The 576,716-nt window shown below is 39.7% G+C and overlaps 11 protein-coding genes and 1 long non-coding RNA gene across 34 annotated transcripts; 7 read left to right on the top strand and 5 right to left on the bottom strand.

Annotated features, from left to right (window-relative positions):
- Positions 1-90,304: 90,304 nt before the first annotated feature.
- Positions 90,305-206,466, top strand: LOC121517311 (protein kinase C and casein kinase substrate in neurons protein 1-like). 5 transcript variants are annotated; one of them, XM_041799001.1, is made up of 15 exons: positions 90,305-90,331; positions 100,156-100,380; positions 103,755-103,862; positions 107,569-107,720; positions 150,597-150,668; positions 182,067-182,196; positions 188,591-188,747; positions 188,832-189,067; positions 193,945-194,100; positions 196,008-196,183; positions 196,356-196,394; positions 199,379-199,499; positions 199,599-199,705; positions 201,075-201,271; positions 203,977-206,466. In XM_041799001.1, exons 6-15 carry the CDS (start codon positions 182,137-182,139, stop codon positions 204,084-204,086), a joined length of 1,359 nt encoding a protein of 452 aa, XP_041654935.1. In that variant the 5' UTR covers positions 90,305-90,331; positions 100,156-100,380; positions 103,755-103,862; positions 107,569-107,720; positions 150,597-150,668; positions 182,067-182,136; the 3' UTR covers positions 204,087-206,466. The 5 variants fall into 5 exon arrangements, with proteins under 5 accessions (XP_041654935.1, XP_041654934.1, XP_041654938.1 ...); XM_041799000.1 differs by lacking the exons at positions 90,305-90,331; positions 100,156-100,380; positions 103,755-103,862; positions 107,569-107,720 and adding an exon at positions 138,091-138,238; XM_041799002.1 differs by lacking the exons at positions 90,305-90,331; positions 100,156-100,380; positions 103,755-103,862; positions 107,569-107,720 and adding an exon at positions 138,299-138,410.
- On the top strand, positions 119,820-125,948 carry hmga1a (high mobility group AT-hook 1a). Of its 4 annotated transcripts, none has more exons than XM_041799009.1 (6): positions 119,820-119,960; positions 120,899-121,002; positions 121,981-122,058; positions 123,023-123,082; positions 123,810-125,467; positions 125,650-125,948. In XM_041799009.1, exons 2-5 carry the CDS (start codon positions 120,919-120,921, stop codon positions 123,876-123,878), a joined length of 291 nt encoding a protein of 96 aa, XP_041654943.1. In that variant the 5' UTR covers positions 119,820-119,960; positions 120,899-120,918; the 3' UTR covers positions 123,879-125,467; positions 125,650-125,948. The 4 variants fall into 4 exon arrangements, with proteins under 4 accessions (XP_041654943.1, XP_041654941.1, XP_041654944.1 ...); XM_041799007.1 differs by having other exon boundaries at positions 120,899-121,017; XM_041799010.1 differs by lacking the exon at positions 119,820-119,960 and adding an exon at positions 120,075-120,198.
- On the bottom strand, positions 127,354-132,375 carry smim29 (small integral membrane protein 29). Of its 2 annotated transcripts, none has more exons than XM_041799006.1 (5): positions 132,289-132,375; positions 131,544-131,832; positions 131,399-131,424; positions 131,175-131,280; positions 127,354-128,892 (listed from the first exon to the last, which is right to left on the bottom strand). In XM_041799006.1, exons 2-5 carry the CDS (start codon positions 131,652-131,654, stop codon positions 128,824-128,826), a joined length of 312 nt encoding a protein of 103 aa, XP_041654940.1. In that variant the 5' UTR covers positions 131,655-131,832; positions 132,289-132,375; the 3' UTR covers positions 127,354-128,823. The 2 variants fall into 2 exon arrangements, with proteins under 2 accessions (XP_041654940.1, XP_041654939.1); XM_041799005.1 differs by lacking the exon at positions 132,289-132,375 and adding an exon at positions 131,989-132,051.
- A 1,975-nt stretch (positions 206,467-208,441) lies between the features above and the next one.
- LOC121517868 (SAM pointed domain-containing Ets transcription factor-like) lies at positions 208,442-215,369 on the bottom strand. Of its 2 annotated transcripts, XM_041799949.1 has the most exons (5): positions 214,593-215,369; positions 211,565-211,762; positions 211,361-211,405; positions 211,125-211,259; positions 208,442-209,121 (listed from the first exon to the last, which is right to left on the bottom strand). In XM_041799949.1, the coding sequence occupies exons 1-5, from the start codon at positions 215,011-215,013 to the stop codon at positions 208,943-208,945; spliced, it is 978 nt and encodes a 325-aa protein (XP_041655883.1). In that variant the 5' UTR covers positions 215,014-215,369; the 3' UTR covers positions 208,442-208,942. The 2 variants fall into 2 exon arrangements, 1 of the variants encoding a protein (XP_041655883.1); XR_005992590.1 differs by lacking the exons at positions 211,125-211,259; positions 211,361-211,405; positions 211,565-211,762; positions 214,593-215,369 and adding an exon at positions 210,484-210,571 and having other exon boundaries at positions 209,034-209,121.
- Positions 209,918-214,741, top strand: LOC121517869. Its single transcript, XR_005992591.1, has 4 exons — positions 209,918-210,041; positions 211,145-211,286; positions 211,653-211,804; positions 214,612-214,741. It is a non-coding gene; the product is annotated as an uncharacterized LOC121517869 (long non-coding RNA).
- Positions 215,370-223,405: 8,036 nt separating the features above from the next.
- Positions 223,406-232,891, bottom strand: LOC121517250 (protein ILRUN-like). The gene is made up of 5 exons (XM_041798880.1): positions 232,641-232,891; positions 228,706-228,860; positions 228,418-228,615; positions 225,999-226,297; positions 223,406-224,790 (listed from the first exon to the last, which is right to left on the bottom strand). Exons 1-5 carry the CDS (start codon positions 232,796-232,798, stop codon positions 224,755-224,757), a joined length of 846 nt encoding a protein of 281 aa, XP_041654814.1. The 5' UTR covers positions 232,799-232,891; the 3' UTR covers positions 223,406-224,754.
- uhrf1bp1 (UHRF1 binding protein 1) lies at positions 232,153-260,576 on the top strand. 5 transcript variants are annotated; one of them, XM_041798879.1, is made up of 21 exons: positions 232,153-232,544; positions 237,854-238,016; positions 240,616-240,654; positions 241,298-241,389; positions 241,501-241,690; positions 242,053-242,193; positions 242,320-242,490; positions 244,242-244,425; positions 244,578-244,664; positions 245,349-245,525; positions 247,039-247,184; positions 248,368-248,509; positions 249,561-249,754; positions 251,387-252,597; positions 252,717-252,901; positions 252,986-253,113; positions 253,275-253,425; positions 255,322-255,587; positions 255,849-255,957; positions 256,172-256,239; positions 257,882-260,576. In XM_041798879.1, the coding sequence occupies exons 2-21, from the start codon at positions 237,954-237,956 to the stop codon at positions 257,996-257,998; spliced, it is 3,861 nt and encodes a 1,286-aa protein (XP_041654813.1). In that variant the 5' UTR covers positions 232,153-232,544; positions 237,854-237,953; the 3' UTR covers positions 257,999-260,576. The 5 variants fall into 5 exon arrangements, with proteins under 5 accessions (XP_041654813.1, XP_041654810.1, XP_041654809.1 ...); XM_041798876.1 differs by lacking the exon at positions 232,153-232,544 and adding an exon at positions 234,354-234,700 and having other exon boundaries at positions 256,175-256,239; XM_041798875.1 differs by lacking the exon at positions 232,153-232,544 and adding an exon at positions 234,354-234,700.
- A 245-nt stretch (positions 260,577-260,821) lies between these two features.
- On the bottom strand, positions 260,822-263,948 carry taf11 (TAF11 RNA polymerase II, TATA box binding protein (TBP)-associated factor). Of its 2 annotated transcripts, XM_041799589.1 has the most exons (7): positions 263,828-263,948; positions 263,697-263,751; positions 263,302-263,516; positions 261,630-261,760; positions 261,439-261,526; positions 261,265-261,361; positions 260,822-261,157 (listed from the first exon to the last, which is right to left on the bottom strand). In XM_041799589.1, exons 3-7 carry the CDS (start codon positions 263,476-263,478, stop codon positions 261,027-261,029), a joined length of 624 nt encoding a protein of 207 aa, XP_041655523.1. In that variant the 5' UTR covers positions 263,479-263,516; positions 263,697-263,751; positions 263,828-263,948; the 3' UTR covers positions 260,822-261,026. The 2 variants fall into 2 exon arrangements, with proteins under 2 accessions (XP_041655523.1, XP_041655522.1); XM_041799588.1 differs by having other exon boundaries at positions 263,697-263,948.
- A 2,490-nt stretch (positions 263,949-266,438) lies between these two features.
- On the top strand, positions 266,439-395,690 carry LOC121517207 (ankyrin repeat and SAM domain-containing protein 1A-like). 8 transcript variants are annotated; one of them, XM_041798791.1, is made up of 29 exons: positions 266,439-266,902; positions 293,260-293,340; positions 293,568-293,724; positions 294,550-294,612; positions 317,639-317,935; positions 320,958-321,033; positions 321,122-321,223; positions 321,314-321,400; positions 323,825-323,994; positions 324,282-324,332; positions 325,408-325,537; positions 328,143-328,186; positions 328,954-329,047; positions 336,038-336,513; positions 358,211-358,280; positions 360,685-360,797; positions 375,786-375,884; positions 378,258-378,404; positions 378,835-378,942; positions 379,076-379,246; positions 379,337-379,474; positions 380,874-380,945; positions 381,051-381,137; positions 381,281-381,418; positions 382,659-382,841; positions 386,957-387,076; positions 387,297-387,365; positions 391,019-391,113; positions 392,305-395,690. In XM_041798791.1, exons 1-29 carry the CDS (start codon positions 266,724-266,726, stop codon positions 392,306-392,308), a joined length of 3,621 nt encoding a protein of 1,206 aa, XP_041654725.1. In that variant the 5' UTR covers positions 266,439-266,723; the 3' UTR covers positions 392,309-395,690. The 8 variants fall into 8 exon arrangements, with proteins under 8 accessions (XP_041654725.1, XP_041654726.1, XP_041654724.1 ...); XM_041798792.1 differs by having other exon boundaries at positions 386,957-387,055; positions 391,019-395,690; XM_041798790.1 differs by having other exon boundaries at positions 391,019-395,690.
- A 3,244-nt stretch (positions 395,691-398,934) lies between these two features.
- Positions 398,935-408,324, top strand: LOC121517088 (specifically androgen-regulated gene protein). Its single transcript, XM_041798606.1, has 4 exons — positions 398,935-399,090; positions 403,908-404,102; positions 404,524-404,677; positions 406,480-408,324. Exons 2-4 carry the CDS (start codon positions 403,998-404,000, stop codon positions 408,006-408,008), a joined length of 1,788 nt encoding a protein of 595 aa, XP_041654540.1. The 5' UTR covers positions 398,935-399,090; positions 403,908-403,997; the 3' UTR covers positions 408,009-408,324.
- An 18,540-nt stretch (positions 408,325-426,864) lies between these two features.
- scube3 (signal peptide, CUB domain, EGF-like 3) lies at positions 426,865-567,348 on the top strand. Of its 2 annotated transcripts, XM_041799015.1 has the most exons (23): positions 426,865-427,196; positions 460,666-460,788; positions 467,531-467,656; positions 484,469-484,603; positions 508,278-508,424; positions 510,885-511,001; positions 520,953-521,000; positions 531,534-531,650; positions 534,355-534,477; positions 542,872-542,988; positions 554,164-554,286; positions 554,397-554,513; positions 554,598-554,693; positions 554,822-554,938; positions 556,678-556,839; positions 557,043-557,246; positions 557,550-557,711; positions 559,522-559,689; positions 559,790-559,951; positions 560,038-560,235; positions 560,324-560,476; positions 562,852-562,931; positions 563,562-567,348. In XM_041799015.1, the coding sequence occupies exons 1-23, from the start codon at positions 427,097-427,099 to the stop codon at positions 563,712-563,714; spliced, it is 3,048 nt and encodes a 1,015-aa protein (XP_041654949.1). In that variant the 5' UTR covers positions 426,865-427,096; the 3' UTR covers positions 563,715-567,348. The 2 variants fall into 2 exon arrangements, with proteins under 2 accessions (XP_041654949.1, XP_041654950.1); XM_041799016.1 differs by lacking the exon at positions 520,953-521,000.
- Positions 567,349-567,525: 177 nt separating this feature from the next.
- On the bottom strand, positions 567,526-576,427 carry si:ch73-217n20.1 (complement receptor type 1). The gene is made up of 11 exons (XM_041799017.1): positions 576,281-576,427; positions 575,991-576,188; positions 574,626-574,725; positions 574,473-574,546; positions 572,685-572,894; positions 572,357-572,548; positions 571,879-571,975; positions 571,692-571,765; positions 569,647-569,826; positions 567,854-568,039; positions 567,526-567,769 (listed from the first exon to the last, which is right to left on the bottom strand). Exons 1-11 carry the CDS (start codon positions 576,333-576,335, stop codon positions 567,744-567,746), a joined length of 1,392 nt encoding a protein of 463 aa, XP_041654951.1. The 5' UTR covers positions 576,336-576,427; the 3' UTR covers positions 567,526-567,743.
- Positions 576,428-576,716: the final 289 nt, after the last annotated feature.

Raw genomic sequence — 576,716 nt, 5'->3', positions numbered from 1 at the left:
TGATTCAGAGGTTCCAGCTAGAATAATCAGGCGTGAGGGCACTCACTAATGTTGCTCACTGAGGCAGGTGAGGCTATCAACTCAACTCACCTGCAGAGTCAGGTGTGTGGCTGATTAGCCTTGATTAATACCAGGTGTGGGAAGCTAATATATACTACTGGGCTCCAGGGCTCTTTGCTGACTCATTATCTCACCATCAGAGATAAGGAGAGCACCTCTTTGTGTTTTTTGTGGATGTCATGGATTAGTGTCTGCTTGGGCTTTCCCAGAACTCCTTTTGTGTGAACGTTTGAAAAATTACCAGGTGACCCTCTAAAATAATCGTTGACCAGTGCTGTGTGTTTTTTGACACAGCCAATTTTTTGTTTCTCTTATCAAACCTGGCCAGTGGCCTTGCATTTTATTTTAGGAGACTTCTCAATCTCTCATGTTTGGTTTGAATTCAGCTGCATGGCAGCAATGATTTTGTTTCTCAGTTACATTTAGAATGGGAGCTTTTGGGTTATTTAATACTGACTTTGTCTTCCGACTTCTTCCCTCTCCCTTGAAATCGTTCACAATTTTTTATCCTTCGAGGATAACTTTAACCCTCTAAGCCTTAAGCTATTTTTTAAGCATTTTGTTTCTCCTGGACTTATTGTCATAAAGCTTGTAAAAAATCAACTCTGTGGTGCAGAATCAAGCTATAAACATCTTTTTTTTCTAAACAACCAGGGCTTTCAGAATACATAGGCTTTAGTAATGTCACTTGAATTTTTAAAATTATGGGACTATAAAGACGAAAGAGAAAAATAAACAGAAATTAAAACCCCCATTTTTTGGTTAACATTCACATATTTACAATAAAGTCCTTGTGTGTCTTTCTTTTAGTTCTACTTCTAACGTTATTCAAAGAAGTTCCTGTCTGCAGTGACTCAGAGGGCCATGTCACGGGCTTTCTGTCTCTCTTTCTCTCCACTATGAACTATTCAGGCTGTCTCCTGCATTAGCTTCCCAGTCTAATGGGCACAGTTTGGCAAAGCATGACAAGACAATGGAGCAGCCTGCCATTGGTTGTCACAGCTCATGTCACACAAAACAATATGGTGGCTAATGCTAAGCTAGTGTCAGAAACATCTAAAAGTGGATTAGAATGGATTTAAAGACATTCAGCTTCAGAGTTACAGGTTTAACCTTTAAATACCCTGGTAAGTCGCCCAAGTTCCAGGCTGGCAAGAAAACCCTCTGTTAGGTCTATGAAGGCATGGATAGCCCCGGTACATGCCCCCATACAGAACTCCCAGTATTGTGAAACACTGGGAAAATCCTTAGTGTTCCTGAAATCTATATCAGCACCCATGAAATGCTTCTTCTTTGTCCAATTAGAATACTCGGTGGGATCTGTTATAATATGAATCGATTTTGTATTAACTGTATTGTTTTAATGGTCTTGTGAAGGTGATCATAAACTCTTTTACTTCACGTTGAACCACAACTCAAAAGGCATGCCTGAATATAGATCCACCAGTTCAAACTGCATTAGTGCAACAATAAAGCAGAGAAAGCACACAGGAATCTTTCTCACAGTTGCTCCACATGTGGTGTTTCATTTCCAGGGTTTCCTACCAAGTGTGAATGAATGCGGCAGATTGAACTGACTCAGTTGTATCCTGCAGATCAATGGATTGGTGTCGTGCATGTAGAGATGAAGGATTGGAGAGACAAGAATCACTTTTTGAGTCATTGGAGGGGAAAAAAGTCGATTCAGGTCTCAAAGAAAAGGGTTGTTTAAGACTCTTAAGAATAATTTCAAGCATACAACCATTTTGATATTGCACTTTTATCTTTTAATTACATCTCAGCCAGTGGAGTTACAACACAAAGCAGAGATCGCTTCCCGATGTCTGAAGAAACAACAAAGCTGGGGAAATTCTTTCAAGCTTGATCACAGGAATGAAGCGTTCCTTGTCTCTGCAGCACAGAAGTCACCTGGATGCAGACTGTGACAGCTGCCATGTAAAGCCCTCACCGAATCCAATAAATCTCTCCCCATGAGGAGCGCCCTAATAGTCAAGTAATAGCCAGCTAACAGAGCTGAGCACATTTCGGAGTGTGCTGGGGAGATAGTTCTGTCACAGAAAAGCGAGCGTTCTGTGTGCACCTCCCTTGGTGGTGACAATAGCAGGGCAAGGAAGACATATTTGCAAGGAATCACACATTTTGAATCACATATCAGGCTTCTAAGTATAGCCCGGGTTTATCTGTGCTTCTGGAGACAGAAGCCATGAATACTGCATCCCTTCGGTTTCTGCCACCCTGTCAAAGAGGGTTTCAATGTTGAGGCACGCTTGAATGGATAAAGTGGAATTTTTATCATGAGAACACCACCATTCACTTGGATTCAGTGTTCCTTTACATACAGCAGAGGAGGGCTGACTGTTCCTGACAGACTCAAAGGTAGCATTATATTTGAACACATGAAAGAAGAATGGAACAGCTATGAGAGTTCCCACGTCGTACCTGAGACTCTAAGCGGCACATGACGGCTTCTACATGACGAAGTCACTGTTTGAAGGAGGTGTGAATGCTCAGCGGGGAGAAACAAAGGGGTCTTTACAGTGCCTGTGGTTGTTTCACTTCCTAGGTTTAGCAAAAGCAGAATCCATTCAGCTCTCACTCCTGCCATGAAGCGAACACCTGGACCTTATTTTGCCTGGCGCCATCACTGGTGGAAATAATCATACATCACTTTCTCAGGAAACATAGTTGCAGCTCCAAACCATACTGGCACAATGCTGTGTTTGCGCCAAATGAATGCCGTTTCCACCCCATTTAAATTTGGCTCGCAAAAAAGGTGCATGGTGTTTGAAGAGGGGCAGACACAGTTCCTTTTGAAGCACACTTTGCAAGCAGAAAAATGCAGTTTAAACCACTCACGCCTGTGGCTCTTAAATCACCACTACATCATTTAAATTTATTTCCTACACTACGATTTTTATATGATATTAAATGCAGTGTATCCTCTGTAGGGTTCCAGCAGTTTAAACCACAAAATCTGCCCCTGTCTAATAATTTTGTCAATCAAAGGGATTCAATTTTATACCTGCCATTTTGTCCTCTAAGTGGCTTTCGCCAACCCTGTCACTGCACAGCATGTGGCGTGCTGGCAAGGCCAAATGGAGCGCCCCCTCAGTGATTTGAATGAGTGTCATGAGGTCACAGCAGCAGGGCCATAATAACATGTTTCTCTCCCAGAGCGCAGAGAGAAGCACCAACGCGCTTTTTTCATTGTCCTCTGAAAAGCTCAGCTGAACTCTTGACAATTTTTAAATCTCAGTTGAACTCGTTCTTTATTGCTCTATGAATCAGTTTTATTGTTTTCTTTTTCATCAGGATCATCTCTTCAAGTGGATTTATTGATTTTTGAAGCTTCTGTGTCTTTTATTTTACTGTTTGTAAAAGACCTTCTTGTCAGCCGAGTTGTGGGATTTAACCTTTGCTGCAAAACTAATCGCCCCTCCAGGGACAATAAAATTAGAGAGTGTGCGGATCAGTGAGTAACACAAAAATGTGTCTCTACTGAACAAGTGGGCTGGAGGAAGTAGTGCCAGAAAAGTGGGTTTAATGTTGGTGCCAGGAGGGTGTGCCTGGCTGTGAGTGTGCACATATCCGAGTGTGTGATTGGTGCTTTTTCATACAGCTCAATTCAGCTTTGGTTCCAGGTATTTGTTTATATATATACAGTGCATTCAGGTAGTATTCAGACTTATTGTGTTATGTTGCAGCCTGATGCTACATTTGAAAAAAATCATTATTATTCTCATTAATCTACACTCAATACACTATCAAAACACACAAACGGGAAAACAGAATTTTAGAAATTTTTGTAAATTTAAAGAAAAAAATTAAAAACTGAAATATAATTCATTAAAGTAGTCAGACCTTTTGCAACAACAGGGGCCCTCCCATTTCTCTTTATTGTTTCTGAGATGTTTTTACTCTTTGATCAGAGTAGGGTCTTAGGAAGAGAGCTGGCCAAGAACACAATAGTCCATCTGACTAAGCTGAAAAGAGGCATATATCATGCAAAAAGTGGCCAAAAAGCAGCAAAAAGAGGTAAAAACTATTGAAAAGAAGTGGCAAACATGGGCAAAAAGTGTGATAAAATGGGCAAAAAAAACACAAAGTGGCCATAGAGTGGCATTAGAAGGCAATCAATGCAAAAATGGGCTAAAAGTGGCAAAAAAAAGGTCTATAAACGGATTGATAGTGGCAAAACAGCAGCAAAAATTGGCATTAAGAGCCAAAATGGGTCAATAGTCTCAAAAAGGGGGGAAAAACAGCCAAAATTGGTAAGAAATGGTAAGAAGAAGTAGTACAAATGGGTGTAAAGTGGCAAAACAGTGGAAATAGTGGCAAAAATGGGCATAAAGTGGCAAAATGGGTTAAATGTGACAGGAAAATGGCTGGAAACCAGAAAAAAAGGGTGAGAAATGGCAAAATTGAATTTGGACAAGTGGTTGTAAATTGGAAAATCAGTGGAAATGGTGGCAAAATGGGTTAAAAGTGCCAAAAAGGGGGCGAAACAGTCAAAATTGTTAAGAAATGACAAAAAGAAGTAGTCCAAATGGTTGTTGTATGGCAAAACAGTAGAAATAGAGGCAAAAATGGGCATAAATTGTAAAACATGGGCCAAAAAGGATCCAAATCATACACATTGATATCATCAATAAATCAAAAATATGGGGGGGGGGGGGTTCTCAGGGGACCAGCCAATTCTTTGGGCAGCCCTGTTCCAGCCTGTGGAGTACTAAATTGCAATATGTCAATTAAGTGGCTGTTACAACAGGCTTGTGGACACGTCCATCCATGGAGTCATGTGGTAATGTTAGTGTATTGTGGTGTGTTAACACTGAGAATGTTTTTGGGGGCCTAAACCAAACCATAAGTAGGATGCCAGCCTCCCGGTATCCAATTGTTGGAGCTTTATTTTGCACCATGGATCCAGAATGTATCCCAGTGACTTCAGTTAGATCAAAGTGCTTCTCATAATCTGCATAATTTATGCAGAAATTGGATTGTCTTTGAAACAAAACATTTTGTGGTAAATGCAATCAAGGTCACATCAAATCAGTTTCATTGATGTACATCATGCACAAAATGATTGAACCTACTGATCATTTCCTTTAATCAGGCTTCTCTGGACAAGGTGATAGCTCATACCACATTGTTTTGTAGTCTGGTGTTTCACTGAAGCAGAGCTTGAGGAGTTTCCGGCCAAACACTCTCTGGCACTCCTGAGCTCCTATCAAAGGTCCCTGTCAACATCACAACCACCATCAGGCACTCGCCCTTCCTCCCGCCGTCACCCTTCTTTTTGTGCTATCATTTCTTTAAGAACTAGATAGCCAAGCCCAGCTTGCCTAATACTTTCTGCCAACACTGAAAACTCTGTACTACTTTGCCATTCATCTCGTCTTAGAGGGATCCATGCAGCTTCAAAGGAAGCCCAGCCAGCCTTTGGTCTGTTGACATGGATTTAATCCCCAGACTAAAGATTTTATGAAAGTGGTTTTTCTTCTTGTCATGTGTGCATGCTGGGCAGCTGGAGCGTGTTTGAAAGAACATGTGATGAGCATGCCAAGAGGAGGGGAAGTGAGAGTTAAATAGAGGAACAAAAAAAAGTGTATCACAGGGTATTAGGTTGTAAGCTTTGCGTCAACGTTAATTAGGTTGCCAGTGTGCTCTTATTAAAATCTGCCACTTTTCTGTTTTTTCTGCTTTTCCAAGCACCATTCTGTGAATGCTGGCAGGAATTATTAGAGAGGTACAGTAGTGCTGTAGGCAGAGGGTGAATGGAGAGTGTTACAGTCGAGTGACTGATAAACCCAGCTGTGAATACAGAACAGCAGAGAATGAAGCAGAATATTGGAAAACTCTACACTTATACTGGGCTGAGTTTTTTTTCACTGGTCTACCCCAGCAACAATTTGCATCCTGAAAAGAAGATTCTTGGAAATTTTCATTTAAAATTCTGATAGGTTTTGATAAAAGTGTCTGAAAGATCATTTTTAAACCAAAATTAAGAAGATTTTAAGATGATGAATCTCAAATCTTTGCCAACTTTTTCTTTTGAAACATTTGACAAAAATTTCCAAGTACTTTGAGGGCCTTTCTGGAAAATATCAGTGAAAGTTTCAAAAGAAAACTGAAGAGTGAAAAAATTCTATTTATAGTTTTACTTATTGTATTAACCTTCTATTTAAAAAGGATACACATTAATAAACATATGAAGAAAAGAAAAATTTAAACATGCAAAAGTTAGCAAAACTGCTAAATTATTTATTATTTGGCTTTTTTTTTTTTTTTACACAAAATCATTTCAAAAACTCTTTAATGACAAAATTATTACTACAAAGTTATATCATTTAAACAAAAATATATCATGTAAAATCAGTGCCTGCATAAATATTCACCCCCTTTGGGTTTAATAGATGCACCATTCGCTGCAATCACAGCACTGAGTCTGTGTGGATAGGTCTCAATCAGGCTTGCACATCTGGACATTGCAAATTTACTCCACTCCTCTTTGCAAAACTGCTTTTCATGCCTTCCAGGGCTGGCTGCTGAGAAGCATCCCCACAGCATGATGCTGCCACCACCTTGCTTCACAGTGGGGGTGGTGTGTTTGTGGTGATGTGCATTGTTTGATGTCTGCCAAATGTGAACTCTAGTCCAGATTTAATGAGTTCTCTTCAACTGTGGCTTTCTCTTTGCCACTCTTCAATGAAGCTTTGACTAGTGAAACCCAGGCATCAATTGTTGTATGTAGAGTCTCTCCCATCTCAGCTGCAGAAGCTTGTAAGTCTCTCATAGTCATAGGTGTCTTGGTGACCTCTCTCACTAGACTCCTGTCACAGTAATTCAAGTTGTGAGAAAGATCTGATCTAGGCAGATTTACACATGTGCCATATTTCTTGCGTTTCTTGATGATGGATTAAACTGAACTGTGGGGGATGTTCAGTGCCTTGAACTTTTTTTTTGCATCCATCTCCTGACTTTTACTTTTCCGTAAACTTCTCCCTTAGTTGCTTGGAGTGTTCTTTTGTCTTCATGGTGTAATGGTAGCCAGGAGTACTGATTAGCCAGATATTGGACCTTCCAGACACAGGTGTCTTTATACTACAATGGCTTTAGATGCATTCACTACAATCAGGTGATTCCCATTTCACTTCCCGTGAGACTACTAGCACCAGTTAGCCAGACCTCTGTTGAATTAGGTCAGTCACTTTAAAAAGGGTGAATATTTATGCAATCACTTGCCTTACATATTTTTGTTTGATTGACATTACTTATTAGAGAGATCTACATTAACTTTGACTTTTTTTTTTTTTTTTTTTGTCAAAAAATCATAATTGTTTTGACCACATCTGTCAAGTGTGGCAAAAAACTCAAAACAAGGACCCAATTGCAGATAACTAAAAAATGATTTAATGAAACAAACAAAAAAGACAAATCCAACAATGTCTAAAGTAAAACAAGGAAAAAACTAAACTAAGGAACCCAAGGGGAAAAATCAACTGAACAAAACTTACTTTAACGAAGTCCATAAAAAGGCAAAAACACAGCAGGCACGAGGAGAAGCACCAGGAGTAACATGAGGGAAGACATTTGTAGGAAGACAAAAGACAGGGAGAAACACAGAACCTAAATACACAGGGAGTGATTGCACAAGGAGAGACAGGTGTGACTGATGAGACTCAGGTGAAACTAGTGAGGGTAATCACAGTGGAGGGAAACTGAGGCAGGAAGAAAAATTGGACTCACACATAAGGAAAGGCAGCTACAAAATAAAACAGGAAACTTCACAAAACAAAAGAACATTGGACCAGGAAGAGATACAAAACGTAAAAGACACAAGGAGGGGAGCAAGGAAACAAATACAAACACAGGGAGTTAAACTAAACATGACACAACACAGGGGGAGAAAAACTAACTCACGAAATGACAACTAAAACTCGAAACATGAAATACACAGAAAAAACACAGGAAAACACTGAAAAACTTAGGAATATAATAAATCCAAACCTGGATCATGACAACATCCAAGGGGGTGAATATAGGCACTGCATATGTAGGCATGCGTTGCAAAAAAACATAGTGATATAGGTATGAAGTGCAGTGCAAAGACGTTGGTACAGCACAAATATATGTGTATTTGTACGCATACACTATGCATAAAGTTTTCTAGGTATATAAAATAAAAGAAAAGATACTGTTTTCAGAAAAAGAAACTAACAAAAAAATTTAAAAAGTCGAACAGAAAACGTTTTAAAATCTGGAATAAATCAGGGAAAGTCAGTCTGCCAAACAATAATTGTATTATTCCTGTGAAGATTCCCAATCAATTAATCAATAAATCAAACTTTATTTATATAGCACTTTTCATAATGTAGCATGAAGTGCTTTACAAACAGACAAATAAATAAAAGGAGATTAAAACCCACTCCACCCTGCAATCCATACTGGCAAAACATATCGTAAATAAAAGCCGTAATAAGAACAGGAAACTCATGTACCCAGTACGCACTGAGGAAATACCATCTTAAAGGTTTAAAATGAGGAAACACTGGAGGTGAGGTTAAAGTGTAGAATAAAGTATCATCAAATGAAATAAATTTAAATTTAAATTTTTTTAAAGTAAAATAAGAGGGTGCTGTAATAAGAATAAAACACTGAAAGGTTATTCAGGGCAATATGCCCAAATAAGAAAGTAAAACACCTAAGAAGAACTTGGTAAAATATGATAAAACAAGAGGATAGACTACTAAAAGATCATCTAAAAGAAAAAGATAAAACCTAAATTACTAAAACAGATTGAGATGAGTACATTAAATTCAGGTAAAAGCCAGACTAAAAAGGTAGGTCTTGAGTTTGCTTTTTAAAACATTGAAATAATGAGATATAAAGAGACAGCAAACCCAATTTCATTTTAAATAAGTCACTGTGGTGTGAATTATTTTTACTGGATCTGCCAGTCCATTTGTTTCCAGCTCCCTTATCTCAAAACTCCAATAATCCACAGAAATGATTTAATTCAATAGTGTTTACAAGGTTAAAATCTGAACCAAACTCTGGCACAGTCAACAACTTTCCCCCCCATACGCGGCTGATAATAATTACCTGCAGCCTTGGTTTTATTGGCATAAAAACAAGGCTTCACATAGTTTTCAAGGTCAGTAACACAATTATTGCCAAAATCACTGTTAGCTGTTTCATTCTAAAATAGGATAAAGGCAACAGGATACATGTGGTAGTCCTCCTTCAACAAGGTCAACATTACTTGAATGTACATGTATTTGGTGAAGTTTTTGTGCAAAGTAGGAATAAATCAGTCTTGCACTTCCTTATTTTCTAATGATTCCTCATCTCTCCTCATGGTGGGAGAAGGGTGTAGGCACCAAATGTAAAATTTCACCTGAAGTCAGTCGATCACAGAAGATAATTCTGTCTGAGCAGGTCCAGCACATGGCTTTGTGACAGCAGCCTCGAGCTTAGCCACGGGGCCTTTCTGCTGTGATCCAGCTGCCGTCAGAAACCTCTGACCTGTTTAAGGAGTGCGAGGTAGGAAACTTACCAAGAGGTAAGCCCAGAGAGTTTATCGAAGCTTCTCAGGGAGCTTTGAATCAGAGACAGCAGGTTGCAGTGATTGAAGGTGTTAAAGGCTGAATGAGACGTGGTGATCGCTGGTCCCGCTGTCCATCAAAAAGACTAAAGCTCAGCATTCAGAGCCAGGCACTTAACACTGCTGAATACTGGGTACTTCAAAATTAGATATGCTCCCCCAATCATGGCCTTGTTTTATAGCAGCTATAAATGACCTGGCGATACAATACGATACATAAGACTCCAGTGCTGCAGATATTTGGCTTTCCCCATTATAGAAAGACTAAATAAAAAGACAAGACCCATCATGTAAACAAAAAAGAAATGTAAATCACATACATCATGCACATATTGCACAAAATCTGCATTAAAAAACACACAAATAACAAACATAAGGGTACCATGATGTCATTACACAACCCATACAGCCTAAAATAGCATTATTCAAAAGTTTCATCAAGGTGAACACAAGTGTATAAAGCAGTTCTGTTTGCATTGGGGGACACTGTGTCATCTGCCAGATGGTAAAGGCTCAGGGGGGAGGAGAGTCAGGGAACACACTCACTACAGATGTAGACAACATACTGCAATAAATTCAGCCTTAATTATTTTCAGCGACCAACCATGATCTTAAAATGTTTGATCAAACTAGAAAGATTTATTTGCTGTGTGTCTCTGATTTGAGTCACATTTAATTTGTGGCTGCTTATACATAAAGAAGCTTCATTTAATCGCAACCATTTTATCCCACCTGGACTTACTGTCTTAAAAAGTTTGTCAAACATTAACCCTGTGGTGCACAATCAAGCTCTAAGCATCCTTTTCAATGTCCTCATATGAGGATGCTGGGACGTAGGACTAAAGAAACTGTCATTTACATCAAAAAATTTTTTTTTCTTCAAAACTGTTCTTTGAGCTTATGAATACTTACTTTTATGACCATAATAAAAATGTACTGACTACCAAGTTTTTATTTAAAAATGACAATGATCCTTTCTTATTTTAACTCAAACTAATCTTCATCAGAAATTGTACCATACCGTTTATTTAGCCTTCTGTGCTAGGCTACATTCACACCGCAGTTAAAAGTGACCTAAATCTGACTTTTTGCCCATCTGACTTTTTTTCTAACAGTATGAACAGCACAAGTCACATTAAATCTGATTTTTTCAAATCGGATTCAGGCCACTTTCATATGTGGTTCTAAATCAGATGCGTATCTGATGTATTGGAATTTGACTGCAGTGTGAACAGCCAAACAAAAAAAAATCAGATCTGAGAAAAAAAATCTGAATTGAGCATAAAGGCCTGCAGTGTGACTGTGGTCCATCATGCATGCAAACACTGATTTATATTTGTATCCCCTAAATTCCACCAAATATGGATTCAGTCTGTGTCCGCTCCTACCATAGCCAATAGGATTTCATTTTTAGTCAATGAGAGCGTTTCTGCTACGGTTCATCTCTTCTCCGTCACAGCCCCGGCAGTTCGGAGCCCTCCACAGCAAACACGCAAGACTTCTATTTTGCCAGAAGCTGCACCGCAGCACTTGAATTTAGCACAGGGAAGATCAAGCAAGACAGGAACTTTGACCAAACTAAATGAAAATATCCAGTTAAACTTCAGAATAAGAAGCTCTTTTTTAACACAAGGAAAATGCCAGATTATATTACACTTCACTACATCGACAAAATGTCTTATGGGGCATAGCCAAGCCTAAAGTCAACAGGTCAGAGGGATTTGGAGACCAATCATACACAGGTTACAAATCTTAGCAGCTCCACCAGTGCATGTATGAACTCCGCCATCCTTCTCACTCAATGTGGCCTCCAAGTCAATTTCAAAATTGTGAGAAATTATAACGAAAAATACTCTGACGCCACGTGCCAATACCACAAGATGTATGAAGACCAATTTGTAGAAACATAAAAAATATAATCATTTTATGAAAATCTTTGATTGCCTGTATTTCTTAAATTCTCTCATTTAGTCTAATTTTTTTAACATTAAAGAAATAGTGATTTACATTGTAGATGTTTAAATTTTCAATTTTGTGCTATAATTATTTTCATCTATTTTATTTTTTGTCTGCTTGCACAAACATTTCAATTTAATTGAAGTTTTTAAATTGAAGTAAATTTAAATTAAAGTTAGAGTGACCTGGATAGTTTTATTTGCCTGAATTGTGTACCTTTTAAAAGATTGATAGTTGCATTGTTTTATTCTTTCTTTAAAAGTTTCAGTATCAGTAAAATCCCGTAAAAAAGTATCAGTATTGTATCAAATTTAAAAAAAATTGTATCGCCCATCCCTAGTTTGTGTTTTCCTCCATGGCTCTTCCAAATATGGCGGTGTCATGTGACTACTCTTTCTTCTTTTGGGTTTCCAGCAGGCTACATGCCTTCCAATCAAATCAATCCAATCCAATCCACTTTATTTATATAGCAGATTTTAAAAACATTAAAGTTTTCCAAAGTGCTGCAGAGTAAAAACCCAGGAATAGAGCACAAACACGGCACATCAGGAAGAAAAAAATAAAAGCAGATAAAAACATAAATAAAAACCTATAGAATTAAATAAAAACATTAAATAAATAAAAGCCTTTAAAACACAGAGATTAGGAAATTTAAAGACAAAAAGGACAGAGATCACAAAACTCTCATGCTGAAATAAAATCCAAAGAATAAAAATTTGTTTTAAGACACAATTTAAAAGTCTGTAGGGTGGGGTAGGTTTTGATTTCAAGTAGCAATTAGTTTCACAATTTGGGAGCCACTTCAGAGAAGGCTCGATCACTGCGGGTTTTTAATCTGGTTTTTGGGACGACGAGGTAAAGCCTCATGTGCCTTGCCGACTCTAGAGTTAGTAGTGAGTTTTGAAGAGCATTAGTAGAGTGAGAATTATGAGGGGGAAAAACAAAATAATGAACACGGTATAGTTTTACTTCAGTTAGAGGCTCTAAATGTCCTCTTTTATTATCTCTCAATTAATCGCCACCTCTAGTAAACCCTCATTTTGTTTTGTTGTTCTGATTGGCCTCTAACTAATGTGACAGACAGAAAGTTTGTCCAGTCACATACAATTTTATGAAAATCCTGCCCTTTCCAAGCACTTTGTATGGGAGCTTTCTCAGATGAGTGTGAAATATATCCATGCATTGGATTAAACAAACAGTCTACCTGGTGCACCAGGGTTTGAATTGTACCCACTATCTTAAAAATAACTACTTCAAATGTCTCATGGACATTAATATCTTGCTTAGACATGAACTCAGCCTCAACTTTACATTAAAGTGAATTACATCATGCATCCAGGATGTCAGCAAACAAAATGCAAATATAACAAACAGGACATTCTGTGTGTGCCGGACGTTGACGGATTCATTAATAACTAAAACCAGCCCGTTTTAATAAAGAACTTTGAGGTTGAGATGAGTCATTGCTCTTTGCTGTCGACTGCAATAAAGAAGGAAGCCTGTCTTCCGTGCCAACACACACTCACAACAGACACTCCAAGCACGGCCTTGTGTCTCCTTTGTGGCTTTGAGCAGGAAACATATTTGATTCCAGGGTTCTTCCTGCGCTGCAAAGTCTCGCAGCTTTTAAATCCTTGTCTCTAAACTTCAAGGTCTTTGTCTCAAAAATATCATTTCCAGGGGGATAAAAAGAAGGCACCTTAAATTCAGGGTCCTTTAACATCCTCGGATTTTGAAATGCAGTTCTGTCTCTCTTTTCCCTTTCTCTGCAGTATCCATATTTACAGGCTTGCTGTGTGCATCTTGGGTTTTTACAATTGAATACAACCCATTAATTATTCACCCCTCCCTGCTCTATCACAGCCTCCTGAGCCCTATTTATCTCCCTCTCCCCAGTGCCTTTCGTTGAATTTTCAGCAGCAGATAGAGAAAAGAATGCAAACCCTCTCTTTGTAGCAAAGCTTAGCATTAAAACCGAGCTAACTCTGAGTAAGGCAGTCCTTAAAGAGAAACGTAGGACCTAGTAATTGTTCCTTTCATGTGTCTTGTTAATTCTTGGATCAAAGCAGATGAGGTGGACCATGAATGGGACATTGATTGCTGACACATACAGCTAAGCGTTGAGCTGGTTTAGCAGTCCAACAACACTGCCATCTGTGCTTGGAGATGAAGGCAAAACCTTTTTTTTTTGTGAGAACTGTCAATTCTCTGTGTCCTCATTTGACATTACAATAAAATTTAAACGTATTGTGTTGGAGGATGCTTAAAAAGCTGCTTCAGCAGAACTCAGTATAAGTTTGCCGGCCTTGTGTGTGCCTCTGCAGTCATCTTGCATAGCTGAATTAAAAAATTTTGTTCTAGTAATTGTGCTTAAAAATTAATGCAGGTTTTGGGAGCCGGTCTACTGCTAGCATTCATCATGTTCTGACAGCTTCCCCTGAAGATTAAGCATTCACCCTCAACACCAGAGGAAAACAGGGAGGAGCCAAGATGAGAAACAGGGTCATTAACTCGAGGCTCCTCAGCAGAGATGGGTGTCTGATTGAGCTACTGGGATTTCAGAGAAGAAAGCTTCTAACAGACTTTGATCCAAAACGGGATCCTGTAAAAGATTTGCTCAAATATCTTTGTAAAAAAAAAATGAGACAGATGAGCACCTGGTGAAGATTTGAACTGGTGCATAATTTGTCTCCTCCTGATACACTAACTGATCTTTTGGTTCAGAGTGTGAAAAACAAAAGCTGATCGCTCTAAGCCCATCAGGTGCTGTCTGTGTGGTAATCTTGTGTGGATTTGGAATAGACTCATTGCATAGCAGCTTATCAGTCGAGCTCTACACTGGAGTCAAGTTATTTAGCAGATTAGCTGCTAAAGAGTGAAAGTGATGACACTTGAAACAAGTACTTTCATTTTTTCCTCTTTGAATGAGATGATTATTCAAATTTATACAGATTCTCTGAATCCTCTCAAGCATTTGTTCTGTTCCCTTTTTTCACTTGTGTGACCCTGACTGAAACTTTTAGTCTAAGTACTTAGCCAAACAGCAATAACATTAAAGAAAAGAAAAATGATCTCAAGAAGACTTTTGCAATCCTACTTCAACAAGGTCAGAAAATTTTGTATTTACCATCATTACAGCAAGTACAGTGTTATTATAAGGCCAAACGAAGAAAATCAGATCATCTTTTTTAAAAGTTTCTCATTTTAAATTCAATGCAGCACACACAGGTTGGAAAGAAGGCTGTATGCAGATGATGATTTGGCCCTGTTTGCCAAAGGGTTTTATACACACAGTTCTTTACTGGCTTCCCATAAGAGAGAAAGGATCATTTATTTTTAATAAAGCCATTTTAAATGTACTGCTTTCAGAAATCTACTGGGGTCATCATTCTAAAACAGGCAGATACAATATGATACAATGCAACAGGATGCGAGCAACATACAACAAAGCAAGATACGATGTAAGTAAAATAAAGGTAAGATGCCATCAGGTATGATATGATATCATTCAAAACAGTGTGATATAGTCGAAGGTAATATGATACTTTGAAATAGGTTAGATGACATTATGTTATGATATTTACATGAACACTTTGTGTTACTTTTTATGTTGCATTTCGCTAAGTTGTGTTATGCTACATTATGTGATGCTACATTATGTGATGCTACATTATGTTACACTACATGATGTAAAGCTACATTTTGTTACTCTACATTATGTTACGCTACATTATGTAACGCTACATTATATTATGCTACATTATCTTATGCTACATTATATTACGCTACATTATGTTATGCTACATTATGTTATGCTACATTATGTTGCTCTACTTTATCTTGCGCTACTTTATGATCAGTACGTTATGTTACAATACTTTGTTATGTAACACTATATTATGTTACATTGTGCTATGTTTCGCCATGTTATGTAAAACTACACTACGTTAAGCTACACTGAGCTATGTAACACTACATTATGTTGCGCTGTTATGTCGTGCTACATTATGTTACGCAATGTTATGTCATGCTACATTGCGTCACGCTACGTTGTGTTACGCTTCGTTGTGTTACGCTTCGTTGTGTTACGCTTCGTTGTGCTACTGCACATTGTCTTATGCTATGTTGTTTTATGCTACATTATGTTATGATACATTATGTTTTGCTAAATTATGTTACACTACATTGTGTTACTCTGTGTTTTGCTATGCTACATTGTGCTATGCTACATTATGTTATGCTACATTATGATACGCCACATTTTGCCATGCTACATTTTGCTTCGCTACGTTGTGCTATGTAGCACTATGTTATATTATGCTACATTATGATATGTACCTCTACATTATGTTATGCTACCTTATGTTGTGCTATGTTATGTTATGCTACGTTATGTTATGCTACATTATGATACTTTACATTATGTAACACTTTGTTATGTTATGTTATGTTATGTGATGTAACATTTTATTTTTATATGATATATTGAAACCATCAGGTGCACATGCAACAGAGGAATGTGTATGAGAGAAGAAGGGCAGAGAAAAATCCACTGGTGGTGTGTCTCCTTAGCAATTTCCTACATTGAGGTGTGCTGTCACATAAAAATAAAAATCATTTAGTATATGGGACAAATATGTGTAAGGATGATAAAGACTCCTCCGACCTTGGGAGTACAATCCAGAGTTTAATGTGCCCAAGCCTGAAGACCCGCCTCCAGGAAGTGAAATCAGGGTTTTAATTAAAGTCTAATGCACCTTTTGTGGAATAAGGTTTCCCACAAAAGATGTAAGCACCAACTTTATGCCTTCCACAAATCTTAGAGATGTAAATATTGGCCTATATGAGGCTTCTCACCTTGAATCCTCAGTATTGAAATACACCTCTTTTAGTTCTGCCTTGCTGAATATTTGCAACTTTCAGAGTCACAGCTGGAGGCTTCAGAGTTCATTCAAAGTTTTATTTGTTCATCACTGGAGCAACCCCTCTAGACCTGTACCTGTGACCCACTGCTAACTTTACCTTTGGTGGTAAAACCTTAGAAAACAGCTTGATGCCGAAGTTTTGACAAGATTCTTATTCCAAGCTGTGAAATATTGTGTGATCTGTATTCCAGACATCCAAACGTCTATTTATATAATCACCTTCTTACTTAATATAAAGCAGCTATGGTTAGGGCAATTAATGTGATGGTCAAGTCTTTTCTTCTGTTTTTGTTTAAATTTAATCTTTATTTATTCAGGATTACTCCAGAAAATGATAGAAAAGTAAGGGGTACTGATGAAAAACAGCTGGAGGACTATTTTGCAGCTAATTGGGTTCATTGGCAACAGATCAGTAACATGAAAGGAGCATTTCAGAGAGGCAGTCGCTCAGAAGTAAAGGTGGGCAGAAGTTCACCAATCTGTGAAAATATGCATCTAAAAATGGTGGAACAGTTTAATCAAAAAATGTTTAAAATCTGGAGAAATCGGTGGGACAAGGACTAAGGTCAACATTGGATGCTCATGATCTTCTTGCCATGACTGCAACACCAACAGGCATGATTCTGTACAGGAAATCACTACATGGGCTCAGGAACACTCCCAGAAATCAATGTCTGTCAACAGCGTTTGCTGTGCCATCCACAAATGCAAGTAAAAGCTGCATGCAAAGAAGAAGCCATATGTGAACATGATCCAGACACAGGTGTCTTCTCTGGGAGAAAGGTCCTTTAAAATGGACTGAGGCAAAATGGAAACCTGTTCTGTGGTCAGATGAATCAAAATTTGAAATTCCTTTTGGAAACCAAGGATGTCATGTTCTGCGGACTAAACACTGTAAAACAGAATGTGACAGCACACTGAACATAATTAAGTGACAAGTTTCACAGTTTTCTGAATTTTGGGGCCCAACTTAATACTTCGCGTTCCCATTAAGTTGACTTAACATATCTATAGCTAAAAATGTCTTGGGAGTTTGTTTGTTTTTTGTGATAGAAACACATATACCAGCTGGCTCAATTAAAGTATTATTTAACATTTTCTGAGCCACAAGAAAATGTTGGCCTTTATACCTTTATATTCACTTGGTATGTGTCTGATGTAGTTTAAGAAAGTCAATATAATGTGTTGTGTCAACTAGTTATCAAAGTGCACTCATTATTTCAGAATTTCTTCACTTATTTTTGAGTCAGTTGAGAACATAAACAAGAAGTATTTCATGAGAAAAAGTAGACTAAACACCTCAGAGTTCCAAAACAGAAATCTTATTTGTTGTTTGTGGTGAGAGGCGTCTGGCTGCAGACTGTTCATCTGAGACATCATATATCTCAAAAAGGAAGTGCCATAATTTGCCGGTACGATGTATTTCCAGTTTTATTCATTCATTTATATTTCAAATTTATTCATTAGCATAGTCTGGCTGAACTACATTCATGAAATACCTAATTTGCAAACTTTAGAGACAAAGTAACATTTCATAAACAGAAAAAGATCAGAGATCTAATCCGGGATTAGATTCTGTATAGACCCATTTTAGAAGTAGTTACACTGCTCGCTTTGGCTTGGCTAGATTTAGCTAAAGCTAACATAGCTGTGCTAACTACGTAATTGACGTTACTACATAAGATAAGGTATAAGCAATAAGCAATAAGCTAAGTTAGTTCTGGAAACTTGAGCTTGAGCAAACAAAGCTAAAGCTACATAGCTATGCAGATATCTACGTAGCTAACATAGATATGTAGTTTACATATCTATCTAGCTTACATAACTGTTTTGTAGGCTTAGCTTTAGCTATGTAGCTATGTTATCTATGGTTGGTTAGCTTCAGCAGTGTAAGCTTCCACAAACATAGTTAACGCTAACATAGCTGCATAGATACTGTAAAAAAGTTTACGTAGCTGCTTTGTGAGCTTAGCTTTTGCCTTGTAACTATGTTAGCTATGTAGCTAATGAGCTTTTTCCAGTCGGCAGACAATTTAATCTGCTTTAATAATAATAATAATAATAATAATAATAATACATTTTATTTATAAAGCGCTTTTCATAAAATTTCATAAAGACACTGTACAATGCAGAAAAATGATACAGACACTTATTAATGAACATTAACAGTAACTAAAGTCAACTAAAGCAAACAGACAAACACAAATGACAGAACAACATCAGAATCACAAATTAAAAGCCTGCCTATAAAAGGTGAGTTTTCAGCACTGATTTAAATGTGGGTAAGTCCTTGCAGTTTTTGATATAGGTAGTCAGTTCCAGAGGGAGTTATGGCATCCTTAGTATACCCAGCCTTGCAAGAGTTTTCTAATGAAACAATTGCTTTTAGCACATATTTATGGCTTCATAATAAAAGGCATTTCAGTGCCTATGACAGCGAACCCTCCACGGGCTGTCTTTTGAAATATTGGTTGTTATAAACTGAATTCATGTATGTATTATTACAGAGGATTAAACCACACTTGAGTTCACATTTTGAATACATTTCCCAGAGATGTGGGCGCTGCAGACAGCTCAACCAGTGTATAAACGACTGCGGCTACACCCTCTCTTTGTTTCTCAGTATACTCTACTGTATATGCTTCACATGTCTTGTTGCTAATAAAGGTCCTGTCAAGCTGTGTCTATGTTTGCCAGGGGGCTGTTTCACTGTGCCAGTGCATAATTGTACAGGTCTCTGTTGTCAACTCTCCAAAGCTCCCTGGGCTCAGCACAAGGCATCACAGCAAGAGAACAAGGGTCACAACCACTAGACATATCATTAATCACAGAATCTGGGGGTTTCAGCCTGGGATTATCCGTCCCAAGGGGAGGCTGAGTCAGTTATGGAGTTCCCTGTAGGTGCTGCAGCTGAAGGGGAATGCGAGTCTGGTGGAGCCTGATAGACTCAGCCCCGGTTGAGGCAATCTGCAGAGAGGATGAAAAAGGACTGGAACATTGATTTCAGTTCAAGAAGCAGGTGGGAGGAAAAGGGAATAGGAGCGGGTGAGGAAAGCCTTAAAACTAGCGGTCTATCCCAAGCTGAGGGAAATGTGGTCCAATAAAGTGTGGCAATACCCATGTGGGAGCAGAAAAAAACTCCTGTAAGGATGATTCAGATCACTTTCTGGTCCCTTATGATTCCTTGTACCCCTTCTTCCATCCACTTTACATTTTAATCAGGGAAGTAAAACGCATAATAGCCCCAGAAAGCTCTCCCAAGTGGTGAACTATTTGAGATTGTAGTTTTAGCTACGTTTAATGCCATGCCACATTACAGCGGACATGTAACCTCACCCTGAGTTTGTGCACTTTTAGTCTCTTATGGGAGCAACAGAATCATTCTAAATGCAACAAAACAGGTGCAATGATAAGTATTAGAGCTAAATATATGCAGTGAGAATTATGGGCTAAATTTAGAGCTATTTCTTTTAATGCATCTTTAAAAGTGTTTGTTTTCACCCCATATTTTATCTTTTTCCTCATTCAACACTGCAAGTTCAAATGGAAAAAAGTGCCAGACAAAAAAAAGGAGAAAAAGAGAGAAAAAGGAGTGTTTCTGAATGCACATTTCTCACCCTGCTACCTGTCCGGGTTGTTTGAGGTTGATTCCGTATGTCTGGAACAAGAAAAACAGTTGCCCAGTTTTCTGACCGCTCCCCCCTAAAGAGAGGAGGGGTGAGCCGCCCCCAGGGCTGTTGTCTTAACCTGTGTGATTAATGGAGCATTAACAAGACGGCAGGTCTTTGAGCACATCACAGCGTTCGCATTGCCTCTGCATTATTAATGCTGGCACAAAGAGCCTGTTTAATGAGCCAGAACTCTCTCACTACATGTTGATTAAGCATGCAGCGAGTGTAAAGGTTCAACCTTCTGACTGTATCTACATTTCAGCAGATCAGATTTATATACCAATGCATTGACCTTTTGTGACTCATGAGTGTATATCTTTAGTCGTCTTTTATCTTTATTATTTAAAGTTTAACATGTAAGAAAACCATGAGAGATAAATGTGATAAAGGTCTAGGATCAGATTAGCCCAAAGGTCCCATAATGGAGCTCTGCTTTAGTTCAGATGGTCCTCTAGCTTTCTTAAACATTGAGTCCAAAAAGAGCTGTTGATGTCCCTTTAACTTGGGATTCTAAACAGAAACACTACTTGGTAAAGAACAAACATGTTTATGCTAGTACATAGAAAATGTTTCTTAGTATGTTGAATTGCATTCTTGTAATCCAGAGTTGGATTACAAGAAAGTGCCAATCTAATGCCTGTTAGCTATGAAGCTATAGCTAGAGGCTATGAAGCTTGGGAAAGAAGCTCATGCTGAGATGCCAAAAAGTGCAGATCCTGGAGCATCCACTTGAGGCTAACTGAAAACTGAACTGATGAGGTTTCATGATTAAATGCCTTTTTTACAGGATTGAAAAAGACTAAGGGTGAGTAAATTATGAAGTTAAAAGGTTCATTTTTGCTACTTCCTCATTTTGTCAAGTTGCTCTGATTGGCCTGTCACGAATGTGACAGTTCATCCAATCAACACCTAATAAGTTTGGTAGAAGTCTTGCCCTTCCTTAATTCTTTCTAAGGTAGGCTATCCCAATATATCCATGTAAGTAGAACATAAGTAACAACTGTGTAGTTTAAAATGTACAGCTCTATTTTCATACGTAAACGAACTTCAAGACTACATACAGGCGATACAGTCTGAGAATCTCGAAACATGTTAATTTGTGTGTTTGAGAGTTGCTGGAAGGCAAATTTATTGACACTTTATGTTGCATTTACAAGTAATGAAATAAATCATCAATTATTTTCACTGAGGTTTTTCTGTTAGAGCTTGATCTAGTTAGTAAATTCTCAGCAGTTGTATCTGACACCCATTGGACTCAGATTCTATTATAACATTATGTCATAAAAGAGAACAAGTGAGAGACAAATTACTTTTAAAAGCAATGATGTGACCTGTTCTTACCTCTTAGTGACTGAATATAAGAGAGTAAATTTGACTGAAAGAGAGCTGAGACTATCAGTGAGCATCAATTATCTTGAATGAATTTTCAATCAAAACAGCTTGTGTTCTTTCTGTAAATTGTCAATTTTGAAAGTTAAAATAAACAGAAAACTTAGCATTACATTTGTGTAGAAGTGCTCATGATCTCTTTTTTTAAAGACTGGTGGGTAGTTAAGATCCAGGTCCAGGGACTCATGCTCTAAATAAATATTCATGATATGATCCCGGCTTAATGAGAATGTCTGTGTGTTTGTATGAGCACTCTTCTGCGTTTATAGCTTTTACCCACACTGTGCAATTTCTGAATCTGGAGCAATCCATTTTCAACTCATTAAACAAGATAGATTTTTTCATCTGCTGTCACACAGTGTTTATATGATGATGTATCTGTACTCACACACATGGCCTACAGCAGAGGGCTTAGTTCATCATAATTTTTTGGACGGGGGGGGCAGAGCGATTGAAACAACTGGGTTATCTTTCCCTCTGTTAGGTTAGTAAAACATGACCGCAGCTCGGCCGCATTATGAGTGCCATCGAATTATCTCTGTGGCTCTGACAGGAGAGGCGTGGGAGGAAGAAGCACAGACGTGGTAATCACTGTCAATGACCGGCATATCAATTCTAAAGGGCAGGACTTGCATTTCACAAGGAAACTTAAAGGGAAAACACATCCTCTAATAGTCTTGCACATTTGTTTGGGTATCCGGAGTATCTACAAATGCACAAAATGTTAAATAGGTCAACCCAGTCCTTTGTGATCTGTCAATGTCTAAAAACACCAAATCTGACAGTCTGTTCAGAATCTGCTCTCCTTGTGACATCATGATGACAGTTACTTTAATAGTACTTGCACCTCACCTGGTGTCAACACCCATAGATCTCTAACCAGAGCCATGAAAGCACACGGCTTCACTTAAATGGACTCGGCCCACAGAAGAGAGAGGTGAGGTGAAAAGGAGCTCATTTGCATTTAAAGAGAGACACAATAACAGCAACCTGACATGCTAGATACTGTCTTGAATATCATGTTTGGGAAGGGCAGAACCTTTAAAGGACCTTTGAAAAAATCAAGGGTGATTGGATGGAATCAAAGCAGGCTGAGATCAGCCACAGATTTGGCCGTGAGTATTGGTTTGCTGTGTAAGGCACTGTGGGCGTCACTGGAAAGACTGTGTGTCTAAAGCTGACATGTTCAGGAGAGTAAAGATGGGTAGGGTCAACTGCCTACCCTGCCTGATCCAGCTCAACTCATACTTGGTGCCCAAGACCTGGTGGGCCTGATCAGATGACGGGGGCTGCCACATTCGCCAGGCACAATTGTTTCAGATTCAGGCTTTGCAAGACTGATCTGCCAGTAGCCTAGCTACTTTAAACAAGGTTAAAAACCTCCTTCATCCATATTATTTTTTGACCAAAATATTGCACAGAGATTTCATTTATTCCACAGAGGATTTTTTCAAAAGGTAGGGCAAAGGTATATGTTACCTTTAAAGTCTGTTTTTTATTCAAGTAAAAAATAACCTGTAACAGGTCTTAAACTCAAATTCCACAATCCAAAAAAAGTCCTAAATTCTCTTCAAATTACCTCCTTACAAAGTCTTAATTTCCTGCCTTGACATTTTTGCGTATTTATTGTTAGAGATGCATTTAATTCAAAGCATCTCTGAAGCACAGCAGCTGCCTAAAGAGCAAAACAATAACCAGTTTATTGAAGAAATGTTTCAGAACAATTCAACAAATGAATTCATAAAGCAACAATTACAATGACCTGCTGTTATTATCCCTTCAAACAGCAGCAATGTAGCGACAAAGGTAGCAATTAAAGAACGTTCTCCTTAAAGACTGGGCTACAGCTCTAATTACCACGGAGAATAAACCTGTTCTATCTGCTGAGCTCCCATTAAAGGTCCTGTCTGCTGTTACCGCTGTGAGGGCTGCTAAGGTTTCCACATTACAGTAATCACTTTAATTTCCTTATATAATCAGCATAATCAGAGTTCTTTCAGATTTCGTGCAACGAGGTTGAAGCAATCTTTTGTCATTGACATGGTAATAATACTCAGAACCATCGGGTAAAAATGCAGGATGAATACAGAATCAAAAGTGTGGAAAAATTAAAATTCATGGACACCAACCCACATTTTACTCAATTCTGGAAACACTTCCTTTCCTGCATTGTTCTGCAGCACTTTATTAATGGTCTGAGACGAGACGGGTACATTGACAAAAGAGAAAACGCTCCGAGCATCGTTGTTCATCTCTTTGAAGTGAGATTGCTTAGTAATTCTCTGCTCTTAATGGTTTCTCTTGTCCTTAAGCATATGGGCCGCAGTTATTTTTTCCTCTTTTGTTACTTCTCACTGGACACTTGAAGCTCGCCATCAGTCTCTGTGACAGCAGCAGATGGATCGACCATCCTGTGGCGGACACAAACACTGAATGCTTACCCAGTCAACCAGCAACCCTGATGGAAACTCGGCTTTAGAAAACTTACTGTCAGTGTGTATCAAGTGGCAACCTCCAGAGAAGAAAAATGAAGCCAGTGGAGAAGTGCAAAAAATTGAGCGTCCACTTGAGGTTGAATACAAGGCCATTAACAATGCAAATTAAAAGGCCCATTTCAATGCATAAGAAGTGATTTGGTATCTTGTTCATTTCATTATATGTAAAAACATTTGAAGGGGTTTTTGAACTCTGGCGGTGATATAACTGGTGGTGTCACTACACATTTTCTAAAGGTTACATATAGCCTCTTTCTTTACTGGCCTAGCATGGCCTTTATGGACTCTAGATTCAGTGCATCATGCTTTGCTTCATTCCTTAAGCAAAACCCCTTGCTCACCACCGCATACTTAATGATTTAGGTTGTGTATCATTAACAATTCGCGGACAACAGCACTGATACATTACATTACAAAGACATACTGGGAAAGCTGCCAGCCGACCTCAGTGGCCAACTTTCAGCTCTTTCAGCTCTTCTGGTCACCAGATATGACCCTGTAATCTGTTGCTTTTCATTGTACCCTGAGCTTTTACATATTTGGGGAAAATGCCTTTTGGAATCTGATAGCTCAGGCGCCATATATAAGGCCCTTAAATACACAAGTGTGTTCAGCAACATAGTGGAGTCAGTTGTAGGATACGAAATAGCTGTACATGGCATGTGGTGTTCTTGTTCAAAAGCAGAGAGGCAGGGAGAGAACAGGTGGAGTGGTGCTTTTCTCCATTAATGTCACAAGTAAATTTGCTTGTTGACTGTGTTAATTAATAGACCTTTAAAAAACAGCCACACAATTAACTAGCAACGATGTGAGGTGCTGCTGATAGCAGGAATACACTTATTTAAAAGCAGACCTGTGTTTTTGAGCATCTGCCTGGAGCAGCAGGCTGGTGTATCTGTGATGGCAGCAAAGCCTCAACAGCAGAGAGGCTGAAAGACAAAAGGTGGTGCTGTCCATTTCTCATGAATTTCACAAGTAAGTTTTTTGCTCATTTACTGTGTTACTTAATAGACTTTGAAAAATACAGTCGCAGTATTAATAGGCACCAAAATGTGGTGTCTGATAGCAAGAACACTCATTTAAAAGCAGACTTCTGCTTTTTACTGAGCATCTGCCTGGAGTATCATGCTGGTGTATCTGTGATAGCAGCAACGTCTCAACCGCAGAGAGAATGGGAGAGAACAGATGGAGTGGTCCATTTCTTCATTAACGTCAGTAGTAAAACAGTAAATTTGTTGCATATTTACTGTTTTACTACTATATGCATGAAATTAGTGACATGTAATATGAAAACATGGTATTTTGGTGAGTGTTATGCTGTAATTAAAGTAATGTTTAAACAAAACTTTAAAATGTAAGTCTGCACATGATTATTCCTGACTGTGCATTGCTGCATTCAGTTATACTTCAACTACCTGCAGGTTCAGTGGGGATCCCCAATCTTTCGCATCTTTATTTTTGGGGTTTGTGGGCTGAAACGGTTGAGAACCCCGGACTTCATCTCGCTGGCTTATAATGCTGTGGCTATGCCACTTATCGTTAAGTGCTGCTGACAGCAGGAAAACACTCATTCAGGAGCAGACTTGTGTAACTGAGCATCTGCCTCAAGCAACATGCCGGTGTATCTGTGATGACAGCAGTTTCACTTTTAGTCTGCACATAGGAAATGAGAAAACAAAGTTTTGGTTTCCATCAAACAACACAAAAATGGTATAATGGTATGCTTCAAGTCACATGACTAACATTTCATGTCCTGCAACGCAGCTATAGCATGTTTGCACATCATAGTTGGAGTGGAAAACGAATATATTCAGCCCTGGTTTATATTTCCCATCCATCTGAGGAACACCTCATCGATGGTGTTTTGGAAAATGAAATGTATGGAAATCTGTGTACCGGAGGGTGTGGATATGATCCAGTTTCTGAAGTAACTAGCTTCTGATGCAACAAGTTTATCAAACCAACCTGTTTTATTTCATCCACACTTGTAACAATTCAATAAAAACTGTATTTTTTACATCGCGGTAAAAGCTCCTTCATAACATCAGGACTAACCTATGTCTGAGTTACTACTGTAATCATAGAGAGGAAATATTGATAGAGCCACCCTATGCAAAATGTATCAAAGCTCCCCCACACAGAACTTCATCCTCCCTGTGCTTCTCAAAAAGGCCCTATTTCCATGCTTGGTTGAAGCCCGCGGGGTTCAGATATGTAATTGAAAACCACCGAACATACATCTGCTCCCCCTCCACAGAGACCACAACCCCTTTCTGAAACTTTAATGTTTCATCACATCTATCCATCTTAGCATGTTCTGAGAGAAAGCAAATGCTCTCATGTTTGCTGCAGAGCACAGATGCTCTCTTAGAGCGCTTCAGAGGCACTTTGCACGGCATGCTATGAGCGGTAGGAGAGCATTATTGACACGGATTTCTGGTCATTAGCATACTGACATTTGACAGCAGACGTGAGAAGAGCTAATGTGCTCACTGTGACATTTCCCCGTGGACCAGTCAGATGAACTCTTATAACCTCTTTAGCATTTTCTCATCTCCAGGAGTGTCGCTGGAGTGAGGGTCAGGTCACTTCTTCTTTATCTGACACAGAGACACAAGAGGACGGAAATTGGCAAACAAGAAAAGGAGTCTCTGGGTGTTTGCAGTAGATCTGCGGTGCCGCGTGTGGACGACTTCAAATAAATGTGTTAGAGACAGAGGGAACTCTGCTCTCCGTGCATGTAAACTGTCTCATCTGCTACAAAAAACATAAGACTTCAAGAACTGACTCTTCTTGGAATGACTGCAGCTTTAGCTTTACCAAGTTTCATTCATGCTCCAAGCTTTGACCTAGAAAATTAAAAAAAGCACCCCTAAGAAAGCTTTGTCTTTGGGGGACTTAGCGGTTCCAAAAGGGGGGATGTCAAATCCTGTGCTACTGAGGGCCAAGAGTGTTGGCACCGGTCTCCTTTAAGCCAAAACAACACCAGAGGTTGAATTTATAAAACTCTCAAGTGATATATTAGTTGTGTCAGTGCTGGAAAATAAGAAACATCTTCAAAAGGAGATTAAGTTGTCTGAGTTGATTGTTGGGAATTGTAAAGGTAGCGGTAATTGTCAACATTTTTGATACTATGATAATTTTCAAAACCATGTGTTTAAAAAGACACTATGATTTAAGGATCAGTCAGGACATTTATATGCAGCGTCCATCTACAGAATTGGCTGGAGACACCCAGAGAATGGGCCCTACCCAGCTGCGATTTATTGGTGATATCAGTACATGTGTGTTAAATACTGCCATCATGGCTAAAAGTTAGAGCTGAAAAGTGTGTCCAACTATTATTGGGTTCTGATGAAATCATTTATTTTGTGCTACTTTTGCATTAGTTTCAAAACTTTCCAACCAATTTTGCAATTTCTTGTTGCCGCTTTCACCTATTTTTGACACAACTTTTAACTTTTTACCCATTTTAGAGGCTTTTGCCCATTTTTGCCACTTTATGCCTATTTTAACAACTTTATTTCCTCTTTTTACCTCCTTTTTTTGCTTTTTGGCCATTTTTGTCAACTTATTTCCATTTTTGCCACTTATTTTCAACTTTTACCTACTTTTGTGGCTTTTTGCCACTTTTGACAGATTTTGCCACTTTTTGCCAAATTTTTGCCTCTTCTTACCCATTTTTGCTGCTTTTGACCCATTGTCATTACTGCTGCCCATTTTTGCCACTGTATTTTCACTTTTTACCTGGTTTTCGCAGCTTTTTGCCTTTTTTTGCTACTTTTTTTATTTCTGTTTTTTTTACCTATTTGAGTGGGTTTTAACCTATTATTGCCACTTCTTTTCACATATTTTACCCACTTTTGCAAATTTATTTCCACTTTTTAACTTTTTCTTTTTTTCTCTTTTTTTTTTTTTTTGCAGCTTCTTGCACATTTTTGCCACTTTTTTAACTTTTTTTTTTTTTTAAACAATTTATGTCACTTTAACCAATTTTTGCAGCTTTTCATCCATTTTGGCTGACTTTTGCCCATTTTTGCCACTCCTTTTTCCATTTTTAACCCCTTTTGTGGCTTTCCCAGTTACTGCCACTTCATGCCCATTTTTGCATGCCAATTTTTTTTTTTTTTTTTCTTTTTTAAGATTTATTTTTGGGCATTTTTGTGCCTTTATTAGATAGAGGAGGACAGTGGATAGAGTCAGAAACAGGGTCAAGAGTGAGGGAGAGACATGTGGTAAATGGCCTCAGGCCGGATTCAAACCTGTGCCACCCAGGTACATGGGGAGCGCCTTTAACCACTAGGCCACCTGCCCCCCTGCATGCCACTTTTAATCTATTTTTGCAGCTTTTTGCCCATCTTTGCCATTGTTTTCCTGTCATTTCCGTTTTATTTCCATGTTTTTACCCATTTTTGCAACCTTTTCCCCAATTTTTGCACTTCAGTCACATTTTTGCCACTTCTTTTTTTTCTACTTTTGATCCCTTTGGATGCTTGTCCCCCATTCCTGACACTTTTTGCCACTTCTTTTTTACACTTTTTACCCATTTTTGCAACCTTTTGCCCATTTCATCATTTTTGACCCATTATTTGCAGCATTGTGCCCATTTTTGCTACATCTCACCAATTTTTCCTACTTTTAATCCACTCGGGGCCATTTTTGCCACTTTAAATCAGTTTTTGACTCTTTTTCTCTCTGTATTAGTTATTTTTTGCTCCTTTTAACACATTTTTGCCACTTTTCTGCCACTTTTAGAACATTTCTGCAGCTTAACACCCATTTTTATGCCTCTTTTCTTTTCTTTTATTCATTATTTTCTGGCATCTTGATGTTTTTGCACATCATGGCTAAGCTCTGAAGTCTGAAGTCTTTCCTTATCATTTTAGTTCATTGCACCCACCCACATTGTTAACATTACAATAAAAAGAGAATTCTGTCTTAAGAAAAGGGGTTTATATTTATAAAATGCCTATACTGTACCACAGCATGAATAAATAAAATGTAGTGTTTGTTGCTTTGATAAGAGTGGTAAATGGTCATTTCTGGAAATATTACATGGTTATCACAGCTTAATTTTACAATGCACCATGATTTTTCTGACCTCCTTGGGTCTCCCACTTGGCCAGGCCCCAGAGTGCTCTCCCCTTTTTCCCCCTTTATGGGTGTCGTTGTTAATATACGTAGTATGTTAAGCTGTGGTTCGGCTCGTGCCTGATTAGGCAATTCCTTATCCCAGCATACATGCACAGCAAAGAATCAAACTCCACCTCTGCCTTTGTAATTACTCCACACTTAACAAGCACAAATGGAATGCAAGCCGCTCAGGGTGATATCCAAAAAAGACATCCAGGTAAAAGTCTGCAGGACACTGTAGAGCTGGTGCAGAATGTCAGGTCCAGTGTGGGCCAGATTGAAGTGTATTTAAGGCTAACTGCATTATCTAGTCATATTAGTATGACTTGAGACATTTGCACTGCACTGACTGATATGGAAAAAATCCACAGCTTACAAAAAGCGCAATTTAAAACGTAAGATGGTTGCAAATGCAAATAAAATTGTTTCCGTACATTAACATTGCAGATGTTTTGTCCAGTTTAGATATTGTGTGAGGATTTGTCCCCAGTTAAATACGGGGGATTTTTTTTTTTTTAATATGTAAGTGTAAAGTTTTGGTATAATGACAACCTTAGCTAAACCCTAAGGTCTACTTTGCATGTTTAAGCACAGCACAAGCATGATCGCTGTAAATCCTACAATGACAGCTTTTTTTTTTTTTTTAATTAAGATTATTTTGGGGTCTTTACTTGGACAGCTGGAGAACAATAGGGAATTTGGGGAGAGAGAGTATAAGAAGACATGCATTAAACAGTGCTAAGACTAGGAATTGATATTGCAACCAGTGTATTGTGGACTGTGACCTATGTGGGGCCTGCTCTACCAGTGCCTAAAAACATGCATCAGTAGTGCTATAATTGAGCTAAAAGGAAACATTGCCAGTGTGCAGTGGTGTCAAAACAGGAAGCGATATTTTCAGATTTCTACTAGAATAATATCGAAGTTTAAAACCCTGGTATGTCAACCCTAGGTGAGAGTAAAGTCATTAGGACGTGTATTTAGTGCACATGGACAGCAGTGAGAAAAAGGATTTTATTGATCTATAGATCTCCTGAAAGAGAGAGGAAAAATGCTCCAAAGCCTCAGAGAAACACAGATCTATAGCAGTCCTGGTTCGCTCATATAGGTTATATTTGTGGCTGATCTTCAGCTCATTAGGGACAAGTTTGTTTTCCTCACTCAATAAATCAATGCTATTACACCATTAACACCGTTCCACGGCTTCAGTTAATTTGGTTACCAAAGGATGTGTTCATCTTGTGAGCCAGTGAAGCTGCATTAATGGGCATGAAAGACGTGTAACACACTCTCAGGTGTTGTTGGAATCAGCGAAGGGACGAGCATCAGCTTCATTAGATGATCAACGACAGACTGACGGGTTTATGTTGTTTAGGCTTGGCGCTGAATGTGAGAATTGATCAATACTCTTAGAGTTGAGTCATTTTCATCCCCTCCTGATATGAAACTAATGGATGTGTAATGAAACATGATCATATGAAAACATGAATAAAGGCTGAAAGGTCATCAAGCAAAGAGGAGAGAGAGAAAAACACGAGGTGTTGTAAAAGCATCATTAGCTCCTGTGATTTCAAATGAATCAGATTAATCTCAGAGGCTTTTTAAAGCATTTTCATACACACTCTTATATTCATTTCTGTTAGCAGTGACATCAGTCTGAAAGCAGTCAGTCTGGGGTCTTTCTGACTACATACTTCTACTCACATCCACGCCCTGAAACTTTTATGTAACTGCCAAAAAACGCCCACAGGAGAGTTAGCAGTGCACTCGAGCCGTTAAAGCAGCATGCTAATGACCAGGCCCGCCCACACAATGGGCAGAGCCCCTGAAAAACCCAGAGGATAGGCCGTCCCCTATTCTGATTTATTGATGATATCAATGCGTGTGTGTTGGATTAGTATTAGTGCTATAATCGTGGCTAACAGGATCAGCTATCATTGCCTTCTGATGCTCAAATTATTTATTTATACCACTTTTAAACCTCTTTTTATCACTGTTTCTAAACATTTTTGCCACATTTCCACTTTAAACCCATTGTTCCACCATTTTACTGCCATTTTTTTCCTTTCCTTAACCAATATTTGCTGCTTAATCCCTTTTTGTTTCTTTTAACCAATTTTTAGTAACTTTTAAACAAATTTTACTACTTTTGAACCACTTCTCCCCATTATTACCACACACTTTTGCCATTTTTTCCCATTTTGAACCAGTTTTTGCCATTTTTAACTTGATTTTGCATCTCAAACCACTTTCACAACTTATCTCTGCCATTTTTACAAATTTTAACCCATTTGTTGCCACTTTTTATCTCTTCATCACTGTTTCTGACCATTTTTGCCTCGTTGGTTTATGCCTTTAACCCATAGTTTCCACTTTTAAACCGCTTTTCACCATTTTTGCCACCTATTTTTTCCATGCTTCTTACCTTTCTTAACCCATTTTGCTGCTTATCCCTTTTTGTCTTTTAACCAATTTTCGCAACTTTAAAACCACTTTTCACCATGTATTTCTGCCAATGTTCGCCTCTTAATCTATACTTGCCACTTTTAGCCACTTTTCCCCATTTCTTGCTGCTTTTTTTTTTTAACCTTTCTCTTCATCACTGTTTCTGACCATTTTTGCCACATTTGTCTCCACATTAAACTCAAAGTTTCCACTTTTTAACCGCTTTTCACAATTTTTGCTACCTAATTTTTTCTTCATGCTTTTACCTTTCTTCACCCAAATTTGCTGCTCATCCCTTTTTTGTCTCTTTCACCTATTTTTGCCACTTTTAGCCAATTTTTTTTAATTTTTGAATTACTTTTCACCACTTTTTACCACCCACTTTGGCTGCTTTTAGCCATTTTTTGTCACTTTGAGTTCATTTATGCCACTTTCAACTATTTTTGCCACACTAAACCCATTTATTTGCACTCTTTCACCAGTTTCCATGACTTGTTTTTGCCAATTCTTTGCCAATTTTAAACCATTTTTGCCAGGTTGCCAGTTTTTTTCTGTAATTATTTATTTTTTCACTTTAACTGGTATCATGTTTGTGCACATCATGGCTTTGCTTGGAAGTCCAACTTTACTTTCCAAATGGTTAAGTTCAGTGTGCCTATTCACATTGTTAACATTAGAAATAAAATGGTGATTATTCAGGTTAAATTTAAAATATGGTTATCACAAATTAACTTTGCAATGGACCATGATTTTCCTGACCTCCTCATGGGCCCCCCCACTTGGCTGAGCCCCAGAAAGCTCTCACCTTTATCCCCCTTATGGGCGGCCTTGCTATAACTATCCATGAACAGGCAGATCAGTCTTATTCTAAGGATGGACTGAAAGTGAAGCAAAAGCAGTACCATATTCACTGCTTCATTTTACCATGCTCCCTCGCCCACACACATCACACAGTGTTTAACTGATCAGAGGTCAGGTTAACGCCTCAACAGCTTGATGTTTGTCACTGTGGCTAAATGTGTGAAAATCTGCTTTTTCCTGAAGTTTTAATGAGACAGAGAGGAGCAGAAGCTAATTCAAGTGTAACTTTAGCTGTCATTGTCACAGGAGAGGAGACAGACCCTGTTAGTGGCTATTTCCACCGCACACTTGAAGAGGGAGTTAAAGCTGGATGGAGTAAACATAATGTTCAGACCATTTTTAAATCCAGCTAGTTTACCTCATAAAGGCAGTTTCAGCAAGTAGTCCTTTTTAAACTTGCTATAAACACTTTGATTAACTCTATAGTGCATTTATTTGAACTAAAAAGGCAACTGAGACTTCCTGAAATCAGAATTCTTTAAAATTGTCTTCAAATGCCTCTCACTGCTTCCATCAAACCGGTTTTAGATTAACTTATTCCCATAAGAAGTGAAGATGTTTCTTTGTCAGAAAGCACTTCCTAACGTTTGTTCTTAATGTGAGTCTGGTGACATGAATTTCCCATAAGATGGCAAAAAATGAAAAAAAATTGCAAGAACATGAAATTCTAATCATTCTCTTTTTCATGTGAGTTCAAAAACTGTAACTCAAGCGCCAGTTATGCTTGGCACTATGCTGCAAAAGCTAATTAGCATTTGGATTTCCCTGCAGCCCAGAATGCATAAGAAAAAGTTGATCCAATCTCCGTTCAAAAACAAGCATTTTAAAAGTTGTTTTCTTGTCCTAGTGCAGTAAAGGGTACAGTCATACTTTTTCTAAGTGTGAATCATGGTGTTGTTTTTTGATGAAGTTTTGATCTCTTAATTACCACTAAATCACAAGAAAATCTGTTTTCTCTGTTGGGTTCATACAGCGGTGCTGACCCAGATTGCAGTTTCTGGATGACTTACTAAGACTGAAACTGAGGCCCTTTAATCCCCAAGGCAGTGTTGAAGTTTCACCATTATTAGGCCTTTACTGCATCTGGTGTGTGATACAGCAGGAAGTTCACAGACTCATAGAGCTGTTCCACATCTTTACCTTCTCCCTCCATTACTCCACTGTTAATACCTCCAATCACAGATCAGAGATGGGATAAAATGGCACTACCTGTGTGCCTCAGTGCGTTACTGCCAGATTCTGCAAGATCTGTTTGCACTGTTCTCTTTGGGGCTGATCATGCCCTCTCTAGTTGACACGTGTCTCTGCACATGCTGCAGAGTGTCTCTGGCACATAACAGAAGCGCAACTTTGCTCAGTTTAGCTTAAGATGCATGCAGAGTATCTATTTCTGATGCAGCTATGGTAAAAGATCCAGTGGTTTAGTCTTAAACCATCACTGGACTGAGAAAAACAACAGCACAAACCAGATGCTGGGCATGCTGGTGCAGTGGGATTAAGGAGGAAGAGTAGGGGTGCATGATATTATCAGTATGATATCAGCATAGGCAGTTATTAGCTCAAGAAAAGTTCATTATTGGTGGATATGAGCATTTTTGCCAATATTCACAACTAATAGATCAGCTGTAAACATTGGCCATATGTATATGTGAGAGGACGCCACAGTAGAACTAGATCCCAAAAAAGAAAAGACCGTGCACCCGCTGCAGCCAACAGGAGGTGGGAGCACAGCTGCACCTTCTAACCATCTGTCCTTTACACAATAACATCAGAGACTAGTTCTTTCCACTATTCAACGCCAAACAAAACCAATTTAACAACATGAACATGACAAGAAACGTACATATCTGGGTGAAGTGCAACATTGTGCAAAGAAGAACTTCAATCACTCCACTAGCAGCCATTGTATACATTCACTCACAGTACAAGTAACCACCACTCGGTAATGGTCGCGTACTAATGCTGAAGCAGGTTGGCAGAAGAGCAAAACATCTTTCACATCATGTAAAGCTTGAAGTTTTGTTTTTATTCCTTATTTCATGCAGAAGCGTGGCCCAGTTGTAGTAAAACTGACGCTATGCTAAAGCTATATCCGAGATCATCACTGCACTGGAGGCAGCCATTGCAAACAGCTTTGAGTACTAACTAATCACCGCCCATAGCTACTACCTTTTTCTTCTCAAATGATTCTGATTGGTCAGTACAGTGTTCGTTGTGGATAGCAGCTTTTAAAGATGGATTTGCCTGATGACGGAGATGGAGTCTGGCAAACCCATCTGCTTAGCAAGGTTAGGAGACTTGTGGACTTGGTCTTTAAAACTTTAGGAGCTACGACGTGAGAATACATGACAACCATTATGTATGCATGTATGTTTAATTAACAGCAAGTGGATCTCCAGCCTTTAGAGTTAGACATTGCGGGCACAGCCTTAACAGTCAATAAATATCACACCTTCGATTGGAGGTTCATGAGGGAAATGAGACTCGGTGGGAAACAGGCACTCTTCAGTGTAGTCGCTCCCAAACATCAGTAGTGGGTGTCAGGCAGAGGATATCTCCTCAGAGAGAGCATCTTTACTTTGCCAACACATGAGGACGGGCAAACATTTACATCCTGTTTGCACGTTTCTCACCCTGCATTCACATTCTGACAAGGAGCACAATGCAAATATTTTCTTTGTGTTTGGTCTGAACATTCGTTTACTCGTGTACAACAGAAAGATAAGATGTAAGGTCGCGGAAATCGACATAAAATGACGGTTTGGTGAGATTTGTGTATCATATATGAAACCTTTTAATCTGTCTCTTGTCAAACACAGTAAGCTTTGCCTTTTTCCTGCACGCTTTTATCATTTTTTAATATGGAGTAGAATCTTCAGGTTATTTTTGTCTTTATTGCAGAGGTCTGTGTGTCAGTTTGATGAGATTTTAGTTTCTAAGCATCTTAACCCAGTTCTCACTTCCTGTCTTGAACATCATAAGTAAACTGAGGTGATAACATTGGGACTTTTCTGAGTTTTTGGAGTGCCATCATCCCATTTCAAAAGTTGGAGACAGTCTGAGTTAAAGTTCTTGTTTTCCCATTGCTCAGACTCACTTTGTGAACTTTCCTAAATCACCTCTAAGCTGAAAGAGCTCGCTCTAACTCCGAGTGAAGTCTCTGAATGTTCGCGAACACCACCCGAAATCATTTCCCTAATTACCTCCCCCTCATCTCCTCCTCTCATCCTCTCGGTGAAATCACCAGGTATAATCTGAAAGCTCCCTGCCCTTCATGGCGCACCATATGACACGCTGGGATTAGGCTCTTTTGTTATCCTGTTTCTAGTTGTTCATGCGCTGGAACACTAAACTGTTCAAAGTAGTGGAAAGAGGATCCCAAGGGAGCTGCAGTGGAAGAGTGTGTAACCTTACTGCTTTGCATTTTGAACATCACGCTATGCATTCTTACTGCATGGGGTGTGCACCGCTGAGAAACCGTGTAGCTTTAATATTTGATATTTCCTATGGGGTCCACTGTGAGACGATCAAAGATGGAGACAACCTTGAAATGCCTCCCTCAATTTACACACGCGGGGTATCAATGAGGGAAAGGAGGCTGAAAAGGAAGGAGGGCAAAAAGAGATGGAGATTAAGAAGAGAAGGCAGGAAATGAGGGAGATAGGAGAGTGAGCTGCATGGGAGCAGTGGGAGGAGGATTCACAACCTCAGACCCCATACTGACAACTAATTAAAGCTGTTAGGCCTTTATTTATCACTTCCCGCTTCTATTATAGGAGGCCAGGCTTCATGTTGTGTTTTTGCTTTGGACCTAATTTAAAAGGCTTGTCTGTCGTCCCTCCTTATTAAAAAACAGAAACACATTTCCCAGGCACACTTTACATCCTTGGGCCATTAACTCAAGAGTCCAATCTGGAGTTTCCTTCACCATTTAAATGAGGGTTAATTTGCACATATTGACAGAATTTAAATAATGGTGTTTCATCCCATTTTTCCATCTTGTAGAAATAGATGAAGGAGAACTTTGAAAGCTTTTGAAAGCTATGAAAACAGTTCAGTGGGCAGAAATTCAAGTAAACAAAACTGATTTTAAAAAGATGTTACATTTCAGAGTATGACTTAAAGTCTCAACCCAGGACCATCTTTTAATTTGTTTCAAAATATTGCCCACCTTTTGTACTGTAAGTGATATTATTAGAAAGTGGAAGCATTTAGGAACAGCAGCAACTCAGCTACAAACAGGAAGACCACAAAAAATCACAGACTACTAATGAACATGGTACGTAAAAGTCGCCAACACTGCTGATTCCATCACGGAAGAGTTCTGAACTTCACTGGCATTAATGTAAGCCCACAAACTGTGCAGTCAGTCTTGGTTTGGTGGATGCCTGCCTGACTGCACTGTGCCACCTGGGAAGTTTGGTAGATGAGGGATTATAGCATGTAGCTGTTTTTCAGGGTTTGGGCTAGGCCCCTTATCTCCAGTGAAGGCCAACCTTAATGCTTCAGCATTCCAAGGCATTTCGGACAATGCTATGTTTCCAACTTTGTGGCAAAAGTTTTTTATTCCAACAAAACTGTGCACCAGTGAAAAAAGAAAGGACAATAAAGACCGAATTTGATGAGTTTGGTGTGGCAGAACTTGACCGGTCCATACAGGGCTCTGACCTCAACCCCATCAAGCACCTTTGAGAGGAACTGGAGCAATGATTGAGTGCAAGGCCTTCTTGTCCAACATCAATGCCTGACCTCATGAATGCTCTACAGCAGGAGTCATCAACTCCATTTTCACAAGGGCCGGCTTTTTCTTGGATGAAGCTGTGGGGTCCGGATGTAAACATAAACTGAAATCAAATCAGTGTTAATTTCGTCAACAAAAGCTATGACTAAAAATATTCATCGGCAGCCTTTTTTCCATGATGAAAACTAGACTAAGACTAGCCAAAATAGATCTTTGATGACTAATACTGACAATACTTGGGCCTCCAGTTGATGATCACTGCTCTACAGAATGACTGGGCACAAATTCCCACAAAAACACTCCCAAGACGTGTGGAAAGCATTTCAAGAAGAATGGAGGCTGTTATGATTGCAAGAGGAAGTAACTGTATTTAAATACAATGTCCCTGCAGGTGTGTCAGACAGCCAAATACTTTTAGTCCATATAGTGTATATGTCAAGTTTGTTTCAGTGAAGCCCTGTCAACATGCATCCATTTGCACAAGGCTGACTGATTGTGCATTTCATCTCTATATCCCCATGACTTTCTATCAGGAAGCATTTGAAGAGAAAATCAACTTTGGACCTGCAAAGTGGCATGCTGTCTGCTGCTTTCCTAATTCCCTTGTGATCTTATGATCCAGTTGCTCTGGGCTGAGTGCTCCACTTCAAAAATGGACCCAGTGGGCAAAGGCTAACACCTTTGGTTGTTGTAAGACCATGGTGTAGATGGATTGCTGCTGACATGAACTCTATGGAAACTGCAGATAGCATCGTGTCCTAAGTGCACACAACACAAGCAAACATCAGCAACAAAATCAGCTTGATTACATCCATTTTTGCTGCAATGTTCTGACAGCATGCAAGCAGTGCAGCTTAATGTGATGTCTTTCTCCCCTGTTGCCCCATTACTATTCTCCTCTTGCTTGCACTGATTGAGAAGGCGAGGAACAATAAGAGAGGTAGATGAGAGGGTATCAGGAGAGTAGGGAAAGGATAATTTCTTGATTTTCCTTCATTTCCTCACTCAACAGCTTGTCATCATGCTTTACAAAGTGGAGATAGTCGTGTATTTATCAAATCCATATTTTTTGAAATGTTATGTACTCTCTTGTCTCAACATGGAGGTAAAACTATGCAACTAACAGCTTTCAAAGGCTTGTCAGTACAAAGCGCCACACTTCAGTTTGTCCTCATTCAAAATGAAAGCACTTGTTCATACTGTTTACAAGGGGGAGCCTGAAATTCACCAGAGAATTGAATATTTAACAGATGAAGTGTGGACAGGGAGTGTGCAATGCTGTGCAATGCTACATGATTTTTGATACTTGCATGGTTTAAGGACAAGGTGTAAGACTCCGAGCAACTATTACAACTGGACTCAGCACTTCTTTGGCTCTTGCAGAGTATTCCAGGTCTGCAGTAGATGTGAAAGTGGTCCAAGGAAGGAAAATCATTGAACTGCAGCCATGGATCACTGAGTAGCTAAGGCTGCCTCATCTAACTGAGGAGCTCCTTCATGTTACTGAAAAGTTTGTGCTGTTTCTGATAGAAAACTCATAGTATGTGTCTTTGGGGTGGTTTTGTAGCCGCAATTAGTCAGGGAGCCTATGCTGACCCCTGTCCAATGCTGGAAGTGCCTATAGAATCAGAATTGGACCCTAAAGTGAAGGAAAAAGTTGGCCTGGAGGAACATTACAAAAAGTTCAAGGCCTTCACTGAGCCTGATCTCAGTTCAGTCGAGAAACCAAGCCTGATCCATGGAGAATCTAATTCACAACTTGCATTTAAAGGATGTACAGCTCACAGTCTGAAGCCTAAAAACCACAACATGTCAGGGAAGTGATGTTTTGCGCTCACCTGACAAGAGAGGAACCCACATAATACTGAGCAGGTGATCATAATGGGATGGTTGATTGGTAAATGTAGTCTGTAATCGCTTTTTCCGTGTCAAAATTCTCTTTGAAAATGCTATCTGGATGTGTTGTGTCCTTGCATCTGGAATATAAACCAGTAGATCATTTTTCCCTTATTGCTTTGCTACTTTGTATTAAAGCAGAGACTGGCAGAATTACTTTCCAAACCTCACACATACACTCTTGTGTGGTATTCAGCTCATTTTTTTCTAATATGTGCAGATGTCCTTGAGGTTCTGATTTATTTACTGCAAAGATAAAGATATTTTCCCTCTAGTTATTTCGCCCTTCCCTTTGTATTACAGTTGAAGTGCAGTGCAATTAAAGTGTTTATCTCCAAAACACTTTTATGCAGTTTTGAAAGATTCTCATATTTGTAGGTACTCTTGTTATCCCTAAATACACTCTTATTGTGCGATATTGAAGCTGCTGAAAAGACAACTTGCAGACAATAAAATGTGATAAATATTCACAGAGGTTAAAGTGCCGGTCCGAGCAGAATTGACTTTTTGCTCACTGAGACTAACTAAATGTTTCAACGACAGCCATCCTTTCTTCAAACCGTCTTTTTTGCACTCTTGCTTCCCCCTAACAGGCAATAAATGGAGGAATCAGCCCAGCTAAAAGTGGAGCAAACACTTAACAGGAGATTAAAAGAGAGCGAGAAATAGGCTGGGGACAAATCGGCTTCTTCTGTCTCTCCACTTTCAACCATCCCGGCAAATAGCTGCGTCTCTGTGGCACTGCTGAAAAGCCAGACTCAATCCATTAAACTGGCAGTTAGTGAACTCTGTGCAGCCCTCTGAGCTTCAAAGCAAAAGATATATCCTGATGTTCCCTCAAGGCACTGATCCCACTCCTGAAGAGGAGAGCTGCTGATCCTTCCAGACCCTAAGTACATGGAAGATGCCTGAGATCTCATGGACATTCAAGACAGGGGAGTGATCAGATTAATATAATAAAAACAATGAAGTCATAAATTTGACAGAGAAATCATTTTACATGGCAACCCAGTAGTCAATCCTCAGGGCTCAGTTGTCTAAATGTAACCTGATTGGCTGATTGTAAAGGGTGTGGCTGCAGTAATTTACCAGTACAACGCATTTCCAGTTTTAGATTATTTTCAAAATTCAACTTTATTCATTAACAAAGGTGGCAGTTACATTTATGAAATAACCACATTGCAAACATTAAGGCTAAGCATTGTTTTATAAATAAAATAGAGGAAAAGGTTAAAGATCTAATCCAGGATTAAATTACAGAGACCCATTTTAGAAGTAGTTAGACAAATGGTGGCTTGCTTCAGCTTCTTTAACTTTAGCTTAAGCTAACATAGCTACGCTAACTACTTGATAAGTGTTACATATGACATTGTAGCCTAGTTAGCTTTCGCAATGAGAGCTTTAGCAATGTGAGCTTTAGAAAATGTAACTAAAGCTAATGCAGCCACATAGATATGTAGATACAGTACATAGCTTACGTAGCTGCTGTGTGAGCTTAGCTTTGTGCTATGTTGGCTACGCAGTTACGTTATCTATGTAGCTCCATTATCATGTAGCTATGTAGCTCTCTTATCTAAATAGCTTATGCAGCAGTAACTAAAGCTAATGTAGCCATATAGATAATGTAGATACAGTACATAGCTTACATAGCTGCTGTGTAATCTTAAGTTTTTGCTATGTTAGCTACATAGATAATGTAGATCTATGTAACTCCATTATATATGCAGCTATGTAGCTCTGTTATCTACATAGCTGATGCAGCAGTAACTAAAACTAAAGTAGCCACACAGATAACAAAGATACTGTACATAGCTTACATAGCTGCTGTGTGAGCTTAGCTTTTTGCTATGTTAGCTGCATAGCTCCACAGGTTTCACAGGTCAGGTGTTTTTACCTTTAACTTTTGGTATTTAACCATTATCCTAACCCTAAACAGAAGTTAAATCCAATTTCATTCAAGGGTTTTACAGTGTATTTCCATTCTGAGATCTATGGCAACTTAGATGAACGGTCTGTGAGAGCCGTCAGAGTCAAAACAGTCCACAGCCAGACTGTCTTGCTAGGATCCGGTCAGGTAATCAAACTTGATTACCTGACCGGATCAGATCAGGTAATCAAGTTTGGGTTTTTTTCTGGATAAAATCTTCAGTACAAGTTTTTCCTGTCTATTAGGATTGGGTCAACTTTGAATAAGAAAAAAACAAAGGTCATTTTAATCCCAATACTTCTTTTGATTTCCATTTATAGTTACAGTGGCGACTCAACCAGTAGTCCATTCATTACTATGGGAATATCTGTGATACCCATCATGCCCCTTTTTTAAAACAGTTCCAGTTAATCATCATCTTAGTTGCAAATGCTAATATAATAATATCAGTCTACCAAGATACATTATTACTGCTAATGCTTCACATATTGATGCAAACTCGCAATGTGGTGGAGAAAATAAGATTAAGTTTCAGATAGAATTATGTCCAGGACAGCCATAAATTCATCTTTTTTTGTTGTTGTTGTTGCTGTTTGTTTTTTTCCATCTCTCTCTTTCTCTCTCTGCTTCTCCCTCTACACCTTCACACCCCCAACACAGCTGCTCGAGGTAGTGTTTTTTTTTTTCTTTTCTTGCTAAATGTTGTTCAGTGCTGAGTTGGTGGTGGATTTATGTGGGGTCTTTGTAAATAATGTGAGAGAGAATGCAATCTAGAAATGCCCTCTTTGTACAGTGTCCTGGGATAGAAATTGTTGTGAATTGGAGCTATAAATATACATTTTAAATTGATATACACTTTGTAATATTTTGCATTTGAATTCTGTATTGTAGAATGTCATAGATAAAGTATGCTTTAAAACCATTAAAAATAAATGAATTGTTTCCCATTTAAAGCACCAATAGCTGAAAATATTATGTTTGAGAAGTCTGCATCTGAATCAGATAGATCCATGCAATAGTAAAACTGTACTAAGATTGCTTAGATATAACAATGAAACAAACAAAATAATTTCTAAACCCAGATTGTGCTGATCTAGCTTAAATATTGTGGACAGTTCTAATTTCGTGTGTCAATTTTGACGTTTTGATGCAACAAGCTTTAGAAAAGTGAATACCAAAGTTGATCCCCTAGCCCAGTGGTTCCCAAAGTGGGAGTCAGGACCCCCTGGAAGGCTGTGAACACCAAGAGGGGGCCACAAGATGCTTTCCAAGAAAAACAAAGAAATATTTAAAATGACTTCAAATTGTATATTCTGTATCCTGCCTTTCAAAAGCCCTAGTGAGTGTGCGTGGTGATTTGTAACATTATTAAAATCAAGATATTGGGGGTCCCCAGTCTCTCCATTTAGGGGCCCTAAGCAGAGAAGTTTGGGAACCCCTGCTCTTGCCGCCAGGTGAGCCTTGAACCAAAGTCCATGAAGACCAAAGTCATGAAGACACGATTATCAGTTGGTTCTAAAGATTCCTGTTGTTTCGGGGAGGATACTTAGAGCGGCTTAGCAGAATGGGCAGAATAGTTGCATGAATCAAACACAGCCTTGAAAACAGCAATAAATATAAAGCATGAAGTCAGATGGACACCAGAAATCGAGGAGAGACCTCAATCATTGCAAGAAGTGTCAATATAATGTGTAAAATATACCACAATCAAATCAACAGGGAGTGGAGCTGGAGTGAAATTATCAGTAGCAGGTAGCTAACAGCTAGCCACACGTAACTTGTTTAGAGTCATATTAGACTCTGTAAAGCCTTGATCTCGACAAAGTTCTCTTTTTTTCCTAAATTGTTTTTCTTATGTGTCTTTTGCTACCCTGGATTAAACTGTTGGCTACATTGCTTTAATGCTGCCCCCACACGGTTGGAGGTGGTGTTGCAATGTTTGGTCTGGATATGTAAGCCTAGAGACAACTGTGCTGGGATGCTATACATCTCAAGCTGATTTCACATTTGCACTTCTTAAGATTTTTAAAAAATTTCCGGCTGTCCTGAAACCTCTCTGAGTTGGATGCTTACGCAAATCCCAAACAGCAGGAGGCTATCCCTGTCAGGCAGTAGGTCTCTGAGGGTAGAACATCACTAACATAAAAAGAACTACATAGAAATGGCAGAAAAAAGCAACACAGACATATTGAGAGATAGTTTTGCCTTTACATCAGTGCTACAAGACAACAAAGCCGTTTACTTAAATGCATTAAGAGTATAAAAGTCTCAGGGTATTAAGTCATCACCTCCTCCCTGAGTAAATTTTCCTGAGTATATCCAGTTGCATTCATATAATTCAACATGATTTAATATGGATATTTTTCTTGGGAGCTTGCTGGGAAACATGCATGTTCAAACATGCAGCTCATGCTGAAACATTTCAGAAATTCAGTAGTTCCATGTGTTAAAACACCACATGAGCCACATGTGCTAAGTTTTTTGATCACAGGTTTGTATGTGTCCAAAAAAGTGTTTAAATGTCAAACTGGTCAGCTGCTTCTGGAGTTCAAAACAGAAGGAATGCATCACAAGTCTGGGGTTTTTCTTAGTGCAGCATCCAGACTCTGATTGGATCTGACCATGACATGATACCCTGCAGAGCGTTGTGGTTGAGGCTTTAACTGCTCTGCCATTTTTAATCACTGAAGGCACTCGGGTGGAGACAGGCGACAGACTATCAAGAACTCTCATCGCCTCATCACTGCTTCCAGCCCAGCAATCATGATGACAAGTGTCACTGTGCCATGCTGATATGTTTCCCCCCTAAAAACACCACAGCGCTATGCCCACAGGAGCGCACTGAACCTCTGTCATCTCCGCGGGCTCTTTAGTGTAAAGGTCAGTGGAGAAGCAGAGTAGAAAAGGACTTCGCGTTAACCCTGAAGTATCTGCTCGACCTGTGGTCTGGCTCACTGCGACTCCTCTATCAGTGTCTGTTGTATTCACCCCTGATCATTTATTCTCATAAAGCTTCAGGGATTTAGAGAGCCGGTGTTTACTCTCCCCGCCGCCTCCTTATAACCCCAGGTTCTCTTTGTTGGCACTTCCTCAGAGAGGAGAGCCGGGTCCCCTGTGTCAGCACAACCCCTGGTGACAAGTCTCATTACATAACCGCGGGCGCAAAGTGAAATATGCAGCACAGAAGCAGATACCGCTGCGATGAAAGATAGCTTTGATATAGCAGGCATGACTTATTATATTTAGAAATTATAGCATTCAGTAAGATGTGGCAAGAGCTGCAATATAGATGTATTATTTATGCTATGTCCTATATGTGCTTTTATTTCATTTCTTCTGTGTTTTGCCTTGCTTGGATTTATCATATTATGTGTAAACTATAACCAAAAGAAAACAGCTTTTAGTCAAATACAGTAAATTAACATCACATCGATTTTAACCCTGACATAGGCAAGGACACAGAATTAATGAAAGAAATGAAGTGAGCCATCAAACATGCATTTAAATAAGCCTAGAGCATGTGTTATGCCCCAAAATATGAATAATCTTCATGTTTTTTACATCAATAATCTGACCTTTTTGATTATTTACATTCATTTTACCCTCTACCTTCATAAGCCTTCTAGTGCCAGCTGCTGAGAAGCATCCCCACAGCATGATGCTGCCACCACTGTGCTTCACAGATGGGATGGTGTGTTTGTGCAGTGCTGTCAAACAGCGTCTTGTCTGATGGCTAAAAATCACCGTTTTGGTCTCATCATCGCAGAGAACTTTCTTCCATTTGACTATGGAGTCTCCTACATGCCTTTAGGTAAACTCTAGTCATGATTTAATGAGTTTTCTTCAACTTTGGCTTTCCTTTTCTCTTTGCCACTCTCCCATAATGCTTTGAATGGTGGAGAACCCGGGCAAGAGTTGCTGTATGCAGAGTCTCTCCCATCTCAGCAGCTTAAGCTTGTATCTCCATCAGAGTAGGTCATAGGTATCTTGTGGCCTCTATCCTAGTCTCCTTCTTAACATCAGCCACTGACTTATACTTTCCATAACCGTTTCTCTGAGTAGCTTGAGAACTTAAAATGATTTCTGCCTGGTAAAAAAAAAGAACGTATTTGGCTTGGAGTGTTCTTTTGTCTTCATGGTGTAATAGTAGCAAGAAATGCTGATTAACTGATTTTCCAGACACAGGTGTCTTTATACTAAAATCACCTGAGATGTTCACTGCACTCAGGTCATCTCCATTTCACTAATTGTGAGACTGCTGGCACCAATTGGCTGGAGCTCTGTTGAATTAGGTTACTATTTATGCAGTCATTTAATTTACCTCACATATTTTTGTTTAATTGACATTAATCTGTAGAAATCTGGTTCCACCTCCACAAAGACAGTTTTTTAAAACATTTTCTCAAACTCATGTTAAAATATTTTACTCGTTTTTTATTCATTTTTAAACTAATTTTAGTTAGTAGTGTTAGTTGATCAAAACAATTTGAGTCGAGTTTACTAGTAAGTCAATAAAAAGTCCTTACATTTAAGTCATTACTTTATATTTTTAAATTAACTTTGTCAAACTGTAAAATTAATATAAAACAGTAATATAAATGTACTTAAATTGATTCAAAATAAACTGATGAAAATACTGACATATCTTTAATAAAGGACTTTGACTAGTAGAGGAGAACCTTCACAGCAGAGAGGTGGGATCATATATTTTTATTGATCTGGATTCTATTATTGATATTCCTCAACAAGCCAAGTCTTTATCAACACCACAATCAATAATTTTCTATTAGGGATGTCCTGATTGATTGGCTGCAGATCTTTAGCAAAAATATGTGCTTGACAATATTAGAAGTAATGCTGAGAGTCAGAGATCTGATCACCTGGTTCAGCTGCTGCTCAGTCCTCCAATCGAAGCAGCTGTGTTGATGTTTTTTTCTTTTTTTTTGTCTTTGTTTATTTGAAAAAAGGACACTAGTGAACAATTTTCATGACATTGTTGGCTTTGTTGAATCGACACTTCATTATAGCACGTATTTCATCAGTCTCTCTCTGCATAGGTACAGATTTCAACAATTTTAAGACGTATACCTCTCCTCCTTTTAAATGTAGAGCTGTCTATGTTTTTATTTCCTTTGGTTTGTAAAATGGGAAACTGGAATGAATAAAGCTGCTCTGTCACAGTTTCCAGAGCCAAAGGCATCATCTTCAAATGTGTTGTTTTGTCTGGCCCCCCAGACCAAAACATTGAGGTTTTAATGAGAACTGAGAAAAACAGCAAATTCTCACATTTAAAGGCTGCAACATGATGATGTTTCCTGTTTTTGTTTGAAGCATTTCTTCAAAGAAAGAGAAATAATTTCAAGTGTGAAAACTCAAACTAAGGATGCAGACCTTTTAAGGCTATGATAGTGGTAAATATGGCAGAAATGCAGATATTTCAATTGAGCTTTGTCAAACTATTTAAGTGTAACAATCTAAGTCTTATTTAACGACAGAATCTCTTTGATGGGCTGAATTATCAAGGTCAGATGTATGGTTGGGTTGGATGGGTTGGACGGGTTGGATGAACAGGTAGGCAGACTGATCAATTGATTGGTGGTGGGATAGACTGATTGATAGATGGTTTGGTTGGCTGGGTCAGATGGGTTGGATGAGGCTTGGATGGAGAGATGATGGATGGATGGACGGATGGATGGACGAATGGATGGATGGATGGATGGATGGATGGATGGATGGATGGATGGATGGATGGATGGATGGATGGATGGATCAAGGCTAGGTTGGATGGATGGTTGGATATGTCTGGTTAAGGCTGGGTTGGATGGATGGACAGATGAATGGATTGGGGTTGGATATGTTTGATTGAGGCTGGCTTGGTTTGGATGGATGGATGGATGGATGGATGGATGGATGGATGGATGATCAAGGCTAGGTTGGATGGATGGATGGTTGGATGTGTGTGATTAAGCCTGGGTTGGATGGATGGATGGATGGATGGATGGATGGATGGATGGATGGATGGATTGATGGACGGATGGATGGAAAAGCTAGATGGAGGCTGGGTTGGATGATGGATGGATGGACCGATGAATGGATGGATGGATGGATGGATGGACGGACAGAAGGTTAAAGGCCAGCCTCAGCTCCACCTCTTCTCCTGTTGCTTGATAGGTTATAATTGAGTTAGAGAGAGGAAAGAATAGCAGTTCTAATTTAGCAACTGTTGTCATTGTGCTTCATAACACCTCTTTAGCATCAATCTTGTTACGTCAGTAAGACTCCGGTACATCTACCTTCATTGATGAAGACACGGCTCTGAACAATTATCACCCTTGCATCTGAGAGCATCCTGAAAACCTTATCTCCATGTTTGTTAATTAGCACATTCTCCTTAGAGAACCTGTGCTATTAAATCAAGTTAATTATCAGCTAGACTCCCATGAAAGAGAGGAGAGACAGAAGTAGAGGGAGGTGTGTCTGGTAACTTTGGCAACAGTTAAAGCTAGTGGAGTGTGGGTCAACAGGCGGATAAAGAGTTTTTTCTGGAATCACCATGAATTATTGACCCGTAGAGGATGTTTCTTTTCTCCAGCATAATGCGTGTTTGTCTGCTGTGAACTTCTCACTCTCTCTGCACAATGGAGAGCACTGTTCAAGCTCTCTACTTTATCTCGGGTGGTGAACTTTTACTTTTAAGGTCAAGCGAAAATATTGACCTTTTTAGTTGTTGAAAAATTTGTTCTCGACTGTGCTTTATGTAAAGTTTGTTATGGCTGAGGATCTTTTTGGAGTTAGGCGATGAGTAAGCAGAGGGGTGCTGTAATCAAAGCATCAGACTGTTGACTTGTGTATCCATCATGTGATGAGGAAAAGGAGAGAGATAAGAAGAAATAATAGAGGGACTTTTCAGTCAGTTGGATCATGACCTTTAAAATTCATCAAAGGATTATACATGAAAACCTCTTTTTGATTTTTGAACTCCCATCTCTCTTTTTAAGAGAAAGTCATTGCCTAACAGTTTTGGCGAGATGTGTTTATAGTCCTCCGGGGGCTCACTCTGCTGTTATCTTTCAAAGAACAGAAAGTGTTATCATCCTCACAGATGAGACAAAAAAATGATGACCCAAATCAGGGAAAGACCTTTAAAAAAACACACACGAAAATGAGGATGGAGAGCCATGCCATCATTTCCTTCCTGAAGACGTGTCAGTCTGTCAAAGATGGATATAATCTCCTACACTGAGACGCACAGGGCGATCATGCTGTCCTGTCACTGCTAGTCCTTGTCGTTGATTAAGGCTTTTCATCCTCTGTTGGACTTAGCCGTGTGCCGCCCGCACTTTTCCCTGTGACATGCGTAATTTCCTCCGCAGCCTCCCCATCTTGATCGAGAGCTGATAGAAACAGTGCAAATCTGCTCCTAATGAAGACAGATCCTCCGATGGCCATGCGGCCTCATTTCTATCACCGGTCTATCAAGTTGTTTTAAGTAGATTAAGCATGTTCTGTGTGACAGCTGAAGAGGGGAATTAGAGTGCATGAAAATAATTTGAAATAGAGTTTTATGGAGTATTCTCTCCATGTAAGTGGTATCATTGCACAGCTGAAGGTTTGCTGCAGACAATGAGATGAGAGGATTGTCAGAGGGGGTTTAGAGTGAGATCAGATTGTTGGAGATTTTCTCTGAGGCCTGTCTGGATGAGCAGAGGCTAGATAGATACTTTAATAGTAATGAAATTACTGTTTTCACTCTCCATGTGTCTGTCATTTATTAATCTGTATCAATAAATAAATGACGGGGTACAGGTGGCCTGGGGGTTTGGCTATGTGTGCTGGCGGCCCAGGTTCAAGAGCAACAAGAGCCCCAAAATAAATCTTTTAAATACATAAATGACAAAAACTTTAAATTATCAATGATAAAGACATGTGATAAGCTAATTTGTTTCATCTGGCCACTGTTTTGGATGTTTTACCCTTTTTTTAAATTTTATAAATCAGTGATGCTTGATATGATTTTGCTTTTTAACCAAAAAAAAAAAATTTTAATGTCAAAGTGAAAATGGATTTCTACAAAGTCATGTCAGCTGAACAAAAATATGTGCTGTAAAATGAGTGACTGCAAAATATTTCCTCCTTTTTAGTCAGTATTTAGTAGATGCACCATTGGCTGCAATCACAACACTGAGTCTGTGTAGATAGATCTGGGCACTGAAAATTTACTCCGTTCTTCTTTGCAAAACTGCTTAAGCTCCTTCAGGTTGCAACAGGAAGGGGCGTGAGCAGCCCTCTTCAAACCCAGCCACAGATTCTCTATTTGATTGAGGTCTGGGCTTTGACTCGGCCACTCAGCTCTTTTGAAACTATTTCTGTGTAGCTTTCTCTGTATGCTTCAGGTCATGGTCTTCCTGGAAAACAAATCTTCTCTCAAGCTGTAGTTCTCTGGCATACTGAATAAAGTTGTCTTCTATGATTTTCCTATATATTTCCAAATTAATTTTACCCTCTAGCTTTACAAGCCTTCCCAGGCCAGCTGCTAAGAAGCATCCCCACAGTATGATGCAGCCAGCCCAGGGAGGGTGGTGTGTTTGGTAGTAGCATATTGTCCTAAGCCCAAAAAGCTCTACTGACAGTTATTGATGTGATTTTTTCAGAATTCTGTTTTCAATTTAACATCAAAGATTTTCTTTATATATTTTTTGTCAAAAAGCCAAAATATCAACCATGATTGATTTATAAAACCAATAAAATGGTAAAGCATACAAAGGAGTGAATACTTTATAGGAACTGTTTAAGGAGTGAGTGTGCCTGTCTTATCCCTGTCTCTTACTGATCCTTTCCATGACATCCCAAAGCATGTTTGAAATTCCAGTGTAGATGCATCCCAGAGAAAACTCTGGGGTTCCATTATTCTTTAAATGGATAAAGTATTTGTAGGCACTGAACTAGATTTTTTAATGTTGGAAGTATTCTGGTTCTTGTTTTTGATTTGAGCGGTATTAATAAAATTACCTTTATTTATGTTCAATATTAGGCATGGCCCTTTTTATAAATATAAAGCATAGATGGAAATATTGATCTTTCATGATCTGAATGCAGACGTATATTGTTCAACTGTCTATGAGTCTGGCAAAGCAGACAGAATGTATGACTAAAGTGCAATCCTATGACCCATCAGCTGACATGGGCATAGCTTTTAGTAATTCCTTTGTCTGCAGAGTGAATGAAAATAACACAGGTCATAGTGTCATCTCTCAGCTTGTAATCCATTTTGCAATGAGGGTTTCTATATAGACTGGGAACAATACGATTCTGTGTCTACTGAACCTGTGTTTTTGCGCTGACTGTTCCATTTTTGATACAATCCAATAGAGTTCAGCACTTTCAGTACTCAGGACTCTAGGTCCAACGACGTCCCAGTATCGGCTGTTTCACTGCTGCATTTGGGTTGTCAATGCCACTGTCTCACTGCGAAACTATAATCAAGAAAGGGGCGGGACTTCTGATAATAGCTTTGTCAACAACAATGGTGGAAGAGAGGTAACGGGACTTGTCTTTTCAAGGATATAATTTCTAGGTCTAGGGCTGCTACCAATGCTAGGACAGGATTCCTTTACAATGTTTTCTTGGTGATTTTTCCAAAGGACTGGCCAGAGTCCATGTCTGTCATTAAGCACATCCATGTTGCTCAAATTGCTGCGGTTCAGTCGAAGACTGACCTAAACCAATCAGTGTTATTTGAGGACAAAGAGATAGTAGCAATGGGTGTTGTTTAGTTGTGCTGCAAGCCAGTAAACAATGACGACCAGTGAAGATATTCATGGTAGTTTTATCAGAACTGGACAACATTACTTTATTAGAAAAAAGGAGCGAAGAACTGCACTGTTTATGTTCTTCTTCCCACCAGCTTTGGAAAGATTTGGATTTACCGACTGTCTCCACTGATAACGAACCACGATAACAGCTGCCTGTTGAGCTTGCATTATGTAGATTATTCTCTGGGGCAGTGCATGCCTCCTATATCTTTACCTCCGCCAAGGAGGTTATGTGATCGGGTGAGTTTGTTCGTTTGTTTGTTCATTTGTTAGCAACATAACTCAAAAAGTCATGGACAGATTTTCATGAAATTTTCAGGAAATGTCAGACCTGGCATAAGGAAGAATCGATAACATTTTGGGACTGATCTGGATCGCCGTCTGGATCCAGGAATGTTTTTAAAGGATTCTGTACAATTGGGAGATAGGGCTAATGGCGGAGGTCTGCTCTGTTACCACTTTACAACAGGAGATGTCAGACATGAGTAACTTATTCAAAATTTTGGAGTTTATAGAGTTTGAAAGACACATGCCTGGTCGAGGAGACGAGTTGGAGCGTAACAGAGAGAAAGACAGCAAATTGTAGCGAGAATACTCACAATGCTGGGAGGAATAGAGGAATATTCCCCCCTTTTTAAAAGTATCAGTTCAGGCTCCGTTCAAGCATCAACACCTTTAAAAAAGTATTGATTTAGCTCCAGTTCTGGGAAAAAATACCCAACTCAACATCTTGTGTTTTGTAATGAATATGACACGCAGAACATTAGTCCAATCACGCAAGATTTTCTGAAAGGTTCTGCCCTTCCCAAACACCGTCCATGAGCTCCATGTTTAAAATATATCCTGCACTGGATAAGCCAAGCAGTCCACCTGGCATGTCAGGTTAATATTCTCTTATAGAAAGGAAAATCTGAAGCTCTCAGAGCTATTTAAAGCAGACTTAATGGTCTCCTCGAGGGAAGCAGAAGTTAACTTTTAAGGAAAAAAGAGAATAAGTCTGTTGGAATATTCTGATAGAGGTTCACAGAGACTATGGCATGTAGGTGGTTGATGTAACAACACACTGTCTAAAGCATAAAGAGATGTAGCTTCTAAGCTCACTGTGTGTTCCTTTGAGGTTGTGTGTTTTCATTACTTCAGCAGCTGACCTCACCAGGCTGACATTAGCCTCTAATGATCCACAGCTTCCCACTCAATGAGCTTCAGGGAGCACAAAGCGCCGTCTGCACAGCCTCTGCTTTATGGGCTTTGTTAACCAATATTATCATTAAAAATTCATCTCCACTCCCTAATAGGTAACTATAATCATTTCTTTGTTTTCCGCCTTAAGATTTAATTTATTTTTCTCACATCTGTGGCTCTTGGTGACGTAGGCATCCTGCTGATCAGCTGCTTGCTGTTATGTAACAAACTAGAACCCATGAATGAATATTGATAATTGTTCTTTGTTAGCTCAAGATTAAAGTCATCGTGGCTTCAGAACAGTCAACACCATGTTAGATGAATGAACAGTTTTACATAATTTATAATGATCTGAAGCTACAGTTAGCAGATCAACTATCCCATTATTTCCTCAATTCATCTTTTAATTGTTTAGTGTTTAATTCATCAAACAGCAGATTAAACAAATTCTCATCAGGCCGTTTTACCAAAACACCAATTCCCTGCCATTATCTGTGTAGAAAAGATGCAGATCTTCATATTTGGGTATGGAAACGAAGGATGTTGGCCTCTTTAGCTTGAAAATGAATGATTAGATTCATTCCAGGTCCAGTTTTCATAATTAGCCTAAACTGCAGATGAAACCTGAATACTTAATGAAACATAAGGACACTGTCTGCTCTGGTAAGTGCTTTAATTCTCTGTGGATGGCTGTCAGAGGGCTGAAGAGCGTGCAGGGCCAGGAGGATATTGAACCATGCATTCAAAAGGAAATGCCTCAAGCGCTTTGACATCAATGTTCAAAAATGTATGGTTAGGGAGTTGATGAAAAACATTAGACTCCAATAAACCATTTATACTAAAAGATTTATTTGTCGCACAGCAGCCTTGTAATCTTCACCAAGAGGCGTCAATGTAAACAAATGGTCTCATTCTGTCGTGACTGCAGTTAACTAAACAAATAAGTATGTTTAAACAAACGCCTGCACTGTCTTTGCTCATTTGATCTTTAATCCTCAGTTTAATCTCTGAAAAAAGAGACAGCTCATGCACCAAATAGTAAGATGAAAAATGAATTTCCACTAAGGCCTGGCTTGCAATGCTTTGATGGGGTTGAGGTCAGGCCTCTATGTGGGCAAATCAAGTTCTTCCACACCAAACTCTTCTAATTGTCTTTATAGTCCTTGCTTTGTGCATTCTTTGTTTTGTGCATTGGGGCACAGTCATGTTGAAATAGAAAAAGGGCCTTCCCAAAAACTGTTGCAACAAAGTTGGACGCATAGTATTGTCCAGAATGTCTTGGAATGCTGAAGCATTCAGAGTGGCTTTCACTGGAGCCGCAACCCTGAAAACCAGCCCCATACCATTGCCCCTCCTCCACCAAACTTCACAGTTGGCACAATGCAGTCAAGTCTTTTCGCCACTCCATCCAGTGCTTGGCATTGATCTTGTTTATGCAAGGCTTACATGTAGCTGCTCGGCCATGGAAACTCATTCCACAAAGCTCCCACAGCACAGATTTTGTGCTTACATAAGTGCCAGTGGCAGTTCAGAACTTTTCAGCTGTAGAATCTGCAGTCGGACCCACTCTGCCATTTCATGAAGTCTACTGCTTTTGGCTGAGCTGCTGTTGTTCCTAAATTCTTCCACCTTCATGTACGTTTGACTGTGGAATATCCAGCAGGGATGAAACTTCACAAACACCTAACTGGGCATGTGGCATCTATCACAGTACCACCCTTAAAGTCACTGTTTGATAGGAAACGTATGCTGTCCTATCCAAATCAAACAAAAGCCAAAAGATAATCTTTAGAAAAATCTTTGTGAAATTTCCCTTGTAAACTTAGCCCTAAATTTTTGGGGGTTTTCTGCAAGTATTTTCCTAGAAGTTTCGGGTAATATTCTATAGAGTTTTCCTTTAAATCTGAAGAAATTTCTCAAGGAACCAGAACTTTTTGGATTTTCAACAGTAATCTTTAGTCTTCTCCAGGAGGTTTCCATGAATGTTTTTACTGGAAACATGGAGAAATAAACCTTCCTGAAAACCTTTTTGGAATTTATCTGGAATGTGTCTAAGAAACTTTTGGTAATCTTTTATGATATTTTCCAAAAACTTGAGGGTGTTTTCTTATTTGTCATGTTCTGAATTATCTTAGGTCCAAACAATACTATAAATAAGCTTGGCTGGAAAAATATCAAAAATTTGGGTCGTTATTGCTCATTAAGGAGTTGCTAGTGGGTCCTGAGGCTAGATCACTTGAGAACCACTGATCTAAAATACATTTTTTCAAATGGAACTTTTTACCACTTTATTGGCGCCACTAATCTGAGGTTAGCTGATTGCAAGTTTGAGCTTCATCCTACCATATGAAAATTGTTATCACCAGTAATAATATTTTGTACTTGTGCTGAGAGAGAAAAAAAATCAATGTTTTTTTGATGTGAAATAACAACTATAAGACTTGAATTAATGGTGCACTTTAAGCATTAATAAAGCAAGACATCAGTAAATACTTCATTCATCACCTTTAAAGCATTGATTATTCATGTCATTTCTAAACAATACAATGCAATACAAGAACTTCATTATATTATTAGAATTAATTATTTAATTATTATTAGATTTATATTATTATTATTATTATTAAATCTTAAATATTATTGTTTTATATATATATATATATATATTATATTATTATTATTATTATTATTATATAAACTGAGTTATCAATGCTTTATTGATGCATTCATAAAGAATTTGGACACCTAACCCCAACTTTACCTTTGAACCGATGCTTTTCTAATACATAAATAAAGAATTTATCGTTGGGTTAACAGATGATATATCATTTGATTAATATGCTCAATAGACCTTTTGCACACATGTGACTATTATGACGCCACTCACCACGGTGGATGGCAGAAGTGCCGATGCTAACACTGGACTGTGCATTTTAGTCCACAATTACTATTATTAGGAGCAAAACAAATAAGAGAATGTAACAAAAGTAGATTTAGCCTCCTTAACATAAATGTCAGTGACCCTGTGCAGTGAGGAAAAGCTCTCCTCTAGGTGTATTTGCACTGGTAAAGAGAGAACTGACAAAGGTGTTTCTCTAGAGACAGTCAGAGGTATTCAAGCATACAAAAGCCTTGATGACTACGTAGCTATTCATGCTAATACCTCTTTGTTTAAAATTTCAAAAACCTTCCTTGTACAAAATGTGTACTACAGAGTTTATAGAAGGTAATTTGTACATAGAAATGAATATTTAGTACTAGTACCACAGAACTGCATGACCCTTTTGGCTAATACTGATGTTTTCTAGCATTAGCATTAGCCCATTCAGTGCTTTTGCTGCAAACGAGATGGAAAATGTTGTTTTAGTTCTTCATAAAATTATCTGAAGGTATACAGTACTAACATCTTAAGCTTTTGTAACTCTGCTTGTGCAAATTTTACACTCCAGGGATTATGGCAGGGAGGCTAATACTGATGTTTTCTAGCATTAGCATCAGCCCGTTGTGTCCTTCCTTTTTTGTTTTGTTTTGTTTTGTTAATGTAATAATTATCCTCACTCCCTTTAGTTTTATGTGTGTCTATCTTTACTTTTCTGTGTGACTCCCTGTCATGTACAGCACTTTGGCCAGCTGTTGCTGTTTTTAAATGTGCTTTATAAATACATTTGATTGATTAAATTGATTCTGTAGCAAAAGAGATGGAAGATACAGTTTAATGAGCCATTAAAGGATTTGCAGGCATGTAACACTGGCATTTCAAGCCTCCTTGACTTTCCTTTTACAGAATGTGCACTACACAGGTTATAGTAGGGAATCTGTGGACAGGGATAAATATTTAGCCCTAGTGTTCAGTGAATAAAATAGCCAAACAGCAGGAGATCAGAAGCGAAATGCGTTTTAATGATGAGTTAAGTATTTACTAATGCTTTTCTAATGCTTAATAATGTGTACTTGTTTTGAAGTGTTTCTCAACTTGGCAATGGCTTGATATGAATTTCACTGGTTTCATGTAAGCCCGTGACAGATGGCATTTAGTGTACATGACATGGCATTTCCCTCTGATATGAAGTGGAAATGCTCCTTGAAGTCATACTTCAATGTGTAATTCTACCTTTCCACCACTACATGTAGCAAATTGCACTAAATAATGTTGTTACCTTCTCTTTCTTCTACTGATATCCAGTCTCATTAAAACAACTTCATATTTATTCAATCCTATACTGGGGCTTGCAAACTCTATTTTTCCCAAGTTGTCACACTAGATGATCCAAGTAGCTGCAAAGTTGTAATTTATTTTGTACCTTGTGGGCAAATATAGTGGTCCAAATTCCAATAAACATCTCAGCTACGCCATTACATGCAGCCCCAGCACTCTGTTAAAGCAGATTATTCCTGAATTCAGCCCTGTGGTCATTCATGTGGAGTGCAACTTTAGAGGGCGTGTGTTGGATGCTGAACCCTGCAAACACATCAACATCAAAGAAAAAGAAGCATAGTTTAAACATTTGCCTCTGATATTCAATCAGCTGCCCTGATTTGTGCAGCGGGATGGCCGCCAAACAAGGTGGAAAATTACAAAAGGAAGTGGTCTCAAAATCCTTTGAAAAAAATCCATAAAGTGACTGTGATGTAGCTACAGGAAAGGATCCCCTTGACTTTATAATTAAAACAATGCTGCAGGATAGAGGAAGTCAAAGGCACATAATGCATAACAGAGCATGGATGTATGAGGTTTAATAGATCGTGAAAGTAGCAGTCTGATGGCAGAGATGGAGCATTTCATTAGAAAGCCTGAATAGAGTCTGTATGGGTGGCTGCTGTTGCACTCCGTCATGAAGAGCTGGCTGTTAAGAGTCCTCACAGTACACCTGGAAGGCTGGCCTTTTGTTCACACCGTACCCTTAATTAGAGGTCCTGTGAGTCGTTGCTATTTTGGATCTAAGTCATTAAAATACCCAGACTTTCTAAGCTCCTAGACTAAATACCCTCTAATGGAATCTTTTTTGTTCATAAGAATGGAGAGATGCACAAAATCATTAAAATAGCCTCACTTCAAAATAGCAAATTTTCCCAGTTTAGGTACAGGGTGGCTGGGATGAGACCCAAATGCAGATATAAGAAGGAGGATGTTCAATTAAAGGCACTTCTCAGGGATCGATTGCTGAAATAAGGGCTTATAGCTGGCAACAAAAAAGAGAAATCTCAGAGCAATGCTGGGAGGGGTGCTCACAAATTCAGCACATCTAAAACAAAAACAGCTATAAAAACAGACTCGTCCAGTTCTGGTGTCCCCATAAGCCCTGAGCGCTGAACTCTCCCAGACATTATAATCCTTTTTGAGGGTGTGATGGTCTCAAACTGAGGGAGGAGTGCAGTGAACATGTGAGGCTGAGAACTCTCACCAGTCAGAATTTGACAAACAGAGAGAAAAATGACAACCAATCCATCACATTGAGGAGATATCAGGTAACTGACCAACAACTAAACATGTCTAATTAGTGCACGTTCACACTAGACACTCTGTACTCAAGCATGCTTAAGCTCCATAGTTCCAGTTAGTTTGACTAGTGTTAGTCTGTACTGCACTCAGGCATGGTACGCTTCCCTGGCCTTGGCATCAGTGGAAGAAGTGGGCTTTGGCACTAGCACAGGTGCGCAACATGTGGCCAAGGCCTCCCATAAGGCGGGGATAAGGGGAGAGCTTTCTGGGGCCCAGTCAAATGAGGGGCCCATGGGAAGGTCCATAAAACCATGGCCCATTGTAAAGATAATCTGTGATAACCATAATCTATATTTAACTGGAATAGTCACACTTATCAAAGCAACAAAAAACAATTCTATGTATCAATGTGGTAGCCTTTAACAAAATGTTGACCCCTTTTCTTAAAAAAAAACTACCTTTTTTTTGGTAATGGTAACAATATGGATGGGTAAATTGACTAAATCACTTATTTCCAAAGCCTGAGTCAGGACCCACAGTTGGGTCACAGGAGATTTTTTTGGGGTTGTCAAAAGAGTTTTCAGAATTTTCCTTGCCACAGTATTTATCATGACATTTATGTGGGCAGTATGAATTATCATCAGATGGGGAGTTTCACCCTATCACACTTAACCATATTAAACCATGATAACATGTGACTGCAGAAGCTGCAGTTACATGCCAACAGGGGACGACCAACAGGCGACTGGGGAGAACGGACAGTCATGTTTCAGCATTGTAAAGTGCAGCTGGCCCTCGTGTGATTGCACCCTCAGTCATGTTGAGCCTTAAAACACTTTCCAGTGGGACAACCCTGAGCTTTCAGTGATAGAGGTGGGTGTATCCATACCAAAGTATTGATATATTAAAAGTACCCCTAAGGTATTGAGTACTTTTAAAAGTATTGATACTTGATAAGTATAGAGCTCAACAGTGCCAGCCTACTTTTTTCGGCGATTTTTGTTTCGGAAGTAAAATTCCCCATTCAAAACATTGCTTAAACAAAAACCCAATGCATGTCATTGATGGTGTGTTTCATTGAAGTCAGGGAATTTATGCTGATTACCAACACTGCTTCAAGCAAATTTGTTTCTGGACTGACTTTTCTGAACTCATGGGAATGATGCAGGTTGTGTTAATATTCATCCTTCCTGGAGGCTGATTCATAGTTGGACATTGGGGGATGGTTTTACAACACTAACTGGTGCCTTCATGTGGGTGACTGTGGCACAGTCTTGTTAAAATCTGAGGAGAGACAGGGAAGCTGTAGTCATGACATTAACAGAATCAAAATGTGAGAAGAAAAATAAACAAGAATGCTTAATAAAACACACTCATTCAAGACACAAAATGCAGAAGTGTGTAATAATTTATTTGTAATAAACATAGATTACCAACTGGAGTGTTGAATTCCCAGTGTGAAATATTTCAGAGTTGATTCAACCTCCACATTGTAATTTTAAATCATTGTGAGTTCAACGATCTTCAGCGTTGGAGTAGGCAGAGGTTTACCATCATGCCCTTGGGCAGAGTGTTTGTACACTCACCAGCCACTTTATTAGGTGAGCCAGCTGAACTAGAGACTCATAAGACTAGGCAATGATTTTCCAATCTTCTGTTGTTCAATTTTGATTCTTAGCTGACAGGAGTGGCCCCCGGAGTGGTCTTCTGCTGCTGTAGCCCATCTGCTTCAAGGTTCAGCATGTTATGTGTTTAGAGGTGGTATTCTGCATACCTTGGTTGTAATGAGTGGGTATTTGAGTTTCTGTTTTCTTTCTATCGACTCAAACCAGTCTGCCCATTCTCCTCTGACCTCAAGGCCACACAACTGCCCTCACTGGATAATTTCCCTTTCTCAGGCCATTCTCTATAAACCCAGAGATGGTTGTGTGTGACGATCCCGGTAGATCAGTAGTTTCACAAATGCTCAGACCAGCCGCTCTGGCACCAACCAAGCCACATTTAAGGTTACTAAAATCTCCTTTCTTTCCCAGTCTGATGTTTGGTTTCAACTTCAGCAAGCCGTCTTGACCATGTTTACATACCAAAATGCACTGAGTTGCTAACATATGATTGGCTGATTAGCTATTTGTGTTAACAAGCTATTGAACAGGTGTACCTAATAAAGTGGTCGGTAAGTATATGTAATTAGATGTTTTGAGGTGTTGCCTGTCAGTTAGTGCTCTTTGCTGGGATTCCTTTGGTCACGTTCCTGATGGATTGTGGTTGTTTTTTTTTTTGTGTTTTTTTTTTTGTTAGACACTCTTGCACCATGACTGAAGTTGCTCACTGAATTCCCACGTGTAGTTGGAAGGGTTCTGTATGTATGAGCAATTTCTGGCAATAATATTGAGTCTGTACCTCATTTATACAGAAACTAATGCCTGCCTTTGGTACCTCAAGTGAAAGGTAAACTTAAGGACATAGTTAAGGTGCATTTAAAGGCGTCAATTGGCAATACTGTAAATGCTTCAAATAAATACCTCCAGTGAGAAGGATATCATTGGTGTGTTGTGTAAAAGAGGCTAAAATTTCATTCATTCTTGAAGTCTGTTTAGGGATGTTACAGCTGGCTCAAACGCCAAATATAACAATGGAAACCATGCACACAAGGGATTAAATCACATGTAACATTTATTGAAGTTTTAAACAGGATGTCACTAAAAAAACCTACGTACACACAAATGAGGTGCTGCTGCTGCAAGGTGGGAAGAGAGAGTGAGCTGGTTAGCAGACCCTGACGAAATAGACTCTGGGCCATCAACCACAGGTGCAGACAACTAGATGAAATCAGCAGTTACCAAAGGAAGCACCAAAATAAAACAGGAAACACTTACGTAACAAGGGGGAAAAAAGCTAAAACTTTCATAACTTCAAACTTACTAAGATAAAAAGCCAAAGATTTATAGCCAATAAACTACCATACATCAACCCTTAAATCATGTTTGTTCTATATAAGTTGACTGCAGCTGTTCAAATATTCCCCTTTTACCCAACGTTTAATAAAACAGCTCTATATTCTAATCCTTACAGCCTACGGTATGTTGGTGGCACAAGCAGAGCTAAATCTAGTGGAACCTTCTGATATATGAAATGCACTCGCTGCCATGTACTAATATTTCCCTACATGGATAACACAGCCAGAGAAGAACACCCAGAGGCATTAGAGTCGTCCCGCTGTGTTTGCGCCTGCGTGTGTGTGCTCCATCCCACGAGTTATGAAGCAGCTGGGGTCTATAACACTGTTTGTATTGACTGAGTAAAGTCTACAGAGCTCCTATCACAGCCTGGCTGTAAACACAGGCAAAACACAGAGTGTAAAGCAGGGAGGGAGTCTGAGGTATCCAGAGTCATGAAACAGACGCCCAATTCTGTCCCCACAACTATTTATAAGGAAATGCCACCGGTCAATGTTCACTAAGGTAAACTATAGGCCAAAAACCACAGTTACACTATGAACATTAGAGTCTTATTAAAACCATGCATATTTTATTCTAAATTTGCATCATAATCAATAGCAAGAGACCCAGAAAGACCCAACATGTCTGCTGACAGTGTCAAACATAATCCATCTAAATTATAATGTCAGCTATTGCAAACCAAATATGATGCTTCTTCAAAAGCTTCTTGTTAATCATCATGAGTATCCTTATTTCATCATACTGTTATGATGAAGCTACAGGTAAACCCAGCTAACTGCCAGTATCACATAGTGTTTAATCTTTGGCTACTGTGTAGCAAACCACAAATCAATGAGGCTCATAACAAATCTCATGGCCCTAACTCTTCACTGTACTCTGTATGCTCAAGTGACTGACCTGCTACTGACCTGCATTGTCTACCCATGGACAGAATCATTGGCATATCCTTATTTGTAAGATGACTCTTAACTAGCTTTTCTCATACTTCTTTAATTTTATTTGTTTCAAAAATGCTGGAAGCCACAGGATTGATTCTGTGACCCAGTCATAAAACTTAGGCTGCATTCACACTCCTGATGTCTTTACAACTATATGACTTTAGAAAAGGCATTATTCTGGATTAACGATCCATTTCTTTAATTCTAAGTGACTGCACTTCAGTAAATGCATCCATATTATGCATTCACAATATGTCACTAGTGACAGCATATATTTTTAAAATCTAGTTGAGGAACATAGATCAAGCCAATGAAAATCCCATTTCTGACACCAAACATACACTTTATGGACAAAAATATTTGGCCACATCTGTTAATCACTGAATTCAGGTGTTTCAATCAGATCTGTTGCCACAGGTCAAACTTGGTGTGATGAGTTTGGAGTAGAAGAACTTGACTGGCTCACACAGAGGCCTGGTCTAGACCCCATCAAGCACCTTTGGGAAGAACATTAACAGAGATTTCAAGCCAGACCTTCTAGTCCAGCATCAGTATCTGACCCCATAAATGCTCTCTAGATTGAAGTAAATGAATTTGTAACACTCCAAGCAAGACTGGAGAGATGTAAATAAAGCCTTGTTGTGTTGACTAGAGGAATACTGCAGATCACATCAGCTGACAGGGCAGTCATTGATAGGGATGCACAATTAGGCATGATATAGGTATTGGCAATTATAAGCTTAAAAAATCAAACATCAGTATCACTAGATATGAAAATTTCCATGTATAAGCTGTAAAACCCATATATTGGCCTTAAATATTCACAAAATGTACAGTTGTACCATCAAGTGTAGGTGGTTGCCTGGGGCATTGGTTCTCAACCTGGGGCTCAGGACCCCTTAAGGGTGGCGCAAAAGATCTCAGGGGCTTTGTCTGCTCTTAGGTTGTATAATAACTAAACTCATGATATCAAAAAGCTCATACAATCAACATGTATAAACTTATTTTCTTGGGGTTCTATCAGCAGCATTGGTATCGGCTAAAACAAGCTGGGAAGACTGGCATATTGTCAAAAATCCAGTGAGGTGCATCCCTTGTCTTAAATGTGTGTTAGCACATGTTGCATCCATACTACCAATCCAGTCTGAACCACTATCGTATGCAGTCTGAGCTATCAGATATCAGATCACTTTCAGATCACACTAAACACCAAGCATTCAGGATTTCCACTCGTTATCCAAATCCTGGTTAGCACATTGTATAAAGAGTGTATAAGATTTCATTTTTAAATGATACAGCCCAAGTTAGATTGAATCTGGCATTTTCAGATCACATTTAGGCCACTTTGACATAAAGATCTAAATCATAGATATGATTTAGGTCAGATCTTACATTGTGACCTCAATCTGAACAACCAGGTCTCAGAGATAGTGAAAGGATAGATGAAGCTTCAAAGCATAAGTGAAAACTCAGTGGATGTTAGCTCATGTCTTATATCCTGTCTATGATGTATACAGAGAAGCAGAACAGCACAAGATGACAGGGGTTCCTTTCCTTCTGCAACCTGTCACAACATAAACACTGACCTAATTCAGACATCCTTACTACAGGTGATATTTTCATATTTACGTGTACCTTATTTACCCCTTCTTTCACGTACATGTGTCTGTTTTCCAGAGATAGTCCCTACTGCTCGGGCAGCCCACCAAATCTGCCTCTGTGCTTCTGCACATTTGCAGTATGAGTAACCGCCTTTAATTCCCTACTTACAGGTGTCAGACATGAAAGCTGGGAGTGGTAGACACAGGATCCCATACCGCCGCCTCTGCATTAGTAATCAGGGCTTGCTGTAAATACAGACATCCCATTACGGGAGAACTGAAGTGTGGTACTGAAGAAGGGCAAGGGCAATGACAAGGATTCTCTGAGTAATGGGCTCGAACAGATCAGCGCAGCATTAAGTGGACCTGCGGTGAACGGAGTAGCCCTACAGGCCCATTATCAAGCAAAACACAACCAAGTGAGACAACTTAAGCCTCTAATGGCGGTCTCCCTTTACAATTTAATGTTGTTACTCACAACTCGAGGGATGTTTTCAGGGGGAGCAGTATGATTTTTCGCTCACTATTGACAGACAGAGCAGAGGACAATATCCTACATGTTTAATTCTTGATTTCTTTAATTGATTTTTGCATCTAGATTTAATTTGTGTGAGCCAATCAGCAGTAACCTGAGGTAATAATGATCATTCACTCCAGCTATGTCAAAATGCTAATGCACTTTGCAGAGAAACAATGATATTGTGCTTCCTCATATTCATCCTAAGCTTCCTCGAATGCTTTGTTGGTGTTCGATAATGGATTTAGGCAAAACAAGCCGAGCATGGGATTGCAATTAATCATGTCCATTGTCTGGGATACCTATAATAGTCTTTCAACCATTGTAGGTTATAGGATAAAGGCTATTTGCATCCATCTTTCTGGGAGGCACTGGCAGGCTAATGATAAAATTGGATCTGAATGTGGGATCTATGAGCATTCATTGAGAGAAGAACAGGAGTAGAATAAGATTACAGCCCTGGTAGACAATCATTTGCTCTTACATCCTGTCCTCTCATAATCACACTCCAAATTCTATCTAGCACTCTTTTTTTTCCAGGGGTACAAGTGTCTAAATCTCTGCAGTCAACCATCCAGTCCAAGTGCACATATAATTGAATATTTCCATGTGGCCCCCTTTTCAGAGCCAGCTACCGTGGCACACAAATCATAATCAAGGCCAGGAGTGGTGCAGACGGAGCTGGGTGGCTGTTGACTGCATGGATTTAGGAACTCGGCTGTGCTTCCCCGCTGCTGCTGGCAGGAGATTTCTGCCAGGCTCTGGTGTGCAGAACAAGAACTAATCTGGAGTGGTCTGTCGCTGCTCAAAGGAACCCGTCCTGAAGTCATGCATCACGGGAGGAGAGGGGGTAATTTGCCCACTCATTTTTACACTCATTCCCTGGCTATTGCCTCAATCAGTCTGATTTTTACCTGCTAATATTTTAACTGTTGCACAGCTCCTATAATCACACCATCTAAGGATTCTTCCTTTATAATGCTATAGCAGTAATCGAAGTAGATTTAAAGCTTTAAATCTGACCTGCAGATTTAGTTGCAATGCACTGGTTGAAGATCGTGATCCAGATCTCTTTAGTCTGAAGATGTGCTCATTCATATTCATGAGTGGTGGGCCGACCTTAGCATTGACAAAGAATGTGGGAAAATGCCTTGACTCATGCGTTGTGAATATCAATGAAAAGTGAGACGCTTTGTGCTAAAATGAACTGTTGCAGTCTTTATGCGATCTATAAAAAGGCAAGAAATGTTTCAACAAAAATATTCCCATGTATATGACCTAACAGGACATTTGAACCGAAATTACAAACATGATAACTTGGTCTCACTTTTCTGATGAATGTCACAGTTGTATTTTGAAATACAGCTACTCACAAAGTAGTGCTATCACTAACCTCTATGAGCAGGTGTGTGGAAACACAACAGAGCGGTCTAGCACTGCCATCAACAGGTGGCCAAATGAAAAGCTGGTGAACTCTAAGTTTACAAAAGTGGCACTAAAGTGAAAAAGTCCACTCTGGGAGAAGGTCCTGTAACCTTGTAAAGCAGATGGATTGGCCAGCTTCCATGTCTGTCATCAGGCAAATCCATCTTACAAAACTCCACCTGGCCAATCGGCATCATTTGAGGAGAACTGGGCGGTAGCTACAGGAGGGGTGTATTTGTGCAAGAAGCAACAACGGCTGCCACCGGTGTTGTAACTACAGTGCCGGGAAAAAGTATTTGCTCCCTTTCTGATTTCTGGCTTTTTTGCATATTTATCACACGTTTCAGATCATCAAACCAATTTTTATATTTCACAAAGACAACCCAAGTAAATACAAAATGCAGTGTCGGAATGATTTTTTTTAATGTTATGTTTGTATGAAACCAGGCACTGCTCATCACCTCCCCAGTACCATCCCAACAGTGAAACATGGTGTTGGCAGCATCATGTTGTGGGGGTGTTTTTCAACAGCAGGGACTGGGAGCCTGGTCAGGGTTGAAAAAACGCTGAATGGAGCAAAGAACAGAGATATACTCAATGAAAATCAGTTCTGCAGCACTCAGGACCTTAGACTGGGAAACAGGAGTGGCTTAGGACGGTGGTTCTCAACATGAGACACTGAGAGGGGGTCTCCAGATGCCTTAAAAAACTATGTATACATCACACATTTGCTACCTTACACCAATTTTCCCAAATTTGAACTAATTTCATCACTTTTTCCCACCAATTTTGCCTTTTTCCTTGTTTCCACTTAAGACCCATTTTTTGTCGATTTTAAGCCCTTTCCACCATTTTTCTTCTGCCTGTTTCTGCCACTTCTAAATCAATTCTTGCCATTTTCCGCCTATTGTTGCCTCTGTTGACTTATTATTGCCACTATTAACCATTTTTTTCTGCTTTTTACAACAATTATTGCCTATTTTAACCACATTTCATTGTTTGGTATGTCAATTTTGCAAGTTTAACCAATTTCTGCCAATTTCCTTCTATTTTTCTGCCTGAGTTAATCCATTCTTACCTGTTTAAGCCAATTTTTCTTCCCATTTTACCAAATTTCCCACCAATATGCCACTTAAACCTATTCTGACCACTTTTGATCCCCTTTTACCACCTTTTATGCCAATTTTTGTCACTTTTCTGCTTTTTTTTGCCACTTTTATCTCATTTTTTTCCACATCTAACCCATTTCTGCTACTTTCAAAATCCCATTTCACCACCTTTCCACCAATTTTTGCCATTTTAACCCATTTTAATTCTGTTTTAAGAAAAGGGATTTACATTTTTAAGAAGGTTATTTACTGTGGCACAAAAAATTATTTGTTTATTTCATAAGAGTTGATATTTTTCAGGTTAGATATAAATTTTGGATATCACAGCTTAACACTACAGTTGACCATGATTTTACTGATTTCCCCAGTCCATCTGGGCCCCAGAAAGCTTTCATCTTTAGCACTAATGGGCCGCCTCATCTGCACATGACTACTCTTGATTGTGCATGGCTGTGTTCAACCCCCTTCAGTGGGGGGGTCCCCAGTCTCTGGCACCTTTATTTTAGGGGTTGCAAGCTGAAAAGGTTGAGAACCCCTGGCTTAGGGACAACTCTGTGAATGTCCTAGAGTGGCTCAGCCAGAGCCCTGACTTGAACCCCATCTCTGGAGAAACCTGAAATTTTGGTTGCAGGCCTGGAGTCGAGCCAGCTACCAGTGCATCTAGGACTTTGCCCACCAACTGAGCTAAACCGGCGACCTGTATTCCCCATTTCTGAAAGTGTTCCCTCGTCTGTAACTTAAACTATCCCTGACTGTTCAGAGTAAGACCATCGAAGCGAGGAAGTGAGGCAGGAAGTAAAGAGGAAGACGTTAATGCAAAGGGAAGTGTTGAACAGGTGATGTCATTTGCAATTAAGTCATGCAAAAGTAGCAACACAATTAACACTTATCGAGAGGGAAAAGCATGACTTTAAACTTTCTGCCTCTGCAGGTGATAAACTCCTAAAGTGGAAACAGAGTACAAAGAGGATCTAGCTGATGTTCCCAGCTTTGCTCCACTCTGCTCTCAGATAATTAGAATAAACGTCACCTGTCAACAGGGAGAAACTTTCTAAACTGTGAGCCAGAGACAGTTTTGCTGAGGACAGCATGCAGCGTTATAACCTTTATAGAAATGAAGATTAATCCCACACACTGTCACATGTGTCTCTGTTAGGATGACGAATATCTGCCTGGGATGGAAAGATTATCTGCTCCATTGTTTGCGTTGTAAATCTTGTAAATTAACCTGAGTGCTCGGGGATGTCACCTCTGATTAGTGTCAACAGGCGTCTAATGAAGACGTTCAACCTGTAGGCGGGTCGCTGAAGCACTCACCAACTCGGTGACAAAGCACGGCGAGTTTACGCAGCAGCATCTGGCCTCCTTGAAACTTTTTTTCCACTTAAAAACTTCTGTAGATCAGCCTGAAATAAAGCTATTTTAGCAAAAGACACATGTGGCAGAAATGACAAAGCCCTCTAAAAAGGAAAGCTTGTTAAAGGATCACAGAGAAGAAGAAGAATCAGCAGTTTGGAAAATAGGATTGTGTGGAGAGTGTGAGGAATGGATCTGCAGTGGTATTTTGGAGATCACCAGACTGTGGTCAGCACAGCGAGGCTGCACAGACACAGACAGGCCCCACCGATGAACAGATGGACGGCCAGGAGGAGGCGATCCAGAGTGTGGACAGTCTGCGATCAAGAGGTGGTGATAAGGAACAACAGAGGAATGGATATCTTAAAACTCCCCAAACACGGAGGGGGAACGATTATCCGCCTCTCTGTTGGTCTGTCTCTGCTCATGTGAATTTGAGCTCTGACGTATGCTCTTGTCTGAGAGGGAAAAAGAAGCCGACAGAGGAGAATAATTCATCTGGGGCTGCTCCTATAATGTCACACTAACTCACCGCAGCAGGGAAAATGAATTACCAAAGAGCAGGGAAATGACAGTAAACATATCCTGGATGATTTTCTGGGTACGAGTGGAACATTATCAGGTGTGGGACAGATTAAAGGACAAGGATACTCATTTGGATGTAAAGGTTACAAATAACAAGTTTCGTGCTGACACTCATTCTCTTTGTTGGAGCCTCTCCAAGCTTTGCATTTTAATGAGACATTTTTTGTTGTTTTGTTTCTGGGACAAAGTTTCTAATGAGAAAAGTACTGAGTAAAGTCTTGTTCCATCAGAAAGTTACATAATGCTGCCCAGGTATCTACTTTTAGGAGGTTTTTTTATGATTCAGGCCCTTTAAGGGAGTCTGTCAACCATAATTCTGCTGTAATTGTGTCTTTCCCTGAATGAGGCCTCTGGGGGGATTATTTCCCAGGGCCTCTGCAAAACCTCTGACTGGCAGAACCTTAAGTAACCTAAGGCCAAACCTGGACTTCAATAATAGAGGACAAACACAAATTTAATTGATTGATCATGTTGGGGGTGGGGCAGAGGAAATTTTGCACATTACAGCACATTAACCCTTCAGGAGGCCCGACTGGGTCCTTTTATACATATTGAATATCTCTCACAGGTGTGAGAAAGTTGGTACGCCCCCTCATCCCGATTTACAGTCTGGTGGGGGCCTTTCCGGATCTTGATCTTGTTCTCACACCTGGGATACAGTTCTGAAGAAGTCGGACTGCAGATGGAGCAGTAGGATGACAGCGCCAAGAAAACCTGTATAAATCAGCTGACCAGACACGTCACTGCAACATCACGTGACACTTCTGAAGAAGGCAGCAGAGCGCTGACTAAACTGTCAAGGTACGAAAACAATAGAGGTCTGTTCATATGAAACTTCAGCATAATCTAATCAGAAGACCTTCATGAACCTAATCGGATCACTAGGGTCAGAAACTGTCATAGTTAATGACAGGTCTCCATATACTAGTGTTGTAGTACTTGAGAACAGTCTTGGTCTTGAGACCAGTCTCAGGACCACATTTTGAATGTCTTGGTCCTGTCTCGGACTCAAGAGCATTTTTACTCGGTCTTGTCTCAGTCTCAGACTGGCCGGACTCTGGATTTTCCATCGAGACTGGTCAGACCAGCACTGATCTGCTACTCTTGGACTTCATTAATGTGATAATAAGGTGAAGCAATAAAACAACAAATAGCTACACCTGCAAAAACCCAGACATCGGTCCATCTTATTTCTGGTCAGAAATACCTCTGAACTCTTACTTTAGGCCTCATTCACCTGACAAATCTAGATAAACATCCCATTTTCAGATATTTAGAATAATTCCAGACTTGTCAGTGGCTTTTAAATACATTCAAGGTTTTTTTTACAAGAAGTTAGTTGAACAAATTTGTTAAGATTTGAGATTTTTGCATGTTGTTCTTTAAAAGAATTGCAGACACCTGGTTTTATCTGTCAAAAATATTTTAAAGAAAACTAAAAATTAAAGAGAGAATGTCTTTGACTGTTCAACCTTGTCATGTTTTCTTAAATTTGGTTTTATGGTCTTGGTCTTGACTCAGTCTCAACCCCCAAAAGTCTTGGTCTTGTTTTGGTCTCGATGCACTCTGGTCTCGGGCAAGTCTTGGTCTTGGATAGTGTGGTCTTGAGTACAACACTACAATATACGCTCAAATTCAACAATTGAATATATTGTTTACCTAATAGCATAATTGCCTAAGTCAGGCCTATTCAATGAGTGGCCCAGAACCAACCCCTGAGTGGCCCATTCTGTGGTCATGTCAGAGATGCAGAGGGCAACCTGTTTTGCAAGTTTTCAAAATTCCCCTAGTATTTCAGACCGTGAATGCAATATTTGCATAGCCTAGCAACAGTCTACAGTGCACCGCACTGTTTTGAACCGTGGCTAGCCATGCTGACAGACGTAGCCCAAAGGTAAGATGTGACCAAAATTATTGTTTATAGAATTTTTTTTTCGTTCTATTGATTTTATTTTTATTCAAGTGAAAGAAAAACATTTCTACTACCTCAGGTTATGTTCAAATACAGCTCTGTTGTTGTGTTTTTATGCACTTTTTGATGTGCTTTTGCCATGATGCTAAATTAAAGAGCGAGACTATGAATACAACGCGCTATTTTTCATCAAATTGATCTGTATTGGTTCTAATTTGACATTACCAGCTGCTCACTGGGCGCCGAACTTGTCTGGCCCGGCTACATTTCTTGATTTTAAAATTTGGCCCAGTTGAATTTGTAATTGAATAGCAACTGGCCTAAGTCACACTTTGAGGTTTTCAGAAAATGCGCCAAAATGAATCAGCAGCGTTAAGAGACTAGAGTTAGGCAGATATCACAATTTTGCCAAAAAATGACTTAGCCAATTATGCTATGAGGCTAACAATATATGATATTCTTGCCAAAGGAAGGCGTGACAACGTCTGCTATGCCACTGAGGTACACCTGGTCTATGAATGCTTTTCCAAAACAAAGCAATGTATTTTTGGTGCAAAGTAGGCCAAGATTGATAAATGCTTTTTCATTTTTGCTACATTTATGTTCCTCCAAATGTTGACCCAACAGAAAAAGCTTAGGGTCAAGTTGGATTTTCCTTCACTGCCAAATGCAATGATATAATGTTCCTCTACTTTCCACACATTTTATGCAAATATCTGGTATATTCTTGTTGTATGTATGTAGATCAGCTGATGTCACGGTTAAGTACAGTTCAGGCAAATACATTGCCCAATATAGGGTGCATGGGGCCTCTATTATGTCTGCCATGGTACTGGATCAGGTGTCATTTGATTTCACTAATATCAGGCATTCTATCTCTGTGGATGTCCTTACTGCATGTATTTGCACATTGAAGATAAAGACAAGTTTCTACCATTGCATGCAGAAGCAGATAGAGTATTTCTCTCTTCTACTGTCAGAAGAGAGTGATTGTAGGCTGGGAGTGAACGGACTTTACCCATCAACTGAGCTAGACCACACCGTATATTTAAATTCTGGACCCTTTCCTCATCTATAAACCAGCCCTGACTGTTTCCGAGTAAAACCCCCCCAGACTGAGGAAGTGAAGCAGGAAATAAAGAGGAGGACATTAACACCTGTAACTCATTGGGATTTTAGATTAGCAGGATAAAAATTGCTTTCCAGGACGTGTGAAAAACTTATGAATGAAACATTTTCATTATCTCTCATAAGATAACAAATGTGCAATCCACCTGCATGCATTAGGGTGCCTTTGTGGTATATTTCCCCTCCTCGAGTGCTCATGTAACATCTGTGACTGCTGATGGAGATCTACTCTGCAGACAGTGTGGTGTTGCTGAAAGGCTCCAGGAAATTAGTGCTGCAGAAATCCAATGATCCTGTTCTTTTAGAGTGAGAATGAAGGAGCAAAACAAGGAAAGTTATTACTCCAGTAGAGGCTTTAAATTGAGCTGTAGAGATTAATTTGTCTGATTTTTAATTTAAAAACTAAATGGTGCAAATTAGCTCTTAGTGGCACTTCTCAATTAAGTGACTCTCATATTTTTTCCCTTTTTCAGTGATTGTTTGGAGTCTGATGAAGAGTCTCTCCTTGTATGATTCATTTGTACTGATTGAAATCCAGTGATGAATTTAAGGTAGATCAGGATGGAGGAATTAGAAGAAATCCAGAGGGACGAAGGAGTAAATTGTGCAACAAAAACATACAGAGACTATAGGAGGAATAAGAGCAAACTTTGGAAGAGCAGAGAAATATCAAAATATGTTGGTTTTTATCACTCTAGGATTCTTTTCTTTACAAATCCATTAAAACTGCACTGTTCAATGTGGAAATATCCCCTTGCAAACAAGCACGTGAATGTTTGAACACATTCAAACAAGCATCATGTGCTCAACAGCCTGTGTGCTGCAGAAATATGAGCAGCAATTAACGCCTTTCCCTGACAGTGATGCATAACGAAGCGAGGCGTCACCAAAGCATCTGATCCATCGGGGCGTCTCTGGGAAAGGATTCAACGCAAACATGGACCCATACAAAGCAGCCGGCTGGAGCGCGCGCTTGTTTCAGCGCGTCTTAAAGATTCACACCTACATTTTTAATGTCTGTGCACATCTCAAAAATGTGCCTCTGATTTATCTCTGCATAGATTCAAAACACAGACTGCTCGCGTGTGTGAGGGGGGAACGGGGAGCCAAGTGGAGCGGAAAGCTGAAAGAGAGAGAGTGGGGAGGGGGGCTCACACAGCTGATGAAGGGGTTCATTGTATCGTCCAGCCCCCCCTTCTCCTACGAGAAACGTCAGCCTCCCAAATCCTGTCAGAGAAAGGTGATTCATCTGTTGAGTCTGCGGCCACAAATTGGGACAGCTGATACGCATACGCACGGGCATTCCCACAAAAGAGGGGTCGTAAAGTCACCAAGAAGCCATATAATCTAAACAAGCCATTAAAAGCACACCAACAAGCCTACTTTAACAGATTTGTGCAGCGCAATCTCAGAAACAGAAGCCACAACACAGCTGCGTAAATGTGATGCACGACGGTCCCTCCGTTCCCAAACCCCCTTGCTTCTAATGGAAAAGACACCAAACACTCTTACCTTTTAAATCCTCCACATGTAAGTGATCCTAAAGTGTTGAAAATGAACTTCTGATTCCGTTAAGTTCTTGTTATTTCTTCTTTTTTCTCTGCGTCTTTGTTTGGAGACGCCAGCTCCGGCCAGCCTCCTGTTTGTTTGCTTGCCAAAGCCGCCACACGGATGAATTCAAAGACCAAAAAAAAAAAGAAGAATATAGATGCAGGAAGTTTAAAAACCCCGATTAGGAACAGAGAGAGATGTTGCTGTTACTCCCAGTCTAGATTCGAGGTTTTTGAGCAAATCTCCTTGTTTCTTGATCAACTCCTCCACTGCTGCTGCTGCTGCTGCTGCTCAGACGCTGTCCAGAAGCGAGTGGTGCTGAATGAGACTCCTGTGGGCTGCACAGATTTCCTACTTTTCTTCCTCTTCTTCCTTTTTTTCCCCCCCTCTCGCGCTTCTCGGTTGCACGGATCTCCCCTCCTTCCGCGCAAGAGTGGAAATTATCTCCCCCTTCTTCCTTTTTCTTCCAACCTTTTTTTTTTTGTTTCTTCTACAAGCGTCAGAAATCAGATCCTCTCCAGAAAGGTGCTGTGGTAGCTCTGACACTGCTGGTAACACATTCCACACCAACAACACGATGGAATTGTGTATGATTGCGTTAAAAATGTTGATCAACGAGAAATTTAGCTGGATTTTCAAAACAGATCAATAAACTAACCCAGAGGTTGTGGTTTTTAGTGATTTTTCTCTCTGGAATTAGAGGCTATTGAAGAAAAATGACAGTCTGCACTTTATAGCCAGCCTTTGTTATGACTTCACAATGCTGGGGGGAAAGCAGATAATGGGCGTTTTAGAAGTCATTTTCAGGAAAAGGATGGAGCCATTTCATTTTTAAGCTCCAAATCACTTTTACGCACTGACGTAACTCCTCAATTTGGTGTTAAAAACCTCAGATCGCCTGCACCTGTCTGTTCTATGTGATCCTTTGTGGGTTAGGATGTCTTCAGTGTAAATTTTAAGACCCACTGAGTTAAACAAATCGTGCAGTGAGAGCTCCTCTCCTGGTTCAGGCTCCTCTCCTCATTTAATGCACAAGTATTGAATTTTATTCTGAAGGCGCCGACTAGCGCTTCTTCAGCTGCACTGCCACCCTCTCTCTCTCTCTCTCTCTCTCTCTCTCTCTGTCATCAAGTTCTGCAGGTACCTGTCACGCGCGCCCACTTCAGTCACGCACACACACGTCACCTCTCTGACGTTTATGTACTGCTCGCCGTTCGATGATCACCTCGGATCATCCCTCGGGTAATTTCGTCCTGTTCACTGGAATCGCTTTTTCTTTATATGTTGATCATTACGGCGCTGATTGCACTTATTGATCCATCAGTCTAATCAGCGGCAGCGCGCGCTCTGTCAGTAATGAACGTAGAGAGTAGATCCAGCTGCTTCATCTCAGCTGCTCTCTCACCTGATGGGCTCACAGAGCTGTGAAGCTGCACAGCTGGGGTGATGGAAGTGTTGAAACATTTCTGCATTTCAACATTATAAATATTTTGTAGCTGTAACCAGATGCTGTTTAATGGTCAGCAGAAGTTAATGATGATAAAGATCATTGTCAAACTTTCAGCTTACCAGGTTGTTTAAAACCCCCTCTTCTCTAAGATGCAAAACAAAGCAAGGAAAGTGATTTATTACAGAAAAAAGCAATTTCTTATGCCTTACACTAGACATATAAGGTGTCATAACAAGCAGGAAAAAGAAATATATTAAAAGAGTGTATTAAAACAACACAATAAAATTAGAGACAAGATGCACCAAAAATGAGGCTGAAACAAAGGTGGAACCAGGAGGTGGTTTAAAATGTTTCTCTGATGCCCCTTTTAGGAAGATGTACAAGGAAAATTCCCCCTTTTAGTGGCGACATTTTGACAGAGTGCCCTTTTAAGTGTCTTCTATGTACACACACTTTGACAGAGTGCCCTGTTGAGTGTCCTTTTTGTAGACAAAACTGGAAGAACTGCATCTGAAGTTTCCTCTGAGTGGACAAAATCTGATAGAGCACCTCTAAAGTCACGAGTGCACAAAATTGGACAACATGCCCTCTCAGGTGCCCTCTTTGTAGAAAAATGTGACAAATTACCCTGTCAAAGCCCCCTGATTGGACAACATTTGACACTGCCCTCTACAATATCAAATGGGTGGGAAAAATTTGACAAGGTGCCCTCTAAAATGTCTTCTGATTTGACAAAATATGACAAGGGCCCTCAAAAATGGCCTCTGAATGGAATAAAAATGATCAAAGTGCCCTACAAAACACCCACTAATTAGGCTAAATTTGATAATGTGCTCTATTAATGCCCTCTGAGTGGAAAAAAATGACAAAGTGCTCTCTAAAATGTCATGTGAGTAGACAAAATCTGACAGTGTGCCCTCCGAAATACCCTCTGGTCAGACAAAATTTGACAAAGTGCCCTCTGGGGTGCCTTTTAAGTGGAAAACAAATGATAAATTACCCTCCATGCTGCACTTCCAGTGGACTATAATTGATAAAATCTGCTCCAGGGTTTCCTTCTAGTAGGCAGTCCTTTGTTTATTTATAGGGCACATGTCAAAAAGGGGTGAAAAAGCAATAAAGTGCTGTAATTTCCTTGGTGTAATGTCCAACATCCTTCTAGTGTATCTTTGTAAAATCAGTGCTCACATTTTTCATAGTTCCTTGTCTGTTTTTACAGAGCTCTAGATGTTATCATAATAAATAATGTTGAATATTATCCAGGTCTTGTAACTTTTTCATGTTGGTGCCCCACCGCATACACCAGGTGTTCTTTCTACCATTTTGGCACCTGCCCCTAAAACATCCTGAGTCCACCACTGGGGCTTAAACCCAAAGTTTTTCTTAAAATTCCTGAAACTTTCAGGTTGGAATAAAGTATCTTACTGCTGAGTTTAATGATGGATAAATGTTAAAAAAAATAAAAAATTAAAAAAAGATGATAAATAGATAAATGTAACCCACTGATTACAAATGGAAACTTCATTCTTGTAGCAAAGCTTACAAACTTGAACCTTTTTTTTAATTTAAGGCTTTGTACACACACTGAACTGCAATCTTCTAAATAAGAATACTGAAACTGCTAACATCTCTTTCTACTTTTAAATGAAATCCCTGTGGTATGTAAGTTGAAAAAAGAAAGTTTGACTATTTCTGCCATTTTTGGAGGAGTAAGGGAGGTGATAATTGTTGATATTTAACAAGTATTGTGGTTTTAGAATCACAAATACACTTTGAGACAAGTTACATATAAGAAATGTTACTCTAAATGGAGCAATGCCTGCAAACCAGTTTACTCCTGACATGCATCATAATCTCATCACATGACACACATCCTCCTAATTCAGTGGTCTATTTAAGGTGCAAGATTTCCAGTCTCTTCCTCTGCTCTGCGCTTGCCAGCTCTGCCCTGAACCAGTGCTGCACTCTTGCTTTCAACCCACCTCCACCCCAGCACCCTCCTGTAGGCTCTGACAGGAGGTTGAGGATGTTATCTTATCACTCCTCAAGTCTGCATGTAAAATAAATGTGCAAGGAGTGATGAGGTCAGAGTCTGAAGCCAAACGTGCTGTCATAATAAATGCTTGAACAATTACAAATGTGAGTTGACTGAAATATTTTTTTCTTTAGGTGGAACTGAATCACTTTTTCCATAATGAGGTGTAGATTTGCAGTGGCAGCAATGGTTAAATATATACTTTCAAGTGAGAAAAACTTAACTTTCCACCACTTCTCTACATTTTAATGAGTCGTCCAGCGTGAAGTTGGATAGTTAGTTATTAATAAGGGTAATGGCTCTTATTTTCATATTTAATTCTGCAGGTGGAGGATTTTCAGGAAACTGGCAGCCATGACATTAAGTTTATTAATGGCTAATCACTGATCTTTAAAATTTAAGAACTGACTATTTATAAACACTTCTGAGTGTGTCCTATTCGGTGCCTCATTAAAAAGTGGTGTCAACACATCTGTGCTTCATTAACACATGTTTCGGTGCATTTTGCTCATTTTAGAAAGTATCCAAATTTTCTTCATGCTGAAGTTTGAATCAGTTTGACGAGGACATTTAGTAATAAGGAGCACTCAGAAGGCACAAGAGATCAGGCGGTGTCCTGGGTCGGACATTTGTTTGTTTATGGATACAGTAGGAGTCGCATCATAGTTGGTGGTACTCTGCAAAGGTGCATTTTTAACCTGTTAGTCATTGAATTCAGGTGTTTCAATCAGACCTGTTGCCACAGGTGTACAAAATCAAGCACCTAGCCATTCAGTCTCCATTTGCAAACATTTGTGATACAAAATGTGTCGTTTGGAGGAGCTCAGTGACTTCAACCATGGTACTGTGATGGATGCCACCTTTGCAATAAGACGGTTTGTGAAATTTAATCTCTGCTAGATATTCCACAGTCAACTAAGTGATATCATTAGATAGTTGAAGCGTTTAGGAATAACAGCAACTCAGCCACAACGCAGAAGGTTGTTTTTCAGGGTTTGGACTAGGCCCATTATATCCTGTGAAGGGCAAACAATGCTTCAGCATACCAAGAAGTTTTGGGCGATGCTATGCTTCCAACTTTGTGGCAACAGCTTGAGAAAGACTGTGTCCCAGTGCAAAAAGCAATGTATAAAGACATGGTTTGATGAGGTCAGTGTGGAAGAACTTGACTGGCCCGCACACAGCCATGACCTCAACCCCATCAAGCACCTGAACTGAACTGGAATAGAGATTGCACACCAGTCCTTCTCGTCCAACATACAGAATGGATGGGCACAAATTCCCACAGAAACAGCCCGAGAAGTGGAGTGGAAATCATCCAAGATGAGTGGAGGTTGTTATTACGGCAAAAGGGGGCCGACTCCATACTAAAGTCTATGTATTTGAATGATGTCATCACAGTCCCTTAGGTGTAATGGCCAGGTGGCCGAGTACTCTGTCCATATAGTACACATAAACAACTACACAGAATACGATTGGATTGTCGTCCTACTGGATCTGGTGGTTGAATCAATTGACTGGAGATAAAATCAATTCTGCTGTATATATGATGAATAAAATGTATCCTGGCATCAATTAATCCAACATTTATTGCGCCTCTGAAACAATCTTACAGTGTTTGGATAAGGTGAAAATAGTGCTGACAACAGCACTCGCACCACACATTTGGATTTTGGATCCCACGGACCAAGCTCGTCCTCCCACCTGATGGCTCGCAGCCACATTGTTGTCCTATTTGGCTCAGTGCTGGGGTTGGGTAAAATATAAAACTAAAGTACAACAGATACAGATTGTAAAGTCTGTTTGTTGTGCTGAAGGCCACGCAGCAGCTCTTTGGCATTTGGGTAAAGGGTTTGTTTTCCCTCTGTGTAAAGTAGATGTGATGTTAACCTGGGCTGGGCCTGAAACTCTAGGGAGAGAGAGTTGGAGATGATGTGAAATAGGGATCACCTGAGTGCAGTGAATGTGTCTGTAGTGATTTTAGTAAGACACCTATGTCTGGAAGTTCTAGTCACTGGTTAATCAGTATTCCTGGATACCATTACACCATGAAGATGAAAGAACACTTCAAGCAGCTCAGAGAAAGGGTTATTGACTCTAACCTGTGTTTTTCTACAGTTTCTGGCAACACAACAGTAACACACTGAACACACCCACATGCAAACATCTCATTATAGCGCCCCCTACTGCCAACAGGAAGTGGCACAAATGGTTTGTGTGTTTGTTCCTTTTACTGTCCTTTATATTTGTCCACAACACTGAAATGTTTCATAGATTGCCGCCTCACTGGCAATGGCGAGCTTTTTTGATGTCTCGCCATTTTCACAGGAAGTTGCCATAGCTCTGATATAAAACATCTGATTTGCTTGAAATTTCACATGTATGATCAGGGTCTATCCCTTTACATCAGGGGTCGTCAACCACAGTTGTACAAGGACCAGCTTTATCCTTGAGGGCCAATTTGTGGGGCAAACTTTCAAACAAACTAAAATCTTTTTTGTAGTGGTCCTATTAACATAATTTTTTTGAATTATATATAATTTTTTTTTAATGTCTGATTTTTTTTTTGCCTCTAACAGTGAGATCAGACCCAGCCACAAGAGGCCAATTGAGATATTTTACCTGAATATTACTGTGGCTGTCTTGTTGTCCATCACGGGGTTTGATGCTAATGCTGTGTAGTGACAAGTGAAAAACCCAATGCCTTAAAGGGAACATATTATGCAAAAATCACTTTTTCAGGCTTTTCTAACAAAAATATGTGCCCCTGGCCTGTCCACAGTCCCCTCAAGTACCAGAAAAATACCCCCCCCCCCCTTCAGAAATTGTGTGTTAAAACAAGACATTCTCAGATTTTCCCCTCATGATGTCATGTGGGGAGTTAGCACTGCCCCCTGGTTCGGTTGGCCCTCTCCACTTGGAAGAAAGTTCCGTCCTCCTCTCCTGATCCTCAGCTGAGAGGACAATCTGGAGAGCCACATCCACTAAGCCACATCCATTTCCTGAGAGGGGTGGAGTCAGAGCTCAGTAATGTTCGAGGTCATGCAAAACACTGGAGTATTTTTTCAGCAACAGACTTCACAGGCATGTTTTGGGGACCTCTGAGACCAATAAAAACTTGTCTTAAAAGGGTAAAATATGCCCCCTTTAAGCTAAAAGTTGACACAGAAATGACAGTTTTCATCAAGAATGGACAGAAAGATACGTGTTTAACATGCATTATGTTTGCCAGTAACGGCTGACATGAGGATTTCTGAAACACTGTTGTAACATGAAGTCATTCCAGATTAAAAAGAAAATCTCAATGGTTTTTGGAGTTGTTTAGATAGCTGTAGAGAGTTCCTAAAAAAACATTACCCAAAATACTACAGCAGTTTTTTCCCCCCACATTTTCTGAATTGAATCATGTTCTGAGGCCAGATGGGAGGATGTGGGGGGCCTGATGTGGCCCTGGGCCTCCATTTGATGATCAATGCTCTTCATGTTCTAAAGTAAATTTAATGGTTGTGTTGTAACACCCCCTAAAAGCAGCAGGAAGTGACACAATTGGGCTAATTCTTTATTTTTTTACTGAATTGAACACATCAATCTCATATTTTGATAGAAAGGCCTCGAAATTTGTCCACAACTCTGACAGGACTTTTAAAGGACTCCTCACTGCTGATGGCAAGAATTTCAATCTCTCACCATTTGTCACATGAAGTTGGCCTAATTCTGATATCAGACTTGTAATTTGCTTCAAATTCAAAATTGCTTGCAGCCCTAGTTATTAGCATGTTGTTTATGCAGACTGGTGATGACACTCTTTACATACAGTGGACTCATTCCCCTCAAACTGTCGTTCTTTTCAGACTATTCGTGTCTGATGTTGAAGGTGACTCATGTTTGCTTCTCATAAAGAATTTAGATGTGCTATTATTTTGATTCTTACCTCTTCTCTCTGCTGTGTTTGATAAATTATGCAAAGCACACCTTGTAGACTCTTAAAGAAGAGGTACTTAAAAAAGTAAAAGTAAAGGCAGTTTTCTCGTCGACATACGGAGTCCAATCCACCAAACCATTAGAGCTGAAACATCTCATCATCTGGAACATCCAGTGACAGCAGTGTGCATGGATATCCTTGTGCAAAAAAAAAAAAAAAGTACACACAACAACTTGGGCTAGCCTCATGTTTTTTTCCGAGCTTGTTAGTGCAAAATTCATGAGGAGCTGTCAAATACGAAAAGCTTGTCAGCGATTATTTTTGTAAATCACGGAAACAGCTTGTCCTGAGCTGCTCACAAGGTAACAGAGTTTTTCTCTGATGTTGCTTCCAGCACGTATTTGGATTTTTCAAGTAAAGAGATAATCACGACTCAATTAGAAGACGCTGAAAAACAAATGCCCACATTTCTAATGATATAAGCTGAGTATTTATTATTTTTCTCACCTCTAGAGTGGAACTAATAGAGACTAAAACACATTAGTTTTCCCCCTGAGTATTCTCACTTTAAAAAGTTCTAAAAACACCATGAAAAACTGAGACTCAAGGGCATGAAAGTGTTTATTAGAAAGTTTTATGAATTTTAAAGCATAAAATGGAAACTAACCTTAATGATCCACAGTCTTAATTAGTGAATTGATGAGTAGAGGCAGGATAAATAAATAATCGGGGTCTTCCTTCACCTTGGACAGAGACATAAGCTTGAGGCTCTATGAATTATTCTGCTCTCCTCTTCACCCTGATCCATCCAAATTGGGCGTGCAGCACGATTTGATTAGCCCTCCTCGAGTACTGCAGTGATGGACTTGGAGTGATTCAGTCTCAGTAAAATGCAGAGTCACACCCCGTGCAGCTTAAATAACAAATAAATCAACATGAACGCTGCTCCTGTATGTCTGTGGGCTGAAACAGGTAATTACAGGGCGGGGTGTGTGATGTTGCTGGAAACTCTCAGCCAGCAGATGAGATGCTGTTATTTGTAGGTGTTCAGTATTCCTGCTCATATTTATGTTTGCTGTCTGTCTCCTGTTCAGGTGTTGATGCAGTGCAGGCTGAAGGGGACCAGACTAACAGGGCTTCTAATGAAAGCACAGAGAGAGCTGCAACTCAGCACAGCACTGCAAATACTGTATGTCTCCTGCAGAGGATTTTAACAGCATGCAGCTGTGCTCAGGTATGTGAGGTCAAAAATGATCATCCATGCAAAGTTAGGCATGACGGTCTGGCTGCAGACCGTTCATTTCTGATGACCACTCTCTGAGACTGTTCTTCTGTAACGCAGAATATGTCAGAACAGAAATACACACTAAAACTTTCAAAATAAAATTAGATTTAATTTCTGTTAAGGGCAAGGATAAAGGAAACTGTTAGGATACCAGAAGTTAAAAAGTCAAAAGCCTGACCTGCAAAACCTGATCACAAAAACAATTAACAAAGCAAAATAAACACCCTGCTTACAAAATAAAAAAGCTCTTCCCACATAAAAAACATTACAAGGCCAGCCTATCTTACATAGCTTTGTAGCAGTGTGAACTACAAAGATAATGAAGCTACACAGATAACAGAGCTAATGCCAAACTTACAAAGCAGCTAAGTACGTTACATATCTACATTAACTGCATAGCCAGGTAAGCTTTAGCTGCATATGCTAAAGCTCACATTGCTACAGCAAGCTTAACCACACTGTGCATAATGGAGCGATGTGAAAACAGAGCTACTTGAGCTAATGTAGCTAAAGCAAAGCTCCCTACGCAGCTTTGAAGGCCTACCTTCATACCTAGGTATGTTATTTACTTAGCTGAATTAGCTTTACCTATGTTTGCTAAGGCTCAATATGGTAAAGCTAACTCAGCTAAAGGTAACAGAGCTATGTAGGTAATGTAATATATCTAGCTTATATAGCTAAAGCTAAACTCATAAAGCAGCTATGTAAGCTGCGTAGGTATGTTGTCTACTTGGTTACATTAGCTTTAGCTATATTTGCTAAAGCTCACATTGCTGAAGCTTACCTACCTATAGATAACAGAGCTATGTAGCTAACATAGTGAACTCTGAAAACTGCAATGACAGCTATGTAGGTACGTAATCTGCATACCCAGGTTAGCTTTAGCTACATTGACTTATGTGAACTTAAATACATTGTAGATAATGGAGCTGTATCTAACATAACTACTTGGATAACGTGGCTAAAGCTAAGCTCACAAACAAGCTATGTGAGCTACGTAACTATTTTATCTACTTGGCTTTGTTAGCTTCAGCTAAATTTGTTAATGCTCATGTTGCTAAAGCTAACTTAGCTATAGATAAGAGAGCTATGAAGCTAATGTAGCTACATAGCCAACATCACTAAAGCTGAGCTCACAAAGCAGCTTTGTATGCTATGTAGGGTTGTGTCTGCAAAGCCAGGTTAGCTTTTTCTACTTTTGCTAAAGTGAGCTTAATTATTGTAGATAATGGAGCTATGTAGCTAACATAACTACTTGGCCAACATAGCTAAATCTGAGTTCACAAAGCAGTTATATAAGTTACATAGGTATTTTATCTACTTATCTACATTAGCTTTAGCTACATTTGCCAAGGCTCGCATTGCTTAAGCTACCTTACTGTTGCAATAGATAACAGAGCTAAAGTAGCTACTTAGCTAATCTAGCTGAAGCTAAGCTCACAAAGCAGCTATGTAAGTTACATAAGAATGTTATATAGCTACATTTGCTTTAGCGACATTTGCTAAAGATTTTGTTGCTAAAGCTAACCTAGTTACATTGGCTTATGTAGCTAGGCCAGCTATTTTAGCTTTGGCTTACGCTCCCAAAGCTCAAGTGAGCCACTATTCACTTAACTACTTCTAAAACAAGTCCAAGCATAAATTTAACTTGTATTAGACTTCTGACCTTTTTTGTTTCAGTTCTGAAATATTGTTCATTGTTATGTTATCAGTGTGGTCATTTCATAAATGTAATTGCCAGACTTTGTCTATGAATAAAATTGAATTTAAAAAAACCTTGTGCCGGCTATTTATGTCACATCTGTCTGACAGGCAGCGTCTCCCAGTGGTGGGCTGTGAGAAGGAGTGTCTGAGAGCTGCGATCCGCAACCTCTTTAATTTTTTTCCTGTCAGAAGAGATGGCAGCAAGGAGGTCAGTGAAATGTTTGCAGGATATTCAACATGGTGGACGAATCAACAGAGTCTGATGCTTTGACGACATTTATACATTTATATCAGTGCTTCCTGTGATTGTACATTTCCACAGCTAAGAGTGAGGATAATCATTCTGGACATTATATGCACACAGATCACACCAATATCAACACCTTCTCCCACTGGCCCACAGTGAACTTCCCTGAATATTTCTTGCTGCTTTTACACCACTGTGGCTGCAGAGATGTTGCAGTGGCTTAACCAAAGTGTGCTGAAAGGGAAATGAAGCATGTGATTAAGACGATTAAAACATTTTCTTGACTGGAATGGAGATGGCAAGCCAGGCCTTTTCCGTCCAGCAAAACTTTTTTTTTTTCTTTTGTCTGTCTGCAGCTTGTGCCAAATTTGGTCAAATTACTCAGTGCATTCTAAAATTTTGTGCCCTCAGCAAGGACATCAGAGGTACCGATTTATCTGTAGGGGGCCCCGGAAATCAACTCAAGCCAGTTTCCTGCTGGCACTTTATTTGAGCCAAACTGCACCGTTGCAGACATTTTTAAATGCTCAGTTGATCTTATAGCAATTTACAAGAACCACTTTGTAGGATGGTAAACAAAGAACTGCTCAAACTTTAAAAAGAGCAGCAACTTTTCTTCACATGTTGCCAAAGATGAGAATCATTTTGCATCTTCTTTCACACATCCTACACTTGTTCACAGATGTTCTTGTCTTTTATGATGCTATCTTTAGATATGCGTTCACACATCACAGTCCTTGCATTGAAGGGTGAAAGTAACACATTTAAGTCAGAAAAAATCACCTTAAATCCAATAAACCACAGTGTAAACAAAGCTGACAGTCAGGCACTAAGAGATAACAGCAGATCAAAGTATCCATCTGTGATTTTACCGCAGTGTAACCACAGATGGATCAGAAATGTGCTGCGCGTTATATAACCCAAACAAGGAATAAATGAGGGTCTACTGCTATGAAATAGTTGATTTGTGGTTTTCAAAGTGAGCGTGGGTTGTCTTTACTTATGGATGCGGCTCCAGAGGTTACACCAAGAGCAGGTTGGGACAGTTTGAGCCTCGGGACCGGGCTGCACTATTCTGGGCGCCAGGCCATAGATCTGTCTGGCCCACTGTCCCGCCTGGCATCACTTCAGCTGTCCACAGATGTAAATGTAACTGCAGGTGGCCTTCATGGCATTAAACATCGCAGTAACCTCTGCAGGTCTCTTACATGTGGACTTTTATTGGTGTTGAAGTGAATGTTTATTGTTTCAGCGCCTACAATTGGCTTTTTCTTTTATTAGAACCCTCTATTTCTGCATCGACAAAATCCAGCAGGGCACAAGCTGCGAGCTGCAAAAGGCATTCAACCTTTAAAAATGATGCACAGTCTCACCGTCACAACTGATTTTATCAGACGTGACATTAGAGATGACGGTCCAAGCTTTGGAAGTGGCAGTAAATAACTCTAAAGGCCCTCTTATTATCTTATTTTGTGCTGTCACGGACAAAAGCTGACAATCAGGAGATTAACTAGTTGAAATAATTTACATTTATAGGCTGTAGAGGCATTTGTTGTGGAGAAAGACATTCACTGTTAATATTTCAAGTGCAGAAAAATAAAAACTCAAGTGTGGCACAGCAGCACTCATACCTGGGACGATGTAGACGGATAATTCTCCTTCTTCAAGTGAGAGCAATAAATGTGCACATCTCAAAAAGGCTTTAATGGTCAGAAAATATACAAAACAAATATTACATTTAAAGAATTAGCAATTATTTTCTCATAAACATAGACAGTTGTCATGTCAATCAAAATGCTGGTCCTGTATCTCACTCTGAGTTAACAGATGGCACCCCAGCCTAAAAAGACCCTCAGTGTCCTCTTTGTGATTGTTGCCTCAGGCTACATTTACAAACTACCCAGGCAGAATATGACATCAAATGACCCAAAATAACACGACAGGAAACTGCATTTGTACCCAAAACTTGCTTTGTTAAATAATGACTCGTGGTTCCAAACGTGTATGAGACAGATGCTGACACAGATTGAGATTAAGACTCCAGGGCCTGTGTGCCGGTTTTTTGTGCTGGCAGCGCTTCCTTTTCGATACATAACAGCGCATTTCAGCTTTTTCAGCGCTCAGTGTCCTGTGGTCAAAATGCCCCCTCGCTTCGGCTATTTTGAGGGTGCGTTCACCAGGGGTGGTCTCAGGATGTTGGAGGGGCAGGGGCAAAAACGAAGAAAAGGGCACCGGCTTTGTGCAGTGGGGCACCATTGTTCAAAAAGTTTCAGATTACAGTTTCATTTATAGTAAAATAGATAGAAATCCTGGTTGAGATTTAATGTTTTCTATTATGATTTTACCTACTCAACCTCTGTAAAAACAGACGAGAAATTATGAACCTTTTACCCATCAATTTAAGGAAAGACAAGGGAGAATGTCAATGAAAATTAACTTTAAAGCAAGCATCTTATAGCATTTTATTGCATTTTCTCCACTCTCAGATGTGGTTTCATGCACTGAGGAGACCTGGCCCACTGGAATGCATAACGCACTAGTAGTCTACTGGAAGGGCAGCATAGAGGATAATTTACTATGTTTTGTCTATTTTAACGGCTGCCTAGAAACAGTTTGTCATACAGTGTCTACAGGAGTACTCACCCTCTTGGATGTTTTACCTTGATTTTATAAGTCCATCATGGTCAGTATAATTGGACCTGTCTTTGAAAAAGTCATGACAACTGAATAGAAACTATGTAATGTAAAATAAGTGACTGCATCAATATTTACCCCCTCAAGTCAGTGTTTAGTCGATGCACCTTTGGCTGCAATCACAGCACTGACTCTGGATCTCAGTCAGGCTTGCATATTTCTGAACACTGCAATTTTACCCCATTCTTCTTTGCAAACCTGCTCAAACCCTGTCAGGTTGCACAGACATCAGGTGTGAAAAGCTCTTTACAAGTCCAGCCATAAATTCCCTATTGGGTTTGATTTGACTATATCTTTCCAGATTCATTTTACCCTCCACCTTTACAGTCTTCCAGTGCTGGCTGCACAGACGCACCCCCACAGCACGATGCTGTCCCCACTGTGCTTCACAGTGGATGGTGTATTATTGGTAATGCACAGTGTTTGGTGCCAAAAGCACCATCAAACCAAAGAACTTTCTTCCACTTGACCGTAGAGTCTCCCACATGCCTTTGGGTGAACTCTAGTCGAGATTTAATATAAGTTTTCTTCATCGGTGGCTTTCTCTTTCCACTCTCCCATAAAGCTTTGATTGGTACTCCTTCAGAGTAGTCATAGGTGTCTTGGTGGATTCTCTCACTTGTCTCCTTCTTGCACAGTCACTCAGTTTGTGAGGAAAACCTGGTTTAGGCAGATTTACACATTTGCCATATTCCTTCCATTTCTTGATGATGCATTTAACTGAACTGTGTGGGGTGTCCAGTGACTTTTATATATCCATCGCCTTACTTCTACTTTTCAATATCCTTTCTCTGAGTTACTTGGAGTGTTCTTTTGTCTGCATGGTGCAATCGTAGCCAGAAATACTCATTAAACAGTTATACTACAATCACTTGAAACCTATCCCCGGCAAAAGTGATCCCCGTTTCACCAGCACCAACTGGCTGGACCTCTACAGGTCAGGTTTTTGACTTTTAACTTTTGGTAGCCTAACCCTCACCTTAACCCTGACCCTGACTATTATCATGAAAGCTTTAGAGTTCCTTCTGACAGATGTCCGACCATAGTGGTTTGCAAAGGAGGTCATCCAGGATATATGGTCTGCAGTCAGACTGTCTTGGAAGGAAGAATCAAGGAAGAATCAGTACAAACAAATACACTTTTAATTGATATATAATATATTCCTTTATGGGCTGTAATATTGCTCAACATTTCCTGTGACCCTTCATCATTATTTCACTCAAATTTCAACTTGCTGTGACTTGACTCCTCTAAATATTTCACATTAGTTGCAGAACATTTGTCATAATTTGTACAAGCTCCAGTGTTTGCCAGTCAGCTCTGGCTTATAGACAGTTTGTTCGTAAGACATCTGTCATTTAGTTAGTAGTTCACTTCTCTGTTTCAGCGTGTAATAAAGAATGTTAAATTAACTTTCACTCTGTTGCCATTCATCATGAGAACAGTATGTCTAAAGGGCTTTACAGGAGCAAAGCCCAGCAATCAATCACACAATAGTAACAGTGTCAAACAGGAGCACAACAAAACAAAACAAAACAAAACATTACCAGTGTAAAGAAAAAAGAGAAGAAGTAAGAAGAACTCCAAAGATGGACCATGTCCAGTGTGTTCTAGCTGTTAAATGCACAGTGGAAGACAAATGTACAATGTTTACTTTTGTTAAATACACAGTGCTGTATGCTGGCAGCATTTTTGCCAGTGAAACATCATCCACTATGAACAAATAGCCATGCTTTTGCAAGTCATGGCAAAGTTTTTCATTTTATAAAGAAAATGCCAAACATTTTCTGGTTCCAACTTCCCTAAATGTGAACATAAATCACTTTCATATTTCTTTAATATTTATTTAACTTGGAAACCCTCTTTGACATTAAGAATGATTGTTACAAAAGTCAGAAAGAAGCACATTTTCACACAGTTACAGATATAAACAGAAAACAGTGATGACTAACAATTCTGGGTCATGGCAGAATGCTATTAGACAAAGCATCTACAACCTGAGGCATCCTCCTCTAACACCTTTGATCAATGTTTTTGAAAAAATTAAAGAGACAAGCTCGTCCTGACCCAAATTCCCACAGCCAGAAGCAGCGTACCTGAAACTCCTTGTCCCCCTTTTCAACTTTTTAAAATGAGTAAAACCACACAAGTAGTGAAGCAGTAAAGTTTTGTCTCCTAGATAAAGATATCCCAAAGATCTTGTGTATGAGAAAACAATGCAGGCCATCCAACTCAAGAATACAGAATACAATGATAAAATTGGTTATGGACAATGCTTTATGCAAATAAAATACAACTTTAACTGGTTTGGGGCGTAACAGAAGCAGCAACAAGTCATTCATTTGCAGTAAAAACAAGACTTATTTCTGAAAGAAAAACACATCTGAGTTGTCGACTTTTAACTTTAGTCACAAGTTGCTACATTTAAAGCTAAAAGTCGACAACTCATCAACTCAGAAGAGAAGTATTTATAAAAAGGTACAGACTAAGTCACATCACCTAAGACATGATAATATATAAAAGAAATTGTTCATCTTTGTAGAGTCAGTCAAACTGGAAGTTAGGGGTTTTGTAAAAAGTCACATGAGAATCCAGCCATCCCACCTTTCCTATTTGGACTATATGGACAAAAGTATTTGGCCACACCTGTTAGTTATTAAATCCAGGTGTTTCATTCAGACCTGTTGCCACAGGTGAATAAAATCAAGCACCTAACCATGCTGTCTCTATTTAGAAACATTTGTGATACAAAATGGAAGAGCTCTGAAGAGCTCCGTGTGGTACTGTGGTGGATGCCACCTTTGCAACAAGATTGTTTGTGAAATTTCATCCCTCCTGGATACTCCAGTCAACTGTAAGTGATATTGATAGAAAGTAGAAGCGTTTAGGAACAACAGCAACTCAGCCACAAAGTGGAAGACCATGTGAAATCATGGAGCAGGGTCAACGACACATGCACATGGTATGTATGCTGTCCTGAGCACCCATTGACAGCAGTATAGCAATAATCAAAATCCCCGCTAGCCAGGTGCTTGATACCATATCCAAAAGCCCACTTTGTGCTTGCCTCACCAGTAAAATAACCATAGGAGCAGTGGTACTGCTGCACCTGTGTAGAGGCCTCCCACTTATGCTACAAAAACAGAAGATGGTGCTAAATCTCTTTTTCTGTGCTCTTAAACAGAGCTGCTACTATAGCAACCAAGATGGAAAAAGAGCTGTCCTGATCTTTCAGGAAAACTCTTCACCAGCCACTGCTGGACACACTGGGAGTAGAAGAGTGGTGTAAAGTGCACGACACGGGATGTCTACACACCTCTGGCCGCTGCTGCTGTTGTGGGTTTGTGCACAGAAAATAATGGGGGTAATCATTTGGACACACATCGTACAGCGCCAGTGTGTTTTGGGATACGTCGCCAACACTCTGCTGATTTCATAGCTGAAGGGTTCTGAACTTCCACAAGCACAGGTTTTGAAACTGCATTTCATTTAAAGTTATTAGTTAAAAAGTCTCTAAAAAGGTTAACATTTATTGTTTGTATAAATTCACGTGTATTTTATAAAATAGGAGGTCAATGAATTAGCCCATGTCTGTCAAGCTTATGTGCTATTCCCAGTTCGCCCATGAGATGGTGCTCTACACACATACAGTGACAAGAAGTCAGTGGCTAAGGGTAAAAGAGCTAGGAAGTAGTGAAAACATCAGAACAAGCTACACAAGCAACCATCTTTATTCTAAGGTTAGTAAACTGTTAAAAACATATAAAAGCACACTTGAACCGTGCAAAATGCTAGCACATTAATCCATAAAGTATGAGAGAAATGTCTGAAGTGACTGAGTGATTGCAGAATATTGTTAAATGTGAGTTTTAGACTATATTTGCCACTTGTTTTTTCAAGCTAACTTGTTAGCTTTATGTTAGCATGCTATAGCCATATTCCAGTGTAAACTCAAGTGTATAGCTAGCTTGCTGCTAATGGGTGTAAGTAATGAGTAGAAGCTATAGTAAGATGTTGCTAAGGTGAATGAATGATAAGATGTAGTAGTAAATGTCACATAGGCACAATGATGTGATATTCAGAGATAAGTTCAGCAACAAATGTCATTAAAAGGTGATAAACGCTGTCTTAACCTACTTGACATGTGATCCATTGCTGATAGTAGTTTGAAGTAAATGCTTATTTTGCTAGTTAGCGAGGAAATGACTGTCTGAGAGCTTTTATTTTGTTTTGCTTTCTCCAAAGAAAATACTTACCTGACCTCATGAATGTTCTACAGAATGAATGGACACAAATTCCCACAAAAAGACAAATTTACCTTCCAAGAAGAATAGAGGCTGTTATAGCTGCGAAAGTGGAGCAACTCCATATTAAAGTATGTATCTGAATAAAATGTCATTTTGCTTTTATCTTTGCAGAATGAGACTATTTTGTCTGCAAATACTCATTATGAAATAGAGGACAAATGCATCACATTCAGAGCAAAAGTGTTAATATCATATTATGGATCTGAAAAATGCCTCCAAAATGGAGTCAGCATATAAAGACCTCAACTATAAAGTGAGTTATCTTATCAGTAAAAACATTCAGCCAGGTCTACATGAAATCAGAATCAGGAATACTTCATTAGGATACACAACAATTGGCATACACTTATGAGATCTGGCTTTGTACAATTGTTCGCTGGAGTATCAGTAAATCATTTTTATGTAAATAAAATTCACAAACTGAAAACAAAAACCAGAGAAGAAGACTAAGAGCAGAAGCTTCAGACAATGCTCCAACAGGGTCTTTGGGGAGTAGATAAAAGGTGCCTGTCAAAACATGCTGTGTTGCTACGAGCAACAGAACACCCACCTCAAACTGTCCGCCCTCAGCAGAATAATACATGCTGATTTAAATACCTCATGTAGGTGATGAGACGCGGGATCTAAGCAACAAAGATCAAACTATAGTTTATATCTCCATCTTTAAAAAGAAATCTAAGGCTGTAGTTCAAAAGGCAGAGCACATTTACAAGAGGAAGCTGTGCAAGTGAAATAGCACACATTTGGCATCTGTGCTTAAAATGTGCTTTGCTTTTTTCTCCCATATCCCCTCCTTCACTTACACAAAACAGCTCATATTAACAGTTTGATTTATTTAAGTCGATTTGGTTTGAAGAAATAAACCTAGACTGATATCATTAGCTCAGATCAGGCATGTACAGCCTCCTTATGTTATAACGATCTCTGTTAAAACTTTGATAAGCAGCAAATTAAGTGATCAAGAGAATTAGGATTAAAGTCATCGTTTGGTTTTATCCTCTTTTCTAAGCTTAGAGAGTCAAACAGTCGGTGAAACAGCTTTATTCACTTTTTGCCTTTACTTAGATGAGAGGATTGATACCTCTCTCATCTCTGTCTGTGTGGGGTTGAAACTTCTTCACTGAGCTTAGAAATGAGGCTGAAAATAGAGCTGGTCCTGTTAGTAGTCAGCAAAAAACCCTGCCTCTTGCATCTCTAAAACTAACCAAATAGCATTTCCCATGTTTAATCTTTACAAAAACATAACAAAGGTACACCTTATAGGATGAAGGACTTTGGCTGATTCCCCCTTCTGACACAGCCAAGCAAAGTCCCAAATTTGATTTTTTTAAAGATTGTCTTAGCATATTTTCCTGTGGTTTGACATGTGGTCATACTTTGCACAATTAATATGACTGGTAGAGACAGGAAAAGCTGTTAAAAGTGATCCAAAAATGCTTTGCAGCATTATTATTATGGAAGGCCACTTTTAACAGCTTTTCGCTTTCTTTTCGCCTTATGGATGAAGTTCACATAAAGAGTTTACTGTTTAGTAGACAGGTCTTATAGAGTGCTGTTCCTATTAAATAGCTTCATTCAAAATAATATATAAGGGACAGTTCTGATGTCTTAGCTGGGAAATATCTTGTCTGGCGACAACAGTACAGAAGTTGTGGGGTGAGAGAATGGAGTTCCTCGTTATGGAGGTTGCCTGGGTGACAGAAGCACTGACAATGGCTGAAAATAATTGTGGTCCATCACAAGTAAACAGCACCTAGCATGAGTGAGATGCAGCAACAGAAAGGGAGTTTCAAGTATCAGTTCCACCCCCCAGTCTGTGATGTAACATCCATGTTTCTGTGGCATAATAAACACACTGTGTCTGTAATGGAAGCCTTTTTATGACATGGATTGTTAACAACTATCAAAATTAAATAGTTTTCTTGCTTTTAAAACTGTTGGAAATATAATAAAACCAGTGAGAGATGTTTCTAAAGACCCCAGAACAACTGCCAAGAAACTTGTGAATGACTCAGCCAAGTCAGGAATTGTAGTGGCAAGGGCAATCACTAGAGCCTTCAGAGGAATGGACTGTGAGGTTGCAGGTCCGATTAGGTATGCTAGTTTGGCACTTTGCCATATGGTCCTGAACGGCTCTGGCCATCATCCAGGCCTGTGCTAGGCCCATTCCCCATCTTTACAGGTGTCCTCCAAGCTGACTCCATGGTGCATGCGGCCGCCCCCAATGACTGGACCAGTCCACCAGGTCTTGCGTACCCAGTATGCAGTAGGCGGCATCAGATCCGGGAAAGCACACCAGGTGCCTGTTAAAACTCTGCTGCTATTCCTGTTTCAGGCAGCTGACCCTCCCAATCCACACTCTTCTGAGCACATCAGTATTAGACACACGGTCTTGCCAATGATACCCAAAAATGCAACAAAGAGAAGTTGTCACAAAGTAGTCCATTAAGTCTCGCTCTGTGACTCGCCTCTGTGACATGACAATGACATCTCTCTGTAACCTTGGGATGCATTTACTGGCAGTAGCCATAGTACCGGATTTGTGATTGGTGAGGTAGATGACCAGGAAGAACACCTCTAAGCCAGCCTGAAGTATGCTAAGGACAACATGGAGAAAGATTATACATACTGAAAGCATGTCTTTTGGTCAGATGAGACCAAACTAGAGCTCTTTGGCCACAGAAATGTTACATCGTCCCCACAGTGAAACACAGCGGTGGGGGTGTTACACTGTGAGGAGGCTTCAGTGCATCTGGAACTGGGAATTTGCAAAGGAAGAAAGGACATGGGAAGATTTTGAAAGAAAACCTCAAGCAGAAATGAGCAAAGGTGCGTCTGGGTCGTTGCTTTGTCTTCCAACACAACAACCACCCATAGCATTCGTGGCTCCTGGTGAAGACCTACCTCCAGAAAACCAAATGGAACATTACTGGCTGGTCTACACAACAGCGTAACTTGAATCCCATTGGGAATTTGTAGGGGGAACTAAAGACCTCAGTAGACGTGTCTGAGACTTGTTGAAAACTACAACGACTGCAAAAGCAGCAGATCGGCCTGACTGCATACTCCTTTCCAGAGTATTGAACTTTCTTTTAACAAATGAGTTCAATACTCACTACACATAGCACTATTAAGAACAGTAAGTTTTCTGACTTCCCATTTTCTTTTTAAAAGAAGTCCCCTCTGCCCTCAGAGATGTGCTTTGTCCTCCCTCTCCTTTATCCATTGCCTCAGTTTATCTAGGATGAGAATGTTGCCTACCATATATTGTGCAAACGTAATCCAATTCAGAGAAATGTTTGCAGCTGCAGCCAGGAGTCATTGTTATACATTGAGACACCCTATCTGGGAAAAGCCACCGAACCGCCTGTACAATCACAGCGTGCAGGATAAGTCATGTTTGGTTTTAATCCTCAGAAGCAGCTGCAGTCAGAACACAGCCACAATGCATTTCTATAGCTGACAAACCTGTATCGTGTGGGAGAGAAGGCAGCCTAAGATGAACCCCAGAAAATATTTACACATGGAAATTATGTTTATTCAACAGGATTATCAATGGCCAGCTAGGGAAAAAAGGATCCTTTGAGGTTATATTAACAAAATACACAAAGATTTTGCTACTGTCAGAAGGCGGATATGTGTGCTCCAGCATTTCCATCCAGCACCAAGTAATCATACAAAGACGTACCCCCGTGGTCACAAAGAATTTTTTTAAATAGAGTTATGGCTCAGTCTGAACACGCTAAAAGTGCACTGAGTATTAGTGCTTATCTTAATTGCTTTTGCTCATGATATCCCTCACCAGTCCATCAAAGCTAAACTGCCTTTATGGTGTGGGATACATCTCAGTTTGTTCTTACCACAGCTGCTTCTGTGGGGATTAAAAGCGGCTCAAAAACCCAAAAAGTGTGTATGAGACAGAAACCTGCAAGATATTTACTCCTACTCATTTAGATTATAACCAACAGCAACAGATGGAAAAAGCAATGATCCATTGAATTGTCTGGATTTAAACGAAAGCTCTCATTGGCTGTTAAAAAGGCACCGTAAATAGGCACTGATGAATAATGATGGATAGTACTGTCTGCTAGGCACTTCATTGGGGTATGTGCAAAACTGTTTCAGCCACTGATTGCATATTAATATGGACAACACACCCCCATCTCTTTGTTGGTGCAAAAGTGAAGCTAAACTACCCATGTGGCAGAAGCTGACATGGAGCCAAGACATGCACAGATGGAGCTGGTGGGTGGAGCTGAAAGCCACGCCCTTGCCAGCTGCCAGATGGGAGAGACTCTGTATACAACAACTGCTGCCCAGGTTCTTCACCAGTCAAAGCTTTAGGGGAGAGTGGCAATGAGAAAGACACTAATTAACTAACTAAAATGAAATAGAATAAGGGACAAAATCTCCTTAGTTTTAGTCTCTGATGCTAGTATACCGACTGACTTGAACACCAAAGCCTGGAGAGAGTACAATTGCCTGATTTGATTGAAAACAACTTCACAAAATGGTAATTTTAGGTCTTGAGTTGTGCACAAATATCAAAATTGAATAATAACAGTGAAAAGTGAAGCCGTTTTGGGTCTCACCCCTGGCAGGTATCTCACATTGCCAAAAAAAATAAAACAAACACTAAAACTAATAAGAACGAAACTAAAATGAAGATTTTTTGCAAAATAAAAACTGGACTAAACTAAAAAAAAAGCAGTAAAAACGTATTAAAACTAAATTGAGATTTAAAACAATAGATAAAAACTAAACAAAAATTTACACTAATAAAAAATCCCAAGCTATTATTAACTTGGTTCACACCTGATCCCCATGCAACCTGTCAGAGCTTGAGCAGTTTTGCAAAGATGAATGGAGTAAATTTATGGTGTCCAGATGCACAAGGCTGACTGAGACCTATCCACACAGACTCAGTGCTAAATACTGACTTGAAGGAGCTGGGTATTTATGCAAACACTTATTTTACATTTACCTTTTTAATTGACATTACTTTCAAAAAATCTGTTTTCACTTGGACATCAAGGTGTCAAGGTCTTTTTTCTATTTTTATCTTTTCTGTCAAGAGAAGCCAAATTATATTGACAATGGTTTATAAAAAACATCCAAGGGTTCCAATTCTTTTCATAGGAACTGTAGACCAATTTTTTGTATAATATAAAGTAAATTATACTGGATTATTACAGTTCATTGTTTTGCAAAACAATTTCAAATTTCATTTATCAGTGAAACATTTTATTGTTTGGCTCTTTAAGTCATTTTCTGATATCATAACCATCTCCTGCTTTCTTCACACAAAGGGGTCGGGACAACTGGTGGAGTGACAATTTTTCATAAACTTCACAGGCAAATCTGATGCTCATTATTGTGTCACTTCAACATAATTTCTAATTTTGTTTAGAGTCATGTTCAGTCTGCGTGGTTAGTTTTAAGGTTTCTGTCTTAAGCTGCCTGACTCTCTAACCCACACTCATAAAAGCACACTATCAGAGGCCACAGCAGTAATGAGCTTGTGTGTGTAGCGTAGTGCTGCTAATAGAAAGAAAACAGCTGGTTATGATCTGCCTTGCAGATATAAACCATCTTTCTCAAGCTACATGCCAGTGCATCTGTGACAGACAGTTCTTTGTCTACTAATAGTGATATCAGCAGAATTTTCTTGCAGATTTGCAGCATGATTTGTGATAGTCATGTGATCATCATACATCCTACGATATGTCTGTTGTTCAGCCCTGAGATCATGTAGAAAATGATGCCACCATCCATCTGTACAAATATACGATATATATACAATATATATATATATACATATATATATATATATATATATATATATATATGCTAAAGCTATTCATAAGACTCTTGGATCACCATTCGCCTTCATATTTATTCACACTGATGGGTTTATGTTGTGTGTGTTTTTTTAGGCTAACGTGTGTTTTCAGACTCTAATTAGCCCAGCTGTTCTTTTGTCTGTTATAAATAGGAGCGCAGATAAATGTTTGTGTACACCAGCTTGTGTTCACCAGTATGCATAAATGGTTGTGGAAAAATAATGTGGCTTTAGTTCTAGCCCTTTCAAAAGATGGGCTGTAATACAGCACTAACCGTTATACCAGATTCTGTACATTCATGAACAGTTATCATTGCTGTATCAAATTTAAATCAAAGTGAGCACTGGGCAAGACTGCAGTAAGTTCAGTCATACACAGTAAGATTTAAAGAAGGAGTTGTCTTTGAGACAAGTTAGTTTTACCACTTTCCTCTGGATCTTAAAAAGCTGATATCATGTCAGTGTTTAGAAGATATAAACATTTTTAAAGGAAGATATTTTGTGTCGTTACCACAGGTCAGGGCCTGGTCTCCAGTTTCCTACTTACTGCCCTTATGTCAAAAGCTAAGTTAACAGGCTGCTAGCTGTGGCTTCAAGCATGGAAAGTATGTTTCCCAGTTACACTTTTAAATCTTTTACATTCTTAATTATTTCATTTTGTTGACATTGACATTGTATACAAGCTTACAGTCGTTGCATGAGATGTGTCTGGCTTTAGTTTTGTTGCATATTGTCATGTAAACATAGTGCAACATTATGATTAAATTAGAGTGTATTCTATGCCTTTATGGCAATGAAAATCCCATATTTATTCATCTTCTAACTAGGTTTGGGTCTCAACCATGTTGTAAGAGACATATCTGTCTAAACAAATATGTTAAAATCTACATTATGTTCACCAACTAGATTATTTTTTTCTTTCTCTTTATTGGCCTGAACACATAACAGGTGTGCGAGCCTGAATTATAATCATAGGTATTTTGTTTTTCTCCCACTCTTACCCATTTTTGAGGCTCTAGACATGCACTGATTTATGTGAAATTTGGCTAACACCTAAAACTCTGGGAAAAAGGAGAAAGTTGATATAGCTTTCAAAATTGGCCCTCAGGTATTGCCTCAATAGCTCCAAATTTCATGCTTTTACTGAACACTGCCAATAAATTGGAGAAATTGAGGTGTTTTGGGCCACTTCCAAGAGTCATTCTTGATCATCTTGTGCTTTTATACAGATCTTGAAGAGACCTTTATAAAGAAAACTAATTTGGGAAGTTTGCATTACTCGTAAGGTGTGGCCGTGACGAGCCCTCAGATATGACAAACAGGTAGTTCTCTATAACTCAGCTGTGCATTGTATATTCAGACTCAAGCGTCCCTTGTTTACATGGGGTCAATGCCTGCACACATTTAAATGGCCAGATTTATCACACATCATAGCGCCTCCTAGTGATAACAGGAAATGCCAAGGTTTACAGAGGCATTCCCTTCCAGTTGATATGAGGTTATTTTATCTTCTAAAAATTTACAATCCATCCAGGCAATAGTTGTGGCATTAGCCTCCAGTGATTTCAGTGAGCGTTGTCCCTTCAACAGGATGCGCTTAGAGAGGCTAGGGAGTCTTCTTTATTTCTGAATGTCTTCTTGTTCCTTAACTGTACTCTTGCCGTGACACTCCTGCACTATGCCTCTACATATAATGTCCCTGAGTGGGCAGGGCTGTCTCTTTTCCCTCAAGCCATAGCAGGCCTGACAGCTGGCACGATACAAACTCACAAAGGGGAATAAAAACATGTATGAAACATGTTTGAGCATTTGAGTGAACAAGCTAAAGAAGTGTTGCGCTGTTATTGTGAACACAGTGCTGAGAACAACAAACCCATAAAGGAGTATGGCTTCTTTCTTCTTTAAGAAGGCCAGTACTGAACAACGTATTTAGTTAGGACATATATGATGACTGCTATCTCAATGATTAAAATGTTCCATACTATAATTTTTATTATGAAGCCTTTATTGTTAAATGACAGTCATGTGTTAGCTCCAAGACATCAGTAAAGCCAGCTAATATTGAAGTCAGCACTGCTGATTAAATGTAATACAGAGAAATGTTTTAAAAGCTAATGGCTGTTAAATTACAGGTTGTTTGTTGTTACCTTTTTACTGCATGTTTATGTGTAATGAAAAACACGCTTTATGTATTTTAATTCTGTTTCAATAATGAATTCTTTCTTACTCTAAACCATTTCTGAGGTTCACTCAAAATCAGAGAAGTCTCAACTTTAAAAACAGGATGTAACCTTTAAACTGGAGTTGGCTGGAAATGTCACGTCCAAATTTACCTCCTCTCTGCCGCTCTAGTGAAACAAGCCTCACATGCTGGAAACAGAAAGGGGGTAAAGTTTGTTATCTTCTGCTCTGCAACATTTTAAATAGAGAATAGCAAAGAGTAAACAATTGCAGGACTGCATTTCCCCATTGACCAATCCCTCCTCCAATTACTTCCTTGTCTCTCCTTTCCTCTTTTCTCATTTGTTACATACTCTGTGACCTTTCTATTGGATGTGGCAGCAGTCAAACGTCAGCGTGTGAGCGTATCATTGATAGAGGGATAGAGGTCATTACCAGCAGTTGTCTTGGAGAGGGCTTTAATCCCCCAGAAAGCGAAGGCCAGGGCCTGGCTGCTGGAGCCAGCTTAATTACTGGCCCGGTCTAATTGGCTCCTTGTTCAGGCTGCGATGAAAGCGGGATGTGACACTCAAGGCCAGACTTCCTCTGCTGTCTGCCCTTTGTGTCGGTACCATTAACCTTTCCTTTCCACCTTCTTCTCTGCCTTTTTATGTTCAATTAAAGGCACTATTTAAATCAGATGGAGTATAGGACTAAGAGCTTTGTCCTGGGTTTAACGATTACACTCTAGATTACAATTACAGGCTCCACTTCTTGGGTGAAATCTTCTGTGCTGCTTGGTCATTTACTTGCTTTGTAATGATTTTTGCAACAAGTCTTTGTTTGAAAGTATTGCACATGATTTATAACCTTGCAAAGCAGATGGATACGCCTGTTTCCATGTTTCTCACTGGCGAATCCTTCTTGCAAAGCTCCCGTCTGAACCATTTCGGCCCGATCAGAAAGTGACAGGACCAATCAACGATGAGGGGCAGTACTTTCAGGTGCGATGGAGTCATGACGTAAGCAAGCAGCAACAAGGGGCCAGTGCCGTTACGGCGGAAGACATTAGCGTGGATGCTGCTAAAGCATAACCTTGCAAAGCAGATGGATATGCCCATTCCCTTGTTTTTCACTGGTGAATCCGTCTTCTTAAGCTCCCATCTGAACTGTTTGGTTCTGGTTAGAAAGTGACCGGACTAATCAGTGATGAGGGGCAGTACTTTCAGGCACGGCAGAGTCGTGACGTAAACAAGCATCAGCAAGAGGCCGGTGCATTTATGGCAGAAGAGCTTAGCATGGATGCTGCCAAAGCGTAAGTTTTATCAGAACTTGACAACAATTCTTCGTTAAAAGAAGAACAAAGAACAGCAGTGAGTTGTTTCTTTTCAAAAATTACAAAAGTTGAGTACTTACATGTCTATAGTCGCCATGTTTTGCGTTATTCCTCGTTGCTGCGCACGTGCCTGTAAAGTTGTGACAGAACGTTCATCCAGTCACCCTCCGACTTTTTTTTTTTCAAAGGCTCTGCCTTTTCCCAAATGCTGTCTATTGAAGGTTTTTTTAGATGGATGTGTAAAACAAATCAATCTGGTGTGTCAGGTTACATGATTTATGTGAGTAGGAAATATGTGCATGCATCTATTTGTGCATGAGATTTTTGCAGCCTCCAGCATGGACCATGCATTATAAAAACACTTAATTAGTTGCTTCATGTCTGCAGAATGCTAAAAACTTCCAATAATACATTCAAAGAGAACAATACTTCAAAAGGAAGCAGAAATCTGCAAAGTAAATCCATTCTTCGTGTTTGCCCTTTGGGATATTGTAAGCTTGGGTGTGTATTGTCACTACTGTGTAATTAATCATACAACCTAACTGCATTCACAGGGTCCCCTTTTGGTTAATTGGACTGCAACTGCAGAATGGACTAAGCGATGATTTATTCAGCAGGCAGGTGGAACGGCGCCCTGCAAACCCCCTCCCAGGTATCGAGGATGGATGGCTCATTCCTGCGCCCTGCTTCTCCCCGTGCTCCTTCATCCCTCAGGCCAATCGACTCTGAGGGCACACTTACAAGATGGGCTTCAGGGTGACAAAACGAGAGGAGGAAAGGTACAGTGCAATCAATTTTCCCTCTTTTCTCCGTATTCATGACTCACGCTGCTAGGAAGTGGGGAGGGGATGAAGATATTGACCATCAGGAGAAAGTTGTACAAGTGAACTTCCTCACAGTTGTTGTCGGTAAAAACACCAAAGGTGATGCCCTACAGACATTTGCTGCCCTCCACACTTCACAGTTGTTTGTTTCATTTACTGGCCGTGCTGTGAGGCAGACTGGTGGTAACTATATCATTTCAGGCTTGTTGGAAACTGAACAAGTCTGCCAAGCTTTGTTACACCGTTTTATTTGGGGTCAGAACTATTTCTCTCAGAGTGAAGTGTCTGAAGCTTTGACCAAAAACTAAAAAACTTGATATAACCAACTTTAGAGTCTCAATTATGTCATTTAGAAAACAGAAAGTCGTATAAAATTCCCATTAATGTAAAAAGCAATGAATTTAAACTGGTTAAAAATCCCTGCAAAAGAATGTCAGTCAAACTTTATGCCGCACCTTTTTCAATTACATTTTAGTTAAGAAATAAATTAATAGGGAGCTGAAAAAAAAGTGCAAAAGGTAGAATTTCAAAAAAGTTTTAGAGACAAAATGACTTCAATTATAACACAATTAAAGAAACATGGATGTAACAATGAGAGACATCAAATAAAGAGGAAACAAAAATGGATCAAAACACAAAATAAGGTGAAAAAAATAGAATTAAACATTGTAAAAAAGATTTAAAAAAAAACAATTAACAGGAAAATATTTAATCCACAACATTAGAACATAAAAGGGTTAATACAATGAGAGGATGCTTTACTGTAATGCCAGTAGAGGATCAAAAGATCCACTTATGGACAAAAGTATTCCAGTGTCTGGCCTTTTAAATACATTTACCTTAAAATGGGGTTGGTCCCCCTTTTGTTGCTACAACAGCCTCCACTCTTCTTGAAAGATTTTGGAGTGCTTTTGTGGGAATTGGTGCCCATTCATTCTTTAAAGCATTTATGAGGTCAGGCACTGATGTTGGATAAGAAGGCCTGGCTCGCAATCTCCATTCTAGTTCATCCCAAAGGTGCTTGATGTGGTTGAGGTCAGGGCTCTATGCAGGCCAGTCAAGTTCTTCCACACCAAACACATCAATCCACATCTTTCTAGTCCTTGCTTTGTGAACTGGGGCACAGTCATGTTGACACAGAAAAAGGCCTTCCCCAAACTGTTTCACTGTTTCTACAAAGTTGGAAGCAAAGCACATAGACACACAGGAGCAGAGATCTGACTGCAGCTCTGAGCAGAAAAGTTTAGCAATCTCTTGAGTTATGAGTGGACATTCAGCGGCTCTAGATTGATCTATGCACACTGTCATATTTTGAAGAATAAAGTGAGTTAACATGCTTACACACAACACCCGCTCCCATTGGTTGTGGATGACGGTTGCCTCACTGAGAAACACAATTTGCATACGAAGAGACTTAAGACTTACGACAATATCAAACGTGTTTGATATTGTTGTAATGCCCAGACTGAAGAAAGACTGCCTTAAAACTGTGAAAATCGAAAATCTTATGGTAGACTAGCTAATGATAATTCTAGCAAAATATAGTGAATGAGTATTCTAGCTTGCATGTGGTAATGTTATCTATTGTTAATGTTAGCTTGAAACTGGTTGAATGTTAATGTTTGCTGTTGTGACTTAGCTGTATTTGCTTCCATCCCTACCCACGATAAGTTATCAAATATCTTCTTGAAGTAGCCAAATGCCATATTAAAATAGCTCAAAGTATTTGCAAGGAACACAGGAGTCACAAGTAACAGCATTTAAGCTTCTCACTCCGAACATCTGTGTAAAATAGCTGCATACGACATACAGATTAACATTAACATTCAGATAGACTCATATCAAATGCAGCTTGAGTAAGGGTTTATATTTCTTTAGATAGACGTTAAATGTATGGTTATTTTTCATGTGATGTCAGAGGACTTTATTATGCACCGTGATGTGCTGAGCATACGTTATTGTACAGCCAAATTACAGTGGATTTTTGTGTTTTCCCTGTTTACCATATGTGACATTACACAGATAATCATTCAGACCTGACAATGGACCTGATAATTTACAGTAGCAGGGGCCATATATCAACATTAACATCGCCACTTCTCTTCTGTAGTTTGCCTCAGTGCTGCTGGCGTACCATTACCCTGAGATAACCACACTTTAATAGTTAATGCAGCTGTGGGGCTCCCTCTGCATTACAAATGGACCCATCCGTCTCACCTAGACCCCCGCGGGTGGCAGCACCACAGTCCATCTCCAGCAACTCTAATCATTCATCAATAGGCAGCTATCTGACACCCACTTGCACAGGATACCCAACACTGTGATGTGGTCAGGGCCAGAGACGGACATCCTGGTGTCAGGCAGGGGATCTGTCAACTGATATTACTGCAGACACCACAATGGGACTTCCCCGCTACAACAGCTGGATGGCAGTCTCAGAGTGCAATCTTCTTATCTAGAAATAGGCTCTTTTCTAACCTGTCTAGACACTAGAGAAAAAGAGGAACCGATGCATTTCGTACCCTGATTAATGCTTCATAAAGGAGAGCTCCGCTGATTTTACACATCAAAGCCTGTTTACAGGTCGCTGGGAGTACCAGTGAATATGAAAAAATGTAACACAAAGCTTAATGTGGCTCTGGAGAAAACTACAGGATCTCAGATTAATCACTTCAGTCAGTGTCAGTTGAGTTAGTTGCCAGTGGCAGAGTAAACCAGAGTCCTCCAAAAAACTGTCAGGAGCCAAGTCACTTTTGAATAATGTAGGCACCTAGAGAGAAGATAGAGTATAATATAAAAGACAGTATGTTGCATCATTTATAATTTTTTTCTCCGTGATACAAATGTTTGTTTTTGAAAGAACACATCACCTTGAAGAGGTCCAGATGGGGGGCAGGAAGTGATTTCTGCATAGAAGTGCTGTCAAAATGCCAGATTTTTGTCATGTTTAAACTGTGCCCACCAATGAAATCGGGAAAAAGAAGAGCTGCTTTCAAGTTCTGAAAGTGATGACACATAAATGAAATGAATTTAAAAAGCTCACGGGCTGACAGCAGCAAACCCACCTTAGTCTAAAGTCTGTAGGAGTATAGTCAGACAACACTCTTTTATGCAGTAACTAGTTCATGAAAGAGAATCATTAATCTACTTAATTCTGTATATCAAGCTAAAATCTAAATACAGGCCACAGTGGCAACATTATGTTTTGCAGCAAGATCAGTACAATATTAAAAGGACAGCGGTTCGCAAACATACTCACCCAAGAAAATAAAAATGGTAGTCACTCTACACTCTGTGCTGTCTTTGAGCTGAGGTTGTTGGTTTTCCAGGTCTTTCTGGAGGGGATTCCGAGGTGTGAGATTTGTGATGAGATATGTAATCCCTTCAACGAGTCCTGGGTCTCCTCCCAGTTGGACACAATTGGAAGACCTCCACAGGTAAGCAACCAGTGTGCCAGATGCCTTTTAAGGTGAGGCTCTACCTCCAGCTACTCACCCTATCTCTAAGGCTGAGCCCAGTCACCCTTTCTTGAACCTGCAATCTCACTCTTTCAGTCATTACCCAGAGCTCATGACAATAGGAGAGGTTTGGAACGAAGATGGACTAGTAAATTGAGAGGTTTGCCTTCTGTATCAGCTCCCTCTTCATCACAGTAGTCCAGTACAATGACTGCAGCACTGTAGATTCTGCACCAATCCACTTGTTTATCTCACGGTCCATTCTACCCTCAATTATGAACAAGACCCTGATATACTTGAGCTCCTTCACTTTGGGCAAAGACTCACTCCCCACCCAGAGGGAGCAATCCAGCATTTCCTAGCAGAGAGCCATGGCCTCGGACTTGGAGTTGCTGACCCTCATCTCAACCCAATGCATCCGAAAGTTTTCAGGAATGTTTTCTCCCGTGCCCAAAATGTGTCAAGTTATTAATTAAACTATAGCTTTGTGTCACCTACCGTCACTCTCCTGGGCTAAACACCAGGAAATCGGTGGAAATTATTAAAATAGGCAAACACTGTCATCTGTTTTCCTGTCCCAACTACTTTTGGCATTTCTGTCTTTGGCTTAAAGGTAGTAAATTGAAGTGTTGAATAGGGAAAAAAATGTCCAGGTGCATGCCTCTGGACCCTGTTGGTTTGGGCTTATCTCCAGATATATTGTTCCCTAACCTGGTGCAGGTCATTCTAGAGCTTTCCTCCATTCCCAGTTATTCCCAACCAGTGTTTTAACTTCCTGCACTTTCACAAGTTGTCAGGATTAGGTGACTACAAAAAGTGTGTTGTCTATCATGAGTACAACATTACAGCATGGGGACAGAATCAGTTTTCTTCTCAGCAGACCATACTATTCCAACAAATTTCATTCTGCTTTCTTAACTGCTTGAAATTCTTCTCAGCCTGTGTTACAACTTGTGTTATTACTTTAATGGTACTGAACTATTTTTTTTTTCATCCAAAATAAATAGATCAGACGATTAAGTGAGTAAAAGATGCTGTTAAGTTGCATCATGAGAAATAAAAGATGAAGTATTTTGGTAAATATTTTACCTTTAATTTCAATATGTCTATCTTTTGGCCTCAAACTTAATGCAAGTGAAATACTTCACAGCAAAACTTCCAGAATTGCCAAGTAAATTTGTCTCATTTGTAAGATGTTAGAAATAACATCTTATTCCTACAAAACCAACAGTAAAATTTTGATTCCTGCCTTGGCAGCTATTCCACCACTTTAAAGCATTTCAGGTCTCTTTTTATGCTTTTAATATCTTCAAAGATGTTAACCTGGACTTGTCAAGTGGATGTGGTTTACAGTGCCTAAAAAAGTGTTCATCCCTTAGGATGTTTTGCCCTTTTATTTAATTTATACATCAATCGTTGTTGATATAATTTTGCTTTTTTAACTGAAAAAATGCAAAGTAAAAACATTTCTAGAAAGTAATGTCATTTTAATAAAATTATGTAAGTGGATATAAGTGACTGCATAGATATCTTTCCCCTTTAAAGTCAGTATTTGGGAGATGCACCTGGAAGGTCCAGTCACTAGTTTATCTGTATTCCTGGCTACCATTACACCATGAAGACAAAAGAGCACTCCAAGAAAATCAGAGTAAAGGTTATTAAAAGTATTAGACAGGGGATGAAAACAGAAAAATTCAAAGGCACTGAACATTCCCCAAAAATCAGTTAAGTCCATCATCAAGATATGGAAGGAGTATGGCACATTTTTAAATCCGCCTAGAGCAGGTCGTCCTCACAAACTAAGTGACCATGCAAGACAAAGACTTCTGAGAGAGTCCACCAAGACATGTATGACAACCCTGAAGGAGTTACAAGCTTCAGCAGCTAAGATGGGAGAGACTCTGCATACAACAGCTGTTGTCTGGGTTCTTCACCAGTCAAAGCTTCATGGGAGAGTGGAAAAGAGAAAGCCACTGCTGAAAACCCCCAAAATAAATAGAGTTTGCTAAAAGGCATGTGGGAGATTCTATGGTCAATTTGAAAGTTCTTTGGCCTGATGATACAACAGTGGTCCTTTCTGGCCATCAGACAAGACAACTTGTTTGACACCAAACACTGCATATCACCACAAACACACCATCCCTACTGGGAAGCATAGTGGTGGCAGCGTCATGTTGTGGGTGTGCTTCTGGGCAGCTGGTCCTGGAAGGCTTGTAAAGGTAGAAGGTAAAATAAATGCAGCAAAATATAGGAAAGTCCTGAACTGAACTGAACTGAACTGAATTGTATTCAGTCTGAGAGAGAAATGTGGCTTGGGAGAAGATTTATTTTCCAGCACAACAATAACTTGAAGCATACAGCGAAAGCTATACAGAAATGGTTTAAATACAACAAGGTGAATATTCTGGAGTGGACAAGTCAAAGCCCAGACCCCAATCCAATAGAGAATTTGTGGCTGGACTTGAAAAGGGCTGTTCATGCCTGATCCCTGTGCAACATGACAGAGCTTGAGAAGTTTTTTTTTTTTAAAGATGAATGGAGTAAAACTGCAGTTTCCAGATGTGCAGGCCTGATTGAGACCTATCATACAGACTTGGCAGTGATTGATGTATTGGAACAATAAAAGGGTAAAACATCCAAATGTGTGAAAAAATTTTATAGGCACTGTATGTTAGGTTTAATGAGATGATTTTGACTACAATATAGTGAAATAAACTGCTAAGCCTTGAGACTTTGCATTCAGATAAAACTATAATGTCTAGATTGTGTAAAAGATGAGGTGAGAAGACTATATAAAGCACGTTAGAGGTGACGTTCTCAAAGTGGCACGGTCTGGCCACTTTTCCCCCATACAAATTCAATTTACTCTGGTCCAGGGGCAAGAGTGCCCTCTTTCCAATTTGCCTGACAGGGGCAGAGCCAGAAAGAATGCAATCAATAAAACAAATGCTGAAGTGACTCAACTCTGCAGCTGAGCCTGGCACTTGTTTTGTAGAGGAGTGTGTAAACCTTTTATCCCGAACTGTAAAGCCTGCCTCTTATTTGTTGTTGTGGTCATCACATCAGCAATCCACTGAGAGACGCTGCTCACTGTTCCCCATGGAAATAAAAAAGCAGTGATAAAACTGAGCCCAGATCAACTCCATAAGTAACCAGCACAGATGCAGCCCAGGCCGGACGCCTTCTCCTGGGACTGCAGCTGCCAGGCTGGGATGTGACAGGCCCCGAAATGGCCAGGCGGGCCCCTTCTCTTTTGATCAATCAGGTAAGATGAAGAAGGGTAGCATGAATTCTAAAACTCCAGATGCAACATCACCAAGGTGACTCATCTATTACCCCTCCCAACCGCTCTGAATTCAAACTCATCTGTCAGGGTGACAGTGTCCCTCTGCTGTCTCTACTTAAGCCTGCTTTAGATCCAATGAGGGTCAGTTGAATTAAGTAGTTACTCCATTTAGCTGCTTCTGATTGTCATTTCTAGAGGGCAGGCTCTAAATCACCTGCACTGGACTATATGTCATGAAAAAAGGAGAAAATTGGGTCTATCTCTAAAACCATGTTTCTTAATCAAAGCTGCATACTCACAGCTGATTCCCAGGCTTACTGAAATGTTTTTGATGGATTGTCTTGGAAATTCATTGCCACACTGATGCCCACATGACAGCTTATCGATTTATGTTTGCAGAGTTTCTCAGTGACAGCAAACCTGCAACACCTCAGACTGAGGAGAGAATCATGGCTGATTGGATTTCCTCAGGGTAACACCACCATCTGCTGGACATCATCTCTAATGTGCCAGGCTGTTCGAAGAAGACGTCCTTGACCACCAGAGCAGAGGTATGTTTTATCACTGAAACATGTGGAAAGGTAAATACATCAACACAACAACACTTCAGCAAAGATTCATGTCTCCACTGAAAACCTGATCCTGGGGAGACAAGGATAAGAGCTTCTACTTCTTCTTTTTCTTCTTCCAGTCTTTTTTTTTAATGTTTGACATGTAAGTAGGAACTGTTTTAATGGAAATAAGGTAGTTAATTCCTGAATAGATGTACTAACAGGCACTGTTTATGCTTAAGTACGGCCACAAGGTGGTGTCCATTCTCCAAGATGTCACATGTTGTTGGCCTCAGGATTATTTTGCAAAGATAATATGTGTCTGCCACCTACTGGACAGAAAGAAATCTGCCCTGAAATAACCCTAAAGGATGATATCTGATAACTTTATAAGTATATAGAATACAAATAACAGTACAGCTGAAATTTAAAAAATGTATCCACTTATTCATAATTTGAACACAACTGCAGACAGAAATCTATGATAATAAAGTAGAAAACTAGATTGTGGAAATAAGGTCAGTTATATGATATGAGAGACAACAGGAGATAAGAGGGTCCAGACTAAATTAGAGTAGACAAATCTGTGTTTAAATGTTTTATTAGTGGTTGGTTTCACACATGAACTTACACTGCCTATAAAAAAGTATTCATCCCCTTGGATGTTTTTACCCTTTGATTGATTTTAAACAGATTTCTACATACGTAATGTCAGTTGAAAAAATATTTGAAGTATGAAATAAGTGATTAAATGAATTCTATCCCCCTTTACATTGACTGTCCTAATTCAACAGAGGTCCAGTCATTAAGTGCTACCAGTCTCTCAATTAGTGATATGGGATCACCTGAGTGCAGTGAATGTGTCTCAAGTTATTGAAGTATGAAGACACCTGTGTCTGGAATATCCAGCCACTGGTTAATCAGTATTCCTTGCTACCATTACACCATGAAGACAAAAGAACACTCCAAGCAACTCAGAATAAAAGTGATTGAAAAGTGAAAGTCAGGGGATGGACACAAAAGAATTAAAGGCACTGAACATCCCCGGAGATTTGTGAAATACATGAAGAAATGAACGGAATATGGCACATGTGTAAATCTGCCTAGATCAGGCTGTTCTCACATGCTGAGCAAACATGCAAGAAGGACAGTAGTGAAAGGAGCCACCAAGACACCTATGACTATTCTGAAGGAGTTACAAGCTTCAGCAGCTGAGATGGGAGAGACTCTGCATACGACAACTGTTGCTTGGATCCTTCACCAGTTGAAGCTTTATGGAAGAGCGGCAAATCTGGACTACTTTGCCAAAAGGCATGTGGGAGACTCCATGGTGATGTACAAGAAAGTTCTTTTCCATGATGAGACCAAAATGGTGCTTTTTGGCCATCAGAGAAGACACTATGTCTTCTCTCAATCCCAGTGGTGGCAGCATTATGATGTAGGGATTCATCTCTGAAGTTAGAGGGTAAAATGAATGCGTAAAAACATTGAAAAAAAACTGAAGGCCAATCTTATTAGTCTGCTGGAGAGCTATGGCTTAGGAGAAGATTTATTTTCCAGCACAACAATGAAGTCAATCATACAGCGAAAGCTACATAGAAACGATTTAAAGACAACAAGGTGAATGTTCTAGAGTGATCGAATCAAAGCCCAGACCCCAATCAATAGAGAATTTGTGGCTTGACTTTCAAAGGGCTGTTTGAGCCTGATCCCTGTGTAACCTTACAGAGCTTGAGCAGTTTTGCAAAGAAGAATGGAGTAAAATTTCAGTGTCCAGATGTGCAAGCCTGATTGAGACCTAGCCACACAGACTCAGTGCTGTAATTGCAGCCTAAGGTGCATCTACTAAATACTTACTTGAAGGGGGTGAATATTTATGCTGTGACTTATTTTACCCAACTTTTTTTAAATTGTCATTAATTTTAGAAATCTGTTTCACTTTGGCATGAAATAATTTTTTCATTGTTTTCATCATAAAAGCCTGATTATATTGTCCATGATTAATTTATAAAATCAATAAAAGGGTAAAACATCCAAGGGGTTGAGTACTTTTTAGAGGCAGTGTATGAACAGCACTCTCAGACTTTAAGTCCTTGATAAGTAAAGTTTTATCTATTATAAGAATTACAGAGACTGTGAATTTAAGTTACAAAGCTTGACAATGAAAGATGCATACTGACTTTGGCAATCTTAGTTATTTTAATGACACACACACACAGGATGTATTGCAGGGGAACTGTGCAGAATTGAACCCTACAGTTAATGAAACACATTTAAAAGGGGTTGCAGCAGAGATCTGCCATCACATAATTGCTGTTAGCTGGAGGAGTTACTGCACTGCAGCTGACCCTGACCTCTGACCTTCCTGTAGAGGCAAAAAGCAGGAAGCCTTCAGTGCTGAATACATAATAGGAAGGTATTGTGCTGCTTCTCGTGTATATTGTGAGTGATGGTGCCAGAGCGTGTTGTAAAAATGCTGATTGATTTCAACTGATAGATCACATGGTTTTCAAGAAATGTATGCAAATTTATCACACTCTGACGCTATCACACAATGTCCACATTTATGTTAAATTTGAACAAAACACATGCTTTGTTTTTTCATCCATGTTACATCTGTAAATGTAATTACTGCCCATGAACATAATACAAATCTGCAGTTTTTAATGTAATAATTCCACAATCGTGATGAATTTCCCCAAAATATAATAGCATTTGCCTACTGCAAACACGATAAAAAAATTCTCCCAAACATAACAGCTATGCCATTTTCAGGGATTTATTACATAAGTGGGTGGATAAAAATCAACTGCTTTTAAAGATTGTAATAATTTCCCACAAATGTAACATGAACATGAAAACCAAATGTTTGTGGTTATTGTTTGTTGCAGCCTTTTTTACAACTACTAGTGGGTTCAAGTCAGCTTAAGCTCAAGTCACATCAAAAAACGTAATCAGGGCCATTTTTGTTCGCCATGAAACAGGAAGGGGTTTTATCAGAGTCTTAAAACACTCGTAGAGATATGAGTCTTAGCAGAGTGGATTCAAATGTGTCAAAACAGTACTCTGAGGACATTAAAGATAACATACAGAAGCATTGTGGGCTGAAGGCTTGATTCAAGATCTTGGATTTAGCAGAATTTTTAAAAATTTACATTGATCCTCTCCTTTATCATTCCAAACTTTTGTGCAAAAGTCCACTGCTCTTCTCATGTTTTAAGACTCTGGAGAAAACTTCCTGTCCCATGGCGAATAAAATATCCTCATGACTTTTTTTATATGACTCGAGCTTCACTTGACCTGAACCTACTGGCAGTTGTAAAAAGGCTGCAACAACCAATGACCACAGGTTTCATCTTTCCAAAACCTTATATCTCTATTTTTAATGATTTTTTGTTCATAAATGAGTGCTATTGGCCACCATTTACATCTGTCAGTGGTGTTTAACCAATTTCTAATCGATAAAATGTGTCAAAAAATGCTGACTATGACCATTCAGTGATAAATTAATTATAAAATACAGCGTTTTTTCATGCCCTGGAAACTAGTGATTTTGGAGATACAAAGTATTTGCTCTACACCAGTGGTTTGTGGAAAGTTTATACAATTATGAGAGACAGTGATTTTTATCTTCCCACAAATGTAATAAATGTAATAGTTATTATGTTTATGTAACAGTTATTATGTTTGCGGGAGGCAACTGCTAGTACATTTCTTACATTTGTGAGATTATTAAATTAAAAGTGGGAGATTTGTATTACGTTTGTGGGAAGTTTTACGTTTGCAGGTATTACAGTGCATCTCAAAGATAAACACCTCTTCAGATCAGTTAATGAGTGGACAGTCTGCCCACACCTCTTCTCCTGTCTGACTCTAGAGAGATACATCCACACACCCATAGGTGCACCGATTAATATGCAGTCCTTTTGTCCAATATAAATAATTTTTTTAAGCTTGTTAAAAGCAACAATGCTGTTTTTCAGTAGCCCATCCAAACATAACCAAACTTAACCTAACCTAATGTGACCCATTCCATCTAACCATAACCAAACTTTGACCAAACCATCCAAACCTAATCCAATATAACGCAACCCATCCAAACTTAAGCAAACTTGACCAAACCTAATGTTATCCGACCATCTAAACCTAGCCAAACCTTACCAAACAAAAATTAACCTTACCAAACCCAATTTAACCAAACAAAAATTAACCTAACCTAATGTAACCCCGCTCATCTAACCCTAACCAAACATTGACCAAACCATCCAAACCTAATCTAACGTAACACAACCCATCCAAACATAACATTACCTAACCCATCCAAACCTAACAAAACTTAACCTAACCTAATGTTACACCACCCATCTAAACCTAACCAAACCTTACATAACCTAGACTAACCTTACCCAACCAACCAAACCTGCAAGCTTTGCAATTAATCCTGACTATAAAAATAATGCACTTATTATGGACCAGCACTAATAAATAGTCCTGTAAGTGACAAACTGGATTTTTGATTGATATTTTTGCATGAGCTGTAAATACCCGTACAACAGAATGTGCATCTTTTTTGTCGGTTTTAAAACCAAAATTGGATTCCATGTGCAATGAATCAGTATTCTTATAATGAGATTCTTCATTAACAGCCAATGAAGAAAATCTGGTATATAAAATGAACATGCTTTCACATGTAAAAGCTGTTGTTGCCAAAGGAAGTTTCAAATATGGCTTTATTTTCACCCGTAGAAATTTCTCAGGCTTGAGTCACACTATGACTGATAAACCCGCTGGATCCTGGTCCAAAAAATCTCAGGATGTGGATCTAAAAGTATTTGAAAGGGAGAGTGGAGCGCTGACTCAGTGACCAACTGATGGGTGGATGGATGGACGGAGGTGAAATTAGGTAGTTGAGGAGCTCATATTATCCCAGTGCTTATAGGACTCTCACATAAATACAGCACTGTGTTCACTAAACAGGCTGCACGCGCTGCTTCCTGTGTTTGTGTGAGTCAGATACTACTCATGACTGAATCAGCCTGGCCATGCTCCCCCCGCCCACTAACCTCCATCCGCCCCCTCGCAGAAGTATAAAAGACACCCACACACATATTCCCATCTCCGCCCACCTTGCCTTTCAACTGCTCCCACACTTTTCCTCTTCCCCTCCCGGCGGATTCTCCCTCTCTCCTGCTCTTTTTTTTCTGCCTCTCCTCTTTTAGAGGATGTGACTGGCGTGTGTGTATATGTGTGTTAGTCATGTTCAGGCTCTTCCAGGGCCAACAGCAGCACAAGCACAAGGGGGAAACCCAAGCACAGGCAGGAATAGGATGTTTTGTCCACATCTGTTAGTTGGTTTGGCTGCAGCAGTCCTGCGGTTTACGCAGCACCTAAAAATGGATCGAGCTGGAGGAGAATGAGCTGCTGGAGGGGAAGACAGATGAGCATATAGGAGAAGGAGGGGAAAGAAAGGGCAGGAGGACATAGGTGGGGGGAGGGGTGAGCATGCCAAAGTGGGCCAAGACCCCCCCGATGGTTAATAGGATTCTGTCTGCCCTGAGCTGCTGCAGAGTTCACGAGCCAGGAGACGGCTCTGAGAAGGACGTCTGAGGTGGAAGTGTTTGTCTCTCCAACTATTTGATTAGCATGTAAATTCAAATTCACTCACTCTTTGTTTGACTGCTTTCTAGTGCCGCAGGTTAAGATCTGGCACAGAAACGGTCAGTCTGCGGTAAAGGACAGTGATCTGGCTTCATGTGACTGCTTCTCAGATTTCTAAGCCAAAATAAGGCTTACTTAAGATCCTGATGTAAGTGCTAGAATCCCTTTCATTTTCCAAAATCTAAGAGCTTTAATACACCTGATCAGTAAAGTTCTTCATTCATATCGCTCAATATAACTACATTCTTGTAATCACAGATATAAAACTGTGATGATTATTTTGCATTTTCACACCTCCACCTGCAAGTAAGATGTGTTTATGTTTCATTTAGAGTTTTAGCTTTATAATATTCATTTATTATGAGACTTTATTAGTAATGCTAGGCTAAATTTACATACATTTATCCATCTTCCTTAGGGTATATTAACCATGCATTTCTTCTTCTTTGACTTTATTTGCTAATAAGCATCATTCACACTTGCACAAAACTCCTGAAAATTTACTCATTTTAACTGGGTTAGCTGTATGTGTGAACACAATTCGCAGGGTGTTTCACCCTGATTTTACCATTAAATTTCCCAGCTAGTGCCTGAGCATTTCCCTCTCACCACCCCAGCATTGTCTGACAGGACAACTTCCTGCTTCAAGGGACAGTTAAAAACAAATTGGGAAATTTGTTTCCAATTTCCAATTCATATCACTTTAAGCCAATTTTTTGCCACTTTAAACCCTGTTTTTGCCACTTCAAGCCAATTTTTTTTGCTATATTTAGCCACTTTTCACCATTTTTGACACTTTCTCCTTTCTTTAAGCCATTTTTGCTGCTCATCCCTTTTTACCTCTTTTAATCTCTTTCGGCCACTTTGAACCAATTTTGCTTGTCTTTAACCACTTTGCACCACTTATTTTTCCCTTTTTTGCCACTTCTAACCCATTTTTGACACTTCTGAACTGCTTTTCACCATTTTTACAGCCTATATTTCCCACACCCTGCAAATTATTTGCTGCTTTTAACCTGTATTTGCTCATTTTCACCTTTATTCTGCAATTTTATGATTTTTCCTTAAAGTTATTACACTTTTGATTTGGTAAGGATCATCAGGATCAACAACACTTTAGTTGTGGATAGTCATGCATCCTTTTAACATTTTTAAATGTGAATTTTTCATGGTTAATTCTTAATCTTTAATTTTTATAAAATTCTGAATTGCTCTTTTAGTCAGTTTAATGTGTCAGTGGTGTGTTTGTAACTTCTGTGACCTGCTGTTTTCCTCCCCGCCTAAATGTAAAATGCAAACATTTGTTTTCCATCATGTCTGAGCGGTCACATTACCCAGTCCCCTGATCGGTCTCCAGGTGGTGCCAGTGGTTGAGCAGGACAACATTCCTCACATACACACAGAGTGGACCTATTTCCCAGTCTCCATCCACACACACTTTCTGAGGGGCTGGTATGGCAGAGATGTGTGAGGGTGTGGGGGATGGGGCTGAAGTAGTTGTGGAAGATAGAGAGGAAGGAAGTGAATAGAGTGAGAAATGGGGAGGGATGGGGGTGGCATGCAAGGCGAGCACATGCTGAGCGGAACATTGGACTCATTGAGAAAAGTGCTCTCTCCATTCATACTCCATCCAATCCCCTTTTACTAAACTCCCACTCCTCTACTACCACGTATATACAGTACACGAGATCCATCTGCAGTTGTAAGAGTTAAAAATAAATCAACACATTTGTTTAATCTCAAGATATTTGAGATGAATCCTGACACAGAAAAATGAAGTAGACAGCAAATGGCGGCTTTCAGACGCTCTCAGGTCACCACTCTACGTTCTCAGTATCTGTTTTCAATTGCATATTGGAGGACCCATCAGCTCCAGATGGGCAGTCATTTACATGTGAAACCTTTGTGTGAAAGTACTACTAGGTGGTTTGATAAGAGCACCGTCTCCTCTGTGCTCACCACACCTTTGCAAAAGATAATAAATGTTTGTTTTTAAATTCTGAATATTTAAACCAACACTGTCTGAAGGCAACGCAGAGGCTTTGACTAAATGTGTTTGTGAATAAGAGAGAGAGGTAGCAGACTGTGTCGTTTTATCTTATTTACAGACTCAGGGTCAGAACTAAAGAGGGGCAAAATGTTCTAATAGTCAATGAAAAGGATAAAAAATGAAAAGATTTTGTTCAGTATTGCACTGAAAAATCCCAAACTGTTTCTGAATACATTTTAAAATGCATTTAATTTTAAATCAGTCTTTAGTTTAACTTAGAAAGCCTCATTCAAGGCTGACTTTGCCAAGATAAGCAGGAACTAAAATGACAGAAATGCATTTTCAACATAATTTTTACATTTTTTGATGCAATGTGATTGCAGATTTCTTATTTGAAGCCACATACGAAGCTTGTCTATACATATATATGTATAGAGAGAGAGACAGAGAGAGAGAGTTGCAGCATGTTACTTTGTGAGACTGATCAATCTTGGAGGGGGTTTTAATCCTACTATAAAGGCTTTTAAAAAGGTTTTATGTACTTAGATTTATTTCATAGAACAATTTCAGTGTTGGATTGATCATCAACTTGGCTTCTTTTACGAGGTGGCACAAAAACTGAAACAAGAATAACCAGCTATAATTACCCAACACATCAGCACATAAAGAGATAGGGTATAGTGTCTGGAGGAATTTTTAAATTGACAGCGAAACTGAATTTGCACATGAGTTTGACAACTTAAGAATTAAATCAGGTACGGTGTCAGCATTAATGCATAAAATAATGCACGCATTAAATAATAAAGGCCCAAAATAAGTGCATGTTAATTTTTTCATTGCATTCATTTCTATCTGCTTTTGTTCCTTTTAGCAACCTTTGACTAAGCCAGCATACCATTTTTGTTATTTTCTTTTTTTCTTCCTTTTTTTGGGGGGGGGGGGGTGGGGGGTGTTGTTATCCATTCATTTATAGAGGAGGACAGTGGACAGTCAGAAACAGGGATGAGAGTGGGGAGAGACATGCAGGAAGAAGCCACAGGCTTCAGTTCAGTGGACAAGTTAAAGGTCATCTACACCTTTTGTTATCACACATTTACTGTCTAACTGTTCCCTTCCCTTTTTAATCCATGTCATGTTCTTTTTTTCCATAGTCAAAACGATGCCATAATCTTCACTCTACCCAGAGCTCTTTATTTCTGTTTAAGAATTAAAACACAGTTTCAAATGCAAAATAGTGGAATTTTCAAATGAAAAAACAGGGGCGATTAATTGTGATTAACCCCAGAAATCCTGAGATTAATTGGGGTTAAAATTTGTAAAGGTTTAATAGCCCTAATATCAGATTAACTGCACAGAAGCAGTGTGATATATGCAGGTATATGGTGTATACTTATCTACTTCAGAATCCCCTCTTCTGGAATGGCAAAGGCAACCAAAGGTATTTCAAGTATACTTGTGTGTTACTTGTAATACATTACCCTTACACTTATGAGGAACATGGAATAGTTCACTGAAAATGCATAGTCATGTAGTTGTCTGAGGGCCAGTGGTGATAATAAAAATTTGCTCTTTGGCTGTTCAGTTTGTTTTGATTTTGGCCCTTTGGGGTAGCAGAAGGTAAGTGTCAATGTGCAAATACCAAAGGTCTGTTTTTAGGTGAACTAAACATGCGAGGTAGTCTTCCATGTCTTTGTTTATGACACAGGGTGGTTATCTTTTGCTGGATGGGCCACTTGAAAAAATGGGGAATAAAGCAAGAGTATCCCAACTTCTCCATTCACCACTGTGCAGGAGAGGTTTAGAGTTTGAAATGGCTTCAGAAGAAGTCTCCCCAAGATAAGCAGCAACATTCAAAGAGCAGGTTAAAAAGGTTCAAAAAGACTGTGATTTCCATAAAGTTTTAAAACCTAGCAGTGACAAAATAATAATAGAAAATTATAGAAAATCCATGTAAACCAGCAAAGATACTTCACAATTAAATCAATAATTATTTTATGTCATTGTTAGTTCTACATCAAAATGGTGTAAATTTAAAGCTCAAGTGAGTAATTTTGTGTTTGTGATTTCAGCGCCCCCAAAGCAGTGTCTCTCCACATACAGACAATAATGGGTGTGCCACCCAGATATATTTGCTAGCCGTTTTTTCTTTTTTAAAACATTTGTATCACCATCTGTGCACACAACAGAGACATCTATTGGCACATCGCTCCTATAAATGCAACAATTGAGGTGTTACATGTCATGTTAAAATGAACCTTTGTTTTCAACTCTTTTCTGCAGCCTTTTCCATTTCATTCTCTATCCTTTTCAAAAGGCGAGTGTTGTTATTTTAATGTATTTCTACAACATTCTGTTGCAAAAACAAAAAAAAACTTAAATGTAAAAAACACACAGGATAGCCATTCCCATAGACATAATATACATAGACGCTGCATTGGCCAGTGGGTCTTACATCAACGCCGCCGCCATTTTGCCAAAGGCATTCCTGGGCAGTATGCCTCACTCCTGTGCTGTGTGGGGATGACAAGATCGCGTGGAATAACATTTCAAACATTAATAAAACCCTTCATCCCCTATATACTTGCATTTGTTTAGGGAACGGTCTTGCCTCTGGCAATATGGCGGACACGTTGACGTGCAGCAAACACAGTCAATGAGGCGTGTACGTATATAATGTCTATGGCCATTCCTATCACCCAAGTACAGTGACATTTGATTTGATTTATTTGATTCATACCCAGAACTGCATGTCCTGTAGTTCTGTAGCTTTTTTTTATCCAATGGGAACTTAAAAAATGTATAAAGGTAAAACCCTAGCAAAACACTCCAGTCTGGTTACACACGGCATCACTCTTTGTAAAACCACACCTTTAACAAAGTTTTTTTAGCTTCTAATGTGTTGGGATGAATCACTTATGTGCAATAAAAAAATCCACTTTCACTTCCAATTACATGACTCAGTACTGCTTGGGTATACTGCTGTGAGACATTTATATAGTGCCTTTAAAAAGCATTAACCCCTTGGATCTCTTGCCCTTTTAGTGATGATAAAAATCAATCATGGTCAATATTTATAAATATTTTTAAAGAACTGACAATAAAACCACTTTAATATCAAAGTGAAAAATGTCTACAAAGTAATGACTGTTAAATAAAAATATATAATGTGAAATAAGTGAGCGAATAAATATTTACCCCCTTCAACTAAGTATTTAGTCGATGCACCTTTGGCTGCAACCACAACACTGAGTCTGTGTGGATAGGTTTCAGTCAGGCTTTGCAAATCTGGACTCTGCAATTTTACTCCATTCTATTGCAAAACTGCCCAAGTGCTATCAGGTTGCACAGGGACCAAGCGTGAACAGCCCTTTTCAAGTCCAGCCACAAATTCTCTATTGGATTAAGGTCTGGGCTTTGACTCAGCCTCTCCAGAACATTCACCTTGTCTTTTACCCATTTCTGCATAGCTTTCACTGTATGCTTTGGGATCATTGCCTTGCTTGAAAATAAATCTTCTCCCAAGCTGTAGTTGTCTTGCAGATTGAATAAGATAGTCCTACAGGATTTACCGGTATTTCACTGTATTTATTTTACCCTCTACCCTTATCAGATTTCCAGGGCCAGCTGCCGAGAAGCATCCCCACAGCATGATGCTGCCACCACCATGCTTCACAGTGGTGATGGTGTGACATAAACAAGTTTATAGGTCTGATTAGGATTTCATCAATATAAACAATTGAAACTGATGATGATTTTTGATAAATATGTAGCTTTACGTGTGGGTCCATGGGGGCCTCAGCATTTCTTAGATACAAGTTACAGGTTCCAGGGAAGCTAGGAAGTCCTCACATAGATTTCAGCTCCTCTTAGACCAGCTGCAACAGCAAATATAATATACATATAACTCATAAGATTATTACGGCTATTTCACCGAACAATTTTCTGACTTTATTACACAAAGTCTTGATTTTATAAGTGTATCTTGCTTGTCACCATGTATTACCTTCCACTTAAAATGTGTAACTTTAAGCGATGGAGCAGTTTAACATGGAGGTATTGCAACTTTTCCCGGAGTAAATCACATGAATAGTTCTTTCACTCTTGTAGCATACCATGTTTTAGGAGGAAAATAACAAGACATGCCTCTCTGGGCTTAAAACCAGCTTGTTTACATTGGGGGAGGTCACAGTTCACTCACCATCACTGTGGAGACTGTGGTATGTAGGTAATGCTGTTAATGCACACCATTTTAAATCCAGTTTATTTTGAAAATCCACACTTTTGTTTTGTTGATACAAGTGTTTTCTGAAACTTTTTGCACATGCTTGTGGGTGTTTTGTGATTAAACCTGAGGAATATGAGGGATCCTGGAGGAGGAAGAGTAGGAGGAGGGGGTTGTTGAGCTCCTCCAGTGCTGTTGGTGGCCCATTTATCATATCTCCGCCCTCCAGTGTTTCAGCTCCCATGAGGGCGGCTCTTTAAATTGCCCCAAAACTGCTCCTGGCTGGCGCCTTTTTCCCTCCTTATCTGCGCGAGACAAGACGCACGTGCTCCCATTAAGACGTCGTTGGATCAGACTCCTCAATATTCCGGTAAGAAACAAAAATATTAATCCTTTACTATATATTTTTGTGTATTTTATTCTATTCATAAGTGTTTTTTTCGCGCTGCATGAGCTTGGATTTGGAAGGGGCGGGCTGTGTGTTGTCTGACGAATAAAAGCTGTAGCCTATAGATCGGTGCAAGGCTGTTAACCGGGTACAACCAGCCAGGCTTAAAGGAAACATTTCGTCGTAAATTTTGAGCAGAGGTAACAACTGAGCGATAGAGGTGAGTGCATGAAAACTGGGGCAATTCTGCACTACAGAGCTGTTCATATATTTCTACTGTCTCATAAGCGCCGGAGCTCGGACGAGAGGAGGCTTGCATGCCCGGACCTCGAAGCCGTCCATTGTTGCCGGAGCCCGGGCTTTCACCGCTGCGAGTGAACCCAATAACCCCACTCGCCTGCATTTTTCAGCGCTTAACAGAAAGTAGGCCCTTGCATGGTCTGGTTTAACCTGCAAATCCAATCGAGCACACACTAGTCATTGTGTGTAAATTCGTGTGTATTTCAGAGCTGCATGCACAGGCCCTATTAACCGGCCACAACAACTAGGGCCTCGAAACATGGTCGGTGCGGGGAAAGGGAGCGTCGAGTTCAGCCTTGTGGTGCAGATTTACACGGCTTGAAACCGCCCACGAAAGCTCGGTGATATCACCCGAGGTAGTTTGATGTCAAATCCAGTGTTTGTGAGACGACGTCGGGGGTGTAACGGAGCGCGGAGGAGACCGAAATAGAGCTGGAAATAAGTGCGGATTAATTGAGTTAAACGCGTTACCGGTTCGGTTTGTTGTGCGGTCAATGAGTTTAAATGCCCTCGTATTTTCTCTGCTGTGTTTGTGTGCGCGTGCATGCCTCTGTGTGTGTGTGTGTGAACTCAGCGCCTCGTCCTGCAATAAGCCTGAGGGTGTGATTTATCTGCTGTAGGTCTGAAAAGCGAAGCAAACATGAGCGACAAGGGGACAGTCTCACCGAAGGAGAAGGAGGGAACCGAGAAGAGGGGGCGTGGAAGACCCCGTAAGCAGCCACAGGTAAACACCTCTGACGTAAGTGATTTATATTTACTTCTGCAGAGAAAATTATCATTATATCAGCAGCGCATGGCACCAGGGTTGTGCAAGAGAGAAGGAGGGGTGTAAAAAAAAAAAAACATAACAAGCCCACATCTGTTCCGGTTCATTCTCAGGTAGATAAAAAGGTAAGGTGTCCTAATCATAAGCCCCCTTGATGTAGCACTGATGCATCACCCATCTTGATATGGCTGCAGAAAAATCCCTGTGACCATTTCCTCACCCCTTATCTGTGTAAATGTAGACGTGTGCCACAAACTTCCTGTGCGTCTCACTGGTTTGTAAGCAACCTGTAACCCAACACCTTTCAACTGGTTTTAACCCCCTCCTCCTCCTCCTCTCCTCGCAAACCCACCTCTGCTCTCTCCTCTCTGCTCGTCATGTAATGGATGACATAGCAGCGTGGAGGCTCAGAATGGCTCATATAGCTGTCACTCAGCACTGGGTGTTGTAGGATTGAATTGCTCGGTTGCTGTGAGCTGCAGTTGTAAACACTCAAGAAATGCAATAAGAGACGTGTCGGCCATGGTACGGCATACAACCACTAATTTGCACATGAAGAAGATGTCTGCTCTGGCACTGCGGTTACCTTGCATGTTGGGGTTGATGGTAATCCCCTAAAGTTCTAACCTGGATGTTGTCACTACGCCTCATTGTGGTTGCCTGATCATTGTCATTTGCATTTGTTATGAGCATGTAGCCAATGTTTTTGTTTACACTTGAGTAAGACACTAGCGTATTGACAAGTGGCAACCTGCAGCTCTGAACACCTGTCAGCCTCCCTGACCTTGAAAAGGGAACTGAATGACAGTTTTGCACGGAGAAATGCACCGTGTCCATGCACACTGTTGCAGTGAATTCATGTATACTATTCCTATGAATGCAAAGAAAATGCTGTTATGGTTTTTTCTTATGTTTTTGTCTTGTTTTGATTTTCAGGAACCAAGTGGGTCTCCCACTCCAAAGAGGCCCAGAGGACGTCCAAAGGGCAGCAGAAACAAGGGCCCCAGCAAGAAAGTGAGTCAATGCAGCGTGCTGTCAGAATTTTACGTGGCAGCATGATTTTACATGAGATGCATCTGAGCTGGGATAACCTCCATGCCAAATTGCGTTGTACTGTTGGCTATCTCTTGCAGCAATTTCCTCTTTTCTATCCCCTGATTTTAACGGCAGCTAACCTCATCCTTTTAAAAGGACGTCCTGCTGTTACTTGTGATATATCTGCTGGCCGCGATATAGCAGCTTCCTTTCATGGTGTCAGAAATAGCCCAGCTAGGGTTTCCCATTGTAAAGACCTTGGTTTACTGGCCGTTTGTTTTTTTTTTTTTTCTTTTTTTTTGAGTGATGCTCTCTGTGTACTTCCTGTCCTCCAGCTTCCTGCAGCTTGTCATGCTCAGTGCGGTGCAGGTGCAGAGGCCGTAAAGACTGTTTCCAAGCTGACACTAAGCACCCCTCCGCCCCCACCCAGCACACAGCCCTAGTTCTTCTCTGCCTGTCGTCTCCATAGCAACAACTGATTTTCTCCCTCGCCCCAGCCCTCCAGCTCCCCCGTGCGCTCTCTCTCCTCTCTATGTATAGGAAAACTAAGCAAGAGAAGGAGAGACTGGAGAGAAAAAGGCAAAAGGAGTGCGATATAGGTTTGAGCAACAAGGGCTGAGCTGGGACGGTTTGTGTCTCTGCACAGTTCTACCAGCTGTCTCTGAGCCTCAGACCAGGTGGCCAGCGAACTGGAGTGCCCTGTGTGCAGTTCCTGTTGGCCTTCCAGATAATAGCCAATGAACCCAATGCCCCCTTTCCATCCTGGTCAAATAAGAGGTTCTGCTGCCATCTCCAGGCTGCAACAAGAAGCACTATGAGATGTGCAGAGGTTTTTTTTTTTTTAAGAAAAATCCCAGCCAAAATTGAGCTTCTAATCGTGAAAATTGCAACAAAATGCAAATCTGTGCTCTTTCACTTAACTTGAACTGTTTTGTTTTCGCAGAAGGCAGCAGCAGCCCCCTCTGCAGGTGGAAAACGCAGAGGAAGACCTCCAAAGAAGGAGGTAAGAGTGCGTTCAAGAATAGTCAGTGTTTCAGCAATGCCTCCACAAATTCAATTAAGATTGGTATGACTGTCTTCAGGGCAGAATTTCATTTCCCTAATTCCCCCTGCCTCCTTCCTTAAAGCAGGCCATTTTTCACTCATCACAGCTATCTTTGTTCTTACTTAAGAGATCTATAGAATCAGTATTTCCTACCAGTGAAAGCAACAGCCTAGTTTTGCTTTTTTTTTTTGTCCCAGCAAAATGAGTCGCCAGTCGGTCAAAGATGCAAAGAAGTTGTGGTCTTGTAGTAACATTCTGTCATGTGCCTTAGTGGTTAGGGCGGACTCTGAAAGAAGTCTGGATTGGATTAGTCACAGAGAGGAATGACCCTGAGTTACCCTTGTAGCTAGCCTGCTCATTTTTATGAATGAATATCTCAAGCTGTAGCAAATGTGAGGAAAGGGAAAAAAAGGCAAAAGCAGGATGCCTCACTGTGAGTCACAGCTCTTATGAATCACTTTTCACTACAGATGGCTCATCCTTCCCTTGGGTGTTCTTCATGCCACAGTGGTTTATCAAAGAGATTTATAATAACATTGATTTTTTTCATGTTGGCATGGGGGGGGGGGGGTTAAGCAAAAACAGTCAAGTTTAGGCATGAATCACAGGCAGCTATTGTTGATGGCACATTTTCCTCATGGGTGTAGCCATACCCTGACTGTTTTTTTTCCCTTCGTTGTCACAGGAGAAGGAAGAAAAGGCATCCCAGCAATCATCCGCAGAGGAGGAGGAGGAGGAAGAAGAGGACCAGTAATTCACAACGCATGCTACCTCACTCAACATACTGACTTACTGTTAACCAGAACTGGGCTGTATCTCCAACACCAGTGCCACCACATGACCACTGTTCACGACAAAGCCTGTCTTTTTTCCGCCAAAAAGACTGGGTTAACACAGTACAAATATCATGCAGCAGCACTGGATAGAACGATGGACCTTGCTCAAGCATAGATCTAAGATGTATATGAAAGGTGTCAGCCCTTTTCTCTACATGTCATGTTCACAGAGTCTTTTATACTGGACAAGAAGTGTGCTCTCAGGAGCCTGGACGTTTTCTGTTTTACCATAAAGATGGATCTTAGGACATTTTCTCTGCTTAATGTTACTTATTTGTTGTATCCGCATCTGAGATGGTAGGGCGTAGAGATTTTTCTCCATGTTTTGTACTGGACAAAGGTGAATTTTACCGATAACTTGCTGTTTTTGTTCCTCGTGTGTTTGTGTGAAGTGGTTAACCTCTCCTTTTGCATTGTATTTTAGATGGAAGTTGAGCTTCAGCGTGTAGGATGAACTAGGTAACAGATGGTAGAAGTGTTTTTCCATTTCTAAACTGCATAACTGATTTTTCTCCCTCTCTTTTCTCACTTTTAGAGCAGAATCATGTTAACCACCTTCCTTGTGTAGATCAGTTTAGATTTAGCTCTTCGAACTTCCTGCGCAGGCCTTGGCGTGTAGAAGGGAGATGTAAAGTGTATCGTTAGTGATCAGAATAGACTTACTGTTTTTGTTCCTTCGGGTTACAAACCATTTTAAAAAACATGAGTGTGCTGCTTTTTCATGAAATAATAAACTCAAACTTTTTTGGGGTATATAACATGTTTTTAAGGATATGGTCGGCAGAGTTCTAGGCTGAGAGCATCAGTGTCGTTTCTTCAGGGAGCTTTTACAATTGCTGTTAAATTGGCGTCTGTCTTCACATGGGTCCTCCGTTTTCAAAGCGCTCACCCAATCACTCGCCAGGCAATCGGTCAAACAACAGGTTTGATTGTAATCTAGGATAGTTGGTGGCACTTCTATCCAACAGGGCTGTACGTTGTGTTTTTTTTTTTTTTTTTTTTGGTTTTTTTTTTTTCCATTCCATCTAGCTCTCATTGCTTCACTTAGCTTGGTCCTTCTGTCATCACTTAGAACAGTAATATACTTTTTAGTCTTGAACATGTGTGTTGTTTGTATGCTGTCCGCTACAGGAAAAAAGATGTTTGTGTATTTCTAAGTGTCAGGGAACCTGCGGTCACAGTCCACTTAACTGGGTTTTTTCACACACCTAAGCTGCTACAACCTCAGTTACAAAACCCGGAAAACTGCAAGCAGGCGATACAAGGCCTGGACTTTCATACCTCACTCGACAGCTTACTTTTACCATATAATGATTGCATTTAACTGGTTTTCTGTTGTTTTTAAATGTAACCTCGGCTTTGGAGTGGAAAGATGTCGTTATTACAACGTTTTTGTATTGTTTTTCTCTTTGACCTGACTGTAGGGAGTTGATCTCAAGAAATCGGCTCTGATTGCGTTGTAACGCAGCACATCTTCGGCTCGCTCATACCTGGAGCTCGCAGACAGGTGTTTTTTTTTTTTTTTTTTTTTTTTTTTTCTAAATGTGTGAAGAAAGTCAGGGAGACCTGTCAGCTTGACAACTGTGTTCGCTGACTGTGGTAGATTAGCAGGTGTGTTTTTAAATTCTTCTGGTGCACTGAAATGTTGGTTCAGATTTTCATGGACAAATGTTTGTGTGTTTGTGATAGACTGGGCGCTCTTTCCACTTAACTTGTTCTCTTGGCCGTCGTGTGTTTGGCAATACACACAGCCATCCTCGCCATACTCATCCCAACATCCTTTTCCAACATCCTCCCAGTACCCCTGAGAGTATCAGTGTCGGTTATCGTACCAACCATCTTGCATCCGTTCATTTATATACTGTAACAGGATGGGATCATTCTTTTTAATGTACACCGTATATAAATGTACAATGTCTATATTTCTATGGTGCCCTACAACAATTTGTATCAGAAATGGTCAATAAAGAGAATTTTCTTTGTCAAAAGTCTTTGTAGAGTCATTTTAAGGTGCATTAGGACCACGGCTAAGAACTGAAAATTTCATTTGGTTGGGTTTCCTTTAAGTTGAGTGGAAATTATGTCTCCATTTGTATAACTTGTGCTACATTTTCTCCTCTCCCTTTCTTTTTCTGTGTGAGTAGAGATCTGTCTCTATCTCTATCTCTGAGCAACATCCTGCTTCTTTTTATTGCATGTGATTGGGTTGGATAAAAGTCTTACAAAGTCGTGATACAGACACACTGAGTCAACCACAGGCCTTATGTTGATGAGGGAGTGTCTTTATGGTGTTGGATTTGGCAGAAGTGTAAGGAGAAAATATCCTCACTTTATTCGTACAAGCTGTCGGTGTGGCTTGCTGCTACAGCAACATCCAAGCTAACGCAGCAGCAGGCCCTGGATATACCAGACAAGCCCACGTAATGCTCGGAAAATCCATGCCGAAACAGACCGGGAGTAGAGTGAAAACATCTTTTCTATCACAGAAACCTGCTCATTAGACGGCGTAGGCTAAGTTGTCATTAGTACCCCCCCCCATTTTGATTTCTGCCACCTCCACATAAATGGGCAGCACCATTCTAATGACATAATCACACACACTTGTGCATTTGGCCTGTTCCAAATGTGTGTTCAAGAGTTGCCAGGGAGGTCTCTAGCCTCGCCTCCACAGGACCTGACTCAGAAGGATCCTTCCTGGATTTTGAGAAACAGCTATTGTGTCCAATCAGTTAAATAATGTTATCAAGTACATCTGTTGGCTGATTCAGATTTTTTAATAGGAAGAGGTTACCGGTTGGACACAGTCTGATATGTTTTCATGGTCAAGCATGGGCAAAAATGCTGTCTTACACCAAAAGAAGTCATGAAAATACATCCCTGTTGGCAGCAGGCAAGTTGTCACTGGCATTATTCTTGAACCTAAATCCTGCAATCTGTGCATCTCTATGTATTACCATGAAACTTTGGCTTGTGTTTACTCCAGTCTATAGCTACAGGTTTCATTTGGGACAGGCATCGATACAACATAGGCCTGGCAAAGACAGAGAAATACAAGAAATCCTAAATTTATACCAGAAAGAATATTGTGCTCTGTTAAAATACAAGGATGACAGTTAAATTGAAAATGAAGTGATTTTTCATATTATATTCATGAGACAAGCTTTCAATCCTAACATTGACACCAGGCAAGTGGATGGGCTCTTTTTGGAAGTTTTACAATCTAAAGTGGCTTTCATTATGGTTTTTTTTTTTATTATTTTGCAATTGTCATATCCGCAAGTCTTTCTAAGGAGGATATGATAGGGCACTATTTTCTTTTGGTGCATTAGCATTGTTGTCGCTGAGATGGAAATTACAGTCTCACAAAAAAAGTTACATCACTTTATTTACATGTACAGTGTCATTATCAGTCGTTTATTTCTCACAGCAAAAAGCTCTAACAGTCTAGAGGAAAAACAGTGCTGCCATACTTCATCAGTAGTTCCTTTATGTTTAAGTGCAATCTCAAATCAAAGCTTGCGATAAGCGTACCAGTGTTTAACCAGTGCAAATTCATGTCATGATTGCATTCTTGAACTGTTTTGATGACAACAAATGTCATTTACGATAAAAAAAAAGAACAGTGCATAGAACATGAAGAGTATGAGAAAACAACACAAAAGAAAGATGTTTCAAAGTCAAGAAATACAAGAGAAAACATCCATGAAGGAGCTCAGTTTGATGTACAGCATGTCATCAAAGTTTGGCATTAAACCAAGAAAATCACATTTTAACTCATACAATATAGGTTCTCTTCTAGAAGAGTTCTATTGTATTAAAGTACTGTACATTCACTGTTGCAAGGCAAACCAAGGTTTGGAAAGGTTACAATTCAAGAAGAAATAAAAAAGCAACATTTCCTGAGTGCTTGATACAGTCAGACCTATGGCATTCATCTCCGCCTGGAGGTAAATCTGCTGGTGCCATGCCTTGTAGACAGGACATTTTTAGGGCACTAGTCACGACTTATTCTGAGGATGAGAGGAGGTTGGTGTTATTTACTTCCATATCTGGCTTTTCATGCCATTGATGAGAGTCATAGGATTTGGCAAAGCCTCTAAGAGAAGTGGATTGTAGCGTAGCTGGTTAAATTCTCTGCAAATTAAAACCAAAAGTTCTAACTTTTGACTCAATATGAAACTGACACAAACTTCACGACCCCCCTAATTACACAGCTATTTCTATATTTATATTTCTATATGAACCTTTGCTTCAAGACTCATTTTAAAAGTCATAGTGCTATCTTTGTGTCAACAAAGTGGCAGCAGAACCACATTTAATCTAAGAAGTCAAATTTGATTTTGATACACTGCAAACATACGCAAAAAAGTCCAAGCATTATTCTGTCACAAAGTCACCAGGCAGAAGTGACATTTTTAAGAAGTGCAGAACATTCATACTGTACCCCAGTGTGAATACACCCCTTATTTCATGTCAGTACAAAGCTTCACTGCAACACAACTGCCATCAACATTGTGCATGTAATCCCACAAGAGCTGCATCTGTAGGTAGAGACAGACTACCTCTCTTTATTCTGAGGATTTCTATTGAATACCTCAGTAGAAAGTTTGAATAAATAATTTCAGAATAAATACATTGAAGGTACTGCATCTGTTAGGCACACAGATATGGCATCCCAATCACACAAACTGATAGTCCGTCTGTAAATGAACCAGACAAAAATGCAGTCTGTTGTTGATCTGCTTAAGGCAAATCACAGCACAGAAAAAAAAACATGGTCCTGCGCATGACTTCGAAAACAAATTATTTATATGGCCGAAGGTCATCTCCAGTGACAACGTTGAACAGTGTGTCCTGCTACCATCATGCATTGACATCTTTGGTCAGAAGAGGGCGTCGCTGTTGATAACTTCTGGCCCAGCCTTGCACAACCTGGGGACAGAAAATGTCATGTGCAAGTTAAATTAAGCGTGGTCATCTTTATACAGTATTTTTTACAACTAGAATAACCAAAATAATCAAACTGTAGTGTCTATGATTAGAGGTCTGTTCATCCCAATTACACATAAAAAGACCCACTGAAATATTAAGCTACACAGTAGTTTCAATTTTGTTCAAACTTATATATCTATAATCTTCTGCTGCACCCTAAAACATAAGTAAATACAGCTTTGTGTTCACAGAGTCCTGAATGTCCTCTCATAGAAAACACTATCTACATTCCTGAAGATAATTCCTAATAAGAATGGTATCATTTGAACATGGTTGGAAAGTAACTAGTTACATTTACTAAAACGACTGTAACTAAGTAACTTTTTGTGTAGTTTTTAAAATCAGTAATTTTTCTATTGCTTAAGTATATTTTGAGGAGAGTTTTGTACTTCACTACATTTCAAAAAGAATCCATTACTAAAAGTTTCTTTGAACAGCATGAAACAAGCCAGAAGTTTGGCTTTTATTGTACATGATGGTCAGTAGCACAAAGTGACAGAATGATTCTACATTACATCCAAAAACAGCTGTTGCATTTCACCTTATTATGGAGGTGTACTTTTACATAGAGGTTTTATGCTCTTGTGTTTTTACTGTACATTCTGAAAAAAACATTTTACTGTACAACCCCTGAAGGGTCCAGTGAGGTGCCGTCAATATGCTTTAAAATCAGCCAAAATATTACTCTGAATGTGCAGATCATTAGCTATCCCTGTGTATATTTTCAAAATGTCTCTTATGTTGTTTTCCTGAAATCATGTCAGCATTAGCGTCAGCAAATAAATAGGCTTACGCCATTTTAGCAGGTGTGCCAAAATATGTCATGTGATCTACATGGTGAAAAATATAGACATTTTTATTTTTTTAAGAGATCACTTGCAGGTTTTTTTTGTTAATTCTTTTCTACATAAATCCCTTGGCAGTCATAGGAATGTAGAAGGTCAGTTTTTTATATCTGTACATTTTGACTCAGGTGACCTGAGATTTTTCAGATTTTAAAACAGAAAAAAAGGTTGAGAAATGCTGCCCTGAGGTATCATAAGTATCTGAGTAATCTTAAAATATATTGCAAATTACTTTTACTGGAGTAGATAAATTTTAGGTCCATTTTAACTAACTGTACTTCTCCTTTCAGGTTCTGCCTTTGGAATAATAAAAAAAAAAAAGATCAAATGACTATATTTTAGTCTTTCTGTTATTTTACCCTAATAATGGTTGATTTTCAAGGATATACTCAAATAAAATTCTGTTTCTGTTAAATGTCTTTCTTTTAGAAAGGACTCAGAAATCTCAAGCAACTTTAAAGCAACTTAAACAAATTGGTAATCCAGTGCAAGTACACCTTACAACATGCATTATGATCAGGGGCCATTTGAGGGAACAGAAATGGCCTCTTGAACTAAGGTAGGAAATGATATAAAAGCCTTCATCCATTTTCATATTTGAAATAATGTGAAGTTACACTTAACAAATTTTGCCATTGAACAATGATGCCACCTAGTGCTCCTCAAGGCCCAGTGATATAGTTCTTCTTTTAAGTGAAATCATGCAATCCAGTAATTCAATTTGTTGTTGCCATGACTGTTTTTCTACATCCTGGCTATTTCTGGAATATTTCGCAGGAGCATCAAGTGGGCTTCAGAGGCAGCTAAGATTGTGGTGGTTTAACCACTATATTAAATGATATTAAATAACCACACAAACAGTAGAATAAAACTGTTCTTGGATTTAAAGTTTAACCACTGATATCAGGAAATGTTTGAAAGGCTACTCATCCCAGTTACCACACTTAAACAAGGCAGGGACTCTTGTGAAGATGAATTTGTGACTTGCATATAAAGGAAGTAGCACAACCTTTGTACTACAATACTGCTACTGTCACTATACTGTAATTCTTACTACTTTTCACGTGAAGGAGGAAGTGAATGACAAATTGCGGAACTACCCTGCTGCAAGAGTGAATGGCACAACCACACTTCAGCACAAAAAAAAAGCAATGAGAATGCAAGGAAATAGCTTAGTTGTCTTTCTTCTGGTCAACTTTAACATGGTTAATTCCAGTCTCTATGTTTAGAAAGAATTCAGATCCATCATCGGGTAATCGTATAATTGATTGCTTTTTGAACAAACTTAATGATCTTACTTATTCTTCCGAATTCAACAATGCCAACCTGTCCCAAAAACGAAACTTCTCAATCATACAGACTAGTGGAGCATCATACCCTTGTGTCCTCCTCTCTCCACAAAATCTCTTGTTCAGCCTCATTAAGTTCCTCTGATGGATCATATGTGTAAACTGGCAGCAGTTGATGCCGCAGTCTGTCAACTCTGAGAGACAAAATGAAAGGAAATCAAACACTGAGTCATTAAATCACAATGAGACAATGACAAGAGGTTTATCAAAGAGGAATTGTGTGATTAAATCAGTACACCTTAAGAGTCTCACCTTCTTTTCTTACGGATGTACATGACCTAAAACAGACAGAATAAAGAGTTAAGTATATGTGTGTGGTAAAAGAGTGGTTTCTTTTTGATTAATTCTTTGCTTAGTGAAGGTCGCCCTATGTCAACCAATACAACTAGCTACTCACCACAGCTGCAGCTATTCCAATGATGGTGATGAGGAAAAATGGCACCAACACATAGCCGACTGCCACATCCCCATTTATGATGGCAGGGGGCTGAGTGGTGCTGTTGCTCATTGCATATGTTCCGTAAAGGGGAACACAGGGGGCTGCATGTGCAGGGCCTTTACAAGCAGCAGACCCCCTCCCTATAGCGGACAGTGTGCAGCGGCTCCCCCTCCTTGTTTATGCCTCATCCTTGTCGTTCATGTGACTACCACATGGTATCACCGCCCTCCCTTAATCAGCGAGAAATCTGAGGAAACACGGTATGAAGAGATTTTAAGCTCTGCCAAATCTAAAGAAGCTGTGCAATTAAAAAAAAAAGTGACAGCCACACCAGTACATGTAAGCATTGTACTTTAAGTAAATGTACATTTTGTCGCAATGTCTGGTGGAGTTAAACGTTAACCTCGTTTTGCAGGTATCGTTTGACGAAAGCAGACTTCCCCTGTTAACTGCGGTGGCCATTCAAGCTGAAATATTACTGCGGCTGTTAATACCTTCAATATTTTAAAAACTCGAAGTAGACAGTTCACCCTGCGTGACTAGCTAGCTGTTTAAATAAAGCTGACATTACCGTTAGCCGCGCAGGTAGATGTCACCGTTACTGAGAAGTTTTTCAAGGCAAAAACAAACTACTGAGGTTAATTTCTTACAAGCCATACATGAACCCGATGTTTATAATGATTTCAAACAATTTATCACTTACTATATGATGTATAAACTCCGCTCTTTCGGTGAACGTTGTGTTGCGGTTCACTTCTCTTCCGTTAGCAGCACAGGGATACACTTCCTGTTTGGGTCCTTCAAAATAAAACCATCATGACTGCACAAATGTCAGGCAAAGTTTACAGTGAGAATTACCCCCTTTTAAAATCTGTTGATGTTTTCCTCTTCACACCTTCAAAGCAAGGCTAAGAAATACAATGAAACAGCGTGGTTCCACTCGTTTAGCGTTGGTTTCACATCTTTTTATTTTTAATTCTAGCCTCCTTGAAGAGCTAGCATCACAAGAGAGCCTGCTAGCAGCACAGCTCCACTGGTGAGTTTTTTTTTAATTGCATGTAATTACTGAGGACATGCATGAAATTGATTATAAAGACTTATCAGCTGTCTGATTTATTTGTTTTTGCTCTGAGGGGACTTGTTCCTGTTATGAATACAAAGTGCATTCACATTTTAACAGTGTTGTTTTTGGTTTTTAGAGTAGCCTATCAACATCTCCATAAAGATAAAAAATATATATATTTCATTTTTGGCAAAGAGATTCAAAGACACTAGAAAGAGTGATACTCAGTCACTTCAACTGTGATTTGGTCATAATCAAGGCTGCAGGCTGAGGGCCAAAGATAATCACAGCAATGCTGCTATTCATAATGTCCCCTTCTCTTAATTTATTCCACCATATCAAAGATGATAGGTCTGGTTATTTTTCGGTTTTATTGTGTGTGACTATAATTGCTAATATACAGTTATACTAGCTGAAATACTGAGCTTGTTAGATTACAGATCACAAGTGAGGAAGAATGAGTTTCAAATTAGAAAATTGAATCTAGAAGTGCAGAAAAGAAAACTGAATCAATTTTGTGAACTAAATGAACATTTATCAATGATTCTTTAGTGATGAGTGTTCACAGCATGAATAAACAACAAATACAACTCCATATCCAAAAATGTTGGGGTACTGTGTAAAATGTAAAAAAAAAAACAAAATGGAGTGATTTTAAAATCTCATAAACCCACATTTTATTCACAATAGAATATATGACAACGTATCAGATGTTGTAAATGAGAAATTTTATCATTTCATGAAAAATATTGGATCATTTTAAATTTGATGGCAGAACGTTTTTTTAAAGAAGGGACAGGGAAACAAAAGACTGAAAAAGTATGTTTTACAAATGAAAACTAGCTGGAGGAGCGTTTTGTAGTTAATTTGATTAGCAACAGGTTGGTATGACTGGGTATAAGAGGAGCATAAAAGGGGGCAGAGTCTCTCAAACAGGCATGATTCTTTACTGGAAATCTTTTCATGGGCTCAGGAACACATCCAGAATTCATTGTCTATCAATGCGGTTTGCCATATCATCCACAAATGCAAGTTAAAGCTCTATCATGCAAATAAGAAGCCATATGTGAACACAATCCAGAAATTCCTCTGTCTTGGCTGAGACAAAGATTATTTCAAATTGACTGAGGCTAAAAAGGAAAACTGTTCTGTGGTCAGATGAATCAAAATTTGAATTTTTTTTTTTTTTTTTTTTAATCGTGGAAGACATGCCCTGTGGACCAATGAAGCGATGGACTGTCCAGCTTGCTATCAGCACACAGTTCAAAGGCCTGTATCTCTGATGATATGGCGTTGCATTAATGCCGATGGTGTGGACATGCATCTAGAGAGGCACAATCAATGCAGAAAAGTATGGAGGTTTAAGAGGAACATATGTTCAAATCAAGATAATGTCTCTTTCAGGTAAGACCTTGCATATTTCACAACGGCATGGCTTTGCAGTAGAAGAGTCCAGTTGCTGAACCCGCCTGCAGTCAAGACCTTTCACCAATAGAAAACATTCCCCATATGATAAACAAAAGAAAAATCAAACAAAGATGACCCAGTACTGCTGAGCAGCTAGAATCCTACATTTGACAAGAATGGGACAACATTCATCTCCTAAAACTCCAGCAACTGGTGTCCTAACTAGCTGTCCTAACCTAGCTAATATTTTTTCATGAAATAGGAAAATGTCTCAGCTTCAACCTCTGATATTTTGTTTATTTTCTATGGTGAGTATAATATGAGTTTATGATATTTGCAAATTGTTGCTTTCTGTTTTTATTTAGTTAGTGCAATTAACACAATGCATCTAAAATGGATTTGACAAAGTGTTTTATTACTCAACCTCCACTGACTGAGTCACTCAGGGTGGATTTTAGGCTGACTCAAGCAGGAGATAAATCTTATCTTTAAATTAGAGAAGAATTTTTGGATTCTCCTCTTCCCTCTCTTCCACCTAGGGGCAGAAACCTCTGAAGATTGAAAGATCCGGTGTTTACATACATTTGAAAGTATTTTTCAGGCAAGTAAAAGGGATTATTTTAATATCAGGTGTGTGCAAGAAAATTGTTTTATGCATGCCTCCATTCCAACACTGCTGTCACTGTTCATGTCAAATGGCTTTGTTGCTGACAACAACCACAGATTTTTCCACTTTTAACCAATTTGTGGCCCTTTTTTTGCCACATTTGAATGATTGTTACCACTTTGAACTCTAAATGCCCCTTCTTTGCTGCTTTTTGCCACTTTTCACACATTTTTGTGTCTTTTCACAAGTATTCAGATATGATGTCACCAGATTAAATTGCACAGTTATTTCAGATTTTTGACCCTCTGCTCATCTTAACTTCTGAGAGATTCTGGCCTTCTAAAACACTCTTTTTGTACTCAGTCATGTTACCAACCTGGTGCCAGTTAACCTAATTACTTTAGAAATGCTCCTCCAGCTGTTTTTCATTAGTACCACTTACTTTTCCAGCCTTTTGTGGCCCTGTCCCTACTTTTCTGCAATGTGAGTTAAATTGTGCATCTGATTTGTTGTTTCTGTTATGATGTGAATAAAATGTGGGTTTATGCGATGTGCAAATCATTGCAATCTATTTTTATTGACGTTTTACACAGTGCCTCAACTTCTTTGGTTTTGGGGTTGTATGATTAAGATTTTAGAATAACAGAAGTATCTGATTGGATCTTCACCATGTTTTTGCACTGACACACTGCTGCCACCAGATGTCACTGATCACCTTGGGTTCATAAGAGGATGGCACTATCAAATGTTGAATGTATAATTTCAGACAAACATGTAAATGTTGGATATTCAGTCCAAACCAGCTTTAATGTGTAGCTGTTTTGCTTTAATGTAAACTTTTAAACCTATCTGGGAAAGCATGTGGACCAGTGAGCTTAGATTGAGCACAGTAAGTTCCAAAACTAATTTAGTTTTTTAATACCGGAAATTCAAAGAGAGTTTAGTAAGAAAAGAAAAATCTTTGTAAGTAAATCCCCTCAAGGAAGATTGGATTTCCCTGGATAGTATCAGTATAACAGAGCAGAGAGGAGGAAGCTTTAAGGCTGCAATGATTTATTAAAGACAAGTGAGAGGGGGGAAAAGAATAGGCCTCCTGTGCTTTTATTTTCACAGGCCTCCTCTAGTCTTTATAGCCACACTTTTAAAACAAATCATCATTTCTGATCATGTAATTTTTTATGTAGGTTGCTGTGTTGCAGAAACAGGCCTGGGGCAGAGGAGAAACCTGTCATGCTTGTTTGTGACTGTCCAGCAAAGCATCGATGCATGACTGTATTGTGTGACTTCAGTGTTCAAACGATGTTCAATGGCTCTTTTCATTACATCATTAGCATACAGCCATCGCACCTCTGATTCAGACCAGAGCCAACATCTAGCTAATCTTCTCTAAGGCATTTGCTCCTCCATCGACCTCTCCTCTTCACAACAAACACCTCCTCTCTTCTTCACCCTCTTGATGTTTCAATGCTGAGTAGCTCTGGCAGGGCACTTTCCTCCACTGAGAGCTGAAAGCACAAACACTACAAAATCAGAACGTTCTTTCCCCTGATTTTACAGATATATCGGACAATTTCTGTTACTCAAATGGGTTTATTCCATTTCTTTTATTAGTGTTGTGTTATTAGTTTATTAGTGTACACTATACAGACAAAGGTTTTTGGGAGGATGATGCCACCTTTGCAATAAGAGTATTTGTAAAGTCCCTGCTGGATATTCCACTGTCAACTATAAGTGATATTGTTAGAAAGTGGAAGCATTTAGGAACAACAGCAACTCAGCCATGTAGTATAGACCGTGTAAAGAGTGGTCAATGTCAATGTTAATTTCGCCGACTAAAATTATGACTTAAACCATTCGTCGACAGCCTTTTTGTCCATGACAAAAACTAGACTAAAACTAACAAAAATAGATCTGTGTTGACTAAAACTGACAAAAACTAAGTTTAGTTTTCGTCAGGATGACTAAAACTAGACTGAAATGTAGTTAAGTTTTCATCTGATATTGAAAATCTGTGATGTTTCTCCACTGTGGGTAAATCTGTCAAAAAACAATGCATCTGTATCTATTCTGCCTCTCAGCTGTAGAAAGCAGGGACCCCAGGTTTAGCAGAGTGCAGAGAACACACTAACCATGATTTGATACCAAATGTAGGCAAGAAAATAGATGCTTGGACTAAAAGTTCAGACTAAAATGTGAGGACTTTTTATGGACTAAAACTAGACTAAAATGTTTCGAGTTTTCATCGACTAAAACTAGACTAAAACTAAAAAGGGTACAGATGACTAAAATGGAACTAAAACTAAAATGCATTTCATTTAAAGACTAAAACTAAATCTAAAATTTAAAAAATAGCTGCCAAAATTAACACTGGTCAATGTCTGGTAAAAGTCACCAACACTCTGCTAAAACTGTGCAGCAGAAGCATCATGGAACAGGTTTCCATGTTGCTGAAATCCTTCCAAGGAGGCTGTTAAAGCTGCACCAGGGTGACCAACTCCATATTATAGTCCATGTATTTAGATACAGTTTCATTACAGTTCCCATTGGTGTAATGGTCAGGCAGCTGAATACTTTTGTCCATATTATGTACCTCTGTCAGACTAGCGGCAGACCAGATGTCAAAAGGTAGTTTACTAGTGACACAAAGCAGACCACAGCAGTGTCAAACATGATGTTTATTATTTGCAAATCATAATCAGGAATTTTAGGTGCAATTATTGAAACACCATTTGTATATATTTTGTCTTTTATAAAATGTTACATTGATTAATACTGGGTGTGTAGTGTCAGGCAGCTTTTTTGCATCACCATTATTTTGTAATTGAGGTACAAAATGCTGCAATTCTGCACAAAATTACACAAACAAACAAGTGAACAACCCCCATGTTCACCTGTAACAGTAGATGCAGAACCAGCAGGCCTGTTTAACAGGCAAAGGACAAAAAACACTCATCTCCCTCCCCTGCAGTGTAGTGCATTGTGGGCGTGATTGACAAGAAAGGCGGTGACGCCCTCTTTCACCGTCCTCTCCTCTTATTGGCTAGAAAGTGGAAGTCACATTTGGGGCTCTCCCCATTATAAATTTTTAACATATCACACGCATTATTTTTAAGAATTGACTCTTATTTGTATTGAAAAGTATGTGTAAATGACTTGGACATTATGAATACAAAACTTTAATATTAGTGGCACATTAAAATGCAAGGATAAATGACCCACTTCCCCCTGCAGGCACAGACACACGAGGCAGATTTCCGTTTTCCAAATGTTTGTAGGACTCTTTTAGGTGCTATGTTCCCACGTTTCATCATCTGACTCGTTTCCTGTAGCCCATTTCTGTCGTTCATTGAAAGGAAAAAGCTGGGCCATCCCCCCCGGACGCGCGCGCCTGTGCCGTGGAGCTCCCCCTCGCTGCGTGCATCGTGATCGTGTGGATGCAGAGTCTCGCGGAGAAACGCAGGGTCACCTTCTGTCACTGCAAGGGGAAATACTGAAGAATTTGCAGCAAAGACTGTTGGGTATTGGTGCACCTGAGCAGCAGCGGCGGCGGCGTTGGCAGCAGCGGCAGTGTATCTGGTGAGTCAGTGCATGTTTGCGTGAGTCTGCTATAGATGAAGCCACATTGCTGCACTGAGACGAGAAGCTGAGCATCCTTTCAGCAAAGGGCGACGCGGGGATAAAGGAATCTCGCATCATTTCCCGTCGTTTGGATTATGCCCAATCCCTTCTCTGCTGCCTCATCCTCCAAGTACGACAGATTCATCCGCAATACTTGAGATATTGCTGTTTTCAATTATGCATGCGTCATTTTATATGCTGTCTCGCTGTTTGCATACGCCAAGGGTGAATTTCGTATCATCTTGGACCACTATTACAGGCTGTGCTCGCCTGCAGAAGCTGCATTATTGCCTCGTTTGGTCTGCTTTTACACTGTCAACCCAATGTTGGTTGACACTAGCATGATGCAGGGTGTTGTTTTACTATGCATTTGACTTGACCTATCCAGAGTGTATTTGCAGTGCAATATGTGTATATGTGTGATTGTTATTCAGCACATAGTCAGTTTGACACTACAGAGCGTTGCCATGTTAAGTGCACTGTTGTAAATGGAGACGATTATCAAGGCTGGGGGAAGGATTGCCATTTTATGCTCATTTCCATGCGCAAAATTGGTAAACAAGAGCAAGAATATGAACTAAGTCGATCAGATATGTAGCGATCATTACCATATGATGGGTTTTAATGCATGCAAAGACGTATTGTATTTGCATGGGGTCTATTTTTGAGGGTTTCTCGGTGAAATGGAAGCGAATGTTAATGAGAGCTCTGACGTTATGTAATTGGTTGTCAGAGCGCAGCGAGGAGCCATCTCTAGCGTCATTGTTTTCCTCTCTGACAAACCAGCAGCAGCACACAGGAGGAGTATCCTGCTTTCTACATGGGATTAGAGGCATGTGCTGCTTTAATCATTCATCACATCTACTCCACAGTGGAGCAGACTTTCACGCTCAGGGCTGCGTTTTTGGAGCTGCGTTTAACCCTGACGGTAGAATGCAAGGCGTATTAAAGGGCTACCTTGTGCTTTTTTTTTTCTTCTTCTTCTTTCGTCAAACCCTGCAGCTTTTCATCTCAGTGATGACGTAGCGCTTGACAGACAAGTCGCTCGTGCCCGCCTCAGCGTGTTGTGGAGCTGTCCACGGTGCTGAACTCACTGTTTGCCTGAGCGCGTGTCTGTCAGCAGTCAAGGTGCCCCCAAGAGAGCTGACACGAGGCTGCAGAGAAGAGATGATGATACTGTCAGGGGGGTAATCCAATTTTACTGAGGAAGGGGGAGTTACAGAGTGCTGCTTTTTTATTAGAGGACTTCTCACTCTTCAAGGAGGAGTCAAATCTATCTATCTATCTATCTATCTATCTATCTATCTATCCATCTATCCATCTATCTATCTATCTATCTATCTATGGTATATTATGATACTGGGACTCTTAGTGGTAATGGCCAAAAAACACACAAAAACTGACTTTTGTGTGTTTAGTTCAAAAGTTGCTTTGTATCAGAGAAAGTACACTTTTTTTTTATTTGTGGGAAAAATTAAGTAAGACTTTCAAAATTGATGTCTTGCAACAAATCTTGAAATTTTACCTTAATATCTTAAAAATCATATGACTAATCTTCAGATATATGCAGTTTGGGGGCTCAAGATCCATCGACTTATATTTGCATGGAACTTTGACCTTGTAAAACCAATTGATTGACCAAATCCCATGTCTTTGTGTTAATTAATAATTAATTTATGTAATTAATTGCAATTAATTGCACGTTTTTTTATCATTTTTAAAAATAACAAAATTGTGCATTATTGTAAAAACTGTTTTTGTTTAATTTTTGAATTTTCTGTAACTAAGGGTACCTGACTTCCTGTTTGGATACACATCTGCTTTTATAGGTAGATCAAAAAAAAGGAATTTGTCATGGATCTTAAAGGAAATAACCGAGCAGTATAAAGGGTGATGTTTCATAACACAGGGTTCAGATGACTTCTGACTTGTCCGCTGAGTTTTTTTTTTATGTGAAGTGAGAAATTAAGAAGCGGTGGTGGACTTACTTTGCCTCACTGTGACTGCAGGAAGATGCCGAGTAAATATTTTACAGCTAGTGATAAAATGCTTACAGATACTATGTTGCAATTGCATGTCAAACTAGACAAGCACTCGGAGAGTGCAGACCTCCGCCATTAGCCCTATCTCCCAATAGTGAAGAATCCTTTAAGAAATTCCTGCATCCAGACAGTGATCCAGATCACTCCCAAAATCTAACCAGTTTTTCCTTATGCCATTTCTGACATTTCCTGAAAATTTCATCCAAATCCATCCAGAACTTTTTGAGTTGTGTCTAACAAACGAACTAACAAACTAACAAACCCTGCCGATCACAAAACCTCCTTGGTGGAGGTAATAAAATTAAATTAAGTTTTGCAGAATTCAAAAGCAGCATAAAGTTGTGCACATGCACCTACACAAAAGTAAAGATAACTCTAATAAAAGAAAATATGTTTAACTGCTTAAACTTAAAAGTAAAATGTATTACTGTAAAATGAAGATCTATTTGAATGTAAAAAATAAGTAATCAGTGATGATAAGTTATTCACAGTAATGCAGTCTTATAAAGTGTAACATGTTGATAGTCAGTGTATACAGTATCACTCAAGATCAATATTTTGACCTGTTAATGCATCAACAGAAGCACAGCCTGTCAGTGCAGGCAACTGCTTGGAGTTTCATGTCAGCACAAGGCCGTGAGAGCTCACAAAGTACATACTTCAGCATACTAGCATGACAAGGCATTATGATGACCTTTGATCCCATTTTTTCTTGAGTTGTTTTTGTCACACTTTCACGAACAAAAATGATGCTTAAAGGGATATTTTAGGATTTTCGAAGTTGGGTCTTATGAGGTACTTGGCTATAGTGGTGGCATTAACCTCCAGTGATTAATGTGAAAGTTGATCCTGTGGTTATTACGGGCTCAGAGAGCTCCAGGGCATAGTGGCTATAAAAGGGAACGTCTTATGTGCATAGTTTAACCAGTTTTACGTAAAAAAGTTGGCTCGCCTGTACACTGTGTCGAAAATGTACAAAGCAGTTCATCCCCTCCCCCCAAAAACCCTCTCTGTGTCAGGCACTAATTCACGATGCAGCTTTCGGCATTTTGTCTCCTGCCACTGTGCAGGATCAACTTTCACAGAAATCACTAGAGGGTAATGCCACTACTAAAGCCAAGTACCTCATACGACCCAACCTCAAAAATCTCAAAATATCCCTTTAAAGTTTTAGATTTCTATTTTGCTATTCAAGCAGCTCTACCTCTCCATATTCTAACAGAACCAACATAACCAGCAGATAATGCTCAAAATGTGCAGAGTTTGCAATGACAGTAGGAAACCTCCCTAAGGGGCCCCATCAGACAGAATTCACTCCTGTAATAGTAAATGGCTGAATGCTGCTAGTCCAGTCTTCACTGTAAGGGAGAGAGATGTTAATAGCATAACTTCTACTGTAATTACATTATAGTGTTGGTTCCTTTTTTTATTGTTACTAATGTTTACGTTTAAAAATTTAAATGTCAAACAACTATGGGCATATATCATGACTTGCAATTTTGTATTTTGGACAAAAGTTTCCATTTTAGGGGAACTATCTCTCAGTATTCAGTGTCTTGTGTCAAAGGGTTTTCATGTGTGATGTGTATGTTGTGGAATGTATGGCTGCAGCATGGGTGAAAAGCCCAAAACAAATTTCTCATTTCTTTGGGACTTTAAAGTGTATATTATCTTACCTTTTATTGTTCCTAATGTTTATGTCATTAAATTGATAGGTCCGGCATGTAAGGGCATGTGTCATAGCTCAACACTTTTTACACTGCAAAAAAATGTTCTTATTTTGCAGTGTAAAAAAGTGTTTATCTAATCAGAGCTGAGGACACTTGCCCTGAAAAGCTGACCAATCAGAACAAAGTATTCACATGGGGAGAAGGGTATTGAAGACAGCAAAGTGTTCAAGCTTCAGGGGATTCATTGATGCCAGTGTTAGATAAATGAAGAGTTTTAAGAGCAGCACACCGGAAAGAAAGGTGAAAATGAGCATGATGCAAACTTTGGGGCAAATGTGTACATTTAGCATTTCTTTTTTCAGCATGGGTCAGTTTTGTGTGACATGATGGTGATGTCAGCTGGTTTGAGGGCCTGAAGACCTGAATAGACTCTCACATTGCTACTGTGTGTTGTAGATGTAAGAGGAATTGCTTCCTTAGTATTTTTGTAGTTAAAGATGTCAGTAGCTCAAACTAGAAAAAGGAAGCGAGGTTGTTTTTGCCTCTCTTCATGATCTCAGGTAATCTCTCCTTATCTTGTGCTTTTATTTTATGCTACTATTAGTGCTATCAGCCGCTCTTTGTCCTTGGGAGGCTCATAGCTCTAATTAAGCCACAAACTACTCTTTCTTTCCATGTTAAGCCTCTACATTTATTACTAAAGTCACAAAAACTCCTCTCTAACTTCCTGTAGTACTCCCAGTGAGTCTGCCAAGGTGTGCATTTTGTGCCTCTATGCTCGGCGTAGTTTGTTTTTGATTACAACGAGGCGGCATTTCCCCACTGAGGAATTTAATTTGCACTCAGGCAACCACTGCCGCGATCTGTGGCTCTCTCTAACCACAAATAGAAAACAACAGTGGTGATGAGATGATTGTTATTTACCACAGAGAGGGTAGGCAGTGATTTTTTGGCCCAGAGGTGAAAACGAGGATAGTTTGAGGCAGTTTGGGTCGTATTTAATCCCTCTCTGTTTCGTTTCTTCTTAGTCCATGTGAATGTTTACTGACAGAGGATTAACAGGATGTGTTTGATGCAGTAGAATACATGCTTTTGTCATTTGGCTGTTTGTTCTACTCTTAAATGTGAGATATCTAAAATAGTCGCAGTAGCCCAATTCTGTCAAACCTTGTGGTCACATACAAGTCAGATGAAACTGTGATTTATTTCACTTAAAACATAGATATTCTCATGTATCAAGGCAAAACTGATAACTGCAACCCACTTTTTGGACATTTTCCTTATTTTTGTTGATTTTTATGTTGTAGTCGGATACACCAAGACAAAACAAGGGCTAATGGAGACAATACTGCAAAAATAGAATCAGTTAGTCATGTATGATGTGATCTGTCTTTCTCTGAGTACATCTCACATGTGTGAAAGCTGTGTTTACTCCTGACCTTTATCTCTGTTGTGTCACATTGTCAGTCATTGTTGTTTGTCCTGAGATGTCACACGTGAAGAAAAGAGAGCAATGTGTGAAACATTGAGGGCCCGTGGTTTGCCTTTTGTTCTGTACCCTCTTTAATGTGTTTGTTGATGAAAGGGTTAAAGGCGGCCGCTCTTCTGTGAGAAGAGGGGGATAGCGGTGTCTGACAAGGTGTGAAAAAAGGAGGCAATGTAAGAACAGAGAGTCTGAAGGGCAGCCGGAGTGTCTCATTTCTCTTTTTGCGGGGGCGAACGCACACGCAGGCAGGGGAAGACTCAATCCTGGGTGGAAGATTCATGACAATAACAATGCTTGGAAGCATCCTTGACATTTTTGAAAACAGGCAAGGAATCTAGTTTTGTTTTTCAGTGGGGATCTTTCCATTTATATCATTTGGAAGCACTGGAAAAATATGAATATAATAGCTTGTGCATGCATTTTCTTATTAGTGCAATGCCATGTCTCAGTCCATGTATGGAGGCTAGCTTTCAAGGCAAGCAGACTGCCCTGGTTCAAGTCTGACCCGTACCTCCTCTCCTGCATGTCATTCCCCACTCTCTCTTCCCCAACATGCCTGTTTGTTCTATAGGCATTGAATAACTATAACTAAAATTGTAAGTCGGTCACCTTTTCTATAAAGCAGACTAGACTAAGATGAGCAAAAAAAGATCTTTGTTGATAAAAACTCTGCTGAAAAGTAAGTTTAATTTTTTGCCACAGAGACTAAAATGTTCATGCTGGACTTTTGTACATTAAAAATCCCTAATAAGGCACAGTACTGCACAGAACTTTTAGGCATGTCTGGGCCATAAACTGAGGCTGAAATAAGGCATAGATGTGGTGACTAAGCTGCCTGAGGGCACCATCTGATGAAAAGGAGGATTGACACAACCCTGGTCGTGCTCTGGTTGTCCTTACATATTACCAGGGACATAGAAAAATAATCTGTTGAAAAAATGAATTCCACACCATATGGGCAGAGTAAGGGGTAGATGTGGCGAGTTTGCACTGCCAAGGGAACTATATGGGCAAGTAGCGTGCTGTGGATGTCCCAATGGCACAAAAACCACCAGAGGTCTCCAGGCATATTACTAGGGATGAAAAGACCCGGACAAACGTGTTGATCTTGACTCTGCACCCCCCTCCTGCCCCAGGTCATGGCACGTCTCACGATGAATCCTTAGCAGCCTACATGCATAAAGCTTATGCAGATGACTGAATGTCTGTATTTCATCAGCATATCATTATGAAACAATCAAAGTAATTATGGCAAATTAATGTAAGTCTTCTACCTTTATACTGATAAAGTAATGACTCAAATGTAAGGACTTTATCTTTACTAAAACTGGACTTAAATATTTTTTACTTTTCATCGACAAAACTATAAAAGCTGAAGTGAGTAAAATTAGACTAAAACAAAAATAACAGTTAATATAAAGACTAAGACTTAATTTTAAAAAGGCTGCCAAAATTATCACTGTATTCTAGTAATTCATACAATAATGATACCTGTTTCAGTACCACAGTAACAAGAATCCAGGCCCTAGGCATTTAATATCTTGTTTTAATTCCCAAACAAATGCAGGAAACATTCTGCTCAAGGTCTAAACAGAACATATGCATGGATAAAGTTAGTGTTTTTCTCCCTCCTTCCTCTTCTCTTAGTAAAAACTGGAGTGTTGATATCCTACTGTTAACATTTCAGAGTTGATTTAACTGCTTAGGTGTAATTTTAACTCTGTTCTGAGTGAAATCGTCAGAGTTGGTGGTATTTGGCAGTGTTGATCCACCAATGTAAGTCTAACTCTGCAGAGAGTCAGTTGATCAAAGCTCCTCTCACTTTTATTTCAAATTTGAGAGGATACATGGGCGGAGTTTTCCCATCATGCCCTTGGTGAGAGCGTTTAGATGTGTTTTACTACTGGTATTCTTTTTGTCATGTTCCTGATGAATTGTTGTTTTTGATGTTAGACACTTTTGTACCATGAGTGAAGTTATCAACTGAGTCAGCTACTTCCTGCCTGTAGCAATATCCACCCATCCATGCATTTTCTATACCGCTTATCCCATTGGGGTCGCCCTACATGAGAAGGAGTGACCATAGAGGAGTTAAAGGTATTTTGCTTTTTGGACTTTATTCAGAGAGGACAGGACAGTGGATGGTATAGGAAATCAGGGAGAGAGGATGAGGAATGACATGCAGGAAAGAGGCGCAAGCTGGATTTGAACCAGCACAGCCCCCTACGGAGATCAGCTCCAAACATGGGGCACCAACAAGCCCCCAGGCCATCTGCACCCCTAGTTGCAGCTTTCTATTAAAACAATAAATGAAGATCTGTGTTTTTTTGAAAGCTTTGGTGCTTTTTAAACACTATATGTCATTGCAGTATTTGCAGTATTGAAAAGTGTCAAAGTACTGAAAATGTTGACAGCCTTACTTTAATCCAACACTGAATGAGTCCAAGCAAGCCAAGTCAATGTTATGAACCTGCACAACATGCTGGTGTTAATGGTGAAACGGTAGAAAAGGGGTGATAATGTGTTGTTTGAGTGTTGGATGTTCCTTGGAGCGCTGCAGCTTCAGGTCATTGCTTTGGACACTAGAGGGTGTGTTCCTCATGGGCATTCAGAGACAGACAGGGAGAAAGATAAGGTCATGTTGACTTCTTGACTTGATAGCAAAGGAGCTTATTGTGGTGTAAGGAGCCACGGTGCTACGGCTGAAATCCTTGAAGCTGAAATCAACAGATATGTAACAGATCTAATTAGTTTTGAAGAAAAATATTAAGAAACACCCATAAAAATCCCTCAGATGTGTTATTTTTGTTCATTTTAAGCTCTAAAACCAAGACATTTTACTTGTTTTCATGCATTCTGAGGAAAATGAGCAAATACTCATGTTAAAGACACTACTGTAGAGCCAGATCATGTTGCACTTTTGCTTTGGAAATTACCCAAATTATTATTTTATTTTTGATTGAGTCGTTTCTGCTTCAAGCTTTGAAATGATTTAGGAATCCACGCTGGGATTCCTACATTATGATACTGCTTGTGCCCCTTATAATTATAAACAGTTGGATGAAAAGCAGTGGTGGCATAAAGTGACCATGACTCAGCATTTGCCCACGTCTCGGCTTCCTTCGTCTGATGGGTGGGCTGATTTAACGCGGGCTTGCCTGAAAAATTAGTCCATCCATGTGTTATCTGAGCTGCATATCCTGTTCTTGAAGGACAGGAGGCAGAGGCAGAGAGATTCAGCAACATCACATGACTTCAAGAACAGCCTCATTCAGTCACGTTCAGCTTAAAGTCATTGTCGCCTCATCAGCATTCAAGTCTGGATGTTTTGGTACTTTAGAGAAGACAAGATGGCTGTAGGATCATAAGAGCATGATGAAGCCAGAGCTGCAGATAATGATCATACTTTGGATTATACAGTAAAAAATGTCCATCATATGTTTGAATCCATCAATTGCAACTTCAGAATGATTGATGTTTCCTGTAATGGTCTTTTCAATTACAGTATGAGGAAAAATCTTCTCTTGTTTATAATAATAAATAATAATAAAACCAGCTAGAGTTCCCACCGTACAGATTTCAAACAGAGACTTCGTGATAATACACAGCAACAGTTATAAACATGACATCCTACACATATATTTGGTCAGTGCTTGTTTTCTTTTATTATTGCACGGATCGATTCTTTCACTGTGCATCTGTATTTTAAAGTTTTGATGCTTTTTGCACTACTATTGATAATTTGAGGCATCTCCAACTCAGATTCCCAAAGTGGAATCTGACTGGTCAGATTCCGCTTATGTCATCAAACTGTTTGTCCTCTAGACCTGGACCTGGATGATTTATTCTGTAAGAGGACTTTATCCGTCCTTTTCTCGCTCGTTAAGCCTGCATTGTGGTGTTCATATAATGATGTTATGCATGCCCATTTACAGTACAGAAGGCTCATCGCTTAATGCTCTTTGTGAGCCGATGGGCTACCAACCTTAAGGGGTCAAACATGTCAATTGTTGTTGAGTAGTTTGACAAAAGTTGTTGACATTGTTTGCACCTTACTTTTTTGGCATCATCTTTGACTTTTTCAAAATACTCCCACACTTTTAATGTTCTTTCACTGACATTGTGTGCTGCTGGAAAACCAAAAAGTTTTAAAGGCCAGTTAAGATAGCGTTACTCCAGTCTTAAAAAGACATTTATTAAAATGACAAGTTTTTCAGAATTGCAGTAAAATACTACAACCATGGGCTTTTGCTGATATCGATACAAATATGTAAATGTAGTTCAGACCCAAACCTCAGTCCTTAGATGACACAATTTAAAGATGGAGGATGAAAAAATTAACAAATATCAGTCCTTAAAACATTTGTTGTCCTGTTGTTTCCCTTGTCCCTCTCTTCTTTCTGCTTTTCTCAACTGATTTATGAGTTTGTATGTGTATTTTATACTCACTACTAGGCAGAGGTGGAAAAAATACACTCACATTACAATGCCATTGCATTTGATATGATGTGTTATGATTTACCTTCTTCACCATAGGATAGGATAGGATATAATGAGATAAATGGCCCAGGATAACTTTGATAGTCATCAGATGTGGAAAAATGCACGACTGTAGTACTCAAGTAAAAGTACAGTTACCCTGGCTAAAATTTACTTAAGTGAAAGTAAAAGTACTGGTCTAAAAATCCTCTCAAGTAAAAGTTAAAGATATTTGATTCAAAGTTTACTTTAAGTACTGAGTAGCTAATGAAGAGTTGTACAGTAAAATCTGATCTTTACTTATTGACAAGAATAGCAAGAGAATAGATCTCCAACCAAACACCTAAAGTCACTGGCAGCAACTCTAAGTGAGTTGATGACTTCACTCGTGGTGCAAATATGTTTCACATCAAAAACAACTCAGTCTACCAGGAAAATGACCAAAAGAACCCCAGCTGTGATCACTGTACAACAGGCAAACAAGACTAAACATATAAAACACATCAAAACTTGCAAGAGCATGATGGGGAACTCCACCCACACATCCCCTCACATTTGAAATCACAGTAGGCAGAGCTAAGATCAGCTGAGTCTTTTGGGATGTGAGGTGGAGTCATTGTGCTAGTGTAGTCAACAGAGGTGGTAAAAGTACAGTATTGTCCTGAGTAAAAGTTCAGGTACTCTGGTTAAAACTTACTTAATTAGAAGTAAAAGTACGGATTTCAAAGTAACCAGAAATACTACTCAATTACAGTGATCTGAATAAATGTAATGAGCTACTTTCCACCCCTCCTACAAGGGCCAAACTGATACCTAAATCTGCCTTTTGTGGTTTTATCTTGAGCAGTGCTACATTTACTCTAGAACGATCTAGATCAGGGGTGTCCAAACTTTTTTCACTGAGGGCCACATTCCAAAATTTATAGGGAACCTGTCTAATCTAGATTAAGATATGCTTGGTGATTGAGTATGCTAAAATGGCTAGTTAATGGCTGACAGAGCAAATAGCCAATCATTTTAAAGGTTTTTTGAGGTGATGAATCAGATTTCAGGGGGCCCTGGTTGGCCCTGGCTATCACTGGCTCCGCCCCTGGAATGCAATTGGTGCTGCTATTTGTGGCAATCAATCAGGGAGCTATAAATAAAGATATTAATTTGTGGTGTTGGTATCAGCATTGTCACTACCTGGAGCTTGCATGTATGGAGCCTGGGTCTTTTGAAGGAGGCATGCTGTTGCGGCTGTGTGAGCCATGTGGTAAAATAGGTCAGATGTCTCTGTGTTGGCATGGTGGGTGGTGAGCCGTCCCAGAGTCACCCCATGGAGGGGGGTGGCTCTGGGACGCTGGAGATCACTGTTTAGCCCTCTGGAGGTGTCGTGGGACTAACTGGACAAAACACTGACGAAGGAGGGTTCCCACTTGACAACTCTGGTAAAGTGTGGGGTTCTTACTACCCATCCGTCTGCACGGTTGACTTGGGGAGGCAAATAGTAATGGATAAGGGATTTCTTCACTGAGCACTGATCCTCTTTATAGGGCACAAGTATCTTGTGTTTTATTCAGAATTTTGGTTGCCAGTATGTTAAGCATTTACAGTGTTGTCTCAATTTGGTCACAAAAAATAATATCTTTAATTATAGCTACCTGATTGATTGCCCCAAATAGCAGCACCAGTAGCATCCAAGGGGCACCTATGGCATCCAGTGATAGCCCTGAACGGCCCTGGCTATCACTGGCCCCGCCCCTGGAATACTATTGGTGCTGCTATTTGTGGCAATCAATCAGGGAGCTATAAATAGAAATATTGATGTTTTGGTTACTGATATGTTTCCCTATTACCTAAATGTTTGTTTCACAGTAGGACCACCTGAAACTAACACAGTCAAGTGTCATGTTCTCATGTGAGCCATTTTTGATTCATTTTTTAGTATTTGTTATAGGCTGATCAAAAATGGACTGCAAGCCGTAATTGGTCCCGAGCCATAGTTTGAGCACCCCTGATCTAGACCAGAAAATTTCTCAAACACTGTGCGATTATTTTTAGAGTTTATTTTAGTTCGGGCTTTACTGACATCTTGGTCCTCCTGTTTGCCTTCTGTGTTTGCGCACAGCCCTGCAGCCTCATGACCTAATATGGGCATAAAAGGGTCATTCTCTATGATAATTAGTAAAAATATGCACAAACTTCCAGCTTATGAGGACATGTAATTCATCAATCTATGAACGCAGATGCAAACAACTCAGCAGTTTAATTAAGAACACATTATGAATTTGGGTTTCTTTTCAAAACTTGGTTAAGAACTAGTTTGAGAAAAATCATAATAGTGTATTGATGAATGAGGCCTAAATCACATGCAACATCTGCTGATTGGTTCATGCACAGCATCAGAGAGAAATGTCTATTAGTCCTAATTCCCTCAGTGCTAGATATTTCTAATCTCCCTTTGTTGGTACTGCTAAAACTAAATTCAATTCTCTTTAACATTTTTGTCTCTGTAGAAATAATTGGTGTGTTGACTCTTTTTTTTAAGCCAGAGGGCGGATTTCCATTCCTGTTTCCATTAGGAGCCACTTAGCAGCAGTAAGACGTTCTAAAGATTAAACACTGACCCCACCATGTTGTGTTTTTTCTCTCCACAGGTGATCTCCTGCAGGGGACCAACAGCTTCTCTCTAAGGTTTATGGAAACCTAACCTCCCATTGGTGGAGAAGGTGAGTTGTACCTTGTGCATTGTGTCTCTCTACTGATCTCTATTTAGTTTTACGGGTAAAGGACCGTTAAAGTCTTTGACACTGACTCCTTTTAGGGACCTTCTGTATAATTTATGATGCTAAACACACCACTTTTGTTAATGAATAGCTCTTTGTCAATGAGGTTAATATTTCATGAGGGTGTTCCGGCCTGCTAGTGATCTAACTGGAGGACAGGAAAGACATTTTTGTTTGCCATTCTCAATGTTTTTTTTTTTACTGAAACTTCCTTTCTGTGGTCTATTCTGTACACCAACGAGCCGTGCATGATTAATATTATGTATGAGATTAGAATGCTAATGCGGAGCTGTGCTTCAGCTCCAGCTACAGCCGATCACACTCCCCGATCTGCCGTCTCTTTTGGAAGCAAGAGATAATCCTTAATTTTTTTGTTTTCAGGTGGGATTGTTTTCTTTGATTGCCTCACCTAGAGAAGCTGTGTGTGTCTCACCGGGGAGAATGATAACGCAGGAGTGATTATTGATTTCCTCGTGTGATCTCTTTGTCTCGTGTGCATTGTGATAGAGCCGCTGCTGCAGCGGATTGTTTTCTTTGATTGCCTCACCTAGAGAAGCTGTGTGTGTCTCACCGGGAGAATGATTTCCTAACGCAGGAGTGCATTTCCATTGATTTAAGCAGCTGTTTGATGAGCACAGGCTGCTGTTTGTATATGCAGGAGGGCTCATCGTCAGAACACGATGAACCAGTTCAGGAAAGACTTCTCCAGGGATCCAGTGCAGTTTAGAGAGCTGGGTCAGATAATGAAGGGTGTTTACGCTGTTTGAACACTGCATGTTTAAAGGCTGTCATGCTCTTAAAGCAGTCACTTAGATTTTTAGACCTGGGTATGCATGATTAACCTATTAAACGTTAGTGCATTGGCCAAGAAAGATGGATATCTACGGATGAATTCCAATATCAGATTTAGTGTATGCTCTGTTTTGTACATTTTCAGCACTTTACCTGTAGGTCATAATCCCTCTCTTTGTTCCTTTCCCATCTGCACAACACCAGTATTTCTGTGCAGCACAGTAAAAAAAAGAAGTAACGACACAAAGAGACAACATTGTTTTCCTTGAGTGGCAAAAATGGCTTAAAAGATTAGGGGATTTTCAGCATTATCTGATCTATCTGATTTGAGATAAGAGCTAGATTTTAAATCTGATTCCGCTATTTTCTCATGATCAATGTGGCATACCCAGTAAAACTCAAATCTAAGTTCGTTTTTGTCTAATTCCTCGTCTAAAAATGTCTCATTACACTTACTTTAATCCACATTTGCCAAACAAGTCTAGATTAATGTTTTCTTTCTAAATATCAAACAAAAGATAAGGCCTAAAGTGCTTATAATGACTAAAACCAGCTGCTGAATCAGCATGCAAAGTTTACTTCAGAACTTTCTGTAAATCTGAATCATATTCTTTATTTACCTCTGGGGGGAATTCAGATGCAATAGTTGCTCTTATACACATGTAGCAGTAAGAAATATGAACAGAAATATGATTCATTCAGGAAGACTCATCATACATTTAACCATTTTATTGGTTATATATACAGTTTAACTTGGTGGAGAAGGCTCCCTGGGTTTGTCAAGCAGAATATTTTCACTTTTCAGGGAGCACATGGCTAGAAATCCCATATGGATATATATACTATAATGTCAATGCATACTGAATACAATAAAATTAGTTCAAAAGCAATTAACCCATAATAGCATGAATCTAAATATAAGGGTGCAACAAGTTTTACACTATAAAGGAGGAGGCTGGGGTAGAGGAGGTGAAGCTTTGTCAGGAGCAGGAGCAGGAGCAGTGTGGTGCATCAACATTAATGCGAGCAGGGATTCATGAGAAGTACGTCATATTAATTTGTTGAGACAAAGAGCTGTGATTGGCTGTTGGAGTCAATAATTGGGATCAACTAGCTGTCAACTGATCACAGCTGGGTGTATGACTACCGTGTCCTGAAGTTAAGCTGAGCTTCATAATGAATTAAGAAACATACACAGAAATAAAGTACCAGTCTGTTCTCAGGCATCACAGAGAGTATTGTCTGCCCCTCACATCGTCCACTCTTTAACAACCAGTAAAAAATACAGAACCCACCATTAAAGCTGAACCAGTTTAAAAGCTGGTTCATGCCCACCTTGTTTAAAATTAAGAAAATCTTCAATCTTGTTTCTTAAAGCTCCTCCTCTCTCTATTGTCTTTTTACATTTTTATCTTGTGCCATATGGGCATATGCAGTATTTGTCATTTGTGGTTTGTCATTGATATGTGCTGTTCTCTGCACATGTGGAGCAACTGCTCATAATAAACCTTTATGTGAGTCTCTAAAGACATATAGAATCAGAATTGCACAATCAAAACAAGCCAAGAATGTTCTAATACACGATAAAAACAAATACACATTTTGGTAAAATGGTTTGAAATCATTTTAAATTGTCCCAGATAAAACAACAGTGTCAATTTTGAGACTGTGTTGTCAATTATTCCACATCCTATAAGCATGAAAGCTAAAAGTAGGTTTTCTTAATTCAGGGTAAACCTTCTGGACTTAAAGCATTCAACAGTCAGGAGCTAGTGCTTGTTTTCTCCTTCTTATAACTGGTGGCAGCTGAATTTCTGCATGGAGTTCAAGAAAAAATTACCAAAGGGGTCAATAAAGGGTGGTATAGTATTGTAGCAGACCTGATCAGCTCAGCTCATGTGATGTGTTGTTATGTTATGTTACGTTATGTTATCGTGTTGTGTTGTGTCGTGTTGTGCCATCACATCTCATAGCATCTCTGTTCATCTTGGCTCTTCTAGTCTGGTCTGGTCTCGCATCATCTTGTCTTGTCTTATCTTGTATTGTATCATATCATGTGGTATCATTTCATCATCACGTAGCTTCTCATCTCATCCTGGCTCGTCGTTTCTCTTCTAGTCTAGTCTGGTGTCATCTCATCTCATTTGTCTTGTTTGGCTTGTCTCATCTTGTATTCCGTCATATCATTACAACTCGTAACATCTCATCTCGTTTTGGCTAATCTGTTCTCTTTTGGTCTGGGCTGGTTTGGTCTTGTATTGTCTTGTTTCAACTTGTCTCGTCTCATCTTGTATGGTATCTTATCATCGCATTTCATAGTGTCTCATATCATCTTGGCTTATCTTGTCTCTTTTGGTCTGGTCCGGTGTTCTACCGTACTATTTTGTCTCGTTTCGTCTTATATGGTATCTTATCATCACATTTCACAGTGTCTCATCTCATCTTGGCTTATCTTGTCTCTTTTTGTCTGGTCTGGTCTTGTATCATATCATCTCCTCTCATCTTGAATGGTATCATAATGTATCGTCACATCTCATGGTGTCTCATCTTGTCTTGGCTTTTCTTTTTCCTTTGGTCTGGTCTTGACTCATTTTGTATTATCTCATCTTGTATTCTCGTTTCATATCTTGTGTCGTATTATAACATCTGGCAGTATCTTATTTTATCTTGGCCATCTTGGTCTGGTCTGGTCCTCTATAATATCATCTTTATTGCAGAAATATTGGAATATTGCAGATTTTTCTCAGAAAGACAGTGCTGTCCAGTTTCAGTTCCATCAGTGTCACTCGAAGAGGCATTGTTGATCAGTTTACAGCTAGATTGCAGAGTTGAAAATAAATACTATGCACTGGAAGAGTTTACAGAGGTTAAAGGGTGAATTAATCCAGTGCCTGCCAATCAGAGGGAGGAGTTGTACATTTTGATGGTCACCAGAAGGACTGACCTCCTGTGACACTCTGGGGGAAGCAGTTTTGCACTGAATGTCCTCCTGTGTATTCTCAGCACGTCATAGAGGGGGTTGGGGGTCTCGTCCAAGATGACCTGTAACTTATACAGCATCCTCCTCTCTGACGTCCAGCTCCACCCCCACAGCGTCACTGGCCTTGTGGATGTTTATTAAGCCTGTTACCTGCTGCTCCAGCACACAGGATACTACTGGCCTCCACGGACTCATAAATTATCCAAAGCATCGTCCCACAGATGTTAAAGGACCTCAGCCTCTAAATGAGATGTTATGTGCTAAATGACATGATTGCCTTCTGCATTGGCAGCCAGTTTTACTCATAACAAACAGTCCAGGCAGGATTTTTTTGCTTGCAACATCTTGAAATAAGATGTTTATCTGGGCTTGTCAGATGAATGTGGCTTTTATTAAGGCGATGATATATTTTTGACTGAAATTGGACTAATAAACTAACTTGGATATAAGTTTTTGCAGGGTTACTTGCAAAAGAAGTCACATTTATTTGTTAATATTTCTTGGAATCAGCCAAAGGAGCTTTTGAGTCTTTTTTCTGTGCAAGTTACAGTGAAGTCTGGATATAGACCAAGACTCCTTGGAGTTATGATTATTTTTAGAGGAAGTCAGCACTCAAGATGCAAGTCTTTAGGGCGATAAGATCTACATTTATAATAGTTGGCTAAACACTACAAATGCAAGCTTTTGAATTAAGATTTTTGCTTTCTAAACAGCAAGCAGTCTTTGCGTTCTGCATGGCCTGGGGATTTTTCCATTTCCTAAAGTTAGACATAGAGATCTCTCCTGGTGCCAGAGAGGAGGGGCACCCAGGCTGAGTGCTCCAAATCTCACATAGAAACATTTACACCACACTTATTTATTTTCCCTTCTTCTTTACTTAACAACCAACAGTGCTGGTTTGGCTCATGACTGGGCAGATCAATCCATCCATCACTCTCAGAGCCAAACTGGCTTCTGCCATCAGCACTGCCTTAGATAAACACAACAACTGCATGTGCCAGTCTGAAGTATAATACTGATACAAATTGAAGTTCCACCTTCCTTTTAAGGATGCTTTCTCCTTATTAAGACTTAAATCTGATCAGTATTGATTTTAAGGCCTCAGTTATATCTTCTTTAATGTAAGATGACTTTCTCTGATAATAAGTCATGGTCCAATTACAAGTCCAAGTGTAATCGGTCAGTTACTCCACCTAAATGGCTTCTGGGTATTAGAGGTAGGTATAAATAGGGATGTAAGATGATTATAGTCTGGTCATTCAGTTGACGTGTCTCTTGGCAAACTGTAGTTGCTGCCTCTTCTCTTAGTTCCTTGTTACCATTAGCATGTATTTAATCAGATCTTTGCACTGGCATAAACGTTTTACTATTCTGATATACTGGTGCATGCATTAGCTGCATTTTAAAGGGTGCTAGCCTGTTGATTTGTAGTTGTCGGTGTTTAAAGAACAGAAGATTTCACCTTCATAGACACATGTAGCCTTGTAAGCATGGTGGCTCTATTGATGACAGTGGTGGTCAGCTGTTCATCAGATGTTCTATATTCCTTCTCCCAAGAAGATTAACATCACCAGCAAGGTGATCCTCTGACTTTGTTAGTGCAAATATTAGATTAATTCTTTTGTTTTTAGGTAAAGTTCTTTTAAGGGTGTTTGATGGATGATGATTGTTGTGGGTGAGAAGATTCATGTCCCCCCTGCGGTTGAAGTGCAAGAGATGTTGATTGGTTATTTCAAAACTAGTGGTGTTTCCATCAGTCTTAAGGCTCTTTTATGGTCTGCAGTTGAAGGCTGTGAGACACTGAAAGTATCCGAGCATACATGCCAAAGTCAGAGTCTTACGATCCTTGGTCCCCCCAGTCTTGGTGCACTCATGTGAGGCCTGGATGTAGATTAATGGCCAGAGACGGCTGCTGGACTCCTTTGTGATGGTTTCCTTTCAGTGCATTTTTGAGGGATGTTGGCAAGACTTTTCTAATGTTGACGAGCTCGGGAGAGCAGGGGTGGGAAGGGTCCAAGACAGTCATGTGGCAGACTGTACAGAGGTGCTGTAAACATTTCTCAGCAACATTTTATGAATAAAACAGAAAAAAGGTTAGAGGTCTGTTCCAGGATTAAATTATGTATAAACCTATTTTAGAAGTAGTTACACGAAAGGTGGCCCACGTTCACTCTGTTAGCTATCGCTAAAGCTAACATAGCTACGCTGACAACGTAATTAACATTACGACTTTTGCCAGTGTAGCTAAGTTAGCTATAGCAATGTGAGCTAGCTTAGCTAACATAGATATATAGCTTACGTAGCTGATTGTAAGCTAGTCTTTAGCTATGTTAGCTACATTGCGATGTTACTTATGTACTTATGTTGGCTTGTAGGTACATTTTCTACCTGGTTACAATTGAACAGAGCTACATATGCTACAATTGCTGTGTTAAAATGTTTTTATGAAAGACAAGCTTTTTGCCATAAAGCAAGCTGTTTATTTGGTTTTGTTAAACATTTTTTCTATAAGGTTTTGCTGGTCAGGTTTTTAACTTTTGATACCATAACCATTACCTTTACCCTTACCCCACCCACCTAACACAGCCACCAGGCTATTGGTGCCCCAAATAGATTCCTTTTTCAGAGTCCATCCCAATGCATTATTAAAGGTCACATATTTTACCCTTTTAAGACAAGTTTATACTGATCTCAGAAGTCCTCAAAACATGCCTGTGAAGTTTGCTGCTGAAAAAAACTCCATTATTGGATGTTTAATATACCTTCTGTCTCAGCCTGGCTCAGAACGAGCTGTGTCTGTGTCTTTAAATGTTACTGAGCTGTCTGACTCCACCCCTGACCCCGTCCCTGTCAGGAAATGGATGTGGCTTAATGAATGTGGCTCTTCTGATCCTCCTCTTAGCTGGCAGCGGAGAGGAGGGCGAAACTTTCTTCCAAGCAGGGAGGGCCAACCAAACCTGGGGGTGGTGCTAACTCCCCACATGACATCATGAGGGGAAAATCTGAGAACAGCTTGTTTCAGTACTCATTTTCTGAAAGTAAAGGTGGGGAATGATTTTTCTGAATCTTAGGGGGAAGGTGGACAGGCCAGCAACACATATTTTAGTTAGCAAAGCCTGAAAAAGTTTAGTTTGCATAATATGTGACCTTTAATATTCATATATAAAGGGTGCATAAATTAACTTGTCATGCTACTTAGCTTATATTAGCATGATAAAACAAGATGATGATGGTGCACCTGTAAATCACTTTTTTTAAGTTTATGTCATACTTTCAAGATATAAAATTGCAGTTTTTGTGTGAGATTTTCATTTTGCTGTTCAAGCAGCTCTTCCAGTCACCCATCTCCAGAGGTGCATGACAAAAGCTCTTCTGGCATGTGGGATGGCTGACAAACTTTAATCAAAGAAGCTGCTCAAAACTTGCAATGACAATTGAAAGCCCCCTTATAGGAGCCTCATCTGATAAAACTAATTCACATGAAGTAAATGACTGAATGCTGTGAGTTTAGCCCTCTCTGTGGGGAATAGACACTTAAACATAGCTTCCACAAACATGAAAATGTGGAGTTTGTTCTTCTAATGTGTTTATTTTTCTTCATTTTTATATTTTAAAATCACAAAGGTGATATTTTAATATGTTATATACTAGTATGAATGGATGAACTTGGGGGGACAGGTTTGAATTTTCCTTTTTTTTGTCCAGGTCACATTATTTGTCAGATCTAAGGAAGGCCCAAGAAAAATACAGAATCACCTATGTCCATCTCAAGTCCAAACACAAGATTTTTTTAACATCTGATTTGAATATTTCTTTTCTAGTCATAGCATTCAATATCAGGCTCTCCTTTAGAGTGATTGCCTCTTCCTGTTCCTGCATACCTCATAAATTCACACACAGACATGGACAGGCGGTGTGTTTGAAGGCAGCCAATCAGTATTCAGTGCAGCATCAGGCAGCCGAACGGGAAGAGAGCCAGTGTGTTTGGAGAGCAGCGTTCCCAGATTGACGGTTCCCTTGCTCATTTTCTCCCCCTCCTTCCTCTTTTCCTCTGCTCTCTCTGTCTGCCTGAGCATCAGGAAAAACTGGAGTGGAACCAGAGCCTCCATCCTCTCTGCTTCATCACACAGCCACTGCTGTATGTCTGCAGTTCATTCCTTCATCAGCAGCCATCACAATATGTCTGTTTCCCCCTTCCCCTGCTCCTCTTTGCCCTCCCCCCGGCCGTTTTTTTCCCCCCTGTCTTCACTCCACTGTCACCAGGAGGCTTGTGGCTAGAGCTGGAGAGTTACATAACCACTGCAGCAGCGTTCAGGACGCCGTGTTTAATCATAACTCAGACGCAAGTGTTCCTTTATGATTATAAAGCTGTTGTATTATAAAGTGCATAGTTTGGTTTCACAGAATACAGAACATGGCGGATGGATTCAGCCAGCATCCATTCAGACTCTCTCTCTCTCTCTCTCTCTGTTTGTTTACATCTCTCTGGGATCTCTCACTGTTTACCTGTTCTTAAAGACGGATCTTTGGTCTAAATCCTCACTGGCAGGAATGGTTCAGTAGAGTTGTTTTGTGAACAGATCCCACTGTGTAAAAACATTATCCACCTGCAACATTTTTACTGTTTAATATTTTGTTTTTAAAGGTAAAATGAAGAATTATTTCACTAAATTGTCAAGATTTGTTTCGAAAAGGTGGCTGCCATGACAAGACGAGACACGTTTATCACTGCCATGAAACCTCTGGATGTTACAGTGCCTATAAAAATATTCGTGCATTCATTCAGTCATTGTCTTACTAGTAAATAAATCTTCTCCCAAGCCATATTTGTTTGCAGACTGAATAAGACAGTCCTCTAGGGTTTTCACATATTTTGCCGTATTAAGTTTACCCTCTACCTTTACGAGCCTTCCAGGGCCGGGTTATTGTATGCAGAATCCCTCCCGTCTCAGCTGTTAAAACATGTAACTACTTCAGAGTAGTCATAGGTGTCTTGGTGGCCTCTTTCACTAGTCTCATTCAGTTTATGAGGATGGCCTGATCTAGGCAGATTTATACATGTGCTATATTCCTTCCAGAGGATGTTCAGTGCCTTGAAATTTTTTGTATCCATCCCCTGACTTATACTTTTCAATAACATTTTCTCTGAGTTGCTTTGAGTGTACTTTTGTCTTCATGGTGTAATGGTAGCCAGGAATACGGATTAACCAATGACTGGCCCTTCCAGACACAGGTGTCTTTTTCTAAAATCGCTTGAGACACGTTCACTACACTCAGGTGATCCCCAGTTCACTAATTGTGAGACACCTATTTTACATTACTTTGTGGAAATCTGTTTTCACTTTGACAAAGAGTTTTTGTAATTTGACTGTGATTGATTTATAAAAGGTAAAATATTCAAGGTGGTGGATACTTTTTATTGGTGCTGTACATCAAAGATGACCACATCTTCTGTAGACCAGTAGACCACATCTTCTGCCAAAAACAAATCTCCTCTTTGAAGCTGTTAATGCCAGCATTACATTGATACAACAAAACAGATAAAAACACCTGCCTCTGACTTTGGTGTATGCCCACATTATTTCCTGATGGCAGTCAAAAAGGCTGATATCAGCCAATCCCGAGGTTAAACCAAAACATCTGTGCATCCCTGATCATTACCCCCAAGGATTACTGGTAAACACAACACATAATAAACCTGTTTTGTAATCTGCATGGAGATCGCATTGATCATTTGCTTTATGGGCCATAGTCACACACACTCAGAGAGTATTATTGTCATCACCCTCTTCTTTCTGATCACAGTGAAATTCCCAGAATATTTTCTGCAGCGTTCTCACATCAGCTCATCAACCTCATGTCAGCAGAATAAAGTTGCGTAAAATCAGACTGAAAAATTCATATTGCATTTGCAATATAATTAAAAATAATCCCAATTAGATATATTTTCAGAATGGTACAGCCCTAGTTGGATCCAGATTATCCATGCAACAAAAAAGTTGTTTAACCTTTTTTTAGATTTATATTTTGGGCTTTTCGCGACACGGGACTGTGGACAAAGTTTTGAGAGAGTGAGTGGGGAAGGAGAAGCTCGGAAGGTGTGAGGAAGATCACTCTGGTTACTCACTGAGTGTGAATCTGTTCAGTGCCAGGTGTGTGTGGCCCCAGATTGGTGCCAGCTGTGGTGTGTTACTAATACTCTTGGGTTGCAGCACTCTCTGCTGACTCATTATTCTTCTCCAGTCCAGTCCATGTAGGAAGGATCCATCCGAGTCGGGTCCTTAGGAGGCGAGGCACAAGCCCTCCCTGGCTGTTAGACATGCTATTGGAACAGGGTAGTGGATATGTGCGGTTACATCATTGGAATGGTCGAGCCATGTACCACCTGTCAGGTGGCAGAAATTAAAAACGGAGACGGGAATGACAACAGCGTTGTGCAACCTTTACCCAGCAATGTCTAATATGTTAACATCTCATCATATAATCATGTTATATATAATATATACGTATATAATCATTTCATCTGATAACTGTATTCTATGGTACTGCTTTTAGCCGTCCAGCTTTACTTTGAAGCCATCTATTATTCCTTTAAGATTTAGTTTTGGGGCTTTTTGCCTTTATTCGAGAGATAGGACAATGGATAGAGCTGGAAACAGGGATGAAAAAGTGGGGAATGATGTGGTGAAAGAGCGGGACTTAAACCTGGGCCACCCTTGTACTTGAGGTGCATCCTTACCAATATAGGCAATTCGCATCTCTTATTGTTTTTTTTCCTTCTTTTTTGAATAGAAGGAAACAGTTTGCATTGGATGTGGGTTATTTCTGCAAGCACAGGATACATATGTGCACCCTTGAAAATTCTCTGTTCAAAAGACAGAAGATTTTTGAGGATGCTTGGCATCGGAACAGTCCTCCAACAGCAGTGGATGACATAGAATCCTTAAAAACCTGCCGTACCAGGATCCTTTGAGAAACAGCCTGAATCTCACCATCAGAGAAAGTGAGAGCATCTCTGATTTTTTGTGTGGTTCGTGATTGTGAGTCTGAAGCATTCTGAGATTCACCAGTCACTGTAAGACAGCTGTTTGTCAGTGCATGTTTTCTTCTGACACCAGTCTGGTGGCCTTTGCATTTCATTTTGGGGGCCTTTTTTCTCAGTCTCCTCAGGATTTCCTAGGCAGGCGGAGGACAGCAATGGTTTAGCTTTCTGTTTTTTTCTCAGCGATATTAAGAAAGAGAGCTTGTTTATTAAAGCTTATTACCTTTTCATTTTGATTATTTTTCCCCTTTCACTGTTAATAGTCTGCAATTTTAGTTGTTATCTCTCTGGGATAACTTTAAGATACCTGAGTCCACAATTGCATCTGTCCGCTCCCTGACAGAGGAGCAACAGGCCAGATTTGAACCAGCCTGCTTTGAGGACCACAGATGAGCCCCCTTCAAGCTCCTGATACATCATCAGTAGTCGTCGACAGTGATTGAATAAATATACTTGATGACAAAATTTCTACTTTGAGTGATCGTTCAAAATCAAACTACCATATTGCATTAAAACAATATTAAATTACCATATTAGATTGTTGTTATCATGTTCAAACCTTATTGATGAAAAACCACCAACATTTTGACACCTCTGGAGCAGCCATCTCACTGATAATTCACCAGGCATTTTGGGAGACTCTCCATAACACTTGGTTTGGAGTGTTTGGAAAATCTCACTTTAAAGGTCACATATTTTACCCTTTTAAGACAAGTTTTTATTGATCTCAGAGGCCCCTAAAATATGCCTGTGAAGTTTGTTGCTGAAAAAACACTCAAGTGTTGGATTTTGTATGTCTAAAAACTCCTCTGTTACAGCCCTGCTCAGAATGAGCTGTTTCTGTGGCTGTCTGACCCTGCCTCTCCCAGGAAATGGATGTGGATGTGGCTCTCCTGATCCTCCTCTTAGCTGGCAGCTGAGAAGAGGATCAGCAGAGGAGGTTGGAACTTTATTCCAAGCAAGGAGGGCCAACCCAAACCTGGGGCTGGTGCTAACTACCCACATGACATTATGAGGGGAAAATCTGAGAACGGCTTGGTTCAGCACACATTTTCTGAAAGCTGGAGAGAGTGGGAGGTGATTTTTCTGATTCTTGGGGGGGATTGTGGACAGGCCAGGGGCACATATTTTAGTTAGCAAAGCCTGAAAAAGTGTTTTTTTGCATAATGTGTGACCTTGTAGCCCCTAGCATTTCACACTTCTATTCCAAGTGCTAGGACGCCCCTAGACATTAGGGTAGGGCTTTGTGGTAGGGGCAAATGGTGTATTGGGATTTAGCCTTTTTGTTGCAATTCAACCTCAGATTTGTAACTCAGAACTCAGAAGACTACATAGTGGAGTAGTTTTTGTTGTCATAGCTCATTGAGAGAGTTTCACGGCCATCCAAGAGCAGAAATTCCTCAAGCAGCAAGTAGCCTCATTGACATGTTCCAAATGAAAAAGACAGCAGTCCTAAAGAGATACTTCAAATCACGTCTGCACAGTTCTTAATTTGTAGTTATAGTTGTAAACAAGGTTAGCGAGACAGTGAGTCATGTCATCAGGGCTGTGGCTCATTGATTGATCTGCCTGAGTGGCTCATTAGATGATGTTTTTCTGCCTCCTGTTGCTACTTAAAGCAGGAATGACTACTATTAAATTACTTTCTGTCTTAGATTGTGTTTCAGAGCTGTTGCAGCACTCCAAACAACCATCAAGAGAACATTTTACTTGTGCAAGAAGACATCTGAGGTCACGATGAGGTAGAGAGGCGAAGTGAGAGCCGAGTAGAGACCAAAGTAAGAGGAAGGAACTGTTTGAAGTGAACTGCCAGGTCTCATCCCTGTGATGTCTCAGGAGTTTTACCCAGTTAATAGGTTGGACTCTCTGTACATCAAGACTGATATTTTAGTTCTAGCTATGCAAACTGGTTGGCTCAATGTGTGGGAAATGATTTTATTTTATTTTAAATTTCAATTAAAAACCTGACTGGAAATGCAGTGAAGTTGAAAAAACTAGTCAAGAAAGTTTTCAAGGTGGAAAGGGTGGCATGTTAACAAGGAAAAGAAAGTTTTTGCAGTAAAACATACTAACAGATAAAAGCCAACATCTCTGGATCAGCATGGCCCTCAAGTGAAAAAAATTACATTATGGCGAGTGTCCACTTGAGGCTGGCTGCAGAAACACCGGTAGTCCCGTACACAACATGGTATTTTGTGTTTGTGCTCATTAACAAATATTACCAGCTTATCAAGGACCCCTACTAATAATGAGTCATTTTGAGTATGTCACCATGTTATAATCAGCATTTACTGTTGCTAAAATAACAGTTATGCCTGAATAGACTATTTTTATTATATGAGTAATTGAAAACACTTTTTGACCTTCTACTTTTTGACTCTTTGACAGCGTTTCATCACACCTGACTCTAAGCACATCTCTGGTGACATTGGATGGTCCTTGAATCAAACAAGGTATTGGAGATTGGATAGAAGAACAAATATTTTATTTGATGTCAGATCAGGCTGGATGACGCATCATACGTGACCTGTAGCTGACCATGACCGCTGATCTGTACCGGGTGTTTGGGAAGAGAGAGAGAACATTTCCCCCAGCAGGAATCAATATAATATTAATGCGTCCGGTGTCTTTTTATTATTTACATCCCAGTGCTGCTGAATTATTCTGTGTTCTATTGTTGCGGGAGCAGAGCAAAAGCACACCTGGATGAATCACACTCTTAAAAAATATTTTGATGTAAACAGACAAAAAGAGAAGGGAAATCTCTCCCACCCACCCACCGAGGAACAAACAATGATGCTGAAACTTGACTCTGTTGCAGCGGAGACGTTCACCATCAGATAGCTGAGTCATCCTGCGCTTGTTTGCTTGAAATCTTGACCCACACAGCTTGCACAGGCGAAGGCATCCGTGGACTCTGTGGACTTGTTGCTGTGTTGCAGTATCTGGAAGATAAATAGAGCCATTTTTATCAGGAAGAGAGGATTTTAGAAAAGGTTTTCAACCACAAAAAGACATGATCATTCTAAAGTAACGGCACATTAATAGGGAAGTGTTCCTATCGATTAAAGTCTTTAAATTCCAGTGGGAAAATGAGAGAGATCTAAAAATCATCCTGCTGTCTTGTGACCAGCAACACTACATACTTGCTCTGGGCCCTGGTGCAAATATGGTTTCTGGCCCTGCCCCTTTTTTCAAGGAGATGCACTCACTCTTTTGCTTTGAGGGTTTCAACCATGGAAAACAGCAGACTAAGGCCAAAATTTGTACTCACAACCACGTAAAGCAAGACAGACTGACTTAAAAAAAGATGCATTCTATCTCTCCTGCGGCCTTTTTAAGTTTTGCACAGCACTGTTACACACAAACTTGTACAAACAACCTACTTATTTAAAGGGCTCTGCTTACCCCGCTGCTTCTCCCCAGTGGTGCTTTAACATTCCTGCTTAAGATCTCCCTCCATCATGCTCTCATTGACAGAATGTATGAGTCCAGCAGCATGAGTTTACAACCTTCCTCTGATCTTAACAGACATTACAGTAGATCTGTCTGACACTGTCATTGTAGGGTCTTATTAATTACTGAATATGCTTTTGTGTAATTGTCACTGTCTCTGATTGTTTGTGAGGTGGGATTGTTTCCGTGGATATATCTTACATGTGTGAACCACATATTTATACAGTGTCCTGTGTTTTCGCTTTCTGTTCAGTGCAACAATGAAATGAGAAAAAATACATGGGCAGGGCCAAAGCCTGGTATATCAAAGAATAGACACAAAAACATGCTGTTAACCCACCTGCCTGCCAGCACACCTGGCTTTTAAGGGATATAGAGCTGATGTTATCATTGGTTTAATTCAAGTTGTGTCAAAGACTCGAGAAAATTATAATATTGGCTACATAAGCCAACTTCAGGGGCATTCATGGGCTTAGTTGTGCCAGGCTAAAATACTACGTAAACTTCTAAACTGGCCGTTGACCTCCAGAGCACGCTGGCCTCTGTGCACTGCACTGGTTGCACTACCAGTAGTTACATCAGCGCTTATGTCAGTTCAAATGTGTTGTTCACCCTGAATCTTTACAAGTGGAAAAAAGTAAATTGGTTAATCTGACATCCACTTTGTGGCAGTAGTCTTAGGCATTGAGAACAACTACAGAACTAGTCATTATTATTCTAATCATCTTATTTGCTTTCATAGGACATAAAAAAGTATCAGTGGTAATTTCAGTCTGCTCCATAACTATTCTAAACTTCCACACTGGAGCTTTAAGTATCGTGGCATTGGTAATTTGTGATGTTTAAATGTTTTTACATTGCAGTTCTAGTATATTACCATTCCCCTTTTCCTAACCTCCAGGTTCCACATACAGTGACCGCGCTGTGATACGCCGGCGAATCGTACCGTGATGCACATTGCTCCCTCTCTAGTCTCTCAGAGCAATTCCACTGCCCATGCTCCAGTCCGGCAGCGGCGCATCCCTGGAGCGTCACTCCACTGTGCTTCGTTTGAGATATGCTGCAGGTCTATTTTCAGTGCCGGCTGCTGCTAAACGGAATAATTTAGCCACAGAATTTTACATAAAACCACAGATCCTTTAAGCAAGCGTTAACCTTTTAACTTCCTAATTTACTCACCGAATGGCAGAGGCAATAAGATCATGGACTTATACAGGAATGGATGATAAATTAACCCCTAAAGGTAAAATAGTCTGCTGTTGACACACTATGCCTGTGTAAACTCACAGTTCTCCCGTGGTCTCTGCCCACTGATCAGAGCTGCGTGGCACAGCGCACTAGACACGCTTCTAGCAGACGAGGTCGCTTGCCCTCAGTTGGAGCAAACCTGCGTCGCATAGGTGGAAATTGCAGGTAATACTGTAGCATTCAGTAAAATCCCTCACATGAAGTTGGGAGCATGCAGAACTGTTGAAAATCATTGTTCAAGCAGGATTACTCCTACTGACTTATGTGATACTCTGACTGCTTTTATCGTGGGACCAGTGTGTTAAAGTATCAAGATACCCAAGAAGTAACCTCAGTATCTGTTTTATTAACTCGCAAAAATGCTGGACAAACATTCATGGTCCTAAGAGGATCCATTCGATTGATTTTATTGAGCCTCTGGTAGTTCTGTAAGCAGTTTAATATCTGTTGTGATGCTTTGTTAGGAAATACATCAAAACCTACTATAGGAGTTGCCTTGAAATTTGGTCTTTCCTTGGTTAGAATTGATCATTATGAGTTTTGTGTTAAATCATGATGTCTTCTGGTGAGAAACTGAAGCCATTGGTGCTAGTTTGGCTCAGTCAGTAGAGCAGACACCTACATGCAGAGGCTACAGTCCCTGATGTATGGTTCACAGGTTCAAATCCTGATTGTGCTGCATTTTGGTGCAAGTTTTCCACTCTCTCCCCCCATGGTTCTTGTCTCTCTTGAAGGGATACTTCTGTATTTTTGAAGTCTTGGGTCTTGTGAGGTACTTGGCAAAAGTAGTGGGATTAGCCTCCAGTGATTTTAGTGAGTGTTGCCCCTTTAAGAAGACTCACTTGTCATCATGGTAAGGAAGCTAGGCTATACAGATTAGTAGATGGGTACAATTTCTACGTGTAATATAGCGAGTTTTAGGTAAAAGTGGGCCAAAAAACAATGCTGGCTCACACGTACGGCATATTAAAACTAAAACTAAAACTTATTTCAGCTCATTTTTTTACTTAAACAGCTGACACATTGTTTTCAGAGGGTAAACATAACATGACAGCTGTAGCTTTTCTTGTTATCAGCCATTAGAAGAATAAAAGGACAGCTATAAACTTACTTGGATGACAAATTCCAATTCAGCTCCTCTGGCCGAGGTTGGTTTCTCCACTTCATCTTCAGAAAGTTGAAGATGGCCCATAAAACACCGGTGTGCAGTAAGGCAGGGAACTCTGGATAGGCAGTGATGCAGGCTGTAGGCTTATGTGAGCCTCTTTACTTTTAACAGAAAAATTCTGAAGAAATGTTGTGAAGGTCCAATCGTGACAGCATTAGATGGTGGGCACAAACTCACAGTTTTCACACCTATACCAACATGGAACTAAGGAACTTGTGCTCCCGTTTTCACTGTTTCTCTTCTCTCGCTTTCTTTCTGCTGAGTCTCCATCTGTAGAAGTTGTTCCTTGGTGTGCTCTGGCTCATAAAAGTATCCTTATATCCACAGTAAATAGCACGTCATTGTTATTCAAGTCTTATTTGCTCATTTAGTTTTGTTTCAGATTAGTTTGCTGTTGTTGTCTCCGTCGAAGCTGCAGACCGAAACTACTGATCAGGTGATTACGATATGCTGGGGTGAAGGAGCACATAGCTGAAGCTTACATTGCAAAATAGTGCAAAATACAAGAGGCTTTCTGTGTGCAAAATAAAATACTCAAAAAATGTTTAATACAGCATATGTTTTGGCCAACTTTGTTTTTTTGTCAATTTTTGCCTGAAACTTGCTAAATAGCATGGAGAATATGTACCCATCTATTACACTGTAAAGCCTAGTGTGTCCTCATAAAGGGGCAGGGCCCACTAAAATTATTGCAGGCTAATGCCACTGCTATTGCCAAGTACATCATACAACCCAACTTCAAAAATATCAAGATATAGCCTTTATCGCTCTAATAAAGATGGAAAGTCCAGGAACTTATCAAGAAACAACAGGAATAAAGGCTATTAAATATTAAAGCTTGTAGCCATATCCCTCCAGAACTCAAACTCCCATCAGCCTCAGCTGTGCTCACTGCTCAGAGGAACTTGGCACATATGAGCATGCTTATCTGCTCAGCTAAAATGTGTTAGCATTTGGCTAACAGAGGCATCGTGCTTAAATAAAAATGTCACAGAGCTCATGAGCAGCACATTAATCTTCATTTCTTCCTCCAACTTTTTGCTTATTATGCTCATCAAAATAAAATCTGTGTACGTCTAAAGTTGTTTCAGGGGCTTTCCTCTGTTGGCACAGCTAGTCTTTAGCTAATGGAGGAAAGGCAAAAGAGAAAGGCTGTTTATTTTCTTTCCTAAATTCAGTAGCGGACTCCCCGTCTGGATCAACATGTCAGTTCAGATTTGACTCTGCTTCTCTATGCCCCAGCGAACAGTGAAGAGGGCTCACTGAACAACACGTTGAGCTGATAAACAAGAACGCCCTCACCCTCCGCCATCACTGCTTTTCCTTTACCTCTTACATCTCTTATTTACTCTCTGGTGTCTTCAGCTTTTTTGACTAGCTTCTCCTCAGTCCTCTCTTCCTCTCTTTTGTTGTTCAGTGTGCCTTTAGATCTTGTGTTGTTGTATGAAGCGTCCTTCTTGCTCCTGTCCACAACATCGGTCACATGTCCAGCTTAATGACGGCCTGTGTGAAGTCTGCACAAGGCCGCTCTGTCTCCTGGCAACATCCAACAGCCTGCACCATGAGATGAATCACATCTCTGTCCTGATGTGTTCAGCTGCTGTCCTGCCCCTGTGGCTCTCTGCATACCACTCTAGAACAGTCTGGCTGTCTGACATGCTACATGTAACATCCTGAGCTTGCTGCTGCTGCTGCTCCTGCTCTCCTCCTCTCTCTCAGCTCTGTCCTGTCACGTCCCTCCCTGAGCCTCCATCTCAATCTTCATCATGTCCTTTTACCCTTTTCACCGCTGTTTCTCCGTCCTTGTGTCTAAATGGAAAGGCCTCGCTCTGTCTCTCCTTGTGCGTGTCCTTTTTACGAGGCAAGAGCATGCCACGCATATCAAATAGAATCCACATTAATCAGAATGCATCGTAAACCAACAAGTGTTTATCAGAGCAACAGCTGGGGGGCTTGACAGGCCACTTTAATTTTGACACTTGGGGTGGAAGGAAACAGAACGTAGCACCTGAATGCAAACCAAGCTGTCTTTTCATATAAATTCATTTTTAAAAGAAGAAACGCAAAGCTTACAAGTAGCGATGTTATGCAAGAACAATTCAGGAAAATATATACACAGCGCCCATAAAAAAGTATTCACCCCCTTTGATTTTTTACCCTTTTATTGATTTAAAATGTAGCTCTTTTGACAAAAAAATCCCTCTTTAATGTCAAAATGAAAACAGATTTCTACAAAGCAAAAGCAACAAAATATGTAATGTGAAATTAGTGATTGCACAAATGTTCCCTTTGAGTAAGTATTTAGCAGATGCACTTTTGGCTGCAATCACAGCACTGTGTGGATAGGTCTCAATCAGGCGTGCACATCTGGACGCTCCAACTTTACTCCATTCTTCTTTGCAAACTGCTCAAGCTCTGTCAGGTTGCACAGGGGATCAGCTCTTTTCAAGTCCAGCCACAAATTCTCTGAGGTCAGGGCTTTGACTCTGCCACTTTAGACCATCTTTGTGCAGCTTGCACTGATTTCCTGGAAGATAAATCTTATCCCAAGCCAAAGTTTTTTTGCAGACTGAATAAGGGTGGATTGAGGACAGCCTGATCTAGGCAGATTCACACGTGCCATATTCCTTCCATTTCTTGATGATGGAATTAACAGCTCTGGGGGGTTGCTCAGTGCCTTTCGTTTTCATCCCCGACTGCTGATTGCTTGGAGTGTCTTTGTCTTCATGGTGTAATGGTAGCCAGGAATACTGATTAACCAGTGACTGGACCTTCCAGACACAGGTGTCTTTATACTACATTCACTGCACTCAGGTGATCCCCATTTTACAAATTGTGAGACGATTAGCATCAATTGGCTGGACCTTTATTGAATTAGGTCAGTCACCTTAAAGGGGGTTAATATTTATGCAATCACTTATTTCACATTACATATTTTTGCTTGTCTGGCATTAATTTGTAGATATCTGTTTTCACTTTGACAAAACAACCCAGAAGTTGAATACATTTTATAGGCGCTTTATGTCCCTAATGTCATAAATTCAGCTTTTCAGCAAACAATTCCATATCCATATTAGAGGAGCACTCATTGTTAATTCTACAGGTATGTTATCTAATAAGCCAGGACAAAGTGAGCTTGATAGTGTGCTGGAGTAAAGTTAGTTCATCTCTCTGAAATCTTCTTACTGTAACGAGCTTACATGTTTGTTGTGGGTCCCATTCAGTGCTTTAAATGGCTTGTCAACACTGGACCTTGTGACTGTGGCAGTGGACATTTGTCTCCTCTAGATCAGAGGGACCTTTTAACTTTAAAGCTTTCATGTTCAGTGAGTACCTGCAGCATTTACTGTCACGCTGCTGTCACAGGAGTGCAGTGCAGTGAGTTTTTGCCCAGTGAGAAAAGTTGTGATTAGAATATGAAAGTCCTAATCCATCAAAGTCCCACACACCAAAACGCATGTGCCTTCTGTGCAGAAACAAGAGATTTACAGCTGAAAATAATGTGTTGATCACGGGTGAATTAATGCATTACACCTCTTTCTCCCAACTTTGCCTCTCAGTATCTCAGCCGTCCTATCCGCGTCTTTGCTCTTCTCCCCAGTTAGCACCCTCCCCCTCTAAAGCTATTCAAGTGGCACACTGCAGGATTATCCCTCAGCCTCTGAGACACACTGGTTCTGTCAGACTTATCGTCCTCGCTGGGTTCACTTTGGCCACAGAGGTCAAAGCTGCAAAAATAACATATTTAAAATCAAAAGAACGTACTTGGACTACAAATTTGTGCATCGACAAGGAGTCTGTTGCTTTGAAGAGTTTTTGTTTGGTTTCAAGTTCCTGGATTGTTTTTCTTGCAGTTATGGAATCAAACATGGTGAGTGAACATGCACAACAATGTTGAGTTAACTTAGAAATGTGCAAAAGTTTGAGTTTTCTTGTTTTGACAGCTTTAGACAGCAAAACTGCCTCTGCAATCACAACAGACTCCTAAAGGCTTAAAATCACTTTATAACGGCTTTGATGGCTGCAAGTGAGTGAGCTTCACACTGAAAAGACACTTCTGAGTAGAGAGCAACTTTAATTTTGATAGTTTGCTCATGTGTTGTAACATTTCAGTTGTGTCTTTGCATTGTGTACAGGCCTTTTTGTCTCTTTTCATTCAAATGTATTTGCTAGTACCAGTATTATTCTGTCATTCCTCACCAGTAAATACACTGGAGAAAAGGAAGTGTGTCCGCAGCCACTGAGGTGGATTAACCTCAATAACAGTGGTATAAGCCTTTCTCTACAATGCTAACCACTCCCTAACCCCCACCCTTTTCTAACCCAGGGGGACACATGACAGTCACCCACAAAGGACTTAGACGTGAAATTTCTCTTTGATGTTTTTCCTTTCTTTAGTTGTGAGCTAAAGCTGACTTTAATGCTGAATCACACATTTGTCCACTCTCCAGGAATTATCGCGTTAATCCTGAGGCCTTCTTATCATCATCAAGTCTCAAGTGTGAGAGATGGCTTGAACTTACTCTGGACACATCGTTTTTCGTTATGATCTTGGATTCTGGCATCATGCCGCAGCTTTAACTGGCTTTCATGTTGCTAGGTGTTGTAGTCACGGATGCAGAAGCTAATAGGAGGACTTGAGTGATTGACAGGAAGCTGGTCCATTGGTGTTAGCATGTTGCTAAGATTAAGACATGCTACTTTAGGGCTGCTTAGCTGCATGCATCTTCTTGCATCACCCAGTTGAGTTTTTGTAATGTGGCCTTTAATGTTCATGCTGCAAAAGCTGTATGCTCAGTGGGAGACCCCAACCATTTTCACCGATTTGCATTAAGGCAGTAAATATGCTTTTGGATGTTTGTGGTAAAACAAAAAGGTCTACATGAGCCATAAAGGTCTTTTCATATCATTGCAAGTTTAGACTCTGCACATTGTGTCCCCCTGCTTACACATGTAAGATAGATTACAAAACACATGCTAATCCCATCTCAATGCCAAATATATACTCTTCAATGTTAAAGCTGCAATGTAAAACAGGAATATTGGCAACATCAGCCAAATCCTAAATTGCCATGTTCACTTCTTGTAGTAACCATTGCAGCCAACGGAATTTTAAAAAAGAAAAAAAAAATTGCTCTCCTCTGTAGAAATATAGAAACATGCAAGATGGAAAAATCCAAGATGGCAGACTCCGTGGAGAAAAGGCTTATTCTTAGTTAATGAAAATAAAACCGTTTTATATATTCAGGTGATTAAACACTCATTTAGATAGGCCTATCTGTGTACAATATGTGTTTTTTTCTACAGAGTTTGTCCACTAAGTGCTACTATGCTAAATACTACACACTGCACCCTTAAATATAACCAAGATGAATGATATTTAAAGAACAGTTCAGAATTGTATAATGTGAAAAATAATATCACTAAATGTGTAGGTTCTCTGAGTGTAGCTTGGTTGAAAGAATAGAAAAATTAACACTTCTTGTGGTTGAACTTTTTTAAAACTCTGCCTTTTTAACTCTGGCCTAAGAGAAGGTTATTTGTTAAGATTTAGTGGGCTAGCTTTTATTCTGTCCGTGCAAGATGTTTCTTTGCAGTCTTTTTGTTAAGCTATCAGCTTAGAAGTGACTTTAAGTTGCACTTTCTGACAGGTTAATTTGACACCAGTAATCCCTAGATTCTGTGGAATACATATTTAAAGAAACAACAGAAAAAATGCAGCAATTTGGGAATGATTGCAGCTAGCAGCTAGCTAGCTGCAATCATTCCCTACATCGGATTGTACAGTGGAAAGTAAATGAGTGTATACCTAACTCAATACATATTTTAAAAAGTTATTTTTTCTCAATACTGTATGTCCACTAGAAAGGAGTATTGTTGAGTATTGTCAAGGTTCAGCAGGCTTTAATTCCTTATCAGAGGTCAGTTTGGTAACTGTGTGACCTTTTCATTAACTGTTATAATCAGTGCCATGCTCCTCTCTTTGTTGGGTACTTTTAAAGGTGGCTAGCATCTCCCCTCAGTTTTGTCTGACTGAGAGAAAGGTTTCATATAACAGCTGTAACCTCCACAGCTGAGAAAGTAAGCCAATAACGGACTTTAGCTAAGGCTAATGTTAGCAAGGAAGTGATTGATTGTAATCATTAGCTTCTGTCTGGTGGCAGCCATGGGTTCTAAAAACAAGTTGCTTTTAAAAATGAATAATGCCCCTTCTTGTGTTAACACAGAAACATGTAACACAAGAAATGGTAATGGTAGAATTCATAGCTATGTTAGCCTTAGCTGAAGGTTGCAAAGCTAAAGCAAGCTGTGGGTTGTGTAACTACTTCTAAACAGGTCTACACATAATTTATTCCCGGATTATACCTCTGACTTTTCTCTCTGTTTAATTTATGAAATGTTTCTTAATCTTTAATGTTTGCAGTTTGGTTATTTCATGAATGTAACCACCAGACTTTGTTTATGAAAAAAGCTTAATTAAAAAAAAAAAAACAAAAAAAAAAAACTGGAGATATGTTGTACCTGCAAGTTATGGCACTCCCTTCCTGAGCTATATGGTGTCTCAGATGAGTGGTCTGGGTGTTTTGGAGTGCACCAGTAGTATACTGCATTTTAGTAAACTTATCAATTTTATCTAACTTTGTGCACTTAAGTACTCAAAGTATTTAATACAGAGTATGTGATTAGGGATACACTGCTTGTTTTAACCTGAAATATAGATGGAGGTTCCTGTAGAATTTCCCCTTTTTGATGTCTTTTAAGTTTCTGGAACATCTGGACACATTTAATTCATGATAGTTTATTGGATTTTCTTAATTACAACGACTTAAAACACCAAAAAGAAAGAAAATATTGAATTTTCTAAATTTACATTAAAAGTGAGTATGCTGGGAGCGCAGATGGTCAAGTGGTTTAAGACGCTACCGATGTGCGCAGGCGGCCCGGGTTCGAATCCAGCCTGTGGCCCTCCACTGCATGTCCCTCCCCACTCTCTTCCCTGTTTCCGAATCTATCCTCTGTCAAATAAAGGCATGAAAAAGCCCAAAAATAAATCTTTAAAAGAAAAAAAACTGAGTATGCTAACAGCTTGGTACATCATAACAGCTCAGATTCTGTTGTTAATATTTCTATTCCAGACAAATGCAAGGCTGTGAATTATTATGAAATTCCCCGCTTTTAGATCATATTGACGCTTAAATCCTGCATAGTCATGGGGATGGTTTCTTTCAGCAGCAGTTAGGTGCTGCTAGCTGTTTGCCAGGCATCAACACAGGTAGCACAGTCCCTGAACTTCACCTCTTGGCCATGTTTGCTGGTGCCTTTAGGAGTTTTGAATGTAAATTTTAGACAAATATTGCAGCTTTCTGTGCAGTTCATTGTAGTAGTAATAGTCCACTAACAGTCTGTGCTCCAGCTTCATGGTGAGTGAGAACCTCATATGCTGTATTTTATGCAAGCAGTTATTAGCACGTTTTTGAGTCTACACTTAGATACGGTGTTAGTTTGATGGTGAGTGTTAAGTTGAGTAGTTTTGGAAGCTCAGTGCATATTAACCAGGGCTATGTTTGGCTTTCGCTTATTGTTGAACCTCAGTGACCACTGTGTTAGTTGATGACGTTCTCTTGCTGTTCTCTCCCTGGTGGAGACAGACGAGTGAGACAGCTAATTTGGACAAAATTGCCTACCGTCTTTAGTCTGATTGTTTAATAATATTATCTTGTTCTGGTAACCAGTTTGATAGTACTCTGCTGTAGATGCTAATTAATTAGCCAAGGGCACAGACTGTTAAGCTTTGATAGCTTCAAGATAGCCAACTTCAGCACCACCCTCCTATGTTAACTGGGACTTCAGATACCAATATGGCAGTCTTAAGGCAGGGTACTCGGCCATCAAATTGATGACATCACAGCTGACTTGGCCTTTCAGTGACCGTATGGGGCTTCATTTTGAGGCAAAGTCAACATGGACATCAAAAGATGGCCTGTTCTACTCCTGACTTTCTAAATAAAACTGCTAATATTACATTTCTTTGTCTTTGAATGCCACACAGAGGAAAGCAGCAAAGATGACAATTTAGATTAACACATAGCAACTTTTGGTCCCATATGTGGCAAATAACTGGATTCCATAGACTCTGCCACTTGTGAGTCATCAAACATGTCACAACTTGTGATGCAGAAAAATGAAGTATTATTGCTTATAATTTGTAAATTAATCTGGAAATGACATTTACTAAGTTAGACCAAATATATATTTTAAAAATGCTTAAAAAGTCTAATTTGCCTTTTATAGATTTTATTTTTTTCATACAAGCAAATCCAGCACTCTCTTTTTGTACTCTATATCTTGAATGAAATTATCTGAACTAGTGAGGAGAATGTGCCCTATCATATTCTGTTCAAATAAATTCAGAACACTTTATGTATCCACTAGGAACCTAATTCATATAAAAACAGCACTTTAAACACAATATAAAACACTGAACAGTCACGTAGTTTCTCTGATGACCACCTAAAGGTCACACATTTTATCACTTTAAGACAAGTTTATATTGGTCTCAGAGGTCCCTAAAACATACCTCTGAAGCTTGTTGCTGAAAAACACTCCAGCAGAGGATTTTTGCATGTCTAAAAAACCCTCTATTTCAGCCCTGCTCAGAACAAGCTGTTTCTGTGTCTGTGGCTTTAAATGCAAATGAGCTGTCTGACTCCACCCCTGACTACACCCCTCTCAGGAAATGGATGTTGCTTGATGGATGTGGCTCTCCTGACAATCAGGAGAGGATGGCAGAACTTTTTTCCAAGTGTGGAGGACCAACAAAACCTGGGGGTGGTGCTAACTCCCCATATGACATCATAAGGGGAAATCTTAGAACAGCCTGATCTGATTCTGATTCTTGGGGGTACAGACCAGGGGCACATATTTTGCTAGAAAAGCCTGAAAAGTGTATTTTTGCATAATATGTGACCTTTAACGGTCACAGAGTTATTCTGATGACCACTCAACAGTCATGGAGTGCCAGAAAACAGAAAATAGAGCTTTCATTTAACCGGCACATTAGCCCTGCATAATGTAACATTATCCTGCACTATAACTTCTTAACTGTTACTCAGATACTGTAAAAAGCTCACTGTGGTAAAAACCACAATGCATTAATTTAATCTATTTACCTTACTCAAATGCTGTAAGTGCTTAACCTATTCACTGTAACTTAAATACTGTAAGAAGGCTCTCTGTGGTTAAATATCTCACTTCATATACACAATTGCAGTAATCAACTATCTTGAATTATCTTATCTATCTTGTGAAAATCACCTTTGCATGTTGTATACTTCAGATCATGTCTACACCCTTAGCACATCTTGCAACCATTCTATCAATGCACATGGACTTGTATATACTAGAAAAAAACATCCATTTATCTAATTTGGACTGAAAATGTCAGTGGGTAAAATAGAAAAATGATTGCATGGGTTGATCCACGCTGACATTTACAGCAGTGACTTTTATGACGGAGGGCACAAGGCTAGAGAAAGCGTATTTTGTACAAACCTAAATTCAAACCTTAATTTGAACTCAGAGTTCTCAGGAAAATACAGCTTCATGATGATCTGAATACCAGGAGAAGGCGGCACTCGTATAGGCTTTTTTTTTATAAAGATGGCCCCGCTTGTAATGGATGTGTCCCTTTGTCTAAGAAGGAGTCACCTTTGAGTTTGTCCTATCTAATTCTTTGCCACTCATCTATTAAAGGAGTAGCAGGGTGTGTACACCACAGGCCAAGCAATGGCACCTTTTCAAATTTAACTATGAAGCTTTTTTTCTAATAAATTGAAAGGTTGCAAAGCAAACTGGTATTGAGGAAGAGAAGGGCGAATAGGCAGCTTTTATTTCTGAGTTATGATTCCCTCTTTTCAGAAAAATGGATGAATTGCAAGGAGACCGCTTCGCTGTTGACCCCTTTGCAGCTGAGAGGCTCAAGTTGTCTCTGAGTCAGACACTGAAGTTGAATTTGCTAAATCATAAAATCGTTATTTTGGTAGTTTGTACTGTGCGATTACTTCAATAGCTGTTGTCTGAAAGCCTTGAGTGTCGTAGACCCCACAGACTGGTGTGATGCTTGTGTCAAAGGCCTTTTGATAACACACAGCTTGGCTAAATCAGTGGATGTAGAAACACTGACTGAGCGAGAATAGATTGCCTGTTCTGCTGCTGAGAACAGAAACAATAACGCCGGGTACAATTGTTCCCCTGATAACGTTTTGATGAGTACATCCCCTGTGAAAAAAAAAAAAAAACATTTTATATTGCAGGAGCTGCCACTAAAATATTCTGCCTCCAAAACCTGACCTTGTACTTCCAGAACATCATTTTTTATGAAGGACAATTATGTTGTTATACTGCGTATAAGGAAAGTGAGGTCAGGCTGGTTCAAGCTGGGCCTAGAGCAGGAAGTCATTTCCATGAGTCATTCCAGGGGGGATGGATAGTGCAGGAATGAATTTGCACTTGACTGTGAAGGGAAGTCGACAGATGAAGCATGGAGGGCGCTGCTCGTGAAATACTCCTTGTGATGGATCAGACTGGAAAGTGCAGATGCAGCATATTAGCTGAGACGGCCATGACGAGTCATCCTTTGACTACAATGACCTCTATCCAACACACTTAATTTGCACTGTGCATGCTGAGAATCAATTATTACACTATGCTCTAACAGAATATTCTATAATACCCTTTCAGTTTAATTAAAGCTATAATAAACTTTGGTTTTGCACTGTTGGGCAGTGTGCAGAGTTTGATAAGAATGCCAATCAATTGCATTCAATTTTTTAAGACCAGGAAAGCATGACAGAGCTGCAGCATTATCATCACAGCCTCATTAATATCAGTGCAAGGTAAAGACTTCTTTACTTTGTTGGTAGTTGCAGAGTAATGAAGACCTTTCTGTCAAGAGAAAGCCATTAGTCATGTTAGCAAAATGGATTAGACTTCAAACAGAGCTCAATACCAATATAGCCGTCTGCCGTCTCTTCTCCTTTAACCAGGGTGGTAAGATATCGACAAGATGTCAAACAAATAAATATAAATCACCTTAAACGCTGCAGGAAATCCAGAGGGAACTGGAATCAGTGGGGGTTACAAAGTAATGGGTCATTATTTCACATTATTAAAGGACACATTTAGGTTTAAAAATAGATTGTTGATCCTGTTTCAGTCTAATTGCCTCTAGTCTGTTGAGGCTTTGCACTTGCAGTCTTTTTCTTCTCTGACTTCAGCCAGAAAATCTCTAAACAACGCTTTTCTTTGTGAAAAATAACAGGATGTGTAAAGAATATTTCACAACTTTGGTTAAAAAAAAAAAAAAAAAAGACCTTTATGGAAGTTAGACAAAGAATGAGAAAGACAAACTAGACTCATTACACTTTCAGAAGAGCAAAAACAAACAGCAGACAAAAAGAAACAAAAGCAAATATTTAGTCATGCTTACAGGATATAAAAGTCCTGTGCACACCAGTTGAAATATGGACTGGTTAAAAATGGAGGGTGAATTTTACATAAAGAGGGAGGAAAGCTGTTAAAACTAGCCTTCATCTGTTTCGCACTGTGAGCCTCTTGCATAGCAGTGTAGTAAGTTTTCTCCCTCATTATGATAAATCAATGCATGACACAAAAACATTGGTTTACTGGGTAACTCTATTTTAGTGAGCTCTAATTACCCAGAAATGTTAGAGTGACTGTAATGTCATGTATTTAGCCATTTCTAAGAATGAGGTGGTAATAACCTTATAATCAGCCACCAAGAATAACTCAGAAATATAGTATAATAAGGATGTTTTTACTCAGTAATAATGCAATTCCCTGTAATATTGTGGCAGTTCTCGGGTAATTAGGTGACATTTTACCTTGACCCTAACCCCTAACTACTAACCATGCTCTAACCCTGACCCTTAAAATTACTTGAAAATAATTCAGTAAGAATTTACTTTAACTTGGGGGGCCAAAATACAGAAATGACCTGTAATTACCTCAGGCAACTTATATAGGAAATATTCATTTTATTTCAAAACGAGTTGGTAAAATGCCATCTAATTACCAGAGAAATACCACAATATTCTAAGGAATCACTTGATAGTTAACGCATTATTACAAGGTAAATACTTCCATAACATCACAGAGTTCTTACTGGGTAAAATGTGAAATTATTAATAGGTAATTACTGACGTAGTCTTGATAAATTACTTGATGATTATTACTACAAAATTACTAGGTTATTAGGGTGTACAAAAGGAAAGTGCTTTTTTTTCCTGATTTGTAAATGCTGTTTTAAAATAGAATCCTCGATTTAAAGCAAGTAGTAAGCAAGAAGAGGTTGGCAGAGCTTAGCAGTGGGTCTCTTCTTAGACTTTAGATAGTGTTGTAGTAGTGCCAGCAGAAGTGGATTAACTCTTAGTTCATGCCCCACAATACTTTTAGCAAATCCATCCAGAAAAGGATAAATGACCTGTGATATAAACTGCACCATAAGACCCTAAAAGTAAAAGAAAAGTTTAAAAAATGGAGTTGTGTTAACTTAAAAAATCAAAAACAACTTTTTCAGCGACACTTTTCTAAGTTTGCCAAACACAATCGTAGTTCTTACTAACACTTTGTGTTTTTTGTCATTCTACTCAAAACCATCCTTTAATCTCCAGAGTTTTTCCAGAATTCCTTTGGCATTAGATACTTTTGCACCCTAGGTGAAGTTACCCAAGTCCTGTCTGCAGGGAGCAACTGCAGTAAAGCATGGTTGGTGTGCTGAAAATAGTGGAAGTGCACCTTCTAGGTTGGTAGGCACCTTACAGCCATTGTTGCTTTCAGTCTCTTAATTTTCCCCTCCTTGAGTGGCATGAATTTTCAAAATAAGTATAGGAAAGAAATAAAATCAGATGAAAAACATGTAGCAGCAAGAAAAGTACTTTAACATGTTGTGGTAAGTTGGATTTAAACAGAATTTATAAAACTTTAAAAAGTTAAGTTAACCAAGCATAAATGTACAAGTAAAATTGAGTTGATATGAATTAAAACAGCTAGGCAAGGTTATTATAGTTAACTAAAACCAACAAAACAACTAAAAATTAAATGTAAAAATCCCTTTGTTAACTGAAACTAAATAAAAAATAAGCTTTAAAAAAAACTAACTGAAACTTAATTATGTGCTTACAAATATTGGAATAAAATAAGAGATAAAATCTTCTCAGTTTTTTATACTTTGACAGCAGTAGACTGACTGACATGGGCACCCAAGCTTGAAGAGTGTGAAATCACCTGAATTTGATTGGAAATACTTTACACAACAGCGTGTTGAGTTCTATGCAAACATCAAAATTGAATAAATGAAGTGAAGAGTGAAGAACCCTTTTGGGTCTGGCCCCTGACAAGTAACCCATATTGCAAAAAAAACAAATAAACTAGCACTTAAATGAATGAATACTAAATTAAAATGAAGCGTTTCTGCAAAACAAAAACTAAAATAAACTAAAAAGCCAGCACTATGAACTATTAAAAACTAAACTGGTATTTAAAACCAAATAAAAATAAAACTTCATGAAAAACCCTTAACTATTATAACCTTGCAGCTAAGTACCTGCTTAGAAAATACTATTTTTTCAGTAAGTGTAAATTAATTTTTTCTGGTAATCCGTTTCCTTTTATATTTTGCATTCTTTTAACTTTCCAAGTTGACAGTGTGCACTTGCACATTTGTTACATTTGAAATCTGCCCTTTTGTGTTTGCACACGGACACCAAACAACCGCTCCTTGGCTTCAAGTGTTCAGGATCATAGGAAATTATGTTGAGGGAAACAAGCTGATGGAATTTTGTGCCACCAGTCTTAATTGAGTTGCTGGATATCCCAGTGAACCACATGACCTCCCCTACTCTGCCTCTGATTGGCTTACCATGATGTTTTTATCCAACCAACCAAAGCACACAAAGACCTAGCCAATTAGAAGCAGAGTAAGGCCAGCTCAACTTGTCTAGTGGGGCCACACTGCTACCAGGGTCGGGGTTGGGTTGATGGGGTGAAATTAAACCAAATAATCGTGGTTTATCCCAAGTAAGCAGCACAGAACAAGAACGAGGTACAGCAACAGAACAGCAGCCTCTAGAAGAAGTTGAAGCTCCCTTATGTAGCAGTCTTTGATGTGACAAAACTGATACAACATCGGAGCCATTTTTTATGAATGTAGGCATTCCAGTGGGGAAATTCCACGTATTGTACCTCAAAGTATGTGAACAGCAGTATTTCTGCTATATGTTATGTCATAAGAGTGTCTGCTCTGTGGAAGGATTCAGGGTCATAACTGTGTGATGGCGGTGATGCTCCACTCTCTCTGGCTTCTTTTTCTAGGACACGCCACTATAAGAAGGCCCTTCTCATTCCTCAGGGCACGGCGCTATATGCACGGAGAGGAAAAGGCTATTTATAACTTATTATTATAAACGTCTCACACAGAAACCCCGACACTGAAAGGTTGCCTCCAGTATGCAGAGGAAAATCGCTCCATTGCTTCCCCTCACAATGTTTTGCCGCGCTCTCCACTGTGCTGCTTTGTTTCTGTGTTTGTGTAAGTAATAGAAAGCTGTCTGACATTGTTCTCCTCGTCTCTTTCAGTGCATGAGGAACCCAGCTCTGCTGCAGAGGACAGGTTTAGTCATTAGAGTGCTTTGCCACATCCAGGAAAATGTCTGGCTCCTACGATGAATGTGTTGGTGCTGACGACACCATGGACAGCTTCTGGGAGGTATGCACTCACCAATATGTTTATCTTTTTACAGGTTTTCTAAAGCACTTATGCAGTTGGCACATAGCATTTGAGCCAAGTGATGCTCATATGAGCTCTGATGCTGATCTCCGGTGCTAATACCAATATTGATCTGACACCAGTATTAAATCAATAACCTATATTCCCCAATGTAAGGATGAGGCAGGAAATCATCAATGTGTAAGGCAGTATCAGGTTTTGCCCCCTTTGTCAAACAGATTGATATAAATAAATACAAATAGACTACGTTTTTATCTCCCCGACAATTTGTCTGCTACTTCCAATATAATCACTCGCCCTGTGCTGTCACATTTAACCATTTTTGAGCTGCACTGTTTTTGCCGAGCAGCCAAAGTTGTGCACTTCTTCACTCTCAACACTTTTTTCTCTCAAATGTCATGACCTTTAGTAAAATAGATAAAGCTTCTCCTTAATAACAGTTGAAGTCAAGTCCATGCATGTCATTAATGGAAGTCTTAACCAGTAGCTCTGCAAAGATCAGTAACATAACTTCTTGTAGAAGCCAGGCACAGCACCTTTACAAACCTGTACCATGGTTCTCTGGTAAACCAACAAAATCCATCTCATCGTATAATTTTCTTCCTCTATGCAAAGCAACGATCTGCCTTCTTTATTTGTCAAGGCTTGTTGTTCGGATGCCGCTTCTTAAGTACATGTGTTGTGCAGAAATTGAAAGTAGTTCTACAAGTTGTTTGCATCACAACCATGACATGCTTCCCTCCCTACTATGCTGGCTCTATATAGAAACACATAAACCTATCAGCTCACTGATGAGAGTAACAGAGAACATGCTTGTTATGAAGACAGAATAGCATTAAACTTAGCTCCATGGCCTTAAGGATTGGCCCATTGCCCCAAACCCAATCTGGCCACAGTGCATTCAGAAAGTATTCAGACCCTCAGCCTGCACCCTGATGCTACAGTCGGAGAAATTTATTTTTATTCTCTATTCTCGGGCTGCACGGTGGTGTAGGGGTTAGCACTGTTGCCTCACAGCAAGAAGGTCGCTTGGTTCGCTTCCCAGTCAGGGCCTTCTGTGTGGAACTTGCATGTTCTCCCGGTGCATGCGGGGGTTCTCTCCAGGTACTCCGGCTTCCTCCCACCACGAAAAACATGCTCATTAGGTTAATTGGTGACTCTAAATTGGCCTGTGAGTGTGAGTTTATCAGGTTGTCCATTTCTACATGTCAGCCCTGCGATTGACTGGCGATCAGTCCAGGGTGTACCCTGCCGCTCGCCCAATGACAGCTGGAATAGGCTCCAACCCTCTCACCCTCCATTGACGGGCCAATCAGAGCAACAAGACAAAGTAAGGTTCTACGCATGCGCTTCTCCTCAGCAAAGTCAAGCTTTCAGTGTGGCTCTTAGATCTTGTTTCAAAGGAAAATATGGTCTAGTTTGGATTATACTGCCACTTTCCACAACAATTGCAAACCCATGCTGAAGCAGACCAGGAGAACAGCAAACCATCTTTTCTATCATGAAAAGCTTTAAGTGTTGTTTTAGTCTTTATTACCTCCGCCAAGGAGGTTATGTGATCAGGTGGGTTTGTTCGTTTGTTTGTTAGCAACATAACTCAAAAAGTTGTGGACGGATTTTGATGACATTTTCAAGAAATGTCAGAAATGGCATAGGGAAGAACCGATTAAATTTTGGGAGTGATCTGGATCACCGTCTGGATCCAGGAATTTTTTTAAAGGATTCTGTACTGTTGAGCGATAGGGCTAATGGCGGAGGTCTGCGCTCTCCAAGTGCTTTTCTAGTTTCATACAGAAATGTGGTCCAGTTCTGATAAAACTTAATGCTATGTTGTACAGTAGCTACATCCGATCTAATCACCACACTGGAGGCAGCCATTGCAATTGGCTAGTACAACTAAACCCCGCCCAAAGCTACCTCCTAGTTCTCCTGACGTTGATTGGTCCGAACAGTGTTCAGTTTGGCACAAACAATGTAGATTGGAGCTTTTCAGGATGGATTTTCCTGATAACAGACATGGAGTCTGGCAAATTTAACTGCTTTGCAAGGTTAAGAGACCACAACTGTGGTAAAATGGTTTCATTCTTCATCACAGTTACGCGTCCATCTCACACTGCGCACTCTGTAAAGCAGTTTCTGGCTCCAAATCAAATCACAGTGCTTGATGATGCTTCTTATTGCCCTGATCTTGCACTGTGTAATTTTTTTCTTTTTCCTACGATCAAATCTGCTCTCAAAAGAACTCGTTTTGAGTCTGTGTCAGAAATTAAGAAATGAATGACAGAGGTTCTGAGACAACTGTCCGAAGAAGACTGACTGCACTCCTTTCATCACCTGAATGCTGCAGTGTTTTGATGCAGAAGGGGAGTATTTTGAAGGAGAAAGACATTAAAAAATGTCTATGTTCAACACGATACAGAATGAAAACCACTTGAAGGCTTAAACCATTGTATTGAACTGCACATCCATGCCTTTGCTTTACATTTCATTAAGATTATTAAAAATAATTAATAAGTGACACAAAACAGGAAAAAATGGTAAATTAATCCGTCTGCAGAGAGGAATATGCAGTAAAATGCATTTAAAAGCTTAATCCCTACTATATTCTTATACTTTAATAAAGCCGATTTGATTCATGGCAGGAAAAACTGTAACTATAAAAACATTGTAAGAACTTTACATCAAATATAAGCTGCAAGGTTTGGCTCATTTGCATGTCTTTGTGAAGAAGAAAGTAGGAAATTGCAATAGTTGTCTCCTTGCTGTGAACAAGCTCTTTTAATTTGATTGAACCACTCAGATCTGCAATAAATGTATGACTAAGATGGCAATTCCTCACAACAGGCGCATGTAGGGTGTGTTAGAGATTTAATCTGCCTCTGTGAGCATGCTGCAACACAATCATCCCCTTTTTAATGGGCTGTTTCTCTCCCTCTGTATTAGAAATCATGTTAGTGGTAAATTGTGTCATCACAGAGCACATCACAACAAATACAACCGTCGTATGAGTCCCATCCATCCTCTCTTGTGCTGAGAAAGTGAGTGTGTGTCCAACAAATTAGCGTTAATGAATTCCCTCAGTACAGACTCTTCTTTGTGTTATGGCTCTAAGCCACAGAGACACGGACAAAGAGACTCAGTCATCAGCCACTCTGAGGACGCCTTTCACCACATGCACCTGCCCATAGCATCTCTATACTCGCTGCACAGCTCTGCTCAGATCAGGGTTGATAAGTGCCAGAAAATCACGTCTTTCTATCTAAGGAGAAATGCTTTTATGTAGCATTATTGGGTAAGGAGTCCAACCACTTCAGAAAATAGCCACCTTGTTGCTCAATTCCATTGAAAATCAAGAGCCTGTGTATGTTTCTGTGTGTGGAATCTGTCCACCTGTGTGTTGTTGTTGGTGTGACTCTGCGGTCTGCCACACAGGCCAACACACATACCGTCACACACCTGTCTCACTGCCTCCCCACAGCGGCCTCATCTCCAAACACTATCCACACATACATGCTCCTGTCAGGACCTATCACAGTGCAGCTCTGCAGCTACAAACACATCACCACACGCTCTGCACATGCTCCGTGTGACGGTTCATATGAATGCATGCATTTACATCGAAGTCACACACGCAGTCTGAGGTTTCTCTGTATTTCTGTCTCTACGTCGTCATCCATCCCTGAGAATCTGTCTGCCTGCATTACACCACTCAAGAGGATTAAAGCAGTCTCACACACAAACACAAGCCTGTGTCATTGCATAACTACACATGCACAGGCACGAGCAAACCCCCCCCCCCAAACCATCACTATCCTCCCTTCATCATGCACCATGAGCTCACGCCCCCTGCAGGCTCCGAAGAGGTGGAGCCACATAGCTTGGCTTTGCTTTTTAAGGCGGTCTCGCTTAAGGTGGCGAAAGCTCAAAGCGGAGGCTGTCATTTAATTATGACATGGAATAATTTCTCTTTCTTGAATGATTTGATGTCTTATCCAGGAAATGAATTAGGCTGTTTTAGTTACGATTCCACATATAGTGGCACATGCTATACAAATTTCAATATCAGACAAAGTCAACTAAATACAAAATGCAGTTTTTTAATGATGATTTCATTTAGTAAGGCAAAAAAGCCATCCAAATCTACCTGGCCCCGTGTGAAAAAGTAGTTGCTCTGCTTGATAATCATGAATTAGCCGTAATTAACAGTTTTTTGGAAAGCTGAGCTTAATTTTACTAGCCACAACAAGACCTGAGTACTTCCAGACCTGTTAAATCAAGATATCCCTTAAAAATAACCTGTCTCACAAAGTGGGCTAAAAGATCTCAAAAAAAACAACACATCATCTAGAGTTATGAGAAACAAAGTCATTGGCAGTCTGGAGAGTTAAAAAGCCATTTCTAAGGCTTTGGGTCTCCAGTGAGCCATGGTGAGAGCCATTAGCCACAAAAGGGGAAAACTTAGAATGGTGGTGAATCTTCCCAGGAGTGGCGGGCCCACCAAAATGACTCCAGGAGCGCATCAACGACTCATCCAGGAGGTCAGAAAAGAACCTACAACTAGTGTCTTAGTTAAGACCACACTATCTGAGACCAAGACATGCCCAAGACAAGTATGAATGAGACTGAGACAAGCCGAGACCATAAAAATCTATTTTTAAAAATCATCACATGGTTGAACAGTAAGAAAAGCACTCTCTTTAATTTGAGTTTGCTTTGAAATAAATCTGACAGCAAAAATACGTGTCAGCAACTCTGTTTTCAAAGTACTACAATGCAAAATCTCAAATCTTAGCAATGCTGTTTAATTAACTTCTTTTCAAAAATAAATCCTTGAGTATATGGAAAAGCCTCTAACAAGTCCGTGATTGTTTTAAATGTCTGAACATTATATGTTTATCTAGATTTGTTAGGTGAATGAGGCTTAGATTAAGTGTTTAGTGGTATTTCTGACTAGAAATAAGATTGAACAAAATTGAGAAACAAAATACTTGAAAATCCAGGCTCACCATCATGAGTAAACACACAGAGGTGTGGTTACTAAAGACTACAAAACATGTCCTCAAAAGTCTTATTTCTTTTCATGGGAAATAAAGATTTAAAGAAGAGCTTGGTTGCATTTAAGAAACTTGAAAGACTGACGCATTTTGTGACCTTAACGTGCATGGTGGGTCACTCTACTAAAAGGAGGCAGGAACTAGCAGAACTTTCAGTACTAAACTGTGGAATGTCGTGCTGGTGGTCTTGACCAGTCTTGACTGGAAAATCCTGAGACAGGCAAGTCTGACACCGAAACGAGACTGAGTGAAAAAGACATGACCAAGACACTCAAGCGTGGTCTCAAGACCAGTATCAGGACCAAGATCATTCTAGAGTACAACACTATCTAAAGACCTGCAGGCCACACAGTTCAGGTCAGTGTTCATGATTCAACAATAGGAAAGAGACTGGGCAGACTGGGTACCATGACTTCCGAGGTATACCACTGCTGGCTAAAAAGAACACAAAGGCTCATCTCACATTTGCCAAAAAACACCCTGACGATCCCAAAGACTTTTAGGAAAATATTCTGTGGACTGACAAGACAAAAGTTGAACTTTTTTGGAAGTTGCGTGTCCCATGACATCAGACATAAGCCTAACACAAAATTTCATAAAAACAACAGCGCATTAAAAGTCAAGCATGGTGGTGGTAGTGTGACGGTTTAGGGCTGCTTTACTGCTTCAGGACCTTGATGAATCCTCATAATTGATGGAACCATGAATTCTGCTCTCTACCAGAAAATCCTGATTGAAAAAGTCCAACCATCAGTTCATGACCTGAAGCTCAAGCAAGCTTCCGAGGCTTTTCCACTATGGCTTAACAAACCAAGCTGTGCTGGTTTGCTTTTCCATCACCAGTCTGGCCGCACCAGGCAACACCAAGCCTGCTCAAAATAGTCCTACTCTGGAGCAGGGCCCAAGCACGCCCACCGGGCCTCCAAGCATGCCCCGGTGATTTCATAGCGGTTGGTCATCATTCAGGTACGCCTCATGGAGGCGTTGGAATAGAAACCACTACGGCAAACTTTAAAATAGCTGGATTACCATGAGATGGAGATGAAGAAACTTTGAAATAGAAACAATGGCTAACTCATGGACAGCCAAAGCCACTAAGCAGTGCTTACTAAAAAGTAGCTATTTAACATCGTTGACTCAAACACCGCGTCATCAGCTCTGGATGCAAAAAATAAAAATACAAATGAAATCATGAAGGGGCAGATGCATTTTCACAGAACTCCATCATGTGTATAAGAGAGGTATCTTTCTCTTATTTACATGAATCTTAATGTATACATTGTTCTCTGTCATTCAGCATCTTTGTCTCTGCATCTCAGGTGGGGAACTACAAACGTGCTGTCAAGAGATTTGATGATGGCCATCGGCTCTGCAACGACCTCATGGGCTGCCTGCAGGAGCGTGCCAAGATAGAAAAAGCATACGGTGATCAGCTAACTGCCTGGTCCAAGAGATGGAGGCAGCTCATAGAGAAAGGTCAGTCAATAACATAAAAACCTGAACAAATCACTGAATTACACTGCTCAGATTTGATTCTGTATGTTCTAATTTGTTCCCCAGGTCCACAGTACGGCTCTGTGGAAAGAGCCTGGCTAGCTGTGATGACTGAGGCGGAGAAAGTGAGTGAGCTTCACCAAGATGTGAAGAACAACCTGTTAAACGAAGACGTAGAGAAAGTGAAGAACTGGCAGAAGGAGGCCTATCACAAGCAGATGATCGGAGGCTTCAAGGAGGCGAAGGAGACAGAGGAGGGGTTCAAGAAGGCTCAGAAACCGTGGGCTAAGAAGCTCAAGGAGGTGAGGGGAGGAGGGTGCAGAGAGAAACATCTATGAATCATCACTTTTATGGTGGATTGAACAGAACATTTCATGAATGTGAGGCAGGAAAAAGCTGCTCATTGGCTCATGCTTCATGCTTATGACGTGTTGTTTCATGTCCACATCTTTCCTCTCTACTATTTTTAATCATTTATAGTAACAGGGTTTGGCAGGTGTAGCCTTATAAAGAGGATGTTTTAATTAAGAGAGAATTTGCATGTTGTTTTCCTATCAAACTAGAAGTTTTTAAAAAGATTTGATGTTGTGTGAAACTATGACCCAAATCTGCAGTTCCCCTTGGCTTTAACATGAGTTAAAACTCCTTTTTTTAATGTTTTCATCCCTCAGTTTAAATGAACTGCATAATTTCCAGCAGATGTGTCCATCAAAAAGTCCTAATAAGATTAGTGCTTAGCTTATTATTTGTTTGATGTGCATTTAGCAGTCAAAGAGATTTTCTACAGGAGTTGGTGAGGGACAAAACCAAGGCAAAAAGGACAGTCAAACACTACTCGAAATGAATGATGACAAGCATCTTTTCAGTCATATCACCTTGAAAGAATGAATTTGTTAAAAACTTGATTCTGATGCCTAAAAGTGGACTAAAAGTCTGATATTTTCAGTGTATGTCCAAATTTAAAAATGCATCTGAGCCTTGGAGTTTCTCCATGGATGCACCCATGATGATTGTCTGCATGTTGCTTGACCCACTTCTTTAAAATAGCTCATTTCAATGTATTATTTCTATCAAATTAAATGGAAGTTTACCCATTCAGGACTTCCAGCAGTGGGAGGCACCTTTTAGTTGCTGACTTTACTCCCTTAAAACATTGTCTAAGATCCTAGAAAAGGTACAGGAGGTTCCAAACAGCTCTCCATTTAAAGGGTCTGAAATTATTGAGCTCTTGCTGTGGTTACTGCAAAGATAATTGTTTAAGCTCACTTATAGGTTGTTTCCATCAAGCAGTCCGGCTCAGTTTGGTGCAGAACGGCACACATTTTTTTGTGTTTCCATAGAGCAAAATTTGGAACGGTCCCAAAAAACCGACCCATACCGTCCTACTTTTCGGCACCCTTCTGTAGGGGTCCCAATCTTACCTATCCATCCCAAAAAGGTGGAGCTACACACTCAACAATAGGGGTAGCACTGACATCACGTCAGCGCACAACATGGCTGCTCGGCTCCAGGCTGCAAAACACGGAAGTCTCTGTGAGGAGCGGGCAAAAATGGGGGAAAAAAAAGTCTGCATTAATCGGGGATAATTGGATTCAACGGAGATCCAAACTGTTTCCTAGTCCATGGATATTGATATCTGGCCACAAATCAAGTTTCCTGACGTTCATCTCAACCTGATTGTAAGAACACAAAGCAGAGCCAGAAGGCACACATCTATCCGTGATGTATGTGAAACTAGATTAATGTTGAAGTTTTGTGAATACGAAGCCTTAGATCAGTTGATTCTCTGTACTGTAGCTATTTATTCATCTACCTCTTACTTTAGGTAACTTCTGCAAACATCACTCTGTGATTGTTGAACGTGTTGGGGCTGCAGCCTATTTTAAAATGAGATCAGCGCACCCAGGATTTCTGACTTAATCTAGTTTGATTTTATCACCAGCTGAACTTTTACTTTATTTTTAATGTGGCAAATTCTCACAGTACAGCTGTAAACTTTCATATTTGTTGTATAAACTGTTCTGGACTAAATATATACTCACATATTAACGTACCGTTAGGACTCAAAATGTTTCTGTACACGTTTTCCATCAGCTGAGGATCTGTACTGACAGAAGTTAACATAATTAATATGCAGTTATTTTTTTAAAAAGCACTTTCAGCTGAAGTAAAGCTATTCAATGCTTATTCCCTACTGATTTCTGTCACTCATCCTTTCTACAACTCTGTGGCTGGACCAGCAGACTCACGCTGCATGGGACATCTTATGCATGCCTTTACAGCCTGCCCACCAAGTGAGGGTACGAGTTTCTGTGGAAACACAAACTATTTGGTGGTTTAGCGTACCAAACTATACTGAATCAAACTTGACCTCTTGATGGCAACAAGGCTTTAGCCATCTAGCTGCTTCCCTCTGTCACCTGCCCTCGTAAAACTCTGGTACATAGACCAGAATACCCTGAATGACATACTATCATCAGCCATGCCTGTTAACAAGCAGCTCTACTCTTACTGATCTGGACTAGGATGACTTTTAGAGATGGTAAATTTCAAGGACAAGTTTATTTTAGAGGCCAGGAGCCATCTCTCTTGTTCACAACACTATGCCATGCAACCACAGTTCCCTAAGACATAAAAATGAATGATCATAAGCCTTCCTTTAAATGGAGGATGAAATATTTACTGCAGTTTAGCAGGAGCAAAGCGTTAGAAGCAAATTGATTAGATTGTTTGATTATGGAAAAGCATACTTGTGAGGAAAGCCTGAAAAACCTAATCACAATGACCTGTCCAATTTACTCTGTGATTTAGATGAGAGGAGAGGAAGACATCACTCATCTTTAGGTTAAGTCTCTTTGTAACTTTTCTAAAGAATCTGTACACATGGGTCTCATTGTCAGGAATTTTCTGGTTTCAGTTTGCAGTATATTTATAGATGTTTTAACCACTCACATATCAGCAGGCTTTTGTGTGGGTAAAACACTACATGAGGAAAACAACCAGACAGGACCTCATCTTTGCAGATATCTGTATTGAAGTGCAGCTAAAAACCCATTATCGATCAAAAATTCAAACATGAACTAGAAATCTGCTTGATGTTGTCACCCCCTTTCCACCATGCCACTTCCAGGGTTGGTGCTGGGCTTAAACTGGAGCCACTTTGCTCAATCTAAGAACTGTAAGGGTCTGGTTTGCTTCTCTGCTGGCTGCAGCTGGCCACAGAGAAACATTATTACATTACTGTAAATGTCAGTGTGCATCTCCATTTTCCCCGCAACACTGGCACCAAATTCAAACACAGCAACAGCAATGAAGGATCAAGTCCCCCAAAAAGTACAGGGGCAGGCTTTGCAAACCTTCCTTGAAATCCAAACAACACCTGCCTACATTGATTTTGCACCTATGTTTGTTTTGCATGGTTATCTGGCTCATTCATGCTGTGTTGTTTAGAAATGGCGTTCTTCCTGGATATTTGTACCTATCAGTCCCCTCCCCCAGCAGCAGTGGTGAGCTCACATGTAAACATGCAGGCCCTGACGTAAACTGAGTCTTTCCCTTGGACCAGCAAGGAGTTTGCACCTCCTGTGGAAGTATTTTTGTCTTAACCAGAGCCAGGTCTTTGGAAAATCAAAGAACTGGTGCCAGATTAAGACCAAGCTCCAAACCATTCCTGGAACTGGCATGATAGAAGAGTGGGGGTTAATGGTGGAAGCCAATCAAGGTTTAGATTCCTCACCATCCAAAACACATCAGAAATGCTCTCTCTAAACTCTATGCAAAAAAAAAACTATGACTTTGAAAGCAATTTTCTTACAAAGTTCGACTTTTTGCAAATCTGCATCATGATGTCATTGTTTTGGCAAACTTTATCCCCCTAAAGTGTGAGTAAATCAGATGGAAACTGGCTTTTTGGGGCTCATGTGGAATCATATATTGAAGTGAGAACTGGTGAAGCTGTTTTCTACTGTTAAACTGAGAATCAAAAGGTGAGCACCACTACTGTGGGGTGTTTTGTGCAAAGAAGCGTTGCTTTTAATGTTGAAGACATGAACGCCACATGGAAAAGGAAATCTTGCCCAGAAGTTGTTTGACGCTAACTGCTGACTTCACTGGAATAACGGAGGAATTAGTATAGACCAGTGGTTCTCAACTGGTGGGTCGGGACCCAAAAGTGGGTCGTGAAGTTCTTTTCATTGGGTCATGGATGAATGCCTGAGGTAAAAATTGTGCCAAATTGTCTATAAGACTCTAAAATCATGCATATTTTGGCCCTTTTCATTGTTTTGGTATATATTTTGTACTGCCATAGGCCCAAGCTCTACAATATTTCATTAAATACATCTGATTGACCAAAAAAATCTCCAAATTTGGATCACAATTCTCCTTGAGTAGTAGATAGTGGGTCCTGTGACTCAACCAGTTGAGAACCACTGGTACAGACCATCAGTTATACGATTCTAGATGATGATGCAGATAAGTGCTGAGACTGGGTCCAAATGTACCTATTTTTTATTTATTAAAATTGCTCATTAGAGGTGTTCTTGCACATGCCAAAAACTCCTGAAAATTTCATGAAATTCTTGAGGTAACCTGCATATATGAATGCACATGACCAAAACTGTTTTCAGCCACAGCTTTTACCTAGATTTCTCCTGCCAGCCAACAAATGAGATTGCTACATGGGCATGAAATATTCAGCAAAACTGTCTATGAGTAAGTAGGAAGGATGATGTTTATATCACCTCTGTTTATATCGAAAACTCTGAGTATGTTTGATTACATATGGCGGTAATATGAAGGCATAAACTGTCTTTACACGCTTTTGTGCTATGTCTTGATTTTCACAGCATTATGGGCGTGTGTGAAATTATCTAGAATTTAAAAATAAGGAATGCGTGTGTGAAAACGGCTTGAGTCTGCTTCCCTGAAAAGAAACATGAATTCCTTCCCTGTGTATTCAAACTGTGTTTTTACTCTCTTTGGTCTCCTACCCCAGATTACATAATGGCTTTTCTTTTTTTTTTTACTGAATCCAGGCACATGATTGTGTTTTTTTATTTGTCCTGATCACATTAGAGTATCTTCCTTTGTCTTGAGTAGACATGACTTCATTGAACCCCACTGGTTAATGCAGATCATGTATTTGAAATACTGATAACGCCTGTGTCTGGATGTACAGATGGAGGCAGCTAAGAAAACGTACCACATGGCCTGCAAGGAGGAGAAGCTGGCTGCCACCCGAGAGGCCAACGGCAAGACGGAGGCTTCTGTCACACCAGACCAGCAGAAGAAGCTCCACGAGAAAGTGGACAAATGCAAACAGGACGTGCAGAAGGTGAGGAGCAACCAGAAACACAATGTTATGAGATAAAAGTTTGTTTTTCTGGTGTGAAGGCTGGGTGAAAAAACAGACATGTTTAGAGGAAAGTCAAGGCAGGAAAGCAAAGTTAATTTATCCTTCTTGAGATGTACCAAATCCACAAAGATATTTGAACAAAAGGGATTCATTGGTGGGTAGACTTAGTGCATACTTTCCTATTTTTACTGTCATTTCCACTCATACTGCTCATGTAGGCTCTCCTGGAAGGGTTTTAAGTGGCTATTGATTTGACTAATTGACCAATATGTTACTAAACTACTATTTGAATGAAAGTTCAGGGTGTTATAGTGCCTATAGAAGGTACCCCTTTGCATGTTTACCCTTTTATTGATTTTATAAATCAATCATTGTCAATATGATTTAACTTTTTAGTGTCAAAGTGAAAACTGATTTCTACAAAGTACTGTCTATTAGATAAAAATATGTAACTTAAAAAAAAATGATTGCTTAAATATTCACCCTAACCCTAACCCTTTAAAGTGACTGACCTATTTCAACAGAGGTCCAGCCAATTGGTGCTCGTAGTCTCACAGTTAGTTAAGAGGGGGTCACCTGAGTGGAGTGATTGTAGTATAAAGACACCTATGTCCGGAAGGTCCAGTCACTGGTTAATCAGTATTCCTGGCTACCATTACACCATGAAGACAAAAGAACAGCCCAATCAACTCAGAGAAAAAGTTACTGAAAATTATAAATCAGGGGATAGATACAAAAAAATCAAGGCATCCATCCATCATCAGGAAATGGAAGGAATATGGCACATGTGTAAATCTGCCTAGATCAGGCCGTCCTCACAAACTGAGTGACCCTGCAAGAAGGAGTCTAGTTCAAGAGGCTGCCCAGACACCTATGACTACTCTGAAGGAGTTACAAGCTTCAGCAGCAGAGATGGGAGGGACTCTGCATACAACAACTGTTTCCTGGGTTCTTCATCAGTCGAAACTTCATGAGAGAGTGGAAAATAGAAAACCACTATTGAAGAAATCTCATATTGAATCTTGACTTGAGTTTGCCTAAAGACAGTTCGTAGATTTCATGGTAAAGTGGTAGAAAGTTATTTGTTCTAATGAGACCAAAATGGTGCTTTTTGGCCTTCAGACAAGACGCTATGTTTAGCCTACACCAAACACACCATCCCCACTGTGAAGCAAGTTGGTGGCAGCATCATGCTGTGGGGGTACTTCTCAGGAGCTGACCCTGGAAGGCTTATAGAGGGTAGAGGGTAAAATGAATGTGGCAAAATATAGGAAAAACCTTGAGGAAAATCTTATTCAGTCTGCAAAAGAACAACGGCTTAGGAGAAGATTTGTTTTCTCCATGCAACTTGACAGAGCTTGAGCAGTTTGCAGTGTCCAGATGTGCAAGCCTGGTTGAGAACTATCCACACAGACTCAGTGCTGTGATTGCAACCAAAGTTTCATCTACTAAATCTTGACTTGAAGGGGTAAATATTTATGCAACCACTTATTTTAGATTATATATTTTTGTTTGACATTACTTTACAGAAATCTGTTTTTTCTTTGACATTAGAGGGTTGTTTTTTTTTTTTTTGCAAAAAGTCAAATTATATCGACCATAATTGATTTATATAATCAATAAAAGGGTAAAATACCCAAGGGGGAATACTTCTTATAGGCACTGTACTTCTTTGTGCAGTATGGAGCTTGAAACTGAATCCCCGCATGAAAACATTTACAGCCTAAGCTAGTTTGCATTGTTCTCTCTTAGCATGTTCATTTGATATTATATCATCTTAAATGTTGGTTTAACTTAAGAAAAAGAAAGGCAAGTGTAAAAAATAGAAGCATTAATTGGACCATTCTGGTTCTTTGGCTGTTAATCTGCCATTGTTTCTTCTTCAGGCTAAGGAGAAATATGAGAAGTCACTGGAGGAGCTCAACAAGTGCACCCCTCAGTACATGGAGAGCATGGAGCAGGTGTTTGATCAGTGCCAGCAACATGAAGTGAAGAGGCTGACCTTCCTCAAGGAGGCCCTGCTGGACATCAAACGCCATCTTAACCTCACTGAGAACCAAAGGTATGCTGTTAATTATGCTTCAAAGAGCTGTGTTTTCTCTGACCCATGCTTATGTAAAACACTGTATGAGAGATGAAACTCTGTGACAGTGTGATCAGATTTCACAGTGTGTCATTGTAACTCTGTTCTCAGTTCCTACATAAATCAGTTTGATCTGTTGTGTCACTTTCAGTGCAGTTGACTTCAAACTGATGGTTCCCAACAAATCCAGGCATGTTTTTCATCAGTTTTCACTCATGTTCAGACTCACAGCACTAATTAATGAGCGCTTCAGGCTATGACGTTTCTGACAAACTAAATTCTGTTCATCATGAACGCTTGTCATACTCTCAGCTGCTTTTAACCTGCATGTAACAATGAAGTCAGGACCCACGGTTAAGTGTATTTCAACATCTGCAGAGGATTATTGAACCTTTTGTGGAGTTTTAAGGATTAAAATGTAGTTTCTCAAGTTGATTTTCAATCCAGACATCTCCTTCACCCTCACTGAACTCACTCGTGTTTCCCTAAATGACTCTTTTGTTAGAGATGACGAGACACATTTAAGCTCTTTGTTTTGATGCCTCCACGCTGATGATATCCAGGGGCGGAGACATTACGTTATCAGACTGTCAATCTGTCTAGGCCAGAACGTGATATCTCAAGAATGCATTTAGGGATTTTTGACACATTTGGCACAAACCTACGCTTTGAGTTGAGGGTGAACTGATTTTGAAGATGAGAGGCAAAAATCACTCCATCTCACAACCTTAAATGTTGTGAGATGGAAATGTCATGTTATCACATTTTAACGCATCATTCGACCCCCATACAGCTCCATGATCCAAAGTTTGTTACAAGAAGTATAGCTACACCATTAAAATCAAGATTTCCACTAATCCAGCCATCCTCCTTAACCCAATGCTGTTCTTTCACTGTCTCTTGAAGGCATATAACCACAAGTCAGTAGTTTCTAGTAAACCTGATGAACATTTTTTGACAAAAAACTGAAAATGTAACAACACTGAAGCAGATAAATATGCTTTTGTGACATTCTTTTTGGGGAAAAAAAACACACATTGAATGGTACGATTTTCTGCTACTATATTGATTCACGTGTTTATCCAAAATAAATAAATCAATATGTTCAGAGTCAGAATCCGTTTTTTAGCCAAATAGGCTTATACAAATAGGGAATTTGACTCCTGTTAGCTATGCTCTCAATATACTTGAATTAAACATTAATATAAAGTTAAACTGGAAATTTATTCTAAAATTTGAATATGTAGTTGTAGCTGTGATTAGACATTTTAACACAACAGATTTGCAGAGTGCAAGGACGCTGAATAAAAATGATAAAAAGCGTAAATATGTAGTATAAAGTAAGGAAGTTAAGAGACAGTGCAAGATATTTTAATGTTCTTTTTATGTTTTCCATTTCAACACACATCTGTCTCCTCAAAAAAGAGCCTTATTAGTTCCTGAAAGAGGATTTTGGCTTTGATTTTAATATATGCAGTTCAAATATGCTGAAATAGTGATCAATAGTATATATCCTTGCCTTTTATAACACGCATAAAGTCATTTACAGTGCATTCAGACATTACTCAGACTCCCTTCATTTTTTTCAATTTATTATGTTGCAGCCTGATGCTACATTTCAAAAACTATCCTCTTTCTTATAAATCTACACTCAGTACCCCATCATGACAAAATAAAAACAGAAGTTGTGCAAATTCATTAACAATGAAAAACTGAAATATCACATATATACATAAGTATTCAAACCTTTTGCAAAAACACGTGAAAAGTTGCTCCGGTGTCTATCATTTCTCTGGATCTTTGCTGAGATGTTTCTATCAGGACTCCACTGATCTGGGCTTATGGCAGAGTGGCTAAACAGAAACTTTATCTCAGTGCTAAACACATACGAGCCTGTGTGGAGTTTGCAAAAAACTCCATGTGAATGCTAAGTGGGCTTTCATGTGTTTTGCACTGAGGAGAATCTTCCATTTAGGCACTCTGCCATAAAGCCCAGATCAGTGGAGGGCTGAAGTGATGGTTGTCCTTCTGGAGCTTTGTCCCACCTCCACACAGGATCTCTGGAGTTCAGTCAGAGTGACCATCAGGATCCTGGCCACCTCTTTAAGTAAGGCCCTTCTCCCCTGGTTGTTCAGTTTGGGCGGGCTTCCAGCTCTTGGAAGAGTCCTGGTTGTGCCATATTTCTTCCATCTGAGAACTACTCTTGCTACTGTGCTCTTGGGAACCTTCAGTGCAGCAGAAACAATCCTGTCTCTGAGCTCTGCAGGCAGTTCCTTTGACCTTGGTTTTTGCTTTGATACGCATTGTCAGCTGTGAGGTCTTCTGAAGAGGGGTGTGTACTTTTCCAAATATTGTCCAATTAATTTAATTTACCGCAGGTGAACTCCAATCAAGGTGCAGAAACATCTCAGCAATAACCAGGAAAATGGGAGGAAACTGAGCTAAATTTCAAGTGTTTTGCAAAGGGTCTGAATACCTATGTCAATGTGAGATTTCAGTTTTTTATTTAAAAAATTTGCAAAAATCTACAATATCCTGTTCTCACTTTGTCATGATGAGGAACTGAGTGTGGATTAATAAAAATAAAATGACATTTTTTGACTTGTAGTCTAGTTTCCCGAAATAATGTTAACTTTTGGTAGGAGTCTGGGTCTGGCTCTGCTTGGCTCTAATTGGAAAACTCAGTTGGAATAAGTAGAAAGCTGGGAATCAGATCATGCTGTTTGCTGTCACAAAATCATTTTGATACATTACTTTTATTTACCTCCCCAGTGGCTGGTAGGTTGGGTATATTTACCTGACACTGCTCAAAAATATCCTGTATTTGGTTGGCGGCATATGATCATAAGGCTAAAGAGAGTTAGTAAAGAGCACAATAAGACAGGCAAACATACTCTCTCATATGTTACACATTGTAGAAATTCCGTAAATATTGTAGCAACATAAACAACATGTGAAGGATTAGTAGCATCATTTAGGCCAAATTCTTCAGCTGCTCTGGTTTCTGCTGCAGCACAAAGCTCAGGGATTCACAAGTCTCTTCCTGACCCGATGTTGGATCTCTCTCGGCCCAGAATTTGAACTACATTGTGAGTTTTGGTGCCAAATTGGCAGTAGCCCCAGGTCTCTACTGGCACTTCCAGTGTCACTATTTGTTCCATTTTCTCTCCACAGCTATGCCACAATATACAGAGAACTGGAGCGCACGATCCTGGCTGCAAACACACAAGAGGACCTGAAGTGGTTCAGCAACAACCACGGCCCAGGGATGCATATGAACTGGCCTGCCTTTGAGGTTCTACATTTAAACCTTTAAACCAGATTAAATGAAGCCTGTCCTTTATGAGTGAAACAACTCTTAATTCTGTTTGTATGTTGTCTTTCTTATATCCAGGAATACAACCCAGACGCAGCCAGTGCTCCTCCAAAGAAGAAGAAACCAGATGGAGCCCCACCCACTCCAAGCACCGACCATGTGGCTCCACCTGGTGACCGCAGCAGGTCAGTTCAGGGAATCTGTTGAGTGCAATGACATCAGTCACATCATAACACCCCATTTACTCTGAAAATTAGGTTTACTAAACACGAGTAATTTAGGTTCCTTTCTGTCAATTTTAAAATCTTATATTTTAGACTGATTTTATGATTTTGTACTTTTGCAAACAAACCTGACAATAAACATTAAATCTTTATATAATGCAACTTTTTAAACCTTTTAATTCCTGTAACTCTCAAGCCTACTGTTTTTATAGCCAACATACATTTTTAAAGACACAGTTGTAGCTGCTGTTATACTTCTTTATATCCCCATATGGCATTCAAATGTATTAACGTCCTCGGCCCTCTCTGCTTTTACACCAAGAGGCTTTTTTAAAAAATGCCACAGAGAAGTTGGTGAGAGGAACAAGCCAGCAGTCTCGCCACTCCTCTGCTTTAGCAGCCACAGCTGGCTTTTCTTCTCCAAGTGTTTTGTTATGCCTGCTTCTTCCTCCTCTTCACTGTTTGTCTAAAAGCAGCGAGCAGACAGAATTGTTACTGCTCCAAATTAGACAAATCCAGACGTGTTCATTACTACATGCACTGACGAATACAAATACGCTTTTATATTTAGGGAATTTGCTTGAAATTTTTTAAGGAACTTCTCAGGAATTTTGGGGGAACATTTTATTAGGATTTTAAGGCTTTATGAGGATGTTTCACTGAAAGATTTAAAGTCGATCTAAAGAAATATTTGGGCATTTTTCATGGGATACTTTAAAAATTTGTGTAAGAAATTTAAAAAAAATGTATGTAATTTTTTTTAAATGGAATTTGGGTTTTTAGAAAGGAAAATTTCTAAGAAATTTCTGTTTAAAATCAAGGCTGTTGTTTTGACTGATCACACCTTACTTATCCCAAATAAGTGGGAGAAACTAAAAAATGCTCTCCAAACAAAGGCTCAGGTGTCAGGAGGTTAAAGCCTTCCCACAACTATAACCAGAAAGATTCCTGATCTTACAGCATAAAAGAAAACACTTCATGACAAAATTGGAATATATGAACCAATAGCAAAAAGGAGAAATCAACATTATAAACAGTATACCTGTAGAAATTATGTTAATAAAGGCCTCATGCTTTCCAAAAGCAGAGGATCACTGTGAATTAGCGTTTTGGAGACTTTCTTGAGCTGCCAGATATTCATGTGAGGCTTACTAATGTGTTTTAATAGTTCTAGATCTATGGTGCAGGTGAATAAGCTAAACAAACTTGCTATGGGGATGGATCCTCCGTCGATATCATTTTAACATTTTTACATCTGATAATACTCAGAGTTTGGCTATTTGAATCACTGAGCATCAAATCTCAAGCTTCATTTTTCTCTCTCCTCCAGCGTGAGCAGCTATGATAAAAACCAAGCCTACTCAGCTGAGTGGTCAGATGACGAGCAGCCTGCTGCGTACTCTGGAAACGAAAACGGAGGGAATGGAAATTCATTTGAAGATGACTCAAGCACCGGGAAAGGGGTCCGTGTGCGTGCTCTTTATGATTATGAAGGCCAGGAACAGGATGAACTCACCTTCAAAGCAGGTAAGTAATAGAAGCAGGATGTAACAGGACAAATGATTTGTGTGCTGGAGGACAGCATTTTTTTCTAATTTATCACACAGGTGGTCAAAAATCTCAAATTCACCCCGATTTTAATACAGAGTTCCCCTCTGCAATGGTCAACAGCAGCAGTTAACCCATAACAGCCACGTGGAAAACAAATTAGGGGTACTTGGCACCAATTAACTCTAGCTCTTTGGAAAATGATGTGAAAAGAGGCTCTGGAGCCCAACACAGATAAATGACTATCACTTTAAACACAAAAATAAGTCACAGGTGTGCATCTCAGTCCTCTTTACTCAGCTGAACATCCAGGTTTATTTTTAACACTGTTTGAGACGAGCTATGATAATAATCTTAGGAACACCAGTCAGTGAGAAAAAGTGACATTTTTGCACCTTCATGCAAATTCTCTTGGATTTTTTTCTCCTTTTCTAGAATTGTTCTCTTTGTAAAGAAAAATGATTTCTATTTCCATTAGGTGCCACTTCCCTTTATTCGTTGTGAGAGTCCTTGAGGTCCAATAACATCTCAGGAAATATTTTCCGAGCTAATATTTGCAGGCTGTTTCACCCTCAGTCATTCTCTTGCTTTTTGTTAGCGCTCAGATTCATTATTCAGAGCTTTTCTGCCACATTAGTGGAGTAGTAAGGAGTCAATGGCAGGAGCTTGTCAAACATGTTTGTGTGGTTAAATGTGCTGTCCATTTATGTAACAATGGAAACAGAAAGTATTGAAAATGGGTTCCTTAGTTGTTGTTGTACTTGTCAGTATGGTATGACGGAGCAGTTCACTCAGATGTTTAATAAGATTTCACTCTTCTCCTGACCTGCTTCAGCATGGGTTTGTGATTGTTGCCAGTGGAGCTGAGTTGGACTGTGAGACGTTTTACACAATGGCTGCTATCACTTAAGTGATTAGCCAAATTACAGCAGCAGTTTTATCAGAACTGGGCCACATTTCTTTAGCAAAACAATAGCCACATTGAAAGCTTTATTGCTGCACTTCTCCTGACAAGCCTTGGCATGAGTTTTATCCACCAACAAGCACCAATGCAGACTAAAGTAGCGTCTGGCTGTCAAGCTCAGTTTACTACCAAAGCTGCACATGTCTACGGCCTCATTTTATGTTGTTGCTCTGATTGGCCTGTGATGAATGTGGCGGAGAAATTGAGAGGTCCTGCCCCTCCCTGCGAGGTTTCCTAGATGATGGTGATGGAATATTTCCATGCAGTAGATACATGAAACAGTCTTGTCTTGCATGCCAGATTATATGTGCACAGTAGTTGTTATCATAACATTGTCATCTGAACATGGAACTTTCTTGAAGATTTAAACAAAAAATAATTCCATTATCAGTGTACTCTTTCAGTGTAATCAGCATTTTAGTGAAGGAAGCTCAAGGGCTGCAAAGGACAGCCATGACAGAAAGAAGCAAAATCTGCCTAGAAATACATCTAAAACTCAATAACTGACATCATCTGGTTTGTATAATCATAAAAAGGATAGTTCAATGAACACAAAGATCCACTTTAAAGGGTACTAACTGCTAAACAATTTCTTGGCACATGGTTTCGTTGGTGACCTCTCCTAGGTCGATGCAAACAGAGCCAGAAATCATCATCAACATAGTTTATTTATTTGAATCCTCAGAAAATCAGACATGGAAAAAGTACATGACTATTGTATTCCAGTAAAAGTATGGTTACACTTGTCAAAATTTACTAAAGTCAAGTAAAAAAGTATTAAATGTAAATTTTTAAAGTACTGAGTAGCTACTGAGAAGTTGTACAGTGAAATCCATGAAATGATCTATTCTTCTTGGCAAGAAAAAGAGAATTGATCTCCAGCCAGGTTGTTCAGGTAAGGTAGCACTTGTATATTAAATCAAACTCATATATAGAGTTAAATGTAACACTTTAAACATGTCTTTATAGGTCCACAATTCATATAGTCAAACTACATCTTTCAAAGTGTTGAACATTTTTCATACAAAAGAGTTCTCTTGAAAATATGTGGCAAAGTTTATCTCCTCCAGCAACGGCAAAGCAGACAGTCGACCTGATAGCAAGGTGCACTGTTCATAGGTATGAGCTCTAACTCAGTGGATAACTTCAATCATGGTGCAAGTTTGTCTAACATTGAAGAACAACCACAACTAAACATTCTGCCCAAGAGCATGATGGGGAATGATTTTCTCGCTTTGTGCTGAACTAGTCAATAGAAGTGGGAAAAAAGTACAAGAGAATCGTACTCAAGTAAAAGTACAGTTACTCTAATTGAACTTACCTAAGTAGAAGTAAAAGGACTGATTGCAACATGCTCTCAAAATAGTACAAGTACCCAAAAAAATACTCAATTAAAGTGACATGAGTAAATGTAATTATTTACTTTCCACCCTGACAGAAAGCACATTTAGAAAGAATAGTCAGCCAAAAATCCATCAGTTTCCTCTGAATTGATGATACATTAAAGTAAATATTTTTTTTATTTTTGGGGATGTATCTTGGAATTTTGGAGGCTCTGCCTTTGTATTTCTAAACTCTTGTCCACCCAAATAAGTATTGCAGTGGTACAAAAATCCAGTGAGCACTAATCAGCTGAATTATGGAGCATTTTGTAGGACTTATCTTCTTTATAGATTAAGTTTTTTTCACTGTTGACTAATCTCTGGTGTCTCCTTCACAGGTGATGAGCTGACCAAGATCGAGGACGAAGACGAGCAAGGCTGGTGTAGAGGTCGCTTGGACAGCGGCCGAGAGGGACTGTACCCGGCCAATTATGTTGAGCCGATCTAGTCACATTACTGGACAAGGACACGCCATTGGAGGCAGCTTGAACTGTCCTGTCCAATCCCACCGCACATAGCCAGAGACTTAAGAGCAACACATCCCTTGCCCAACAGATGCGCCAAGCAGTCTCGCCTAAATAAAAACTTAGTAACCGAAAAGACAATATATCAGTATAATATATTTTATCCAGCATTTGGGGTGGGTGGACTTACACATTTAAAAACAGGAGCAGCAGTTATTCCAGTATATACACACTCTACTGTAACATCCCGACAGTGCAGGAACACATTGCTTCTCTATGTGGCTGTGTTTAAACATATAATGCAGCTTATTTAAACTTGCTGTCAGTTCTCTTGTGAAAATGGGGAGATAATATAATCAGTTGAACCCGTTCGACAAAGACAAGCTTCTTTAACCTGCAATGTGTATATACGGTGTGATGCCATTTTTGTGTAGCATTTTTAATGCTGTGTGTGGTCAGTCGTCATTCTTACATTGGGAATGCTGTGTAGTGTTAAAGTACCACAAACAGTATCCTCTATTTTTTTTGTTTGTTTTATTGTTTTTCTTTGTGATTTGGTCCAACCTCTTATCCAGTGTGTGCAGTGCTATGTGTTTTTAACTGTTTCTGAAAAGTGCATAGCAGCATGCGCTATGCAACAACGTGCATTCCCTGAGTCCTGCAGCCTCCTGCAGGCAATAACTTGATGCAAAACTTCAACTACAAATCGAGCTCACTTTATAGCACCTCTGGCTTCTGAGAAGAAGCTTGATCATGAAGTGATTTTCTGTTTTGTTTTGTTTTTAACATCATTTTTTTTTTTGTTTTAGCATCACTACTTCATACCCTTGACTGCATCATCTCCATGAAGCTCATGGAAAGGATAAAGTTTGTGCAGAAGCTTTCATTCTTGGTTCAGTAATTCAGCTCTCATTTTAATCCACTCAGTGTACTTCCCTCGAAGCTAAGTCTGATCTTTTTGAGGTTGCCACTGCAGTATGAGAGGAGAGTTTGAACATTTCCTGTGCCAGGCACTTTTCTTCCAGAGCGAAGGGCCGACGGAGGCGATACTGTGCTACAGACATTTGTCTGAAGACTTAAGCCTCTTCAACAGGACATGAATGTACTAGTGTTTGGGCTTAACAGAAGGATCGTTGCTTAAAATCCTGCCTCACATAAAGCACTAGTCACATGGCCCTTTTACTTGCTGAGCCAAAGAATGACCCATCAACTTTCTGTTCTCTCTCCATGCAATAACCTCACATATCACATCGAAAACAGCTTCAGTGAAGATCAACTTGTAGCTGCCTCCTAGTCCACCCAGACTTCATTTGTCTGCAGACACTGCATGATGACACAAAAATACATTCATCGCTAGTAGTGCACTGAATTTGGAAGGCAGTGCATTGCATTTTTAACTTGCTCCGGAGATGTACAACTCACAGCAGGAGCAGATCAACTATCAGGTGAGTCACCATGCTAAGAGTTGCATCTAAATCTCTGATTAGATCAATTAGATGCTTTTTAGTCATCCTGGAGTTTTTAACTTTAACCGGACCAACAGCAGTCAGATGTGTTTAGCTCTGTGTCTGGAACAGGATTTGACACGTTTGGGTCTCACACATGAGGAGAAACACATCACCAGCTCACAAGTTGTGTCTTAGAGAAAAGCTGTCCAGCATAGCAAAAAGGACTCCTATAATCGAACTGTCCCACACTAGCACACGCACCCACACGCATACTAACACACATGCATTCAACACGCGCAAGGTCGAACACATAATCCACATAACCAGGTGAATATTTTGGGGGTTAAACATCTTCATCATCCAGTGTGTATGAGTTGTGTAAATGTTTCAGAAAAAATGTAAAAAAAAATGCAAGTGATTGACTATTAAGACAAAATGTAGTGTTATACATGTAAATGTGTTTCATTAAAATAACAGCAATGGAGAACATATTAAGTAATAGGTACCATATCGTATGAATTTCATTGCAATGGAATTGTCAGTGTATCATAAAAGCGTGACGTTATCCCACGCTGTCAGATTTGTATATGATGATGTAATTTAAAGATTATATTCTATTGTAACTGTACAACTGTGTTGAGTTGAAATGAGACCTAACCATGTTGAGGCAGTAAAAGGTGTACATGTAAATGCTTTTTTATGTTGATGATCTCTTCCTTATGCACACAGGGGGCAGCAGCTCATGTTGTGGGAACCCCTATATTAGCGGTCTAGAAGATGTATGTTCATAGTTAGTGATGTACTTTTATCTCCTAACTGGTGTAGTGCCTGTTCATCTTGATGTAACAAGAAGTTCATTTAAATATGCATAAAGATGATTATGATCACAGATAATAATGACGATAGTGATGAAAAACCCGACTCAGATTTGTTGTGATGGTGTCAATATTGCGATATTGGTTTGAAAGGGAAACAAGTTTGTTGAAAAAAACAGAAGATAGTGTCCGTGTTTTTATTCGTTTTCCTTCACCTGTGATTCTAAATTTTTTTATTAGACTTTAAAATGAGAGGAAGATTGGTAATGCCCTGCTTTATTGTAGATCATGAACACAAACCCATAGACAGAAATGTTAAAAGGACTTTTAACAAGGATGGTTTAATAAAATATTCACTGGCTTGGGTATTGCTATGCAACTTCTGATGATGGAAACAACAAGAGGTGTTGTTTAAAACAGAAGATTTAAAGGCACAGTGCATAAATTACAGCAGCATTTAGTCAAACAAATTGAGTAAAAATGAAACATAATATTTAGGGTGCCTTTAAAAAGTATCTAAATATTCAACCCCTTTAGTGTAACTGACCTAATTCAACAGAGGTCCAGCCAGTTAGTACTAGTCTCACAATTAGTGAAATGAGTACAGTAACCGTAGTATAAAGACACCTGTGTCTGGAAGGTCCAGTCACTGGTTAATCAGTATTCCGGGCCACCTTTACACCATGAAGACAAAAAAACACTCCAAGCAACTCAGAGAAAAGGTTATTGAAAAGTATAAGTCAAGGGATATACACAAAATTTTTCTCAAGGCACTGAACATCCCCCGAAGTTAGGCACATGTGTAAATCTGCCTAGATCAGGCCGTCCTCACAAACTGAGTGACCGTGCAAGAAGGAGACTGGCGAGAGAGGCCACCAAGATACATATGACTACTAAAGGAGTTACAAGCTTCAGCAGCTGAGATGGGAGAGACTATGCATACAACAACTGTTGCCCGGGTTCTTGACCAGTCAAAGCTTTATGGAAATGCTGGAAGGCTTGTAAAGGTAGAAGACAAAATAAAACTAGGACTTGGGAGAAGATTTATTTTCCAGGAAAACAATGACCCAAAGCATACAGCAAAGCTACACAGAAATGGTTTGAAGACAACAAGGTGAATGTTCTGGGGTGGCCGAGTCAAAGCCCAGACCTTTATCCAACAGAGGATTTGTAGACTTGGAAAGGGCTGTCCACACCTTATCCCTATTCCACCTGACAGAGCTTGAGCAGTTTGCAACGAGAATGGAGTAAAATTGCAGGGTCCAGGTGTGCAAGCCTGACTGAGACCTATCCACACAGACTCAGTGCTGTGATTGCAGCCAAAGGTGCATCTACAATACTTACTTGAGGGGGGTGGATATATATGCAGTCACTTATTTCGCGTCACTTTTCTTTTTTTAAGTGTCATTACTTTGTAGAGATCTTTCACTTTGACATTAAAGAGGTTTTCATGATTTTTTTGGGTCAAAAACCTAATTATATTGACCTTGATTGGTTTATAAAATCAATAAAAGGGTAAAATTTCCAAGGGGGTAAATACTTTTTATATGCACTGAAAGATCCAACCAACTTAAAAAAGCTGAGAAAGTTATGTGATATCATTCTATAACATCTCTGGCTAAAATATGTGGTCCAGTTTGATGAAGAGGGTATAAGCATTCACTCAAATACACCATTTATATATTTTTTCTATAATGTTATGAAGCTAACCCTCACTCAGAATAGTCAGAATTAACCACTGACCTCTATTAATACCTTTAAACTGAAAGTGAAACAGTCATATTTTAATATTTATTTTATTCCTCAAGACCTGTGTTTCCCATGTATCGCTATGCATTTTGATTGATAATATGGATTGCTCTTATCAATAGACAGAAGGCACAGCAACATCCATTATTTATCTACTGGTGTGGCATAAACAGTGGGAAAGTCAATGCTTTCTTAAATTTGATAAGTGACCCAGGTTCATATCATGGCTTCTCGCTCTCCCCAGATTCTGACACTATTCACTATTCTATCCCTCAAATAAAGGCATTAAAGGCTCCCAAAAGATACCTAGACACAGCTACTTGTCCTGAACCTTACCCATTTTATTTTTAATTGATTAAAAAAACATGACATTTTATTGTTTTTTTTTACCACAAGTAAAAGCAAGGCTACTTGATTCCAGTCATTTAGCTAAGCCTGCTCGCTCCACTTACACGGTTGTTAATCTTGTGACCATACTATGGATAGGAAAGCTATTAAACACATCGCTAATTTCACTGTTTCTACCATAAAGCAGAAATAATTTCCTTAGAAAAACCAAACACTCAAACTAAAACATAATTTAAAACAAGAGAGTGTAAGGGAGTGCTACACACAACAGAAATAGACAATAAAATAAGATGTAGTGTTAAGAATTTTAAAGTAGAGTGATTCAGTGATAGGCAGGAGCGCATAGTTAAATAGGCAGTCTTTACATTTGAAATCAAACATTAAATACAAAAGGCCAGTGAGCCTCAGAGTCACTTTAACTGTATGTCCAGCATATCTTCAGTTCCTCTTCAGCTCATTTTCAATGGATCATCCTCTTCATCATACTGGGTTGACAAATTGGTAGACCAGTCTGCGGGATACATCAGGCTTTCTGATGATACCCTTCTTGTAGTACTGACGTATGGAGCGGCTCAGTTTGTCGTAGTTCATAGCTGGGCGGTTCTTCCTGATGCCCCATAGCCTGGCCACATGAGCCGAGTCCTCTATTTTGAAGATCCCTTTAAGTAAGAAAAGGAAGAAAACTTACTTAGTTTGATGCAAATATCTTCAGAAATTAGCAGACTATTGAAATTAGCCTACAGACTTTGCAAGTACGTGAGAATAGTCAGTGGCTTATTGATCACTATATTCTTGTTTTATGGAGTTTACGTTTTAAAGACTTGCAGCTAGGGAATGTCTGTTGAGCAGTCTTTCTTTAATGGCTGTGTTTTGACATTTAATGATGAGAAACTACACAGTTATTGAGAAATTAAAAGGGAAGAATAGTATTTTTGGGACTCTCCCTATCTGTTTAACTGGCAAGGTGACCAAACATTCTGCTCCTTTTCTTTTCGTTTTTTTGTCATCATCTGTTTTTAGGGGTGGTTTGCATCCACAAATGTTGTATTATCCCCTGTATCTGAATTCAAAATACACCTACATTCTTCTTAATACTTGAACTTCATTTATTTGATGAAAATGGTACAGCTGGGACTTAAGACAGAACAAAACAGCATTGGCAGGCCTGTTAACATCACAAATGTGCCTGCACAAAAACAGTTTTTGTCCTCAATGTAAAACAAAAGTATTTCATGATTTAAACATCCTTTTGTTATGTAAAACTGGCACCATAATCGTAAAATATATACTACAACTGCATGCACAGACAGCATTGTAGGAAACATATGCCCTTCAAAATAAAAGCACAGAATAGCCTTTAAATACAACTTTTCCCCAAGCATGCCTGTGACCCAGTATGAACAGCTTCGCAGCCCACTTTTGGGTCCTGGCCCACCAGTTGAGAACCAAGGCTGTACTATATCATTAAATTAGGATAAGCAAGGCTTTGCGCTGAGCTATTTAAAGTTAAAAAACGACAGAAGATGGCGGAAACAAATATCAAACCAACTTCAACCTGAAGCGACAAGCAGCTGTACCGGTAGGCACACCTGAACTATGAGCAAACTGTAAAAATATGTTGTAGATGCTAACATGCTCATTTTAACTGATAAAGTCACGTTAATCATCTTAATCTCACGTTTTAGCATGCTTAAATTTAGAAATAAGCACCCCGCACAAAGTAAATTTGAGTCAATTGCGTTTAGCTTTGTCTTAGCACTTGCTAAGTGCAGTTGAGGCTAACGTTTATGTTTTTAGCAGGGCTTTGTGTTAGCATGCTAACTGTTGTTAATTAGCCTACTAATAAAAGTGCAGCTGAGGTAATGGGAATGTACGTCGTTTGACGTGTTTTTTCCTAAACTAAAATATTGGTCAAATACTGTTGCTTTTCTGTTGCTTTACCACGTTTAGAGTTGTTGAAATTGATTAATTGCATTTTTTTTATCATTATTAATAAACGCCATCATGATGAAGCTTCTTACAATCTCAGAGATCACAGAAATCGTCAGATTTCATCTAAAGAGAGGCAGAAAAGTCTTCCAAGTTTCATTCCAGTTCATCCAGTTTGTTCTTGAGATATCTAACCAAAATAAATTGGTGACCTCATGGTGGCGCTACAGGAAAAGTCACCACTTCTCAAACATTACTGTCAGTCTTATTTGCCAGCACAAAACGTTACCAAAGTTAAAGGTCAGACGTCGAACTTGTCTTTGATATGTTTCCAAATATTCAGGGAGAGGCAGGGGTGTATTTGTTTCATAGGTAAACGGAGTGCAGCTGTTATTTAGTTACACATTTTAATTACTGTGTAATTGTGTTTAAATAGTTTTGACATTTTCCATAGGCCAATTTGCCTTTCTTGCCACAAGTTATATAAGAAGGCTGATACCTGTGTACACAATCTATGAAGCTACAGTCAGTAGATCTTTAACATAGCTCAGCACAAGGCTTGGAAACAAGATGGACTTTCTCAAGGTGTGATTATCTATATTTTGGACAGGCCAGTGGCTTCTATAAGAGGAGTTACTGACAGTAAAAAAGCATTACTGCAACAGTTATGTGTACCTGTTCCACTGTTGAACCAAACTATCTGTTTCTTTTCAAAAACTTTTTGTTATCCTACCTTTCTCTTTGTTGAGCCAGCGGATGCAGCGGCTGTAGTTGTGAGGCTTCAGCAGCAGCTCTCGGAGGAACTGCCACAGGTGGATGGGCTGGTTGGGATAGTTACTGATGACTTCTGGCCAGGAATCATCATCAGCTGCCGGAATAGGAGACAGGACTAGAGGTCAAAAATATTTCCCTTTATTTAAATCACTGAAACCGTTGCAGATAGAAATGTAGGTATAACCAACAACTTACTGGATTTGTTGTCCTCTGGTGGGCAGCGCTCCTTCATTGCTGCTGCTAAATGAACAGACAGAAATAGCACTTTACCCCGCACAGAATACTCAAAGCCAAGTCTTAAAATTGCACTTAGTCATAGTACATTTGCTTCCCAATCAGCCTCTCTAATTGCAGTTTGTGTCTTCTATGTTCATTCCCCGGTGTTTATGTTGTTCTTACTTGATCTCCAGATGTCCAGGTGAGCATAAAGCATGTCCCCAAACTGTGAGGAGCGTAATCTAAAGTCTGCTTCTGTCATGGAGCACAGGTCCCTCCCAGTCAGGTCCTGAAACACGGTGCTGACCTGCGGCAGCCTGTACAGGTGCTCGGTCCAGAGCAGCCACTTTTGAACGTGCACACTGCTCCAGTCTAAAGGGTCTGAAGAGGAAAAGACAAGGAGGCAACACATCTCATTAACACGTGAGTTTGCTTCAGTTCAGATCCAGTGGTGATTAAGTTTGATTCTTTCGACCCTAAAAACTCAGATGTTGTAACTAAAACCATATTACTAAAAAGAAAAAGAATTTGCAGGTGCATCCACAAATAGGATATCATGCTGAAGTTTACTTTTAACTCAGAAAGTTGCATTTCTGTGTATTCCAGAGTCATCTTATACAAAATGAAATATTTCAATACTTTTTTTTTTGTTTTAATCTTGATTATTACTGGCTCCAGTCCATGAAAATCAAAAACGATCTCAAAATATCAGAATATTTTGAAAAAGTCCAATTTTCGAAGGCTTCCTGAGCCTCCATTTTCTCAATCTGGTTCAGTATTCACAACTGCAATCATTGGGAGGGCTACTGACTTGACAAATGTCCAGATAACAATCATTGACACCCTCCACAAGGCCACAGGTCACTGCTGAAAGGGCAGGATGTTCTCAGAGGCTGAATCAAAGCATATTTATGGAAAGTTGACTGGAAAGGAAACATGTAATAAGAAAAGGTGCTCAAGCAGCAAGGATGAGCTCAGTCTTCAGAGGATTGTCAAACAAAGCAGATTCAAGAACTTAGGGGAGCTTGACAGAGAGTGGACTGAGGCTGGAGTCAGTGGATCAACAGCCACCGCACACAGATAGGTCCAGGAATTTGACTACAACTGTCACCTTCCTCGTGTCAAGCCACTCCTGAACCAGAGACAACGTCAGCAGCATCTTACCTGAGCTAAGGAAGAGCTGGACTATTTCACAGTGATTTTAAGTCCTCTTTTCAGATGAAGCAAATTTTGAATTTCATTTGGAAATCAAGGTCCCAAAGTATAGAGCAGGGGTGTCCAAACTATGGCCCGGGGGCCAAATGCGGCCTGCAAGCCATTTTTGACTGGCCCTCAAAGAATTCTAGAAATTAAATGAAATATTTCCCACATTAGAGCATGAAGCTTTTACTACATGTTATTATTATTATTCTTAGTTCAGCACAAAGCAGTTCTACCATGCTGATCCTGTAAACAAACATTTTGACAAGATGAATTTATTCATGTTTTCATGACTAAATTGAGACAACATTGTAAATGGTAAATATATTGGCAACCAAAATAATATCATGATTTACACCCTGATAGATCACAACAGCAAATAGCAGCACCAATGACATTCAGGGACATTTACAGTGGTATCAATAGCTAACCAAAGCCCCCCTGAAATCTGATTGGCCACCCCAAACTCCTTAAAATGTTAGGCTATTTGCCTTGTCAGTCATTAAATGGCCAATTTAGTATGCCCAATCACTAAGCATATCTTTTAACTTACATTAGACTGGTTTTACTAACTTTAATATCCTCAAGTATATTACAGTGGCCCCACCATCTTCATATATTTCTGCATATGGCCCAGTTTGGACACCCCTGGTGTAGAGCAAGATCTTAGAGGAACAGGTTCCAAGATGCTTTAAGTTCAGTGTTTTTAGTTCCACAGTCGGTGATGGTTTGGGGTTTCATGTTGGTCCACTTTCTTTTCTGAAGTCCAAGTCAACACAGCTGTTTACCAGGAGATGTCAGAGCACCTAATGGTTCCTTCTGCTCACAAGCTTTATGGGCTTTCCAACAGGACTTGGCCCCTGCCCACACTGCCAAAAGTACTAAAAGCTGGTTAATTAACCATATTTCTGTGCTTGATTGGCCAGCAAAAGTTACAACATACGAACCCCACAGAGAATCTTTGGGGCATGTCAAGTGGAAGTTGAGAGACCCAAAAACGTAGACAAGCAGAAAGCTGTTATCAGAGCAAACTGAGCTTCATAACACCTCAGCAGTGCCACAGGCTGATCGCCTCCATGCCACTCTTTTAATGCAATAATTCACCTGTCGAAGCATTCTAATTTTAGGATTAAAACTACTGTGAAACTATTAAGGGCATTGTTTCAGTAACATGGATAATAACTGAGTTGTTGCTCTGAAAACACTTCTAATAGTTTATGGATGTCTACCTCTAGATGTGTAAAAAGTTTTGATCTTAGATGTTCAGAGCTCAAATTTCCAACTCCACAGCACTCTTTTCAAACAGTAAAAATGCCTTCATTTTCATGGTCATGTAGACATTTGAAGAGTGCTCATTGGAGTTTTTTCTTGTTAACTCATGGACTTATGGAATCCCGTGCAAAAAGCACCTCTTACATACTCTATTGAGTCAACAAAACACTCTTATTACAGGTTTTTTTTTTTTTTTTTTTTTTTTTTTTTTTTGAGGTCCACGTTTTTTCATTTCCCCATTAAGCCTCATTTACAGACTGGAGCGGTGGGATTAGGACCCCAGGCTTGTCAAATGCATGGTCTAGAAAGATTGTGTTTTTTGCACCATTACTTGTAGGATAAAGGGACAAAAGTGCCACATTTATTGCTAGTTGTATAAGCCACCAAAAATGTGTCGCATCTTTCTGAGTTAGGTGAGAAGTGCACAGAAAGAAAAGCAAATATTCTGGCCCACAGTGTATGTGTGATTTTATGGCTCTGGAAGAAGTTGAAAAAGTGGCGATGATCTTTCAACAGCAGTGTTTGCACAGGGAAGGCAGGGCCCCTGATCTTCTCCAGTTATCAGTTGTGTCACTGTGTGGATGCTGACGTGAAAGCAAACAAATAAATGATAGCTTTCAAAGGTGTTTTTTTTTTTTTAAGACTGCAGCTTCTGCCAGAACTTTTCTTGGCGGATGGTTTTTGTTTAATGTCTTTCTTGGATAATGACCTGATATTAAGCTGTTATTTTCTCTTCTACCTGGTGCGATGTTGAGCAGTTTGCAGGCCGTGTCGACGTCCTTCAGCACCTCTCCAACCACCATGGTCTGGACCTGCTCCAGGCAGCGCTCCTCCGTTTGGCCCTCTATCTCAGAGGGGGGGTCCTGGACCGGGCTTGGCTTGGCTAAGCTCATCTCTGGAGTCCTGGATGGAGGAACAGCAGCAGGAGCAGGAGCATCTGTCATCCTCAGCACCCAGGGGTTCTCCTCCATCGTTAATCTGTCATAACAGGGGAGGTAGACCCCCGACCAGCTCAGCTCAGGAAGCCCCAATAAGCTGCGGGGGGGTTTAATGTCCTCTGCCTCCTCCTGCCAGCACGTCCTGGTGTCGGTGTGTGGGTGGCTGATGTAGAGAGGTGAGTGTGAGGTGAAGCCTGCATGCTCTGAGCCTGGACTCCCCATGCTCAGGGTTTTTTTTCACTGTCGGGAAAAAAGCATTTCATAAGTCATCACACCCTGTGTGACATTTTGAGCACAGATATTGTCTTATGAGACAGAGTATTGTCAGACTGAAACCATATCCAAATGCCCAATATTTAAACAGTAGCTATCCTAAAGTAAACTTGACATTTGTTCTATGGTATTTACTTTTCTGGGACTTACTTTGAAATAAGGAATCTGTCAACTGGGGCCTTTGTTGCTGTAATTTTCATTGAACCTATTGTTTGTCTTTCAATGAGTTTTAATGTCACTAAAATTAAAACTGTATTTTAGATTTCAGGTTGAGCCTGGGTCAAATTATCACCTTAACTCCCATTCTTTTAAATAACTTTTGTCAATATCAGAGTGATGCATCTTTTCTTAAACATAGTTGAGTAAAATCAAATGAATCAATTAAATCAAGCATCTTTTTAGACTCCAAATTAAAATGACTTTACTTACATTTTGAATGCAAGAGAGTGGGCTAAAGTTTTTTATCACAGTGCACATGGCCTTTTTAGGTTTCATATTTGTCTATATAAAGATGGAGCACAAATCATAGGAGGAAAACTTGATACAAAATCAAATAAAAGGTGTGACAAGGAGAGGTAGCTAGAGTGTATTTATCATTCTTTGAGTCATAAAACAGCTCTGGGAGTGGTGCTGTATGTTAGTATTTCATTTGTATATCAGTGTAGAAGAACAGCATAAAAACTGCATCTGTTTCATAATAGCAGCAGGGCAGCAGTTCTGAGCAGACATGGCTAGACCGTTCTGTTCACAGTCCTTCTAAGTATAAAACGTATCCAAAACAGTGGAACGTGGTACATGTTTTTTGATAAGGGAAAAATCTAGAATCCTGTAATGGAACTGATTAATTTCTGGCCTTTATTCATGTCTTGATAAAAAAGGGGAAAAGATAGGAGCAAAAAGGCCCAACAAAATTCCATCATCCGAATGGTTCTCCATTGGTCACGCCACATTAAGGACCTACCACTATTTTATACCTGAAAAAGTAATTACATAATAATCCACTAATGTAATTCAAATCAGCAGTCTTTAACCTAATAACCCCACAAACGGAATAAAGTTCCCACAAATGTAATAGCAGAAACAAAATTCCCACCACATAATAATTACAACATTTGCAGGGATTAGTAACACTTTTGCAAAGGTAAAACCCTCCACCTTTAAAAAAAATGTGAAATATATCACAAATGTAACATGAACATGAAAACTAAATTTTTTTTTGTGCCTTTTTAGAGCTGCCATTGGGTTCAAGTCAGCTTCAGATCAAGTCACATCGAATTCATTCATGTTCGCCATGAAACAGGAAGTAGTTTTGTCAGTCCTAAAATAATTGTAAAGCCATGAATCTTAGCAGAAGGAATTAAAATGAATTAAAACTATAAGGAATTTATAAATAATATACAGAGACATTGTTCAACTGGCCAGTTTGATTGTGTTTTTGTTAGCTCTCTGTAAACTGTAAAATTTCTTATATTTGGATCAGATGAACCCTTTTGGGGGCTTTATTCAAGAAGAACCCCTTGGATTTTGCAGAAGTTTGCTACATTGATATCAATCCTCTCCTTTTCTCATTCAGATTGTTTGAAATGAGATCCATTGCTCTTTAGGTGTTTAAAGACAGGCTGGAAAAAACTTCCTTTTTCATGGTGAAAAAAATTAGCCATGATTTCATTTTTTGATGTGACTTGAGTTTAAGCTGAAGTGTATTTTAAGGACTTGCATTGTAGGTCTGAAATACATGTTCAAATAATGGTATTGATAGCGTATTGTCTGAAATGAATCTGTAATGGCATATATAAAATCGGCTCATACCCAATGTTGAGCATCCCTATAGTTCACTTCATAAATGGAGCAAGACATATGCTTGTTAAAAAGGTGTGTCATTACAGAAACCCTGGGAACGAGTGTGTATAATACCTTTTATTCTACTGTTATTTTTCTATACTGTTATTGTTCTTTTTTTGTCATGTGATAACATGCAAAATGTTATATTTTCTTGCAATATTGAGAACGTAACAGGCCATCATGAGAAAAAACAGCCTTTTTATCCCATAAAATGTAATAAATAGGTAGAAATGTCACTCAAAATGTGCTCTTTATCAAAGTAAAACAGTATAACATAAACTGTATGGGTGTATGACTAGTTAGGGCTTACATACATCATATAGTTTTGCCACGGTTTGTTTTAGACACTCATTAGAGACCCACTGAAAACAGCTCAGAGCCTTATGAATCACAGCCAACCAGCTGAGAATGACTGTCCTACAGAGGCCCTCCATTTACTCCATTTTCTTAGGACAACGGGTAGATTTCAGGGTCTCAACTTGTTTTTCTAAGATAACAATACTAGTTCTCCTGAGATAACCAACCCTCAAAATTTTGACAGATGTTAACAAGTTAAAAAGATCTAATCCTATTCCATCCATATGTTTTGCATGTCCTCTTAGGGCGTCTGTAGGATCATTATGAATGTCATTACAGAAAAAATTCTGAAGACACATGGACACATGGTCCAGGTCTCTACCATTTCCTCTTCTCTAGGTGTTTGCAGCTTCAGTGTTTAGCAGCTGTAGAAAATGTGCTCTTCTTGATTATCCTTTCTCTCAGGCACAAATTTCCTCTTCCGTTTGTATGTTATAGAATTTATGTTGTCTGAAAATGAAAGCAGCATGCTAATGAAAAAGGTTTTACTGGTCGACATATTTTTGGTTCTCTGTTATTGTCAGATTACAAACAAACTGGTATGTTCCTGTTCATCTCTGCTCTTCCGTTCCGTTTTCTTGTTTTTTTGTTGTATTTATCTGGGATTATTTTTGGGCTTTTGTATCCATAGTTTAGATTCAGGACAGTGGATAGAGGGGCAATGACATGGCAGAACAGCTGAAGGTAGAAGTCGATCCTGAGCAGCCTGCATTGAGTACTGCAGTTTTAAACACAGGGCTTACAGTCTGATGTCTACGCCGACTGGTGCCCCAACATTCCTCTGTATTTTGGACAAAACAAGGTGTTTGATTGAATGACTTAAACACACTGCTCTCAGATTTTTAACATTCTTCCTATATGTGGTTCAGTACAATAACATTTTATCATTCTATTGAACATAGATATTAGATGTTTTTCCTTACTATTACAAAATGACAAGTGTCCTCTATCCAGATATTCAAAGACATCCAATGTATGAAAAACTAAACAATCATACTAAACAATTACACTATTATTTTCAGTCTTTACAACAACTGGAATTGGTTACTTTGGAAGTAAGAACTTTGGGGGCAGAATAGTAAACTTGTTTAGTCAGAGAAATTAAGAAGAAATACTGGGAGCTAAATAACATGGATTATACTCCACCAGTTTTAATTTTAGAAACATAAACTATGACTGAAAATGTTACTCCACACCCTTTTTTCATGAGAGACGAGAGTAAGACTAGCTAAAAACAGATCTTTGATGATAAAAATTCTGACCAAAAGTAGCTTAAGTTTATGTCAAGGAGACTAAAACGAGGCGAAAATGTAATTTCGTTTTTGGCAGACATTTACAATTCATGATATTTCTCTACTGTGAGTAAATCCTTCAAAAACACAACTTATCAGTAGCCCTTCGGCCCTTCAAGTGTAGAAAGTAAGGAATCCAGATTTAGCTGAATGTGTGTTTTATGGGCTAAAACTAAAAAGGCTAGAAATTACTAAAATGTGACAAAAACTAACATTTATTTCTAAAGACTAAAATTTAAAATCGGTGTCAAAATTGACACTGTACCCCACAGTTATCTAAGTAAAAGCTATAAAGCGCAAAGGTAGTTCAAATCACAATAGAAGTCATAACAGTTAGAAATAAGGTCGAAAAACAACAAGAACAGCAAATTTCAATGTAAAGCTTTAATGCCTTCAAGTCTAGCCCTTTTAGATTTAGCTCATCTTCATATAGCATCAGTAGTACACAAAAACACACAGGCGTAAAAACAGCATAAACAACGATCTAGACGCAATGGTTACTATTGAAGAGAACACGACTCAGTAGCAAATATTTCATTTTAAAGCAGCTTTAACTGCAGGAGAAGGTAATTTAGTGGATAGCTCATGTGCCAAAAAATGAGCTGTTGTTCCCAAACTAGACTTATTACTAGAATTATTTGACAATCATCCCTTCAGCTACAGAGTTTTCCCAGAATACCTTTGGGCATTAGACACTTTTGCACCATGTGTGAAGTTACCTGCTCAGTTAATTAAGTCCCACCTATGGGAGAAACAACAACACGCAATGGATGGTATTCTGAACATGATGGAAGAGGACTTACAGGTGCAGTGCACACCTTTCAGTTATTATTACCTGTACTCACTTCAGTTGACTTACTTTGAGCGGCATAAATGTTCAAGTTAAAAGTTTGCTATAGACATAAGGGGAAATTACAGTGGACGAAGAACATGTAACTTTAAAAAAACTCTGTTTATACAAGCTGTTTTGAGTTGGATTTAAACAGAATTTTTAAGTGTAGGAAAGTTTCCACAGTGCAGCTTAACTCAAAAAAAGTCAATCAACATAAATGTATGAGTAATGATTACTCAAAAAAATTATTTCCATGACTTAATAACCAGTTTCAACAAAAAAAGGAGTATTTTCAACTTGTCCAATTTCATCCCCCACTCTCTCTACCCAGTCCACTGTCCTGTCCTACATAGGGAAGTATAAAAATAAAAATAAACTGAATGCTGTTTCTACCAGGGGTTAAGAAAGTTTTAAGTATAAGGTTTTATCCTCTTGTGGTAGTTATAAGAAAATGTTAGCATCGATTGCCTGTAGAATAAGAGAGGCCTATCTGTCGTCTTACCTTGTCAGTTTGGAGTGCTGATGCTGCTTCTCATCAACTGTTCCTCCTGTTGACAAATGTCAGGATCTTGTGTAACTTGGCTGCCCTCAGGTGAGGAGGATGGACTGTTTGCTGTGTCTTCTCCTCCCCAGAACTCAGCTCTGGATTACTCGTGTTCACTCTGAAGTAACTTGTTTGACTCGTGGTCAAAGCAGCAAGAGTTTGACTTACTTGACTGCAAGTACCCTCTTGACTTATCAGTTCTGAAAGACAGGGAGTGTCCCAAAAGAGAGAGGCTTTTCTTAGTGCCTACTTAATAATGACTTGGGGCAGTGTTCATATAGAGAGCTCCTAAAGTAAACAAAGCAGGTGAGTCTTAACAGCCTCGGGGTGATGCTGGGAGTATGGAGTTTTTACAGCGATCTTAAGAATGGCAGTTTGCACTAGCAGACTTTGTGAAGATAAAACAGCATGTAAAAATTCACCTGTCTCTCTTGAGAGTGAGGTATATTTGTGATTATTTTCTAACAAACTTACAGCTCAGCCCTAGTAGAAAGGTGTCCTTGTGTCACTAAAAGCTCAGGTGTTGACAGGTACTTGCTGTCAGGTTGGATCACAGTTTAGCAGATTAGCTCACTGTTTGAGTAGGCATCCGTTGAAGTCAAGCTTAAGGGAAATGAAAGTTAATTTCTGTGGAGAGGAGATACTCCCAGATATCTTTCTTAATATGTTGTTGCTGAGCCTATTGGAGATTAGAACCAAAGGATCAAAACTTAAACAACCTTACATGCTGATATCTAAATATGTAGCTGTTTTAGCTTGATTTCCTCCTGAACTCATATGACACTAAAAGTTTTTTTGTAAGGATACAGTGGATCTCCAAAGGATACATGAAAACTCCATAAATCAACCACAGGAAAAAGATTAGAGACAAGAGCTTGGTTGTTCTGAAAGGTTGAGAAGCTCTTATCGGAAAAGTGGAAGAACAGGTACACAGAGTGAGTACAGGAGTCAAAGAGAGGGAAAAGAAAGCAAGAGTGTGTAAATGTTTGCTTAAACCCAACAGTAATGTTTGTGCGGGTGTTGAAATATTCTAAAGAGCTGCTGCCTGTGAATCACCCACATAAATAAAGCATCTTTTTGGGCCTTTTTTCAGTAGAATAGCAGCCAAAAAAAAGGTCGAAAAATTTAACAAGGTGAAGAGCAGAGATACACGACGAGGCACTGCTGCCTGAAAAACAGCAGCTACTTTGGTAAATGAAGCTTTTAAGCCTCAACAGTGAGTCATCTAGGAGCTAATCTCACACCCACTCTGCTACCTGAATATTGCGCCTGTGCCTGGCTATAAAACATTCAACATGAGCAAATGTCAAGTGAGAGTTGTTCCCTTGGGCGGTTTTGGCTCTGCAGACTGCTGCTGGACAGAGCCGTTGACAGACACAAAAGACCCTAATAGATGGAGGGGCATTTTAGACCAGTAAGGCTCCAGGCTAACTAGTAATCTGACACCTCCTTTAAATGCAAAAACTTCTTACTCTCCGTCTACTGATTATGATCAGTCTCAAGTTTGAACTGCAGCCACTGTTTTCTTTAAATAACCCGTAATTGACGAGAATGGTTCTCACTCTTATCTCTTCTTGGGGGTGTCAAAAACCTTTGCTCCCCTCTTTTTTTGTTTTATTCGTGGTGATTTTGTTTGCAGCTACCAGTGTATAAACATTGCTTTAATTTTATGCAAAAAAGGAGAGTAAGCAAATAGTGTATGTGAACTTAAAGCCTCTGATTATAGACAAAGCTCTGCACATCAAATTCCTCTGTAACCTCCCCTCAATTGATGTTTTTATCTATTCCTAATTTCCTGATGTACATTACATTTCTAAACCATTTTCTGTTTTTATTATTTTTATCACCTTTTGCTTTATTTTTTATTTTCACTGTATGGATACAAGTATTGGGCCACCTGACTATTACACCAGCAGGGACGATAATGATGTATTCAAATGCATGTACTTTTATATGGAGTTTGCCCCCTTTTGCAGCTATAACAGCCTCCACTCTTGTTGTGGGAATTAGTGCCCATTCATTCTTAAGAGCATTTATGAGGTCAGGCACTGATGTTGGAAAAGAAGGCCTGGCATCTCCTGGCATCCACCAAACCCAGACTCGCCCAGCTGCCAAAGCATGATCCGTCACTCCACAGAAGATGTATCCACTGCTCTACTGTCGGTGTGATTTACACCAGTGTTTCCCAACTATTTGTCCTTGGCGCCCCTCCCTACACATACCTAAGAAAAGCGGAGCACCCCCCAGGACCCAAGAGAGAAGAAACAGTGACACGTACCGTCAAAAATCAACTTTGTTTTTAATTGTTTCACCGATGAAACCCTTAAAAAGGCCTGTGCATGCATTTCTAATCAAAATACCCTTTTCTAAATCTAATTTTGGCAGCCTTAGAACAGACAAAGCCTCGCACCCCCCTTAAGATCCTTGCCCCCTGCCCCCGGGGGGTCCCAGACCCCAGGTTGGGAACAAATGCTTCACACCACTTCATCCACTGTTCCAGATTTTCTCCATTTGTGGGCTAATGTTCTCAGCGTGGCTGGCTGGAGTCCCAAAGAAATGGCTTTGTAACCCTTTCAAGACTAACAGTGACTTTGTTTCCTATCTGTTCTTGAATTTTTTAGATTTTTGACTTTTAATATCTTAAAGCCTACTTCACCGTAACAGGTTCTATTAAGCTGTTAAGTTATTTCTTGACTCAACAGGTCTGGTAGTAAACAGGGGTGGATGTGGCATTTAACAAAGGGGGCAAGGTAGGTAGGTTTGGATGGCTTTTTCCATTAGTAAATAAAATCATTTTAAAACTGCATTTTATATTTACTCAGCCTATCTTTCTGAAACATTCAAATGTGACAAATATGCAAAAAAAAAGCACTGGATTGAATGTAACTATATTGCATGATATGAAGATATGAAAGAAAAGAACTGTTGCAAAGAAAAATGACACATTTTGAGTTTTCAGTGATAATTTAATCATACAAACATTCATCAAACACACAGGGGAAAAAAGCTTTCATCTGTTTGCACTTCCTCACTCTCATCAGTGTGCTGTTGTATGAGTCTAATGCCAACTGATTCATTCTGCAATCTGGCCAGTGGAAACTTCAGAGAGAGAGATCACACTGAGAACAAAACACACTTTGCACGTGATGAATCGAGACTGAGGGCATGGAGAAACATTTATCATCAATAGTTTGCACAGAAAAAGGTTGAGCGAGACAGAAAGTAGCCCAGAGATGAAACACTTCATGTGGTATAATGTACTGGCTGGTATTATCTTCTTGTCCCTGGGGCTAACAGTTAGCCCATGAATGAAAATGGGTGTTTACCTAACGAGGTGGTCTAACGCAGATAAAATCACTACAGATGTGATAAAGCCTTCAGGACTTAACTGTACTTGTTAAGAGTGAAGTACACACAGGCCTCGTCATACTCAGTGCATAGATCAGCCAGTTAGTGCAAGTTCATATGCAGGGATGTGATTCTTTCAATTTTATTCAACTGCTGCTGTTAAAGTTTGCATCTTACAGACTTAAAACACAAGTCAGTTTTTGTAAGAAGCTTATTGATGATGAATGAAAACATTTATAGGACATAAATGTGGAACACCTTACATGTAATTTGAACAACAGACAAGAAAATTCAGAATAATTACACCCATAAAAATGTTCAATGTAAATATACAATGTTCAATCTTTGGGTAAATTAATGAGTTTCCAAATACATTTTCCTCTTCTACATTCAACAATTACATTCAACTCAATATGATAGAAGCAAGTCCAAAACAGCTTTAGAATTGAATTTATATATAAAATTGTTTATAAATGTAAAGTTTAACTTGTCTGCCATCATTATGGCTGGAATAAAATGTTTTCTGCCATATTGTGCATTAAATCTGTTAATTTCTGAGTTTAACTTGATGCAAGCATGTAAAAATAAGCTTCACTTAGATTCTAAAAATGACTCTAATACTTCCTTATGACCTTTTATAATAGTCTTCTTATATTCTTCTATAACTTCATAATGTGTTTATACTGAGTGCCAGCAATGACACAGCTTCATTGGCTGTCCTTCATAGCTTCCATGCTGAAGTTTACAATGAGTATTTTTTACTAAAAGGGACTATAAATTCTAGTTGTGTTTTTTGTCTATCTCTGTTGATGTTTTAGTTTGTAGGAGTAGTGGTAGACTCCCTCCAGTGGACTACAATGACACTGCATCTAAATATGCATATACAATGAGAGCATAGTTTACCCTTAATACACAAAACTTATTTCGTTAAGTTGACATCCTTTAAATGTTTGTCATATACACTTTTCTGGTGGGATTTTTTTTTTTGCTTTTCCCCTTATTCAAAAGGGGGAATTAAAATTAGGATATAAAGTAATTGATGATATCCAATGTTATGATGCACAAAGAGTCAGAGCAGAAACTGGAGAATCAGTTGGCAAATTTAAATGGCTTTTCCTCCAAAGTCTCTCATTCTGGTTGCACACACATATACACACAATTCCACAAATACACACTCCTGTCACTGTTTCATTTGCACTCCAACAACTAAAAAAAGTCACTCACAAGGACCCATAGCACTCAGTTTTAACTTAGCATTCACACGTGCATACAGTGGGTTGTGGGATGTTGGTTGAGCTGCACGTCAGGAGCATTGGCTTCTGGTTCATAAGAAAAAAAAGTGAAGCTGGAGTTTGCATAAAGTGTTTTTGAATCTCCAGTCTCTTTTCCAGCTGCTGATAAAGCCTCTTCATTCTCTTACAGATGTGACTCGATCCAGAGGTTCAGTGCTGCTTCACTGTGACAAGTCCCATGATTTAAGAGTGCCCAAAGGGATAGGGCTCCTGTATACCCTGTAATAAAAAAACAAAGACTTTAGCTGCAAATGAGACAAAACAAAGACTTTGGCAAGCAAAGTTAGAATCTTGTTTGAGTTTCTGCAACTTCAATATTTGCATTTTAACTCATGTGATAGTAGCTCTGATTATCTCTGGGTATTAGACAGCAGGATGGAAAGTAACATGCCATTTACACAAATCCCTGCAATTGAGTGGGTTTTTTGGGTACTTGTTTTTTCTTGGTATATTTTGCAATCAGTACTCTGTTGACTACACAGTAGCAAATAGCGAGAGAATGATTCCACTCGCATCCCAAAACAGCTGCTGTACACATCAAAAAATCTGGGTTGAAGTTGATTTTTGCCACCAAAGTGGGATTTTTATCTTCATTCTAAGTGAAATTGTCTTCAGTGTTGGAGTTATTTTCAGTGATGGAGTTATCCACAGTGTTCTGTTGTGTTTGGATGTTGCCTGTTGTACAGTGATTACCGCTGCGGTTCTTTTAGGTTATATTTCCAGTTGATTGTTGTTTTTGATGTGAGACACACTTGTGCCATGAGTTAAGTTATCCACTAAGTTGGAGCTCCGTAGGTGGGTTAGGTATTCCTAAAGGACACATAGTTCTTCATCAGTATGCATCATCTTGCTATGAGGTTAATTCTCTGCTTTGTTCTTTTTAGAGGAGACCCACCTTGATACAGATTTCCAAGAGTTATTGCGGCTCAGTCATACTGTAAAATATATAACACTTTCAAAAATGTAGTTTAACTAAATGTAGTGGGAACTACAGAGACACTTTTATAGTGTTCCATTTAAGTATTTATGAGGGTTTTTAAAGATTTTTAGATTTTTTTTTTAGAATTTTGCTGAGTGGAAACTGGGCTGTTGCAGCTTGAATCAGACCAGTTAATAATACTGCCAGCAATTTCCTTTGCCGAACCGCCAATAGCTTGTTTTTGGACAAATTTTTGTTCAAAGTAGATATTTTGTTAGATCAGATTATCCTTGGATTTTGGAAACAATTACATCGACCTTATTTTGAAATAGGCGTTCACTTCAGCTTTTTTTTTTTACTTTTGTAAATTTTGATATTATCACCTATGAAAGTGACAGATTGTATCTCTTTGAAACAAGCATTTTTTGAAGTGTGTCAAAGTACAAAAATCAGGCCTGATTTTGATTTACCTGCTTAGAGAATCAACTTGGCCTTTGAGATGTCTTACCTGGTTATAAGCAACTACTGATAAATTGTTTTGTAGACTGTTTGCTACTAAATCCACAGAGTTGTGTGAGAGTCCATTCTGATCTTGCTGCAGCTCTGTGACCCTGTGACCGCTGGCATCATGGAGGCTGTTGTTGTTGCTGTTGGGGCACTTGCTCTTCTCTGGCGAGGCGAAGGGGTTGTAGTCTCCCTCCAGGTTGCGGTGAGGTTGGGTGTTGAACTCGGCTTTGAACGAGGAAAGCTGCTGCGTGACGCCAAGAAGGCCTCCGACCTCTACGCTCAGGATCACCCAAATTACATCTGTTAAAAGAAGAAGGCATTAAGACCACACACAATAACGATATTCTGAGCTCCAGGTCTGCTTTTCTTTTCTCCATAAAAACCACAAAGACACAGATGATGTAAAGTGAATAATTATCCAATGATCGCATACATGAAATATTAACGATGGGTATAAATTTTTATTGAGTTTCCTTCTGTTCCCTAATATGTAAGCTGGGAAGTCTTCAGGGTCTTCCTGTTGGGATCCATTATACAGGTGGAACTAGCAGACAGACATTAATCAAAGAAATGAATGAATTTAGATTTAATTTCTAAACGCTAATAGAATGCCAAGCCAGCCTTTTAATGGTTTTCACAGAGGGAAACCCAGACATAATTATGTAGAAATTACTTTCAAGAATTGCGGTCTTGCTGCTGTTAACCTCTGTATATAAACTGTGTTTTAAGTTGGTGTACCCAGCCTTTGTAGCCGGGCTAGACCACTAAGACTGGACTTAAATGAGACAGATGGATGAAATAATATTATTTGAGCAAACACTGAAGCTATTAAAACTAGACAAACCCCACTGATTTAAAAATTATACCTCAGACTCTGTTTTGCTCCTTTTCAAATTATTTTAATGTATGCTTCCATTTATTCATGTTGGTTTACAAAAAACAATAAAGAGCTGAAAGCAGTGAATCTTGGACTACGTTTGGCCATGGAGGCCTGAATGGATCCCTAGGGTTAGCTGGGTAAATTAGTATGCATTTGTTGGCTGCTTTTGGAGGAGCCTTTAAAATCAGACTGTCTTCTTTGCTCTGCAATCAGTCTTCAGATGTGCACTCCGATCGATGCGGCCTTTGAATGAGGACACGGCAAGTGTATGAGAGTATATATAAGAGTGGGGACAATTGAGGATACCATCACCCATCGCTGATGGCTGACTCTTCTACATGGAGCTCTCCAACATAGCAGCTTGATTTTAAAAACAGTTTCCAAACCTTCAGGGCCTTTATAAAGCACCATCTGAGTTTGTTGGGAATTGACTGAACACTGTTTTAAAACATAAGGCTGTCATCTACAGTGTGTTCAGAAAGTATTCAGACCCCCTTCTTTTTTAGTTTTTCTTATTTTGCAGCTGGTATTTTCACTTTGTCATGATTGGGTACTGAGTGTAGATTAATTAGAATAAAAATATTTTTTTTTCAGCTGTAGCATCAGGCTGCAACATAACATAATGGATAAAAAGTAAAGGGTGTCTGAATACTTTGCTGATGTGCAGATCAGGTTGTGATATCATGATGAAGAAACTCAGAAACTATCTGACGTTGCATTTCTGGCTAGTTTGTCTTCAGTCATTTATGTTAGGTAAATCTTTGACTGGAATACTCTAAGGATCACTTAATAGTTCATTTTCTCTTGAAAAAGTGGAGCTACTGTAAAGAATCATCTGTAAACATGATGTCAAACTTCATTCCAGTTGTTGTATTTAAGGTTTAAATGGTGCAAAGCCTTTTGCAACATTTCTGGACAAATTTTATTTTCCTTCTAAGACACTACTTTGATGATGCCAGTGAATTATTATAGAAGTTGTTTGCTTATTTGCACATCATTATGATAATGCAAATGATAACAGCTTCCTCATGGTTAGCTTAAAAAGCACAGGGAGGAGTTCTTTATCTAATCTTCTATATAAATGTTTGGTTTTAGAAAATCATCATGTGCAGGTTTGGTATGACTGAACCCTAATTTGCATGCTGTCAGCACTATTCAAAGCAAATAACTTTCTATTTATTAAAGAGAGAACGGTTATATTAAATAAGCAGGTTCACCACAGTTCGCCGCTACCTTTTAATTAATCAGTGATGTTTAAATAATGACATCTTTAAATGACTTATATACAAATATTAGAGTTTGCAAACATGACCTTAACCTGCTGAACCTTAGGGTACAAACAAGGCATCACACTCTGTTAGAACTGCAATGAATGATCATTAAATATTTCATTTTTTTTTACAGATACAAAATATCTTTATTTTAAATGAAACATTTAAATAGCTGACCTGCTGTTCACAAAAAGCTAATCACACCAGCATAAAACTTAAAGGTATATTCAGATAACAACAAGCTTGACAAGTAAGTTTGCTGTCCTTACCTCCAAAGTAAAGTCCTGTAGCCGTACACATCCTCCACTGGCCCTGGTACATACCAGGAGACACTGGGCTCTGCATTTGCACACTAACATCAGTCATTTCCTGCGGGTCCAGAGACCGCACCATCACCATGTTCACATGACCGAACTGATCTCCTCCAACATACTTGAGACAAACCCCTGGAGGCCATGACTCTGCACCTGGAACACACACACACATTTGGGTGTTTTCAATAATGGAGCCTTGAATAAACTCTTCGCGTGATCAGATTAATATTCCTGTAGATTTACCTGTGTTCTGTATTCTCCAGGTCTTTGTGAAAGGTGTGTCTGGTGGTACTGATTCCCCTTCCCCGATCGTCACATCCTTCACTAGGGACATGCATGGTGCACTGATGTTGGGACTCTCAAAGTCATAGTAGGCTCCGATGGCTGCTTGTAAATTCCTATAGGAAGAATGCAGGTAATTAGCATTGATTCAATTGAGTGGATAACGTGAAAATTATAGGAACCATAGCTGGAAAGGAGTTTGTAATCCTGGTTTCTCTCTGTTCCGTTAATGAGTGCAAGGACTCAAGCAAGTTTTCATCAGGATTAAGCATTAGCTCACATTACATATTATCTAGAGTGGTCATGATACTCATATTTGATATGACACTGGTATTGATCAAATATAGATTGATTCCTTTTAAGACCTCAGTAAGAAAACAAGAAAGCCCATGAATCCAAAATGTGTTATTTCTTGTTTTTAATTGTGAAAATTTTCACTTAAACTCCCCAGAACTGTTTAAATTGCGCAAAAAAATTGAAACAGTCACAAAATGCTGCTCACTTTTATGTGCAATTAAGTTGTGCAAGACTTTGTTTTCAATTCTTCGCAGCTCACTGCCTTTAAAATAAATGCAGTTTTTAAAGCTTTGATGCTTTCATTAAAGTATCAGGATTGTATCATTTTAAAATATGCATGTTAGTATCCAAGTATCAAAAATTTTGACAGCCTAAGAGGAAAATGCTTGTCACATATCCTCTTGTCAAAGAGATTTACATAAATGTTCCAATAAATATATCTTAAAAGTAGGGATGGATGATGTTGGATTTTTGCTGATAAACTGATACTTGCAAAATAGTGCAAGCCGATACCAATATCAATGGTGATACTTAAATGTAGTTCAGACCTTAAACTTCAGTCGTTAAAACACACCATTCAAATTTCGAGGATTAACAAATTTTCAAATGTCAATCCTTAAAACACGCTTTTAAATGTAAGGAATGATGATGAATACAGGAAGACTTTAGCTGATGTAGGTCAGTTGGTCCAGCCTAAAACTCCACTAACTTATTTGTTCCTACGACCAGTATTTACAGCTGATATAGTCAGATTTTTATATCCAAAATGTCAGTCGTAAATATCTGCAGAAATGTTCATATCTGCCAACACCAACAATTTACTTTTTAAGATATCTGCCAATACCAATATCGTACCGATCCCATGAAGCCCTGCTTATTAAAAAAAATGATTCAGTATTTTAGATCAGGATTCATTCCAGGATTTTTTTGCTCAAGATGAGGCTGTGTTTTTTAAAGGTAACAAATAAAAAGTGGACATGCAAGCCTTAAGCTCAGTCTGAATGGGATCAAAACTGAATCCATGCTCGTGTCCTGGGCTAGAGAGGTTTTTCTTGACTGTCTACATTTATCCACTCTCAAATCCCTTGACTCAGGTCATCACTGCCTTTAGATTAGTAACAGGAGATCCTTTTAACACTCACCATTCTGTTCATAACAAAGTTGGTTGGTTTTCTCTAGAACAGAGACATAATAGACCTCTATCTTGTTATTCATAAATCCCTTACTGCAGTGTTCCCCCAAACACCGGGCTATGGACCAATGCCGGTCTGTGGGTCATTTGGTACTGGGCTGCACAGAAAGAATACATAACCTATTTTATTTCCATATTATTGACTTTCAGTCTGAAAGATGTTTAATTTTGAAAAATGAACAGATTGTCTTCTGTCATGTCATCCGTCTGTGCCATTTGACCTCTTGACATGTGACAAAGCTTGTCTCGGTCACATGATAACCAAAAATTAAGCCCACAAGCTAGCAAAAGTAAGAATAAAGCAAATGCTGTTGGGGAGCTTCATTGCAAAGAGACAGAAGTAGAGATAAATAAAAGAAAGAAAAGATAATGCCAGGAGTCCTACTTGAAGTACGACTTTTATTGTGACAGGTGATTTAGCTGTTTTAACATTATGGTGACATTTAATTTTCTACACTTTGTTTTTATGTTGTTTCTATTTTGGTGTATTTATCCCCCACACATTAATGGCAGATCCATGAAAATGTTGCCTTTCATGAAACCAGTCCATGGTGCAAAAAAGGTAGGGAATTACTGCCTTACTGGATGTACATCCTCTTTGATTTATACAATCAATTAAAGGCTATAACATCCAAGAGGATGAATCCTTTTTCAACACTGTATAGCATCTATGATGAACTGGTCTACTGGACTATATCACACCCATGCTACTGACTGTCTAAAGTTAATGACGGTCCTTTTTTATGAAATAATGACAAACTTCTAAACCAAGGGCTGTGAAGTTTTTTCTAACTTGATCTTTTAAAAATGATAGTCTCTGTCAATTTAAATGTTCAGTAGTATCAGAAAGTACAAAATAACTTGGAAAAATACATTCATTTCATGTGGCAGGAGAGTAAGAGAGGAAACAAGCCTTTAAAAATGCAAGAAAATGTCTGCACAGTGTCTAAATTGCGCAGACACTGTCAATGTTTGTCATTGAAATGCTGCCAATGTGCAATAGACAGTTTATAGAACTCATCTGAAACTTCTGATTATTAAAATCAAGAAATGACCAAATATTGAATGCCCTGGACTTCTGTTGTTGTTGCTGGGGTATCAAATATGTTTCCACATAGTTTGATTTTTATTGTTATTTTTATCAGTTTTAAATTCTAGTATTACAAATTAGATTATGCTCAACTATGGAAACCTCAGGGAGACTTTTACCTTATCAAGAAGGACCCTACTAAACATTGATATTTTCCGATAAGCTTCCTAACAGGGGTATCATTTTGCGGAATTTGCAGTTGTTTGTGTTGCAAACATCTGATACGTCTTTAGTCCCAAAGAGAGAGGCAGTGACTGGGTACTTCCTGTGACATGCTGTTCATCCATAAACCAGCAGTTTTATTTTTAGAAAGCCAGTTGCAGTGCAGCTATTACACCGTCACGTGATTTTACTACAGCCTGCACTGCCTACAGACACACACGTCTCTTTAATCTCCCATAGACCTGCACTGGCTTAAAAACTGCACATGCGCAGGAAAGACATATTAAAGGAAATTAGCTTTCGTTTTGATCAAGTTACTTTACTTAAGGTTTCAATGTATCTACCACTGAGTTACACGGAATGCTTTTAGAGCCACAAAAACTGTTTAAATATCCTCTCAATATTTGAAAACTACATTTTGTCCGGATACAGTGAGGTAAAAATTCACCAGGTTTAAGCAATCACTATGTGAGCTTTGAGCTACTCTGCAGACGGTATGTCGGAGGGTTACGTAATAACATTTGCTCTCCGTACTAGGGTTGTGATCAAGGAGAGACAGACATAACGTTAATGTTTCATGTTCTTGTCTGCCACTAATGATTCAGATACGATCGTTTTAAAGGCCAAGCACTAAACACACTTTAAGACTGTGGTTATAAACTTTAATTCGTCATTTCAGCTCTGTAACTGCGTACCTGTAGTACCTAGCTTACTGTAAGCGGTAACGTTCACAAACAACCTCGATAAACCATCACAGTATATAGTTTACAGCACATTTATTCACACTCGTGTATTGATATTGAAACAATATTGCAATTCAAATGCTGTTTCATTATATTCATGAGCATATTAAAAGACGAAAGCCCGTGAAGTTTCCGTCTTTGCGTCCCTGACAGGCAATCAAAAGTCGTCGACAGTGACTCAGCTAACGCTAGTTACGTTACTACAGCGTCGTTAGCTGTCATTGTACCCACGCTAACGTAAAGGCTCTCACTCTGGACACAATGAAGGAGAACACTGCCTGTGATTAAATTTCCTTGCCTCCTAACCTGATGTAAAGTGAGTACTGAAAGGTGAAAAAAGGCTGGCGTACAGTATCGCTTTCTACTATTCAGCATTAAGAACACAGGAGGCCAAACGAGTCACCGAGCTCACCAGTTGGTCATATCCAGAAAGAAGGCGCATCCAGCGGGGTTTAGCTGAAACCCAAGCAGCCGCTGAAATTCCGAAATCAAGATGTCTTTGTCTGTTGTTCCCATGCAGCTGAATTTCTGCATGAGCTCCTGGTCCAGGTCCAGGTCCATGCCTTCCATCGCGGAATCGCCTGGACAAACACAGGGGGCTACGCTCCTAATTTAGTCCGAGGCCTCGACTTGTCATAACAAACTCACCAACCGGGCCGAGTGCGCATGTCACATGATTGTATTCTGTGCCTCAGCCTATGAGACTCGGGCCTGTTCGAGAAACGAAAATACTGCGCTCTTCTTGAAGTTCACCTGTATTATGTGTACAGTTCTTTATTCTTTATTACAACATAGCAGTATGTAATACACTATAAATACAGTCAAACACACTAGTAATATATTTTGTTATTGATCCATTGAATGAAAAATGTTTTAGTTGCATTTCTGTTCTGGAAAATAAACATAAAGACTAGTCATATTGAAAGTGCTGTTTTTACTGACAAAACCAGATTATGTTAGCAGTTGAGTTACTTTTAGGCACCTGGTTCCCTAAGAACAGTTTAATTACTATAATACTAAAGGCCAAAGCAGACATACAGCCATACATTTTTACAACTCTTGCGTTAACTTTGTTTGCTTCCATTTGATTCTTGTCAAAAAACAATCAAAATTGCGTCATTATCACATAAAAACAAGAGTTGATACCCTGACATAGAGAAATAAACGAGCTGAGGGCCCAAGAAATTGTACTGGTATCACAGAAACGGTAAATAATCTGTACAGATGCATGTCCTGAGGCGATGGCAACCTGGATCCTGTTTCTATTTTGGCTACGGGGTTCCTCATTACCTATGTATCCATCATAGCAATGGTTTTACCAAAATGTAGAGAATGATTCAATTTGACATTAAAAATATAACTCATGGAAGTGCACCTACTGCTTTTGTGAAGACTGGGAGGCCTGAAAAGATGGATAGTAATACAAAAAAACCGTGACATTGCCACTTATGTTTGAAGTTTTTATATGAGGGAGTTGGTGTGATGTGCAGGCCAGGTCTTTTTTATTAAAAACACTTAATGGGATAATGGGTACTTTTCCACATATAGGACCAGGTAGTTTTGGGTGGCTTTTTCCCCCTCACTAAATGAAATAAAACTGCATTTCGTATTTACTCAGGTTATCTTTGTCTAATAATAACATGCGTTGATGATATACAATTAAGCGTGAGAACGCCAAAAGAAATGATTCAGGAAGGGTAAGTACTTCTTTAACGGCGCTGTATCCGGGCTTTTATTTTGAAAGCATTACGTATACCTTTTGGTCACATGACCGTCCTGTTTTATATGTATTTATTATCTCATGGTAAAACAACAAGAAAAAAATAAAAATGTAACAGTTTTCTCGTTTTATGGTTGCCGAACCTTACGCGATAAAAGCTGTCCGTTTTCTCAATTTCCATGAAGTCAAATGCACTTTGAAAATAAATAAAACCTTGGTACCGGTACCTTCATTCCTGAATAAATTCGCTTTAAAATGAGAATTCTATAACACAAATTACACATTATGTACCAAGGATGCATATCCTCAAGCTCAATTTTTTTAAAAAGTTTAGTATATTTTTTGCAGGGTTCAAAGAACTTCCGCCTGGCCATTATCTCCTAAAATCCAGGAGGTGGCGTCTTTGTCTCGTCGAAGCTGCTGTGTTTTCCAGTTGGAGCTGTGTGGGTTTTATCGTGTATTTTTGTGTGTCTGTGTGAACGTTTGTGTGCGAGTGTATGCCTGTTTCGTGTGAGTGTGTGAAAAAGGGTCAGCGGCTGTGGCTGTCCGGTGCTTAGCGAGGTAGCAGCTAGCCTGTGCTGTGCCAGAGGCGGCTAAAAGATGCACACAGCTAACGCTATGTGCGATTTAGAGGTGCCTGGAAGCTAGTATATGTTTATTTTAGAGGGATAAAAGGCTGTTAGTGTGAGGACAAAAACACTAGCAGAAATGGCCGGGATTATTAAAAAACAAATCCTGAAACATTTATCAAGGTAAGCGTATTTTTTTACTGTGAGTTAGCAGAGTAGCTATGCTGGATGCTGGTTCTAACGCTGTAGCTTTACGGTTGTTCGTTTGTATTTGAGCTACATTGATTCTAACCATCCTTTAGCCTGACGCTAACATGTTCCAACAGCCTCACGAGACAGACGTTAGGAGGCTTGACAGGGACAGTGAGCGCAGCACACCCCCTGACCTAATAACATTTACCATATTACGGACTAGTGAATGTATATGTGTTCTTCAAACTGTAATATGTTAGAGACAGATGTATTACCTGCTTTAAAACGCTAATTTATTAGAATCGGTGGGCCTGATAACACCTTGTCATACTGAAAAGTGTGGCTCTTAATTTGAAGACATTTAGTCCTCAGTGTCTTAACACTATCTATCTATAGGACAAACCCTTTTTTCATCCCTTATTAATAGTTTGACAGCCCATACTTGGCACATTTAATTACTTTGTTTGGCCTCCTACACGTGACTAAATAATTGAAGACCAATTTTCCTTGTTGTAATGTTTCTGTAAATCTTATCAAGATGACAACCTTTTTAAATCAATATTTATTCTAGTGTTTGCCACACTGTCAAATACTGTATTCCAGTCACCTTCAGCATCCTCTCCAGAGCTGGCTGCAGCATTTCCTCTATAGCTGGTCTTTTTCCTCTACATTTGCTGCTGCTGCTCTGCAAGGAGACATAGGGGATGCTATTTTTTCTCCTTTTCATGCTCTAGTTTTAGAACATTCTGCATTTTGGTTTGAGTCAGTTTTACACTGCTGAGATCGGCTAAGGTGGAAGTGGAACATTCATATGTGTGCAGAAGGCCTCTGTTTCCCCGGCTGGATGGGTTAAAGGAGGTGGTTTTCACCTTTACTTGCCTAAGGCACACCTAAGGTCAAACAAGAATCATAAGGCACATCATATTCATATGACATGGCCTCTTTTAACATGTGTTACAGTAGCTTTAGTTGTTGTATATTTGTATTTGTATGGTTTACAAATTCCCATGGCACACCTACACTTGCTTGCCTCAAAGCACACCAGTGTGCCCTGCCACACCATTTTAGAACCACTGTGGTGAAGAATAAAGGCAATCACAAGAGTGGACAGTAGCTTTGCTAGATCAATCAGAGCCCCTCGATTTATCTGAGTCATATTTTCCTCCATGCTGTCGTCTCTGTCACTTAATAATTATAGTGATTTTTGCATCACATGGGAACAGTGGACACAGACTTGGAGGATACAAAAAGCTGCGACTCACAGTTTAGATGCTACCTGCTTCAGGTTTTCTTTCAAAATCTCCACATAGCCTTCTTTCTTTGTGGTTCCTTCCACCTTGACAAGGTTTTCAATTCAAGATGCACTGTAGCATCCCCACAGCATAATAGTCCCACCACCATGTTTCACTGTGGGGACGGTGTACTCTGGGTGGTATGCCTCTGCCTTCTTTCTCCAAACATGAGCAAAGAGCTCTAATTTGGTCTCATCTGGCCAAAGGACATTCTTCCAGTATGCATAATCTTTCTCCAGGTTGACCTTACCATAATTCAGTCTGGCTTGAATGTGTCTCCTCTGCAGAAGTAGAGTTTTTCTTAGTTCATTCCTTGCAGGGCTGTAGTGATTGTCTTCTTTGAGACTTTAATTCCTGGCTTGGCTAAGTCATTCACTAGTCTCTTGACAGTTTCTCTGGGGTTTTGGACACATCTTGCACTAGTTTTCTCTCTAGTCTTTGTGAGCATCGGCATTTCTTTTTCTCAAGTGTAAAGTGATTTGTTTTTGCCATTATAGATTCTGAAGTGACAGCTTAAACCCCTGCTGAGGTTTATACTGTGTGTAAATAGAAAGATAACCTTCTGTTTTAACTTGATTTGAAAAGCTTTGAGGTTTACAAAGCGAATTCACATCATTGCACCGCAGTGGATTGGCTTTTGGTTTAACAAAAAGGTCAGTTGTGAAGGGGGCTAGTAATATAGTCCCTTGTAGGTTTTTTTTGTTTGTTTGTTTTCCTTGCTATCTTTAACAGCAGCTGGGAAATATTTGTCCCCATCTGTATGTTATGTTGTATTTTCAGTTAAGGATCTGAATTATTTATATAACAGACAAGACTGACAGTTGTCCTTCCTGCTCTACCATCCTGTTAACAAAATCTTTATGTGTAGATAAACAGATGCTGTATGTGTTGGTGTAAATATCTGAACTGAATCTAAAAAACTACATTACAGCTTGATGGAAAGAGAATCAAGTGAGTGTCTGTTCACTTTAACCCATGCTAATCATGGTAATAAGCCCATACTGCTGGTTTTATAAATAAAGGCACCACAGACATGTTTGCTCAGCAGCAGGTTTTCATTATGGCTGACAATAATTGGTGATGGCTTAAAGGCAGCTATATTTAAATAGAGTTGTAAAACACTGTACTATTGAATCAAAGCTTTGAGTATTTTCAGATATTTGCTCTACAGCCAGTGCTTGAAGCTCGTTGAGGGTTATGGGTAATATTATGTAATTGTTTTTCAAGTAATTTGCCCAGACAATGGAAAAAGTGTTGTTGATATTTGTTGGCTCAGTGTCAGAAGTAAGCTTTAAGCTTTGACTAGATTTGCAGAATAATCAGGTACAGCGTGTTACTGTCAAATGTTTTGGCAAATTCAGTCACATGGCTTAGTATAATTTTTTGAATGTGATGAAGTAGACATTGAGACACATTCTGTATCTCTCTAACTTTAAACTTAGTCAGCTGCCATTCCAGCAGTTTCTCTTGGTTGATGCCAGAAATGTTATGGGGATTTGTCAGAGCAGTGTTAAGTCATGTGTTTTGTGTGAAATTAGAATACCTAATAAATCAATTTTCTCTTATTGCTGCTACATTTACAGCAAGCTAGTGCTGGTTTCACTAGCAGCCCCTCAAGGGTCAAACCAGATGGGAAGGACGGCTGTGTAAGGAGGGTGCTGCTTCCCCTTTCTCTGTGATGACTCATTCAGCAGCACTTTGCATCCATCCTGCATAATTGAATTTTGTCTGTTTCTGTTTCCACATGACGTATACTGATGATGTCAAGGGTTTCCCTTATAAAATGTTTTAAATAGCCCTCCTGTAGATGTATTTTGTTTGATTCTTCACTTTATATCTGGCTCTTTTCCAGGTTCACAAAGAATCTGTCCCCAGACAAGATCAACTTAAGTACACTGAAAGGGGAAGGGCAGCTCTCAAACCTCGAGCTTGATGAAGAAGTTCTGCAAAACATGCTTGACCTGCCCACCTGGTTGGCTGTCACTCGGGTCTACTGTAACAGAGCCGCCATAAGGGTATGTAACCAACTGGTCAAACCTGATTTTACAGCTTGTCGAACAGTTGAGGCTGTGCCCTTTTTTTCTAAAGAGATCTATAAAACATAAAGTCAGAAGAGAATCAATACAGACTTAATATCATTTTAGCAATATTCAAAACAAAGTTTCTCTTGTTGTTTATACACTTCTTTTCAATGCAAAGGGCTATAGATGAAATGAGAAGTGGCAGTAACACAGAGATAAGAACTGCTACAGGCACTACTGAGGACGTTTTGATCCTTCAGACCAGCACGGGTTGTTTGTTAATAATGGAGAGGCAAGCAGTGATTCAGAGGGACACAAAAGGCCAGAGGCCAGAGTGATCCTCAGATAAACTGGCTGCAGTGCAGTGAGCTGTCAGGATTGTAGGTTTGTGTTCCCAGATATTCTCAGTGTTACACATGTTTTGAACAATTTGCATCATTCAAAATCCATTTGTAAGATTTCTATTGATGTATCTAAAGAGTCTTAATAATACTCTAAACACACAAAAATATACTGCTTCTTGAATCTCCTTTCCCATAAAGTTGCTTTAAATATTGCTATACACATTGTTCAGTTTTTATTTTATTTTAAAGGGGCCATATAAATGTTGCAATTTGATGCATCATACCAGAGATATCACAAAGCTAAGTTGCATCTGTAGTCCCTTGGCAGGTCATGATTAAACCATCACAATTATAAAGCATTGTTTACTAACATTAATAGACAGTGTTGCATATAATAGTGTGTTTAGAAATATTATCTTAAAAATAGATTTTTTTTAAGCCTCACTAGATGTTTTGCATGTTGATATGCCTTTTATTCTAACTGAGTTTGTAAAAAACAGAGGGGGAAGTAAAGAATATGAAATCAGTGATTTTATTCAACTTAAGTACAGTGCTCAACAAATTCATCAGACTACCCTAACCCTAACCAAAGTAAGGTTTTTGCCACAGCTGCCCTAAATTGACAGCATTGGTAATTACCAAATCATTTTTTATGTTTCTGCAATGGTTAATACACCAATATGTAGAAGCTCTTTAATTATATTTTTAATGCTAAAATATAATAATTATTGTTATCCATGAATTTTCAAATTTACTGATTTACAATAAAAATTGGAAAAAATAGTAAGCACATTATTATTTCTTGATTAATATGTCACATAATAATTATTTACTTGCATTCCTGAACAGAAAAATGAGTTTTAGTTGTTGAATGTTATGCTTGATTAATTTCTGACTTCTCAGAGAAGCCCAGTGAGCCGGCTCAAATTTGGGTGAATTCAGTTTGAAATCCCTCATTCCTATTCAAAATGGTAAAACGTGGAGAGCTCACTGAAAATGAAAGAGTCCGCATTAAAGCACTTCATGATGCTGGATGGTCTTTGAGACAAATATGACAGGTGGTCTAATAGATTTGTTAAGCACTGTATATTCTGAAGGAAGTATTGTAATTCACTACATTTTAAATGCATCAATGATTAAGTTGAAAAATGAGCACCATAAGCTGTAATGAGAAGGTCCAAGCTTTCTGCAAACAACATGAAACTGTCCAGTGGTTTGGCTTTGACTACACATGACACTCTGTAGCCTATTACTAGAGATTGATTCCACACTTCATCCTCAAACAGCTGTTGCATTTTACTTTAGGTTAAGGCATACTTTAATAAACAACCCGGTTAGGGATCCATATGCTATTGTGTTTATTGCACATTATTAAAGGTTAGATTTTACTGTAAAAACTACTTGGGTATCAAAAACAGCTACTCAGTACATTGAGTAAACTTTGAATTATCTACGTTTTGCTTCTACTTGGGTAGATTTTAAAGACCAGTACTTATACTTTAGTACATTGTAACCAAAGTATAAGTACTTTTACTTGAGTATAATAGTCTTGTAGTTTTTCATGGGCTGTTCTGTTGTTGGGGTTTTGTCTTTCTTGTGATGTTTTGCTGTTTGTGTTTGATGCTTTGTAATTGTGATTCTGCCTATTGTGAAAGCACTTTGTAAGCCTCTGTTTTCAAAGGTACTATACAAATAAAGTTTATTATTATTATTATTATTATTATTATTATTATTATTATTATTACTGTTATCTTTCACCTCTGTTAATAAATGCAGAGCTCTTTTTCGAACTGCATCTTGTGGTGTTGCTGCAAGTGAACAAGTGTGACTGCTGACTCATGTCATCTGTTTTGCAACTGCTTGGTCAACATTCTTGAAAAGACTGTCCATGAGCTCAAAATATCTTGAACTTTTTTATTAGTTGAATCAGATTTCCCTTTGTTGTAAGGTTACTTGAGAATGGTAGCTGTGTACTAGTGGTTCTCTGTTATAAATATAAATTACTCTGTGATTATAGAAGTTTTAGTCCCACACAGCTACAGGAAGTTTACATGGAAATCTAAAAGCAACATAGAGAGAATTCTGAATGAGGAAGAAATATGTATTTCATGTAGGAGCATTCATCTTTGACATTGTAGGAGCTTTATGGCCACTTCCCCCTCTGCTCAGTGAATTGTAATTAGTACAGAATACTGCTATGGCAAGTGTTTGTGACTGACTTTGTGGTCCTCCCTGTCCTTTCTCTTTAGATACAATGGACAAAGTTGAAAACAAGCCCCATCTGCCTGGTAAGATTGGTGCTATCTCTGCTGTTCTCACTTTTCATCTGTTAAATCATAATTTACTTAATCTAGAGTGGATGGATGAGTGCAGTATAATAGTATTTCATTGTTTTATTTATAGGGATTTTATACAATTACATTTTTATGCAATTAATCTCAGAATATCTGTATGAAATAAAATAAGGAACTTCAGGTAGATCAAAGATTATGACATGAATTTAACCATGGCCAAAGGAGCTTGATATGAATTGGAAAGACAAGAAAAGGAACATTAAAAAATGTAAATGTTTGATAACACAAGGTGCAGATAATTCTTGACTTGTCCACTAAGCTGTGTGTGAGTCTTAAAGTAAAATAAGATATTAAAGTGTAGTGGTGTCCTTATTTTGCATCACTGTGGCTGCAGGTAATGGTTACAGTGAAAGCTAAAAGGGAAAATAAAGCATGCCATTAATGTTATTTAAAAAATGCAATTATTATGGACCATAATTTATCCAGATTATTACTTAATGCTGACATCTGTGTTTATTATGCTTAAGTGGTTGTATTTCTGCCTCATTGATTGTGTTTTTGCCTTGCTGTCATTGAGAAATGTCATCATAGGATAAACAGGGAAATATTGTGAGTATTGTTTTCCTCTTGTGTGCAGTTCTTGGATAAGGTAGAGGTAGAAATGAGGACATGTGAGGAGCCCCGTCCACCTAATGGCCCCTCTCCCATAGCTATTACAGAAGGCCAGAGGTAAGTCTGGAAGAATCAATCTTGGTCCAGCTTTTTTAATGTTGGCTAACATGCTTCAGTACATGGCATGGATAAAGTGACCTCTGCATTTGCTCATGTTTGCATTTACAGTGAGTACGGCTTTGCAGAGAAGGTGGTGGAGGGCATGTCTGTCAGGATCAATTCAATCACCATCAAGTTGCAGTCTCGTGCCTTCCATGCCTCCTTCGAGCTCTGGCAGCTACAAGGCAACAGCCTCAACCCCAAATGGCAGCGCAGTGACCTACGCTTTACACGCATCACAGACCCGAAGAGAGGAGAGGTACAGAGCTGCGCTCTTATCCACTTCTCCACATAACTTTGCCTATATTGTGGCTGGAAGTTGTTTATAAAGCCAAAATGAAAACAATGTCTTACCACAGGAATGGACTGCAGGGGTTAAGTCAACCAAATGCTTTGGTTTTCTTAGCTGCAGGGAGTATAGAGAAGGAGAACCTCTCAGAATGAGCTCTTGTAATCCGCTCAGGAAATCTATTATGTTGCTCCATTTGGGCAATGTTAGGCTGCACTTTTCTTTCTTTCATTTCCACACCAGTTCCAGTCATTACAGCGACATTTCAGAGCATCGTGCGTTTTTGTGTTTCCCATAAACGGATGATTAAATTTGTTTCTTGTCTCAATTAGGTGTTGACATTCAAAGAAATTAACTGGCAGAGCCTACGAATCGAGGCGGATGCCATTGAGAGTGACGACCAGGACCTCGGCAGCACCCCGCTACGTCTCATCACAAATCAGGGTCGCATTCGCATTGCTCTGAAACGCAGAGTAAGGCTTTGTTGCAACTCTTCTATTACTGTTCTGTTATTTAGCAACAAATCACTCTTATGTGCTCATCTAAATTACAAATGATTTAACACAAGTCGAGGTTAATTCTGCATTGTTTTCTGCCAGATAAAGGACTGCAATGTGCTCGCATCCAAGCTGCTTTTCATTCTGGATGACTTGCTGTGGGTACTGACGGACTCTCAGCTCAAAGCCATCATCCATTACTCTAAATCGCTCAGTGAGGCCATGGAGAAGTCTGCTAAGCAGAGAAAGAGCAGAACTGCTGAGTCCCTACAGGTCCTGCCTCTTTTCTGTTTATAAGTGTTTGGAGTGAAATTAAGGCAAAGGGGAGTCATTTCTTACATCTATGGATTTTATAGCATGTTTTTATTATATTAAAACTAATAATAATCAAAATAACCGCAGGGTTTTTATTTAATTAATCACAATTAATCATGTATGTACAGGTAATATGAGTATGATTGTGTTACGTGTACATTTAATGGTGGTAATGAAACAGTCTAAAATAATGTGCTTCTAATACACAAGCCTTTGAAAGACTAGCATTTATATTGAATTAAATGGAAAATATTGCACATACATGCATTATGGTAGACGCAGACAGCACAGGAGGAGATCAGACCAAGGGCAGATTGTCCACTTAATAATCAGTCTCATATTGTGTTGATCTTTTAGGTGGATTAAAAACATAAAAAATGAGCAGTAAAAAGTATTGCTGGCATGTGTTCTTATATTTACAAACCTGCTGTGAATGTTTGTCTGATGATGTCAGAGTTTTATTAATTAAAAAACATTTTTAAATTACATTATTTCCTCTGATAAATAAACCGTAATTAACAGGAAAAAGATGTTCAGCACTTATTAAAACAATTAAAGATTTAAAGTATATTCATAGATTAATAGATGGACTTTGGACTAGATTACAACAGTACAATGATCCCATTTCCTTTCGTGAAAACAAAGGCTTTAAGAGGTTTTAAATCAAAATTTGCTGGCACACAACTTTTCTTGGAGGTTTTCTTGACTTCAGATTTGGGTGGTTTTTGTTTTTTTTCTAATAAAGGTGCTAAATTCATACCTTTATACGGTGCCAGTGCTTGAAAAGTGCCTGAATCGTTACATTTGAGGGGGAAAAAGCCTGTTGAAAGTCAGTGGAAGACCACAAGCTATCTATAAATGATTTTTTATAGAATGCCAGTTGAACATGGGATAAGAAAAAGAAGCCAGTGTAACTTAAAATCCTTGTAAAGTGATTTAAAAAAGTCTTTATTTTAGGTCTGTTGTATGACAGGCCACTGTGTTTTTAACCACCAGGCTAAATTTCAGTAATGAAAAACATCTCCAAGTTTATAGAATTAAGCTTCAGAATAATGAAAAATGAGGCAGTAAAATCTGCTCTTGGATTGTGTGTGTTAGTCAAATTAGCTGAAGTCACACCCACTTAAGAGAAATAAGATTTTTAAAAAATGCTTCTGATCAGAGAGCAGTTCCCTGGCTCTGTGCAGAGGCAGAACTTGGGAATAAAGTTTACTGTTTTCTGGCACATATATCTTTATTGTGATACTTTTTATGGTCCGCAGGCCACCATGGCTGATCGATTTGGGAAATTCATCTCACAATGAACAAAATTGCCCATAGCTGGCTGTTCGCGTCAATGAAGGCAGTGACATCAGCTAATAACAGACTGTATTGAGATGACTTGCTTGGTAAATACATCATTGTAGCATTAGGTGGGTGGGGTAATTCCCTATCAAGACCGGTCATTGACTCAGATTTTTGCCCTGCTCAAATAAAACCAAGCCAGGAAAGAGGTGAACAGCTTTCTAACAGTTTAAATCAAAGATTTAGTCACACATAGATCCCAGTGTTTTCACATGTTCACAGCAACATGTTTACCTAGCTGGAACAATGTCGGTACTGGATTTTGATACTCATCCCTACCACAGATTAGATTTTTTCTTCAATTCTGTGTTAGATTTTCAAGATATTCTTCCTTTAACTCATGTTTTTTTTTTTTCAAAATATAGACTGCTCCTCCATCGCCTGGCCTCCATAACCTTTGGGCAGACCCTCCACCTCCTCCTCCCTCTGGCACCCCCAATACCACAAGTCAATACTTTGATATGTACGATGTCAAGGAGTCTTCCTACCACACTTTCATATCTCGCTTGGACCTACACATATGCAATGACAGTTCTTCACTGGATGAAGGTCAGTTGGATATGACTCACCGTGTTTTTAAAGCATAAAGATGTAACTCAAGTATTCTGGACTTTGTGCTCAAATGAACTCTTGGGATACACTGAACTGCCAAGCAAAAGAGTCTGGCTGGTTTCTAACAATTATCATGTGATGTTTCATAGATGAGTCTCCCCCGCCGGGCTTGCAAGGTGCCATGCAGCTTACATTCAAGAAGCTGGGCTTTGACTACTACCCCATCCACAGACCCGGTGAGTGTGCAGACTGACTTTCTTTACTGTAGCTTACCCAGAGGCTCTGTTCTGCCCCCATCTACCCTCAGTATTCATTCAGGCCTAACTGTTAGGAGGATTACTATTCAAGCAGACTAATGGCCTGGGAGAGTGTGCCCAGCGTCATTATTCTTTGAGGAATTCCAGGAGTGTAGAATGGAGAACAGCAGAGCTTATTATGGTCAATTAAACAAAGACAGAAAAAATGCTGTTGAATAAAACAAAATTTCTACATTTAAGATTATTGTTTTCATGTTAATCTCAATAGAAGACAGATTGATAGATAACAATAAAATTTAATTAACAGTATGTGCATTTATAACCACAGCTGCTGAGTTTCAATAAGCATGAATGCCACCTCTGAAATGTGGCCAGATTTGTTGACACAAGGAAGGAATTTATCTGCAGTCTTTACTGTTAGGAACACATTTACAGCATGGTAGAGGTTTCTTGTTTGAGAAATCTAAGCTAATTTATACACGCAGCTTTTACACAAAGACCTATGATGGAAACTAACCCTCTATACAAAGTCTGTATTGTTCTGTGACCTCTATGTCCAAGGTTTTGAACGGAGCATGAAAGTTGTTTCACAGCAAATTTGTTTAAGGTCTAGAACAGCAACTATCGTATGCTTTTTTGCTTTTTGCTGCTGTTCTGATACAGCTGATGGATGTCGACACTGGGAACGTCACTGTGGAGCCATGGAGGCTCAGCTTCAGTGGGCCGGGAGGCTGCTGCAGGAGTACCAGCAGAGAGCAGAGGTTTCAGGGTTCCCAGGGCCACAGAACGAGATGCCCCAGGCCATCAATGACTCCACTACCTATTCAGGTTCATTTTCAGGTACAGGACTGTGTATTGTTACAGTATATGACCCAAAGAAAGTAGACACGTGACCATCATGAGTTTGAGCTTCTTAGACATCATATTCTAGGAATAGGGGTCTTTATATGGTGTTAGACCTTCTTTTGTTGCTATAAAGCCCCTCCCCCCTCTTTCGGGAAGGCCTTCCACAACAGTCTGAAGTGAGCCTGTGTGAATTTGTTCTCATTCAGACAAAAGGACATTTGTGAGGTCAGGCTGTAATGTTGTACAATAAGGCCCGGCTTGCAATGAGCCTTCACATTCCTCCCAAAGGTCTTCAGTGGGATTGAGGTCAAACTGCTGTTTAGGTTGGTTAAGTTTCTGCACACAAACTCAGCTAATCATGTCTGTATGAACCTCGCTTTTGTGTACAGCGGTACGGTCATGGCCGAACATCAGAGGCTTTCCACACAACTTCAGTAATAAACTCAGAAGACCCCAATTAACTCAGATTTATTTGATCCTTCATTAAGAAGAGTCACCTTCAGAACTGAAGCGTTTAAGCCAAACCATAGAATACAGTCCAAGACCGTAGCTATTAATCTCTTCATAAAAATATTCAGTCACTATGCATTTCTAAAGGTACAGTTGTGGTATCCCACTGACCCTGATTCATCCATCAGGCTTTCAGATATTGGAGAATGGGTTGTCACTCTAAAAGACACCTTTCTACAGCTGCAGAGACAAGTAGCAGCATGCTTTACACAGTGAAGTCCCGTATGAGTTATGTGCAGTATGTTGTATTCTTTCTCTGGTACAGAATGTGCTTCTTTGCTTTAAATAACATTTGGGTTTTGTTTTTTTTTGTATTTATATTTTTGGGCTTTTTACGCCTTTATTTATAGAGAAGGACAGTGGATAGAGTCAGAAACAGGGATTAGTGAGAGAGACGGTGAGAGATGTGGGAAAGGAGCCACAGGCAGGACTAAACCCAGGCTGCTTGGTAGAGTTCTAGAGTAAATTTTAAACTCTGAAATACGTGATGCAACACATGATGAATGCTTTTTGTATTCAGCAGGATTGAGCAGTATTTTGCCTTGTTTGAGAGTCTTTATACTTTAATACCTTGTGGTTGAGCTGATGTTGTTTCAAGGTGCCTTCACTTCACAATAATAGCACTTACGGTTGACTGGTGGTTGACAAAGTAGGGAAGAAATATCACAGGCTGACGTGTGACAAAGGTGGCACTCAGTGACGGTATGACATTTAAGGCCACTGAGCATGTCACAACACCGTCTTTGTTTGTCTCAAAAGAGTTGAGGCTATGCCTTAGATTTTAAGTATGACTGACCTTTATCAATAATGATAAAAGGCCATCCATAACCCCATCATAATTTGTTATAGGATTCAGTAACCACAACATTTGCAAATTCTAATCTGTACAATTATTTTTAGCATCATTGAGTGTTATGATTTAAAAAGATCATCCGTTTTATAAATAGGTCTTAAGTGCCTGTGAAGGATTGTTTTCTTTTCTGTGTACATCCTCCAGATCAACATAGCAGTCCCAAGTCAAGCCCCCCTCCTACAATAATAGGATCTAGAAGAAGCTCTGCTGCATCATCTTCTGGACCGTCACTGAAGAGGCTGCGATCCTGCTGTTTCGTGGTCAGGATGGATGATGTGAACATTCACCAGGCAAGCTTTAGTCATCAACTAACTTGATTTACCTGCTTTCACAGAAGCATCACTTCAATGAATGGAGTAAGGGAGTGAAAGGAGTCAGACAGATCCTCTGATGAGGCTGTTGGTTGCTTTGCTGAATTAAGTTTTAGCTTCAACAAAGCATCCTGTATTTATGTAGAACCATTTAGTAGTTCTAAGGTGCTATTTTAGTTTTAAGAACTGGTTATATAACAGGAAAATAACTGTAACATGTCAGTGTCATGGATTTTTTACATGAAATGAAACTCAGATGCTTCTACCAACTTTGTACAGTAGATGCATTCGGATGCATTCCTTTTTGAAATACCACTTATTGCTGGTATTATCAGGATTTAGACTGTGAGGTTACTTAAAGACACTTACATACAGGAAAAACTGTATATAACATACTGGCTTCTCTCCAAGTAGTAGCTTTACAGTTTGTGAACCAGCTGACATGGCTGTCATGTGCACAGCACTTACAGTTAAGTCAAACCAGAAAAGACATGCCAGATTAGAAACCCTGCAGACATCTGCCTGACAGCCCTCGTAGAGGGAACAAAAGTCACTTTCATAGAAACGTCTTTTCTGTTTTATCAGATTACTGATCTCTTATATTGATGTGATGTTGTGTAAATGCTTCCTGCCAGGGAAGTGCAACAACAGAAGATGCATATTTGTCAAATCATGGATTGATTGAAACCACCGTCTATTAACTGGTACTTTTAGAAAATTACTCTTCGTTAGATGGGTCATTAAGAAGCATATACAGTCCCTTATATGTGGCTATATGGCTTCTTTATATCCTTAACCTGAAAGTGAGAAACTCTCTCTCTTTCAATTTACCCTCCACTTGCTGATGTAAAAGTTCCAAGATTATTTTAAGCTCAAGACTCTTTTAGTTCCTCATATGATAGTACATTAGTCATAAGGGGAAATACTCAGCATGTATGTGTCTCCACCTTCAGTTTATGAGAGAAAGTCCCTTGTTTTCAGACTTGGGTTATAAGTTGTGGTCTGTGCAACATTCATTCATAGAGAATTTCCTTTTGTCTGTTTTGAATGATGTCTTAATTGAAGCAAATTAATAAAGAAAGGTCTATTATCTGGTCTATTAAAGATCTATTATCTAGTGATGTTTCTTCCACAGCTCTAATATCTTTACCTCAACTCTCAGGTTTCCACAAGAGGACGTCAAAACAAGAAGACCCAGTCTTTATTATCCTGCAACCGAAAATCCCTGTGTTTGCCCAGCAGTGTGCCAGCAGTTTATCTGCAGCTAACTGAATACTACTTTCCTGAAAACCCCACTGTAACAGGTATCACTCAGCAGGATTTAACCATATTTGGTTATTAACTAATATATTTGTTTGAAGTTTTGTTTTGTATGGTCAATGTGTGTCTGCTTTAATAGCTTAAATAAACTGTTTTTTGATTCAATTTATTTATTAGTTAGTCAGAGGCGTTATATTGGCATTGTTGCATCTAGTTAGAGTGCATTTGATGCAAGACTTAGCAATGGCTAATGTGCAGTCCTTGTCTCTGGTCAGGCAAATGACAGCAGAATCAAAGAGACATTAAAAACTGACAGTTACAGCAGACATAGATGGGCAAACACATAGATGCGTTAAAATCTGGAAAAGCACTCGGAGAGCGCAGACCTCCGCCATTAGCCCTATCTCCCAATAGTACAGAATCCTTTAAAAAATTCCTGGATCCAGACGGTGATCGGGATCACTCCCAAAATCTAATGAGTTCTTCCTTATGCCATTTCTGACATTTCCTGAAAATTTCATCAAAATCCATCTTTAACTTTTTGAGTTATGTTGCTAACAAACAAACTAACTGACTAACAAATCCTGCCGATCACATAACCTCCTTGGCGGAGGTAACAACAACAGCAAGGTGGACAGACAGGTAGCCACATAGATGCATAAAAGCTAACAGTAAAGCAGACATAAACAAGTGGATTGATGAAAATGACTAAAAAGTACAATTAAGGTCAGTTAGTGAAATAACATCAAAGTACAAACAAATAAAAAGAGAAATAAAGTATGATGAGCATATAAAACGTAAAATATGCATGTTAGTGTTAACCAGTTAGCCTTTGATTGAGCTATTTTTTTTTCCTTATTACTGAATACTTTGAGTCAGTGGATGTTTTTTTAATGGAAGGGTATTCTAAATCTTGACTGGCCTAATGTTGTCTTACGTGCAGTTTGATTACACAGAGTCGTTGGCATTTACTGAAAAAAATAGCCTTATTTTTATATAAAGTCTGGTCATATCAGACACATAAATTATGTAGAAGTATATGATGTTATGTGAAAGTCATATATCAGCATCTGTTTCCTTTTTACATTCTTCCAGTACCCACCACAAACCTGTATGCCCAGCTAAATGGCCTCCAGTTCTGTGTCGACCCAGCCAGCATACTGTGGATCAATCTGTTCTCCAGAGGTCTGCTTCACACACTGGACCAGGTCAAAGCTTTCTACCATCTGCAAGACAGCAGCAAGTCAGAGGAGCATGTGGACATCTGTATGGATGCGACTCAGCTCAAGGTGAATGAACCATTCATTTATTTTCTCAAACTTAAAATTAGATATACAGTGTCGTAAAAAAGTATTTGCCCCCTTTCTGATGCCTGAGTTTTTTGCACATTTATCACAATTAAATGTTTCGACTCTTTAAACCAATTTTAATATTTCACAAAGACAACCCGAGTAAATACAATATGCAATGTCTGAATGACTATTTGATTTTTTAAGAAAAAAGTCCAAACCTATCTGGCCCAGTGTGAAAAAGTAATTACCCCCTGAACCTAATAACTGATTGTGCCACTCTTGGCAGCAATAATTGAAATCAAGCATTTGCAATAACTGGCGATGAGTCTTTCGCATTGCTGTGGAGGAATTTTGGCCCACTGTTCTTCTCAGAATTGTTTTAACTCAGTTACATTGGAGGGTTTTCCAGCATGAACTGCCATTTAAGGTCACACCACAGCATCTCATTTAGATTTAAGTCCAGACTTTGACTTGGCCACTCCAAAACCTTAATTTTGTTTTTTCTTGAGTCATTCAGAGGTGGACTTGCTGGTATATTTTGTGTCATTGTCCTGTTGTATTACTGAAGAGCACTTGAGCTTGAGGGCACGAACTGATGGTCGGACTTTGGCCTTCAGGATTTTCTGGTAGACAGCAGAATTCATGGTTCCATCAATCACAACAAGTGGTCCAGGTCCTGAAGCAGCAAAGCAGCCCCAGACCATCACACTGCCATCACCATGTTTGACTGTTGGCATGATGTTCTTCTTATCAAATGCTGTGCTGTTTTTACGCCAGATGTAACAGGCCGCACACCTTCCAAGCAGTTCAACTTTTGTCTCGTCAGTCCACAGAATATTTCTCCAAAAGTCTTGGGGATCATCAAGATGTTTTCTTGGCAAATGTGAGACTAGCGTTTGTGTTCTTTTTTTATCAGCAGTAGTTTTGGCCTTGGAACTTTCCCATGGATGCCATTTTTGCCCAGTTTCTTATGGTTGAGTCATGAACTCAGACCTTAACTGAGGCCAGTGAGGCCTGCAGTTCTCACTGTTCCCAGTTTTCTCCATTTGTGGATAACGGCTCTGACCATGGTTCGCTGGAGTCCCAAAGCCTTGGAAATAGCTTTGTAACCTTTGTCCAGACTAATAGATTTCAATGACTTTGTTTTTCATTTGTTCTTCAATTTCTTTGGATCGTGGCATGATGTGTTTCTCTTTGAGATCTTGTAGCCTACTTCACTTTGTCTGACAGCTTCTATTTAAGTGATTTCTTGATTCAACAAATCTGGCAGTAATCAGGCCTGGGTGTGGCCATTGAAATTGAACTCAGCTTTCCAACAACTGTGGTTAATCACAGTTAACTCATGATTTAACAAGGGGGGCAATTACTTTTTCACATAGTGTCGGATAGGTTTGGAATTTTTTCCCCACTTAAAAAAATTTAATAATCATCCAAACAGTGCATTTTCTATTTACTTGGGTTGTCTTTGTGAAATATAAAAATTGGGTTGATGATCTGAAACATTTAAGTGTGATAAATATGAAAAACTCAGGAATCAGAAAGGGGGCAAATACTTTTTAAAGGCACTGTATTTTTCACCAAAGAATGCATTTTGCATTATTAAGTGGCTGTTTGTGTTTCTTTGTTCAGCTTGTAATCCCCTTGGATTCCTCCATACTGGACCATCCAGAGCGTCCACAGTCCCTCTCTGTCACTGTGCCCCAGATGACCCTCAGCAACACCCACCACTGTCCTAACGGCTCCAGAGCTGATCTCAGCAGTACCTATAACAAGTTTGCAAGCTGCCCTTTCTTCAAGATGGAGCCTCCCTGCCCCTACCCCAGAGACCGGAGTGCCTTCCATGCCATCCCATCCACTTTCCTTCATGTCTCTCAAGAGACAGAGCTCCAGCCACTGGACATAAAGAGGCCACGCTCCCGGGATATCTGGTCTCTCAGTCTGTTCCGCGTGACCCTTGGTTTTGATGGAGCGCGGCGATTCCCCAAAGGCAAAACCCAACCTTTTGTTGAACCCTTTTCCATGTCTGTTTGGATCTGTCAGCCCTCTGCGTTTGGAAATAATGCACCATGTTCCTCCTCCAGTCCAAACGGAGATCATCGGGCTTCACCAGAGCAGGAAGACACTTCCTTTGCCTCATTCCACTTTCTGGCCCTCACCAACACTCCAGTGAGGATGTGGCTCAATCATTACCAGTATGTGGCGCTGCTAAGGATGAGGGATGCCATGGCTCGCTTGGGGGCAGAGCTGGGCCGTGATCTACAAAATGTAAAACAGGCTCACGGCCAAGAGACTAAACCTAACACAGTTTGTCTCGCCCTCCTGGTGGACTCTGCAGAAATGGGTCTCCTGTTGCCGGCAGTGAGCTCAGAGCCTGAAGTAGAGGTCCCTCAAACCCCAGAGACAGACAGCCCAAGCATAACAGACTCTGACATCTCTCCTACCCATCGGTCTGATATCCCAGAAGAAAACGGGATAGAAACTGGCCTCTCCATCAATACAGCCAATGAACGTGATTATCCGGATGATCAAGGAGTGTTGGTAGAGGAGGCATGCGAGGCAGTGGAGGAGGTGGTGCTGCAGGTGTTGGAAACACAGGAGGACACCCCCGTTCTCTCACCTGTTCTCTCACCTGGACACTCGCCAGTCCTCTCCCGTGAACCATCCACCTTCAGCCTGGAGGGAGAGCTGTCCAGCGCTATTAATGTCACCAAGGATGTGACCAAAGATGCCATAAGTGCCTCGCTGGACCTGACCAAAGGGGCGTTTTCAATTACAAAAGACGCTTTTAGCCTGCTGAGTCGAGGCTCAGGGATGAGCAAATTGTTCAGTGCACAGGGGAAGTAAGTGCTAGAGTTCTCCCGCTGAGCTGTTGAGAACATAATAATCTTTGTCTGAAACCCATGCTGTGCGCCGCATGCTTTTACTGGCTGTTTGTTAACAACTGTCTGTGTGTTTGTAGGGAACAGGTCCAGCGTTCTGAAGAGTCCTCCCCCTCTCAGGCTGCCAGCCCGCGGCACAAATCCATGAAACAGTCGCCTTCCCAGCATTCCTTTGATAGTGCTATCTTGGATGGCAGCCTGCCGGATGAGAGTATCTCTGAGACTAGTGATTTCAGCGAGAACTTTGTTGTTCTTATAGACTCAGGTGCTCAAAATAACTCTCAGAGTTATTAAAGAAATCACCCTATACAAAGGTGTCACCTGTTTTAACTCAATTTTATGTTTCCAGAGTCCCCGGGACCCAACAACACCGCTGTGGGCAGTCGAAGCAGCCCTGTTCTAGGGACAGAGAGACGCTCATCAGCTGAACTCAGCAGCTCTTTTTCCCAAAGCACTGAGGATGTGTCTCAGGATTTGGTGGGTAACTAAGCTACTCCAAGAGGTTAGATTAAAATGGTCAGAGTCTTTGAAGAACAGGAAGATTGGAATAATTTATTCTGTCTTGACCTCTGTTATGATAATAATTAATCTAAGCTTTTTTTCTAAATTGAAACTTGGTGTTTTGTATGTCTTTCCAGTCCTCAGTGTTGGTGCTGATCTTGAGTGGAACAGCATGTACTATGGAGATAAAGGGAGAAGACCAAGTGGTGGCTGTGGAGACTAATAATCTGACCCCTGTGCAGATGGGAAACATCAGGGTTGCAGATCTGCATGCTGGACTTCTACATGGTATTTAGCACTCATATCAACAAACCTTTGAAGAGAATATATATTAAACAGACTTTAAAATAAGCATATTCTTACTTTGGAAATAAGTAAGATAATCAATTGTAGATTTAAAAGAAATTTAAGAGTTATTAAAAATATAACATTTAAAAGACTACTGAAATGTATATACTGTATATATCAATGTGAGGATCACTTTGCTGAATAATTTAGATTTGTCATGAGTGTGGAAGAATAGCTAGAAAATACCATAAAATGCAGCGAACTATATAAAAGAGGCCAGTGAGAGTTGAACTAAGTTAAAGCACAGATTTAACTTTGCTGCTTCTTAGCTCCACAGATGAGCTTGCTGATTGATAATGTACACTGAAAATGGAGGGTAGAAACAGGATTAAAGCTTGAATGTCAGTATTTGATGCCTATTAATCATATGAAGCACAATGCATCTTAATACTTTGTACATCTCATCTGCAATAGAAGCACTTGATGAGCTAAATGCAAAAGCAAATGCCAGTATTAAGGTGTAAAACATGATCATGTTTACCTGTGATATTTTTACTGAATGAAATCAGAAAGAGTGCTTGAGGATGTCTTTGTGTTGCCTGATGAGTGTATTTGACTTTTTAATTAAACACTACATGAAGAGGTGCTCGTGAGAACAGCGACATTGGCATTCAAGCTTTTGTACGCTTTAGGATCACTACCTGTGTACAAAGAAACAGCTCTTTAAGTTCACTCTTCACAAGTTTCTCTGTAAGAGACCTTGAGGTGGATTACTTAACTTGACAGAGTCACTGACATTTGTGTTAAGTAGGATAACTATGTTTTATTTTCACTAAAACAAAACTAGAAAGTAATTTTGACTGAAATGGACAGCAGTCTGATGTCAACACCTCTGCCACCCACTTTGCTGAGTGATATCATAATAGTGACGTGTCTCAAAGAGTCTAGATTATGCCCACTTGGAGACCAGACAGAACTGTCCAATGTATCAAAATATGACCTTTCAGTGATAAAGGTAGGGGTTGTCATGGCTGCCTAAGTCATGCTCAGGTAATGAAAGAGTACATCCCCTCCAGATCTTAAAATCATGGTGTCATGTGAAGAAATGAAGAACTGTTGAACAGAATCTTTAACTGTAGTGAGAACTCAACAGAGACATGAGACTGCTTTTTGACTGTAAGGATCTGTGTGAATAGCTGCAGGTGCTTCTTTCACAGACATTATCACAGACCTTGGGTGTTTTGTAACTCAAAGTGATCATACTGCCATTTTATTTGTCTATAGATAAACATAACTTACATGACACAAGAATATAAAGGAAATAACAGGTTCTGAGGATTTGCACTGCAGATTTTATTTTAGATTGAAGAGGAGGTATATTTAATTGCTTTATTAGCATGTTGTACGCATGCCTCCAAATCCAAGTAGGCACTACATTTAGGCACTGTCTCAATCAGAAGGAAAAAATAAATCATGTTCCTGCTTTGCCTGGGTTCCTATCATTTTATGGTACTGATGTCTGTGTCTTGCCTGCATCCTGATGTCATGATGTCTTAGCTGTGCAGTTCATGTCTGCACTCTGATTGACGTCTGTGATGTCTTAGTTTGCATGGCATCACAGGTCATCTAGGTTTGGTTCTATATTGTTGCTCTTTATCGATGTAGATGAATTATTATCTGTCTACATGTCACGTTCTGTTTCTTGTCTTTTGTCTGGGTTGTTGCTTTGTTTTTGTACTTGCTTCTGCACTTGTCAAAGCACTTTGTAAACCCATGTTTTTAAAATTGCTATACAAATAAAGTTATTATTATTATTATGTTCTAGTATGGACAGCATGTTTAAACCTCTTGCCTTTTAAAGCCCACAAGGCTAACAAATGTCCCTTTTGCCTGTAGCTTCAACTGGATCCAATCAGATGCAGAACAGTCAGGGCAGCAGAATCACTCCTGCACTGTGCATGCGATCAGAAATGGGTCCATCTGCTGCTCGACACTCTGCTCTGGCTGAGACTATGGGCTTCGTGGACATCAGAGTGCAGGACTTCCAGGCGGAGCTGTTAGCCTCCACCGTGTCTAACATCGGACCTTTTCTTGAAGATGAATTCAGTGTGGATGGTCAGCCAATGCAGTTACACTTGAGCAACATCACCATCACTATTAGGGTGGGTTGTCAGTAATCTGGGTCAGTTTTTTTTTAAATTGGTAGTTATAAGTTATTGAAAAGATACATTTTACATTGATGATATACAAGATATATGCTGATATTATCTAGACTAGTTCATCCAGCTGAAGTAAAGTGTACAAAGATTAAGATTAAGATTGCAAAGGGACTTGAATAAATGGATACCCAGTGTGGATATATGTGATTAACTGTCACAATATCTTTTTTTTTTTTTTTTTTTTTTTTTTTTTTAATCTTTTAGGATGATAGCCCCAAAATCTACCCAACAGCCCCTCAACCCGTCCCGTCCTCATTTATTGTGGATAAGCTGCTCCTGGAGCGTGGTGAAGATGGCATGATGAGGCTCAAAGGTATACAAGAAAACTTCACTTGCTACATCTTTTCAGTTGAGGTTTGTGCTCCTTTTCAAATTTAACTCTTGTCAGTCATGTGGCTACACCAAAATATCAGTAGGATCTCAAGCAGCAGAAACCACCGCTTGTCCGATTTGCAACATCTGTTGTAACAGCACCACAGGAAAGCAGAACTGAAAGTAATCATTAGCATTTCTGTCTTCAACTCCAGCAGGTGGTCCTGTGTCAGGCGACGACCTTGGTTTCTACAGTTTTTACTTGGGTCAGCAGCAGAAAGAGGTAAGAGAGAATAAATAGTGCTGGAGTATACAACCTGTTAATGCTTCTGCTCAGTGTGTGAGAAGACTTTGTCATACTACAGGTACTGTTTCCACATGAAGTGTTTTTATTTACACATTGTTTTGCTTTGTTGGGGATAAAAATGGCCTTAAAGTTGCTAATTAAAGTAACTTGAACACATTTGGTTATAACGATTGAAAGCAAAGAAAGAAGGCCTCTTGAAACAGTGCCGGCATCGAAATTTTTTTTTGTAGACAGTTGCTTTCATTTATTTATCAAATGTTTTATCCTTGACCACATTATATGGAGCAAGCATGTCTATAAAAAGCCATATACCTCCCAGAATGCAATATAATACCAGTGATCAATCAGTTTTCTTAGATGCACTTACACTGGGCCCAGTTGGCCTGTACCATGGTTGTCTGACTCCCCTGCTGACTTGCACACACATTGCTCCTGCCCAGGCCTGAGCACGGAACGTCATGTTGGAATACGACACACGTGTGACTTAGTTTACAAGAACAGCCTCAGAATCAGCACAATGAAGAACAACACAGAGGACATGACTACAAGTTTACTCACTTTGTGGCTTATTTTGAGTCAGTGAGAGTTGGTCCTCTGGACGTCAGATTGTCTTTATTGTTCACTGGGGGAAATTAGTTCTGCAGCAGGAGCACACAATAGACAAAATACACAAGGACAATATCAGAGGTAAAATAAGAGCTAATTAAAACATTTTAAAGCCAGAAAGAATATTAAGAATTATTGTATTAGTGTGTTATGGACCACCAGCACAAGTCAACAAACTGGTCTTATGGGGTCAAACATGCCAGGGCCGATCGCTTGGTGGGATCAGCTGTAAAAGGCTGCAAATTCATAATTTTTGAAAATCAGAGATAGCTTCATAGAGGTGGCTTTGAAGATGGCATTGCTTCTCAGGCAGTTACAGCCATGTTGTAGGGCAGGAAAGATGAAGAATGTCTCTGTGTTGGCATGGTGGGCAGTGAGAGCTTGCATGAATGGGGTGGTTCTGGGACGCTGGAGATCCCCCAGAGGAAACACCCCATTTGACAACTCTGGCGAAGTGCTGGCTTCTGCTGCCCATTGATCTGCATGGTTGGCTTGTAGGGGCCAATAAGAAGGGCTCAGCTGGGTTTAGGGATTTCTTCACTGGGTGCTTATCCTTGTATTTGGGCACACATTCCTTGTGTTTACTCCGAATGGTCACTGCTTGTGCCACAGTCACAGCAGAGGAATTCAGCAAACCAAACATTTTCTGTGCTTAGTATTAGTATGTATGAATACAAGCACTGTACATGTACATGATATGAGGCTGTGTAAAGCTCTGCATTACACTCTCACTGAACTTTTTGTTTAATCTTTTACCTGAAGGTCAAGATCTTGAAACCTCATCTGAGTAATATTCATAGCCTTAACTTGTGTTTAAATCTGCAGTTATCTGCTTGCTCCGTCTTAATCACAGCTTTAATTCTGGGCTCCTGTTACTGGTCACAAGATCAGTAATGGAGTTCTAATTACACCTGTCCCTGTCTTTCAGAATCTGATATCTGCTCCACTTAGCCTTTAGCATATGGCCAAAGCTGTCACTGCAACTAACCAATCTAATAATCTGCTGTTACAGATAAAAGCCCTGGAGGTGAAGCTCTCTGACACCCAGGCTGCTCTCACACAGGCTCTCAGCGACAGAGAACGCCTCATTCTGGAAGTCAGGAAGTATGACCCCACGTTCACTCTCTGAGCCTCTCTGGTCCGTCACTTCTCTTTCAGCAAGACCCATTCAAAGTTTGTCATGTTACAAAAGGAGAGGACTCTGATATGCAGCTGTGCATTACTTCCAACTTCATGAGATTGCAAAATAACCCCTATAATCACTCTTAGTCAAATGGGGTACATAGAACTAACTCATAGGTACATTAATGGTACTACTTTGTATCTGGCAGTCTAGATAGTCCTCACTGCTGTACTAAACACCATTTCATCTGGTTATTTTTCATCCAGATCAGTGTGAACAGTGAAATTATTGTGTGGTTTTAAGTGTTTGTCTCGCAGCATGCAAGGGTAAATATCATCAAGCTTTAATTCTCTCCACTTCAGTATTTGTGTTACAGAGATTAGAAGTCAAACACATGCCAAAACCTCCTCCTCACATGCGTTGACACTGCCGGACAGCAGCTGGTTCATCAGTCACTCTTTCTCCATTACACATCTTCCTGTCAAGCATGCTTTGTGAACAAGTAGCACATTAACAAAAATAGACTCAGTTACATAGACTGCCTCTGTTAGGTGTGTGTTTTTTTTTTTATTTTACAGTGTTATATTGAAAAAATAATATGAGCTGTTCTGTGAAAATATGATGTGAAAGGTAGGGAAAACAATGCACTTTTTTAGAGCTAACAAAGCAGAAGCACTCTGCTTTCCTGGAGAGACTAATTCATCTCTGTCTTCCACCATGGTTGCTTAATCACCACGGTGGAACAGTTACACACTCTTATCAAGTTCTCACCTCTCTCGTAAAGCGGGTTGAATCATTCCCAGTGTTATTTTTACTTTGTGTTGTGAAATGTCAGACATGCTGCTGTTGTACTGTGAAACAATGCGCTCTGTGGTTGATTGTCACTCATAATGACACGCCTTTAAATTTCTCCTCTGCTGGAGAGAGCAGGTTGAGCAGCTTAGGTTTTATAACTGAGTTGTTTTGTTTTTTTCATGTTAACTCTTTGGTTTTAGTGAAGTTTGGAAGGATTATACCAGCTGCCAGAGTTCTTAAACTTGATCTCCTTAAACATGTTTTGTAGCTTGCTAAGAAACAACTGCTAGTGTTACTACTTCTGTGCATATTTATTATGCACAGTGTTGCTGTTACACATCATAAAGGCTCATTCTGAATAATTTTTATATTTATTTAGTTCTCTGAAGCATTTTTTATTATCATACAGTGTTTTGAAGCCATATCAATCAAAGAAAATCTCATGAAAAACCTGTGGTACTGAAACACACATAAACAGTGTATCTTCAAATGACCAAGCTCACTACAAAACCAATTGTTTTCATTGTTTCTGTATTTATTCTGAATCTGTTTTAGCTTTTGTCTATCAGGCCAGCTGCCAGATTAAAATACCTGTCACTTTTTGTCCTCCATGCATAAATCTATTAAATGCATGGATTCAAACAATGATGGATATGTCCATCACAAAGACTGCAACAGTATAACATTCATTTTATGAATGCGTTCATGATAGAAACGTCTCTATGAGCAACATTTAATGCACAACAGTTCTATTGTTCAACAAATGGCTTATGCCTGTGGAGGTATTGTTATCCATCTTAGTGATTGCAAAGCTGGTACTTTCACATACAGTTGTAAATGTCCAACTGTGCGTTTGGGAGACCCCTGGTGGCTGTGGGTTGTCATTACACCCTGAATTCCAAACATCTTGTATTTTTATCCTCTCTTGACACTGGTTGCCTTGCAAGCTATGAATGACATATTTACATTCTTGAGGAATGTAAATATTTAAGCAATAGAAAGAAAGCTTTGGTTTAACCAAAAATATTAAATAATTTCTAACATTACATGTTTTTTTTTTAATGTAAAACTATTCAATTTTTAGTTGACAGAAAAGAAAAACACATTGTTCAACTGCATGTGGACTCAATACATCCTCACTCCATCAGTGTAATAAAGCAGAGGTACTGCCATTTAGCCTCAGTATCACTTCTAGATTTGATCTCCTCAGTTTTGATGTTGATGTTGATGTTTTGCATGGCCTTAGTGGAAAAACATACACTCCCATGTTTTTGAACCTCCCATGCTGGATGCAACATGTAGCTATGAAAGTTTATCCAGTTTCCTCCCTCCTCAGTGTTAAGTAGCACCCATGTTCAGTTGACAAACTGGTGCTCTGAGTTCCATCCGCTCATGATTTTGCAAAATGAGGAGATGGAAAGAGAATCAAGCAAGGTTCACTTAAAGGTGAGAGGTTTTCTCTCTTTTTGTACGACTGACCTGGAAAGCAGATGCATGTACTTAAGTGATGTTGTATGGTTTCTGCCTTGTGAATTACTTGCACTTGTGTGATTTATTCACTGGAAATTGCACTTGTTTTCACTTCAAGGATTGCAGAAGAATCCTTGGGAAATCTTCCTAAGTGACACAAATGTTTGAGACTTTGTGGACAGTATTTTTGTCAGTTGTGTGGAGTTATGTTGGATTTTGTAACGTCTTTATCACTTCATTGAGACTAATTTAAAACTGGTTCTGTGAACCAAAGATAGTATGTGTAAAATATTTTAAAGATGAAAGAATAAATGATTAACTGCTGAACACATTTCACGTGTGCTTTGTTTTCATTGGAAAATGCATGTTTTATTAATGTTACAAACCATGTTTTTAAATCATGCAATATGTTGCCCTAAGATCAAAAATCCAAACAGTGTACTTAAATGACTTCAATAACCACAAATTGGTGCCGGTTGATATCCCAACCAGCTGGATTAAATGATCGCATATCCTCCTTAAGTCCATTTGTTGTTTAAAACAAGCCTCCTCAACAAGCACGTCTCATTTTAAGTATAAACATATTTTATTTACAATCATACACAAAAAAACAGTTCCACATCAGTACAGCAGTCACGACTCCTGGCCTTTACAAAGTAGAAAGTAACCGGTGTGAAGTTAGCTTCTGTTAGCTGCAGAACCTTCATGCTTAACTATGGCACCACTTTAAAGGCTGACATGTCCAACACAGTCCTTTAAATCTGTGTCCTTAGTGAAAAATAATCTTTTTGTATTTGGAGTTAGGGATCTGATCTCTGCTCTTCAGCCTCCTCACTGCTTCCCTCATGTGCTTAGGCTGAAGCGGTGGTGTGTCTCCCCATTTCTCACAAACATCCAAGGCTGTGTGGACAAAGAAGAACCATTCAAATACAAGGAAAAAACATTTGTAACAGCAAACTTATTTACCCATGTGTTTCAGCTTTTCTATTTCTCAGTCTGCCACTCACCTTCCTCTACAATTTCCCCAGCAAAAACCTTTGCAATACCAGACATTGCAATCACCACGTTCTGGGACACTGATGATCCTGTTATGGACTGGATCAGCTAGAAAAAGAAACCATAACAGTGTTAATAAAATAGCAGAACAGATTGATAAACATAGTCCTCTTTTAAATGCTCACTCTTTTTATAGCAGCCTTAGGGAAGGCAGAACGTCTGTACATCTCATAGCGATTCAGCTGCTCTTCAGAAAAGGATGACACCAAAACCCTGCAAGACACAAAATGAGAAGAGGGTGATTAGTATTTACTTGGGATGACACTTCAACAAGGTTACTTAACAGATTATCCTCTGCAACAAATCTCAGGCTTACTGCATCTTTTGTATTTCGTCCTCATCGACCTTGTGGCGCTTTTCCTTTTTCTTCTCTGGTTCCACCTTTAGTCTTTTAGAAGGAGGCTGGCCAGAAGTTCCTTCATCTTCATCTTCTGCTGCTGCCATTTCCTTTAACATGAAGGAAAAAATTTTTAGAATCAAATCATACTCTTGTAAAACCATACTTAGACTCTGGACACAAAAGAAATTCCTCACAAAAAGTGGTATGAGGACTTGTAAAATCTATTATAGGGTGACCTATATAGTACAGTCATTATCATCCAGAGTGAGAACATATCTGATGATGCTACTTTTAGCTGAAAAGTATTTTATATATTGCTTTAAACAATGCTCTGTTTGGCCAAATAATTTTACACATTCGTAATAAAATGGATCAGTGGTTCTTTGGTTCCACCCTGAGGGATAACAAACCAAGCAAGTCATCTTAATTATGCTTGTCATTTACAGGGTTGTAACAGCACAAATTCACTGGCAGAGAAAAACAAGGTGCAGAGGATGATCTTCTCACACTGATGGACATGTCTGTCAATATAAAACTGCATTTACAATACACCTGTAGTCATAAATGTATGGGCATTGACAATGGTGATTATAAATCTTGCTTGTTAAAAAAGGGCATCAACCATACAAAACTATAACGGTCTGTAGATCATAACTTAAGATCCAGAACCAGGACTCTGCCAGGAATTAATAGCCCCATGAAAGAGAGGTGAATTACACACACATTGCTCAGGTGCAAGGTTGTTAACCCATTTTGACCTGATGCAACATTTCTGTTTATACCTTTAAGACCTGATGCGATGTCAACACATTTTTGATGATTTTTATTGTCTTTCAGACACTCGACCAACTACCTGCAGTGTTTCCCTAAAATATACATTTGAAATGTTAATAGAATACATTTTTGGTATTAGCAACTTTAGCCACCATAAGGAAAAGTTCAAGTTTTTTCTTGTGAATTTCAAACTTTTAAACCTTACACCCTAACTTTATTTTCTTGTAAATACATGATTTTATTATTTAAATAAAACATTTTTTCCCACCAAACTTTGAATTCATACTCAAAAATGAACAGATTCTCTTCCTTTTTTAAATCTTCTACATTGGCCCTAATACACCATTGTACATTATGTTTCTAACCCATGATTTAAAAACATATATATGTACATCTCATCTTGACAATGTCAAAAGCAGACAGGATCCCACACCCCCATAGGGGTACCCAGACCCCAGGTTGGGAACCACTGATTTGGACCTTATGAAGGAGTTTGTCTGAAATTTTTGATCATTAAAAATTGTTTGTGATTGGATCAAACAGGTTTCAACAAAATTTGATTTTAACGAGAATCATATTAAAGTCTTTATAGATCGAATATTCAGATAGATATCATGTAATGCCATTCATCTATAAAAAATACAGAGGAATGTTTTTTTGGTTCATATTTCCCTAACCCCCCTGAATGTTATTTTTGCTGAAATAAAACATGAAAAAGAAAAACTAGTATTTATTGATTAAGAGTGAAGAAAGTCGTCCCTTGTGGTGTTGGGTTAATATTGCAATTGGGGGGGGGGTCTTAAGATTTTAAGTGCCCTTGTAAGCCATGGGTTCTTAAATTCGTCCTAACTTTCCCCCCCTGTCCAGAACTCACAGGCTTTGGCTCCTGTTTGAGCTGATCTTGCGAAGTTGACTCTTTGTTTTCATTTGTAGGTTTAGGTGAGGTAGATCCACTCTCGGTTTCCTCTGGTTTACTCTCAGGATGCTCGTCGTTGGAAGGAGCCGTTTTCTCAGGTGTACCTTCGGGTTTTATCCTTGCAGGGTCTGCCATTGTCGTTCAGCTACAATACTGGCTGATAGTTTCAGATCCTGTAAAACCACCGAGATTGTTACAGCCTTTTAGACAGTCATATAGCCTTTAACACGAGCACCGTAACCCTTTCAAAACATGTTGAGAAATATGTAAGCTTTAAAGTCTTGGAGGTTCGGTGTAAATGACGACACCGAAATTAAAAACTGAAGCATAATGCGAAGAAAACATCCACCTACCTTCTCTGCAGCCAGGCGTCCACAACAAACAGCTAACGGTGGTGGTAGGCTAACGCTAGCATGGATGTACAGTACTTGAATTATTACACGTTTACTGCTAATAAAGATTAGTGAAATGAAATACAAACTACCTCATATCCAAAAAGCTACAAGTAGGGTATTTTCTTTCTGCTTTAAATCTAATAGGAACGACGTAGCATCAAATGCTAGCTATTTTTTGATGTGTAGATATTTGGATTTCCGTTTCCGGTTTTGAAGGAACTTTATTGACTCTGTTCAATGATACAAACATTGAGTACACGCATTTTACACAAAAACAACGGTTTAAAATACTCGGAGTCAGGTGTAGTAGGTCAGAGATTTTGGATAAACGAAGGGTCTCTGTGTAACGCATACATACATACATGTTTGAGCAGTCATGGACTGCTCAATATACATTTGAAGAGAGCTGAGTACAAAAATAATGTATAAAGGATAGAAGTTCAGGCCTTCCGGTCTTGTTTAGTCTTTTTTTGGTTGGTTGGTTGTTTTTTTCTTTTAATGCTGAAAAAGCATGAACTTAATGTTTATTGTTTTTCGGCTTGTGTGATTTAGTTCTGCCTATTTTAAAAATTAATAGGAATAACCTAAACTAAGCTTAGCTTCTTCCTTTTTTATTCTATTTGACAAGTTAAGAACAACGTTAGCATTTCAGCGTTTTGTCTGAATTTGTGTGATAGTGTTTCTCATGTATCAAGTCTTTGCCTGCTACGGAGCAAATTTCTTTTAGGGGGCAAATAAGTTGAGTCAATAACCATTTTTATCAACGCAACATTTTTGATTTATGAATAACCTAGTTTAAAGCCTTCTAAAAATGTGAACCGCTTGTCTTAAAGTAGAATTCAAAGGAGTTAAAGCTGCATAAATCAGCAGAAAAGGGGAAACTGGAGATATAAAGTTGCAGAAATGGGTTGGAGATGGTAGACATGTTAAAGTGGCAAAAATTGGCATAACAATGGTGAAATGTGAAAAAAGTTGGCAAAAAACAGCATAAAAGTGCTGAAAATACAGCGGCAACAATGGGTGAAAAGTTAAAAATGGGTGAAAGTGAGGGAAAAAACAGAAGGAAAACATGAAAAGGTTTAAATGGGGAAAAATGACTTAAATTGGCAGAAATAGGGGCTGTGGGGTGAAATGGAACTAAAAAAAATGGAAAAAAGATGAGTGAAAAGAAGTACAATATGGTTAAAATGTGGAAAACAGGTAGAATATGTGGTGGATTTGAATTTTAAGTAGCAAAAATACATAAACTGTGGCAAATGTGTGTTAAACGTAGTAAAAACAGCTGGGAAAAATGTGTTCAGTGTGGCAAAAAAGGGACAGAAAATGTGATGAAAACAGGTTACAGTGAAGAAAAAAAGGTGTTCAAAGTCGGTAAAAAGAGGCAAAATGGACAAAATATTGCATATAATGGATGGAAATGGCTAATATAAGTGGCAAAAATGGGTGGAAAAGTTGGCCAAAAAGAATTAAAAAGTGGTAGAAATAAAAAATTTCATCATCAGAACCCAGTAGTTCGGTTCCTGTATTTTAATTTAAATCTGAATAAGATATGTCGGCCAAGTATGTGTATGCAACAAGCAAACGTTTCTCTCAATGTACAGGAATCAAACATTAAATATATATATATATATATTCGAAAAGAAATAAAAAAATAACATTGATAACAACAAATAAAAGACAGGTAAATCAACATAAGTGAATAGATATAGGCTATATAAGTAAATAAAACAAATAAATAGATAATGGAAATAAAGTAATAAATAATAAAAACAAACAAATTTCTTGCTAATCAGTAATTTTATTCATTCTTTAAAATTCAAGCAGACTCCCATGACTCAACAAAAAATCGACAATTTAGGGTAACAGTAACAGATATATTTTTATTTCTCCCTCGTTTTATTAATTTTTAACATTCACGATGTCTGTGTGAGGTTATTTTTGCAACAAATTTGCATAGGAAATGAGCATATAAATTTCCTTCTGATGATCTGTGACATCTTAAAAAGCCTACTTAAACGTGATTTGCACAAAAAATATGATTTCATCTTTGTTTTTGGTCAGTTTTCCCTTCTTTCCTTCCAAGTTTACGCGACGCCCTTTGCATCCCACTGTGACCCCCAGGGGGCTCAGAGGCCCACTTTAAAAATCACTGCACTCAATGAACGCTTCTCGCCCGGACAGAATCGTTTGTCTATGATATAACTGGTATAATTACTCATTGACTAATGATGCTGTCACCTGATAAATGTTGTGAAATGTTCACGTTCACACAGTTCACACCCATAAGACAATTTTACGTAATTTCCAATAATCTCTCATTGCTCTTCATAGTTGATATTCTCATCTGCTTAAACGTAGTTAAATTTGATGATTGTACATTTGGTATGGAATTTAAGTCACTATTGTATTTCCAACAGTGTAGGTGAGTAACTTACAATAGTAAATAATTAAAAGTTTAGGTTGGAAATATTGCATTAGACGCGATAGTAAACAGACATAAAAAGCACTGGATGGGTGTTATGGGTGTCCCTGCCCATTGCATTGAAAGAAAGTAGCCCCAGCGCCATCTTGCTTATACCCATCCGCCTTATCTTTCAAGCAGCTAGGGCGGGGGTGCTAGGTGTTATGTGTATGTGTGTCTAAAGGGTTTCGGATTGGAGATGCAGAAAGAAAGGGCAGTTTTGAGGAAGTGACGGACGAGTCTCGGGGGCCTGGTCAGAGGAAGTTTGCTCGGTGATGGTACCGTGCTGCTGAACGAAACTTTTCTCCCCCGAGCGCGAGCGGCACCGTGGATCGAAACGGACGGATCCAGCGGCGGAGGAAGCTTTTGTTTCCTCGCCACACCAGCTGTACTGAGTAAGGAATAACTTGAGGTTGGGAGGGGAAAAAGGGGGGGATCGCAGAGGAATTTCACTCCCACAACCAAGCCCCCCGTTTTCTTCTCTTCCCCGCGCCTCCTCCGGTTTTTTTTCCCTGGGATCCGCGATGGGGAAGGAGCAGGAACTTCTTGACGCGGCGCGGACGGGAAACCTGGCCGCAGTGGAGAAGCTTTTATCTGGGAAGCGACAGTCCGCTGGCACGGGCAGCGGGTCGTCTGGGACCGGTGGAAGCGGCAACAGCGGCGGGCACGGCGCCTCCTCTCATCCGCTCTCCAGCCTGCTCAGGTAAGCCCTGGACTAGGGAATAAGGGATATAACTCACTGGGAGAAAGCCAGAAGTGGCGTCCTTGTCAAACCGCCTCATTGTTGCTTATAGTATTCTATCTTAAACATTATTGGCTGAGTTCACGAGGCAGTGCTTTCTTTATTTGCATTACCAAATAAACACAACACAAACCAGAGCACCGGAGTAGCAGTGGCATGCTTCTTTGTTAGCTCACAGCTCGGTGTCCCTGCCAGCTGTACTGTATGTGAATAAACAGCCTGCTAGGTTATTAATTATGCAACCTATCTACAAAAATCTGCAACAAAACAGCCCATGGCATGTAGGAAAGCTAATACAGATGCATTATTAAGTGTTTACATACAGTCTAGACCTGAACACTCACAGTTAGTTGGAAGCTAGTTATCAGAGCCAGACTGCATTTTATTAGGACTGTTTAAACCCCTTTTTACAGCCCATTTTCTAAAGAAGACATTTTATGTCTTTTGCTTCGAGGCTGTAGGCTATTCATGAATATAATGACATTTGTTGTGGTCTTTCACTTCGGTAAAGACCTACAATACATTGTATGAAAAGGTTGATAGGGTTTACTTTTCATTAAGTTTATTTACAGGATACCTAATCTAAAGATAATAGGGATGTACGATATTGGATTTTTACTGATATCGGATATGCTGATATGTACAATTTGATTTTGGCCGATACAGATATTGAGTCCTAGTTCAGACCTAAAAAAACACCTTAAAACACACTTTAAAGTTTAAGAACTGATGATGAATAAAGAAAAAGACTAAACCTGACATAGGTCTGTCGGTCCAACCTGAAACTACCAACTTATTAATTTGAACGGCCAATATTTACAGCTGATATAGACTAAACTATTATTCTGTATCTTTCCAATCATTCTTGGCCTAAGGTCATTGAAAATGTTAATACTTATATAATGTCTCGATACCATGTGTTTTTAATGACATAATCCTAGTCACTTAAATGTAAGTAGTATCTAAAAGAACTAAACTGTATAAAAAACTATATATATTTCATGTGAGAGCTGCATAGTAGAGGAATGAAACTGTGTTTTTGTGCAGTTTAGATTATGTACAGGAGTTTGCCTGCAATTTCTTGATAATTGACAACAAGAAAGTTCCATAAGTATTTTTTGGCATGGTATGGATATAATTTACTTTTTACAAGTATCGTATCCAAGTTTAACATTCTGGTATCATCACTGTCTGCAGCATTGGGGCAATGGTTCTCAATGGTGTGGCAAGGCACACTGGTGTACCTTGAGGCAAGTCCAGGTGTGCCATGGGAATTTGTACAATCATATGATATCACTTAAGGTATTCAACAACTGAAGTACTTGTAACATGACTTAAAGAGGCTATTTTTCAATGGACATGTTGTACCTTGAGATTTTGGCTTGATATTAGGTGTGCCTTGGACTTAAAATATGTGCAGTACAGCAAAAAATACAGGTGTTTGTATGGGCAAGTACACATGTTTATGCACCAATCCCTCTATCTGTACCCTGTTGTGTTACTTTATATTTTCTTTTATTTATCCATGCTGTATGTTATAAATATAAACCAGATATCGATGCTTCTTCACAGCTTGAAAACGCTGCATTCACAGACTACCATTTTAGACGTATCAAACTATGGAGAAAAACTGCAGCCGCAACGTTTGGAGGTAGCATGACATTCATTATTCTCTACATACCAGCATTGTCATATCAACAAATTGTGACACAGGATTTTAAAAGTTAAATAACCTCTGAATTACAAATCATAGCCAAATACTTTTTACCCTCTTGAAGCTAGCAGTCGCGCTGTTCCATTGCTGCTATCCATGCCTTTTATTCCCTTACGGAAGCTCTTCTAGCAAACCGGTAGCCCAGGCGACTTTTCGGGGATTTTGAAGATCAAATCAAAACCAGCAGATCTGATGTTGAAGTCATCCATTTTTAATCAATTTTCAACCATTTATTGCCGTTAGCTTGAATGTTTACCAGCATATTTTCCCATAATGCTTCGAGAGGGACTGTCAACCAGTGGCAAGCTGTTCTGTCATGACGTCATGCTGTGTCAAACTGTGCATGCTTAAAAACACAGGTCATCATGGACACAGCCTGAAGAGAGCATAATGGAGAGAGAGAGACAGCCTGTGATGCGGCCCTCTTTATCATTATTTTAATATAATCTGTAAAACTCACAATAACTAGAAAGAAGAGCAACTCTAAGTGTCAAAGAGAGGCTGAACATTGACCTGTCGATTTGTTGAGCCATGTTTTGAGTCAAATAAAATAAAGCTCTAGCAAAATAGGTCTAGTAAGTTTGCACTGGTATCGGATCAGTACTCGGTATTAGGTGATACCCAACGCTCTAGTATCAAAAACATTATCGGGAAGGAAAATATGGTTGTGGACCAACTCTTTAAAGCATCACTTTTATCACAGATACCCCTGCTGAACTGATGCATCCTTAGTATTTTTTTCTCATGCTCTGTTTAAAATGCCAAAAGCTGGTATGAAGCATAGGAACAGAATAGGGCAGGTGTGCCAAAAGGTGGAAAATATTGATAAAGGCCTTGGTAATGACCATTAATCGATTATCCATGATACATATATATATATATATATATATATATATATATATATATATATATATATATATCATGGATTTTTTTTTTCTTTTAATAAAGATATCATCAAAGTTGTTGCAGTGTTATGAATATACAGCTTGCAAGGGCTTCTTCTGAAGTTCCTTCCCTTTAACACTGTGCAGATGAGGGCTGCTGGGTAATATTAAAATATTTAATGAAATACAAAGACAATCAGATAAGCTCTGAGTTTCATTTTGTCCTGCAGATGCTATCTGATCTTTAATACTTTACCACGGCATAATAGTTGATTTTTCATAGTCTGAGAAATATTGTTCTAAAACCATATGATGCTGTTTCATTTAGCAGCTCTTCAGTCCAGACAGGACAAGGAAGCTGTCTGAGGTCTGCATTTGCTTTATATTATTGAGCAAAAGCTTAAAAAAGGAACATTTATAAGAAAGTACCTAATGCTGGGTGCCTAGGACCTCTTTTTTATTTAATATAAAAAGTATTGATGTTGTTTGACTTTTATGTTGTATCTTAAAATAGAAAATTCTGATATCATGACAGTCCCAGCCCAAGTGAAGTATGTCATGTAAGAAGCCTGCAACTTGCTTCTCTTTTCCTCTATTCTAATTCCGAGCACATACAGGTAAAGGTCTGTCCATCAAAAGATAATATTACTCCTCCGGGAGCCCTGTGACAGCCACCTTTCTTCCAGGGACAAGTGTTACGGCGAAGCTCGAGGTGATGCATCGCCGTGTTACTTAGCGAAGACTGCAAAATGTACTCAAGGTAATTACATTAAACCCTTCTAATCGGAAATCCAATTCGCAGATGTCAGGCAGTCAGGGCTGGCTGGGGCTTTCCCTCACAGGTCTGTTAGTAGGCGGATTGAAGAGACTGTTGTGTCATCTACTCTGACTTGGGTAATCAATGTTTGGCAATGATTGCTCTGGGAAGATATTGGCTGGACTTTTCAGGAAATGAATTAAACAGGAGTGTATTGGACTTAAAAAGCCTGTTGCCGGTGGACATCTGAGCTTATTAAAGGACAAGCCATCAGATTATAACAGGGTGCTCGATTAGTGACCACAGGGTAGCCGGGGGGGGGGTTGCTGCTATTGTACGTGATATTTGATTTAGTTTGCCTAATCAAGGCATCAGTATGAAGAAATCTGAGAATGTTGCTACTGTGGTGCAAGTTTTTATTAGAGGTGGGATTATCAGTAGCATTTTTATAGCATTTTCCAGATATTCTTTGTAACTTATTGATCATCCATTGTTAGAAAGTTGTGGCCTGTAGTCCTGTCAGAGGGGATTTGGCTTGTAGGAGATGCTTTGTCGAAGTGAATCTGAATTGGAAAAGGCAATACAGCTGTTTACACTCCTGCTGCGCTCCACTTTATTCAAACATTAGCCTACTTCATACTCATTTTGTCCTGTTTTTATAGCAGGATGTGTGGCCACGTGCACAAAATATAGAGAATAACAACATGCCTGTTGTATACATTGAATCCCTGCAGCTGCAATCTCCCCTAATCGACTTCATTACTATACTCCAGAGGTGTGTTGTTGTGTGTGTTTCCACTAGATTTCTGGCGTTCCTGCTCTGGAATGGCCTGCATGTCAAGACTTGTGGTGTTTTTGTAACCAGGCAGTTGTACAGCTCTCCTCTGCGGAATTTCTGCTTTCCCAGGAGGATGCATCCCAGCGGTTGCCGTGGGGATAGACCATGACCCCGGCATGTTTAACACCACTGACGCCCCAAACAGTTGTTGCGTGGCGGTACTCCATTAACACCAAAATGAGCTGGGAATGGCCTCACATGGTTGAAAGGTCATGGTGTTGCTTTGATAGTGCAATCATTGTGTGGGGTTTCTCACTGCTGTGGTTTTGTTGTTGTAGGTATATTTAGTACCTGTCAGGTACTTTGAGACCAATATTGCCACTGATTTTGGTAGGGGGGAAATCCCTGGTTTACTTAGATTTGGTTAGATAAGTTTATTTCCAACTCTTCTCAATTTTCTATTTCAACGAATGCATTTTCCATCATTTCCAGTGCAAAACAATGCACTCATTTCTGATGGTTTGCTTCGTGAGCTGCAGACAGTGGTGGGAGTACCACAAAGTAGTGGCGAGCGGTAAACCAGTATCAATACTGTCATCGGTACAGTTTCTACCATGGTATGGATTTTTGCAACAAGGCATAAATGATACCGCTGTCAGCGTGACAGTGTGGCAGACAACAGCTCTGTCTGAATCAGATCAACATATTTCACACTTGCACCAAAGACCATCCGGGTAATCAGCCAAACAGACATTCCCTGTGCAATGAGGAAAGTCTGTTGGAATTGGCTAACAATTTTTGATGGAGTCGGTCCTCTCTTAAGCAACAGATGAAGTTTGTCAAAGGTCCGGCACTTTTTTAGTATCAAAAAGTAAAGGTATCAAAGTTTGGGAATGTGTTGTAAAATCAATGCCGGACAGTCTACAGTATAACACTGTTTCTAATGCATCACAGTCATTCTTGCTACACTATATGGACTTGGCGCTAAATGTTTCAGGTAGGGCTTGTCAGGACACATATTTGCAGATATATCTGTCATAGACCCGTAGCAGCCTGACAGTATCAATTAACTCATATATTGTTGCAGCTGTAAAAGGGAAATTAATAAGTCAGGTCTGGTTGTTGGAGTTATTTTGTCGTCTTATTTAGGGCGAACTTAAGGCGTGCATTCGCCATGTGTTCCTCCATACCTCAGTGTTTGCAGTGACCCCATCTTGACCCGTTTAGATCCCAGAGGTCCACAGGAAGAACTCTCACTTGTACTTCCTGCCCACACTCACTCAAACACAGGCAGCTGCTGCAGTCCTACCGGAGGTAAGACAAGTCCCCTCGCAGGGAGAGTGGCTGCCCACTGAGGGGAAATTAACAGAGGAATGCATGGACTTCTGGACAGACGCTGTGAGAGCTTAGCCAGATGAGGGCTCGTCTCCCAGCTTCACAGCCTTGTCCTTTGTCCCCCTGACAGAGCACAGAGTGAGGGCTATTCATATTTATATCAGTTCCTGAAGAGATCTCTGAGGCTTCCGTAGTTTTTTGGTTTTACAAAGAAAATTGAACTGTCATTTGGATAGAACTGGACCACCTATTTAGAGAACCCCGCTCATTCAGTTTCCTGTTGATGATAACAAGTAGACAATATTCTGCAACCAAAGGCAGCTTAAGTTATTTACAAAGCTCTCTTGAGAGATATTTTTCTCTCTGTCATGTTGTGTTTCTTAATGCCTGAGAGAAAGCGTTGGGATCAGTGTGATGACTCGGTTTGCATTTTAAGAAGCTCGGGCACGACTCCAGATCATTCCAATCCATTACATCCTCAATTTCTGGCTCGTCCTGAGCATTCTATCAGACTGTTGTCAGCACAGAAAATATCTGCTGTGTAAGAACTAGCACATGCTGTCCTTTTGTGAAAAACAGAATTTCCCCGGAGCGTGTCTGTTATTAGGAACTTTGCATATACAGAATTCACTGAGTGTGAAGGTGCACGGGAGGATTTGGGATAGTGTGTCTGCAGATGACAAGCTCACAGCGGGGAATCTGACACCCTCAGTGCTTCACTGGATTTCACAGAGTTCATGCAAAACAGTCCCACTGCCTGCTTTTAGTGCTGTCCTGTAAAAGTGCAGTTTCTAGCAGTTTTATAGGACTTGAAGGATCACTTTTAGTAAGTGCAAACGGCACGTCTGGCAGTCACATTTCATCAATCTTTGACCCCTGAACTGTAAGAAACTGTAGCTGCTTCAGTTTAAGAGGGAGCAGTGAGAGCTGGGAAATCCAACACCCTCATGTTAGCATTCCTGGAGCATCTGAGTTTGGGATTCTCTGCTCCGCGCGTTATGTTTACGGCCGGTGTTTGTATAGTCTGAGAGAGCGGGCAGAGAGGCACTCAGGAGCTGTGATGGATTCCACATATGTGTGTGTTTGTGTATGCGTGGGCCAGGGGAAGAAACCTACAAATATAGAGTTCTCTCAAAGCAGTATGTTGCCGTTTTTACTTTAACTTAATGGTGCTTGGATAAGAATAGCTTTTGTCCAAGTGGGTCATGGTTTTCTGAATGAGATGGGTGGTAGAAGTTGTCTGAAATATCTTGTAAGATTGATAAACGATGATGATAAAATGGTTTGATCATCTATTAGAACAATAAAAGAAAGTAGTCATGATATAGACACATAGATAGGGTGGGTATTGCAGGGTTACTCTTGATTCCACTTGACATGATAAGATACAATAATCAATACATAGCCTAATGTATTGCCTACTGTAGCTATTAACTCTTTAAGCACCAAAGTCACAAAATTGCAACAAGCAACACTGCTGAATTAAACAGGCTCTAGCTGCAAATATGTTGCCTAATGTTGTTACTACTTTACATCAGGAGATGACGGACATTGGTAACTTCAATCCCAGCAGCATTTGTGGGCGTGTTTCTATTCAAAGTTTTGGAGAGAGAGAGTTTGAAGATGCACCGCTGGTCGAGGAAACGAGGAAGTGGTAGTAGTCGGTATGTAAAAGAGAGAAAGAGAGCGAGTTGTAGCAAGAATACTCACAATGCTGGGAGGAATAGAGAATTATTTACCCCTCTGACGATGACGTTCAGTCGTCTGGTGAGACTGAGACTGTCGGAGCCACAGCGACTCTGTGCACCATGAGAGTCCACAAGCAGCACTTACAGAAGCCAATGCTTTCCCTCACCGTGGCCGGGGGCGGTACTAATCGGCGAATGCCAATAAGGGGACGCGGTGGGGGTTTCAGGGGTGGTCAATACACGACGTTTGGTCATCCGGTGAGACCGAAACTGCTGTGCGTCTGTGAGCAGCCACCGTGAGTCTGTGCGCCATGAGAGTCCACAAGCAGCACATACTAAAGCTGAAGCTTTTCCTCACTGTAGCCTGGGTGGGGACATGGTAGGGGTTGCAGGGGTGGTCAAAACACGAATATTGACAGAGGTAGCGGGAATAAAAAAAACACTGCGGAGGTAGGGGCAGATGTGGTAGAAGCTGCGGCAGTGGAGGCCACCTGGTGACATCAGAATATGCAGATTAGATGAGTGAATTTACTCCCATCACAAACTTTGGGTCATACTGAAGATTTTTCTCATTTACAGTATGCCTTTATCTCTAACCACTTTCAAGCTACAGCCTTTTGAAATCTTGATATCAAAATTGAATATTTTCTTGAAAAAGCTGTGGCGCCCAAAGGGTTAACTGGTAACTGAATAACAAAGGAAAAACAATACCATGGCAGGCAAGAAGGAGAAGTCCGAGGCACCAAATATTGTGCACTCCACACTGTCTTAATTGCACAAATATGTTGGCAATGTTGTGGTGCCAAACGTTGCCAATAATGGCTGCTGTCAAGCACAAAGAGGAGCTGTGGAGCAATGGCTTATGAGCACACAATGGGAGCTTCACATACACACGCTACCATTCTAATCTGTAAACAAACATTTTGACAAGAGCAATTTATAAATGTGCTTTTTGAGGACAAAACTGAGGCGACACTGTAAATGGTAAACATATTGACAGCCAGTCTCCCCTCTCTGGTGCATGGAGTGTCGTTGTCATCCTGAAAGTGGCCCACCATCCTTACAACTGTCTGTATTTGGCCCTCAGTGGTAAAAAACTGGACACCCCCCCAGCTAGATTGAAATGACTACTCAATTAAAGTTATAAGGGAGTCATGAGGTGTGCAAATTCTAAGAGCCCTTTTGTGAGCCAATTTGAAAAGACTGTTTCTCTTTTGTATTTTTGCTGTTGTTTTAAACAGATAAAATGGTACCAATTTAGTTACTTGGGAGCAGAATGACTTGCTCTTATTAGCTGAGCAGAACAGTCTCTAAAAAGAGCTGCAGTTCCTGTCACTGCAAGCTGGGCTGGATGGACATAAACAGAGCAATGTCTTTTGTTTACTACACTTTAAGACTGAATAGTTGAAAGTTGTCAAAAATGAGTTTTGGTAACTTAAAAATCCCAAATAGCTATTTCAGCTCTATTTTTCTGAGATGACAGAACCAATTTTTAGTTTCAAATAAACAGTACTCAATCAAACTATGTATTTTTTATTACTACTTAAATTATTTGACAATCATCCCTTAACCTGCAGTTTCCCAAGAATGCCTTTGGGCATTAGACACTTTGCACCATGAGTGAAATTACTGACTCAGACTGGTCCCGCCTGTGAGGAGCAACCACAATACACACCAGGAACATGATTTCTTTGAGCCTTGAACCATAATCCACAATAGATGGAATACTTAACCTGATGGAAGAGGACTTCCTGGTACAATGTGCACCTTTCAGTCTCTCATTGGAGTCACTGAAGTTGACCTTGAGTGGCATAAATGTTCAAGATTAAAGTGTGTAATTGCAGTGGATAAAGAACATGTGGCTTTACATGGTCAGTATGCATTAAGGTGTGTCAACACATTAAGGATTAAGCATTAAGAATTTCTACCTGGCATCTGAATGCCCAAACTGGGTATAAGTCCTTTCATTCTCTCATTAAAATATCGATATTTATGGGTGACAGAAGCCCAGCTGTTTTGTCTGGCACCCTGTGCACAGAGGCTGTTGTCATCAAAGTGGGAGGCTGTCACTCTCTCTCAAATCTATCCTCTGTCCTGTCTGAAAAAGGAATTATAAACCCCAATCTACCTTGGTAAAATCAAAAGATATTGATATTTAGCATTAGCAATGTGATAATTGTAAGTGTCAGGCTAATGACATGTTTCTATAAAGAAAATTTGTGCCAACCCTACAGATTATTCTCGTAGGAATTAGAAGAAAGTTTAGTGTTCCTTTTTCTCTTTGCTTTCTGAAGCAAAGTTGTTTACGTGTGAGTAGGACAGCACACAAACTGAGTCTTTTGTGAGCATGTTTATGTGAACTCTGCTTCACCCCACTCACTGAAAACCTTATAATAACAAATAGACGAATGGAAAAGATAAGGCTAAGACCTTGTGGTCTATCTTTGTGTTTGATGTCCCTTTTGAACCCTTTTATAGGACGAGATGCTGGTGACGTTTCTATGGCCTGTTCAGGAGTACACATGTGTTGGTTACCAGTTAGCAGCCCCACCATCCACACTTTTCCATGTTTCTGGGCTGCTGCTTGGCGGTTTCTTTTCTCCCCCACTCTGCTCTCTCAGCAGTCTTTCTAACCCACCTGCTGGGCCCACGCCAACCTCCAACCGGCCTCCAAACTTCAAACGTGTTGGACTTGGAGCTAGAGTAAAGGCACTGCCCTCAGTATGTTCACACAGGAAACAAATTAGCTTAGATCTTTAGGGATATAGATTTCCCCCTCTGCTTTGATTAGTATTAAAAAAAACAGAGCTCTGGACTGAATTAGCCCTAGCATGACTCAGCAGATTGGCAACAGACCCAAATGGGATTTTTATACATACATAAAACTCCTGAAATGCAATGTAATTTTCAGGTTGAGCTGCATGTGAGAATCCAGTTGGCTTACTCTTCTCTTTTACCCCAGTGCTGCTCTGATTTTTTTTTTTTTTTGTATTTGCCAATTAGTGTGAAGGTGGGTGAGCTCATGACACACCCAGCAGAAGATATCAAGCAACTACTGGAATCTTTAACCTAATGAGCTCTTCCCTGCTCTTAGGGTTATCATAACACCAGAATTCAAATTCAGCTGAAATTGATACCAGTTTTGATACAGCGCTACCAACAATAGCAGCCTTAGGCACCCGAGATCAGGAACTTTGTTTTGAATAATTCAAAAGAACAAAATTTGCCACTGTATGTAACAGTTTAACCCTGAGACCCAGCATTAACACATGGGGACATAACATTTTCACTTTTGTACAACACAATAATAATTTCTGCTTTTAAAATTTTTCAGATAATAGTCCAAAGTGTCTAATGAAGTTAAAGTAATTAAAGTAGTGCAATATTTACTATGAAAATGGAATTTTAGGAAAGTTATTTTTGATATTTTGGGGGTAATTGCTTGGAAATTGTATTATCATGGAATTCTTGGTGATATATTTGTATATTTTGGAGGAGGAAATTTGCCTTGAACTTTTGCATGGGAATCTGTGAAATAAGTTTGGAAGTTTGGAATTGGCAGGTGTTTGGAAATTTTCTGGTATTTCCATAGAAATTCAGGAAATTTTAAAGTGATTTTGAGGAATTTCATTTTGGTTTTTAGGAGGGACTTTGCCTCAATAATTTTAGTTTTCTTCACTGACATCTTGGAAATGTAGATGTTATTTTGTTTGGGAATTCTGGTGGGAATGTCCTTTGAAATTCTTAAGAATTTTACAAAAATCTTGGGGAATTCAGATGTTTGGAAGGATTTGTTTTCAAGTATTTTTCAAGAAATTTTCAAATATTTTCATGGAAATTTATGGGATGTGGTTGTATATTTTTGAGTGTTCCTTAGAAGTTTTAGAGTGATTCTGCTTTGAAATTGTTCTTGCATTTTTATTAGAATTTGTGAGATTATTTCAGAAGTTTTGGGTTGGTTTAGTAGGTATTTGTTTGGAAATTTTCATAGAAATTTGGAAAATACATTTGTAATTTTAGGGAATTTGATTTGGATTTAAAGCTGAAATGTTTGTGGATGTTTGGGAGAATTTTCCATCATTTCTATGGAAGTTTGTGTAGCTCATTCTTACATTTATGGGGATCATGTAGGGCATTTTGGAGGGGATTTGCTTTAGAATTTCGGTTTTATTTACTTTATAGTTAAACTAGTAGTCTGGGAAAAATATTAATAAAAAATTGGGTCATTTTTTGGGAATATTTTAAAATATGTTTAAGAATACAAACAGAAATGTTAGGTGATTTGGGGAGTTTGTGTGGTTTTTGGAAATAAAAATGTTCAAAAATTCAGAACTTTTACTCATCCCAAATAAGTGGGATAAACTAAATGCATTCCAAACAATAGCTCAGGTCTCGGAGGGTTAAACCACCTTCGTTAGCTATGTAGCTCCATTATCTATAGCTAAGTTAGCTTTAGCAATGTAGGCTTTAGCAATCGTAGTAAAAGCTATGTTAGCAACATAGATACTCAGCTAACATAGCTTCTTTTTGAGCTTAGCTTTTGCTCCTTTAGCTATGTTAGCTACATTAGCTATGTAGCTCTTTTACCTATGTTGCCTACGCAGCTAACAAAGTTACGTAAGCTTGTTTCATTCAAATGTCTTCATGGAGGACAAGCTTATTTCCTGTAAGCAGACCCTTTTCTCAGCTTTGTTAAATGTTTTGTAATCAGGTTTTGCAGGTCAGGTTTCTAACTTTCGGTAAGCTAACACTTGCGCTAACCTTAAATGGAAGTTTAATCCGATATTTTTTTGAAAGTTTTAGTGTGTATTTCTGTTCTGAGATACGTGGCGTCCAGAAGAACAACCTGCAACCAGACTGTTATGATATTTTCTAGAAAGTCAATTTATTTTTTCCATGTATTTACAGAGTAGACGATACCAGTCAGACAGGAGTGCAGAGGAATCTCAGGTGGAAGGACATAATGTGAAAATAGTACCACCTTACTGGCTGATAGCTCAACAGAGTCAAATGATTCACTGATGTTTTTATCTGTTTATGTGTATCAACAAAAGAGTAGGAAAGAACATACTGGTAAACATCCATCTGTCCATCCATCCATGCTTATCCCAGGTGGGGTTGCAGAGGTGCTGGAGCCAATTCTAGCTGTCATTGAGTGAGACGCGGGCTACACCCTAGACTAGTTGCCTGTCAATCACAGGGCTGGTGAACAGAAAACACAATAAAGCAGTTTCATCACATGTGCTGGTTGCAGAATACAAGAGGTTTCTGTAAATGTGAAGATGTTATTGGAAGGACATCTACTTATAGACACATGTTGGGTAAGATGAGACAAAGATAAATGTAATGTCACAACAGGATCTTTAAAAACTACCTTTAAAATGGCAACACCAGAGTTAAGGAGGAACCCTGCTGCTGCCTTTCGTGATCAAACTGAGCCATATTCAACAAAATCTTCAGCCATGCAAACTAAATTAGGCAGAAGTTGTGTGCTATTTCAAGAAGTGTTTTGTCAGCAGCACCACTGAAAATAACTGACCATCGCCTGGCGAGATTTTAGCTTCAACTGAACATCAGCTCGCTCTCTCAAGCAAAACATTCAGGGGATGCTGGTGTGAAACAGTGTGCTATCAGTGTGAGATCTGTGTTGTTGTGTGGGAAACGCCAGCGTGTGTGAAGGCAGGCTGTGATTGAATGCGTTTTCCGTCTTTTCTCGACTCTCCCCTGTCTCCTTTCTTTTCTTCTCCTGTGTTCCTCCCATCTTTTCAGCCAGCCACCGGTGTTTTTCATGTCATCTCGATTCATCTGGAGCCTGTTGGACCGCTCTAATCATAGTCTGCAGGCACACACAGTTTATTCACACCTCCTGCTGCACCACAGTTGCTCTGTGAAATGCTCACTATGGTGTTTATGAGCCATGAAAACTCAATCAGGCTTTGTGCTACAGTAGATTTGGCAAATTAGCTGCATCATCACTGCGCTCATTTCTCGTCTTTCTGTTCCTTTTTAACTGGAGCTGCTCATTAAAAACCAAATCAGTGTTATTATGTTTCAGCAGTCATGTCAAAACATTAATTGTGAAACATTTATTCCATAGAAATTCTTCTGAAATCCGTCTGTCAGTTTCTTATAGAATACATTTTTGGCCTAACTTGGTGGATAACATCAGTCAGTCGTCAGCAACCAGACCATATCAGAGACTTTGTTTGCAACAGGACTTTAACCAGCAACCTTTCAGTTCCCAACCAGTCTCAGCAGACTGAGCTGCTGCTGCATGCTCTCATATTATTATTAGAAAGACTGCTAATTTTAAACCGACACCTCTTGTGCCCAAAGGAAGAATCCTGAAAACTACCCTTATAATGGTTAATGGACTTGAGCATGAATAGGGTCTTTCTAGTCATCTTACTCGAGGCCATTTTTTACTAGGGGTGCACAATATTTTAGGCATTATATCTGTATGATATTAGCTTAGAAATTGAATCACCTGCACCAGCAGATATGAACGATCCTGCCAATATTTACAACAGATATATTGGCCGTAAATATCAATCTAATGTATGAATACATTTGTGGAGTTTTAAGCTTGACCAGCAGAACAACATCAGCTAAAGTCATTTTCTTAGATCATACTCAGTCCATAAACTTTGAAATGTGTTTAAGGATTGAAGTTTTAGGTCAAAACTACTTTTGCACACTGGTATTGGTATCGGTATCAGTTAAAAGGAATTTGCAAATATTGGCTTATCTGCAAAAATCCATTGTTGTGCATCCCTTTTTTTCCACCCACTCATGTGCCACTCATGCAGCAGTGGGAGCAACTATGGGCTCTTTCACAAGGACTCATCAACAGGAACTGACAATCAAACCCCTGGCATTCTGGTTGAGAGATGACCAACTCCTCAGTCACATTGAGACCTTGAGACCCAACTAGACTAGTGGGGCTTTTCCATTACATGGCACAGCTCGGCTTGACTTGGCACGGCCGCCCAGCGCAGTAGGGGAGTTGCTTTTCCACCACAACTGAGCTACCCATTTGTGGGTGCGTCTAGAGGTAAAGACGCAGTGTTTTGAGCCCACCTCAATCTCTCTACACTCTCTCATTGTCAACATTGTACCTGCTAAATAAGTATGCTACAGTATATTTAGCCATCCATTATTGATGCATGTTTGGAGCCGTGGGGGCTGTTGGCAATCCCAGCTGTGTCTGGGTGAAAGCAGGGTGCTCCCTGGACCGGTCCGCCATCAATTACAGGTCTGACAGACAGAGACAGACAATCATTCTCGCTCACTCTAACACCCACAGGCAACATAGAGCCACTAGGTAACCTAACAAACATGCCTCAGGACTGTGGGAAGAAGCAGGGGTACCTGGAGAAGGCCAGTTCACAGGACGATCATGCAAAGGCCAATGATTCCAATCAGGAATCTTTTTGCCTTGAGGTGGCAGTGATACCCACTGCACAACTGTGCAGCCCTGCTGTAGGTAACAAATACCTTTAATTATTAAAACACTTAATTGGGCTGTTAGCATTAAGGAAAGAGGAATCAGACACATTGGCATGCTGCACATGCTGGGAATTTAAGTCTTTGAACTTGAGGAGACAGGGGTTCGATCCCCAGCTCCTGCAGCTGCATGTATAGGAAAGACACTTAACTCTAAGTTGCTCTGACTGCTGTGTCAGTGGCGTGTGAACAAGCATAAATGTGATTTATCAATACTGATGGATAGTTTATAGCCTCCACCTCCAACGCTATGTGAAAAGTGAGCAGTCAGATGAGTAGAAAAGTCCTAAAAAAGCCTAAGTCCATTTTGCATTTTACATCACTTTGAAAGTGCAGACAGGAGAAGACAAAGGTGACACAAGCATTAAATACAAAACTGCTAAGTAGTGAGTAATGGACAGTGCATTATGTCTGTATTGTGAAACAGTTGTGCAAACCCTACAAAATAAAAGCCCTAAAGAGCAGTGTAAAGTCCGAATTTCCCTAAATGGTTATATTTGTGCTCCACGTAATAAGAAATTTTCATGTGAAGGAGTTATGTGACATGCAATAGTCTCTATCAGACCCTGTCATAGTGGTGTCATAGGTATCTGAGGTTTATTGCTTCATGTTTCCTGGTGTTACTGATTTTGCAATACTACCTCCATGCTGAGTGCTCATCACTTTGTTGCCGTTGCAGTTCTTGATTCCCAGCATGGCATCTGTTTGCAGTTTAAGCAGGAAGAGTGTTCTTTAGCAGGCCTGCAGGACTCTGGCAGGTACCTCAGTCCACGTTGGCTGTTTGTCTGGCAGGGCATCTGGTTTCAGCACCCGCCAGCAGTATGCATAATTAAACCCAATTTCCCTGACGGTGGCTGACATGCGCCAGTCACTGCTGGGCTCAGTGCCCTGGGATAGACTAATCCCCGGCTGTGTGGTCACACAGCTAATAAGCTGGAGGACAAATCTGTTTATTTGACACCGGGTTCACGCTCACCTGGGTGCTTATTTGCTTAAACCTAGACTGAATTCGGCCTTGCCTTTCCTCCAGGGCTACATAAATTTACATTTAATCATTCATTTTAGAAACACTGTGTATTGTTGTGCACTGGAGAAACGGAAAATTTTAATTTGAAAATCTGTGGATGATAGATTGGCAAAAGTATTTTTGGTATGAATCACCCTCATCATGATGATCAGAATGTGCTGAACTGACATTGAAATACATATGTGTAATGCATCACTTCCTTTTCAGCCTGACAAATATTAGTAAATGAGGAGACTCGGGATGCCCAGTATCATCAAAATCATTCTAGTATCAAGGGATTATAGCCAAAAATCAGCTGATATATTGACTTTGTGTATTGGCAAAGTTATGGGGATTAATTCTAATTAGAAAGTATCGCCATCATATTTGATACCACATTTTAAAACGATACTATTGTCATTATTTTATTGAACAAAAGTATGTAATTGTAGTTTTTGAGACATGGCCACAGTGTAGGAATATGCCTGCATTTTTCATAACTGTCATGGTGAAATTGCGAGACTATAATTCGTCTGATAACAGCTTGGTTGATTATCATGATCGGCATTTTGCAATATACAAGCATTTTATGTGACTAATTGTTGATTAAATTGAATAAATTAAGAGTTCACTACTTTGGCTCTATTGCGATGAGTGCCTTTCCTTCTGGCTCTGTTTTTACTCTCCATGGTTTAAAGGTATTTCCTGTCCGCAACACTTTCTGATTGGCTAGACTTCATGTGCAAAAGCCAATGTACACAAAATTCTATGTAGCAAAGGCAGCACCTGTTTCCCCACCACTTCAGCATTGCTCCTAGTGCCATTTCTCATGTTGGTTGAGCTGATGTGAGATTGTTTGTTTTACATAATTTTTTCATCACTGCTATCATTTGCAGGTAGGGATGCACGATCCACTTTTTTTCAGTTCCGATCTGATTCCAATAAATATGTGCCAATACCGATACTGATTTCAATATATTTTTTAACAGTTATTATTGTTGTTGGTATAATGTGTGGTTACCTGAGATTGTAGTAAACCACCCAGCTCCTCTTATTAAATTGCGAAAAAAATACAACAATGAATTGAATTTAAATGTATTCCAAACGAATTTATTTGAACTACAAAAAAAATAAACATCAACATTATCCCAAAACAACAACTGGGTATAAATTATAAATCCCTGTCTATACTGGCTTTAATGAACCTCCTGCCACTAGGGACCGCTGTAGCTTCAGTTAACGGCCGCAGCCTTCTTCTCTGACCCTTCACCGGATATAAACAATGAGAACCCTGGCGCAGGCTAACCTGTTAGCGTGTAGCAGGAAGCCCGCGGTACGACCTACGACAGTTTTCCGAAGTAGTAAATAGAAATAAAGTGGCATGTGGGCTGTAGAGGGTTAAGCTCATATATAACTACTCACCTGAAGTAAAAGGAGGCCAAATATCAAAGCACGATATTAATCTGCAAAGAGGAATGACAGCAGGCGCCCGTTATCAGGCTAACGTCACACCCACTCTTCTTTGTGTTCTCTCATCTTTAGACTAGTTTTGACTATTCTAAATATAGATTTACGTTTAATCTACTGGGCAATTATATCGCTAAGAACATCCCCAACTAATACTAGCTCAGTTACACACAGACTGTCTCGTGTTAGACTGCGGTGCTTTCATGGTCTACCACAAACTGTAGGATGGATTTGGATCGGTCACTTGGATCGGTGCCGCCAGTCAGATATCTGATCTATTAATTACGTCCATATTGGACCCGATACTGATATTGGATGGAACCGGTCCCATCCCTATTTGCAGGGGTGAAGAATAACTAATTACATTTATTCAGATAAATGTAATCGTGTAGATATTTTTGGTGCGTACTTACTCGGGTAAGTTTTAGCCAGAGTTACTCTACTTTACTTAAATATAACGCTCTTGTACATCTGATGTAAGATACATGCTGACATTAAGAAATTACTGTCATCAGTCCAGTAGATTTACCAGATAATGTCAATAAACACAAATGTGAAACTGCTTTTCAAAACTCATGAACACACAAACTGAAAGAAGTCTCAATGGAGAACTTTTAAGGTGTAGTAAGAGGACTTAACCATCTTTTCATTCTTCAGATCATAGAAGAGCTACAGATTCAATCTCAAACCAATTTTTCTTCATAAATAAAGGACCCCACAGTCTTATAATGCATTCTACCTTATATCAAGATATTCTACAGAGCTCATTCACTGCTTCACTCTCAGGCTCACCTGTAACACCTCTGCTCCTGTCACACACCAGCCTCTCCTGCTCTGTCTCCTCCTCCTCCTCATGATATCTGTATATTCACCAGTGTCAGACCATCTCCTATAGGGACTGCAGAGTCTTTGACACTTTTGCAGCATCTTGATTGACTGTTTTTTTAATTTGGCATTTATTTACAGTCCCAGTCAATCGTTTTGGTGCCTAAGTTTGTTTTCTCCGGATACTCTCACTTTCAAGGAGGAGCTTAGTGGGGATGGGAGAGGGGGTAAACAGACCTTTAGGAGACATGATTGGACCAGTCCACAGTCAGTGTAAGGGGCAGCACCACTATGGAGTCGGTACATAACGGAAGTAAATGAATGAATAAATCATACTGGCCCAAAAGTACATTAACCCACGGGGAAAATGCCAGGTATGCCAGATAGTGAGTCTATCCCTGCTTGCAGAGTTTGTCTGAGCGTCTCCGTTGTAAACAATTCAGCATGGCTTAGGGGGCGGCTCTTAGCATAAGCGGTGTGCTCGGCCAGCGGGTGGTACGAGATTTTTGAGACTCTACGAACTCTGGGTAACTCAGTTCACGTCCAGAGTAAGAGCAAATAACTTCAGTCTTATCTGGCATGATCCGAATGCTGAACCTGCCATTCAAAAGTCTCCATTTCCATCCATTTCTGCTCGCTTGCACTGCGCCATGATGGCGCCGCTTCCTGATCTGACAAGCTACGGGATTGGTTGAGGGTCACACAGAATGCGCATGCATTAATCGTGCAACAAAAAAAATTGTAGAAAATAAGTAATCTGAGCTAATGCAATATTAACGTGATAACTTTGACAGCCCTAGTTATAATATAGAATGAATATAGAATGATTTATTGCTTGCATTTATTGAAGAATATGTAAGATGAGGAATTGCATATTGAATAATTGCAATGTTGGGGAAAAGAATCACAATTAGATTCTTTTCATGAATCATTCAGCCCTAGTTTACGAGTTATTGAAGTGTTTCATTGTGCTTGGATATTGCCTGTTGTACAGTGATCCCTGCTGGGAATCATTTGCTGGGTGTGTTGTTGTTGTTTATGATGTAGACACATTTGCAACATGAGTGATATTATCCACCTGGTTAGAGACCCCGCCTGTGATTTCAGGTGATCCTTAAGATGCATAGTACCTATTCTTTATCAGTATGCATTGCCTTGCAACAAGGTTGACTCTCTGCTTTGCCACAGCTTCTCTAGGGTCACTGCAGCTCTTGTCATGTTGTAAAATATTTAATATTTTCAGAAGTGTAGTTTAACTGTATGTAAAGTGGGCTGTTATGACACTTTTAAAGTGTTACATGTAGCTAACTCTATATGAGTTTAAAGAACTCAGTCAATTTTGCTGTGTAATGATATGTTTACAGCCCATTACATGTTGTAAATCAGTATTTGGATAACTGAAACTAACAGCACATGTTTACTCTGAATGCATTTTGGTTCCAAATATTGGCTATCAGTCTCTATAACAAGCATTAATGGGCAAAGATGGCCTAGAAAACCATTATCTGTCAACCCCTGACTGAAACAGTTGACGATTAGCTGATTAGGACCCAGAAGCAGAGTACGAGCCGAGGTTGGAGGTGAAAGGAGGTAATGGTGCAACATGATGGATAGTGAGCTGGTTGGTGGCAGCCTAAAAAACTGGCAGGAAATAAGAGATGCTGTAATAGAGGAGGATAAAAAGTGTATGCAAAGTCCAAAAAGTCAATAAAAAATATACTTGCAAAAGAATGCTTGGTCCACGAGAGCCGGGTAACCACTCATGAAGCTGAAAGCATACTCTGGCATCTGAAGGCTAAACATGAGGTGGTAAAGAGGAGCCTTTGATTGCCAAAAGATTGGCTGTGATGCCAACGAGCTGCAGCCATGACTGCAGTGCTCCTGCCATCCCCAACTAGCCTGCAGTGAGGGAGAAAAAAAACACAGAGCAATCTATAATCAAAATTCAGAAACACAGCTGACAATCAGTATAGCTTGATTTTACCTGAATTGTCCAAAAATGAAAAATTCAGGTCTGGCAACCCTAATTTTGCTGCATTAAAAGAAGACCAAAGCTAAAACCTTCATTCTCCTGTTTTTTTGTTTTTGTTTGCATTGAACTCTGCGACATACGGTCTTAAAAATTCAAACACAGTAAAGATTAATGTTTAAACCCACATGCTTTGTAAATGACTGTCTTTTAAAATGTGTGACTAACATCAGCAGAGAACACATAAAAGAGAGAAAACATTATTATCCTTCCTCCTCTCGCTCTGGCCGGCCTTTGTACAACACAGAATTACAGCCCCCCAGAATCTTTTTCAAACTACAGCTTCATCCCGCTGATATTCCCTCAGGGAAATTAAGGATTAGCTCAGCCTTTCAGACAGGAATTCCTCAGTCAGTTTGTTTGAATGTGCCCCCTCCCAATCCAAATCCACTCTGTTTTTTTGCCCAATGCCCTGCTCCGGGCCTAAGCCCCGTCCCCTCGGTTAGGTCGGTTGTGAGCCGTAGTAAGAGGATGAAGTGGATTGTCGAGCAGCACTCTGACTCATGCCCTTGAGTGCCATGCTGCCCAAACGCTCGGAGAGTAACACTTTGACTGCACTAAGAGCTGATACTACAGACAGCTCTGAAATATATATGACCCTGACAAAATGTAGCAAGCAGGAGTCCTCATTCACTCTCTGTGGATGATTTTAATTGATAAGTTGACACCGATGATCCTGATTAAATATTAAGGAAAAAGAACCTTGTAGGGTGACACCATATGTATGGTTGCTGATGCTCTGCACTGCTGTCAGCTTTCCTTCGGTCATGTGGCTTTAATGACACTTTTTTTTTGTGTTTCTGGGTCAAACATCTGGCATGACACGTAACAGTCATGACTGCTGTGGAGGACCAGTGTGCAAAAGTGGCAAAAATGTTAGCCTCTGTTCCAGATTTTTTAGGGTTGTAAAGGTCAAATCTTGTAAGATGTCTCATAATAAATCTAACTAAAAATAGCAAACATGGTTTAAAGGGATGTACAGATCAGCTGATATAATTTTGTGTAATGATTCAGTAATCAACACTTAACTTTCATCCACACCAAGTAAAAACACCAATCCTTATCATCTTTCATCTGACCAATGAATGATCCAACTGATGTCCCTCTACGATCATGGCTCCCAAAGGAGTTTATTCTAAAGGTGAAATTGCATCAAACTGGGCTACCACTTCATCACCTGTGAGTTTTCAGCATCTTTCCTCGACAAATAACCTGTTGTAGGTGGAATTACAGCTTCCATTACCATCATTTCTAATCATAACAAGAACAGGTAGTAGAGGTTTGATATCCTTTAACAGAATATGAAGGTCACACAAGAAAAAAATGAAGCAAAATCATTAAAAGGAGGAGCTACAGAGGGTGATCAAAAAAGGTTAAGCAGGCAAACTTTGTCTGATCACATTATTTTGCTCTTTATATGAAAATATGACAGGTTAAATGATGTAAAATTGATACAGGCCAGATAATTATTGATGATGGGTTGAGTGGGGCCTCAGGGAGATCATTTGGGGCTCACTGGTATAAAGCTTTTGAACTGAAAAATAATGGATTGTTATCATTAAAATATTTGGAAGTTTTCAGTTATTTAGAAAATCTCATTGTGATGCAGTCAGTAAGTAATGCATCATTGTCTCAAGAATTGTAAAAAATGTATTGTCTGTTATTTTATATTTTATTTATACATGTGAAAAACTTCACAGTCCACCTTAGGGCACTGGCCTCTCCTCCCTTTGGGACTATACACCCACATCAGCTCCCTAGGATTGAAATCTTGTCCTTGCGCTCTCACATCATAGTTTCTTTTATGTCTTATGCCTGCTTTTTGTAGCTGCTCATCATTCCCATCCAGTCCACTAAAACTCGAACACAGAGCTGACTGTGCAGCAGCAAAGTTATTTTCTACTTTTTATACAGCAGTATAGAAATAATTAATTTTGTTAGGAAGAAACACAATCTGTTTATTTTCTAGTTTTCTTGAAAAATTTGACTTATTACAAAAAAATTTCAACTGATGTGTGTTTTGATTTAATTTGTTTCAATAAATAACCCTAAATTGTTGATCTGTGACTGTTCTTTTAATTTTTAATTTTAATTTTAATTTTTTTTAATTATACAAGTATTTTCAGAACAAAAGGAGTAGAAGGTTGGGGGTGGAATAATCATTGATTAATCGTAATCAAGGCAAAAAGTTCAATTAATCGTGATTTTGATTTTTTAATCGCCCAGCCCTATGACACATTATACTTAATGCAACACAAGTCAAAATGCATTTTAGGATAATTAATTGTTTTACTGGATCAGAGATGCATTCATGTGTTCATTAGTTAAATGCTGCAGACGGAGCTCCTTTAGACTGATTTAGATCAGTCAGATTGAGTGAAATCAGAGCCAGACTGGAAGACACACCTTTCAGAGAGCCAAAGTAGTGCACTTTTAATTATTACTTTATTGACTGTCTGTAAAATGGAACGCTGACACAGATAATCGGCCTAATGCCACATTTCAGCCCTGACCAGGCTGATGCTTGATCAACCCCTACAGTCTGATTTGTGTTACGATTGAGTAAGGGATACAATACATAGTTTAGGATGCAATGTGTGATATGGTATGAAGTTCAACGTGTGATACTGTACGTCAGTCACCACTATGTCCTATTGTTGAAATTGTCAGTTGGAAATAGTGACTTTCATAGGCCCGTGTTACTAAAAGAGAGAGTAAATGTCCTCATGACAATGTAATGAATTCCCTTAGTCATGATTAGCAGTTACCACAGTCATGTCTTGCCCTCCTGCATCACTCTCATAGATGCTCCTGCCTTTTTTCTGATCTGTTAGATTCTCTCCGTCCTCTCTGCTCTGTTCATGTTTATGGTAATTTGTTTATGGGGGTTTTCGCTGTAAGCCCTTACATAACTCTTTATCTAGGCCAGCAACTGGAGGTCTTTTTCTGTCTCCCGTTTGATGTGCTCAGAGTCCATGAGCTGTTTCTGCGTCTCTTTCTGCAGATTTGATGACTGGTTCTGGACGAATACTGATGAAGTGATGCCTGACACCATCATCAACCCCCCCCTAACAAAAATTTATCAATCTGCAGCGTTTCCTCCCACCATCATTTTACCGCTCGAGTATTTCCTCACTGCTTTTGATGTCCCGCGTCTTCACGGCTCCTCGCCTCAGTGAGATGAGACCCAGAAGGCGAGCTGTGAGAAATAAACGGCTTTGGTTATGACTAGTAGAGTGGTGCATCCCTGTGTCTGTGCTCTGTCAGGCCCATTGTTGTGCAGGCTACAGAGCCCTCAAAGACACTTATTTAATGAGACGGCTCTGACTGTGTAATTGCAGGCTGTTCTCGGAGCTATTATGGGAGATGTATTTTAAGGGGGCAGCCATTACTGCGACAAATTCAGGATATTTGGTGAAGCTAAAGCCACATAGCGGCTCTAAAGCTAATGCTAACACTCTATTTATCCAATCACTGATCAGTATTATGTTTTGGAGTGTTTTATGTCCTGCTTTTCTTGGAGTTCTCTCTGAAGCCTTTATTCATTCATAGAAATCACTCACATGCATAAAAATCTAAGCTTTTCATCATTTATAAAGCTATCCTACTGTCAGCTTAGTGTTTGCATTGGGATTGTTGTCTATAATTCATCAAAACCTGCATAAATAGTTTTTTAAAAGTATTTTCTCTTTACTTTTGATAGTCTCTTTCCCATTCATGATTGATTCTCTCTGAAGACCTCTGGTTTTTCTCCCATTCCCTTTCTGTTTGCCGAATGACTCCACTCTCAGATATGTGGTGCACCCGTGCTGGGATTTCCTCGTCCCATGATTTATTTAGGATGTGCTAAGGTCTTTCAGAGAGCCTCACATCCCCCCGTCTTGGCACTCGGTCGCACCAGACAGCCTTTAGCTTCTTAACTCTCACTCCCTCCGTCTCTCTTTAACTGCCCCCCCTCTATCATCCGCCCCAACCACCGCCTCTTTTTTATTTTTGAAATTAAAAGAAGCCAACCAATGTGAGCTGACAGCCGAGTTCAGATCAAGTTGAATGGGAGTGCTGGGCCGAGCCTGACGTAGCATCTACTTTACCCTCTTCGCTGCTCTTAGGCTCCGTCTCTGTGCTTTGTTTGTTGGTGCTTACACTGCATAACAAAAGCCTGTTCTTTTTCAGGACTTGACCCAGAATAATCAGGCTGAGGTTGCATGGAGTTACTGTAAACCAGACATAATTAGCTTGTGGTAGCTGCTGCTCAGTGCTGATAGTGTTGCTTTTCCTTCCTGGTTTTCTTGGTTTGATGCTGCTGCTGGCTGTCATTCCTGTTCTCTCGCTCACTTCTGTAGAGAGAGAGAGAGAATGAATGCATAAACACACACCTTCACCTGTGTTATGTTTGTCACAAGACCAAAATTTTCATGATAACAGGAGAAAATCAAATGTTATCCTGTTATGATACCACTAGGATCCTATAGACATCCAATACAAGGTTAGTTAAATGTTTTTAATCACCAAAAAATACAGGTGAAGTCTGATAAATGGCCCAGAATAACAATTATACAGCAAAAATTGAGACATTGCAGGTCAGTCAATCAATCTTTGTTTGCTAATTGATAACTGAAGTTTTCTCAAGACACTTTACAAAGAGGGCAGGGTTAGACTGTACTCTCTATCATTATAGACCAGTGTTAATCATTAATATTATAATAAAGGCCAACATTAATCACTATTAGCAAAGTACTAGCTGTATTTAGCCCCGTTACAGTGGCGACAAAGATCTTCCCAATTATAGGGCAGGACTGTCAAGCAGACCAAACTCATGTTAACATCCCTCTGCTGAAGCTGCGCAGAGGTAGAAGGACGAGTAGGGGTGGAGAAAAGCAGGAAGAAAAGAGGGACAAGAGGAACAACAAAAAAACGAAGGACAAATTTATGACAGTTGTGGCCATAAACTTGTCTCCCATTTAGTACAAAATTGATATTAAGTCAGTCAAGTAAGTCATTTTAATATTAGGAAGTGTTCAGTAAAAAAAAAACTTCTGTATAGCAATATAAGCAAGTATATCAGTGTGTGAAAATTTGTGATAATATGGTATTACGTTTTTGTTATACATGAGCATATGAAGCATCATGTACAATTTTACATTTTAGGGAGTTTTATTTACATTAAGCACAAATCTCACTTATTAACTACATGTTTGTTTTAGATTGAACTTATTTTAGCAATATTTTTACAATAATGGATAAAATTTATAACTCTAATTTATAAAATTTCTATTTGTTTTCTTAGAAAGCATTCCTTGACCCCCCATTCAATGTGTCATGACCCCCCCCCCAGGGGATCTTGACCCCCACTCTTGGGACTACCGCTTTAGATTTTGGGGGGTATGTTTTATTCAATAGAATTTCCAGAATTTAACAGTTCAGTAAAAAGCTCTCTAAACTTTTTGTATAAACTTAGGGCATTCAGGACCTAAAATGCCCCATTGCAACCCATTAAAACAACCATTTGTGATCACCAGCCATCACAGTAAAAACAAATGCACGTTATGATATTTTTCTTTCTTTCTGGGGTCATGGCTTCAAGTTAGCATTTTTAACCGTTTGTCCCCAAATGCCAGCATTTTTTCCATATTTGGCATGAGGGGAGGTTGCATGCTTTTTTCCTGGTTTCCTGTATGAGCCCTATTATAACCGTTTGTTTAATCTTACAATTTAGTAAATAATAATGCATCAGTTATTGCTCATTATTGAAATACACAAGGCTGTGATAAACCCTGTTAAGGAAATCCAATGTGCATGTAGTATATGAAAAATATTTCATTTTTATTGGGGGGTTTTATCATTACAACATCAGGGTTTTGTTACTTAAACTGGCATTCAAGGGTTAAATTCCCCTAAATTTTTTAATAATTTATATTATGATCAGGTTTAATCTTGATTAAAACATCAATGCAAAAAAAGTTGGAAAATGTTAATGTTTATTGGTTTTTTTGGTATTCATGTATGCTACCGTTTTTGGTCACAAACATCATCAGTGTAGCATCTTTAACGCCATCTGAGGGTTAAACCTGTGATTAAGTGTTAATTTAATAGATTAAAACTGTGACTAAAAATGTTAACTGACTTTTTTCCACAAGGAAAACTAGGCTTAAACTAGGTAAAAATAGATCTTTTGTGACTAAAACTCTGACAAATAGTAAGTGTTGTTTCATTTAGTGCCAGAAAGACACCAACGATAAATATCAGGCCAGAATACGAGTCGTCTATCAGTCTAGCTGAGTTTGTTTGGTGCTCTTTTCCTGCCTAACAGTCTTCTCTTTCCTTCCCAGCATCTGGAGAGGCCCCAATGTGAACTGTGTGGACAGCACTGGATACTCCCCTCTCCACCACGCCGCTCTGAATGGACACAGGTACACTTGTGATAAATAACTCAGGGAACTGGGAGAAACGTGTGTATAGGAGCCTGTTCCAGGCCCTCTGTGTGTGCATTAACTGAGGTCTGCACTCAGACACAATTGTCCCAGTGGGAGAATAAGCTTATTGATTGGCTGTTTGCTAAGGCGGTGTGTATTTATTACTGTGGTTTATAGACTTTTCTGACCTGACTTAACCTGTCCCCTCTTTCCTGCGTCTGCAGCGAGGTTGTGGAGGCGCTGCTACGAAACGAGGCCTTGACTAACATCGCAGACAACAAGGGCTGCTACCCGCTCCACCTGGCCGCGTGGAAGGGTGATGAACATATCGTCAAACTGCTCATTCACCAAGGACCCTCACACCCTAAACTCAATGAGCAGGTCTGACGCTGCATTTGCTCTTCTGTTTAACTCTGTGTTCTTTGTGTTCTTGTTTCCAGACACATTTTGATAGTATCATTGGTTTTGAAATAACACTAGTGTTTAATTTGATCTGCAACCTTTTTGTATATTGGACATCTGAAACCTCAGCAGTTGCATTTTTGTCTACCCAAGTATACAGAAAAATGAGGAAGTACTCCCAAAGACTTGACGTTTCAGCACTTTTTTCACCTCTTGTACTTTAAAAATGAAAAAATCTTAAGGTCAGGTCAGCATCAAAGAAAGCAGATGATATTTTCTTAGTAAGGAGGCCATATTTGGCAAAGAAAAGTTAGATGGAAATGCTCAGAATGCTACATCAGCATGGCATGTTCTGCTCTGTATATGAGCAAAATGAATGGAACCAGAGCTCCTTAACTTCAGTGCATCATAAGCCTCACTCATAAGCACTCTGACTCTATGCTAGTGTGATAAGTGCCTGTTGGCCCTAACCATTTTAACCATTTTTGTTCCATATTATTGTTTGGTTGCTATCTTTATATGCAGCATCCATAAAGTCATTGTCTCTGGTCTGTTCTGTTTGGGATGAAGAGAAATGACCCATCATGAGCACAGATCCAAACTAAACCCAAACATATAACAAACGTGGATAAAGATGTCTCATTTTGTGTCATTTCTCTCTGCCTGTTCATGATTGTTCATTAACTCGACCCTGATTTTTTTTTCTCCTTCTCATTCAGTTTGACTCATTTGTGATCATCATTCGTTTGTTCATTGCTTGTCTGAACCCAAACCATCAGCTTTTCTTCTCTCCCTCCTTCCCAGAGCTCTGTAGACCATAAAGAGTTCAAACGCTGTGGGCCCTTTGACCCCTATATTAATGCCAAGGTGTGTACACAGTGCTGCTCAAACAACATTACCTTTTGAAGTGCTTCTTTGCTTTGCTGTGCTCTGATCTGCTTGGGTTTGGTTTTGTTGCTGCTGCTTGCAAGGCCGCTCTGCTGCACAGATATGGGGAAGCTTTTTCATTTGCTGCTGGCTTCTTTTCTTGTGTTTGCTTTTGTGCTCCAAGTCCACTCAGATGTTTCGTTTAACAAATATTTTCAACATGCCCTCTACTACAGGAGGTTTTAACTCTGCTACATAGTGTTGTAGGGACATTTTTATAAGGTTAAGATTCAAGGAAATTCCCTGGGGTGGTTAGTTTTCTTTGCAAGGGCCACCGTAAAAGGTTGGCGAGTTCTGGATGTCATCTTTGGGTTTAAAAACTGAGTAAATCTGATATGAAAACTTGTGTAATAAGCAGGCCAAGCCCAGAACCCAATTACAATCTACAGTGCTGTAAAAAAATAAGCCCCCCCCTTGTTATATCATGAATTAACTGTGATTACCACATTTTTTGGAAAGTTTAGTTCAATTTAACTCACCACATCTAGGCCTGGTTGGTGCCAGACATGTTGAAACAAGAAATCCCTTAAATAGAACCTGTCTGACAACGTGAAGTGGGCTAAAAGATCTCAGAAAGCAACACATCATGCTGTGAAGAAATTTGAAAACAGTCATTGGCATCTATCGGTCTGGAAAGGGTCCAAAAGCCATTTCTAAGGCTTTGGGACTCCAGCAAACCAAAGTTAGAGCCATTATCCACAAGTGGGGAAAACTTGGAACACTGGTGAACCTTCCCAGGAGTGGCTGACCTACCTAAATTACTCCAAGAGTGCATCAACGACTCATCCAGGAGGTCACAGAAGAACCCAGAACATCTAAAGACCTGCAAGCCTCACTTGACTCAGTTAAGGTACAGTGTTCCTGATTCAACAATAAGAAAGAGACTGGGAAAAAATGGCATCCATGGGAGAGTACCAAGGCCATAACCAAAAAGCCAACGGAGGGCTCACATTTGTCAAAAGACATTTTGATGATCCACTAGACTTTCTGGAAATATTCTGTGGATTGATGAGACAAAAGTTGAACATCTTGATGGTTCATCTTGTGTAAAACTAAGACAGCATTTGATAAAAAGAGCATCATGCCAACAGTCAAACATGGTGTTGGTAATGTGATGGTCTGGGGCTGTTTTGCTGCTTAAGGACCTGGATGACTTGCCATAATTCAGTGGTTTTCAACTGGTGAGTTGGGACCCAAAAGTGGATTGCGTGGCAGAAATTCTGTATACAGAAGCTGAAGTGGACATAGGGTTAATTCATACATGTCTTTTTTGGTTTTCCTGTGAGTAGACTTAAGCATTTTTCTTGAGCTTTCTACTTTTTCCCAAGATGAAAAGGAATTTCCTAAAGAAATTACCAAATTTCCATGCTGTCTCTGGAAAATGGTGTACAGTAAAGATGTATGCATGCATGCCCTTCAGTAATGATTTGCTTTTAAACATATTTGTTATGTCTTATTTTTTTTCAATAGGTTTTTTTCTCATTTAGAGTCCAAAATTTTTATTAGATAAATTTGATTGGGTGACCATTTTGACACTCCAGGTCATGCTATCTCTTCAGATGGTCATGGTGGGTCCTGATGCCCATTTAGTTGAAACTCAAGAAGGAGAATGTCCCTCCAGTTCATGACCTCTAGCTAATTTGCATATGGACTATGCACCAGGACAGTGATCTAAAACACACCAGCATGTCCACCACTAAACAGATTCAAAAAACAAACTGAAGGTTTTTGAGTGGCCTAGTCAAAGTCTAGAATTGAATCTGATTGAGATGCTGAATGTAAATATTCCTCCACAGCGATGTGAAAGACTCATTGCCGGTCACTGGAAATGCTTGCTTGCAGTTGTTGCCACCAGGTTTAAGGGCGATTACTTTTTCATATAGGGCCAGGTAGGTTTGGATGGCTATTTACCTTAACAAATGAAATCATCATTTAAAAACTGCATTTTGTATTTATTCAGGTTACCTTTGTCTAACGTTAACATTTGTTTGATGATCTGAAACATTTAAGTGAGACAAATCTGCATGAAATTAGAAGTCAGGATTGGGGGGATACTTTGTCGCAGCACGGTTTCATTTTCTGATAGACATTGGCCACCTATTCATCTGTTTCTCCTGAGTTTCTGTTCAGAAGTAGATAATGAGTCACACAGAGGCTCCACTCTGCCTTTCTCCCTCTTAATCTTTAGTTAAGCTTGTATAAAAACAAAATGTCTGTAATTCCTTTGAACTAAATGCCTCTATAACCTGTGAATGACTCAAACATACTCCTGTCTTGAAAACCGCAAACATCTTTAGCCCTCTTACCGGATCAATGGTCCAACCAGCAGCCTTTAAAACCAGAGGAGCAGGCAGAAGGAGCTGGGGAATTCACAAGAGTCATATAACAAAACTGGTGCTTACTTACATTGTAGTTTCAGTCTGATGACCAAAACAGCACCCAGCTCAAATAAAGAACTACTCGATGCACGAAAAAGGAAGGTGAGACTGAAAGAGTGGAGAGTGTGGTCAGCAGAGCGTGATTTTCATCCTTTGACCCAGAGAAGACATTATAAGGTTGATCTCAGCAAAGATGAAGTCTGCTGCAGCAGGACAAAGCAAACATAGTGCGTTGTATTCTCAAAATTTGAGTGTAAAATCCACACATAATAATGAATGACACAAAAGATCATCCTGAAAGTGGTATTTCACCGTGAGGTTTCGCCAAACAAAGTCAGTTTAACCACTCAAGCTGCTCTAGTACAGCTATTAGGAAGTTTAAACGAACAGTACTAAACAAATCACTTAATAATGAAACAGTAACTTCATTTATATGGAACCTTTGAAAGTTACTAACTCACTTTGCTTTTTTTAATTGAAAGAGGGCAAACAAGGAAATCATAACACAAGTACACAGATATTAAAGTAAATAAACGGCAACAGAAAGGAAAATAAGACCCAAACATCAATGAAGTGCAAAAACATCTGGTAAATCCATATGCACCTGGGGTCTATATGCATTGGTCAAAAGTGCTACGGCTCTTGTCTCCTAGTTTTGTTTTATGATTTTTAATAGAGTTCTGCAGGAGTGAGTCATAAGAGCACAACTGGGTCAGCAATTTTGCAGCACAGTTTCCCTCGTTTCTCTTGAAGTTAATAGTTTTTGATGCATTTAGGTTTGAAATGGAATTAAAGATAATGGGTCCCAGTTTCACCTGCAACAACTGCAAGCCAACGTTTGCTATAACTGGGAATGAGTCTTTCACATCCCTGCGCAGAAATTTTGGTCCACTCTTTTTTGCAGAATAGTTTTGATTCAGCCACATTAGAGCGTTTTTGAGCATGAATGGCCTGTTTAAGGTCGTGCCACAGCATCTCAATTTGATGTCTGGACATTCTCCTGTGTTAGATTTACACCAGCGGTATCGAGACGCACACCTTCCAAAAAGCCCCCCTTTTGTCCCGTCTGTCGACAGAATACTTTCCCAAAAAGTCTTTGGATCATCAAGAAATGTGAGACGGGCCTTCGTGTTCTTTTTGGTTTTGACCTTGGAACTCTCCCATGGATGCCATTTTTGCCCTGTCTCTTTCTCACTGTTATATCATGAACACTGACCTTAACAGAGTCAAGTGAGGCCTGCAGGTCTTCAGAAGTTGTTCTGGGTACTTTCATAACCTCCTTGATGAGTAATTTAGGTAGGGAAGATTCACCACTGTTCCAAGTTTTCCCCATTTGTGGATAATGTCTCTCTCTCTGGAAATGTAAATGTCTTTGTGACCCTTTCTAGACTGATAGATGTCAATGGTATTTTTTCTCATCTGTTCTTTAATTCCTTTGCAGCATGATGTGTTGCATTTTGGGATATTTAAGCCTACTTCTCTTTGTCAGACAGGTTCTGTGTAAGGGATTTCTTGATTCAACAGGTGTGGCAGTAATCAGACCTGTTTGTGGCTAGTGAAATTGAGGTCAGCTTTCCAAAAAAATGTTTATTACACAGCTTTTTCCCCTAAATGAATGTCATAACCATTTTGAAACAACATTTCATAATTACTGGGGTTATCTTTGTCTAGTGTTAAAATTTGTTGATGATCTGAAACATTTAAGTGTGACAAATATGCAAAAAAATAAGCAAAAAAGAAGGGGCTAAATACTTTTTCACAGTACTATACCTATGTGGCAAATTCATCAGTATAAAGTACTGAGATGTGCTGTTATTTTCATCCGCTGCCACTGTCACATGCCACACAGGACCTAGCATAATTCAAAATTCAACTTCTTCACTGTGTATTGAGCAGCAGCCACACTGCTTTAAACATGCTGTAACACATAACAAGACCAGACTTCCAGGGTTTTGTGCAGCCTTTTAACGGCTTTTCCCCCTCAGTACATCCTAACCGTGCATTTAAAGAAAACAGGGAACAAACTGTTTTTTGACTGAAAACACTCCTCAGTTACAGGCAGAGCAACAGAGATCACCCTAGTCTGTGAGCTCAACTACCGTATTATAACTAGTAGATGTGCAAAAAAAATTGGGAGTAAAACAGCAGCACTGAAACTACACGGTAAATTTCACTAAAGGAAATGTAAATCATCATGCAGGGAGGACAGTTTTAACCTTTTTTTCCCTAAGCGTGATATGAAGCTACATGTAACACATACTGCGCATATTATACCAGGGCGACGTATGTTCCACATTTTACGGTAATTGTGCAGGCATCAAAATGGTATCAAATATTGAACATTTAACAACCTTACTCTACACTTAAAAATCATAATCTAAAAAAAAGAAAAAAAGATTGTATTTCTTTGCTAAAAAGAGAACTGTTTAAATATCATAAACCTTTGTTTTAATAACAGATTTTTTTTTGCAATAATCCAACATGAAATAGAAAAATCCCATTTGCTTGAGGGAACCCTAGCAATACTAACTGAAGGGTTGGCCTTAAAAAATATGTCATCCCTGCAGCACTCTGTTCAAAGTTCACTGGGTTATGACCAGGAGCATGGACCTGAGCTTTGCTCTTTATCTCTTATTTATGGGACTTATCTGAAGCACATACATACAGTATATTGTTACATCAGCTTCTTTGCATTTAGCTGCCCAGGATAGCCCCTATCACAGCCTGTCTGCATGAGGAGACACACTGGACCTGACAGAATCTCTGACAGTGTCAGCCTCACAGTCAGAGCAGTGCAAATGTATCGGGGGCTTCGTGATTGTATTTTGAGCGGGCAGAGCTGGAAACCCAGCAGGCCTGTAGATAAAGCTGCACACTATTTTTGAACATTGTCACATTTCCCCTGCACACTAATCTTCTTAGTGTTTGGATGGGAGGCCTGGATTTCTCTAATGCTGCTATATATTGGACTGAGTTTCCCCCTTCTTTTTTAACATACAATCTATTGGATGACTTGAATGTGGGTTTATTTTTTAATATAAACACTTACTGGATAAATTTGGAACCACTGCCTGATCATAGGTTTGAATAATTGTAGCTGTGTTGGGAATAAATCACAGATGGTGATGCCCTGCCTGTTGTTGTGGTCATACTTGATAGCTTCATGTGACAGAGTGGGCAGGGTGCACCCTTCCTCCCTTTTCATCAAACTACAGGACCAGAGAGCCATCTCATGAGGAGGAGGAGGAGGAGGAGGAGGAGGGTGGGAGGATTTCAGTGTACCAGTCTCTTTGCATCAGCATCAAAGAGAGACTTCAGTGCCATGCTTGTGTATGTGAGTGTTTAAATGGCTGTATTTGCCCCCCTCACTCCCTCTCTCCTGGTTCGTGCCTGTGAGCTCTGATGCTGAGGAGAGGAAGAGGTGGGACGTTGTCATGGTAATGGTGGCGCAGCTTATTGGTGGTAAAGTGGTGGTTGGTGACCGCTGTCATGTATTTGTGCTGAGTTTGACGTGAGAGGCGCGTGACAGGCTGATGTTTCTTCATTTATACTTCTGTGCTCTCCTAGTGGGAGCGTCCTGAGTGGGTTTGGCCCTTTAGAAGTTTCAAATTTCCCAGGAGGGAGCAAAACACAGAACCCAAGACTGCACTAGGATTAACCCCCAACGTGTAATAGTAGGGTCACATAGGTTCACTGCATACAACTTTAGAAATATATGGAAAATAGCTTATTGGCATTGGTGCAGAAATAGTTTGGCCTGCAGCAGATGAGTTTTTTAAAATATCATACATGAATCACTTTACAGCTGACTCACCAACTAATAATGAGCCTGATAATGATTGTTTGCTGTCTTTTTACACCTTATTTACAGTTAAAAAAAAGTGAGAAAATTATGTGAAATGCTTATTTCTTCTCATTTTACATAAAACACTAGGGTTCATTTTTTGCAATGACCTCACAGTATGGTGCATGTCATGATACAGAATATAATGCATTACCTTGTAGTTCTCTAATGAAATATTAGTGTAGACTTGTGGAAACAGCTAGCAAAATAACTGTATTTGCATATTTCTTTATTGCTCTGTTTCAATGCTTTCTTACCACAAGCAGCGCTCCCACTCTTCACTTTATACATGCCACTCAATCACTGCTGCTCTCCAGCTCACTGCACCTTTAGGTCAAAGTAGCCAGCAGACTGGCTTAACAGTGATCATTGACCACATGAAAGTGCTACAGCCCCTGCCCGGACTGTCAGGTGGGAAAACAACCTAAGTAACAGTTGCCATTCATGTTTGATTTTTAGTAGTTTGAAGCATAAAAAAGTATTCTAGGGAAATAATTGTAGCCGGTTCTAGGGCCAAACAATTTGCAAAAATAATCTAATTGCAATTTTTTTCCCAATATTGCGATTTTAATATGCGATTATTATTAGGTTTCTCAACTTATTTATTTTTCAACATGTTCAAGCAATAAATCATTTTATATCATAACCTACATTCAGTCAGGAACACTTATCATACATTTAACCATATTATTGAAAAATGGATATGCAGTTTTACTTGGCAGAGGAGCACATGGCTAGAAACCCCCATATGGATGAATACATAAATGAAGTTGTGTATTGTAAACAATAAAATTATTTCAGAAGCAATTAATCATAGTAGCATAAATCTGAATACAAGGGTGCAACAACTTTTAAGCTATAATGGAGGTGGCTGGGGTGGGAGAGGTGAAGCTGGAATTGCCTGCTGCTAGAATGAATAGAATGCTGGAATAGAATGAGCTATTTATTTTTTCTCATATTGCAAAATTGATACCCATTGCTTCATTAAAGGGGATTATCATTTTCATGTCACTCATTTTGACTACAAAACAAAACATATATACATGAAACATAAAAAGGAGGATTTTTGTAAACCATTATTTAAAAAACTGACACTTGCATGTTTTCATAATGTGCATAAAACCTCTGCTGCAAAAAATCAATGTATTTAATGGCTATTTTGACACATTTTAAGTTATAGAAATATTGCAACTTCTGCAATTTGTAAATTGCAGCAGGCCATATTGTAATGTAATCTTTGCAATTTTGCCCAGCCCTAGCTGGTACCGATATTAAAATGCACCTCTGACCTAAAGCTTCAGTCCTTGGAATGCACAATTTAAAGTCTTGGGATGAACAAATAAACATCTTGCAAAGTTTAAGGAATCATAATGAACAAAGAAAAAGACTTCAGCTGAAGTAGATCCTTTGGTCCAGCCTAAAACTCCAATAATTTAAATTATTTACGACTGATATGGGCAGATTTTAAAGCCAAAATATCAGCAGATATGAAAAATGCCACATAATTCACTTTGTAAGCTGATATTGGCTTATGTCATTATCATGCAACCCTAGTAATTTCAGTTATTTAGTCATGATTAAGGGTAATTAAGTCTGCTGTGATAACAGTGTCAAGATGCAGAGTTTAATGTGCAAGCTTTTCCAGGTCTGGTTTCAAAAGTAGAAGAAATATCTTTTAAATTGCAGGTTTATAACTGAGTTTGGTTTAATCCTTTCAAATGTGTTTAGATAGTCTAACCGCTAAGCAGATTTGTGGCTCAAAGTGAAACATTTGATCCGTACTAGATTGATATCTGCACTTTTATTAAGATATATTTACAGAGACATAAATTATAATAGTGGAGCTGATGGATGCTGGTTTGTCAGCGTGGTCAAAGTTGTGCATGTTGACAGTTGTCAACACATGTATACACCGAAGCCTGCTGATACTTGATTGGTCAATACAACTTGGACTACAGAGCTCATGACCCCTGTGTGTCATCAAATCTGTAAGGAGAGATTAATACTACAGCAGCAGAAATAGTGCCAGGCATCAAATATGGGTTCATTTTTTCTAAATTATCAAAAGTTGTAGGTGAACTCCTGTGCATCTGAATTGCACAAACATCTGCAATCATTCAGTCCTTTTATGTTGCCAATGCTTTAGTAAAATTTAGTGTGCAGGAGTTTATCTGCAGCTTTTGACGGATTCATTCCTCTACTGTGCGCCATAAAGTAGCTTTGGAAAATGTAGGTTGTTGTTGATGAAATTGATCATTAAAGTAAAAGAGATTGCATCTTTATAAGACACTTTACTGGTATTTAATAGGTATCAACATTTATTAGTTATTTATTTGATTTTTGTGTGCCTTTATTGACAGAGGAGGACAGTGGACAGAATCGGAAACAGGCATGGGAGAGACATGCAGGAAAGGGCCACAGGCTGCATTCGAACCCAGGCTGACAGTATACATGGGGTGCACCTTAGACTACTAGGCCATCTGTGCCCCTTTTCATTTTGTGAAAATCTTTTTGGATAAATGAACTTTACTGATACCAAGATGGTAAAACCTGATGTGACAGCAGCATCGCAGTAAACAAACTGTTTAAGACAGACATATGGACGGCAGAAAAATCTACCCAAAATCAGATGCTGCTGTAGCTTAGCTGGTAGAGTAGACACCCATATACAGAGTCTAGACTCTGGTTGTAGGATGGTTTCCTGATCTTGGTGCTGTTAGGTGCATGCGTTTCCCTACTCTCTCTTCCCATGTTTCCTGTCTCTCTTCAGTTGTTCCTATCAAATTAAAGAAAAAAATCTACTAAAAAACACCTCACATAGTAAAACTTGAATATTAAATGATTATCTTAAATCTACACCTACCTCACAGTTACTCACATCAGAAGCTGTGAATAATAATTGCATATAAACCGTGGCTTCTGTAGCGATCATAATAATGACCTCTTTTTCTGTTAATGACCATATATTCTGTGTGTTTCTCTAATAGGATCTAGCCTTTAGTCAGCCCACATTCATATCACGCTACCTCTGGCCCAGGCTCCATCTTCTTATATAGGTCACATGTCTAATGTGATATATGTTTAGATGAATTCCTCTGACACAGCCTCACATGTCCTGATGCTTTGACATTAACTCCATCATGTTTTTCTCCTGGAATAATCCAAACAGCACACTGGGAATGTTATAGAAATGTCAAATAGATGGGATGCAGTATAAACAAAAGGTTAATATTGATGTTTTTGGCAGATATTTGCTTAATTCAGACTGGAGAAGGAGAATGTGTCTTTCTCTCAGGCTTGGTGTGCAGAATCTCAGAGGGCTGACATCAGGGAAGTTTCTGTTGGCAGCTAAAGGAATAATTTCTCTGGACTTGGTCACCTCATTATCAGTGGAGCAGAGTTTTCCCCTCCTTCCTGCAGGCGCAGAGCTCGCAGGCTGCCAGCGCGCTCATTTATCCTCACTGTCTGTCACTTCAGAGTCCACCAACACTCCACATCTCCTCCACACCCCCCTCTCCTTTTACCTTCTGCTCCCTGCTCGTCCTCTGGGGCTCCTTCTTGTCTCTGTCGTGCCAAGAAAAAGGAGGCTGAAGCACATTTGAGGAGCCCCCGGGGGATGTGTTGTTATTTAACACAGGGATTGGGATTTCTCTATTGTCATTCACATTTGCAAATTTCAGGGCGTGTCTTTGACGGCGGTTGGAGCCATTTGTCTGTGAAGAGGGGAGAGATGTATAGCGCCTAAAAAGGTCTTTGTTGTATTTGAGGGTGTCCCATTTAATCTTGTGTTATAAGAAGAGCAGATCTCTGCTGCAGAAGACAGACAAAGTTCCGTGTACAGACAATTTAATCAGTGACGAGCGTGAGGGAGCCAGTTAGACATTTATCTCAGGACTGTAGGGTCTGTTTACTCTGGTATGTGTCCAAATAAAAAAACCCACTATCACAGTCAGCCTTATGTTCCTGCTGCTGTTCATTAAATCAGAAGTTAAACTTTTGTTGGGGCGCACATATAGCGCTACTCATGTACTCGGGCGGCCTGGGTTCGAATGTAGCCTGTGGCCCTTTGCCGCATGTCTCTCCCCACTCTCTCTCCCATTTCCAACTCCATCCATTGTCCTCCTCTGTCGAATAAAGGCACAAAAGCCCCAAATAAATCTAAAAAAAAAAAAAAAAAAAAAAAAAAAATTAAACTTTTGTGTCTTCTATGAGCATATCGGCCCTCTGACAAAAACATACCTGGCCTGCAACCAACCCCTTTTTCTTGATTGTTTCTTTTAAAACAAGAGTGCATTTTAAGTGGCAACTCCTTGATCGCTTTTGTCAGAGTGAAAGTCCATAACTCAAATATATTAAAAGATATAAAGAACGACGAGAGAAGCAGCAACAGGAACTGTAGACTGTACACTGTTTCATGTAGAAGTTGCAGGAAAAGCTCTCAGGTTTCTTTCCCAGCTTGGTTTGGATTTAGGGTGTGACAACTTGCACAACTTCCAACCATGCAGCTATGTTGGGTGTTGAATGCTTAAGTGCATCAAACTGCTGACTCATGTGAGGCTGGCTGCAGAAGCACTGGAAGTTTTGCTAAAATGATTATTATGACAGCAGGTATTAACAGCCAGGTTAAATAAATCAAAGTTGTCCTCTATATTTCAGGAATTTTATGAAGGCTATAAGAGCTGTTTGTAGGTAGGGACGTTCTGAAATTAAGTTCAGTTCAGCACTTTCTATATGGCATTAGTTTAGCTTCAAAAATGTGCTTCCAAAATTGATAATTGACATTACTGAGACTATGTCCATGTTTAATACAATCCATGAGTCCAACAAACCTAAGTTGTGGACCCCATTCTGCAAAATTTAAAGGGAGGAAAGAAAGACAGGAAATTTTCTTGGGTGGCTTTATAAAGAAGACTTAATTACACCAAAATAAAAACCAAAAAGATGATTTACCAGTGCCACTCTAACAATGCCAATAAACCAATGGCATTATAGATTACTATTAATATGATAAACCATTGGAATTGTTCTAATGCTGAAATGATAAACCATTAAGATGATATGTGTACGTCAATGCGACATTGCTAATGAAACAATAACATACCACTAAGATAATTGCCAATATTATACGGCCAGTATAATAAACCATAAAGATGATCTACTAAAGCCAATATTAGAATGCCAATAGAAAATACCATCAATATATATACAAATGCCAATATGGATATTAATACAGATAATGGATTTAGTTCAGACTTAAAAACACTATATTTAAAGTTGGAGGATGAACCAATGTATGTATTTCTGTCCTTAAACACTTTAACGTGTAAAAGAATGAAGTTAACGTAGGTCTGTTGGTCCAGCCTAAAACGCCTCTAATGAGTTTGTATATACAGCCAATATTAACTGTTGATATAGGCAAATTCTTCAGATCAAAAATCAGTTGTAAATATTTGGAGAAATTTTAATATCTGCCAATATCAATAATTAACTTTATTGGCCAATATTTGCCAATTTCATGCTGATAATAATGTGCATCTAATGCAATATTTACATGTAATATACCATTAATATGATGTACCAGTGCCAGTATAAAAATGCCATAATAATAACCATAAAGACAATACACAAATGCTAGAGTTATGATACCAATGTAATGTAATATAGTATTATATGCTAGTAAAACAATGCCCATATAAAAATCAGAAAGATGATATACCAATACAAATGTTGTAATGCCTGTATATTACACCATTCAGGTAAAAGCATAATGTCAATGTTAAGCCAATTTAACAGTGCCATTATGATATACCTTTAAGACAATATACTAATGCCAATACTATAATGCCAAAATAACATTAATACAATGCCCCAATGCCAGCAATATAAGGGCAATGTAATCTACAATAAATATGATCTACCAATTCTGATTGCAACATTGACATTTGAACAATGATACACAACTATGGTGAAATAACATTGCATATATTTTTGGCCAGTGTAATAAACCATAAAGATAATATACTAAGGCTAATATTCTAATGGCAATAGATTACACCTTTAGTGTGATATACTACTGCCAATATAATGCACCTTTGATATGAAGTACCAATGCCAGTATTAAGCTGCCTTTATAATAAAACATTGAGATTATACACCAGTGTTATGATGCCAGTATAATGCACCACTAAGATGATACACTAATGCCAGTGCAATAATGCCCATATAATCTACCATTAATATAAAGTGCCAATGCCAGTATTATAATGCCTTTATAATAAAACATCACAACACCAATGCTTGGGTTATGATGCCAGTATAATACACCATAAGATTATATACCAGTATAACAATGCTAATATCGTAAAGATTATAAACCAATACAATGACAATATAATGTACCATTGAGATGATTATACCAATGTCTATATTACAATGCCAATATAATACACCATAAAGATGATATAACAATGCCAGTGTTACATACCATAGAGGTTATATACCAATGCAAGTAATATTTATAAGATACCATCAAGATGATGTACCACTGCAAACATAACTATACCCATATGATATCCCATTATGTTATTTTCAGTGCAGCTGCCAACAAAATTTCCACAAGGAACCCATTATTTGAGGCTTATATATAAAGATAAGGATATAAAATGCTGAAAACCTTTTTAAGATGTTGCACTTATATAGTCAAACAAAAACTAATTTATATAGTCAACAATATATTAATGTTTATATACCTGTCTTTAATGTTAAATGGCAGATATTTTACTATGACACTCTTAAAATTGAGGTTGTTCACATTCCAGGTGCATCACTTATTTCAAAAACATTCTTATAAGTAAAAAAAAATAAAATGAAATGAAGAAACCTTTGTATGCATGCCTCTGTAAGCCGTGATTTGGGGACGGTAGATTGTGACAGTCTGAGCTGGCCTGCAGCAAACACGGGCAGCCCTTTGGCACTCAAGCTGCAACAGCTGCTCAGCCCACCCCACCACCACCACCTCATCCACCACACCACCCAGCTCTACTACTACCACCACCAGCGGCCAGGATGACGTAACCGCTGCTTGGCTCTGCTGCCAGCCTGCGCGTCACGTGACGGAGGTCGCCAGTCAAAGCGTATTAGCATCTCCCAGCTGCAGGTTGTGAGAACTGTACCATCCTGTGTTCTCTCTCGTCACTGTGTGGCCTGTTCCCTCCTCCCTTGTTGAATCTCTTCTACAGCATGAAAACACAATGCAGCATAATCTCCAGATGTTTCTGGTTAGGGCGGGCTTTATCAATCACCGGTGGAGATCTTAATCTCTCCATGTCGGGCATGTGCCGAAGTCTAAATCAGGATGAGGTTTCATGCTGTCTGCAGCAGAGTAAAGACAGGATTTTCATAATATAACATGTTCTGTCCAGGAAGTTTGGCTCTCCTATATGAATTCTAATCTCTGTCTGAGCCTCGCTGCAAGTCATTGGTGCCATTTTGTTCAGAGCCTTGGAGCTCTGTCTTGTTGCTACATGATTGTTTGACTGCTCACGTGGGCCGTGGCAGCAGAGTGCAGATAAGGCTGATCCTGTTCTTTAGTTGAGTGAGATTTAATGCTGGAACTCACTGAGGCCTTATTACGTAACAAAATAAAAGGTTTGCACTCAAAATGGCAACTTAATTTAATAATGTTTTGTCCATGCTGCTGGATGGATCTGTGAGATTAGTCATAAGAATAATGTAACTGATCTTGATTTGCCCCGGTGTAATATTTATTTTTGGAGGTTTCTTTTGATTTAAGGTCAGCTCATCTTCCATTTCTATGTGCATCAACTTCATAGTGGTCATCTTATGCCCATTCAGTGATGAATATTTTCAATCTGTGAAACTGCTCAGGTAATTCCTTGATTATCTTACTTTAGTCCCTGTGAAAACCCTATGATCAGCCTCGTTCTGACACAGGCTATTTCAGGTACCGTCTCTATGAGACCCCCCTCCCTTAATTCCCTCTTTCTTCTTGGTCCCCTTTTTAATGAATAAATCAGCTCAAATGTCTCTGAAATATTCCAACTGAAGATGCTACAAAGGAACTGTTTTGATCTTTGTGCTCATATCTTAACAGGGCAGTTGCACAGAAGTTTCACTTGCATTCAAGGCTCCTCTGTTGGATTTGTACTGGCTTGCTGCCAGGTGTTTATATTGTTGTGCAGTATGCAGTCTCGCAATGCCAGTTAGGAAGCATCCTTGTTGAAGTGACTATAGCTGTGTCTGCATCAACTTTTAATACTCCAACAAAACACTAGTTGGCAGTGCAATTTCTTTGCTTGTTATTTTGCCAGTTTAAGATCCCGTTTATGTCCTCTCCTCTATGTAAGAAGGAAACCATGGCAGCTGAAACAAAGGTTATTATATTGAAGCTAAGGCTGCATGATATGATCGGCATGATAGTTGTATCAGCTAGGGAGTGGGCGGTTAGCATGCTAAACAACTAAATTTGGGCATCGAATTAGATGGGCCAAGATTTACGTGTCTGTTAGACTAATTATCTATAATAATTCATCAACACCGGCCTGAAATCACCATTAAATACTTGACGAATAAGTAAGAAAAAGCTCCAGGGTATTTTCTTTAAACATTAAAATGTCTTTATTATTATGGCATGGTCACAAATTGACCTTAAAAACACACTTTGACGCATTTCGGCATCAAGCCATCATCAGGATGTCAACCAAACAGAGGCTAGGCGGATGTAGCCTTTTTTAAAGTTGTGCTGGCTAATAGGAACATGCCACCTGGGCATGCAGGTAATGGCCTGCAGAGGGTGTCAGCATCGAAAACCTTCAGAAGATGGGGTCAAAACAGGTCAAAAAGACATAAAAACTATAAACACACACTGTGAACAGCAACATCAATTTTACTCTGAAACATCAAGTTCGATTGACTCAGTTTTTTGTAACCTGTTCTAAATACTTATTATAAACAAGTACTTGTACTTCTTGGCCATTACAGCTAAAGGGCTCAATTAACTTAAGTTACTTATTTTAAACAAATTAAGTTGTGATTACTAAAGTGAGGTTTACTCCTGGTTAAATAAAGGTTAAATAAATAAATAAAACCACAAGTGAAGTTGCTCTCTCAATTACAGAGCTCCTGCCTATGGGGGGGCAATGTTAATGTTGTTAATGTCTATAAATGTTGGATTGCATACTAACTTCAATGAAATATCAACTACTGATTCAGCAGGTCACTAACAGCCATTGTTGCAAATGGTTGCACAGTTAGTCCACTTTAGGTGGAATGATGACTTCAAAAACTTTTTCATTGAGTACAACTTGACATTTTAAGGTAAGCAGTTACCTATGATAGTTTGAGTTCTATGAATTTATTGGTGTTTACAGTGCACTAAAAATATTTAGTATTGCACACTCAAAGTAGATGATTTAGCTTAAGTCCTGCAAACTCAAATTAATATTTGAATCTCAGTATTGAGCACTTACAATAATTTATTTTAAACTATTAGTGAAAATCTAAAAGGTTCATTTAGAGCAAGTACTGCACACTAAAAATAGACTGAAAAAAGCCAAGTGTAATTTACTTGTTATTTTTGAGGCAACCACTTTCATTATTTTTTTCAAGTAAGCTCAACTGATCTTATTTTACAGTCTTTGTACACATGATGAAAGGTATTAAAGGAAGAGAACATCCATATCACTGGTTAGAGGAGAGTGACTTGGAGTTTTTTCTTGCTTATTCATCCACTCCATGAGTCCTGTTTCCAAAGAGAACTTCAAACCAACTTGTTTAAATCTGCGAAGCACTCGTTTCTATAGCTGTTTCCTGGTCAGATGTTCTTTTCAAAGTGTAATGAAGCCTCCCACCACTAGTAGCCACTGCAGCCTCAGTTAATGGCTGCTACCTTCCTGCCAGAGCTTTCCACACAGCATTTCGCTGGACATAAACACAAGAAGCTTAGTGTGACGTAGGAACAGTGCAGTGTAGCAGTGTTTCTGAAGTAGTCGAAGGTTGTACTTATGCATAGATACTTAGCCAGAGTGATGAGGAACCACATGAAGCACGCTATTAATCTGGAAAGAGGAATGAAGGCTGGCAGAGCTAACTGCTAACTTTAGCCACACTCTTAATGGCTTGCCAGCCTCATGTGACAAACCTTCTTGACACAAAGACTCTGTGATGAATTTGACTGTTTTCTGAGCATCGCGCCGTCCTCACAGACAGTGATCATGCAAGAAGCAACCTAGTGGGGGCGCAGGTGGCCTGGTGGTTTAAGGTCCGCCCCATGTACATAGTTGACCCAAGTTCGAATGTGGCCTGGAGGATCATCATCCTGGGGGACAATCTTATTCAGTCTGCAAGAGAACTACGGCTTGAAATGGCGCAGCATTTGTGCTCAATTTGAAGTGTTTTCTGAGTGTTTTCTAGACTAGTCTGAATTGAAATTTCTCTTAAACCAACAAGAAAATGAGTCCCAAGGAACATCCATATTCCAAACCTCTAACACGCAGCAACATTGGCCTGCAGGAGAGTTACAGAGTGGCTGTTTCTGTGTTTCTGGACAGGCCCTACAGTGTCAGGCGGCCCCTGTGTGGATATCATGAGTATCATATCTCACTTCAAAGGAGGAACGGCCCGGCTCGATATCTCATAGCTGCTTGTTTCTATCAGTGAGTCAAGTGGCTGGTCAGCCATGTTTAATGTGATCAGATTCTGTCTGACACTCAGCAATCGAGCCCCGACCATCACACTGACATTAGAAACTCTTCAACTCAGAGTATCAGCCCTCTATGTGTCTTTTGTTTCACTCTTATCATGAGGAACAGCTTCATGTTTTACTCATATTCACAGAATCTCTGTGGTCCTGTTGTTTGTGTTGCTCTGTGTAAATCATCGCATGCTAGATTACCTTGGATTAGCACTGAGGCAGCAGACCTGCGTATCTGAGGAGGTGAATCATTCTGATGTCATCGGAGCGTGGAGTCATCTGAACACTCAGAGTAAATCTCTCTAAAAAGCTGTGGTAAAAGCTTGATGGTGCGTTAAAGGCGGAGGAAAGCACGCTCTCTTTATACAGGGCTCGGTCATTTCTCTGCAGCTGTATACATGTGAGTTAGTCTGCAGAGAAGACAATCCCAAATCCAACTGTAGAAACCACCCAGGGTGGCAGAGAAAACCGAGGTCCCTTTGGTTTACTTCTTAGGGAAAGCCGCTTTGAAAAGACTTTTTTTCATCTGTTTTTGTTCAACCAAAACAAAAGTGCGCTTTTTTTTTCCCTCAGCCTGCTTCAGTGCTCTCCCTTTTTAAAGGCAGGTGTCGGTTTTTTGTTTCTCCAAGCTCCGCCCTCTTTCTCTGCTCAAGCTGTGACCTGCTTTGCTAATTTAGCCCAATAGTCTCAACCTCTTTCTCTTCCCTTCTCCTATTTCTCTTTTTTCCTCTCTTTGCTCCTCTCTCAGTCTTTCTTCCATCTTTTCACATTCAGTTTCTCCTCCTCTCTATTTCCTTTTTATCTGTTTCTCTCCCTTTCATTAATGTGTCCTTTATTCTCTTTCTCCTCTTGCCCTTATTCTTTCTTTTTCTCACTCCCCTCTTTTCTCTCATTATTCATCTGTTTTGCTCTCTGCTCTTTTCTTGCTCTGCTACAATGTGTGATGATATGACCCATCTCCTCCAGTCGACCTTGCTAAGAAGGTATGCTATATGGACAGAAGTATTTGACCACACCTGTTAATTATTGAATTCAGGTGTTTCAATCAGACCTGTTGCCACAAGTGCATAAAATCAAGCACCTAGACATGCAGTCTACATTTGCAAACATTTGTGATACAAAAATGTGTCATTCTGAAGAGCTCAGTGACTTCAAGTGTGATTCTGTGATGGATGCCAGCTTTGCAATAAGACAGTTCATGAAATTTCATCCCTGCTGGATATTCCACAGGAAACTGTAAGTGATACTATTTAGGAAGCAATAAGAAACAACAGCAATTTAACAGAGACTGAATGGCATGTCAAATCACAGAGAAGGGTCAACGACTGCTAAAGAGCATGGTCCGTAGAAGTCGTCAGTGTTTTGTTGATTCTATAGCTGAAGAGTTCTGAACCACTGGCATTAATGAAAACACAAAAACTGCAGTGGAAGCTTCATGGAATGGGTTTCCATGGCCGAGCAGTCCAATGCCAAGGGTTGGATTAAAAGGGGCAAAAAATATAAAAGAATTGGTAAAGACTGGCAGAAATGTTGCAAAAATGGCTTGATAAAGTAGTGAAATGGGTTAGAAACTGGGGGAAAAGTAGCAAAAATGGGCTTATCTCATTAATTATAAAAACACTCCACTATTAAGAGTGATGAATCACACTACTCTGTTTGGCAGTCAGATAGGTGAGTCTGGGTTTGGCGTATGCTGGGAGGACATTACCTACTTGACTGCATTGTGCCAACTTTGAAGTTTGATGGAGGAGGGATAAAGGTATGGGGCTGTTTTTCAGGTTTGGGCAAGACCCCTCCAGTTAAGGCCAATCTTAATGCTTCACCATACCAAGACATCTTGGATGATGCTATGCTTCCAACTTTGTGGCAACAGTTTGGATAAGGCCCTTTTCTATTCCAACATGACTGTGCCCCAGTGCACAAAGCAAGGACTATAAAGACATGGCTAGAAGATTTGGGTGTGGAAGACCGTGACTGGCCTGCACAGAGCCCAGACCTCAACTCCATGTAGCACCTTTGTGATGAAGTGGAACAGAGGTTATGAGTCAGGCCTTCTCCTCTGACATCAGTGCCTGACTTAATAAATGCTCCACAGAATGAACGGGCGCAAATTCCCACCAAAACACTCCAAAATGTTGTGGAAAGCCTTCCAAGAAGAGGGGACGCTGTTAGAACTGCAAAAGGGGGCCCAACTCCTTGTCAAAGTCCATGTGTTTGAATACAAGGCCATTACAGTCCCTGTTGTTGAATGTACAGGCATGCTAATACTTGTTGATATTGTGTAGCAAACAGTTAAAAAACTTGCAGGTTGCAATCTTAAGAATTAATTTTTTCATTTGAAATTCATGCACAAACCAGTCAGTCAAAGTAATGGTGATTATGATTTTTGCTGTAACTGAGCACAACACTGTAACAAAGGTGGTAAAGGAGAGATGAATAAAAGGTGCAATCTCCACTCTACCTCTGCCCCCTCCCTCACTCTCTCTGACAATCAAAGAAATACCTGCTGGTCCCATCTGGCTCCAGCTCTTTGTCACCATTTCACTGAAGGGGAGACTGACACCAGTCTAAAACTGCCCTGTTGCCCCCTTTTCCTCCACATGACGTCTTGTGTTCAATGGCACAGCTGGCATGTTTCTCTGGGGGTCACCCAAAGCTGGCATCATGTGTGTTTGCGTCCATGTGGGGGCTTCTGATGCCAGCTGTCAGTCCTTTTGTAGGTGGATCTGTGAGTCTGGAATGACGGACTCTCAGGGCATGTGGTTCTACAATAGCTGAAAATATCTGCCACACCCTTCTGAGCACAATCTGTAAACCTTGCTGGAGAGATGGGGAGATAAACAGGTTTTATTTACAGATCGCTGTGAATCACATGTTTGCAATTCTGTCACACCTTGAGAGAATGAGAGCAGTTATTGTTCTGTTTATTTACACTCTGCCACTGCCCTTTTCTTTAACAAACACACTGGTTTTAGTGCTTTTTGCACCCTACAATTCCTCTGTTTGTATGTAAACCATCCAGCGCCACGGCTTTAATTATGGCCGTCCATGCTGTCATTGTGTGTCATTTGTTTGATTTGGTCAGGAGTGTATTCCCATGCCGTCAGCTCCTGGGTTTCATAGTTTTGCCCCCTGCTGGCTGGTCATGGTAGAGATAAAACTCCTGCTGCAGGCTCAAAGGTCTGTTCACATTGATCTTTCTGCTGCCTGAGTCATTAGATCCATTTAGCACCACTTACTGACTCAAACTTTTAATTGCTGTTTAGCTGCTGGTCTATTAGCTGCTTGATAAACATGTTGGTGCAGAAGTGAGATCAATTCCAGTTTTGCCCAGAATTAAATGCCTGGATTTTTATCTTTGAAGGCCAATATTCAATTATTGACCTACATTAGCAGAGTCCTTCTCCAAGGCTGCCCATAAGGGGGCATAAAGAGGCCAGTTAAACAGGAATTGTAACACTTAAAAAAGCAACAAAAATAATTAGATGTATTTATGCTGTAGGACAATATAGCCTTTTTCATAATGTAACCCCCTTTCTTACAACAGAATTACTTTTTTTGGTAATGTTGAAAATGTGGATGGGCACTGACTAAACCACTTGGAAAGTACTGTCAGACTTCCTAGCTAAACCGTGATGTGCACAAATGTCAAGATGCCAGAGAATAAAGTAGAAGGAACTGCGACAACTTTAAGAGGAAAGCAATTGAATAATTACAAAAATGGGTTAAAAAGGGCAGAAATGGGTTAGAAGTGGGGGAAAAAAGTGATGAAAAGCTGTTGAAGTGGCAAAAGGTGCAATGAGTGGCAAAAATAACGGGTTAAAAAGGGCAAAAGAATTTTTTTTAAATGGTAAAGACAGAAATGTTGCAAAAAAGCCTGGATAAACTGGTGAAAAGGGGTTATAAAGTGGCATTAAAGGACCAAAACGGGTTAGAAAAATTAGTTACATGTGGACAGATGTTGAAGAAATTGCCAGATCAAGTGGTAAACAGAGGTTAAAGTGTGGAAAACATGGGCAAAAGTGGAATAATGGGCCAAAATGGTTTAAAGATATGCAAAAAAGGCCAAAAGAGGCAAAAATAAGCAGGAAAGGTGGTGAAAATGGTGGTTAAAAGAGGCAAAAGATATTTTTTTTAATGGTAAAGACTGGCAGAAATGCAGCAAAAATGCTTTAGAAAGTGGTGAAAAGATGGTAAAGAGTGGCAAACAAGGGTGAAAAGTATCAAAAATGTGTTACAAGTGAGAAAAATGTTGCATAAATCGCCAGTTAAAATGGTGAACAGGGGTTAAAGTGAAAAAAATGGGCAAAAAAGTAGTCAAAAGAAGTTAAGAGAAGCTAAAAGGGGCATAGTTTATCAAAAATGGGTTAAAGGTGGCAAAAATGGGTATAAGTGTTCAAAAGGGGCAAAGGATAGCAGGAAGAGTAATGTAAAGGGGTTTAAGAGCGGCAAAAATTGGCAGATCTATCAAAAACAGGTGAAAAGTTTCAAAATGGTTAAAGGGGTGGCAAAAATGAATAGAAATTGGCTAGATGGATTAAATAGGCAAAATTGTTGCAAAAATGGCTGGATAAAATAGTGAAAAGGGGTTAAAAGTGCCCAAAAGGGACAACAAATTAGCAGGGAGGGTGGTGAAAAGTGGTTTAATTGTGGCAAAATAGACATACCAGAACGAGTGCGGAAGAATTTCATTGGTTGAGTAGACTGGAATGGATTTGCTCCGGTGTCCTCTTTATATGAAAGCTGATGGGATATGTGGAATTTGAGGGTCAGAAAAAAAGGTATTGAATGATAACCAGTTGAATTTCTATCTTAGTCAGTGCTTCCAGGGTCTTATTTAAAAAATGGTAGCGATACTCCAATGCATTTTTAACCCTCAGAGACCTACGTTGGCCTGTACGACAAGAAGAGACACAGCTAATTAAAGGTTAAATAACTTTTGAACCGTAAATTGTAGCCTCTTATGCTTATTGTTTATTGTTTATTGGGATCCCCATTAGCATTGGCACATGGCCACAGCTACTCTTCCTGAGGTCTGTATACATATAATACATGGCCCTCAGCATCCCAGAGTGGGCAGGCTGTCTCTCATTCTCCACATGGAAGCAGGGCTAGCAGCTTGAGAAGGAGGGGTTTACATGCAAAACCTTCCCCCCAAAACCTATGACTCATGTTTGAACCTCTGAGTGAAACAAAGTAGCTGAAATAAGTGCCTCCTGTCAGTGTTATAACAAAGCTGAGAACAACAAACCCAGAGGGAGTTTGACTTCTCTCTTATTTTTTAGATAGTGACTATACAATGATGCATTTAGATGGGGACATATTTGATGTCTGCTACATTTGCACTGTGGTTGTCGCATATTAATCCTTTAATGCCACATATTATTAAGTTGTCATATTTTCTTTGGTTATCCTGAAATCTCTCCTTCTATGCATCAGAAACCCTTAACACATGCCCCCCCCCTTTTTTTTCCAGCATCTAAAAGCTTGTGTGATTAATTCTTTATGTGCTTTTGTGTAATGGCATGAAATCTAGTGCTTCACAGATGTGACAGTCCGTCCTGACAAGGAAAAAAACCAAGCTCTCATTTTTGCTACTATGCACAGTTACGGTCTCAACTCTTATTGTAATTGACCATGTTTCTGCTGTTTCCCTACCAGTGTGGGTGCCTCTGCCTCTCTGGTAGCACCCTGCTGCCTCTGGCACCCCCTGCCATAACCAACACCTGTCCTCATTACTCTATATATATCTGCTGGTCCTCCACGCCTCACACAGCTCCTCTCCACTCTGTCAGATTCTCCCTCCAGGCTTCACTTTGGTGCTTTTTCATGACCTTTAATTTTCTAATGTGGCGGACTCTGTGCACTGACTGGTTAAACTTCAGGATGACTCAGCTGAGTCACCTGTTCTTCCTCATTGACAGACATGACTCAGCTAATGTCCTTTTCTCCTGGTCACCTTTATTGCATCTATTTTTATTTTTTTATTACTCTCCGTCGCTGTTTTCTCACCTGTTTATGCTCCTCCAACAGAACAATGACAACGAGACGCCGTTGCACTGTGCCGCCCAGTATGGCCACTCTCAAGTGGTGCGGCTGCTGCTGGAGGAGCTGACAGACCCCACGATGAGGAACAACAAGTTTGAGACCCCTCTGGACCTTGCTGCCCTGTACGGGCGCCTGGAGGTGGTCAAGCTGCTTCTTAGCGCCCATCCAAACCTGCTCAGCTGCAACACCAAGAAACACACGCCGCTGCACCTGGCCTCTCGGAACGGCCACCTGCCTGTGGTGGAGGTGCTGCTGGACGCCGGCATGGACATCAACTATGAGGTTTGTGTATATTGTTAACTGTATATTAATATGGACAGCGCTTTTCTGTCTCCTGCCATTATGTGAAATGAAGCCAAAATACCCTGTAATGGGCACTGACATTTGTGCTGGTGAGGTTATTTTGAGCCAAGGCCTGGCACTTTTGCTTGCCAAAGCACTCATTTAGCTTAATCGACTAACATCCCTTAGGTGGGCACAGACCACAACAGAACAGATTCTTCATAATGACTGTTGCCTCCTTACATGGTGCCTGCTTTACAAACTGCGCTTGAATAACACCCTGGAACAGATTGTTGAGTCAGTTTAGAGAAGATAGTCATATTTATGAATAATTCAGTGACTGTAATGGCAGTTTTCATTGAGAAATCAATCATGATATTGCACAGAAAAAATGACCACTTGGACATAAATTGGCATGATGGCAGACTCCAGGTTTAACAAACATCAACCCTGCTGGATATTTCACAGTCAGCTGCGAATGATATTATTAGAAAGTGGAATCATTTAGAAACAACAGCACGTCAGCCACAAAGCAGTATACCAGGAGTCATCAACTCCATTCACATAAGGGCCCGCTTTTTTCTTGGCAGATGCTGTGGGGGCCAGAAATGAACTAAACTTAAATCAGTATTTTGGTACAGTTAACACAGTCTTGTAAAAATATATTTTCTTTTATAAACGAATGGAGCTTTAAGCTTTCAAAAGTGAGGCAATTCTTATCCCCTCTCATGTACTAATCAACTATACTAAAGCCAGCCACAAGGGGGTGATTGAGATATTTTAGCTATATATTTCTGGAGCCCTCTTGATGCCTATCACTGAGTTTGATGCTGATAAGCTGTACCCGATTGATCAAATACACATGTAGGAAACAGATTTTGTGTAGACTCTCAGAAAGGAAAATTGCACGCTCCAAGAGCCTTACAGATGCCGCTTTAATCAAGACAGAGATGCTAAGTATTTTTTAACTATGTTAAATTAATATACAGTACCTATGTGCTTCTTGTTTGAAAAGTTGAAGGTTTAATTTAAACTTTAAGGAAAAAAAAAGTTAAAGAATATTCTGCCATAATTTTTCCTTCTCAAATTTTCTGAATTTAATTATCCTCTGGGGGCCGGATAGGAAGCCATGGGGGGCCTGATGTGGCCCCCGGGCCTCAAATTGATGAACACTACAGTAGACCATTTAAATTTAGAGAGCAGAGTCAACGACTGTTAAGGCGCATGGCGGGTAAAATCCACCAACGCTCTGCTGATTCAGTAGTTAAAGTAGTTAAACACTGAAACTGTGCAGTGGGAGCTTCAAGGAATGGGTTTCCAGGGCCGAGCAGCTGCATGCAAGCCTCAGGAGGGCAGTCTTGTGTCTTCATGTCAGCATACCAAGACATTTTGGACAATGCAATGCTTCCAACTTTGTGGCAACAGTTTTGGGAAGGCCCCTTCCCATTCCAACATGACTGTGGCCCAGTACACAAAGCAAGGACTATAAAGACGTGGTTTGATGAGTTTGGTGTGGAAGACCTTGACTGGCCCACACAGAGCCCTGACCTCAGCCTCATTGAGCACCTTTGGGATGAAGTGGAACGGAGGTTGTGAGCCAGGCCTTCTCATCCAACGTCAATGCCTGAAATCACAAATACTCCGCAGAATGAAAGGGCACAAACTCCCACAGAGACACTCCAAAATGTTGTGGAAAGCCTTTAAAGAGTAGAGGCTGTTTTAACTCCATATTCCTGCTGGTGTAATGGTCAGGTAGCTGAATACTTTTGTCCATACAGTGTACATATTTATATGTTGTACACTGATAAACCTACCTCATGCAGGAAGGATGTGACAGTTTTGCTGTTTCCTTATCACCTAGCATTGTCAGAGTAATGACTATGACGCGACATGACTCATCACATTTTCTCGTCTTTGTTTTCATCATCATGACATCTGTGTGGATTATTTTTTTGCCCCACATTTACCTGAAAGTCCTCTTGGAAAATTAGCTATACTTTGCTAGCTGTGCGACATGGCCCTGTCATTGGCACAGGCCCCATTTTCTAATCACTAGCCAGGTTTAATGACCTTTATAGAACAAATTTTACAGTTTGTTCTGTAGAGAATGACAGTCAGACAATTTTATATGAGTTACAGTACTTCGGTGAAAAGAACTGCGTTGTATTTAATCAAGTATCTGGATTATAAATAGATGTATGACGTTCCTGACAAGACAGATGGATTGAAAACTGACAACACAATATACAAAGTATTAAAATGAACTGGATGGCCATGTTTGCTGGTGACTGAAGGCAGAATGTTTCTGTTTTTTGTGGTTAAAATTGATTATTAGGATTTAAAGTCCTTCATTTAAAGTATTTATTTTGTAAATTGAAAAAAATCACAATTTCAACCCTTACACCTGCACATAGATAACGGGAAGTATCTGTGGTGTTACCATACAGAGAGACTTCAGTTTAAAAGTGTTTCTTCACATGCTGTCATGGCTCAAATCATGTTGAGAAATTTAATCTGTTCTTGCAGCACTTCCTCTCGCCACTTCCTGCAAGAGCAATGAGATTAAATATAAAACTCTTAAGCTCTCACTTTGCAGAAGAAGTGATGTGCTATCAAAGCTGGCCATGCTCCCCCTGGTGGTCCCTATGGCTCTCTACCAAACTGTGCCATCCATTTCTCCCCCTTTTCTGTGTCCTCCTTTCCTTAGAATCAAAAATAGAGAGCGTATCCAGTGTCCTTCAGGCCTTGCATCCTGCAGGTTTCATTTAGCATGGCCCTGTGAGCTGGAAAATGATCTCCTCAGCCACATAATTGTCAGTAGAGAGGTGAACTGGGTGGCGGGTGCAAATCTGGTAGTCACTATGCACTGTTTACGTAACTGGTGCAGGTTTTACAAAGTCTGACTCATGTGGGAATAGTGGGAGGAAATAAACATGAGCTTTAATTTTCATAATATTCATATTCATGTCAGCTCCCTCTCTGCCTCTGGTTGTTTATGCCTTTGCTTTGATTTTCCACACAGACAGAAAAAGGCAGTGCTCTCCATGAAGCAGCGTTGTTTGGAAAGACAGATGTGGTGCAGAAACTTCTCAGTGCAGGTCAGTGCTAGTATGTGCAAGTAATGAATGGATTGTATTATGCAAAACACTTATGACTGTTTTCTCCTAATCCTGTTGTCTTTAACAGGCATCGACGTGAATATCGTGGATAAGAAGGGCTTGACAGCGCTGGACATTGTCAAAGACATGCCCTCTCAGAAGAGCAGAGAGATCGCTGCTCTGATCTTGGGTACAAAACAAAGACAGATGAGTTGTTTCAGGAAGTTCTTTCTTGATTTCACATTCAGCCGTAATACAGTCCACTGTTTGTCTGTTGCAGGTCACATGAGTGGAAAACCCCCTGATATTGACCTTCCTCCTCCGCCAATCCCTCCGCCTCAGGAGAGTCCCAGCCCCAGGAAAAAGGGTAAGGTTTACCACACTTTAGAAAAGCTGTAGCAACTGTTGAATTGACAGCCTAAAAAGAAAACACAGCAACAAAATGCAATGGTTTTTTTTATTTTCTCTAGGTTTGTATGTAAAGCCTAGTTCTGACCAAGGATTTTGAGACAGTTTATAACATTGCAGGGCACAGTTGCAGCAGTGTGAACTGAGCTGTCCAGGCACAGATCAGGCTGACTGATGGTGTTCCCTGCAATTCAGTTTGTGAAATCACTAGCAGATAGTTTTAGGACATTCCAAGCAGATCATTGTGAAATTGGAAATGAAATCTTGGTTTCATAGGATAGAAATGCCAACACTATTCAAAGCTAAATATATAGTCAGATAAAATCACTTGGTGAATTTTGGAAATTACTATAACTATATTTTCATAGAAGCGTCAAACTGATAAACATACCTCTCTCCTCTGTCATTTGCGCAGGACGTGCAGTGCAGTACTGACTTAAAAGATGAGAACAGTCAAGGCTGCAGCTACATTTGGCTGTGGAAAAAAACGTTCTTTTCAGCAGATATCCTAGTTTTAACAACAACAAGCTAACAAAAAACATTTTTGTGCTATGAAACTGCTCTGCCGGGCTATGAGGATGATGATGACAGGAGACATTCCTGCAGCATCTTCATCAAAGAGAATTAGTGGTAAATAACCCTAATGTAGGAATCATACAGCCTAATGTAACTCACCATGATGATGAAGATGCATAAAATGCAGAAATTCATGAGAAGAGCGGGAGAACGTGCTGCAGTCACTGTGACTACTTCGGTGTATGTTAAGTGAATGTTCTCTACTACCCTTTGTGTAGAGACAGATTAATTGTATAGTAACTTACATTTTAGATCTCTTTAAATTGAGTGACTGAGCGTCTTTGCTATGGTAACAGTGCAGTTTCAGTGGTGTGCAACTACTGCGAGTTCAAACTCATCTTGTCACAAATCTTTGGTCTGAGCTGGGGTTTTTTTTTATTCTTTATTTGGTGGAAGGCTGGGAACATTTTACAGACGAATAGCCAAGTACAGTATTCAGAAATTATTCAGACCCATTTTTTTTTCAATTTTTTTATATTGCAGTCTGATGCTACAGTCATTTTCCCCCATTAATCTAAACTGAGTGCCCCATAATGACAAATTAAAAATATAATTTTAGAAATATTTCTAATTTATTAGAAATAGAAAAAATTAAATATCACTCTGTGCTTCACTGTATATCAGAGTAGACCCTTTGCAACAACACTAGAAGTTTAGCTCAGCTATCTCTTTTCTCTTAATCTCTGAGTCTGACATGTTTCTACACCTTGATTGGAGTCCACCTGTGGTAAAGTACACACACCTCTCTATAGAAGGCCTCACAGCTGACAATGCATATCAGAGCAAAAACCAAGCCATGAGGTCAAAGGAATTGTGCAGCAGAGCTCTGAGACAGGATTGTTGCAAGGTACAGATCTGGGGAAGGCTGCAAAACAAATCTGCTGCACTGAAGGTTTCCAAGAGAACAGTGGCACAACCAGGAGTTTTCCAAGAGCTGGTCACCTGGCCAGACTGAGCAAAGAGATGGCCAGGAACTCGATGGTCACTCTGACTGAGCTCCAGAGACCTGATGTAGAGATGGGACAAAGTTCCAGGACAACCATCACTGCAGCCCCCCACTGGTCTGGGCGTTATGGCAGAGTGGCTAGACAGATGCGTCTCCTCAGTGCAGAACACATGAAAGCACACTTGGCTTTCATGTGGAGTTTTTTGCAAACTCCAAGTAGGCTTCCATGTGTTTTGCACTGAAGAAAAGTATGAAAAAGTGAAGAGGTCTGAATACTTTGTGAATGCACTGTATTTAAAGTGCTCTTTTTCCAATATATCCCTGTTTTTTCTCTCTTTTGGTTGCATTTTTTTTTTTTTGCTTAGTAACTGTACTGCCTTTACAAAGGTATTTGTTGTGATGTTGATTCAAAATCAGGGAGTCGGTTCAGTATGTTTTGTTTTTTCTTTTCACTAGGAAAGATTAAAGAGCAGAAATAAATGAAGAGTTCAAAACAGCTCAGCATATAGTATAGTGCACAGTATACATAAATTAATGTAGTTCTCATACACATTTATAAAGGCGACACCTTCATAGTTTAGTCAGTTAGTTAATCCCCAGAAAAGTGGCTGTGACTAATTAATTTGGCTCTTATTTATTTCATTTGTGTATTTAGAGTTGTCATTATACTTGGAATGTTAAACTTTGGTATGATAGTCGTAAAAATGAGACGGCATCTATAGCTCTTTTGATACCACTGCTACAAAACTGAAAGTCCTTGGCACTTGGTCATTTTGTTTATTTTATTAGCAAAAATAAGACAATAAAATTAAATATGCATGGATGTATCAATAATTTTGACAACCCTACTTATAATTCTAGGTGATCTGGAGAAGGTGAGCGAGTTGATCTCTGGGCTGGCCCCGGGGCCTGAGGAGGAGAGCCCGTACGAGGCTCTGTTTGAAGCCACTTCCTGTCACTCTCTGGACAGCCTCACCAGTGGCAAATCCTCTGACAGGGACTCAGGACGGCCGGACAGTGAAGCTGGGAAGGTATGGAGACGGTTTAACAGGGACCTAGACTCACACAGAAACACAGACATATGCAGGAAAGTTTGTTAAAGGGGTTTGATCTGGAGCTGAAGTGAAGAACTCCCACTAGAGGGTGATAGTGGTCCTCTATCCACATAAGTGGGTCTGAGACCCCTTCAAAATAAAACTTGATGAGTCTCAGAGAGAGGGGAGAAGAAGTATGTTTCCTTACTTAGTTCTTGCAACAAACTAACAATAAATCTATTAATAATTGTTTATTATTTACATCTTATCTCAATCAATTACAGAAAGAGCGTCTGGTCCACCCATCATATCCTGGTCCTGGTCATGAAGAAGAGGTAAGACAAAGGTTTAGTGAGAGTGGCATCAGGTTTGCCTTTGATTTTGAGTGTTTTAACTGTTTCAAATGCGTAATAACACCTTTTTGTGAGGTAGAAAGCAAAAGAGACCATGAGTGAGAAGCTTGATTATTTCTGTAGTTATTTAATAACGATAACAGCTGACAGCAGGATAGTATTAGGACGATTAACACTGCCAAAAGAACCTTTTCTTCATTTTTTCACAGCAAAGATGTACTATAACTGTGTTTAAAGACAGCTTAAGTTGGTTTGATTATTTGTTTAATGAAACCCTTATCAGTTGCTACCAGGACAGCAACTATTCTGTTGTTATTTTCTCAATACTGCACTTAAACATGTACAGTAACAGATGAGATCAATGGTAAGACTTAAAGCTTTGCTCGCAGAGAGTGCTAACATTTAATGCTGTCAAACTTGCACAAAACTCCTGAAGATTTTGGGGTGGTATTTGTTTGCACCAAAACTCAAATCAAACCTTTGAATGTGCAATTATACTTGGCCCTAAAACTTGATTCCAATTCAGATTCTGAATTCTGCCGTTTTTGTTCGATATATCTTCATATAAGACATTTACCTAAATTTGTCAGCTAGATGTGGCTTTACTTCATCGTGTTGAGTTATTTCTGACTAGCAATTAAAAAAAGGATCTTGCCCAGATTTGACTTTCTGCAGTGCACTAGGAAAACTTGTGCTTTTTTAGCTCCAGCACTGGTCATGACTGTCCTCTTCACGGCCGCTGCACAAATCAAACCGCTCCTTAATAAATATTCATGCAGACATTGTGGGATAGAGGCAGCAGAGGTGTAAAAGGAGGAGGTGAAGTGGAAAAAGAGTGGAGACAAAATAAGAAAAACCTGTCCAGCCTCCTCAACTGTAGCAGACCTTAAAGAATGCATCGTGGAAGTCAGACTGAGGAAGTTTTATCTTCACTAAAGCATGTTCTACTTTTCTGTTTTACATGCTTAGGGGGCTATTTTGATGTATCATATTTCGTCAGACTTCTGTGCATTAAATTTCCTGTTTTTCTCCTTTGTTTCTGTTTCTGTTTCTGCAGGCCCTCTTTACAAACAGCAGCATAGATGAGAGAGGCGAGCGGTTGGAGGAGGAAGAGGAGGATCACACGTATGAGTTGTTGCTGACGGCACAGACCAAAGTCCCACCGCCAAGCCAGGAGTCACATTCCAGTAAAGATAATTCTCATCACTATAATCCAGAAAGAGAAATGTCAAAGAAGAAAGTGTGCAGTTCTTAGGATGTTTATATTTCTGGGTAAATTAACGCCCTCTCTTTACAGTGAACTGTCATTCCTGGCCGGATTAGAGCCACGTTTGGGGTCATTTTTCCTCTCTATTAATGCTTTCCAAGAAGAACATAATACATTCCTATCCTAACAAGCCTGACAGCCCACACACACACATGACCAACCCTTCCCTATGGCTGAATGTGACGTATGAGCAGACCCTCCTTTGGTTGTGGCCGATGAATGGCACTGCATGTAATAGGATTAAATGGGATTAAATTAGAAGGCCATTTGGATCCCTAGCTGTTGATGTAGATGTTTTAAAAAGCAGCCCCTCAGGCCTGCAGGCTTAGTCAGCCTCAGCAGCAACTATTAGAAAACGTCACCCAGCTAAAGAGCTGGATTTTGATTGCTGATGTCATCGTGCCTCCTCTGTGAGGAGAAATGATGGGGCTAGAAAAAAGGGAATCTTTGCTTTAGGTATGGAGTCTTCTTGGCTTGTCGATGAGTCAGTTTCCATTTGTTAAAAAAGTGCTTTATCATGTCTGCTCTGTTTAAAAAGTGAGAAGATTAATGTGAAGTCTCTCTGACGTGAGCCTGATAGATTGCCATGCATAATACATGATTTCATAATTCATCACCTTCCCTTTAAATAACGGCCCATCTTACAGTCAGGACAGGCAAAACATTGTGCCTAAAGGCCTTCCAAATGTTGAACACATCTATTGATGTGCCATCTTTCTTGTCTGATATAAATGAACGTTGGTTGCTGTTTCCAAAGCGTGTAAAAAGTTGTAATGCTGTTGAGAGGCAGGTTCTTATTGATTGGGTGAAATGGGAGAAGCAAGCAGGCCTTTGCAGAGAACAGAGGTACAGTTAGTATATGTGGTTAATTTAGGGAGGAAGGGAGGTAATTTTACTCTTAATAATTTGAAGATTAGAGTAAAATAAAGATAACCATTTGTTGTAAACGTATATGTTTGCAAGAGTACCTGGATGCAGCAGAGGACCTCTACTTCACACTGGAAATCAGATTATCATCGCCATATCTCATCTTCTAATACCGGAAGTCACTTGAACTGAACGTCTTCGTTTTTTTCTTCATTTGTCGCCGCCACATTAATATAGGCAGGTCTGCCTCATAAGAAAATACAAGTAGACGAAAAATACGCAAGTTTTCGGATTAACAAGCATAGCGATAACATAACATTAATTTCAATTAATCCATTTATGATCCAAATTCACGTATCACTGAGCACAAACATTATTTGCAATGGGACATTGGCTGGCTGGCCGGCTGTCGATGTTGATGCCATGTTGCCAGAGGCAGGTTCGCTAGGTAATGCAATACAAGTAGACAAGGAATGTGCACGTTTTCAGAATTAAAAGCAAACATAAAAGTGGAATCCACTTTCTTGTATTTTCTCAGTTAAATGAGAAGATGTACTCCATGATTTTAAATAAAATAATTTAAAATATAATATAGTAATAATATAGATTCATACATGTATGGATATGTTTTATTTTGAATCTATATATAAATGATGACATATAATATAATGCATGTATATATATAATATATATAATGCATATATTTTTTATATATATATCTCCAAATATTAATATGGATCATGGAGTATAAATCATTCATTAAAATTCAATTTAATCAGATCTTTTGAGCTTTTTGTTCTGAAAATTTGCACATTCATTAAAATTCATTTATTCATTAAAATTAATGTTATGTAATTGCTGTGCTTTTTACTCCAAAAACTTGCATAATTTTCATCTACTTTTATTTCCTCGTGTGTGGACTTGCCTTTGTCGATGTGGCGGCGATGCACTAAGAAAACAAAAGAAGATATTCAGTTAAAATCACTTCTGGTATTAGAAGATGAGATATGGTGGCGCTAGTCTGACTTTCAGTATGAAGTGGAGGTCCTCTCAAAAATTGAGGCAGAACTGAGGCCTCAATTTTGGTTGGAAAGAAGGATTGACACAACCCAGACCATGCTCTGGATGTCCTTGCATATTAGCAGGGGCACGGAAAAACAATCCGTTAAAAATAAAGTCCATACATTTAAGGCACAGTAAGGGGTTGATGTGGGTAGTTAGCACCACCTAGGGTACTGTCTGGGCAGCAAGTAGGGTTGCCTGGGTTAGATGTCCCAAGGGCCTGAAAACTGCCAGGGGTGTCCAGGCCTATCACTAGGGGCAAAAGGCCCAGACAGAAGTTATGCCTTCAAGATTGTCGTTGATGGCAAAGCAGCATGTGTCGAGCTTGACTCAGTTCAGAACTCTTCTGCTTGTAAAAAGGAAAACTTCTGGAAAAATCTGCCTCAGTATGAAAAAAAAGGAAAGCTACTTGGTAAAATAATATTAATTAGAAAGCTTGCACTGACTGGCTACAGGTTGTTTTTTTTTAAACTGAACGTTCAAATTAGTTCTGGTGTGCAACTGTCTTAATTGTGAATAAATGTTGAGCAATTGAACCTTGATCTTTCTCATCTTCTCAGATTATGTCCTAACTTCTTTATTTTTTGTTTTCTTAGATGAAAAAACCACTACACAGTCTTCCAACAGTGTCCTACCTCAGGTAAACATAACCCTCTACCTTCTTTCCCTCTCATATGGTTCCCATCTTTGGTCTTATGTAAAGAAATGGGTGAAACTTCAATATCTTTTTAATGCATGCCAGTTGTCTTCTGCAAGCACAACTTGTACAAAATGAAATAGCTAGAGTTTTGACAGTAGGAGAGCAGTATCCCTGCTGCAATTGGAATTGCGTATCTGGAGCATGACCGTGTGACTATAGCAGGTTATATAATAAAGATGAAGGTCTCTCCGCATTCAGAGATTGAGTCATATGCCAGCAGAAGGCACAAGTCACCATAAACTAGCCCCTGCAGCTGGGTCTTCATGTTAACCTGCCTGCTTTATTTATTGCTCCATCATATCTGATTTTATTGCATTTTTCAATTTATCATGCTGTTAGCAGCTTTTATTATCGCTGCCACCCACCGACGACCCCACCTGCTGCCCACAATATCTGCTCATGTATTTAATTTCGAACGCAGATTGAATTAGCTATTTTCCTCAGCTGTCTAATCATAACAAAAGAGCCACATAGCGCCCCAATCTCTGGCCTTGAGAGCTGAAACACAGCATGGCTGATGTGGGCAGACCTGTCACCACTGCTATCACACAGGAAATCAATAGGAGGGAATCTTTGTTTCAAATAAAACTAGCTCTAAAATAAGACTGATATATAAACAGGAGGAATTGGATAGGCTAGCTGCAGAAGCTAATACATTTTTGAGTAGAAGATGCAATAAAACTTTCTTCTTTTTTCTTTCATTTTAGCGTAAACCCACTGCCCCAAATGACCTCAGAGCCCCCAGCAAGACGAAAGACTCCCTCCACCTTCCAGGACGGTTGGGCCGACGATCTTCAGGAGGTGAGTTTTATCACGGTCTCTCCATTTTTAGAAACCTAAGATGGAACAACTGCTGCTTGCAATGCTACAAGGGTAAGGAGAGATGCAGTGGACACATTACACTTGAAAAACACAAGCCAAGCATGTCAATGAAAGAAGAGCGATGCGTTAGAGTTTGTAGGGAGAGATGGGACCGGCTTGGATTAGCGCTGCCAGGGAATGCATGACTGGCATACTCAGGCAGCAGAGCGGATTTGGCTTGTCGAGGGCAGGCTGATTGACGCTCCCTGGCAAGTGGGAAGAGATTCATTTCTCCGCCGATATGAAGCAGAATTCTTGATCAGATTGTGACATTCGTATCTCAGACTCGCATCCTGCCTAAAGCTGGATTTGCTACATCATCCAGGCAGGAGCAGAGCGGAGGTAAGGAGCATTGCTTCTGGGATTTTTCTGACACATACAGATATCTTCATTTAAGAGTTATCTCTACTGCATGGTTACATACTGAACTATACAAGCAAAGATGATGAACCAGCTGGTATGATGGTGTTTACAGGAGGAGAGGCTCTTTTACTTTTAGGCTGCTTGCTTGATTTTGTTTTTGTTCTTAAGCAAGAGTTTGGGGAAAATTAGTCCCACCAAGACAGTCTGGCTGAGGACCGTCAGAACAGAAATACAAGCTAAAACTTTCTAAATTAAATCTAATTAAACCTCCCTTTAGGGTTAGGGTAAGGCCTTAAGGTAAGGGTAAGGATACCAAGAGTTAAAAGTTAAACACCTCACCTTCAAAACCTTATTTCCAAACGTTTAATAAAGCCAATTAAACAGTGTGCTTACAGGAAAACAGCTTATCTACTATGAAAAAACATTAAACCATTCAGAGGTGGACTTGCTGGTGTGTTATGAATCATTGTCCTACTTCATAACCCAATTGCGCTTGAGCTTGAGGTTCTGAATTGATAGCCACACATTCTCCTTCAGGGTTTTCTGATAGAGAGCAGAATTCATGGTTCCATCAGTTACAGCAAAGCAGTCCTAGACCATCACACTACCCCCACCACACCTGTGTTAGTTTTACACTCGATGTAACGGATTGCACACCCTCTGAAAGTTCAACTTTTGACTTGTCAGTCCACAGAATATTCTCCTAAAAGTCTTGGGGATCATCAAGATGTTGTTTGGCAAACCTGGATGAGCTTTTGTGCTTTTTTGGTGGTTTTGGCCTTGGTGCTCTCCCATGAATGGCATTTTCCCAGTCATTTCTTATTGTTGAATCATGAACACTGATCTTAACAGAGTCAAGTGAGGCTTGCAGGTCGTTAGATGTTGTTCTGGGTTCTTTTGTGACCTCCTGGATGAGTCGTCAGTGCGCTCTTGGAGTGATTTTGGTAGGCTGGCCATTGCTGGGGAGGTTCACCACTGTTCTGAGTTTTCTCCATTTGTGGATAATGGCTCTCATCAAGGTACACTGGAGTTCCAAAGCTTTGGAAATGGCTGTGTAACCCTTTCAAGACTGATAGATGTCAATGACTTTTTTTCTTGCCTGTTCTTGAATTTCTTTTGCTCATGATGTGTTGCTTTTTTAGATCTTGTAGCCCACTTCACTTTGTCTGACAGGTTCTATTTAAGTCATGTCTTCATTCAGCAGGTTGGGTAGTAATCAGGCCTTGTTGTGGCTGGTGAAATTGAACTTAGCCGTCAAAAAGTTAGGTTAATCACAGTCAATTCATGGTTTAACAAGGGATGTAATTAGTTTTTCATTTAGGGCCATGTTTGGAAGGCTTTTTCCCCCCTTATTCTGCATTTTGTATGTAATATGCAAAAATAAAAGAAATAAGGAAGTGGGCTAATAAAAAATCAGCTAAGAGGCAAGAAGAACATCAAGGACAACTCAGCAAGACTATTTTCTCATTGGAGCTTTTCATCAATTTCCATCTGTTTTCCTAAAATTTGCAAGAAATTTTAAATGAAATAAATTTTTAAGTTTTGTTACAGTGGCAGATAAAGCAGCAGCAGTTCCTCTACTGAAAGACTCTTGCCAGCAGTGCTACATTTACTGTTATGTGTTGTATTAAAAGGATTAATACCATGAAATCCCCTTCTGTCATATTTTAGGTTGAAATTGCTGTAGTTACCAGATTTTCTTAGCCACTTCCACTAAAGTACAGGCTGAGAATAAAACATATCCAAGCTGAAATAGTCATTCTTTTAGGGCACCAATTACATCTAATGATGGTGCTTGTAGCTGCAACAGAAATAGATTTTCAGAGCTGTGCCTAAGAGACAAAGGGAAATACATACATCACAGCTTTACTTTACTCCCAAATGTAGAGATAAGGTCAAAAATAAGCAGGCTTTTCCTTTATGCAAGTAAGAGAGAAACTGTGTGCATGTGTTGTTATAGTCGGACAAATTGGACCAGTTGTTTTTAAAGGTGAGAGTTGAAATTAAATCCTATAATAAGATAAAAGGTCTAAGCATCTTGGTTTAACAAGGGGTTTTATGCAAACCAGCCTCAGCAGAGCCTTTCTGGTTTTTAACATTAAAATAAATTTCAAAACTCAAAGCGAAAGCAACACTTGTGTTTGTTCAACCAGTTTTGCCTGAATTCTCAAGATTAAGTCTGTCAGTTTGACTTTGGTTGTAAAAGGCTGATGTTTTATTGGAGTGAGGGCGTTTGGAACATTTCTATTTCCCCTTTTCCTGCAATTCCTCCCAAGTTTTCTTAAATAATACTCTCCCTTCCCTCTCATAAAGCCTCAGAAACCACAGTTTTGGTTCATATGTGAAAACCGCTGTGGGATTTTTCTTCTCTTGTTCGTCTTTGTTGGCTCATCAGAAAGTTGTGGTTTCTGCTTTAGTGTCAAACATAAACCTTCACAGCTGGCTGAGCCTGGATGTTTACTTCTGCACATGTGGATATAAATGGTTTTAGTTTAGATAGAGGTGGTCTGAGGTTCAGTTTCTGCCCTCTGTGTGGACAGAGAGGGACCAGGCCTCAGCGCTCTGTGGCAGGTGGGACTTATTCGTGCACGGTCAGCAATACGGCGGTGTTTATCATCTGTCACAAACACATTGCTGCTCTCAGCAGGAATACAGTGTTTCCCCACAGACTCTCACCTCTTTGCCGCTTTTTATAAGGGTTCCAGCTGAGTAGTAACATCCTCATATTACTGACAGATCACAATAAGTTACAATTAAATCAGTGTGAGTGAAGAAGCAAATAATTTGTAGATTATAATTGTACTGCATGTCCTACTGTCATCTGTTTTTTCTTACTGGATATACAAACAAAACAGCCACCAGTGGTTAATTCAAATGAAGAAAATCTGCAGTTCTTTTAATCGTCATGACTGAATATATGAGAAATGAAGTCTAACTTTAAGCTATAGATTTGATAAGCTGCAAGAAAATTTCTTAACCATGTCTGCAACCTTCATGTTAAGTGCCATATTTGGCTGGCTTGAGTATGGTTCTAAATAAAGCTGCTGAATTGTTTTTATTGTAAAGGAAGAAATAGCAATCAATCAATCGTTTAAAGCTTCTTAAATGTGTGGATTTTTCAATTTTTGTCACAAAAATGGATTAGAGAGCAGGAGCCCCTATGCAGAGGCTACTGTTCATGACATGTGACTCCAGCTTCGTCCCTTGGATGCATGCCATCCCCACTCTCTCCTTCCCACATTTCCTGTCTCACACCTGCTGTGCCATCAAAAAGCACCAAAAACATTCCTATGAAATGCGTCCCTTACTATTGAACTGTTGGTCTATACAAGATTTGAAGTCGTCTTTGTAGGCACTTGGAAATTGTTCGCATTTTTGTACAAATTTTTGAGGGACATGGGCTCTCGAGCACTGAGTAGTAAAAAGAGCTAAAAACCTCTCCTGAAAAACAACAGGATGGTTGATAAAAGCCCCACTGAATTTTTTTATTAGGGATTACTGTTCCACTGAACAGGAGACATGACTGAAATGATATCAAACTACTACAGTCACCCACGGTCTCTCAAGAAATGATCACAGAGTTATATCTATTAGCCTATTAATGGCCATTTCTTTTCTGTGTTAGCATCAAGCTAACAATCAAAGATAAACATTGGGGTGCATCCTTGAGAAAATAAACCAGCGAGACAGTCTGGCTGCAGGCCGTAGATCTCAGGTGCCCCCCTTACAGACCACTATGGTGAGATGCCACTTCTGTTAGAATGGAAATACATGTGGAAACTTTCAAAATACAATCAGATTTAAATTTTGGTAAGGGTTAGGATACCAAAAGTTAAAGTCAAAAACTGACCTGCAAATCTTAATTACAAAACATTTATTGAAGCCAAGTAATCAGTCTACTCACAAGGAAAAAATCTTATCCTCCATGAAAACACTGCAACGCAGCTTAAGAAGTTAAATCTACAACTAACAACGCTACATAGGCAACTTAGCTACGAAATTAATGCAGCTTATTCTGATGCTAACAAAACTAAATAAGCTACATAAGCAACATTAGTTACATGAACTACATAAACCATGCAAGCTAGGTAGGTTACATAGCTATGGAGCTAAATTTAAAGCTGTCAAAGCCTCATTAGCCATGTTCATAATGCAACTTTTGCTAAAGCTAGACCTAACAGCTTCCTTGCTAACATAGCTACTTTGGCTAACATAGTAAGGTTAACGTCATTGCAGGTGAAGCTGTGTTAGCTTACATAGCCAACAAGCAAGCTTTAGCAAAAGCTAACGAAGCTAAGTGAACCAGCTACTTCTAAAACAGGTCTACAGTATACATATTTCTATCCCAAATTAGACAGCAGACCTTTTTTTGTTTGTATTTATGAAATGTTGCTTTGTCTGTGATGTTTACAATGTGGTTAAGTCAGAAATTTAACTGCCAATTTACCGGCATTTACGTACATCCCTGCCGTTCTGGCAGATGTGGCGTTTCACAGTAGTGGTCTGCAAGAAAGGCCGTCTGAGATCTGCAGTCTGCAGCCAGACCGCTCTCTCTAAATCAGTGGCAGAAATGTGACTTTAATTTAGATTGATGCCTATGGCTTTTCAGTCCTAACTTTCCTTGAAATGCACACCCTCAAATATGTTTGACAAAAGACGTCCACCCCTATCTTTTAAGTTTTGTGGGCCTGCCGGAGCTCTGTCTTGAGAAAAGAAGGTTTTCTTTCCCAGTTATTTTTTTGTGTTGTGATTCTATGTCTTATTTTGTATCTACTTCCTTGCTTGTTGGCTGTGAAAATGGCATTTTAGTTTTCAGTGATGAGCCATCAGTGTCATAGAGACACTTGTTTATCTGCTTTACAGCAAATGCATGAATATAAACAACTTAGCCTTGAGGTCCTTATGGATATTTTTGCAGTTATGTTGTAGTGTAAAAAATGTTTTTAAATCGGCATTAAAAATAGTGCTGAGATTTCACAAGTAGAGCAATAACTGATTTCAGAGTATGTGGACGGTGCAGTAACAGCCAGCACTGGCTGCAAAACAAACATGACATCATTTGTAAGACATGAAGCCATCGCTGCCAAATGAAACACACATCCCACCTCTGCTGTGACCTCACTCGTGTATAAGAGCTGCAATAACACCAGATAGTGTCTCTACACATTTTTCCACCGTAGAGTGGAGCTGTGTGAGTCTCAGCGACTGTTAACGCTGTGTGAGATTGTTGGAAGTGCGCTGATGTTCTCATAGGGCGTTCTCACTCCTCAGCTGCCAGCAGAGGGTGGGTGTTTGGCCGTGATCCTGACATATGCGCGCAGAACACTCCCTCACCTCCCTTTAACACACACAAACACCCACACGTTTCCTCATTTTAGGAGTGTTTGGAAACTTGTGAAGTTCAGGGCGTTGCAAGACGCTTAGTGGAGCATTTTGTTGCGTTAGCATGTCAAACTTTTAAGTGCTATGCTTCCTCTCCTTTGTGTTTTGTTAATATGACTCCCTCACAGCTGGATTCTTTTGATGTTTTCAGTCCTAAAACAGCAGGTTCAGAGACAGTGGGAGGACAAGTTGTTAGCAGAAACTGTTCTGAGAAGGACAAAGTGTTGCAACAGGTCGCTGCTTTTTTTGTGGTGTCTGTGCCCCAGATTCTCTGTCACCAAACACCCTGACCCTGTCACCCTGGCAGAGACAGCCCGCACACAGACAACCATCCTCTGCACACACCATGTGTCACAGGGCTAATTATCAGGAGTCTGGCTTGCCGGAGGATAGGGTGATTCAAATTTCCATTCCTGAGCCCCCTATTAGGGTCTAGAATTAGAAGGGAGCGAGCACAGAGGGCTGCTGGTCATACGGCAGTTGGCACAGTAACGAAGATGCCCCTAGGACCGCAGAGACTGTTGTGAATTTTCAGAAGACTTTGCGTCGGCGCTGACATCCCGCGGCTGATTTGATTGCAGAAAAGAGGCTTAGGTGGCAGTAATTCCACTGGGAGAGGGAGGAGGAGTAATTGTTTTTAATTGCTTCTCGCTCTCTTGCTCTCATTAAGGACGTGTTTTTGTTGGAGAAGGCAGCTGGTGTAAGTTTAACTTCTCTTGGTGGTATTTTGAAGTCATTTTCTGCAAATAATCTGCTGCGTTTGTTGTGTCTTGTGGTTGGAGGTGGAAATTAAATGAGTTTAGTCGGTAGCTTGGGGGAGAACTCTTAATGCTGTGTCATTTTTGCAAGAAAGGGACCTAACAGAGGAGTGGGCCTGTTAGATGAGGCTTGCTCCAAATATGACAAGCTTTCACACAGTGTTACAAAACAGGCAGTGAGGCACCAGCAGAGAGACGTCAGACGGCTGCAAGCTGAGCTTGGAATTCTGTTATTTCTCCAGCCAACATACGCCTTCTCCTTGCTCTTTTTCTCTCCGTCACTCCTAGTAGGAAACAATTACAGATCTGTTTCTAAGCTGGTGTGGGCGGCTTCTTAATAGCCCCACTCTGAGGATCTGCCCCTCAGTCAGACGTCCACTTTCAAACTTCTCTTTTTGCTCACAAACTTTCTCCTCTCCACCTGCAGACAACTCCCAGAGCCAGGATCAAGGAGCAGGTGTCCCGGAGCAGTTCACCGGCCTCCTGCACGGATCCTCTCCTGTCTTCGACTGTCGCGAGGAGCCCTTCAGGCTTCCAGGTGTCCAGCCAGAAACAAGAAAACCTGCCAAAGCAGTGGAGGAAGTAGCAAAAGCAGGAGCAGCTGCACCAGCACCGAGCCGTCCCAGCATGGCCGCCATCCTGACAGACTGTGATCCAAAAGCCATTTATGCCACTGTGAACAAGGAGCCCAGGGACTCAGGGGCCGGGGCTGCTGTTAGGATGCGTCCTCCTGGGGACCTGAAGCTGGCACGGAGCCTCTCCAAGTCTGACTCGGACCTGCTCGTGTCACCTCCTAGTGAGGAGGACGGGGGATTGGGAAACCGGAGCGAGTCTGTTTCTAATTGTAGCACAGGAAAGAAGAGGCTGGAGAAGTCTCCGTCTTTCACCTCAGAATGGGATGAGGTAAGTGTTTGATATTCTGTCATTTATATGTTTATATTTTTGTATCTTTGTCTTTGTCAACACGAAAGAAATTCTACTGAATATAAACCAATATTGACTGATTTTAGACTACTTTACTGATATTTGATGTGCTTCAATACCATAATTTCTTCATTTATTTCGACAACAGTTGTTTAGTTTTGACTATAAAGACTTGTCATAAAAAGGTATAGGAGACATAAAACTTGGAGAAATCCTGGAGCCGCTGCTACAGTCGTTTTTTTAAAGCAGATGCAAAATCTGTCATTCTAAAGTGGATTTAGAGCATGACTAAAATTTATACAATATTAATGACAAAACTGTTCCTCCCGTGTCCTCCTGTTTTGCCCAAGTCTGCTTGTGCTGAAACAAATTTACATTTGTCAACAACTAAAACACATGCATGAAAACTCAGTATTGACTGTAAACAAGTCTGTTCACTGTTGTGAAGTTTCATCCTGAGGGAGACCAGCTGCACTTTAAGTTTTAAAGCAAAGCAAACACAGGCTGATGGAAAATGAAATGAAAGCGTTTAGATTCATATCATTCTATATTTGAATGAACAGGGTACCTCAAAAGACCCTGAAGCAAGCCCATAACTTATATTTTTTTCATATGAAGGCCTTGAAAGCATCGAATCTGGTGCTAAAAAGTCTCAAATGTGTTTTTTATGGCCATTTATTCTTGTCTTTCATGGGTTTAAAATATATCAGGACATCATTGGTGACTGTTAAATGTTTTATTTGCTGGTGACAGTGGAGTTTATAGGCATAAATTAGCCCATGATAAAGCTAAGCTCACATGCTAAGGCTCTCTCGCAGTGTTAGTTTAAATGGTGACCATGCTAAGAGCAGCTGAATAGGTCTGTGGTTGTTGTAGATGCAGAGGATGTTTTTTTTTCCTTGTTAACTGTAACGTAAGAAATGCCCATCACATATGTTCCTTATTGAACAATAAACAAAGCAGAATTACTAAGGACATGCTCTGTCTTTGATGGTTGAGAATTGTTTGCATGTGGCTCAAATTCGCCATTAACCCGAAACACCATCCACTCAGTAGAGACCTGTAGGTGCGTTTTAACTGTCACGAGCAGTGCTTATAAATTGCTATTTTTATATGCTTCACATTGTTTTGTTTGACTTTTGTCATAAGAACTCGACGAGTAAGCCAGGTTGCTTACCAGCTGAAGAAATACTGCTGTGGGGATAAAGTTTTATCAGAGTACTCAACCTCAGCTGCCGTCCACACAGAGTGGACCAGCAGCACCAGCCAAGAGTGTACTGCTGCCGCCTAGAGACCTCTCCTCTAGTCTGGTATCCTGAAGCGAGGCCCTCTGGAGCTTCTTGAGCTTCTAATTTTTAAAAATAAAAGCTCGGGTCAGTATCATAATTATGATTACTGATGTTAGGATAGTTTGCTTTTTTTAAATTTTCATTTAGTTTCCACTGTTTTTGATTTCAGTTTAGTTTTTACTTCCAGTTTTGCAATTTAGTTTAGTTTTTATACCTTCAGATAAGATATAGAGCCCAGTCAGACCTTTAACTGAAATCTGCTGAAATTCTTACTTCACCAACTAATCCCTCTTAAAATGTGGGAATTATATTCATATTACTATCAGTGACTCAAGTTGTCACCTCTTCAGTTTGGTAAATGTCAATTTTTGTATTAAGAATTGATAATAAATCAATATAGAAAGAATCACATTTAGACAGTGAACAGCATGTTTAAAACCCTGTTGTTAAAAACATGTATTTAACTTTGTCATGTTATTCGTACCACGACTAGAGCAACAGGTACTGAGCATTACAGAAAATATCATGTATAACTTTCAGTTTATATTACTTTAGTAAGATGTTTGATTTAACAAAAATGAAGCATTATTTATTACAACAAATATTTATTTATTTCAAAATAACAGCTGTCAATGCTAAATCCCTTTAGTAAGCGCTTGGAAGAATCACGCAGTAGCAGTAGACCCCCAGGAATAAGGTGGATATATTTTATATAAAGATATTCATATTAAATTAATAGTGATAGCATAGTTCACTCTGTAGTTGATTTTTTTTTCCTTGGTTGCTTTGTAGATTAAAATCTACGACTTAGAATTGCTAACAGGCTAAAACTGCTAGCACAGCAAAAATGAACGCCTTTACCCTGGATAGACCTCCAGCTGTAACATAATTTACTAGCAATGCTTTAGATTTACGTACAACACAGCTAAAATGGGTAAAGAAAAATTAACAAATTTCTAATGAATAAAGTTACAGCAACAACGTGGCACTAGTGGCAAAATTAGAATTCTGTAGAATTTTCGTGGTAAAATGTAGTGTTAGTGAATGGGCAGAGATCACAAATGCAGTTTTTCAGTGTTCTGTTCAGGCTGCAGCAATAATACATCCCACATCAATAGTGACGGATGCACGAGTAGAGTATTAAGTATCAGAATTGGAGAGTGTGCTGTGTCTTTTACTTCTGGCATTTAATATCATATCGAGTAGTCTTTTAGAGTTGTCACATTTAACCATTGAAAACCAAACTTTTTCTGAGATTACTGTAAATTTTCTGTTTTCTAAATCCTGCCTCGTGTTAGTCATCGGCATGGATATTGATAGCTAAATATACCCCTCCATTCAGCACTTTAATGCTTTGTCTAGGATGTAGATAAAGAGCTGAGCTGCAGAGAGGGAGATTAGACGGGACAAGAAGATGGGGATAAAACAGCTGAGAAGCTGAGAGTTAAGACAAGAGATGAAGATTTAGAAATTGAGATTCAGAAGGGATGCACAAGCTGCAGATCTGTATCACTCCAGCTCTCATCTCCTCCCGCTGCAAAGGCTACATAAATCAACCTGAATGTGTTTAGAATCAGCTCATATTGTACACAAACAGCAACAACACAGTTTGAAAAATACTGAAATTATAGACAGGAAATAACTCTTAAATTGTCCCCTTCTATTATGTTTTTTCACTCCTGTGCTCGGGGAACACAAGAAGCATGAAACAGTGAGGTCAGCATATTTTTAACACTGAATAAATTTAATGGACCATGAGACTGCAGTCAATATAACAATGAATGAGCAGAGGTATAAAGAGCTGTTAGGCTCTTTCACCATTATCCTGTAACAATCCTCTTATTGTGAGCAGGATTAATGATATCCTTAAGCTTCTCAATTAGGCTCTCAGCATTTTGCCCACTGCATTTTTAGTATTCTGCTCCATTTCTGCAGCTGAAAACATGCAACTTTTCCAGCTTTCCTACACTGCAGTGTTCTGTAGTAGTTCATGTGAGATGACTTAGGTTTATGAGGCCAGACAGAGCAAAATCACAGGCTCAGATAGCACTGCTGATGCCCGCCCTGCACAGTGAGAAGGAGATCATATTGCTTTCCAGTGTTCCTTTACATGAGGCGATCACAGCAGCTACAGTTAGCTTAGATAACGGTGGTTTTCAGGTCGATATCTTGGCTGCTTCAGATCTGACGTTTGTATGTGGTCGGTCAGAATCGTACGCTTCTTCAATCACCTCAGTAACATCCTCAGTGTGACTTGTAGATGCTGTGATCCAGAACTTGATGTACTAAAGAAATTCAATATATCTCAAAACTTCGATTGGTTGTTGACAAGCTCCACTGACACTAAAGTGGGCTGAAGTGAGGGTTTTTTTTTTTTCCCAACCTTCAAGGTCCTTTTTCCCCGCTAGAAGTTTTGCACATGGTTGCTGCAGCACTTTTGATTGCTGTATGATGTGAAAGATCTCCCTGTCACATATTGGGGTTAGTTTTTGTCTCTAAAAAGCCTGTTTTTATTTGTTTCTGCTGTGAAAGTGGGATGCTGTTATCAAGAGCTCAGCTGAAGAATATCAGTACTTTTTTGTTTTCAAACACGAACATTTTCCCAGTATTTGCTTCCTAGGACACGTATTTCTGTTGCTTTGGTACTGAAAACAGGTATACACTTTGTTTGATTTTAACCAAATGTTTTGCATGGACAAAAGTATTCAGCCACCTAACCATTACACATTTGAAGTTGCCCCCCTTTTTTGAAGCTATGACAGCCTCCTCTCTTCTTGGAAGACTTTTTGAGTGTTTTTTGGGGGGAATTTGGGCCCATTTAGTCTGTAGAGCATTTTTGAGGTTAGGCGCTGATGCTGGACAAAATGTCCTGACTCACAATCTCCATTCTAGTTCATCCCAAAGGCAGGTAATGTTCTCCCAGCTTCTGGTAGACCCTGCCTGTGATTTTTTTGTGGTCTTCTGCTTAACTGACTGAGTTGCTGTTGTTCCTAAATGCTTCCACTTTCAAATTATTTCACTTACAGTTGACTGTGGAATATCCAGCAGATTGAAATTTCATGAACTGTCTTATTGCAGAGGTGTCTTCACAGTACTATTCTTGAAGTCACTGAGCTCTTCAGAACAACCCATTTTGTATCACAAATATTTGCAAAAGGAGACTGCATGGCTAGGTGTTTGGTTTTCTATGTCTGTGGCAACAGGTCTGATTGAAACACTGGCATTCAATCATTAACAGGTGTGGCCAAATACTTTTGTCTATATATTGTTTGACGTCTCATGGTCTATTCTGTCTGGCCATCCTCTGCCTGGCGGGATAAGGCACATGCTCCTCACTGAATGCAAGAGCTAAAAAAATACTCCTGTCCACAAATTCCCCACTGTAATCTGTGTAGTGCACATTTAGTAGACGGAAAGTTAAGAAAACTTGAAAAGCCAGTATTAGATGCTTGCTAATCTTTTTGTAAAGTTAGGTCTATTTGCAACTGTAGCCCAAGTAGGCTAATTCTCTTTTGTTATTTTCTCTTACTAATATTGTTCCCAAAACAACTAGAATGTATTTGTTCTCTAAAATGTATAGTAGTCTCATGTTAACAATGGCATTTCAATGTCCACTGTGGTGACTAACGTCATGATAGTGGCATGTCTCCAAACGATCTGTAAAAGTTTTAAAATTGTTATCATGACAGCTCTAGGAAACAGTCACCAGAAATCAATGTTATAATCCCCCAGATCCTATAGTTTATTAAAAAAAGATTTGTTTTTGGCAGATGAGATTGTGAATGAGAGAGAGAGAGAAAGAGGGGGTCAATATCAACCCTGTAATATTGGTTTTATTTATATCCCTGTTGTGCAGTTGTATAAATGTGCCAGCTGTCGTGTTGATGTGGCTGCAGTTGTTTGCTCACTGATAAAAGTCATACCAGCCAACAGCAAGCAGGCTGTAGTTGAGTAGGAGGTCTTTATGAGGAGCGATTATGTTTGACGGCAAATCGACCTGCTGTTTGGTCTGTCTGGAAATACTCCTGTCAACACTCAGATGGAGAGGGTGCCAGCACACAAGGCCACTTACAGATGCTCGTCAAAGTTCAAAACGCTTTTCCTGCCTGAAGCGAAGCGCAGCAGAATGACTCAGTCACTTGTTCTCATGTACAGTCACAGTAACCTTGTGTTTGGGATTTTATAGGTGTGAGCATTACAATTACAAAGACTGTTTCTACCTTACCTAATTCAGCATGGCTAGACATTGACAACATAACTTTGTTTTTATTGTTAGTTCAAAGTCTGCCAAGGAGACACTCACTGGAAATTAGATGGCATTTGTCTAGAGCAGACAAACAAAAACTGACCTTCTCCATTTGCAGTCAGTAAGATCAGTTAATGTTGAAAATACATGCGACTCCACAGTTGGCCTTGCTCTTTTGAAGTGGAAGTTTTCTTTGACAGTAAAGTAAAATGAGCTCAACCTCAGCTCACTGCCTATAAATGGCTTGTACTAAAATTAAGACGACCCCAACTAGAAGACAACCATTTCAAGACTAATATTTGGAAAAAGATTTACAAGAACCAATTAGGTTTTTAAGAAAACTTTTTTTAAATTTAGAGTAAAATAAAAATTACATTTCAACACTAAATTGTCACATTTGGCACAAATGGTGCCGACATGTCACATGTCGGCACCAGAACTGCAATTTGGTAAAACTAATTATTTTCTTGTTTTATTCATTAAGGCCAGCCAAATGATCTGTCTTAACTCTAACTCAGCCACCTTGTCTGTAGCTCCACTTAAAGGCTACTGCCCTGCAGTCATAATGCTTTTGAACATGGATTTAAGCAAGCATAGTGAGCAGATAGCAAAGGAGTAGTTCAGTTGATCTAGATAGAAAACTGAGAATAAACACTGTGTTAATGCACCTTTGGCTTCAATCACAGCACTGAGTCTGTGTGGATAGGTCTCAATCAAGGTTGTGCTTCTGGACACTGCAATTTTACTCCATTTTTCTTTGAAAACCTGCTCAAGCTCTGACAGGTTGCACGGGGATCTGGCGTGAACAGCCCTTTTCAAGTCTAGCCACAGATTTTCAATTGGATTGAGGTCTGGGCTTTTACACAGCCACTCCAGAACATTCACCTTGTTATCTTTAAACCATTTTTGTGTAGCTTTTTCTGTACGCTTTAGGTCATTATCTCTCTGGAAAACAAATCTTCTCCTCATCAGGTTCTCTTGCTGATTGAATAAGATTTTCCTCCAGAATTTTACTATATTTTGGGGTAGTTATTTTACCCTCTACCTTGACAAGTCTTCCAGGGCCAGCTGCTGAGAAGCACCCCTACAGTGTGATGCTGCCACCTCCATGCCTCACAGTGGGGATGGTGTGTTGGTGGTAATGTGCAGTCTTTGGTATCTGCCAAACATAGTGTCTTGTCTGATGGCCTAAAAGCAACATTTTGGTCTAATCAGACCAGAGAACTTTCTTCCACTTGAACATGGAGTCAACAGTGGCTTTCTTGTTGCCACTTCTATAAAGCTTTCACTAGTGAAGAACCTGGGCAACAGTTGTTGTATGCAGAGTTTCTCCCATCTCAGCTGCTGAAACTCAGAGGAGAAAGTCAGAGGTCTTGGTGGCCTCTCTCACTACCTCCTTCTTGCACGGTCACTCAGTTTTTAGGGACGGCCTGATCGAGGCAGATTTACACATGTGCCATATTCTTTCCGTTTCTTGATATTGGTTTTATCTGAACTTTGTCTATCTGAACTAATGTCCATCCCCTGACTTTTGCTTTTTAGTAACATTTTCTCTGAGCTGTTTGGAGTGTTCTTTTGTCTTCATGGTGTAATAGTAGCCAGGAATACTGATTAACCAGTGACTGAACCTTCCAGACACAGGTGTCTTTATTCTACAATCACTTGACACACAGTCACTGCACTCAGGTGATCCCAATTCACTAACTGGGAGACTACTAGCAGCAATTGGCTGGACCTCTGTTGAATTAGGTCAGTCACTCTAAAGGGGGTGAATATTTATACAGTCACTTATTTATACCTTATATATTTTTTTATTTAATTGAAATTACTTTGTAGAAATCTATTTTCCATTTGACCTTAATTTTTTTTTACTTTTCTGTCATAAAGCCAAATCATATTGACCATGATTGATTTATAAAATCAATAAAAGGACAAAACATCCAAGCGGGAGAAAACTTTTATAGGAACTGTATGTAGGGAGTCTAAAAAAATCTGGTGACTACATATTCTCTTATAGTTCTTCATAGCTACCTCGCCAGAGGGCAGAAACATTTCATAAAGATCCCATATTTTCCCTTAAGAGAATTTGGTGAAAGATATGTTTCAAAGTTGGTGATTTAAAGTTGAAAATTCGAATCAACTTATTGGTGCTCCCTGGTGGACAAACTGTGACATAACAACAATCTTAGTATTTCTAAACCTAGTTTGGCAAAAGTACCTCCTCATTTTAAAAGTCAAAAACATGTTAAAGATAGCATTTATCTTAGCTGTAATATAGAGGGAAGTTCTGACACTTCTCCTGAGACGCTGTCATCCCTCTACTACAGAACGTTCTGGTAGAGTCGGGTTTTAAACAGGAACATTTTGAGCTGTCGTTCCTTTGAATTCCCTTCTCAGACTCTCTGGTCACAGGCAGGGCAGAGAGCAGTCTTATTATCCACTTTAAAGAACAGCACTCACCTACACTCACTGTACCTGCAGGGGGAATGTAGCCTTTGTGAGTGTGACAGGACTAACACTCAGCAGGATGACATTACTTAGTTATTGGCGGTCCCTGCTCTTCCCTGGTGCCCTCTGCAGCCCGTTACAATGCTCCGTTGTCGTCCCTGCGGCGTTTCTGCACAGATTGGGTTGAGAATTGATCCGGTTGTGAAAGAAAGCAGGCTTGAAGCAGAAAGACGGTATCACTATGCCTTGCATGTTGTAGGACGATTGTTGTGGTGTTTAATATTATATTATCATCTTGTGAAGGAAGATGCACTTCAGGCACTGGCCTCATTTACTGTATACTAGTGAGTGAACTGACCAGCTTGAAGTTCATTTAAATGCCTGAAAGCTTCTTTGAAATCTTAAAGTAGGCTGCTGGCAAAGAGCATCACAATCCTTCTTTAATTATTCATTTATCCCATGGGAGTTGATTTTATTTACTCTCCACTCTGCCGGCCTAGAATAAACTGTTTTGGGATACTATCGACATGCATTTGACCTTGAAAATGTGACTTTTTCTATGTATGTCAGATCAGTAAAATACATTTTCCCGCTTAGAGAAGCCTCATGCACAGCCTTTGGACTGTTTGAGAAGTAGCCGCCTGCCTTCACACAAAGCAGCTTTGATAAATCCATAATTTATAAGCTGCAATATACAAAATGTAAGCCTCACTGTAGGTTGCAGCAAGCACTCCGTATTTCCAATCACAGCCACTGCACAATCCACATTTTCACCAGTAGTTCTGTTTCATCTACGTGTTTATTTGAAGACTTTATCAGCAGCGCGATAGGAACCTTGAAGCTGACTGAAAAGCGATTTCCTTTGTCCAATTTAGCAGCCTTAGTTAATGTTAATGAACTCATTTCTTCTCACTTGAATAGAGATTCAGATGCCTGTGAGTTCCTGTGCTCAAAAGCAAAAGGAGCCCTGGATCTTTCTTCTCCTCCTTTTCCTTTCAGGGAATAAGCCTGCTCTTGCTTGAAATGGAAATATTCACACTGTCGATGTAAAGTGCATAGCAAATGAGAGGAGTGTGTGGGCAAAGTAGTTAAAGTTTGATTGGGCGTAACCCAGCCTGCACTCTCTTTAATGATGCCGGGAGTGTCCGCTGGAAACTGAAAACTCCCGTCTCTATTCACTCCCTGCTCTCGCCATCTACAGTGTTTTTCTTTTCGCAGGGATGCTGTGGCAGCCATCTTTGCAGGTCATGAGCTGACAACAAAGTGACGCCACTTTGGCAAGCACTCCATGGATATAACCAAAAACCACCCCCTTTAAAAGCATCTTTCTCCCCTTGTGATCTGGTTCACTAAATATTCCCATCACCACCCCCCCTCTTCCAAGCTCTTCTTCTTTTCACATGAGCCCCACACACCCTTGGTTACTTTGCCTCTAGTTTCAAGACAAGGAGATTTGACTTGCATGAGGTCTTGGCCTATGCATCTCTCCATTTAAGGAGCTCCAACTGTGTGTGAGCGTGTGTTTTTTTGTGCAGGGGTGTGTGCTGGTGTGTAGAGCGCATGCTAATGCAAGCTCGGTCGTGGTCCTCGGGATCAGACTGAAGATGACAATCCGGGGGGCACATTGTGTGGGGCCAGCAGCGCACTGAGCTCCACAGATGGGAGGAGGAGGAGGAGGAAGAGGAGGAGGAGAGAGAGCTGTAGACATAGCCAGAAGCAGAAGGCCGGCATCTTCAGCCTTCATTTCACTTTTAACTTCGATTCACACTCAGCAGATCCAGTAGCCACTATGAAACCAGCTTTTGTGAGTATTGATTCCCCTCCAGGCAGCAGCAGCTCCACCGGAGGCTCATTAATCTTTCTACCTGCCTTGAGTGGATTGAATAGGAAAATAGATGCTTTCTAGTATTTCTTTGGATATTGTATCTGTTCGATGATTGAAGTTTGTTGCTTTATTTGCTAAATACAACACGTAGACTGGCTGAGGAAAAACTCCAGCTTCTTCCTCATCTAGTTTTGAGTATTTTCTTTAAAAACTCAATCCTCCGCAGCATTCAAAACTCCACAGGCAATTCATGCAGCATTCCTTTCTTTTTTGCCTTTTTGTACTTGCTACATTTGTGAGCTCCTTCTGGATTTGGAGTAGCTTTTATTTTGTGTTAAAAGAAAAAGAGGCTCTTGCAGTTTTGATCCTGAGAAGGCTCATGTCTTTGACCTGCTGAGATCAAAACGAATTGTGGGTGTGTGTCACGGCCCGATGCAAGCAGCGGGGGAAATCTTTTCTCTTATCCCAACGAGGAGGAAACACAGCAGAGCCACAGGGGGCTGAAACATGCAGTCAATACTTACGTTCTTATAGTTTAGAGCTTGGAAGGAAAAGTTTGTTTGCACTTCTACAATTAAGATAAACATTTCTGCATTTGGGATGAGTTTTGAAAGTTCTGAAGTTGCCTGGAATGGAAGTGATTCCTGAAAACCAAGTGTGGTATTTCAGGAGGATGTTGATAGTGTGTGACAGTGCTCTGTCCCTCTCTAGCATTAACGCTTGATAAAAGACACATTTTTACAAGAGATGTACTGTTTCATTGGTTTATCATAGGTATCAGCCAATATCAGCCCTGTCAAACAGTGACCCATTGGCAAGTCATATTGCATGAACTGGTGTCAGTAGCTGCAGAGCTGCTGACAGTACTCTGTCCCTCTTAATTATTGAGGTGTTGGATGAAAAACATTGATTTCTTTAGCTTTAAAGGAGAGTTTTCAGAGTTTTTAAATTCCCTGAAATGGACATTGTTTCTTCCAACTCAAGCTTGACATTTGCTTATTTCGGTCCAACGGTAGTGAAACTCCTTGGAGTGCTTTCCCTCTTTGGCATTGAGCAATTGTAAAATGTACAATATGCCTTTCACGGCTGGATTTGCAGTTTTGCAGTTGCTTGAAATGGAAAAAATCTAATAGTACTTACAATTAGGTTAGGAAAGATACAATGACCCTCCCTGTCCGGGTTTGCTGCCCAGACCGTTTGAATTAAAGTGCCAAGGGAAAGGCGCAGGCAACACATTTTTCTCAGGGAACTCCCGCCCAAAATTACCAGGAAATTCACACAGGTTACTGGCCAGGAAAGAATAATTTATGAAGGAATTGTGGGATGAGTATCCATCATTGGGGAGTTTGCTGCATTGAAAGCAGGGTGTATGGTATTTAGTCCATTGATTATTGTGGTTTTATTGTTTTGCATGGTTTTTAATTTGAGCTGCACAGCATGTCAGTTGTTGATGTTTTTTTTTTTTAATTGTGTCCACATTTGATCCAGCACTGGAGAATGAAAGACTAGAATCTGAGGACTCAGTCACCAGTATGTCTACCCTGGCATCTCTGGGAGTTTCAGCATCAAAACACTAGACATCATCTGCTAGGTCAGTCCACTGGGTGTGATCCAGACCCAGTGTGAGTCCCATGCCCAATCAGAATGTTTTGAAATGGTTTTGTATTGCATTTATTTTTTTGAGGGCTAGTGGCATGTTGGTGTTTATTGCCACATTGGTGTTAATAGGGTTTTTATCTTGATCCCTGAATGGTTAGGTTAAGGGCAAGGGCTAGGGCACTGGTAGGATGGGTAAGGAGGAATGGCCTGAACAAGAGTAAAACTTCCCATTTTTATTACAAACTTGCAACTTCAAGGTTTTAAAGATGAATTAAAGCAAAATTGTGCCTTAAAACCCAAGTTTGACTAGGGTTTTATCAGCGTTTTGTTGCTCTTGAGCAAAGTGGGAAATTGTACCCGCCACTAGCCAAATGTGGGTGTTTTTGAGCAATGGAAAATTTGGATTATGTTTAACTGACTAGTCTAAAGGGGAGAAACAGTCTAATTCCTCACAGGGTCAGTGTGTCAGTGGGTTTTAAGTGAGCCTGATTTATTCTGTGCAGGATGGCTAACATTAAAAGCTAGCTTGCAAAGAAATTTAATTTTCAGCCCTGCTCTTTTGCATTGAGATGAAGTTTAAAGTTGCATGAAATAGACATTGTTTCTTTTGACCTGTGCTTGATATTGGTTATTTTTAGTCAGATGTTGCCTGGTCTGCTTTCAGCATTGAGATTTTGGACGAAAAATATGCAATTGTGTGCAAAGCTTGACAATAGATTTTAATGGGAAGATGTTGGTTCAGAAGGGTCTAGCTGCAGACCACTGCTCTCAGACACCCTATCCCTGCAGACCACCAATGTGAGGTACCACCTCTATCAGGACAGAAGTTATGCAATGCAATATGAGTTATTTGCCATTTTAGAAGGAGAAACATAGATAGTGTAGCTTTAGCTTTAGCGTTAGTGTGTTTTCATGGAGGACAAACTTTTTTCCGTAAGCAGACTGTTTCATCAGCTATATTCAGAGTTTTGAAATTACTTTTTTTTTCAGGTCAGGATAATTACCTTTGGTGTAAAAGGCTTAAAGTTTGTAATAAAAATAATAACTTTTACTGTCTTTCAGGCCATTCCTCCTAACCCATCCTACCATAGCCCTAACCCTAATACTAACACTAACTGGAAATGTAATCCAGTTTTATTTTGAAAGTTTTTGGATGTATATCCATCCTTTGTTTTTCCAAAAGTAGTTTTGAAGTTGAATGAAATGGACATTGTTTCCTTAAAGCCTTTGCAATATGTTGTTTTAGTCAGTTCTTGTTGGAATTTCCTAGGGTACTTTTCCTCTTTTAGCATTGAGATGATGGATGAAAAATGAACATTTTTATGATACTTTGGCTTGTGCTAAGATTTGAAGATGCAGAGAAGCAGCATTACTGCTTTAAATCTGACCTTGACATTGAATTTTATGAGAAGGATGCTAATGGAGCTGTCTGTAGTGTTTTTTTTGCTTTGGCATTGAGACTTTGGATTAGAAAGTGCACATTTCTTCAATATTAGGATAAGTTTTCAGAATTTAGAAGTTGCATGGCATGAATGTTGTGCCTCAAAACCAACACTTAGCATTGGGTTTTATCAGGAATATGCTGCTGAAAATGTTTTGTCCAGCCTTCGTAGTGAGATGTTGGATAAAAATGTACATTTTAAGCTTTTCAGAGATGAGTTTGCAAAGAAATTGTTCCCTCAAAGCCATGCTTGACATTGCTATTTCTTGAAGATGTTATGGAGTGATAAATGCGATGTGATGATTGATGTATGGCATTTGGGGATGGGAGTAAAGTTTTGAAGTTGCCTTGGAGAGAACTAGTCCTTAAAACCCAAGCTTGACTTTGGGGAATGTTGATGGAGCTGCTGACAGTGCTTTATCCCGCTTTAGCACTGAGATGTTGGCACTTGCTTTGGCTGATGGCATGCTTGTGTTCCCCTTGATGCCATTCACTTGTCCATAGTTTTCATCCAAGCCTTGTTTCGGTGCCAGCTTGCCCATTTGAAGCCGGTGGTCTGGGCACGCTCTCTCTGCAGGAACCTTTTGTTTCACCCTGAACGAGCCCCGCCAGGCGTCCTTTAGCTCTCCCACATCCCTCCTTTTTAAAGCTGTTTTGTTTGGGATTCTCCAGGCAGACAAACAAAGAATACTTTCTGTCTTTAAATTGTAGTAAAGTAGTCGTTGAGTTTTTCTGGCCAGTCATCCTGGAGCTAGCACCCAGCTGTGAGAAGCATGATAAATGGGCTCATGTGTCTTTAATCTCACTCGAACCGTCTCCCATGGCTGCTAGCTCTTCAGCTGTTGACCTCCACCTTCACCGCTGACTTCTGACCCGTCCTCATTGTGTCTCCTCTATCATAGCGAGTTCATCACACAATGGATGCCTCTCCATTTCAGGTCTCTGTATTGATTCCATCCTGCAGCACAAAAAACACATTCCTCTCTCTCCCTCTCCTATTAATTCTCATGGCACTGAGCTTCTTAGTCCTCACCCATGAAATTCAGAGGCTCTCTCTGTTGTAGTGAATGTGTTTTACCTTGAGGAAATCACTGGGCCCTGTCCACGGATAAGAATATATTTACCCAGCTTCAACACTGTATCGCACTTGCTGTTCATGGTGGCTGCTTCTTATTCTCATAGAGCGGCTAGTATTCCCCTTTTCCATTATAGTGGACGATAAAGCTGGGACAGCAAGGCTGTATTGTGTGTTTTTGTTCTACATTCTTTAGCATATTTGCAATGTGGTTGATACATTGATATCACGGGAACAAAAACAGAAGACCTGGGCTCTAGTATAGGGCTATTTTTTGTTCAGTGTCAAAAACTGAAGTCAAACTTGCACATTGTCAAAATTGCACGACAACATTGTCAGCATTTTTGATGCTGCAGTGAGAGGACAGAATACAACCATCTCCACTTTAATGGTTAAAAGAACACAGGCATGTCTCGTCTCCTGAGAGCTAAAGAAATAACTTGGCAGCTGAATTACATGTCAGATGGAGATCACCGCTCCTCATCGGTCCCCTTCTGGACCATAATCATCCCTTCAGCGTAGACCTTGGCCTCTTTATGAGATGATAGCAATGCCTCGTCCCCATTATCACAGCGCTACAGAAGGTCCGTGAGTGTCTGGTTGTACATATTGGATCCCTGATTTATACTGATATCCATCTACAGCTCTCTAATTGGCTTTGTCCTGCTGAGGCTGGATAATTTATCTGATAATAAGAGAACATAAACTAGGTGATGAGATTTTACTATAGATTAAAGGCATGGTAAAAGATGCTCTTCAATAAACGAAAATGTGGAGCCCTTGCATTCATTGTGTACTAACTTTGTTATTCAGACTGAATATTTTGTTCAATTTGTTCCCAAAACAAAATTGTTATGTTCATTGTAACACAGTGAAATTATACTGTGATTACAATGTAAATAGAGCTATGAATATTTATAACCTTGTGGAAGATTATCATTTAAATCAGTGGTTCTTAATTTTTCAGAAAAATGTTGCAGTGTGGACCCCACATGGAACAAAACATGACTGAATAAAGAGACAGGAAAAAACAAACATGTTCAAAAGACACATCATTGCAGAAGGACATGCATGCATGGATCTTATTTTACTCTATTCTCCTGAGACACCATGGAAATTTGATAATTTCTCAAGAAATTTCCTCATTATTTGGGAAAACTAGATTTATTGTCCATGACAAAGGAAATAAATGGGTAGAAATCTTGAGACATATACTCACCAATCATATTAGGAAAGCCAAAAAAATAGGTGTATCATTTTTCAGTATGTCCATGTAGGGCTTCCTTACATAGACTTTCTGACACATTTGTTTTTCCTGGCACACATTAGTGAGCACAGAGATTTTTTACTTGTGCTCCAATTGAAGTTGCAATGCTACTTTAGCACCTGGTGTGATGGCATCAGATTATAATTAAGCATACATTTTTTGATTGCGTTATCACCCCTGTAATTAACTAATTGAAAATTCATAAATATATATATTTCACATCACAGAGTCTTTTCCATCCAGTTAACTGGACACCAAGAGGTGCATGTTACTCACTGGATGCTAGCGCTAAACAATTACTCCTGTTGACAAATTCACAGTGGTAATTTGTGTAGTGCACATTTTGTACAGGGAAAGTTTAGAGAGCTGCAAGTCTTGCAGATCATTTTATAAAGTGCCAAACAAAAGCATTTTCCTAATTAAGATCTCATTTGGAGAAGCACTGAATGGGTTAATGCTAACAGTTAGCAAATGTCCGTATTACAGGAAACGTGACCCTTTTTACCGTTTCCTTTCAACATTATGAGATGTGGATGTACTCCTGGAATTCCTCTTTGTGTAGTCTGATGAGCATATTTTAAAATATTAAAGAAACTCAAACAGTTCGTCATGTAGACAGCTAAAAGAGGAAAACCTCTTTCAGTCTGCTCTTCACATGTCTCTTTGTTTGAGTGCCCTCTAGGTAAATTACAGAGTAACTGACATGTTCATTAAGTAGGCTGAATTGATTTTGTTACTTAATCTTACTTTTATAGCTCCCAAATACATCTAGACCAAAACTTTTCATCTGAAATGCATGTTTGCTTGTGTCACACAAGGTCTTTACTCTGCAAATAATCTATAAATCAGTCTTTGTTTCATATTACTTTCAGTGTCCATACTACTGAAAGTAGGTGACTTGTTCAATAGACAAATTTTAAAACAGCGTAAGCTAACTGCTAAGCACACACACACACACAGCAGTAAGACATAATTAGCAAGTTGCTAGTAAACATAGCAAAGGGGTTTAAGGACAAAGAGACAGACTTTTACCTCTAGGCTTGATAGAAAACAAATACAGACCTTCAAAGTACTGAAAACTAAACTTCCGTGAATCAGAAAGATAGAAATATGACTACAAATACACAAAAAGCTATGCTTTGTTACTGTTGCATGCAGAAACGAGCCACAGTTAGCTAATAGCACAGCACTTTAAGCTAGTGCTGTTTTTTTGGTGGGTTTTTTTTTGCCAAAATAATGAGTTATTGCTGCAAACGTTTGACTTAATTTGTTATTATTTGTACTAATCTGATGTCTGGCGAAATTGAGCCCACTTATGCTAGCATACTAACCATTTCCCTTTCTTGTTTGTTGATGTGTTAAGCTAGCAGGCTGCTAGTTGTAGCGACATCATTAGACTCAGTTGTTTTATTATCTTGGGATCTTGTAAGAAATTGAAAAGGTTACTAAAATGTGAAACTTTTCCTCAACGACACAGCTCCCAAATCAAGACACCATCCATTCAGTTTCACCCATTTTTCCTGAAACGGTCCCTGTAATCCAGCTATTCATTCTTTGTCTGCCTGTTTTTAGGGATTTTTGTGTCTCATAGAAAGTGTAATGAATCATATTCTTCCCTCCCCTTGTCCCAAAAATGTGAAGTCGGTTTCTGTTTTTATAAACCCACTTTTGTCATCCCTCAAGAACAATAAACCCCTGACTCATGCAAAGACACTCTTACACACTCTAAACTGTTTTTGCTGACTCATTCAGGTCTCTGCTCAGGTGGCAAAAATGCTGCCAATTCACCATCAACTTCCTCACTTAATGGCTGATACAGAGAACATGTGGTGCTGGTAGACGGGTTATTTGTCAAGCTCTTGTGACTAATCTACCATCTGGTCAATATGCAGTTTTAATCAACAGTATGAGGAAGTAACATGGAGCAGATGGATAACTAAAATAATGTCATCTTGACATTGCCCTTCATCTAATATCTGTTCTTCTTTGAATTGAAATTAGAGGATTAAAAAAGGCAGTGTAAAGAAATATGTTGTTCTGCACATTGCAGGTTCCTATAGCTGATGGATTAGCTTCTTTTTATTTTCAAGGATTTTTGAATGATAAAATAATTTCAAACACATTTGCTTGGCCCAAACTGCATACTATGGCACTATTAATGATAAATGTGATGATTCAGTAAGTACTACATTCAGAATTAAAAGTGACCAATTTTGTGTATATGAAAGGAATTGCCATATACATACTGAATTAGCCATAACTTTTAACAGGAGCACACTGGTTGTACTAATCTGCCCACAGTGTATGGAGACTCTCAGACTATCCAATAGTGGAGCTTTCCATTCAGTCAAAAAATGGTGTAAAAGGAAAAGTAGCTGCACTTTTACCTCTGAAATCAAGCAAAGGGTGTGAGAGCCGTCTGGTTTCAGACTGCAGACCACTACTGTGAGACACACCTCTGTCAGCACAGAAGGGATGTAATTTGCGAGTACGTTCTTTTGAAATTCTACTTACTCATAAACAAAGTCTGGCAGTTGCGTTCATTAGATAACCACACTGCAAACATTACAGACTAAGCAACTTTTCATAAAGAAAACTGAGCCCAAGATAAAACTAACAAAGCTACGCCAGCTACGTAGTTAACATTGCTATCTAAGCGAATGTAGTTATGTTAGTTTTAGCTAAAGCTAAAAGAGTTAAAGCGAGCCATCATTCACATAGCTACTTCTAAATCAGACCTGGCATTAGCAAACATAGCATAGCCTAAGCTAAAGCTAACAAAGGCTACACTAGCTACATTGTTGACATTACTATCTTAACCAATGTAGTTATGTTAGTTTTAGAAAAGGTAACAAAGCTAAAGCGAGCCAGCATTCACATAATTACATAATTACCTCCGGCTTAAGCAAGCCCAGCATAATCTGATAGCTTTGTTTAGTTTAGCTTTAGCTACGTTAGTTTTGTAAAACAATGCTAAATAGGAGCACACTCAAAGGATCCAACTTCTTAAGGTGCATGGCTGAAAAAGACAAGACAACTAAGCATTCAAAAATATCCTCTAAAGTTCTTTTAATTCTGAGTAAGGGGTTACAAAAGACACAACTAACATGTTTCAACAAGCAGCAGCGCTAAGAAGACTGCTTATCAAAACATGTTTGTGGTGTCTTTTGTACCGCCTTACCAAGAATTAAAAGAACTTGAAAGGGCTTTTTCCAGTGCTGACCCATCAGTTTTCTTCTACATTAGTTTTGTACCTGTGTTACCCATGTATCTAATGTAGCTTTGTTAGCCTTGGATTAACCACATAGCTGCATAGCATATGTGGCAAACTTGCTTTGTTAGATACAGATTTAGCTACATAGCGACATAACTATGTCGCTAATGTAGCTTGGTTTGCATCTTTATCTTTAGATCTAGGTATATTAACTACATAGTTGTATTATCTACTTCGGTAACGTAGTTTCGTTAGCTTTAGCCTTAGTAACGCTAGCTGCGTTAGAGTATTTTCATGGAGGGTGAGCTTTTTCCTGTAAGCAGACTGTTTACTTAGCATTATGAAACGTTTTGTTATCAGGTTTTGCAGGTCAGGTTTTTTACTTTAAATTTTTGGTACCTTACCCTTACCAGGACCCAAACCTTCCTTGAAGTTTTATATGATTTTATTTTGAAAGTTTTAGTGTGTATTCTTGTTCTGACAGATGCAGCACCTCAATGAAGTGGTCTGCAAAGGCATCTGAGGCCTGCAGCCTGTCTTGAAGGATGCAGTGATAAATACAGTTGTAAAGCCATACCTTTGTGTTCCAGGTTGTAAACTCTAATAGCATAGGAAATATAACAAACAGCCTTTAAAGACAAAGTATTTATAGATGGTTGATCATAAACCCTAGGATGATCTGCATATGCAAAGGTAAATGGTTGGGGTTTTTTCCCCCCAGCCTTACCTGGAATTGTTCCTGGTGGCCATGAAGCCGATGTGGGAACACAGAAGTGAATAGTTGGGAAAATTCACCCTGATTAAGCTAATTGGGATTGATATGTATATTACACAATTTGTGCAATCTTTTTTTACTCATAAAGCTGCATTGTACTCTTTCCCTTTCATCAGTATATTCTCATTCTGATATTATGTAGATAGAAGAAATCCCTCATAGCATTGGTATGACGGCATAACACTGTAATCATAATATCAGACTCTGTTGCTTCATCCTCCAATGTAGATCTCCCTAGCATCTTTTGCAAGTCACGTCATGCCTATTAAGACATCTCCTCCAATCTTCAGTACAGTGTGAAAATAGCTTTAGCTGTCATAAGCTAAGGAAGGGGTTTTCAAATAAACGTTGATTAATCATTGTAGTCCCCAGTGTTTTCTCAGTTGCTGATCCATTTAGGAGCTTTGATATGGTAACGACACATCAGCACCGCCTTTTTTAGTATTCCAGCTCCGACACTCGGTTTGATTTCCAAGGTCTTCTTTAAATATAGGGAATATCTGCCACAGTTAACACGAGAACACAAGAAGTCAAAACAAAACCCTGAATTTTCTTTTAGCAGAAGCCGACGACTTCTCCCACCACAAAACATCGAAGATCTAATTCCTTTGACAGCGTAAGACGTCCACCTTCATTTAAACATCTCCTGATGCTTTTGGGGGTTTGGCTCTGTCCTCTTCTGGGTCCTTTCATTATAGAAGTAGACGGGATCCTTTCAGGTTTCTTAAAACCCTTTAGAAATGATATAATCTCAGTGGTTATTCATTTCTTCCTCTAAGAAGACCAAAAAGCTTTAATTTACTTTTATTCAGTCTGACAGCAAATTGGTTGAATAGCTGCATCTTTCTTCACTGGTAGATTACCATGTCTGCTCCTCTGATTGACATTTGTCTTCTGATTACAAACCAAATTACTGCTAAACATTCCTGTGTGACTGATGATGAGAGTCAAACAAACGACTCTCCTGAATGCACTTTATTGCATTATATAATTATATTTATGGGGATATACAGCCTGTCTAGGGGCTTAAGGAGCTTTTAGAGTTGACATTTAGAGATAATGCTTGATCTATCTAGGCCAGGCAGTCAGTAGCTGATAAAATATTTGCAAAAAAGGCCCAACATAGACAGAGTTGGAGTGACAGTACCTGACAGGTGTGACAGCAGGATTGTCTGCCTGTTTAGCTGTGATTTCACCAGGCGGTCCGGTTCAGTTTGGGATTGCATTTCCATGGTCAGAAGTTGAGAAAAGTACCAAAATAACCAATCTGTACCATCCTTCCTTTATGGCACCATTGTGTCAGGGCACCAAGTGTACATATTTGATTCTAAAGGGTGGAAGGATGAAACTAGACCCACTGCCTTATATTGTCATAACCTTTCTTGTTAAAAGGAACAATGGCATTCTATTTGGCATAAAACGTCTTCGGGCACTGGTTAGATGGAAAATGACAACTCAATTCAAGTGATGAGTTCTTAAGAGCTGGCCCTTTTATGAGAACAACAGGAACAGGCTCCCATTTCAGAGTCTTTTTTCTTCTAATTTTGATGAATAGGTATGAAACTACCAAATGCAGAGCCATTCTGCAGCTGGCTTTTATTAGTGAGCTGAGCCCAATGATCCAGATCTCTTAGAGGAGCTAGAACCCCCATCATGATGAGCGTGACTGGATGGAATTTGGCTGTGAATGCATGTAAGAGCAGTGCTTACTGTCCCAAACTACACTGAACCTGTGCTCGGTGGGAACGCACCACATTTTCATTTTCCGCCCCTAATTGCTGCACATATTAGAGGAGCTGTATATGATATTCCTGTAATGTGATAGGTCTTATATGGCAGTACAAAAAAATCATAGATTTCTGTCTGGGTATGTCATTATCGTGCATGGATATTTATGACTCTGCTTGGAGCCATCACCCCTACAATGTACACATGCATTATGTAGTGATGCATGATGTAACTGCATGAAAACATGGGAAGTTACGCATGTTTCGGATATAGTATTTGCTTTTTTCTCAGCTCTATGTGTATTAAACATGTACAGTCTGTCATTTTACTGGGGTTATAAATTAGATATATATTACCTTAACAAAGAACAGCTTTTTGATATACAAAACACATTAATGTAAAAGTTGAACATTTTCATGCCATTGTTTGAGTGGCTGACTTTAATCTTGATATCTTAGTTGCAGATGAGACCGTGCTCCCTGCAGTTAACAGCTAGTAGGAATAAATGTGAAATAATGCAGTTATAAATGAGATATAAAATTAACCATGTTGCATTTTCTTGAGACCCACCCCCCTTCATAAAACAGCTGTAACTTACTGCCTTCTCCATGACGAGACACTTAACATTTTTTCTGTCAGATTGATATAAGGATTTGGGGTTTGTTGTTCAAAGCATGGGTGATTTTTCTGCATTTCTGCTGGTGAGGTGGAGGCTGAACTCTGTTTGCTCCAGCACGTTCTTATCCCTTTCTTCTGCCCCTCTCCACAGATCGAGAAGATCATGACGCTGATTGGCGCTGGCATCGATTTCTCCAGAGATCAGCAGTATGCCACACCAGGTAGAGTCTGCACATCACTGCTTTTTCCTGCTGTTAAATATCAACTACAGTTAAGCATGAAGACATTAAGCATGTCATGTTCAAATGAAACACATGACTTAGCAATGAAAGCGTCATGTTTTTAGCCATTTTTCCCGATATGTAAGCACTTTTGTTTGATATGTCAGATGAGGGGAAAACATCTTTACAACAATATTGAAGTTAGTTTTAGTACCTTATGCATAGCTGGGGCAACAGGCCAAGTTAAGCACTATCCTTCAAGCTAAAGCCAAAGTGACAGAAACACAGGTTTTGGTTCTAGTTTTTGCTCTTTCTTGTATTGTTGTATTTGAGCATTCTGTTTCTCACCCCCTGTTATTCTCCACACATTTCAAAAGCCAGGCATCAGAGTTGATGGATGGCGCCCAGGGAGCGTAACAGTGCCATAGAAAAAATAAAAAATCAACTCATTATTCAACAAACACCTCCAGTTTACCTGCTTGTTTAATCTTGAAACTTTAACGATGCAGTGATTGACCATGCATTTACTCAAAGTTTTCAGTCTCCCTCATTTTCTTGTTTGTTATGCTCTGCATTGGAGTGAGCTGTTTAAATATTAACCGCTATGCATGTCAGAGGATGAGCTCATGTTGCTTTAGTGACTTGTGGAAAGCTGAGACCACTGCAGTCAAGAAGTTAGAGCCCCAATCTCCTCAAGTCTGAATCCACTTCTCTTTATACTGTACGTGTGAGCCCCAGTGATGCAGCCGCCATGCCTCCAGCTTCGTCTCCATAAAGCCATCAGGAGATCATCAAAGGGCTCTCTGTTGATGGGGGAAGCTGCATCACTTCTTTTTATCCCCCTCTCTGATTCAGTCCGGCGTTTGTCTCCTCGCAGTGTTGACTGGAGAGCAGCTGATTGGCTCTGCGCCTGCGGTCTCTTGTACTTTTCTCCTCTCAGCTGATTGACTTATACATCACAGTGAGGAGGAGAAGGGTGAAGGAAACCTAACGAGGCTGATATACAGGAGCTGCTTGTGCTTTAAAGCAGGCGCTCAGAGTAATGAGGGGTGGGAGGTCTGTAGCAGGCGCTGACAAAGAGCCGCCACCTGCAGTGAAAGAGGGAGGGAGGGAGAAGCATGCGATGTGGAGAGAGAGGGAGTAAAGGAGGAGAGAGGGATAGCAGGCAGCAGAACTGTGAGCAGCCAGGACAATAGAAGGACGCTACCTGGGATCTGCCAAGAGTGGACTACCGCTGCTGCTGGATGGATCCCACAGTCATCAGGGGACAGTTGTAGCACTTTATTGTCTGCAGAGGAGTTCATTCAGGGGGGCAGATATTACTAAAGTGCTCTTTGAAGCTGCTGATTGGAACCTTGGCTACATTTCTGGACAGATTTCCAAGCTTAGACGGGACCAAAGTGGGATTTATGACATGGGAAGTCTTCCGAAAAAGGACTGGTTTGGACAGAAAAGCTTTAAAATGTGCATTTTACACATAAAGTGCATGCAATTTTACAATGCCTGTTCGTTTGAGCTGCCAGATTTATATTAAAGAAATGGGCAATGTGTTCTTTCTTATGTGCAGAATTATGGTGTATGCTTAACTGTGACTAATGCAGCCTTAAGAGTTACATGGATCTCATCCAAAGAACTTGTTGTATAAAAGCTATGTCCCAGCAGAGGAATCCATAGGAATATGCACTTTCTTTTTGGAAGTGAGCTCAAATATATCAGTCATGTTTGTACATGAATAGAGGAGAGTGTTTGTCCTTGTACTGGTTAGACTCCTCTCTGCTCAGCTGCTGACAGCTGTCACTGGAGCTTTCTTATTCAATCAATCTTAGCTGGTGGCGGCGTTTCTGTCCTGCTGATTCCTTGCACCGACCCTCTCAGGATGGTTCCTGCCTGCTGCATTATGAGCTGATCAATTGGTCTTTGAATATGCATTGAAGTTGTTTGCCCCTACAAGTTTCCAAAGAACTTTGCACTTAGCTCCCAAACTTCCTTGGACTATTTCGCCTCCTGTTAGAACCTGCTGCCCCCTTTTCTGACCCCTCGGAGCAGAGAAGCTTTTGCTTTAGGTCTGGAGATGTTCCCTGAAAACCTGCAGATGTCTCTGACTGACTATCACAGCTAGAATCTGTGCAGCTGGTGTCAACCAGCTCTTCCCCTGAACTATCTCCTTTACCCCTGAGATCAGGGGTGTTTGAATCCATCTTGGGTGACTGTGGTTCAGCCCCTGCTGCCCCGCGGGAGCTGACGCCCTGCTCACACAGGACACTGTCTCCCTCGCCGTCCTGCTGCTGGTGCGCTCGGCTCTGCTGGCCGAGAATGATGTGGCAATGCCACGTCTCCTCCTCAGAGTGCCGCTGCTACCGCCTCAAAGGTTTCTCCCTCCTCAAACGTTTTCCCCTGTCGGCAGGTGCCGCGGGCCGGCTGCTGGACCAGCCTGTGGGGGATTGGCTGGAGCACGTGGGGCTGCCGCAGTACGAGAGCAAACTACTCCTGAATGGTTTCGATGACCTGCACTACATGGTGAGTACTTTTATTATTTTTTATTGTGTGCAAAGTGACTTTAATTGACCTTAATGCTATTCACTCTTGACTTGCTTACTTTATGATCTTTTTTCACCACTAATTCTTACTTAACATAATTTTTGTTGCTTTGTGCATTAATCCAATTGGTGCCACCCTCCATTAGCAGTGAGATGATCCCATTAGCTTAAGTTCAATTTGCTGAAATCCTGTAACAGCTCTACTTTATGAGAAACTACAAAATGTTATTCCAGGAATTCTGGTGTTTGGATTTAGTACTCTAATCAGTTTTAACCATGCAATCAGTCACTGTTTTTCCTCTCTATCTTGTGACAAATATGCAGCTTTATCACTTCTTTCAAATATTTCATGAACATCCCCTTTTGATGTCAGTGCAACTGGTCGGTTTCATGTCTAATCAGGTGTAGGTTTCTCTCTCAGCTCAGACTCTGTCAGTGAGCCGGCTGCCTGAGAAGCAGCTGATGCTCAGTGAGAGTGGAGGAGCTCTAAGTGAGCAATGGATTGCTGATGCCAAGCTGACACATTCATGGGGCTCACAGTGTGCGACGCCACTGTGAGTTGGCGCTGTTGCTCGTGTCAGTAATGAAGACTGATGGAGGAAAGGAGCAGGGACCCAGCTGGTAGGCTGATCCAGTGGGCAGGCTGGAAATGAGGTGGCCATTACGGGTCAACATGAAAACTCTTTTCACCTCGATCAGGCACATCACACACTTTTTTTTCTTTAAAACACAAGAGGGGTTGTCTGCTAGGTGTTTTTTAGACAGCCTTCAAGCTTAGTGTTATTTTACAGGTCACAGCTGCTATTAACAATATTCACTTAAGATCTCCTATTCCTATTATTTACAGTATGAATGATTTTGTTTTAAAGTTAAATGCCCTCTGCCCAGCTAGACTCATCCTATACAGGCGTCAAAGACTGCACATGAAAAATATAATATTCACTTAATGCATCAGCTGTTATCAATGTGCATAAAGTAATTGTGTATGCAACATTTCTCCCTTGAATCCCAAAAAAATATTACACCACTAAAATATCACCAGTTACTCTTAGGCTAGCTGATAGCTAGCTTGAGCATCAGCCATGCTAAAATCATTCTACCAGGTCTCCATGTAATGGGTTGAACTTAATAAACTAATAAGCATTGCTTATTTACATTGAATATTTTTCTTATTTATTTAAACAACCCCAGACTTTTGCAGCATGTTTATTGGGAATGCTTACATGCTGATGATGAAACTGCAAGTAATTGCATAGCCTTACAAGACTCTACTCATTTATGCCACATTCAGAGTGCTACATGTCCATTTTAATCCACCCCAAATACTGCACTCAAGTTAAGGATATATTAAATGTTTAAACTGATTTCTTCCATACCAATGCTTCATAATCATATTTCACATAAAAGACATGAAAATAACATGAAAGATATTCACAAAAGTACAGTGTAAAATCACAGTGTTTTTGGATGCGTGTAATTTAACACACCGTATGTAAGTTTGACTGCCAGCGGGTTCTCAATAAAATAATAACAAAGTGCTAAGTAGAGATGTGCTGCTCAGCTCCGCCCACCTCCATTGCTTACTTCTTATTCTGAATCGAGGACTCTATTCATTAAAAAGTGCACTCCATAAGGAGCATGAACAAAACAGTAAATCACTGTTTACGTATCATGGTTGAATTTCAAATAATGAGGGGGAAAAGCTGTTAAAGTGGCCTTCTTTGTTGGCACTTCAAGCCTCTTGCAAAGCATTCTGACAATACTACCAACATCAGGAAGGCCACCTTTAACCGCTTTTCATCATGGGAAATTCATCCATGAAAGGAAAATGGTGGTTTCTGCTTAGTAAATACACCATATTCAATAATGGGCGGCTTGTTGACTTTTGGAAAGAATTCAACTCTGTGAAATGCCTGCTGGATTCCATGTACGTTCATATAGCTGACATCTGTCCTATATTCAGGTACAGAGAGTGCTGTGAAGTGTGGTGGCTCCACTGACTTATCCCCAGTTGATTCTGTGAGCCAATATGGAGTGTCATTTGGCAATGTCCAGATCACTGATCTAGACTTTGCTGATGATGCTGTGATCCTTGCGGAGACTTTAGATGTCCTTGTGGGGGCTCTCAATTGCTAATTGAGGAGGTTAAAGTGTTGGAATGCACATCTCCTCAGCTGACATAAAGATCCAGGCATTCAGGGATGCCTTGGATGCTGCCATCAAATCTGTGTCTGAATGGTGAGAGTGGGGAAGTTGTGGAGCAGTTCATCTACCTTGGCAGCATTATCCATCGATCTGCTGACTGTGAGGCTGAGATCAACTGCAGACTTAGACTTGCACATGGGGTGATGGGTTGGCTGAGAAAGACAGTTTGGCGTTGGCTGTGCATGCAGACCAAAGTCAGTCTTTCGGTCCTTCTGGTTTTACTATACTCCTATGAGGCCTGGACGATGACTGATGGCCAAAGGCACTTACTGGACTCCTTTGTGACAACTTTTTCACCTCATTTTTGGTTGTCTTTCGCAAGACTGTGTCTAATGCCCCCATGCTGGGATGGAAAGGGTCAGCTGATTGATACAGGAACTATTGCTGGCACCTGGCACCCAGTGGGTTGGTCCAGATGCAAGGGGGCAACTGCATGCATTGGCAGCTAGGAAGATACCCTGAGGTCTGGACGATGGCCATCAGGAGGCCAGAGCAGTTCAGGACCAAGGTTGACGTGGCAAAGTGCAGAACCGGCATATGCTCCCATACCCAACCTGACCTGATGGAGTGCAGTTTTGTTGAAAAGACTTCTCAATTCAGAATACAAATGGGCAGAACTTGGTAGCACATCTAGTCTCAACTTGGAAATGTCTAGTGGGGCAACAACATTACAGTAGATGGGGGCAATAGAGTTGCGCCTTATGGGAAGAGCTTGGGCGACCACAGTCAGGCGGCAGCTTCCAGTGGCAGTTCATGCAATGTTATGTTGCAGTCTTTAATGTAACATCACTGTTTCAATGGAAGCATTAAACATTTCTCATCAAAACACAGACTGTTAAAACCCACAAAATGAGAATGTCTCTGGCTTTGAAAACTATTGGAGATGTGTAGGTAATATACTCAGTATCAGCTTTTCAGTGCAAAACTTCTACATATTGTTCCTTTAAAGTCCTTGTCCTTGAACTGTGAGCCTATAAAGACATGCATACATTTATCTCCTAGGGTCTATTCTGCATGAGTAAATAGGACAAATCATGCCTGTGCACAATAATGATGAAGTTGCCTCTTTTTTCACCCTCCATGACCGCTTCTCTTGGAAGCCATGAGCTACATGTTTGACCTCCTCTCAAATCTTCAAGTTTTTAATGCAGATTAACATTCAGTTCATGAAATCTGCCGTGCAACTGCAGTGTCACTTAGATTAACACGACACAATGTCAGACATCCTCCTTAATTCAGTCCCAAAGTGTTGCCCACGCACACCTTACGGGGAGAAAACATTTTTTTCTTGCGTGTTTTCCAGCAGCAGGTTGTATCTTCAAAGGTGTTTTCATGAGCCGACAGATGTTTTCTGTCTGCATGGGAAGATAACACATTCGCTCGAGGTGGGAGCAGTGTTTAAAAGCTTCAAACACTGCACAGGCTCAAGAATATTCAAATCAAGGGAAACTACTTCAGAAATCGTGACAACAGGAGGCACAAGCTTGAACCCAACCCTATAAATAAAGATCAGGATACAGTCTACAGTGTAAACAGAGGGGAGGTTCACTCATTAAGCATCCATTCTTTAATACCAAGTGTATTTTACTGCTATTAATATCATTACAAAACTAAAAACCCCTCACTTATGAATACTCAAAGTGAAAGCATTCATTTCCTCCTCTTATCCTTTAGTTGTAGCCATCTGTGTCTGACTTATTTTAGTATACGATGATACTTCCATGAATAATCTTTAATCTACTTTGCATAACTTAAGAAAAAGAAATCCTCCATTTATCTCCCTCCCTCCCTCTCGCTCCATGCCACCAACAGCCATGTTTAACTCAGTGATGAAGGGTCTGAAGTAACTCGTGGTTTAATCTTCCTACTGTCTTTTAGTCTTTCACACTCTCCTTCCTCAGCCCTCAGTCCTCTTCTTTTCAAAGCAGGGAGCAGAGAACGTTTCTATCTTTAAACACAGCTTATAGCCCACCTGGCCTCCTCAGATCTGTGGAGGATTTAGAAAAACAACGTGTCCTTCTCTCAGTAAATGTTGACCCTTTTTTTTTTTTCTAAAAAAAAAAAAAAAGAATCAAAGTCTCAATTGGGAAAGAGAATTACCCGCTGAGTCACCTTGACTTTACTAGACTTTAAATGTGTTGAATGAGTTCTGGTACATTGGAATGGATGAAACAGAAACATACTGTGACTGATAGTAGGCCTTTTGTTTATAATATCAACCTTTTGTAAATATGGAGCTAAAAATTGTACAATATGAAGTAAATAAGACCCTTCAATGGAAACAGTTGAAAGTGCGTGTTTATAAATGGTTTGAATTATATAAATGAAGCAAAGATTTATTTAAAAAAACTCAACTGTAACTATGTTACTATAAAAAATAAAGATAGTGAAGTTGATATTATTAATTTCAGTTTTTGTTAAAGATGATTATTTATGCCTTTATTTTGAAAGGATAGCAGAAGAGAGACAGGAAATGTATGGGGCAGAGTGGGGGTAGAAATGCACCAAGCAGTGCCAGGCCTTGGATCACATCCTGGGACCAGTGTTAACCCTTTATCTACTGATTCTAAAAATGGCAATTTGGACGTATTTTGTTATTATTATGACTGTAAAATAGTGAGGAAATTCCCTAAGTCTGAGAGCTTTGGTCCCTTTCCCCAGTAGTACTTGAACTTGACTTTTCAACATCTGGTTAATGATTATTGCACATTACATGGAAATGTCAGCAGTTTAATAGAAGAAAAACACAAAAACGGATTTGTTTTTCATGACTTTAATGAGAAGGAATTTTGTTATTGCTCATGAAGTTTTGATTTGACATTTGAAATGTGAACCTATACATGTTTAGAACAATCATCAGTCATTTTTTGAGTCTAGGACTCTGGGTGTGCAAAACACAGTGCAAAAGATAACTACATACATAGGCGACAATTAGTGCAAATAAAGGTGGAAAAATGCATTCTCAACATTCTCAAGTAATATATTGTTATTGCACATGATAGACATGCACAAATACCAACGCTATTTTTTAAAAACAAAACACCACTCTCACTCACTTTCCTTTTACTCTCTTCCTTCACTCTCCTTTCTCACTCGTCTTCTGCCAAAGCTACCATTTTTGCAGTGCTGTTCAACATTACCGTAATATACAGTGCTTAACAAATTTATTAGACCACCACCCAAAGTAAGGTTTATGCCACAGCTGCCCTAAATTAACAGCATTGGTAATTACCAAAATCATTTTTTATGTAGAAGCTCTTTAACCAAAATGATATTTTTCATGCTAAGATATAATTGTTATTGTTAGCAATGAATTTTCAAATTTACTGATTTACAAAAAAACTGAAAAAATAGTAAAGCACATTATTATTTCTTGATTAATATGTCAAATTATAGTTATTTACTTGCATTCCTGAACAGAAAAATTAGTTTTAGTGGTTGAATGTTATGCTTGATTAATTTCTGACTTCTCAGAGAAGCCCAGTGAGCCGGTTCAAATTTGGGTATAAAAAGGTGAATTCAGTTTGAAATTCCTCATTCCTGTTCAAAATGGTAAAATGTGGAGAGCTTACTGAAAATGAAAGAGTCCGCGTTAAAGCACTTCATGATGCTGGATGAAGCATTTACTGTCAACCATGTTTTCATCTGTAATGAAGACTAGAAAAAATTTAGCACTGATGATAAATGATTTTGAGATTTTTTTAAAGTCAACATGAGGGGCGCAGGTGGCCTAGTGGTTAAGGTGCGACCCGTGTATGCGAACAGCCTGGGTTCAAATCCAGCCTGAGGCCCTTTACTTCATGTCTATCCCCTGCTCTCGTCCCTATTTCTGACTCCATCCACTGTCCTCATCTATCAAATAAAGGCACAAAAATGCCCAAAAATAAATCTTAAAAAAAACAAACAAACAAACAAAACATCAGCATGGACTTTGTGGTAATGTTTCTTTATGCAGAAATCACTTCTTACCCCCCATCGGTAGCTCTCCACTGCTGCATGGTGTCACCTGCAAAAAAACTATGTATATATGGTTGCCCACTGAGCACAATCAGCACCTGATTAATTGTGGGGTTGATCCCAGTACAGATGATTAAAAAAAGTTTAGTCAATTACCTGTTCCAATACCGATGTTTTTAATACAACTTCAGTTCACATTACCCTCATTCATGTTATAAGCATGACCACAGAGAGTCATGGAGTAGTGGCATGGTGAGTGCAGAGCTTCCACCCCCCCATTAGAATATCAATATTTGGCACCAGGATTGGACAACTGTATCGCTGATGATATTTTGCACTTTGGGGCTCGTATAGATTGACACCTGTGTTTGTCTTTGGTAACTGACAAACTGATCCGCTGTTCATGGTAGACTAAACTTTAATTTAGAGTACATAATAATATCTACTCTGTATTCAAGCTGTTATAATAAAGTCTAAATTCATGAGGTGACAAATACGTATCTTTTTTATCATCAGATTTGAAAATTAAGTAATACTGGCGCATCAAACTGTACCAGCTGCTTTTAAATGAGATCCTTTTAATCTTCTCATGCGTATGAAAGGCTTTGAAAAACAATCGTTGAGGAACAGTCGGAGCCAATGTGCAGCAGATAACTAATTAAACAGTGTTTACTCTGCCATTCATGCCGCTGTGATCTCTGTGTATCCTGCAGGCTCGCTCTAGAAACGGATCAATAACAGCACTGATTGTATTGTGTTCAAGCACCAAAGCAGAGGCAAGCCTCCTCTCAAACCAATTAGATGCTTTTTATCGACTCATGGAGCAAATGTCCCCATGAAACAAGCTCAGAGCGACCATGTGGTCCTCCAGAGCTCACTGCTGCTGACAAGCAGTGCCTGTTGAATCTAAACAGCTCATTTTCTCTACAGTCCATTACAGTCCACCTCTCTCCTCACTGCTGTGATGAGGTCCGCCGAACATTACTGCTAGTTTGTATTCAAGGCAGCTGTGTCAACGATGCACTTTTGTAGGGACATCTTTTTTGTTTGAAGCTGGCGTGCATTCACAGAACAGGGGAGGAAAGAAAAACTTTGAGCTACGACTCAGCAAAAGAGACTCAGTGTGTGCTGGAAGCAGCAACTACAGGTGGTCTACAAGGTTCACCAAACTTAAACATCAGCAGAGCAGCATCTGTTTGAGTGTTTCTGCTGCTTTCATTTGTCTTTTCTTCTAATCAGTGTGGCAGTCAAGTCACCAAACCTTCAGTCTGTGTCAAATCTCAAGTCCAATCAGGTCCGAGTCGAGTCTGATTCACCAAGAAGACTCCCAGTCAAGGCCAAGCCGAGTCCCCATTAATTCATGGCTTACTTTTAGATAATGTAAAGATACAATATGTAGAATTCAGTCAGGACTTCTTAATCGAGAATCACGCTTAATTTTGTACATTTTATTAGCTGCTATTATTATGCATTTATTGCTGTTATTTACATTTGGTGGTGGCTGTTCTTGGATCCATATTCCCTTCCACAAGCTTATGAGAAAAGCATCAAGCAGGAAGAACACACATTCCTGCTCCTCCTGTGCCTACAAGGAAAATTGAGGCAACGAGAGAATCAGGAAAAAACCCAGAGCAGTGCAGGCATCAGTGACAACAGAATGACAATGATGAAGTCAAATGTAGCATAAAGGAGGAGCTGGGGTGGAGGAGGGTTGCAAAAGCAGCAAAGGAAAAGTCTGCTTGAACTAACACTATGCTCAATTTTTCACACTAAATTGTGAATATTGATAGCAAAAATGGCTCCTATGTTAAATTTATAGTTTTGCTGAGTACTTAAATTAGCTATAAGCTTTCCATCAGTTTGCAAAAAGACATTCTTAATTTTTAAAGTTGTAATGGCCCATTTCTTGTCACAGCTGCCATTACAGAGCCTTTAAATGATGTGAAATCAGTTACAGTGTTAACCAGTAAGGCCACTCTTTAACAGCTTTTCTTACTCATTATGTAAAATTCATCCATGAAATGAAAACAATTTAATTTTTAGTAAATATACATAATGGAGTGCATCTTTTTTTACAGAACAGACTCCTAAATCAGGTTAAGGAAGATCAAATTAAATGGAAGTTGAAGATTTCATCGTTTTCTTTACAGCAGTGTTAGTTAATAATTAATAAAAACTTAATTAATTTTAAAAGAATTAACACTGTATTTTTTATGATTTAAAGACATGCTCATATTTGGGTTTGATATTGTGAAAACAAAGAGACAATTAATATTGAATTATTTGAAATTTTGTTAAGTTAAAACCAGATGATTTCTTTATTGTGTGGTTACCAATGTTTGAATGTTATACTTTTTACAGAAGCTATGGATGTTGCCGTTTGTGCACTTTAGTCCCTGCAATAAATTTTTAGGCTTATGCAACACCAAAAACCTCTTTAAACTGTCCTAACGCAACATTAAAGAGTAGAATTTCTATTTCCATTTTCTTCTGCATATCCGGAGCCAGGTCGTGGTGGCAGCAGGCTAAGCAAGTCAACACAGACGCCCCTCTCCCCAGAGATATTTTCCAACTCCTGGAGGATTCTGAGGGATTCTAGATCTAGATGAGATATATAATCCCCCCAGCTAGTCCTGGGCTCACCCTGAGGTCTCCCAGTTGAAGACCTCCTCAGTGAGTCATCCAGGAGGCATCCTAATCAGTTGCCTGAACTATCTCAAATGGCTCCTTTTGACACGAAGGAGCAGGGGTCTACTTCGAGCTCCCACAGGATGTCTGAGCTTCTCACCCTGTCTCTAAGGCTGAAACCAGCCACCCTCCTGAGGAATCCCAATTCCACCATTTGAACCTGCAATCTTATTCTTTCAATCATTACCCAGAGATCATGACCATAGGGAAGGATTGGAATGAAGACTTGCTGATAAATTGCAAGCACTGCCTTTTGGTTTAGCTCCCTCTTCACCACACCGGTCTGGTCTAATGTCCGCAATACTGCTGACACTGCACCAATCTGCCTGCCAGTCTCGCAAGACCCCAAAATACTTGAATTCCCTCACCTGGGGCAAAGACTTACTCCCCACCCAGAGGGAACAAACCCCGTTTCTTGGAGGAGAAACATGGTCATGGACTTGGAGGTGCTGAACCTTATCCCAATCGCTTTGCACTCAGCTACAAACCGCCCAAATGCCTGCTGGAGGCCAGCCATCCACACATCATCTGAAAAAAGCAGTGAGGAAATTCTGAGGTCACAAAAGAAATAACCCTCTCGAGATCCTGTCCATGAAAATCCCAAACAGAATCAGAAATAAGTTGCAGCCCTGGCGGAGGCAAACATGCCCCTGGAACGAGTCTGCTGTTGTGCTAAGGATGTGAACACAGCTCTCACTTTAGTTATACAGGTACCTGATGGCTCACCGCAGCAGCCCCTGTTCCCCTGTTGGCTGATCTCAGTCGTAATCTCTCTCTGCTTGATGTGGTCGAGCATGGGGAGACTAAAATCACAAATGAAATTGCAGCAGTGTATGTTGTGCTTACATGCCAAACATGAATGCACATGCTAGTGAACACATTTTTCCGCCTGCGGTCAAAACTAAATAAAAGATTGAAACCATCCATTGCTGAAATCCTTATTTAGTAAATATTTGAGTCTGTGTCATTAGTGCATGAGTCCAAGTTGAGCCAGGAGTCCTGAACATAAGGCCTTGACGGACCCTGCTTATAACTCTGCCCCTTTTTCAGTCCTCAGCATTATTTTCTCCCATTAAACAAATGCTAAACTGAGTCAATGCCACCAGTGCCTGCAGACAAATTAGGAAATCAGTAATGGATTCATGCATTAGAAACTCAAGGATTGCAAATGGATTAATCGATTTTTCCTGTTTGGTTAGTGGCATTGATGAATAGTCCATTTATCTGCTTGAGAAACATTTGGGCTGGGATTAAATGAGTTAATTTGTAAAACATTTCTGCATTTTCTTTGCGCAGTTTCCAGGCATAGGCCTGTGTGGTCTTTTGACAGCCTTTTTTAGGAGGACAAACTATGATTTCAGAGCTGTTCGTTGGTTGTCCTTTAGACGGCGGGGATGAGTGATCCGTGCCCTCGAGGCCCTGGCCTGAATTCAAAGTGCTTTTAAACCGTCGGGACTGCTGTGGCTGTTCTCCGTATCGGGCCGAGGAGAGAGCAGCATTTTAATGAGAGAACAGGGGGAAAGCAGAGATAGATGTGCCGCACCAGCACAGACACAAAGCCACGTGCCTCACACTAATCTAGATGTATTCTTTTCTCCTCTGTTGTGCTGACGTCAGCTTTTTCCCAGCTAATGTAAACTCACTTTTTTTCGATGTGCTGAATTGGAGGTGAGGAAAAGTTGCAGCACATTAGGCAGAATTTTCCCAGAGAGTTGTCACTACCAAGAGGCATTGTGTGGGAATAAATGTCTTATCTGCAAAAAGGGAGGGTAAATGTTGATATTTTGGAAGGAGACCAGAGTTTCATCAATGAAGCGACATTTAGGCAAAGCTCCAAAAGTTTATTAATAAAGAACAATGTGCAATTAAAGTGCTTCACAGAAGATATCAAAACATTGTGTCAAAGAGAAAAGAAAAGCATCATAAGAAAGCTTTTAAAATAAATTAAACAAGCCAAAAAAATCATAGAAACAGCTCATGTTTTCAATGCAGGAATCTTTATTGTCCTTTTTCCCATGAAGTTATTATTATTATTAAGTTATTATTACTTATGAAAGTTCAAATTTAAAATCTTTACAATCTGTGTCATCCATTCATGCCATTAATTTGCAAATAATTTTCTTGATAGGCTAACTGAAGGTCAAATCATACAATTAGTTTGGATTGGTCAATAGCCCAAAACCAAAAATGGGGTTTGATGTTTCTTTTCTGTTTAAGGCAAGCAAAGTTTGACAAATTAGTGCTCAGTTTTGATTATTTACTGAGTAATTTCTTAACTTTTGTCTTCTCCACGTAAATGTTTAATTTCCTTGAAATCAGATTTAAAATTATGCCTCTAGAGACGTCATCCAGGCTGATTAGTGATGCTAAATTGCCCGTTGATGTGAGTGCGAGTGTTGCTGCTTGTTTTTTGACTGGCAACCATCCTGCCCTATCTCCTGCCAAATGACTGTTGGGATTTGCTCGAGCCTCCTTACAACTGTGAACAGAATAAGCAGTAACTATAATGAATTGATGGGATGGATGTATTTGTTTTTCTTTCAAAACCTTGGGACTTTTCATCACATGGAACATAAAAATTACAGATACCGCATTCTATAGACGGGCAGGAAGGAAAACTGAAAACAGACAGAAGATAAACAAGTAGAACTAAAGTAAAAAAGGCGAGCTGAGACCAAATTGAGTGCATAAATTCTCCCAGGAAGTGATGTCATTCCTAAATGTGGAGAGAAACTGGGTGCCTGCAGCAGTTGGAGCTCATAGAGCATCATGACTCACCTCTTTCGTCTCTTAATACTCTGCTCTAAACTGACAGCATAGAGACCATTATCAGTGAGGAGCTACACGTTGATCACTGCCTCTGCAGCTCCGAATGAATCTGTTTGGAGAGCTGGATGGATAATAGCACTTTCACAGTGTGTGGATCATTGCATTACTGTCCTTCTGGAGATGAGCTGATAGATGGCTCTGTGGGGAGACATGGAGCTCTAATACTCTGAATCGACACTGTACTCACATTTCAAGGACTGCTTCCTGCTCCTTTTACTCCTGTGTACTACTAAAACAAATACTCTCTTATTGCCTCACTGTGTCTGAAGTTTTCTGTTTATGTGTTTCGATTATTTAAGATACTGTATATGATATTCACCACTGGGCTGAGAACAGAAATTAAACACATTTCTATTATTTTTGTGCTGCTTTTTCTACAAGCTGCTACTGGTGCTATCTGTTCATTGTTGTTTACATCAGGCATTCAGGCCACCAGTTGCCCACCACTGGTTAAGTGGTTAAGACGGAGCGTTTGACCAGGATTGTGGGCCTGAAATATTAGGAATATTAGACATTAGTTTATCTAACTGGTAATTCTGGTGCCAACTATGGAGGGATTTGATTTGAACCACTAAGCAACCTAATTGTGTGCATTCCTTTGTCAGTATAACATTACACAAGCTAACTAAAATTTTTTCTCCATTCGCACTTTAAAATAATGCTAAACCATGCTTTTTCTTCAAAGTGCTTTTGGTGCTATCACTTCACTGTTGTTTACATCAGGATAACATACATCATGATTTTTGTTTTTTTTGTTTGTTTTTTTTTTTAGATTCTTTTAGTGTTTTGGATTCTGCTGAAGTTGTCAGGTGTCGTTTGTTCTGTCTTCTTCGTCCTGTATTTGGGTTTTGATGCTTTGTTTTTCTGTTTGCTTCTACACATGTCAAAGCACTTTGGAAACACATTTTTAAAAGTTCTATACAAATAAAGTCATTGTTATTATTTTTACCTTAGCCAAGGAGGTTATGTGATCGGGTGGGTTTGTTTGTTTATTTGTTTGTTCATTTGTTAGCAGCATAACTCAAAAAGTTGTGGACGGATTTTCAGGAAATTTTCAGGAAATGCCAGAAATGGCATAAGGAAGAACCGATTAGATTTTAGGACTGATCCGGATCACCGTCTGGATCCAGTAATTTTTTAAAGGATTCTTTACTATTGGGAGATAGGGCTAATGGTGGAGGTCTGCGCTGTTATCACTTTACACCAGGAGATGGCGGACATGAGTAACTTCAATCCCAGCAGCATTTTGGGTGTGTTTCTATTCAAAGTGTTGGAGTTTATGAGTTTGAAAGACGCATGCCTGGTCGAGGAGACGAGTCGGAGCGTAACAGAGAGAAAGACAGTGAATTGTAGCGAGAATACTCACAATGCTGGGAGGAATAGAGGAATATTCACCCTCTGCCATGACTTTCAGTTATCCGATGAGACCATGGGTGCTTCCGCCATGACAGTCCACACTTAGCGAAGCCAGTGCTTTGCCTCACCATGTTTTATATGTATTATTATTATTATTATTATAAAGAACATTACAGTAGCATGATGGTAGCCATTAACTGGAGCAACATTGGCTACTAGTGGCGGGTGGCTGCGTTACAGTTTAGACCAGGGATTGGCAACTTTGATATCTGAAAAGGCCACTCAAATTCTGTGTGAGTGCTTGACCAGGATTATGAGCCTGAAATGACAAGAAATATTGGATTTTAGTTCAACTAACTAGTAATTGTGGTGCCGACTGGAGGGGTCTGCAGGGACAAGCAGGAATTTGTGTGATTGCTGCTGAAGTCTTGTTCCTTCCTGCTTTCCTTGCTTTTTATTAAGGCAGCAGACACAGTTTTTATAGTCACGTAAGCATCTTAAGAGTGCACACGATAACTTTAGTTCAGTCTCGTCTAGAGGACTTTTTCCCGTAAGCAAACCTATATTGCATGTCAGCCTGCAGGCCTCTATCTGGGAGTCTTTAGTTGGTGCTGGACAGTCTGGACCATGTTACTATGATGATTTCAAAGTCTGGTGATCAAAACAGTCTTCCTCCTATCTTCACTGAGATTTCCACAGCCCAATAAATGCAAACTCTCAATCAACTCATCTCATTCTCATGCACTCTGCATGCCCCCTCATTGAGAAACAATACATCAGAGGCTTACTCAGCAAAATTACGAACAGCATTGTGATTCCATGAGCAGCATTACACAGATTACTCTGCAGTTTTTTACATCACTGACAGCTTCACTACCGCCCTCCTCTCATCCCTTCTGCTCCTCGTTTGCATCGACAGCGTCTGCATGAAAAACAAGCCATCAGGTTTGACCTACAGACAGCTGCACGTCTATCCTGTCACTGCTGTACGTGATATTGGAGAGTCAGCTACGTATGCCCTGAGCCTCCACGATTTCTTCCTGAGGCAGCATGACGATACTTAAACACATGAGGTTCAGTTGCTGACCTCTACTTTGGAGTTACACTGTTAGCATTTAAGGTTTAAAACCCAGAGCTCTTCCTGACTTCCTCATTGTCACTAGAGCAGAATCACTTTGTAACAGTATTTGACAGCCAAACCTTGAGATCAGCTAACGGGACATTTATAATGAACGATCAGGAGTGTAGGAGTGGAGTCTTTCCTTTTACACATCACAGTGTTTTGATTTTACCCCCTGCAGCCATCACTTACAGTCAGATATCGACGTGTCGTATTCTCCCCCACATCTCATATCGCTGACCACTCTGCACTTCTGACATTGATTTATTGCTTCTTTTCTCCATTATCCATTACCTGCCACACACTCCCAAAGGTGGGGCTGTGTGTAACCAAAGATGGGCTTCACCATCACTCACACACATCTCTGTCAGTCCCCCTCCCCCATACACGCACTCACATGTACGTCTCATTTAAGGGCTTATCGATGTGGCCTCCATGCTACACTCAGTGGGTTTTCCCTCAGAGGAAGGAGTTTGAACATGTCAGTCAGGAGTGATGTGACCTTTTCCTGCAATGGTTGCATTAGATATGATCAATACTTACTATACAGGGAAGGCTTTTCTCATAGAGGAATAGTCTTACTAGTGTAGATGTTAACACTGGCACCAGGCAGTCTGTTCTCTGGGTTATGATAAATTTGATTAACTGGAGATTTATTTATATGGTATTTTACATGCTGCACAGGAGTCTGTCTCTCTGTGTTTCCTTGCCAGTACTGCAGAGTCATTCGGATTTCACTTGAGTATTGTTGCCTTTTAAATCTAAAGCTGTATTATATAACAAGAGCCTTCTTCTTTGTATTTCGTTCTGCAGGGGAGCAATGTGATGGAGGACCAGGACCTGAGAGAGATTGGCATCACCGATCCAAGCCACAGAAAGAAAATTCTTCATGCAGCGCGTTCGTTACCTAAGGTAACAGATCATTGATCATTCTATAAGCATTTGAAGACAGCTGAAAGATATTGAAATAAAATATAAGGAGAATCAAGAAAATGATATTCAGTAAAAATAACAGAAAAGGCAGTGTTTTTACTTGCAAAGCTGCTAAACATTTTAGATCTATTAAAAAACAAATACTTTTGTCAGGAACACTCTCATATATTTAACCATTTTATTACAAAATGGATATACAGTTTTACTTGGCAGAGAAGGCTCTGCTAAAAAGATGCTCCCTGGGTTAGTCAAGCAGCATGTTTTCACTTTCCAGGGAGTGCATGGCTATAAACCCCACATGGATAAATACATTTATGACAATGCATATTGAGTACAATAAAATTAGTTTGCAAGCAATTAATCCATAGTAGCATGAATCTGAATACAAAGGTGCAACAAGCTTTATGCTATAAAGGAGGAGGCTGGGGTGGAGGAGGTTAAGCTTTGCCAGCAGCAGCATGGTGCATTAGCATCAATGCAAGCAGGGATTAATGAGAATAAAAATCTTTTAATACCTGTTTGAGAAAGAAGAGTTATCAGATGTAGAGGACCTCTCTGGTAGTTTGTTCCACAGGTGGTCCATTAGACATAATCTCTTGTCACCAGGTACCTTCACATTGGAACAACTGAAAATGTCCTGTGGTTTGACTGAATTTTATAAAATTTGATTGATTCAAAATAGTAAAAGAATAAAGTCAAATTCTCTGTGCCATTTAAAACCATGATATTAAGGTGTCACACAGGCAAAAAAGAGGCAAGGTGCAGTCCTTTGTGAGTATTCTTTGTGATTTTTAATAGGTTAAATTACCGGTGAGGTCGTCCATGGAGTATAGCCCAAGGGAGGCATTTTTCATAATTAATCTTCAGGTTAGGAAACATGATGAAAAATACTCCTGGATTATGAAATGAAAATTGCTCTTGCAGACATCTGAAGCACACCTTTAAACCATGTGGAAGTAACATTTCAACCCGCCACACTGAAAAGACTTGGTTTATCTAACTGTAACTACAACAGCTATGAGAGGGGGCTCTCTGATTATTGATTTAGCAGACCAACTATCGAGTCAAAGTGTCACCTCTCCAATCACTATGATCTCTATCACTATTTGGATCTCCAATCACAATGTGTTTTATTGCTTCTAATGTTAAATTAGAAGCTGCCATCTGCCTTTATAACAAACTATTGAGGCTGAGAAATTAACATGAAATTAACATGTGTACCACTCTTAAGGCTCCTTTATGGTGTTTTTAGTTGATTATGAAACACACTTAAATTAACACAGATAACTTTTAGTGTGCTGTAAAGCAAATGAGACCATCTGAAACACATTGGATTATTTCTTTTTAGAGTTTTTGCTTACCTGAATCTGCTGTCGGGGGGTACTTGTCAGTGTCAAAATTACACTGCAGACAGCCGTTTCCTTTGAAAATGTTCTCACTGAGGGACTGTCACAAGAAATGACCACACGGGTTCAACACAAGGCAATTCTTCACAAGAGCTTTGGTGCAGTTTCCAAGTACTTGTGCTTTTCTGCACAATTCACTTCCACTGTACCCCACTCTTCAAAGAAATATTGCAGAATATTATATATATATATATATATATATATATAATAAATTAATAAAATAATAATAATAAATAAATATATGTGTGTATGTATATATACTGTATTATTTATTTATTTATTTATTTAATCGTATAAGTACAGGAACACATGAGGAGAACTACTTAACCTTTGTAATATTGCTGACATCCCTTGAATTATTTCACAAATCTAGGCCTTACATGAGAAATACCGCATTAATTATAGAACCCCTCATAATAAAAGGGTCTAGCTGGGGCCAGACAGCTTTTATAAAGTGTATTTTTTGTTCAGAGTTTCACAAAGGAATTATTTCCCTTTTGAACTATGAGATGGTTTAGCTAAATAAGAGACCAAAAGAGATCCAAAACTTTAGATAACTACTAAATATTTAATGAAAAAGGAAAAGAAGAGAGACTTGTCCAAGTGTGATCTGCCTTTGTGCAGAACTGTTCATTTCAATTTCCTCTCCTAGTTGCAGCTGTCAGATTAATCTGTTTGTAAAGTAAAGCTTTAAAATTGTTCTTCAAGCAGACAAAAGACCAACTTTAATGGTGTTTTGTTTTTTGTTTGTTTGTTTTTTTTTGTTTTGTTTTTTTTTTGTCATGTTTAAGTCTGACTTGCTGTATAATTCTAATTCTAACTTATTTCCCTTGACATATGAGCAAATATACATTTATAGAAAAACTGTCTGGATTTCATTCAAAATGTAAGGAAGGGAAATAGGTTTAAAAGCTTAAATTGACAGACAGTCTCTGTATTTTTCCAGGTGAAAGCTCTGGGTTGTGATGGCAGCAGCTCCCTCTCCTCTTGGCTGGAGAATCTGGGCCTGCACGAGTACTTGCACAACTTCCTGGCCAGCGGCTACCGCTCTCTGGACTGTGTCAAAAACCTGTGGGAGCTGGAGATTGTCAACGTGAGTCACAGTGACGTACACGGACCAAAGGGAGTATCAGAGGGTGAAATTAGCTTCACAGAGTGTAAAAGAAAAAGTCAGGAGAAGGGAGAAGTCAGACTGTTTAGTTTTGGTTGGGGAAAGCAGAAGACTCTAAACTTGAAAGAAACATACTAAAATGTCATTAGATAATGTGGACGAAAGCGGAAAGCTTAAATATGCAATGCTAACTATCAATATGACAAGTCTTTGTTAATGGAATAAACCAAAGATGCTGTATTGATAGTTATTTTTAGAAAAGAAGCGTCTTATTTAATGTGGAGGCACAGAACTAAGATGTATGAAGTAAAGCAGCAGCCTCTGTTTCTTGGTCGGAATACAACTTTCTATCACTTTTGCTTCCTGATCTTCTACCCCACACACTCACCAGATTATTTCCTCTTTCCTGTAGGTGCTAAAGATTTCCCTACTTGGTCACAGGAAACGCATCATTGCTTCGTTAGCAGAAAGACCCTACGAGGAGCCTCCAGTGAAACCTCCACGACTGTCTCAGATCAGGGTGAGTTTACTACACCATCACTTTTCAAGTCTGCGTTTTTTTTTAGTGTCCATATTTGGCAGATTTTTATAAAAGATGAATGACAGTCTTTGTTCTTTTATTATGGTAAAACTAACTGTGTCAAACTCTCTAGTGTCAAGACCTTCCTGGATCCCAGTCTTCGTCCCCTCTCAGTCAAATGGAGTCATACTCTGGACGCTCGATGGACCCTCTGCTGCCTGCTGGAGAGTCAGGCAGGAAGAAAGTTCAGGAAAGCGACTATGATGTTAGCCAAAGATATCGTGGTGAACGACACAGATCACATGTATGTCCTGCTTTAATTTTCTCATTTTTACAGGTCTGTGAATTTTATGTTAAGATTCCAACAACTCATAATTTCTCTTTTTCCTCATAGGAAAGGTATGAAGAGCGGCATCGAGAGCCTCGTCTGACCCTCCGGCCGCCCAGCCTTGCAGCGCCATACGCACCAGTCCAGAACTGGCACCATCAGCCTGAGAAGCTCATCTTTGAATCCTGCGCCTATGAAGCAAATGTAATTGAAATCATTTTACATTTCTTCAGAATGTACTTTTAATTTTACATATACAGTGCCTTAAAAAAAGTATTCACCCCCTTGGAGGTTTTACCCGTTTATTAATTTTATAAATCACAGGGATCATGCTTGAACAGCACTTTCAAGTCCAGCCACAAATTCTCTATTGGATTGAGGTCTGGACTTTGACGCAGCCACTCCAGAACATTCACCTTGTTGTCTTTAAACCATTTATGTTTAGGTTTCGCTGTATGTTTCTGGTCATTGTCTTGCTGGAGAAAAAATCTTCTCCCAAGCTTTAGTTCTTTTGCAGTTTGAATAAGATTTTCCTCGAAGTTTTTCCTGTTTTGCTCCATTCATTTTACCCTCTACCTTTACAAAGCTTCCAGGGCCAGCTGCTGAAAAGCATCCCCACAGCATGATGCTGCCACCACCATGCTTCCCAGAGGGGATGGTGTGCTTGGTGTCTGCGAAACATAGTGTATTGTCTAATGGCCAAAAGCACCATTTTGGTCTCTTCAGACCAAAAAAAATTTCTTCTGCTTGACCATGGCGTCACCCACATGCCTTTTGATGAACTCTACTCAAGATTGAATAAGTTTTCTTCAACAGTAGCTTTCTTTTTGCAACTCTTCCATAAAGCTTTGACTGGTGAAGAACCCGAGCAACTGTTGTTTGCAGAGTTTCTCCCATCTCAGCTGCTGAAGCTTGAAACTCCTTCAGAGTAGTCATAGATGTCTTGGTGGCCTCCCTCACTAGTCTCATTCTTACACGGTCTCTCAGTTTGTGAAGACAACCTGATCTAGGCAGATTTACACATGTGCCATATTCCTTCCATTTCTTGGTGATGGATTTAACTGAACTCCGGGGATGTTCAGTGCCTTGTAATGTTTTTTGTGTCCATCCCCTGACTTATACTTTTAAATAACCTTTTCTCTGAGTTTCTTGGCGTGTTTTTTGTTTTCATGGTGTAATGGTAGCCAGGTATGCTGATTAACTCATGACTGGACCTTCCAGACACAGGTGTCTTTATACTTAAATCACCTGAAACACAATCACTGCACTCAGCTGATCCTCATTTTACTAATTGTGAGACTACTAGCACCAACTGGCTGGACCTCTGTTGAATTAGGTCAGTCACTTTTTAAGGGGGTGAATATTTATGCAGTCACTTATTTTATCTTAATATGTTTTTGTGTAATATACATTACTATGAAGAAATCTTTTTTGACTTGACATTTTAAGGTTTCTTGTAATTTTGTGGTCAAAAAAGCCAAATTATATTGACCATGACTGATTTATAAAACAAATAAAAGGTTAAAACTCCAAAGGGTGTGAATCTTTATATAGGCACTGTACCCTAATCTTGCGTTTATCTTCCTCTTCTTGTCTCTTGAAGTACCTCGGTTCCATGCTTATCAAGGATCTCCGGGGTACAGAGTCCACGCAGGATGCCTGTGCCAAAATGCGGGTATGCTAAAGGTTTTTTTCTCCAGATAAAAACACAGAATAATAAAGATAAGGGACTATGAAAGCGTACTGATGTCCCATCTTTGTGGTTTCCTTTTTCCTACAGAGGTCGACAGAACAAATGAGAAAAGTCCCCACCATCGTCCTCTCCATCACCTACAAGGGTGTGAAGTTCATCGATGCAGCAAATAAGGTCAGCTGCTTCATCCATGTTCCATGTTGAAGTCCGTATTTTTAGAACTGCATATCCATCAATGAGGTTATACATCAAGTTTAGCTTAGTAGCGGCAATATGTTTGTTTTATCTATTTTGATAAGCTTCTTTTCCTTTTGCAGAACATCATCGCTGAGCATGAAATCCGTAACATATCATGTGCAGCCCAGGATCCAGAGGACTTGTGCACATTTGCTTATATCACAAAGGACCTGCAAACCAGCCATCACTACTGCCACGTGTTCAGCACAGTTGACGTGGTAAGAAAACGCTTGATGTCTTGTTGTTTTCACTCAAAAAAAAGCAGGTTTATGCATCCCAGAGGGAATTATGTCAGCTTATTCCACCATGATGTGGACTGTGTATCTGTTTTTCTTTTTAAAATAAGCACGATGTAATTACTAAGGATGCAACAACACAATCAGCCCCTAGTTTAATGCATACATCAGTGGTTTTCAGAGTATATTAAATGCACCGAAGACAGGATGCAAAACTGAATATACTGCAATTCACAAGTTATGGACTGTGGATGACATCCTGTGTAATTACTAAGAAGAAAAGTGTTTAACAATCCTCACTTGTGAATCTGAATTCCTCTAGCACCAGCTGGTGTATTTACACTGACTAGATGTGACAGTGTTATCTCTAGACTGGCCTATCTTCCCAAGGTGTCACAGTCCAGTTGGGGTTGATTGCCTCCCTGTGCTACTCCAACCATGATAACTAGCCCTTCATTACTTACCCTGTCCCTTTGGAGATCCGATGATTATCCTGCTAATCTGCCTCATAATGCAGCCCGGGCCACTGCAGACCAAAGTCAGCCTGACAGTGATGCTCAGGTTCCTGTCTGTGATTCCCTGAAACAAAGGCTGCCCTTTAGAAAGTGCTAAAGCAGGTTGATAACCATCAAAAGCCACATCTGTCATGAGATGCAATCAGTTATTTTAAACAATATCGATCATAACTGCTGCTATCAGCCTCCACCAGCTGCCATCGTCAGCACACAAAGACAGTATAGAGCTGATCTTGTCCTGTCTGCAGCGTTAGCTCCGAGTCACATCAGAGTGAGCAGGCATGGCTTTCCCTAAAGGATGTGTGTTATTTCAGAGTTCTGCTTCTGTGGCATGTTGTTGCTTTTTAACTTGCAGAGGCTTGCGGTGAGAAGCTTGAACCCTCTGTCTTTACTCTGAGGTGCTTTGTCATGTTTGGAAGCTGTCAGAGTGTAACAATAGAGTGTAGCAAGCAGCAGCTTTAATACTAAGCTGCAGCGGATGAATCCACTCCAGGTACTGAGAGGAGCTGCTTGCTGCTGCAAAATACTCTGGAGATTACTGCCACTTCATGTTACGCAATTTTGTTTTCAAGAGGGGAAAAGAAACTTTGTTTTGATGTGTTGTTCTGTCTCTGCAAACTGGGTTTAGGCTTCTTCTCTGGGCAGGGAAAATTGAAGAAAAATCTCAAAGCAGCTTGCACTTCTTCTTCGTCTTTCTCCCTGTATAGAATCTGACCTATGAGATCATACTGACCCTCGGCCAGGCGTTTGAGGTGGCCTATCAGCTGGCTCTGCAGGCACAGAGGACCAAACAGCACCAGAACCTCCCAGTGGGACCCGGTTCAGATATTATTGAGACCAAGTCCAGCCGACCTGTGCCAAGACCACGAGGCAGTGTACGCAAGTCAGCGGTGAGTCGGAAATCAGTGATGATGCGGCACAAAATACTAGATAGAGCAAACATAAAAAAGCCATGTGAATGACTGTCTTCTGAAAACAATGGGCAGTTTTTAAATGCAGTTATAAAGCTGATTTGTCCTGTTTATTAGAAATTTTGGAAGACAGGCTATCAAGATGTGGCACATAGCTCCGAGGTAGTTAAAGTGCTTTTAAATCCTATTTTCAGAATCAGTAACAAGTTTATTACAAAGTCAGATACCCATTAAAGACAGCTGTCTTTGTGTTTTGGTGAATAAAACCCTAAGAGCACAAAAGTCTAAAATAGAAGACAGAGCTTGAGAACAGCAGCGCTCCTGCTCTTAGGGGACTCGAACAAAATGATTTCAACTATTGTTCAGGAAGTGGTAGTTTTTTTCTGCAATTTGCACAGAAATCATAAGCTGTTAGTTATAACTAGGTACACTTGAATACACAGACATGATCCTAACACACCTTAATTTTACACTTAATGCTAAATGGGATTGGTAGAATCATGGGTGAAAACTTATATTCCCATATCTCCAGAGCTGGCCTTAAAGTCTTCAAGGTTTTAAGTTGTCCTCATCATTACAGTAGCCCTGAAAGAGCTTAAGGTACATTCCGGGATGTACTACAGATAGGAAATGCTAATAGCTAATTTGGCATGATTTTAATAGAGCCATTAAAACCAAAATGTAATAAATACAGGATGAAATAATGGCCCTAGATGAAGTATTAGCAAGGCCACAAACCATTTAAAGTTTTGTTTAAGTTTTGACCACCTGTGAAGCAGGGCTGTAATTATGTCAGATTTCTAAATTTTGATGTGATTCTTATTAAAATCAAACTATATGGATGCCTGTTTCAAAACCACAGTAAAATAAAAGCTAACTTAATTCATGAACCACCTTTCATAATCAATGTTACAATGTGCCTCATAGGCAGATAATCAAAATATGCTAGGTGAAAACAAACAGATACACTATATGGACAAAAGTATTTGTCACACCTGTTAATTATTGAATTCAGGTGGTTCAATCAGACCTGTTACCACAGGTGTATAAAATCAAGCACCTGGCCATGCAGTCTCCTTTTGCAAACATATGTAATACAAAATGTGTCATTCTGAAGAGCTCTGTGATTTCAGGCATGGTACTGTGATAGATGCAACCTTTGCAATGAGATTGTGAAATTTCATCTTCAACTGTGATGTTATTAAAATGTGTAAGAGTTTAGGAACACAACAATAACTCGGCCACATAACATCACAGAGCAGGCACAAAAACAACAACTGTGTTTGTGTGTATGCAAGCCTAACATTACCAAATCCAATGCAAAGCATCAAAGGGAGTGGTGTAAAGCACACCAACACTGGACTGTGGAGCAGTGGAAACGTACTTTATGGAGTGATAAACCACACTTCTCTGTTTGGTAGTCAGATTGGTGAGTCTGTGTTTGGCAGCTGCTTGGAATACATTACCTGCCTGACTGCATTGTGCTCACTGTGACGGTTGGTGGAGGGGGGATAATGGTATGGTGCTGTTTTTCGGGGTTTGGACGAGGCCCCTTATCTCCGGTGAAGGGCAATCTTAATACTTCAGCATACCAAGACATTTTGGAAAATGCTATTCTTCCAATCTTGTGGCATCAGTCTGGGAAAGGCCCTTTTCTTTTCTAACATAGCTCTGCCCCAGTGCACAAAGCAAGTACTATAAAGACATGGTTTGATGAGTTTGGTTTGGAAGAACTTGACTGGCCTGTACAGAGCTCGCAACCCTATTGAGCACCTTTGGGATGAACTAGGATGGAGCTTGCGAGCCAGGCCTTCTCATCCAACATCAGTGCCTGTCGTCATTAATGCTCTACAGAATGAATGGGCACAAATTCCCACAGAAACACTCCAAAAACTTGTGGAAACCATTCCAAGGAGAATGGATGCTGTTATAGCTGCAGAAAGCTACAAATCTACCATATCAGGAGTGCATGTGTTTGAACAAAATATCATAACAGTCCTTTGTGCTGTAATGGTCAGACGGTCATATACTTTTGTCCATTTAGTGTATGTGAACACAAAGTTGTTCAAAAACCACAATATGAGGAAATAAATAAAGGCAGACAAGAAATGAGTACAGTAACTGACAGTATCACAGGAAAACCAGACCCCCTAATGGAAACAAGGCTTATGTGACCAAAATCTTATCCCGTCTTGGCCGACAGCCTGGCCAAAAGTGTCAGTCACAACAGCAGCGCTCTATGTGATTACAGTGGTCATTTGCTCGTAAAAAATGAAAATAAGAACCAATAAGTGGGCATGGCTTCAGCTTATTCATCAGACACGCCCACACCATCCTGGAGCAGATTTTACTGCCTCATTTTTCATGATTTCGAAGCTTAATTTCATAAACTTAGGGATGTTTTATTTAACTGAAATTTGATTTAGGGGTTCATAACACAGTGACCTGTCATACAACAAACCTAAATACGGATTCATTTTCAATTTACAGAGTCTTTAAGGTATTCATGTGATAACATAACTAAAATAAAATGTACACATTAGTTCTCCGAAGGGATAAAAGGGATTCTTGTAAATGATGATGCAAAGATGAGCAAATGCTCTCTTATGGGTAGACGTCAGGATTCACGTCGTTGACGTCAGGTCAGGGTGTCAAACTTTGACGACGACGTAAGAAAATTCTGACATGCTAGTCTTGTTGAATCGTGGTCGTGGGGCGTCTTGGACACATCGTTAATTATGTCACACTACAATATTGTTTGTCGGTCCTGAAACTCTAAATCGGGCCTGAGTTTTGACAGAGCTGCGACATTGCAGTCGGGCTAAAATCTGGCTTAATTCGTGTAGTCTGAGCCGGCCTTAAGTTATGTCTCAAGCTCTGGCGTAACGTCCACACTAAGCCCTACATTGAAACTAGTTAGGTTGTAATTGCCTTTGTCTGGTTGCACCACAGAGACGTGAGGTACATTATAACTAGCATCCAAACTTAACAAATTACCGTCACAGATTCTCTAAGTTTTTGGTAAAATTAACCGATCAGTTTAAAGCTTTTTTAATGCAGTGTTTGTTACAGTAATGCTCCTGGTGTCTAGTTTGTCTCTTAACAGGCTAACAGGTGGAAATAACCTCTGCTAACTGCTGTTAATCCTTAAACAGTACCAAAAGTGTATGCAAAATATGACAGCATTTTAATTAGGTGATGACGAAAGACTACACTAGCCTAAACAGGGGGGGCATAAAAACCGAGAGCTTGATAAAGTGGTGAATTGTCAGCAATATTATCCAACATTGCAGTCCAAAATTCCTCCTTGAGTTTAAGAAATGCTATCTAACCTCTGCACACTGTCTAAATTCCACAATAATTCAGATTGCATTGGGTTAAAACATGTGGTATTATAGTGTATTAAGAATCTAACAGCCTCGCTTAAAAGTGCTTGAAGCTGTGCCTCATACTTCTACCATGTGAAACTGGAGCCCATCAGACAGTCAAGTAATACTCCTTGTTTTAATAGTCATCTTTTCTAAAGGAAATATAAGTCTCTCCTTTTCCATATTGCATTTCCAAACAAATTAAGAATTCGTGGAACATTTGTATCAGTCTGCATCCTGTTACATTATTATGAGTAAACTGCGATGATGTTTGTTTAGCCATTTGCATTAAAGCATTAGTGAGAGAGCTCATTCTGCATATCAATGAGGTAAAAACGCCTCAGGGACTCATCTTTGGCTGCAGCTTAATGAACTCAACACAATCATGTTTACTGTCACTTCCCCTGTGTATGCCCGTGTTTTTATCCCTTTTGTATTATGATAAATTTGCAACCTAAAGCACAAAAAAACGCCTTGCTTCACATTTCAAAGTTCCTGCAGTTGCTCACATCCACACTTGTAAGCTCTCACAGTCTTATCTATGTTAGCTATAACAGAGCAGACTCTTCCTGTCTCATGCTTTGCAAATCTGTGTTACCAACCTTCTCTCCATTTAATTCTTTCTAAGCCCTCCTTTCTGTCTGTTTCTCTTGTGCTTCTTTACCTTCTTCTTCTCCTTTTCTCTGTTTATTCTTCTCTCCTCCTGGCGGTTTTTATCTCTCCCAGGACTCTCCTCCTCTCGACAGTCGTTGCTGTTACTGTTACACCTGCACCACCCACCGTCCCTCCTTCCTACCGCTGCACTCTGCCAGCTCTGCTGCACAGGTGCTGCCTTCACATCCTCCTGTCAGTCTGTCCCACTTCAAGCTTCTCACACTGCTTTGTTTTCCTCCTGTCTAGTCTTTTTCCAACTCTCACTGCCTTAAAAATAATCATAACCATCACCATTAATCCTTCACACTGCTATTTTTGTTAAACAGGTGTTCTTTTGAAAACATGTTTGAGCCATTTTTACCTCCTCTTAGACTTATGTGTAGACTGTTAAATGTTTTGATTATTGTTTTAGACTCTGGCGCCCCCTAGTGTGGATTTAAGAGAAACACAAGAATGCTCACAATTACAAGAAGCTTATTCTGTGAGTTCAATCTTCTAAACATACTGTTGTTTGCCTAGAAACTTGGGACCTAATCAAGGGTGTTAGATTCTCTACTGGTGGGTCATGGAGCTGTTTTTACTGGCCTGGAAGAAAACTGGGAAAAAAAGGGTCCATGATAGGAGCCCAAATTGGACATGCATCCATTTATCATTTTTTAACGCAGTTTTGCTATGTTAATAACTAAATTTTGTTATTTTTCTCAAGCTATGGACTTAGTTTTGTCATTTTCTCTGGATAATATAGATGGATTATCCATTATAATTTGCTATTTTCTCAAGATATCTTGAAAAGAACTGAAGTGTATTCATAAAATTGGGTTGTAGTTTTTCAGATAGCAGTGGCTAATCTGAGGCTAGACCAGTTAAGAACCTGCATTATGATGTTTTTTGTAGGACAAGTTAAGCTTTAAAATTTTTTCTTTTTTAAACATTTTCTTAAGGAGACTTTGTGCTAAATTAAGCTTTTGTAGCCATTATTTAATAAAGTAACGTGTCATAGTTCAAGAATGAGCTTTAACTTTAAGGGATATTTAGGTATTTTTGATGTAGGTTTTCTCCGACCAAGCCTGCGGACCTAGACAGCTGATCATAAACGCTGAGGTAGAAGAGCACATTGCTGAAGCTAGTGTTGCAAAACAGTGCCAAACACAGAGGCTTTACATATAATGTACATTTGAGCAAACATTGTGTTTTGGCCCATTTTCACCTAAAACTCACTAAATTACGTGGAGCAACTGTATTTATCTGCTACATTTTAGGGCAGGGGTCATCAACTACATTTGTTTAAGGGCCAACTTTGTCCTATACCGGCACTTTGGGGGCCGAACTCTCAAATAGACTAAAGAAATTTTAAAAATTGGCTGAATCAACTTTTTTTTTAAATATATATTTGTTTTCTTTAAAATACACAGTGCTTAACAAATTTATTTGTTGTATGTCATTTGTCTCAGAGACCATCCAGCATCATGAAGTGCTTTCATGCGGACTCTTTCATTTTCAGTGAGCTCTCCACGTTTTACCATTTTGAACAGGAATGAGGAATTTCAAACTGAATTGACCTTTTTATACCCAAATTTGAGCCGGCTCACTGGGCTTCTCTGAGAAGTCAGAAATTAATCAAGCATAACATTCAACCACTAAAACTAATTTTTCTGTTCAGGAATGCAAGTAGATAACTATAATTTGACATATTAATCAAGAAATAATAATGTGCTTTACTATTTTTTCAGTTTTTTGTAAATCAGTAAATTTGAAAATTCATGGCTAATAATAATAATTATATTTTAGCATGAAAAATATCATTTGGGTTAAAGAGCTTCTACATATTGGTGTATTAACCATTGCAGAAACATAAAAAATGATTTTGGTAATTACCAATGCTGTTAATTTAGGGCAGCTGTGGCATAAACTTTACTTTGGGTGGTGGTCTAATAAATTTGTTAAGCACTGTACATGATTTTTAGACTCCAACAGTGAGATCAGTCCTTACATCACAGCCAGCCTCAAAGGGGCGACAAGGATATTTTAGCTGAATATTTCTGGGGCTTGCATGTTGTCCATCGCTAATATGCTGTGTAGTGAGAAATAAAAAACTGTTGAATTTCTGAAAAATGAATGAAATAGAAAGTAATGAAATTGTTTCATTCTCAGTTGTTTTTGGAGTTGTTCTAATAGTTTTAGGGAGTTTATTTAAAGAAAAAATATCCAAAATACCACAGCATATTTTTTCATCTGCACATGTTCTGAATTCGATAATGTTCTGGGGACCTGATGTGGCCCCAAGGCCACCAGTTGATTACTGGTTTAGAGCCTAGCTTCCCCAAGAGTGTCTTTATGAAGGGGCAACACTCACTGAAATCACTGGAGGCTGATTGCACTACTATCAATAAGTACCTAATACACCCCAGCTTCAAAAATACCAAAATATCCCTTTAACTTTTAGCAACATGAACTATAGTCCTACCTCATTGCAAATCTATAACAACTGTTATCTTCTGCAGAAGAACATCATGTTTATTTTAGAGTTCCAAAACCATATATAAAATGTAAATTTGAATTGTGAACTCTTTACAATGGGGATGTTTTTTTGAGATTTAATTAGATAACTTTATTGATCCCCAGTATGGGAAATAAACATGTTGATGCACCTCAGGACACCAAGAAAGCAAATGAAGAAAAGAGAAAAAAATCCAATATAAATATTTCTAATTAGTAAATTACAACAACAAGTACACCAGAAATGATTACTCAGAATTATTGTACAGCATGTACAAAAATAAGAAAATGGTGAACTCATACAAAATACACTATATGGACAAAAGCATTTGGTCACACCTGTTAATTATTAAATTTAATTGTTTCGATTAGACCAGTAGCCACAGGTGAATAAAATCAAGCACCAAGCCATCCAGTCTCCATTTACAAAAAGATATAATATTAAATGTGTCATTCTGAAGAACTCAGTGACCTTAAGTGTGGTGCTGTGATAGATGCCACCTTGGCAATAAGGTGGTTTGTGAAATTTTATCCCAGCTGAATATTCCACAGTCAACTCTCAGTGATATTAGAAAGTGGAAGCGTTAAGGAACAACAACAACTCAGCCATGAAGCGTTCGGCCATGTAAAATCACAGAGCGGGGTCAACGACTGCTGAGGCACATAGTGCATAAAAGTCACCAACGCTCAGCTGACTCCAATGCTGAAGAGTTCTTTGTTTCTACTGGCATTCATGTAAACACAAAAACTTGCAGTTCTGTGGAGTGACGAATCACACTTCCCTGTGTGGCAGTCAGTCGGCGAGTCTGGGTTTGGCAGATGCAGGGAGAACGTTACCTGCCTGACTGCATTGTGCCAGCTGGGGAGTTTTAGATGAGGGATAATGGTATGAGGCTGTTTTTCAGAGTTTGGGCAAGGCCCCTTATCTTAATGCTTCAACGTACCAAGACATTTTTGGCAATGCTATGGGTCAAACTTTGTTGCAGCAGTTTAGGGAAGGCCCCTCTTTGTTCCAACATGACTGTGCCCTGGTGCACAAAGGAAGGACTATAAAGATATGGTTTGATGAGGCCTGACCTTGACCCCATCTAGCCAGGCCTTCTTGTCCAACATCAATGTCTGACCTCAGAAATGTTTTACAGAATGAATGGGCACAAATTCCCCAAAAAACCCTCCAAATTACTGTGGCAATCCTACCAAAAAGAGTGGCCGCAACTCCATATTTAAGTACATGTTTTTGAATAAAATGCCATCACAGTCCCTCTTGATGTAATGGTAAGGCGGCCAAATACTTTTGTCCATAAAGTGTATTTATTCTTACTTATCAATCATTCTTTTTGGTATAGCCCCAATTCATAACAATTATTATCTCTACAACTCACTTTAAACCACCATGAGCATAACACTAAGCAACATTTAGCAAAGTTACAGTGGCAGGAAAAACTGAGTTTTAACAAGGAGAACCCATGAGCAGACCAGAGTCGTTCTGAAGGGCCATCTCCAGATGCTGTGATGGCTGTGAGTGAGATAGATCGAGATATAGAAAGAGAGCGATATCACAGAAGCAAACCTCTTATTAAATTCTGCAAGTCATTGCTGATGTCCCATGAGTTTGATTCCCTGTGTTTATGTTTCCAGGGGGATCTCGTCGAACAGGAGGGCGACTCTCAGTCCCAGGGCAGCACTACGTGGCTAGTGGACCCAAAGGATTCCAAGCGCACTATCAGCACTAAGTATGAGACTACCATATTCTGAGTGGAGCCCTCTTCTTCCTGACCTCTGGGCTTGGTTTCACCTTCCTCTTCCTCCTCCCTCTGTGTGCCTTTCACTGTGACTCTGCCTCTCTCTCTGAGCTGGACCCCTGCCCTCCTTCCCACCCGGCCTGCATTCACTCACATCCTGAAAAACAACACAACCATGGACGACTTAACCACCTCCACTTTTTGTTGATTATCAATTCAGCTCTTCCACTTTATTAACCCTCCTCCAGCCTGCCACTCACCTTCACCACTCTGTCCTCTTTGTTTACCTTGAATGCTTCCTGAACTCTTCACACAATGCTTCCTTTTCTTCTCCTCCGTCAACATCACGCTATTGACTTTTGGTGATAAGCTCTTTTTTTCTTGGTGCTTTTCCTGCTCTACTAGGCGACGGCCACTCTGAGGCTTTTCACTCTGATCTTTCGACTCTTCTGACTTCTCCGAGCGCTGAGAGAAAATCTGATTTTCCTGCAGCTGAGAGCGACCCACCGCACACATCCTGTACCTGGATGGACACGTTTCCTGAGGAAACTGAGAATCTGTTTCAGTAAATCTGGACTATAGCGGACTGTTCAGAGGTTGCGGTGTTGAAGGTGTTACACAGGATTAACTAGGGGCGATATTTCTCGCTGTCAGCTGTCTGCTCAAGCCAAAGGAGGCTATGATCCTAGCACTGTGATAAGGTCCTTTTGGAGCTAATAAAGAAAGCATTTTAGGGGGATTTTCTAGCAAGTAAGGACCAGCATGTTAGTGGTCCTTGCTAGACCTCCTCATGACTTGTAGCCCTCCTCTGTCTGTCAATCAGAGCAAAAAAGAAAGCTTCATCTGGGGTGAACTAACTAAACTAAGCACTTTTATCAAACCCCAGAGTGTGAAAGATTAAGTGCATCTTTTTCATCTCTGTCCTGTCTCTTTTTTCTTTTCTTTATTTCACAACAAATGCCTTCTCTGTTCTTCTGTCAGCATTGCCTTTTCTTTTGCCAATCACGCTGGGTTAATATGTCACGGCTGCTGGTGAAAAGAGTTAATCATTGTACTAAGGGAGGGGTTGGGGCAATCCATCACCATTATTCTGTTTGTGTCCATTAGTCCAGTGTTTTATTTTGACTTCATTTAACCTCACTGCATTGTGTGTGCGTGTGTTTTGTGTCCCTTCCCCTATAGCTGAACACTGTGGCCACTACCAGCCAATAAGAAAAGGACAGAAAATCTGCCCTGTTGCATTCTGGGTAGGATTTTTGAACTCCACATCCAGTGCAGCAGATTGCACCAACAGTTGGATCATCACAGTAGAACACAGGACCTGGAGACCTGGGAGACGGAGGTTAATTTGACCTCACTGAATTCAACACTGCACCCACACTCCTCCATTGAACCTTTTATCCAACAGAAAGTGATGGTTTTTAAGCCAGTTGCCTCAGTACACATTTAAGTAATTGGTCAACAAGGGCAAAATCATTTCCCATTGAGAGGTGTTAGGGCTCCAGATTCAGAATTGATTCAAACTCATAATCACAAAGACAAGTCATTAACCAATACAACAGCCCAAAACTGAATTCAAATCAGCAAATTCATGCAAAGTCAAAAAAGCAAACAAATGTAGCAGTGAAGCTGCAAACACGGTCTTCATCGTAGACTGTATTACAACATGAATGTGAAATGTTTTCATGGTGCATTTTCATGTGCTGCCCGTGTGCTTTGAAAGATTCATATTGATACCATGGTGGCATGATATCTGGTGTACGTGTCTGTTGATTCGCACTGCGTTTTCTGCCCACTAGCTCTGCTTATCCTGTTTTTGTTGCCATCAACAGAAATCCTTTCATCCCCCTATTATGCCTCCAATTAGTCTATCAGCACCCATCTGTATCAAGGGGGAACTTTGTAGCTGAGCAGAAGCATACATCATGATGGAGATGCTGACTCTAAGTTAGCCTGACACTCCAAATAGTTGTATTTCTTTGGAACAGGCAAAACTTTTGTTAAAAAAAAAATCTAAGGGTGGACAAATGGGCTGTCAGTCACATTCATTAAAGGACAATTAGAGCGACAAGAAGTACAATTTAGGAGGCATGCAAAGCCCTGTTGTTGTTAGCGATCAGTGGAGCTAGTTGGTATATCGAACTCATGCCGAAGCAGAGCAAAAACATCTCTTCCGTCAAGAAATACTTTTAGCGTGGTTCTTTTCTTTTAATCAAGAAATGTTGTCCAGTTCAGTTGAATCTGCCACTATAGCTACATCCGAGCCAATCACCTCACCGGCAGCCATTGTTAACAGGCTTCCAGTGCAGCTGAACCTCACCCATAGCTGCCGCCTCGTTCTCTTCAAATGATGTGGACTTGTCCGGTCTAGACCTAGCAAGATTATTTTAGCTTGAAGCTTTGTGAGATGGATCTACCTGATAACAGACATAACAAGTAGCCAATCCACTGGCTTTGCAAAGTTTCCCTTACCCCCCGTCATTCTCTAACCAACAAAAATAAGGACCGATGTTAAGCCTCCTGGCAAGCCCAACCATAACTGGCATCTTAATTATAAAAATGTATGAAAACTTTTTGGGTTGAAGAAATCAAACGAGGATGTTCTCGGTTATCTATGTCCCTGTTTAGCTAAACAACCATTTAAATTGTGTTTAACTGACTAGTCTAAAGAAGAAAAAATACTTAGAAAACAGTTAAATCCCTCATAGTTTTTATTTTTTCAGCAGGTATGATGTGGGCCTGAGATTAGCTAACATTAGCAGCTAGCTCCAACAGCCATAGTTCCTCTTTGCAGATTAATATCGGATCCTAAATGTGGCTTCTTTTCATGTTGGTTAAGAAGTTATTTGTGAGTATAACCCACATACCACTTTATTTCAGTTTTCTAATTAAAAAAAAACACTGTCGTTCCGTTTCATTTAGTGGTAGCAGCCATTAACTGAAGCTACAGAGGCTACTAGTGGCAGGAGGCTTTATTACAATTTTAAAAAGGTGGGTCTTTCGGTTTGTGTTTATAACAATGATAGATAACTAGTTTAACTGACTTGTTAGCCAGCCTTTTTTGAAACAAAACACCTGATTTAAACAAAATCCCCCAGAATGTCTATTACTAAAGTTAGGAGGTATCTACTAAAATTGTTTTTTGAACAGGGCCATAAACATGTTTATTTCTGCTTCTAAAATGGGCATTTCAGCATTAAAGGTAATGGAGATTCTTTGGCTTTTCAGCCAGACCCAAGTGGACACTTTAGGAACTGCAGTTTTTTTTTTTTTACACTTCCCTATAGCTTCATTTTTCACCTGGCAAATAGAAGTCATCCAGGCCTGTAGGGGGTGCTCATTTAGACTGGGTTTTAGTGCAGCATATTTTCTAGAAAAAAAATACGTTTTCTACCTGATATTAGATTTTGCCCTTGTTGGCTGTTGTATCAAAGCGTTCTCTTCCAGGAAATGTAGCTTCAGTGTTGTAGAGCAGAACTTTAATTTCAAAGGGGAAACTTTTTTTTGTAACTCTATAATGGTACAAACTAACAGAAGAAGACCTCACACTGTAGGTACACACTCCTTTCTGCAGCAACACTTTGTAGCATCTCTTTATGACCATCAGCCTTTTACCACAATTACACAAACAACTGTGATCAACAATGAAATCTTGCACGGGAGGAACTCTTTAGCCAAACTTAAAGGGCAGAGGAGCTGACACTACAAAGACTGTTTTATAATAGTAATAATAATGATAATATAGCAGGGGCGGCTTTTATTTGATTTGAAAGTGTTCTCTTCTTTTGTATTTTTTATTGTTTTATAGGACAATTGTGCGTCCAAATGCTGTAACTGGATCAGGTGTGGTCCACTGCAGTTCTCCCTCTCCATCCCTGCTCCTTTTGTCCCATTAATCCAGACAAGATTAATCACCAAACCTGCCATGCAGGCTGCTCCGTCTTTAGATTTTAGCTGCAGAACAGAACAATAAGACACAGAGCTTGTTTCTCCTAGCTAACTCCCTGTACGTCGACTGTTAATGGTACTTTTTTGTTCATTTGTTTGATGTGTATATGGGTACATATGATTTAACTGTTGTGTATGTGGTACGTTGTCAGGCCAGTACGATAACTCTATGGTACACTGTCTTCAGCTAGCTGCTGTCGGCACCTTCAGACATCAGCTTGGGTCCCGTTCTGCTTTTGCACATTGCTGAGGATCAGGAGAGATATTATCGGGACGGATCTGATGACGTCAGTGATGAGAATGATATTGTACATGAATCTAGCGGTCTGTATTTTGATACTTGAATGAACTTTTGCTTTTATAGATATCTATATATATATGTATATGTATGTATGTACGTATGTAATTTTTGACGTATGTCAAAAGAGAGAAAAGGACTATGTCTTATAAAGTTAAACATATCGTGAATAAATACCCTGTGATTTAAAAAAAAGGCTGAGATAACAATGACTCAGAAGAGGGACCTCACTTCAGAAAAAAAGATTGTAAATAATCTTGGGCTTCCAGTCTTTTTTATGATTATTTTCATAACTGTACAACTAATAAATGGCGCGATTAGACATGCTAATCCTGTTGACTCTTCTTTTATTCTTCTACTGATCCTGTCCTGAATTTCTTAGTTGTTTCCCCCTTAGACTTTTACAGTAACTTCTGCTCTTTTTCTAACAACATTCAGTCCCACCACAAGTGTCATGGAGAACTGTGCACTGATGCTTTTTGATCGTCTTACTTTATCAGAGGGGAAACCAGGTGAGTGGATGTGCCAGGATAAAATGATGGCCCCAAACCTCCACTTCTGTCTCATAAGTCTTTCTCTGCTGAAGGATGGACATCAGCAAAGAGCAGCTCAGAGTCATCGCAGGTGTTCAGGAAATGGATCAAGGCACACAGCGTGATTGTAAAGCATCCTCAAAACTTTTAACAGTCCGTCAACAAGTTACCAAAGTAAGCAGAGACTGCAACGGCAAAAGAAGCCCATAAATGCATTGAAGTGCTCATGTACCAAACTTAATGGACTCATTTGCATTAATATATATTTATGAGGCCCTTTTAAATATAATTTATGCCTTCACGAACAAGACAAACAGTAATGCTGTCATTTTTTTAACAAGGTTATCAAGGTCAATTGAAATACTTTACATTTTATTGTTGCCAAAGCTCCAGATGTCTACAGCGATTATCTTTTATCTTGTAGGGAAATGAGTCATCGGGGAAAACTACTACATCCATTATTTAAATGCAACTACCTTTACATACATAAAAGTAAAAACTTATTTATCTCTTATCTCTAAGAAATTATGGAGTTTAAATAGTGCACAAAGACAAAGTTATTTCTTTCTATAAACAGCTCTATACAAAGTTGTCACTTTTTTGTCATTATAGAGAAGAAAACTTTGTCCATGTAATATTTGTTGATCCAAGTCCTCTAAGGTTTGAATCTGCATAAAATTGGATAAAACTCAATTAGTAGCATATGATCCTTGGTGTCCATCTATCTGTCTGTCTGAGCAATTCTTGTGAATGCAAAATCTCACGGACACTTTAAGAGACTTTCTTTAAGCTCTGCACAAATTTCCACCATGACTAAACAATGACCTTGTTAGATTTAAGGTAAGAGATCAAAGGTCATTTTACCTTGTGTTTTTCGATTTATTGCAAACATGATAACAAGAACTGGTTAAGAAATCGTATTAAAACTTTACACAAAAATCCACTCTGACTCCAGGGTGATGTGGTTAGATTTTGGATGTTCAGTCAAGGTCATTACGTCTCATGTTCATCCCTTGCTTGTGAACACACATCTCAAGGAAACTTTGAGGGATTGTTCTTAAACTATGCAATAAAATAGCTGCTCTGACACAAGGATGATCTTTTTAAATTTTAAATGTAAAAGATCAAAGGTAAAGGTCATTGGGCCTCATGTTGACCTCTTACTTTTGAACACAGTATGGACAAAAGCATTCAGCCGCCTGACCATTACACCAACAGAGACTGTAATGACATTGTATTCAAACACATGGCACTGGCCAAACTCAGACTTGCCCATCTGACTGCCAAACAGAGAAGCGTGATTTCTCACTCTACAGAATATGTTTCCACTGCTCCACGGTCCAGTGTCTGGACTCCCTCCAACACTTGGCTTTGGACTCTGTGATGGGGGGCTTGCATGCAGCTTCCATTAAAGTCCCACCACTCGTTTTTTGTGTCATATCAAAAATTGTCTTATTGCAAAGGTAGCATCCATCACAGTACCATGCTGGAAATCACTGAGCTCTTCAGAACAACACATACTGTATCACAAATCTTTACACTGTATTTTTACTGTCCAGCAGTTGTACACCTCCCAGAGACATATTACTGCAAGGCTCTGTAAGGAAATACAATATGCAAATGGTAGCTATAAAAAGTTTTCCTGTGTCAGAGACTGTTTTGTTTATGACATAAGCAGTTTTTTCTTTTGAATGTCATAATCTAAATGTCTTTTTCTAATAATCTAAATGTGAGTTGTAATTGTGGCTTCAAATTACACCAGTTGAGTTAAAGAATGATTGTAACGTCTAATCATTTTCAAACATTGTCCCCACTCTTAATGTTTTTCTTGTGTGTTAAAATAGCAGTGTTAATAGTCAAGTCAGTCCTGTAGCATTACATTAGATAACTTTCTCTACTATCTAATACAAATGGTTGACTGTCAGTGAGGAAAATATGTACTTAATGTTTTTGACATCATTCCCCAACATGATCACATCAACAGTCAGCACAGCGAGGACTTCTGGGACAGACGAGAATATGAATTTAATATCAGCTTCATTTTCATAGACGTGCAGTAGACGGCAAAGCTGCAGGCTGCTGTTCCTGATTGTTAAGGCTGATATCTGCAGAAAGGACCACTTTGTTCTCATAGTTCAATGTGCACAAACTGACACAGATTCCTCACAATGCACAGGCGTCAAAACATGCAGGCTATAAACTCTGAAAATATTCAGCCAGAGACAGCCATTGGACTAAAACCTCCTATCTCCAAAATCACTACTTTTCAAGGAATCAGAAAACACCCTTTTTTTTTCTAATTAATTTCAAAATTGATTTGGTGATAGTGAGCCTTTTTTCAACATTTGTGTTAGTTTAAAATTGGTAAAACCTGGCAGATGTAAAGAGTGACCAATAGCACTGATCCATTAAAAAAACACTAAACTAATTTTTAAAAAAAATGGAGATACAGTCCCCTCCAAAAGTTTTGGAATGGGTGGCCATTTTTTGCCATTATTCACTAATTTCAGCTACATCTTTTACCCATTTTAAATATGTTTTTAACAAAAGTTATTTCATTTTAAGCTTAACTTCCCAATGGACCATGATTTTCTGGCCCCCAGTTTGGCTGGATCCCAAAAACCTTCCCCTTTATCCTACCTTATGGGCAGCCTTGTCTCCACATGACTATTCTTGAATGTCAGGGGCTGTGTTCAACTAGGTCCTGGGCTGAAAAGGTTGAGAACCACTGGGCTAAAGAACTGCAACACTACGGCAGTCATACTCAAACAATATATGCAGTCAATAACTTTTAGTTGTATAAAATAAATAATTTTCTAAATGTATATCTGGACTGCTTAAGCTTTAGAGAAGTCATTTAACCAGCTCCAGGAGTTTTGGGTGCCCTCGTAGGGATTCCTGCATTTAATTGGCTCTTCCTTAATGACGTCTTGCTGAGACGTTCGCTGATTGGCCACAAGCCAACCTGTCTGTCAGGAAGTTAACTGGCTTACCTGGCTGCGACTATTTCCCACCTGTTCCGTCAGTGGTTGCTCTTCATGTAGGTGTGTTTCCAAGAACAGAGCAGCACTAGAGGACTGTGAGCGGACTGAGGACCACTGCCGCGATGGACTGACCTCTAAACAACACTTTTGTGTTTTTAATTCATTGCGCTGTGGGTTTTTACCGACTGGTTTTGTAGACGTTACGGTGAGTTTTCTATGTTCTGTCGTTTCCTCCTGTATTCGTGCAAACAGGGGAAGTATTTGGAAAAAGTTGTCAACGCAGTGTCTTTGTAAGCCACTGTTGTGTAGACAGTTGTTTTGAGTACTTTGACATTTTTCTGAACTTCTGTTTGGTTTATTAGTTACTCTGCGAGTCTGAATGTGCCCAGATAGAACTGGCTGTCAGATGATGTGGGTTAAATGTCCAGAAACGCTTTTCCCGCTTGTTATAATCACTTTATAAACTTGTGCGTTCCCGTAATTCTGGTAAGAAAATTGCGCATTTATCATAAGTGTTTAATCATTGAATGTTTTAAGGCTTAGTGAGGCAGCTAAAGTACAAATATTTGCACATTTATGTCAATAATGGTCATTTTAGAGGGACAACAAGCCAAGTTAAACATTAATGAAATATTTCTGTTCACTCCAGTAGGTTTTGGGTTGCACAACCTGGTGTTCATCATGAACTTTTGTTTATGGTTAATCATTAAGCCAGCTCTCTAGCTGCCCCTGAACACATACTTCACATTTTCTAACCTTTTTCCCACTATATTTTGTCATTTTGGAGTCCTAATGATGGTTTCTTGGAGTGTAAATCTGCCTCTCAGACTGTGCAGCTGTTCTCACTGTAAACACATTAAAGACCTCCAGCTGATCCTCCTCCTTTCACACTTAAACGCAGTTTTATCTCCTGGCTTTTAATTTAAGTGGAACGCCCAGGCACATCAGAACGCTCGACTGAACTTAAGAGTTGTCTAAAAGACATGGAAGCAAGCAAAGTGACATTCCTGTCACTATTAAATCCTGACTCAGCTGTGGGTGTAGTGAGCCTTCACACAGCTGTATTACAGGTTTGCTGTCTTGTTCAGGTTTGAGAGGTGTTGGCTGCTCTACTTAGGGCTTTTGTCTCTCTCCCCACTGATCTGAATAGTTAATGGGTGGGACGCTAATTAGCTGCCAATAAAGCTTTCACTAAGAGGCCATCAGCTGCCTCGTTGTCATACGACTTTTGTTGCCAGAAAACATGTGAATGTGGGTGTCGTGTGCAATCGTGTTTTCCCCCTGCTATCCTTGCTTTGTTGTCATGTCAACAAGACCAAAAAGTCAATGTTGTTTTTAATTTCTCCAGGTAAGAGGTGTCCAACCTGGATTGCAGTGCAGAAATCTTCTGTACTTGTGCCAAAACTCTTTTCTAAGCAAGTCAAAACATCAACAAGGACATTCTGAATCACATTAAAATTCAAGTTATTTCTTTATGAGCTTTACCCTTTTTATTTACAGTCTGGATAAAAGATCAGGAGTGCTCTGTCAGTGTACATCAATCATACTTGTTAAGTAGTTTAAGGAGAAAATGTAACACGAAGAAGTATGCTATCCATCACTGACCAAGTCACCAGTTTGCACTCTATATATATATATATATATATATATATATAATATTATATTTATAAGTGCAAGAGGCTGTATTGTCACTGTGGCTGTCATGACTTGTGCATCATTTATGAAAACACTGGATGATATATAAAAGACTGGTAGGTAAGGATGTATGAACTACTTAGAGCTACCATTCTGATGCTTCATCTCATTCAGGTTTTGTGCAGCTCTTCTCTGCCATTGGTTTTGAGTTCAGTCGCCTGAGCCCCCTCCTGTAAAGCTGAACTCCACCCCCTCTTCTTGTCTTGAATAGAAGACTCTTCATTAAAAACTGCACCCGATGCCACCAATTATTTGGTGGCATGGGTGAATTCTGCATAATGAGGGAGAAAAGCGGTTAAAAGTGTTCATCTTGATTCATGATGTGAACAGTCCCAGAATGCCTTGCGAGTAGCTTGCAGCATTAGCCAGGTAGGCCACTACTACCAGTTTTTCTCCCTTATCGTGAGAAATTAATTGATGAAACCAGTGTTGATCTACTTCTGCTCGATAAATACAGTGTACGGTGCGCCATAAACAAGAAATAAACAGTGGAGGTACAACTCTGCTAGTCATCTTTTGTTATTGTTTTGAATGAGAGCCCCCTACTGGTGGATTTAAATACTGTGCATTTGAATCCTTCTTAAACTAAAACCATCAGAGGGCATGATCTCACTACCCTTGAAGTTTTCTGCAAACCTAGACTTTATCTTCATTCGTTTAAATCTGTTCCTTTATATTCTGTTGCTCATGCAGTCAAGTGTAAAAAAGCATCTCAGCCTGATCCTCCTTTTTGTACAACACCTAGCTTTTACAATAACTTCCTTGTTTGATTTATTTGCTGATGGTAAATGAATGTCTGTGTCGTCCTTAGAGAAACTTCATACCTCAGTAATTATAAGCCTTCACACACCAAAATGCTTAAAAGACTGTAAGTCATTTTGATAGCTCGTTCAGACACAGTGACACTGTCGTACAGGAAACTTTAATTTGGTTGCCCCTCTTTATTTGTTTAAGGGTAAAATGGCTCTAACTTCACTGTTTTCTCTCAAATACTCCTCAATCATACACTGCAGGTGTAACTACTTAATACATAAGCCATTTAACAGTTTAAAAGAGTATGTTACAATTTCACAACCTCTTTAGTTGAATATATCACATCCTCTTAATCTCAGATGAGCATATATTGTCCCTTCATGTCACAACCACTGCTGCTCATTGTTGATGCTGTTTGATTCTGGCATTACTAAGGCACTTCAAGCACTTAAAAAGACACTAAGTAGGTGGGAACTTTAAACGTCCTCCTCTCCTCTTGAATGCATTCATGTACTTTTGTTTGCAAATCTGCACTCTATTAGCGAGGATTTTGAAAATCCCAGGATCTGTTTTCCCTCTGCAGATAAGGAACGAGCAATAATCCTTCAAGTTTTTGTCTGACATGTTTTCTTCATGCTTGACCTGTCAGAATAAATACAGACAGGATAATAGGCAGGAGACACAAGTAAGCTGTGCAACATGATACAACATATCAGCTGTCTTTACATTGAACGTGATGTGAAGTATGTCATTTGCGTTCACAAACAAAGATGTGCATTTTTATCTGAATCCCATGTCTTGGAATACCAATTTTGAAATTTATCAGTGCATCACTAAGTGACTTGTGAGCTATCTGTGCAAAATAGCCATAACTGAAATCCACTAGTTGATATTAAACCTGTTTATTTTCTCAACTGATGTTTAGCTTGTTTTGTTCAACCAAGACCAAAAATCCTCCAAACATTTTGTTTACTTTCATTTGAGACAGTGAAGCAGTCTGCATTGTAGTAAGAAGCAAAAACTTTGAGAAGTTTTTCTTAAGATGTCAGGAAGCGATTATCAAAATAGGTGTTAAACTTACAGTTTCATTTTTAGAAAGCAAATGATCGCAGAGTCTGGGGAAATTATGCAACGTTTGTTGCACCACCGTCTTGGCCAAGATACTTCCAGGAAATGCTATCTTGAAATATAACAGTGGCACATGCAGATAACAGTAATAAAGCCAGTAAACTGACCCAGTTATCAAGTTTTATTCATTAATAGTTCTGTCAGTCAATCAATCTTCACATTCATAGATAACACTATTGAAACATTTTTAGGAGCAATTTTTGGTAATTTGCATTTATCTGATATGACCGCTGAAGAGTATTTTTATTCAGTGATTTGAAATAGTTATTTCACACTGTGGACAAATCAAGTAAAGTTATGGTACAAATGAAACAATCTCAATAATCCTAATGATTGATAGCATCTGAAAGTATCAAGGCTTTATGAACTTATAGATATTGAGTCAGATTTTTTTTTTTTAAAAGCTGCAGCAATTCAAAGAACCAGAAAGCACAATTGTACAAATGCTCTGTCAAAATATTTATGCAGTGTGTAAGTGTGCCTGCAAAATTTGGAAAATAACAAAAAATACCCAATGTAAGGTTCCCAAGACAAAATTTCACATTTGGGCATTATGACAACTTTTATAGCAATGATATGCATCTAATTCCACTATGATCTAGGTATCCTTTTGGCAGAGGTGGAATACAAGACTATTGTACTCAAGTTAAAGTACTGTCACTCTGATTTAAATTAACTTGAGTAAAAGTGCTGGTCTATAAATCCTCTCAAGAAAAAGTTTACTTTAGAACTCAGTAGCTACTGAGGAGTTGTACAGTAAAATCTGATCTTTCCTTATTTGCAAAAACAACTCGAGAATAGATCTCCATCCAGATTGTTCAGGTAAAGTCACACCGCTATAATAACATAAAATACATTATTATTTAAACTAAAAAAAATGGTTATTTCAACACCCATAGAGTTAAATTTAGAGCATTTAGAGTTAAAATAAAAAATGACTGAGCTTCAGTAACTCTTAAAAATCTATTGCAAGGTAGGTCTCCCAAAGCAGTGCATTAACTATATAGCGAGGCAATTTCTACTGATGAAGAATATGCACCATGATTTCAAAAGTCACAGGTGGAAGCTCTAACTCATGGTGCAAATGTGTCTCGCAGCAAAACCAACAACAATCTGCCAGAAACATGAGCTAAAGAACTTCAGCAGGGATCATTGTACTACAGGCAACATCCAAACACAACTAAACACGTGAAAACACTCTGCCGAAGGGCATGATGGGAAACTTCACCCACAGATTTGAAATGGCATTGGGCAGAGCTTAGATCAGTTGACTCTTTACAAAGTTCAACTAACTGTTGGATCAACACTGACAAAATTCTGAAACTTAAGGCTATTTCACTCAGAATGGAGTTATAAATAAATAAATTAAAGTAATCTGAGTAAATTTGATTAGTTACTTTCCACCCCTGCCTATTGGGCTAATTAAACCTTTTTCCTTTTCTTCAGATTTCTTTGAGGACTGTTTCTTGCTGAAATCTGCACAATCAAAAGAGGACCGTGGAGCCGCGGTCCTGCACATGTCCTCTTCCGCGTGCAATGCCGAAGAGTGACACGTGGCCAGGCGGCGTTGCCTTGGAAGCCTTGAGCAATATGGACAGTGCCGGGAGCTGCGACAGTGTAATCAGCATGAACTCTGGCTATGTGAGTGCTGCTGTACATTATCTTTACTGTACGTCTGGCCCACTGACTGATACTTATCTGCTGATTGCATAAGTGAACAGACTGACACACTTTGCTTGTAGATGCTCTGTCCTTTTTGAACAAACCTACCTTTGACAGAACTTCTCTCCTGTTTGGTAATGGTGAAATAGAGAAGTGAGAGCTGTGCATCAGTTAGACATTTACAACATTTACAATCAGTGTGGAAAGGTCAAATGAAAGCTGATGAGGGGATGTGAATCTGCTTGGGTTGAATTGCACTCATGTTTATTCAGTAGGCTGCAGGGAGAGTTTACTGTAGAGCTTACCTCAAGGTAGAAGAAGGTACTTTCAGACACCTGGGGACAGAGATTGTCAAAGAGTCAAAGGCACATTTTAAAGTCTTCTCTTGTAACTGTTGCAGAGTGAAGACAGCATGGAGCACTTATCTCCAGAGGAGAGAGCATGTCTTATGTATCTGGAAGAAACCATTGAAGCACTGGAGGTGCAGGAGGACAGCGGCTTATCCAATGACGAACCAGAACCCAGGTTACGGATGGAACGGCTAAGTGTAAATGGTGCGTTCGTGTTACCTTCATGTATATGCACTCACCCCCATTTGTAGTTTTTCCAACCTCAACAGTTACAACCAAGCTGAAACCTCCTGTCATGAAAAATGAAGTCAAGGCAGAAGTGTAAAAAAAATGCAGCTCCTCAATGTCCACTTAAGGCTGGCTCCAAAAAATAAGGAATATGCATTAGGTCCAGTATTGATAGCTGTAAATGTGTTTACAGCCTGGTGCCAACACAGTTTTCAGCATTTACAGCAGCAAAGGAAAGAAGACAGTGACGGACAAAAGCTGCTGTAAAAGAGAGGCCTTTAGTATAGTGCCGTCTTGGTACAAAATGTACGAGGGGTCATTTTTTTTTTTTTTTATGAAGCCTAAAAGTTATGTATGCATTTACATAAGGCTGGCCACACAGTAGATGGTTTCAGATTTTAAAGGTTAAATTTTGAAATCCTCTGAAAAATCATACTGGACCTGTGTTTCTCAAATGTTGGGGCAAGGAAAGTCTTGGTATGCCATTGGAATTAATCACCATACGTTATTACAACAACTATACAACAGCTTTGGTTAATGTAACACGTTTTATAGAGGTTTTTTTGTATGGATTAAGATGCAGTGTGCCTTGAGATTTTGGCTTGATTTATGTGTGCCTTGGGCAAGAAAAAAAGGTTGAAAACCATTGCACTAGATGACACTAGCCAGTGAGATGACTCTCCTGCTGTCAACAGCAACAGTCTTACAGTAAAATTTTCCAACACATAAGATCTAACAGTGTAATGAATCAACAAACATGAATTTAAAACAAACACGGAGGATGACTAACATTTTCAGCTGGCTGCTCTGGCTTGAGTTACTGTGGCGACGACAATAAAAAAAGAACAAGGAAAAATATGGGATGCAATCTTGGCAGAGATGAAGATCAAGTTTTGTTTATGTTTGCGAGCCGTAAAACCACTTGACATCAAGTTGGTGATGCCACCTCGTTTGCTCACCCTCCTTGATTGCTATGGGTATTCTGTCAGAGCAAGCTGACCTAGAATTGTAAGAGACTGACTGACCTTAGCTTAGATAGCAATTTTGTTAGATATTTACAATTCGAGGAAGGGGAGACTCAGGCGCTATGGATACCAGCAAAATGATTATATAGGTGCCCCACACATAAGGATTATTTTGACAAATAATTATTTGCAATTAATCTTGACTCAGGAGACACCAACCTGATTGCCAGAGAGAGCAAATCTGGCCTGAATTTGTGACCATAGTCATTTGGCTTCAACATGCCTCTTGATAAACCAGTGGGAGCATTACTGATACTATGTCCATATTTGTACAGTCTTTAGTTTAATCTTTAGATCCAGCCCACTGTATCCTGGGTACCAGGTACACAGTGTGTTGGACCAGGCCTTGTGTGCGATCTAAAATGGTCAGCTGGGGTGAGACCTAGAGAGATGGGCCATGGGCCTACTGTAGGCCTGGATGATGGCCATCAGAAGGCCAGAGCAGTACAGGGCCGAGGTTGATGTAGTAAAGTGCAGACAGGCACATGCCCCCATACCTGAGCTGACCCTAGTTACAACCTGAAATTGAAATAGACTTATTATAACAGCCTTTAACCTTGTGAGTAATGCACAGCAACAGTCCAAAAAGCACCTGTTAACATCAAAGCATTCAATTTGGCAATGTAGCATAACAATCAGTTGAAAAGTTTAAGGAGGTGAATTTTTTGTAAGGCACTGTATGTTGGTTATATACATTGAAATATCATTCAAAGCTAGGATACTCACTGTGACTATTGTCCTTGTCTTTTGTAGATGTTTCCAGTGCTAGGCCTGATGTGTCTTATGGAGATGAGATATCTGACCAAGATTCATTTCTTGCTGTAAATGGAACCTCAGAAGCATTGTCCTCTCTTGGCACTGCAGCCAACCTGACAGATTTGAAAGCATCAGAGAACCTTGGACCTCCACTCACTGAATCAGGGTCTGACAGTGAAACTCATCCACCAGCTTCTCGAACCACAGAGCTGTGCGTGTCCAAGGATGAGGACGGTCATCTAAGGATTGTCCCAAGTACCAGTTTGTCCCCAGATCAGCCTACAAAGGCCGCTGAGGTTGATCTGAGTCTGATCCCTCCTCCTTCAGACTTCATGGATGAACCAGTGCTTCCTGCAAAGCCCCTCACAGCCAGAGACCTTCTGGGATCTACAGTTGTATCCACTAAAAAACAAGCTACACCTGTTGACTTGGAGCAGCTTCGAGAGAGAGCCGCTATAAAGAGGCATTCACTGAGTATCCCTGAGCCTGAAAACAAGCCCCAAGAGCTGACTCTGTTAGCCATCAGCTCTGCTCCCCCATTGAGTCCCCCTGCTCTTGAACATGCTGAGCCCAAAACTCCTCCTGCTGTGGCTCCCAAACCTAAGAAGCTTCCTGCCAACATCATCCTGAAATCACACAAGGCAACAGTGGTCGAAGGGAACTCGGGGCATTCGTCACCGATGAGCAGTGACCGTCATTTGCTAGACCCACAGAAGGTCCGCATGGAGGCGCTCCGAAAACTCGGCCTGCTTAAAAGTGATGATTCAGATCCAGGTCCAAACCTGAGCCCAAAATTATCACCTCAAACTCGCAGGTCATGGGCAGCTCCTTCTCCTCCAGTTAGCCCAAACACACCTCCTTTAACACCAGCTTACCCCCGTGTGCACAGCCCGTCACAGGCCTCTGTCCCTCTCCATTCTCCATCCTCCGTCCAGTCTTCTGCCTCGGTCCCCCTCCAGTCTCCTGCAGCTGCCTTACCACCAGTGACTGTTACTGCTCCTATTGTCCAGCTTCCTGAAATCCTCCCAGTACCCGAGGCTTTCAGCGACCCTGATGGATCGTTGCATTCAGATAATGAACTGTCTGCTGGGAGCGATGTACCAGACCTGACCCCCCCTTTCACCCCTCCTGTCCTGGTCAAGCACCTTACCCCACCCAAAGTCCTCGGGGTCAAATCAGCCACCCTGGAGCGCTCTGGCATGGGACTTAGCAGCTACATGGAAAGTCAAGACTTGAGTGGAGACAGTAGCAAGCTGAGCCCCAGCAAGCTGAGAAACAATCGCCCACGCCCTGCCTCACTTGGGAGTGGGAAAGAGTTTTCAAGCTCTGAGGGAGAAGGTCTAACAGTGGGCAGCGCCAGCAGCAGAGGTCAAGACTTGCGGAGGTCCCTGCCTCCCCCTCTGCCTCACAATAACTCTCAGAAGCTGCCTCGATCAGAGGGCATCAGTGTGCTGATCTGCCCTCGGGGGCAAAATGAAAATGATCGGCGTGAGGCCCTGAAGAGGCTTGGGTTACTCAGGGACTAACACAAATTTCACACCTTCTCTGACTTTCACAGACTCTCTGTGCAAAACTGTATTTAAAGGGACATACCAAATGCTGATAAAGACACTGCAAAAGGAAGGAAGAAATTAACCTGCACATTTATACATTGATTTTTTTATGCATTTAGCTTTTATAACTACAGACAACCTGACACTGACTGTCATACATACATCAGCTTGCTACTGATATTATGCTGCCAGTTTTAACCCACTTGGATATGACTATCTAGAATTGTATGGAATGCTTGCTGACTATCATTTTAGCTGTTATTTCAGTAAATTAAACGGTTACCTTTAAGAGTCACTTCCTTCTTTTGCATGTAATTTGTTGTCACATTGACACCAGTATTGGTGATGGGTTCCCTTCTCAGTTCTCCTTTCAGCACTGTCACATGCCCCTGTTCATCTTCCCTAGGATGGAAAATTTCACCCGTTATTGTTGATCACAGGATAAATTTAAATGTTTTCCACCTAGACAACATTGAAGCAGTTACATAATAATTACATGGTGTTTATTTTTAGACATTTAAATGTTAAAAAAATGTCCTGCTTTGTTAGGACATACTTATCAGAACTCAAGGCACACAGGCAGCGGCCACTAGGTGAGAAGAATTTGAATAATGTGGTTTGCATGGTTGCATTGTGACGCACACTCAGACCTCACTAGGCTGTCAAACAGCACTTACATGGAGTGTCACTTTAGGTCTTGCACCTGTACATCAAGGGATTCAACAACATTCACAGATTTTTATTTTTAATTTTTTATATTACATTGTACCTCTGTCTGTTTTTCTTCCTCTTGTGCTCTAAATTCTCTACATTTGTTCAGTATGGCTTTTCTTTTCCTGCATTAGCTTGTGAGACCTTTATGTGTGTTATATCCCAAATTGAGGCCCCATGTTGTCGGGGTTTTTTTTTTGCTCAGCTTTACCACTTTTTATCTGATGTGATGGTGAGAGAACCGGTGCAACCTGTTTTCTCTCCTCCTGGTTTAGCCTTTATACAACACCTTGCTGTGCATTTAAGAGCAGACGTTGGTCTGAAAAGCATTTTATCTCTGCTGCAGGCTGTTAGACGAATACAGTTTACCATCTCCTGCAATTTGCAGATAAAGTCACCTACTACTGATGACAGATGATTCTTTGAATAGGTGTTAACATGTTTGAATTTATTGGGCTTACTGTCTTTGGACCAAAAAACAACTTTCTGGAAACCTTCCACATCTCAAATGTATATTGATTTTGCTATTTCTTTTGCAACATGCATCAAAACTGATAGTAACTCTTTTTCTTTTATTGTGTAATTACATCTTTTCATGGGTGTGTCTTCCCTGCATGACTGCATCAACTGCCAAGTGCATAGTTTCCTGCATAGTCTTTAATGTTTTCATCACACCCTGGAACTCTTCTAGGCATGCATGCTGAGCCACTACATTATTTGCATGTTCTATAAACAAAACATGTTGACATATTTTAACACATTTTCCTTTAGAAGTAAATCATTTATCTGTATCTCTTCAAGGAAAAAAGAGTGAAGTTATTTTGAATATTTGTGATAAAAGATAAAGCATGTGCCAAATCAACAATGGATGATAGAGTTAGACACTGGAATATTATTTTTCCATGACACCAAAATGGAAAAGTAGGTAATTATCTACTTTATTAGACTGATTTATAACTGACACTCTGTTTTACTGTAAAGTCTAGAGATTAGGACGTAGTTAAAGTGTTGTCAGACCAACACAGACTGCTTTGTGCTGCTGTAGCGTGTTGGTATGTGGGCTGTCTCTCCTTTCCACCTGTTCTGTGTGCTGTCTCGCTGCCAGCAGACCTGACTGATGAGGAATCTTGACAGTTCTGTCACTTTCCCTGTTACCCTTGTAGGCGCCATCGATCAGCTGATGGCAATCATCGAATATTAGTCTGTGGATACTTCTTGTTCTACAGAGCCCAAGAGGTGACACGGATTCACATAAGGGATGTCAAACACTTAGACATTTTAATCATGATAAATCTTTGAATTTCTAGAAGTAACTGCAATTAATCTCCCTTTTTGTTCTATTTTAAAACACCACTCTTTTGCATTTAGAACTGTTTTTGTTTCAGTTTTGAATTTTGTACTGTCTTACACTAAGGCAAAATGACTTCCTGTTAAGGTACAGACCTGCCTAAATACATTAGGTAGACAGAAAATTTTAACACAAACTTAACCATGAAAAAAGAACTTGATATGGGTTGAACAGGAAATAAGGGAGCATTTTAAAGATATTTGTTTTATATAACAAGGTGCAGATGCCCAGTCCATTGAGCTATCTGTGGTGGTGGGCTTATTTTTCATCACTGTGGCTACAGGGAGAGGCTGCAGTGGCTTAAGCAAACTGTGCTAAAAGGGAAAATAAAGCATGAGATTACACATAATTGATACATTAATTATCAGTATTGATGGCATCACAGTTAATGCAAAAGCTCTTTCTGCCATTTTCCAGGTAGGCTATTTATACACCCAACTGCATTGCCAGCAGTGCAGCCAAACTTGGCTACAAAGGAGGACCAAGCATTGCTAATCAAAGAATTCAAAGTTGGTGGGCTGTTATGCAGAAGGAAAGTATCCAGTACTGGATCCAGTACTCCTGGGAGAGCTTAAAGATCAATGCCTGTTTGCTAAGGATTCCCTGGACAAAGCACTGCCACAGTTCTGTTTCATTATCATCATTTAAAGCTGTAGATTCTAGATAATGTTAAGTAGCTGATTGAGTCACTATTCTTCACTGCTTTAGTAGTCTATCTCTTATGGCTTTGGTTGCTGACATGATGCTCTGGTCTTGCTTGTTTGTTTTGTTTGTTAGCTACTTTACAGTATCATGAGTTTTCTCCTGAGGGTGGCTTAGCTCAGCCTTAGAGACTGGGTGAGCAATTTAGACATCTGGAGAGAACTAGGTGCAGAGTTGCTACTCCTTTGCACTGAAAAGGGCCAGTGGAGGTGGTTCAGGCATCTGATCATGATGCCTCCTGGGCGCCCCCCCTTTGGAGGGCATCCAGATGGGAGGGAATAGCTGGGAAGGCCACCAGCCATCTCTCACATTTAGGTATGAAAGGACATGGTCTATAATCATACCCTGTCTGTAATTGAATAAATAACAATTTGCAAACTTCTTGCAGTTTGATATTGTACATACTGTGCCACATTCAGTTTTACATTTCCAAGAAGTATCCACTCACACTCCTGTACAATCACACGTTTTAGTAATCATGTAATACTCTAGTGTTGAGTTCTCACTGAATCTTTTTCCATGTGTGGTACAAAGGTGGTTTCTCACTTGTGTGATTAAATTTTATCCTTTTGAATAATTTAATAGTAAAGTCAGACCTAACATTCTGGAACAAATAACAAAGTGGAAGCTATGGCGAATGACAGGAACTCTGCCATTAAGTGGTAGGCCACGTAAAATCAGCAACCCCTTTGATCTAGGAAGGGTTGGCCATTACCTCAATATTTTTCATATAAAAAGTGTTATCAAAATGAAAAATAATTGACAACTGGAGAACCTCTAGTGTTCTGGTTTATCTCTCAGTCTGTCTTGTAAATTGCTGGTATTGGCCAATACTCCTGTGTAGTCAGTAACTGTAGTGTAAATCCTGCGGCCTTTATATGGGTGCAGCCATTTTTTCTGGTCACTGCAACCGTGGTGTCTTGTGTTGCCTGCTGACTGTGACAGCAGCAGAGATGGTTTGATTAAAATGTTGGCTGTAATTTGATAAATTTAACTCAAGTTAAAAATGATCTGATTCTGGTAGCTTTACCAGCAGATAACATTTTTAATCCAACCATCTATTGGTACATGCAGTTTTAACTTAACTATGTTTGCAAGAGGACCACTAGATATGAGATTACTTTAGGAAACATCTGGGGGATGCACCATATTGGAATTTTGCTGATATCCGATATGCTGATGTTTACAGATTGATTCTGGCTGATAAGGATACCAATATTTATATGTTTTACAAACCTAAAACTCCATTAATTTATTAGTATATATGGCCAAAATTTATGGTCAATATACAGTATGCTAATATTCACAGCCTGAATATCGTCAGTAACTTAAAAAAAAAGGCTGGCAGATATCAAAATGTCTATCTGCTGGTACCGATATCAGACCCATAATATTATGTAACCCAAGAAACCTCTAAAGACTACCCCAAATCATTTGGAAATATGTAACTGTGGTCTGAAAAAAGCTTTGTGCTTTCACTTCATGACTTCTAGAGCAGCTCAGAAGTCGACCCATCTCTATCATATCCTGTAACTGGTTGCAAACATGCTCTCATTCAAACATGCTTAAATATTATGATGGGTTACCGCCACAGTAATGGCGGCTTGTTGATTTCCTCGTCTTTCCCTAGTTCTGTCTGTGTTGAAGATTTCAGGACTTAATGTTGACCTGTTTGAGATCAAATTAAACCTTAACCTTGATAATCAATTTAATATTGTATGTATTTGTACAGTGTTTAATAATCAAATGGTGGAATCTGTAATTTGGGTGACTTTTTGAGGTCTTTTCAGATTAGATCCACATCAGTAAATCCACCATTTAATGTATTTTTTTTTTTACTCATTTTTAATCCATTTTCATTCTTACCTTTAATTTTATCTTTAATTTCAAAAGGAGCTGTTCCATTTAAATGAACTAATTAACAGATCATTTTCTAGAAATTAGAAATTAAATGGCTTTCATAATGCTGTACATTGTGCAAAGTGAAGATAAAATTTAAAATGCTATTTCAATCATTTTAGCAGTCCAAAAATTCACTTTTTTGTCATAAGGGGGCAGTTTCTTTTTCTTTTCCACTTGTAGGGATACTTGACTTTAAATGGTGCTGGTTTTTGTAAACCAAATGTTCAAAGTAACCAAGAACTAGCCTACTAACTAATAGGTAATTCAGCAAAATTTGAATGCCAAAATATAATACAGACTTTGTCTGGGGGTAACTCACAGCTAGCTAACATAATCCATTGCAACATTGGGCGTCATTCACCAGTATCTTAAGATTTCTCTCAAATTTGTTCTTTAAAACATTGTAAGAGACCCCTAGTGAGTTTCATGACATGTTCTTTAACTGCTGGACTGTTTGCAACAATCCAGCAAGCTTAAGTCAAGAGTGCTTAAGCTGATGAACGCCAGGTGCGCAAGCTCCAATTAGCGTTGAGAAACACCCTTTTTATGCCCATATAAGGACACATAAGGAACGTGTGCAAAGGCAAAAGACGCACAGGAGAAGAAAGGGAGTTAAGTTTGAGTGGAAACAATGACGACGGTACTTTCATAAATGGCGCGCATCGTGCTGAAAAGGATGCATTACAGACTAGGTACTGAAGCTAGCTACTCAAGTGGTGGTGGTGGTAGGATACTTATTTTTGTTTTTCACAGTTGGTATGATTTGCCTGTCTGTGAAAGCGTTTTTATTATTTTAAGTGTCTAATGATTTCACAAAACAAAACCCTATAACCATGTGCTAAATTTACATTCAGCATTTTAAATTTTGCAGCTAAGATCAAACACTTCAATTCATGCTTTTACTTTAATAGCCTACTTGAATTAATACTTGACTATGATAAGGTGATGTATTTGTGTACGTTCATAAAAGTGCTCTGGGTGGTTCTTGGGTGTAGTTCTTAGCTAAGAACAAATTACAGTTATGAAAACTTTGGTGAATGTCTGAATCTTCTTGAAAAACTGTGTAAGACAGTTCTAAGAATACATTTCTTGCTATGAATAATTAGTGAATGAGGCCTGTTATACTTCCTAAGTCTCAAAGATGGGAGCTGTAGGCCCAAAACTGTATATTTCTCACAAATGAGCAAATTTAGGCGATTATAATGTGAGAACGCACTCTCAACCCCATATAAAAGCACACAGGTATATAAAATTGTGTCTGATGGAGGCCCAAAGTGGCAAACCTCAGAGCCTGCCCCTCCTCAGAAACAACGCCACCACTAGAGGGCAGCGTGGATTCACGTTCGTGTTAGAGTACGTCTTAAAGCTGTAACCCAATGTACATGGGGCTTTTATAAGAAGGGAAACATTTATAACACCCAAGAAATCCCATGAAGATATAATAAACTCAAGACTCATCCCTTTGCATTGATAAAAGTGATTGGTATTGCCAATTCTGTAGTGTTTCACTGTAAAGAATACAAAGATAAAAAAGGCATAGTGCAAATAAGTGCATGATGCTTTCTTTCCTAATGAGTCCTAATTTTATAAACGATCAGATAAAAGCTTGCAAATCTGTCTTTCTCTTATGTATGAATCATAACATTAGAATCCAAACTGATGCCTTAAAGTCAATTTCCAGTTCATTTGCATCCAATTTCTATAAAACTCAGATGTTCAAAATAAAAGAACATTGTGAATTTTGCCCCTACTATTATGAATTTGGCCTTTTTTATGGAAAAGTTATTTGGTTTATATTATCATGCCTGAAATGCCTCATCAAATGTAATATTGTAAACAAGAATATGAGAATCTATTACTTTTTGGAAATTTATATTTCCTAAACCGAGCCATTTTATTAAGTTGTTTATCAGTTTTTTTTCCTGCACTGCTTTTGAGGTCGGCTGAGGCATGAACAAGCGTGACTCTGAGAGCTCAGCTTAGTCTTCAGCTGCAGTTTTTGTCTTCTCAAGTGAAATTGCTTTGACTCATTTTTTCCTTCAAGAGGAAATGAATCAGGTCAGAGTATTAGCAAAGAATGTAAGAAATGAATGTGGGCATTTTTTACTGGAAATTCTTATTCATCAAAGCGACTAGATGACCCTTAAACTTCATCACAAGTGAATTAGATCAGCGGTTTGGTAATACACTGTTGAAAGATTTAAGCAAGGCCAGAATTCTTCAGGTAGAGTAATTTTGAGTATTTAATGACACACACAGAAGCTGAACTTTTTTTTAAAACCTCCTTGGAGACACTCCCTGGTGTTACAGTAGCTGGAGCAGGTAGGCGTAGCTGCCGCGCTATCAGGCTAGACAGTGAGCTCATGGGACTTCCCCACCATCCTGGTCCTGTTCTGTACTTACCTACTTACAGAGTATGTCTGTAAAAGAGGCCGCCAAAAGCCTCGTCCCTTTCTCCATATGTGAGTTGATCACTGAGGATTAGAGCAGACAAAGTGGCATGGAGACACTGCTGAGTGTGCTGAGGTTTAAGCATGCCCTGGCCCGGTTCTGTGTCATCAAAAGAGTTTACTTAAAATATACGGGTATTATCTCGGCCCTCTGTGTGGGCGTGTGCATTCAGATAGACTCTAAGTACTGTTATACAATTGAGTTGCATGATGATGATGGATATTTTGAATGATACGGGCTCATCAGAAAGGATTAAAACTCAGGATCTTAACAGGATAAAGTCTCCTTCTCTGTCTCACTTGATCTTGATGAGTCCACTAGATTGCATTCGTTCACACGCACACACACTCACACACGCTAGGGACAGAATGCGCACAGACCTGTATCCCCTCCAGCACCCGTATGCTCCCTCACGCAGCTAACAAGCATGTCCATATCGTACGTTACCTCCCTGTTGCAGCAACATAAAAACTCAGGCAAGACTACTTGAAGGCTGAAGAAAATAAGGCCCCATAACCAGGAGGTGGTAACACCCCCTACATGGTTTTATGTTATCTGACATAATCAGCAGTGTGATGCCATTTCGCGATAGATGCTACAAAACCATTTCTTTCCTCCAAAACTGATTTTGATACTGAGACCTGCACGATTTTTTTTTTTTTGGGGGGGGGGCACTGAATACTGACAATTTGCTTGGTTTGACCGAGCAGCAGCCTCTTCTGTTGAGAAACGAGGCTGGGTAGAGATGCAGTTCCTCTAGTGTCCACTTGAGGCTTGCTCCAAAAGCCCTGGAAGCCGTATTAACACCCATATTCAAATGCCATTTTTCTTTTGAGCAGAATTTAACAAGTTTTTGGCCTGGTTAAAACGATTTTGGTCCAAATTGCTCATGTGTTTATCCACACACAGTGTAAGGGAGGTGAGTTTTTTTTATTTTTTTTTTTAGCACTGACCTACTTTGATTATATTCTCCAAAGACCCTGCATGAAAGTATGAGGACATAGGATACATTTTAGCTTTCCTATAACATAGTGTTAATTTCTGCTATTAGAATTTCTTAGATAATTTTCCAAAGTGTCCATTGAAAGTTAAGTAATTTACTTTCTGAGAATTTCATGGCATTTTTGGGGACATATTTTAACTTTTTGGAGGGTTTAATTCAAAACCTTTTGGGTGAAATTTGCTTTAAAGTTTTTGGCATTATCATGGTAATGTGGGAAATGTGTTTAAATATTGGGTAATGTTTATTCATGAAAACTGGGGAAGTGTAATTATATTTTTTTTTGGGAGGGGGGTAACTGGAAATTTCAAGGAAATTGTTAGTATGTTTTGGAGGAATTTTCCCTCATTTTTATGGAATGTTGAAGAATGTACTTGGATAATTTTGGGAAATTTGTTTAGGAATTGACTGGGAAATTTTCTTAAAGGTTCAGGAATTTACATTAATTTTTAGGTGAATTTTTTATTGGAATAATTTATTACATATTGAAACAAAAACTGGTGAATATTTGAAGAAATTTAGTGTAAGGGGGATTTTTAATAGGTTACACTGAAAATATATTTAGTATTTTGCACAGAAATTTTAGGTAATTGTCTGGATTTTGAAAGGAAAATTTCCAAGAAATTCAGAACTGTTTGTAAACTCTTGCTCATGTTTGGTCTTAACAAGTCCTTGTGGTCCATTGTCAAAACAACAAGAAATTTGACGACACTCGTGGTTTTCAAAGTGTGACGTGGGCCTCCCCAGGGGTCGCCACAGGACTTTAGGGGAAGCACAGACCCATTAACCAGAATAAAATGTGATTTTCTTTGCTAACATCTGCTGTGTGTAGGGCCACATGGACAGATTTATAGTTACTGCAGAGACAGAGAAATTAGTTTTTTCTGCATTGGTCCTGATGCTCAACAGCCATAATGAAATTACTTATATCACACTTACACAGTATTCTCTCAGGCATTGTTTATCCATGATTTCCAGATAGTTTTCATCCATGATTCTGAAAAAACAAAGCTGCAGACCGTCAAAACTGTGTCCCTAAGTTAGTAAGAAAAGCCATGTGCGACATCTCCGTTTCCTCTGCCTTGATAACTGTATTTCCTTTTTCCCCTCTTCCTCTCTTGCTCCCTGTTAGTACCACTTACTGAGGCTGTGGTCAGGAAGCATTCCTGGGGCAAGCCCGCAGCATTTGCCAGGATGCCTGCACTGAAGTGTGGAACTCAGCAAGCCGCTCTGCTCCCCTGTGGTGCCGCCATGGTGAGTACCAAGAGACCCCGCTGGGCCTGCGGTGGTGTCAGTAACCTCGCATGTGAAGCCCCTGCAGAGAGGAAAAAGAAGAGAAGAAAGAGCTCCAACTTCAGCTTTCCAAGCTTTTCCCATTTTCTCACATAAATCTTTCAGACAATTGGGGAGAAATAAATGTCAGAGATGGAAGAAAGTAAATGAGGAGTGGAGGTGATGTGTCGCTGTGTATGACCATCTGGAAGAGAACATTAGGCTCTCTGTGGGACGTCCAGCTCCTCCATTTATTAGCATGCAGTATAGGACAGTGCTGGCCTCACAACATGCATCCATCTTGTATTTATCTTACAGCAACAGCTGTTCACTCATTGTTTGACTTCCAAATTTCAGAGACATTTTAGAAAGTAGGTTAAATAATTATGTGCTGCTTCCCTTTACCCTTCTGATGATGACTGGAGAGTAAAAAAATTGAGATTTTCTTTCTATCTCAGGCCAGCCAGAAAGCTCCACTGTATAAAGACTGTATAATACCACACAATAAGAGACATTACTTTATGATAAGGGATAAAATGTGACACAGTATGATACAATATATTAGATACAATATGATACAATAAGATAAAAAACATACAACACCCATTATTGTCCTTAAAGGAGAATTCAGATTTGAAAACTAGTTCTCACAAATGCAAAAGAATACAACACTAATACTAATACACCGCAAAATCGCAAGGGTAAGGTTAACACTGGGAGTCGTAAATCTTTGGGTGTTAATTGAACACTTGTACAGCTATTTTTTTTAACACTGACCCAGAGATATTCCAACACTGTGCACAGCAAAGTCATCAGTATTAATCTCCCAATGTTTTAAATTTAACACTTTTCCTAAGTTTATGTAATTCTAAATATATATGTTGGAGATATTAATTATGTTAATTATTTACCCAGGTGCGTCTCATACTTTAGAAAGAGTACCACTTTGCATTAAACAACTGTGGGAAAGTAAGGTGTCTGGATAACTTCACTCATGGTGCAAAACATCAAAAAGCAACAATAATTGACTACCATCAATAAGAAACTAAACAATACAGTTTGATACAATATGACACAATACGGCACATTATGATAGAGTTCTCAAGGACCTGTGTCCACACCCACTGTTTTTTATTTGGTAGCAACACTCATTTTAAATACAAAACCATTGTAGTCCAATGTTTTCAGTGCCTAGTGCCCCAGGTGGAAAAATATAAAAGAAATGCAAAAGTAAACAATTTAAAGGTACATTACAAAATGTTACCATACCGTACAAGGTGACAAGTACATTTTGATATGATGAGAAATGATGTAGTATGATACAATACAATACAATGAAAAGCAATAGATGTTATTATCTCCAAAGGGAATTAAGCTTGGACACTAGCTATACACTACAATACAATACAAAAACTATGACGATATGATAAAATACCATACTCTATTTCATACAGTTGGTGAATTTAGCTTTGAAACCAGTTATGCACAAATAAAGGGTCGTCCTTTGAAAAACATCTGAACATAAAAGACTAGTACATTAATGGAATATGAGATGATAGATGAGACATGACTATACAAATTATACGAAACAATACAACAGAACATGATACAGTACAAAACAGTATGATATGATATGGTACGATACAACATGACATGACACAGTAGGATATGATATGATACATTAAGGTGCAATAGGTACGATACAATGTGATATGGTATGACAAGGTACAATACCGCACGACACAACACGATACTATACGGCACAATAAGATATGGTAGCATACGATACAATAAAGGATGATGTGATACGATACCACATTACACAACACAGTACAACACGATACAATACAATATGATCACAATAGGATATGGTATGACTACCATTTGATGTGATATGAGACAATAGGAGATGATACAAAACTTTACGATACAAGAGATATAGTAAGGTACAGTACTATACGAAACGGTACGATACATATAACACAAGTTATAATTTTTTCTACTTCCCATTTGATTATTTACTTCAGTTAACTTTTTCCTAAAGACCTTATGGTCCTGATTCTAGTTTCAAGTCCTCTTCACTACATTCAGCTGTTAATTTTCAAAATAATGGTCCCATTAAAGATAAAATGGATAGATGACTTTATGGGAGATGTATCCACTTCCATATACAGTATTTTAGTAAAACTCTCTTTTTATTTGAAAATCATGCTGTGCTTCTACTCCTCAGAAAAAAAGAAGTTACACATTGATATTGCCTCCAAATCCAAAAAGTAAACAGAGCCGCAGACTCTCTGCAAAACAAGTCCTGGCAGGTTGCGGTCAGCCTCTCTGCAGTAAGACTCATGAACACATGGAATAAAACGCTGTCTCCCTCTCTAAAAGGCTACATCACACAGCCTCATTTGACTTATCTATGAATGATCGCTGCTGCTCTGTTGACACCTTTCACACTCACCCACTTCTCTTTACCAAGTGTGCAGCTCAAGTCCTTTTCATGACCAGCATCATAAATTAAACATGGCCTCGACTTCCCTCCTGTGTCTGAGGGTGTAAAAATAGCTCAGTTTGGTGCACAGTGTGACGCCCGTGCATAGCCCCTCTGTCTTTAATGAAGTGTTTCCATGAAAAGTGTACCGATCCTCCAGCGTGACTTGTACTCGGGCTCTGTGGCAGCCCGTGTTCTGACTTTCTCAAACTCCCCGAGTGACTCTGAGCTCATTTGGTTATACAAGTGCTCGCAATTACCAGGAGATTTGGACACAGGGACGTGGGATATTTCCATATCCCTGACGGATGTTATTTTAATTATACCGCGCTGCTTGACTTTGTGCTGTGGATTTACATGATTTTTTTGTCTTTTGTGGATGCAAAGAGGGATTCTCGGAAGGTTATTCTGTTTTACTGAATCACATATTTACAGAGGCCTCTTAGTCCTTGGAAAAACACAGTGAAACCATATTAAATTACACTGTTTAATCTCCCAATCGAAGGTAGCTACATTCTGACGCATAAGTAAAAGCAGTGATGAGATACAAGATAATGACAAATAATCCTCCCTTCTTTGTTTTAGCAATAATATTTTTCAGCTTGTGTATGCCTTAAAAATTCCCTGCATCATCTGAGAAAGTTGTTATCTCCAATCAGCCTCATCGTGAAGCCCTAATTATACTTGATTGAGAAAAAAAGTCACACACTGGAGCAGGGCGTGATAATTATGATGTTGAATCTTCTCCTCCATACAGTGGAACACAAACATAAATGCATCAACACAGCTGATTAATTTGGTTGATAATGCCCAAGAAGGCGGCAGGTGTCAGGGTGTACAGATGCTTTCCTTCTGTAGGACGCTTGCTGAAAACAAATGCTTCATGTGTCATCGGCAGTGAAATGTGGCACAGAAGCTCGACGGGCTGTGCGAGAGGTCTGCTTTGATTCATGTAACTTTCTGAGCCTCATTCCTCTTCAAGTCTGGGGTGTAATGGTGTGCAAATCGTGCCTCATGATCTGCAGAGATGGCCGATAAAAAGGGACTAAAAGGAGCATATCTTTAGCTCCAAAACATCCCCCTGTCCTCTTCATGAAAATGTGTCTTCCTTACAACATGTTTCACACATGCATAAATGAATCTATACATCACTGATTCCTCCCACCTGGCAGGGTTTAGTTATTCAAAGCCAGGAGCAGAAATCAATGAGCCAAATGTGGCAGTTTGAGCCGAATCTCCTGCAGGGAAAAACCCAATAATCAATACAGGCGAGCGAATAATGTGCTGTTGGTTATGGTTTTGGAACCACTTTACACAAAATATAATTTGTTTTGTAGGTTTTATGTTTTTGTTTCGTGATTATTGTAGCAAAGCTTTAATCAGCATTCCTGTAAACAATTACTGAGTGTTAGTTATCATACACGAGGAGTTGATTCATCCTGAACAATATTTAGAGCAGCTGGAGCTTATTCATTCAACATAATAACTTAATATCAACAGCCATAATTCTTTTCACATGTGGGTTTTTTTTTAAATGAAATCTCAAGGTTCACTCAGATTTCAGGGTTTTTTTCAGCTCAGGGATGTGAAATTGCTCCGAGCCCCCAGTTGACCTCAGAATACGGATGATATGCAGGGAAATCAGTGGAAGCGTGCAATAAAAGAGTGGGTTTTAATTTCATTCTCAGATTTGTTTGTAATTTTGCACAAACTTAATTGGTTCAACTTTTAACCTCCATCAGTAGAGAGCTAATGAGAATAAAGACTATTTTAATTTAGTTTACCCCCTTTAAAAAAGAACGTTTGAAGAATATCTGTGATGTGTGGATGGCTGGGTTCCTCTAAACAATTATTAATGAAGCCTAGCGTTTATGCAGGACAAGGTAGTCATACGCCCAGCCGTGATTAGCTGACGGCCAGCTGATCTTAATTATCACCTCCCAGCTCCCACAGTCAATCACAGCTCTTTATCTCAGCACAGCGGTGTATTCAAATATGACGTACTTCTCACTAATCCCTGCTTGCATTAATGCTGCTGCTGGCAAAGCTTAACCTTCTCCACCCCAGCCTCCTCCTTTATAGCATAAAGCTTGTTGCACCCTCATTCAGATCCATGCTACTATAGATTAATTGCTTTTGAGCTAATTTTATTGTATTCAATATGTATTGTCATAATTGTATCTATCCGTATTGGGGTTTCCAGCCATGTGCTTCCAAGAAAGTCAAAGCATGCTAACCCAGGGAGCATCTTTTGAGCAGAGCCTTCTCTGCAAAGTAAAACCATACATCAATTTTGCAAGGAAATGGTTAAACATGACGAGAGTGTACCTGATTGAATATTTGAGAATTCTTCTATGACGACTAAGGTAGTCGAAATGTTCAATACATTTAAATAAATTGTGTTTTAAACAACATAGTCCGTGTTATTTTAATGATCAATAATATAAAAAATAAAAGGGCTTTAAAACTATCTATTTCATAAGAAAGATGCATTGAAAGGAAGGAATACAATTAAAAAATGCAGGCAAAATCCTCCACGCTGTCTAAATCAGTTGTTCTCATCTGGATTAGCTTTGGGACTCATCACAGGTTCCTTAATGACATATCATGACCCAAATGTCTGATACTGATCAAACAATTGGATTTATCTAAAAGATGGCAATGTTTGGACCCCAGATAGAGATAAGATAGAAAAAAAGACATATTTTATAAAGAATAATCAAACAATTTCCAGGAAAGTATTGTAAAAGATTTCTGAAAGTTTCTGGGAAAAATCCTATATAAAACCCCCAAAAAACTTTCTGGAAAAATTCCCTAATGTTTGCACTAGTAATTGCTGAAACAATACTGTAGAGCAGTGGTTCTCAACATGGGGGTCCAGGCCCCCATGGGGGTTGCGAAACACTGGGAGGGGGGGTTGGTGACCAAATGCCTTTCAGTAACAAAGAATTTTTTTAAGTGATTTCAATTTGCATATTTTGCTCATTTAAAAAAATGCATAAAATTAGTTAAATATCAAGTAAATACCTGGTCATTTGGTGAGATTTATGCTGAAATCAAAATAACGTTTAAAATTCCTCAAAAGGTAATTATGTGTAGTATGTTGCCTAGTAGGCGAGTTTATGGGTGACGTTTGTTCTGTATTCTGAATTCTTGTTTTTCATTTTTATTTTTAATTTTGATTTTTGCACACAACTATTCTTGAATTTGCACTGCTATATCCAACTATGCTTCAACCACCCTCAGGTACAGTAGTGGTCCCTGGTCTCTCACATCTTTATTTTGGGGGTTGTGGACTGAAAAGAGAGAACCCCTGCTGTAGAGGATTGCTGAAAATTTTTAGGAAAACACCTGAATGCCTTGTTCCTTTGGAAATTTTCTTAGATTTAGAGGCAAAGTCCCAGAGACGGGTACCAAATGGTTTGGGGAATACCCAAAGAAAACTCTCCCAAAAATTCTAAGAAAACTCCTAAAGGAAAATTACCTTTAGTTTCCTTAAAAATCATAGAGATAAACTCCCATGAGTTCGGGTAAACCCTAAAATTCTGCAAAGCTATTTAATTTCTTCTCAAAAAATGGCATCAAAAACTTAAACAGGTAGAAACTTTATTGATCCCTTTCAGGAAATCGCTGCAGCAAAAACATTCAGACAGCCCATCATCACAGAAAACAAAAACAAATTTGGGCATCCTATGCAGGTTTTAACCATTAAATACTTAGAAATTAGCTTTAGCAGTAATTAGTAATTTAATTTTAGTAATTTAGCAGTTACGTATATGAATGTAAATATAAACCATACGATAAAATAAGAGTGCAAAAATGCATGGACAAAAAATTTACTGGAGTGTTCAAAAAGTGCCTTCTGTCCTTAAAATTAAGAGGATACATTAAAAAGCAGAGCTAAAATCTGTTAAAAACAACACAACTAAAGTCACTCAAATCATATATAAATAAAATGAAAGTGGCACATAAAAGATAAACCATTGCATACTTGGATGGATACCAGCAGGAAAGACCTCCTGTAGCATTCAAATGATGGAATAAAAGCACTTAAAAGACTCTTAAACAAATTGCAACCCAGTGAAAGCAACCCAGTGAAAACAGCCCTGCGAGTCACTTTTGGGTCCTGACCCACCAGTTGAGAACCACTGGTCTAAATAACCCAAATGCATCTGCAAAGTTCCCAAAGCTCACATGTGTGTATTTTAATCAGTGAGCACGAGTCTGGCAACATTTTGAAAAATGAAGACGAGAAATGATATAATTTTTGTTGCCCAGGACTATGATAATGACACAAACATAATTTAAATTCATCATGATTGAACTGAAGTTTAAATTTCTAGTATCAGGACAACCCTAGCAAGAACTGAACTCTTGATACCACATGTTTTTCAAACATACATTTGCTCTTATTTTAATGATCCGTGGTCACAAAGACATAACTCTTTAGAAAATAATAGTGTATTTGATCATTGAGGTCTGTTGAAATGAATAAATCTATTATAAAATGCACACAACTTCCTGACACTGTCTGAATGGCACAGGTACTGTAGGTTTTTTAATCATACATTCTCTATTATTTTAATGATCCATGGTATCATAAAGTGCCAACACTTAAGAAAAACATCTGTTTCATAAACAAGCTGTGTCAGAGAGGAATAAATGTGTTTAAAATTGCATTTAACTTCCTAAACAACGTTAATACACACTTGCAGGATTTTAGTACCGGACTTTCCATAGTACCATTTAGACAGGTAGAAGGAGTATGCCTTACATTTGTGGTTATTGTAAAGAAGGAATTACCCAATATTGGTCGTACAGGACTTGTTTGCTTGCCATGGTATTGGAAAGGGTGTCCTTTTCTTATACTAGAACAAAAAAGTGCAAACTACAACAAAGTTTGTTGTATCTGGTATCATAACACCCTGAATAAGAACTTCCTTCTCTATTTTCAGTATTTCAGCACTTTTCATTAACATTTTGCTGCCTTATGACCAAAACCTCATCTCTCAAAAATCCCTAACCTGGCACGCCAGATGGATGTGTTTCACACATCCATCTGGGAAATCACTCGTACAAAGTGTTTGGGAAAGGGTAGAGCCTTTGAAAAAAACACTCGGAGGGTGATTGGATGAACGTTCTGTCACATTTTTAAGGGCCAGTCAGAGCCCCAAAACACGTGACGTAGCCGCCAGCGAGCTGCGCCCCACCAAAGGAGTAAACTCCATTAGAGCTGCATAATGTGAATCATGGCGACTATAGACATGTCAGTACACAACTTTTGTTGTTTTTGAAAAGAAAACAACTCACTGCTATTCTTTGTTCATCTTTAAACGAGGAAATGTCGCCAAGTTCTGATAAAACTGGCGCTTTAGCAGCATCCATGCTAACGTCTTCCGCCATAACTGCACTGGCCTCTTGCTGCTGCTCGCTTACGTCACGACTCTGAAAGTACTGCCCCTTGAAGCTGATTGGTCCTGTCACTTTCTAAACGGGCCCAAACGGTTTAGATCGGACCTTTGCAAGATGGATGTGCCAGTGAGAGACACAGAAACGGGCGTATCATCTTCTTTTCAAGGTTACAAAATCCCCACTTTTGAGGAAATTTTAAAAATGCTGTTTTTCAATGATATGGGACTGAATCATCACAGTCAGCATCTATTTTGACACATTATATTGCTTTAGCGTTTGTTAAAACCCACTCACAGATGTAAAGGGTGATCAATAGCACTGATCTATGAAAAAATAAAATAAAACCATGAAAGATGGATGAATAAATCCATAAAAAAATACAGACAACTTACTATACAATGGTTTAGATAGACAAAAGCATCAAAGTTTTCCAAACCAGCACAATTTAGACAGAGTGCAGGAAGTATGCCAGCATTTTTGATGATTTAGAAGAAATGACCCAGTACTAGATGCTTAGAACCTCCATTTTTATTGCTGTGGTTGACAAACTGGTTACAGTTTCATTTATTTTAGCAAGTATCATGCCAAAGTTTCAATTCTGGTGTCATATTCTTGATTCTTTTACATTCAAAATTTTTCAACCAGTTTATTTTCTGTTATTTTAATGATTGATTTACTTAAAAGTGCTGGATGTTGAGAAATATATCTGTTTGATAAGACAGGAGAGGAATGAATCCTTCAGATTGCACTTAACATTGGAATAATTCTGTTACAACAGTTTGGTTTTATCAACAAAGTTGTACAGTTTAGACAGGGAGTTGCCTGCCATTTTCAATATCATATACAAGAAATGAGCCAGTGTTGGTCACGTGGGCTTCTTTAGTCATCGCCTTGGTGTCTCATTGTTAATTTGGACAACTACAGTATCAAAGTGTAAAATCTGGTATCGTGACCAGCCTTATGAGATCATTAGTCTTCCATCAGGAACGTCATTCATGCAGCACCCTCTATGACCCAGTGAAAATGGGTGCTTCTTGGTTTGTTAGCTGGACTGGGTGAACTGTAGCCCCCCCCACACTCTGCTGGTTTGAGAACAAAATGCAATCTCCAGACTATTACTTTTCCATCTCACTCATTTAGAAATCCATCCGCCCTCCTGCCCCTCTTTTCACCCATTTCTTTTTCTTTTAACCACGCGGACGTTACTGGACACTTCTTGAGCAGGTGGCTACAGCCAGGTGACATCGCACACGCGTGACACACTGCACGTGGTGGCTCTGGACAAGCCTTAGCCGCACCTGTGTGGAGAACAAAAGGACTGCGAATCAACAAAAAAAAAAAAAAAAAGAAAGGGAACCGGTGAGGGTCAGTGTGAGGGGAGCAGGAGCAGCAGAGAAGTCCGGAGCGCATAGAGCGCGCGGACGCCTCCTCTTCTCTCCTCCCCCTTCAGACCCCGCCGCTCTACTCCATCTCTCTCTCTCTCTCTCTCTCTCCCTGCTCTCTCTCCCCTTTTCTTAAATTGACATTGGTCTGCCTCGAAACATGATAACAGAAAAGGCTTCCTGCGCTCCGCGCTGTCGGGCTGTCCTCAACCCCGATCACTTGAAACTCAAATAAGCAGGCGTGAAGAAGAAAAGCTGAGGATCGCACAGTGTCCTATCAGCGGCGGGAGCGGGGAATAACACGAGACCTTTCCACCATCACACCCTTTCATATGCTCTTTGCGCATCGCAGATCTTACCAAGTGCCCGTGTTCAACTACAGTGAAAGTTAACATGAATGTGCACGCTGTGATACACGCGAGCCTTGGATTTGTAGGTTTCTGCTTGGTCGCCTTTGTCCAACAGTCAGCTTCAGGAAGTAAGACCACTCAAGGTAAGTTTTTACGTCAAAAATACCTGTTTCTTCTTCTACGATTTTTCCTAAATGTGGTTTTGATGTACCTATGGAAATCAGCCGAACTTCTCAGACTTTTGGTGCTAGATTAATTGAGTTGTTTGACACTTTAAGGGAGCTGGTACTGATGACACTTCTAAATTGAAACCAGTTGTGTAACATAAGAAATCTAAATTTATGTAAGGCAGAATAATTCTGTGCTTGAAAAGGGTTAAAATGAAGTTTTAGTGACTTTAATTCATCAAGCATGCATTTTTCCTGCTCCTTTTGATGATTGATTAATTGCTTTTCAGTGTGTCAGATTGCTCAGTTTGTTTCTGCCAAAGCAGAAAAGAAAGGAAACATAATGAGACTTAAATTAAGTTTTCACTGAGGGTCGTCTGTCATCACAATAAAACACTTGTCTTTGATCTGCAGGCAGCGGTGTGAACAGTTATGTTTCATAGCTGATCCTGCAGGTACTTGTAGGGAGACTACCAGGAGGCATTTGTCACAGTCCAGACAAGTATTTGACACTAGCCTGTAACACATACCCCACACGCACACATGGAGGGAGTCTGTCAGACACTGCAGCTACACAGCCGTCCTGCCCAGCTGGCCGCCCTCTTGCTCCCTTGTCTTGTGAGAAATGATTCAGAGCAGACAGGGGCGGCCGGATTCACAAACTCTTGGCACCTTGCAGGAACAAGTAAGACCTGGTGGTGTGTTAAACACTCTGATTTGTGATCCGCTCAGCCTTCCCCTGCAGGTTTTCATCACTTAATTTTTCCCACAATACAAACGCTGAGCTGGAGCTGCCAGAGGTATTTGCATGCAAAGACACATCATGGGTTTGTGTGAGAGTGTTGATTGTGGTCGGTGATGTTTCGCACACAAAAAGACATCTCTCGGGCGGTCGATGAGGCAAAAAGAGAAAGGGGGTGGGTGACTATTTTGCATCCTGGGTGGTCTCCCCCCACTTGTGGGAAAACTCAATATTTACATTTTGCAATTAGAACTACTTTTTTCTCACTTTATTTTCCACAACATCGATTACACACTTCCTTGTAGTGTTGAATGCGGCCATATGAATGTAATGGCACGCACCTGTTTGTTGGTCACTGAGAAATGTGGTGGACAACCACTTAACAGGCTTCTTGAGTTCCTGTTTATCAGCAGCTCTGCTGTCACATTCATCTGGGATTGGCTCTCAAAGTAGTTGCGAACACATTTAGTACCGAACTGCAATAAATGTTGGTGGCAACTCAGTGGCACTTGCAAGTCTTTGTGCTGGGAATAACACTGGAGCAACTGACGAACAATGACTTTTAAAAAGAGGCACAATTTGTCAGCTCAATATTTATTCAACACAGATGTTGCCGACAAGACTCTCCGTCTTTCATCAGTGTCAGACTAATCATGGCACCGCGTTTCAGGCATCAGTCATTACTCTGGGAAGAAGAAAAGCAAAGGGAAAGAGGAGCAGAACGAGGGAGGGAAGACTCAAGGATGTGGTGGAGAGAATGACAAAGAAGGGAAAAATGAGACAAGGGTAACAGGAGAGATTAAGGGTGCAGAGAAAGACAGACGGGCAGAGGAGGTTTTTCTTGGTGAACGAGCAGCAACAAGCGAAGGGAAAAGAGGGGAGCCGCAGACGTCATGGCAAATCACTTTTCCCTCGAAACAGAGTCAGGAGCTCTTCGTTAATGCAGCAGCACCAAGGCAACGGTTGGTGAGGGGCTGACATGCTGCCGTGGCTGGCTGTGTTGGTGTAACCTCTGCTCCGGGAGCCTGGGGGTCTAAAGATGCAGGGCCGCCCGAGCAGGGGAGGAAGGCCAGATCCAGGCCCCCCGGACACAGTGTGGGAACCGAGCAGAGTTGGCAATATGAGGCCCGAGTGACAGGGAGGCTTTTACCTAGAGATGCTGTTAGTGAGTCTCAAGATGGAAAGGAAGACGAAACCTCCCCACCACCCCCACCCCCAACACTCACTCACTCAACCCCTTTCCTTTTTCTTTTTCTTGCTTTGTTTGCTTTGTCCTCGCTTCCTTTCCTTTGCACTTAATGAAGTAGCCGGGCCTTTTCTCTGTCTGCCATAAGCAACGACTGCATCACACCCAGCGTGTCAGGAAAAGCCTCGCTGTCAGTTCAAGAGTGCTATTTTCACATTTCTGCAACCAACCAAAAAGTTGTTCACAGCTCTTTCCTCTGTCCAGCCCACTTTGGATGTGCTGCAGGTGTGTGTTAGCATTGCAAGTGTCAGTATGTGTGCATACATGTAATTGGGACAGTAAGAGAGAGCCTGGGCTGTGTCTGTGGTAATTTGGACAGTCCTTTGAAAGTGTATGCAAAGCCACATAAAAGGCGCGTTTAAACGGGGCTTTTACTGCCGCCTATCCCTTTTGGCCTTGAACTTATCTCTGCATTTTGCAAAAGAAGGACTGAGGCAAAAAGAGACAGACTGTCAGAGGCTTCAGCACTATCTCCCATGGTCATCTCACTGAAACATTTTGATCCCACTTTGGCTTTCATCACTTTAACACTCGTTTCTCAGGTTGGTTTCTGTGTTGCCCTTGAGTCCTGACAAACTCCTGCAGTAATGTTTGTAAAGCTGTTACACTTATCCCCTCAGAGATGGGACGTGTCTTTAAAACAAGCTGACACCCAAATCCCCATGTGCCTGCTAAGAGAGAGGAGAAGAATATTCAGCAAAGTCATTTTTAACTGCAATAGAATAGGTGGTGTAGTCAGGTCAGCCTGGAAAACACTTCTAGACTTGTTCTCTCTATACTTTGTGACTTTTAGGAGTTAGGGACACTTTAAAGTAGCTCACCTTTTGACTTAGAGATATTTTCTACAGTTAAAAAAAAAAAACTGAACTGAGAGTGATCACAGCTGTTAGCTAACATGACGAGGTGGAGTGATAATGTACCTAGACAAATAATTCTCCATCCGATTCAACCCGAATTCTATTAGTATTTAGCTGAATTGTTTCAAGTTAAGTTGACATATTTTGTTAATCAACCTTGCACTGCAACAGTACAACTGTTTAACACCTTAGTCTTTAGGTTAAATGCCTTGTAGTGTTAATCACATTTAGTCATTTCTATCCTTTACAGTTTTAGTTGACAAAAATTTCAAGTCTAGTTGTAGTCAGTTGAAAGTCCTTAAATTTAAGTCTTTACTTTTAGTCCAAACATTTATTCTCTTGCTTGAATCTGGCTCCAAATAGTGGTCTCTTTTCATCCTGCAAAACCCGGGATCCTTGTTTTCTACAGCTGACAGGCAGAAGAGCTTCGGGTAAGTTGTGTTTTGACAGATTTACCCACAGTTAAGAAATATCAAGGACTCTGAATGTCTGATGAAAACCAAATTTTACCTGATTCAAGTCATCTTAACAAAAACTAGACTTACCTGTCATTAGAGGTTTTGTCATCAAAGATCTATTTTTTGCTAGTCTTGGTCTCGCCTTTCTCATGAAGAAAAGGTAGTCAACTAACATCTTTAGTTATTGGCCCAGTCTCAGTGTCCACGCTCACTGACTTTGAGGCGCGTTCCCGCTAAGACTGTGAGGACTAGGGCTGTCCCACTGTCAAAGCGTAAAGTGCATGAGGGATCTCTCGCAGACTTTTTGTGCCCTTCATGCACTCTTTCCATGAGCGGGCATATCTGCAGACTTAGCGTGAGGAAATTACCCATAGTTCATAGCATTGTGACGTATGACAGATTCCCGGGGGACGCCGCTATCAAACCCAATAAAAGTGAAGTGCAAAGAGCAAAATTGTAATTAAAACATAGAAGGTGCAAAAGGGGTTAATACCACAAAAGTAAGTATTTTCCCTGTAAGTATATTATTAAAACCAGCCTTCATCCACTGAGAAAATAGGTCTATAGGTGAGGCATGCTTTTTTTAATCTTTGTTTTTTGCTCTACGAAATACAAAATGCTGTCCACTATACACTGTAAGACCAAATACCACAACATTGTTAAAAAAAAAATAGTTGTTAACTATGAAATCCAAAGCAGCTATTTCAGCCCTGCTTTTCTAAATTGATGGGACATATTGCATAATTTTCCCAGAATGCTTTTGGGCAACAGATAATTTTGCACCATTCGTGAAGTTATCCTCTGAGTTAGAGAAGTCCCACCTGTGGGGACAAACCTGTGAAGTGCTCAAATTTTTACATGAAAAGTTTAGAAAGCTTGAAATTCCAGTATTAGATGCCTGCTAATCATTTCATGACATAGAAAGCAACATTTTCCGTTGTAATGTCTCATTTATAGCGACAGTAGCCAATGAGTTAATGCTAACGCAAATAAAAGTTAGTTTGCGGTTTAAAATGTGACACAATGACTTTCAGCTAAAGAGATATTGAAAACGTACTTGTAAATGTGTAGTCTGATGAGCATATGTTTAGTTTTTCATGAAACACTGAATAGTTTTTCTTGTGGACAGCGGCGTAGTCATCAAGGCTTTTTTCTACTTTAAGATCACTGCCTTTGTACAAAGAAAAATGTCGGATTTCCTGTTAGAGATACGGGAGGGACCCAAGAGGCTTTTTTGTAGATCTCCCCAAGCCGCATCAGCACAAAAAAGTTCAAAGATATTGTACGAAGTCAACAGAGGGGGCTTTAACTTTGAAAACTGTTAGGGGGGTGCTGTCGATGCATTTCCTAAAATTTTTTGTGAAGTCCCATAAAATATCTAATTTTTCACCGGGCCTGATGTGCATGCCAAAAATCAAGACTTTTTAAACATGTTTATATATTGAAATCTCCAATAAAATGTGAAATTTAATAATAATAATAATAATAATAATAATAACTGAGAATCCTTTGAATTACAAATAGGTCCTGGCACCGAGGTTTGGTGCTCGGGCCCTAACAAGCCACCTTTCAACATCTGTAGATATAAGTTTCATTTTCATGTATGAAAGGCACGCTCCAGAGTGGAGTAACAATTCCCAAGTGACACATGATAAAATCTGCAGATATAAATATCTTCCCTGTCAAACATGCACATGCTCAAATATTTAAAATAATTACTACAGGACATTATTAGGATTAGTTCGAATGGTCTAATCCCTTAATTTCCTGTGAAGCAGATGGAAATATAACAGAAACTGACCAAAACCTACAGAAGTAATACTTTGTAAAAGAGCACAAGGTTTAAGAAGTTGGGTTTAGAGATATATTGTTAGGCTGTTCTGCTAACACTTAAGGAATTACACCTACTGATTACTTTATTAAGTATACCTGTTCATCTTCTCATTAACCAGAGAGTCTAATCAGCAAATCACAATGCAACTAGGCATTTACATGGTCAAAGATGATGTGCTGAAGTTCAGAGTATGAGAACTGGAAATAAAAGGTGATATAAGAGATGTTAAATGTGCCATGGTTGTTGTTGGACTGGCAGTCCTTCATGCTGTGTACTCTTAAGTTTGATCATTCCAATGTCTCAGCAGAAATCGAGACTCATCAAACTAAGCAACATGTTTCCACTCTTCTATTGCCCAATTTTTAAGAGCCTGAGAGAATTGTAGCCTGAGTTTCCCATTCTTTGCTGAGAGGAGTGGCACCCATTGTGGTCTCTTGCTGCTGGAGCCCATCTGCTTCAAGGTTCGACATGTTGTGTTTAGAGATGCTAGAACCAATTTTGTCATTCTCCCTTGACCTCTGCCATCAACAAGGCATTTTGGCCCAAAGAACTGCCACTTACTGGAAATCCTTCTATTTTTTTGGACAGTTCTCTAAACCCTAGAGATGGTTTTGCTTAAAAATCCCAGTAGATCAGCAGTTTGTGAAATACTCAGACCAGCCTTTCTTGGGCCAACAACCATGGCACATCCAAAGTCACTTACTTTCTTTCCCATTCTGATGCTTGGTTTGCACTTCACCTGATCATTGTCTACATGTCTGAATAGACTGGTTGCTGCCATGTGATTGGCTGTTTAGATATTTGTCTTAACAAGCAGCTGAAGATGTATATCTAATAAAGTGAACAGTGAATGTGTTTCAATTAATGTACTGTTTGTCAAGAGTTATATGTTTGCCGACTTTAGCCTTACAGCAAGAAAAATTATGGTTGACAACACTGTCTTCATGGACAGGATCTTGAGGCGTAGCCAAGGGCAGGAGGGTTTCTGATTCAGGGACCTCTGAACTCTATCTCTGCTTTTTGCAGATGATGTGGTTCTGTTGGCTTCCTCAGCTGGGGACTTCCAGCAGGCATTGGGATGGTTTGCAGAGTGTGAAGTGGTCAGGATGAGAGTCAGCACCTTCAAGTCTGAGGCTATGGTTCTCTGCTGAAAAATGGTGAATTAATCCCTCCAGGTGGGGAGTGGGTCTCTGCCTCAGCTGAGGGAGTTCAAGTATCTTGGAGTCTTGTTCATGAGTGAGGGTAAAGGGAGCATGAGATGGACAGACGGATTGGTGCAGCGTCAACAGTGCTGTGGGTGTTGTACCAGACCGTTGTGGCGAAGAGGGAGCTGAGCTAGAAGGCAAAGCTTTTGATTTACTGGTCGATCTATCTCCCAGCCCTCGCTTATGGTCATGAACTCTGGGTAATGACTGTAACAGTGAGATCGCAGATACGAGTGTCTGATATGAGTTTTCTCCAGAGGGTGCCTGGGCTCAGCCTTAGACATAATGAGGAGTTCAGTCATCTGGAAAGACTCTAAAAGTAGAGTTGCTGCTCGAAAGGAGCCAATGGAGGTAGTAAGGGCGTCTGATCAGGATGCCTCCTGGGCGCCTCCATTTGGAGGTCTTCCAGGCATGTCCAGCTGAGCGGAGACCTCGGGGAAGATCCAGGATGCACTGGAAGGATTATATATCCTCCTGTCTGGGCTGAGAATGCCTTGTGATCCCCCAGAAGGAATTGAAAAGTGTTGCTGGGGAGAGGGATGTCTGGGTTGACTTGCTCAGCCTGCAACCACTGCAACCCCCCTCAGATAAGCAAAAGAAGATGGATGGATGGCACACTGTCTTATTTCATCATACCCACTGAAGGGGAACAGATTGGGTTGAAATTTACCCCCCTTTTATTGTTTCATTTAAACATCTGATTCATTGTTAGAAGCATGCAGACATACCTAGCAACAAAAACCAAGCTTGTGGTGCCACTTTGTACTTTCCTCCCTCAACATGTCAAAATCTGTGAAAAGAAAATGGTAAGATATTTTATACCATTAAGTTTATTACCTTGAGAGGTGTAGGGTTGTTTTAGAAGTCAAGACCAGCAGTGACTAGCTAAACTGGGTGGTGAGACTAAAGGTAAATTGAGTGTTTTGGATCTGTCCAGGTTGGAAAGCTAACATACTTATCCAGAGTTTTTTATATCAAACATGCTTCACATTATGCTGGCTGCCTTGTAAACCTGTGAGCCGTGTGGGAGGTTTAGGACCAGATTTGTAAACTGCTCACGTTGAAGAAAAACTGGGCCAAACACCAGTATAACCAGGATCCCAAGCAGAAATCTTCCTCCGACTGTCACGAGGAGTGAATCTGGCATAAAGCAGGCCAAAACTCCTCCAGTCTGAGCCCAATTAAAGCCGATGAGCTCCTATAACCTTTATATGCCTTTTCCCTGAACCAGCAGCCCTCTCTGCGTATGAAAACAGCCAATCTCATCTCATGCTGTCTTCTTCTTCTTCTGCAGCAAGTATGCGGTGTCAGACAGTTGTGTTCTCGTTATGATCAGAGCGTGCGAGGCAGGTTGAGCCTCGGGGTAGCCCTCGGTCACTCGCTGACGAGTGGGTGGAGGGGGATCAATCCTGCGTTCACTTTAACACTCGGCTGACACTCTAAAAGAAAGCGTCTGTCTGACAAGTGGTGCTTGGGTACCACTGTACATGTTGTTACAGAGCAGCTGAGAGAGCGCAGAGATTATTATCTTGGCATTACTTGAGTGGTGAAAACACTTGGTAACAATTCGGTCCGAGAGCAATGTGGTGTGATTCATGAAATTGACTTTGATCAGTTGGTTTGCTGCGAGGACAAGCAAGTGTGTATGACTGCAATGTGTGATTTAAGGCTGGATATTAATGAGTGCACTTAGCAAGCAGAAGTGCTTTCGCTTCCCAAAATGAGGCTCCATTATAGTCAGGGAGATTTTGAAGAAAACGATTTGTATTTATCTATCCTATTTTATTTCCAACTACCCTGGCTTGAATCTGTTGATGCTGCAGCTGAGTACTAACACTTTAGTTTCATTTTAGGAAAAGGCAGACTGCAGCTACACACAGAGTGAGGGCCATGTTTACAGGCACATGTTAACTCAAAGCTGTCTAGCACAAGCTGTGACCCTAGGCGAGTCAGCAGGCCTTCGTTCTGGACAGTCGCTCACTTTCATCCTGGCTGGAATGTCAAACCGAGACGGTTTCCTCCCTGCAACAGAGTGTTAAAGATTCTGTCCTTAAGACAGCCGACTCCTTTGCTCACAGGTGCACTTTCCGAATGAGCAACATTTAATCGATCAGTTTCCCAGAGTATTGTTCTTTATGTACAATATTATGCCTGGTATCTGTCACGTCTATCCTTCTCTACAAAGAAAATGATAAATTAATTATCCTTTCACTATATTACAGGGATAATGTTTAACTCAACATTCAACTCCAAAAGTCACTGTGGAATATACACTCACTAGCCACTTTATTAGGTACACCTTGCTAGCACAGGGTTGGACCCCAGTTTTCCTTCAGAACTGCCTTTATCAGTGGCAAAGTTTCAACAAGGTTTTGGAAACATTCCTCAGATATTTTGGTCCATATTGACATGATGGCATCACACAGTTGCTGCAGATTTGTCAGCTGCACATCAGAGATGCAAATCTCCTGTTCCACCACATCCCCAAGGTTCTCTACTGGATTGAGATCTGGTGACTGTGAGGCCATTGGAGTACAGTGAACTCACTGTCATGTTCAAGAAACCAGTTTGAGATGATTTGAGCTTTGTGACTTGGTGCATTATCTTGTTGGAAGTAGCCATCAGCCATTGGTATACTGTGGTTATAAAGGGCTGGACATGGTCAGCAACGATACCCAGGTAGGCTTTGGCATTTCACGATGCTCAGTTGATACTAAGGGGCCCAAAGTGTGCCAAGAAAATATCCCCCACATCAATACACCAGTAGCAGCAGCCTGAACCATTGATACAAGGCAGGATGGAGCCATGCTTTCATGTTGTTGACACCAAATTCGGGCCTTACTATCTGAATGTTGCAGCTGAAAACAAGACTTATCAGACCAGGCAACGTTTTTCCAGTCTTCCAATGTCATGTTTTGGTGAGCCTGTGTGAATTGTGGCCTCAGTTTCCTGTTCTTAGCTGACAAGAGCAGCAACCGGTGTGGTCCTCTGCTGCTGTAGTCTATCTGCTTCAAGGTTTGACGTCTTACGCGTTCAGAGATGGTATTCTGCATACCTTGGTTGTAACAAGTGGATATCTGAAATCAGTGTTGGCGAACTGGGGGCCATTCGTGGGCCATGTCCCCCTTGATGACCCATTGTGCCCCCCCACCACTCCACCCACTGTACAGGCCTGTGATGTGGAATTCAGTAAGGTGCACCTGCAGTTTCGCAAATGGAGATGCAAAGCAAACACAAACTTGGATATGTATGTCATACGGGAACTACAGGTCACAGGAAGGAGGATGATCAAAAAACAGAACTTCGGAGGCTGTATTTCAGCACTATCATTGCGGTGCTTGGTGAGATGGATTCAAGATTCAGCAAGCGCAACTCACAGCTGGCCAGTGCGCTTGTGGCACTGAATCCTGAAAGTGAGGACCTTCTTGATGCAACGGCTGTGAAGCACATAATTAACCTCACTGGATTGCCTGTCATTGAGAGTGAGTTTGAGATCGCCAAAGAGTCAACAAAATGAAGAAAACTAGATAATACAGTGTGTTCTATCAATATATCACACACATCTTGCCTCAATGCCCAGTGTGCTGACTGCATTCAGACATGCAGTCCATGAAAATGGGTTTCATGGTTATTTACATGTTGAATGATGTTTGATGTTTATTTTAAATGTTGGTGCACCAAAGTGCGCATAGCTGTGTGCGCACAAGAGGGGGAGAAGTGAAAAGAGCGAGAGAGAGAGAGAGAGACGTGGCTTCCAAATCAGCTGTGGCACAGTGCCTTGTGTGCAAGCAATATTTTGAAGAGAAACTTGCTTTGTTATTAACTGGCAAACATATGCATAGATAGAATAGAATCAGTTATGAACAATAATTTGTGCCCCCCCCCCCCCCGCAGTTGCCTTATGCCCCCCATTGAATTTACTCTGACACTGACTGTCTGAGTTACTGTTTCCATTATATCATCTCAAACTGGTCTGCCCATTTTCCTCTGACCTCTGACATCAACAAGGCATTTTTGTCTACATAACTGCTGCTCACTGGATATTGATATTTTGCCTTTTTGGGACCATTCTCTATAAACTCTACAGATGGTTATGCTTGAAAATCCCAGTAGATCAGCAGTTTCTGGAATACTCAGACCAGCCCATCTGGCACCAACAACCATGCCACGTTCAGAGTCACTTAAAACCCCTTTCTTCCCCATCTTGATGCTTGGTTTGAACTTCAGCAGGTTGTCTTGGCCACGTCTACATGCCTAAATGCATTGAGCTGCTGCCATGTGATTAGCTGATTAGTTATTTGTCTTGACAAGCAATTGAACAGGTGTTCCTAATAAAGTGGTTGTTGAGTGTATTTGTTCAACTCCTGGCTGAGAGTTTAAATAAGAAGAGTGACTCAGATGCCTGTATATGAAACGACTTTTAATAGGCAGCCGGTTTTTAACTTAGCTTGGCACAAAGACTTCAAATGGGGCAGTTAGCTTGGCTTCTTTGTGTGGTTACCTTATACCCCTATCGGCACCTCTGAGGCTCTGTTAACACATTAGACCTACGGGTGACTTTCTATAGCACCTGCCAGTTGCTTGGCAACTGCTTAGAGCCTAGAAATGGTCATTACACATAGCTTCTCATCAGTTTGGTGTACACTTTTTTAAAAGATCTTTTTTAAGGCTGAAAAAAATCAGTGCAGAGCGGTGCTACTCAATGTGTGGTTCTTTTTTGACAACCTGTAGCTCTTTAAATGCCCGCTAACAAAAAGAATTCCCCCCTGAAAACCTTCAAAAAGGGAAACTTTTAACACAAGAAATGACCCAGTGATAAGTCACATCAATCAGTGTTTCTCACACTTTTATAGTAGACTTTGACTGTAAAATTTAAATGTCAACCTTTATTTTTTTGTCTGTATATTTTCACTGGCTGTGTGCAAGAAGGAACATAAAGGATAAACTTCACTGATTCTTGAGAAGAGGGACTAAACAGGTTTCAAACTTAACTTTAGATAAAAAGTAGATGGAAGTCTCAAGTAGCAGTTGTGGGAAGGAACAAATTTTAAATTCACATTTTTTTTTTCTAAAAAATGACTTTTTGCCACTCATATCCTGATTTTTGTCAACTTAATCAGACACACTTAAATGTATTTAATCTCCATTTTATTAATTTAAGGTGAATGTCAAGTTTTCAGTTGTCTAATTCAGGTATTCAGTTGTGATATTTAGAAATAAAATTCAGTATTTTCACTTCTTTTGTATTTTCTAACCCTTCTGAAATATCTTATGCCTGAATTTTATGATTTTCTTTCTCTATCTTTATTATTAACCATATTGAACTAATCTTCAAATAAATATAAATAAGCAAAGACACAAATAAGCAGAATAAAATTAACTGAGGATAATCCATTTCCTTTGGGGTCACACAGAGATAAAAAATGTTCTTAACATTTTTCCATGTTTTTTGTTTTTGTCCTTTATTGAATAAAAGACGATATTAACTGCACAGAGCCATTTATAGCGGACCTTTCGGAAACTATCAAGAAAAGTGGATGTCAGCTTTCATAATCTAGCAACAACAGACACTGGGAAGAAGGGATGTATGATAGGGATTTTTGTGCCTTTGCTCAGAGAGAGAAGAGCAGTGAATAGACTCAGAAATAAAGAGCAGAGAATAGGGCAAAAACGCATTGGAAATCAGCCACAGACCAGACCTGAACCCGGGCTGCACATCCCAGTGGGGCGCACCACAATCACACCCCAAACTCATCTTTTTATTGTTAAAAAAAGAAAAACACCAAGTGACTCCTGTGCAAAAAGAGGCTGAGTCAAGCTGAACTAAGAGAGGAGCAAGGAAGTAAACATTCAGGTTGTTGCTTTTACATTAAAGACCTCATTCAGAATGTTCAGGGCTAACAATCGGCTTTTTGAGTGTGAAGCACCCTTGGAAACCAACTTTACTTGATGGTACACCTGTTTATTTTACCAATACTTATGGCCAATATATGGTTTATATTTCCGATTTGTACAGCCAATATACTAGTTGTAAATATCAGTTAAAACGTCATACCTGCCGACGCTGATATTGAACCTTTTAAGTTGTTATCTGCCAATACTGATATCATGCGAATAATATTGTGCATTCCTACTGAAATGGTAAAAAAATGGCACCTGGACACAGGCCCTTATCATATGTTTTTGCCATGTGGATTTAAGCACTCCTGCTCACTTTGTTTGTTGGGCTCTGAGCCTGCAGTGATAGTTGTGAAGTACAGACCCACTTCCCATGGGTCCCACTGCCCGAAGTTTATTAGCTGAACAGTTGCCACCATTCTCTTCAAATGAAGGACTGAGTGAGGGAGAAAAGCTGCCTTTGTCATTTGTATTTGTAATACTCATTAAATAGGAGCTAACTAAAGCATCAGATCATGTGCCATGTTTGATGGTGGCGGCTGTATTTGCAGTCCTGATTGTGCTTGTCCCAAAATTTTATACTGATATATTGTTTGCACAAGTAGATTGGATGCAACAAACCTTGCAACAGGGATTAAAAGTGCTTAGTTTACACCAACTTTCATGGTAAGTCTCCTAAAGAAAGCAAATGTTCTGAGAATGCCTGTGTCATTGTAAGTTACCATTAAAATTTTGTGTGTAATAACTGCATTTCCCAAACTTTACATGCATCAAGCTGTTTCTGTTTTGTACATTTTGTATGCTGTACAACTGCTGGGTCACAGCAAAAAAAAACTTTAACCCGTAGAATCTGCAGTATCCCTGACGCTCCCCAGGGGATCAGCTGTTTAGATCCCTCTACCTTGGTACCTTTTCCCCTCATCCTCCAGCAGAAAATCACTTTATCAGCAGCTAGCGAGACCCCTGTGACCACAATTTGTCACCTCATTTGGAATGGTTGCAGGGCTGAAAAAGCTGTAATTTTTCTGTGCAAAAGAGGAAGTGAAAAGATGTAGTTTTAAATTGGCCAAACTTTCCTGAGAACACCAGGGCAAACTACTTTAAATGCAACACCCGTGTCCAACTAAGAGCCCTCATCCATGGAGGTAAGGACTGCAGGGCTTGTTTGGAGCCTGTTTATTTCTCAAAGCTTTAATCTCAACAGTATGTTTCAAATGAGGCCTGTGATGCTTCTTTCAGCTGAGGCATTGTGGTTAAAATTAGAGGACTCTCCTGTGCTCCAGTCTCTGTCCATCTCACCCTGTCAGTGGCCTTTGTTCTCCGTGCAGATGCAGCACAGTGCTGACAACATCCCTGTTGGTTTCGGGGGAGGATGGAGTCGGTGTTGACGGCACTCTGACCCCCCAGACTTAAACTCACCTCCAGAGCCCCCTTCACATACGCTGATGGCTCACTGAGGAACCTCAGGGCCGTCCCTCAGCCAGCTGCATCAGCTCTTAGATCATTAATCCTCTAAACCCCCCACCAATGAGCCCGTATTTGTTTTTCTGCTCTATTACTCAACGATCAGAGATACTGTGACTCAGGAGAAGATTTCAGAGGGACTGTCATCTCTGTTTCTGTACTTTCCTGGGCTGAAATCAGCCTCCCTTCTCTTTTGGCCTCTTCCCTGCTCCCTCCTGTGACCCCTTGTGCGAATAATGGGGCTGCGTCTCCTTTTTTTTTGAGAGTTTTGGGGGGGGGGGGTCAGCGAGGAACGTCATTAGGCTGGTCTGCGGTGGTCAGCGTTGTCAGAGGGGGGTTGGGGGTCAGAGAGAGCCTTGTTTACAGACTGTGTGTGTTTACATTCCTGATGGTGAGCGCCAGCTTTAGAGACTGCTGGAAGTGAAAGGAAATGCTCTTATTCTGCTTAGTAATGGAAAAATCCAACCCAATACATCAAGGAGTCCAGATGAAAAAAGCCAAGTTATTTATTTGGTGGGTTCTGGCCAGTGCATTCTGGGTAGAAAGAGGGATGACTTCACGGGTGAATTTGAGACTTCCTCAATGGACAGAGGCATGGGAAAAACCAAGGACCCTCTGCAGTATTTAATCACCCCCACTGAACTCCATATATATATATATATATTTACTGCACACTGTAATAGCCTATACTGCTGATTAATGGCAAGAACTGGTTGTGCTCTTGTTCTAAATTATTACCCCATAAATCAGTTAGGCATTTAGAGCCGCAACCATAAATTAATCTACCAATTATTTTCTCAAATATTCCAGTAATAGTTCATGGAAAATATTCAAATGCAAAATATGCTCCTCAAAAGTTACAGCCCAGTTCCATGCCCTGAAATGACTTGTTTTGTTCAATTTATAGCCTTAAATCTAAAGATGTTTAGTTTACACTAATAAAAACGGTTGATTTGAGGAGCTGTAACCAGAGTCCTTGGGCAATTTCTCCTAAACTCTGCCAAAATAGTCGCTGGTTGATTCTCTGGCAAATCATTGCAGCTTAGCAAGCCTTTCAATATACAGTGCCTATTAAAAGTATTCACCCCCTTGGATGTTTCACCCTTTTATTGATTTTATAAATCAATCATGGTCAATGCAATTTGGCTTTTTTGACAACATAAACCTCTTTAATTTCAAAGTACAATAAGATTTCCACAAAGTTATGTCAATTAAACAAAAATATGTAATGTAAAATAAGTGGCTGCATTGATATCCGCCCCCTTTAACGGGTGATGACCTAATTCAACAGAGGTCCAGCCAACTGGTGCTAGTTGTCTTACAATTAGTGAAATGGGGATCACCTGAGTGCAGTGGGTCTCGAGCGATCGTAGTATGAAGACACCTGTATCTGGAAGGTCCAGTCACTGGTTAATCAGTGTTCCTGGCTACTATTACACCATGAAAACAAAAGAACACTTCAAACAACTCAGATAAGGTTATTGAAAAGTATATGTCAGGGGATGGATACAAAAAAATTTACCAAGGCACTGAACATCCCCTGGAATTCAGTTAAATCCATCATCAAGAAATAGAAGGAATAAGAACATGTGCTAAATCAGGCCGTCCTCACAAACCCTGTAAGACGGAGTCTAGTGAGAGAGGCCAGCAAGACAACTCTGACTACTCTGAAGGAGTTTCAAGCTTCAGCAGCTGAGATGGGAAAAACTCTGCATACAACAACTGATGCCCAAGTTCTTCACCATTCCAAGCTTTATGGGAGTGGCCACTGTTGAAGAAAACTCATCAAAATGGTGCTTTTGGCCATCAGACAAGATGCTATATTCAGCACATCACCACAAACACATCATCCCAACTGTGAAGCATGGCGGTGGCAGCATCATGCTGTGGGGATGCTTCTTGGCAACCGTCCCTGGTAGGCTTGTGAAGGTAGAAGGTTAAATGAATGCAGCAAAATATAGGAGGAATATGAAGAAAGTCTTACTCAGTGTTCTAGAGAACTCTGCCTTGGAAGATTTGTTTTCCAGCAAGTCAATGACCCGAAGCATGGAACGAAAACTTCACTGAAACTGTTTTAAGACAACAAGGTGAATGTTCTGGAGGGGCTGAGTCAAAGCCCAGACCTCAATCAATACAGCATTTGTGGTTGGATCTAGAAAGGGCTGTTCACTCTTAATCCCTGTACAACCTGAAAGAGCTTGAGCAGTTTTGCAAAGTAGAATGGAGTAAAATTGCAGTGTCCAGATGTGCAAGCCTGATTGAGACCTATCCATACAGACTCAGTACTGTGATTGCAGCCAAAGATTGATCTACTAAATACTGACTTGCACGGGGTGAATATTTATGCAGTAATTTGTTTTACCATGCATATTTTTTGTTCAACTGGCATTATTTTGTAGAAATCTGTTTTCACTTTGACATTAAAGAGTTAAAGACAAATTATATTGACCATGATTAATAGATGAAATCAATACATGGGTAAATCATACTTTTAATAGGCATAGCACCTTTCCACTGGATCCACTTTACATTGTTGACAGTTTTTCTTTGGGAACTTCCATATTTATATGTCCAGAATACTTTGAAAAATAACATGAAATTGATTCACTCATGTGAAAAATATGACCAAGAGTGAGTTGTTCCATTGTGCTTTTGGGCCAACAAGTAGTTTAACTTAGGAAAACAGAAAATTCCAAGCACGTCCTTGGCAGGAATCAACAGCGACATGCTCTGCATCAACTAGCAGTAGGGGTCAGTGGGTGTCCAATGATGGGCAGAAAGATTTGCATGAGCATTTTAACTTTCTTTTGAAATAGAAAGATGTCAACATTGTAGTGCTTTCAGAAACCTTTTTAGAGCTGCCAGACATGACATGGCGCTGCACAGATTAATTACAGGGTCCACTTTGAATTGAGTCTGTAATTCAAGTGATGACGCAACCAGGTTTTTAGGGGAAATATGGGACAGGATGGCTGACAATTTAAAATGTGGCTAAAGGAAAAATGAAAGGCAGTATCTGTTAAACATTCAAAGTAGTTTTCAATTAAAGCTTTCATGATCACAGTAAGAAGAATGACATTTAACTGGAGATTATTACCAGGCAACAAACGATGAATGATTCATTTTTGAGCAAAAATTTAGAGTATTATTCTTGTCATGGAAAAAATTTGATGCCTTTAATGGTTTGGACTGTTTTCTCCAAAGAAAATAAGAGTTGTCAAAACTGTCTTTTTTATATATTTTGATATATAATGCTTTGGGATAATGTAATCATTGCTATTTTACTGATTGATAGAAAAGTACAGAAACTTTAAGCCAGTTTTGTGGGAGTGAAATAACCCCATCCTAAATTTGTTCTGGTACCAGTTCAATGCCAATTTTGGTTTAATCTTGAGAGTGTGTAGGAGTTTGCCTGCAAAGTTTGGTAACTGAAAACAAGATCTTATCCAACATTGGTTGCCAAGGATTTCTTTTTTGTTGGCATGGTGTCATAGCAGGTTTTGATGTTGTTGATAAGATGTGAACTTGTAACCATGCAAAGCTGATGGATTGGCTAGATTCCATGTTTGTCATCAGGCAGATTTATCTCACAGAGCTTCAGGCTGACATGCTTGTTCCTGGTCAGAGAATGGTCGAATGAATCAGCACCATTTGAGGAGAACAAGGCTAAGGGCGTAGTTTAGTTGCACTGCACGCTTGTGAACAATGGCTGCGAGTGAGATTAATGTAGATGCAACTAAGGCAGCAGTTTAGTAAAAACTGTACAATATTTCTTGGTTAAAAGAAGAGCAAAGAACCAGGTTAGAGCTATCCTTGTTGGAAAAGATGTTTTTGCTCATATTCTGACCGACTCTGGTGAGAGTTTGCTCAGCCAACTGATAGTAAACAGCTGCAATGGCTGCCTGTTGAGTTCTCATTATACTCTACACCAAAAATTGTGTTGCTCTAATTGGCCAGTAATAAATATGACAGAACGCTCATCATATCACCTTTCCAGATGTCTTCTTAATTAAAGATTCAGTCCTTCTGAAATTCTGTATAGGGGCTGTTGCCTAGATGGATGTGAAATATATCCCATGCCATGGACATGTGAATCACTCTACCTGGCATACAAGCTTAGTGAACCTGAGCTCATTATATATAAACAGACAAAATTACTCACAATTTTTCCCCTAGACAATATACGGCAGACAATTCAAGAATAAAAATAATTACCAGGTGATGCCTGGTAAGACTTAACTCTCTGCATACCCCTGTCTTTGAAGAAGATAAATGTTTTTCTTTCAGTGATTGGCCCAATTGATGTTCTGTGTTTCTAGGTTGTCCTAGGAAGGGTTGTCAAAGTTGTTGACACTTCAGTGCTTGATGATGCCATGCAAACAATGCAAAGTCTGCTATTTTAATGAATCATTGACTGGAAGTGTAAACATTTTAAACAAAAGAAACATCACTCTCTCAGGACTATTGCTTTGGAACATCAAAAACTGCGAGCACAACACCATTTAAACTTAAAAAAAAAATGCTGGTAACATTTGTGCAGTTCAGATGAAACCATGAAATGGCCCTTCTGTGTGAAGTTTGCTGTTCTTTCTCCAATACACCAAAGACAAGCTCATTAGGTTGTTGAGTCTAAATTGCCCATAGATGTGTTACATAGTGCTGGACAATTTGGTAATAATGTGCAATATATGCAATAGTGCAATTTGCATTTGCGATTAAAATATAATGCATAAATGTTTAGGCATTAAAACTGCTTTTATCACCTGGATTTTCTACTGTCTTAAACCAAGGATAATGAACTTCCTTTTTGGATACAGATCTGCTTTTATTGGTAGCTCAAAGACTCTAACTTGAATTTATTTTTTAAAAAAAGGAACTTGTTATGGATTGAAAAGGAAATAAGGGGACAGTGAAAAGGCAAGTGTTTGATAACAGACCATGTAGATGGCTTTGGCTTGTCCACTGAGCTGTCTGTGAGGTTTTTCTTAAGAGAAATGAGTCACTAAGGAGTTGCCGTGGACTTGTTTGACATCACTGTGGCTGCAGGGAGACGCTGATGAGGCTTAACCAAAGTGTGTTGAGAGGGGCAATAAAGCATGCAATTAATCGCAATTTTAAAAATGAGTGCTCCAAATATGGATCTGAGTTAATCACAATTAATGCTACTTTCATTTACTACCTAATACAAAAATAATTGCAGCCTTTTATGCAATTATGTAGTTGCACAGCCTGACAATGCGATTAAGTTTACATCAATGATACTCAACGTCTGGCTATTTTTGTGATGATTTGTGCCTCTTTTATGGGAAACTTTGACCTCAGTATTTATCCAGTGCAAGTCATATTGATCAGTTTGTTTCCCACACTTGGACAGTAGGCTTTAATTATCAAACTTAATTGTCGACCTTTATTTTAAATGGGTGAAAAGTGTCAAAAAGTTTACTATTTACTTATGCTTAATAGTATGGAGTTATTATTGTTATAAAGTGGCTCCTAATGTCTAGTTTGACTTTTGCCAGTATATTAGATTTTAAAACTTACTTAGTTTTCAGTAGCAAGTCTTTCAGAGGGAAGTTTTGCCTGAAGCTTGACTTTATATTTTTACCTCCTCACTGTATGTAAGGGAATAAGATTCCTGATGTTCATTCCCTCCTCTGGCGTCCCCTTGAGCGGTCTGATTGAAGTACAGTATGAGCAGTGATGGAGAGGCCATTAAATGCTTGATGTGTCTGTTTAAGTGAGATGTTTACATGCTGTAATTGTGCTGCCTCACAGCATTTAAATGAAGCGTATATCCAGTGAGTTCAGGCCTGCTGAGCGCCACATATCTGAGCTGTTGTAGGTAATGCCTGCTTCACAGCTTACACAGAGAACTATTCACTTAACACCTCCGTTTGACAGGAAACAACTAAAAATATCACACTTGTGCTGTAATTGCTACGTTGCCATCTTTATAGTTGGTACTGTATCTGGTTAGAGCAGCCTGCAGTGAATGTAATTGCTGTTTGCAGAGGGGAGAGTGTCATGTCAGTTAGCTATGGCTGTATAAATATAAGGTATACAGCTGGACTGAGTGCCTCCCTTCCCGTATTTAAAATATTCAACATCAGGCCAAGAAGTCATTAACAGTAGAGGACACATGCCAAGAAGGCTGAAAAATCCCTTTAAAGGTACAAATGAATTTCCTGTCACTTTGACTCCTAATGGGAAACAGTTACATGCTATGCTCAATTATTCAGTGTGGTATATATAAGACGTTCAACACTTAGGAGATTGTCATGTCAGCTTCTCTCTGCACCCTCTTAGTATTGCTCCATGATTCACTTAATTACTGTAATAAGTGTTTTTCTACAGGAGGTGGTCTGGAGGGCTATGAGTCAGAGTCTATTAAGGCCACACATGCTAAAGGAAAGGCGCAGCACCAGATGCTCGCTCTAAGATCAGAATCACAGAGGAGTGTCCATCATTTATTCACACTGTTTGAGCCTGGGAAATGTTTTATAAATGCCATAAGGGGGGTGATGTGTTCTTCGCCCTGCAGGCTCCAGGCTCGCCAGTTTGAAAGGTTACATGAAGATAAAAGAAAGTTGAATTATTGTGTACGTCACACCAAAACTGGACTTTTCAAATGCAACTTAGTCTGACTGAAATCTTACTAAATCACATCTTTAAAATTTGACTTTCACAGCTAGATAATGCAGTTATCCAATGCAGTTGGATAATGTTTTGCCATGTTTCCACTATTTAACATAAAACCAGTTTATCTTTTGCTAATTTGCTAGCTAATATCGCTTGCAAGGTCAGCAATGAGAAGGTCCATAGTAGTTGTATGATGGGGCAAGGATAAAGGATATAATTTGGCTTTTTGACAAAGGCGTGACCAACCCATTTCAAGTCCAGCCACAAATTCTCTATCGGATTGAGGCATGGGCTTTGACTCGGCCACTCCAGAACATCAACCTTGTTGTCTTTAAACCATGTCTGTGTAGCTTTTACTATGTAACTTCTTTTACATTACATGCTTTTGTTTAATTGGCATTACTTTGTGTAAATCTGATTTTACTTTTAAATTTAAGAGATTTTTTGTCACTTTGATGTACCATGATTTATTCATAAAATCAATAAAGGGTAAAACCTCCAAGGGGGTGAATACTTCTATAAACTGTGGGTTTAAAAAAAAGTCAACAGCAAACTTTTGAAGACCTTGGAAGGACTAAAGTTTGTAGACCTAAAGGAATAAGGCGGGTATCAACCCCACCCAGAAGTTAATGCTGCCCCACTCTCAAAATACACTGTTATTCTGTCAGGGGTTGTATAATAGTGAATCAGACCTTATCACAGATTTAGATCCATGCAATATTATTTGGTATGAAGAAGGTCAGCAATATCTTGAGCTTTGCTAAACCTGTAGAATATTACACAGCCACTATTACCGCAGTTTCCCAATTTCATGCCCCCTGTTTGACTGGAAATTAAAAGTATCCTTAATATATACTTATTAGAATGTAAGAATGTGTTATCCTCAGCAGGTAAAGTCATTTGGTGCCTCTTTTTCCTACAGTGCCATATCTCTGAGGAAGCTGTCGTCTACGAAAAGAAAAACACCATTTATGATAAAAAATGTAAAGTTAAATGAAAAATTCATGATTAAATGAAGCTTACAGAATGTACTTTCCCACATATTAAGCTTGCAGAAGGAAAAGCTTTTGACTTTGATTATAAGAGTCTGAAGACTTTTTGGTAAAAGACAAAATTTACCCCAAGTCTCTAATTAGTTGAGACAAATACTACTAATGTATACAGCTAATTATTATTTGTAGGCCTGTTTAAAAGCACCTTAGTGTAAAAAATGTCAAACATTGTTACTCCAGCCATTAGGGGGCATTATTTTTAGTAAGCTGCGACACTAAAAAGAAATATTTTGGCAGAATTGCCAAAATATATGCAGCCATGGTCGAGAAATTCTGACCCAAATCCTTCTATTTTTGGCCATATTTTAAAAAAGAAACATTAAATCTTACATTCCAATAATTTCTCTCAGCAAAACTTGTCAACAGTTTTTAAAAGTCTTGTCAACTTTATTCGTAGCACGTTTAAAACAACCTGAGTTAATCACAGTATACAAGCAGGAGATTCTGACCCATGTGTTAAATTAAATGTCCCCTGTTTTAAAGGGTTTGTAAGCAAAGCATGGTCAGTCTTTAGTGCCACTGACTTATATGTAAGTCATCAGCCTAACTCATAATAATAGGAAGACTTACAGTGCATTTAAAAATACATTCACCCCCTTGGATGTTTAACCCTTTTATTGATTTTATAATTCAATCATGGTTGATATAATTTGGCTTATTTGACCAAAAAAACAAAACTTCTTTGATGTCAAAGTGAACACAGATTTCTACAGAGAAATTTCAATTGAATTGAACTACTCAAGCTCTGTCAGGTTGAATGAGGACTCAAGAAAGACTCGATAAGGCTGTCCTCCAGGGTTTTCCTATATTTTGCTGCATTAATTTTAACCTCTACATTTACATGCCTGCCAGGGACTGCTGCTGAGAAGAATCCCCACAGCATGATGCTGCCACCACTCTGCTTCACAGTGGGAATTGTGTGTTTGTGGTGATGTGCAGTATTTGGTGTCTGTCAAAATGACCATTTTGGTCTCATCAGACCAAAGAACTTTGTTCCACTTGACCATGGAGTCTCCCACATGGCTTTTGGTGAACTCTTGTTGAGCTTTAATCTGAGTTTTCTTCAACAGTGTCTTTCACTTAACCACTCTCCCATAAAGCTTTGGCTGGTGAAGAACCAGGGCAACAGTTGTTGTATGGAAAGCCTTTTCCATCTCAGCTGCTAAAGCTTGTAACTCTCTCAGAGTAGTCATAGGTGTCTTGGCGGTCTCTCTCACTAGTCTCCTTCTTGCACGGTCACTCAGTTTGTGAGGATGGCCTGATCCAGGCAGATTTACATGTGCTGTATTGCTTGCGTTTCTTGATGATGGATTTAACGAAACTCCCCAGAATGTTCAGTGCTTGTTTTGTCTGAGTTGCTTGGCGGTGTCTTTTGTCTTCATGGTGTAATGGTAGCCAGGAGTACAGATCGACCACGTCAACCTGATGTCTATATACTGTGATCACTTGAAGCACATTCACTGCACTCAGGTGATCGTCGTTTCACTAATTGTGAGACTACAAGCACCAATTAGCAGGACCTCTTTTGAATTATGTCAGTCACTTTCATCTTTTTGTTTAATTGGCATTACATTACATTACATTAAAGAGGTTTTTTGTTACTTTTTTTGTCAAAAAAGCCAAATTTTATAGACCATGATTTATTTATTGAATCAATAAAGGGTAAAATATGCAAGGGGTAAATACTTTTAAAGGCACTGTAAGTAATGGAAAGGAAAGACATGCAGTCCTGTGCACTGGTTAACCTGACGTTTCTCTCTCCAAACTCAGCCTGCATGTTCTTGTTCATTTTCCCTCAGATTAATCTGAGGCTTCTTGCTCGGTGGACATAAGCGGGGGGGCTCTGGGGGGGGTTGAAGTTTTGATCAGAGTTTCTAAAAGCACAGGATCAGTCAGTGGTCATGATTCCTAAACATTTAGAGTGTGTGAAGGATGAGTGTAAATATCCCGAATGGAAGCAGTGGATATTTTTATTCACAACTTTTTAGAGGCTTGCTGGATGGCCAACAGTGTGTCCCTTCATTAGCTGAAGGGGATCTTGGCAAGCAGGAGGAGAGATGCTAAATTTTGTGTTCATGTTGACGTCTGCATTTCATCAAAACCTTTTTCATTTTTTGGAGGGAGAAATTGGCGTGTCTGCTCTGCTGCACATCTTGAGATGCACATTTTCACTTGTGCTGTGATGGTGGGGTTGGCACTGTGAGTTCCTGTCCTTTGTGCAACCTCTTCCTCTCGGCTTCACAAGAGACCTGATTCAGGATACAAGTTACATTATTTTGTACCAGAACATCACCCTGGATGGAAACAATCTCAGTATACTTATTTAAAGGTTATGCTTAATATAATGACTACTAACAAGCAGCACCATAGCTGTATGTTTGTACATTGTTGATCAGAGTGTGCAAATGTTTAAGTCCCTGCTGTTGAGTTCAGAATATACTGATGAGACAGATGGATGAAGGCCTGTACCTCTACAGAGTAAAAAGTTAAACTGGTGATTTTGCTGATACTAGTGAAAGCTGTTAAACTACAAAAAGTTTGGAAGACTTCAAATTTTTGTTACAAATCTTCTTCACAGAGGCCCAGTACTTACTTTCAGATAACATCACTTCAATCTAAAAACAGGGCTTTTGACCACTGAGCAATGATCTAGTTCTCAGAAGTGGCTTGACACAAGGAACAGCACTTGTAGTCCACTTCCTGGACCCATCTTTGTGTGGTGATTCTTGGTCCACTGACTCCAGCCTCAGTCCACTCCTTGTGAACTTGCCCTAAATTCTTGAATCTGCTTTGTTTGACAATCCTGTGAAGGCTGAGCTCATCCCTGTTGCTTGAACACCTTTTCTTACCACACTGTTCCCTTTCAGTCCACTTTCTATGAACATGCTTCGACACAGCCTGCCCTTTCAGCAATGACCTTCTGTGGCCTTGTGAAGGCTGTCAATGATTGTCATCTGGACTAGAGTCAAGCCAGAAGTCTTCCCCATGATTGTGGTTGTGTGGACTGAACCAGAGAAAGAGAATGACAGCTCAGGAAACCTTGGCAGATGTTTTGAGTCAGTAAGCTGATTAGAGCTCATTTCAGGACTGAATTTTCTTATATTTTGAGACATTGTTTTGTAGTCTTGTGAGCTTTATGCTGTAATCATCACAATTAAAACAAAACAAACCTTTACAATATTTCACTTTGTGTGATATTCTGTTTTTTTTTCCATAAACCTATATATTTTTCTAATTTTAATAAAAAATATAACCTCCTGAGACCTGTGCTCTTGAGGGACATTTGTTTTTGGTTCTTCCCACTATTTTAAGATCACCCAGATCTGAGGAGTTTAAATTCTCAGGAGATTTGTGATGCCCACAAATCTCTTAAAGGTCCCGTTTCTACAGAAAAAAACAGCGCTGGATTGGTTTGAGTGTATATAAGTGTATGCTGTCAACCAGTTGGTCAGTTGTTCCTTGTAAATTCCTGAAAGAATTCAAGCAAATTCCTCAAAATTTCAAAGCTAATTCCCCCAAAATATTCTTGTCAAACTCCTAAAAATGTACAAGTGCTTTTCCAATATTCCTTGAAATGATGGAGTATTTCCCAAAACATTTAAACAAATTACCTGGAATTTCCATGAAAATACTTGAAAATGTCAAAGGACAAAACCCCCAAATTCCCAGTGAGATCCCCCCAAAATTTAAAAATAAGTTTGCCAAATTTCCATGAAAGTACAGAAGTATTTCAATGCAAATTCTAACCCAAAAAATTCAAATCGAGTTTCAAAATATATTTGCATTAAATCACCAGAAAATTAAAAACAAATTCCACCAAAGCCAGGACAAATTTCCATAAAATTGACAAAAATTTCAAAGCAAATTTTACCCATAACCTCCAATAAAACTTTCTAAAATATAGAGCCTGACCCCTAACTTTCCATAAAATATTTCGATTTTTCAAAGCAATTTCCCCCAAAATATTCAAAGAAATTCTTAAAAGTTTGTGCCAACTTTTCAGGCAAATTTCATGGCAAATTCTCCCACAATTCAACCAAAGTATTACATTCTGGATAATTATCTCAAAAGAGTTAGGAGCAAAATTATATGAGCATGCAAGGTCTTAGGAGGTTAAAGCAAGACAGTATAAAGTAGAACAGTACAGAACAAGACCACAACTAAATATAAGTATATTGCAAATATATTTTTTACAGTTTTACAGGTAATTTTCTCACCATAGTTGTTCAGATCCCAAATCACTGAAGGTATAACTGAAGCACTTTTACAGGCTGTTGCTAACAACACAACTGTTTGAGGGCTGAGCATCATATCAACTAGGTTGTTGACAGCATAAAGATAAAAGAGATGTACCAGTTTGTTTTTATTGAGAGCAACCATCCAGTCTGTCTGCTGCTCTGTGCATAAAGTAATTATCCTGACCTTAACCCCATCCTGCTCAACCACAACCCTAAGTATAGTGTAAGTGTGGTTCTAAGATGGATAATTACAATACTTCCTCCTTTGTAATTATACAGAGTATGACATACGCTGTGATCCCATGAACACCTTTTTATGGAATTGAACCCTGCACCCTTCCTCTTCTGCCTCAAGGGGCTAGAGAAAATGACAGATATTATCTCAATGCCTTTGTCAAAAAAGTTTAATATTGCACCAAATCATTCTGTGAGGGAAACTCAGCTGAACTCTTTGTCACTTGGTCCAGAATTTGCGAGTAAAGCTACACCATTGGGTGTCCCAGCTCCACTCAGTCTATTTCTGTCTCTGAAGGAAAGGTGATGGGGTGGAGGGGAGTGGGGGCAAGTTTGGGGCAAAGCAAATAGTGAGGGTCTCAACACTCAAAGTAAACATTACCCTATGTTTGAACTACACACCTTCAGCCCTACAGTTTCTCCCACACACCAGTGCTCTCTCCTCTGAGTCTTATTCCGGCTAACACCCCCTCAAGCCGGGCCCAGCTAAATGCTCTGCTTATCCCAGGACCTTCCAATAAATCAGGGAGGAAAAGCACCTCTGACAAGGTCTCACCTCCACAGCCAGGAGCCCTTAGGCCGGCAGCTCTGACTTAGATGTGGGGACGACTTTGGACTAATGGCTTCTCAGTGCAACTCTCCTTGTTACCTCTGTGGATATTTCTGGGAAAATATATTGCAATTAAATATATTTCATACACATGCTCTGCTTGCCCTGCAACCCTCCAACCTCCACCGTCCATAGAAATTAAAGTCTTGTTCAGTCGTACTCATGGTGGTTAGTGGTGTTAAGATATTACAATCTGAATCAATAACCAAATTTTATGTGAAAACAAAACAGGAGTTCTGGAACCAGTGAGACACTGGGAACATTGCTGCAGGTTCTTGCTATGTTTTGGCATTTGGAGTTTGTAATTCAGAATCATCAGCATATAATTGCATTTTGATACACTGTTCTGGCTCAAATTGTGCTGTTTAAATGATGCTATCCATGCCTTTGAATTCCTTACAAGAGCTTTTGTAGTGAGCCTGCAACTTGGGTGACTTTTCAGGGACTTTCAAAATTAAATCCACACCACTAAGTCTAATTTTGAATGTCTATTTTATCAGTTTTTGAATAAATTTTTGATCATTTGTACAGCTAGCTGCTAATGCTAAACAGCATATTGTTTTCCCAGAATGCAACAGTTTTCAAAAGCATTTAAATTTATCTTAATGCCTTTTTATATGAAATGCAGATGAAATTAATAGGTGCCTGTTGGTTATTTTGGGCTCTAAACTAGTCTGTAACTTTCAATAAGCTTCCTGTAAAGTGAAATCACAGCTGGACATGTAATCTTTCTGGACTGACTGTGCTGACTAGCAAGTTATTTTAGACCTATATTTGACTCAGACCATGGCTCGCCTAATAGAATCATACTGTGCAACATCTCTGTTACCCTAAAGTTGTTTTTCTACTGATTGTGGAGTTTTACTGCTAAATATTAAAATAACAATGATACAAGGGGCTGCATCACAGGCTCTATCTATCTCTCTCTCCATTATGCATGATGGAACAGCCTGCCATTGGCTGAGATCCTCACAAAGCGTAAACAATATGGCGGTTTGCATTCAAGCTAGCCAGTAATAAATGACCAAAATTGGATTAAAATGTATAAAAAGACGTACGATTTCAGGTTTCCTGGTGTGGATTTATTCCTAAAGTCCCAAAAGTCAAATGAGTTCCAGGCTTGCTGAAAATGCTGCTGCATGGGATTCAAAGGCATCAATAACATCAATGAGAAAGCTTCAAGAGGAAAAACAAGTAAGAGGCAGCGATGTATGGTTCAAAAGTTATTTAACTTTTGATAAACTGTGTCACTTCTTGTCGTGTACGACAGCTCCGGTCTGGAAGCCATTTTAACGATCACATTCAGAGAAAAAATGTCAAGCGGCCACCCATCTTTGCTGCTGCAGTGGGTCTTTTGGTTCTTCTTCGCTGCTCTAAAAATGGTAGCTTGTGCACGCAGTGTTTTTCAACAGCGAAGAAGAATTTATTTCCGGTTTGTAGCGCTAACATTAAGCATAGTTAAACGAAGCAAAATATGAAGTTAAACTAAACGGTATCAGGTCAGTGTATAAAATTGTGTACTCGCCAATACCAATACCTGCATTTTATGCAGTATCGGATGTATTTCCAATACTGGTATTGGAATTGTAACAACCCTAATTTTAGCTGATAATGATACTGATATTTGAATATGTCTTTCAGACCTGAAACTTCTGTCCTTTGAACTCACTTTAAGATTTAAGGATGAACAAAGAAAATTGTTTAGAATCAGCTCAGCACCCAAACTGTGCCATAAATATATCAGTATACTATATATTAATAGAATAGAGGCATTAAATGTGGCAGAAATAATCAAATTCTGGCTTTTATGATCTAGTCTGGTGTACCGAGAAATTGCACGCCTCTCATTTTTGACATTTTAGAGGTATATTAATTTTTCTCAGTTCAGGTCTGAAAATGTCTTTAATTTGATTTTTAAGAGTGTAGAAAACCGTTATTATTACAACAAAAACCTGTTCTATTTGGTTTAACTTTTTCAGCTGTAAAGCTTTGTGTTCCTTACTAGAAAAACTCCTGGATGACCAGATAGTTCCAGCTACAGTATATGCAATCTAAGATAGTCTTTTATTGATTTATTTTATTTATTTTACACTCTGCAAAGGTTCATGTAGGCACCATTTTAATGTGGAAAAAACATCTTTTGTGTTTCCAACAGTTTTCAGTGGCTGCGGGTTTAATTTCCACATGCCAATTTATGTTGTAAATGAAGAGTTAGCTGCAGCAAACCTTTATAGATTGGAGGTTTTGATTCGTCAGCCTCATTTGCACTTCATTTCAGGAGGTTTGTCGGACAAGGAGGCTGTTTTGCCTTGGTGTCATCCATCAAAATCATTGGATTCAATATTCTGAGGATGTCATTGGGTTTAAATACAGACTAAAGCAATTTGTGGCTTAATGTGCTCGAGCCTATTAACAAGATGAGAGCTCTAACAGCAGCAATATTCAAAATGACATCCCCTGCAGGAAAGTGTTTAAACATGTGAGCATTGCCCAACATTTCTTTCTTCTTTGGTTTTTGTTGTTTTGACTTTGTTTATTCATCCTTGTCTCAAAGCGCTGGCTTCATCCTCTGCTGCCTTAACTTGTTCCCAACAACTGCGATTCCTCAACACAAAAGAATGAAAGAAAGTCTCAAATGAAACAAAACAAATCTTTTCATCTTAGGCATGAGTCAATTAGCAGGGCAGCGTTACTGAGCACACTCGGCGTTCAGAGGATTGTCCTCTGGAGTGAACAGAGAGGATGTATTGATTGTGACATGTTTATTTCCATGGCAGAGACATGCCGGGTTTCCAACAACACAAGCACATTTAGCGTTTGTTGTCCATGTGTCTGCTGGAACACTCTAAGTAATTCTTTTGGGTGGATTTTTTAAACAATGCTCTGACAGACACAGTGCATTGTAGTTTGTGGGCCAAGATTTCAGGATTTGTTTGAATTTCATTTGGAGCAGCTTCCACCTAAAGTAACGGGAATGTGGCTGTGTAATGTGTTAGTCAGTTTTACATCACAAATTACTTGTCTCCTTGCTTTCCAGTTTATTTCCAGGCCCTGAAAATGGATTTCTCACTGAAATCCAAGAGTCGTATCAGGCTGTGAAGTTAATTTTTAAATGCCAGTTTTCAGTGTGAAAGATCAAGGCCGATCTTTCAATCACTTTTACACCATTTTACCAGTTTTATCAAAAACAGTCGGCTCAACTGCCTTTTCAAATCCCAACTGCTCAACACACTGCTTCCTCTGTCATCATTTTGATTTCATTAGGTGTCATAAAATGACTGTTACATAACATTATAAACGCTTACAGCCCGGTATTTGCTGCTGCTCTTTTGCTCTCAACAACTGCCTGAAGCAACAACAACATCAAACCGTTCTACATGCAAATGAGACTTAATAAAAAACAGTTATGCCGAAATTTGGGGAGTATAATTGTCAGTTTTTGTGCATTTTTTTGTGTGTTTAAGTCGGATTATCTTTATCCTGAAGAAGTTTTACTGCAAACAAGTTCAGCTGAGCTGTCAATCTTTGATTCCCGATTGCAGTTACCGTCTCAGGGCACGTTTTAAAAGGATTGTTTGTGAGCCTGTGAGTGTGTTTCTCAAGTAATGGAGTAGGACTCTGCAACCTTGCAAGATAAAGTGAATCGATGCTCCACATGGGAACATTAATAACAGAATAAAGAGAGAGATTCTTTGACTTTCTGTCATAATGAATATTAATGGCGTCAGAGACGGGGTACCAAGAAATCTGACAATAGGATCGGATATTTTTTTGTGATTAATGCCTCCTCTATTGGAAAACATTTCCTCACGCGGCCTCTCCTGCTGTAATACTGGAAGACAATCAGTTATGAGAAAACACCAGGACTGTTCCTCTGGAGGATTCACATTGTTCTCACATATTTTAAATCAATACAGGACTGGGATAGTTCTTGTGTCACTAAATGGCTTCATGGGAACTAAGTAAGAGAGGAGGCAGTCTTTCTAACTCCTTTCCTAAGTGGGTGCTGCATTCAAAGGAAAATGTACCTACAGGAAAAACTTAAAAACTTTCTCTTATGTGCTTCTCTACTATTTTTAAATGTATTGTATGGTATTGTAAGGGTTTATGCCAGGAGATGTTGCCATTGGTAATATTCTCTCAGACAAAAACAAAGTCTTTCTTGGCCACACCTCAAGTGTCCCTCATTCCCTCCCCCCTCACCCCCCCTAAGGTCTTTCCTTGACGTATTTTCTTTGGTTTGGAAAGTCTTCTTGAATTATACTCCTGCATCACAGCTCTGCCATTGTGCCTCTATACAGCAAATTCAGAGTGTATTCAGACCTCTTTCACTTTTTTCAATTTTTTTTTGGTGCAGCCTGATGCTGCAGTAATTTAAAGTTGAATTTTCTCTCCTTAATCTACTCTCAAGAATTCAGAGTCTTTACTCAGTTCTTAGATTGAGAAATTTTCTGCCATTCTTCTTTGTAAATCCTCTCAAGCTTAGTCAGGTTGGATGGGGACCGTCCATGGGGATGGGGACAGCCATTTTCAGGTCTCTCCAGAAATGTCCAGGTTCAGGTCAGGGTTCTGGCAGCATGGTGCTGCCACCACCATGCTTCAGTGCTATGATGGTATTGGAAAGGTGATGTGTGGTGCCTGGCGATGAATATTACTGAGAGATATTGCACGACTGTGTCGTTACCAACCCAGCTAAAGTTTGAAGCTAGCTAATGTTGAGCTAGGTTATCCTAAGTTTAGCTTGCTAACATAAACAGATAAGCGTGACCGACACAACGAGGCGCATCATGACTTGTGGACAATCAGGTTGAACTGTTAACAGTTATCGCTGTACTGTGGTCTATTCAGCTTTCCCTCAACCCTGACCAGTCTCCCAGTCCCTGCTGCAGAAAACACCCCCACAGCATGATGCTGCCACCACCATGCTTCACTGTTGGGATCATATTGGGCAGGTGATGAGTGGTGCCTGGTTTCCTCAAGCCATAGCATTGAGAATTGAGGCCAAACAGTTGAATCTTGGTTTCATCAGACCACAGAATCCTGTTTCACACAGTCTGAGGGTCCTTCGGGTGCTTTTCCGCAAACTCCAAGCAGGTTATCAGGTGTTTTACATTGAGGAGAGGCTTTGTCTAGCCACTCTGCCATAAAGCCCAGATCGGTGAAAGGCTTCAGTGATGGCTGTCCTTCTGGAACTTTGTCCCATCTCCACACAGGATCTCTGGAGCTCAATCAGGGTGACCATCAGATTCTTGGTCACCTCTCTTACCAAGGCCCTTCTCCCCCTATTGCCCAGTTTAGTCAGATCAGCTCACAGAAGTGTCCTGGTTGTGCCAGACTTCTTCTATTTGAGAATTATGGAGGCCACTGTGATCTTGGGAACCTTCAGTGCAGCAATATGTTTTGTAGACTTTCGCACTTCTATGCCTTTCAACAGGAAGGCCACTTTTAACATCTTTTCTCCCTCTTTCTGTGAAAGTAATCCATGAAATGAAAATGTTGGTGCACTGTTGGGTAAATACACCTTATGTTGAGCAGTTTTTCATGACAAGGGTCCTCACTTGTTTTGATTGAGAGCCCCTTGATGGCAGAATTTATGATCCTCACATCACATTTGGCTAGCTCTTTATTCTTCCAGCAATTGTATTTTAATGCAATATCTGGTTAACTATCCTTCTGAAAGTTGTCCTTTCTGGCTTTACCATCCACAGTCTGGAACAAACTGGCCTCCATCAGGTACAATGAATGCAGGAAGGGTTAATTGAAGCTTTGCTAGGGGTGAAATTATGTCTGAACTGTTAGTTTTTTGCTCTTCAGATTGTGTCACCAGTACTTATAAATGATTTTAGTTATGTTTCCTCTCTGTCTGCAAAACCAGAACTATCTCACTTTGAGATTTCCTTGATTTTAGTTAATTTTAGATTTTTTTGTGCCCCCGTAAGTGAAATCTGAGGATGCATTCAAACCTTAGCATACAGCACACAGGGCACACATGCTATCAGGAGTTTCTGGTAATGTAAAACTTTGTGACACAGATTTTCCACAGTTTTGTGCATCCTGTATTGTCACTGCCCTCCTTTCTGCAGCACACTCTGTCCTCCAGGATTGGGCAGATATATCCAATATGCTAAGCTCATGGGTTTAGGTTGCAGGTCATTTCCCATCGGGATCAGCCGGCTCCTGCAGAGGGATGGTGATAAGAGTGGATATTGAGAGCTATGTAAACCTTGTTAAGCTGCCGCTCCCCTGTGTGCAGGGGGGTAATCCTAAACACCTGGAAAAGTTAACTGGGATTTGCAGGGATTAGGGCCTCCATGAGGCAAACCTGATCATGATTTTGATTAAATATACACTTCTTACTTTATTTTTTTTACTTTATCTTTCTTATAATTCAAAGTTAATCCAGGAGTTGCACAACATTTAAGGGATGTTATCTCTGCCTGTATGTTCTTAATGCCTGTGGGATCAAGTCAACATGAAATGACTAGCTAATGTATGGTCGGGTTATTCATGGTTGAATAAAACACTGTATTATAAAATGTGAGAAATGTGTTTTATATCAGAGGAGCTCAGCTCTGACAGAATGGCAAAACTGCATAATTTGTTGATTTCCCTTCTTTTTGTGTTATTCAGATTCTTCTATGCTTTCATCCTTAAAGTCTATTAGCCTTCTAGAGACAAAAGTTGACTTGTATCAGCACATTTGATAACATTTACATGTTATTGCAAAGAAAGCACCTCTCTTCATTATGTACAACTGTTCTCAAAAATGCCAGCAATTTAATAAGGTCCACTTTTCATTGTCCTGTTCTTCTACAGTCACTTTTGCATTTTATCTTTAACTTTGAAAGGTTAATAATACTTGGATCAAGCACATGGCTCATGTATTTTAGGGTAAAACTACGACACGGTAATCAGAGGTGTTCCAGCTTCATCATCTAACCTCCTCCTCTCTGCTCCCTCTTTTTTAGATGTGGACGAGTGTGCAGAGGCTCTTGACAACTGCAGCATCGATGCCATCTGCCAGAACACCCTGAGGTCATACAAATGTATCTGCAAGTCAGGATATAAAGGAGACGGCAAACATTGTGAAGGTAAAAGTCTTTTTGGATTAATACGCTCATTTCCACCTGTGGTTTGAGGCACAAACTCGTGCTCCCCCTCTGTGGGAGGATTTTTACAGTATATTGAAGTAAAAGCCACATTTCTCATGTTGATTTGACTTATCTGTGTGAGCATAAGCCCCCTGAGCCAGTGACAGGCTCGATAAGAGCTCCTGTCTCACTCAACATAACTCATTAGTTCAAGACTCTCCTGAAGACGGAGGAGAGATGAGGGAGAGAGAGGCGGACAGAGGGAAAGGGAAAGCCAGGTGCGGAGTGCTCCTTTGTGACGAGATGAAATGAAGCAGTAAATTTCCTACACATGTTGGAGGAGAAAATTAAGATAGCAACTGAAACGGCAGTGAGAGGGCTTGCCAAGCTGTCAGGGATATTTCCACAGCCAGAGGAAGGCCTCATGGACTGTCAGACACAAGTCTGTTTTTCTAACCTTTTTCTCAATGTGCCCAAAGCCTCTGGATCATTATAGCCCACAATTTTTATTAGTATTATTACAAAACCATATTTCTTGATGTCATTTTTTTCCTTCGCTGTTATTATTCTTTCATTTACTTGACCCAGTGTTTTTCATGGCCTCTTGCCCGTAGGTCATAAAAGTTTGCTTTATTGAATCTATTGTAAAAAATGTGCGAGGTCGGATTTCCTTTAAACAGAGGCTTTGCTGAAGGCTTTTCAAGGCTGAATCGCTGGACAAATTCTAAATTCAAAAGCAATATTCATAAAACTTGAAGTAAACACATTTTTTCAAGTAATTTGTGGTGAGATTTTAAGGGAAATGCTGTCAGACTGCAGGTTTATTGTAGCCTTGCACAGTAATGTCTGAGTGCAGGAGGCCAGCAGCTATTAGTGTTCACAGAAGGCAGCAGGAAGAATAAAGATGATTTTATGTCTGTGTTGGTTAGTTTAGTTCTTAAACAGCTCCTCCATCACACTTCCACATTTTACTTTTGAATTTAAATGATTTTTTCATAAAATCTGTAGCAGGAGCTGAAACTATGAGTTAAGGCAGAAGCTTTTATCTTGTGGGGAAACTTCTGATTTGTCATCTGCCACTAAAGGAAATGTTCAATATCTTTCTTTTTCCTATAAAAGTCAGATGTCTGGATGAACACTGAGATAGGTTTTATTAGCTCTAAAAATCCTCCCGTCCATCCTGGCTAAGAAAAAATGTCTCCCTAGTCTTCTTTAAACCTGGTTTATACTGTTTGTACCGTAGGTATGCTGTGGACCGTCACAAACACTTCATACCAGTAGTGACTGTGGATCAGTAGGCAGAGCCAGTCATCTCTCAACCAAAGAGTTGGGGGTTTGATCCCCAGCTCCTGTAGTCATATGTCCATATGCTCTTCAGCAAGCTATTTAGACCCAAATTGCTTCCCTACTGCATCAGTTGCACGTAAATGTGTATGGATGCAAATGAATGTGACTGGTTAATACTAGGGCTGTCAAGACCACAGACCGTTCATCTAAGATGCCGTTTATCTCAGGAAGGAAGTGCCGTAATTTTCCAGTACAATGTTTCTTCAGTTTTAGATTTTTTCTTCTAAATTGTACTTAAATCATAAACGATGTCTGACAGTTACTTCATGAAATAGCCACACTGCAAACATTGCAGACTGAACATTTCAAAAGTGAAACAGAAAAAGGTCAGAGGACTAATCTGGGATAAGATTATGAAAAGACCCGCTCTAGAAGTAGTTACCCCAACAGTGGCACGTTTCAGCCTGTTCAGCATTAGCTAAGGCTAACATAGCTACGCTAGCTACAGAATAAATGTGACGCCATACTCTAATGAAGCTAAGTTAGCTTTAGTAACGTGATCTTAACAAACTTAGCTAAAGCTTACTTAGCTTCATAGATAACCTACATAGTTTACAGGTACATCTAAAAAAATTAGAATATCATGAAAAAGTTAAATATTTTTGGCCACTCTTTTCTGAAAGTGAAAACCATATATTATATAGACTTGTTACACATAGAGTGAAATATTTCAAGCCTTTATTTCTTGAAATTTTGATGATTATGGCTTACAGATAAGAAAACCCAAAATTCAGTGTCTCAAAAAATTAGAATATTACATAAGATCAATAAAAAAAGGGATATGAAAAGTATGTTCATTTCTATACCTTCAATACTCGGTTGGGCCTCCTTTTGCATGAATTACTGCATCAATTACTGCCAGGACTTCTCCACTGCTGCTCTGTGTCATCTGCAAAGAACCTGACAGATGCAGGCCCACTGGTGAAAAATGCGGCATGAACCAATGACAGTAATCTGTTGTATTGCATTGATTTAATGCTGGCATCTAATATGCCTAACTATTGATTCAGAGGGAGGCTTTTTTACATAGTCTTATTTTGGACAATCTCTAAATGTTTTTTTGAGTCAAACATAAGAGAAAATGTTCCCAATGTTGAAGTCTTACACCAAAAAAAATAATGTAAACCCCTAGCTTTGGTAGTCAGCTAAATTTTTGTTTTAAATGTTAATATTGGCCCAGATTCTAACCATCAGTGCTTCTCTATTAATGACTGTGATCTCTGTCTGTTGCTGGGGGCAAAAAGAGCAAAGATTGTTTATGCATTTTTTCTGATTCTATCAACCTTTTGTGATTCAAGATTTATTGGTTATATGAGGTAGATTTCTAAAAGCTGTCATGCTGGCTGGCTTTTATTGCCTTTAGAATATTTCCATGGCATGAATAAATGAAAATTGCTATGATTTTTCCTTAGCTTTACCTTGTCATCTCAACAAAGAAATTAATGGACAGCTTCATATGGATTCTTAAATTTGAACAATGTCACAGATGTCATTAGAAATAAGTCACCCTGTCTTGCTTTCCCTAGAATAATAGTTGCACATTTGATTGAAGTGGTTGTATTTTTTTTTTTTTTTCACATTTCAGCCTTAGAACGTAATTGTTTTCTCTGTGGTGCTTTTTCTAAAAGGCAGCCATAAGGGGCAAAACTTTCAAGTTGACAAGAATGATGTGACAAACATCAAATAACGACAAAATCAAAGCAGTTGACTGAAAAGCCCTTGTGGTGGGTGTTTCAGCTTTGGAGAGGAGCACAACAGAGATGTGTGACTGTGATGAAGGAATGAAAGATGAGTGGGAAGAGGAGAAGCAGGGAGCAGGGGAGTGTTTCTTTGTTTCAGTCCCATCCCTCTGCTGTCCAATCTTGTTAAGAGCAGAGTGAAATGTCCTCAAAGAAGAGCTGAGCGGCCGGGATCATCGGCTCTAAATGGACCAGTAAGTGCTGGTTTGAAGTGCACTGAGTTCTCAGTCCTTGATCTCTGGTCTCCTCAACAAGGACCTCCAACCGTCATCATAACCGTAACAGACAAATCCACTCAGGCTGTCACAGCAATCTGCAGCCTTTCTTTATCTTTCTGCCTCTGCTCGCTCATTTATATGTCACATTACCTTAGTGTCATTCAGTTCCGTTATCTCTGATGGTCAATCTTTATTAGGTACAAGGTTTCCTTTTCGTCATATAGTTTTACACATTAATAGTTTGACTCTGAACTTCATTATTTGCTTTTTGCTTGGGTGCTGCTTAAAACTAGGATTGTCACGACACCTCAATACGCTCTCAGAACATTCTAGTATTGCTTCTGGCTACTTTTAACAGCTTTTCTCCCTCATCATTTGAAATTCATCCGTGAAATGCAAACGTTGGCTCCCTGTTTTGTGACTACAGCTTATGAGTATTTTTTTTAAATAAAAAGGCTTATCAATCCAATATAACAAGTGATACAAGGGTTTGGGTGAACAGGGAGATGGGGCAGTGGAGTTACAGGGGTTGCTTGGGCGACAGAAAACCCAGTCCATCACAGTTATGCAGCTCAAAACATGAGTGAGATCCAGCAACAGAACAGCAGCTTTTAGTAGAAGTTCATGCTTCTTTGAGTAGCAGTCTGAACATAACACTTTAAACAATGTCTGTCATTGTGGCCACGATGACATAAGACGAACTTTTCCACTATAAAGATTCAGAATTTCTCTGCCTCTAAAAATATGTAAGCCTGCATTGTAGAAATGTATAACATGTGAGCTCATTTAATTAATGTAGACATTTCAGTGTTAAAAGGCTGCTTACTGTACATTTAAAGCTTCTGTACTTTTTGATACTATCATTTCTATATATCAAAGAGATTGTATTGTTTAAAAATTCGAGTTCTGTAGAATCAGAACATTTAACATTTCTTCATTCTCTGGATCCCAGTATAAAACTTTTAATACCACATACTGGATGAAAATTCTGTTTCAGAGGCTTTAACATCCTGCCAATAATAAAATTCCAAAGGGAAAAAGCAATGTCCTGGCATGAAAACTTTGAGAATTAAAGGATATTAAGTATGGCATAAAAACTTGGCTATCAGCTTCAGGATTTAAAAACAAAACAATATCAGAGAAAGTCTGGCACAAACACCACTTACATCAGTAACAGGTGAGCTACCTTATTGCCACATCTGCTGTCTCATCCCTGTTTACCTCCTAAGAGCTCTTAGGAAAGAACAGACGGAACAAAACAGATAATTTCATTCACTTTATTGCACCAACTGCTTCTCTTTCATCACAGGTTTTTAACGGCAGGCTTTGACACATTATAAAATCTGCCTTTTTGACTTGGAAAGGGAGATGAGAGGCTTGTCACATCTTTCGTGTAGTACCTCTTGAGTTTTTCCTAATTAGCACATTTTGCAGAGCTGTACAGAATTCAGACAAAGAAGTGTAAAAATGTTACTTATATCAGATATTTAAGTGTGACTCTCAGCAGGTCTGTCATCACCTTAAGATTAACGTGGAAAGAATAAGTTAAAGGTTTTTTTTGCTCTTTGGTAAAGTTATTTTTATTCTGTATGAGGTAATTTCACAAGAACTGCTGCACTATTATTTTTCTTTTCTTTCCTATCCTTTCAATAAAGTCCCACAAATTCTGTTTCAGTCAAGACTGTTGAGTTATCTTTGGGTCCATCAGGCATCTGTTAAACGATTGTTCCTACTCTGAGATCCTCTGGGAGGGTCTGAAAGTTACTTAATAAAGGTGTCATTGTGTACATCAGTGTTGTGTTTTACCTGGGCCATCACAATACCACAGATTTAAACATTGATACTGTATATAGACAAAAGTATTTGGCCACACTTGTTGATTGTTGAATTCAGGTGTTTCAATTAAACTCTTTGCCACAGGTGTATGAATTTAAGCACCTAGCCATTCAGTCTTTGCAAACATTAATAAAAGAAAATGTGTTGTTCTGAAGAACTCATTGACTTAAAGCGTGATACTGTGATGGATGCTACCTTTGCAATAAGACAGTTTGTGAAATTTCACCCCTGCTGGATATTCCACAGTCAACTGTAAGAGGTATTACTAGAAAGTGGAAGCGTTTAGGAACAACAGCACCTCAGCCACATAGAAAACCATATAAAATTACATAGCAGGTTCAACAACTGCCAAGGCAAATGGTGCATAAAAGTTGACAACACTGCATTTTCCATATCTGAAGATTTCTGCAAGGACTATAAAGACATGGTTTGATAAGTTTGGTCTGGCTTCGACCCCATCAAGCACCTTTGGGATGAACTGAAAGGGAGATTGCAAGCTAAGACTTCTCGTACAACATCTGTGCCTTACCTCATAAATATTCTGCAGAATGAGTGGGCACAAATTCCCACAGAAACACTCCAAAATCTTGTTGAAAGCCTTCCAAGAAGAGTGGAGGCTGTTAAAGCTTCAAAAGGAGGGGTAAAAACATTGTCAGTACAGTCCCTGTTGGTGTAATGGTCAGGGCAGCTGAATTATTTTTTCCATAAAGTGCATCATAAAAAACAAACAAGGCTGATACTGGGGCAGCAATGACCTGGCGATTACATGCCATGCCCCCATATATGGAGGCTGGTCTTCTGGGTTTGGGACTGGCCCGTTGCTCCCTTTCAGCATTTCATTCCCCACTCTCTCTCCCTGATTTCCTACATTATCCACTGTACTATAGTTTTAAAATGAGGGCAAAATCAAAGCCCAAAATGAATCATAAAAATGATAAATTCCTGTTTTGATATTAGGCATAAAAAAGGAACATTTAGGCACCGAAATATTGGAGTGTTTATTTGCTGAAAAAAACTGCCAGTTAAGTCATGCACACCTTCTGAATCATGCAAATACTTAAGCAGCGTTTTGATCTTGGTGTCATGCTGATGCATATTAGAGGGGAGTAGGAAGATAATGGGGGCCCAAGGCAGAACCCTGGGGGATTCCAGTAAAAAATGAAAAGAAGGGAATGTAAAAGCTTCAGGTGCTTTCATACTTTTAGATACCACAGGTTAAGAAACATACAACCACAGTTACTTCAGTGGTTGATCTGAAGTCAAATTCTTTAACTGCAGGCAAAGAAGAAAGTACTGTGTAATTTTACCAATACAGGAAGGACAACAATGCAAGGTCTTTATTTTTTGGGTGCAGAGACAAGACATAGAAGACTGGGAGTCTAGGTCTTCCTTTTTTTCTGCTGCGGTATGAAAACAGATGATATTGTTAGATTTTTTTTCTAAAATCATCAAAGTTTTAAAACATCTGTTATTGCATCTCTAGTTACTCTCTGCAAATGAGCTTTTGTAAGCATATTTTCAACAATGCTTCACCAGATAACATTTTATTGCCTCACTTTTGACAGACTGCCTTTAACATCCTTTTGTCTACTCTCTCCGCAGATGTTGACGAGTGTGCGACAGAGTACAACGGCGGCTGCGTCCACGAGTGCATCAACATCCCGGGAAATTACAGGTGCACATGCTATGATGGCTTCCGCTTGGCACATGATGGACACAATTGCCTAGGTGAGTGTGCGTGACATTTAGGTGTGTATGTGCACTAACTCTAGCATTTGTGGGTGTGTTTTTTCTCTTCTGCTCTGATTGAATTATGCAGAAAAATGTTGTTATATAAGGCACTTTTGTCAGGAGAACATGTACATTAAACTGCATGTGTCTGACTCAGGCTGACGTTACCCATGTGGCTGCATAAATTCCTCTCCCTGCATGTCTAATGTCATATCATGGATGGTAATATATGTTCCAGACTGCTGCATTAGATATTAGCCCTCATTTCACATAGCAGGTAGTCTCTGAATGTGTTTTCACTAAAGAAAAAAGGAGTCTTGTTTGAAAGGCTGACAAAAAAAGGGGTGAATTTATGAAGAGCTTGACCCTGAGCTGGGAGCTCTGAGTGAGCCGTCAGTCGGCCGTACTTTCCCATGGTTTAATATTTCACCAGTGTGCCATTCATTTTAACTTTGTGGAGAATGTATTACACTTTAGAGGTTATGAAATTAACGGAAAAAATCTCTGCTCTTGAAAGCAGCTAAACATAGACACTAAACCCAGTCTGCCTGTATGTCTCTCTTCTTCTCATTCATACACAGTGCCTTTGAAAACTAGTCACCCTCTTGGATGTTGTACAGTTTTTTTAATTTTATAAATCAATCATTGTCAATTTAATTTTGCTTTTTAGACACAAAAATACAAAAAAATCCTCTTTGATGTCAAAGCGAAAACAGATTTTTATAAAGTAAAAGCCAATTAAATAAAAAAAAAAGAAACCAAGGTAAAATAATGATTGCATAAATATTCATCCCCTTTAAATTGCCTGACCTAATTCAATGGAGGTTCAGCCAATTGGTGTTAGTGGTCTCTCATTTTGTGAAATGGGGATCACCTGAGGGCCATTAATGTGTCACCATCACACCACACCATCCCCACTGTGAAGCACAGTGGTAGCAGCATCATACTGTGGGGATGCTTCTAAGCAGCCGGCCCTGGTAGACTTGTAAAGGTAGAGGGTAAAATTAATGCAGAAAAATGCAGGAAAATCCTGGAGGACATACTTGAGTCAGTCTGCAAGAGAACTACTTGGGGGAAGATTTATTATCCAGCAAGACAATGCCCCGAAGCATACAGTGAAAGCTACACAGAAAGGATTTAGAGACACAAGGTGAATGTTCTGGAGTGGACGAGTCAAAGCCCAGACCTCAATCCAATAGAGAATTTGTGACTGGACTTGAAATGGACTGCTCAAGCTCGATCTCCATGCAACCTGACAGAGCTTGAGCAGTTTTGCAGAGAACTGTGGAGTCAAATTGTAGTTTCTAGATGTACAAGCCTGATTGAGACCTATCCACACAGACTCAGTGCTGTGATTGCAGCCAAAGGTGCATCTACTAAATATTGACTTGCAGGGAGTGAATATGCTGTCACTTTATTTTTGTTACACATTTTTATTCAATTGACATTACTTTGTTGACATCTGTTTTCACTTTGACTTTAAAGAGGTTTTTTTTTAGGTAATTTTTTTTTTCCAGAAAAGCCAAATTATATTGACCACACTACTTTTCATACCTTCGTTTTTTTGTCTTGAAACTCCAACATCAGACTCCTGGCTCCTTAGAAATCATCTCCCCCTTGATCTTAACCTCTGCATGCTTTATTTCTTTTTATACCGAAGCTGGCTTTTAGCTGCTTTGTAGATAAAAGTAAGAGATGACCTGCTACCGCAGATTTTCACATTCAGGTGAAGTGATGACAGGAGAGCTTATCAGCACTTAACAATGATTCAGTATGAAAGAGCTTTTACATGTGGGTACAAGGCAACACATTTATATCAGACCCAAATGATCTCAATGAACAGGGATTAAGGAACACTGGAATGGAAAACAAATCTTTAGATCGATAATGAGCATGTTCTGTCTTGATGCTGCCTTCTTTCTTCAACTCTTTTACCTATTTCTCGTTTTCCCCTCGCTCACTATCTCCTCCTCACTCATATGCTCATATCCACAGTTTAAAGCACAGCTATTTTCCAAACCATTTAGCAACAGCGTTGAGCTGTGCGCGGATCATTTGCTTTGCCGCGGATCACCTCCCGCCTTTCATGCAGGTGTGTAATTGCAATACATGCTTGTGTGGCTGCTGCTGTTGCATCAAACAGAGTTGCATCCATCGATCCCCTTTGATGTAATCTATCACAAGAAGCGGAGAGAGAGTGTTTAAGCTTTTTTTCTGCCATGTTTTATTTTGATGACCCGCAATGCAAGAGGGCAGAGACATCTTGAAAAGACTTGGTAAATCTCAGCGTAGCAAGGGTGGCATTAAGACGCACCGGATGGTGTATATGTATAGCTGTCAAACACAAATCCAACTCCTGCCCTGAGACCTGAAAGGACTACTTAGACTTCTTTTTTCTCAAGAACTTAACTCATGCTAATGCCCCCGCTCTGCTCTGCTAAGGAAATAATCCCCAGCACAAACAAGAAAGGAGAGGAAGAGGTACAGCCGAGGTTTCATGTTAAGGCCCCAGCTTCCTCTTCCAGGTTTAAGCTCCTTTTTGGCCCCTGAGAAAAAAGATTAGTCCCCTTGGCCCTGGAGTGGGGAGCCTAAGCAGCTGGTTCCCAGACAAGGTCAGACCCTCAGAGCCCCTTATAGACCAGATGTGCTGGAGGCTGCACAGAAGGAGACGTTCACCTGATCCTTAAAAGTTCACACTGAGTTTAAAGTCTGGGATCTTTAAGGTGCTTCCATTTGGATTTACCCCATGTTGTTTTTTCATAAAGCTCGGCAGATTTTGCTTTATTTCCTCTTCTGATAATGCAATATAAACTCCCGGTTGTGTCCATAACTTCCTGCTAAGACTTTCCTCCAGCCTGTAGGCACCCGGTGTCTGCGCGACTGTCAGCTCAGTGACACGCCAGCGCACACGTCTCTGTCCAAGTCTTCTTTTCCCTCTTGCACCCGCACATGCCTTGTAATTGGATGTGTTGGCAGCGTAATGACATTGGGGCGGTGGCAGGAGGTGGCGGAGCGTGAAGCAGAACGCCGCCTAGCACGCCTCACCGGGGGACGCTCTGGTTTCTGAGGTCTGCCCTACACCCTGGGAAGATGTCAGGGAGTCAGCAAGGTGGAAGCAATGCAATATCACAGCACGCTGCCTCCTGTCTGCGCAGACTGAGATGTCACTCACTGTATAATTTACCTTACAGGGAACTATTGGACTCCCTCAAAAGTCACAGAAAAGAAGAAACCAAGCATATAAGAAGCTGATTATGTCTTTTATAACTGTCATGGCTTTTATCTTGCAGAGGTGAGGGAGGGATTGTATTTAATCAGCACACCTCCTTTATGGCACGGCTGTAAAGGATTTTTAGAGTCTTAGGAAAAACAGAGGAATCAATGTCAATTTAATCCAAAACACACATCCTCTTTACAATGAAAACCAGATGCAGGAAGGCTATTAGTTCCCCACTGTAGCGCCGCCGACCCCACATTTATGACCTGTGTGTTTTGTTTGAGGTCCTACAGAAACCAGAATTCCCTCTTATCATTGCTAGTTCATTAAACTCTCTCAAGTAGCCTAATATCATAAACATCTGCACAAATACCCACCTCCTTTTCAACCACAAATTACAACATTACGCTTCTTTCTGGAGCAAAAAAACACAAATAATCATATTTCTTGCACTCCCATAAAGTGGAAATAGCACAATCGCATGCAGCCTGAGTGTGACTCACTAAAGCAGTAGCAATAAAGTCGGTACAAATGTGCCCTTAGGTGTCATTTTTAACTGTTTGTCTTTGCATTGTTTAAATCTATTCATCATGTTTGGCTCTGTCGGCTGTTTTTTGGGGCATGGGGGCTCCACTCCCTCAGCTCAACAAGCCATGTTCCTTTGATTCTCATTGATCAACCCTGATTTGGTTTGTATTGATTCAACACAGCTCAATTCCCTGTGCAATCTATAGGGAAATGAATGCCCTTTTACTTTAACCTTGCCCAGAGACGTATCATGATCTATAACGCAGAAGCAAACTCCTTAAAGCTGCGAAATGCACTTCTGAAGAACAGCATTAACAAAGAAAAGGCCCCATGAGTTAATACATTTTAATACCTGGAACTGTATAGTGAGATTATCCTTTACTCATCACATCAAGAAAATACCTCTGAAAAATCTTCATTAGTCATCTAAAGCAGGCCCGATCCTGTGTCCTCGCTCATGTACTCCTTTGGGATCGTGTTGCAGGGTTTGCTAATCAAACAGGAGGTTTCAGACTGATGTATTATTGACCAGGTCCTGACGGGAGAAAGTAGTCATCAAAGAGCGTCACGCTGATTTGCTCCACAGCCTTTGCTGTGCTCTTAAATGCATTCCTTTTAAGTGCTTTGCCCGCTTTTTCAAGGTGGCAATGATAACCTCTGCACTGTTGACTTTTTGCAGAAAATGATTGATTCTTACCTCAAAAAGGTGCTTTAAACAGCCGCCTTTATAAACCAAATATGTAGGATTGAGTCTAGAGAATGATGATGTGATAACCCCTCACTTACAGGAAGGAAAAGGCAACAGAGCACTAAAGAATATGGGTGGGAAAAAAATCCATTTGGCAATATACTGTTGTCCTATTTTACTACCTTTTTCACTAAAGATTTTATAGACTTAAGCTAGTCTGATACAGTGATGTATCATTACATGATGGTGTCACTATACAACCTCTGTATTGCAATATCATTGTCCTGGACCTTGCCTCATACATTTTTTTTTTTTTTACTGTTGATAATATCATCACGGGATCTTATTATGATGTATGATGTTGCAGTGTATTATTGACAATATTGTTAGTTAGTTTACTTTACTGGTTAAAGGACAGTGTGCAATGTAATTGATCATTTATACATGGGCAATGACAAAATGGTTGTACCAGACAGCTGATTTCCATTTGTAACATCTCATGTTGTCCCATATCATCTTTATCCTATCCGATCCTATCCTGTCCTACCCCACATAGCCCCTTCCCATCCCATCCTGTCCCCTCCTGTCCTGTCCTGTCTTATCCTATGCCATCCAACCTTGTCCTATCCTCTCATGTCCTGTCCTGTCCTGTTCCCTCCTATCCTATTCTATCCCATCCCATCCCATCCCATCCCATCCCATCCCACCAATTACTATCCAATCCCAACCTGTCCTTTCCTGCCCCGTCCCACCACATCTTGTTCCTTCCCATCCTATTCTATCCCATCCAAACCCACCGCTTTCTGTCCTACCCTATCCCATCCCATCAATCCGATCCTATCCTATGCCACCCCACCTTGTCCTGTCCTGTCCCATTCTGTCCTGTCCTGTCCAGTTCCATCCTATTCTACCCCACCCCATCCCATTGTTTCCTATCCTTTCCTATCCTATCTTATCCTATCCTATTCTATCCTTTCCTATCCTGTTCCATCCCTTCCCAGCCTATCTGGCACTGTCCTGTCCTATTCAATCCTATCCTACCCCATCCTATTCTGTCCCATGCTATCCTATCCTGTCCCATCCTATCCTTTCCTATTCTATTCTATCTACCCTACCCTATCCTATACATCCCTTCTTATTCCATCCCAGCCTATCCCTTCCCATCCTATCCTATCCCATTTCATCGTATCATACCCATCCCATCCAATTTGAACATATCCTTTCGTGTCCCATCCTGTCCTATCCTATCCTATTGTACCTTATCCTGACCCATCATGTCATATACTGTTGTGTCCTGTCCTGCCCTGTCCTATCCTATCCTGTCCTGTCCTGTCCTGTCTTGTCCTTTCCTTTCCTTTCTATCCTTTTCTTTCCTTTCATATCCTATCCTATTCTATCCTGTTGTACTGTGTATTGCCATCTCATACCATACTTTATTATAAAGTACCTTACTACATCATACAGTATCAGGTTGTATTGTATACTGTCATATTGTATTGTGACATGTCCTGTTGTGTTGTTGTATTATATTTAACATGTAGTACGGTATCATAACTTTCCTTACCATGCTATATCACAGCATATTAAGACTTTTCTCACAATTCCCACCCCTGCTTAAGCCATGACACCCCCCCCCCCCCTTCCCTCTCTACATATTCAAATGCTCTGCTGTCTCCCCCGCCAGCAGTCGCTTTGCTTTTGTTGTGACATGCACCGAATCCAGTTTGGACATGAGAGTCTCCATAGCTCAGAGGAGCGAAGCTGGAGTGATGAGTTAAGGGACGGATTTAAGATCGGTGCATTAGCCGGCTCCTGAAGACTATATCAACACACTCACTCTCTCTCTCTCCTCTCCCAGGATTGTTCGGTCCCACTCACCATGAAATGAACAATTCCAGCTGAGCCCACTGGCAGGGCTTTAGGAGAAACTCAAGCCTGAGATTGGGCTTATGGATGTAAGCGTGTAGCAGACTGAGAGCTGTCAGACGTCTATGCAGGGCCTCTTGTCTCTTTGACATAAGGCTGTCTACCTCAAACACTTATCCTGGGGTTTTATTTTTGAATTACATCCAGACCCTATTTTTGAGGAACAGAGAAATACCATTAAGCATGGTAATACCTCATAGTTTTCCATTTAAGACATAACACAGTGATAGACTAAGTGTGGTATTAAAGGCTGTGCTTGTTTACCAAAATGGTTACCTCAGATACGAACCCAAAAGTTAAAAAAATCTGATTTCAATCAAAGCTGCATTAGTTTTGTGTTTATGTAATAGCATAAAATCAAGCCTCACTGCTGATTTAGAAATGACAGTAAACAGTTTTTCATCATGTTTGCTCTGCAGATGTGACTCAGTCTGCTGTATTAGACACAGTGGCTCAGGCAGAGCTGGAACTAATAAAGTGTTCAAAGCTCAACACTGTAAGTGTTTTCATCCATCAATTATCAGTTTTCAAATGTCTTCCACTTTCCTTTGATTTGTGAGAGTGTGTGTTGTGCAGATGAGGGAACTTCCTGCAACATATCAATTTATGTGACACTGGGGCTGAATGTTTGTTCACATGAAGAAGTTCAAACCCGGTGCCTTGCTGCCTGGTCATTCAAGTAGGGGAAGAAATGTGCTGCGTCATTGAACCCAAGCAGGGAGAAAGAGGAAATACGCTAATAAGGGTGTTTCTTTTTTCTCCACCACATGTTTTTAACATGATACAGTTTCCATTATTTTAAACATCAATCATATAAAAAACAAAATCAGAGCACATCTGAAGCCGCACTCTTTAACCCAAAGCTGCTGTGAAAACAGAGAGGAGCTGCATTTCATCAGAATCAGGGGTCAGAAAATCCTAGCATTTTTTAAGTCCTCTTGGTCCATAAATACTATCATTTTGTCACTTATAAAGATGGAAAAGTTCCATTTATGTCTCTTCCAAACCAACAGAGAGCAGAGCAATGGCTGCCTCAGACTACACAAATTCAGCCAGATTTTGGCCCAACTCCATCGTCCCAGCTCATCCGCGAATGCCAGGCCTGAATATGATCATCAGGAACGACAAATGTTCACAGAACTGCACATCCAAGACACCCAAAGTCCTCAAGATTAGCATGCCAGAGTTTTTCTTGCATCTTCGTCTAGTTTTACACTCTGGTCTGACGTCAACGATGGGTTTCCTGACACCTACCAATAGGAGAGCAATTTCTCCCCTTCTTTGAATCATACCAGTGAGTGACTGAGTGATTTACCAGAGTGACATCATACAAATCCCCTCTTTTTCTCCCTCTGGGGTTATATAGTCATATGCATAAGTTTTAGGCATAAAGGTCGCTAAGGATTCATCGTGGGATCTGATAAGCCACAAAAAGGGGCTAAAGAGGGATGGGGACAGCCATGGTTAGGTTTGACAGCATTTCTTTGTCGAGGCCTTTTTACCCCTGGACTGCCACTGTTTTTTTGGCCCCTGGGACGTCCACAGAACACCCAGGGGCTCATGGGAATCTTACTTCCTGCTTTGACAGTACCCTAGGCCATGCTTACGTGCCACATCCACCCCTTACTCCACCCTAAAGGTGGTGACTTTATTTTTTCAACAGATTATTTTCCCATGAGCCTGATGATATACAAAGACATCCAGAGCATTGCCGGGGGATTGTGTCAGTTCTCCTTTCCACCTGATGGTGCATTCAGGCAACTTGCCACATATAAACCTTATTTTACCCTTGATTTTTGGCTTAAGCACACCTCAAAGCTTTGCACAGTATTGTATATGTAACTACACTGAAGCTGTATATATTAACTAGGCTAATTGAGCTAATTTTCTTAATACTTGTTGTGTAGTCAGACATGGTGCTATTGTAGAAGACAGAAAAGTTGTGTGGTCTGAGTCGACCCTAGTGAATCTGCCATTAAGCCTGTATGAAAGAATTTGTTTGCAGTGTCAATTATTTCACAACTAAAGATGACCTAAGTGTACTAGTATTTTAGTTGCCTTAGGTGGCTTTCACACTAAGGGCCCGGTCTTGGGTCCGATGAGATGTGAATGCAACTGCGCCCAGATAAGGGACAGAGAGTTGTATCAGCTATATGACATCATCGTAAAAACTAAACTTCTTTCCACGGCGTGGCAGTTTGTTCACATTTTTCCTCAATAAAAGGCTGAATTCATCAGAATCAAGTCAACAAATGGTCTGTTATGACTCACCTTACATATGACTATTAGTTGGAATAAGTTAGATAGCAATAAAGTCACCTGCCACCTTAAAAACCTCTGTATACGTGCAGCGCGAGCCCATTGAATCCTCTGGGCTGCACGTTGATATTCAGATACAAAGAGCGACATTGGTGGCATCTTCAAAGGGATTTTAAAAGCATCCAAGTTGGCAGGATGGATTTTTGGCGGGTAAAAACATAAACAATCTTCGCTCAGGTCATGACCCTAGTGGCTGCCATGGTAGCTTCTTCTTTGGTGGGTTTGTTAGCCAGCTACGTGCATACCGCCAGTGATGGAAACAATCAGGCCTAATGTGAAAGCACTCTTAGTATCCAAACAGGTACTGTATCTATGTTGCTTGAGTTGTACTAGTTTTTATCAGAGATTAGAAAACCATTTGGTATTATGACATCCCTGTCCTCTTTTCAATTTTAGAATAAGTAGAGATCTTGTTTTAGATCTTGTTTAAGACCATAGCTGTGGTGGTCAATTCAGAATCACAGGCCCACAAAGAGTAGCATTTCTGAAGTCCTTTTCTGGCTCTTAGTAACAAAAAGTTACATAAATATCTCTCATGAACAGACAGAGGGAGGATGTTTTCTAAATGTTAAAAATGCATCGCAGTCCTGGGAATGAATGGGATTGTTACCATCATTCAATTTTGGATAGTACAGATTCAACAATTGCTGTTTCTCAGCTGTGTTGCTCCCATTTTGCTGAAGTTTCTGTGTTATTAATGTTTCAGTGCTTTTATATTTTGTCCAGAAGAAAACATTTTCACTCTCTAAAACAGTCCATTTATATTCATAAATCATTATTTTAATTTGTTTATACTTTTCCTTTTTCAAAATTGTAGAGCTTGCGTTAGGCTGCGCCATGGCTTGATGTCCATTATGACATGCATGTTAACAAGAAAGGGCTTTCAGAATGCACTCAGACTGGGCTGTTTGTCACGTAGCACTCAGCCACGCTTGATGTGGCAACACAATGCATGCGGTGAGGTGCATTTACATCTCAGGAATATGGATTGGTGACAGGCATCAGCGCTGTCAGTCTGATGTGCTATATAAAGATAATAGATATCTGAACTGATATGGATATTGGATTGGGAGGATTGAGGTAAAACTTATGACAAGGTTGACACATGCTGAAGCCGTCACACAGAAAACACACATCCAGACGCCTATGGCTATAGGTTTGATAAATGCATGTGCTGAAAGGAAAAGCAATGAACAGTGGGATGGTTAGCTGGGTTAGAACTTAATGAGACAGGTTTGTTTTACCATAATTATGATTTTGCAGTAGTAATCTTGAATGTGTGCAGAGTTTGCTTGCAAGTTTTATTATTAAAAACAAGAACGTAACAACATTTCTCACCTAGAACTTCAATTTTTGTTGCGTTGTATAGAAATGTGTATCTATATGTCCTGATTTTTTCTAGTATTGTATCAAAATTTTAAATTGTGGTACCAACAACCCTATCTCAGCCCTTTTAAATAAGACTGGTTGTAATGGTGTCTGGTTTGTATGTTAACACTCCTTGCTCACAGGCATCTGATCATCTACTAAAGCGACATGGTCACTCTGCAGCCCTTCAGCTGTTTTCTGCCTGACGCTGCACATGGCTCCGCTTTGCTGCCTTATTAGAGAGTGTGTGCCTCTTCCACTCCTGTAAATGAAATGCCCAAAGAGGCCAGTGTCAGTCCACTCACCTCCGTGTCTCTGGTCTGTCTGGACCACAGAGACAGTGCTGTCTGATGCAGTCAGGGACCAGGCAGCAGGATGGTTGCAGGAGCTGCTTTGACAGCAGCAGTTTTTCACTCTGCCCTGCAAAAAAGGAAAGTCAGGGTCAGCGATAAATACCCCCAAAAGTTGCTGAACTGAAAAAGGGCAGAGCACAAGATTTGAGCATTTCCCCAAAATAAGAGTTCAGGAGTTTCTGTCAGGCAACCACCTTGTTTACACGGCTCTAAAGCTCTGCACAAGGCCAAATGTTATATATACAGCCAAGGCTATCTGAGAAACCAGCGGACACGGCCTCCGCAAACACAACCAATCTCTTAATCTCTCTCCGTTGCCCTGCGCCTCCCCGAGAGAAGACGGGATAGAGCGGGGACATGTCTCATTTTTCAGAAGTGAGGCAGCCCTTTTAACTTGATTAAGACTTTTTTTTTCCATCCTCTCAAGAGAATTTTTTGAAAAGTCCAAATAACAGGAGCACTTCTCTGGGCCATGCCAGAGCCCCTTTTCCGCTTGGAAATATTTGCTTTGGATGCCAGCCTTGCCCAGGACACAACACAGGCAATTATGGGAGAACTATTTAAACAGGAGAAATCTTCTGACAGGCAACACCTCATTTGGAAGGATGAAGGAATCAGGAAATGAAACCTTCATCGATGCGCTGAGGGTATGGAAAGAGAATTCCCCTGGGACTGCTGTGAACGGCTGCATTTCTAATGGGCAATTTTGTGCATTGCATTTGGGATTGTTGTTTGTGTGCATGTTTGAATTTTGGGGGTCTGTGTGCACCAAAAAGCCATGAGAGAGGAGACTTTAGGAGGGTTTCCTGTTTGATTTGTGGATTTTGGGTGTTTGGTGCCTGCTAACAGTTTATCTGCAAAGGTGCAGCTGGAGGTTGCTGGCAGCTTTCGTCAGCTCTGAGGTCTTCTTTCTGTTGCTGCCACTTGCATGATGGAGCGAAAAAAAATCCATGAGTTTAACAAAAAGGCCGCCACACTTTCAAATGAAAGCCTGGCTGAGTGTCTTTTCTAAACTGTCCTCTTTTGACTCTGGCTAAAAGTTGAAATGTTAACTTTTTTTCTGAGTGCTCTGCTTCACCTGGCTGCAGAGGGATGCTTTTCCCATCGACCTCAGCTGACATGACACGTTGTTTTTAGAGGAAAGAGATGGTTTTGCTGATGGAATGTGGAGAAAGGACAGCAGACTTGGCACGCCGATGAGGGTCATGAGTGCTACCTGCCACTGACCTACTTATCCACCCCAGTGGTTTCTGGCCTGCCAGGTGCCACTTTGTGAGCGCTCTATGTACGTGTTTGTGCGCCTGGTGAATCCACATGTCCCTGCATTTCTGTGTGGAAAAAAAGAGGAGCCAGAGAAGTTTAATTTCAAACTCTGTCGGGCTGAGAATTCCCCAGAAAGGAAACTTAATCTCTAGGCCTTCTCAGACTGGACAAATAGACAGTAAATTAGTTTCGCATGACGGTTTATTAAAAAAACGTCTTGTGTATACAGCGGATTATTGATGCATTGAGCAGAGGGGTGGATAAGGTTCCAGTGTGGTCGGTACAGAGGGACAGAGCCCAGGTCTCCGGGGTAAGAGGGAGTATAGAGAGTCACCTCCAGAGCCACAGAGTAGTCACGCACAAGGGAGGCTGGGGCCACTAAGCTCCGCAGCATGCCAGACGAATAAAAGCGGCAAAAATGACATCCCACAACAGCTGCTGTACTGAAAATAAACATGAAAAGATTTATAGATGTTCCACCGCTTTTCATTTGCTCCTTTTGTGGAGTCACAAAATGAGTTGGAGGGAGAACGATTTTAGAAGTTCATTATCAGTGGAAATGAAGTCAGCAACTCTTGTGTGCGGTCAGTTTTTCTTTCTTGCCAGGAGGCAGGATGGGGCCTCAGGCGACACCTTTGGAAATGCTTTGTGTGCTCCTGAGATTGATTCACATGGTGGCTTGTTACCCTCCTGTTCCCTCTCATTTCTCATACTCTCTCCTCTTTCCATCTCTACATTTCCTCTCCCCTCCCCTCCCTCCGTCTCTTCGTCTCCCCCCACCTCCTTCCTCCCCCTCCCTGCATTCCTCCCGTCACGGGGCTGACAGACACTCGTCATCAGCAGGTACTCTGGCCCAGGTGGATCAGGTTTCCCACTTGCCAGGAGATTGTGCTGTATGTGCACATTTATGGCTTAGTGCTGCACAGTTGGAGGTTTTCAGTGTGACTCCGGTGTGCTGCCAGGTCAGATAACCATTAAGACAGACGTGGTCACCTCAGACAGCTTAAGACACTTCTATAACTCTTTAGAACATCCAAATACAACTCTATGTGCCTTTTGATGACATTTGCACCCAAACACTATGAGTGGATGATCTAATTAATAGTTTGCACTTACTCATATCTATAATTCTACAATTTTATTTTGCATTCTGTTTAATTTAGTTGCTCTAAAGTTTAACCCATTTATTCCGAATGCAGTATTCCTGTGTATATGCCTTTAAGACCTGATGTCAGGCCTTTGCATTTTGCATGTTCATATTATTTTAAAGGGAATTATTGGTATTAGCAGCAAGGCTGCCCATAGAGTGGGATAAAGGAGAGAGCTTTCTGGGGCCCAGCCAAACTGGGGGCCCAAGGAGGTCAGACAAATCAGTCCATTGTAAAGTTAATCTGTGATATCTTATTTCTAATCTGAATAATAACCACTCTTATCGAAGCAACAAAAAACAAATTTTATTTATATATACTGTAGTACAGTGTAGCCTTTTCAAAAAGTAAAATCAGTTTCTTGAAACAGAACTACCTTTTTTTGGTGATGTTAACAATGTGGATGGGCATACCGACCTAAACCATTAGGGAGCTAATGTCAGACTTCATAGCTAAGCCATGATGTCAGGATATCAGAGAATAAAGCGGAAGGAACTGAAAAAGTTTCAAGGAAATGTAAATTAGTCAATATTTATTGCAGAATAAAGGTGAAATTGGCAAAAATGGGTTAAAAGTGGCATAGATTGGCTAGAAATTGGCTTAAATTGGCAAAAATGTGTGGTAAAAATGGTGAAAAGCAGTTAAAAAGTGGTAAAAATGAGTTATATGTAAGTGCACAATGGGTTGAAGTGGCAACAATTGAGAGAGTGGAAATAAGTGGTGAAATGTGATTAAAAAGTGGCAAAAATCGGTCACAGGTGGCAAAAAATATCACTCAGTTCTCTCTTGTTACTTGTTGCGTCCACCATTTTTACAGTTAAAATAAAGCCAGTGCAAAGGATGAGGGGTATGCAAGGTCTGATGTAGTTTTCACTTCCCTTAGCTCTGCCCTACTAAGATTTACCTACACCTGTTAACCTGAAGACCTATTTTTACATGTCCATGATAGCACTGAGGTGCCTCTGTCACCATGGTACCACTAAATTAACAATACCTATACATCTACATCTACTGATGTAAACATCTTATTCTTATTAAAATTTAACAGAAATGGAATTTCTGGGAGTCGGACTATACAGCTTGATAATGGGGTCGGACATCCATTTACTCTTGTGTGCATACCCCTGTCAGACCAGACTCGGCCGGGGGTTCTGGACATGCTTCATATTTACCATGCAGAAGTTGATAGGCATGAATGCTAACAGTACAAGGGTTAACTCAGGCCAAGAGGACTTTGGATGTCATAGTAAGCCAGAGGGGTTTTGCACATTGCATTTTTGCCAAAAACTAAGTGTAGAGTGTAGGAAATGTTCACAGCTGAAAATGTGTCCATGTTTTCATCATTCAAGATACAGACTACTGCATCCTGTCTTGTAAGGAAGGTCAGCAGTAAGAAGGTCCATAGTAGTTAGCTCAAAGGGGGCCTACAGGCTAGACATGTACCGTAGCAGAGACGTGCCCTTGTCAATAAATCCATTCTCCTGCTGTGCATGCATTCTGGGACTAGAACATTAGATAAACAGCCTACAGCTTGACTTGTAAACTTTCCGAATGAATCCAGGGACATTTTTTGGGATAATAGGTGCTCTACTCTAAGAATATTTAGAGTTGGGTTAGAATTAGGGTTTATATTTTTTACAAATGTTATAGATAAACATGAAAAAATGCTATCTTACGTCTCACTAAATCTGATGTTGTCATATATGGTTACTGCTGGATTGAGAGGGTGTTAGCTCTAAATTAAAATCTCTTAGATACTGATTATTTGTGCCACAAAGCTTCTATAACTTGATAATATTATCAAGACTGACTGTGTCTGCTTCTGTCTGATGAAGGGCTAGGGCCTGAAACGTCACGTATGTGATGATAATCTTCATTAAATAGGCTTTGGAGCAGCTTCTGGTGTGCAGACTTATCTTTTTGTTTTACCAACATTTACATTTACCTAACACGGTTGTAGGTGTGCTTCTTCTGCTTTTATCCATACTAAAGACACATGATTTATTTTTGTGCTGGTATTTCTATATCGTATGTCAGGAGAACTGTCAGCCAGTGTAGCCTTAAGGAAATAAATCATTAAACTAAATAGAAGTCTACTATAGTAAGTTATAGCTCAACAGCTCAGACAGTTAATTGACTACTATTTCTATACTATGACTGCAACTACTTTAAGGCTGCTTAAGTTAAGAAATCAGGCCTTTCATTGACATCTATTTTATGGTACCAAAGTAAGGTGTGTTTTCTTTCTCATAATCTGAAATCAAAGTACTCCTACAAAGCAAAATTTGCATCTTATGACAAGAAAATACTACTGGCAGTTTTTTCTGTGTTGCCATAATTTGATCTTACAATTACTTCAATTCAGTTTAATGTTATTTATATAGTAGATTTCATAATAATGTAAATGCAATGTGCTTTACAGATGATTGGCACAAAACATGGACTGTATGTGATTGCATTGCTTATGAAACGATTGAAAATCTATGAAGAGAGTCTTGAAAAGGGTATTAAAAAGTGTTACATTTAATGTCAGATGTTTTATATACCCTGAAATGTAAAGTAAACTACTAAGTATAAGTGGTTGTCCACTGTGAGCCCTGAGTATTTTGAATGAAGCCCCACAACAACCAGACTGTCTACCTCCCTGCTCTCAGCTCTGCTTCACTCAGCTTCTCTTTGGGGGCACTTGGTGTTCTTTACAATAAAAATGAAGCTGCGTATATACACGTACGCATATTAAATATATGCAAATATCCAGTATTGTGCATCCCTGCATGTTTTTTCAGCGACCTCTTTTCCACCTCATCAGCACCCATCACCTCTATTATTTTTCTTTTAATCTCTGTATAGTGTGTCCTATTTGATTATAACTCTGTGCTCTGAGGCTGCTGTTGTTTTAATAAGTTCTTTTATAATAATACGCCTTAATGTCTCAGTGAGATTACCTGCCTAAATAGAGGTCAGAAATTATTCATTATTGTGGTATGATTCAAGAACGGCTGTGTTTGCTGTTATTCATTAATGCCTTGTTTCTTGGAATCCTTGGGTAATTGTTGAAAGACCCTGTAAAGTGAAATCCCAAATCTGTGTCTTAACAGAGTTTTGAGCCAGAAAAAGGACTTTGTCTCTTGTCTAGTACACAGCCAGGCAGCTTTGCCCTGATCATAATGCCAACATAAGGTCAAGGGACACGAGTGCTTTCCTCCTTTCAGATTGTAGCATTTTTTACATTTAAGAGGATTATAGTTCTCCTGAGTGGGCGTGGCTTCAGCTCATTCAACAGACACGCCCACACCATCCTAGAGCAGATTTTACTGCCTAATTTTTCATGATTTTGAAGCTTAATTTTATAAACCCAGAGATGTTTTTTTGATTGAGACTTGACCTGGGGGTTCATGGCACAGTGACCCTTCATACAACAAACCTAAATCCAGATTCATTTTCACTTTAAAGGGTCTTTAATCTCCTCTAAAAACTTTAATTTTTATGTTTCTCTGAAGAAAAACAACTGATTTCTCAAATAAGTCCGGAAAAAGACCTTCTGCAGGTTGCCAGCCATCTCCCGGCAGCTGCTAAAATAAAAGCATTATTAATATTATCAGACGTATCAGTTTAAATCAGTTAATTTAGTTGTCAGGACGCCATGGGCGTTTGATTGCATGGCACTCCCGATCTCTGATAACATTATGAAAAACTGGCAGAAAAAAAAACTTTATTTTCTAGTCCTTACATGTTTATTATCTTGTTTTCTTAAGATAACAAAATAATTAACTTGTCATGTTAAGATAAAGACATTAGAAATAATTGCTAGCACTGCTGTTCTTGGCTTCTGTTTGTTCCTATCGCTTGTTTTGGGTTTTGATATACAGCAACCCGTCCTTTAAATGGGTCATGACTGGCTCCAGACAACCTGCAGCCAAAAATTAATCTGTGTCGTATTTGCCCTGTCTTGACGTGATCTTATTAATTTTGGTTTTTTATTCGTCTGTCTCCCGGCAGATGTGGATGAGTGCTCCGAAGGCAACGGCGGATGCCAGCAGATTTGTGTCAACATGATGGGCAGCTACGAGTGCCGCTGCAGAGAAGGATTCCTCCTGAGTGACAACCAGCATACGTGCATCCAAAGGCCTAAAGGTTAATCACGCACACACAAGCTTTGATGATTTACAGAAAAGACGAGACACAATGAGGGTGTAAGGCTGCAGTTTAATCCTTGCTAATATTCATGTCCACACATTTTAAAATTATCTGATGAGTTTGAACTGAGAATAGGATCAGCCCCGACAGGCCTGAGTAAAGGGTGAGAAAAGGTAAGTGTCTGCTGTCTGAAGAGGGGTTAAAAAAAAACGGGGATAAATCTCTTTGTTGTTTTCCTCCCACCCTTTCAAATTGAACCAATCTAGAACTTGGCAGCATTTTAAGGTATCGGTGGTATGAGAGTGGCCCTTCGGGGGGACTGTGAGCAGAGAAAACAATTAGAGGAGTTGCCTGAGGCAGACACACCTCTTGTTTATAGAGCATTCCTGTGGGATGGAGACGTGACAGCAGAAGGTAGCGAGCCAACCTGCTCTCAGGCTTAGTCATCAGACACAGGAGCTCTGCACATACATTTATAACGTCATGGCGGCACTTAAAGTTAAGTAAGCTGTCATGAAAGTATCTCTGTTATGTACACTTTATTGCCTGCTTGTATTTTTCTTTAAAGACCCTGTAAAGTGAAATCCATAGTTTTTGTCTTAACGCACTAGATGTGTTAGAATATGGTTGCTGTTAACATGTAAAAACACAGAGACCTATGTGGGACTGATTTTGGATTTAGACCATTAGAAAGTTTTTCACCTCTTTCTTGGCTTGGTTTAATTTGGGCAGGGCCAATATGTGAACTCATGATGTCACCGGCCCACAATGGGAATGACCCCGCCCCTCTAACACTACAGTTTAAAATCACAGAGCAGTTAATCTCAGTACAGTCTGTTGTAAGCTGATGTCACTACCGTTATTGAAAGTTAACAGCCAGTTAAATGGTGTTTGTTTGTTCACTGTGAGGTCAATTTGCTAAATCTATCAGCCACAGTGGTCTATGGATCATTTAAAGCATCATAACAGAGATTTGAGCCAGAAAAAGGACTTTGTCTCTTCTTATATGGTCAACAAAATGTCAAGAGACAGACTAATGGCATGAGTTCGTTCCTCAATTCAGATAGTCGCATCTTTTTAATTTGAGAGGATCTTTATTCTCCAGGGTAGGCGTGGCTTCAGCTCATTCAACAGACACGCCTACACCATCCTGGAGCAGACTTGGCTGCCTAATATTTCATGGTTTTGAAGTTAAATTTTCTAAACTTAGAGTCTTTTTTTCTCTAAAATTTGACCTGGGGTTCATAACACAGTGACCTGTCATGAATATGGATCTGTTTTCACTTTACAGGGTCTTTAATCTATAAAAAGCACTACAGTGGTAGGAGTTTGGAACAGATCCACAGCTTATTCAAAATGCTTTATATACAGTGTATTTACACAAACAGTGACTCTCCTTTTACTTGGACAGATTTGTTTCTATTTAAATGAAGGACTGTGCCAGCTGTTGTGGCTGTTTTATTTCTTATTGTGGGTAAAAATGGAGCTTTTGAACCCAAAGAGTGTTTTTTTGTCAGCTCTATTTTGACTTATGTGATATTTTGCTGACTTTGAATTAAGGACATGATTTTTATATATAAAAAAGGCCAAGCTAAACCTCAGACATTTGCTTTGTTTTCGAAGGAGATAATGAAATAGCATCCTGCAAATGGTTATAAAGGATGTTAGAGTTACTTTTCTATTGAGCCAACATGGGATTTGATGCCGGTTTGCTACCCTTAAGGTGTTAAAGCTGTTTTTCTCTTAGGCTACCTACACATTAGATGATTTTTAGGCCTGATTAAAGGGGTGTGACCTGATTTTAGGCTAGTTGCAACCGATTATTTGTCCAAATAATCCTCAAGTGTGTGGTGTTGATGCGATTTTTTTTTTTTCTGCTCCTGATCAAGTTGAGCCTCATGGATTCAGAATCAGAAGTATCAAATATTTTTAATATTAATGGGTCCAGGTCGGGCTGCCTGGTGATCCTGGTGTGTGGTTTGTTTTGCATTGAAAAGAAAAGAAGAAAAGAAAAAAAAGGGACATATGGAAATCCCACCTGAGAAGATGGTATAGTTTTGTGTTTTTGCAGTGCATTCAGACCCCCTTCACTTCTTTCAGTTTTATGTTGCAGCCTGAAGCTGCAGTCCTTTAAACTATCTTTTATCTCATTGATCTGCATTCAGTATCCAATATTGAAAAGTGAAAACAGATTTTTTTTTTCTTTTTGCAAATTTGTTGAAAATAAAAAAACCTCCAATATCACATTTACATAAGTTGTCAGACCCTTTGCAAAAAAAAATAAAAAATAATCCAAACACTTAAAATTTAGCAGTTGTTGAAAAATAACCAAAATGTTTCACTGGGAATTTGTTAAAATATGAAAAAGAACAAAATCCTGGTTGTATAAATATTCACACACCTGGACTAATATTTCATTAACCCTCTGAGCCTGGCATTATCATTATTTGACAAGAAAAAACATGTATTATTCCAAGTTAAATAACTTTCAACCACAAATTGTGGCCACTTTTGTTTTCCTCTGAATTTTTTTCCTAGGGTCTTTAAAGATTCCACACTAGTAACTCTGACACTGAACGTCTTTTCGTTCATTTATAATCCATTTTTCATTCATTCCTGCAGCTGGGGGGTTAGCCTGCCACCATAGTGTCTGTTTGTATCCCAGAATGCTTTGTGACAGTGCATGTGGACAGATTTATAGAGTGGAGAAGAGAGCGTGAATGACTCATGATAGAGAGAAAGAGACACAGAGAGGCTGTGATGTGCAGCCTATACACATACAGAAACTGCCTTCAATAATGACTCATGTTCCCAAAAGCACAAGGACTTAAAAAAAAGAATATATTGAAGATGTCTTGTCACAAATTATTCATTTTTAATTTTTCTTTTGGTCCCCAAAGAGATGGGAGAACAAGTTTGTGCAAAAAAACCTTTCCTATTAATGTTCACTGTGTTTGATAAATATCTTTGACTTGTAATTTCAGATTAGTGTTTTCTTGTCTTTATAGTCCCATGGCTTTAAAAAAATAAAGTGACATAACTGCAGCACATATTCTTTTTTGTCCTGAAGACAAGGATGTGTAGAGTTTGACTGTGAACCACAGGGTTGATGTTTTACAAGGTTTTTAAGACAACAGACCCAGGTGGGACATTATGGTTAAAAATAGCCCAGGGCTCACAGGGTTAAAGCCCCTTTTGACTTTGTGACCACACTGACTTTTTTAGAGTCGGCATCTATCAGCAGAGTCTCTTGACGTAGCAAATTTGCCCATTTAAAATCTGTCTCCTGTGCACAGCCCTTTTCCAGGGCTGGGCTCTGGCTGGGCCATCCCTAAATTTTTATCTTCTTCTGTTAAAGCCAGTCTTTTATAGATGTGCACGTATGACTTGGGTTATTGTCATGCTGATAGGTGAAATTCCTCTGTTTTAAACTTTCTACCAGATAAGTGAAGGTTCGGTGCCAAAATTGACTGGTATGTGGAGCTGTTCATAATTCTCTCCACCCCAACTAAAACCCCTGCTGCAGCTGAAGAAAAATGACCCTGAAGCATAATGTTTGGTGTTCTTTTGGTGATATGCACACAGTTTTTCTCTTATTTTTTATTAATTCTTTAAGTTTGAAAATCCTCTAGTGTGTAACCAGCCTTACATATTAAATGAGCATGCTCGGCTAACTAGCTGCCACTCGGACAGCAAAAGTCAGTTAGACTCATTTGATAATGTGTGCATGAGGCTGTGAGGGTTATTTAATTCATGGTTTCACATGGTTTGAAATTTCTGTTTATCTATTTTGGAATAAGCGCTCTGCGGCATAAAAATTTCAGATCCAAGAGAGAAGAGACACATCAGTTGCCAGAGCTCATGAGTGGAGAGAAATCTGTGTCACCAGATCTCAGAAGAGTGTGAGACTGAAACACTCCCAAAAAACTTCTCCCAGTTTCTCTGAAAAATACCATTCCAGTATCAAAATATTTGGAATATCTTTGGCTTGTGAAAAATGAGTCCAGTGTTTACTTTGGTGGTGATAAGCTGAGGAAACTGTCAAAATCTGTGCTCACATTAAATTCTCCAGTTTATAGTTAATAAGCTCAGGGTATTAGAAAAATATTTTGTGTTTTCCCACATAGATGCTTGTCCAATCAAATTACAGCTCTGGCATTTGTTCATACCAAAAACTTACAGAGCAGCATCATAATAGAATAGAGAAGTCCCAGGTCATGAGCCATACATTTTATTTTACTCTGTTTTCTCATTTCCTGTGATAATGATCGATTACTGCTTATTTCCTGGTGATCTCGACATTTATAACTTTGCTGTCAGTCCTCCCTTCTGCCCTATAGTACCCGTAGGTGGCTTACTCACCTCATCTACACCTTGTTTCAGTCTCAAATATTCAGCCAAAACATGCCTAAAAATTCGACACTAAAAAAACCTATCTCACTAGGTAGGATTGGTAAAAGGAAGATGTGTGGCTCTCTTGTCTCATGACTTGTCTCATATTACTGTTTTAGTCTGAGTAGTTTTTATGTCTGCTGTAGATTCATGTTAACCCTAAATTTACTTGTACGTTTTGTTACAAAATGTGTGTGCTGTTTTGCCCTGCAAAGCCCAGGATTTTTTTTTATTTAACCTTGCTGACCTCTTGCCATTGCTTTTGGCTTCTTTAAGGGACCGCAGGACACACTTTCATCATTGCTTTATCTACAGTCTCTACAATCCATTTTCTTTAAGCATTATACAAAATCTTTCCTTGTTTAAAGAAGTCCAAAGTTATTGACTCAAAGTTAGTGCCTGTGTTTGTACTAAGTCCTCCAGATACACAAATGGACAAAAGTATTTGGCCACACCTGTTAATTATTGAATTCAGGTGTTTCAATCAGACCCATTGCTACATGTGTATAAAATCAAGCACCTAGCTATGCAGTCTCCATTTACAAACATTTGTGATACAAAACGGGTCATTCTGAAGAGCTCAGTGACTTCAACCATGGTATTATGATGGATGGCACACTAACCCTTTGCAATAAGACGGTTTGTGAAGTTTCATCCTTGCTGGATATGCAACAGTCAACTGTATGTGATATTAGAAAGTGGAAACGTTTAGGAACAACAGCAACTCAGCCATGAAGTAGAAGACAATGTAAAATCAAGGAGTGGGGTCAGCAGCTGCTAAGGAGCATGTTGCATAAAAGTCGCCAACGCTCTGCTTATTCCATACCTGAAGAGTTCTGAACTTTCACTGGCATTAATGTGAACACAAAAACTGAGTGGTGGGAGCTTCATGACTGAGCAGCAACAACGAATCATGCTTTGGTGTGGAAGGGTTTGCCCTACTCGCACAGAGCTCTGACCTCAACACCATCGAGCACCTTTTGGGATGAACTGCGAGCCAGGCCTTCTTGTCCAACATCAGTGCCTGGCCTCATAAATGCTCTACAGAGTGAATGGGCACAAATTCCCACAGAAACACTCCAAAATCTTGTGGAAATTCTTCCAAGATGGTGGAAGCTGTTATAGCTGCAAAACAGGTGGCCAAGACATTTCTTTGCTAACAATTTTTTTTTTTTTTTTTTTTTTTTTTTTAAACGCCAGACACGCTTTGCTGCTTACATGTAAGTCTTTGAGATATGGATCCCTCAATTCAAATAGCCTTGATTTTATTCCCAGTGCTGTATGTTTTACTGCTTTTCTTTGTCACAATGACCAATGTGTCTGTTTTTGTGTTGGCTGTCTTGCTCCAACGCTCAGAAAAGCAACATTAGAGAAAATGAACAGCTGTTATCACTATCGGCAAACACATTAATTCAAGGAGTAATTACCCCGTTGTCTACGGACTCGTCAGCTCGGTCGGTTTGTGGCTGCTGTGAATGTTTTTGTTGTTTTTCAAACTCAGCGCTCCCTGACATCATGGAAGTACAGCAGGATCCGGGTCTCTTCTTCTTCTTCTCTGGCCTCCTGTCTTCTTCTGTCTTCTATTAGATAACTGCTCACGCTGGGAGTCATTAGACCGCTGTGTTCCTTAGTCCCCTGGATGGTGAACCGAGGATCCTGGACGTCTGGTTTATGAGATCAGTCTGGCCTAGTGAACTGTCAATGTTTACATTTCATAAACGCTGTGTTATTTGAGCGGAGTGAAGAGCTGGATCATGTGTTTCAAAGCACTACTACTATATCAGTGTTGTCAGACACGGACAGCGAGCACTTCCTCTCTGCTCCATCTTTCTCCGAATGCCTTCAGTTCCTGTTAATCTTGCATTTTCATATTAATTTTGTCTTTATTGCTTCCAGATGAGGCCCATTTGGATCAAAGATTAAAGCTGCCATAAATCTATATACTTCCTTCACACATCAGATAGCTTCCCTATCATTGTTTTATTACTTTTGAAAGACTAACAGACAGAACAACGGCTCATCTGCTTATTATTACTGCTCTTATTACAACAGTGTGTATCTGCTGGAAATGGAAGCAGCTAGGGATCAGCTAGGTGAATCATAGGACGATAACCCTGCTGATTTGTTGCAAATTCCTTTCAAACTAAAATGTTACGCGCAAGTGGCTGATGGAAAAAAATGGCTCTGCAAATTGAAACTGATTCGATCTCCTTGCAAAGTCGGTTTAAATGGATCCCTCCATTCATTCTGCTCTTAAAGAGCACAGCCTGGGGTGCAGTTTGCTCATGAGCTTTATTGTTCTCATTAAAAAGACATCAGCTTTCCATTTCTTTCCTTAATGGGTCAGGTGTTCCCTCGGCAGATTCTGCGAGTCTTTCCGGGGACAGTGGAGGGCTGGTCACCGCAGTCTGTGGCGCTAACAGTGTGTTTCCCCTGCTGGTAGGAAGCCCTTGTTAGCAGTGAGCCTGTGCCAATTAGGCAGCGGGGGTCTGCCAGCCTCTCAGCTAATGACAAGGCTGCTGCTGGCCTGTCTCTTATTAGACCTGCCCCTGCCCCCCTGAGCAGGAATAACTCCGGCCAAATGAAGGCTCTGTCATCAGGCTGGACAAAATGTAACAGTTCATTTATTCTCCCCAAACATTTCTCCCAGTCAAGAAATAAAGCCTTTGAAATCCCAGCCAAGGTGCTTAGCGGTTGATAGGAATGCCATTTAGGTCAAGAAGGGTTCCAGTGCTTTGACTTTGATTTATTGTCTTTCTTATATAGGAGGGACATACTATATGTGCGTGAGATGGGATCCAGCACATTGGAATCCTGGAATTTCAAGCTTCAGTCAACCCACACATCCATAATTTTAGTCCTGTGCATTTCTTGGTATCCGGTTGGGCAATTACCTTAAGTGTGCACTGATGGCCGGTTGTGTAAGTCACATATTGTTACTTTTGTGTTCACTCATACTGTCTTCAGGATACATAAAACATAATAATGTGATCAGAATTTCAATCATGAGCTCTGCACAATTCACTGTGAGACAGCTCAGAAAGTTAAACCAGAGGTAAAACTTTTAACAAGAAGTGGTGTTCTCTGGATTTAATTTCCTGTCACCCTGCCAATCTGGATGGCCAAAATGTGGCTGACATGTTGCAGGAATGAGTCCTAAAACCAGGAAATGACTGAGCATTATTGTACTTCCAATTCCTTTGAGTTAAAGGTTGGTAGTTTTTCAACATGTTTTACTTTTATGCCTCGAGTAAAGTCTGCAGTTAACAGGAGCTTAAGAGACTTTATGTACCAATCACGTCTTTGGTTTGATGGTACGACCCCACTGAATGCATCCAAGCTGTGCAACAGTGAGCTGTAGTGTGTGAATTTACAATTTATTGAAGAGTTGTTTTCTTTTAATGGATGAATTGCACCTATTGAGGAAAAAATGCTGTTACCTTATAGCTATTTTTTATTGAAAAGGTTTGTCTATTCAAAAAAACAATTAAGTAGGTGTATCCTGATGCTCTGTTTCTGCCCAGCTTGAACTCGTTCAATAAGGCTTTATCAGGGGTCCGTCAGTGTTGATGATTGGAATTGTGTCAAACTGCAAAATTTAGCATAAAGCCCAGTTACAGCAAAACTGGTCTGTTTCAATAGTAAGACCTAATTCAACAGAGGTCCACCCCTTGGTGTTTGAGTAGTCTCACAATTAATCGGGTTAATCAGTATTCCTGGCTACCATTACACCATGAAGACAAAAGAACACTTTAAGCACCTTAAAGAAACGCTTATTGAAAAGTATGTCAGGGGGTGAATACGAAAAAAATTCCAATGCACGGAACATCCACCAGAGTTCAGTTAAATCCAACATCAAGAATGGAAGGAATATGGCACATGTGTAAATCTGCCTAGATCAGGTTGTCCTCACAAACTGAGTGACAATGCAAGGAGGAGACTAGTGAGAGAGGCCACCAAGGCACCTATGGAGTTACAAGCTTCAGCAGCTGAGATAGGAGAGACTCTGCATACAACAACTGGTGCCCAGGTTCTTCATCAGTCAAAGCGTTATGGGAGACTAAGAAAGAAAAGCCTCTGTTGAGGAAAACTTATATTAAATCTTGACTAGAGTTTGCCTAAAGGCATGTAGGAGACTGCATGGTCAAGTGGGAGGAAGTTTCATAGTCTGGTGAGACCAAATTGGTGCATTTTGGCCATCAAACAAGGTGCAAACACTGAAGCTCAGTGGTGGCAGCATCATGCTGAGGGGATGCTTCTGAGCAGCCATCCCTGGAAAACTTGTGAAGGTAAAGGGTAAAATGGAGGACAATCTTATTCAGGCTGCAAGAGAATTACAGCTTGAGAGAAGATTTATTTTCCAGCAAGACAATGACCTGAAGCATACAGTGAAAGCTACACAGAAATGGTTTAAAGACAAGGTGAATGTTCTGGAGTGGCCGAGTCAAAGGCCAGACCTCAGCTCAGTAGAGAATTTGCGGCTGGACTTGAAATGAGCTGTTCACGCCTGATCCCAACCCGTCAGAGCTTGAGCAGTTTTGCAAAGAAGAATGGAGTAAAATTGTTGTTTCCAGATGTGCAAGCCTAATTGAGACCTATCCACACAGACTCAGTGCGGTGTCTGCAGCCAAAGATGCATCTACTAAATACTAAGTTGAAGGGGGTGAATATTTATGCAATCACTTATTTTACATTACATGTTTTTACTCAGTCGTCATTGCTTTGTAGGATTCAGTTTTCACCTGACATTGAACAGGTTTTTTTTTTATAATTTTTTAGTCAAAGAAGCCAAATTATATTGACCATGATTGATTTATAAAATCAATAAAAGGGTTAAACATCCAAGGGGGTGAATACCTTTTAATGGTACTGTATTCTGCCTCCTGGTAGTCTACAAAACTTCTGCACTACTGTTTAGTGAAAAACTGTGGAGTAGCAGCAAGGTCTGAGGGCTTGCTCACACTTAGTGCCATGTCTGTGCCATGCCTGAGCATGCTTGACCATCAATGTCCAGGGCTCAGTGTCATGTCTAAGCATGGTACACTTCTTTGGCTCTGGCATGGAAGAGGTTTGGTTCAGCACAGGTACACAATGTGGTCATGTCATGCAGCTCCATCGCCTCTGAGAAATGCAAGAGTGTTGAAGAGACGTAGCTGACAAAAATGAGTCAAAATGAGCCAGAAAGTGAGTAAGGTTGCAGTTGTGTTCTCTGTTTTGTTGTGCTGTTTCTCTTGTTTGCATTGTGTCATATACAATGTGATGATGAGATGGCCATGCTCAAGCTTGGTGCAATGTGAGTGCAGGTCAGCGGGGGACTATGGGCACAAAACAGTAGGTTTCAAGACAGTATGAGGCAACCGGGTATGGCGTGAGTGCACCCTTAAAGTGTACAAAGCCATATGATTGCTCTACTGTTTTTCTTCAGATGTTTTGCAGAGAAATCTTTAAGTGAGCCTAGAGGCTTTTTTGTCTCTGTTTCCTGCTGGAAGATATTAATCAGCCACTGCACTCAATTTTCAGAAGTGAAAAACACATCATCAGAGATAAACAGAGAGGAAGGTTTACAGTCACAGAAGAGATTGATCAAGCAAAATAAATCTTATGACTTTACTGGAAATGTCTTAACAATGAAAAACACATGCATATTAATTATTCAAGTTCACAGTGGACCACTAATCCAAAGATACTTTTGCTTTTATTAAGTAGTTACTCCACTAGAACAATTTTCTCAAACAGTTATCCCTGTTGTTTTCGATGAGTCCACCTCACTGTGGCTGTGAATGCAGCATTTCTCTTTTTCTCTACAGACAGCCTTGTCCTTCCAGGAAATGTTTACTTTGTCAATGAGAAGCTCTTCCTGTGTTTACAACTTTCATTAGCTTCCCAATGGGGTTGTTACCCCTCGTGCAGCCAATCTCTGCTCTGTCCTGGCACTTTCTCTCTCCAATTCAGATATGAACACAATAGAGACGATGGACCCACACACAGACGCACAAACAGACACACACGTCTGCTAGCAAACACAACGGAGTAATTTTCAATTTTAATCCTGCTTGAGGCACATTCAGACACGTTCCATTATGACATTTAGATGCAGACCATGGCATGTTGACTTCAGGATGTGTGTTTTCTGTGCTGGCCAGGGCTGCAGCAGTGTGAGGAATTTTCCAATAAATGTGATCAAATCCATAATAAATGGTCGCATCATATTCTCAGTTAGTTTTGCTCCTGAGCCATGACATTCCTTCTGAATGAAATCTGGCATAAGGTCTTTGAAAGCTGTTTTTATTGTGTTTTTTTATTCTTATCGTATGAGGATAAAATAACTGGCTTTCCTGCTGTGTAATATCCATTAAGCAGACTGTTGTAAATTTTGATTTAATGAAGTAATGTGATGCCAAAGGGCCAGTTTCCATCTTTCAAAACTGTCATTTTTTCTTCGATTGTCAACTATATGGCTTTTAGTATTTGTGAAGGCTTATTTTATGGGTTTTTTATGTTTGTCTGTGAGCTGTGCTGCCTGCTTGTCTCGCTGTGCAAAAGCCGACATGGTTCTTACATGTTCCCCCCGTTGCTTCTCAGCAGGCTGGCCTGCCTGTCTGTCTGTGCATTGGCCACAGAACTGTTTTTACAAGTGTAGAAGTCACTGCTCCATTGCTCTGCAGCCCAACCGTATAACCAGGCTCTTTTCCTATTCTTGGGAAGTGGAGCAAAGGGAACGCCTCGTGCTCCCTTTGCTACCTATTAAGTCTCTCCTGTCAGTCCAGCAGCAGGGACGAGGTCATATGGGACACTTTTCTGTCCCTCTTATCTCCCTCTGTCCTTTCTTTTTCTTTCAACCTCTGCGATTATCTTTCCTCATCTTCCCTCTTTGTCCAGACTTTACCAAACCTTACACGCCCACTGTCTTCACCCCCACCCTTGAACAAATATACACCAGTGGCTTGGGCTTTAGCAAACGTTGGCTGCCTTGCCACTGAATTCTCCGCAGCCCATTTGAGACGGGCATCCCTTTTGGTCGTTGGTTTGTTGAAGGCCATCTCTAAGCCGGCCAGCCCAGCATGCTGCTGCGGACTGCCTGAGTGCCAGTGGGGTTTTTCCACTAAGACTTGGCTGTCATGGCTTTAACCAAAGAGCCAAACTGAGCTCTGTACAGACAGATGCCTTCTTCAGCTGCCTCTCCCTTTTGATTTAGGAAAGAATGCAGCTAATAACACACAGCGTGTCATATCTTTTGTATGTCTTTATTAAAGAAAGCTCGGCGATGCTCTGCTTGTGGGGCTGTCTCCTGTGTTGGGAGGATGCCAGTCTCCTTTGGGACCACAGTGAGGTGACCTTGATAGAACAGGAGGAGGAGTGAAGGGGAGAGTGGCACGTCCCCAGCAGGTGCTGCACAACTGTGTGGGACACAGATGGGTGGGTGCACATGAAGGCGCGTGCAGCATGCATACATTATGCAAATACACCTGTATGCCAGTGCATACATTGAGGCAAGTATGTATTCAAGTACATAAAATACACCTGCTTATTCATACAGAAACCCAACAAATTTAAAGACTTCTATATGCACATCTTACTACTGTAATTGACGGCGTGTCTGTGTTGACTTGCATGCCACACAGTTGCTCCAATTTTCTTAGATACCACTAAGATGACTTTTGAGTTTACCAGTTCAAGCATGGTGCCATAAAAAAATCAGAAATATGTACAGATTTTCAATAAAATCTTAAAATGTCATAATTTGGATGCTTCCTTCGTGTTATGAAGTGACTGTGGAATGTTAAGCCTTCTTAGTACCAACAGGCACCAGAGTAATATGCAAAGTGCGCAGGACAATGACTTTTGTGATTCGTTTACAATGATGTTGAGGGATCATTTGATCCGTGGCAGAATTGAAGACAGGGTAGAGCTGAGGCTGCTGTTGTAGGTTGGACTGCCTTTTGAAAAAGCACTCAATGTTGCATAAGCAATGGATATGATGAAAAGAGAAATTGTAAATTTACATGGCATGAAAGAACCTGGAAAATGAAACAGAGCTGCAGGATCAGTGGGCAAGGTCAGGGACACATGATCAAAGTACTAACTGGACATTATAAAATGCTACAGATGCATTGGAGAAAACCCTCCTGGTGCTATAAAAAATCATAAATATGGTCAGGTATTTGGAAAAATCGAACTATAATTTGGGGACTTCCTCTGTGTTATGAGGTGAATGTAGAATGTTATTGCATCTTAGTGTCAACAGATGGCGCCAGCATAATATGCAAAGTCTGAGTGATTATGTGGCAGAACTAAGAAAGCTGGCGCAGGACTGTAACTTTGGTTATTGATTAAATGAAGACAGGATACAGCAGAGGAAGCTGTCAGAGGATGGACTCACTTTTGAAAAAGAACTAAAATTTGCATAAGCAATGGATATGGTAATCAAAGACATTGTCGATTTACATGGCATGAAAGAACCAGGAAAATGGAACAGAGCAGCAGGGTCAGTGAACAAGGTCAGTGACACAAGATAAAATTCACAGCTGAACATTAGAAAATGCTACAAATGCGATGGAGAAAACCACCTCGTGCCTTAAAAAAATCATAATTATGTACAGATTTTCAATCAAATCCCAAAAATGTCATAATTTGGGGACTTCCTCAGTGTTATTAAGTGACTGTGGAATGCCATTTCATCTTAGTGTCAACAGAGGGCACCAGAGTAATATGCAAAGTGCTGGTGATTACGTTGCAGAACTGGGAAAGCTGGTGCAGGACTGTGACTTTGGTGATTCATTGACAATGATGTTTAGGGATCGTTTGATCTTTGGCAAAAATTAAGACAGGATACAGCGGAGGCTACCGTCAGAGGATGGACTGACTTTTAAAGCTTTATTTTTGGGCATTTTGTGCCCTTATTTGATAGAGGAGGACAGTGGATAGAATCGGAAACAGGAGAGAGAGTGGGGAGAGATATGCAGTAAAGGGTCACAGGCCGGATTCAAACCTGGGCCACCCACATACATAGGTAGTGCCTTAGACTGCTAGGCTATCTGTGCACCCCTGGATGGACTGACTTTTGAAACAGCACTGGCAGTGGCAGGGTTAGTGAACAAGTTCTGGGATATACAACCAAAGCCCCAGCTGGACATTATAAAGTGCTATAGATGCGGTGGAGAATACAACCTGGTGCCATAAGAATCATAAATATATACAGATTCTTAATAAAATCTTAAAATGTCCTTATTTGGGTTAGCTGGACATTAGAAAATGCTATGTATGAGGTGGAGAAAACCACCTGGACAAAGACTGCAGGTTTGACAATGAAAAATGTCAAAACTGTAGAAAAGTGGGACACATAAAAAGAGCCTGCAGAAACAAAACAGAGGGTGAAGAAAATATTACACAGTCTAAGGGGGACAACAAGAAGTATGAAAAGAGAGCTAATTTCAGGAGCAGCTAGTTACAGTGATATATGAAAGCATCACCAAGATTTTAGTTGTAGTGGTAGTGAAAAGCTCAGAGACCCGTCTAGTTTACTGTCGTGATGCCAGCTATTCCTGAAATACTTCAAGTCTATGTTATTTTAGAGGATTAGAAAACTATGCCTCTCTCTTGTTGGAGCATATGTTATCTTAATATGCTCTATTGGAGTCTCTAGAGCACAATATACTCTAAAATATACTGTATACTATAAAAGTTGCATATTAGGCACTTTGGCAGAGATACATATCCATCCAGAATGCTCTCTGCTGTCTTTTCCATTCTCCTGCTGTTTATGCTTCCATTGGCTCCTCTCTGAATAAGTGAGTGAAATGAGCAGCCTCAACAAGGCCTTGGGGAGATGGAGAAAATCAGCGCTCGCACAAACAGTAGCTCTTGGATAGACTTTCCCTGCTCTCTATGAACCGAGTCGGTTGGGAGGAGTTACTTCCTTGACCGGCTGGCTGTCCCGTCGTTCCGTCTGACCATCTGCGTCGCAGCTCAACCCAAAAACCAATCCAGTCCAGCTCATTTCACATTCTCTCTTTTTTCATGCGCTGACATTTTTATCCTCCTATTAAAACTTTTAAGGGCCCATTATCTAAGAGGAAGGAATGCTGCTTTAATAGTGTGGTGGCTCCATGCTTAGGCCCCTTCTTTTCAGTTTGCAACCAACCACCAAAAGCTAGCTGCTTAATGTTCTCCAGCCAGCGTGGAGCAAAAGAGGGGACTGTCTCCCCTCTGAGATGTATGACAGCTCTGACCATGAGCCCTCCTTTCACTGCCCCGAGCACTCAGAGCAGACTATAAACCCTTGGCATGCCTTCCACTACTTCAGCCCCATTGTTTCACTCTCTCCACTACATGGTTTTCAGGTTTAAGAGAGCTCACAGCACTGCGGTGAAGAACTTGAGGCCTCCTTGGATCTTTTGTTTGAGGATCACAGGAGTCCGCGTCTTGGCTGGAGAACCCATATTAACTTTTCTTCTTTTTAGAAGTTTCCTCATGTCATGTTAAAACACATACACCCTACAGCTGAAAGTTTACTCTAATAAGACTCTTTGTAGGATGGATTTGGCACTCATGGACTGCCGCTCAAGCTGCTGTGCATAATGCAAGGACCAAATGATGTTCTTATTTTTCATGAGTGAGATACTGCTTCAGATTTTTAGCTGTTTTAATGCTCAGAGAAGATGTTTTTAAGCAAAGAGTAGCATGTTTGGTCATTAACATAGAGGAAAGACTGTTGAATGGTTTTTAATGCCCTTGAAAGTGGAGGAAGAAAGTGAAGCAAAGAAGAAAAAGTTAAGTGTTAACTATTTGAGTACAGAATAATTTTTTACTAGGTAACAAATACTTACTTACTTACTTAGGTACTTGATTACATTTTGAAATCAGTACTTAAGTAAGTTATATCCAGAGTAACTGTAGTTTTACTTGAGTACAACACTCTTGTTCTTTTTACCTATGTTGACTACACAGCAGCACATAGTGAGAGATTAATTCCACATTGCATCCCAGAACAGTTGTTGTGCACAGCAAATACTTTTGATATCTCAGTGTTAAACATTTCTGAGTTGGGTTTAGCTCTCAGTGTGTAACTTCAACTCCATTCTGAGTAAAATCATCTTCAGTGATGGAGTTATTTGACAGTGTTGATCCACCAGAGTTAGTTTAACTCTAATGTAGAGTCAGTTGATCAAAGATGTAGCCACTGTAATTTAAAATCTAGGGGAATTTGTAGACAGTTTCCTGTCATGCCCTTGGGCAGAGGGTTTAGATGTATTGTGTTTGTGTTTAGTTGTGGTTGGATGTCACCTGGGAATGATTCTAGTAATTTTTTTTTTTCTTTTTTTTTTTTTTTTTTTTTGCTGTTGGACACATTTGCACCATGAATGAAGTTATCCACTGGGTTTGAGTTTGGGCCTGTGATTTTAGGTGTTCCTAAAGGATGCATAGTACATTAGTCTGCGTTGCTTTGCAATGAGGTTCTCTCTCTGCTTTTGTTCTTGCAACAGGAAATCAATCTTGCTACTGGTTTTCAAGAGTTACTGCAGCTCTGTCATATAGTAAAATATTTAAGACATTCAAATGTGTAGTTTAACTGTATGCAGTGTAGACCTGCCTTTCTCAACCAAGGTGCCATGGCATCCTGGGATACTTTTTGAAATATCTGAAATTCAACCAAGAATTATAATGAATATGCTGATTATTATTATTATAGTAGTGATGCAATTTACCGGTCGATCTACCTCGCAACCCTCACCTATGGTCATGAACTCGGTTATGATCAAAAGAATGAGATCACAGATGCAAGCGGACAAAATGAGTTGCCTCCGGAGGGTGGCTGAGTTCAGCCTTAGAGACAGGGTAAAGAGTTCAGACATCTGGCGGGAGCTAGGAGCAGAGCCGCTGCTTCTTTGCATCGATAAGGAGTCAGATGAGGTGGTTCGGGCATCTGATCAGGATGCCTCCTGGTCAACTCCCCATGGAGGTATTCTGGGTACGTCCGGCTGGGAGGAGACCTCGGGAAAGACCCAGAATGCTCTGGTGGGGTTATGTATCCTGTCTGGTCTGGAAATGCCTTGGAATCCCCTAGTAGGAGTTGGAAAGTGTTGCTGGGTAAAGGGACATCTTGTTTGAATTGCTTAGCCTGTTACCCCCATGACCTGGCCTTGGATAAGTGGATGAAGATGGATGGTTAGATGGATAGAAGCAATATGCATACTTATATGGTTTTGGAATGTGCCATTTTGTGAGGGAGTGAACGAAAGCCTTTATTATCAGTGTTTTATCGGTTAATATTTTATTACCATAATAACAAAATTCTATAGAATGTTTGCAATATAGGCCGCTAATTTATCAGTATAGATAATTATCATGCATTCCTAATTATCAGCTATACTAGCATAAACTATCAAAGTGGTCTTACATGCCCTATTCCTGATATCATGTCAGCATCAGGGTCAGCAAATGAATAAGCTTATGACTGTGCAAAAACCTTGACATTTACTTTTCCCCAGTTCAGCTGGTATGCTAAAAACACGTCAGTGTGTTTCTAAAGGCCTACATGGCCATTTCTTGAAAATTAAGACATTTTAATTGTTTTAAGAGATTGCTTTTGAGAATAATTGTCAATTCTTTTACTACACAAATCTCTCAGCAGTCATAGGGACGTCAAATGTTCATTTTATTGTCAGCACATGTTGAATGGAGTGACTTGAAATTTTTCACATTTTGAAAGGGTGCCTCAGTGGAAAAAAAGGTTGTGCAACACTGTTGTAGACCAACAAAGACACTTTGAAAGGGTTATATTTAACTCTAAATTCGTTTGATTAACATTGTAATTTTGCTGTGTATTTTACTTTATTATAGAGGTGTGACTGAACAACATGGTTGGAGCTCTCTTCTCTGGTTTTTACATACATACACATATAATACGTTGTCATTGGAGTATGATAAATCCAGGTTCAAAGCTTTCATCATTTATCCTTGTAAAAGGATAAGAAAGCTTGTTATATGAACTGCTCTTAATGTCATGTCCTGCAGTCTGATCTCATATATTATGTGACTACTTTTATAACAGACATATTGATTCTTCTTCAAAGATCGAAAAATAATTCACTGGTTTCACCCCAAGGGTCATGACTTCATTTCATTTGTGTGTAGATAGAAAAAGTTAAGCTCTGGACCTTCAGTAGCACTCTGCTAAGCAATGTCTTGCCTGTAGGTGTACCCCCGTGACATTTTCTTAAAGGCCCTCCCAATGGACTTATTGATGGAGAAAATGCATTCACAGCCAAAGGAGGAACAGTTTTGTTGAATTCTGGTTGGTATTTTAATAGACGCCACATGTCTCAGCACATTATTCAAATGCAGCCACATTTGAATCAGATTCTGCTAACATTTGCTCGCTTGTTTGGCTGCTGTCAAGCAATTCTGTCAAAAACACGCCTACACAGTCATCTCCATGCTGGTTATTTTTCTTACTTTGATGGTTTGCCTACTGTGGGTTGTCATGGTTTTTTAATGTTACTGAAATATTTTATGGGCTTTAAAATTGTAAGTTATAGTATGTAACAAATGTCATTCAAATATGGTGGAAATGGAGAAAGTTGGGTCATTAAATAGCTAAAAATATTAGATTGAGGTGCTCCTTTGAATAAATGTGTGTCTAATTGGTTCAGTGAGCACTTTGCTTGTATTTTGTTGTAAAAAAAGTACCAGGTATGACTCAAACAACCAATCAGGGTCAAAGGAATGTTGGGGGAACAAACATTACAGCTTAAAGCTTTGTGAGATTGATCCACTGGATGACAGACATTGAATATGACCAAACCGTCTGCTTTGCAAGGTTAACAGTGTTCAGAAGTTGACGCAATTTTTTCTTTAAAAAATCCAAGACACTGCACAATATCTGAATATAAGTTGATTTAACAAAGGTGCATGCTATGCTGTCTCAACTGGCTGTTTCTTGATACCAAGTGTAAAAATAATTGTGTTGGTTTGTAGAAATAAGCAATGAAGCACATAGCACATTTTCCTGTAACACAGATGCATTTTATGAACAAGTGTAAAGTACAAAAAGTTTTTATTAGCAAAAGTGTTTGATATAAAGGTCACAGCCTGTGGGAGAGGTGAAAGCTGTGACTCCCTTAGCAGAGGAAACTCTCCGGTTAACTGTCGAGTTTCTTTTTTAACATGTGTAATAGTTCATGAGTAGTTTTTCTGTAGAGTTGTGTTTTATGGGTCAGCAGTCTTATTTGGGGAAACAGTGCATATGATGTATAGTTTTAAAAATCTCTCTCCTTTACTTTCCCATCAACCTTCTTATAAAAAGATGTTTTTCTTTCTGCTCCCCATCATTTAGTAATGATAAAAAACTGGAGCCGGTTAGAGAGAGCAGCACATGGTGGATGATAGCTCGCCTCAGTCTGGAGAAAAGGGCCCATTGTGTCAACACTTTAGCTTTTATTAGTCCTCCGAGAGACCAGGGCCCAGGTTCTGGCCCGACATGCTATTGATGGATTGGTCTGTAGCATTTGGGTTGTGGGGCTGCATAAAAATAAAGAGTGTAGTGAGTTTTGGGATGCATAATACAACCTCAGTAAGTAATCTGGAGCCTGCTGGGGTTACTTAGCTGGAAATTCAATCCTCTGTTAAGTTCATTGATGTCTGTTTCTTACTCCAGCCCTCTGTGGACCTGAAGTGAAGGAGAAAGAGACCACTGAATTCCTCATTCTTACTTAAATATCCACATGACTCACTGTGAAATTTGCTGCACTTTACAGGCGCTGCTCTGTTGCTGCTCATTCATGGTCACTTCTCTCACTCCTGTTCTACATTTTTTTTTTGCCTTCAGAGCAGAAGCTCCAGCTGTGTGTTTGCTCAGTGCCGAGGCTTTGTGCTGCCGCTGCTGTTAGCGTCTGATCACTCGTCCTGTCTGCAGGAACGACAAGAGCTCGGGCAGGATTGTGTGACCTTGTGACACGTGCTGACAGACTTAAAGTGATGGAAAGTATTTAACTAGGAGGTCAGGATTGTCTGTCAAACCGGCGTTGTCAGCTTCTTGAAGAAAAGAAAAAATAGATTTCAGCCTCGAGTGGAAATACGACAGGGGCAGGTTGAGTTCTTGGCAAAACACGTGGAAAACAAGAGGGCATAGTTACAGGACGCTCTGATGGAGGTAATTACAGCACATTATGAATAAGTAATTAAGGATGGAATCATGTGAAAACACCATTTATATCAAGCTGAGATTCCTCACAGCCCTCAGAGCAGGAAGATCGAAAACATACGACAGCTCTAATCTGTCAAGACTCACACATTACATTTGACTTTAGAGCGAGAGTGTGAGGATTATAACAGCTTTACTAGGTGTTGACATTTCTACACACAAATAGTTAAATTTATTGCCAAAAACAAGTTGGCTAATTAAAAAAGTCAGACCTCCAAACAGCCTTCAGTGTGACGGTTGATTTAATGAGACGTTAATGGAGATGTCTTCATGCTCGCTGCCTCCCTGCTCACCAGAAGAGAAGGAAGAGGAGAGGGATGTGTTTGCTTTTTAATGAGCCAGAGAGCTGGGGGTTTGTCACTGCATCTGTAGGTTTCACAACGGATAAGTCAAATATCAGTCCCCTCCTGCAAAAGCAGTGGTGTTATAACAGCTGAGAGCGATATGTCTTTTTTTGTCATAATTCATGACACACAGGGGGCTCAAGTCATGGAAATGCATGCTAGGTCTCTGTTCATCACACATTTATACATCACACAGAAATTATGTATGTTTGTGTGCCATGCTTGCTGAAACTCTTAACTATAAAAGACGTTTTTTTCACTCGTGAGTCCATGATGACTCATGAAGTGCCCCTTTTTTGATCTGCAGTTGGACTTTTCTCTCTCTGAGTGTTCCTCCTTTCTTTTCTTTTCTTTATGGGGGATTACCTCAATTAAAATTACAGGTCTAGAGGATCAGCTCCTGCTGGGAGTTTTATCCTTTTTGTCAGCAGCCTCCTTTTTTATAGGCCAAGCAGAGTGAGCGTGTTCAAACAAGCACTTGAATCTTTGTGAAGGAGTACCGGGCATGTCAGTCACCAAGAGATTGCAGGGATGTGACTCAGGGTCAGGATGCATGAATATCATAACTCATCTTACCAACTCTGTGATGTCCATTTTTAAGAAGAGCATGCCCAGACTGTACTCTTGGCAAAAAAAGGGTTAAGGTGGCCGAGAAGATGTGGCAAAAAAGCAAAAGTGGCAAAAAAATGTTGAAAAAATTGAGGAAATTCATGGCATAATAAATGAAATAGAAATAAGAAAAAAATTGGGATAAAGTTGCAAAAACATTGCATAAATGGGCAAAAAATGGGCAAAGCAGAAGAAAACAGTGGAAAAATGGGCTAATGGGTAAAATGATGTTGCTGAAATAGGCCAGAAGTTGCACATAAGGAGACAAAAAATGGCAAAAATGGTTAAAGCTGCAATAAAAGTGAAAACAAAGTTCCAATAAAGTGGCAAAAAATTTTAGGTAAGATTGCCAAAAGTTGGGTGAAAAGCAGCAAAAAATGTGGAAAATTTTTACATTTTATACTAAAAACGTCATAAATGTATGACGTTGTGAAGCTGAACTGAAATCAGTGGTAAGATAACCTCAGATTAGAGAAATGTCTCATCTTACCCACTCTGTGATGTCCACTTTTATCCCTTTTACTGAACAGTTTCTGGGCCTCTTTCACCAACATTTTTCTTTTTTTTGTCTTTGATTTTTTTCTTTAGAAAGTCCTTGGAAAAGTGTTTGGATGAGCTGTTCTGAAACTGCAGAGAAGTTCACATGCGTGCTGTTGAATTGATCAATCGGTCCTATTTTGATAGTGCCAATTCACAACACTTTTCAAAAAGAGCATGCCCAGACAAAGACCCAAAATTAAACCACCATGAGCACAGCACAAAGCAACATTAATCAGAGTTTCAATGGCAATGAAAAACATCTTTTAACAGACAGAAATCTTGAGGAGAACCAGACTTAACAGCCTCAATAGATGAATCTTGTCTTTGTAATCTGGAGTCTGGTGCTCATACTAGCTATGCACAATATAATCAGCACATTAGCTTTGGCAGAAAACAGCTTAAAATGTTAATAGTGTCTCAGTAGATCTAACATTTTTTGCCAATATTTTCAGCCAGCATATTAGCTGTATACTTGCAGAATTTACGAATGTACTGTAGAACTTTACCTTAAAATGAAGCATTAAGTTTGTTGAGTTGAAAGTAGAACCAATCAGTCTACCAGACCAAGGTTTTGTCTTTTTGGATCCTTTCACTTCAAACTTTGGCTGCAAGGTGGTGTAGTGGTTAGCCTCACACCAAGAAGGTCACAGGTTCAAATCCCAGTCAGGGCTCTGAGTTCTCCCCATGCATCTGTAGGTTCTCTCCCTGTCCTCTGGCTTCCTCCCACAGTACAAGGACTTACTCGTGAGGTAAACATGTGATGTTAAATTAAGTAAATTGGCCCCTGGAAGATCCACAGCACAACCAGGGGCTCATGGCAACTTGACTACCCACCTGCACAGTACCCTAGGTTGTGCTTACTCACCATCTCCACTCCTTACTCCACCCTAAAGGTGTGGACTTTGTTTTTTCAGCTTAGTATTTCAGGCCAAACATGCCTGAAAGTTTGTTCTGCACCTATATATCAGCATCTGTACTGGTTTTGGCTAAAGTGAATTTGTAAATATTGGCATACCGGATATCGGCAAAAATGAAATGTCGTGCATATCTAGAACTCACATGTGGTTTTCAAGAAGAAATTTCCTTTTAAAGTCCCTTTAAAGTGAAACACAAGATTTGTGTCTTAACACACTAGATATGTTTGAATAAGGTTGCTTTAAACATGTGAAAACACTGAGATCTATGGTGTCTGAATTTTGGATTCAGACCGTCAGAAGGTGTTTTTCCTCTGTCCTGGGCAGAGCAATTAAAGCGCTCCATGATGTCACCAGTTTCGATGGGGAATTATTCCACCCCCCTACTGCTGCAACAAGTAAAATAGCTGAACAGTTCATCTCAGTACAGTCTGTTGTTAGCTGATGTCACTGCCTTCATTGAAAGTTCACAGCCAGTTACATGCTGTGTTTGTTATTGTGAGGTAAATTTCCAAAATCTATCAGCCACAGCTGCCTACGGGTCATTAAGAGTATAACAGAGAGATCTGTGCCAGAAAACAGTAATTTTAATCCCCAACTTCTGTCTCTGCTCTGCACAGAGCCATGCAGCTGCACTCTGGCTAGAGTTCACCATAAGGTCAGGGGGCAGGCTAGTTGCTGGAGTGCTTGTCTGTTTTTCACTTGAACCAAATGCAGCAGCATCTTACCTGCTGAAAGTGTGTTTAATCCATATTTCACTTGTCTTTAGCCCTGGATTATTAAAAGAAGTGGACTGTGGCTTTGTCTCTCTCAAAGCAGCAACAGTTCAAAACCTCCTGTCTGTTAGCGTTGGATGCTAAAATTTAGTAAAGTATCCGATGAAAGACACATTCTATTCCTGCCAAGTCTGTCACAATAAAAGCCCCGAATGCTACATTTTTGAAGAGCATCAAGATGTGTCATAAACAGGAGAGTGACATATGAGGAATACCTGAAGAGTTTTTGCAGGATGAGAAAACGAAACTGAGACTTTCTAGCTCTAACCGGTCTGCCTGTCATAACCTAAATGTGATTATTTCTGTTGTGGCTTAAAAAAGAGAATTGTAAACATAGATATGAATACGTAGATGCTGCCTTTGGGCTTCTCAGATGTGTCATGCGGGCGCCATATGCCAAAGGGTGAGTCACGGCTGACAGATGAAAGTCAGTGACTGAGAGAGGTCGTTGACTGTGCATGAGAGACGTGACCTATCTCTCCCATTGAGCATGGGACCCTAGCAGCATGTACATATTGATAACTATGGTTGTAACATAGCAGCATAGCAGACAGGTGGATCCTCCACTCATTTTGTAGCATTTTTTTTTAATCTGAGAGGATCAGATTTCTATGAGTGGGTGTGGCTTTGGTTCATTCAAAAGACATGCCCACACCATCCTAGAGCAGATTTTACTGCCTCATTTTTCATGATTTTGAAGCTTTCATGACTGAAATTTGGCCTGGTGGCTCATGTCACAGTGGCCTGTCATACAACAGACCTAAAATACAGATTTTTGTATGACTTTACAGGGACTTTAACAATGGTTTATGATTATGACCCTTTTATTTAGAATTTTTTTTTATGTTTAATAGAGATCCACCATCTCCTCTGATGATGCTGCTTTCTTTACAGTGCAACCAGACGGTCCAAAGGAGGGCCCCACCTGCATGGACAAGAATCATGGCTGTGCTCACATCTGCAGGGAAACACAGAAGGGTGGCATCTCCTGTGAGTGCCGACCTGGATTCACGCTCACCCGCAACATGAAGGACTGCAAATGTAAGTCAGTGCAACCTCAAGCATGATTCCCTCTCTATTAAAGACATAGACACACAAACAGGGAAACAAATGGGAGGATTTATAGGCTTCTCATGAAAGGTTAACAGGGTGCAAACCTGCCAATGATGGATAATTACACTCATTCCACAAATGCCTTCCAACGGATCTGAAGCAGCAAACTGACATTTACGTTACACTACAAGGCCGTGACTAATCTCCTGAACAGTCCTCGTAAAGAAAAACATGTTTATCAAACGAGGAACGATCATTTACACAACCAGGGCAAGTGTGGAGGTCACTCGAAGGGGACGGCTCTGATGGACAGCGCACACTTCCTGTTGCTGTGCAACCGAGATCATCCTGTCAGAGTCGGGGCCGGGGCTGATGGGGGATTTGTCTGTGTTTGGATAAGGATTGGAGAAGTGTTATTCTATAGTTTTTCTCTGACAGCCCAGGAAAAGGGCAAAAAGGCGCAGGGATGGTAGGGTGCAGACAGGATGGCGGTGGAAGGCTGGTGCTCTTTTTCACTCTGTCATCACAGGTGTGTTAAAAGTGCTGAGGTTAATGCTGTCTTTGCCCGCTAGAACATGAATGTGTTTTTGCTAAGAAACACTCGCATGAGCACACACACTGACAACAAAAATCTACTCTTTTTATCATTAATGTGTATCTTACATGAGTCTCATCCTGTTTGTATGAGAAATTGAAGAAATATATCCCCTTAAGTTTTGCCCACTCTGCAGAATTAATGAAATGCATTAAAATTTATTCTGTAGCTCAAAGGCTCCTCTCTTATCCAAAATGACTTACAAGCCTCACCCTTCAGGCCAACTCATCGGCTGCTGAGAGTTTTGAAGAAAATTGTCTCATCACCTCTGGGGAGTCGAATTACTGAGGTTAAGAAATTAGTTGATATGATTAAGAAAACTCACCAGTTGCAGTGGTGAGAATGTAAACCAAGGCATGGCCTGCCCTTTGCACAATGCTACAATTTTATTAAGTAGATGCTTTCACTCCTTTGTGCCCATAAAACTTCATAATGGAACAGATCTGAGTCCAGTCAGACACAAGTGCAGATGAAGTGCACAGTGTCAATACAACAGCATGCCAAGTTTGATTTCTTTCAGTATAAACTGTAAACTTTTACTTTTGGAAAGCCTGTTTGTTGAAGAACCAAGACATATTGGCAATTTAAAAAAGTATACATCAAACAAACAGGAGCCTCAGTAGCGTGTTGACGAACCCTACACAGCTACAACAGCCTGCCACCTCCTTCTTATGCTGGTCACCACCCTGGTCACCACCCTGGTCACACGCTGTGGGATGGCATCCCATTCTTCAACCGGCATTTGTCAAACGTGGTTGTGTTGGTCACTCTGGCATGAACAGCATGCCCAAGCTGATCCCACAAGTGTTCAATGGGGTTGAAGTCAGGACTGCTGGTAGGCCATTCCATCCTCTCCACTCCCAAATTCTGGAGGTAGTCTCTGATAAACCCTCTGTGGGGGCGAGCGTTGTCATCTTGGAGGATAGAGTTTGGTCCCAGACTGTGGAGATATGGGATTGCTACTAATTGCAGAATCTCATCTTGATATCTTTCTGCATTGAGATTGCCTCCAATGATGATCAGCATCATTTTCCCTATGAGATGCCTTTCCACATCATCACACTACCTGCACCAAAAGATGTTTCTCTGTCTGTGCTACAATCAGCATAGCCTTCTCTGTGTCTTCGCCACACTTTGACCATATGATCCAACTGCCACTGGCAGAATCTGGACTCATCATTGGCTATAACATTCCTCCACATGTTCAGGTTCCACTGCACATGTCGCTGTCACCAGTGTGGACAGGCCTGACAGTAAAAGGTAGTCATGGCAGGCATACAGGTACATCTCAAAACTAGAATATCATGAAAAAGTTCAATATTTATTGTCACTCATTTCAGAAAGTGAAACCATTATATTATATAGACTCATTACACATAGAGTGAAATATTTCAAGCCTTTATTCCTTTAAATGTTGATTCTTGTAATGTTGAAATGTTGTAATTTTTGAAGCAGACACATGCTGACCGCTGAAGCAGGGCCCATGCTCACAGGTGTTGACAATCAGGTGCCAATCAGGCGCCTTATTGTCAGCACCTGGGGGTACCAAATTCTTCTTCAAAAAAACAAAATAAGGAGACATTAAAAAAGGTAAATGTTTGATAACACAAGCTGCAAATGACTTTTTACATGTCCACTGAGCTGTCTGTGAGAGTTGTAAATGGAAATGGGACATTCAGGAGCAAAGTGTGCTGAAAGGGACAATAAAGCAAAAATGTATTGTACTAATATTGGATCTTATTTAGTCATGATTAATGCTGACTTTTTGTGGAAAAGTGAAAATGCAAAAAAGTCCTCTAAAATATGTATTTCCATCTGTGTTAAGTGTCATATAACTTTGTGCTCTTTGATAGTGACTTGTAACTATGGTAACGGTGGCTGCCAGCACATCTGCGAGGAAACGGACCACGGCCCGAAGTGCTCGTGCCACATGAAGTTCGTCCTGCACAGCGATGGAAAGACTTGTGTAGGTGAGTCATCTCATCCCGATACAACTACCAAGGGCAAAGAAATTAATGGCTTTCCAATGAGAAAATGTAGAACCACAAATTAACTCTGCACCCAATCTCCTACAGCCAATTTAATTAATGTTTGAAATGAGCTTTATAGTGATAAAAGTTTGACCACAGGCCTTGTTGCTGCAGCTGTAAGCCTTGATGTGTGACATACAAGGACAAAGGGCTACCGTCCATCCACTGTGCTTTCTCCTCTGTTGCTGCTCCAGTAACCTCTCAGCTCCTGCACCTGCTTTGGCTCCTCCTCCTCTTCCTTCTCTTCCTCCTCCTCACTGGACACTGTGCATCACCTCTCCCTGTTCCTCAGCCGTGCAGTCATTCGCACACTTTCTATTAGTCCTTGGGTCAATTCCTCAGCTTCTTCCCACTGGGGATCTACTCACACACATGACCTAACCTTCCACTGACATTTCTCAGTGTTTGCCTCAGTTGACTTAGGTTGAGTAAAAATCATTCAGCTACTCAAGCATATTGAGCCGTTGTGAAGGACAGCGTGTCTTCAGATAGGACCTGGAGGTGCAGTAGAGTCAGAGCACTGGTCTCAATAAGCGTGATTGCATTAAGTCATGCAGAATTGAAGTTTTCATGGACAACCGTGAAACATTCACTGTAAAAAGATGGTCAGGTGCAAAGTGAAACTGACCATTTTTTATTCACCAAGTGTCATTAATAGTTCCTGCTTACTATGCAAACCCATTTTAACCACTTTAGCATGCAGTATGCCGTGTCCAGAACCTCTTTAGATGCTTTCAGTCAAATGGATGTATATTCAATGTCAATTTTTGAATTAGAAGTCGATACTTGCCTGGTCTCAGTGGTTGCGCAGTCTGAGAGTTGGTTTGGTTAGCAGCTGATTAGCTCACTGCGCCGGGATCCGCTTTATAACCGCAGCCCTGATGGGAGCCAGACCCGTGTCAAGGCCTGGTCAGCCAGCCTGTCATTATTGCCGTACCCTGCTAGGCCAGGGGGACGCCACAAAATGGGCCGCAACCAAATTATACGTTTTAGCCTGTCTTGTTCCTGTAGCAGTGCAAACGTACATTTGGTGTGCCAGATTAGGAAGTAGTCAGCCAGTTAAAGCCTCTGATTTCCCCCCTTTTGAGTCTGGGGTTACAGAGGTGGAGCGAGGGCTGTTCTGCGGTTGACACAGGGGCGCTCTGTCTCCCAGACACTCTATTAGTTAATAAGACCTCAATAAAACAAACAATCTGCCAAATGAAACACTGACGGGGGAGTGAGTGACAAGAACATTGGGAAAGCACCAGTAAAAGCAGCACTACTGTGCACCAAGACTGTAAATGTGTCGAGTATCCACCATGAGAGAATATGAAGTAATTCACGATGAAACCTGAACTTTTTATGGTACCCTTAGCTGCAGAAGGACACTCAAATTTTTAAAGCTGGTGTACCTATTTAAAAACAACAACACATAGGCTAACCCAGGGAATGGAAATCGTTTTTGATAAATGCAATTTTTTAAGAGACGCATCAGATAAACCTGCTCTAAAAAGAGACATTTTTATTTATTTCAATGCTTCAAGCAGCTCTGAGAAATCTCATGAGCCCCATTTACTCAAAAACAAAACTCTTGAAAATGCAAAAAGCAGAATTTTTCACTGAGACGTACCTGAATTTTCTGCTGCCAGCTCCCAAGTGAATTTTTTTTCTACTTGATTGTTTCACGAACACCGTGACCATTGAATTATCAATATTATATTGGATTTAATTCAGCATATCTACAGAGAACGTGACTTTTGTACTAAGAAGGCGATTCAACCAGGCAGTAAAAGATAAATGACATACTAGGCCACACTAGGTTGCATTACTACTGTGCAATTGTACAACAACTCAAGTTATTGTAACATGTTTTAAAGAGACTATGAATTAAAAAAAATGGATATGGTGCGCTTTGAGACCAGAAATGAGCTGAATAGGGCCTCTCTTATCCAGTGGGACCTTTTGTTTAGCTTTTTATCAAAGATGGACAACTATCAGACCATTTTCCTGATAAGCAGGGATGCACAGATCTGGTTTATCACGGGTATCAGCCCAGCTTACAAACATCAGCCAACAGCCACATGATGTAGCATGAACAGATGACAGTTACCAATGTGTATCTGTTGTGCCTTACCAATTTATGCTGCCATCTCTTATATCTAGCTGCTTCATCAAATAAAAGATTTTTACAGGACAGAATATATGACCTGTTGGACAAACTCTGATCTAATTGGTCAACTGTGAGAGAAAATGTTGACATACCAGGACACCAAAAGAAGTAATGGAAAAACCATAAGTATCTCCATTGGAAACGGCTTAATTGCTGTTTTAAACATTGGTATTTGTATTAATGCTGATTTTCACAATCAGTTCATCTCTATTGATAAGTTAACCAATGCATTTTCCTTGGTCAATTAATAGTAATGACTTAGAGTAGGACATTCCAGCTTTAGCATTAGCATCAGAGGTTAAAATCGAGATATTTTTGGTATTGCAAGCTAGGGGGAAGAAGGGACATCCTGACCCCAATTATGACATGATGCTAACTGTATCTGTAGTAACCTTGCAAAACAGATGGATTTGCCAAACTCAGTCTGTCATCCATCCATCCATCCATCTTTGACAACATTCTTACCAATCAGCATCATTTGAGGAAAACAATGCAGTATCTGCAGGCGGTGTTTAGTTGTACTAAAAGCCGATAGCAGTGGTTGCCACTAGTGCAGCTATTAGCTTGGCTATAGCTATAGTATAGCAGTGGTTTTATCAGAAATGAGCTACATTTCCCATTGAACCAGGAGGTAAAGAGCCACACCAATGACTTGTCTTAGCACAGAAGATGTTTTTGCATGTCTCCCAGCTGGCCTCAGCATGATTTTTATTCACTCAGAAGCTTCACTGTTTATAGACTAAAGCAGCGCTAGCTTGTAGAGTTCAGGGTAATACCAGAGCTGTGCATGTCTTCTACTTCATTTCGTCTTGCCAGTCTAATGGCCAGTAATAAATGTGACAGACAGAACCTTCGTCCAATCACCTTATGAGAAGTTTTTGAAAGTCCTGCCCTTCCCAAACTTGGGGTGTAACGGTAAAGAAAAAATTTGGTTCAGTCACGGTTCATTACGTTTTCCGTACAGTAATTGAAGTTAATAAAATGTAATTTTAATTTTTTAAATTAAATTGTGTTAAAATAGGCTGAATAAATTACATTTGAATTATTAATAATGCTGCACCCTCCTTCCAAAAGTTCTTCAATGATTTAAAATTAATAATGAATAAATGTGTCTATTATATACATTTGAATTACTAGGTTATTTTAATTGATATATTATACATATATTATACACATTCTTTAAACACTAAAATTTCGCAGCCAACTTGAACGCATCATCATACAACCATAAGTTAGCTTGTTAAGTATGCAAATTAGCATCTATCCTGCCGATTTCAACACGGACTTCAGAACAGGATTACTTTTTTAACCAATGGGACCTACGACAAAGTTTGGGAGAACTTTTCACAGCCCGGTGTGAAATCTAAGGATACTTTACCTATGACGCTATTGCTGACATGACAGGGTCTCCTCTCCCCCTCCTCTGAGGCTGACAGTTGAAGGTAGAATTAGTTTGATTCACAGAGCCAGAGCATCACTGTTACAATAAAAACGATATTAAATAATAGGAAATTCATAACCGGCTGGTGAGACTTTTTGTTGTTCCTCCTCATTACAGTGACATTCTTGTTTGAGTGGAGCCTTTTTAAATGCTTTGATTGGTCCACTGGACGACGTGCTGTCAGCAACACAGCTGCTGAATATTGTCAGCTCTACTGTTCTTGTCTTTGTCCACTGTTGTATTTTACTGGGCAACTAAGTGTTCCTAAACAGGACACTTTTATCTGGGAATATTCAGGCTGTTGCTGGCATTTGCTGTGGTTGTGTGGTTGCCAGGACAGTGTGACAGTGAGTTGCGCTCTGGTTTTCTGAACAAAAAAAAAAAAAAAAAAATCAAATTTGCCACCAGTGACTGGGCAGCGGTCATGACATCTCCATCATGCAGCTGGTTAGCAACTGATGTGACTGTCATGCACCTAAGAAAACAGCATCCTACTCCTTTTTGCTCACCAGTTTGTTCTTAACACTCTGAATAAGTTCAACAGCTCGTTGCATTGACATGAAAGCAGAACTGTTATTACAGCTTCAGGCTGCAGACTAATTTCCACGATTATCTTTTTCCATCATTGTCCTGTTCCTCAGACTGCCCTCCATCTGAAAGTGAAAGTCTCCAGATATGAGATGCTTATTTGAACAGGAAACTGAAGAAAATTGTAGAAATCACCAGGATATGGTTTGTGGAGAGAACTTAACTTAAATCTTACAGCAGTTTCAGATAGTCTGACAGGATAAAAATAACTCACTCAGGCTATGAATCTCAATGCTCTGCCTGCATGAAACATAATAATTACTTCTCAGAAACAGTTTAGGAAATTATTTCAGATGTAGAGCATAAAGGGTATCCATAGAAACCATAAGTGTAGCCTTACCGTTGATTCAGAAACAGATCTGGTTCAGTGAGTCAGTGGCTTTGTCCTTACTCTAGTGGGCTCCTTCAGTATACTGTTATTTAACATTCTATCCATTTTTCTGCATTCTGACACATTTTTTCCATATTCAGCATCCCTCCTCCTCAGCCTGGGCCATTCATTTTGTTTCAATGCTGCTCAGTGCTTCAGTTCTGGGTCTTTATCCTTCCTCCCTCGCCTATGTGGCTACCTCGCAGGCTGTCAGTGGGAATTTTAAGACTACTCTGTCTCATTCATCCACACAAACATGCACCTTTAGATGTAATTGTTCATTTGTGAAGCCAGATTGAAAAGAAAATCAGGTTTATTTGTGCAGAAATGCCGGTGTATCGAGTACCTTCAGACACCAGAGAGGAGCAGCCTTCATGTGGAAGCATTCACGCTGTTAGCACAGCAAATCATAAACATTCACAAATAGCAGGCAGATGCAGACATGCTCAGGAGTTCAATCATCTGAAGAGTTGGCCACACTATGCCACAAACACCCAAAGATAGAGAGCAGGAGATGCCTTCTATTATACAAACAGAAAGCTATACAAACAACCACAAAAACATACAGTACAAATCCTGCATGCATGCATCACATGCATGTAAACACGTGTAGTCTACATGCATATGACATAACATAAACACCCTACGCTCTCATTTCGGGTGGTCTGGTCATTCATGCTCGTGTATTCTGATAAATCTAACAGTCCTCCCGCTCTGGGAATGCTTGTGCCTGGACGCTGCATGTTGGGATCCGGAAATGTTGGCTGAACTGTGGCAGCCGGTGTAAACTCTGCATGCTCCGTGGTGCTGACTTCTTACTGTCAGTGTTGAGCATCTGCTTCCTCATCTGGCACCTTGAAAGAGCTCCATTTATTCAGGAAGTACATGCTTGAGTTTCAGAGACTGGAGGTGATTTGATTAGTTATTGGTGCAATAAAAACAGACCCTTAAAAGGCATGTAGCTCTTTTGTTCCTGTGGATAAAAGCCCAAACTTTTCTCTCTGCAGGGTTTAAAACTTAATGTGTAATTTTATGTTAAGCTAAATTAATGCCAGTGGGCGGTAGAAACGGGCTTCACTTGTAGAGTTTGATGAATTAAAAGCAAATCAATTAAAAGTTGACATAAATTATAGGTAAAATAATCAAAAAAGTACTCTAATGCTTCCTGGAAGTGTTTTTTAAATGACAGCACTTAAAGTGTATAGTTCAGCCACTGACAGTGCTTAGAGACTTGACATAACAACCTAACAGCATTAATTCTGAAATGATCCGACCATAAAAAAGCACCATAAAGCGCAGCAGACATGACTCTGGCTGTCTCTATCTTTCAGCTTGCAGCACTAACCACCACTCGCTCTGTCTGTCTGTCAAGGCTCACAGTGCTCATACTAACTAGCAAAAAGCTTTATCGCACAGTGCACAAACACCGCAACTGCACTTTGTTAGCCCTGTGCCGATTGTTTGAATGCATGATTGCATGTTAAGAGGTAACACTTTTGCCTTGAGATGTCACCCCCTTTTTATTTTGGATGATCTATCATGATTCATTTTTTGTTGGAAACAGAAAATAATAACAGCTGTTTGGTCAGTGGTTACCAGTAATAGGCTTTTTGTCTTGCAAAACATGTCATTCTCATATTATTAATGACTGTGCCCGTAAAGGAGAACAATTGTTTAATTGAAAAGAGATTTTCCCTTCTCATACACTTGATCCACCTCATACTCTGCTCCATTAAAATTTTGCATGTGTTTAATTTTGGTTATTTAAAACCAGAAGGTCAGCAGTATTCAACAGGTGTCTTTAATTTTTTCCTGAAAATGAGAGAGTGGTCTGGCTGCAGACCACACATCTGAGATGGCCCCTCTTGTAGATCACAACTGTGGGAACAGAAGGGTCGTAATTGTTGGTACAATGTTTGAGATTATTTCTTTATAAATTCAACTTTATTCATAAACAAAGTCTGGCATTTACATTCATTAAATAACCACCTGGCAAACATTACAGACTAAGAAACATTTCATTTTAAACCAAGTAAAAGGTCTGGTCTGGATTTAGGTACGTAGCTACATTACCTACATTAGATTACATAGCTTATGTAGCTGACTTAGCTTTGTTAGCTTTAGATTTAGGTACATAGCTGCGTTACCTACCTTAGATTGCATAGCTAACGTAGCTGCATTAGCTTTATATTTAAAAACATAGCTATGTTACCTTTGTATCTTACGTAGCTTTGTTAGCTTTAGCCTGAGCTACATTAGCTGCGTTAGTGTTTTCATGGAGGATAATCTTTTTTCTCATAAGCAGACTGTTTAGTCCACTTTAAAAAAAAAAAAAAAAAACAATTTGTGATCAGCTTTTTCAGGTCAAGTTTTTGACCTTAACTTTTGCTATCCTAGCCCTTAAAGGGATACTTCAACATTTTGGCAAATTTGCCCATTGCCATAATCCCTATAGTCTTACTAATAGTTTCGTTACCTTTAGTTGTCGGTACAAGCTATTTTTAGATCAGTGCTGCTGAGTTAGGAGCTGCCCTGCCAACGCAACGGATTCTTATGGTATCCCGGCTTTCCCTCACCAAACTCATCAAATAGACAATCCAACAACTCCAAAACGCTCTCGTGGACAAGTTGTGACCTGCACATTCACCACGCTACGATATAATCATGGAACATTATGAGGTGGATACGTTTTAAAGGTAAAAGCAAAGCCGGAACTACACTCCAGACATGTCTGCTGCACTGTGTCACTCCGTCCAGTGGTTTACTCAAGAAATAGTTCAGAGTATTTGCTTCATGTGTTGTAATGTTACATAAAGCATGGTGAATGTGCAGGTCACAACTTATCCACGAGAGCGTTTTGGTATTGTTGGATTTTGTATTTAATGAGTTTGATGAGGGAAAGCCGGAATACCGTAAGACACCTTAGTGTTAGCTGAGCAGGTCCGAACTCAGCAGTGCCGATCTAAAAATAGCTTGAACCAACAACCAAAGGTAACGAACCTATTACAGTCATGGACGAAAATATTGGCACCCCTGGAATTTTTCCAGAAAATACACCATTTCTCCCAGAAATTGTTGCATTTACAAATGTTTTTGGTATACATGTGTTTATTTCCTTCGTGTGCACTGGAACAACACAAAAAATCAAAAGAAAAAAGACAAAATTGACATAATTTTACACAAAACTCCAAAAATGGGCTGGACAAAATTATTGGCACCCTTTTAAAACTGGGGGTAAATCATTTTATGTCAAGCATGTGATGCTCATTTAAACTCACCTGTGGCAGTAACAGGTGCTGGCAATATAAAAATCACACCTGAAGCCAGTTAGAATGCATAAAAGTTGACTCAGCCTTTGTGTTGTGTGCCTGTGTGTGTCACACCAAGCATGGAGAAGAGATAGAAGGGCCGAGAATTGTCTTGTGGAAAAATATGAGTAATCTCAAGGTTTCAAGACCATCTCCAGAGATCTTGAAATTCCTTTGTCCACTGTGCGTAATATAATTGAGAAGTTTATAACCCATGGTACCGTGGCTAATCTCCCTGGATGTGGATGGAAGAGAAAAATTGACAAATGAATGCAACGCAGGGTAGTTGGAATGGTGGATAAACATCCTCAGTCAACTTCCACACAAATTCAGGCTGTCCTGCAGATTCAGGTTGCAAAAGTGTCAGCTCAGACCATACGTCGTTATCTGAATGAGATGAAGCACTATGGCAGGAGACCGAGGAGAATCCCACTGCTGACAAAGAGACATAAAAACGCCAGACTGGAGTTTGCAAAAATGTACCTGAGTAAGCCTCAATCCTTCTGGGAGAACATTTTGTGGACAGATGAGGCCAAGGTAGAGCTTTTTGGAAAAGCACGTCGTTCCACTGTTTATAGAAAACGGAATGAGGCCTACAAAGAAAAGAACACAGTACCTACAGTCAAACATGGTGGAGGTTCAAAGATGTTTTGGGGTTATTTTGCTGCCTCTGGCACTGGGTGCCTTGACTGTATGCAAGGAATCATGAAATCTGAGACTATCAAGAAATTTTGGGCCGCAATGTAGGGCCTAGTGTCAGAAAGCTGGGTCTGCATCAGAGGTCATGGGTATTCCAGCAGGACAACCCGAAACATACCTCAAAAAGCACCAAGGAATGGTTGGAGACAAGGCACTGGAGAGTTCTGAAGTGGCTAGCAATGAGTCTGGATCTAAATCCCATTGAACACCTATGAAGAAATCGCAAAACTGCTGTTGCAAGAAGCACCCTTCAAATCTGAGAGACCTGGAGCAGTTTGGAAAAGAGTGGTCCAAAATTCCAGTTGAGAGGTGTAAGAAGCTAGTCGATGGTTATATGAAGCGACTGGTTTCAGTGATTTTTTTTACGAGGGTGTGCAACCAAATATTAAGTTGAGGGTGCCAATAATTTTGTCTGGCCTATTTTTTGAGTTTTGTGTAAAATTATGTCAATTTTGTCTTTTTTCTTCAGATTTTTTGTGTTGTTCCAATGCACATGAAGGAAATAAACACATGTATACCAAAAACATTTGTTGATTGCAACAATTTCTGGGAGAAATGATGTATTTTCTGGGAAAATTCCAGGGGTGCCAATATTTTCATCCATGACTGTAGTAAGACTATAGGGATTATGGCAATGGGCAAATTTGCCAAAAAGTTGAAGTATCCCTTTAACCCAACCCTTACCCTAACCCTCGATGGTAGCTTAATCCGTTTTTATTTTGAAAGTTTAAGAGTGTATTTTCGTTCTGACAGATGTGGCATCTCACAGTAGTGGTCTGCAAGAGAACTGAGATTGGTCAGCAGCCAGACTGTCTTTAAAATTCAATTATGTGCTCACAGTACTATAGTCTACATATAAAAAGTGGACATTTCTAATAGGTTATCTGGTTATATAGATCAGGGAAATGATTCTCCTTTATTTCTCAGTGGATTTATTACCAAAATAAACTGTTTCCAAATCATGTTTAATGCTAAGAGATGTCATTTGTGGCTGTATAAATTTCAAGCTAAACATTTGACATCAGGCAATGTTGTCTTGGTAGAGGTGTGACTGGTGTATTTTCCTGAAGGCTGGAAAGTTACCTGTGATATCAATTATTTCCCCCAAATTAGGAAGAAATGTTAGACACCATTAGCATACTGCTAACTCACATAGATTCCCGTGATTCAGAAATGGAGCTTTGACAATGAGGTGGATTTACAGTGTGACACATCAGACTATTTCTTGTCACATGCTCATGGTTTACATTACTCACAGATTCTGTGTACAGATGAGAACTAAAGTGGTATTTTTACAATGTGTGCGTGTGTGTGGGTGTGCGTATGCATGCAGGGGAGAGGAGTGTCCAGTCCCAGGCAGCCCCACAGCTCTTCCCCAATGGTAAATATGTGCTCCTCTGACTCCTCTCTCTGTGGGTCTGTGGGTGTGGGGAGTAGAGGAAGCTATCCTAGCAGACACTGATCAGGCCCCTCCCCTCACCACAGGGGCATCATGCTTCTGACCCTCTGACTGCTGACACCACCCCTACCTTCCTCTTCCTTCTTCGAATGCCTTCTCAATAACAACCACTGCCCATGTCTCACCACACCTTTTCAAAACACAGCTGAGAACAGGAGCCTCTGACCAGCAGGCTGTTATATAAAGAGATAGACTCGACCTCAATATCATCTTCCCTCTTACAGTTAACCTGACATAAGTGAAACTAAGCACACATGTTCTGTTCTAAAGTACAGCAGCCCTAAAGTGGACACACTACAGGGATAACAGTAAACGTTTTCCAAGGGTAATAAGTTAATATATTTAAGATCTGGAGAAAAAAGGGGCAATTTCTAGTTAAAATGTGAGAAAAGTGGGAAATTAAACATTGGCTGCATGTACTAGAGATGCACAATATTATTTGCATTGTATGGATATCATTAGAAATAAAGGCCTTTACACATTAAGGGCGACACGAATAAACGGCACGAAAATGCAAATAATTTGGAGGGGGAATTTTGTTGCGCCTTTCTATGCACATCAGGAGCGACATGTTTTTGCAAATAAATTATGCACATTCCAAAAACATTTGTGCTGCGGCCTGTTTTCTCCTGTCCTCTGATAAACAGTGCGATATATTGGAGCAGAAGATAAAGGAGGTTTCTCCCTCTCCCTCTTCTGGTCCGTGCATCATGGCACAGCCAGTGCCATTTTGTTTCACTGTTTCATTCACTGTGCCAGCCACATTTGCTAAGAGGAGGGACTGACTTTTCATTTGTTCTTTGTTAAATGTTATCAATAATAATAAACTCCCTCCACAGTGCACCAATTGGCTCACCTGTTTGTGTCGCCGACTGGTCAGAGGAGTAATTTCCATGAGCTGATTGAAGCATTTTTAGCCATATTAAGGTCAGAGGAGACAGTGTTGTTAAATAATTCATTGGACTAAAGTCCCACTAGTTTAGAAATAGTTCCAGCTGTGCGAGTAGCGCTTTTACGTTCACATGGACATGTCAGGCTGCCTGCTGCCTGTCTCCCTCTCTACCAGGCTATGTGAGGCAAAAACACAGGCATGTCTACATACAGATATGAGAAGAAGACAAACGGTTCAACCACGGTTTGAAAAAATATCCACCGCAATTGCGCTTGATGAAATTACGTTGCTGGTGTGGAAGCTTGCATTGACTTGCTAAAGGTTCGAAAAATAGATATTATTTGTGAATGATTTGCATGAAAAAATCACCTTTGGTCTGCAAGGACCTTAAGCTTAACAAGTTAACAATCAATGTCTCCTGATATGAAAAGTTCTATTGATATTTACAGCCAATTTATGGCCTGTAATGGCTGTAAACATCACACTATACTGATGGTAATTACCAGTGTTTTTGGTTGTAAATAGTCTATATTGGTTGTAAATATCAGCCTAGGTTGACTGCAAATATCAGCATATGTTGGAAGTTAATAAAGGCCTATATTTGCAGTAAATATTGAATTATATTGGCTTTAAATATTAGCCAATATTGGCTGTAAATATTATTCTATATTGCTATAAGTATTAGCCAATATTTGCTGTAAATATTGGTCTATATTTTGCGTAGATATCAGTGTATACTGGCTGGTAATATAAGCCTTTATTGGGAGTAAATATCTGCCAATATTTTCTGTAAATATCATTCTATATTGGCCTAAATACAAGTCAATATTGGCCTTAAATACAAGTCAATATTGGCCTTAAATACCAGTCTATGTTGGCTGTAAATATCAGCCTTTATTGGCTGTAAATATCAATCTATATTGAATGTAAATATCAGTCTTTATTGGCTGTAAATACCAGTGTATATTGGCCATAAATATCAGTCTTTATTGGCTGTAAATATCAGTCTGTATTGGCCGTAAATATCAGACTTTATTGGCTGTAAATACCAGTCTATATTGGGTGCAAATATCAGTCTATATTTGCTGTAAATATCAGTCTATATTGACTGTAAATAGTCTTTATTGGCTGCGAATATCAGTCTATATTGGCTATAAATATCATTTTATATTGGCTGCAAATATCAGTGCGTATTTGGCTGTTGATTTCTACCAATATTGCCTGTAAATGTTAGTCTATATTGGCTGTAAATAACAGTCTATATTACTTCACTTATTTGTACTCCAAGGGCATTTAAAGTGCTGTTGTGATGCCATGAAGTGTTGCAACTTGATTCCTTTTCCTTTTCCTTTGAATAAGAAATTTTGATCTTAAGGAATTATAGTTATAAAAGGAATTTTAAAAAGTCTATCCACAAACTTAATGGTTATTATGGTACTTTATTTAGTGGTTTCTTTTTGAGGAAAAAGGGAAAGTTGAATGCAAAAAATATCTTCCTTTAATGAAGTATTTATGAACTTTACACCTTTACCAGAATACTTCTCCCCCCACTTCTCTGAAGTACGATGTAGCTCATTGAACTCTTAAATAGAGATGTTATAATATAAACACAAGGTCAGTCAAAACTATCCTCTCAAGAGGCAGATGAAAAACACTGATTTTATTTGTGTTTGCTGCCACACAAATACAGCGTGCAGTATTTGAAACACTCAGACTCTGTAATCCTTGACATACACTACAGTGAAGTTGATGGTCCTGGTTGATATCTGCATGATTTAATCATTTTTAATTTTAATTTCTTCAAATGAAAGAAAGTTGTTGTTCAACTGGATGCACTAACTGAAAAGGAGACAAGCTTGTGTTATGCTTCTTTAGAACTTCATCTCAGAGAGGAGCAAAATACCAGCAAAATACGAATCTCAATCTTCACACCTAAAACAGTGATATTATTGAACCAGACAGACCAAAAATACCCAAAACTCACCATACTTCTGGCATCCGATGGACTTTCATCTGGTCAGTGGTGTAAGGGGGAGGATTCCCAGCTATTGTAGAGATACTGTTGAATCGACACCACTGAAGCTAAGTTCTGGCTTGGACTTTTCTGATTTTAGCCATTAAATTACAGTTCCTGTGCTGTATTAGAGCCCAAAGTGATAAGAGTGTACATTCTTAATTGATATCTGAATAATTTTGCAGTTGCCATTAGATGTTAGCATGTTAATTTCTAAGAGATGGAGAGTTAAGATGTCCAGTGCTGCAGCTCCACGTAGGGCTCAAAAGTGGCCTCCACTGTCTTAAGCTCTTTTTGCTCACTGGATTTCCTTGCCAATCATGTGACTGAAAGCTATGATCAAGCATCATTGAATGAGTCAGATTCCTTTTAAATGTGCACTGATATTTAGTCCTTTTCATTACAAATTGAAAACAATTTATTAAGGGAATAAGCCTATGTTATTTCAGTCCATTTTTCATCTGTTCTGAAGCTTAAAGTATTTTTTCTGCTACATTTGCAGTAAAGTTAACATACAGCACAACTGGGCTGAATGTGAAGTAAAATAGGATTAAAACTAAGGATTACTGATGGCAATACCAAAGTACTCCATTTGCTTTGTTTTTGTAGATTTGAAAGAACTGGTAGAACAAATAATCCCATAACTTTGTGGGCATTTTTCAAAAGCTGATATATCAAAGAGATAAAAGATTTCATTACACCATGTCGGGTAGGGAGGGAGGAGGCCTGTTCTCAGAGGGGTTACTGTTCAAGGTAGGAGCTGAAACATAACTGATTTAAGTTGTTACACTGTATGTACACTGAGTTTCCAACATGCTACATTAAAACAGTCCGACCTATTTTGGGATTTTGTGGCCTACTTTAGTTTTTTTATCCTTAGAAATAAAACCATTTGGAGCAAGAGACATACTTTGCATCATCCTTTATCGGTTTTTATCCCCACTGATTTCCTGTTACTCACTGTAAGCAACTCTGTGGTTAACTTTAACAGCTGCCTCCCCGGAGAACGAGCACAAACTGTTCTCAGTGTTTTTCATTTTCTTAATTTGTGGTGTGTTTTTGAGAGAGCATTCACCTCTGAGCTTTGGTCTGGTTTTTGTCTAATAACACCTGTACCTTGTGAATGACCCTCCTGCAGCTGCATGTTTGCTGTTTGGACAAGAAAGAATTGATTACTCTTTTTCTACAATAGACATCCAGTCTAGGTGAGGAAACCCCAGTAATATGTCTTTTCTTTGTGAAGTTGTCCATTATTTCATGTTTGCAGTTATTTATGAAGCATCTCTGACTAAAGTCTGGCCACCCTGGAAATATGATTGATCACCTTAAGGGGCCAAAACTCTAACCTATGATTGTCTTTTCCCTGCATGAGGCAGGGCTAATGTTTAAAGCAGCTATTTGGACTGTTACATCATGCTACAAGCAGTTTTTTGTTTTTCAGTGTAGTACATTTTCTATTGTAAGAACTTTAAAGTGGGATTTTGGAAACTGTTGAGATTGGGTTGTCTTCACAGGTCGGATGAGCCTTGAAATAACTGCACGTTATTGCATGCCGGGAAGCTCAGACGTTCTTCAGAGGTCATTGCAGATGTATTAGAAAAAAAAAATCCTGGTATAAAATCATGGAGCCCAAGCTTGAGGTAATGCAGCACGTTGTCCTACTGAATCTTGACTGGTGAAGATAGAAGGGGTGAATAAGTGCTATCCAGCCACACAAACCTGATTCAGACTAGGTGTCAGTTACATGTATTTGCTTAGGAGCACTTGGGCTTGGAGCAACTTGAGTGAAGGCCAGTGGGGGATTGTGCATTTTTTAAATGATTTCATTTATTAAGGAAAAAAAAATCATCCAAACTTATGAGGCCCTATGAAAAAAAAGAAATTACCCCTAAACCTTCTAACTGGTTGTTATAACAACAACTGCAAGAAAGTGTTTGCTATAGCTGGCAGTGAGTCTTTCACATCACTGTGGAGTGATTTAGGCCCACTCTTCTTTGCAGAATTGTTTTAATTCAGCCACATTGGAGGGTTTTCCAGCATGAAGGTCATGCCACAGCATTTCATTTGGATTTAAGTTCGGATTCTGACTAGGCCAGTCCAAAACATTCATTTTTAATTTTTTTTTATTTCAAGCCATTCACAGGTGGACTTACTGGTATGTTTCAGACCATTGTCCTGCTGCATATTCCAAGCTTAAAGTTCTTGAGCTTAAAGTCATGAACTGATGGCCGGACATTCTCCTTCAGGCGTTTCTGATAGAGAACAGAACTCATGTTTCCAACAACTACGGCAAGTTGTCCAAGTCCTGAAGTAGCAAAGCAGCCCCAGACTATCACACTACCACCAACATGTTGCAGAGGTGGTATGATGTTCTTTTAATGAAAATGTTCTTTTTACGCTAAATGTAATTGGACGCACACCTTAAGAAAAGTTCAACTTTTGTCTGGTCAGTCCACAGAATTTTTCCCCAAAGTCTTGGGATCATAAGATATTTTTTGGTGCCTTGGTGTTCTATTGGGTCAGCAGTGGTTTTCATCTTGGAACTCTCCCATGGATGCCATTTTTGCCCAGTCTCTTTCTTTTTGTTAAATCATGAACACTGACTGAAAAGAGACAAGTGAGGCCTGCAGGTGTTTAGATGTTCTGGGTTCTTTTTTGACTTCCTGGATGAGTCATTGAAGTGCTCTTGGAGTGATTTTGGTAGACTGCTCAGTCCTGGAAAGGTTCACCATTGTTCCAAGTTTTCCCTATTTGTGGATAATGGCTCACACGATGGCTTGCTGGAGTACTAAAGCCCTAGAAATTGCTTTGCAACCCTTTCCAGACTGATAGATGTCAATGACTTTGTTTCTCATCTGTTTTTGACTTTCTTGAGATCGCAGCATGATGTGATTAGATCTTTTAGCTAACTTCACTTTGTCAGATATGTTCTATTTAAGGGATTTCTTGATTTAGCAGGTCTGGCAGTAATCAGGCCTGGGTGTGGCTAGTGAAATTGAGCTCAACTTTCAAAAAACATGGTAAATAACAATTAACTCATCCTTTAAAAACAGCATTTTGTATTTACCCTGGTAATTTTTTCCAGTATTAAAAATTTGTTTGATGATCTGAAACATTTAAATGTGACAAATGATAGGATTTAATCGTATAAAAATCACAAGATTGCTAACATTTCACCATCTATAGGTAATTTTATAATGAAACAGCACATCATTTTTTGACTTGAGCTGGCATCCCAAAATGATCAACTGAAATCAGTTCTTCCTGTTGCTGTGAAACGGTCACTGATGCTCAATCATTCAGTATAATAAATGATGAAAATAGCACCAATCTGCAACAAGGTCACTGTTACTGGGAATAGACAGTGCTCTTCCTAAGCATAACCAGAGTCATTGGTATACAGCCGTATGCCTTGATCAGGACAGAGCAGACTGGTGCGCTTGTTCAAAAAAAGTCAAAAATCTATAGTTTCAGAGTCGTTGCTGATAATGGCCCTTGTGTTGTAACAAGTCTAATGACAAGTTGAATTAAGGTTGCTGCCGCCCATTCTGATAAGAGTCAAATAGTCTGCAGCTTCAAAACCATTTAGCTTCTGTTAAAAGATTATATTCACTGTCTGCACCTCTGAGTATGAGATACAATCCACAGAGACCCAGCACTATACCAAACACGTCAGATGGGAGAACATTCACTAAAGTCTGCCCACTCGTAGCTCCTGTAATTGCTGGTCCCAACCTGGTGCCCCATAGACTGTGGCTGGTGTGCATCCAAAACACACTCTCCCCTTTCTTTTCAAAAACCATAATGTCAGAAATATTTCTTTGCTCTCCTAACACATGATCATTACAGTTTGGTGAGATGGCTGCCTGACTAAGCATTTTGGAGGCAAGTCCTGACACTGTCTTATCACCTCGTCTGCCAACTGTCTCCGCTCACACTTTGCAATTATGTGAACCCGCAGTGAGGCCTGGGTTGGGGCTTAGGTATTAACTGGAAGCCCCCACCTATGCCTAATACTCCATAAAAAGCTGTCATTATCCTGCAGAGGATCAGAGGCAGAAACGCTGCCTTCTGCCAACAACAGAAAATATCTAAATGATGGAAACGCCTCAAAGAGAAGGATTTCAACACTAAAGCACATTAAACCATGACTGTGTAACTTTTACTTTCAAAAGTGGCAATTATGTAACAGTAGACACTTAAATGTGCTGTTACAGTGATGCAAGTAAAATAAGTCCTTATTCCACTAAGTGAGTTCAAATAAAGAGCAATAGTTGATTAAAATTTGCATAAAGCTTTTAAGAATCACCAGCCATAACAGATCAAGTATGGCATAGCAAAGATTTTTTATGTATATTAACACACTTGCATTAAAAAGGTGCTGTACTGCTTTTAAGTTTTAGGCCAACTGTTGAGATAAAGCCATTTTTTAATAGAAACAGGTCAAGTCAAATTCTTTTGTAAAGCGCATTTTAAAGCAATTATTGACCACAAAATAGTTCAACCAGGGCAGGCCGGAAAATCAAACATGAAAACAATAAAAACAAATTTTGACTTTAATCAGTTGTAAATTTACAAGAAATGAAATGTTTGAGTTCCAAAAGTCATAAAAATCAATTTGTGAGAGTGTAAAGTTGAAACAAGCCTGTTGCATGGAAGAAATTCTTGCCAGATGAAGAACAAGAACTGCAGTTGAAAAAAAATAAGGAAATGTTTGCAAATTTATTAAAAATAAAAATGGAAATATCACATTGACATAAGTAATCAGACTCTTTGCGACAACACTTGAAATTTAGCTCAGGTTCCTCCCATTTCCCTTGATCTTTGCTGAGATGTTTCTACACCTTGAGTGGAGTCCACCTGTGGTAAATTAACTCGATTGGACATGATTTGGAAAGGCACACACCTCTCTATAGAAGGCCTTACAGCTGACAATGCATATCATCTGGGTGTCCAAGACCTGATGGGCTGGTACAGATGCAGGGGGATGACCCTATCTCTCCAGAGGCGCAGGCCTGGACGATGTCCATCAGGAGGACAGGACAGTACAGGACAAAGGCTGATGCGGCGAACCTGCATATGGTCCCATACCTGACCTGACCTGACTCTGATCAAGCAAAAACTATTATTTGATACCAAGATTAGGAAAAGTCTTTCGGGTGCTATTGACTGGTATTATCAACAACAGTGGAGCATCTAACAGCATTAATCCACCCTTTGCTTCCATATGGGTTTTTCTTTCTAATGGGATTCTGCAGTGGTATAATGCGGGCTAGTCTCTTCATCAGTTAGTTCATCTGAATGAACAACTTTCTGTGATTTCAGAATTAAAACAGGCTTATACATGTAGATGGTAACTTAGGCCATCAACTTCACAGATGCAAACGGCAGTAAGAAGCCTTTAGGGGTCCCAACAGTATCTGATGCCATGTGAAACCTATGGTTTTGATGTTGCTAAGGTTCACGTAACCTTAGAAAACCTGTTCTCTTAGTTGTGGTTGGTCTATGTTTACTCTGATATTTCAGAATTATTTTAATCAAGTCTTTACCTTATTTCTCGTTCCACCCCCTCTGTGTAAATATAAACCTGTACTTTGTCTTGGTATATTAATGCATCATGTCCTGCCTTGAGCTAGATTTACAGATCTGTTCTGAGCTGTTTTCTATAAAAGACTATAAAAATAAAATGAAATCACTGTCAGGACCTGCTTTGCTTTGATACTTAATTCCACTCTACAGTTGAGTTTTTTTATTTGAGCCTCACAAAGTTTGATGACAGCTGCTGCAGGCAGAGCAGCTTTAGATTTAAGTGAAGAGGATTAGGTGTTTCCCCAAAGGGATCCTTGTTCCCTTTCTAAAAGACCAGTGCAGCTGTATCTCCCTCTTCGATGCCACGTGTTAGCCGCCACCTCCTCACAGTGTTAAGTCTTTGACTCGGCCAGCTGTGCTCACTCCTTTTTTTAGAAAAGGTGCCAGCCAGCGTCCCTCAGCCCATTACAGCGAGGTGATGAGCTGTGAGGAAGACCGGAGAGTTAAAGTGATTGTTCCAGATCGAGGAGGTGTTTTTTATTTGTTTTTGTTCCCAACTGTGTGAGGATTTTTGTAAAGCTGCCAAAAACTATTATGGCACACACAGGTCAACTCTTATGTGGGAATATTGCCTGTTCTGTTACTTCAAATGAAAGCCTCAGTGAAATCTGTCACTGTCTCCAGAAGAGACCTCAGCTATCCCTTCCGTACTGACTTCAAATCAGTCCTTCCAACTCAGAGGCCAGGTAGCAGAAATTGCTTTTTGATCCCCAAAATGCCCGGAAGGTGTTTTGTCTAACCTGACCAAAAGTTGTCCATATCTCTCAGCCCTCATGACGGAGGGGTGAGGGATGTGCAACAGGGCAAATAACTTTTAGAGGACATTAGTCAGCTTGACCAAAGAGGAGCAAACATGCTAACACCTAAATACTTTCTACACATCTGCACACAGAAAAATAACTTTTACACCTTGTTTTTACTGTGTTGGTTGTCACAATAACAGAATTTCAAACTTTGATTTGATACCAGTAAAAATGTATGAAATACTGAATACAACTGCAACAAGAATACAGAACGAGTCCCAGATATCAACTATGAGGCAAACTCTTGTTTATTACCAAAAATTGTGGGTCAACTCCTGAAAATTGTCCATTGCAGAAAAGCATTCTTAGACTGTGAGAAATAGGATTCTCTGGTTTGATGAAACTAAGATTGAACAGGTTGGCCTCAGTTTTAAATATTATGGACAAAGGAAGCCAGGCATCGCTCATCACCTCACTCAGAACCGTCCCCACAGTAGAGCGTGGTAGTGGCAGCATCATGCTGTAGGTTTTTTTTTTTTTTTTGCAAAGAAGAATGGAAGAAAATCCCCCAGTCCAGGTGAGCAAAGCTTGTCCCTTCGCATTCAAAAAGACTTTAGGCTATAATTGCTGCCAAAGGTGCATCAATTAAGTGCTGAGTAAAGGGTCTATATACTCATGATAATGTGATATTTCAGTTTTGTATTTATAAGTCATTTGCAAAAGAAATCTTAATTGTGTTTTCAATTTGTCATTATGAGGCCCTGAGTGTATATCAATGAGAGAAAAAATTAATTACTTGAATAATTTAAAAACTGAAAAAAGAGAAGGGGGTGTGAATACTTTCTGAATGAACTGTATCTTTAAAGGAACAGAGATTGAATCATTTCAAACCACCTGGTATCAAAAAAAGTCTACTGAATATTTTGACAACCTTAATTTCCTCATCACTGTCTCTTTACTTCTCTCTGTTAATCCTCCCCACCTGCTTCATTTTATTACTTTTTTTTATTTCCTCTTCTTCTCTTCTGGTACTAAGAACCTGGAAACCTGCTCTGCTTCTCCTTCTCACACAAAAATGAATGCTTGATATTACAGTATGCCTTGTCTTTTTTGCTGTAACACCAGTATGCATGGATGCAGTTTCAATGGGAAAACTAAGTAGGCCAACATAGCATCTACATGTATTTTTCTGACTTTGACTGCTTGTTTTCCTGCAGAGACCTGTGCCGTGAACAATGGCGGCTGTGATAGCACATGTCATGATTCAGTGACAGGAGTCCGCTGCAGCTGTCCTGTTGGGTTCACTCTGCAGCCAGACCGAAAGACCTGCAAAGGTAAAGCATCATCATTCATAGTGCACCTGTCACAGAACTAATCTGCCTCTCGTCTTGTTGCCAGACACATTGGAGCTTCTTCCTCCACCTGGAGCTCACAGGGATTATTATCAGGTTATTTACAAGGGCCCACACCCTTCCTGTTTGCTGTATTTTTTCTTCATATGCTATGCAATCATTGTTTATCACCCACAAGTCCTCTTACAGTGTCTGAATCCTTATGGGTGCCAGCAGTGTTAACACTACTCTCTGCTTCTCTGCTGCATATTGTGAGTAATAATTTGTCATGCCACTAGTTTTCTTGACAGTTTTTCCCCTAAATTACCATCATCCTTCTTCCTGAGTGCTGGCAGAGCATCTTCAACTGAAGCAACCTGAATACCACAGAAAGTTTTCAAGTCTAATAAAATCAATTCCGAACTTTTGGGTAAAAAAGTGGGAATTGTATTAGAAAACAAAGGCACAGATGATACAAGTAAACTTTGGAGAGAATGAGGGCAATGTTTTTCCAGGAAAGCGTACATAGAAATCTGTCAGCGTGTAACCATACAAAAGCAACTCTAATAAAAGTACATTTTCTTCTATTAGCTCAGTTTGAGAGGAAACAAACGAGAAAACAAAGCCGGCAAGCGCTGGCACAAGAAGACAAGGGCTAGCTGCAGGCCACACACTTCTGAAGAACAGAGACAAAGATGGAGCTAGGAAGGGATTGTTTAATTTCATTTCTGATGCATTTTATTTCATCCAGATGATGAAGAGTCCCTCAAGAGACAGACGCCTCATTTGGTATGATGATTCGGAATTAATCAGACACGCTGCCAGACTTGCAAAAAGAGAAGTACCATCAAAAGCTGGGAGGGACACATGATATATCGATTGGTTATTGGCCGCAGAAATAAAGAGTGGAATAATCCGAGGGAGATGGACAAAGATGATTTAGAGGCCGGGGTGCCAGGAGGCTTCACTGAGAGCTGCATCCCATTACAGCCACACGCAAACTGAGTTTAGCCTTTCTGAGGGCCACTATGAAAACAACTCCCTTTGTTTCCTCCCTGTTTTTTCACTTATTAAACCTCATGAACTTTTAGTAACGATACAATAAACCATGCATTTATATCAGTGAGGGATAAAGTATTATCAACTTCATCAGACTCTGCTGTGCCCCCTGATTTTATGGAGCATTTCTGCATCTCTAAGTTCACTATTTTGATCTTCCTGCCACAAAAACTACTCTTATGGTACACTGATGTTACAGCTGCTAGACAGCTTCAGCTGTAAACCTCTAAGTTAGCAACTGAAAAGGAGGTATTTTTCTGAGAATTTGGTAGAGACCAAAAGGGGTAAAAAATGGGGAAAATTGGCTAAAACACAACCAATGCTAAATGTTGTTTTTGAATCCAAACTGTCTTGGGACTCCCTGAGAGGAACAAAAACTTTCAGGTGAGCTTTAGGAGAGCTTTAGGCCAATTCGTGGTTGCCAGTTAAATTTGCTGGCAACTCAGTGTCTGCTGTGGCCTGCTGACAGGAACCTGATATGTTAGGTAGACTGTTTCATATATCCCTGTCATGAATGTTTTCACATTCATCTAGGAAACCTTCCACAGAAGTACTTCTCAAAAAAATTCAGAAGGTGATTGGACAGACGTTTTGTCTGTCATATTCACGATGGGCCAATCAGAGCAAGAAGACAAAATGAGGTAGTGGGCATGCACAGCTCCACTGGTAACCTGCGCTATACATGCTAGCGCCACCATAGTAAACAGCAAAGCATTTTGGTGGCTGAAATTCATCCCGTATCATATTGAGAGATGTGCAAAAACATCTTCTCTGCTCAAAGAAAAAGTTGAAAATGTTTTACATTTTTTAATTTCTGATTCAAAATATAGACAGACAGTCCATGTGCATTTTAAAGAAGCACACATAACTTTCTTTTTCATTGGTCTCAGCAGAAAATCTATAATTTGCAACAAATTTAGGGAATTGCAATTGATTTAGGGATATGGATAGTTCCCTCATTCCTGGAACAACGCTATAAACTGTACACTCTCTCATACCTTTGCCTCTCTCTTAATTTTCCAATTCTTTGTATGAATCATCCAATATTCAGTAGCCACATGTTTTGAGGGTAGCTGGTTGGCTTGGTCCCAAAATTAAGAAAAATTAATATAAGGATTTTATGAAATTTCAATGGAGGTTTTATAACAAGGAAATTTCAATGGAGGTTTTATAACAAGGAAATTTATCAGAGCTGCAAAAAAGTGTGTGGTCATTGTTTAGTCTTATGGTGACAAAAGCTGGCACCGCACAGGCCACCTACCTCCAGTCAGCCAATAAAAAAAATCAACAGCAGTTGTTGAGTTTCAACCTGTAGAGGGTGGTCTTTATGCATATTTCTCACACAATATGTAGATTTTCAATACTTTGAAATCAAATGTGAAGGTTCTGAACCAAATTTGTCAACAGCAAATCAACATAAGTAGGTTTTTCAGCTGTTTTTCAAATGTTTTCTGGAGGTTTAGTTACTTAACGTTGCTCTTGTGTGGTGAAAGTTCCTACCTGAAAGAATCCCTCTATAAAAAGCTTAAAAATGTCAGCTTTACTCAGAGCTTACTTTCGCTGCCTCCAAGGAGTTTTTATATTCCTTAGTTTGGTTATTTTAATGTGTGCTTTGATGGATCAATTCTTCATGTTTATCTGTTCACAGATATTGATGAGTGCCGTCTGAACAACGGTGGCTGTGACCATGTGTGTCGTAACACAGTGGGCAGCTTTGAATGCAGCTGCAAGAAAGGCTACAAGCTGCTGACCAATGAGAGAACTTGTCAAGGTAGGTAATGGTCTAATCTACTGATTTCCACTGAGATAAAACAACATTTAGTGATTTGCACTGTTGGTTGACAAAAACAGCCTCCTATAGTGGCACTGCAGAGAAAACCGACCGGGTCTCTTTGGCTTGTTTGTCTTGTATATTTGGCAGCGGTCATCGCCCAGTAGGAGTGAGGAGGACTAACTGCAGAACACATGAGTTTTGCCATGGATGAACACAGGTGTGAAGAATTAGAGGCCTAACTTTAAAAGTCTCTGCTCCTTGAATGAATCAAGTCACTGCAGAAACATCTGGAGAAAGACGACATGCAGGCTAGGACTAAGCTTAGCCTCCCTGCGAGTGGAAAAACAGATGACACACTATTATTTAAATCTTTTTTCTTTGTTGATGTGGTCTATCAATATCCAGCCTGGTACGCATCAACGTCATGCAATGGGTTTAGAATTGCTGCACTGAATCGCTCCATTCTGCAAACAGTACACAAACATCTCATGCGGTCAATGAAAGTATACTCTTTGTCGCTGTGCTTTGCAGCCACTTTACTTCAAATCTATTTTTGGTGGGATGCCTTTCTGTCATTATTTGGAGCCCAACAATGCAAAGTTTATTTAGCCAAAACAATACAGATAACAGAGGAAATGTGGCCTGTGCATGTAGGAATGTAAATCACGGCTTGTTTTCTGTGGCACCAAGCCTTAACCAACTCAGCCTTGTGCTGTTTGGGTGAACTGGGGAAACATTGGAACAGTGATATCCTTGTTTGGTGCTGTGTGTTTTGTCTGGAGAGAGAGGGCTGTGATAAAGCTCACCTCCTGTTCACTGAGGTTTTGCCAGGCTCTGTCTCTTACACTCACAGATACACACCCCGCACTACTGAGTCACCTGTCTGCTGCTCATCCTCTCTCCTCATTCCTGCCATTTTTCTCACCCAAAGAATGAGAGTCATGCAGTACACTCCTCAACAACATCACTTTGATTCACTTAAATGTACCGATCTGTTTTATGTAGTACTTGGCTGTTCTGTGCTTGTTTTGTCAACATGCTCAGGGACAAGAGATGCAAATTAGACTCTGACTCTTTGCAATAACTTTTAATTGTGAGCTGTCCCTGTCCCACTATAAACTTTAGAAACAACACAATAAAGGCTAAATTCAATCCTTGGTATCTTGTCCCTGGTGTTAGTATGCAAATCTGTGATTTAATGGGCCCTCCAGGGGTTGAATATTACACTCCTTTAGAGTTTGAAGTTTCACAAAAGGCAGATTAAAGAAAGGACGGTCAAAATCAAAGCAGCAGAGGCCGAAATGCCTGGATTGTTACACCCTTGCTCTGGTAAAGATCCTTTAACACTGGATCCTACATTTTGTTGGATGCAATTTCATGTTTTCTTTTTTCTGATTTATATTAAAAAATGTTTTGGCTAATGAGGAAGGATAGCTATTGCCAGGGATGGCTGGTGTCCAGAAAACTAGTGATATCCACTGTTTCCCACGTAATGATGCTGTACTTGGGTGGTAGGGATGACCATCCCACCCCGCCTTATTCTGTGTTCTATTTTTTTTTCTACTCTTTTGACATTATTCTTCAGCAGGGTGTTTTTTAAAGACATGCAAGTAACGTTACATCTTTTAACAAAATAAATAAAATGGTTGGTAAGTATACTTGGGTGTCCTTAACTATACCTGGGTGGTCCACCCAAGTGTTGTCAATGCATGGGAAACAATAGATACCTCTAAATGGGCTGCTCGATGTATGAAAAACTGCATTACTGGAAAATATACTGTATGGACCAAAGTATTCAGCCGCCTGACCACTACATCAACAGGGACTCTAATAATGTTGTATCAAAATACATGTACATGGAGTTGCCTCCCCATTTATTGCTGTAACACCCTCCACTCTCCACAACATATTTTGGAGTGTTTTTGTGGGAATTTGTGCCCATTCATTCTATAGAGCATTCATGAGGTCAGGCACTGATGTTGGACGAGAATAACCTTGCATAACAGATGGATACGCCCGTTTCCTTGTTTTTCCACTGGCGAATCCATCTTGCAAAGCTCCCATCTGAACCGTTTGGGCCCAGTTAGAAAGTGACAGGATCAATCAGCGACGAAGGGCAGTACTTTCAGGCGCAGCAGAGTCGTGACGTAAACAAGCAGCAGCAAGAGCTGGTGCAGTTATGGAGGAAGAGATTAGCGTGGATGCTGCTAAAGCGCCAGTTTTATCAGAACTTGATGACATTTCTTCATTAAAAGAAGAACAAAGAACAGCAGTGAGTTGTTTTCTTTTCAAAAACGACAAAAGTCGTGTACTTACATATCTATAGTTGCCATGTTTTGCATTATTCCTCAGTAGCTGCGCACGGCGACGTCACGTGCTTTGTTGCTCTGATTGGCCTGTAGAGATGTGACCGACAGAATCTTCACCCAATCATACTCCGAGGATTTTTCAAAGCCTCTGCCTTTTCTCAAACGTTTCCTACTGAAGCTTTCCCAGATGGATGTGTGAAACAAATCCATCTGGCGTGTCAGGTTAGGACGAGAAGGCCTAGCACACAATCTCCATTCAAGTTCATCCCAAAGATGATTGATGGGGATGAGATCAGGGCTCTGAAAGGGCCACTCAAGTTCTTCCAAAGTGAAAGTTGGAAGCATAGCATTGTCCAAAATGTCTTGGTATGCTGAAGCATTAAGACTGCCCTTCACATGAGATAAGGCGCTTTGCCCAAACCCTGAAAAACAGCCGCATACCATGATCCCTCCTCCACCAAACTTCACCATTGGCACAATGCAGTTAGGCAGTCAGGCAGGCAGGTGAAGTTCTCCCGGCATCTGCCAAACCCAGACTCTACCGTCTGACCATCAAACAGAGAAGCGTGATTCATCACTCCACATAACATGCTTCTACTGCTTCACTGTCCAGTGTCACTGTGCTTTACACCACTCTATTTGATTCTTGGTATTGGACTTGGTAATGCGAGGCTTGCATGCAGCTGCTTGGCCATGGAAACCTATTCCATGAAACTCAAGTCACACAGTTCTTGTGCTCACATTAATGCTTAGTGGAAGTTCAGCAATCTTCAGCCATAGAATCAGCAGAGTTGGATGACTTTTAAGGGGCATGAACCTTAGCAGTCATTGACCCCACTCTGATTTAGCATGGTCTTCTGCTTCATGGCTGACTTGCTGTTGTTTCTCCCACTGTCTGATAATATCACTTACAGTTGACTGTGGAATATCCGGCAGGGATGAAATTTCACAAACTGTCTAATTGCAAAGGTGGCATCCATGTTTGCAAATGGAGACTGCATTGGTAGGCGCTAAATTTTATGCACATGTGGCAATTGATCTGATTAAAAAAACCTTACAACCGGTGTGGCCAAATACTTTTGTCTATATAGTGCTATCTTTTGTGTGTTTCTGGACTTGGAAAAAAAATGTTACAACAAATTATTAAAAAGTGCAACTAAGCTCTAAGAAAAAAGAGGGAGAAAATAAAATAATGTTATGAATCTGTCCTTACCTTTGATTTTAATTGAAGATCTATTTCACTTATTACCTCCTTCAAGGAGGTTATGTGATCCGGTGGGTTTGTTCATTTGTTAGTTTGTTAGCAACATAACTCAAAAAGTTGTGGACGGATTTTCATGAAATTTTCAGGAAATATCAGAAATGGCATAAGGAAGAACTGATTAGATTTTGGCAGTGATCCGGATCACCGTCTGGATCCAGGATTTTTTTTTAAAGGATTCTGTACTATTGGACGATAGGGCTAATGGCGGAGGTCTGCCTTGTTACCACTTTACACCAGGAGATGGCAGACATGAGTAACTTCAATCCCAGCAGCATTTTTTGGTGTGTTTGTATTCAAAGTTTTGGAGTTAATAGAGTTTGAAAGACACACGCCCGGTCGAGGAGACGAGTCGAAGCGTAACAGAGAGAAAGACAGCGAATTGTAGCCAGAATACTCACAATGCTGGGAGGAATAGAGGAATATTCACCCTCTGCCATGACGTCCAGTCGTCCAGTGAGACCATGGGTGAGACTGTCAGTGCATCTGTTGGCACTGGCAGGCAATGCTTCCGCCATGACTTCCACACATAGTGAAGCCAATGCTTTGCCTCACCGTGTCTTCACGCCACTGGGGAGGGAGTAATCAGCAAATTCGATTTTGGGAGTGATCTAGATCACCGTCTGGATCCAGGAAAGGATTCTTCACTATTGGGAGATAGGGCTAATGGCGGAGGTCTGCGCTCTCTGAGTGCTTTTCTAGTCTTAAGTTGTACTTGTTAGCTCTTATCTATGTAAATCATATTAAATATCACAACATTAATGGTGTCTTATTTGCATGTCAATTGTAGGAGAGGGTTATATGTCTATAACCCAATACTGGTGCATGATTTATGTGTTCTCCATGGGTGTAATGATACATCTTTATTATGTCTTCTATTGCTAGTTTGATCTTCTCTTGTTTTCATATATTATTGTGCTAAAATCCATGCAATATTGCTGTTAACACTCAAAAAATTTAACATCATAGCAATGCAAACTGTTGCCTTATTAATTAATACTATGTCGACACAGTGTTGTCAATTAAAATTTTCCCAATCAGAAAGAACAGGTTGAAACATTATGCATTATGCAGATTATCTCAGCACTGGAGGACTGAAATGATTAAGTGTAAGCTGCACCAACAACCGTGACGCAGTGCAACAGTTTTGTTATGAAGTGTATGTGCTGGGTGGTGTGTTGTTGTTCAGAAACACTTAGGCAGACGTTTGCTGTCTCCTCGAGGTGTTGAGATGTGTAAACTGAACTCTGGGTTTATCTCGGTTTAAACAGTCATGGTGTTTTCCTGCTGTCAGTGGACCATGGCCCAGAAGTCAGGATAGGGCATGCCTGCTGGGCTCCTGTCGGCATTCCTCCACCCACAGCACCCTCCTCTTTATCTCCTTCTCACTCCTAATCCGCATAAGGGCACTCAGAGGGAGATGCTCATGTTTTCTTCAAAGGGAACATGTGTGAGAGAGCGTCTACCTGCTCTGTATAAACAGTGGGGACCTTTTTTTTAGTTTCAGCCAGCCTCATTTACCTCCCTGATGGTTTTTATCAAACAGGAGTGGGTGCTTAAGTGAAACATGGAATCTTTAAACCCAGATGAGTCAGCTACAATGATAACTAAAGGAGCAATTATCGATGGAAACTTTGATATGTTATTATCGCAGTCACCATTTTATCTCCCCAATGTCCTCTGCACGTACATCATTTCATGACGCCCACCCACTGCATACTTCACCTTAGCAGGCCGGTAAATAAGGGTTAGAGAGAGGTTCCACATGTCTTCACACATTTACTCTGCTTCGTGGCTCAGCAAAACAACAAAATAATGATCAGTTGCAGATCAGCTTCTAGCGTCACTCATTGCAACATTTTTTGAGGTCTAATCCCATCCACCACGCCTAATTCCCAGACAGATTTTAGACTCTTCTCTTAAAAGTGTGCCAAGAAAAAGTTAAGGCTTAATCTGCCCAAAATGCTCACTTTTGCAATGCATCATAGAAAAAGCATATGCAAACTCGTGCTGCTTTCATCTGCAACTGCTGGGGTGAATCTCCAGGGGCCAGCATGGGGGAGAAACAACAGGAGGACACTTGAATTTGTTTGAAAAAGCTAAAATACAACCAGTGTATTAGGCTCTTAAAGATGCCTTTCTTTCAAACTTGGGATGTGACTTAACTAATGACAATGGCTCCATGATGGTTTTCAAATTTTCCAATGATATGAGATTGAAATCAATTGAAAGTGAATTTTACTGAGAATACAAAGGAAAATATCCTTTTACTTATTTTTCTTTTTATATTTGTATTTAATTCTTTTCAATATTAATGCAATATAGTAATAAGAACTAAAACTTCTGGAGTGTTAAGCCTTAAGAAGGTTTACAGTTGCTGGATAGTAGAAGCAACAGTGGTGGGTCAAGAAGAAGAGCTGGGGTGGTTTCTGTGGTAATGTGATTTAAAGAAATCTTTAAAGCATTAAATAAATACAAGGCCAAATGACCCAAGGTGGAAATGCAAAGACTTTCAAAATAAATTTGGATTTTTCAATATCAAACAGTCCAGCACTAACATTTTCCAAGACAGTCTGGATGAAGACCACATTTTTAAGACGCCCCCTTTTGCAGTCCGCTACTATTAGATGGGGCCTCCGTTAGAACGGAAATACATGCCAAAACTTTCAAAATAAAACAAGACAAAACTTCTAGTGAGGGTAAGGGTTAAGGTCAGGATAGGGTTAGGATAGTAAAAATTAAAAGTCAAAACCTAAACTGCTAAATTCAATTACAAAACATAATAAAACATTAACAGAATTAATATAGCTGACTAGACAGTCTGCTTAGAGGAGAAAACCTTGCCCCCCATTAAAACACTCTAATGCAGCTGACATAGCTAAGGCTATAGGTAATTAAACTACTTTACTTACGTTTGCCACATATGTAATGTAGCTGAAGACTGTACCCCATTTACATTTTTACAAATGTCATAAACACATTTTTCATTCATGTTTAATAGCTACCTAGCTATTGTAGGTAAAGTTATCAAAGCACCATTGGCTACAGTAGCATATGCTATGCTTGCTAAAGCTAACTTAGCTAGGTATCTCACATATATAGCTCACTTAGCTACGTAAACATTAGCTTTGTTTGCTAGAGCTCATGTTGATGAAGCTAAAGTTAACAGCTACATTGGCTTACATAAAAACATTTAGTGCATAGCTAGCATAAATATGTTAGCATAGTTAAAGTTAGCAAAGCTTAAGGGAACCACTGTTCACGTTCCTAATTCCAAAGCAGGTATTTATGTACTCTAATCCCAGATTAGATCCCGGACCTTTATTCTGTTTCATTTATAAATAGTTGCTTATTCTGTAATGTTTTTAATATGGTTATTTCACTAATGTAACTGCGAGACTCGGCGGCTTACTTAGTATGCCTTACTTAAGCCTCAATTTTTGGCCCAAACATGCCTAAAAGTTCTGCAGAGTACTGTTTGTATGTATCAACTTGACTTGAACTGTTGGTATCTGATTCTAAAATGTACTGTAAGGTACCTTTACAGCCAAACCTGAGACGTTTTCAAATTAAATTGTGCTCTTTTTGCTTTGAAGAATCTCTGATCTACCTGAGATTAAGTTTAGAGCATCAATCAATCAGTGCAGGATTTTTTAAACTTTTTAACATCAACCTGTGGATCCCCTTCAAAGCTTTGTAAACTGATCACTTAATAAGCCTTTAAGCTTGGCACATTTTGATCTTTTTGATTGATCTGATTTTTCCCTTGGTTCCTCGAGTAGCTGCCAAGTTCTAACCTCAGGGACTGTTTTCTCTGCTGTCTGGGTTCAGCTAAACAAGGAATAGATGCAAAGTAAAAGTACAATTTCAGGGCATTTATCAGTCTGTTCTCTCAGATTCTTTCAGATAACTTGTAACTTAGTCAAACCTATGTAAATGAATACCAGTGTCAGGTTTTTTAGTGGCTGCTTTTGTCTCATAACCCAATGAAGATTCACATTATGTGGCTAATAATATTCTCAGGTGGAAGTGTTAAGAACCTTTCTCACATTAGCCAATTAGTCATTCAGTAAAGGGACATTCAGCCAGAGAGTGACATTCAAGCAACTCTACATGTGTAGGAGATCAGAAAAACTCCAGTAGAGAAGAAATAGGCCACTAACAGGCAGAGAAGAGCTGCTTTAAAGTGCTTTTGTGAGCTCAGTGAGAGAAAAGGACCAAAGGTATTGATGCTGCCCTTTTTCCTGTCTGCATTTAGTAAATTCATAAAATCACTTGAATTGTTTTTAAAAGCATTTTGAAACACATGATCAATATAACCTCAGATCAAAAGTACAAGATGCATAAATTGTTTGTTCTTGCACTACAAGGTCATCTATAGTATGGTGAGAAGAAGAAAAGGAAAAATGATTGGCAGGTGCTATAGAAAGAGAAAAAAACCTGTGCTTCTGCTCCCATTATCTGGTGAAGAGCAGACTTTCTTTGACTCCTGCTGCGGACGCTTGTTATTTCAAAAATACTCCTGAAATTCCATTTCAGTGCATCGAAATGGAAAACTGCATGACTCCAGGGGTCAACTGCCGCAGAAAGACTCACACAGGAGCGATTTTCCTTTCAAAAGAAAATGTTTTTTCCTCAACATATGATTTGACCTATTGCAATTCATGGCAAATAATGAATACAATACTGTAGAAAAGATGGAAACAGGGAAAAATGTACCATGGAAAGAAGATGGCAGAGTCCTATTTGAAAGGAGAAGATCCTTTTCTGTATTTCTTGAACTGAGAGGTTTTATAACAGCATGTCTTTCTTTCCTTACAGACATTGATGAGTGCTCTTTTGACCGCGCCTGTGACCACTTTTGTGTCAACTCTGCCGGCAGTTTCCAGTGCCTCTGTCATAAAGGCTACGTCCTGTACGGCCTGGCACACTGTGGAGGTGAGCCAGCATGTCTCTTTCCTCCTTTAAGTCTTGTCTCCCAAGTAATTTTCCTGTCCATCATGCTTTTTCTGCATCCCACACCTCTCTGCTAACCCTTCATTAGTTGCTCTTATGTTTGACAGGAAAACTGGAACTATACAAGAAACAGATGATTAAGTTTAATATAAATTTCTACTGACAGCTCATACAAAGGTCTTAGCAACATGATTTACATTAATGGATCATACCACATTACTTGTAGCTCATGAATTAAAAAGCTTTGTTAAATTGGGAGCATAACTCCAGGAAATACAATATCTGTCAGATATTCAGACTACCCCTTTTTTACTCGATTAATGTTCCCTTCAAATACAGAATGGATTGCTGTAAACTTTTTTACAGATGTTTATTATCCCCAGAGGGGTCCTGAGGACCTTGGCATCATTTCTCAGGAAATTTTGTGACCACATCTATATTCCACTCAGAATAATTCACTTAAAATTTGCCATTCTCTTAACTTCACTTCTAGGGTCATATAAAGGTCTCTATTTACACTGGTTTGATTAATGTCTGGATTAGGAATGGGTACGTCAAACCCATGAGGCTGTTCTTCACAATGATCATAGCTTGCACTTTGGTTGAATAGGCGTCACTTCCCCTGCTCATGGTGAAAATTATTGTAATTTAAATTATGCATAGTGAAAGTAGTGAAAAGTTCAGTGGTATCATTTGTAGAATACTTAAGGACCAATCCCTTGTCCATACCAGCAAAAAAATGTATGAGGTTCCCCTGTACCTTGTGTTTTGTATTTCTAAGCACATATGAGAATGCTTATAAACTAATTCAGAAGAACATAGTGAATGTTACACCTGCTAAATTTAAGACTGTTCAGTTGTGTTCAAAATAATAGCAGACCAACATCACTAATCAGATCTGTCATTGTTTTTGGTAGAAATTATAATTGTTGATGGCAAATAATTTCATAATTTAAGAAGAGTAGTAGAAATACATCAGTCATGACATGCTGCTGATTCTGTGTAATTAAATCATTAATTGAAAGGGACGTGCTCAAAATAATAACAGTGTTGGGTTCAATTAGTGCAGTCATTCATTCACAAAAACAAGTGTCAAACAGGTGGCCCTTATTTAAAGACCCTGTAAAGTGAAAATAAATCCTTATTTAGGTTTGTTGTATGGCATGTTATGAGCCCCCAGGTCAAATCTCAGCAAAATAAAACATCTCTAAATTTATAGAATTAAGCTTCAAAATCATGAAAAATGAGGCAGTAAAATCTGCTCTAGGATGGTGTGGGTGTGTCTGTTGAATGAGCTGAAGCCCCACCCACTCAGGAGAAATACGATCCTCTCAAATAAAAAAAAAAAATGCTATAATCTGAATGGAGAAAACAAGCGGCAACCTCCACTCCTGAAAAATTAAGCCAATGCAGAAGTGCAAGAAATTGCAATACAGCGAGTGTCCACTTGAGGCTGGCTGCAGGAACACCGGAAGTCCCATCTGAACTCATGTTAAAAAGCTTTTTTTTTTTTTTTTTACACAAGAAATTAGCGGTCTATAGCCTGGTTCAGAAAACCAAATGTGTCTCATTGGCTAATGTCTTCATATGCTAGTGGTGGGAGTACTGATACTACAGTATTGATATATCGATATTTACAGAGTACTCTATTGGTATCGACCTCTCTGGCAAAGTATCAATACCAAATGAGTACTACAGTATAAAATATGTCTCACCTCCGCTTCTCTGCCGATTGCCTCTCTCTCCTCAAGACTATTTCGGTTTTCCTGCTCGTCCCTGTCATGTGACTTTGGAGACCAATCGGATGTGTCGATCCTGTCATACCATGTGACTTTGGGGACCAGTCATAAATGAGTAACAGATATCAGCAACTCCACTCGCTAGGATGTGAACTCATTACGGTCTGTGATGTACACCCGCTGTCTTTCTCATTCAATGTGGTCCCCAAGTAAATCAAAAAAATGTAAGAAAACATAAAAAAATACTGAGACCACATGCCAATACCATATAGTGTGTGAAGACAAAGATGTAGAAAAATAACAGGATACATATTTCTATGAAAATTTTTGATGACTTGTATTTCTTACGTTTTTGCTTGAAACTAGAGGCTATAGGTGGCTAATATAGCCTTTCTATCTGAATTTTAAATAGAAAAAGATATTGGGATTTTAATGTTGTAGAAATTCAAATTCTAGTTTGTGTTTGTGCTGTGATTATATATTTTTTACCTGCTTGCACAAACATTTTAATTAAATTAAAGTTTCTCCTGAAATTAATTTCTCAATTTATTTTTTATTTTCCTGAATGTGTACCTTTTGAAAATTTGCAACTCCAATATTTTATTATTTCTTCAAAAGTATCAATATCGTATAAAATTAAAAAACATTGGTATCGCCCATCTCTATCAAGTGCTCTCACTGTACAGGGGGAGTTTTTTTGTACAACAGTCTTTTCAATTTTATTTAGTTAAAAACTTACTGTGCACTGACTGGCGCGTCTCATTTGATTGACAGATAGCTTAACAGGCAGAAGCTTTGTTTCTGTCAACCAGAACGCTAGCTAGCTAGCTGACAGGAAGTCGAGCTTAGTGGGCGGGCCGTTAGGCTGATCCAAAGTTCCGTTGAGACAGCGATTTCAACATGGAGCCCGCCACGGATTGGCTTCAAGAGCTGTTTGAGTCCGGCTATTGTAAGCAGATGGCTGACGGCACACAGGCTTTGTCCAATTCTTTCTACAGTCTATGGGAGGAAAGCACTCACACCATTAGCCTGTCCCTTGACCTTATGTTGACCTTATGATCAGAGCCCAGCTGCCTGGCTCTCTGCCAGAGCAGAGACAAAGTCAGTTTTCTGCCTCAAATCTCTGTTATGATACTTTAAATGATCCATGTGGCTAATAGACTTGGCAAATTTATCTCACAATGAACCAAAAAATGCATTTAACTTTTAATAAAGGCAGTGACATCAGCTAAAAACCGACTGTACTGAGATAACCGGCTCTGTGATTTTAAATCATAGTGTTAGAGCAAGGGAGTCATTCCCTACTGTGGGCCGGTGACATCACCAGCCCACATGTATAACACCGGTTGCCTGTTGGTCTTTGTTGAGCATGTTTTCACCAGCTAACTCAAATTCTGGATGTCAGAGATTCTAAAAATGAAAACCATTAAAAAAAAGTCTGAGCATGCAGCTTAATTCTTGTTCCAAAGATAAATATGATTAAACGTCTTCTATTACCTGTCAGAAGCCAGTGTTAAGTTTCTGCGAGTTAGACTGGAATAAGCTGAAACAGGTTGGTGCCCGGGAGGCAGGAAATCAATCTAAGACGTTATGCTACACTTGGCAGTAATGCAAAGTGTAGTCAATTTGTCCTGTAGTTAATGGACTAAAACATGAAAACAGCAGTAACTTTAAGGTGGAGTATGACCATCAGACATCAGCAGGTACCCACAGTACTCTGGTGAGGAGCAGATAGCAGAGGCAGCCTTTGGTGTCAGGAGGAGGTGTGTGGGGGCGCATCAGATCTGCCTGCCAGGCGGCAAGAGGCCCGCCAGAGCACATCAGGGTGTTGCGGCGTCCCTTTGATGGAGTGTGTATCACCAGTAAGAATCTGCTGCTGTCTCCAGTGCCTCAGGGCCTCGCAGAAGTTCTGGGAGAGATGGAGCAGACGGCATATGTACTCGAAATACATGGCTTGGCAGTGATTTGTTCAGTGTTTTTAGTTAGTAGTTTGACAGCTCTACTGATCAGCAATGTTGCAACAGAATGTGATAAAAGAAATGTCGCTGAGATTAGTGAGAAGTAATGCTTAGATGGGTGTAATCGTGCGCCTGCACAAACATCAGGGCTGTAAGTTCCAGCCTAAAAAAGGGAAAAATGATGCATGCATATTTAAGTTATGCATTTCTTTTTCAGCATGTTTTCTGTCAGCTTCTCTCTTGTCTATGTCCATTTTAAGAGTTTGAAAATGTCTTTATAGAGTCTTAAAACATCATTTTCAAAAAAGTACAACTCCTGAATAATAGATGACCCAGCATTAAAATAGGTCCCCCTTTATGTCCCATCACAGAAAGGGGGTTCCCGGCTCAAGGCCTTGTGGGACGAGGCCTTTCTGTATGGAGTTTGCATGTTCTTTCTGTTCAGCATGGGTTCTTCTCCAGGTGCTCTGAGGTTGCCACAATTAGATTGGTATATATTAACTAAGATCATGGCCAAACTTCTCCTGAGTAGTTTATACTGTACAAGCATCTGTTGGTATGATTAACATATGTAGACCAATTTTATTTGTTTTTTTCCATGAAACAATTAAAATCTATGCTGATTTTTTACAGCAATCCATCACCTTTTAATTTGTGTGTGGCTCAGCTTTTCTTAGATACATATATGGCGGCCTTCAGGGAAAAAAGGTTGGGAACCACTGCCTTAATCAATGAAACAAGCTCATCAAGACAGCAATGTGCAGCGCTCTCATGAAAAGTCAATGTGGATCGCCCTTGACAATCTGTGTCCCTCTGTTACAAATATAAACCAATAATAATCTATCCAGATCATCAAAACAAGAGATTACATTGGACAAAATCAGCAATACGTTGTAGTGAAAAATGCATGCATTGTTTTAAATCATCAGTAATCTTTTTTGCACTTTGAAGGAGAAGTTGAGAGCAGCATGATAAAAGCTGTCTTAGTATTGTATGTATCAAATTAATATCTTTTAAAGGAGCCAAAAGAATTTGGTATTAAAAAATCAAACAGCCATAACTTATTTAGGTTGAAGTCTCAGCTAATATTCACATCTCAGTGCTGCTTCAGTCACTAATCATAAAAGATAAGTGTCCGTCAGTGGGATTCTGTGAAAACTCACCCTCTGTATGAACATGCAACCAGAGCAGAGCTGTTTAGACCAGCTAGATGTGTAACAGATGCTCTTACTTTGCCAAATTAAAGCCACTAACTTTCATAACCAAAATTCCATAAATTAACTATTTTGTGCTTTTCATTTGGAGTGAAATGGGTCTTGTTGGGGTTGAGGACTAACCATGCAAAGCTGATCGTTTGTTCACACTCCATGTCCCTCATCAGGCACATCTATCTTGCTTTAATCTGAAAAGTTTTTTCCAGTCTGAGAAAGACCTGAACAATCAGCAGCATTTGAGGAGAATGAGGCGAGTCTAATTATGCTGCAAGCTGGTTAACTATGGCAATTAGCACGGATGTAGCCATTGTAGCAGTTTTTAACTGCACTGGACCATATTTCTTTATTAAAAGAAGAGAAAACTACACAGAAAGGATGTTTTTGCTTTTCTGGCCTCAGCATGAGTTTGTGGGAGCTACAGGTGTGGTTTAATTGTATTGCAGGTAAACGGTGGCTGCAAATGGAGCGATTAGCTTGGATGTAGCTATAGCCGTTTTATCAGCACCAGACAATGTTTCTTTACTAAAAGAATAGCAAAGACTTGCCCTGAAAGTGTTCTTGTTAGAAAAGATGTTTTTAATCTTCTCCTCACCCGTATGAGCAAGAATTTATTTTGCCAGCCGGCTCCACTGATGGTGAACCACAACTATGGCTGTCTGTCAAGCTCACATTATGTAGTTTATCCTACTACATAATATATTTTGTTACTCGGATTGGCCAAACACTGACTGTGGGTGGTTCAGATTAGGGTTGCACATGGTTAATCGTTTAAATGGTTAAATTCCTTTATCAAATTATCCAGTGCAGGATTTACGAGTTGGTTAAACTAATTACCTATCATTTTTTAAAAACGTGGGCTTGAAGTCCCGGTCAATAATGCTCCTTAAACTGAATCTCCTGCCACAAGAGGCCGCTGCCTTCCTGTCTAGCACTTCAGCGCATGTCAGTATGAGAGCTCAGCATTGTTGCCAAGTCCGCTTATTTCAAGCGACTCTGGGCTTGTTTTTCTGTAAAGCTGCTCATAAATATTGGTATCGCGGGCTGTTTTTTTGGGGGGGGCTTGTTTCTGAAGTGTAGTTGCTTATTTGGGCTTGTTCCCATCCATAATAAGTTGTCAAGCAGATATTTTCAATGTGTTATTTAAACGTAGGATAGTTTGCCCTGCCTTTTCCCTCAGTCCCTCGCCTTTCCCCATACACACACACACACACACACACACACACACACACACACACACACAGGAGACAGCAGAGTTTTTTCCCACCTGCCTGCTGCTTCTAATTGGCCCTGACCCTGATGGCAACGAGTACTAGCCAATCAGAGGCAGAGCGGGGCAATCTGTTTTTTTTTTTCTGTTAAGGAAAACGTCAGTGACTTTTATATGAAAAGCGTGACTGATGGTGGACTGTAGAGCAGGAGCCACTTTATTGCTGCAGACTAAGGTTATCTGTAATTTCTCCTGTTTCTGGGTTGTAGTAATTTAAAAAGGGGATCTTCTGCAGTCCCTGTTGCACTGTTAACGACACTTGTCTGAATGACCTGGCTTAAGTCACTTTATACTGCCTTTGTTTATTGCTGAGAGATATATTTAAACTGAAAGAAGGAAGTTTCTGTTGAGTTCTATTCTATGACATATTGGTTTGAAGTCCTGCAAGTAAAAGAAAAAAGGAAGATGAGTGCATAAAAGCAATAATAAAGAATTTGTAAATTCAGGATGATATTTATTCGTGCGTGGATAATTTGATATCAGAGGTTTACTGTGTATATAATGTACTTGGTACATCAGTCTATATTTGATATCCCATCTATTTTCTGTTGTTAAAGGAGGTTTAACTCCCACTTGTCGTCATTGTTCTGAAGCTCAGGGAGAAGAAAAATAAACTGTACTGTGGGTACAGTTTTGCAAAACTGCGCAGTTTATCAATCTGTCCACATGGATGTAAACTGGCAATCTGTACCCACAGTTTACAATCCGTCCCCATGGCTTGTAAAACTGTGCACACAGTTTATTTATTTTTCTCTCCCTGTAACCTAGGGGGTCTCCGTAGCAAAAGTCGCTTGTTTTGGGCTTGTTTTCACAGGCCTGGTTGCTTATTTGTCTCGCGAGATCAGGCAACACTGGAGCTCAGCGGTGGCTTAGCAGTTAGCGTGTAGTATCAACAGCACAGACAGTTTTTTTAAGTAGTAGTAAATGGAAATAAAGTGGTTTGTAGGCTGTTGAGGGTTGAACTTGTGTAACTATTCAACCAAAGTGAAAAGAGGCCACATATATAAGCATGAAATTAATCTGCAAAGAGGAATGAAGGTTGGCGGCGCAAGCTTTAATGTTAGACACGCTGTAGCGAGTGTATCAGGCTAACATCACACCCGCTGACACAATGACCCTGTGAAGAACATGACTTGTTTCTAGGGATTTTCTCCTCTTTAGACTGGCCGTTAAACAAAATTTAAATGAGCATTTAGCCGAAGAGGGAAATAGACCTTAAGGAACATCCTTCCTCCAGATGAACTTCTCATGCAGTGGATATGTGAAACAGTCTTTCTGGCGTGTCAGGTTTGTCGCGGACCACCACTTAAAACAAATGATAGGGGAAACAGCAGTGCAGAACCCCCCTGCTGGCGATCAGAAAGAATGCAGGTTTAAGACTCTTGTGCTTTTGCCTCACTTTTTAAACGAAAAGGCCACAGCCACTTATCTTATTTATAATCTAGGGTCTGTTTCCATTTCTTTTATGCCTCTGCTTTGCTAGAATTACACAATCTGTATTTGGGCTGGCTGAGGTGCATTGGGTCCATTCCACACGCAGGCAGCTGTATTAGCTGTCAGTTCAGGCCATAAAAGCCACAGAATTGGATTTGTAAGGCTTCTCTCATGATGGACTGTGATCAGGCCACACTGAGCTGCTGAGAGGAGAGACGACGGTCAGGCATAAATGACTCTCTATACCTTTTTGTTGAGAGAGCCGCTGATGAATGATTTCCTCTCGCTTTTCATCACTGCTGTCCGAACGGTTAGATAACCCCCGAGATTTACGGTGCTCCCTGTTGTACTTTCGCTCTCTTCAGACCATATAGCCAAGGTTGTGTTTTCCCTGTGCGATTTATCAGCTGAAATAAAGCTGCCGAACAATCCAGAAAGCTGTGCTCAGTGTTTAACAATAGACTCACCCTAAACAAACCCAATTAGGTCAGTGACCTGCTGTCAAGCATTGTGTCAAGGCCTGTCAGCATTCCTACCATGCGAGAGTATCTCCAGCCATTCTGCAGCTCGGCTACAAAACAAGCTGCTCGTTTCTGCTTATCTGGTAAGAAAATAGACCCTCAGCAGTCGTGACTAAATACTTTGTATTTTGAATTCAGATCATTTGATCCAGCCTACAACTGAAGAGCTTTCTTCTGTTCCAGACAAATATTTGTACACAAAGATCTAAGACAAAGGCAGTTTATCCCTCAAACCACACAGAGTTTAAGTCGATATCTTAACAGTTCAAGTTAATTGGAAAAATACAGATTGTTCTCAGGGAAAATTCCTCTTAAAAACTCAAATTACGATGTTGTTTGGACTTGAAGTCGCTGATGTTGATGAATAGGCACGCAAGGCCGATTAGAATTTGAAGATTTCCACAAACTCCACGACCCATCCCGGAATTCCTCACCATTACATGAAGCAATTGTTGAGTCTAAACATCTATTTGTCTTTTTTTGTTGTTCTGTCCATTCCCTTCTTGACTCTTCTTTTCTGAAACAAGAAGTTTGATCTAAAGAGAGGTCAGAATGTTGATACATGGTTAGCATTTCAAACACTGGAGGAAGGAAGCAAGTAAACACACGATTGTCCCTTCCATCGGATGTTCATTAGACTTCTTTATCTTTAAATTGAGCGCTTTGATGCAGAGGATAAGTAATGTCTTACATTTCCCTGAAGCTCTGCACTGCTGATGAAGCCGTCATCTTCACCAGCGAGTGCAGAGGCACGCAGAGCGCCTTTATTCAGCTTGAATAATTGAATAAGACGAGGAAGAGCGTTTCATATCAGCAGTCCGGATCATCAATCACTGCCATTATCTCGTCTCATCTCTCTGTCTCCTCCAGTTGTCCGGTGTCTGCTGCATCCTGTGCTCTGAACTTATTTTATATTTATTGTCCATGTCAGCCCAGCCTGCATCTGGATCCCGCATGCTTTTTCTTTTTTTTCTTTTTTTTTTTTTTTCTATCTCAGCATGTGTTTGAAAGGTGATTATAATTTACGGCTCACCACAAGTCTTCTCACTGCAGAGCAAAGATGGTTCTGACCATGAAATTGAATGTGGCGACATCAAAACGAGACATCGCTTCAGTTTACACGCCAGCACGTTAATCTTCCCCAGAATGTGACTCTGTGACAGGATGAAGTGAAATGACCTCTGAGGAACTCCTCATTCACAGCTGTGCTTACTCTGAATAGACCGGTTTTTCTCTTTAATTTTATGCAACAAAAGTGATTCAGATCTTTTTGTACTGACAGCTTTGTCAGTGCTTTTGATTAAATCCTCTTCTATTAAATCGCCTTTTCACTCATGAATGGAATATTTCAATGTCTTAGAAGCTAAACAAACTAGCGGAGCACAATTAAGCTGCTGTTCCACCAAAAGGCTCAGTTCAGTCTGGTAGGGTACATAATTTATTTGCATTTGTATTATTTGCATCAAAAGTTGGGAGAAGTACTAAAATAACTGCACTGTCCTACTTTTGGCACTCTTCTGCTGGAGAACCAAGTGGATCCATCTGACCCGTAACAGGGGAGCTACACTCTCTGAAGTCCATTGATTGATCCAAAGACTCTTCTTTTCCTGTTCGATAGTAGCTATAACGGACAAACAATAAACAAGCCATGTTTTGTAATGAGCTGGACAGCTCTTTTCCCTCCTATTGTCAGAAGCAGGCTTTTAAAGGATATGATACTATTTAGCACATAAACCTTGTGTAGAGATGTGTCGTTTGCAGATGAGCTGGTTTGAAGAGCCCCTTCTTTGACATGATCGTCAGAAGCTGGCTCCCATTCAGGAGCCAGTTTTCCTTTTTTTCCATTTTTGTTGGATTTAGCATCTTAGATTGAAGCATTTATTGCAAAATGTTTGTACAGTTTTAGTTGGAATTGAAGGATCTGTTCAAAAGATGCTCCCGGGGTAAGTCAAGCAGCATGCATTGACTTTTTAGAAAGCACTGTGCTAAACCCCACCATAGATAAATAGATACATAAATGACAATGCATGTCAAATACTTTGAAAATTAAGTTTGGCAGCAGTGCAGCACTGGTGAAGCAAAAACAGAAGGAAGGACCTTACAGTTAAATGGACTGGCTTGTTGAGAGAATGAGCTGTGATTGGTTGAAAGTGCTGGGAGATAGACATAAAAGCTAAAAGTATGACTTCTGTGTCCGCTGGAACTAAAGTTTCATTTTTTCATAAAGTAATATGAAAGGGTAATATTTTTTATTAAATAGTTGCCTTTTATTTAGGGGGACAGGGTATCTGAATTAAGTTCAATACCTGTGTTGTAATTCGGTCTGGTAGGTGACGGATGTGTTGACCATGTCAGTACCAGATTTCGATACTCATCTTTACTGATGATCCAGACTTCTAAAAAGAGCGGGACTTCCCATCAGTGTGGCTGGACAGATATTTTCCCTGGATTTACAGACAAGCAAGATCAGGATTAGCTTTACCAAACCGTGCCAAACAGTGCTGAACAACATCAGACCTAGCGTTAGTTCATGCAAGACACAGGAGTCAAATCACGGGGAAAAATGAACTCTTACATGATATACTGATTTTTGAGATGCACCTGTATATTGACAAAGGCCACTTTTCTAACTATGGCATATACATTGAATAAAGGCAGCTCTACTCTCTTCTTCCTCCTCTTTACTGGTGATGGTATCTGATGAGCTGTACCAGCCTTTTAGTTTAATGTGAAGCAGGAGAAGATGTCAAGCCTCCTTACATCTCCTGATTGTATCTGATACATAGTTTATACAAAATCTTTTTGCTGTGCAACTTTAAAAAAAGGCTGTTGGTAAAACTCTTTATCTGACACCTACAGCATCGCAGTAATTACAGCCATTAAAAATAGCACTTAAGAAACGATCCTTCTTGTCAGAGATTAGCTCCAGTCTGTTTCATAACCAGTCTAAAACTTCACACAGGGGCTTAAAAGTTTCTGTTTTAGTTGAAATGAAAAAATAATTATCTTATTTTTTATCCTCAGATATTGATGAATGCAGTATAAACCGTGGAGGCTGTAAATATGGCTGCATAAACACTCTTGGGAGCTACGAGTGTACCTGCCCACCAGGTCACAAGCTGCACTGGAACAGGAAGGACTGTGTTGGTATGTAGCAGCACTGCCCCCTTGTGGATCCTTCATCGAGTCACACTCAGGGTTTTTTTCCACTTTCTTTATGAACCCAAAGTGATTCTGTGTGTTTTATTTTCCCTCAGAGCTGGTGAAATGTCCTCCTGGACTTGTAGCACCAAAAGCGACTCTTACCTGCAGCAAAACGGGGAAGAAGGAGAGCTGCTCGCTGACGTGTGCCTCTAAGGCTCACTATCTAGCAGGTACATCATTCACAGTAAACCAGATTACATTAAGTCCTTGTAATTCAGAGTCCAATGTATATCTATGTGTCTGATTTTGTTCAGAGTCTGACAACAGCTACTCGGTCAGCTGTGGTATCCCCATCCTCAGAGGGAAGTCCCCTGCCAGGGTCAACTCCAGCAGCAGTCAGAGCTGCATAGGTTCGCTGCCCGCCAGACTCCCATAATCAAACACTTTTCAAAAGTCCCATCTGTCAGTCACAGCTGCACAGATGGTTGTCTTTGTTGTGGCAGTATGCTCGTACCCACTGTGCTGTGTTTGTCTGTAGAGACTCTGGCCCCTCCAGTGAAGCAGACGGCTTCTTTCAAGATTAAAAACGCCAAATGTCACCTGCACCCAAAGCTGACCGGCAGGACGGAGGACAGAGGACGGACGCTTGGGCCAGGTCAGTACAAATCTGTGTGCTTAAACACAATGCACTTTGACCCATTTTGGGTGTTCAGGTACCAAATGACTGTAATTTAGAACATGCATCCACACATTAGCATTCCTATGCAAACAAGTCCATACATTTCTATGGCTCCCCTACCATGACTAAGCATCCCTGCATGCTGTGTGCAGTGAAGCCACTAAAAATGAGATTGAATGGAAGCAAATTAACCACAAGCACATTTGTCATATATGTTTTGAAAGGACACAGTGACATTCTGTCTATCAAATACACCTTGTGGGAAAGAGATTGAAATTAAAGACACCTCTAAGAGCTGACTCTTTTATGTGAATGATAGGTGCTGAATCCTGTTTCCTTTCTCCCATCTTTGTTGTTGTTTGAAAGGCATAAAAAGGCAAAATGATACTAAATGAAGAGCTAATTGGGAAACTGGAGACCAGCTCTTATCACTCAGCTGAGCTAAATAATCCAGATCTTAAAAAAGAACTGCAATTTCAATCAAAGCCATTATTTTTGTTTACTAGCAGAATACAGCCAGTCGTTTCAGGTTTTGGGGTGCTCTTTAATGAGCACAAGTATGCATGGCATCCACACAACCAGTCCAATCTGGGTGAAAGCATCCCAGACCATCTCCCTATGCAGTGTGAGCTATTGGATATAAAAAAAACTTTTCAACATATATTGAGGTGTGTCCACACAAAGTATGAAAGATGCCACTTTGTGTCCAAAATGTCCAAAACAGATATAAAGTCCTAATGGAGCATTGTCTTAAGGAGGTATGTGTGAGCTGCTATACTTCTGCTGGTATATTAAAGCAAATTAAGGGAATAAAGAACAATACTTGCAACCATTTTTTTTCTTTTCTTCATGATTTATAAATCCAAAGGAAATGCAGATGCAACTTTTGCAATGGTGCCATCAGCTTTTGGTTCAAGCATGCAAAATGTGAAGATACAGTGCCTATGAAAAGTATTAACCCCCTTGGATGTTTTATCCTTTCATTTATTTTAGAACTCAATCATGGTATATATAATTTTGCTTTTTTTTTTCACAAAATAATTAACCACAAAAAACTCTTTAATAAAGAAAGTTCTTTGGTTTCGTTAGACTAAAAATCACCATGAACACACCATCCCCACTGTGGATGTGCTGTGAAGCATGGTGGTGGCAGCATCATGCTGTGGCAGCAGCTGGCCTTGGAAGGTTTGCAAAGATAGAGAATAAAATTAATTTGGCAAAATATAGGAAAATCTTGGAGGACAATCTTACTTAGTCTGCAAGAGAGAGAACTACAGCTTTGGAGAGGATTTATTTTCCAGTAAGACAATGACCTGAAGCATACAGTGAAAGCTGCACAGAAATGGTGATGAAGATAAAGTGAATGTTCTGGAGTGGCTGAGTCAAAGCCAAGATTTCAGTCCAATAGAGAGTTTGTTTCTGGACTTAAAAAGGTCTGTTCATACTCAGTGGTCCAGATGTGCAAGCCTGCACGAGACCCCTCCACACAGGCTCAGTGCTGGGATTGCAGCCAAAGGGCATCTTCTACAGACTGACTTGAAAGGAGTGAATATTTTGCAGTTATTTATTGTACCTCACATATTTTAATGTCAAATGAGACATTAAGGAGCACACAGGTGCGTCAGTTTTAAAATGTATGGCTCAATGGTGTTATGATCTTGATTTATCTTATACATAAATTCCTAGGTGACAATATGTTACTGTGTTGTCCACAGGAGGCGGGCAGCCCTGCAATAACTGCCTTGTGACGTTTGTTAACCTTAAATGTGATTCTTCAAAGAAAGCTAAAGGACGACGAGCTCGAAATCCGTCAAACAAAGAGGTGACACGAATAACTTTGGAGTTGGAAGCTGAGGTCAAACCTGGAGACACCACAGGTCAGTCCCTTCATATGAAAAATTGCATTATCAGTAGACGCTTGCTGTGTAAACTGACCTCGTGTTCATTTTCTGATATAGCAGGTTTTATACTAGTCAAAACATGTTACTTGAGATACTCCTCCAGTTGAGATCAAATATTTTTCCACATTTTCTGGTGTTTTTGTGACTTAAATGCAGCACACTTTTTTACTCATAACCAGGCAGTTGTAATCTCAGTTGCCTGCGACAGCGCATGGAGAAGCAGGTGAAGACGTACATCAAGGCTCTTAAAAAGTCAATAAACCAGGAGCGCTTCCTGATCCGGGTCGCTGGGTTAGAGTATGAGGTGGCCCAAAAACTTCCACAGGCTGCTCCCACCCCAGAGAACTGTGGCCCAGGCTGGGAGAGGGATGGTGGCCGATGTGGTAAGACTTGAGAGCATTTGTACAAAGTTTTGTATGTTTGAATGTATTTAATGGTTACAAGCCTTCTGTTTTGGTGATCTGCAATACCTGTCATCATTAAGTGTTTCTCATTTTTACCATACCATTGCCATTTTTGCTACTAGTTATGTTTCTTATGAAAGCCATAGTTGTGATTTAATATAGTCCAGCACATTTAACATGCTGGACCTTTTAGCCCATGAAATCTAAAATAAGGTGGCACAAGGGTTCATCAGAGTCTAATAGTTTTGTCTCTGATCAAAGCTGTGTTGGATATTTTCTCAGTCAGATGCTCGCCGGGGTCTTACTACCATGGCGAGCAGGAGCGCTGTGTTCAGTGTCCACCTGGCACTTTCCAGGAGAAGGAAGGGCAGCTGGCCTGTGATCTCTGCCCAGGTACTGATGGCCACGGGCCTGTGGGAGCACGGAACATCTCCTCCTGTGCAGGTAGGGTAAAGTCCCCAGATGGTAATGTACAAACCGTATATTTCTGAATAGGATACATGAAATACAGTATATGACAAGTAAAAAGATGCAATTTCAACACTAAGTTTCATACAATGCAATGTATGACATGGTACATATAATTCAATTAATATTTGGTAATACAATCATAGAGTAGGATTTGAAACATCCAATATAATGCAAAGATTAGAATATAATATATACAAAATCCTTAATAACTCATACAGTATAAGTCATTGAGGATAATATATGTCACGCCAACGTTTTGTCACATAACATGGCATTACATTACGTTGTGCTGCCTTACACTTGGTCCTATAACCCTGTGTTGCATTACATTGTGTAACGTTACATTGTGCAGCGTTACATTGTGCAGTGTTACATTGTGCATTTTTACATTGTGTAATGTTACATTGTGCATTGTTACATTGTGCAGTGTTACATTGTGCATTTTTACATTGTGTAATGTTACATTGTGCATTGTTACATTGTGCAGTGTTACATTGTGCATTTTTACATTGTGTAATGTTACATTGTGCAATGTTACATTGTATAACATTACACTGTGAAAAGTGTAACATTAGTTGTGCATTGTTACACTGTGTAACATTACATTGTGTAACGTTACTGTGTAACATAACATTGTGTAACGTGACATTGTGCCTCATTACAGTGTGTAATGTTACACTGAGTAACGTTACACTGGGTAACATTACAATGTGCATTGTTACACTGTGTAACATTACAATGTGCATTGTTACACTGTGTAACATGACAATATGCGTTGTTACACTGTGTAGCATTACATTGTGTTATGTTACAGTGTGTAACTTTTTACTGTGCAACGTTAAACTGTGTAACATTTGATACTGTAGGATAAGAAAGGATATGTTATGTTTCGCTATGTTACTTTACGCTGTTACATCACACTACACTGTTACCTTACACTACATTACTTAGCATTACATTACCCTACATCACGTTACACTATGTAACTTTACGCTACATAACTTTATGCAACATAACTTCACATTAAGCTATGCTATGTTTGTTTCAGTATGCGACGCTACGCTGGTATGTTACATTAAGATATGTTTGATACAGTGAGATAGGAAAGGTTATGTTATGTCGTGTCACATTATCTTGCATTACACTCCACCACACGCTATATGCTTATGTTAAGTTACATTACGTGACATTACTTAACATAACATACATTATGGTATGGTACTGATTGTACTGTAACACAATGTATCATATTGTCATGTTAAGCTATGTTACACTGTGTTACATTACTCTATGTAACAACATGTTGTGTTATAGTACACTTGGCTAAGCTACGTTAAGCTATGTCACTCGACATTATGCTCTATGCTACGCTACGCTAATATTTAGGTTACATTAAGATTTGATTGATAAGATTTGATAGGAAAGGTTACACTGGATTTCTATACAATATGTCATGTGACTTTATTTTTTTCTGTGTTACATATCTTAACAGCGTATGTTATGGTATGGTATTGATCATATATCGTACCATATCTTGCTGTCAATTGATGTCACATCATGTCATGTCATTTCCCATCATATCAAGATATAATACAATATGTTACAGTGCAATCCACACTGTATTATTTATCATGTCTTGCCATGTCATTTCATATCATATCTTATCGTCCTGAAGAGTAAGATACATGTTTTTGATTGAAATGAAATGTATTTATTTTTCTGGACTCATAGTCGTAGTTGTACTGTTAGTAAGCCTTCTCCATGCTCCATAAATCAATTCCAGGTCAGTGTTCAACAGGATACTTCTCCAGTGATGGCTTCAAACCCTGCCAGCCGTGCCCCCAGGGCACCTACCAGCCAGATTTGGGACGGACCCTGTGCTTCCCCTGTGGTGGAGGTCTGAGCACCAAGAGGGAAGGTGCCAGCTCCTTCCATGACTGTGAGGTCAAAGGTCAGCTTGTGCTCAAATTATACAGTCACAGACCAAAATATTATTAGTTTACAGGCCTAGCATTCCTGACTAAACTTGTGTCTTGATTTCTACTGTACAGTCCAGTGTTCTCCAGGTCATTACTACAACACCACAGTACACCGGTGTATTCGCTGCCCTGTGGGGACTTATCAAACAGAGTTCAGGCAGAACTACTGTATCTCCTGTCCTGGAAACACAACCACTGACTTTGACGGTGCCACGAGTGTCTCACAGTGCAAGAGTGAGTATGGAAATTACTGTTTAGTGTTTGCTGAATTCATCTAACCATGATCTGCAAGTTAATAATTTTTGTTTGTGTGTGTCTAGACAGGCAATGTGGTGGTGAGATGGGCGAATTCATGGGCTACATTGAGTCACCTAACTATCCCGGTAATTATCCTGCAAATGTGGAGTGCATCTGGAACATCAATCCACCCAGCAAGCGCAAAATCCTGATCGTGGTGCCAGAGATTTTCCTGCCCTCAGAGGACGAGTGTGGAGATGTGCTAGTCATGAGGAAGAACTGTGAGTATATTTGTCAGTAAAAGGACCACACAAGACGCGGCTCTCTGTACCTGATTAGTCACTATTGTCCTCTCTGTGCCCTTATTAGGGTCAGCCACATCCATCACCACCTACGAGACTTGTCAGACGTACGAGCGGCCCATCGCCTTCACAGCTCGCTCAAGACGACTCTGGATTAACTTCAAGTCCAATGAGGCCAACAGCGCCCGAGGCTTTCAGATCCCCTACGTTACCTATGATGGTATGATGCTCATTTTCCACAGCTGGCTTATATGAGAACTATTATTCCTCTGTTGTTTTTAGCTTCCACTAAGTATAAAAAGTATAAAATATAGTGCTGCTCAAAAGGGATCCATCTTAGAGATTTCCTCCTTAGCCCCTTACAACATTCAAGACGTTAAGTGTCACTCCGGTTATGAATGACATGTATGTGAAATTTTAATGGGCATTATGGAGATGATTTAAAATAAATTAAATACAGTAAGAAGAAGATGGGAAGAGGGGTAGGAGGTAGAACAGGAGGAAAATAAATGAACAAAGAAACGCAAACATGCAAATAGCCAGTAAATGGGGTGGAAAGAAGTTTTTATTTGTAATTCTGACAGGCAAGACCAAGTCTGTTCTGCATACAGATACTGACATTTAAATATCTTAATATTTTTTTGTACAAAAAGTATAACATATATTTTGTCAATCTTGATAAAAGCAGATTAACAGATCATTGCTTTACTCAGAAATGTCTTTGAATAAAGCCAAATGTGTCTGCAAAATCAAAATGCATGTATAAAATTAACTCTTAGGAACTAAAATGACTGAAATGGGGTGTTATTTTACAAGTGGAGTGAAAAATAAAACTCAGTGGAAGCAAATATTCAGAACCCTTTCAGACAATGCAGAATTAAAATATTAAATGAGTTAGGTTAAAATGAAGAAAAGTGCTGAAATCTACCCTGGTATTTAGTCTCAACTACAAAGTCCTGAAGCTGAGCAGCTGCTAATGATAGTTAAGGAAAAAAAGTAGATGAAATTAACGGCATATTTCAGTCATTAATCAGATGTTACGGTGCCATCTAGTGGACACATGATATAATTACAAAAGTTTTAAATCTCTTCAGAGTCTTTGCTTCTAACATGTTTTTAATCAACATGTACCGCTGCCTTAGCCTCCTGAGACCTGAGCTTTTGTTTGGAATAAATTTTAGTTAGTTATGCTAATTTGGAGTAGTCCGGTAAAGAGTAAGTCAGTTAAAAAAAAAAACATCAGCCTTGTCTTTCAACTAAATTAGTTGTTTTTTTACCAAAATGATATCTTCAATCTCCCGATGGTCATGTTTCTGCAGAAAAGATAGCACTGGGGAGGCTTTTGAGTAATGTTGTCAGAAATTCACTAAAAAAAAGAAAAAAGATAAATAAATAAATAAAAAATAAACCATACATTTCTGTGAAAATTATAAAACTTTGAAATATTCCCTAAATCTTTCAGTAAAACTATCAAAATCCCTACTATTCCATTCCAATAATGATACCCCCAAAAAATTCAAATTCCCCAAAATTCTAAAGCATTTTCCCTCTAGAATTTCTCATCAAACTCCAAATAATTTACAGCAACAAAAACACCTCCCAAAATGAAAATGACTGCAGTGGTCATCAGCTACATTTGTACAAGGGCCAACTTTTTCCTTGGGAGTCACTAAAGGGGCTGAACTTCGTAAAAACTAAAATCTAATACATATTTACATATTTCTGGGCTGGCATGTTGTCCATTATAGTTGGGACTCCCTGGCAGGACTTTTTCTCAAAGCGCCTGAAAGGAAAGTTGATGTGGAAAATGGCAGCTTTAATCAAGAACAGTCTAGTGAGTATGTGTTTATTATGCATCATATTTATTCATAGCGATTTCTGTAAAATGGATCAAACATTAAGCCATTTTTTTTTTAGTCTATAGGGATATTTTCAAACCGCATACCCTAAACAACACAACATATTTTCCTCTGCACTTTTTCTCATTTTGATCATCTTTAAGGGGCCAGATGGGAAGTTTTGAGGGGCCTGAAGTGGCCCCTGGGCCACCAGTTGATGATCACTGCTATACATTAAAAAAAAATCCCTGAAATTTCCATTAAAAAATCTTGAAAATTCCTAAGAACACCTCCACCACCAACACAACGTTCACACTTGAATTTCCAAAAATATACCTATAAATTCCCCAATTTTCCATGGAAATATCTAAAAATCTCAAAGTCCTAAAAGAATTCAAATAAACATCCCCAAAATTACAAATAAATTTTCCAAATTCCCATGAAAATGCCAAAAACATTTAAAGTAAAATTCTCCCATAACTTCCAAAAGAAACTTTTAAAAATATAGAAACATGCCCCTAAAATGTCCATGAAAATATTTGAAAGTTTCCAAGCAGATTTCCCAAATTGTCCAAACTGGTTCCCTAAAATTTCCTTGAAAAGTCATGAAATATGTAGCAAATTCTCCCACCATTTCAAGCAAATTACTTAAATGTTAAATTCTTCTGATATCATAAACTATTGTAAATCCATTTTCTTTATTGTCATGGTCCTTGTTGATTAAACAGCCGTTGTATTTTCTCTTTTCCACTTTCAGAGGACTATGAACAGCTGGTAGAGGACATAGTGAGAGATGGGAGACTGTATGCTTCTGAAAACCATCAAGAAATCCTCAAGGTTAGCCTTTGCATCTTTCTTTGTTGGTTTCTGCATGTATAGTGCTGGCATAAAGGATAAGCTGTGAGTGCTGATTTACATGGGCAGTAAGCTAATCTGTGAGGGCCTGTGTCCACAGTTGGCATTGTTTGCTCTGGCAGCACAAAAATCCTCAGTTTCCTCAGCGCTTCTTACCAACATTTATTGTCGTTAGGTTATTAAAGCTGACGTAAGCCTCCCTCTGTAGTATCAGTACAGGCTGGTTTATATACTGTAGCTCTGAGCATGTAATTTTTTCTAGTACACAAAGAAATATCCCAATTAAAAAAGACAAAGGAATTCCATTGATTTTAATTGGTCCATGATGGGGAAGTGACAGTGAAAAACTGAACTTTTTCAGAGCAAAGCGCTTTAAAATTCAGCTGATGCAAGGGAAATTTTAGAACTGAGGATGCTAAGCACGAAAAACGCTGGACTAAACTGGTTTTGTTTTGGGAATGAGTGCTGCCAGTGCAAAAACAGCGTCTGGGAACACAGACCCTAAAGGTGTTGTTCTGTTAAAATCACTGTGTTAAAGCCTACAATCAAACTCAAACATATATCAAGTTAAAACAGTGTTTAAGTGTCCCTAACTGTGTGTTCCTCCTGCAGGATAAAAAACTGATTAAGACTCTTTTCGACGTGCTGGCTCACCCAAACAACTACTTTAAGTACACCACTCGGGAGTCCAACGAGATGCTCCCTCGCTCCTTCATCCGTCTCATAAGCAGCAAAGTCTCTGCCTTCCTGCGACCTTACAAGTAAAGCTCCAACTTCTTCTGCTGAAGCACCGGATTGTCACCCCCCCCCCTCCCCTGACATCCCCCTCTGACACCCCCATATACCCTCCAGACCACATCCCAAAACTCACAGGACTTCAAAAACAATAATACATGTTTACCCTCTTGTATTTTCCATAGGTTTTAACAGTATACACTATGCAGACCTGAAGTACTGAAAATCAAACGTGTTTTTTGTTAGTTTCCATTCTGCAGGTCTGCAGTCCAGAGCTCAAACATTTAGCGGGGATGTAGAGTTTGTGAGTGGGTTTGGTTTCTGTCGCCTTGTGTAATGAAACCACAAGAAAATAAAACCTGTTTCAGGCGGTAGGAGGGATGCTTTGTGTGTGCAGTTTGAGCCTGATAGAGCTTGTTGTTGTATTTGCTTAAATGGGCAGTCTGACTCCTACCATTAAGTATGACTGTATGTGTTGTGTAAGTGTTGTGTAACCCTGGTTCCATCTTCAGCATCTGTGTGCTGTCCTCGAGGAGGAGCAGTTGTTAGATTCACATCTCAGCTGCGTTCCACGTCAGTCAAAGCCTTACTATATTTGAGCTCTTAGAGCGTTTCCAGGGGTTTTACTGTTAAAACAGTTCATCTACATGTGTTTTGTTCCGTCTGTCTAGACTGTACCAGCGTTTTCCAACATGCAGATTATTTCTGTTGCTTGCTCTTTTTTATTAAATCTAACATAAAGCAAATACAAAAAAGGACCATAGTGGACATTTGGGAGATTAATAACAAACTAATAATTGTGAGAGCCACAGAAATGAGATAATGTGATGTCTAGAGGAACACGTCTCTGAGAGAGAGAGAGATAGAGAGAGAAATGTCTGTAAGGGACATTATGTTTGCTGCTTCTTTTAAAAGGTCACTTTAATTCTTCAATCTCATTGTCTTTCTGATGTACTCTACACACTTATTGTCTTTAGGTTTAAAGCATTGGAAATACTTCAGTTCTTAAACACAGTAAGTTAATATTCTCATATTGCCTGTCCACGGACATCCAGTTTTATCCTTTTTTATTTCAATCTTGTAAATAATGAAAATAAATTAGACGAGGGTTGAATATTGATCCTAATTTTCTTAAGCAGGACCCCCCCTAAACAAACAAAAAATCCCTTTTTGCCCCATTTTACTCCCGAAGAAACCTCCACCCCCCTTCAAACACCCCAAACACTCTGATCTTGTTCTGTCCCAATGAAGACAGCTCTTCCAAAGACCGCCCACAGAGGGCGGGTTGCTTTGTCTTGTGCACTAAATAAGAACACGTCATCCTACCTTTGTCATACACAAAGTGCAATGTCTGAAAATAACACACCTTCATTTTGGTTACACCCTTTTGTGGCCCACAAGGAAGTTGTGAATTAAGTGAGTCATTGCATTAAGATTGAAAAGTCACAATGGGCAGAGAATCTAAAGAGGATTTAATGTGTTGAAAATATTCTCTGATTTAAAAACGCGATCAAAACAGGGTAAAAAGATAAAAGCAATATGCTTTATGTGGGGGTCTGACATATAGTTAAAGGAATAGTTCAACACTTTGGGAAACTTGTACATTTCCTTTCTTATTGCTATAAAGATCAAACTCAATCATGTCTTTGTGGTAAATAATGAAGCTATGACCATCAGTTAGCACAAAGACTAGAAACAGGTGGAAACATCTAGCATTGCTCTCTTATGAACCAGTGGTTCCCAACTGGGACCCAAAGTGGGTTGCAGGGATGCTTTTAGCAAGTTGTATGCCTGGGAAAAAAAGCAAATGTGATCTAAAGTCTATGTTGTACAGAAGCCCCAAGGGGACATATACCCATATATTTTATCATACTCATTTTTTCTGTGGTAACTGGTAAATCTTGGTTGTTTTCTTGAGATCTCAACCTATTTATCTGATTATCTTAGGATAACAAAGGCTTTTTTCTCAATGTTAATTGCAATGCAATGCAACATCATTTATCATTAAATACATTTGAGTGGTTGGTTTTAGAAATTTCAGTCATAACTTCTTGTTTATTTACTCTCATTAAGGAGGTGGTGGTGGATCCTGAGGCTAGTCCAGTGTCATAAAAGTCTGCCAACCTGTACATTTAAAGTTTCAAAATAAACAAGTTAAAGCTTGTTTTGTTTTAACAGCATGGAAAGTCAATAATGAATCAATGAATTGCAGCTTTACAAGAGGTTATGTGTTGCATACTTATTTAACTTCTCCTAATATAGCGAGGGGTCTGGCTGCAGACTGCAGATCTCAGACAGGCCCCTTGCAGACCAGTACTGAGACACCACCTCTGTCAGACAAATTTTCCAGTTTTTTTTTTTTTTTAAATTCAACTTTTTTTCTAGACGAAGTCTGGTAATTACATACATAAAATCCCCTCATTGCAAACATTGCAGACAAAGCAACGTTTTATAAATACAACAGGAAAAAGGTCAGAGGTCTAATACAGGACTAGATTATGTACAGATGCGTTTTAGGAATAGTCAAATGAAGCTCGTTAGCTTTCTCAGCTTTAGCTTAGTCTAACATAGCTATGCTAGCTACGTAATAAATGTTACTACACAAGCCAATGTAGCTACTTTAGCAGCTCAAGATTTAGCAAGCAGAGCTTAAGTTAACTTATCTACGTAGGTTTTTTAGCTTTAGCTACATTATCTATGCAGCGCTTGTAGCTAACATACTTCATTAGCTTTAGCCTTTGCTGCATTAGTGTTTTTAGAGGAGGACAAGCTTTTTCCTGTAAGCAGACTGTTTACTCGGCTTTTTAAAACATTTTGTTATCAGGTTTTGCAGGTCAGGATCTTGACTTTTAACATTTGGTATCCTAAATCTTACCTTAACCCTAACCGGAAGTTAAATCCAACTGTGTTTTGAAGTTCTAGCGTGTGTATCCATCCTGACTGAGGTGGCTTCTCACAGGAATGGTCTGCAGCCAGACTGTCTTGAATATAGCTGTGTTTAACTCAGTCTTTTGTTTTGGCAACCTCTTAGAGCTAGTGCAAGGATATCGATAAATATTTCCCAAGATGTGCGAGCTATTCCTTTAGTCATTCCCATCCCCTATTTGTACAAATATAATCCCATCCCCTAAACGTGTATGTCCAACCAAGCTTCTGGTGTCTTTATAATTAATATTTTAAATGCAAATGTGTTTGTCCCCACTCTTGTAAATACAAATAAGTGGTTTGGTACACTTATTACTGTGTACTGAACTACATTTTAAAAATCCAGACTTAAGGATGACATAAAAAAGGGATTGTGACCATGTTGTTGAAGTGGGTGATGCTGGGCCAAACCACAAAGATCTTCTACTAGACAAAGATTTGTCTTTATAATTCGGTCCACCTTTGGCCACAGATTAAGTTCATGTAATATCATCTTGAATAAAAAGAGCACCTAAAGTGCTCACTACACCCACCAGACCCCCTCCCTCCAGAATCAGCTTCTTTCCTGCAACCTGTTTTGATTTTTTATTATTTTGAATTGTTGCCTTTTAACGAGAGTTTGCTATGATGTATCATAGAGTTGATAATGATATTTGCACTTGAATTGTTATTGCTCATGTAAAAAAAAATGTCTGGATTTTTGTATTGTCTTTTTAAATGAATGGAATTGGTGTTCTTATTTTCTTGTAGCTTGTCTGTTTCATGAAATGCTCACTCACCGTTTAGTCTATAGAGATGATACACATAACATTATCGACTGTAAGAAAAAAGAAAACTATGTACAGAGGTGAATGAAACAGGTTTGTACTTGTTACTGCCCAAAACACTTATCGAAATAAACATACTGTACTTCAGCTTCATTTCAGGCAGAGTTTAATGTCTGTATAATGACTTTATAAAGGTTTTATAAGCAAATAAGAAAAATATACAACATTTAGAGCATCATACAAAGAATTAGCCTTTCTAAAGGCAGACATTATGAAGCTTTGCTTGAGATATGTCTTCCATCCTCACTGACTGATACAGCTCAACCAGGTGGACTTTAATATCATAGTTTACCTTTCAGCTACTGCATTAGCCCCTGTGGTGGATACGACGTGCTGGAATTAAAGATGGAAAATGTTACTTCAGAGTGTAGCACTGAAAATATCTTATAATTTGTTCAATTAATGCTGGATACTCACATCTGCCAGTGCATTGAGGAAGGAAAGGTGACCACTGACCATTAGTACCACACGTGAGAACGTCTGGGCCGGACATTATGTAACCACGCTTACACTGGATCATTACAGTGTCCCTGGGCTGATGCGCCTTCTTTTGTGCATGTGTCCAATAGGCGTTTCGCACATTTGGGGGTGGACATGTTATCTCTGTGAGGAAAAAGAAACTCAGTATTCTTGTATTCCAGCTAAAGTTATTATAGTTAACTTAAACTAAAACTTAAAGGTTAAAATCATTTCAGTTAACTGAAACAAAAATAAAACAAAGCTTTTAGAATAAACAAAATCTAGCTACAACTGCATTGTGTTTACAAAAGGAATGAAATAAAACTAGTACGATCAAGTATGACCCCTGGAGATGGGCCAAAATGCCTTGATTTTGGTAAATTCATCAAAAATGGCAGATTTCCTGCCAGAAATAAAAACATGCTCCCATACTACAACTAGTAAAGTAGAACTTCCCAGCCCGCATCTTCACACCAAATTTCATAAATCTAGGTAAAACTGCCTTTTGACAGTATTCTGTAAAAGCCTATTTCAACCTTGCATTTTTTCAGAGTTCTAGGTGTGTGCAAATTTTCACACAAATTAGAGAAGGCAAGAGTCAGAGAAAAAAAAACAGCTACAATTTAAACAGGGCTTACAGGCCCTTGTTGGGGACAAAATATCCTTAGTTGTCAGTGTATTTCCTTGTAGTTCAATATCCTGGTTGAAACCAACCTTGGAAATTTGGAGAAACTCTTGTTCTTTTGTTTTTGGCGAAAGATGGAAAAAAACAGAAAATCCAAAAATTTAAAATATTGGGGAAAAAACAAATTTCAAAAAATGGGTCCAATACACAGATTTACCAGTTTCTCTCTTATCATTTGCATATCTATTTTGTACACACAATGATAAATACATCTTTCTATAATTACTATAATTACTTAATATTATAATTACTACTAACTATTAATTATTATTACTATTACTGTATTAAAAATGCTAATGCTGTATTGGACCCATTTTTAAAAATTTTTTCACTGTTTTCAATTTTTGTGACTAAAACAAGAAAATCAGGCAAACAGCTTATTTTCTGTTTTTCTATTTGAGAGTTGCTGCATAAATTATCCAACCTGTCACAGATTTTAAAACATGTTTTTTGACAAATTTGTCCTTTATTCAACCATGCAAAGGTTTGCTGAGCTTCCTAAAGGGACTCTGTAAATTCATAGGCATTTTGCTGCAGTATGAGTGTCAGATTCACTAGAATTTAATATTTTGTGCGCAATTCTGCAGTCGCATGCCAAATTTCAGGCCTTGTTTAACAACCCTGGACTTGAGACAAGCAAGACAATAGTTCAAACACACCTTAAATAGATAGACCAGTGCAGTGGAGAGCTACTCTGATTAATACTGTTTAAAAGCATCCCAGCACACAGCTGATTAAACATCTGACAGCAGCTCTGACACCGGGATGAGTAGGCAGGTAAGTCTTGTCCATGATATGTCTTCTCTTTCTGGCCTACTTTATATTAGTTAAAAAAAACTAAGACTTATACAAAAACTAATAACTTAACTGAGCAAAGCATTTTCTAAACTAACAAAATGACAGCAAGAACTAATTCAAACTGAACTGAAAATCAAAACAAAAAGTGAAACAAAATAAGAATAGAAATGAATGAAAAAATAAAACTATGATAACCTTGGTTCTGGCCATGTTTAAAGTGCATCTTAAGTTTAACATCCTATCCTGTGTCACTGAGAGCATGTAGGACCTTTGCATGTAGGAGGAGGATGACTCCACGTCCCATCCTTGGTGCACCAGATCTCCCTTTTTCCAGTGAGGACTCCCACCCGACACTGGTATTGAATCACTCTCCTGTATGTGTACGGTGGATCCTCAGAGCCAATCATGTCTGCGTTTATCACCGGTGGAGGAGCTTCACATGTCACAGCTGGAAGAGGAACAACAGAGTTGACTTAGTAAAGAAACATTAAATCTCCAATTAAGAGTTTTATATTGATTATGAAAAATCTTAATGTTGTTTCTACAATCAAAGAAGACCATCAGTGATCATCACACAGATTATTTCTTTAACCCTCTGGTATTGTTACAGACATTTTAACAAAAGAATAATTTTCACCTTTATTTGGCAGTCGTACTCTCTGTAATACTGCATATGACATTTTTTGAAAATCCAATCTAAATTTTTTCAACCGGTCGATAATACACTGTATACACATTTACCACCCATAAAGGCCATTGAGGACTGAAATGCAGACTTCCAAAACATTTATAAAATTCTATACACACAGTACTATGCAGAACTTTAGGCGTGTTTAGCCAAAATCAAGGCTGAACAAAGGCATGTAGTGGCGAGTAAGCCCTCTTGAGGGCTCCATCGGGGAGGAGGGAGGGTTGACACAACCCTGGTTGTACTTTGTATGTCCTTGCACATTACCACGCAGAAAATAATCTATTGAAAAAATAAAAAAACTCCACACCTTTAGGGCAGCATAAGGGGTGGATGGAGCAAGTAAGCATGGCCAAGGGTGCCGTGCCAGCAGGTAGTAGGGTTGCTACGAGCCCCTGGTCATGTTGTTCATGTCCCAAGGGCCCAAAAAGCACTGAGGTATCACCAGCGGTGAAAAGGCTCAGACAAAAGAAATGCCGTTGAGCTTGACATTTGCTGCTGAACGACACATGTGTCAACATATGTCGAGCTTGTCTCTCGCCCCCTTCCCTCTTCTAAACCCCCAGGCTGTGGCCCAGGTGATGAAGTCATGTGAATATGTTTTAGACATGTCGGGTGCTAAGGAGTTAAGAGTGTTAGAATATTTTACCAAATTTTGGGTTAAATAGTTTGATCAACTACAGTACTGATGTTAAGTATTACTATTTTCCTCCTAAATAAAACCATGACATTACAATATTGCAAATATGTTCTGTTACAGCTGTGAGGTGAAAAATGTTGGTTATAACAGGACTAAATGTGTAATCCAGTGTGTTCCTAGGGTGGTAAATATTAAGTCAGACACGCCACAAAAGTAATAATCTGTCAAAATCAATGTTGTTGCTCATCTTTGACATAGCCATGACTGTGATTTTTTTTAAAAATCCCCCAGCCCTTCAATATTTATCAAATAAAAAACTTTTTTATATAGAAAATGGTGATATAATCTAGCAGATTTGGAGAGGGCTGAAGTTGAGTTAAAGATTTAACCCCTAAAATTTGGGAAACATATTTTAAAAAGATTTTTAATGGTGTGGAAGTGAAATGTTTGTCCTTAGTTACCTTAAAAGTAGCAAATTAAAGCAATACCATAGCATCTATCCATGGTGTCGGATGAGGCTTTCCAACAGCAAGCGTTTTCATTTACATTTTCTAAAACCACCCATCAGAGTAAGTGATATATTTGAGTGTTGAAAAGCAGCAGGATGGGATATTATCTCGGAAAGCCTAACCCTTCATGTACAGAGCAAAATCAGCACAGAAATAAGACACTTCATCTGCAGAGGGCGCCAAAAATGGAGTGACGCCTGAAAGCTAGTGCTGCACTTTTGCTTTTAATCTCACAACCAACCAGGCATCCATCTGTACTCTGGCGTGGGTTGAGCCTGTTACCACTCTTCAAATTCTGCACTTAAAATAAACCTAGGAGAAGTGATAAGGTTGAAGCCAAATACAAACTATGCTCTGCCACTGCAATAAGAGTTTTAAATCACTACAAACACAGGTGACTTAAGGAGAAAGTTCCTCACAGCAGCCTCCAAATCAAAGCCTACAAAATAAATGCTTTGACACTACATTCACTTCACCTTCACAGACAGGAACACGTCCATCCCAGCCTGTACTCATGCAGATCCTGTGTGCTTGTCCCACAAGATGAAACCTGAGGAGCACAGTCACACTTTTAGTGATGGAGAACGCTAAATTTGTAAAGCTTGTGTATGAAAAACTACACCAGACAGCAGTGCAGTGTGAACAGTTTTAAGATGACGTTACCCTTCATCACACACAGCTGTAGCAGTGTCTCCAAACAGAACTCCCTTGTAGATAAACTGTCCATTGGCAATCTCTCCAGCAGAGCCACAGGACCATCCTTTGGAAATGAGGAGGAAAAAAGTTACTATGAGGTTGTCAAATATTGTGTACTGCATTAAAATATCCAACAGAGTTTCCGAACAAAAGATAAACTACACAGAAGAAATATGAACTGGATCTACGTGGAGATCAGTAACGGCTGCACAGACCACTGAGGGATGGGTGGGAGAGGAGGAGTTTTGATGTTCCTTTATCAATGAGGACAGCAGAAATGCTCTTTGATTTTGGTATGTTAACACTCCTATCTCATGTGCATCTATATGGTGGTAAACATTTTTAAAAACTGGTTTTAAAACTTAAATATGACCAGCATTGCATGAAGAAGACTGAATATGAAAGCTTGCACAAAGACGGGACAGTAAAGGTTTAAAGTTCTTACGTTCACACTTGAGCCTAAGAGGCGACCACTTCCCCTCGCTGCACCTGCGATATCTACTGCCACCTGCTGCAACATATCCGATATCACACATGTAATACACTTTATCACCAGAAGAGAAGGAAGTCATCATGATGTATTTATCAGCCAGGTTGGCGTTGGAGTTCTCGCTGACTTGTGGAACACCACATCCTCCTGGACAGATGGAAAAAAAAAAAAGGTAAAAAATAAAAAAATAAAAAAAGAGTCATTAAGAAACAAAGCTTGAAATTTAGAAGAAAAAAATCATGCAGCTAACCATGAAACCACAAATCTAGCTGCAGTTCCTCACCTTCTTTTTCAGGAGTTTTTTTGGGCAGACATCGGGGCAGCTCAGGCTGCCACTGACCACCAGGACCACAGGTGATCCTCTGAGCTCCCTCTAGCTGGAAACCCAGACTGCAGCTGAAGTTGACGTTTTCTCCCAGCTGGTACACAGAAACATCTCTACCGCTGCTCACTGAGTTAGCCACTGTGGGAGAGGAGCAGGTGGCCTGTCCCTCTGACGATAATGAAATAATTGATCTGTTAATGAATATTTATCTAGTGGATACCGTGAAAGAACACTTGAGTCTGATTCCTGATGTTCACCCATTTTCTGATTGCAATTTATGTTGGGCTTCATGAGGCTGTGTTACATTTTAGGATGCATGAACGAGATAATGTTTCCTTTAAGTTAAGCATTATTGTCCTGAAACAGCATTTACAGTACTACATGTTTATGAAACATGAAACTCTGATACAAACAAAGTGACAAAAGAAATATTTAGTTGTCTCTGCTTCACTGTCTCATGTGAAACAGCTTAGCTGGACTGAACTTCAGTCATGGTTTGGCCAAAGTTGATTACATGGTTCACCACAGTTGCTCACACTACATTGGAATTGTTGGCTCGTCTTTGCCTCTCTTTTTCTTCTCCTCGCCCTCGATGGCCTCTGCAGCCTTCCTGGCCTCCTCCTACTCTCACCCTCCTTCTGTCTTTGTTATTGCTGCTCTGTCTTCCTGCCTACAGGCCTGTTTCAGACTGAACACATGAGATGCACGCCTTTGCCGTGACACGGCTTAATTTTCAGCTCATTTTTGTGCTAACAAGTCAGGGTTTTCAGACTGACTGCATGAGTGCTGCATCCCTCCCTAATATGCACAACTCGTGCAGAAAATCTACAGAATAAGGTCTCACCTACTTTTTCTTCATGTTCATGAGTCATTTTCTTAATACATGGGCTTCAAGTTGGCAGGATTGTGTCCTAGTGACATTTTTGTGTAAATAAAGTTAGGAAGATTTGAACAAAAAAGCAAAAATGACTAATATATACTAAAATATTTAACAGTTAACAAAACCTATTAAAAAATGAGTTTAATGAACTAAATACTGTTAATTCTCTAGCCTTTATCAGCTTTCAACAACCATGATCCAAAAAATTTGCACGGCCATTTTCTTACCTTAAGTTTGAGTCAAAAAAGCGCTTAAAATGTTATCAAACAGTGGGAGAAAACTACAGAAGCCATATGAAAATGTATCCAGAGTTTTAATTTGATCTGCTTATCCCATAGGTTTCAGTTTTCTTGAGATCTGATTTTATAAGTTTGGGAAAATAACATATTTTTTGCAGTTTTGATTAAATTTAGATGTTTTTTTCTAGATCTAGAGAAATTATAGGAACATCAGCAAAGTTATCTTGATTTAATGGTATAGATGATTTAAAATCTTGAGAAAACAACCAGACTTTACATTTTATCTGTAGAAAACAGAGTGAGCTAATGATGCATGTGCAAGTAGGGCCCTTGTAGAAAATGCAAAAGAAACACCAGTCATGTTTTGACCATTAGGGCCTCCATACAGTCAGAAATAATCCCAAAAAACCGGATCCACTTACTTTTTAATCTGAGGATCTGATTATTTCACAACATGGAAAACGTGTTTAAATAAAAGGATTAAACTACGTCACACTCAGACATTATCTAGACATTCATAACGCAACACCACCCACCTACAGTCACCTCTGAATGCAGCCACCAAGGTGTGTGCAGATTATACAGATTATGAGCAGGTTTCAGAACATAAGAACATTGATCGCCCACCTTCACATGTCGGGACTTCTCCGGTCCAGCCTGACTTCTTGCATATCAGGTAGTTGAGCCCTTTCAAGGTGTAACTGTCGACAGGAAGAAAAAGTGTAGTCAGTTCAAAAGTCTCTCCAAGTTTGACATCATTTCATTCTGGTTTAAACTTACCCCTCATTACACTCTGCATAAACTCTCTCACCGATGTAAGAATTCCCCTCATAAATAAACTGTCCATTTGGTAGTTCCCCGGCATTACCGCAGGATCTCTCTGTAAGAAATCAGAGAGTAAAAGGTTAATCAGAGCAAAAATAAAGGATGAAATTATACCTACCTACAGTCATGAATGAAAGTATGGCACCCCTGGAATTTTTCCAGAAAATACACCATTTCTCACAGAAATAAAATAATGAAATAATTTTACACAAAACTCAAAAATAGGCCAGACAAAATTACTGGCACCCTTTTAAAACTGTGGGTTAATCATTTTATTTCAAGCATGTGATGCTCATTTAAACTCACCTGTGGCAGTAACAGGTGCTGGCAATCTAGAAATCACACCTGAAGCCAGTTAGAATGTATAAAAGTTGACTCAACCTTTGTGTTGTGTGCCTGTGTGTGTCACACCAAGCATGGAGAAGAGATAGGAGGGCTGTGAATTGTCTGAGGACTTAAGAAGCAAAATTGTGGAAAAATATGAACAATCTCAAGGTTACAAGACCGTCTCCAGAGATCTTGAAATTCCTTTGTCCACTCTGCGTAATTTAATCAAGAAGTAAATATATAATGTGTGTATGTAAAACATGCTGCAAAAAAAGTTAATGATCCATACATAATAAGACTGAACTCAATGCAGTACAACTGGTGTAAGATTATGACGAGTATCAGTAGACTCTATAGTCAAGCTTTCTGTAACGTATGTAGGTTGACTCACAGTAGCATCTCTGCATCTACTTCTGTTTTAATGTCTAGGTTTTTTCCAATTTCTGGTTCTTATCTGCAAATTTTTTATCATCCTTAATCCTTTTATTTTTACTTGCCAGACAGGCCACCTGATGAACTTGTCATTTTTATGATAAGTCACAAAAGAGGTTAACAAAAGAAGAAGAAGAAGGGAACACAAAAATATCTCAGAAATAGAGGACTTTTTGGGGTCTTTTCCTCACATGAAAACAGACGTGTTTATACTTTTAGGCCTATCTGTTTGCACAAGCCCTTTTTATTATTTATGAATGTGTAGAAAAATTAATACAGCCCCCTGTTATATGGTGTTTTATTGTGTATGTTAACACAGATTAAATTTTATAATAAATAGCTTCCAAAATAAGCCCGTTTCTTTTTTTTTCTATGCAACGAAATCCTACTCGGTATTTTTTGCAGTCTTACTGCCACAGGATGGCACTGTTTCTTTAAGCTGTCTAAAATTAAACCCTTAAGATAACATCATGGACTCCATCCTTTGTTAAACATATCTAAATTTAGCGGCCTTCCTTCTAACTGTCGAGTGTGGCACATTAAACCGTGTTTAGTACTTACTTTCGCATTTCAGGGTGAGTTTGGTCCACGCTCCGTCCACACACTGAACTTTCGGGACTCCTCTGTAAGGAATGAAGTCCTCTTCACAGCGATAATAAACTTTCTCATTGTGGCTGAACTTCTGTCTGCTGATGTACTTCTGCTCCAGTATGGTGTGCGGGTACTCCAAAGGTGCAGAACATTGCTTTGGTACCTGAGCTAATTGTTGAAAAATATCAAATACCGTTAGGAAGAAAAACAAAACAACCACGATGTCCTACATCACGATATTTCATCTTTAACTGATTTACCTGAGGTGAGTAAAACAAAGAATAAAAGCAGAACGGTCCCAATGACGTTCCTCATGTTGCTCGTTGTGTCCTCGTGCGTGAACTAATCCTCACTAACAGATTAGCAGCGGGACCAGGAGGATCACATGAAGCAATTTATAGAGGAGGAGACTGACTTGGGACCAGCTTATGTTGACACCCTTCCACTGAACAGGCACGAACAAACCACACTCAAACATTACACACAAACAGACACGTTCTCAGTGTTTGTGTGAATAAACAGTACATTGCATGTTTGATCTGCTGAATGATAATGATTTGCTGACTTATGTAGCTTTTATTTGTTATGGTCTCTTCTTTGTTGTTTATGAATGTCTGTATTTATGTATGTGTATATGGATGAAGGCCTGATTACTGCCAGACCTGTTGAATTTAGAAATCACTAAAACAGAATAAA

Source organism: Cheilinus undulatus, linkage group 11 (assembly GCF_018320785.1).
Source record: "Cheilinus undulatus linkage group 11, ASM1832078v1, whole genome shotgun sequence".
In the NCBI taxonomy this organism is placed as follows: domain Eukaryota; kingdom Metazoa; phylum Chordata; class Actinopteri; order Labriformes; family Labridae; genus Cheilinus; species Cheilinus undulatus.
The sequence above is the reverse complement of the archived record's forward strand: the minus strand, read 5'-3'. Positions and strand labels throughout refer to the sequence as shown.

Bases quoted from the DNA above. Each gene is read 5' to 3' on its own strand.
- hmga1a (XM_041799007.1), top strand. From the start codon at position 120,919: ATGAGCGACAAGGGGACAGTCTCACCGAAGGAGAAGGAGGGAACCGAG. The intron at 121,018-121,980 runs GTAAGTGATTTA...TTTGATTTTCAG, and splicing joins CACAGGTAAACACCTCTGAC to GAACCAAGTGGGTCTCCCAC. The intron at 122,059-123,022 runs GTGAGTCAATGC...TTGTTTTCGCAG, and splicing joins ACAAGGGCCCCAGCAAGAAA to AAGGCAGCAGCAGCCCCCTC.
- smim29 (XM_041799006.1), bottom strand. From the start codon at position 131,654: ATGAGCAACAGCACCACTCAGCCCCCTGCCATCATAAATGGGGATGTG. The intron at 131,425-131,543 runs GTGAGTAGCTAG...TGTCTGTTTTAG, and splicing joins TTGGAATAGCTGCAGCTGTG to GTCATGTACATCCGTAAGAA. The intron at 131,281-131,398 runs GTGAGACTCTTA...TTTGTCTCTCAG, and splicing joins TACATCCGTAAGAAAAGAAG to AGTTGACAGACTGCGGCATC.
- LOC121517311 (XM_041799001.1), top strand. From the start codon at position 182,137: ATGTCTGGCTCCTACGATGAATGTGTTGGTGCTGACGACACCATGGAC. The intron at 194,101-196,007 runs GTGAGGAGCAAC...TTTCTTCTTCAG, and splicing joins GCAAACAGGACGTGCAGAAG to GCTAAGGAGAAATATGAGAA. The intron at 196,395-199,378 runs GCATGTTTTTCA...TTCTCTCCACAG, and splicing joins ATGGTTCCCAACAAATCCAG to CTATGCCACAATATACAGAG.
- LOC121517868 (XM_041799949.1), bottom strand. From the start codon at position 215,013: ATGGGGAGTCCAGGCTCAGAGCATGCAGGCTTCACCTCACACTCACCT. The intron at 211,763-214,592 runs GTAGAAGAGAAA...TTTCCTCTTCAG, and splicing joins ACTGCTCAACATCGCACCAG to ACCCTTTAGACTGGAGCAGT. The intron at 211,260-211,360 runs GTAAGTTGTTGG...CTATTCCGGCAG, and splicing joins ACCAGAGGACAACAAATCCA to CTGATGATGATTCCTGGCCA.
- LOC121517250 (XM_041798880.1), bottom strand. From the start codon at position 232,798: ATGGAAGGCATGGACCTGGACCTGGACCAGGAGCTCATGCAGAAATTC. The intron at 228,861-232,640 runs GTGAGCTCGGTG...TTCTTCCTATAG, and splicing joins TTTCTGGATATGACCAACTG to GAATTTACAAGCAGCCATCG. The intron at 224,791-225,998 runs GTAAGACATCTC...TTTTTATTACAG, and splicing joins CAGTAGTTGCTTATAACCAG to GGTATACAGGAGCCCTATCC.
- uhrf1bp1 (XM_041798875.1), top strand. From the start codon at position 234,657: ATGGCCGGGATTATTAAAAAACAAATCCTGAAACATTTATCAAG. The intron at 240,655-241,297 runs GTAAGATTGGTG...TCTTGTGTGCAG, and splicing joins AAACAAGCCCCATCTGCCTG to TTCTTGGATAAGGTAGAGGT. The intron at 241,691-242,052 runs GTACAGAGCTGC...TGTCTCAATTAG, and splicing joins CAGACCCGAAGAGAGGAGAG to GTGTTGACATTCAAAGAAAT.
- taf11 (XM_041799588.1), bottom strand. From the start codon at position 263,478: ATGGCAGACCCTGCAAGGATAAAACCCGAAGGTACACCTGAGAAAACG. The intron at 261,527-261,629 runs GTAAGCCTGAGA...TGTGTCTTGCAG, and splicing joins GACGAAATACAAAAGATGCA to GGTTTTGGTGTCATCCTTTT. The intron at 261,362-261,438 runs GTGAGCATTTAA...TTCTTTTTCTAG, and splicing joins CTAAGGCTGCTATAAAAAGA to CTGATCCAGTCCATAACAGG.
- LOC121517207 (XM_041798790.1), top strand. From the start codon at position 266,724: ATGGGGAAGGAGCAGGAACTTCTTGACGCGGCGCGGACGGGAAACCTG. The intron at 266,903-293,259 runs GTAAGCCCTGGA...TTTCCTTCCCAG, and splicing joins CCGCTCTCCAGCCTGCTCAG to CATCTGGAGAGGCCCCAATG. The intron at 387,077-387,296 runs GTCAGTCTGTCC...TTATTGTTTTAG, and splicing joins TGCTGCCTTCACATCCTCCT to ACTCTGGCGCCCCCTAGTGT.
- LOC121517088 (XM_041798606.1), top strand. From the start codon at position 403,998: ATGCCGAAGAGTGACACGTGGCCAGGCGGCGTTGCCTTGGAAGCCTTG. The intron at 404,103-404,523 runs GTGAGTGCTGCT...TAACTGTTGCAG, and splicing joins TCAGCATGAACTCTGGCTAT to AGTGAAGACAGCATGGAGCA. The intron at 404,678-406,479 runs GTGCGTTCGTGT...TGTCTTTTGTAG, and splicing joins GGAACGGCTAAGTGTAAATG to ATGTTTCCAGTGCTAGGCCT.
- scube3 (XM_041799015.1), top strand. From the start codon at position 427,097: ATGAATGTGCACGCTGTGATACACGCGAGCCTTGGATTTGTAGGTTTC. The intron at 521,001-531,533 runs GTAAATATGTGC...GTTTTCCTGCAG, and splicing joins CCCACAGCTCTTCCCCAATG to AGACCTGTGCCGTGAACAAT. The intron at 560,477-562,851 runs GTATGATGCTCA...TTCCACTTTCAG, and splicing joins CCCCTACGTTACCTATGATG to AGGACTATGAACAGCTGGTA.
- si:ch73-217n20.1 (XM_041799017.1), bottom strand. From the start codon at position 576,335: ATGAGGAACGTCATTGGGACCGTTCTGCTTTTATTCTTTGTTTTACTC. The intron at 574,726-575,990 runs GTAAGTACTAAA...GATTTCTTACAG, and splicing joins ACTCACCCTGAAATGCGAAA to AGAGATCCTGCGGTAATGCC. The intron at 572,895-574,472 runs GTGGGCGATCAA...CATTATCGTCAG, and splicing joins AGAAGTCCCGACATGTGAAG to AGGGACAGGCCACCTGCTCC.